General features: G+C 41.7%; 66 protein-coding genes, 5 long non-coding RNA genes and 2 other non-coding genes across 148 annotated transcripts; 35 read left to right on the forward strand and 38 right to left on the reverse strand.

The window, feature by feature from the left end:
- Positions 1–251: 251 nt before the first annotated feature.
- On the reverse strand, positions 252–1958 carry LOC124314306. Of its 2 annotated transcripts, none has more exons than XR_006911101.1 (5): positions 1846–1958; positions 1562–1781; positions 1399–1496; positions 1105–1331; positions 252–291 (listed from the first exon to the last, which is right to left on the reverse strand). It is a non-coding gene; the product is annotated as an uncharacterized LOC124314306 (long non-coding RNA). The 2 variants fall into 2 exon arrangements; XR_006911100.1 differs by lacking the exon at positions 252–291 and adding an exon at positions 828–1015.
- A 2156-nt stretch (positions 1959–4114) lies between these two features.
- On the reverse strand, positions 4115–7106 carry LOC124314338. Of its 2 annotated transcripts, XR_006911160.1 has the most exons (5): positions 6521–7106; positions 6290–6451; positions 5891–6029; positions 5674–5797; positions 4115–4492 (listed from the first exon to the last, which is right to left on the reverse strand). It is a non-coding gene; the product is annotated as an uncharacterized LOC124314338 (long non-coding RNA). The 2 variants fall into 2 exon arrangements; XR_006911159.1 differs by lacking the exon at positions 4115–4492 and having other exon boundaries at positions 5012–5797.
- Positions 7107–7177: 71 nt separating this feature from the next.
- LOC124314368 lies at positions 7178–7683 on the reverse strand. The gene is made up of 3 exons (XR_006911196.1): positions 7617–7683; positions 7428–7455; positions 7178–7250 (listed from the first exon to the last, which is right to left on the reverse strand). It is a non-coding gene; the product is annotated as an uncharacterized LOC124314368 (long non-coding RNA).
- A 669-nt stretch (positions 7684–8352) lies between these two features.
- LOC124313972 (inhibitor of Bruton tyrosine kinase-like) lies at positions 8353–13442 on the reverse strand. The gene is made up of 14 exons (XM_046778886.1): positions 12626–13442; positions 12243–12553; positions 12141–12173; positions 11857–12066; positions 11664–11794; positions 11513–11603; positions 11378–11442; positions 11027–11315; positions 10436–10969; positions 10164–10361; positions 9789–10105; positions 9382–9721; positions 8685–9320; positions 8353–8607 (listed from the first exon to the last, which is right to left on the reverse strand). The coding sequence occupies exons 1-14, from the start codon at positions 13083–13085 to the stop codon at positions 8419–8421; spliced, it is 3804 nt and encodes a 1267-aa protein (XP_046634842.1). The 5' UTR covers positions 13086–13442; the 3' UTR covers positions 8353–8418.
- A 31-nt stretch (positions 13443–13473) lies between these two features.
- Positions 13474–14887, forward strand: LOC124314207 (neuferricin-like). The gene is made up of 4 exons (XM_046779344.1): positions 13474–14013; positions 14093–14233; positions 14295–14481; positions 14548–14887. Exons 1-4 carry the CDS (start codon positions 13635–13637, stop codon positions 14711–14713), a joined length of 873 nt encoding a protein of 290 aa, XP_046635300.1. The 5' UTR covers positions 13474–13634; the 3' UTR covers positions 14714–14887.
- On the reverse strand, positions 14885–20123 carry LOC124313990 (FYVE and coiled-coil domain-containing protein 1-like). 2 transcript variants are annotated; one of them, XM_046778923.1, is made up of 5 exons: positions 19951–20123; positions 16657–17952; positions 15709–16584; positions 15438–15646; positions 14885–15371 (listed from the first exon to the last, which is right to left on the reverse strand). In XM_046778923.1, exons 2-5 carry the CDS (start codon positions 17944–17946, stop codon positions 15056–15058), a joined length of 2691 nt encoding a protein of 896 aa, XP_046634879.1. In that variant the 5' UTR covers positions 17947–17952; positions 19951–20123; the 3' UTR covers positions 14885–15055. The 2 variants fall into 2 exon arrangements, with proteins under 2 accessions (XP_046634879.1, XP_046634877.1); XM_046778921.1 differs by lacking the exon at positions 19951–20123 and adding an exon at positions 18019–18320.
- Positions 20124–21957: 1834 nt separating this feature from the next.
- On the reverse strand, positions 21958–42774 carry LOC124313947. 5 transcript variants are annotated; one of them, XM_046778815.1, is made up of 20 exons: positions 42436–42774; positions 37977–38353; positions 37753–37800; positions 36288–36441; positions 34069–34670; positions 33181–33435; positions 32537–32773; positions 30983–31041; positions 30831–30892; positions 30633–30721; positions 28627–28732; positions 27526–27680; positions 27180–27266; positions 26939–27035; positions 26573–26841; positions 25689–25953; positions 24541–25612; positions 23568–24403; positions 23169–23429; positions 21958–23005 (listed from the first exon to the last, which is right to left on the reverse strand). In XM_046778815.1, exons 1-20 carry the CDS (start codon positions 42436–42438, stop codon positions 22217–22219), a joined length of 5823 nt encoding a protein of 1940 aa, XP_046634771.1. In that variant the 5' UTR covers positions 42439–42774; the 3' UTR covers positions 21958–22216. The 5 variants fall into 5 exon arrangements, with proteins under 5 accessions (XP_046634771.1, XP_046634769.1, XP_046634770.1 ...); XM_046778813.1 differs by having other exon boundaries at positions 36288–36552; XM_046778814.1 differs by having other exon boundaries at positions 27180–27263; positions 36288–36552; positions 42436–42773.
- A 539-nt stretch (positions 42775–43313) lies between these two features.
- On the reverse strand, positions 43314–48505 carry LOC124314113 (dynein regulatory complex subunit 2-like). 2 transcript variants are annotated; one of them, XM_046779159.1, is made up of 7 exons: positions 48171–48505; positions 47968–48081; positions 47742–47880; positions 47454–47677; positions 47268–47316; positions 46544–47197; positions 43314–44355 (listed from the first exon to the last, which is right to left on the reverse strand). In XM_046779159.1, the coding sequence occupies exons 1-6, from the start codon at positions 48378–48380 to the stop codon at positions 46545–46547; spliced, it is 1389 nt and encodes a 462-aa protein (XP_046635115.1). In that variant the 5' UTR covers positions 48381–48505; the 3' UTR covers positions 43314–44355; position 46544. The 2 variants fall into 2 exon arrangements, with proteins under 2 accessions (XP_046635115.1, XP_046635114.1); XM_046779158.1 differs by having other exon boundaries at positions 43314–47197; positions 48171–48504.
- Positions 48506–48556: 51 nt separating this feature from the next.
- On the reverse strand, positions 48557–52599 carry LOC124313975 (ATP-dependent RNA helicase DHX8-like). The gene is made up of 3 exons (XM_046778890.1): positions 49479–52599; positions 49148–49413; positions 48557–49074 (listed from the first exon to the last, which is right to left on the reverse strand). Exons 1-3 carry the CDS (start codon positions 52485–52487, stop codon positions 48669–48671), a joined length of 3681 nt encoding a protein of 1226 aa, XP_046634846.1. The 5' UTR covers positions 52488–52599; the 3' UTR covers positions 48557–48668.
- Positions 52600–52933: 334 nt separating this feature from the next.
- Positions 52934–56105, reverse strand: LOC124314038 (merlin-like). Its single transcript, XM_046779021.1, has 13 exons — positions 55825–56105; positions 55634–55763; positions 55363–55568; positions 55183–55307; positions 55014–55116; positions 54710–54919; positions 54537–54643; positions 54334–54463; positions 54132–54263; positions 53818–54069; positions 53441–53757; positions 53220–53379; positions 52934–53161 (listed from the first exon to the last, which is right to left on the reverse strand). The coding sequence occupies exons 1-13, from the start codon at positions 55909–55911 to the stop codon at positions 53111–53113; spliced, it is 2010 nt and encodes a 669-aa protein (XP_046634977.1). The 5' UTR covers positions 55912–56105; the 3' UTR covers positions 52934–53110.
- Positions 56106–56269: 164 nt separating this feature from the next.
- LOC124314222 (probable N-acetylglucosaminyl-phosphatidylinositol de-N-acetylase) lies at positions 56270–58114 on the reverse strand. The gene is made up of 7 exons (XM_046779363.1): positions 57826–58114; positions 57629–57738; positions 57383–57476; positions 57216–57315; positions 57052–57148; positions 56842–56972; positions 56270–56769 (listed from the first exon to the last, which is right to left on the reverse strand). The coding sequence occupies exons 1-7, from the start codon at positions 57978–57980 to the stop codon at positions 56662–56664; spliced, it is 795 nt and encodes a 264-aa protein (XP_046635319.1). The 5' UTR covers positions 57981–58114; the 3' UTR covers positions 56270–56661.
- Positions 58115–60430: 2316 nt separating this feature from the next.
- Positions 60431–62088, forward strand: LOC124314230. Of its 2 annotated transcripts, none has more exons than XM_046779375.1 (9): positions 60431–60559; positions 60798–60828; positions 60893–60959; positions 61068–61164; positions 61229–61406; positions 61475–61580; positions 61652–61737; positions 61800–61879; positions 61939–62088. In XM_046779375.1, the coding sequence occupies exons 1-9, from the start codon at positions 60508–60510 to the stop codon at positions 61968–61970; spliced, it is 729 nt and encodes a 242-aa protein (XP_046635331.1). In that variant the 5' UTR covers positions 60431–60507; the 3' UTR covers positions 61971–62088. The 2 variants fall into 2 exon arrangements, with proteins under 2 accessions (XP_046635331.1, XP_046635330.1); XM_046779374.1 differs by having other exon boundaries at positions 60450–60559; positions 60780–60828.
- Positions 62089–62356: 268 nt separating this feature from the next.
- On the reverse strand, positions 62357–62428 carry Trnae-uuc. Its single transcript has one exon. It is a non-coding gene; the product is annotated as a tRNA-Glu (tRNA).
- A 732-nt stretch (positions 62429–63160) lies between these two features.
- Positions 63161–69597, reverse strand: LOC124313992 (very low-density lipoprotein receptor-like). Its single transcript, XM_046778925.1, has 14 exons — positions 69199–69597; positions 69016–69135; positions 67509–67575; positions 67353–67411; positions 67111–67233; positions 66462–66691; positions 66297–66385; positions 66058–66233; positions 65748–65999; positions 64755–65641; positions 64486–64681; positions 64360–64410; positions 64157–64290; positions 63161–64079 (listed from the first exon to the last, which is right to left on the reverse strand). Exons 1-14 carry the CDS (start codon positions 69272–69274, stop codon positions 63891–63893), a joined length of 2649 nt encoding a protein of 882 aa, XP_046634881.1. The 5' UTR covers positions 69275–69597; the 3' UTR covers positions 63161–63890.
- Positions 69598–71289: 1692 nt separating this feature from the next.
- On the reverse strand, positions 71290–83022 carry LOC124313965. 5 transcript variants are annotated; one of them, XM_046778866.1, is made up of 13 exons: positions 82943–83022; positions 82103–82164; positions 79979–80041; positions 79829–79922; positions 78936–79422; positions 77693–77890; positions 77442–77606; positions 76471–76581; positions 76131–76300; positions 75878–76013; positions 74779–75110; positions 74268–74504; positions 71290–74200 (listed from the first exon to the last, which is right to left on the reverse strand). In XM_046778866.1, the coding sequence occupies exons 6-13, from the start codon at positions 77817–77819 to the stop codon at positions 71498–71500; spliced, it is 3981 nt and encodes a 1326-aa protein (XP_046634822.1). In that variant the 5' UTR covers positions 77820–77890; positions 78936–79422; positions 79829–79922; positions 79979–80041; positions 82103–82164; positions 82943–83022; the 3' UTR covers positions 71290–71497. The 5 variants fall into 5 exon arrangements, with proteins under 5 accessions (XP_046634822.1, XP_046634823.1, XP_046634826.1 ...); XM_046778867.1 differs by lacking the exon at positions 79829–79922; XM_046778870.1 differs by having other exon boundaries at positions 71290–74197; positions 79829–80041.
- On the forward strand, positions 81458–83724 carry LOC124314280 (zinc finger SWIM domain-containing protein 7-like). The gene is made up of 4 exons (XM_046779446.1): positions 81458–81853; positions 82085–82315; positions 83213–83320; positions 83387–83724. Exons 2-4 carry the CDS (start codon positions 82222–82224, stop codon positions 83617–83619), a joined length of 435 nt encoding a protein of 144 aa, XP_046635402.1. The 5' UTR covers positions 81458–81853; positions 82085–82221; the 3' UTR covers positions 83620–83724.
- LOC124314095 (A-kinase anchor protein 1, mitochondrial-like) lies at positions 83697–87450 on the reverse strand. The gene is made up of 6 exons (XM_046779125.1): positions 87283–87450; positions 86267–86654; positions 85906–86197; positions 85694–85836; positions 85111–85630; positions 83697–85048 (listed from the first exon to the last, which is right to left on the reverse strand). Exons 2-6 carry the CDS (start codon positions 86606–86608, stop codon positions 84837–84839), a joined length of 1509 nt encoding a protein of 502 aa, XP_046635081.1. The 5' UTR covers positions 86609–86654; positions 87283–87450; the 3' UTR covers positions 83697–84836.
- Positions 87451–88501: 1051 nt separating this feature from the next.
- LOC124314075 (mediator of RNA polymerase II transcription subunit 26-like) lies at positions 88502–92210 on the reverse strand. 3 transcript variants are annotated; one of them, XM_046779088.1, is made up of 7 exons: positions 92082–92210; positions 91167–91241; positions 90944–91094; positions 90385–90860; positions 90050–90319; positions 89584–89991; positions 88502–89512 (listed from the first exon to the last, which is right to left on the reverse strand). In XM_046779088.1, the coding sequence occupies exons 1-7, from the start codon at positions 92160–92162 to the stop codon at positions 89351–89353; spliced, it is 1623 nt and encodes a 540-aa protein (XP_046635044.1). In that variant the 5' UTR covers positions 92163–92210; the 3' UTR covers positions 88502–89350. The 3 variants fall into 3 exon arrangements, with proteins under 3 accessions (XP_046635044.1, XP_046635043.1, XP_046635046.1); XM_046779087.1 differs by having other exon boundaries at positions 90935–91094; XM_046779090.1 differs by lacking the exon at positions 92082–92210 and adding an exon at positions 91397–91529 and having other exon boundaries at positions 90935–91094.
- A 122-nt stretch (positions 92211–92332) lies between these two features.
- Positions 92333–94363, forward strand: LOC124314223 (RWD domain-containing protein 3-like). 2 transcript variants are annotated; one of them, XM_046779364.1, is made up of 5 exons: positions 92333–92622; positions 92695–92773; positions 92839–93137; positions 93197–93541; positions 93605–94363. In XM_046779364.1, the coding sequence occupies exons 3-5, from the start codon at positions 92934–92936 to the stop codon at positions 93842–93844; spliced, it is 789 nt and encodes a 262-aa protein (XP_046635320.1). In that variant the 5' UTR covers positions 92333–92622; positions 92695–92773; positions 92839–92933; the 3' UTR covers positions 93845–94363. The 2 variants fall into 2 exon arrangements, with proteins under 2 accessions (XP_046635320.1, XP_046635321.1); XM_046779365.1 differs by having other exon boundaries at positions 93625–94363.
- On the reverse strand, positions 94036–112234 carry LOC124313953 (microtubule-associated serine/threonine-protein kinase 3-like). Of its 8 annotated transcripts, none has more exons than XM_046778835.1 (18): positions 111199–112234; positions 110840–111048; positions 110514–110654; positions 105605–105977; positions 104966–105057; positions 101274–101397; positions 101130–101196; positions 100959–101037; positions 100318–100493; positions 100157–100232; positions 99654–100073; positions 99088–99567; positions 98389–98689; positions 97012–98285; positions 96652–96933; positions 96431–96496; positions 94849–95685; positions 94036–94773 (listed from the first exon to the last, which is right to left on the reverse strand). In XM_046778835.1, exons 1-18 carry the CDS (start codon positions 111218–111220, stop codon positions 94396–94398), a joined length of 5397 nt encoding a protein of 1798 aa, XP_046634791.1. In that variant the 5' UTR covers positions 111221–112234; the 3' UTR covers positions 94036–94395. The 8 variants fall into 8 exon arrangements, with proteins under 8 accessions (XP_046634791.1, XP_046634790.1, XP_046634792.1 ...); XM_046778834.1 differs by having other exon boundaries at positions 100318–100499; XM_046778836.1 differs by lacking the exon at positions 96431–96496 and having other exon boundaries at positions 100318–100499.
- Positions 112235–112392: 158 nt separating this feature from the next.
- LOC124314030 (peroxisomal acyl-coenzyme A oxidase 3-like) lies at positions 112393–116065 on the forward strand. 5 transcript variants are annotated; one of them, XM_046778996.1, is made up of 13 exons: positions 112393–112527; positions 112972–113127; positions 113192–113350; positions 113414–113560; positions 113645–113792; positions 113865–114039; positions 114099–114214; positions 114325–114491; positions 114561–114584; positions 114665–114763; positions 114828–114948; positions 115007–115246; positions 115305–116065. In XM_046778996.1, the coding sequence occupies exons 2-13, from the start codon at positions 112996–112998 to the stop codon at positions 115847–115849; spliced, it is 2073 nt and encodes a 690-aa protein (XP_046634952.1). In that variant the 5' UTR covers positions 112393–112527; positions 112972–112995; the 3' UTR covers positions 115850–116065. The 5 variants fall into 5 exon arrangements, with proteins under 5 accessions (XP_046634952.1, XP_046634951.1, XP_046634953.1 ...); XM_046778995.1 differs by lacking the exon at positions 112393–112527 and adding an exon at positions 112698–112889; XM_046778997.1 differs by lacking the exon at positions 112393–112527 and adding an exon at positions 112698–112875 and having other exon boundaries at positions 112966–113127.
- LOC124314261 lies at positions 115956–116995 on the reverse strand. The gene is made up of 2 exons (XM_046779422.1): positions 116865–116995; positions 115956–116754 (listed from the first exon to the last, which is right to left on the reverse strand). The coding sequence occupies exons 1-2, from the start codon at positions 116983–116985 to the stop codon at positions 116315–116317; spliced, it is 561 nt and encodes a 186-aa protein (XP_046635378.1). The 5' UTR covers positions 116986–116995; the 3' UTR covers positions 115956–116314.
- Positions 116996–118082: 1087 nt separating this feature from the next.
- LOC124314029 (rho GTPase-activating protein 19-like) lies at positions 118083–121159 on the reverse strand. 2 transcript variants are annotated; one of them, XM_046778992.1, is made up of 10 exons: positions 121041–121159; positions 120874–120987; positions 120663–120814; positions 120366–120587; positions 120114–120304; positions 119854–120056; positions 119559–119784; positions 119174–119296; positions 118306–119098; positions 118083–118240 (listed from the first exon to the last, which is right to left on the reverse strand). In XM_046778992.1, the coding sequence occupies exons 1-10, from the start codon at positions 121064–121066 to the stop codon at positions 118224–118226; spliced, it is 2067 nt and encodes a 688-aa protein (XP_046634948.1). In that variant the 5' UTR covers positions 121067–121159; the 3' UTR covers positions 118083–118223. The 2 variants fall into 2 exon arrangements, with proteins under 2 accessions (XP_046634948.1, XP_046634945.1); XM_046778989.1 differs by having other exon boundaries at positions 118139–119098.
- A 541-nt stretch (positions 121160–121700) lies between these two features.
- Positions 121701–133830, reverse strand: LOC124314045 (matrix metalloproteinase-2-like). 3 transcript variants are annotated; one of them, XM_046779034.1, is made up of 13 exons: positions 133509–133830; positions 132925–133296; positions 127910–128011; positions 127188–127297; positions 126772–126900; positions 123767–123916; positions 123621–123669; positions 123465–123552; positions 123226–123390; positions 122913–123157; positions 122534–122838; positions 122365–122468; positions 121701–122293 (listed from the first exon to the last, which is right to left on the reverse strand). In XM_046779034.1, exons 2-13 carry the CDS (start codon positions 133105–133107, stop codon positions 122010–122012), a joined length of 1914 nt encoding a protein of 637 aa, XP_046634990.1. In that variant the 5' UTR covers positions 133108–133296; positions 133509–133830; the 3' UTR covers positions 121701–122009. The 3 variants fall into 3 exon arrangements, with proteins under 3 accessions (XP_046634990.1, XP_046634991.1, XP_046634992.1); XM_046779035.1 differs by having other exon boundaries at positions 133357–133830; XM_046779036.1 differs by lacking the exon at positions 127188–127297.
- Positions 128917–128988, forward strand: Trnaw-cca. The gene has a single exon. It is a non-coding gene; the product is annotated as a tRNA-Trp (tRNA).
- A 2956-nt stretch (positions 133831–136786) lies between the features above and the next one.
- Positions 136787–137572, reverse strand: LOC124314282 (zinc finger HIT domain-containing protein 3-like). Its single transcript, XM_046779448.1, has 3 exons — positions 137347–137572; positions 137058–137209; positions 136787–136983 (listed from the first exon to the last, which is right to left on the reverse strand). The coding sequence occupies exons 1-3, from the start codon at positions 137415–137417 to the stop codon at positions 136787–136789; spliced, it is 420 nt and encodes a 139-aa protein (XP_046635404.1). The 5' UTR covers positions 137418–137572.
- Positions 137573–137713: 141 nt separating this feature from the next.
- Positions 137714–143613, reverse strand: LOC124313980 (structural maintenance of chromosomes protein 5-like). Of its 2 annotated transcripts, XM_046778899.1 has the most exons (21): positions 142328–143613; positions 142166–142267; positions 141957–142098; positions 141738–141890; positions 141553–141682; positions 141463–141494; positions 141067–141405; positions 140790–140988; positions 140597–140728; positions 140375–140535; positions 140205–140298; positions 140016–140142; positions 139776–139951; positions 139322–139698; positions 139067–139243; positions 138784–139005; positions 138620–138717; positions 138420–138555; positions 138171–138350; positions 138005–138100; positions 137714–137935 (listed from the first exon to the last, which is right to left on the reverse strand). In XM_046778899.1, exons 2-21 carry the CDS (start codon positions 142249–142251, stop codon positions 137807–137809), a joined length of 3186 nt encoding a protein of 1061 aa, XP_046634855.1. In that variant the 5' UTR covers positions 142252–142267; positions 142328–143613; the 3' UTR covers positions 137714–137806. The 2 variants fall into 2 exon arrangements, with proteins under 2 accessions (XP_046634855.1, XP_046634854.1); XM_046778898.1 differs by lacking the exon at positions 142328–143613 and having other exon boundaries at positions 142166–142286.
- On the forward strand, positions 143613–146441 carry LOC124314067 (sphingomyelin phosphodiesterase-like). The gene is made up of 9 exons (XM_046779075.1): positions 143613–143756; positions 143847–144037; positions 144136–144303; positions 144376–144603; positions 144671–144843; positions 144924–145209; positions 145275–145550; positions 145624–145817; positions 145918–146441. The coding sequence occupies exons 1-9, from the start codon at positions 143690–143692 to the stop codon at positions 146048–146050; spliced, it is 1716 nt and encodes a 571-aa protein (XP_046635031.1). The 5' UTR covers positions 143613–143689; the 3' UTR covers positions 146051–146441.
- A 68-nt stretch (positions 146442–146509) lies between these two features.
- LOC124314263 (retinol dehydrogenase 14-like) lies at positions 146510–147563 on the reverse strand. Its single transcript, XM_046779424.1, has 4 exons — positions 147202–147563; positions 146944–147053; positions 146763–146852; positions 146510–146665 (listed from the first exon to the last, which is right to left on the reverse strand). Exons 1-4 carry the CDS (start codon positions 147431–147433, stop codon positions 146561–146563), a joined length of 537 nt encoding a protein of 178 aa, XP_046635380.1. The 5' UTR covers positions 147434–147563; the 3' UTR covers positions 146510–146560.
- A 695-nt stretch (positions 147564–148258) lies between these two features.
- Positions 148259–154346, reverse strand: LOC124314542. Its single transcript, XM_046779738.1, has 15 exons — positions 154172–154346; positions 153350–153660; positions 151660–152761; positions 151280–151516; positions 150982–151203; positions 150697–150806; positions 150522–150611; positions 150326–150421; positions 150185–150257; positions 149774–150079; positions 149408–149644; positions 149108–149329; positions 148782–148891; positions 148590–148679; positions 148259–148499 (listed from the first exon to the last, which is right to left on the reverse strand). The coding sequence occupies exons 3-15, from the start codon at positions 151901–151903 to the stop codon at positions 148395–148397; spliced, it is 2142 nt and encodes a 713-aa protein (XP_046635694.1). The 5' UTR covers positions 151904–152761; positions 153350–153660; positions 154172–154346; the 3' UTR covers positions 148259–148394.
- LOC124314543 (transmembrane protein 242-like) lies at positions 152600–154268 on the reverse strand. The gene is made up of 3 exons (XM_046779739.1): positions 154172–154268; positions 153350–153660; positions 152600–152761 (listed from the first exon to the last, which is right to left on the reverse strand). Exons 1-3 carry the CDS (start codon positions 154266–154268, stop codon positions 152600–152602), a joined length of 570 nt encoding a protein of 189 aa, XP_046635695.1.
- A 152-nt stretch (positions 154347–154498) lies between the features above and the next one.
- On the forward strand, positions 154499–156279 carry LOC124314168 (palmitoyltransferase ZDHHC16B-like). The gene is made up of 8 exons (XM_046779270.1): positions 154499–154563; positions 154625–154769; positions 154837–155028; positions 155094–155204; positions 155276–155392; positions 155452–155532; positions 155592–155866; positions 155925–156279. Exons 1-8 carry the CDS (start codon positions 154499–154501, stop codon positions 156022–156024), a joined length of 1086 nt encoding a protein of 361 aa, XP_046635226.1. The 3' UTR covers positions 156025–156279.
- Positions 156163–163066, reverse strand: LOC124313941 (U5 small nuclear ribonucleoprotein 200 kDa helicase-like). Its single transcript, XM_046778804.1, has 5 exons — positions 161743–163066; positions 160528–161681; positions 159966–160455; positions 157660–159899; positions 156163–157590 (listed from the first exon to the last, which is right to left on the reverse strand). Exons 1-5 carry the CDS (start codon positions 163031–163033, stop codon positions 156310–156312), a joined length of 6456 nt encoding a protein of 2151 aa, XP_046634760.1. The 5' UTR covers positions 163034–163066; the 3' UTR covers positions 156163–156309.
- A 67-nt stretch (positions 163067–163133) lies between these two features.
- On the reverse strand, positions 163134–169930 carry LOC124314056 (zinc finger protein 704-like). Its single transcript, XM_046779052.1, has 9 exons — positions 169247–169930; positions 168873–169171; positions 166770–167026; positions 165482–165633; positions 165042–165400; positions 164642–164975; positions 164471–164568; positions 164121–164382; positions 163134–163933 (listed from the first exon to the last, which is right to left on the reverse strand). Exons 1-8 carry the CDS (start codon positions 169329–169331, stop codon positions 164149–164151), a joined length of 1818 nt encoding a protein of 605 aa, XP_046635008.1. The 5' UTR covers positions 169332–169930; the 3' UTR covers positions 163134–163933; positions 164121–164148.
- Positions 169931–171610: 1680 nt separating this feature from the next.
- LOC124314252 lies at positions 171611–172549 on the forward strand. Its single transcript, XM_046779410.1, has 4 exons — positions 171611–172093; positions 172178–172257; positions 172327–172427; positions 172506–172549. Exons 1-4 carry the CDS (start codon positions 171710–171712, stop codon positions 172547–172549), a joined length of 609 nt encoding a protein of 202 aa, XP_046635366.1. The 5' UTR covers positions 171611–171709.
- Positions 172550–172555: 6 nt separating this feature from the next.
- Positions 172556–172972, forward strand: LOC124314544 (RNA guanine-N7 methyltransferase activating subunit-like). The gene has a single exon (XM_046779740.1). The coding sequence runs from the start codon at positions 172556–172558 to the stop codon at positions 172970–172972; it is 417 nt and encodes a 138-aa protein (XP_046635696.1).
- On the forward strand, positions 172968–178567 carry LOC124314036 (nicotinate phosphoribosyltransferase-like). 9 transcript variants are annotated; one of them, XM_046779017.1, is made up of 16 exons: positions 172968–173685; positions 173761–173918; positions 174049–174110; positions 174219–174364; positions 174950–175027; positions 175348–175438; positions 175517–175814; positions 175876–175959; positions 176014–176141; positions 176213–176331; positions 176410–176618; positions 176788–176844; positions 177172–177384; positions 177495–177547; positions 177617–177760; positions 177826–178567. In XM_046779017.1, the coding sequence occupies exons 6-16, from the start codon at positions 175354–175356 to the stop codon at positions 178167–178169; spliced, it is 1734 nt and encodes a 577-aa protein (XP_046634973.1). In that variant the 5' UTR covers positions 172968–173685; positions 173761–173918; positions 174049–174110; positions 174219–174364; positions 174950–175027; positions 175348–175353; the 3' UTR covers positions 178170–178567. The 9 variants fall into 9 exon arrangements, with proteins under 9 accessions (XP_046634973.1, XP_046634967.1, XP_046634968.1 ...); XM_046779011.1 differs by lacking the exon at positions 174049–174110 and having other exon boundaries at positions 172968–173603; positions 173664–173685; positions 174950–175023; positions 175343–175438; XM_046779012.1 differs by lacking the exon at positions 174049–174110 and having other exon boundaries at positions 172968–173459; positions 173539–173603; positions 173664–173918; positions 174950–175023; positions 175343–175438.
- A 392-nt stretch (positions 178568–178959) lies between these two features.
- LOC124314162 (beta-1,3-galactosyltransferase 1-like) lies at positions 178960–183639 on the forward strand. 4 transcript variants are annotated; one of them, XM_046779262.1, is made up of 9 exons: positions 178960–179062; positions 179136–179260; positions 179333–179536; positions 179692–179848; positions 180067–180084; positions 180338–180695; positions 180760–180966; positions 181044–183033; positions 183146–183639. In XM_046779262.1, the coding sequence occupies exons 4-8, from the start codon at positions 179755–179757 to the stop codon at positions 181465–181467; spliced, it is 1101 nt and encodes a 366-aa protein (XP_046635218.1). In that variant the 5' UTR covers positions 178960–179062; positions 179136–179260; positions 179333–179536; positions 179692–179754; the 3' UTR covers positions 181468–183033; positions 183146–183639. The 4 variants fall into 4 exon arrangements, with proteins under 4 accessions (XP_046635218.1, XP_046635217.1, XP_046635219.1 ...); XM_046779261.1 differs by having other exon boundaries at positions 179136–179536; XM_046779263.1 differs by lacking the exon at positions 179333–179536.
- Positions 183640–194540: 10901 nt separating this feature from the next.
- Positions 194541–196656, reverse strand: LOC124314121 (cyanophycinase-like). The gene is made up of 6 exons (XM_046779171.1): positions 196350–196656; positions 196132–196284; positions 195788–196060; positions 195442–195717; positions 195232–195373; positions 194541–195166 (listed from the first exon to the last, which is right to left on the reverse strand). The coding sequence occupies exons 1-6, from the start codon at positions 196485–196487 to the stop codon at positions 194844–194846; spliced, it is 1305 nt and encodes a 434-aa protein (XP_046635127.1). The 5' UTR covers positions 196488–196656; the 3' UTR covers positions 194541–194843.
- Positions 196657–199886: 3230 nt separating this feature from the next.
- On the forward strand, positions 199887–205013 carry LOC124314000 (dynein regulatory complex protein 11-like). The gene is made up of 11 exons (XM_046778938.1): positions 199887–200253; positions 200730–201468; positions 202101–202415; positions 202493–202625; positions 202697–203143; positions 203216–203415; positions 203539–203736; positions 203807–204001; positions 204097–204191; positions 204698–204779; positions 204872–205013. The coding sequence occupies exons 1-11, from the start codon at positions 200246–200248 to the stop codon at positions 204989–204991; spliced, it is 2532 nt and encodes an 843-aa protein (XP_046634894.1). The 5' UTR covers positions 199887–200245; the 3' UTR covers positions 204992–205013.
- A 175-nt stretch (positions 205014–205188) lies between these two features.
- On the forward strand, positions 205189–208891 carry LOC124314041. The gene is made up of 5 exons (XM_046779025.1): positions 205189–205435; positions 205573–205826; positions 206069–206541; positions 206609–207269; positions 207525–208891. The coding sequence occupies exons 1-5, from the start codon at positions 205402–205404 to the stop codon at positions 208053–208055; spliced, it is 1953 nt and encodes a 650-aa protein (XP_046634981.1). The 5' UTR covers positions 205189–205401; the 3' UTR covers positions 208056–208891.
- Positions 208892–209523: 632 nt separating this feature from the next.
- On the forward strand, positions 209524–212509 carry LOC124314293. 2 transcript variants are annotated; one of them, XM_046779462.1, is made up of 3 exons: positions 209524–210679; positions 211230–211293; positions 212113–212509. In XM_046779462.1, exons 1-3 carry the CDS (start codon positions 210524–210526, stop codon positions 212271–212273), a joined length of 381 nt encoding a protein of 126 aa, XP_046635418.1. In that variant the 5' UTR covers positions 209524–210523; the 3' UTR covers positions 212274–212509. The 2 variants fall into 2 exon arrangements, with proteins under 2 accessions (XP_046635418.1, XP_046635419.1); XM_046779463.1 differs by lacking the exon at positions 212113–212509 and adding an exon at positions 211408–212106.
- Positions 212510–215900: 3391 nt separating this feature from the next.
- LOC124314188 (elongation of very long chain fatty acids protein AAEL008004-like) lies at positions 215901–229027 on the forward strand. Of its 5 annotated transcripts, none has more exons than XM_046779308.1 (8): positions 215901–216158; positions 222389–222583; positions 222667–222857; positions 223798–223878; positions 227398–227454; positions 227546–227788; positions 228133–228291; positions 228777–229027. In XM_046779308.1, exons 2-8 carry the CDS (start codon positions 222526–222528, stop codon positions 228993–228995), a joined length of 1008 nt encoding a protein of 335 aa, XP_046635264.1. In that variant the 5' UTR covers positions 215901–216158; positions 222389–222525; the 3' UTR covers positions 228996–229027. The 5 variants fall into 5 exon arrangements, with proteins under 5 accessions (XP_046635264.1, XP_046635262.1, XP_046635263.1 ...); XM_046779306.1 differs by lacking the exon at positions 223798–223878 and adding an exon at positions 224913–224993 and having other exon boundaries at positions 215902–216158; XM_046779307.1 differs by lacking the exon at positions 223798–223878 and adding an exon at positions 226428–226508 and having other exon boundaries at positions 215902–216158.
- A 2395-nt stretch (positions 229028–231422) lies between these two features.
- On the forward strand, positions 231423–233795 carry LOC124314322. Of its 4 annotated transcripts, none has more exons than XR_006911130.1 (8): positions 231423–231746; positions 231800–231905; positions 232183–232433; positions 232489–232762; positions 232822–233292; positions 233349–233476; positions 233557–233671; positions 233739–233795. It is a non-coding gene; the product is annotated as an uncharacterized LOC124314322 (long non-coding RNA). The 4 variants fall into 4 exon arrangements; XR_006911129.1 differs by having other exon boundaries at positions 231423–231714; XR_006911131.1 differs by having other exon boundaries at positions 231423–231708.
- Positions 233796–239671: 5876 nt separating this feature from the next.
- LOC124313985 (importin-13-like) lies at positions 239672–243823 on the forward strand. Its single transcript, XM_046778911.1, has 15 exons — positions 239672–239950; positions 240024–240191; positions 240258–240410; positions 240477–240549; positions 240615–240933; positions 241001–241213; positions 241286–241463; positions 241529–241678; positions 241748–241987; positions 242059–242163; positions 242235–242404; positions 242498–242684; positions 242772–243333; positions 243398–243572; positions 243644–243823. The coding sequence occupies exons 1-15, from the start codon at positions 239801–239803 to the stop codon at positions 243753–243755; spliced, it is 2955 nt and encodes a 984-aa protein (XP_046634867.1). The 5' UTR covers positions 239672–239800; the 3' UTR covers positions 243756–243823.
- On the reverse strand, positions 243644–247627 carry LOC124314146 (tetratricopeptide repeat protein 4-like). Of its 6 annotated transcripts, none has more exons than XM_046779222.1 (13): positions 247394–247555; positions 247130–247261; positions 246842–246956; positions 246682–246774; positions 245299–245442; positions 245120–245237; positions 244884–245055; positions 244631–244823; positions 244385–244563; positions 244207–244317; positions 243972–244136; positions 243833–243910; positions 243644–243750 (listed from the first exon to the last, which is right to left on the reverse strand). In XM_046779222.1, the coding sequence occupies exons 5-13, from the start codon at positions 245437–245439 to the stop codon at positions 243744–243746; spliced, it is 1164 nt and encodes a 387-aa protein (XP_046635178.1). In that variant the 5' UTR covers positions 245440–245442; positions 246682–246774; positions 246842–246956; positions 247130–247261; positions 247394–247555; the 3' UTR covers positions 243644–243743. The 6 variants fall into 6 exon arrangements, with proteins under 6 accessions (XP_046635178.1, XP_046635175.1, XP_046635176.1 ...); XM_046779219.1 differs by having other exon boundaries at positions 243744–243910; positions 247394–247476; positions 247542–247627; XM_046779220.1 differs by having other exon boundaries at positions 243744–243910; positions 247394–247456; positions 247517–247608.
- A 2-nt stretch (positions 247628–247629) lies between these two features.
- LOC124314289 (crustacean hyperglycemic hormone-like) lies at positions 247630–252535 on the forward strand. Its single transcript, XM_046779457.1, has 3 exons — positions 247630–247702; positions 250809–251124; positions 251805–252535. Exons 2-3 carry the CDS (start codon positions 250841–250843, stop codon positions 251908–251910), a joined length of 390 nt encoding a protein of 129 aa, XP_046635413.1. The 5' UTR covers positions 247630–247702; positions 250809–250840; the 3' UTR covers positions 251911–252535.
- A 203-nt stretch (positions 252536–252738) lies between these two features.
- On the reverse strand, positions 252739–254766 carry LOC124314104. Of its 2 annotated transcripts, XM_046779144.1 has the most exons (5): positions 254610–254766; positions 254358–254537; positions 254097–254285; positions 253826–253954; positions 252739–253748 (listed from the first exon to the last, which is right to left on the reverse strand). In XM_046779144.1, exons 1-5 carry the CDS (start codon positions 254683–254685, stop codon positions 252940–252942), a joined length of 1383 nt encoding a protein of 460 aa, XP_046635100.1. In that variant the 5' UTR covers positions 254686–254766; the 3' UTR covers positions 252739–252939. The 2 variants fall into 2 exon arrangements, with proteins under 2 accessions (XP_046635100.1, XP_046635099.1); XM_046779143.1 differs by having other exon boundaries at positions 254358–254765.
- Positions 254767–255173: 407 nt separating this feature from the next.
- LOC124314064 (ankyrin repeat domain-containing protein 26-like) lies at positions 255174–257656 on the reverse strand. Of its 5 annotated transcripts, none has more exons than XR_006911067.1 (6): positions 257137–257656; positions 256737–257042; positions 256550–256657; positions 256299–256427; positions 255280–256241; positions 255174–255212 (listed from the first exon to the last, which is right to left on the reverse strand). XR_006911067.1 is itself a non-coding variant. In XM_046779070.1 (6 exons), the coding sequence occupies exons 1-6, from the start codon at positions 257480–257482 to the stop codon at positions 255391–255393; spliced, it is 1707 nt and encodes a 568-aa protein (XP_046635026.1). In that variant the 5' UTR covers positions 257483–257656; the 3' UTR covers positions 255174–255390. The 5 variants fall into 5 exon arrangements, 4 of the variants coding, with proteins under 4 accessions (XP_046635026.1, XP_046635025.1, XP_046635028.1 ...); XM_046779070.1 differs by having other exon boundaries at positions 255174–256241; positions 256737–256803; positions 256837–257042; XM_046779069.1 differs by having other exon boundaries at positions 255174–256241.
- A 2956-nt stretch (positions 257657–260612) lies between these two features.
- On the forward strand, positions 260613–262459 carry LOC124314256 (neuroglobin-like). Its single transcript, XM_046779415.1, has 5 exons — positions 260613–260915; positions 261093–261296; positions 261476–261566; positions 261641–261775; positions 261876–262459. The coding sequence occupies exons 2-5, from the start codon at positions 261100–261102 to the stop codon at positions 262041–262043; spliced, it is 591 nt and encodes a 196-aa protein (XP_046635371.1). The 5' UTR covers positions 260613–260915; positions 261093–261099; the 3' UTR covers positions 262044–262459.
- A 2690-nt stretch (positions 262460–265149) lies between these two features.
- On the forward strand, positions 265150–272012 carry LOC124313968 (period circadian protein-like). 5 transcript variants are annotated; one of them, XM_046778877.1, is made up of 15 exons: positions 265150–265541; positions 265980–266289; positions 266904–267264; positions 267332–267780; positions 267850–267983; positions 268050–268272; positions 268340–268657; positions 268730–269194; positions 269262–269648; positions 269721–270033; positions 270106–270311; positions 270388–270490; positions 270561–270891; positions 270969–271130; positions 271207–272012. In XM_046778877.1, the coding sequence occupies exons 3-15, from the start codon at positions 266948–266950 to the stop codon at positions 271663–271665; spliced, it is 3867 nt and encodes a 1288-aa protein (XP_046634833.1). In that variant the 5' UTR covers positions 265150–265541; positions 265980–266289; positions 266904–266947; the 3' UTR covers positions 271666–272012. The 5 variants fall into 5 exon arrangements, with proteins under 5 accessions (XP_046634833.1, XP_046634834.1, XP_046634831.1 ...); XM_046778878.1 differs by having other exon boundaries at positions 266154–266289; XM_046778875.1 differs by having other exon boundaries at positions 265150–266289.
- Positions 272013–272144: 132 nt separating this feature from the next.
- LOC124314187 (serine hydrolase-like protein) lies at positions 272145–273777 on the forward strand. The gene is made up of 3 exons (XM_046779305.1): positions 272145–272549; positions 272663–272844; positions 272913–273777. The coding sequence occupies exons 1-3, from the start codon at positions 272366–272368 to the stop codon at positions 273558–273560; spliced, it is 1014 nt and encodes a 337-aa protein (XP_046635261.1). The 5' UTR covers positions 272145–272365; the 3' UTR covers positions 273561–273777.
- Positions 273778–274035: 258 nt separating this feature from the next.
- Positions 274036–275648, forward strand: LOC124314190 (serine hydrolase-like protein). 2 transcript variants are annotated; one of them, XM_046779316.1, is made up of 3 exons: positions 274036–274232; positions 274387–274559; positions 274629–275648. In XM_046779316.1, exons 2-3 carry the CDS (start codon positions 274406–274408, stop codon positions 275477–275479), a joined length of 1005 nt encoding a protein of 334 aa, XP_046635272.1. In that variant the 5' UTR covers positions 274036–274232; positions 274387–274405; the 3' UTR covers positions 275480–275648. The 2 variants fall into 2 exon arrangements, with proteins under 2 accessions (XP_046635272.1, XP_046635271.1); XM_046779315.1 differs by having other exon boundaries at positions 274037–274236.
- A 130-nt stretch (positions 275649–275778) lies between these two features.
- On the forward strand, positions 275779–278149 carry LOC124314164 (adenosine deaminase-like protein). The gene is made up of 8 exons (XM_046779265.1): positions 275779–276240; positions 276508–276659; positions 276723–276908; positions 276987–277216; positions 277306–277455; positions 277572–277672; positions 277764–277847; positions 277919–278149. Exons 1-8 carry the CDS (start codon positions 276184–276186, stop codon positions 278057–278059), a joined length of 1101 nt encoding a protein of 366 aa, XP_046635221.1. The 5' UTR covers positions 275779–276183; the 3' UTR covers positions 278060–278149.
- Positions 278150–278539: 390 nt separating this feature from the next.
- On the forward strand, positions 278540–280740 carry LOC124314189 (serine hydrolase-like protein). 3 transcript variants are annotated; one of them, XM_046779313.1, is made up of 5 exons: positions 278540–278890; positions 279194–279356; positions 279438–279622; positions 279695–279822; positions 279896–280740. In XM_046779313.1, exons 3-5 carry the CDS (start codon positions 279451–279453, stop codon positions 280601–280603), a joined length of 1008 nt encoding a protein of 335 aa, XP_046635269.1. In that variant the 5' UTR covers positions 278540–278890; positions 279194–279356; positions 279438–279450; the 3' UTR covers positions 280604–280740. The 3 variants fall into 3 exon arrangements, with proteins under 3 accessions (XP_046635269.1, XP_046635270.1, XP_046635268.1); XM_046779314.1 differs by having other exon boundaries at positions 278543–278890; positions 279166–279356; positions 279428–279622; XM_046779312.1 differs by having other exon boundaries at positions 278543–278890; positions 279428–279622.
- Positions 280741–281462: 722 nt separating this feature from the next.
- Positions 281463–284022, reverse strand: LOC124314062. The gene is made up of 7 exons (XM_046779066.1): positions 283701–284022; positions 283398–283537; positions 283130–283337; positions 282943–283056; positions 282092–282876; positions 281938–282022; positions 281463–281858 (listed from the first exon to the last, which is right to left on the reverse strand). The coding sequence occupies exons 1-7, from the start codon at positions 283818–283820 to the stop codon at positions 281547–281549; spliced, it is 1764 nt and encodes a 587-aa protein (XP_046635022.1). The 5' UTR covers positions 283821–284022; the 3' UTR covers positions 281463–281546.
- Positions 284023–284112: 90 nt separating this feature from the next.
- Positions 284113–295105, reverse strand: LOC124313958 (protein winged eye-like). Of its 2 annotated transcripts, none has more exons than XM_046778853.1 (14): positions 294713–295105; positions 293516–293819; positions 291511–292458; positions 289385–290227; positions 289052–289294; positions 288302–288622; positions 287379–287751; positions 287063–287282; positions 286584–286722; positions 286377–286490; positions 285816–286277; positions 285520–285740; positions 285283–285453; positions 284113–285215 (listed from the first exon to the last, which is right to left on the reverse strand). In XM_046778853.1, the coding sequence occupies exons 2-14, from the start codon at positions 293742–293744 to the stop codon at positions 284985–284987; spliced, it is 4515 nt and encodes a 1504-aa protein (XP_046634809.1). In that variant the 5' UTR covers positions 293745–293819; positions 294713–295105; the 3' UTR covers positions 284113–284984. The 2 variants fall into 2 exon arrangements, with proteins under 2 accessions (XP_046634809.1, XP_046634808.1); XM_046778852.1 differs by having other exon boundaries at positions 287063–287285.
- Positions 295106–296044: 939 nt separating this feature from the next.
- On the reverse strand, positions 296045–296973 carry LOC124314281 (transcription factor MafK-like). Its single transcript, XM_046779447.1, has 4 exons — positions 296759–296973; positions 296572–296682; positions 296461–296516; positions 296045–296380 (listed from the first exon to the last, which is right to left on the reverse strand). Exons 1-4 carry the CDS (start codon positions 296810–296812, stop codon positions 296179–296181), a joined length of 423 nt encoding a protein of 140 aa, XP_046635403.1. The 5' UTR covers positions 296813–296973; the 3' UTR covers positions 296045–296178.
- Positions 296974–297246: 273 nt separating this feature from the next.
- LOC124314220 (protein FAM8A1-like) lies at positions 297247–298630 on the reverse strand. The gene is made up of 4 exons (XM_046779361.1): positions 298194–298630; positions 297987–298107; positions 297704–297918; positions 297247–297636 (listed from the first exon to the last, which is right to left on the reverse strand). Exons 1-4 carry the CDS (start codon positions 298474–298476, stop codon positions 297452–297454), a joined length of 804 nt encoding a protein of 267 aa, XP_046635317.1. The 5' UTR covers positions 298477–298630; the 3' UTR covers positions 297247–297451.
- A 1978-nt stretch (positions 298631–300608) lies between these two features.
- On the reverse strand, positions 300609–302701 carry LOC124314546 (putative inorganic phosphate cotransporter). The gene is made up of 9 exons (XM_046779741.1): positions 302668–302701; positions 302471–302598; positions 302163–302396; positions 302014–302101; positions 301592–301950; positions 301371–301523; positions 301154–301286; positions 300831–301072; positions 300609–300770 (listed from the first exon to the last, which is right to left on the reverse strand). Exons 1-9 carry the CDS (start codon positions 302699–302701, stop codon positions 300609–300611), a joined length of 1533 nt encoding a protein of 510 aa, XP_046635697.1.
- A 1088-nt stretch (positions 302702–303789) lies between these two features.
- LOC124314122 (E3 ubiquitin-protein ligase RNF115-like) lies at positions 303790–306619 on the forward strand. Its single transcript, XM_046779173.1, has 8 exons — positions 303790–303945; positions 304108–304230; positions 304311–304416; positions 304534–304723; positions 304787–304947; positions 305018–305181; positions 305241–305392; positions 305505–306619. The coding sequence occupies exons 1-8, from the start codon at positions 303865–303867 to the stop codon at positions 305821–305823; spliced, it is 1296 nt and encodes a 431-aa protein (XP_046635129.1). The 5' UTR covers positions 303790–303864; the 3' UTR covers positions 305824–306619.
- Positions 306620–307151: 532 nt separating this feature from the next.
- Positions 307152–309269, forward strand: LOC124314284 (integral membrane protein DGCR2/IDD-like). 3 transcript variants are annotated; one of them, XR_006911079.1, is made up of 7 exons: positions 307152–307302; positions 307381–307565; positions 307678–308315; positions 308447–308544; positions 308619–308685; positions 308754–308840; positions 308925–309269. XR_006911079.1 is itself a non-coding variant. In XM_046779452.1 (6 exons), the coding sequence occupies exons 2-6, from the start codon at positions 308231–308233 to the stop codon at positions 309002–309004; spliced, it is 417 nt and encodes a 138-aa protein (XP_046635408.1). In that variant the 5' UTR covers positions 308066–308168; position 308230; the 3' UTR covers positions 309005–309269. The 3 variants fall into 3 exon arrangements, 2 of the variants coding, with proteins under 2 accessions (XP_046635408.1, XP_046635407.1); XM_046779452.1 differs by lacking the exons at positions 307152–307302; positions 307381–307565 and having other exon boundaries at positions 308066–308168; positions 308230–308315; XM_046779451.1 differs by lacking the exons at positions 307152–307302; positions 307381–307565 and having other exon boundaries at positions 308122–308315.
- Positions 309270–310004: 735 nt separating this feature from the next.
- LOC124314158 (integral membrane protein DGCR2/IDD-like) lies at positions 310005–312456 on the forward strand. 2 transcript variants are annotated; one of them, XM_046779256.1, is made up of 7 exons: positions 310005–310323; positions 310404–310611; positions 310680–310911; positions 310996–311089; positions 311156–311316; positions 311379–311585; positions 311651–312456. In XM_046779256.1, the coding sequence occupies exons 2-7, from the start codon at positions 310405–310407 to the stop codon at positions 311869–311871; spliced, it is 1122 nt and encodes a 373-aa protein (XP_046635212.1). In that variant the 5' UTR covers positions 310005–310323; position 310404; the 3' UTR covers positions 311872–312456. The 2 variants fall into 2 exon arrangements, with proteins under 2 accessions (XP_046635212.1, XP_046635209.1); XM_046779253.1 differs by having other exon boundaries at positions 310006–310323; positions 311648–312456.
- A 111-nt stretch (positions 312457–312567) lies between these two features.
- LOC124314001 (E3 ubiquitin-protein ligase NEDD4-like) lies at positions 312568–317705 on the forward strand. Its single transcript, XM_046778939.1, has 17 exons — positions 312568–312794; positions 312945–313021; positions 313084–313165; positions 313229–313428; positions 313518–313722; positions 313796–313964; positions 314032–314171; positions 314539–314604; positions 314694–314784; positions 314849–314966; positions 315052–315155; positions 315222–315346; positions 315436–315665; positions 315725–316087; positions 316150–316378; positions 316455–316624; positions 316709–317705. The coding sequence occupies exons 1-17, from the start codon at positions 312756–312758 to the stop codon at positions 316809–316811; spliced, it is 2511 nt and encodes an 836-aa protein (XP_046634895.1). The 5' UTR covers positions 312568–312755; the 3' UTR covers positions 316812–317705.
- A 2359-nt stretch (positions 317706–320064) lies between these two features.
- Positions 320065–332759, forward strand: LOC124313957 (protein Skeletor, isoforms D/E-like). Its single transcript, XM_046778851.1, has 15 exons — positions 320065–320315; positions 324632–324784; positions 325098–325170; positions 325332–325443; positions 325514–325676; positions 325750–326009; positions 327696–327795; positions 327872–328252; positions 328337–328672; positions 328748–328941; positions 329012–329236; positions 329302–330830; positions 331087–331794; positions 331863–331913; positions 331982–332759. Exons 1-15 carry the CDS (start codon positions 320270–320272, stop codon positions 332412–332414), a joined length of 4764 nt encoding a protein of 1587 aa, XP_046634807.1. The 5' UTR covers positions 320065–320269; the 3' UTR covers positions 332415–332759.
- A 1956-nt stretch (positions 332760–334715) lies between these two features.
- LOC124314314 lies at positions 334716–336223 on the forward strand. The gene is made up of 4 exons (XR_006911114.1): positions 334716–334848; positions 334912–335019; positions 335091–335215; positions 335273–336223. It is a non-coding gene; the product is annotated as an uncharacterized LOC124314314 (long non-coding RNA).
- A 727-nt stretch (positions 336224–336950) lies between these two features.
- Positions 336951–337808, reverse strand: LOC124314547 (FK506-binding protein 4-like). Its single transcript, XM_046779742.1, has 2 exons — positions 337788–337808; positions 336951–337349 (listed from the first exon to the last, which is right to left on the reverse strand). The coding sequence occupies exons 1-2, from the start codon at positions 337806–337808 to the stop codon at positions 336951–336953; spliced, it is 420 nt and encodes a 139-aa protein (XP_046635698.1).
- A 1-nt stretch (position 337809) lies between these two features.
- Positions 337810–339975, forward strand: LOC124314548 (fatty acid CoA ligase Acsl3-like). Its single transcript, XM_046779743.1, has 7 exons — positions 337810–337842; positions 338027–338245; positions 338440–338539; positions 338722–338892; positions 338962–339099; positions 339171–339437; positions 339504–339975. The coding sequence occupies exons 1-7, from the start codon at positions 337810–337812 to the stop codon at positions 339671–339673; spliced, it is 1098 nt and encodes a 365-aa protein (XP_046635699.1). The 3' UTR covers positions 339674–339975.
- A 467-nt stretch (positions 339976–340442) lies between these two features.
- LOC124314205 (thymidylate synthase-like) lies at positions 340443–341814 on the reverse strand. 3 transcript variants are annotated; one of them, XM_046779342.1, is made up of 6 exons: positions 341696–341814; positions 341498–341630; positions 341252–341431; positions 341117–341192; positions 340786–341056; positions 340443–340694 (listed from the first exon to the last, which is right to left on the reverse strand). In XM_046779342.1, exons 1-6 carry the CDS (start codon positions 341702–341704, stop codon positions 340485–340487), a joined length of 879 nt encoding a protein of 292 aa, XP_046635298.1. In that variant the 5' UTR covers positions 341705–341814; the 3' UTR covers positions 340443–340484. The 3 variants fall into 3 exon arrangements, with proteins under 3 accessions (XP_046635298.1, XP_046635297.1, XP_046635299.1); XM_046779341.1 differs by having other exon boundaries at positions 340443–340697; XM_046779343.1 differs by having other exon boundaries at positions 340443–340697; positions 341498–341624; positions 341696–341812.
- A 182-nt stretch (positions 341815–341996) lies between these two features.
- On the reverse strand, positions 341997–376934 carry LOC124313935 (neurobeachin-like). 2 transcript variants are annotated; one of them, XM_046778792.1, is made up of 41 exons: positions 376506–376934; positions 375645–375749; positions 375452–375578; positions 375191–375382; positions 373489–375126; positions 373229–373380; positions 371596–373168; positions 371378–371528; positions 371155–371308; positions 370878–371057; positions 370641–370805; positions 370327–370567; positions 370035–370208; positions 369677–369822; positions 369499–369588; positions 369282–369423; positions 369128–369208; positions 368871–369065; positions 368647–368773; positions 368447–368555; positions 368040–368375; positions 367842–367968; positions 367600–367736; positions 349079–349196; positions 348843–348945; positions 348655–348770; positions 346093–346205; positions 345839–345979; positions 345591–345710; positions 345345–345497; positions 345198–345270; positions 344621–344715; positions 344462–344551; positions 344218–344395; positions 344057–344131; positions 343783–343950; positions 343613–343708; positions 343366–343536; positions 343091–343287; positions 342860–343011; positions 341997–342762 (listed from the first exon to the last, which is right to left on the reverse strand). In XM_046778792.1, exons 1-41 carry the CDS (start codon positions 376671–376673, stop codon positions 342672–342674), a joined length of 8760 nt encoding a protein of 2919 aa, XP_046634748.1. In that variant the 5' UTR covers positions 376674–376934; the 3' UTR covers positions 341997–342671. The 2 variants fall into 2 exon arrangements, with proteins under 2 accessions (XP_046634748.1, XP_046634747.1); XM_046778791.1 differs by having other exon boundaries at positions 344057–344137; positions 376506–376933.
- LOC124314165 (protein mab-21-like) lies at positions 354684–356848 on the forward strand. The gene is made up of 2 exons (XM_046779266.1): positions 354684–355819; positions 355994–356848. The coding sequence occupies exons 1-2, from the start codon at positions 354977–354979 to the stop codon at positions 356246–356248; spliced, it is 1098 nt and encodes a 365-aa protein (XP_046635222.1). The 5' UTR covers positions 354684–354976; the 3' UTR covers positions 356249–356848.
- Positions 376935–383778: 6844 nt separating the features above from the next.
- Positions 383779–390664, forward strand: LOC124314021 (ecdysone receptor-like). Its single transcript, XM_046778971.1, has 4 exons — positions 383779–384420; positions 387917–388776; positions 388856–389384; positions 389478–390664. The coding sequence occupies exons 2-4, from the start codon at positions 387973–387975 to the stop codon at positions 390407–390409; spliced, it is 2265 nt and encodes a 754-aa protein (XP_046634927.1). The 5' UTR covers positions 383779–384420; positions 387917–387972; the 3' UTR covers positions 390410–390664.
- A 12474-nt stretch (positions 390665–403138) lies between these two features.
- Positions 403139–408554, forward strand: LOC124314034 (vitamin D3 receptor B-like). Of its 2 annotated transcripts, none has more exons than XM_046779006.1 (4): positions 403139–404139; positions 404914–405936; positions 406066–406594; positions 406846–408554. In XM_046779006.1, the coding sequence occupies exons 2-4, from the start codon at positions 405220–405222 to the stop codon at positions 407643–407645; spliced, it is 2046 nt and encodes a 681-aa protein (XP_046634962.1). In that variant the 5' UTR covers positions 403139–404139; positions 404914–405219; the 3' UTR covers positions 407646–408554. The 2 variants fall into 2 exon arrangements, with proteins under 2 accessions (XP_046634962.1, XP_046634963.1); XM_046779007.1 differs by lacking the exon at positions 403139–404139 and adding an exon at positions 404516–404741.
- Positions 408555–421908: the final 13354 nt, after the last annotated feature.

Genomic DNA, 421908 nt, shown 5'->3' on the forward strand with positions numbered 1-421908 from the left:
GTGACAGGACAATCCATCACCGTATCGACAAGGGGGAAGTCCATATGGTGCATTGCCTAACAGGCTTGCCTTGCGGCAAATTTTGGGCTTGGCGACTTTCCGACCCCGTGGCATGAAAACCACGAGGCCGAACAACGCGGCCCGTGCTAAGGAGCTAGGGGAGAACAAAGGCGTGGCAGACAACGGGTTAACGAACACATATTACCAACAACAAATGATGATCCGCGCTGACATTTTGGAGATACCGGCGACGTTATGGTGTCCATCTTCTCGAAATTTCCTCTGTATTACCTGAATAAAGAGAAAACAATTCTTATTTACTGACATGCCAATAAAACTTACATAATACAGAAAGAAACAATAATCAGGTTTTTTAGCTCAATGATTTAAATATGCAATTTTTGAAAGTTTAAATCAAGCTTGCAATGTTGAGAACTGTAAACAGAACAAAGCTCACTTGCTAGTCTTAAAAAAAAATTCCGGAAGTATACCGGAAGTAACCACAGCGCCTCAACCATTGAGCTGTCGTCAAATTAAACCACATATTCGTGATCCCCATAAAATTTGGGGTCGATTAGGTGTGATTTAAACGAACTCCAAAATTTGGCCAAAATCGAGAATTTTCCTGAACTATAGTTCAGGAAAATTCTCGAAACCGGAAGTACGCGAAAGTAAAAAACAGAACATGAACTTTATCACAAATTTTACGAGGATCACGAATATGTGGTTCTTTTGTGCGTCAGATCAATATTTACTAAACTACTGACAGAAATGAGAAAACCGGAAGTAGAAAAAAAAACACATTTTTAAAAATCTACCAAGTGAGCTTTGTTGGGGGAATAGTTATCGTTAGTTATCACTAAATATTTCAACAAAATAACTGACAATAAATGTTCAAAAAGATGTGCAAAATAACTGAAACTGACGGTTTTGACACCTGCAAATTTTCAAAAAGCCATCTAGCGTTAGAAAAAAGAAACGTTCAAGTAAAATTTTGTTTGCGCGCAAGAAGGGCCTGATTTTGGAATTGATACACAGACACAGAGTTGAACGCAACTAGATTATTAGTAGATAATCTACGAAAGTAAGTCAGTTGTAGGGTACCTGGGCATAATCCCGTGGTGAGTAACTCCAGGTGTGTAACAGCAAAGGGTAGCAACCACTGAAGTGTTCCAACTCGTCGGTGAAGTAATAAGACAAGTTGTAGCAGCAAAAGCAGTGAAGCTAGATGAGTGTACGTCGGGAAGATAAGGATGGAGCAGAACGTTGCTGGATGTCCCTCTTCCTTCATGGGCAAAGGTCAGCATTGGCTTAAGGATCTATTATGTGCTCTGTAAAAAAATGTATTGCATTAATGAATTGAAAATATAACAGTTAATAAAGCATTTCAATCTTTACCTATACTAACAAGCACACTGAAGTTTTCATGATAAAAAACCGTAAAAATGGAAATCACAGCAACCAACAGCCTTACTCCTTAGGTTGAGGTAAATTTCCTGATGTTAAAGAAAGTGTAATGAAGTATTGCAGTAGCGTGGCAATAGGTTATATTGATGCTTACCTTTATCATGTGGGTGAATGGTGCTGAATTTAGTAAGGCGGATGGTTTGGTGTGGTTGGTGTGGTAGCAGTAATGGGGAAATACCTTGTCTCCACACATTTGTATTCCACGATATGTGAGCTTCACACATTAGTTTTAGGATTTGACAACATGATGGGTCTATTGGATGGAAAGTGACTGAGCGCTAAGTCAACTTTTTGGAATGACTGACAGTATGCATCTAGAATTTGAAGAAATAAGTTGGTACAGTATAAAAATAAGGAAATTAGGTAAAGATAACCTACACAAGTTACGAAGTTCAATTTGGTATAAGAATGTTGACGATGACGATGCAAAACAACAAGGGTGACACTAGCGACATCTGGTAATGAGTTTTAAATCGTAAGTTGGTTGCAATATTATTAAAAATACAGATGTCGCTAGTGTCACCCTTGTTTTTGCATCGTGAAACGAGGCAAAATTGGCGAAACAATTGGATGCTAATTAATACTTATATTCCTGTGATTTCTTATATCCCACCAACATGAAAAGGGAAATCCCAACCAAGTTTCATATGAAATCAAATCGCATTTACATAGATTAAACGTTAAATTAAGTACTGGTGACTTCAACTATGGTGGCATCAGAATAAATAATAAAAACAAAAAAACTCGGCGTCTCGTACTGTCATTTTGTATGTATGCTCATACGGCCTCTACTAGGCATCACGGGTCGGCCGATAGACCCGGTGGTGAGATGACTTGATACCATCAACGTGATGTTACTTGCCACATTTTTTAACAGCCTAACTATGCGCGGTACACGTAAGGAAATCTCAACCCAACCCCAAGAGACTCTTTTAAGTTTTAAGTGCAACAATCCCTTAACCCCTGCTAGGGACCCATAGTTTAAACTGCCCCAAGTATGCCCGTACGCAACAGTCTGCAAGCAGTACCGGCGATGGTCTGCCTTGGTTGTGGCAATTTGTTGAAACAGTTGATGCTACATAATCGCTTCCCACATTATATGAACATAGCCTAATTTTACATGTGACGCCACAGTGGCGCCAGAGCGGGTTGGCGGGTGTATGAATAACCAACAATGCTCACTAGGGGGTTCGAACCCTAGTCCCTAGTCTCTGGATGCACCTATTTCTAAGTGACGACTTAACCACTTCACCCACTTTCCCCTAATAATAATTGAAAAAGGAAATGTTTTTAAATTTCAGTGGATGATCACCAGACATGGAATCTGATGTAGCGATGATTAAAAGATACTGGTAAAATTTTAGCACACGTCGTAAAAAAAGGGCCATGATTATTGATTATGATGCAGCTTCGTCTGCGATTTTCTTAGAACGAGCAACCATTTAAAAAAGAATCACATTTAAAACATGTAGTAGAGCGTGAAGGTTTTTGGGGGAAACTTATTGTGTATCAAGAAGCGTTTCCGGGTTTGCACCCTAAAACAGTTTGATTTTTTTTTAAATCGTGCTGTTTTTAATTTTGATGTAGCCTATTAATTGCAGACCTTTTTAAGCCATTTCATTAGCAGTAATTCAAGTTTACCCGAAACAAATCTAAACTATAGAGTCGAGGTAGATTTAGTAATTATTTCATTAACCCATCATTTTGAATTAGTAAAGCAGTCAACTAAAAAAAAAAGTAGGAGAGCGAGCGAGACCTTAATCAACCCCCGGAATTTATGCTATTCGATGCAATTTATTGCGTGGCATGTTCAGTTTCGATTAATGCTCAGAAAATTTAACCAGTTGAGTCAGAATTTGCAATCCTAGAGATTAAAAACTCTTTTAATATGGCTACAGAAGCTCAACTGAGAAAAAAGAGGGAAAATAAAGCCCGAAGAAGGAATCCCCAGCGTTTGCAAAAATTAGCTAACAACCGATTGAGTCATCAGGAAGAACAACAGGCGATTTACATGTCCAAGCATTTGCACAGATATTTGATATTACTGAGGGGTTCAATCAAAGAGTTTCTCACTTCATGGGGATTGGCACCACGCGAAGACGAAGACACGTCCACAATGCTCAAAACTTTGATTGAATACAACAAAAGAATTCCAACCTTTATTTCGTTGACTTCAAATCGAATTGACATAGACACAAAAACTCTTCTGACGGCTGTTTATGCGCGCAACAAAATTTGCCACGGCAATTTACCGGCTATCTTGAGGGAGTTTCGATCCTTCTTGCTCGCTTGGATTGAAGTGGCTATCATGATAGGGGCCCACTCACTGGCCACCAGATTCCGTCAGACTTTAAATCTTTTAAACAACCCGTCGCAGTCCGGCAAGAAGGCCTTCACCGTGCCTCCATACATCATCTTTCAGAGTCTGGCCTCTGAGCTAACACGGAAATGGACCAAGACCAAGGAAGCGGCAGCAATAAGCCTCAACCATCACCTATTTGATATCGTCGTCGAGGAATTAGGGCCATCCCTAAACAAATTTATAAAGGAGAATCGCCTCCGAGACGACTGGAGATCAAATATGGACGCTTATTCCGACACAAATTTACTGCTTGACAACTACTGCCCAGAAAATTTCATGGTGCCCCACGGAACCAACGACCAAGAGGAATTGAGAGACCGACTGGAAAAAGCAATGAATGGTAGGCACGCCATTAGTCACGACCAGAACAATAATATTATCAACAACTGGCCCACCTATCTAACTGACTTTGTGTTTTTGCTTACAGCGATCGATTGCACCCCCGCTGCCGCCCGTGTGCAGGCGAAGCTTGACCTATTACTCATTGAAAGAACAAAGGCATACCAGACACCTTTGCCTGCCTCTCAGTTCGTTTTCCGCCACCGCTTACCTTTCGTTGCGACGACAGGTAAGCCGCCACAAGGAGGTAAGTGGATACGGCACAATTCCCTGTGGCTCAAAAGATCTCCGCCTTCCGCCATTGGAGCAGCGTGCAGAAAGGCACTGAAAAGAATGAGTAAGCAGGTCATCAGCTAATTGCTTATTTTGACGTTTGTAGTCTACTTCCGTTCAATATCTTGTCTTTAAAATTTCAATGTTCATTTTATAAAAACAAACAAACAAACAAAAATACAAAAACCTTTCGAAAACTACGAGAATTATGTTTCTTTCAAAAGAGGATGTTATCCCTTTAATAACTAATCAAAAGGGTTCTGGTAAAAAATCCAACCAAATCCATCAAACCACTTCAATCATATAACATCCCAAACTATACATTCGGCATTGGAAATGTTTCCTTTTGAAAAATAGTGCCAACTGCGCCCTACGTTGAAGTTGATTGATTGTGGAGTTCATCGTTTGGATTCTGTCCCGATTCCGTCACCGAGTCAAAAGGGCTCCGACTAAGCTGGAGGGCGAATCTATTTCTCAACTAAGGGAATACGGATAATCCAGATGATGTACGTAAGATCATCATCCGACTATAAGTAAAGGCTTTACTAAAAGTAAAGATTTTTTTTATTCAGAAATTTGATTACACTTTGTTCAAAAAAAAAATCGATTTCCTGCAATGATATACAAGAGTACACAAAATACTAAATGAAAACGGTGGGTACAGGTTTCGCGGACGTTGAACTGATCGTTAGCAAATGAAAAGATAATTCTGAAATCTACCGTGTTCTGCGTTCTACCAACTTGATTTCGAATAATCTTCACTCATTTTTATAAAAGCGCACGCAATTTTTAATTGGCTTGGTTAACTCACAAATGGTGAGCACAATAAACGTAAACCCCAAGTTCAACCGGTTCAATTAAGCAGATTAAATTCGATCGCTTTAAAAACAAAAAGAGAATCGTTCCTCGAGGACTTCTGGTGATGCAAGAATACAAGTTAGACAACTTTCTAAATAAGTTCCCAAACCCAGTCGCCAACAACAGCCGGAGAATGTTTACATAATACCCCGTGAATAAACGATTACTAGCAAACATTCCTACATCCTACAAGCGCTACATCTTCCTGTTAAAAAGCTAAGTAGGAGTAGGAGAGATTGCTGCTCATTGAAGAAAAGCAAAGAGACAGCGATGGAATACGCAACCACTAGAAAAATAAATGTTGTGACAAAGGGAGTCAAAAGTGTGACAAGGGAGTGCGAAATAGAAAGCGATGAACGTTGAGAAAACCTAACCTGCAAATCCAGTAGTCTCGTCCCCGTCTCGAAGGAGAACCGAAGAGGTGCCACAGGACGTGCTCAGTTGTTGATGGTTTGGACTTTGGATACCCCTGAACGCACGGGAATCAGTCGACCTAAGCTGTGACGACATCCAACGCGACAACGTTACATATGAAATAAAACTAAGATCAAACACCAATCATAGAAAAAATTTGAAGTTTGACACGAGTACCTGTGCAATTACTGATGACAAAAGATGAAGGTGGTGCGCAGTTACAAATTTGTATCTGGTCTAGGAGACTGGTAAAATTGATCCGTCGGATGCTGTTACAGCTAGTCGATCACATTCTTCACTCCATTGGTCCATCAGCCTGTTATAAATGATCATCATGAGGTTTGTTATTTAGTTGGATTCACTTTTTCAATGGTCATTTGAATTGAGACCTTTCATCAGCTCTACTGATCACAAAGTACATCAAGAAAATTCGCTCAAATTTTGATCAATAGACTCCCTTGAAAGTAGGTGACTTATTTCCAATGCAAAGCTGAGTGGAGCTACTGATTCAACATCGAAGGAAACTGAGCAGACAAATTTTTACTTCCATTTTTGTTTCAGAGGAGGGCTTCTTACACCTTGTTTCTGTAGTCTTTACTCGCCAAGTAGATGAGTTGGCGGGCCTGGGATTAACTCTCGTGGCAGTGCTTGTCGTTAAAGAATACAGACCGACGTGACCGAGGATTCCTCGATGACAAGAAACCGCTGGGCCACGGTTTCCTTATCCAAACGGCAGCTCTGAAATAAAATAGTGGACAAACTTGATTGAAATTAATTACTTCATCGTGCAAATGCAATTAAATTTACATTTTAATTGCGTTTTCTTGATGTACGGTAAAGTAGATTTTAGGTAGGATTTGACAGCTTTTTTCCAGGGTCAGGTTAAGGTTCCAGTTCCAATTCCAGATGTTCATGGTTCAGGTGTTAAAATGGCAAGATGATATTCATCACTCACTTTCCATTCCAGCCAGTTCAGTGAGGAGTCGTTGGTCTTTATTCAACTCGAAATTCTCTTCGCTGAGGATGACAACGTCAGCTTTAGGCAAGGGGAAGATGATGCCACCACACAAATGAAAACTCCAGTCACAAAGTGTTGTGTCTAATTGCCCTAAGGCAATTAAGACTAGAAAAATGTCTGCGTAAGCCTGTCTGGCTTCAGTTCCCTGAAGCTCAATTTCAAGTTCCACATTGATTTGTCCTTTGGTGTCATTTAGGGTTGACTTGGCTGCTGCTTCAACACAAATAATTATATCTTCCTTGGCCATTTTTTCCAGAACTGTGTTCAGTCAGACACCATCTGCTGTGGGGACAACTTGACATAATCTCGCTTGGTATAAACTGCTGCCATTGATTTGACTTCCATTAGAGTTGAACCATTTTGCAGAAATTTTTGAGCTGCAAAAAGATATAATAGAGTTCCAATCAGGATGAATTGGTTCAGGGGAAGGACTAACTTGCCTTGGTAACTTTTTCCCATTTATCTCTGGACTTGGAAGATGTTTCCTTCAATGCTTTCCAGTGAACAAATAAACAGATCCTGAATCAAAAATTAAAAAAACATGAACATTAATATAATCAATCGTGTTTGGTTTGGGTTCTTGTGATATGCAGTCTTATGTCTTCCCCTGATTTCCACTTCTGATCTACGCTGAAGACAGCCAATGTTCAGAGAGCAAACTGTGAAAGTGATGATTGGTTAAATGTAATTTTGTACCTTATATACTGACTGAAGTCTAAATAATCTGTAAATAAATGAATCGGAGTAGAATTAGGAAAAGATTCTAAACAAAAAAAAGCAAACAAATATGCTACACATTATGCAATCATGCATGTGCATTTAATAAGTTATTTGTCTGCTTATTATAAAGCAGACAGTTAGTTAGTCAGTTATCACCAAAATTACCAATTAATAACTGTCGATAAATGTTCACAGGGATGTGAAGAGTCTGAAGACTGCAAGTAACTGTTAACTGAAAATGACTAATTTGACCTTGACAGATAAAAAATTAACAAAGCCATCTAGCGTTAGAAAAAGGAAACGTATAAGTCACACAGTTCGTTTGCGACTCGCAAAAAGGAAGAAGCCAAAAAGGGCCTTAACTTAGGAATTGTCGGGTATCTGGGCATAATACCGTGGTGAGTGACTACAGATGTGTCACAGCGGACGCCGGACAGAAGCGACTCTGAAGCGACTAGCTCTCTACTACACCATTGGGTCCCCCCCCCTCTTTGACATCATGGTAGTCTATAAGAATAGCTCAAAAAGCGGAACGTACCGTTTAAAATTAACGAAGATCCCTACTTGACGTACTGGCACGCCAGGCCTTTTTAGATAGACGTAGCGTTCTGGCGCGCCAGCACAGACTAGGTACAACCTTTTAGTAAAATGAGCGGAGCCCCCCGTTATGAGAAATCTAACATGGAGACTGGAATCCATCTCTCCATACCCCTGCCTCTGCCTCTGCAATCCGCTGCTGGCCTGCCACTCCGTTATCCATACTGAATTACTTATACCAGAGTAATAGATAATTATCTCTGCTTGTACATACTTGCTTATTCACCTTATTCATACTTTATATTCTACGTTACCCACACTGAAAATTATACTACTGAATAGTGAATACAAATAAAATTACGGAAATGTTTCCATATTCGTCTTCAATAATCCCATACAATTTACAAAACAACAAATTAAAAAAAAAACATCAAATTCCACTATCAGACATGGAAAAACTTCTCAATTTGTTTTTAGACTTTAACGGACTAACTTTTCCTCCGGACCAGATAGGGACAGCTGCTGCTAATGGTAAAACTCTTTCCACCAAAATAAATTCGTCATCAATATGGTCAATGCCGTAGAATTTTGTCAAATCTTCAATGGCCTTCTCTTCGATCTTCATATAAACGAAATACCTCGTATAAAAATTAACGCAAATATTTACGAGTAATATGAAGAATTCAATTTACTTACCAAAGTTAGTTTTAGCGGCTTTGTACTGATTTTGATAAAATTTTTTCGTTCAATTCTCTCTTTCGCAATAATACGTTGCAGGGGCACGAATTTTTCTTCACTTTCAGAAATTTGAGCTTTCGATGTATCTTTGGTTTTATCCGGACTTCCCCAAACAGAGTGTACTTTACTCTTACCGGGGCTATTAATGGGATCATCACGACATATGATGGATTGGTCCATGGGATCCAAGGGAACAGTTATCCGATCGGCACATTGCGGTTCTGAAAAAGTAGTCTTCCAAGCTAATGAAGAAGTATTCGGAGTAGCTATCACGGCGTTGTTTTCTTTAAATTTTCTTTGCTTTTGTGAAAGTTTTCGAAATTTTTTGCATTTCTCATTTTCTGGTGAGTTGGTCGCCTGGAAGATCGTTGCCACTTCAAACAGTGTCAGACTGTTATGTTTTGCAGGAGTTTCATCGTGTTCATTGACAGGTGAGCTAGCGCTGATATTGCTATCAGTCTCCTTAGAACGAACACCCAGAAAAACTTTATTGTTATCTTGAATTTGAGCTTTGGAAGGAGAAGAATTGGGATTCAATTCTTTAGCTGGAGTTTCGAAGCTTAGAGACTTGGTCCGTTTCTTTGGTTTGTCGACCTAAATTAACATTCTTATTTTAGGCTTGCCACGAAAGTTCTTATATTATATATTTACTTACCTTTGACCAAACTTCTTTTTTCAAGCATACCGTATTTTCGATATTCGGGTTTACATCACTTGTTAACGGTGAACAAGGTTCACTTTGCAACTGATGAGGATGTTTGAATTCGCTCCCTTTTTTCCCCGATTTTCTCCTCGTTTTTTTTCTTTTGACATCTCGTTCTCGATTAACGGAAGTTAAATTGACGTCTTCGAGTGATTCAGTGATCGTGAAAATATCCAAATCGTCAGAAGTGAGGTGTTTGGATGGCGTTGGAAGTCGACTAATTCTAGGAATGAACTGTTGGTAGAAATGTGTTAGTTCCTTCATGACTTCTTCACTAAGGCAATTCCATACTCTATGGATCCAAATATAAAACACGCATAATTTAGTATATTACATGTTAACATAAAACGTAAAGATACCTCAGTTCAATCACGGCTGGTAGATTGCAACATACAAAATGCATGCATGAAATTTTCAGCTGAGTAGCGTTATACTCTGCTGCAAAATCAAGAACTTTCCCAACGTTCTTTATTGAAAGTAATCCAACAAGTGCTGATTCGCATATTGATACCAAACGAGGAATCAGAAGGAGATCGGCCGATACCAAGCAATTGCTTATCCATTCCACATCTTCCGATTTTTCCACCTTTGAAGCTTTATCTTCGTAAAAGTAGTCTAAAATAACTTCGAGAACCAATGAATGAATAGGAAGAGGGATCTTTTTCGAAACTACGCTCTACAAAGGAAGAAAATTTAAAAAAAAATTCGAATTACAATGTCGATAAGTTATTCACCTCAATCCAGGCGTAGCTGAACATACTTCGGAAATAATCCGACCGGGCAATCAAAACAGCACGATGTGCATCAAACTCTTTACCGTCGTTACTAACAATCTTAGTATCATAGAAATCGTCTCCGGAAAACCGACTCCATTGTTTCGGTTGAAGGTGTAAGCGATCATTGCGAATCAAACCAGTATTTGCAATATGGGCCTAAATTAAAATGCAAGTATTTGAGATACGCAATAAAACTGAGACTGAAATGTTTAAAGAGAAATAATTATTACCTTGTCCAATATTTCCGCCAGTTTTCGAAGTCCTACATTTTTTGCATAAAATTGTACCATTCGAAGGACACGTGACAATCCATCTCGTTCATTTGACTTCCATTCCTCGCCTTTTACTCTTTTCAGCTCTACGGCGCTAGGAAGATCTTCCGCATAGTTGTCCTTATCCAAAGGTTCCTCCAAAGGTAACTTTAGATTCCACCTGACGGCTTCAGTTTCGAAGATGGCACAAGTGCCAGTGTATATAAATTCCAATATTAATTCAAAAACTTCTGCTGGGACGTCGGTGATGTGGACAGTTTTGTTATCATTTTTAAAAGATAATGATGAAGCACAGACATTCTGGTAGAAAGCGTTGCAACTTGCCGACAAAACAAAACGATGCGCAGCAAACGTTTTTGATCCCACAAGAAAAACGATATCATGTGTTAGATCATAAGGATCAGCATCCTGAAGAAGTTGTTTCAAATCCGTTTGCAATTGGGAAGGAGTAATGCAAATCTGAGCATCTTTATTTTCAGCGCTTGGAAGAACCTAAGAAAAAACTCGGAAATTAAGTGCAAGAAAGAAGAAAATATTCAAGTCACTTACCTGAATTACAGCAAAGTTTTTACCAGCTGGATCACACACAATACTTGTCGCACGATAAACTCCAGGTATTCTCTGAATTTGAATTCGAACCAAATGTTCCTGCTTAGGAAGCTCCATTCGTGAGACATTTTCTTGAGTAGCACAATGAGCTTCTGTTTTGCGTTTGCTAACGAACGTTTTCCCAATCGTACCAACAAAAGCTCCACCTTCTATGTTGACAAGTACAATGGCATTTTTGCAAAGGGAAACATCCTTTATAATGCAAAACGGGCTACCGCGAAAAGCACATCTAAAAATTTTGCGACGAGCAAATTAATCAGCGAAATTATTACTTCAACATCTTTCACATACTTTGTAAGCACCGGATGTGTTTGTGACCAGATATATATTTTTCCACTCTTCGTTAAAAGAAGAACCTGAACGCGTTCAAAATGGAATCAATTTAAAGTTGTATAAATATGCCGAAAACTAATATGGCAATTTTACCTGAAATGGAACGCTCGTATCAGCTGCCAAATCTTCTTGAGAAAAATCCAATTTACCTCCTTCCATGACTATTTTCAATAAATCATACTGCCTAAGGGGAAAAATCCTTGTTTGGATATATGAACGTCACCGAAATTAATTGTAAAAGTACTTTGAAGCGATTTTGCGACATTGAAACTCATGCAACACAAAGACGTTTCCTCCTTCTGTGGCGATTGCAGTTGCACCATCAGATGCTGCTACGTGAGTGATTGTGTAATTTTCTTCAGATAAGAGTGGAACCTGAATTAAATGCAATTAATTCCATTTCACAACTCAAGCAGATATTTGAAATGAATGTATACTCGTTTAGGCGTAATGATGGTTTTATCCCCTTTGATATGCCCAAGCGCTCCAGCGTTAAGCCCACAAGTGTACACATTGCGTTGACACCAAAACACCGAATGAAAGCGGCTTGCAGAAATACCCTTGATAATGACTCCTTTGCTTTTGTCTTCAAAACGGGTAATAACTTTAGGGGCGACTAGTTGATTCGGAGGAGGATTGTGGCCTAGCTGAAGGAGGCAAAATAAATGGATAAGTTAACGTATTTATATGATGTTTATAACTGAAATTTCGTAAAACTTACTTGATGATACATGTTGCTGCCAAAGGACAAAACCTTGTAGATTGAAAAATATTTGATAAATAAATGCCATTTTCGTAAATAATGTATAAACAACCAACTTACATTTCCACCTTCAGTTAAAAGGATTGTATGATATGTTCCCAAAACCGCCTCCAGGATAACTGCAGACTTTTTCACTTTGCTATTTGAAGAGTTTTCAGCATCTATGCTGATTTTCTGCGGAATTATAACAGTGGCTTCTGAACCAAGTCCTAGTTTGCCTCCTTGGCCAATTCCACAGGAAAAAGCTTGGCCTGATAATGTCAGAAACACTGAGTGGAATTTGTTCATAACCACCTTCTTAATGCCACCACTTCCTTTAGGAAACACATCCAATAATTCTGGTAATTCTGGACTTTGTTGCTTTCCAAGTCCTGTAGAAAAAGAATAGGAAAATGAACATGAACAAACAACAATGAACAATGAACACAAAATTTGCATCTTACCAAAATTTGAGTTTGATCCCCACACATGTACTTGAGATGGGAGATTAGCATCAAGTTTATTCAAATCGGATCTGTCTTGAATTAAATGGTCAAATGGAGACATATAGTCATTATCTAATGGATGAAATAAGCCAGCATTATTGTGCAGCAAAGCTCTTGCAGCTTGTAATTGCCCATAATAAAAAGTTCTATGTAAGGCAGAGTACCCAGACTCTTCATCTTTAGCATTGACATAGACATCATGAGAAAATAGCCAATGCAGAATTTTCATTTTCCCAAGTGAAGCTGCAACTTGTAAAGCAGTTCTTCCTGATGAGTCTTTATTGCTGGCTATGTTACAGCAGGTTGGTAAAAGTTTCATAACCATATCCTCAAATTCATCACCAGCAGCGATGAAAACTGAAAATATGCTATCTGCATGTTTTCTTGAAGAACATTTTGCTGTGCATTTTTCCCACATGTTTGATGCTGTTGATGATCAAATATATGTTATATGCTATATATCTCAACAATAGAATAATGTTTAAATGAATAGCCCTTTAGTCAGACATGAAATTCAGTTTAGGAAATTAACCTTTGGGAAATGGATAGGCTGTCACTTTTTGAAACAATTTTTTTTACTTAATATTCACAACTGGGTATGCCTCTATATAATGCTTGTTTTTAGAATCTTGATCAATCTTGATGATGTTGAGACTTAAGACTGTTGACTATTCGTGTTCACTTGACGAAAATTCTCCCAAATATGATGACGGAACTCTTTGTTTACAAGGTTTCACTGCCATCTGTAGTCACTTGTGCGAGCTACTACAATTCGTAATTTTTGACACCCACCACTCACAAGTCACAACAGCAGACAACAGAGACGTCAAAACATATCAGTATTTTCTATTTTGTTATCAATTGCCTGCGGCCGATAAGTGGATAGCGGAATTATCTAGCCTCGTGCTAGTATCAGGGTTTAAGTCAGATAAGTAACGAGACGCAGTCTGAATTGGAACTAACCACGATGAACAAGCTACTGAAGTTATCCTTAGCCGTACTTCTCCTTGCATCTGTGATCGCTTGGTTTCAACCAAATGTTTTGCATAATAATACCAAATATCTCCACGATGTTGCGGCAAAATTTCCTGCATTAGTATCTTTCTTCAAATGGTTCCATGGTTCTAAAGGGTCTACTACTGCAACTGATCATTCTGATCATGCTCAACTTAAAGAACCAACATCAGCACCTGTTGAGCCCACACGTGTCTTCACAAAAGAAGAGTTAGCGAACTACAAGGGAGAAAATGGGGGTGACATTTACCTTGCCATTATGGGTAGAGTATTTGACGTCACCAGAGGAAGAGATTTTTACGGACCTGGAGGGGGTTATGCTTTTTTTAGTGGTAAGTATTATACATGAAATGTATTTAGTACTCTTGTGTATTATTATTTCGATAATAACTGTTGAATATTTTTTTTTAGGAGTTGATGGTTCCCGAGCATTTGTGACTGGAGATTTTAAACCAGAAGGACTCATTGATGATATAACTGGATTAGGAAGCCAAGATTATATAGGACTTAGAGATTGGTTGGATTTCTACACAAAAGATTATGAATATATTGGTAAGTAATTAGTCCAAAAGTTTTGTTGTTATCATGTTTATGTAATATTTTCCATCTTCAGGTAAACTTCAGGGATTATTCTTTGATGCTGATGGGAAAACAACTGAATATTATCATGATGCTCAACAGTGGATAAAAGAGGCCTCTAGTCACAAAGAAGATGAAGACTTGTTCAAAGAGAAGTTTCCTATGTGCAATATTGAATACAAGCCAGAAGAAGGATCTCGCGTGTGGTGTTCGACAAAGAGGTAAAAATACTTCGTGTCTTATGCATGAACGTGTGTGATTAACTGATACCCTTTTGTCTTGTTTAGCGGTGGAATCAAAAGGGACTGGGTAGGATTTCCTCGCTCTCTCTACTCAGCCGATTCCAAAAATATTCGTTGTGCCTGTGCTCAAGAGGCTGATCTGAATGATTCGTTGCTTAAAGAATATCCAAACTGTCCAAAAGATGCAACTTCGTGCATGCTCCCAAAATGATCGTTCTTATATTGTTTAAATTTCACTATATTTTGTTTTGTTCTTTTAACTAGTGTCGCCTTCAGTTGCTGTCCTTTTTTGTATGTGCAACCGATTTATTGTTTTTATGGGATGTCAGCGGGATTTATAGCGTAGATTAGAAGAGAAAAAAAAAGGTATTGGACCAAAAAATAACCACACACGTTCTATTTTTCAAGTCATCAAAATGTAAAACATAAAAAGATACATCTTTTGTTGTTGAACCTTAACGGTCAGTTATTACTTGGCGAAAGGAAAATTAGAAAAAGAAATAATAAAAAAGAGCTTTTTTTTCATAATACTTGGATGTTGATTAGGAAATGTTTAGCCGGAACCATTTGCGTTAGGATCGTGTTCGTCTACGTTGGAAACCAAATTCTGTAAAAGGTGCTGCAGAGCTGGGTGGGCGTGTAAAACATCGATTGGCAACGTTTCCAACACTTTCGAGACGGATTTTGACCAGCACACTTGAGCGTCCAACCGGGCAGAGAGATCATTCCAGCGGTAGGAACCTAAGTCAACGACTTTTTCCATAGTTAACGGCTCAGCTTCTTCTCCTGCCTTCCGTAGTTTGTTTAGTTCTTCCTTGGCTTCGAGCAAAGCTACAGTCTGAGCGTTAAGGCTTGCCAATAGTTGCTCTCTGTAGAGAAATGTTTTATGGTTCACAAATTTTTTATAACAGAAACAAATGAAACAAGTTTGTTACCTTTCGTCATTTAGTTGATGCATGGTAGAATCTTTATCCAGAATCAAACGCCGCAGAACTCGCAACAGCTTCGACAGAACATGATCGGTTTCTTCGATTTGGTCGACCAGGGAGGCGGCTAAGCGCAACTCTTCATCTATTACTGGGTTGGGTTCTTCGCGGCCTTCAGGTGGACGACGACGAGTGAGATTGATGGCGTCACTCAGATCCTAATGCAATGTATAAAAGTAAATACAAATTTCTCCAACAACAGCATCTTTCTAAGCTATACCTGTAGGCTGGTGCTTCCGACAAGCCGCTGAATCGGCTGTGTTTGTTCAGGCATTTGAGAATTGTCAGTTTCAGTTTCATTAGTATCATTTTCTAGATCAGCTGACATTGTCGAGAATTCGATCAGATTCGGCAGCTCAGCGGAAATATTTGAACTCTCTTCCTTAAAAGTCTCATTAGGGAAGACTAATGCTTCTAGTTCAGCACGGGGTAAGGTGTGACTTTGCAAAATTATTTGAAGAAGTCCGTCCATGCGTGAGTGCAGCTTAACTAGATCTAAAGCTGCTGCCGAAAGCTGAGCTCCTTGGGCCAGCAGAACAGAGCCCGTACGTCCTTCAGCTCCTTTCAATTCGGCTTGCAGAGCAGCAAGTTCATGTCGTCTTTGCTCTGCTAACCGAACAAGATGTTGGCACTCTTCTTCTTTAAGCAACAAGAGTCGTTGGGCGTCGGCAAGTTGGGATTTCAGCAAGCCCATTTCGGATTCAGAGTCACGAACGGCTTCGTGCAAGGCGAGTTTTTCTGCTTGCAAGAAATCCATCATCTCACGGTTCTCTGATTCGCTTTCCTGGATCTGTTGCAAGAGTGCTTTTTCAGCTTGAAGGCTTCTGTCGAGTTCCAAACGTTGGGCGATCAGCGCTGCATCCTGCGCCTCCAACTGTTCTTGTAAAACCGAAATGGTTTGCGACGAAGTCTGCAGATTGGTCTCCAGATGAATAAGCGAGTCACCGCGAGTGTGAAATTCTCGCTCGACACCTTCCATAGAATCCAGCATAGCCGCTACGCGTTGAGTGGTTTTTTCCAATTCCCGTTGGACAATCTGTCGCTCTTCCCGTTCTTCGTCCAACTCTTGTTGAAGCAATTCAGCTTCATCTTTGCTCTGAAATTGAATAAACAAAAAGTTTTATTTAGTGAATTCGTTTTTTTAGACCGCATAGTGTACAATAAATACCTGCATGAGCATTCGTTCCAGTTGACGAGCTTCCTCATTGTTCTGCTGCTGCCACGATAAGCTTCGAAGTTTATGGCAAGCTTCTTGCCCCTCTCGAACATCTTTATGAGACATTTCAGTCTGAGCAGATTTCTCCATGTAAATTACTGTACGCGGTTTCATAATTGGGCCCGGCAAAGTTGGGCTGCTCAACTTCTTCATGGGTCGTGGCAGAGTAGCTCCACCGTCCATTCGAATGCTGGAAACTGGTTCGGGTTCTCGTACCGGTTTTGGAAGACAAGGTCGATCCTTGGTCGGTTTTCGGCGAGGCAAAGTGGCAAATTTGTCTGCTGTGGCTTTTGTCTCGCGAGCTGCAGCTGTGATTTCCATGGAAGTACCACCACTCATCGACATCGATATAACTGGCGAACTGAGTTTGGGCCGACGACCAAGAGTGGCGAATCTTTCGTCCGGTCGCTTAGGGGGCGTCGATGGTTTGGTGGGCGTCACTGGCTTATTGGATCGGATGACGGAAGGCTGTTTACCAGAAGCTAGAAACGACTTTGCTGCCGGAGAATTGGTGCTGGTAGAAATGACGCTACTACTGCGTCTGGGAGTCATGGGACTTTCTGGTGTTTTTGCCTTGAGAGTGGAGGGTTGACGGGTCAGTCCAATCGGCTTAGGCGGGACTGCGGGTCGTGAAGAAGAAGGAGAACAAGATGGTGGTTTTCGTATCGTTGATGGAGTAGTAGGTTGGCTATGTGGGCCTGATACAGACACAGTTCGCCGGGTGGCAAACGGGGAAGGCGAAGAATATCGACCTTTGCTAGAGCTCGTGTTATCAGTGTAGCTTGAACGAGGTGCCATTAGCCTCTGTTGATCCCTGGATCTGGAGCTGGAAGATGTCCGGCTGGACAGAGTGCTGCTGCTTCTTGGCAACATACTTCTAGTAATGGAAGGCTCATCAGGTTTGTAGTACGATTGAGAAAGAGAAAGTCTGCTCATTTCTTCCTCTGGTTTATAATACGATTGTGACAGAGAGAGCCTGCTCATATCTGGCTGGACATCTGGCTCAATCAAGACGGCAGAATCAGCAATGCTGGAAGTCAGGCTACAGTCGTGGAATTTGAGATCAGCAGTGTTGGTCTCACTGAGATCCTCCAAAGCGGAGTGCATTTCACTGTCCTCCCCATCACAGGAAGACCCTTCATCGTCACCCAAGATGACCTCCGATTCCAGAAGATTGTTCAAACTTGGCAGCCTATGAACATGCTCTCTGTGGGGTGACATGGCTATGGTGGGTTCCATCATTATTGCCTGCAATACAGCAAAAAAAAGATGTTATCAAAGGAAGCACGAGAAAAGGTTGTGGGTTTTCGTTACTATTCGCGTAAAACAAGCCGACACAACCATAGTCATGAAGTCATTTTTGGGGGCAAGGTTGAGATCGTGAGTAACGAATTGCGTGAGTTGAGAACCTAGAGCGTGATATCAAATTTACACACAAAATTCTCCTGCTGCTCAATGATCCCGTCTGTATGTATGGCTAGTGTGTTCGGCGTGCTGGTTGTGTATATTTTTATTGTATTCTTTCGAATCGACAATGGCCGCATGGTGGATAGCAAAAAACAAAATACTAACGCCATCCGCCCCGAGTCACGCAAGAATAAACTGCCTGAGGCTAGAAAAATACGGGAAATATTATCGCCGTTTCGTAAACGATAAAATCTCACTATGAAATCTCAATTTGTGACCAGTACGAAAGAGACAAAGAGAAAAGAGTACCGCAACTATAATCACGAGCGCGGCCGCACACACATTTTTTGTTGTTTCCCTTTTATTTTTAAAAACAGACGACGCAACAACATCCGCAGCCGGGAGGCGTGCTGCGTATAGAACCAAACATAACGTGGGAAATAGACAACCCCCTACTTCACTCGTTTTCTTTTTTTCCGAAAAAACTTCACCTCGTAATGATTTCCTTTTCGCCCCTTTCCGATTCCCATTTGTTATCAAAAACTTTTCTCTTCCAAGGACGTGAGGTATAATAACGTTCACTGTCAGCAGTGTCTTTTGTTTGGTATCTATAGCGTTCAGATTTTGTTCTTTTTCTTTTAGAAATGGTGGTGGCGTGACTGCCGACCGATCCGGACTGCTGAACGATGGTTCAGATAGCTCAGGGGAAATATTCGCATCACATCCACACAAAAGGGGAAAGGGACATCGATTTCTGTCAAAACCACCGGGTTGGAGAGAAGGATAAAATAAAAGTGAAATGGAAAGACAAACAATCAGGTCATGGGAAGGACGACTATAGTAGACAGTTGATTTCCACGGTGATTTTACGCGTATTTCTCGCTGCGGGTAAACGAACCGATTGTTGTTGTTTCGAAACCCCAAAGCCAGTATAATACATGCTCACTCGTCTTAGATAAACTTGACGTTTTAGGTTACAGCTGATTTGTTTCTCGGATGTAACAGAATGTATATATGATACAATGATGTCTTATAGTATATGTGAGAGTGCGGGAGCGTGAAGGATAATTCGCTACGGGAGAAGCGATTTGAGCTATCTACGGTACGTATCCCGTTGCGTGGAAATCGGATAACAGCTGTACAAACAGAATTTTCTTTTTTTTTCTTCTTCTTCTTTCCCGTATACCATAGGAACACACATAGGAAGAAGAACTCAACCCCAATGGGCAGCCATTAAAAATAACCGGATACCAGTCGCACAAAGGGGGGAACAAGAAGGGGGAACCGTATGAACGCCCTTTGCCTCTTGCTCTCTCTCCCTGTTGGTCGAAAAGAAAAAAGTTAAAATACTAAATCCCATAATGTTGGAGCTTCGTCTAAATCTTTGCCTAGTCATCGAATCGTGAACGATGCAGGTAATTGGATGTTTATGCAAAGTCGATGCCTGCAACACGATCCTCGTGTATCCAACATGCTCACAGACGCATTAAACATACGACAAAGAAGTTCAACGTAAGGCTTCAGTCTGAGCTTTAACTTGATTACGACCTGCACACGCGCCTTTTTAAATATTTAACTGCAGCATTCTGTTATACGACATTGTTGGGAAAAAAAAAGATGATGTGAATATATGAATGTAAACACTATAGTCAATGGGGACTAGCGAGGGGGGGGGGGAGAAATGCTATGCATGGAGTGCGCATCCAGCAGACTCGAAAGATCTGTGTGTTGGCCGACATCTGTCGTTTTTCCCCCCCACACTCAAAGAAAACTAGTATACCGGGGGAGAAAACTTTGGATTTCAACTTGGAACGCGAAGAAATGATGACAGTCACTTACTTGTTTTGGCAAGTTGAGTTGTTTGAATTGTGGTGTTTTTCCCTCGGTCGGCGGCTGTACAGATTCAAGGAAGTTGTAACATGTTTCGTTAAACAAGTCGGGAGACTGTGTGTGCAGGGAAACGTCAGAACGGGTCGGTTTTTCAGTTTGTTGTGGCCGCCATCAGCGGCTGCGGGGGGGAGTCCTTGGCTGCATGGGGGAGGAGCTTAGTCGATGGGATTCGGCAACCCCGAAATTTGCCTCTCGCTGCGCATATCGGGTTGTTGGAATGGATAAAGGCCGCGCCACAGAAAACGGGTGTTGTATTGTGAGTTCCTTCACCCAGTTATTATATTACGTAAACAATAGCCAACCCTAGTCATTACACGATTTCCGCCGAGTGCCGGTCCACAAAAATTCCAATAATAAACCGTCGATTGTTCCGGCCGAAGCTTTCACTTCCATTCTCTTATGTTGTTGTTCCTTTTTGTGTTTATAGTTTGTTATTTATTTGAAACTTTTTTGTTTCGTCGGCCGGTCAGGGGAATGGGACCACAATTTGTGGTTCGCGCAAGCTCCATTTTGAGCTGCCTACACATGCTGTTCCTCGGGGACATATCGATTTATATATTTCCCTTTTTTCTTACCATCGGTTGCTGAAGAAATAGAGAGCTGCTACTGCATAGAGGAGCTCCGCGGCAAAAGGCTAAAAGGGTGTAATAATAAGACAGCACAGCAGACGCGAGATATACTATATGTAGGTGGAGAGAAAACCGGTGATAAGAGAGCAGCCATTTGCTCTCAGCTAAAGAAAACAGTTGGGTCGGTCGACTTGTGAGAGTTAATCATGTCAACGACCATGGCCTCCGCACATATATACACATTTTGGAAACAGCTGTAGGAACCGGCAGTAATTGCTTTAGCTCATCTAACGTCTTTGGCTTCAGGGGGGGAGAGAGAGACTCTCGGGAAACGCACCCAAAAACAGGAAACTTGTATTTTGTTTTTTGTCACATGGCTCTGCGTGTCTGACGAGGGTTAAAAAAAGAAAAAAAAAACGAAAATCATGTTTTAAAAATAAACTTTTCATTCTAATAATGCATTAATTTAATGAGGTTGTCTGGAGAGACACGTGTAAAGGTGTTGACGGACTGAATTGGGTTTTTTTTTTAGATATCGCCCAATGTTGTTTATTCGGTTGGATATATAAATTGTTAACTTACATTTTGTTCTGTCAATGAAAAAGCGTGATGACCAGCAGGCCGTGAAGTCTGCTCCAGTAGAAATGGTTGTTGGCTACAGCATACACACAAGAGCTCAGGGAATGAAGAAAAACCGCACTACTTCGCGGAACCGTTATAATTCCAGGGCGACCGATGTTATTAGTTACGCCAGAAGCCAAAAGCTTATAGTCTTGATGCTTGCGCTTCTATGTGTATACATACGAACGTGTTATTTTATTTTTTTTTCCTTTCCCCGTTTAAATACAAGTTTCGCCATTTTTCTTTTTCGGCTTTGAATCCACCATTGTCGTCGTTTCCTGCCCTCAATTTCGGTCGTAACATCAGATAGACTCTGAGCTGTGTTTTCTCCCAGCTCGATTTCTTCTCGCGTGTACAATCATCTAGTCTCTGGCTTCATCCTTTTGGTCTGAGTCAATCCAAGTCATCAGGTAACCGTAATTGAGGTCTCGAGATGATTGTGGAAAGTGATGGATGCTGCACCACACTCAACCACACGATTCTCCTTCAATCATTTTTCCTTTTTTTCTTTTCTTTTTACTGGATGAATTTTTATTATAATTTCAAAGCCACAACAGCATCTATCATCATCATCATCGAAAGATCAGGAAAAGAAAAGGAAATAAACAAAACAAAACAACAACCCAAAAACAAAACAAAACAGGGACAATTTTACTAAATTTAAACTTGTAACTTGTTCGGAACGATTTCAGCACCGCAACACGTGTTTAAATCGTAGGGGCAGAAAAAAAACATAAAACCATTCATTTGGTTTTTGAAATGAGATTTAAAAAAAAAGAGATCACGACACAATACTTAAAACTATTGTATAATTTAAAAAATGGGGGCTGAGATCTGAGGTTGATTTTTATCGGGGTCCTATTCATAAAGGAGTAGGGAATGTGGAACAAAGTCGTCGAATGTTGTAAAAACACAATTCAAAAGACTGTTTTTTGTCTATATTATTTAATAATAATAGCTCGCTGCATTTTTTCTTCTTCTTTCTGCATTTAATTTGTTGTTGTTGTTGTTGTTGTTGTCGTCGTTCACTTATTCCCACCAGCGTCGGACTTTGCGGGAAAGTCGGTCGCTTCGTCCATGGGAGGCGGATAACTCCAGTACCACTTTTCGATCATCTTTTTTGATTTGGCACTGCTCATCGACTGAGGATCGACCGACGTCGAGGACCGCAGCGACCGACGCCGGCGAACCGCTGCCGCCGAGGCTCCCGCCGCACTACCGGCCGGCAACTCGTCTTGACGCAGACGCACCGGCAAAGGTTGGCAATGAAAGTCGTCCTCGTCTTCCTTGTCCATCGACTCGGCCAGCATCAGAATCTCCCAATCGGGATTGTAAGGAGCGGCCGGAGAGCGGGCCGGAGTCGATTTCGACGCTCCGTTGGACGGAGCGCAAGCGGCGGCGGCGGAGGCGGCGGCCGCCGCCTGTCGTCTAGAACCGACAATATCCAAACTCATGGCCCTCATCTTTTTGCGTTTGGACGACGACGCAATCGTTTCGGTTGCGCTGCTGCTGCTGACGCTGCTCAAACTGCTCTCCTCAATGTCGACGATAAAGTCTCTGGGATTGCTGGTGACGGGCGACGAGTGCATCCGGTGCCAACACGAGCCGAATTCCAGCTGCCACAGAGGCTCCGGATTGAGAACGGCCGCCATTGGCTGGTGCTCTTCAGCCGCAGAGTCGAGCATGTCGTCAATCGACGGGCACGGACTCGGTTGCTGATGACTATCGCTACTGGGCGACGACGACGACTGATGGTGAGGGGTCGACGGGCTCGGTGGCGCCAGGTGAATAAACGAACCCTTGGAAACAGATCTCTGGGGATTGATAAATTGGAAATCGTTACTCATCGCTGTCTTGGGGTGATGGTGGCGTGTGTCCAGATTAATCAATTGATTTTTGAACCCCCAATCTCCACCAAACAAACGAATCCGGTTTTATTTGGGTTGATGAAAAGAAATAAATAATAAGAAAACTGACCGCAAAATAGCGCAAGGTTCGGCTGTCGTCGTCGCCATCGTCATCCACGTCACTCTCGATGGAACTCGTTGGCTCATCCTCTCGTTCAGAGTGAGTCTCCGAACTGTCTGCCTGCTGGTGAATAACCGGTATGATACTGACCGGTAACTGGACTCCAAACGATTCCAGTTGAATTTCAAGCTGAGAAATGAGTTGGTCCTTTTTCTCCACTTCGCTACGCAGGAGATGAATTTGAGCTTGGAAGCGGGCCTGGATTTCGTCCTGTTCAAACACCCACAACACCCGCCCAGGAAGAGAGTCATTAGTTTTAACCGTAAAGCGCCCAACTATTTATGGCTCTAACAGGAGAAAGCGGCGGGAAGGAAGAACGGGAATGAGAAAAAAAGGTAAAATTGATACCAAGCGTTCTTGCAAGACAGTCTTGATGGCCGTCAGCAATTCGGCGACGCACTCTTCTTTGACGCCGTCGTGCCCAGAAGCTTTAAAGTAAGACAGCTGCTTCTGTTCGACAGCCCCGATGGATTTCAATCCCGAGAGGAGATCCTGATGATCCAGCGGCAGGGGCGTCGGCGGCCGAACCGTCGAATCCGTCACCGCCGGCTGATGGAAGGGAAGCGGAGGCGGCGACGGCATCGTTTGAGCGATCCGGTGGTTGTTCTTGAGGCGTTGGTGGTTGAGTTTGGTGAAATTAGAGTGACGGACAGCGTAGCCCTCGACCGTCTGCGAGCGGAGCAATTTCATCCGGTGATTCTGATCCTGCGGAAGGAGCATCTCTTTGCGCGACGCCGACTTGAGCATCTTCTTCAAGCAGACGCGCTCAGGAGTCTCGTTACTTTCGGCCGCCACCGACGTCCCCACGCCCTTGACGAGGCTCTCGACCGCCGGAATCTGTCCGCCGCTGCAGCCGCCGGCCGATGACGAGTTTTTAGTGGTTGAAACGGTCGTCGTCCGGTCTCCGCTGCTTTCGCTCACGATCGACACGGACGTCGTCGCCGTCGTCGTCAGCGCCTTTTGTAGTTCGACGATTTTCTGTCGCTCGTTGAGAATTTTGAGCCGCTTGACAAAGGGCAGGACCGTGTACTCTGGCGACAAATCGTCGATGGAATTGTAATCGCGAGAGCTGCGGTTCTTGCACTGGCGCAGGTTGAGCCGCTGCGGCCGCTGCGGCGGTCGATCACCGACGATCGTCTCATGCCTAACCGATTCCCAGTTGGTGGTCGGTTGTCTCATGGCTCCTAAATTTGCACAAATACATAAACAACAAAATCAAGAAAAAGAGAGAGAAGGAGGGGGGGGGGAGAAAATACAAAACGATGAAATTTGGAATCCGACAGAGCCGGAAAAAAGATGATTTATGATCGGATCGCCGTACCGTAATCCACGGATGCGGGTGATTGAACGGCTGGGTTGGCGGACATCAACGGCTTGGTGGAGGCGGTGGATCGACTCGACGACTTGGAACTGGGCACGATATCTCGTAGGATATCACTCAAGACCCCCTGAACGTCAGAGACAACCTGAATGGTATTTTGGCGTGAAAATCGCCTACCAGATAGCGGGACGCCCGAAGGACCTAGTGGCCGGCTCTTGGATGATGAAGATGATGAGGGTGGCGGCGGGGTCGACGACTGCTGCCGCTGCTGCTGCTGCTGCTGCTGTGTGTTCAAATCGCCACTCCAGTGCCACGGCTGTTTGATCATTGAGCGAAAATGTTGAACGGGTCGATATGGAACGTCGTCCGCTTCGGCGACCGAACAAGGAGAATCATCCGCACGCATCGTCTGGGCCCTCCGCGGCGGCTTCTTGCGGCGGATGCCCAGTCCGGGAAAATGAGGCGCCGGGGGCCGCGGAGGGGCCGAAGGTCGAGGCGGAGGCGACGGTGAAGGCTTGCTGGATTGCCAAAAGGGCGGAGTCGGCGGAAGCGGCGGCGGCAGCGGCGGAGGCGGTTCCGCTTGCTCGAGGGAATCGATAGCCGACGACGACGACGACGCCTGTTTGATCGTGTTCAGCCGAGACAGTCGCGTCTTGGTGAGTTTGGCCGCAGCCGGCTGCTGCTCGCTGGCTCGACCCACCATTCCGGGCAGGGTCCAGCGGGCCGATTTGCCGCGCACCTTGGGCGGATCAACCGGAACGTAGTCGCGCTTATTCTTCTCGGCATTGGTTTCGTCGACGAAACTGATGTGACGGGCTTGTTTATCGTCGCGCATTGTAGACGGAGGAGGCGAAACGGGCGGCGGAGTTGATTTGCCCACGCCATCCGCCGCAGTCGTCGTCTCCAGCAGGGCCGCCGAAACCAGCTGCAACGAACGGATCGTTTCCGCATCTTCTGCTTTAGAAAGCAACGCCTCCTGCTCTTGTTGCTGCTGTTTTTCCTTCTCAAGTTCCCGCTGGCGGAGGAGTTTCAATCGCTGGAACAAAGGCAGACCGGCACCGATCACTTCCACCTGTTTATATTAAATTCCGCCAAGACGATTCGATTATCCGGAACTGTGAATAACTTGGCGTATTAAATAAACTTACTGGTGATTCCGGTTTCTGAAGCAACGGTTGGGTCAACCGGCAGTCCTCGCTGGAACTGTGGTGCGTCGTTTGGGCCTCGTCGCTAGCGACGCGAGGCATCCGCCGGAGCAGGTAAGATTTCGAGCCGGAAGGAGATAACGACAGCAGAGTCGAGTTTCCCAGCGGCACCGAACTAGCCTTAGATAATCCGCCGCCAATTCCGCCCAATGTGGAACCCACACCGCCGTAAGTGCCCATCTCGATGGTCGGACTATCACTCTTGGGTCTGCCGGAACAAAGTACAGAATACAGTAAATACAAAATCCATTTGCCTACTCGGTTAACTTCTGCGCTCGTCTAGGAATTATTTGACGTAGTGTCGGCGTGGGAATGTGATTTAGATGCCGGGAGCTGGGTAGTCTACATATTTTCAACAACAACAAAAGAAAACGGAACATGCGCATTGATGATGTAAGCGGAAGCAGTTGATCGCTTTTTTGGGGAGGCAAAGCGTTGCTCATGAGACCAGATTTTATGATTTTTCTGGGTCTCGCAACGGTTGGCGCAACCGTTCGGCCGACCGGCGGAGAAAATACGCTAATCCACTTGCAAGTTTTATGGCGATTTTTCATGGCTGTAAAGTGGTGGTGGCAGTAGCGGGTTCAACTAACAGAAAACGCACAAAACGAGGTGAATTGCTCGCCTTTTACGCCGTTTTCTGGCACGTGAAATTTTGGGTATTTTTTTAAATTTTATTTCTCACATTTTTCCCAGTGTTGGGTGACTAGGGATGTCACCTAGCGGAAGAGCGGGCAACTCGATTGGGATTGTGGGGGCTGGGGGGAATTGGGGAAATGAATTCGATTGATTACGAGTTGGAATGGAATTGATTTCCGGTCATTTACCTCCGTGATTCTTTGAAGCTTTTGCTGATGGCTTTTTTCAATCCAAAAACGTCGCTGCGGATGCGGTCCGTGAATTTGGAAGCGGCCGATTGAGTTGATCCTTCGGCCCCCGCTCCCGTTCCGGCTGTCGCCGCCTCTTGCTGCTGAGCTCTCAGCTGGGCCGCTTTCTCCAGCGCCAAAAGTCCTTTGCGCGCCATTTGGGCCCGATGTTGACTGGCCATTTTGCGCGCTTCCATCAATCGTTTCCGGCCCAAATTCAGCAAAATCTCCTGCAATTTTAGCGCGTTCATTCAAAAAATCAATGCGATTCATTTCAATCACTTTGAGGGATATCAAATATGTAGGAATGGAGGGGGAATTTATTACCTCGGCTTCGGGGTAGTCTTTCATGGCCGTCAGGACATCCTCCCTGGAAAGGCTAAAGAGTTCGGCGTACCCAACGGATCGAACATCGGCCGTCCGTCTGCGTAGTAGAAAGTATTGACAACATATAGGAAAAACGATCCATCGAACTCACCAGAGTAGTATAAGAGCTAGCTGCGAGCTCAAGCCGATCGCGTGCACAAACAAACAGAATGTCGTGACGGCTTATATTTTTTCCTCTTACTTGTTCAGTCCGTCCAAATTGAGAATACCAATCTCTCCGAAAAAATCACCGGCCTGCATGCTGGTCAGAACCTTGCCCGTTTCACTGCTTGTTGAAAAAGAGACACGATAAAGTTAAATATACACGAGTACATAACATTGAATGTTGTTTCGATTTATTTAATTTTTGTTTTTGTTTTCTTCTTCTGTTCCGGTTTGCATTTCCCAAACGATCGGCTACCGTTTGGCATTTGGGCGGAATAAATCTTCCTCTAATTCCGGCCGTCATTGTTAGGACTTTCATTTCCTTTTTTTCTTTTTCCACCCTTTTATTTCCCCCCCCCCCCTATACACATATCCGTATTTACCTAATGACTTCCAGAATTCCGTCGGCTATGATGAACATTTCACGGGCCACTTCTCCTCGTCGGCAGATCATGTCACCAGGCGTGAAAATAGAGGCACGCATTTTGAGCACCAGATCGTGCAGGAATTCCGGCTGGCATTCTTTGAATATGCTCACCTAAATCATGCATAACAGCGAAGAGGAGGGCAGGGAGGAGAAAGAGATAAAAAGAAAAAAAAACCCTTGAATATATTATCGAGTTATTTACTAAATAGAAGCCCCAGAGTCGATGAAAAGAAAAAGGAAAAATCGATATTAATGTAATCTCTTTTCTCATTTTGAGCTGCGCGACGAACTTGGCCCGTTCGTCGCTCGACCCATTTGAAAAGGACACCAACAGCAATCAGCCATTCAACACACACAAACTCTCACTTTCACGCTTCATCCTCGATTGTATAGAATTCTGGTAGAGCTGAGTGACGAGCGCTGCCATCGGGAATGAAAAGATTTAAAAAACGAAAATTCCCCCCCAGTGTCGTCTAAACTATCGATCCCGACTCTTGAGGGACGGACGTGGGGAGGTTTGTGTTACCCCGTTTACTGAAATTAGCAGCCGAATAGAGAGAGGGGGGGAGCGTGAGAGAATTTCACGAGAATCTGAAGAGAAGCGATCTCTTCAAGTCTTTTGAACTCGATGAGATGTCGACCCTAAAGAACTGCGTGTGGACTTAGGTAGCGAGAGACAACATTATGTGGAACGAGCAGAAGAACACACTTCGGGAGACGCAAAGTTTGAACAATGTCTTGTGTGTGTGTGCTCCCGGCTCGCCTGGGCACAAGTTGAGCACTCGGTTATCATTAAAAAGAGATGCTGTACGAGATCCCCCCCAACTCCTTGGTCGCGCTCCTAGTTACTACCCGAAAAGTTGGCTGTCCAGGTGACACAAACAATAGGCCAGTCTTCTCGCCATGTACTATATATTCAGTTGACGATTGAATGCAACTGGGAGCCTAACCATCCCCTGTCATGTGCATAGTAACGGAACTTGTATAGTATACTTGCTGCCTGCACTGCAGCCTGGAAAATGGGAGATGTCTAAAGTATTTTTCTTTATACTATTACCTTCTTCAAAGTGGCCAAGTTGACGTGGAGTGCCAATTCGGTTTTCAACTTGTCCGGCAAGATGCGCAGTGCGGAACTGGTATCTCCTCCACCTTGGATCCTGCCCCTGCAATAAGTAGATGAAAAAATACACAATCATGGTCCAACATTTTTTAAATTGATTTTTTTCCCCCCGATCTTCGATCACTTGGATGTCCTTTTTTAGATTTTTACTTTCAGGAATTCCAAAGTCGAAAAGGGGACGAAAAAGCCAACGACAACCGCATCGTCCTGCACACACAAACACACACACACACACACAGACGCTCTTTGAAGTTTGTCGAATGAAACCCAAGCGATCAATCAAGCAACAAGCTCTCCTAACTCACTCAAGGTGATGAGCGGATCGTTTCTTCACGATCGCAAACGACACAGAGTGCACTCACGAATACTGTAGGCCACATAAAAAAAAAAAAAAAAAAATCAAAAAAAAAAACTAGACCTAAAATGTATGATATAATAAAGACGTATGCGACTAGAATGCGGCTAGAATGTTGAAAAATCCATCGGGATCGCTCCTTCTAATTGAACTCGATCGTCCCTAACGAGGAGAAAAAATAAAAGTCGAGGCGTCGTCATCAGCAGTGTTATCGATTGGACTAGTACAGGGCTCTGATGGGCTCAACTTTAGTCTCCCAACGGCACTGCTGGTCTCACCTACCCCTAGCCCAGCCCCAGCCCCAAAAGGGATCAAGAGAAAGAAGACGGGAGTCGGCGTGAGAATACCTTAAGCTGTCGGGTCGCTCTCTTTTCCCATTGTCAACAACAGTCGAAAGTGATGATGTCGCAAAGCAAATATTGGGAATCAAAGGGAAAACACGAGAGATTCCTTCAACGCCAGACTCGAAATTTTCCCCATCCCGACAGCAAGAGAGTTTGAACGACCTCAATCTCTTTGCTCTGCCGACTACCGCCGCCCGCTGCTGCTGCTGCTCGGAGATGGATGACTATTATAAGCCCTTTGTAGATGTTGCAACACGAACCCCGCAAGACACGATATTCTATTGTTGGATAAAGTAGAATACACGAGTACATTATAACGTCCCGCGGTCTAGTCCTGTTATTCCGTCTTATTCCACCCAATAGTTTCTCCGCCACTCCCGTAACTAATACAAGGAAAGTAAACGATTCATCGCAATCAGATCAACACACCAGAGTTTGCAAAAAGAAAGAAATTGTTGGCTAATGGATTCACCACTGTGTGCCATTTTCGACAACAGACGATAATTGGATAAGGGTCTCCCAGACAGCGCAGTGGAACCAATCAAATCATGAGTATAGGCAGAAAATCTTATTTTCAGACGAATACACGGCATAACATTTCCTATTGTGGTTACCGACTAAACGGAGGAAATGTCACCAGGAACGTTGCCTTTTGTTGGGAAAATGGAGAGGGAAAAAATCCATACTAGCCACATTTCATTTCTCGACTTTATTAAGTCATCTTGATGATTAGAAAATAAAAAAAATAAAAAAAAAGATTACTTTTAAAAAATGTGAAATATGTCGACAAAAGGAGGCCGGACATAGAGATGAGTTTGAATAATGGAGGATATGCTGATGCAGTCTAAGCACCTAGTCGAGATATTCATAATGTACATTTCTAATTAGAGGGCGACCAGTCCAAAGCAGACTGAATTCATGAATGGGTCCTTTTCTCTGCTTCTGCATGTATAGGCCATCTGATTTATAAACAGGCAAATCTCCCGGTTTGTTTGGGCCCCCGCAATATCGACCAGCAGTAGTATGTCCGTCTCTTTTTCTCTGACGAGAGAGTGGCCCCCTCTCCCGTCCTGATTAACTTTAGCCATCGACCGCTCATCACGTCAACTCGGCTAGTTAATGAGGATTGATAGGATCTCGTTATCCCACAACAAAAACCGACTCGACGAAAACTGTCTGGCGGTTGTCATCCGCTTTGTCTAGTCAAATTCTATTCGAAAATCAAGTAGAATAGTTGTCATTACCGGCTCCACGAGTAGTCGTACCAGCGCTGGACTCTTCTCTGCATACTGCGAGGAACTTTGTGATGTCTCATGTACAACTTGGCGGTATCCTAAAAAGAAAACGAAAGAAATAATGACAAAAATTCACCCGAAACTCCTTACACACGTCACAAACAACGTCTGCTAAAGCTAATCAATGTGTATATAGTCGTCGTATACCAAGAGTCTTTCGAATTCCAAACGGCTGGCATTGCGATTGGTAATGACGTTGCCCACCTGACCTGCAGAGACGAACAAACATACGTCAGCAGAGCATCAATAGAGACATTTCTCGAATGGCAACAAATGTCAAAAAAGATTCCGCGAATTACCGACGATAGTGGCGAAGATAAAAACGCCAATCAAATAACTGGCGATGGTGAAAATGTATCTGCGAGATGAAAGACCCCGTCAAAATAGTTTAGATTCGGCACAACAACAGAAAACCAAACAAAAATAAAAACCAGAATAACAAATTTCACGGCCAATGACAAAACAGGTCTACGTGCGCCAGGGAAGGTCGATCCGAATGTACGATATAAAAATCGATTAAAAAAAAAAAAAGTCACAAGCGAAAGCCTGAAAATCGGATTTGATCGGGTGGAGTTGGGAGATGTGAAACAAAGAGGCGAGCATGTATGCATATAGTAGTGGTCCCGACAACAATCTCTTCCATCAAATTCTGTTGTCTTTGATTATTCAAAGACAACAAAAGATGGGGCGAGAGTCAAAAACATTTTTTGAATTGGCAACGTTTACATCTCTCGGGGTCGGAGCGGTACGTGAAATTTTGCTGCTGTCGACCTTCCCTGTTTCAGGTTGTTTTTATACCACATAATATTCTAAAAGAAATCAATTTGGATACAAGAGAATAACGACGTGAACTGAACGAGGAACAAAAGAAAAGAAAGTCAACCCAATCTGAAAGGAATAAGAAATGACGAAGCTGATGCCATTGGGTTGATAACTGAGCGGGGGAAAAAGTATAACGTATAACGGTATAACTCGAAAAAGACCAGGCGACAACGAGAGTGGAGACGAGAGACGACGAGGCGATATCCGCGACGCACGAACGGACGTGTTTACCCGCGTTATCTTTTAATTTCGACTTGCATCAGTTGTATAGACTTTTTTCGACAGGAGGATATATAATATATAATATCAGAAAGAAAATGAAGAAAAACTTCAAACATCTCAAACGGGTAAAATGATATGTGGCCGGAATAAAAAAAAAAGTCATCATGTAGGTCTTTAGAAAACCGTTTCTTATTCAAATGAAAAAATAAAAAAAAAAAAAAAAAATCTGTCTTTCCCATTGGACAGCGACATTACAAGCCGCCATTGATTGGTGTCATGGTCAAAAAGTTTTATTTAAAAAGGAACGGCCGTTCGGAGGCTATATACGATTATACGCACACGGGATCATTTTAAAGTACGGATTTCACGATATCTATTTGGTTGTTGAGATGGGACAGAAGTATCGATTGCTCGACCAACGTAATCAATGAGAAGAAGAAGAAGAAGAAGAAGAAAGGGAAGCAATGGCAAACTATTGAATCTCGATTACAATATAGTCCGTATACTATACGTGAAAGCGAATTAAATCACGGAGAATATATAGTGGTTCATTTGGCTCGTAACCTATAGATCGGATATCTCGTTTCGCCCACATCATCTACCTCGTCGTCTGTCTCTGTGTGTGTACACTGTAATACGACACGAAATCGAATTTCAAGCGTATAAGATCCAACTAAACGGGGAAAAGATCATTCAGCCAACCAACCAAACAAATCAACCGAAAAATAATAAGAAAGGAGTCTGACCAAATAAATAAATAAATCATAATCATAATAATATAAGATCAATTGATTGTAGCGCGATCGGACCCTTGATTGGTGGAATGGTGGAGGATGCGGGACTTGAGGCCGCGTCTGGGCAACGCTTGCAATCCGTCGTCGTGGCCACCGTGGCCGCCGTATCCTTGGCCGGACACGCTGGCGGAAGCGACACTCCAGCGGGAAGTGTTTGAACATTGGCCGACCCATCCAGGGGCAGCCGTCGGGCGAGCAGTCGGAGAAGACATGGTGGCCGATCGTTGCGGCCGATGGGGTTTTCTCGGCCGGCTGAAAAAACCAACGCCAAAAAGGTTCCCGATCGGTCGACAGCAACAAAACGTATGCGCCATTGACCCCAAAAGAACAGCCGTTTCATCTCTTATTCAACTACGATAGATTTTGACAGACCACCATTTGTTCTGCCTTCCTTTTCTTTGAAATTTTGATGAGAATTTTCTTTTTTGATCTCAACAATTTCATCAAACCAAAAAGAAAAAAAAAGGAGGGTAGATCAAAGTCAACTGATTTTTCGTTCTCTTTTCCAATATCTCAAAAAAGAAGTTTTTTCTCCAAGGGGGGAATTCACAATTGTTGATCAAATTTAAAAAAAAAGCCGATTTCAAAAATATATGGGACGGTAACATAAAAAAGAAAAGAAAAAGGAAATCAAAAAATTGAATCAAATGGCAACTCACTCTGCGTTGGTCTCCGGAGTGGGCAGATCGCCGATTGTAGTGAGTGTAAGAGTGGACCAGTAGAGCGAGCCGAGATATTTACGGGTCAGCGTAGCGAAATCACCTTCCGGATACGGATAGGACCAATCCGATGTGAAGCCTTCCCATTCAGACAGCAGATAGTAAAAGCAGCCGAACCAGTGGGCCAACATGAGTAGGATGTGGACCAAATTAACGACCCGCCAAGCATTCGGATACACAATTCTCGATTCCACCCTATAATAATAATACAAACGAAAAGGTATGTTGATGAAAAGAAAAAGAGAAATTAGAAAATTCAAATTTTCAAAAAAAAAAAAAGGCGGGAGATTTGCATAAGAAGGATTTTTTGGAATATTGATCGATCCACTTGAACGAGCAGTTGCTGACAGAGAAAGAGAGAAAGAGAACTATGGCTTTTTCTAATCAAAAGAAGGCACGTTCTTGGATGGGACTTCTCACTCTCCTCGGAATCAATAGGGCGCAGTTCTCGGGATTCTCAATAAGTCCGCGGGTCCAATCAGCGAACTCTTTAGTTGCACTATTGATAATAAATATTCTAGCCTTTTTATCCCGTTGTTATTTCGGCTTTCCAGTTCAAATGCTGGCGAGAATTCAACCGTATAAACAATCAGTTTGTTGCAATCGATTTCTTACGACCGAAATAAATCCACCTCCACCGGATCGATTTGCCATTTCGGATAATTATTCATTGCTGATTCTCAGAATAGTCTAATAAGAATTCCAATCGCCCCCAACCATAAACGATATGTTATAGTACATCTAGCATGTACTAATTGAAAGAGATGTCTACAAAGACACAGGTAACGGTACTTTAAGGACTAGAAAGTAAAATAAATAAATAATTACACATAGTAAAAGGCGAAGACTCGGTAGAGTTTGGTCAAGCGTAAGAAGCGGGCGGCTGGCCGCCATCGCGCCATGACTGGGTTGGCCACTTGGTCCGTCAGCAGCATCCAATCAATGGGCAGCAAACTGAAGATATCAATCAGGAAGGCCTTTGAGCGAATGTAGTGGGCTGCTAGCATGCGGCTGTCGTGGACCATGATGCCTTGCTCCAGGTAGCCGGTACGGAACTGGACGGCAATGTCCAGGGCGTAGGCAGCATCTCCGAGGGCGTCGCACACGTTCCAGGCCAACAGGTTTTCGCCCTGGTGGAGTTCGGGGAAGGCCAGCCGGACAACGACCGTCCATAAATTGTAGAGGACCCAAAGAGCCAAAAAGGCCAACCAGTAAAATAATCCGTTTTCGTCCGGATTAAGGACGGAGCGCGGCGGTTTCTGGTGACGGCGACGGCGTTTGACCTTTTCGGCGGCCGAATTCGAAGATCCTGTGCCACCGCCGGCCACTTTGCTGTTGTCTCCCAAGGCCGGCAATCCACCCCCGCACGTTCCGCTCCCGCCGTTGCCACCCGAGCTACTCCCGCCTTCGTCCGTCGCATCGAATGTCTCCTACCGGAATCATCCCGTCCATCAATAAAAATAATAGCAAATTTATTAATGAAATAAAGAATCACATTGTTTATTTTTCTAGACTAAAAGTCTCTACAGTTGATCCCCTCGTACTTAATTCAGACGTCATCTTCTTTTAACGTCCATTAATTTCTCATTAAAAACCCATGGCGGCGTTTGCCCTGCGGCCGTTTCACGTTACCAGTATATAAACAGGCCCCGTGAAATAATCGCTATAGCTTGTCTTAATAATAAAGTAGCACATGACATTCGAGATGAGAGATCGGCTCTGTATAGTTTTCTTTTTTGTCTTTAAATTCTGAGTCAGCCATTGGATTGGTTGAAAAGGACTCCTGGAATTGCGAGAAAGTCACGAGCGTGATGCATGATCCAACGAATGCATTTTGGCATGTCCAATGAAATACACAAAAGCCCTGACGGTTCGAGTCCTCCTCTTTGCATACGTGAGGATCAAGAGCCCACTATAATGTCCCGAACAACCTATGCACGAAGAAAGAAACCAAAAAGAAAGAAAAGCGACGACATTCTGGAAAGAAAGGGGGAAAAAATAAAAAAAAAACTAACTGGATCGATGTTTTAACTTTTAAGTTTTTCACCCCCCCCCCCTATACAACACGTCCGGAAGGGAGAGCAACAAGGTTGGGGCGGGCAAAGAGATCCGTGCTCGGGTACAATGCGAAACAACACCGTGGACGTCATGGACATCTTTTACGTGAACGTAAAAAATCAAAAGGATAATATGTCTAATCCACCGACAATCTCTCGAAAATTCCAAAACAAGGACAACAAAACAAAAATATATGTCGCCTATCGATTGACCAAATCTAAGCACAGCTTTCCCCCACCCCCCACTCACGTTTATCATGGCATTATCTATAAAATGAAAGAAAAAAGAAATCGTGAACGAGAAATGTACACTGTCAGGCCTGAGCTCTACCGAGACAGTTGCTATATCGTGCAGAGCGGTCGTGTATGCATGCTGGAGTGTAATAAACCGCCACAGGCTTTATTACGTTGGCTCGAGAGGTATAAGATATATATAAAAAGAAAGAAAAAAAAGTAATAAAATCAAACGTAATCCTGGCTGCACGAAAAATCGATCGCTTCGAACGTATGGCGTAAGTAACTAATTGATTTCAAGATAAGAGACCCAACGCCATGTCCTTGTGTAAAATTTAATTGCGTAACTTCTTTTTTTATAGTTTGTCTGCATATTGTCGCACAGTTTCGATTTAAAGAAAAAGGCCGAAGAACAAGAGGCCGTTGCAACGACTCTAAACAACAAAAGTCAACAGCCAAGTTCGAATTGTGTTTCCTGCATTGTCTTTGATGTTCATCGCGACTGTCAACTGCTGTCGTAATCATCTCTTGACGGAATCCCGTCAAGAGCCATCGCGTCCCCTCTCCAGTTATTGTTTTAGCACCGACTGAACTGCTCTAGACAAGAATTTGTCCTGTAACAATTTTAAATTCAACTTTTGGGAGGTTTCTCTCATTGTAGTTGCGCATTTGTTTTATTTCTCAATTGAATTTCTTCCCCCCCCCCCTCCACCTTGTTTGTTGTTTGATTGAATCGAATAATTTTGGTGTTTTTACCTGAGCTTCCGGGAATTGGCGGGTTGAGAATCGAGCGATGAAGGAATCCTCACGTTTGAGCGACGTCTTCTTGGACTGGGCGACCGAGCTGGAGATGGCGCTGGTCAATTGGACGGTCGTCCGCAACTTCATCCATCGCTGAGCGCTCCTCGACCTGCCCTCGACAATCGTAGACGGATCATGTGAGGCCGATGGTTGAGGCGCCGCGTCGGGCCCCACAGAGGCGGCGGCCCCCCCGTCGCCGTTATCGCCGATTCCGGGACTCCTTATTTAGTTTTTATCACACATACACACAGACACACACAGACACACACAGACACACATCCCGCAACGTCGTCGTCGTGCGTATTGTTTTTGTTTGGTGGTTGTACGAATGCAGGAATAGAATTGGTCGTTTGCGCGGGGGTTGTACGCCCATGCACCATTAGTTTTTAGGGGTACGCGGTACAAGTGGTGGTGGTGGTGGTGGTGATACACAAGCGGTAGATTTCGAAGTTGGTAGAGTAGTTTCGAAGAGTTTGTTTTTTGGAGTCGGTCCGGTTAAGATATAGAGGAGATGGTCCAGCGATCGACGTGACAACAGCCGAGTGGGCACATGGGTTACAGAGTGGTATAACAAGACGGTGTCGAGCAGGACCAGAAAGGGGTTTTGTTGTTTTTGTGTTTGGACAAGAGAGCAGACGAGACGATGGTTGTTTCAAGAGAGAGAGATAGAAAAAATACACAAAAGAGAAAGATTGAGAGAAAGAAAACAAAACAGATCAGCCGCAAGCAACAGCGCACAGACACATTTTCTTTCTTTTTGTTTTCCGACAAGAGCAGCACATAAAGGCAAACCAAAGATCGTCTCAAGAGTTTGGTTGAGACTTAACGTCTAGACATATGTGTGAGATATCAAAGTCTACACGTATGATTCATTGGATACATCTTTTCTGCCAAATCTTTCGAAAATCTCTGCATGACGTTATGTGCAGGTGGGAATTCCAACATGTCTTATCACTTACACTGTTCAAGCCTACAGAATCTAATAATATTGCAATCTCGGCGCGGTCAACGCACATTTTGCCGATTACATTGGCCTCTGCGGACAGTCAAATAAATAAAAAAAAGACCAAACGACAAAAAAACAAACCCAAAAAACCAAAAAAACAAACACAACGCAAGCAAATAATAATATTAAATATTTTAAAAATCCAATGTCCCGATACAACCAGACTCTACCACCCTACATGTTTCTCTGACAGCAAAGAGATTTAGTTCCCCCCTTTTCCTACCTCGAATGTTTTTTTTGTTTTTTTTCTTTTTGGTACATACAGTATCAGTAACACATTTTTCTTTTTCCTTTTAAAAAAAAAATCTAAACTCGTTATTCAAGGAAACCGACAACAACAACAACAACCAACAACCCCAAAATAGTCGTAATAATAATAATACTAAAAAATACGGGTAATCGTATACTACTGACTTTTTGATCCTGCGCAGTCGGGTGTACCAGGCCATGACAGCGCGAACACTACATTTCAAAATAAAACACAATCAAAAAAGAGAAGAAAAAGAAATACAAGAGAAGAAACCATTGTTTAATATACCAGTTTGCGACAGAAAAAATAAAAAATAAATTTCATTTCATTTCATTTAAGAAATTGCCAAAATTAATTTTAGAAAAAAACAAAATGACAATTAACGTACCGAGTCCATTGCTTCTCGCCGACGCTCCGCGATCGGGCCCGGCCTTCCTGTTGACAAAAGGACATCCTCCTCTCGGAAGCGACAAGAAGCCCTGCGGGTCCTCCTGCCGAAGGAGATTTCGATCCTTCCGGCGCCAAGTGAATGGCGTCGTCATCTCCTTGCGGGCGAGTGGGACTCAGGACAATAGCCGACGGCGACGGTGGAGTAGAGGCTGACGAGATGTTGAAGGCTGGATGTTGATCCGCTTGATCTTTAGACTGGCCGCTCATTAATTCTGCATCTGACGGGTCGGCGGCGTCGGCGGCGTCGATGGCTGCGGAGACGGCAATCAGAGGTGGTGGTGGCGGCGACGTCGTCGTCGTCGTCTCGGACGTTTCCTATTTCACGATCAATATGGAATCAATAACGCAAGTTTTTGCCATGGTAAATATAAGCACGTTCGCCATGCACAATTTCAAAACTGTACAATGTACACGGCGCGCTCCACCAGCTCGAGTTGATCAAGCTTTTCATTGCCGCAGCCTTTGTTGTTGTTACGTCAATCCCGTATACACGGTAATACTTGGTAAGGAAAAAAATAATAATAAAACGGAAAAATCCCAGCTCGCCCTAGCATTCAAGTCTCGAATATCCGGATCTATAAGATCCCCTATACTATACTTGTGCATATATTCTAGTCGAATTCGATCCGGGCCGTTATTGTCATCACTCGAATCTAATACAAATAAGCTTGCGTTGCCTATGTACACTACTTGGTCTCTCCTGCCATTTGTGATACTCGAGATATCCGTAGCCGCTGAGCACTGCTGCTGCTGCTCCGGGGATTTTGTTCGCATCAGTTGACTCTCGTCCGATATACACAAACGTATAGATATAGACAAACATCTCTGTTTTTCCGTTTTTTCTTTTTTAGGTGGGGGGTCATATCCGCCGGAGCCCCACTACGGCATGACGTTATTTATTGCAAGACGATGAAGGGGCTTTGATCATGAACATATTATGATGATCAAATCGGTTAATGGATCTATAAAAGAGTGGTCGACTGTGTACGATGGCAGGCCTCGACGAATTGATTGAACAGCGCAGTCGTATTGCTTTCCGGGGCTGGCGGATTACGAGTCACAAAGTGTGTGGAACTTGTGTGCTCAAGTCCCACTGTTTCCTTATCGTTTCTTCTCGACGGGTTGGAATAAGCGCGGCGCAAAAGCCTACTAGCCCTCTCTCTCTTTTTCGGCAAAGATATTGGATCAATTTGGAGGCAGTAGTCAGTAGAGTATAGGTGGAGACGACCAAGCGACGAATAGATGAATCTCTTCTATTCGCTGCTGCTGACTCGCTGGGCGCTGGATTCATAAACTTTACGGGTTCCACCGAGCCATGATTTCACCACGACAACGCGAGCGAGGCGTTTTCGTGCCGCCATATATGCCCGAGATATATGAAATCAACTCCGGGTGTTCCGGCGATGCGAGTCCCACATTATAAACTGATTTAAGTCGCCCACATCAAATCGGATAGGGCCGGCCGCTCTGAGCTATACAGAACTGTATCGAATTTTCCAAAACTAGCTGGCCTTTTATAAGACGCATCATTAAAGGAACTTGATTTCAACGGGCGATTCTTCGAACGTAATTTTAACCTGAATTTCTGATCAATACTAACAAATTTAAAAGGTTAGTACCACCAAATTTGACTCTCCCCATCTCCCTCCCTCTCTCCCCTTTTATCTAATTGCTTGCCTAGCTGCTTGGCTGCTTCGTTTATTATGCGTCGACTTGAGAGAGACCGTAGGCAAATTCAATTCACCTGGGACTTGAACTATCCTAAAAGGGAACAAGCCGAGTAATACTTTAATTGGACCAAATGTCCTCTCCGACTCTTCGCCTAGCATTCCCTTAATAAATCAACGAATTTAACATGCTACTAATGGCTATCAAAACTGTTATCGTAGCTATTAAAAAACAAACCCTCACGCATATCAGCGATGGTTTTAATATGCGCTCAAATAACCCACGCAAATGAGAATCTTTTATTTGTATTTTCCCCCAATATCACTGAAAGAGCAACATTTCTCTTGCTGATTTTTTAAAATTTTGGGCGGTATGCCAACCCAATAAGAAACGGACGAACTCACAAACCCAGCACGAAATCAAACGGAAAATCTAATTAAATGATAGCAAAGCCCTATATCCGCTGTCTGTTGCTTACGAAATAACAGATGGCAGAACATTTTAAAATGTTGCCATTGTGCGTCACCAGAATCTTTCCGTTCACATTTTATTTTATTTTTTTTATATCTCCTAACCGAAAAGTTATTTAATGATTTTTCCATTAAGAATACGTTTGGCGACTCGGGAGAGTTGGTTCTATACTCAAAGAGTCTGCAACGTTATTAAATATTAATCGCACGTCAGATGCTGGGCGAGCAGCTCCACGTCAGCGATCCATCAAAATCAAAAATTTATATCATTTCCTTAAAGAAGAAATTGAACGCAAACTCACTAAATAACTGAGAGACGAGCCAGCCGTCCTGCCCGTGGAATTGATTTTCAAACGACGTGACTAGGGTCTATGTGTATATATAGAGAGACCGACTTTTAACTAAATATATATTGGGCTAATTCAATCGATGCAAAATAACTGCGTCGGACGACGAAAAACGTCCGCTACATTTCCGACTAAATGTCAGGCGAAAATCAGGAATTCGAGGGAATTACTTTTACCTTATTTCTTTGCTTCTGTTTCGACTCTAAACGTTCTATTCAGTTAGTTAACTTCGTTTTTACTCGGGAAGAAAGAAAGAAAAGACGCCGAGCGAAATGTGCGATACTTAACTAAAGAATGGAAATTGCGCATAGGCTGACATCAGAATCTGAAAGAATAAGATTGGAGGGGGGAGGAGCGAAAAAATGCGAACCTGGCACGCAGCCCGCCATAAAAGAAGATCTGGAACGATCGTCAATTTTTTCCTATTTGGTTTTATTCAAATCAAATTATCCACAAAGAGATGCGCCATTTATTCTTTACGAACTCGACGACCATCAATTCTTTGAATGGGGTCGTCGTCGAATGTATAATAAAGGTAAAAGTGAATAATCTACTGCGATTGGCTCGGAATAATTCAAATAGATTTCGTTTACCGCATCAACGTATAAAAGAGCAGCAGCGCAGACACCACGGTCGGTGAAAAGCAATGCGACTCGTTAGCCATCGGTTCTACTGCCGTCAATGTACGTAATTGCGCGTCAATGATTTTTTCGGGGGGAAAAAAGTTGATTGGCAGATCATTAATGAGGTGGAGGTGCACACATATCGGAAACGTGAGAGCAATGGAAGCTGTCTGATCTAACAATGGAACTTGGGAAAAAGACGATATAGCCGAGCTGTGAGATGGAGAGTGATCGTGACGAACGACACAGATCGTGACTAGCGGCCCTTGCCCATCTGTCATGCCATTTTGAAGGCCGAACAACAATGAGGCGCGTTTCGTCGGAAAATCTTGACCAACAAACACTCGCCGGTTGCTTATGACAACGCTAATCCATAGCGATACAATAGTCATGAGAACGCGAAACGAATTGGTGCATGACTGGGCCGGGCTATGCTAGTTTCCTATCTCTGACCGAGTCCTGAAATAGTATCAGCGTCCAGCATCTATCGGGACCGATCCAGGATCCGCCCTCTCTCATGATGTGCAGTCGATGAGACTAATTTCCGTGTAGTTTTAATGAAAGCAGTCGATATAAGACCCAAAAGGCCTGCAAACAGCTTGTCACGGTAGAATAAAGAAGGGAAAATCGCGTAGGACGTTTCCCTTTGTTCTCGGCTTTTTCGGCGAGTCATCATCATCGTGATTTACTTCGGAAAATGTCACATACCCCCTGCCCCCCCCCCCCTCTCTACACGGATAATAACGTCTGATCAATCGTTAGTATAACTCTGAACCCAAATTGGCGGTTTTTCATTGAAATCAATACAAGCTTAGGGAAAAACCCTCAACAGCAGCAGCATAAACTACGCACACACACACACACAATAAGCTATGTACCTGAATAAGTAAATAACCAAAGTTGGAAAGTGCATCACCCTCCAGCGTCGCACACAAATCGTGAAAATCATTACAGCAAAAAAAAAAAAAAAAAAAAAAAACTTTTGACATTTGCCATCGTGAACAAAATTCCCGAGTAGGTAAACTAGGTATATATACAACTTTTAACGCAAAATAGAGTCTCAACTTGGTAGGTAAGAAGCTAGGGAAATACGTAAGCGCTGCAAACCTTAGCCGTCATCCACAGAAGACTTAAAAGTTGACAGAAAAATTGTTCTTTCCATGTCGGGGGACGATGGAGGATTTGTAAAGAAAACAACACAGTTCAGCTACATTACCGAAGGGGAATATTCTTATGGTTTTTTGTAACAACCGACATGGAAAATGAGACTATTCAGCATCCAAACTTACCATGACGTAGAAGGAAATCGGCGACACTAATCGATCAAAAGTACTTAATAAATAACAACTGGACACGATAATCGATTAAGATTTCGTCGTCAATATCAATTCAATAGTTTTTCCACTTTTGAGTTTTTGTTTTAATTATTTTCACTGAACAAAAGTCGCGGCGCTACTACGGAGAGGACACGCAATCACAGACACACATAGACTCGCACTCGGTATAACGATGGTCACACAGACACACGCACCAAAAGTCGTAACATTTTTGCAAAATAGGAAAACAAAAAGGCGGTGCGGTGGCCTGGTGACTGAGGGAGGGGGTGGGGGTGGGGGGTGAGAGAGAGATAGAGAGAGAGATAGAGACCTGGAGCGCGTCGACGCCGCGTCCGGTCTGCTTGAAAGACCCACCGGTACTGTGAGCGATCCTGCCAGTCTGCCACAAGGTACACTGTAGAAGTAGTAGGGTGATATGGCGAAAGCAAAGGTAGACGAGCGGCCGGAGAGTAGATAGATAGACTCACGCGTGGTGGGCGGGAACAAGGCGACAAGAAAAGAATGTTTCATTTTGATCTATTTCGTTATTAAGTTTGATTGGATAAGAAATAAGAAAAGTTTCGAAAAAGAAATTGGGGAATGGCACAGGTAAAAGGGGAAAATGAAACTTTTTGTTTTTAACTTTTAGAATGTTGTAATAGGAGGTAGAGGCTGTTATTTCAAATGAAATCAGAAATATACCTAGAAAAGGAAAAGGTCTACAACTTCCGGCGGCCAAAAGGACCTTTTTATTTTAGTCATCCCTAACTCTACGTTAAAATGATGCGCACCTTGAATCCTTTTTTTCTTTTTATTCACTCCACCCCAAGTATTACCGAATTTTCCAACAAAACATTGAGACACTATATTTCCAGGTTTACTTTTCTACGAAAACGAAACCTTTTTTTTTTTATGTCAGAGAATTTTCACGACGACAATTTAAAAAAAAAAAAAAAGGCGAAAAAGGGGAGGATAATATCACGATAAAAAAAGGTTTACAGAGGAAAAAGAGATTCAGATCTACATATACTATACAGCAGGGCGCAGACAACAACACACACACACTATACTGCGTAGTTAGATGGTATGGATAAAAGGTATTAGATAAGGTATAGTACAATATAGCGACCGAGTCATGAAAGAATCACGAACGATATATTTACGCACACACAGTGTCTTTTCAGCCCTTGAGGCTCCGGAGAAAATGACACGGGGCATTTTCAGACTTCAATCTAAATGAGAATATCAAAAAAGGTGACAATCTTCTTAGACTTGAAATCCCTTCAGTCGCACCCACACACCCACCACGCTGTACCCCAAGTTTTTTAAAAAGTCGGGAAACTATAGATTGAATACAACACGTATTGATTCCCCCCCCCCTCCCCATCAAGGAGCCATAGGGGAAACCCCCCAAAAAATAAATAAAAATAAATAAATACATTTTTTTCGTGAAACAATATCTGGAAGGAAAATTAGCTTGGGCGCTCCTCCCATAACACAACCGGGGCGTCGGAGCGTCGGAGCGTCGGAATCGATCTTGAAAAGTGGAAGGTAACAGTTTGTGGCATCACTGTCGCTAACTATAAACACTCGCGATCACGTTGCTGTGCGCTACTTGCCTTAGCGCGCATAATGGATATTGACATCTGGCGCACCCCCGGAATGATTGCGTACGCTACCGGCGTGTGTATATAGTTTAGCCTGTATCTATCTATATAAATATACCTGCGAGTTATAGTTAGTTGAATTGGGCTTATTAGTGCACGCAATACTAATGATTATACGCAGGAATCACGAAAGGCGGACGGGAACACGCAACAGCAGCAGCAGCAATTTGAGATCAGCAACGTTCGATTTCGTCTCTTCTTCCAAGCCGAGTTTCATCTTCAAAACCTGGCGGTTACAAAACTTGACTAAAGCTTCGCCCGGCACAAAATGGGGGGGATTTTTTGGGGTGGGTGGGTTATATCAAACAAGGACAAATTGTCGTAAGAAAAAGAACGTGATGGTATAGTAGAAATTGTGGAATTTCCTTTTAAGTGGTGATTTGTTATCTTATATATAGGAAAAAGGGGGTGGGGGCGGGAGGAGCTAGCTGAAATTGGTCAAAGATTTATGATCGTCAGAAAAAGTCTAGAAAGAGAGACAGCTTTGATGGTCTAATTATTTTGATGGACGGTCGCTCATCTCCCTCGCTCACCGACCCAACTCGGAGAACGCGGAGAACCGGAGATGGCGGGGGGGGGGGGGGGAGACTGTTTGGAAAGACGCGATTTTTCAGAGTGATTGGGTAACATTCCAGTTTTCTCTCTTTTTTCTTTTACCAGCAATGGTGGGGCAGTAGCTCTAGTATAAAAGTAGGATGAGCGGACGCAATACAGCCAAAGAAAAAGAAGACTATACACAATCAGGATGCCATATCATCGCCGCCTCTTCCAGCCATTACGATCCCGCCGAGCTGTGTACTACACGCATAGATATGCCCTAGTCCTCGCACGCACTGGCCATCGATTTCTTGTACACACGGCGCGGGACGAGCGCCATGATCGCGTAAGAAGACTCGCAAGCGCTCACGAGCGCGCGACCCGACCCAATCCCATTACCCAGACACTAGACGACGACGAAGAAGAGAAAGAGAGACCCGCATACAACGGAAGGAGAGTTCTCTCTTTTACTCTCCAGCAACGAGTTTGCGCTCCTGCCGAGTACTTTGTCTCCGCTTCCTCCCGCTTTTACCCCCCTCTCTATGGATTGTGTAGGCCTTCCCGTTTTTCTTTTTGGGTCGGCCTCTTGACGACAGGTTCATTAATTGAGCGGGACACTAGCAAACTACGGGAGACAACAGCAGTTGATGAGGTGTGTGTGGGGGTGAGCAGAAAACCTGCGACACACAAAAGCGCGTGATATAATCAAGTGACTCTCTCGTTTCTTTTTCTTTCCTTTTTTTTCCCAGCGTGCCGGTGTTCAATCGCCAAGCAAAAGGAGCCACGCTCGATCGTGAGTGATCGCTCTCCTTTTTTTCCCCTTTTTTCCTGCTTATCTTTCACTTGAGTGACTCGTCATCGCCGGGGTCGAGCATCCACAACGCCGAGAACATTGCCATCGATTGGCCGTGACGTCCGTAATACTCCAGCACGATTGGGGGGGGGGGGAAACAAATAGGAAGAAATCGAGAAACAACAAGGGGGGAGGTGAAGGAGTACAAGAACAAAAAAAAAATCATTCATAGAGGAATTTTCCAAATGTCAAATCAAAAGAAGGGGAATTACCTCGATAAATCAAAATGAAATGCTGCGCGTAGTTTCGGAACGAAAGATAAATTTGCATGTCATTTCGACTGATTTTCCAGTTAGATTCGTGGTCGCTAGACTGCTCCTTTGAAATGACTGTTGTTTCTTTATCGAACCGAGAGAGAGAGAACAAGAGAGAGAGAAACAAGTTTAGAATCCTGGCCGTATACCTTTGCCTGTACAGGATCAATAGTGACTGCCGTTTCCCTTTTTTTTACTTTTCTGAAATTCCGGGTATGTTCTTCCTATGAAGAAATCTTCCGGCACACATCAAAAGCCATCGGGAAAAAAAGGGGGGAGGATGGCCTGGCCGTCTAGCCGTGGTTATATAGAGAGCGCTAGGTTGCAAATCGATCCTCATTTCTCCTCTAGCTGCTCGATGCTGCTGGCTAGGCTATTCATTTCTAGATTGATGATCGCGATCCAACGTTTGAATGGAAAAGGAAATCAAAAAAAGAAAGAAAGGAGCGGGGCAAACTCTGTGTAAACGCTATTCACAAATCTTGTCAATATGGCTCCTTTTCAATGCTGTACGACTGATCAGAGAGGGGGGGGGGAGAGAAACATGAGATATATAGGTCGCGCGTGCCATCCCACCGTGTTCTGATTAACTCAGACCCCCCCCCCCCCCATTTGCATAGCGAGAGATATTAAATATTTCAATGATTGCCGTTTGAATGATAAAGCGAGGAGAGAACGAGACAGTTAAGTGGCAGTAGGAAAAATGAGGGGGGGGGGGGAGAGTGAAATTTGACTTTACGAGCTGCTAGTAAGAGTAGGCTACTAGGTACACTATTTCTCCGGATGAATAGGCAAAGTCGTGCCATTCAAACTCCAGCACGTGGGGATGTTGACCTCCTTTTTGAGTCTGGCCGTTTCGGCCGTTCGACCGCGGACAATTGCCGCCTGGTGACGCTGTAATAGGACTGTTTCAAGGTAAGCCTGATTGAACCTCGTCCAAAAGTGTTGAAACGGCTCCGAGAGCAAACAATTGGCCGGGGGCGAATCGGACGAGGAGTCTGAGCTGGATGGCCGATGTTGCGGTTTCAACAGACGGCAGCGCTGGGCCGATCGCAGAATCAACACGCCTTGCTTGACGAGCTGCTCGAGGTGCTCGGCGGCGTCGCTGGAGCTGGCCGCCACGGCTTTGAGTCTCTCGGCGTGCTGCTGCTGTTGTTTGAGCAATCGGAGTCGCCAGCGCTCCCGCCTCTCGTGCAGCTCGTTGCGGCGCTCCATCAATTCCTGTGCGCCTTGCTCGTGACAGTTGCGCCTCTCCTGGATTTGGTTGACAGCCTTGACGAGCTTTTCGAGACGAATTTCGGCGATGCGCTGCTGCTCGTAGGCGATCTGATCCCTCCTACGCAATAGCGAGTACAAGGCCCAGCGTTGTTCGTCCAACTCGCCACTATCGACGCAATTTTCGTGTAATTGCTGCCAGCTGTGCTCTAAGCGACGAGGAACACTGTTAGATCTCTCGACACACAATACTACTTTGTAGACTCGGGGATTTCTTACCTAAGCGGCGCTCCAGGTTCTGGCAGATTGTCTGCTCTTCTTCCAATCCCTGCAAACAGACACCACAGATTACCGGAAGGTTAAGAGAATGACGCCCCCAAACGTGTCGGGGGCCTTTTTTAATTATATAAAGATAAAGAGGGGTACTATAATGGCACACATTAGCTTGACACGATTTATATGTACCTGATTAATGATATCATCTTTACGGATTTGGAAATTGGCTTTCTGAGCTGTGTAGCTTTCGCGATAATGAGATTGCAGAGTGCTGATAGTCGAGAGCAGGGAACGCTTCTCTTGCTGGTGACAAGTCATGGCCGAGGTATAGTCTGTCACTATCGTCGCTTTGAATAAATTACTTTCCTGTTGATAAACATTTGCCAGTATGTTCAGTCTGGAGACATGCTCATCTATAGATTTCAATAAAAATTAAACTATAGCCCAGATTAGGTTAGTTTAAATGTGTTTTTATACCAAAAGTTCTGTCTGTTTCTAGTTTTTGAATATTGCAAATTTGAACGAAATCCAATCCATTTTGAAGCAGAGATTCCATCAGCCGGTTAATTTCTGTGATATTCTCGCTGTAGCGCTTGTCGAAATCCAATTTCATTAACTGTTCAAAAATAAATTTTAATGAAATTGGCACAATAAAGTCAACATTGCAAGACAAACAAATCAAAATTTTTTGCTAATTTTATACTTCCAATTCCCTGGAAAGTTCCTGGCTTTTCGCATCTCGAAGGACATGCCTCCATTTCTCAATCAATTTACTTTGATTATGACGAGTCAAGTTCTGCTCTTTCAGAAGTTTGTGCTGTTTGGAAATGATTACATAATTAGTCACACAATTAGTGTTATGAGTGTCTGTTTCTCTTCTGCTAGCAAACATTGAAAATATCTTACCCTGAGAAAAGAATTGATTAATTCTTCTCTCATCCTTCTCCTTTCTTCCTCCACCGCAGCACGTTGCTCTTGTTGCCTGTTCTTGGCATCTTCACTCAACTTGGGTTTGGCCTTCTTTTTGCCACCCTTTTTCTTACCCTCTCCTTTTGTGCCTTTTCCTTTCTTACCACCACCAGCTTTCCACTTGTCTGATTTCTTCCCGCCAGCCATTATTGTAAACCGTTTCTAATTGAAAAAAGTTTTCAACGACGACTGTATCATCCGTGTTTCAAACAACACACTGACGGCGAAGGTAAAATTACCTGGTACCCACATCGATTTGACAAAGTTTGACGTTGCCGGGGTTACAATTTTCCTCCCAAAAAAGATCAACGCGATGTTGCCAGTTATATCATCAAATCAGTGTATTTGTATGTAACAAATTGTAATTGCGTACACAAAGAGGACCAAGTCACTCTGATTGATTGCAGACAATCGTAAATTTTAAAAGGGAAAATTCTAATTCCGGCGCAGTCGGCGCTGTCGGGAAATACGCCACGAATTAGGCTCCTCGTATTTGTTGTACAACGGCTCCAGCCGTTGGTTTCGTTTGACTTTGCTGAGCTTGGTCGGGTCAGAGAATCTGAAAAAGGCCGGAGCAAACTCCACCAGCCACTTGGCATCGATGACAGTCACTTCACGCATGTACTCTTTTGTGGTTTGAACCAATTCGTGGTAGACGACCCACTCGGGTTGCCGGTTAAAGATCGCGCTACTCGGGTGGATGTAGACCACCTGGCCGTCCACCAACGTCCGATAACCTTCTTGCGGATCCTTCTTGGCCGCATTACGGAAGAAACCCGAACAGATGGCTTTCTGCACCCTAGCCGTATTCTTGCCAGCCGATACCACGTCCAATTTGTGCCTGGAACGTGTAGAAGAACAAATGTTAGATTTTTTTTAACGGACAATACAACTTGTATAAAGGTCAAACATACCTGTCCATGATGCCCAATAGCTGTTTACGAACATCCTGAGCTCGTTTTAAGGTACGCATCTGAACGAAATTCTCGTAACACCAGGCACTGCTAAACTTGTTGTTCTTCCAGGAATTGTAAACGGCCAATAAAGTGATGTGATCTCCTTCGGCTTGATTGAATTTGGCTTTCTTCTGATCAGCCAACTGCTGCTTATCTTTGGGTCGGTAGAAGACGTTCTGAACTGACAACATGGACACGACTGTCAAAATTTCGTCCGAACACATCTAAAACAAAAAAATTTAAAACGTTCAATTACATCGACCAGGAACAATTGTTGATAATTTCATACCAAGTGAACAGACATGATGAGCATCTTGGAGAGAGAAGGCTCCAGAGGAAATTCGGCCATACGTCGACCAAGACGCGTGAGTAATCCTTCGTCGTCTAGAGCGGAAAGGGAATGCAGCTGTTCAAGTGCCATGATAAGTGACTCCACAGGAGGAGCGTCCATGAAGTCGAAGTTGAGCAGGTCATTGATGCCCATAGCTTTGAGTTGCAGGACAGTGGAAGCAAGATTAGTACGCTGGATCTCGGGAACAGGCGTGGCAAGCATTTCATCACGATAAGCGCGCTCCGTGTACAAGCGGTAAGTCTTTCCAGGTCCAGTACGACCGGCGCGACCAGCTCGCTGCTTGGCTTGCGCCTGTGAAATGGGTGTCACCACCAAAGAGTCCATTCCCGTCTTGGAATTGTAGACTTTCTGCTTGACAAAACCAGGATCGACGACATAGTAGATACCGTCGATGGTAAGACTGGTCTCGGCGATGTTGGTGGCGATAACAACTTTTCGGGAGCCTGGTGGAGCCGGTTCGAAAATTCGAGTCTGCATTTCAGACGGTAGAGCGGAATAGACGGGAAGAATTATGAGCTCAGGAACGTCAGGGCCCATGGACTTCATGCGCTCGTATAGAATTTCGCAGGCAGTATCGATCTCTTCCTGACCAGTCAAGAAAAGAAGAATGTCGCCCGGTGGTTCGTTAAGGTGGATCTGCATGACGGTAATGAGCGAGGCATCCAAGTAATCAGTCTCAGGCTCCCGAGTATACAATATCTCGACGGGAAAAGTTCGACCCGGAATGGTGAAGATGGGTGCCTCGTAAAAGTACTGCGAGAATTTCACGGCATCCAAAGTGGCCGACGTTACGATGAGTTTGAGCTCGGCTCGCTTCTGGACGGCTTGCTTGAGAAGACCGAAAAGAACGTCTGTGTGAATAGTTCTTTCGTGAGCTTCGTCCAACATGATGCAGGAATACGATTGCAGATCGGGATCAATCAAGCATTCACGCAGCAACATACCATCCGTCATGTACTTGATCAAAGTTTCGGGACTGGTGCAATCTTCAAAACGAATCGTGTATCCAACTTCCTGTCCTAGACGACAACCAAACTCTTCCGAAACTCGCTTGGCAACACTCATGGCGGCCACACGACGAGGCTGCGTACAGCCGATCTTTCCACGAGCCGTGAATCCGGACTCGGATAGATATTGAGTGATTTGCGTAGTTTTGCCCGAGCCCGTCTCACCGATGACAATTAGGATTTGGTTGTCATTGACGGCTTTGATCAGTTCATCTCTGAGTTTGTAGATGGGAAGCGATTGACGTTGCTCGACGATGGACAAGCTCGTTTTCTTGCCGAAAGAGGCTCCTTTCGGTCCACCAGTGATGTGCTTTTTCCATTCGGGCATGTCGTATACAGGGGCTCCCGTTCCGCGACCCAACGACGTTGACGGTGCAGCCCCAGCATCCGGCATGGGATCAATCCAGGTCTTGTTGGCGCCTTGAGCCGGTGCGTCAGCTGCTTCTTGTTCTTCTCTGAGCAACATTTTCTGTTCGCGGCGTTCTTTGCTAAGAGCGCCTTGCATCATGGCGGCTTGAGCTAGAGAACCGTCGGGATTCTTGACGATACGAACCGGACTGAGTTCATTAAGCACTCGACCGTGACCTCGAAGAAAGGGTGCCTCTTCTTCCACCAACTCAATTTCGATATCTTCTTCGTCTTCGGCCAGCTTTGGTAGTAAACCCGTTTCTTCGTCGAATTCGGGCAAGTCCATTTTGTCGATACAATTTGCTGCCATCATTTGCTTCAGTTCCCAGCGTTCAGGAGACGAAATCCGTTGAACACGCTTGCGGTTGGTTAGTTCATCCTCCTCTACGTTTGCCTTCAAATCTAGCAATGAGAGAGGTCGATCTGGATTCCTCAAAGCTGTTTCACTTTCCTGGCTCGTTAGTCCAGGGCGGCTTGATGTCGAAGGAGCTGGGTTCAAATCTTCGCCAGTGTCTTGGTCCACATCTTTCATAGAAAGAGAGATCTTTTGGCCAGCAATGCTCATGACTTTGACATGGACCTTATCTCCACGATTGACAACTTCAGCCACACTATTCACACGGCCTTCTCGTCGCAACTGGGAGATGTGCACTAGACCCTCACATTTTTTCCGTATTCCTTCAATTTGTACAAAACAACCAAAAGCTGCAAGATTCATGATTTTTCCCGCGTAGACATTTCCCACTTCTGGATTCTCTGGAAAATCTTTTTGAGGTTTCTTTCGACTTGGGGATTCTCGTCTGCCTTCGTTACTTCTCTTATCATGATGGCGATCACTTGTTCTGTTTCGATCTCCTCTATCTCTACTCCTGGACCTGTGACTTCTGTCCCTGCTTCTTGATCTCCTCTTTTGATCTCTGCTTCTTGACCTTCTACTGCGGTCTCTGCTTCTGGATCTCTTGCTGCGGTCTCTGCTTCTTGATCTTCTGCTGCGGTCCTTGCTTCTTGAACGTCTGCTTCTTTCCTTCTTGTCTTTACTCCTTGCTCTTTCCTGGACAGGCTTGATTGCTTCAGTAGAAATATTTTCTTCTTTAGGAGCCATGGCTTCTAGTTCAGCCATTAAATCATTAGCTTCTTCAACATCTTTAATAGTCAGTTTTATGTCTTCGAGAAGCATTGTTCTTGCCTTAGGGTTATCTGCTAAGGCAAGACCAGGGAAGAGTTCTCGTTTCTTCTCTGTTTCTGCATTGTAAACTGTTTTCTTTACCTGGGCTAAGTTCACATCAGTTGTTTTCGAGTTGGCTGATTTCATGTGTTTGATAAGACGAAGCAAATTTGCAATGAGAGAGTCTGAAAACTCGGCGCCATTCTCCAGCATTACACTTTTGAACTCATCAAAGGTCTTGTGTTTTTCGGCCAATGCGATAATGAACTCTGCCAGATCTTTATCGTTGAGTCCCAAATGGTTTTCCAATTCTGTGCACACCTTAGAAACAAGCGACAGGTGTTCGAGTTTCTCTAATTCATCCATGATGATATAGGATAGTTTGTCACTTATTAAATCATTTACAAATTGACAGCACAACAATTGGGATGGCGACGGAGTGGAAATAACGAGCCGACGAAAAAACGAATGCTTTCGTTGTTAAGACAACGTTGCAAGAATGCTGTAAAATAAAAATCAAATTAATAGACGAACTGGCAACATTGCGCGCAAAAAATATTTACAATTTTTTCGAAATGAATTTCAAATTTGTTAACTTTTGCGTTTCACAGATTGAAATGAAGAATTATCTAATCTTTCTCGGTTCTCTGCATTTTGTGTTTGAATTTGAATGAAACTTTTCCATGTTCATAATAATGAATTGGCATTCTAGCTAGAAGATAGACAGGTTCATTTTGCAAAATTCACATAAGAATGTAAACAACGCCGATGCTGCTAACTAGTAAAAGACATTACTCATTAGTCAACAAGAGTTAAGTTTTTTAAAATGAAAGTCTATTTGTCTAATTTCTATGATGATAAGATTTCACGAAAATGGGCAACTTAGTGAATTAAGATTATAAACTAAGTTGCACCCATGAAAATGGTCAGCCAATTAAAAATTTATATACAACACATTGCCAAAAGTAAAATTAAAAATATGACTTAAGCTACAGCTCTTCGAAAAAGGCCACGCGCGCTCCAGTCGATCCAGATTTTGACTAGGAAAAAAGGAAAAATTAACTCAAATTTGGATTAATGACTCTCATTCATGCGTACCTTTTTGAGAGTTGAGTATTTGTCGTCCCCTGAACGGAGTTGCTCTTCGTGTAGCTGATCGTAAAGCGTTTGTTTTTCACCTACTTTCAAGACTTCAATCTCTGTACGTAATTCTCTCAGTTGCTCCTGCAGCTGCTTCGATTTTTCCAAGTATTCGACTCTAAATTTATTTAAAAAATGAGCAAACAATTACGCAACAATTCCTACGATAAATTTACAACCTCTCTTTCTCAATTTCAAGTGAGAGTTGCTCCATATCGCCATGAGTCATAAGGTCATAATTGGATGAAGAGTTGACCAGTTCGGAAGCAGCAATAGCTGATAGATATCCACTACTACTTAAGCCAGTTAAGTTGGTGAGGCCAGTAAGCTGATTAGCCAGCGGAATAGGAAGGCGGGCCTCATAAGCCGGCAAACTTGCTTCGTTAGAGACATCGTCGAGTCGTCGTAAATGTTGCTGAATATCCGACTGATGATGTAAATGGTGGTCTGATCCAGCTACCGACGAACTTGATGTCGGAAACAAGTTAGGAACAGACTGCAAAATGGTAATTGTAGTTATTCGCTCATTAAAATGTTGACAGAAACTGCAAAGTACCAGGACAGACGCGGACGACGGGATGCGTGTAATTGGACGAGATGCCGAGTGTAAGGCTGCAACACTAGCTTGTGTTGTTAAAAACTCTAGTAGCTTCTTTTTGGCTTGAGTTTCAGCGTAACGGGCCTGCAAAAGGTCACCTTTTAGCTGCTCTGCTTCTGCTGCACAACGCTCAGAATTCTCTAATAACCTTGAGGCAATTTGCTTCGCCTCATGCAATTGTCTCTGAGACAAAAGTTTTTCCTCTTCGGTCTAGACGCAAAAAGACAATTAAATATAAGCTACCTAAATAAATTATAAAAAACTTCACTTACTTTCATGGCAGATAAACGAATTCTTTGCAACTCTTGTTCAGCGTCTGAGGCTTTTTGAGTCAACAACATTGACTCTTCTTCTGCAACTCGCGCCTTTTCGGCCAGCAGCTCAGCCGACTCTTCGGAACGCCTCTACAAAATTAGTGTAATGAAATACTGTACTTGGTACTAAAACTAAAAATTAAACTGAAGAATATCATACCAACTGTTCGTTCGCTACACGGAATTCTTCCTGAAAGTGAATTAACTGTTGCTCTAGGGCTGCTTTTTCACGTTCAGCTGTTTCGCGTAGTTGCTTCTCTCGTGCAAGCTTATTTCTTTCACTCTGTCGTCTGAAAAACGGTAAAGAAACCACAATAAGTACTCAACAATGAATAAGAAAAAACTTGTCAAGGTCAAATTTACCTGAGTTTCTCTTCTTTAGCCTGAGCCTTCATTTGCTGCACTTCAATTGAATCCGGTTTCCTCCGACGCATAAAGAGATCATGATTTCCAATACACAAATCTAAGATCTAAACATAACAATGCGGAAATCAAATTCACTAGTCATTTTCATTACTGTAAAAATCATGCATTACCAATTTGTTGACTCGATGCTTATCCGAATAAAAAATAAAAGGGGGTGCAGTTTTATCGACTGGTTTAATGGCAAACTTTTTGTCGTCATAGCTGATGTTTTGGATCTCTGACCAGGGAAAGTTAATGCGCGGTACAGATTTGTTATCTTGCTCGTAAATATTCAGACCGAGGGCCGTGACACCAAGCCACAACTCGGAATCCCTTTTATTCTGTTCAAATAGAATATAAGTTGTAGATTAAAACAAGTTAACAATATGCAAGATATACACGCATTTTAGTTTTAGCTAGGGTTTCTAGACTCACTTTTATAGGAAAATAGTTAACGCCATACATTTCTAAATCCTGTACGATTCTCAAGTACTCCATTTCAGCCTCATCACGACTGAGACCTTTATGATCCGCGTACCTATATAACATAAATTAAGTCTTAAGTCTAGAAAACGGTTAAAATGGAAATGATGATCCTTATTACCAAATTTTTATTCTTTCTTCCCACATTTCAGCTGTCATTTGATACTGATCAAGAACTCTCTTAGGCAGCAAGTCTTCTGTACCAAGGAGACCAGGTTTCATGGCTGCCTCATCATAATCACCATACTAATGGAAAGGACAAATTAATTGTAGAAAATCACCCAAGATATAACAATATTACCTTGGCTTGCAAAGCATATGAAGCAAGCAAGACTGATATTTCAGGAGGGCAGTATATATCCATGTTGAGTATACTCTGCTTTACTTGCAAGAAAAACAAATGTTGAGTTATTTCTTGAACCAGCTCTTCAGCAACATTCTCGGGATAAAACTTGGCCAAAAATACAAAAGGCACAGGAGTTGTTTTGGGCACATCTTGGTCCTGAACTATAGATATTATAGCCATACAAACAGTTATTAGTTGAATGACATCTAAAAACATTAACACTCACCTTTTCTATCCATTTTCAACCACGCCAAAAATCCTTTGCAGTCTTCATACTGTAACCCAAAATACCAGGTCTCCCTTAATCCAATAGTTCGACACACTAGATCAAATAAATCTCTTCCATTTGCTTTACACTAAAAAGTTATAATTGTCAGTTTTTACATGAACATGATTATGTGAATAAATAATAGAAACCTCTAGGTTGAATTCAAGTTGTGCGTCTAGGGTAAGAATTTTTACTGGAAAACATTTTGACGATTTGTGCTTCCGGCGGAAATTCATTTTAGCACGCCGAGACCTAAACTTAATCAAACAAATCTAATGCAAAAACTTCTAAAACTTAGAAAACGTCTTCATTTTGATTCATTCCATTTGTAGAATCAACACAGATTAACAAATACTGTTCTTTCAGCTGATACAAAACAACGGAAAATGAACAAAAACAGGCTTGATTGCAGACGATGTGATTTTCCATCTATTGCCACAGATATCTGGACCCTAGCGGGACACCATGAAACTACTGGCGGGAAATCGTTTTTTTTCCAGTTTTATAAAAAGGGACATTTCATGTCTGGCCGTCACAAAATTACAGCGTAAATGTCATGCCTTGGAAAATAGTTGAATACTTGAATAGTCGGAGTATGACGAATTTCAAAATTGTATTATGGTTCACTGTATTTTCATTCAAAAAATACATTACGTGCACTGTTGACTTCTGACACTAACATTTGATAACATCAATATTTTAAATTTTGTTTAGTAATTGAAATAAAGTTAAACACAGCAGCCACATGCGAGAATTCATTAGGGAAAAAAAAACAAGAGCCAACATACCCCTTTTTGTTTATGTTACATACACTCCAGAGAAAAGACTAGGTATTTTGTTAAGGGAATTATAAACATCCATAAATGGAAGGGATCAAGAAAATCTGAGTAAATTTACCCGTGTCCAAAATGCATCAAATCGATAGGATTTCAATTTTCCATCCACCGCACATCTCTGCAAATCTGAGACAACAAGCAGTTGCTAAGCTAGTAAACTTCAAGGGGAATGAATGTGTTAAAGAATAAGTATCTTGAAAAAATGATGTACAAACGGCGAAACCAAACATATTGACTAGCATGAGCTGCCATTGCTCTCTAAACGTGAACACATAATTAATTTATTTAGCAGAAGTCTTAATTGACATTATTAACTGTTTAAAAAAATACCTGAATGTTCATCCTATTAACCCAATCGGCAGTACAGATTAATGCACTAGGTTTGATTAAAATCGAATCAATAAATCCCAAATATTTTCGAAACAAACTGACCGTTTCCAAAATGAAAACTCGGACAGTAACTATTGGAAAAATTAAAGACGATCTTTTAAATATCAATACATTTAATTATGCACACTATATACTATATAGTTTAAATACCTCTTTTTTTACTTTCTTTCTTTAATTGCAACACCCCCTGATAAATCGATTTATGATTTAGGTGGCCACTGATTCCATTCTCATCAAAAGTTATGAGCTATAAAAAAATGCATTAAAATGTTTTGTTAGTTAAGCCTATTATAATCTATTCCTGAAATTCTTACACTGTCAATTTTCAATTTTTCAATGTAGACATTCAAAGTATCTGCAACTGATTTGAAATCCCACAAAGAATTTGAATCATCTTCAAAGAAAGGAGGTCCACTGTTCACAGATAATGTAGAAATTTAAGAAAGTTCAACAATTTATGAATGTTTGAATGAAATTTTACCTGTGAATTATAATATTGGAATCAGCTAGTCCAAGAATCTTGCAACTTTTTTTAAGTTCCTCTCTCCTTGTTTTACCTAAGCCATCAGCATTGCCTTGAAATAGTGAATTTCACATTACATTAGAAATATTGTAATAATGTTTGAATTTGAGCACAAGTAAAATGAACAGACAAGTATATAAGTCCAGAGAAAAAGTTATAGTTTATGTAAACATATAGTAATAGTGATATGTAGTATTGATTTACCATCACTCAAGCAAAGAATGTAAATATCCTTTGCTTTCTTTTTCCTGGACGAAGAATCACTTAATGATGGTTGGACTAGTGCTGTGATGGCAGGTCCAAAAAACATACATCTATTATACATGCATTCATAAGTGCATAAGATAAAAAATTTCGATTAAGGTATTCCATAAAAATGTATATCAATTAACAAAACATACTCGTCGTCCGGATGAGCAATGACGAACAAGACATTGCTAAGCTTTTTAAAGAAAACTTCTTTAAGAAACAAACTTTTCTTTTGACTCAAATATCGGTAAGTGAAAAAGGAAACGAAAGTCCAAATTCCTAGTATAAGTAGTAAGTACCAACACATTTTTAAAATAAATATAAGTAGATAAGCCGAAATTGCTCTTCGAAATTCAAAATAGTGAAAATACACAATCCTACAGCAGACGACAGCATTAGTTTTACAGCTGCTATACCTGCTAGCTGTTTAGCCTAATCCCTAATGTGAAAATAAAGAAAATGAAAATTTGAAAAATTAATTCAACAACAAAATAGGTAGACCATGCTATTAAATCCGCACACAGTTTCTTTAAATTATCCTAGTAGCACAAAAAAATTATGAGCTTATCGTGCAACTCAATTTCACGTTTTACTTTTGCTAATCTGCATTTAGAATAGTTCAAGATAATATGCCGGTATACTAATGAAGACTTGAAGAGCTACTGGCCGGGTGGCCGTAAGCTTAAATATAGCTTGAAAGATAGTTGCCAAAATCAACAAATTCTCTTCTAATTAATCATTTGCAGATTAAATTTCTCAAAAAAACAGAACGATTATTTACAGACTGCCAGACTGCTATCTGGTACGTTTTAAATCACGTATAATTAACAAGGTATAGGCCTATTCCGTGGGTTGTCATGGTTATAGACTTATAGGCTCGCACTTTGTTGTCATTATAGACTATGCGCCACATCCTTTGATAATAAAAATGTTTACTAAAGCAGGTGAAAGATGAAACGGAACGAGTAGTCGTGGGCTTCTTGACAATAAAGATCAGAAATGTGCAGCAGGAGTCTGAGTAGCCTAGATGTTTGTAAGATGGAAAAGCAGCGCCTACATACTAAACATTGTATTTACATTCAAGGAAAACTGCGAGCAAACTTCTTAATGACTGCATTAGCTAATCGTGTATTTACACAACAGTAATTCGCCTTCCTAAGTAGGCCTAGTCCTTAACAATATCAAGGCATCTGGTTAGGATCGAAGCAGTCATGTGCTGTAAAAGATTTAAAAAGCTAACAACTCGTTGCTGTCGTTAGGCAACAGCACAGTAGAGAAATAAAAATAGTAGGCATATAAAATTTGTCTTATCCTTTTTTCCCTGATGCAATAACTCGAGTGATTGCTGATCCAGTCGGATATTCAGCGGTGATGTAAATACAACCCAACTTCGTCTTTGTCTAGCTGTATACTTTTGTAATTGACTACTGTAGCCTTAATCTTTTACATTTTTTAAATTGTTATGTACATTAAAAGGTGAAACAAGCTAAAACTAGCTAAAACTGGTTAAGTCTTGGGTTAAGTAATACTTTGAACTTCATTTCAAAATTCGTGAGCTATAACCTAAAAACAATACAAACATCGAATATGGCGATATGTATTACGCCATCGGAGAATTAAAAACGGATAAACGCTAGAGCCTTGCGAGTTTGAGTTCACGAGGGGCTGCTGTAGACACACAAAGTTATTGATTAAGTTATCACATGAAAACAAGAGAATGCTATGTCAATAAGCTGTCAAAAAGGCTAATAGCTAAAGTAAACTATTGTTTGTTCCAGACAGTTTAGAGAGCTTGAAGTGTAAACATTTTATTTGTTCGTTTTTTCTTTGCCTCTTTGACGTCACTATATTATATCGGAACAGTCTACTCTATAAGCCTCAACGATAAAAAGCTGTAATATACTTGACTATTTTGAATGGTGTGTGAGGGGCGTGTTCATCCAACTCTTATGGGATGTACTTCTACTCTTTAGAAATTTTGTTAAATATGAAAAAAGGCTAATTAAGAGATTTCAACTGTCCAGTACCGTAAAAACGCTGACTGTAATTTACGTTACTGCATTGTCTAACTTACTATGGGGATGGGTAAGAAGAAAAAAGGAAAATTGGTGGCGCATCGCGCAGGTAGGTGGAATGAAAAATATCCCTTTTCTCACCTGTCCCCCTACCAATTAATGAAAAGTTAGGGAAGAATGGACGTAATAATGCTACAAAGAACAACAACTTTTTGTCGAACGACGAAGGTCATTAGATCCGAATAACTCAAGGCGACTTTCTTTTCGTCTAAATAAGCGCAAGAACAGTTTTTGAAGTAATTACCCCCCCCCCCCCCCAAAAAAAAAATATATATATCATCCTTGTCAAACAACCATTTAGGAATAAGTTTCACAATTACGAACAAATGTGGAATTTGGTGGAATTACATAAGAGCAGGTTTAGAACCTGTATTATTACACACGAATAAAGAAGATACCTTACGGGCCATTATGTATTGCCAATCATGCAAGGCATGCAAGGGGTCCTGCCCACGTGAACGTCGTTGGTAATTCCACTTTCTCGCCATATCTCAAACGTAACATAAAGAAGGTGTCAACATTGACACTGTTGTAAACACTGCAGCTATTGCACTTTGTTGATTCTACTGTGATGGGCACCGATAAAACTGTCGAGCCCGGTCGAGCCCAAACTTGCGTGTCCTCTGCTAATCGAATGGGGTCAAATGTCATGATTGCCAGTCATATCTAATTTTATTTTTGATAGTACTACTACGCATAGGTTAGTATATTGTATAAAAGAAGGACCTCTCGAACTTTTTCCAGTGCAACATTTTCAAAATGATGAAACTACTTCTTGCGTTAACTACCTTGCTGGCTGCTGCCCACTGCTGTAAGTAGACATTTTCAGCAAAACATAAAATTCAATGTTGGGGATTGTGTTGCCTGTGGGCTATAATTTATAAGGAAAAGTAGTATGGCCTCATAGTATTCACAGGCTTTTGCCTTGGCTTTTGCTTAATTACAAGTTACAAACGGCAGCTAGGAAAAAAAAGTTTGCATTCACTCGCATTCACTTTTCCCAATTATCAATTGACGTATTTATTATATAGTTTCAGTAAACCCGGCTGTTTCAGTAAACCCGGCTGCCGGATTCACTGGGTAAGTTTGAGATAAATATATAATATATAATATAATAATAATAATATATATTATATAATATCAGAGATAACAACGAGCCATGCTACAGCACCGCATCTGGTGGAAAAGACGGAGGCATTTGCCTCCAATCGGTACGATCAATAGGAAGCCATTACTATTATATTTAATGAGAGTCTATCCAGATTGGACGAAAGAATTAAAGAGCTCATAATTTGTTATAATAAATGTGTTCTATTCAGGACTGCTGTGCTGGTGCGACCTACATTTCTAACTTGTGTCCTGATTACCAGGCCAACGTGAAATGCTGCTACTCTTATAATTCGTGCAACTCAAATGGTAAAATGCACCATTATTCATTCAAAGAGATTGACATTGAAAATAATGCAACTATTTGCTTTAGCCGTTTCTTGTCCGGCTGCTCAGGCTGTAGCTTGCGAAGTTTTGGGAATGCACGAGAAGGGTCAGATTGCGTTGAAGGGTGAGCATTTTGATCCCTCTGGAAACAATCCTTATGATGGAGCCAGCGCCCTATCCAACATCCGTGATACGTGCTACGGCAAACATGCCAAGCTATCCTCGTAAGTTAAAAAAAAAAACCATAAATATTGAGAAATGATTTTCAAAGTTCCTTTTTCGTTGACCAAAGCTACGGTAATGCTCCCGGAGGAACTGTTTGTTTGACGGCAAAGATGGTGACCAGCTTGCGTGATTATGCTCGCAACTATTACAACTCAAACGGTTTACCCATCGAGGTATATAATTTAATTTATGTGCCGAAAATATGATCGTGCAAGACTTGATTTGTTCTTCCAATAAAATTTAGGTCAATGCGTTGGCCGGATCCAGCCATTCCGCTACATCTTGGCATTACGAAGGAAACACTTTCGATGTCGGGTGCACTTACCCAACGTAAGAGCTCTGGTGTTACTCTTTCACAAACGTATTTCTGATGATTGCTGGTCTATTTACAGAAATCATTGCTCGGCTCTGACCTCCTGGTGCCGCAATCAAAACCCCGTGGAATTATGCTACCCTGGAAGTTCATGTGGAGGTTTGTAAACTATCGCCTAACGATTTGTCGATTTCTAAACATTTGTTTGTATTTTGCAGGTCACGAGACATGGGTCCACTGCGCTCATTGAAGAGAATTCAAGAAAAAAACACGCTGACTTTAACCAACTTTTCCGACTTTTCCTCTGTAATTTGACCATGCAAAACTTCCTTTTCTTGGCCTGAATAAACGCTGCATATATTCCAGAACAGTTTTTTGTGAAAACACTATAAAGATGAAAATTAATTTTCTTATTCTTATCAAAACACCGTATTCAAAAAATAATTATAAAAGACTGGCGTGGTTCTGTATGGATACATGGTTATAGGACTAAGATATATCAAGGGCTATTCAAACTTTATAAAATGTTATTTCGCCAGAGGTTCCCATCCCGCCGTGGGTGGCGCTAGTATAAAAAATCACGTTTTTCTTTAATTACAGTTAAACGATTAAATCCATGAATAAAATAAAAACGTTTTCCCATACCGGGAATCGAACCCGAGCCTCTTGGGTGAAAGCCAAGTATCCTAGCCACTAGACCATATGGGATAAACTCTTGCCGAAACCCGGGATCGAACCAGGGACCTTTAGATCTTCAGTCTAACGCTCTCCCAACTGAGCTATTTCGGCTTACATCAAGAACATTATTTTGGAATACCAATCGCCTTTAAAAGAAAAAACACAAACATTTCATCGAGGTATCGCCTAACAACACAAAGAAAGTTGTTTTATTTATCTTTAGACCTGTTAAAATTCGTTCAAAGAGAAAGTTTTAAAAGTGAAAAGTTCGAGTTACAACAACATTCAAGATTCAATGCATTTTGATTATCAAGAGACAAAACTTATTTTTCTGAGGCATAAGTTAAGTTTTTTGTTTGCAAATTTTAGCATTATATTTCACGTACTCACGCCTTAGTATGAAATATCAGTTTTACTATTTAATCTATACATAGTCTATTTGCTTACCTTCAGCCCCGAGACGTCGAGAGTGCTGCATGTCTAACGAAGGGTCTGTTTACTTTGCTATTCCACTTCAATAGTTTCCTTCAATTTTCTCTGGCACACAAGCTGCAATTATTAAATTTGTGATTTTGAGCTTGTTCAAATTCCACGAAGGCACGAACTTTTGCACCAAAATTAATAATTTTATCAAAGGCTTAGCTTTGAACCTTTTGATGTCGATAATTTCTTTCGTAATGAATACAAACTCTTGAGTTACATCTGTAACCTACAATATTGAACATTGATAATTTTCCTGAAACAGTTTTAAGAATATTAGGCTGAGAAAGAAGTGCTAATTTAATGGAACAAAATAAAATAACATGTTGCATTTTTGGGACATAAACTGATAACATATCAGATCATTGGATATATTATTTTACAAATGTCACAAAGTTGGTGGATATATTTGATTATGAATAGCTGCGAAAAATGATAATAATTGGGGAAATTAGTGGGACACGAAGGTACAGAAACGTAGAAGGAACGGAGACAACGGCAACAACGTCAATTCCAGAACTAAACAATGCTGATGGGGGATCACACCAAGTCTGTGCCGAAAATGCCAAAAACACCCAAAATGACAAATGTGGGTAACATCACAGACTAATACGTGTGAAAAAAAAAAGAAAAAAAAAAATTCCACGTATCTAACGGAAGGAAGGTGGAAAAATAAACTGCTGTACGTCAAAACACGGACAAGAGAAAGAATGTTACGTAAATGCTTGACTGATACTTTGGAGGGATCTGCTGAGTCGACTGGAATAGAGCTGCCCAAAGGCTCTCTCCTTGGCGTTTATAACAAAAAAGAAATTTCTTTATATAGACGAGTCGACTCGTCGACTCGCACACAAAGGAATTGTGATGAGCAATGTTTTTCCCCCTAAATTACTTGTAGAATCCATCATCTTTGGCCATCTGCTGGAACTCATTTCGTAATTGCACCCTTTGTTACAAACTTCTCTTGGCTAAACGAAAGGATTCAAGGAACCTGCCCATCTTTCGTATAATCTCAAACGTATTCGTTGGTGCCTGGATGGTTGAGCGGCTCCACCTCTGGTGCTGACGGCTTAGACCGCCCCGACGGCGGGTTTTTGGACAGAGCAAACTTGTCCTCTGTCGTCTTTCTGTAAACGGGATTATCAAAGTTCATACTCGTCGCGTTCCGCAGCACAACATGTCGGTAGACGAAGAAACCCACCTAAGTTGTTTTTAAAAATAAGCATCGCATTAGTGTTATGACTTGTGATTCACGGAGGCATAAAAAGACTTGGTTACCAGGGCGACAACTAACAGCAAAGCGACGACACTACCAATTACCAATCCGGTAATGGTTCCAGAGTCGTTTGTCAGGGAATGAGTTGCTTCCTCAGAAATAGACGTCAATAATGTATCGTTCATCGTTTTCGACTCTGTAAATACCAAAGGGCTTAATATCATTTTCGTGTAACTAAAAAATCGATAAAAAGTATTGCATTTACCTGTAACTGTCGTTGATGTTGTCGTTGAAGCATTGCGAGCTAATAAATGAGCTGTAATGAAAATAGAAAGGTGATTTAAATTCATTCATAAAACTACACAGCACTCGATTTCAAGTGGAAACTTACTTTCAACGCAATTAAGTCCGTCGTCCAACATCTGAAAGTTGTCTGGACAAGCGCAGGATATCTTAGCCGAGCGGTCATTGATCTGAGGGGCTGGCAGGCATAGATGGGAGCAACGGCCGTTGAAGGGCATACAATGATTGGGTCCACCGGGCTGGCGATAGGAATGATAAACGTGCACTACCATGGGCAGCTGTGACTGAATGTCAATTGAATCGTAAGATAAGTAGCCAATCGTGAGGGGATATATTGCGTAATAATGGATTTCATACCGAATGCGTCTGAGTGACTGAAGTGGCATTTTTGCCATTGAACTTGTTGGCTCGCATGATGGTTCGATGATCCCAATCCGACCAGTAGATCCAATCTTCGAATACAGTGACGGCAAACGGGTGGCCAATGGCCGGACCGGCGGCAAGCACCACGCGTCTGTTGGATCCATCGTAGTTGCAACTGCCGATCATATCCATTTTGGCGTCGACCCAAAAGAGTCGTCTATCAACTCGATCCAGCGTGATACCGTTGGGCCACTTGATGTGTGAATCAATCAGCACCTGCCTGTGAGAGCCGTCGAGGCCAGAGCGTTCAATGCGTGAGGCTCCGCCCCAGTCGGACCAATAGAGCCAGCCCTCCAAAGGATCAACGGCGATGGATCTTGGCTGCTGGAGCCCTTCCGTCAGCAATGTCTTTCGGAATCCACCTTCCAAGTCAGACACTTGAATGGAAGATACCAGCGACTCCTTGGATGAGTCGGTCCAATACAAATGGCGATAGATCCAGTCGACTGCCAGCCCGTCGGCTTTGACAACGTGGCCCGAAGCCACAACCGCTTTAGTTTCACCCTCATCGATCGGAGCTTTGTAAATCCGCCTGTCATTGATATCACTCCAATACAGCATGCCACTCTCGAAATGAAAGTCGAGTGCTGTTGAACTGCGCGTCTCGTTGACAATGGACGTCAAATCCCGACGGTCGAGAGAGAAGCGGCGGATATCCGTCCCGTGGGTGAAGAGCAACGCCGAATGTCCTTCATTAGCTTTGCAATGCGTTCGGTCGTGCGGATCGCGGGTATAACCAGTAAGACACTCGCACTTGAAACTGCCTTTTTCATTGATGCACGTCTGCGAGCACGTTCCTGGCTCCAGGCACTCGTCCACATCTACACACACAAAAGAAAAACAAAAGAACAAGAAAGAAAGAGTGTGTTTTTCTCTTACCACTAAATGATCCCACACGAGAGATAAGAAAAAAAAAGAGGTACTAACCAACACAAGTCGAGTTGTCTGAGAGCGTGTAACCAGGATGACACCCACACCGGAATCCCCAAGTCGTATCTGTGCAAGTGTGCATACATCCGCCATTGTTAACGGAGCACTCATTAACGCTGCATTTGCCTTTGGGTTCGTCCTGCCATTGACCGCAATCGTCGACTCCGTCGCAGACCTTGTCGAGGCCGATGCACATTCCGCCGCCGCAATCAAATTCGCTTTCAGGGTTACAGCCCGTGGAGATTGTGCCTATTTATTTTTTAACGTTATCACTCGTAATTAAATTCCAGAGAAAAAAGAAAAATACCATTGCAAGACGTTTCGTCGGACGTGTCGTTGCATTCAGCGGCACCACTACACTGCAAATGACCCGGAATACATTCGCCGTCATCACAGCGGAACTGATCCGGTCGGCAGGTGGATGGAGAGCAATTACGTTCGTCGGATCCATCTGGGCAATCGCTATCCCCGTCACACTGCCATCTGTTAATTAATTGTAAGTTATGGGTAATGCCTTATCAACTACACAAGTTATGCAATTCTTACGAAGAGTGGATGCAGTCAATTCCGTTTAGGCACTGAAACTCTTGTGCGTTACACTGATTCGTTCCATTGAGTGCCGATGACGGGCAATCCTGTGCATTTCCATTATTATTAATAATTAGATATAATCATTACGTGGGTGGGAGAATAAAAAGAAATAATTATTACCGCTTCGTCCGATCCGTTAGAGCAGTCAACAAAGCCATCGCATTTCCTCTTGTTGGGAATACAGACATTATCACCGCAATTGAAATTATTGTCTGGCGGACAAGAGTCTTCCGGGCAGTGGTCACCTTCATCGGAATTATCGCCACAGTCATCCTGTCCGTCACAGAACCACCTTTTCTGGATGCATCGACCGTTGGCGCAAGTGAATTCATCCGTCGTGCAATTGACATCTGCAAAACAGGAATTTTTTTTTGACGTATTAAATATAAATGTGAGATTTCATAGAATGTCTTTTGTTCTTTTTTCCTTTTCATTCTCTTTATTTGATCAAGGCTTCTAAGAATTTGCGTCGGTAATCAAGACGCGGAATGAGTCGGGGGCTGATCTCATTTCTTATCTCGAGCGACAGCCGGAGGTATTAAATTTCTCTCTACTCGACTGGAAATACGATTGGCTCTTAACGAGTTCGTGTCTACTTGAGTGACTCTCTCCAAAGGCCTGTTGCGAGAGAGAACAATCGAATTGTGTCCCAAGTGCGAATTATTCCACTCCGGCAACTATCACCCGACGATGACTGGGCCGCATGGGCCCATCTATTCCTTTTTTGATGGTTACCAAAAAAACACCCTCTGTGGAGAAAATGACTTACTGCATCCTTCCTCGTCCGTCCCGTCGGAGCAATCGGCATTTTTGTCACAGATCCACGACAACGGGATACATTCACCGACCCGGTTCTTGCAGGCAAACTGCTCCTCGGTACATTTTTTGATTTCTACAGGAAGTAGAAAAGAAATTGATCACACACGCACAGATCAATAAATCAATAATCGATTACATCAATAACAATTGAATGTAATCAAAAAGACAAATAGTGCAGAAAATACGACGCACCGCATTTGGTCGGGTCCTCGTCGCTGCGATCCTCGCAATCGTTTTCTCCGTCGCACTGCCTGTACAGAGAAACGCGAATCGATGATTAATGTCGAGGTCGAAACTTGTTATCATCGCAACAGGGGCCGAGGTTCTAGTTAATTATATATAGCTTACCATCGCAGCGGTATGCAGCGCGAGCCGGACGAACACTGGAACTCGGTATCGGCGCAATGGACTGACCCTGTTTAAAAAGAGAGAAGGTGGGCAATTAATCAAGTAGGTCACTCAAATATACACGCACACTCCACAGCTTCCTCAAAATCAGTTTGAGTGTACAGGAATTGGCGTCTTATAGCAAGGTGGTTATCTCGGCAACCCGAAATGAAATCAGACAGCCGGAAAATGATCCTGCAAGGATGCAGTGCTGAAAACTTTAAGCCGACTTTGATGAGAGGAACTTTTGGAGGATCGTTTTTTTAAAGAGACGGTTATTTATTTTACGAGTCCACTCCATTTCGAAACTCAAAGCTCGTCGCATAATCACGACGCGGATTGACTCGGCGTCGAGAACCAATAGAAATGAGGCTATCAATCATCCCACGTTGAAGCCAGACCAATGAGAATAGACTGTGACGTCATCGACAGATGGCAATCGTTCGTTCACGCAGTCTTTTTCAATAGTCCCACGAAAGCCGCTATTGATGGTAAAACATGGTCCTTTCCCGATATCCCCCCGCTCTCTATTCAATAACGCCTCTCATCACGGGTGGTGAGAGATCCTTCCTTGTTGATGGAAACGTTCAAAAGAATTCCCCCCTTAATCTAACAGACGGTAACGGCCTCGGCTTGATCAAAAGAAACGATTGCGCAACTGGATTCTAAATAGCTTCCAGCGGAAATATAAAATCTCGGCATGTCAAAAATATTGCTGTCGTCTGATGTAAAAAATTTAAAAATTCATGATTTGTCAGGACATGACCAGACCAGACTAGTAAAGTGAACTAGAAAAAAGGGTTACGCCGGAATCATCGATTTTTCCACTCTCGACTCTTTACTCTCTCTTCAATATAAACGACGCTGTATTTAATAGTATAAAGAGCCCTTGAACTACACACGCCATTTAAATACATGTTACAAGGCTAATGGTACTACCCTGTGATCTATCAGCGGTTGTTATTTTATCCTACTCGAGTGTGATTGAATTTCCGTTACGGTCTCAAGAGTCTCTTTCGCGCCACGATGAAACAGGTTCCAGTGCTCATGGAACTCTCACACAAAAAAGTGGGACCATCCCCAACCGACCAATTCAGTGTTGGGAACACGGCCCTATTGTGGAAATACTGCATCCTCATTGGTCTGAAAAAGAACCGCGCCACTATCTCACCACCACCAAAAAATATATACAAGGGAAAACGAAAAAAAGAAAAGTAAGAACCGTTTTTGTAACGAACTGACGGATGGAATACTAAAGACCCCTCCCATCTAATGCCTTTTTTTCCCTATGGACTATTCAAAAAACCCTTTAGGCGGTGGAATGAGTTTCGGCAACCTGACGCCGGCTTAATCTTTTCCTCCCCATGCCATGATGACATGGGAAAGTGCAAAATAAAAATGCCGGTTATTAAATGAAAAGCGGAAATGTAATTCCCCGTGACGTAAAATAAGACGTCAGATTACTCACCACGGCAATGTTCGTTTTCGTCTGATGAGTCATCACAGTCGTTTTCGCCATCACACGACCACGAGAAGGGAATGCATCGTCCAGAGGCGCATTCAAACTGATGCGAAGCACAAACCTCACCTGTTCGAATGCCAATTGAACATGTTTAATCAATGGACGGAAAATAAAACATGAACTACGTACCGGCCAATCCAGATTTCAGACATAACAAGAAGAGAAAAGTAATCAATAACGTGGTATGCCCACAATGGTCCAACATGATTTGTCTAATCCTCAATGCCAATGTCCAATGTGAAAATTCTGTTGTAACCAGACACACACGTCACGTGATGTTGTGTGTCCTTCCAGTAGGATTTATATCACTCGATTAATTTTTTCGCCAAAGCCTTGATTCAATTACGAAATTGAGACCGTCACACACACACACACACCAGAAAACTATAATCTAATCAAAAACTAAATTTGAATCAACGACTAATTTGGGGGGTTTTCTTTTTTTTACTTCTTCTTAAGGTGGCCGCCGGGAGACGTAGCAGACGAACGACCGATTTCTAGGGCAGTCAAGTTAGTACTGAGCCCCTTGCCAGTGGCCAGTGACGTGGATGGTGGGAGAGGGGGGGGGGGGGTTTATTTCAAAAAGAGGTTCTCCCACTGTGCAGTAGGTGCGCATAGCAGACGACGCGCGCAGTGCTAAAATATTGTTTTTTAAAAATGGTGAAATGGAAAACACCACAGGGGAATATATAAAAATCAAATCTTGGAAATGGTGAGTGTGTCTCTGTTATTTTTCGTTCAAATAAAAAAATATATGATAAAAAAAAACGGCGTCGTTGGCATTGGCCGACTTTTTGGAGCTAGTGTGTATCGAGATATTAGCTTTGAAAGTCGGGGATCCGGCAACTTTTTCTCGTGCTGCAAGTTGAGCACGCGCGCCAAGGCGACACTTCAACGGGAATCAAAATAAATGTTTCTTGAAAAATCCCACTCTACTACATAGCCAAGTCCGAAATCGAATTGCAAAAAAAAAGAAAGATAAAATGTATTTTATCTTTTTTTTTTTTAAACTTACGTCAAAGAAAAAAAAAACCCCGGGCGTGAACGTGAAATGTGCGTACAACACGAATTTCTCCAGTATTATAAATTTTTTTTGAATCCAATTTTTAAAAAGTTGTTCCAATTAAATAACGCCAAGAAAGAAAGAAAAAACGAGTCTGGGGTGTATTACTAGTTTGACTGCGTTCTATTTATGATAATGACATGATCACATGACTCTCGATGGAGAGGAAACGTTCCATTTTCATTCCATCTCCTTTTTTACAGTATATACGCCAATGCTAGTCGAGTTCACTTCAAGCCTCGGCTTTCCCGTCTTTGTTAGATCCTCTCAAGACACACATAAAAGTCCGAATGCAATAATCAGCAGCAGCAGCAGCAGTACGGCAAATACGAGCGTCTCTCTTAGGAGCAGTTTGGGTGGGTGGGCGAAGAGCTGTTTGAGTGTGAGCAGCAGCAGTTCTGGCCATTGTGGGGATAGTCCACACATACACTATATATACTTCTAATTCTCTCTGCTCTTTTGTTCTCCTTTGTTAAGCTCTGTTTACCGATGGTCCGTCGGGCTGTGTGCGTCTACCCGACGAAAGCCCCACAAGTCACGAACGCATCGAACCACCTAGGTGATGAATTGCAGACGAAAAACGAGTGTGGACTGCGTGTAAATCGTTTCATTTTTCTTTTTCGGAAGAAAGAGATATTATGTTATAATATCCATTCGAGATGAAATCATGATGTATATACATCTACACCATTTTTAAGGAGAAATGGGGAATAAATTGGAGTGTTTCTTCGTAGGCTACGCGTTATACGCCGACTCAGTCGAGCGTGACACTGACAAGGCGGCGCTTCCGCTGGCGTCATATGTCTTGTCAGGGATATAGTATATACACGCCCAAGCTTTTCGTTATGGCCTAACTCTGTATGTAGCATATATATATATATAATATCCGCTTACTTTTAGTACGAAAAAAAATAAAAAAAAGATAAAGAAATCAACCAGCACTCTGTCCGGCCCTTCCATTATGATACAGTAAATATTGATGTGCCATGTTACATCCTTGTCCAATTCCATCTCTCTCTCTTTCTCTGTCTCCATATAGCTCGTCTATTATAATTCTCTCCTCCATTTCTGTTTCTTCACTTTTCTCCGTAAATCTCGCGAGACCTTAATTTGAGAAGAAGAAGAAAGATGCGACGAAACTACAAAACACACGTGTGTACAATCAAAAGTTAAAATAATGTATATTGTTTTTTCTTGTTTTTTTTTGTTTAGGGATGTAATGTGTGTGTGTGTGTGTGTGTGCGTGCGTGCTATACAGAAACGGGGAAACGGACGACAACGCCATCTCTGAGCGGGAAATGTTAGTCCATTTTTTGTTCTAAAAACAACAAAATGCGTTTCAAAACGAAACGGGCAAACGGCAAATCAATAGTCTCCAATGTAGGTGGAATAGTTGCTCGAGTAGAGTCCACTATCGTAGGAATCATTAGTTCGTAACTTGCGTCCCAAGTTACTCCCGACGGAGCCTCCGCCGCCGCTAATTCCCGACCGACGACTCTGATGAGCCGCGTTGCTGCTGCTAGTGGATTTAATCGTCGACGTCGAAATGGGAGCCACGGCCGATGGCTTGTGTCCATCTTCGCCAAAAGTGTAGAAACTTTTGAGCTTGATCCCGTCGGTCGCCTGGTCGACGGCCTGCTGCTGGCTCATTCCATCATTGATGGAATAGCGATCCCTTCCCGTTCCGTCCGAACCCAAACTCGACTGCGAATCGTCGTCCGTGTCGTTTTCCTCGTCGCTGGGCGGAGGCGGAGGCAGTGACTTTTTCAGGAGCTTGGCAGCGGAAGATGGAGGACGGCGCAGGGTCGATCCGGCCGACTCTGTTTCGGAGAAAGAGTCTTCCACCTTGTCCAAAAGCTTCCGCCACGTTTTCTTGATGGACAATGTCTTTTTATGATCCTTGAGCGATCCTTCGAGATGACCCATGCGAGCCTTCAGCGACAGGGCGATCTCCATGCCTTTGGATGCGCCGGAAGTGCGACTCTCTTCCCGCTCGATCTGGGCAATCCGCTCCAGGACGTTGGGTAATTTGATAGTGCCACTGGGCGACGGATGGCTCAGGATGAAATGGCCACTGTAGATCTTGCTGTCGTCGTCGTCGTCGTCGTCGACTGTGAGGCCCTTTTTGGCGGAAGTAGCGGTGTCGGCGGCCGCTTTACCGGAACTTCCGCCTTTCCCGTTTTTTGGCGGAAGGGTTGGCGGAGGTGTCGATTCCGTTTGGACTCCCCGGGAACTGTAAGGAGGCGGCGGCGGCTGCTGCTTCGGCATCTTGGGATGCTGATGGACACCTGTGGGAGGTTTCAATTCTCTCGGGATGGCCGGAGCCGATGACGGACTGGCGATGGATTTGATTGGTAAAGGAGGAGGGGAATTGGGTTCGGCCAGAAGGGCTGAATGGTGACCGTAGATTCGGGAGTCGTCGTTTCCTGCCAACCGTAGGAGAATTTGGGTATTGGATGCGGAAACAATCCGGCTGGGAGGTTTTTTGGTGGCTTCCAGCGTTGCCGTCGCCCATGTTTCTGGCTTCGGTTGGTGAGTGCGGGCCGTGTAAATCTGACGGAGTGAGACGACACTTCCGGGTGGAGGTAATTCTTCCTTTTTGATCCAGTCTTCTTTATTGGCCAGACTCTCGCCGGAAGAGCCCAATCCGGATGAAGAAGAAGATGGAGAAACGGGTGCCACATTTCCAGCCGCGTTACTACTAAATTTATTAATGGTCGATTTCACCGGCTGGATGGGCCGCTCCAGCGAATCGGCGATAAAACTCTCCTGTCGTCTGAACGGCGGCGCGGATTGCGAATCGTTGCGACGATCCAGCGTGTCCGGTTCGAATGCTTCCTCGTCTTTTACGCTGCGGATGTCATCCACCTGGATGGTCAATTTATTCTTGAGACAGTCTTCCACTATCGTAATTTTGCTACTGGAACTGGACGTGTTGCTGCTCGAGTAAATCACTTCCGGCGGAGGTTTCTTGAATTCTTTATTGACAAAAATGCCGTCCGGTTGCTCCTGATTGCGTCCGATCGTTTCGTAAATGTTGGCCCCGCCCCGATTGGGTTGTGCAACAATGGTCGGTTTAATTAATCGCGGAAGAGTTGGGGCTCCAGTGTCCATATTGAACAGCTGATTGCCCACTTCCATGGCCTCTTCGGCCGGCAGGACGCGGCTAAGAGATTTCATCGAAGTGCATGTGCTGGATGTGTAGCCGGCCGCGCTGCTGCTGTTCTCATCCGCTTCGCGCATTTCGTCATTGGTGTCCGATTGGTGTTGCTGGGCGCGCTTGGTCCAGCGAGGCGGTTTCTTCTGGTACAAATGCGGCTTGCTGTTGTTGTTGTTACTGCCGCTCCCGTAATTGGTGGCCGGCTTCCGATCCAGACTGTCCGGCTCGAAATAAGTTTTACGGTTCATTCCGGGCCCGGTGATTTTAGGCATTTTCGATTCCGCTTCGGAGACTAAATCTGAGACGGCATCGCTTTCCGCCCCGCTCTCGGCTCCTCCTCCTCCTCCTTTGTTTAACCTCGGCGGCTGGGAACGGTCCAGCGACCGGTAAATTTCTTCAATTGACGGATTGGTGTAAATGGAAACCAGATTCATCGTCTCGGACGACAATCCAGTTGATTTCCTGCCCGGCAGCGGACTCTTTTGAAGGAAATTGGTCCTCAATTCCATCGGATGGTAGATGTCGTCTTTGTTGTTCTCTGACAGGACGGCAGACTCGGCCGCGCCATTGTCGCCCGTCGCCGCTTTACGACCAAGTGAATTGCGCTGGAGCGAGTCGTATTTCTTTGTTGTTGGCCGCTTGAGAGTGCCGTATGAATTGCGCAAGCCTTCCGTTTCGTCAACGGTAGTAAACGGCGGCCTATTGTGAAATGAGCCACTCCGGCGCAACTCGTCGGCGTAGTGCGACAAACCCTGGTTGCTTCCCCCGTAGCCGGAATAATGGCTCAGCTCTTCCGGAATGTCAATTAAGCTGGGCATGAATCGCTTGGAAGACATTTTATCTTTGGCCACGTCAATCATCCCACGGATCCGAGTCAGGAATTCCAGCGCCGCGGGAGGCGGCGACTGCTGAGAAGTATTATTGTTAGCCGGATAAGAAACGTCAATTTTATTTTCTTATTTTTGAGTCACATACTTTGAGCAATTCCAGATCGAAATAAGCCGGGCTGAAGTAGAGTCGCCGGTTGGCGTCATTGGTCATCATTGGCGAATCTCTGCGGTAGTAATAGGCGGCGGCCTCGTGCCCAGCGCTGGCCTCAACAGATGAATCCCGGAAGCAATCTTCCGATTGACTACTGCTGTAACGGTAGTTATTCATGGTCGGATGAATGTTTCCGGCCGGGTTCGTGGGACGGCTGCGGCGATTTCCCTCCTAACCAACCGCAAAAAAAGCAAATGACATTTTTCTTATTTTTATTTTACGGAACACGGAAACGTTGGACGGATCTTTTGTTTTGTTCTTCATATTTGTGTGAAAGTGAAAATGGTAAAAACAATTTCAAATCAATTCACGCCAATATTTGTCCTGTTTGTGGTTCATATCTCAAGGAAATGCGATTCCAACCAAAACATTGACTGGGAAATTAATCGAGTTGAACAAACATACAACATTGGTACAAGGTAAATAAAGAAATAAATTAAATTACGGATCGTGATTCCATGGAGGATCGATGATGAGGTCTGACATTTAGAGACGGGTCAGAAGAGGCTGGCCGGCTGCTGGTTCTGCTGGATTGAAGCAGCGGATTGAGCCGCATGATGCCCAGTTCCTGGACAGGAGTCGAGGGCTGGGTGGATAATTTGATGTGGACATTCTCCAGCTGTCGCTTCCGGCGCCGGTAGCAAATGAAACCCACAAGTCCAGCCACGTAGAGCATACCGAGCAAAGCAGAGCTAATGCCAATGGCCAGATAATCCGCATGACGCAATCCGCTTTTTTCATCGCCACCTCCGGCGCCGCGGATGGATTCCACCAAACCTTTGCATAACATTATCCAGAACGGGAACGTCGAAAAATAGTATAATGTAAGTTTCTTCACATCAATAACAACGCCATTGGGGGAAGAATACATACACATCCTGTACTAACATCCCCACACACAACTGATAAAATAATAATAACCCGATAGACGTCGTTTTGGAGGAGATTTAAGAATAGCGGGGGGGTTTGTCTACTTGGCATCTTCCCATGCCCACTGTTATTTATTGGACCATAAACCAATCAAAACTACGATTGGAAAAAAAAAAATAATCCCATGAAATTGATGTTACTGTTTGGCAATCCCAAAAGTTTCTCGAAAAATACCGGGTACAGTGCCATCCATCGATGATGGATCAAATCACGTGAATATTTTTCCCGGCTGAATAATTTTGGCTCCAATTTTTTGTTGTTGTGTGTGTGTGTGTGTGTACAAAATCAAGTTGTTTTTATTCCGAGAACTGGATTGACCTTTATCTTAAAATAGTGTGTATCTTTGTTTCTTCCACCTCTAAATAATCCTCCCAAAAATAAAAATAAGACACACACGCGTGATTTTGATCAAAGGGAATAATAGCCTAAAGGATCGGTAGTCTGAGATGAGTCCATTGCGTGTCTGGCTATATGCAAATCATCTTCTGAGAGAGGGGGGGGGGGGGGGTAGACAGGCCGTAATGGATGAGGTTCATTGCATCACCCGAAAATCGACAAGAAGATTTTTCGGTAGGGAATGAAATAAAAAGAAAAGAAAAAGAAAAACGAATTACCTGGACTGCCGGCAACGCGGAAGGCGATGCAGGGAGAGAAGACGCCGATGCGCGCATTGGCCGTGTCCTTGCACAGCAACTTAACCAGGACGATCCGGCCTTCCATCAGCGACCGAAGTCGCGGTTCGCCCAACCACTGAACAACAACAACAGCAACAACAAAGAATAAGAAGATACGATTTCTCTTAAGATGATGTCAATGGAATGTTGTGTGTGTGTGTGAGTGTGGGTGGGATTGTTACGGTGATTTCACCTGTAAATGCGTTCGGCCGGATTCGCGAGCGAGAGCGAACGGCAGTTCCCGATCTGTCGGGATGCCAGAAGATGAATTGTCGGAAGCCATCCATCCGGAACGGGTCAAAAAATGAGATTTGGAGACGACGCAAACGGGTGAGACGACCACTTGACCTTCGGCTCGTACATCTATTGACAACAAAACAAAATAGAAGAAAAAACGGGACGTGATTTAGATCTCGTGTGAAAAAAGATCAATAACCTCGACAAGGTCGTCTGACAGCTCTTTTAAAAATGCCCACGTGCGCTGGACTGATGGGTCGTGTATAATAAATACACGGCAAAGCGGATTCAATTACCTGATAGGGCAATTTCAGCGTTGGGATTGATCAGTTGGCCTTGGATGGGCAGGAAGACGAAAGGCACTTTCTCCGATTGGATCCCGCTGACGTAATCGGCCAGGGCGCATTCTGCGGGTATGTGATTACACATAGGCAATGATAGAAATTCATATATACAATTAGAAATCAACCATAAAACAAAAGTCAGTCGACACTCTTCTCTCTTTTATATTGGGACAGAGAAAACCCCCCAAAAATGTAACGGACATTGTTGCCGACCTTTTCACGGGAACTTGCGTGTATGTATAGTATCAAATTTTTTTTGTTTTTGTGTGTGTGTGTGTGTTGGAAAAGGGGGGGGGGAATAAAAAGGAGAGAGGCTCTGGATCAGTTGCGGTATAATTGATGCCTCATCTTACCAGATGGTTCACATGGCTACGAGGGAAAAAATCACCAGAGCGTTAACTCATGGACGTGTAACGGGAGAGGGGAATCGAATAAAACACACACACTTCTGTTTTGTGTGTGTGTGCTGGATCCTCCCGCGGCTTTAAGAAATGATTCCGGAGACCCCTTCAGGCCGGAGAAGGTCAGCGAGTCAAAAAAAAATGGTCCATCTAGTATAAATAATCATCTAGTGGACCCTAGAGCTCCGTTGATAAGAAAATTGCAAAGCTTAAAGACACAAAAAATAAAATACAATCCAACTTTTTTTTCCCCGTGTGATGACGGCCAGTTGCTGGCCATCCAACAAAATGGATCTCCTTTTCACGCCCACCACCAACAACTCCCATCCACCCCACTTTAATCATTATTAAGTGCGCATCATCTTCTTGTATCGTGACGAGGAGTCGTTAGATGTAGCAAAAAACTTGATATCAAATTCCCTCCCGGTCGTCAATTTCTCAACTTCTTTTTGATATAACGGCGATATTTTATTTAAAAAAATAACGCAGACGACGACGACGAGAAAAACAACAACAACTTACCGTCTATGGTGCTGACGCATTGCTTGAGGTCTTCCCGGTAGATGGGTCGGTCCATGGGGCACTGGCACTGACAGTGGCGGCCAAGTCGGGCGGCCGATAGGCTCCCATTATTGCGCTGGCCAAGAGCTGATAGACAAGCCGCAGCATTGCATTCGCCAGCGGCACCTGTACATCGATGTGTAACGAACGAGCCGCATCATCTTCACTGTACCACCGAATATCTGAGATATGAAGAAGAAATAAAGAAAAACCTTGGTGAGAGAAGATGTCTCCCTGCGAGTGCCGATTGATGGTCGACGGTCCAGCAGTCGTCATGATGGCCAAGGCGATTTGAAAGAAAGCCAACAGAGCGAGCCCGAAGCCAGCAGTCGAGTGCATTCTCTTGTTGTCTTCTTCTTCTTCTCCTCTGTTGCTGGTCTTGTTTTTATTTGTTATCCCCACAAGCAGAGCTAATAACGACAAACAGTAAAACCGAAAAAAATTATGCAATACAATTTTTAACTTCTAGCTAACAAAAATGATACGGCCAAGATGCGCAGAGAAAAATAAATACACCGAGTTCCAAATAAGGGGAAACTTTCGCGCCTCGGCGATATGATTTTTACAATCTCTCGTCTCGTCTTGGGAAGGAAAATTCGTTACACTTGAAGTAGCCACACCTATTTTGTTTCCGCCGTTATTATACACAAGATCTATATAATAACTTCACGCTTTTTTCTTTCAATCCTGCCATTACGTCAAGATACGGCTAGGGTAGCAATAAACTCTTAAAGGGGAAAGAAAAAATAACAGATGATGGCTATCAGCTTTCTTCTCAAACTATCCCGGGGCACCTTCGCAACACATGATTACACATAGTTCTCCCCCACTCCTTACAGTGTCGATTGTTGTTTTTTCGGCCTTAGCCGACACGTTTTCTTTTTAAATTGCAGCCGTTTTGATAAATCGACCAGAATTCACCCAAGAATATCAAGGAGGTCATTGATTCTCTTTTTAAAGGCGTTCAAATCGGCGAAAACGCGTCATCCCGTGCCATGTGTGTTCCTTATGGCTGGGCTGGAAAAAAAGCGACTGTAAGGGATTTGTGTCAGTTGCTGAAAAAACCTAAATGTGGGAATACACGACCGCAACATTCTCACGAGCAACAAGTGCAGTGGCCGAAGACGTGACGACATTATTGGAATTAATTTTGTGCATGTGTTGGTTTGGCTGATCAACAGCGTGGATCGGCCTGCATGACCCAAAACACATCACACATACACACAATCCGACCATCACATCTTCGTGAGATTAGAAAATTGCCTATTAGTTCTATACAAAAAAAAAAGCTTTCAGCGATTGATAATCGATCACGAAAAAAACCTAAATTTCCTAAAAAGCTTCACGCCGACAACATTAGAGTAAAAAACCGGAGCTCAAATAATTGAATCAATGCGGGAAATTTAAAAAGAGGTGTAAAAACGCGGAAGCGCTTTTTTAAAAAAGGACGTTTACCTCTTGGTTTTCAAGTATCCATCAGGAGAAACACATTCACTCGGATTTTTCAGTCGATGATTTTCCTTTAAAAAAAAAAGCCCCCCCGAAATTACAAACTGAGTTTGAACAGAACGGAACGGAGAGTCGGTTGCAGATCGTACCGAACGGTAGGCAAGTTCGAGGCCAACTGATTACGGACGATGCGTTCGGCTGAGCAGCTTCGCGGGTGCTTGCACGCGGGAAAAGACGAGATATACGTGTAGCACTGTATAGCTAGATCCAAGAAAATGGTTGGAAGAAGAGGAACGGCTGGGTATATAGGAGGACGGCAGACAGATGGTTCCGTGATTCTTGACTCCCTTCGGGCTTTTTTTTTTTATATTCTTTTCCTCCTTGTCGACTGACAAAACAGTTCACTGTCCGATCTTTTCCAACGTCGACGACCAAACATTTTTTTTTTTCTTATGACACTCTGCAGATTTTTCATTAAACTTTTTTCCGTATCCTATTGAGAAAAAGAAAAGAATAAGAAAACAATCAATTGTCGGGAATTTAGTTCATCGTTACGCTTCATTCTTCTCCGTCAAAACAGCATTCAGGCGGCAAGAGACAAATACCTCCTTTGAGGGTTTTGTGGACTAAAACATTGCGATTAAAAGAACGCGGTGGAATGAAGACAACATTTCGAAATTATTCAGAAAAAGAAATTAGTGATTTATAGCGGGTGAAACGATTACAAAAAAAAAAAAAATGGCCCCAGGTTTTGTTATACTCCCAATGCTCATTTCAGAACCGAGTTACTACACGTTAGCCTTATAAGATGTAACCGTAACCAACCTTGAGATCTTTACCACGTTATATCTGACGTGAATTTCAAAAGAAAAGAAAAAAACGAATGAATGAATAGTTACCCCCGTTAGCCAAATCGTGCAGAGACCCCACAGCTATCCTACATGTTGTAATTTCTAATTACAGTTAAATCTCGGATAGAGTTTTAGGGTGAAACTGTGAAGATTTTATATAGGAAAATCTCTGTTGATAGCCATCAAGTTGGACATTACCTCGTTATCCAATTTTAGTGCTGAACGGGTTAACTGATGCGCAACTATCGCGCAGGGATCAACCTGCAACAGTAGAAAGGGATTGAATTTGTTATTGCCTGGACGATAGAAAACTGTTCCAGATCATAAACAGTTACACCTCATTCCATTGGTCACTTTTCTGTTTAAAAAATATAATTTAAGGTTACATACACACATGTGAAAGAATTCAGATTTTCACTTGGAAAAGAGGAAGCAACGCTCACGGCACTTTTCCTTTATCGATTCACAATCCGTTAGGAACGAGAGAGAGTCATTACGGGCACACCTATTACCTCCGATCTTGAAAAGCCTACGAAAGTTTTGTGGAGAACATTTTTCTAAAAGTGAACGCCATGTTGCATTCCGTTACGGTGCAAAAGGATGTGCCATCTGTCGCTACTTCTGTTCCAGACAAAGATAGATCCTATAGCCCCCCACACAGCACAAGAATATTAATAGGCTTTTCTTTGATGCGACTTTCAGTTTTGGCCTAGGGCGGAATAATTGATCCTCACTATAATTCTCGGGCAGAAATTTTAAACATTGATTCAAATCTTTTATTATTGACGACCCGTGAAATTGAAGAAGGAAAAAATGATTGCGAGAACACGACAGCGAAACAAAAATGGCTTGAGGAAGGACAATAATATTTCTGGGCTAATTCTTTCTTACACGGAAAAAAAAAACGAGATTTTCTTATTCGAGCTTTGTGTGTGCTATTATGTTGATTACCTGAAACCATCGTCGGAGAAGCGCCGGCGATCTTTTATTTTCCGCATTCTGAATAAGAAAACAGAACATGTATTCCGGTTTTAGGAACACAAAATCTTGCCGAGTTCGGACACGCGTTACCTCTTAGCATAATCGAGAGATTATACCAACGCTTCTGCGCCCCAGGTGTTGAATAAACAAGCTTGACCTTCTGCTCATCATCATTCGACTTGATACGGATATACACCAGCATCTACTACTACTATGCTGGTTTAATGAATATTAACGAAGCCTTATGTATACATATCCCATCAAAGATAACATACACGCGTATCGCCCTGCCATTCATCTACAAATTAGAATTTGAGACAAGGTTTCAGACTACTGTCTTGTGAAATTCAAATTAGACAAACGAGATACTTGACGAGAGCTCAAGTGTCCCGTATGTTATACGAAAAGCTCTAATCTTTTTACGAATCATGAATAATTCAACTTTTCAACAAAAATGGCACCAAACAACAACAACCGGGGCGATAAGTGTCCAGCCATGAAACGCACACGCAATATAACGAAAAGAAAAATTTACAATTTTTAACCTCTGAGAAGCTGTCGAAAGACAATTTGTTAGGGCAGAGGTGGTTCTCGTATTTAGGCCCGTAAACACGGTTATGGTAGTACACTGCCGGGAAACAACCCGAGAAAACCAACGTTCCAGGCGGTTGACCAGAAAATCATCGACTCTAAAGAAGAAAAAATAAAAAGTCCCAATGGCGGTCGGGTTTTTTTTTTTTTTTACTTTTATCACCGGGAACAAGATATTTTCGATGGCGTTTGCTGTTGGCGATCTAAAGAGTGGAGGAAGATGGCTTTCTAAAGAGCTTTGCGAAATCACTAGGAATACGTAAATTGCTTGGCAGCCAAAAGCCATTCAAAGTTGAGGTACGAGATTTCTTTACATCGTTTACAGACGGCACGTTCGGTTAGTTTCGCTTTGTTATGTGATGAGAGTGACAACACGTTTCTTTACGATTTCCGCATCATGAGATTGAGTGGACTATCTGACGTTGTTATTTTGTTTAACGGTAGATGAAAGATGCTGGCCAGAAGCTACAGTGATCGTCTCGTTTCAACAAATATCGTGAGGTACGCCACATGCTATCCTGTACATCATTCTGAATTTTGAAAATCTATCACTGCCATTCACAAGCTCGCGACAGATGGTTAATCCAATCAATTGCTTTTCAATAGTTCAATTACCACAAAATGCCGATCGCTTTTCTCTACTTTGCATGTCGGATCCGTTATTGCTACATACATTTTACCCTTTCACATTGCATACAGTTTGTCTGGTCTTCCTTATATTACGATTTATAGTTGGCGTTACACACTTACCTATTCATCGTTGAAGCGCAAAAATCAGGACCAAGGAAGAACGACGGTGAGCCACCTGAGGACTAAAAATACAACTACAATAAATACGAACACATGGCTGTGTTTTTTTTAACGGGAAAATGGCTAAAGAATTCGATGAGAATCGTTGGTTTAATCTGACTCTTCGAGGACTCTTGAACGAAATTGAAAAATGCTGCACAAGTAAAAAGGAAGGTCAGTAGTCGAGATATCATTTACGTATCTGAGCAGGTCCCTATCTTGGCCATAACATTTTCTAATTGCAGTTTACTGATCAAAGTCAAAACAATTTTTGAATTTGAAATTCTTTCAAAATTTTAATTGTGAAACATGGGTTGTTGTTTGTCAGGAAATCATTCCATTGCTGTTCTCCCAAGAAATTCAAATGTTTTGAATAACAAAAGACGATACATTTGCAAAGTAAAATTGTTGAAACTATAACAATTGCTGCAGCAAGAAATAGTTCAGGAAAATTTGCAAGAAAATATGACTGTGCATGTTTTTTACACCATATGTGTTCTTACCATGTTTTCTAAATCAACATGAGGGATTCCCACAGAAACTTGTAGTCCCAACAACTGCTGAAATGATTTCCTGACAAACAGTACAGATTTGTTTCACAACTTGGATTATTACATGATTTTCAAAGTTAAAACATTTTAAAATGTCTCATCTCCATAAGCCAAGATCAAATAGAAAATTTTGTGTTTACCACGTTTTCGAATATAAGTTACACTATTGTCACTATTGCTTTTCAAATAGATTGTAAACATAGAAATACTTTAATAACAATATATTTAATCATTTCAAATTGCATTTTACCTTCAGTCGAAATTCGAATGGTATCATTTCGTCTCATTTTTAAACTTGAAGTTGGAACAGAGCAGACGACACAGAAATCGATAAAAACTTTAAGAAATCGATAGAAACATTAAAAATCGACCACCCTAAATCCAAACCGCTCAAAAACAATAAAAGCGGTTAATTCTCGCTCGTTTTCCCAACAAGTTACGTAAAAAACAGCATGAATTTAAGAGGGAATAATGTCTTTAGCTATGCTCACTGATTTATCACGTCATTTTATCTCTTTAGTCACAGAAGATTTACTTGCGAGTATCCACACATTGTTTCCCATTCACTCTATCACAGCCCTAGATCTCATCGACCATCGGAGTGTATCTCTATTGACAAGTCCTTCGGGTACTAATTTATAAATTATTTACAGTGAAAACCAGGTATACGTCTGCTGTAATTTTAATCCTTTAGGTAGAAAAATTTACTCTTGTCTAGGAAGTTTGGGGACGCCCTACCTCATTTGCTACACTGGATTTACTTGCACTTGCCCATCTTTCCGGCACAACTTTAACATCGAAAATCTCTGGTGTAAACATCTACTGGCGCTTCAACTAAGCCTCGCAATGGGCGTTGTTCAAGTGAAGGAAGTCTCAGAGGAAATAATGATGACTATGTTGAATGAACTAGTCATGTGTCATGAATGAAATATTTGAGCAAGACATTCTTAGAACTTTCTAATTAGAAAAGTTCCCAGAAGTCTAGTCTAAAGAATGCAAAAGAATTGCAAACCAATAAACTTCTATTTCTGACTTCTAATTGTAACACATGAGACATGAATGATTGTGAATTTAGAAAAAAAAATTAACTTGTAATTTTACCCATTGATCCCCTGCACACACAAAAAAAAAAATTATACTATCAACCAAAGTCCGTTCATTGGCAGAGGAACATACACAGGATACGAGACTGTCAGGATTTAGAACGGTAAGAGAAAAGTGAAGGGCAAGCATCAGGGTTATCAATTCGGAGAAAACAGTGGGGATTACAAGTGAGGATTTTGAATGATTTCTTTAAAGTTTGCTTCATACATCATCTTCCACATCGGCTAATCTCTGGTTTCTTTTTACGGTGTCTACATTTCAAGGAAAATTGAAAAGGGGAAAAAAGAGAAAACCCGAGTAAATAAACTAAGGCATACGGTTTATATTTACACACAAAAAGAGAAAAAAAAGAGAAAAAAAAAACAACCAGCGGATTTCTTGGACCATCAAACATTCACGCCCTCGGAGGCACTATAGAAAAAAGCCGCACAGGTGAGGGACGGGGAAAAATGTCTAATTGGATCCAAACAAACTGTTTCCTATTCGACGATTGAAAAGTAAATTCGTTTCTCAACTTCGGGGTGCCAAAGTAGAAAAACATTGGAGGGGGGAGACAAAAAAGAGAGCTAGAAATCACCCAGTGTTTTAGTAAGTCGTTTGGTTTGAACCGAGTTTTTGTTTTGCTTACATCTACAGACACAAAGGACAAGGGAAAAGTGGTGGAAGTTGATAACTAGATGAACGTAAGAGGGTCGAGTGAGCAGCCCGTTCACCACAGAAAAATATAGATTCTTAAGAATCAGGACTTTTAACAACAAAGTCTCCTCGTAAATGATGATTCAACTTGGTCCGGATTAATTATGCAACATGGGGAGGAAAAAAAAAAATCTTTTTCAAAATATCAAGATCCTGAATAATTGCTCGCAAGATATTAGTATAGTAATAATAATAATAATAATTAGTAAACCTGACGGCCGAAACCCTGAATGCATCGAAAGTGCGCTTTTTACGTAAATAAAATTGAAAAAAAAAAAAAAATATAAATGGTTTGATGTTACGGGATTTAACATGACGTGTTCGTATCTTTCTTCAATTTTAAGCTAATTGGAGACCAGTTGAGGTTCGACCCACTGAGCCACTCCTCGGTTGACCAGCTGCCTGTTGATGAGCGCTTCCTCCGTCGTTTCCATTTGATACAGATAGACGAGCGGCAATCCTTCTAGACTGTAAGCCATTGCCTGGCCCTGGAGCATCCTGTCTCTCGTCAGACTCTCCACCTCGTCGTAAGCTTCGGTCGTCCAGCCCTCTTCTTCTGCAAATAAAATATTGTGTTTAACAAACAAAAGATAAACAGATTGGTGTTATTCTATTTACCTGATGCAGGAGCGACGTTGGCCAACAGACATTCTATGGCTTGGAAGGGTAGCGACATGAAATCGGCACGTATTTGACGTAGGCACGAGGCCGGCACTCTGCTGTATCCACCGTAATCAACAAAACAAATATCTACTTCGTAATCTTCATCGGTCTCAGGGATCCTCAGCTCCATTTCTGGATCAGCCGCAGCTACTGTATTTTCAGTGGAATTGACTTCTCCTGTTACTTCCAGCTTTTCAACATTTTCATCTTCACTCGCCAGAGACGCTGTTGGGTACACGGCAACAACTTTGGCTCTGTACCAGCCATCCATTGAAGGGGCTGCGCAGACCATACTAGGCCGAATGGGTAGGGGAAGACCCGGTGTTACGAATTCGTTGTAGCATTGTGCCATGCAATGATCGAGTCGAGCAAGTGATGGGTAAGTAGGATGAGTTATTTGTTGAAGGAAAATGTGGTTTGGCGACACAACAGCACTGATCATAACGTCGCAACTCACTTCGGGAGGAAGCAGTAACTAGATAAGAAACAAAAATGTTGGCTACAATTCAAGAAATTGAAAAACAAGAAATAGATTTACCTGGATGGAATCGGGCAAAACAGGTTGGATGGCTGTTGTTTCTGGAGCAACATTTATCTGAGCCATAGTTATGTGGGGATAGCGTTTGATAGGGAATTTACCGCGAATCAACTCAAGGGCGGCATCAATTTCAGTTTTCGTACCTATATATATGGAAAAACAGTAATTAGGTCGCCGTGCTAGAAGAATGTTAAGCTTTAGAATATTTATACCTTCAACAGCGCAAAGTTTGCAGCGCCGATCACGATCTTTGATGAGCAGACTGGCACCCGTTTTGACCTTGATCTGATTTACAAAAGCTCCATACTTGCCGATAAGTAAGCCTACAAGGGCCTGTGGTATTTCAAATTCATAGACGAAAAGTCGTTCTGGCAAGGGCACTAGTGCGGCGGTTGGATGGTGAGGCGACAACGGTGGCGTAATCACGTCGAAACGATTCGACGCGTGGTGGTCACCATTGGTGTTGGCACAATCCGAACCCCCTTTGCCACTGTCGTTTGAGCTCTGAAATGGAGCAATTAAATCGCATTTAAATATTTCCTCCTTTTCAAACTCCCTAGTAGATGAATCTACCTCGCTGTGAGAATCTGAATGCAAGTTTCCGGACAAAAAATCAGACGGACTATGGTTGGCTGAATCACGGTCAGGGATTTCGGCCTCCTCGTTGCCAAGCTGCGGCGATTCCGCGGGCTGCTGAGCCACTTTAAGTTGTTCCATAGTAGAAACAAGCTGAGAGACAGAGTTGTTCGGACAGTCGATTTCTGCTGCGGCTGCCATTGCGATAGAACTATTGTAGATACTTTTTCTTCTTTTTCGACTGGAAGTTGCACGTTGTTGGACGTACACTGCACTGAGACCAAGTGTCACTGATGCGATCGCAAAAGCGCAACACTTGAGCTTCAAGCTCCAGTCCATTCAACGATACACTAGTTTAGGAGGAAGTTGTGGTTTGCTTCAGTAACTGTAGACATAAAGAAATAAGTTAGAACCAAAAAAAAAAGATCTTATCACAAATATGGGTTTAAGGGGAGGGGGCCCTACAGATAAAGAAACATGGCAATATGGTTGTTTTACTCACTAAGAAAAGCACAAGTTTAATAAGCTTTAAAATTTTGCACTAACTCTTCACTTTTGCTTAAACTTCTTTCATAAACCACTCAAAATTAACCTATGCACTTTCACAGCTTCTTGAGCCTATTTAGAACACAATTGATTATTCCTGTGAAGCCACAAAAGTTTATCAGAGACATATGTCTATCAATACACAATAGATAAGTGACAAAACATGAACAGTTAATTTAAAGGACTGAATGAACTAGATGATAAGGTACATCAAAACCTAAATTAGCACACTTCAGGGTAGTCTAAAATTCAAAACAATTCAATTTCCATTTACAGCAAACTTTAACTTAAAAGCAGAAACAGTAAACCAACTTCAACTGTAATGTTGAAGCTACAATTCCTTGATTTTACACGCTTCCCACCCTGATCCATATGGAAGTTGAGAACAACGCTTAGTCACCGCAATGCTTTCCGATTGTTTTTTACTAGCATATTAAATTCAAAACAAACAAATTAATCAAGCTTACCTGTAGTAGAGAATAACAACTGTCGATTTTCGAAATTAACGAAGTAAGTTGTTGTGACAAGCAATAGATATTCCAATTATTAACTAGAAAAGTTGGGCTGAGTAAGGAATCGTTTCACCACGCTGCCACGTGTGTACCAGTCGGCCATTAGACTGAATGATTTTGCTAGTCGAAGTGGAGTTTACCTATTAGAAAAAGCGCATAAAATTGGTTTCAACTAAATTAATATTCAATTTATTAATTAATATTAATTTTAGTAAGACGAAATGTTACAAAATATTAATTTTTAAATATTAATATTAGTATTTAGTTTCTGATTTGACCTCCGTGAATTCACGTGGCGACGGTGGCACATCTAGCGTCAAAATCTTAACTACGACCAGCAATATGTAAAGACGAGACGGGCCATGCGGCATTCTATTATTTACCTCGTTAGTCTACTTTCAAGACTTTTAGAGTGCCTTTCTCTCTGAATGACCAACTTTCTAAACGAGTTAGTTTAATTCCTTTCCCCAGTTCATTCAAATAGGATATTTTCAATCAACGAAGTCAATTTACGTAATATATTAACTACAAATTTTATAGTATATAAAATACGGAAATACCTTTGAAACGGTAAATTTTTAGTTGAATTGGCATCACTGTTAACCGAGATGAATGGATGATTGACGTATTTCTTTGGAGACATCTAACGAGCAATCTAAAAATTCGAGCAATTCCAGACAAGATTGTAATCCTCACCACTTGACAGAACTTGATGGAATGAATATAAAAAAACATTGTACATGACCTTGAAAGATTAACAATTTTTCATTATGGGTGGTTCAAACAGAGCTAAGATGGACAGACCCCAGCCCCACAGGTGAGGGTCACTGGGGACGAGGATGTACCCAATTAGCTAGGATTTTTTGTCATCTTATACCTCTAGAATTGATACAAGTGTCAGTATGGAGATAATGACTATTAGGAAAAGCTTGGTATGGTTTTAGTGATGCACATCACCTTAAACCCCAGATTTGTAGACATGTAATGAGACCAATTATTTTTGTACAAACAATCAAAAACGTGTTTATTTCTTCTGCGAAAGAACAATCAGTGACCAAGGCGTTGCAAATCTGAGACAAAGATCAACTTGAGAAAAGAGGGGAGGGGAACTGAAAATATGAGGATGCTTCGGACTGGCGATTACTATAGTGACAAAAGAAATCATAGACTGAACAAAAAGAAGAAATAATTGTAATCAGAGATGAGAATGGGAACTGAAAAACTGAAATTCGAGGAAAACATGGCAACAGCAAAGCAAACAATGAGAAAACAAAATTTTTCTCTTCCTCCAAATGTTTCTTGTTTTCAGATATTTAGGGTCGACTACGAAGAATTCTTCCCTACCTAGGGATTATCATAATCGTAATCATACTACAAATTAAGAACGTTCACATCGTCACCGACTAGACAACACGTTATTCTTTCTATGTCAAAATACAGCCCGCTATTGATGAACGAGAGAAGGATTTCTCTAGCTTAGCATCTGGAAAACGTCTTAGATTAATATAACATGTTTTTTTTTTTTGTTTTTCTTTTCTTTTTTTTTGTGTGGCATTTGTGTTTACTGCAGAGGCGGCGAGACTTCTAGGGCATTTAACCTCCTCCTTTTTCCTTTCCATCACGCTTGTATCGTCAACATCCGCACAATCGCACCGTCAAAGGGGAAAAGAAAATCACAGACGCAAGGCCTCCGGAGGGTATCAGCTCGTGTGTGCCCTTACCCAATAGAAAAAAGCGTAGTCGAAGAAAATTGCGGCGGGATTTATGATTTCCGCAAACTATCGGCTATAGCTTGGACCTTGTCAATTTTTCTCCTTTGAATGTGCGGCGGTGGCTTGCCTTTCGTTTTAGTTACTTTAATATATAATCAGCAAACAATCAATGTGCGATCAATCGGCGCCCCAAGTCGTTTCTACAATCTTTGGGAGGGAAGGAAGGGGAGGAGGAGAAAGAAAAAATTACACTTTGTACAGTATGGTTACTTCACAGCCTCGGATCGAATGGTATGGAGAAAAAGGAGGAATCACTCGATCACGACGTAAGGCAACAAATGGAGAGGATCTCCATGGTAGGAGGCGACCGTAACAGTCTCATGCCACTGATGGAACTCGCCGTTGATGTCACGAGAACCATTCACGTCATCCACTGATCCGTTGTGCAGAAGATCTACATCCTCATCGGTCACCTGATCAAAAAATTAAAAAATGAAGTTAGATTTTGCACGGTGGAACACTAGCTTGGAATCATGTATGTTACTGGACGCTCGGGTACAGAAGAGTCTGTTTCTAACTCTTCTGTTTCCGGTTTAACTTCTTCTTTCCAAATGGAGGCAACAATCGCCGGATCCAGAGGAGGTAGACGAGCGTAAATTTCCGCAACCGGGTCATTTATGGCGGGAGTAGCAGTAGTTTTAGGTTTGCTAACTACAGTACTCGTGGTCGTGATACCGTCACTACGGCGATCAGTAGAATGTGATCGGAGAAATTTATCTAAGATTTCCTGCTTTGCATCAGGCCACTGCCGGGCTTCATTCGACGGCGGCACGGTTAGAGGTTGTTGCTGATGTTGCTGCTGATGGACTGAATGAATTTCAGGTTTAACAATTAAGTTGGGCGAGCCACTTCGTCTCGCCAAATCTTCCAGCAATTCCTGGGTCGTTTTGACCTGCAAGTATTCAAATTTTGAGGTTAAAGAACTCGAACACAAATAGTATGAGATGTACCTTAGAAACCCTGGCAATTGAGGCGAATTTTTCTCTGAGTACGTCGCTTGTTGGCTCCGGTTTGACGTTTACCTCTGCCTTGCTTCTTCCACGGAGAGGTCGGGAAGCTTTGGATGAAGAAGAAATGGAGCGATCCTCTCCACCACCTAAGGCGCTGTGGTTTGTCATCCGCAGCGAGTCTCCGGACCAGCTCAAGTTGCTATCACGGCTGCATTCGTCCATCCATGGCCAATCCACCCCATTACTGCCTCTCGACCGCTTTCCCGTCAGCTGTTAACCAACCAAAGTTGTTTACAAATGAAATTCTCAATCAGGAGAAATGATTGAGAGACAACCTCGAAGCCCGTCATAGTCTCTTCATCGTTGTCTCTTGTTCGCTTGATACCCCGGTGATGATTAGTTTTAGAAGGGAACTCTGACGAGTCAATCATGGGCCGACCCGGACCGGGACTGATCGCCTTTGACTTGACCACCAAGGAGGAAGGAGTAGATGGTCTAGACGAGTTAGAATGTGTTTGGGAAAGGGAGAAGCTCAAACCAGGACTGGTGCTGGTGTTGGAAGCCACAGAGTTGCTGGGACTGATGACACGTTGTTGCTGCAGCTGCAAACCGCCCGTTGACTGACTGGACTTCCGCTGCAAAGCTGGGCTGAGGGTGACACCGCGAAATGCCGGACTGGTAGGTGAGATTGCAAGGTTGTGAACCGGTCTTGGCAAAGCTGGACTAGCTGTTCGGCCCATCTCGCACAGAGCCGGACTCGAAACAGAATTTTTCACGCCCGCGACACGCAAATGGTTCACTAAAGAGGCCCCTGGCAAAGAGAAAGCAAAAAGTTGCCAACAAGTCCTCTTCAAAAGTAACATCTTTTGGCAAGCTTTAGACAACCTTGCATACCAGGTCCTTGTCCAGTTCCACCTGTGCCATTTTCTGATGGCTTTGAAACCATGTCCCTCCATCTCCTGACCAGGTCCTTAGCTCTACGGGCCAGACTGTCATTCTTGGTCTTCTTCCTCATTTCATTCACCAATCTCCCCAATCGTGTAGTCTATAATTGAAACAAGTGGTTGATTATTCTACTGGATTCATAACGGAAAACCAAAATCAATTGTAATCCAACCTCGAGAGCTTCTTTGGTAACAGGAGTCTTCTCGAGTAAGGATACTGCCTCCAACGCCAATGCCATATCCACAACCTGGCAGAACAGAGAATGGAACATTACAAAACAACAAACTCAGTAACATTTTATTTATAAGTAAAGAACATGCATAATAAAAGCTTTGAGAAATGAATGTTTTATATCCATAAAATATTTTTCTGGTTAAGTAAAGAACACGTTCGACACACTACCCATATTGCCCATGAAAATGCTGGACGTCATCGTTTCCGTGGGTATAAAAATTTCGTCACATTAACACGCAATTTTGAAATTGTTATCAATGGGACGAGAACTGCTAAAAATGGAAGTTTTGTTTTTATTAATTAAAAAAGAAAATGGCTGTTTAGCAGTGGAGACGAATTGAAGCGAGGCGGCAACGTCCGTTGGCCTCGTAGCGGAGAAGAAAGGAAAAGAGGAAGGAGAACTAGAGAGAATAATTCCAGTCCTTTTGCGCTTGCCCAGACAAGTTTGCGGGTTGGGGAGGGAGGACGAGTACGCGGCCCCAGTAGCGGCCGCGTCGAGGCGCCATGGACTGGACCAAGGCTTCCTCGCGTTTTCGACGACACTTTAGGGCGCACTTAAATCGCGCTTAACACAATCTTTTTTGATTGTTTTGAGCACCATTCGAACGATCGCAACGAGAGCTGTGTCTTCGTGTTATTCCCATCGAGCTCGCTTGTATTTTCCCCCCCGAAAAGTTTTTAAAAACATCGTTTTCGTGTCGTCTCCCGTTGGATGGCTCTTATCTGAGAGCAGAGTCGACAAAACGATGGGGTCGAGTAGCAGTAGCAAAGGGAGGATTTAAAGACGTTTTTCGGACTAAAGGGTGGTCGCAACAACAGTAGTGGCAACCAGTCAGCAGAGAAAACTCCTTACATGATAATCGCGGTCGAGAGCTTGCAATAATTTCTCCTTGATTTGGCTAGGCGAGTGCGGCGGCGAGGGCTGCTGCTGCATTGAGGCAACAGTCGTCAGAGAGGAGAAAAAAAATTAATCTAATGGCACTGTGTAGTTGGAATTCGAATGGAAAAAAAAAATCTGTTAAAAATGACCAGCTATCTTCAGCCAGCCCGGTTTTTGTCGGTACATGCACCGACAACAGTTTTCACGAGACTGTGTGCTCTCATAGGCTGTCGAGCTCTTTTTGCTTGTCCCTTCCCCTCCGTTTTCCGCCCTTCCTTCTGCTTTATATACTCTTGGTGACGTCAGACGGTTTCACTACGCGTCAAGCAAAGTCGGACCTCTTGTATTCCGTTAGGAACCATGTTTTATTTCCATTTCATTTTCTGACATTCATATTTTTTTTTACTACTTTTGTTATATTACTTAGCAATTTCGATTTCTTTCTTAGTTACTTTGGTGGAAACATGATTTCACCGTGTAAAAGTGTTGAATTTTGCTTACGATTCTCGGCAAGGTAAAGAATATAAAGGTCAAAGAGAAAGTTGGTGTTTATTCTAATTCTTTTACTTATTATCATGGTTACCAGCTCTCAAGTGCAAGTACACAATGCATTTCTGATTCATCTATAGAAGAGTCAACTTTTATTGTTGTATTCAAGTTTCAAGGTTCATTTAGTATGTTCAGTTCAGACCTAAACCACTTTAGCGTTAAATTTGTTATTTTTTGGTAGGGTCCAGTCATTCTAGCATCCACTCTTCAGCATCCACCATAGTCTTCATTCAAGTCTTCATTCATTTAATGTGAAAAAGCACTATTGATACTTAAATGAATAATCAAGATATTGCTGATGAAATTGAAGCTCTGAGTGCTATCTTATGTGCAGCTAGTGAGTTTGAGGTGAAGTCTAGCGATGAGAATGAAGTGATACTAGTGATCCAGCCTCAACAAATCAATAGTAATGTTATCAGTTTAACTGTCGTTTTGGATCCTAAAAGTTATCCCAGTTCTAGTCCACAGCTATCAGTTCAGGTATTTTGTTTCTCTTCAACCCAGTATTTTCAACTATCACATTTTTGCTCCATTTTCAGAGTCCTAGGCTGAGTCGAGCAGAATTGCAGAATCTTGACACACTAATCAAGCAACAAGCTTCTAAGTTGCAGGGAGAAGTGACAATTTTATCATTAGTTGAATGGCTGGTGGAATATTGTTTACGGTACGAGGAAGAAATGATCTGCCGTGCAACGAACCCTGTGATAGAAAGAGATATCGATAATGATTATACCGTTGTTGCCCAGCTCGATCATATTCGCAGTAAAACAATTTACTTAAAAACTCTGAACCAGTGGTTTCGTGAGCTCGATTTGCACGGAGTCTTGATCTCCTATCGAAAGTGGATATTTCTCTTGGTCTCCGGGAAAAAAGATAGTCTCCAGGTAATATCTGCGTTTGTACAGACAAGTTTGATCGATCAGCTAATACATTGACCCTCGAGTTAGCTGTATCTAAAACGACACAGGACTCAGAACGTCGACGTCGACTCAGGCGGAAGGCCGTGTAGAGAGCGCATGCTGACTGTTCTGGGTCAAGTGGAAGAACCGCTCGATGCCGGCGGCGTACTAGTCGAGGTGGAACTAAATGATTCCGGTGACGACTGGTCAACATATTGGAAGAGTAGGTCATTGTTAGTGAGTATCTATCAGAAATTTATTCAGCCACAAACTGGACAGAAGAAATGATGAAAGTAATCACAACACACACCAGCAGGGCAGCAACAAGAGAAGTTCAAATCATCCGGAAAGATGAATGAACATAAAAATAAAACAAAAGGGAAAAACAAAGAAAACAAACACACAATCTAACTTCTGTTCAATCCATAACCTTTTTTTTTTCCTTCTTCCGGCGAGATCACACTCGTCTTTTTCCACTTTTGTTTTTTAGTTTTGTTTTTCATCCATTATTGTACAAATTGTTAAATATACAGCAGTTTTCACGATACAAAATTCATCAAACCCGCACAAACGTTTCCTTTCCTTTTATATAAATATTGATGGATCAAATTTGAAAGTGATTAAGAGTGCGCTATATATCACATCAACCACTTGGTAGCATGTAAGCAGGAGTGAAAAGAAAGATACATCTCATACCAGGAGAAATAAAAAAATAGGAAAAAAAAAGTAACCCTAAATTTGACTCCCGTAGTCCATCATTTGAGCTGGATTGTAAATCTGTACGTCATCGATTCGAAACGAATGGGAGGGCCAGGAAAAAAATATGAATTATTTGTACATCACAGATGAGAAGTTCGTTCAACTTGATCGGGCTGCGGTTGTTGATGTTGCTGTTGCTGCTGCTGCTGCTGCTGTTCTTCGATGGACGAATTCTTACGGCGCCGGAGTTCAGTGCTGGCTGCAGCAGCAGCTAGAACGCAAGGCTCGACCGAGATGTCGGGTGGCGGAGTAGATGCTAGAGGGATGGGAGATGCACTCCTCGATCGTGGACAACGTTTCACATTAGACGGAATCTCCTCCTCCTTAGTATTCAATGTATCCGATTCGAATCGGACAGTTTTTGGTCCATCGGACGAAGTAGTCGCAACAGTTGGATCGACGGGCTTGCCTTCTTCCTTTTTAGTCTGGCTGTCCGATTCAGCGGCCACTTCCGGAGTCTGTAATAATATTGAAATCATTGACACAATTTTTTAGTTTCACTTTTGAGCAATCAACCAATCAAAGCAATTTACCGTTTGCGAAAGTATGGTGACACGCGGCGGGCTGATGACGGTCACTTTGGGCAGGCCGCAACGTTGGTTAGTAGTTGAACCGTTGCTGCTGGAATTGGGCGGTGTGCTACTGCTGCAGGCGTTGCATAGAGGTGATATAACCAAGTTCTTCTCTGCGGAGCGCGGATGGAGCCTGTCGGGTGAAAGAGCTCGGCGCAAAAGTGGCGATCCAGGCTCGGCCGACTTTGGCCTAGAGAGAGCGCGTTGTTTGGCGGCCGGTGAAACAGAAAGCGAAGCCCCAGGACTGAAAAGTTGCGTCGAATGAGAGCTGCCGGGAGGATGATGAACTTGCATGGGGAAGGCCAGCGGGCTGGGCGAGCGAGTTGGGGAAACTGGGAGTGGCTGCTGTTGCGGCAAAGGTGAAGGTGACGGAGTGCGGGCCAGCGGAGAGAGTGGTATGTGTCCAGCCGATTTCCGTCTAGACGGCGAGTGCATGTTCTTAGCCACCGAATGCAACTTGTTCTTGAGGCCATGCAGAGATGACGGCCGGTGAGGTTGAAAATGGCGAGCGGCAGAGGCTGGAGGTCCGGCTGAATTCATTTGGCCGCTAGCAGGGCTGTTTGGGGCAGACGAACCCGGCGAGCTGGACGGTGTTGAACGAGGCGACTCCGAAGCCGGACTGGCAGCAGCCAATTGGCAGTGATGACGCAAAATCGGCGGAGAGTAGCCCGAAGCTGAAGAGCGACTTCCGGGCGAATTGGACCCCGACTCGTGGGACGGCAACGATCGATTCAGCGAATGGAAACTCCTGCTGGGCGTCAGCACAGGTGAAGACGATCCTCCATAGTTGGCCGCCAACTAGTCAAATACACGGGCATAAAGTTCCAAGGTATTACTTAGCATCAAAACATCATTCTCTTTGTGGATTGAAATTTCAATCCGCTGGCTTTTAACGAGTCCATATCACACGGCACGGCACACGCACGAGCGCAAACATCACGCACGACTCGTCATTCTCACTGCACATTCCGTGCCTTCCCAGAAAAATAAACACGACGTCAATAGATGTCCAAAGGAAAACAGATCGTTAGTCTCAGTCCCCCTTAGTAGTGTAGCGCTGTAGTATGGTACTCCACTAGTATTCTAGTTGTCGCATTCACCACCAGGCTGCCCATTTTAATCTCTTTGGCAACGCTGCATCGTCTAGTCTACATACTTTGCTTTGCTCCAGCACATTCTTCGAATTTCAATTTTCCAACCCGTCATCAAAATCAAACCCTCCCCCCTAAACATTCAAACTGACAACAACAATAACAACCAAAAGAAATCCACTTGTCAATCAAACTAGCCCAGCCAAAAAGGGAGGAGGAGGAGGAGTCAAAGCGGATTCTGGCTTATTATTTTTTTTTTTCTTACGGCGGATCAGAAATTCAATCAGAAAAATGGGGGGGGGGGGGGGTGATATTACGTTGTTAGAGCAAGCCAGGACTGGAGAGAAACAAGACGAAAACAACAAAGCCGAGCGCGCAGCAAAGCAAAAAAGTCACTGGCCGATGCCGATTCAAAATGGCATCGAGTACATCATCCGAGTTTTGTTTTTTACCAAAAAAGGAGACGAGTGGCCGCGCGGAAGCACGGGAGCCGACATGGGGATCTGCAATCGGAGCGACTGCAAAAATACACCATGTCAATGGACCAAAGATGGAATTCGTAGTGGCGTCAAGAATAAAAAACCAAAACAAAAAAGATTGTAGACAAATGGACGCGAACGTCGTCGTCGTCGTCGTCTCCAAGGCGCACAATGTCGGTATAGCTGCTACTAACCTGCTGGATTTCAGCGCTGGCACGTTTGCTACTCAGACGACGGAATAATGACGATTTACGGCGTCTATCGGCCTGCTCGCTACTACTCGCCCCTCCGGCTTTGACTTTGGCTCCGCCAGGAGGTCGTCGTCCTGCCCCATGCGTAACGCGGTAATAACCCCGGCGAGCCAAACGGCTCTTGGCTAATTCTCTTCTCCGTCCGCCAGTCTGGATACTCGTCTGGTCAAGAGGAGTGGCTCGCAGCGTCACCTTATCTCCTTCCGACAAAATCAATTGCAACACCTAAAAATAGAATAAAAGAAACGATCAAAAGTCCATCCTCTCTCTCTCGTCCGTCGTATTGAAGTATTGAAATTGTACCTGCGTGTGAAACAGTCCCTGGATGGCTTCGCCGTTGATGTGAGTTATCAGATCTCCAGGTCTTAAACCGGCCTCTAATGCCGGACTTCCTTCGTCGACAGCCATGACCAAGTGATGAACTGTGTAGAAATCGGAATCGCCCAGGTAGACTCGAATAGCCCGGAGTGTGAAGCCAAATCCGCGTGGTGCTCGTCGTAGAACAATGGGAGGCTTCAGGCTGCCCGTAATGGTGGGAGAAAGCTCCCGACATGGAGAAGTGTCACGAGAACTGGCCGTGCTGGAACCACCGCCAGGTGACGGCGACGGACCCTCTTCCGCCAATGAAATGACTAGCGACAAACCCGATGCTGCAGGATCGGTTTTGGTGCCGCGTCGCTGTTTGAAGTTGGGCGAGAAGGACTGGGTCAAGACATTCTTCGGCCGGACGCCTCCGCAAGCTGTTAAATGAATTCCGGCAGACGTCGGCGGAGTGGAATCGGTTGTTGTTCGATCCCCTTCGTCGACGGGCGAGAGTTCACGGATGTGATCCGGCGTCGAGATGGGCGTCATGCAGCGGCCACCCGATTCCGATTCGACAGAGATGGAGAAACGCGGAAGAGATTTCAGTTCACGATGAAGCATCCGGCGACGGCGTTGCAGCTGCGGGCTGGAGTCTTCGTTCTCCGTAGATTCCGGCGTCTGCTGGATGGGAGGAAGTGTCAGAGACTTGTCCTCACCAGCGCTGAGACTTCCACACGATTCCGATTGATCCGAAGCGCCCGAGCCGGAATCGTTGCTAGACTTGGCATCAAGGAAGAGTCCGTGCGATTTCTTGTATCTCGGCGAGCAAGAAGAGAAGGATCCAAAGAGCGGAGTGGTGGCGCCACCTTCCGTCGTTTCCAAGTCCAGCTCCAGATCGCCGGAAGCGTCGTCATGGCAGTAGCGATCGGCTCGAGTGTCGAAATAGCTCGTGTCGTTATCGTCGTCCAGCTGCGGAACGAAACCGGCTTTTTGGCGCAACAACGAGTTCCAATCCAGACGGTCAAAGAACGGATGCGACTTGACTTCGGCTCCGCCGGCCGTGCCCAGTCGATCCCGCGGGTTCTGCTGCAGCAGCGCCGTGATCAGATCTTTGGCTTCGACCGGAACGGGCCAATCAGATTCACTTGGCCATTCGATATCATCGTTGACGACGTGGGAAAAGAGCTCTTCGGGCGTTTCGCCAAAAAACGGAACGCAGCCAATCAGAAACTCGTAGAGGATAATGCCGGACGACCACCAATCCACCGGCTTGCCTACAAAAACAGCACAACAAAGGTCGTGAAATGAAACGCAATGCCAAAAGTGACAGGATGACCAAGCAACGGCCCGGTTAGTTATAGTTAGTTGGTTAGTTACCATATCCTTGACGGAGGACGACTTCGGGAGCGATGTATTCCGGAGTGCCAAAGACTTGCTTGTCGGAAAACTCTCGGGTCTCTCGATCGATGAAACCCTCATACAAGTTGGTGGCCAGCGACATGAGACCCATTTTGCTCAGACCGAAATCGGTCAACTTGATGTGTCCCATGGCGGTAATGAGCAAGTTATCCGGCTTCAAGTCGCGGTGCACGATCCCGTAGCTGTGCAAGTACTCGACGGCCAACACCATCTCGGCAAAATACAGTCGGGCCATGTCGCAGGGGAATGGTCCCATGTTCTGCAAGTTTCAACAAGAATCAAATGGATAAAAAGTCAACAGCCAAACAAAAGTGCTCCTTCATTCGAACGACTGTGCACAATTGAATCGCTTCAAACCACAACGTGACAAGACGAGAGAACAAGTTGCCCCCCTCCCCCCTTTCCAAATTAAGTTTCCTCCAAGTGATAAATCGTTAACGAAACAAGAATTGGCATCTCAAACTTGGAAAAAGAACAAAGCCAAAGCGAAAAAATACGGAAAGAGGCACAAGGCCAATATTCAGAGTAGACATTTGACCCAGTAAAATTGTGCCAACAGAATTTTCAAATTGTTGTTTGTCTTTGTTTTTTTTTTTTCACTCGGCGGATGTTGGGAAATGTTGGTTGGGGGGGGGGGGGGCAATGTTATCAGCGTACCTTGAGGAGAGTGGCGCAATCGCCTCCTTCGACATATTCCATCACCATGCACAAGTGCCTCTGCGTCTCGAAACTGCACTGGAGACTCACGACAAAGGGGTTGTCGGTGAAGCAGAGGATGTCACGCTCGGCAAAGGCCTGCTCGATCTGGTTGCGTAAGAGCAGGTTGCGTTTGTTGATTTTCTTCATGGCGAAACGATGGCGCGTTTCACGGTGACGCACAAGGTAGACGGCCCCATAGGCGCCGTTGGATATCAGTTTAACCACTTCGTAGTCGCTTTCCTTGGGCAAGTGCGACGTGTCGGCGACTTTCTTCTTTTCGGGTGTCGACGTCGTCACTGGCGAATCGGTTCCTTCGGTCGGCGGCTCCGGTGTCGAACACGTTTTCTCCAACTGACTTAAATCCTGTTGAAACTCTGCCAGTGGATCACGGTTCAAACCCAGCTGAGTGACAATGTACTGCGGAAAGTCAGTCACGCCCTGGCAATTCAAAAACAACGTCAATTTTGGTCACCGCTGGGCAATTGGCGTCCGAGAAATGTCAACAATTTGTTGGTTTTTGTTACCTGTGTGGTTTTAACCTGTCCTTCGGCCTCTTCCAACATGTGATAAAACTCTTCGGGATCAAATTCTAGGCACTCTAGAAGCCTGGCCGGCCGAGAAATGATGAGCAGGAGCTTGCGAACGAGTCGACTGAGATGGGGGACAGCGTCGACTGCCTTGTCTTTGGCCTCGTTCAAGAGCCTCTCCAGATTGTCCGACATGTCGTAGAAGTAGCGGCTCGTAATGAGTCCCTGCTCCGATTTCTGCAAGCAATCTCTGCCCAGCTCGATCACCTGATGCTGGACGAATCGCACAATGGCTATGGCGTCGGCTGGGATGGGCTCCGACGAACCCTCGGCAGCTGCCACGAGTGCCTCTGAACTCTCGACGCTTGCGTTCTCTTCGACGAACGTCTTGAGCCTCTCCTCCATCTGTCGGGTCGCCTGCAACGTCATTCATGTACAAGATGGATCGTCTAGCTCTCTTTTTATACGCAAAATATAAATTGGATGTCTGCCAAAAATACCTTGGGGAAGCGTTCCTTGTACAACATGTTCATCATCACCACCTCGCTATCGACGACCGGAGAGCGGATGGGACTACTGCAAAATTCCCCGCCCAAAACGAAAAGAAATTGCAAGTAATGAAGGCACGTTCCAGCAGTTGCAACGTTAAGAAAATACAAACCTCAAGCTTCTGGATCTGGGCCGCATTCTGGGCGAGTGGCGTCCAGCAGCGGCAGCGCCGTCCGTCTCCTCGATGACTGGGTTGCTTTCGTTGGAGGAAAAGTGTCGCGAGAGGATCCTCATCTCTTCGGCCGTCGGCACCGTCGGCAAGTGATTCAACCGCTCCTGACTGGAACACTGTGACTGGAACGCATCAATACAAGAGGCCACCGGGTGGAACGACGGGAGTGGGAAGGGCGGGATTAGGCAAGACAAGGGCAAACGCAACGAAAGAGTTAAGAGAGAGAAAGAGAAAAAAAAAACAGAGATAACAAAAAAAAAATAATTGTTACAACATAACCTCATGCATAAGCTACCAAACAAAAAGTCTGCCAATGTTTGGTCTTTTTCATTGTGTTCAACTAAAAAATGCCAAACGGAAAACAAACAAATTGGATTCGCAAATAGTAGAACAGCCACCAAAGCCAAGTGATTTTAATCATTAAAACAACCAAAATAGCTAAATTTGTGTTTCTACAAATAAAAAATTCATTTTCTTTTAAAAAAGGCCGACAACATAATGAACGAATTGGGATGTGTGTGTGGATGTGGAGAGGTGAATAGGGAGAGTATCCAAAGTTCTAGACATATCAAAATACGCACCGACACATTGGAGCTGGCCGGAGTAGTGCCGTAACCAGATGAAGGCAATGAGGCCACAGACCATCGTCGACATTCAGCCCTGAACCAAACAGAAGATAAACACGTTTAATTGCGACTGTAATCATATTGGTCACAACTTCCCCCGCATCCAAAAAGAAAAAATGTCATTACTTTTTAATTGGGACGAAAGCAAATTGCTGACTGGGCGACATGTTGCGTGGACTTTCCATCGGGCTCCCTGGTGGTTTTTACGATGGAAAACAAATTATTAATAATCAAATCATTTTTGATACACAGTGAATTGCCAAATTTAACCTTGCGACAACGGCGATTGGCAACGAGGTGGCATGGTGGGCGACGTGGCCGATATCATGCTCTTCCGATGCTGCAGGTGATGATGCTGGACGCGGGAGCATCTTCTGGGCAGCAACAAATCCCTCTGTAAAATTATAAATTGAAAGGAAAAAAAAAACAATCGAATAAATGATGAGACATTTGCCGATAGAGGGCTGCTGGAACACCGGAAATCGATCATCGAAATGAGAGCAGCAACAACCCGTGATGTGCCCTCACGACAGGATGTTGACGACCAACATGGGGTCGTCATGGGAACAGACATCCTAAATTGCTCAACACATTGGGCCAAACCAAGCACCTAGGCGACGAGGCCGCTCGATCGAATCAACAACTGAAAGACGGACGCTTGGCCCCCGTCTCACCTTGAGGAGGATAAGAGCGGGATGGACGAGAGTTGGCGTAGTGGGAGCGGACGGAGTGGAAGCGGCCGACCAACTGGCCGAATGGACAGTCAACGGCAGCGACAGGTGAGATCGAATCGAAGAGCGACGCTCCTGCAGTCGAGTCCGGAATGCATTGCCGGTCGTCGAACGCAAGTTGTCGTCGCCGGACACAGTCACGCGGACTTCGGACGCGTTCATCTAAGCCACACACACACACACAGACAGAGAGAGACACGCGATTGCCTGTCGTCAATAACTAGCCATCCAAAAAGAAGAAAGAAACGGTGGGTCTGAATTTCTCACGATGCGGGTTTCCTCGAAACAAAACAAAAGCGCCAGGTGGATTCGATCCGAATATGGGAACCAGATATCAAATGATAAAAGAACGAAAAAGTGAAACGCAATGAAGATCGGAGGGGGGAAGAACACAACAGGCTTAGAAACTTTTTTCGTTTTACGCACCGTTTGATGTTCTTTTCAAAAACTGGCCTAACGAGAGAAAGTTTTAAATAAAACTTCAAAAACTTACACCGGAGAGAATGTGACGGAAACCACTGAATCGGCCACAACAACAGACAGCTGGGCAAGCGGCGGTCGGAACATCGGCAGACTCTGGAAACGACAGGCTACGACGAATCCAATGAATACTGGGAGATCCCAAACTCATTTTGTTGGTTGGAAGTTGGGTTCGGTTCTGGCAAGTGTGCGGTTCACAACTTCCTCTTTTGCACGTGTTAGATCAAGTGAGCCATGAACTGACTAGCTGGCTGTTTTCTCGCGATTGCAATAAATCGACAACAAGCACGAACGAGAGAGAGAGAGAGAGAGAGAGAGCAGTGCTTCCACAATTCCATTCAGGATCAAAATGATTGAAACGTCAAGTGATGTGAACCAGTACGCCCTGGCGTTGCCAGAAAAACTCAAATACGTTTCTTTTCTTTTCAGTCATAAACCCTTAAAAGGAAAACTGACATTTTTCGTGAAATAAAATTTCGAAAACCCTCAATCAGGGTGTTGAAAGCCCTGGTTCTCTCTCTCCCCCTCTCACAGTGCCCAAACATAAACAAAACAGCTTTGAAAAAGGCACTGCTCCGTTCGGGTAGACGACCAGAGTACGACTGAAGTCACGAGACACCAAAGAAGAATGGCGGGTGGTGGTATCTTTCCCCAAAGCAGAAACGGTAATTATCACCGTGCAGCAAACAACAACCAAAAAAGAAAAAAAAAAAAAAACAAAAAAAAAAAACGAATATCCGGCGGTTTTATTTTTTGTTTTCGGACCCTTCGGCCACTTTTTCCGGTGTCGACATGAACGCAAACGCCAACCGCAAGCCGGCCTTTCCCTTTATATTTATTTTCTGACACAAAATCAACGTCAACTTCCAATTCTAATTGATAAAAATAATGATGACGTCCGGTGGCTGGTTGGCCGACCTGAATCGCATTTTGGCAAAAGCGCCAACGTTCAAATGTTTTAAAATAATAATTAGAAAGAAAACCACGAAAATAGGTAAGTATCGAAAACGTTATCGACGGGTATACCACAGTTACGTATGTGATACACCACAATCAATGATCCGGGATGGATATTGAAAAATGTCCTTGTCGACGTTTGAAAATAGATCTCAAATGTAAATGAAACAAAAGACGACATTATCTCGCTACTGATGTTGATCCATTTAAAGACACTCGTCTATCGATCCGCTCGCTTTTCTGTTTGCCTTTTAAAATAAAAATCCTTATCGATGATAATGTTGTTTACCTCATCACTTGCCCAGATAACTCCAAAGACCTTCGCCAACGGGGGGAAAAAAAATCTGCCCCCTCATCTTTCGATTAAATGCTGAAATAAAAATAAAAAAGGAAAAAAAACTAAATCCTGCGAAATAAGCAATTTAAAGTCTGGCGCGTGGGCAGGAATGTAAATACGTGCGGAACGAGTCAAAAATTGTGGACGGCGGGAGCGCATACAAAATGGCGTGGAATAAAACTGATTGGATCGATAGAAATCGACCCGCCGTCTACACACACAATAGCGGAATAGTTGCCAGCAATAAAAAAAAAGAACATTTTCTATTTTTCCAATTGAGGAAGTGATCAAGTCTTTAACAGGATTAGTTCCTTCGAGGATGGGCAAATAGGAGACGAGTTCAGGACCCCCAAGGATCCCCACCGCCGCTGACGTCATAAACCCCCGCTAGCTATCTTGAGATCACACGGATTTATTTTTTTTTCTTTTTGGCGTAGAGTTTTTCTATCCGGCCGGATCGATGATGCGTAGCTTCAACGCATTCTCGGCTCTCACAAGCGCATTCTTGTAAACGTATTACAACCATTTCACGCGGTACGCATTTCCGACAACTGTTCCAATACAGCTGCGATCCAGAAAGCCCACAAAAAGTGAAACTTTGCTTACAACTTGGCTTCCGTTACTACGTCACCTGATCGATTGGCCGAACGCAACAAACCGCAACCTTCCCGCTAGTTCTATTTCTTTTTTTTTCCTTCTTTTCACGAAACTGGGTACTGAATATAAAGAAAAAATTCCGTCTTTTGATCATTCCTCCTGGAGATTGCGGCAGAATGGCCTGCGACCTCTTTTCTCCAGTTCTCTCTATTCTACCCCGTGTGCCCCATTTTTAAAAAATGGCAATCGATCCGTGACGAAAGAAAGAGAGAAAAAAAGGATTCGAGGAAAAGGCCAACCCGGAAAGTAAAGAAATTCAGCCACACACATACACACACACACAGAGGTAAATACAACAGTATCATAAAAGCAGAGAAAGAAAACCGAGAAATATACGGTGGTAGCTAATTAACTGTAATAATGATACTAGAACGGCTGACGTCTGAGTTGAGATCCCCACTTCACTGGATACAAACCAAAATTGTGGGCAAACAAAACTGACAACGAAGAGCTGTTACACACGACTGTCAGACGTCAACGTCGACGACACAACAGACACACACAAGAACAGGGTCGAAATGCGCGCGCATCTCTCGTTCAAAAACACTGTCTAAGGCTTCCTTCTCTCTCTGTGTGTGCGTGTGTGTTTTACATTAGACGAATTCTCCGGATAAAAGGGAGGGAGAAGACCGGATAACTTGAAATCGTGTTCCGACAGGATCAAAAGGAAAATCATTATCATCGAAGCTCCTTAGAACAACCCAGCCGGCCCCAAAGACTCATCTTCTATTCAATATCGCGAACAATCAATCGTCGAGATCAAAACCATTTTTCAATTTCAAAGTCGAAAAGTTACTCACCACCGAGTTGGCCGTCAGGGACGGGGCCGACTGGCCCAACGCCGAGCTACGGATCCGCTGTAAATTGTAACCATCTTCTGCTTCAGCTCCATCTATAAAAAAAAAATAACAATGTCATCAACCAGATTGTAGAACAAACTTGGAGACTCGTGTTTCATCCCTTTTTATAACACGTATAGGTTTTCCCTTGACCCTATTAGAGGACCTCTGGATGTTGTCCCCAACCGCCCACTCTTCTTTACGCCTACGCAACAGAGTTTGAAATGATCCCTCGACGTTGTCGTCGTCGTCGTCGCGACAACTCATATCTTTTTCGATGTTCCTCCCGAATACGGGAAATTCGACTTCTTTCTGGTTGTTACCTTAGTAACCAACAATTCCATCTCCCTCTTAATCAATAGTGCCACTACTACACTCTTTACACCCCGATTCCCCAAGGCCGACTCTGAAAGTGCAGCTTGAAATCACATTATCCGGCAGGGCGGATCTTTAGCGGAAACGTGCACTGTAAACCACCCCGCTGCGTAAGAAAACGCAGAGCTGAAAGGCGACCTCGAACGCCATGCTTTATTCACAGCATGTCTACTCGACTGGATTTTTTTCCCCTCCTTAATGTCATCTACTGTAGTGTGTGTATACCATTGGCAGCGGAAGCGGCCGCACTGGATGCGGTGGCCGAGTGAAGCCGAGCGCTATGAACCAAGTTGCCGGGCATCAATTGTAGACCGCCGACGCTGTGACGATGGGACGGGACGCCCACGCCTGTGGCCAGCGGCGAATAACACCCTCCATTCGATCCATACTGGCCGGCTGCGTAACTCTCCCTCCGGCGGCGTAAGTCATCCGAAAGTTGACGAGCAAAGGCACGCGGACGAAGTAACAACATGGACGCAGCCAAGGATGAGGATGCCGATGATGACGGCGAGGAACTCCCGCTCCCGCTCCCCAGTGACAAACAGTCGACATCCAATGAGCGACGAACCGGAGTCAGGCATCCTCCTCCCCCATCCGCCTAAATAAATAAGAAAAGACCAAATCAATAAAGCATTACACTATGTACACCATTCCATTCGAAAGTTGCGACCTCAATTGGGATCGTTGACTTGCGATTGCGCTTACGATTCGCAAGCTTTTCGGGAATATACACTTTCTACATCCTCCGATCGATCACGAACCATTTATTTAATACGAGAGACTTTCGCGCCATCTAGTGGTCACATCGTAAACTACAACCCAAAACAGCTTGCGCCCGGTGACAACAACAATTGGGACGCAGCTCGGCTGCTGTTTGCTGTAGCTGGGCTTTTTCACGTCCAGCAAACATAAATCGGGTCAGACGTGGAAACACGGCAAGTAGGACGGCCACACAATCTCTCGCCGGTTAGCAGGAAAAAAAAATAAAATAACATTACGACGAAAAAGAGAGAGAGACATTTTCGCCATTTCAGCTCGAATGGAGATAGATAGAATAGAACCTTATGAGAACGTTCGGCGAGTTGGCAAGTTGCTCTCGCGACCATTTGGCTCGGGAAAAAAAACCTTGGACGGGCAACTGAATATTAATCAAGTCGGTTGGCGAGCGGTACGGCATCGATGGACGCCGACAACCAAAACACACACACACACACACAAATCGAGGCAAGGAGAACGAAAAACCCTGGACCGTTCAAGTGGGCAGAAGGCCAGTCGGAGACCAAATTTGGCACCAAGAAATGACCACCTTGAAAGGAGAAGGGTGCGGGCGTAAGACAGTGTCAAGGACGACACGGTGGACGTGAGACGTCGACATCAACATCACCCAGATCTGATCTCTGCAACCACTGGGCAAATAATACAGTTGCAATTGGGAAAAGTGAAACCCCAAATGCAACTGACCCAAGGTTCGATTAATAAACTAAGATTAGCTCGAATCACAACATTGACCAAATTTGTGTGCAAAACAAATGAATACCTTGAAGGTTTCATCACAACAGGAAATGATCACTCAAAGACAAAAAAATTCCAATAATGAATGACATTAATTACTTGGTTCGAGGTAGTCGAATCGTAGACGGGTGACAGGACGGAAGAAAATCGTGAATAAATTGGGATTGGTAATTTTCGGCAGCGCTGCCCCGATCGCGATAAATACGTTTGTCCCGCAGAGTCGGTGACGTCAGCGCTGTCCGTTCGGGATAAATTCAACGTCAAATCCTGGCGTTTCATTTTCGTTTCCTTTCCCTCCTTTGGGTCTTGATTTGAATTTTTTTTATTTTTCTTATAAAATTTGACGAGTCTCAACAACAGTTCCACACGATTCAATTACTCTTTTTAATGAAAACATGTTTCGTTTTCCCTCCCTTATTTACTGGCGGGTCAGCTGTTAAAATTCATGACCGCCAGAGGGTTGGCCATCGACTTGGAACACTGTCTAGAATAAATTAAGTGGGCCATGGGAAATACATGCGTGTTTTTTTTTTCTTTTTCTTTCGTTTGTTCTGTTTGTTTTCAGTTGGTTTCGGGTAGTTGTATTCGATGAGGATCAATGTCAGATCTTGTTTCACTAGGCTGTCACTTTGTAGTTGCAATCATGACGACGACGACGACGACGAAATTGTCTTTCCTTTGCTGGGGAGCCGACACGAAGGGAATCCCGAAGAAAACTCCATGGGGGAAATGAAAGAGCTGTCTCTCCCCTGCCGAGTCAGCTGATGTATCTGTGTGTCACAGGACTAGCCCAGGAGACCATCACACGGGATTTTGCAGTTAGGTAACCACCACGACACACACTGAGCTGTCAAATATGGCTGACTGGGTAGGCGCGCGCGCACACACACATACAGCTGAGATTGCCACACGTGGGAGTTCTTTTTTCTTTTCCAAAAATGGCAGATAGTTGTAATAAAATATATTAAAAAACAAAAAACACGAGAGAGCCGATCGGTGAGCGTGTGCAGTTAGTACTACGTCTGTGTCACGACTGACCGGAGGGCCGCAGCGCAAGCAATGCAGCAAGGCACAAAGTATTATAGTAAGCCATAAGCCTGGCCTGGACTGCTGCTGCTGCTGCTGCCAAACTCTCTCTCTACTCTCCTGTTGCGACTGGTGGCGCCACCGTGGCAACTTTCTTGAAACTCGTCTAATAACAAAAATTTCGCCCCGTGTGTTCACCGCACTCGGCAGCAGCTGCACGTTTTCTCACTGGCCGGAAAGAAGAGGAGAAGAAGAAGAAGAAGAAGAAAAAAAGAAAGAAATTGTGTGTATATAGAGTATATATTTATACTCGTTAAAACCGCAGAGACAAAACCAACAACAGGCAAACAGAGCCGAGCTAGAAGGAGGAGTTGGGGAGGTCTTGTTTCTTTCTCTTCTTGTTGACCAACAATGGGCCGTCGCATTCTCTTCTGCTCCACTCGACAGCAGAGAAAAAGAGATTGACCTCAATTTTGGCAAGAAAAAAAAAGGGCTGCGAATAATTGTCCGCTATTTGGAATCCCCAATAGTGTCGAGATCAACAACTTCTCATACGCCAATGGTCGGAAAAAGGCCGTTTCGGACTAGATGGACGGCCGGCTCGACATCCCTCACAAATTTCAATACCCCCCCGACAACCACTTTTCTCTCAATCCTTTTTCTTTAGTCCTCCCCCAAGGTTAAAAAATCCAAACAATTCATAACGAGCTCTTGATTGAAATTGCTCCTAGGCTTTCTTTTCGGGGATGGTGACTGAAAGAAATGGCGTCACATAAAAGCCAAGTCAAAACGCCCAGTCCTGCACACAGCACATATCCTAATACCATAAAAGGAAACCGTTGGAATAATAAAAAAGGGACATAAAAAAAAGATAAGCACAAAGTATTGATCCAGACACTGTGTGTCCTTTCAGTCAAACCTCCGGCACACGCAGTCGGTTTATCGCATTGATCCGGGCGCAATAAGTCGACTAAGAGAGAACATATCCGGATAACAATATCCAACTAACTTAAAAATAAGCCGTCGTTGACGACGAGGACGACGTCATCCTTGTGGCAACAACAACAACAACGGCAAATACCCACCAGACGGCAGATAACAAAATGTAAAGACTGAGGGGGAAAAAAAAAGATACCGTCTACACAACAATGAGAATCAAAAGATCATTTGGATCACGGTCTGGAGGTTCTTATCGACCTGCTTTTTTCGTCTCCCTATTTTTTTTTTTTTTTTTTTTTTTACAACGTGAAATAAACCAAACAGCCGTCGTAAAACAATATTGTTTTCCACGGCCAGCATGTTAATAAGGTCTGCGCTGATGTCACGCAGCAGATTAGCGAACGTAAATAGAATTCGTGAACCATCAAAAGATCAAAAGGATCACCTTTGGGGCCCGCTACGTAAAAAAAACAACCATCAACGATTAGTAATCTTATGACGGATGCACCTTCAGGAAAGATTCCAGAGCCTTGGCAACGGATGCCAAAGGTCCTTTCTATTTCCATCCACCCTCAGCGCGCGTTTTTCTTCTTTTCGGTGTGTGTACTATACTACAGTATTATACTACGCTCTCTCAACAACGGCGGATAGAAAGTCATCACACAAGTGGAGAAGGAAAGAGAGAGAGAGAGAGAGAGAGAGAAGAAAAGTCGGTACCATCGAGCCTGACCATATAAAGAATTGTTGCTCAAGAACCCCTGGCGCAGCTTGTTTGGCGGAAGCTGGACCCTTGCCAACAACGCCAATCGATGAATTCGCGTCTCTTTACAACCTACATCCGTCGTCGCCCCGGCCAAGAGAATTATTTCTCCCGGTATTTTTTTTTTCTTCTTTGACGCACAGCGTCGACGCCCACCAGAAGCGCGTTCAAACGGGCTGTTTTTATTTCTCTCTCTCTCTTTTTTCAATGCCTACTTGAAAAGAGCCTTGATTTCTCTACGGCAAAAGACTCATTCAAACGGAATTTATAACGCTGCCTTGCCCGGAAAGTCGTGCGGATGTATTTTTTTTCTCTCTCTCTTACTCCCATTTCAAAGAATCCCTTACTACCTAGCAACACTCACGGGGTCATTTTGTAATAATCTAATATGGCCTTATTTTTCTCTTGCAAGATAACAAAAACAGGTTTTTTACATGGTTTTTTTTTTTATGGTAGACCAACGTCACGGTCAACTTTTGGATGGGTTTCAAACTTTCTGTACTAAGAGGATTTTCAAGAGTATTTTTTTCCTTTGGTTTTGTTTTCTATCCATTAGACAGAGAATATCGACCGGGTCGTCCCACACGCAAAGGGTAGTCAAGAATGAAAACATCCGGCTGCTGCTGGCAGAATGCGGATTCAGCTGGATGACGTGAAATATGAACCAACGCTCGCGTGACACGAGCCATCAAATATAAGGCAGAAATCCGTGGGATGTTCTACGACTAGATGGATTTGCTATCGCTTAGACAAAAAAAAAATGTACGTGGGGAGTGGCCGACGTGGAATAAGGAATGCCCACATCGACTAGGGGGTCTAGAACCAGCATGAGTCACCTGATAGATCAATAATGGCGTGTGCACGATGGAAGCAATTGTTTTTTTGTTTTTGTTTTACCTCTGATTGGTTGATCCATTGACGGGCCATTTCGACTGCGTTCAAAATGAGCTGGCGCAATCCGCTTTGATCGGACAAGTTAACCAAATCCTCCGGCAACAAACTGGTGAAAAGGGCAAGCGGCGTATCTTTCGGGTAAACCTGCAACGAAGGGAGAGAGAAAAGAAAAAAACAACGACATTATTTTCGATGCTTCTTATACACACTAGTGTCCTATTTCACGCGTTCAGACCGCAGAGTAACCAACGGTCCCCTTAACCGACTCTCGGTTTGAAAATGGCGTTGGTAATAAGGTTACAACCACAAAGAGGACAAACTCGTCTTACCTGCAGAACTTCTTCCATTTGCGGGAACTTGGCGCAAAAGTCGCCCAAGTCGGCGGTTGACGACGGAGTTGACGAGGAACGACCGAGCAAAGCCCTCCGCCAACGCCTCCAGTGACCTCCAAGAACTCCTCCCGCCCCTCTGAGATCCTCGCAGTCATCCTCGCATCGAGGAGTTAGTGAGGACACGGCCAAACGCCTACGCCGTTCACCTATTTGACAAAATGAAATGACACAATTTTTACGTCACCCTAATTATTTTGTTTCGCAATGATAGTTGCCTAGTCGAATCAATTTATTCCGAACGGTTATCACTTATGCAATTCATTGCAACACACAAAGTGAAATTTTTAATGACATACCTGAACGGTCTGGTTGAGACATGGCCCGTGTTTTAATTGCAACTCATTGACGGAGTCAATCGAGAACCGGCAAATTGGCGATGAGATGTGACAGACCTGTCCGTCTGAGTGTAGTTGACGACTGTCGTTGGTGAAACCAGTAGCACGAAAGTGTTGGCGGATGGGAATGTTCCCACGCGCAGGATTCAGCGCAACCGATGTCTCCAACAGCAACGTGTCAGGAGCGGTACGTGCGTGACCGGATAGCTGACTGAAAATGTGCGGTTGGCAGTTCTTTCTTTAATAGAGCGTTAAGTGCACCATCTCGCAGAGTGGTTTTTGGGTACTAACACGAGCGGGTCGATAGCAGAATCCAAATTTTTTTACTGCCCACAATGAATTGCTTCAAAGGACAATTGGGGGTTGGGCAAACTTATGGGTGGAGTTCCCGTCATTGGGTACCCATTTTCATTCTTTGATAGAATAGAGCAACAGTCTATTAGGTATCAAAATTACGTATTGGTAATGGGAAATCAATTGCAGCTCATTAATGGAGTGGTTCGCTGATCAGATCATCATCGGCACAAGAAACACTGCTTCTTCACTTGAGATCCACCTCCTCATTTCAATTTTGGCCCAGTGGGGCTGCCTGTTTCAGATCCACGTGTGTTGCACAGCATAACTTACTGTGAATGTTGAATGATGTGCTGAAACATCAAGTTGATGATGAAAGAAGGTAGTGGTTAGATTCATTTTGGAAAACCACACTGTTGACATACAAAATTGCAAACCATTCTTCTCAAGGGGAAGGTATTGGGTTTCTTCATTTCAGGCATTTTATAAGGCAGACTGAAGCCATCTTTGATGAACTCTTGTAAGTTAGTTTGGATGTTGCAGTAAAACTTCATTGATAAGATCTTATGAATTCTTCATTGTATGTGATGCTAAATCAGGTACAAGGTCAAAATTGTTAAAGGACGATAACTAAATCCCTCAAAAACAAACAAGATATTGAGTATAGTTTTGATTCACAATCACACCCAAAAAATCACTTGTTACCTTAAACTCGGTTGCAACTTAACCGATGTCATCTAGCGATAAAATATTGCAAACGCCAATAGTTAGAATTCAAAACCAGATGGCGTACCGGCTGAACAAAACAAAACTTTTTAGTACCGTTGCGGCAACGTCGCGTCAAAAGCCGTCTGCCGAGTGCCGTCCGTCAAATCAAAATCAAATCTTTGGAGTTTGGAATTTTGGACTCGTATGTTTCTTATGGATTTGAAAAACATTCTTCGTTCAGTTTAACTCTGTAGTTTTTTCGACTGCTTCAAAGAATTAACAAATAAAGTAAGTAACCAACGAACATTTTATGTATTTAGTTTTTCGAATGCACTTAATTTCTTGCAAATAATTTTGAATTTTGACTGAAGTAATTGAAAAATACAAGTTAAAGCAATTTTATTTCAGGGGATATTCACAGTAGAAGAACCAAAACAACTCACGAATAAAAAATTTGTTAGAATTTTATTTTACAATGCGGTAACGACGTTTTTTGGACAAGTTTAACCACGATGGTTTAACTATCAAAACAACCAAAACAAGCAAAAATCAGAGTGTCGTCTGCTGTAATGTTTACGCTTACTACGTAGCTATCTATTTGGTTGATTGATATCAAGTGATTCTTTCATATCTGGTGATTTTGATAAAATGTAAAAGTGTATACCTATTGGATGTATTTGTAATATGCACAGTCACTTTCAGTTAAAGCATTGATCTTTTGTCTTAATACAGTGCTGTCCTGTAGAAAATTATAAAATGGATCCAGAATTACAAGACATTCTTAAAGATTTTCCTCCTGGCCCCCTCTCTGAGTACAGAAAAAATGCTTCTTTTAATTGGAAGGATATGTGTTTGTTGATCCAAGGCAAGGATGCCTTAATTTTGAAGGTATAGACAAACAAAATAATATCAGCAATTTTATTTAAAATTTCAACTAAAATTTACGTAACAGCACAAAATATGGTCTACTCTCGAAAAAGATCCTGCATTTGCTCATTGTGCTACCAAGCCTACTCTAAAAGAGAACCGTCTTCTCACTTTGCAGCGTGCTCAAAAACTTGCTGAGTATAATTTCATGCCAGCAAAAAATTTGTTGCAGAAACCTGAAATGGTTTGAACTTTAAATTCTATTGTGTTGGTATTCTTTTCTAAATCTATTTGTGTTTTTTAAAAGTTGGATTCTGTTGTTATGGCCATTGGACAGCTTGACTGGAGTTCCATAGTAAAACTTCAACTGCTCTACAACTTTGTGATTTCAGCGTTATATGGAATGGGTACCGAAAGACACTTTAAGGAAATACAGAGATTAATGAGAAGAGAGGTAACCAGTTTTAATTCTTGGATTGAAAAGAGAGAAATCATGATTTTGAATAAACACAATTAATATTTTAATGCTCATATTTAGATTGGAGCTTGTTTTTGTCTGACAGAAATAGGCCATGGTACCAACACCAAAGCAATGAGAACTACTGCAAAATTTGATGTCAAAACTCAAGAATTTGTTTTTCACACACCTGATTTCCAGGCAGCTAAATGTTGGGCTGGAAACTTGGGTAAATTTTTTTCTCCGTGAATTTAGCCTAAAAATGTTGCGCATAGCTTAAAATTTTCCTATATATATGTAGGCGAAACAGCAACCCATGCCGTTGTCTTTGCTACGCTATACACACCTGATGGCGAAAACCACGGGTTACACGCCTTTTTCATCCAAATTCGTGACATAAAGACATTCGAAAACCTTCCTGGAGTGAGCATCGGTGACATGGGTGAAAAACTTGGTTTAAATGGTGTTGACAATGGGTAACAAAGAATTCATTTGTTTGTTTCATTAATTTTTCAAATTCCATTTTGATTGAAAGGGTGATGTTATTTGATCAATTCCGTGTGCCACGCGCTGCGTTACTTAACCGGACGGGAGACGTGAGCGAATCGGGTTTGTACGTGTCGCCCTTCAAAGATAAGAAGAAGCGTCTCGGTGGGTTAACTGGGTTATTCGTCAATACTGAAAGTCCAAAGTGTCTTCATGAACTACTTAAACTGATTTCGTCATTTTGTTTGTTTTTGTATTTTTAAATATTAAAAAAGGAGCTTCACTTGGAACGTTATCGGCTGGACGTGTTGGCATTGCAAGTATGGCGACAGCCAACCTTATCAAAGCTATTACAGTGGGTATCCGCTACTCTGCCGTACGACGCCAATTCGGACCGGAAGATAGTAACGTAGAATTGCCTGTATTAGAATATCAGTTACAGGTTATATTGTATAAAATTATTTTAACATCGAAAACAATTTGTTAACATGATATATTTTTTTATTCTTAGCAATGGCGTCTGTTTCCTTATTTGGTAAGTGTTGTTTGGATTTTTTTTGTCATTATTATAATGGTATTCTTGCAAATTTGATGAATTCCCCATTTTTCAAATAGGGAGCTGCCTACGTCCTGATTAATTTTACTCGGACTTTCCGTAAAGACTTTATCGACATGCAAATGGCTATGATGAACAAAGAAGATCCTGATCGATTGGTAAATAACACGTAACTTAACTAGCAAACATTTAATAATTGGCTAATATTATTTCCTTGTCAAGGCCTCGGTTGGTGCAGAAGTTCACGCCATTTCATCTTTTGCAAAACCTCTTTCTTCTTGGCTGGCGCAGCAAGGAGTTCAAGAGTGCCGAGAAGCCTGTGGAGGTCATGGATATCTGGCAGGTGATGGATCAATTTAACATAGATATGCAAATTTGTATTGAAAATAGATTTTAAATAGTTAGTGGTTTGGGAAGCGTGCGAGAGGACAACGATGCAAATTGTACCTATGAGGGTGACAATAATGTTTTGCTTCAGCAGTCAGCAAATTGGCTTCTGAACCTTTGGTCACTTGTCCAACGTCGCCAAAGCGTCGCTCCTTACACCCCACTTGGTTCCGCCATTTACCTGGATTCCGCTGAGTCTATTCTTAAATCCAAATGTAAACTAGATGCTCCACATCAATGGTTCGAACCCCAAGGTAATATTATGAATTTTTCAAATCAAATTTAAACGTAACGCTTCTATAATCTATTTAGCTTTGTTGGATGCCTACCAGTTTGCTGTGTGTCATCTTCTTCGTTCGACGGCGAATAGAATGCAACAGTTGATGGATCAGAAGATGGATGCCTTTACTGCCAAAAATCAAGCACAAGCCTATCACTATCGTCCATTGAGCATCGCCTACGGCGAAACATTGTTCTTGATGAGAATGATGAGACTTTTAAACGATCCAAACATCCCTGAACAATTGCGGGCTGTTCTCAAATCGTTAACTGCCTTATTTGGTGCAACCAATTTGATGAAACATTTATCAGCCCTTACTCAGGGCGGATACTTTCAGTCTAACACAAGTGCTGCCCTGCAAACAGCCATCGAACAACTATGTGAGAAATTGAAGCCTGATGCAATCGCCTTGATTGACGCAGTAGCCCCGTCAGACTTCGCCCTCAACTCTGCATTAGGACATTCCGACGGTCAGGTATATCGTCACTTAGAGGAGCATATGGCCTCTAGTATGAAAAGCCGTCCTGACTGGTGGCAGCAGGTTTTACTTCCTCCGAAAAAGACTTCTCATTTGTGAAGTAGTTGTTCATTAAATTTATCAAATCCCCTTCTATATTTTACGGTATAGAGAGAGCGTACATTCAATTACTTAAGAAGGGTAGCGCTCTATGTAGTTATTCAAATGAAGGAAAAGACATTTATATTTTGGGAAAAAGTTGGTTAATACAAAAATATATTGATAATAATTAGTATTATCGTGCTTGTGGAAATAAAAGGTGGCTAATTACATAAATACTCAAAAGAGACAGTTCTTATTTTAATATTTGTCCAGATGTGAACCTTTTGTTACGTAACGTCATCCAATATCGTCCTGACAGAGAATCTGTTACTTTGCATCACCACAATTTTCCCGAGCCAGCGGAATCGGAAAACGTTTGGTTCGGTTCAACGTAGTACGAAGAAACTTAGCTTCAATGTAGTAAGTCGGGGCTGCGTAATACTTGGCCGGTTGTGGTTGTGTAGATCGAGGCAGAGTAGTAGTTTAGCGCTTCAGTGTAGTATTCGACCGTTTTGGTGAGTAATAAGCTGGAGCATCGGTGTAGTAGCTGGGAACAGAGCAGTACTTATGCGCATCGGTGTAGTAAGTAGTTGAGAACAGAGTAGTACTTAGCAGCATCGGTATAGTAGGATGGGGTAGCACACATAGTCGCGTCGTACTCTGGTGGCTCAGTGGTGTTGCAACTCGGGGCAAAGTAATACTTCGGGGCGTCGTTGTAATAGTTCGGGGCAGCGTAAGTTGTGGTGTAACACTCCGGTGCCTTAGTGGTGTAGTAACTTGTCGTTGTGTAAGTTGTTGCAGAGTAGGCGTTGCGGTTTGGTATCCGCCATACCCAGGAGACATCGGTATACCAGTAGTCAACCCAGGCATTAACGATACACTTTTGCTCGCAACACCCAACAGCAGCACGACACTATAGTTAACTAAACAATTAACAAATTACAAAATTAATATTCAATATAAAACTGGCTTATAAACAAATAGAAAAGAGTAGAATTGATACAAAACTCAATGTCGAAAATAGAATATTTACCCATGATTGCTAACTGGTAATACGATGAAGAAGCGGTTGGTGACAAATAGTGCGCTGCAGTTATTGCCGTGTCTTCACTTGACGGATTTCTACCAACTTTATTTCTCCTTTTATACGACATCTTTTTTTTAGACGACTCCTTTAACGCAGAGTAATACTTCGGGACGTCGGTGTAGTAGCTCGGGGCAGTGTAGGTTGTAGTGTAGTACTTGGGTATTGTAGTAATTAGGACCCTCGGTGTAGTAGGCAGGGGCAGCATACGTAGTCGAGAAGTATTCCGGTGCCTTAGTGGTGTAGTACTTGGGAACCTCGGTGTAGTACTCCGGCTCTTTGGTGATGCAGCTCGGGGCAGAGTTATACTTCAGGTTTTGGTGTAGTAGCTCAGGGCATCACAAGTTGTGTGGTAATACTCTGGAGCCTTGGTGGTGTAGTAACCTGTTGACCTGTTGTTGTTTATGCTTGTATAGTAAGGCGATGGCGTTGAGGTTTGGTATATGCCATACCCAGGAGACATCGGTACACCAAGTCGACCCAGCCATCAGCGATACAACACACAGCAACAGCAGCACGACACCATAGTTAACTAGACAATTATTCAATTTAAACATTAAAATTCAATAATAACTGGCATATGATAACAAGTTGTCAAAAGTAACATTAAAACAAACTCCATAGTCCATACAAATAACAGAACATTTACCAATGATTGGAAACTAGCAATATGATGAAGAAGGCAGTAGCTGGTGACAGATAGTGCACAGCAGTTGTTGCCGTGTCGGAGATACTCACCCAACTGATTTCTATCGCCTTTTATCTGTTCTTTCATACAATTTTTTTCTCACCCTCACCTCTTAAGCCTTGCGGTATTGTAGCCTACCTGCTTGATAATGAGGTAACACGTGTCGTTCTCGCCCAACCGCTCCGCTGTCGCATGACAAGTTTTACGTAATGATCTCCGTAACCTTCTAGTGTGAAGGGCATGCTGACTGTAGCTACTTTCCTTTTGCAGGTTGACGGTACTGGGGATGGGTCTACAACAAACCAATATCAAAATGAACTACCAATTGAATACCAAAACACGTCCCGTTCTCACCCAACCTCTGCACCACCGCATTGCCAGTTTTACGTAATGTTCCTCGTGACTAGCAAGTGAGCTTTGTTCTGCGTATAGTTCTAAATATTGAAAGCTAGATTTTTAGCAAATAAAAGTGCAAACAGAAAAAAACATAATTGTAAAAGTTCAACATTTTCTATTTGAAACAATCATTTTCTGGTTAAAAAGTAATCAATCACTTCTTCTGGTTAATCAGACACTGTTAATTGTTGATATTTCAATAAAAGGACAGGCATATGAAGAATTTAATATTCGGGTGTATCTAAATAGGAAAATTTAAAAAAATAATGAAGTTTGTTCTTCAGAGAGATGTTTCAAATAAAATACTCTTAGTCAGGGGTGGAGACGGTCGAGACGGAGAAGAATAAGGATAACTGTCAGTTTCTTGTCCGTTTCCATCCAAGAATTCAAGGAGAGACTCGGAGATTGCTTGATTGGAGCTCGAGAGAGACGGATCAGTTGTTGATATTTCTTCCTGCACTTCCTGTTCTTGCCCAGATTCGTCAAAGACCTGTATTTCTCGATTCATTAGATACTTCTTAAATGGAGATGTCAAGGGTCCTGTGCTTTCCTGGATAAGGGCACATCCTGATAGGATAGACGATTCCGAATCAACTGTCAGACTAATGTCAGAATCCTCCTCTACATCCGAATTCTCTTTATCAGATGATGATGATGACGATGACGAACATGATGGTTCTTCGGCCGCTTTATTGGTTTCATGGACGGATGGCGGTGGGTGAATTAGGTTATTCATGTTGGCTAATTGAAGGGAATCCGAATTGGGTACTAGATCGTCGGCGGGCTCATCAATTGGAGAGAAGGTGAAGACCGGCTTTCGGCAACGCGGAGTCATGATGGAATCCCTAACGTAAAAAGGGAAACGCTGAGCCGATTGCGTCAATGGAGAAATAACCTGGTCTTGATGAATATTGCTCTCTTTGGTCAAATCTGAATGTAAAGCTGACAACGGGTTTGAAGCGACGTTCCTAGGGGGTTTGGTAAAGGCCGGATGTCGAATGTAATCCGATGATGTGGGAGTTGATTCAAGCAAGCTCCGGCGACTGCTGACGTGATGAAGTCGACCAGACTTTATGCTAGGTGATTTACACTCATCACTCTAAACAAACAAAAATAATTACAATAAGGTTTAGTCCAATAGGCTTTATGTACAGTTCGATCCCATCAACATTACCGAAACTAAAGAATCCGGAAGAGGTGGCGAAGTTTCTCCGGAGTAACAAAGCGCATGAGCACGGCTGGAGGATTTTGAGCGCCTTCTTTTCGGAGTCACCCCAGTTCCGTTGAAGAGGTGTTTCTATGAAAAGGGAAAAGAGAGAGAGAGAGAGAGAGAGAGAGAGAGAGAGAGAGAGAGAAAAAAGAATTGATTTATTGTCGTATCTCGTATGCTAATAGTAAATTAGCGAAAATGCGGTTCCATATTTTAAGTTTTTTTTATCTCTCCCTCTTTCTTGTTAAGAGCCCGGACCCGCCCGCACTTTCCACATAGAGATAAGAAAGCTTGGAGCATCTACAACCGATAATCAACTCTAACGAAACAATTTTATGATGTAACTTACTCGTATAGACTGTGACAAATTCTTGCAATTCTTGGCACAGGCGTCACTGATGCTGGAATTCAATATCACCTTAGGTGTACCACAACCGTTTTCTTTGTTGAACTTATGGACCCACTTTTTCTTGACCTCAGATTCTGGTTGCGATTGAACATATGCGTACAATTCAGCTAAGGCTGCTTCGGTTGGATCGAGTCCTACCTCTGCAACAACTTTGGCAGTCATTTCCCTAAAGAATAATGTACGATTCGAGATATTTTATGAAATTAACGAGGAAGAAATTTAAAAAAAATAAAACCTGTCTACGAAGGTAATGGTGGTTTTGACGGGTGGAGTGGATGATGTACTTGAAGAATCTTCTTCGTTGTCACGTTTAAAATGGAGACGAACGTCAGATACAAATTCAGGGGGCAAATCAAATAACACCTTGGTGGTTTCGATCATAAACGAAACTATGTGAGCCAATGATGATGCATTTGTTGTCAAATCTTCTGCCGACATCTAAAACAAGTTTTTATTATGTTAAAGATTATGTGATAAGTTGAGCGATTAACATACTTTTCGCGGGCATAAGATGTGTGGGGCAAGTACGATACCGAGATTCATCGCATTCATTTTGTTTGTTTCTTTATGTAAAGAAACCTCATGCAACATGTTTAGAAGTCGACGAAGAATTTCAGCATTCTCGTTTGGCAAAAGAAGGACAAGCAATTGACAGCCTTTAATCTGTCTTTCTTGATGATTCAATTCTGAAAGTAAGAAATGTCAAGCAAATTTTTTTAACGGAGAAATAGAATAAAATCGTCATACTAGCAAGGCAGCAATGAAGAGGATAATAACTTTCTATCAACAATGGCTCTGGCATTTCAGCTAACAAATTTTTCAATACAGTAGCAACTTCATGCACAGAGTATTCATTTGATTCTAGCAGTGCTGTAATTTCAGAAACTTGTTTCTCCTTTACAAGGTTCATGAGTTCTTGTTGTTGCTTGACTTTTCCATTTCTTCGAAACAGGCCTTCTTGAACTAAACCTGTAAAAGGTAACAATCCACGGTGACGAATAAGCAAAACAAATCCATAAGAAAATTTTAAAGTCAGATTTGTACTTGAAGGTTTTGATAAATAATCTATAAGTTGGTTGATCTGTGAAGCATATTTAATTCCTTCACTGTTGCATGTCTGCTTTGGAATGCGTGTCTTTTTGTTGCTTGTGACAGACTTCTTGTCCGATGTCTTACTTGGAGTCAAACAATCCACTCTGAGGAATCATTCATTTTTATTAAATGTAAATAAATAAATAAGAGTACTAAATCTTACTCGTCGGTAGACTGGTCCAAACAAAACGAAAGATGCATCTTTACAAGAGAGGTAAACTGATCCGGAAAATCATTTCTCAACTTTTTCACTACGGCTTCATCGGAATCCATTTTTCTAAATTTCTCAATTGATAAGAAGAAAAAACTATTGTCGCAATTTACTTTTACCTCCAACTTGGATGAAACTCAAACATTGTTTGTTAACTGCACTTTAAGGTAAGAAGTTAAGGCCGTTTGCACACCTTTCCTACCGTTGTCAAAATTCTCGTTGACATAAAAGTTTGAATTCTCGAAATGCGGCGTTGTCAAGCCGAACAAATTGCAACCCAGATAAGCCATAATCTAAATAAACAAAAAAATTTTGTGCCCACTCGAGTTGTGAAAAGACTATGATTACTCTATTCTATTGCCCATAAAGCAAAAGTAAAAATTAATTAATATTTTTGTAGTAACAAGTTCAAATTTCAAAATGTATTTTTTAAAATTTCTTATGAGAACGGATTCAACGGAAGATTGAGGCTCTCCTTCCTCTTCCGCTCGGCAATTTCAGCGACCAAAGTACTTAATGTACTTATAATATACGAGTGTTAAATTGCTGATCTGCAAATGTCGAACAACTATGTGAGAAATTGAAGCCTGATGCAATCAACTTGACCGACGTATCACGCTTTACTAGAGAAATCTGACAGGCAGAAGCAGGTGTATCTTCATTTAGAGAAGTAGTATCATAGATCATAGTAGTATCAGGATTCAGGAGTCGTCTTGACTGGTGGCGGTACTACAGCAGTTCAACAACCTACAACGAAACTTCTATTTGTGATGTCATAATTTAAATTAGTCCCCTTTTATATTTTCCAGTAAAAGGTGACGTAGTTTTACAGTACATTCAAGCAGAGTGGCGTTCTTATGTAGTTATTCAATAAGAAAAGACAATTTATTTTTTTGATAATAAAAAGGTTAATTTAATTTAAAAAAACAAAAGGAAAAATAAATAAGAATTAGCTATTAACGTACACGTGCAAATAAACAGTGGACAATGACATGTTTACTCAAAAAGATGGTTCTGATTTTCAAGCAGTCTATTATCACAGATGAAAATTTCAGACGTTTGAAAACTTAAAACCTTTTTATTATGTTTTACCATGAATCATGAATGAACCACCCGAGCAAGAGGCAAGAGAATAAGCACCACTGAAGCCCAGCAGCAGGGCTCGCAGAAATTGATTTTGAAGAAGCAATAATATCGACTACTTGGTAACGGCCCTCGCCCGGTCCTGCGTTCATGTCCTCCTCTAAAGTTTGCATACCGGTCGGACAGCTCAGCCAATATGGGGCCGATAAAGACGGAATAGGGTTGACTACCCGCATCCGCCTGTCATTAAACTCCCAGAACACTTTGCCTTTGAAAAAATATGTTTTCCCTAAAAGCAAAAATTGATACATGTTCTAATTATGCAAGGCAGAAAATTGTATAGGCAAATTTAACGTTTACCATTGGTGTGCTGGAATACTGCGTCGATATTATACGGTACTCCTTTCCACATGGACATATCCCGAGGATAGTCCAGCTCCACCTTACCCGTCTCTTCGTCAAACCTGTATGTAATAGTGTTATATACTTGTGAATTTGATATTATCAATTAGCGGTGATTACTACTGACCTCCAATACATTGACCCGCTGAAAAAGTATGTTTTTCCATTATGTCCCCAAACTAAGGCTCCGTCCAATTTCTCCAGATCGGTTGGTAAACCCAAATTTGTTAACGGATAGGGTCCAAGTCCTTGTTCATTATTCGGATAGATCCAGTACTGTTTCCCGATGAAAATGACCATTTCTCTCTGACCAGACGGTTTTTCATAGATGGCGTCAATGTGAGTGAGATTGACTGGCAACTTGCTCCAAAAACGTTCAATTTCCACGGGATAATTTGCCTCCAATCCAGTGGGTCCGATTCTCCAGAAATACTGTAATTGGCCAGTCAATTCTTAAATTAGTAAAAACGTTTAATGTCATAATAAGAACAGACCAAGAAATTTACCCTATCTTTAAAAATAAAGAGTTCACGGCGAATGATGGAGATGGCGTCGTAAGTGGTATCGCATGTGCTGGGTTTTCGGCCTCCATGAGGAGGACGAGGATGGGGTTTGGGAGGATGGACGGGTTTTTTGGTCGGTTGAGTGGGTTTGGTAGGAATTTCGGGCTTGCCTGTTATCCTTGGACTGGGAGTTGTTGTCGTAGACGGTCTCAAAGCCGGATTGGTAACCCGACCTTCATTTCGACTGCCTGTTAAAACCGGAAAATTCCAATAATACCAACATATCGTTTTTCCAAATTTCCCCAAAACAAAATACCGTAAATGGCTTGGATTCCGGTAATGTCGTCCGAATGCAGCAAAAAACTTCCATCGACGGATTGGTAATATGGGAACATAATGGCCCCTTGAACGGACGAATGGGAAAGTCCTAGCGAATGCCCAAATTCGTGAGCCGCAACGGCAAAGAAGCTCAATTCCGAATCTGAATCAATTGCAAAACAACTGATTTGTATAGAGTTGTGAAACAAGATTAAATGTACAGATAGTTCTACTGACTTTGAGTGGCTTCGTCTGGAACCCAAGGTTCTTCATCATCAAAATGGGCATCACCACCGATCCCTGTCCCCGGAAAAAATGCGTGCGCCTAATGTAAAAGCGTTGAAATTTTAAATCGTATTACATTGTGTTGAGCAGAGAATATCTTATACGAACCAGCAGCGTTCCTTTGCCATCGAACGGATATCCGTCGTTGTGGAAACCCCTATATTTGATTGTTTAAAAAATAATAAGAATAATAAGGTTTCCTTACTTACTAGGCTGGTTCATAATCATAGATAATTAAGAAACTGGATACTTACGAATGAAACGAGACGCGGATGTCTGCATCTTCATGGTTAACTTCGGTAAAGGTGAGCCGGGAAGCCTCTTGCCACAGGTTGAGTGCCCGGTGCACCTGGTAGCGGATCTGTCCACTGTCCATGTCCCTGGACTTGGCTCCTTTCCGCAAGCTATCATAAAAATGAATACCAACAATTTTGAAAAAAAACCTCTTCTATTTGAAACTTTTAGATTATTTATATCCTTTTTACTATTTCAAATAAAGTAAAGTTCGAGTCTCGAAACATTTCCATAAACGTCTCGTTCATCGTACGAAAAAATAAAATAAAAACTAACAGGCGGACGTGTTCCAGATGGCTTTGTGACGGACGGCTGGAAATTCTGGCCTCATTGCAAAATAACCAAAAAATTGTCACGACTAGAAATTAGTAGCAGATGGTTAATTTGTGGCTACTCTCTTGATATGGGCGTGTCTGACAATATCCTCGTTGGGGATACGCCCACTTCCGTTCGGCACATCTCTCTCTTCATACGTTTCCTTTCTTAAGTGTGTACAATGGTCTAAAAAGCAGAACTGCGATAACGAGCTCCGGATACAACAGGGTGGCGCCAAGAACTGCTAACCAATCACAGATGAGTTTTAACATCAAGCGGGAAATTTAATTTCACTCCTTAAACATCGAAAACAATGAGACGAACATTCTCGTCTTTGCAGCCTGAATGGGTATTGTACAACAGCACAAAGAGGTTCATCTGTGAGCATTGTTATATAACCCGTGTGTTTTCCAGAATATTCTGTAATAATATAAAAGGAATCGAGAAAAACAACAACTAATCCCAACAAATTTTGCCGAGTGAATTCGATACAATTGATAGTGGTGAAATTCTTTGACTCGGCTTGTTTGTTTGTTTTTTTGTTTCAGTTTGATCCATCATTTCAAAAGATTTGGAATTTAAGTTTTATCTAAGATCTGGTTTCACATCGCATAGCCACATACGCGTTATTAGAATCTCGACATAAAGTATCCAGTGACCTAATGGAATGCGGGTCTTATTTTTTTTATGGTTTCTCTATAGGCCTCCCCTCCATCTTTCGTATTACATCAATGCCTGAAAAGGTTCAACAACCGTCTAAATTCAAGACTTATTTTCTTACAAGAAAACGCAGATGTTTTGCGAGGAACGAGGGGGGGGGATCTGTTTTCAGTTGGGGGGATGTATAATAATAAAAAAAGGGGCCTGAAATAAGGTTCAACGACCTGGGGTAAACGAGCCCCCCTCTTCTCCCTGTCTATGGTCAAAAATGGGTCAACACAAGAATTGTAAAAGTTAGCCCCCTCCAACTGTCGGTTGGTCTCCCCCCCCCCCGCACGTTATTATTATTACTTCCGTTGGTCACATTTTAGCCAAGACCTTGTTTGATCCTCCGTTTATTAAACCTTACAAAAATTGTTTTTTACATAATACGAAGCCAGAAAATGGTATTACGACGCCGGAGTGAAATATCACCCCTATACAAGACGCCATCTTCTTCTTTTCAATTCTTTGTTTGCGCGCTTCTTTTACGTATTCATTTCCACGTCAGAAAATACAATAGACGAAAAATACAAAAATAAAAGAGAGGACATAATGCTATGCAGCCGCAAGAGACCTTGGACCCGAATATCGCATGACAGCGCGTTCATTTCTCTCAACGACAACAAAACACTACAACAAAATTCACTTTTTTAACAAATAAAACAAAATCGAGATTACGGCAGATGAATTATCTTTCGCTACTTCACTCACTCAAGGAGGTTGTGACGAAAACAGAAAGTGACCGAAATTGGTCATATTTGTTTGGAAAACTACACCACAACCAAATTGAACGAGGAAAGTCGCCGAAAGTGAAAAACTGCTACATCAAATAATACGAACCCATCGGACAAAATTTAAAATAAAAATGATAAAAGTTTTTGTTTTTTTTCCAAGTTTGTTTTTCTTTTCAACTTGTTGAAGTTTGGGAGAACTGCGTCTGTCCCAGGGGCCGACCACTTCGCAACTGACGGGGGAAAGAAGAAGAATGGAAGAATTGCGCTTTACTTCTCTCTGCCTGTTTCTTTTTGTTCGACCAATGGGGACGCTAGCTGTTGCGTCTCCCGCCCCCCTTCTCAACCCCCCCCCCCTTTTACCAACCCTCTTAACAAAAGACATTCCTCACGTGTTGACTGACAGGTCAAGCAGTGACATCTGGAACCATGTCACACATTTCCATCTTCAACATGTGGTAAATCTTATCGGTAATGGCAACATTAGTTCTAATTGGATCTGATTTCTTCAAGCCATCCAGCATAAATATGGTACGTAGGGCAAATGGGCGAAAAGAGGGGGGGGCCAACGACCTTACTCCTCACAAGAGGAGAGACCTTCGAAACTCGAAGATCCTGAAGAGGGGGTAGAAGAAATGTGACGTGGTTTCCAACTTTTAACACAAGACTCGAGGGTGATGAAAAGACCGTGTGGGAACAAGAAATGTCGGACCAAAGGAAACGAGGTCACGTCAGTTGTAAATCTTAACACTACAGAGAAGTAGAAGGCTAGGAAAATTACAAAATTTACGCTCAAATCAACTCGTATCGTTAGCCATTTTGAAAAAGTCAATCAAGAAACAACTTGTTTTAACTTGGAAGGCTACAAAACCGATAACGACCAGCTGTAAAAATGGCGGCGCGACACCCCCCAAAATCTATTTGCTTCATATTTTCCGAAAATGATTTCTTTCATGACCGCCATTTCTAGTCGTCAAGGTCGACAGAAAAACCCATTAAACTTTAAGTGAGTCTTCGAGGGCTGATTTTTCCACAACACATAACCCCATGCAGCAGCAGTGGTTATAACAACCCTTGAAAAAGAATTAACAAAAGGGGGCTGCCAAAAAAGAAAGAACGGTCATTGTAAAAGATGGCGGCTTTTCGAAAGAGGGTAACTATTTTTTTCCTCTTGTCAACATAGAAAAATAGAGGGAAAATAAAATGGTGTCTCTCACCTCCATGTCAAATTGGTGTAGTGCCAGCGCTGACCTTGGACAGTATAGCGTTTATTTCGTGTAGTCCTCGAAGCCTGATGTCGCAGCCTATGTCTCGGCTCCGATTCCTCATGGCTGCTCAATGACCGTCTTCAGACAAAAAGAGAATCAAGTTACACTTTTTAGAAATGATGGTTGCTGGTAACTTTCAGACGAGAACGAAACACGACTCGCCATGCCCGAAATGAAAATCTCAATAAGCCAAAAGCACGTGGGGCTTTCGCGCCCGCCATCTAGCGGCCGATTTCAACACGACGTATTTAAAGTGTCGAGAGGGGGATAAAATACGAAATTAGATCCGCGTGATCGCAGTCACGCAGAAAAGAATGATAAAAACACACACACATTTTGGACGAATGAAAAATTGTTAGCCATACTTTGCCCGATAAGAGTCTGAATTGATGTCAGGCAGTCCACAGCGCGGTTTTTTCATCAGCTCACGTGTCGCCTCGTCGACTATTCCCGTAACGGGAATATGGGCAAAGGCCTGGATCATACATATATACAGCATCGATATTAATTTCATGCATAGGATGCTCTTATCTCCCGACAACCGACCGAAAGAAATAAACATAATTGGGGACGAATGCAACCATCCACTTGCATTTCTCTAACTATGTTTTTCCCTCTCCCATCAAGGAAGCTGACAAGAAAATCAGACGCTCGTTGACTTGTGACTACGTAAATCGACGTAGAGATTAACAAACACACACGGCCGGTAGACCAAGTATCGAGCATTCCTGTTTATTTATTTTTTCTTCTTCTCCCTCTTCGAACGACGGCATAAAAGATGCCCAGCTTTTGAGATGCAAGACCGAACAGCTTGACATCGATTTTCTCTGATGGATGAGCGTGTTAACAGCTTTAGAATATTTTTTTTATTTAAATTCGAAATGTTCATCTTTCCCATTTAGAAATAAACGACAATCCCATCAACAGGAGAGCCGGTTCGGTAAACACACAGGCATCACGCCGATTTATGATAATTTGCTTTTTAAAAAAAGATGAACAAAATGCAATTCTTTTTCTTTTCTTTGAATACATTTTGTTTAGAAAGAAAAAGAGTGGATCACCCTCTGCGTTTGGTTGTGTTATTTACCTGTAAGGTTTTGATGGCATCACGGACCTGATGCTCCGTTCGTAAATTCCCAGTTTCCAGATCCGACTGCGGCAAATACCCGAAAGTCATCAGAAACATCAACTGTTGTAGGAGAAATAAAATAAAACAAAAATACAAAGAGTTATCACCGGTTATCACACACAGTCCATAACTTTAGACATTTTTTTTGCTAGTTTCGGTAGCTATTTTAAATTGTTACTCCGTCTTTCGTTGGAATTCGCAAACTTCTGTAGACATCGACATAACTTCAACTGAAAGATTGTCAAGCATAAACCTGTCAGAGCGATACTTGTGCGCATATTTTGGTATTACACATTTCATCCGAATAAGGTTGCGATGTAAAAAAAAAGCCATCAACTGGAATTAAATGGAAGAGACAACTTAAACGTCCATATAGAAAATTGTCTGTTTAATGTGCCACGCTATATATGTTTCCGGGCCAAGCCTCCAACATGACACCTCCCAGAAAAGAATACATTCCATTTATAGTGTTGAAAACGTAAACAAAACTCGTTATTTTAACCTTTTTCAAAAATAAAAGTTCTTTGAATAAAACCACACAAAGGACCTGTATATTGTTACGAAGGAATCCACACAAAAGGGGGGATATGTATGTTAATGAACACCTGCTGTTTAAGTAAAAGCTAGCGCTGGAACGGCCATTTCATCCAATTATAGAAACTTTCACATTTCTCTGAAGAACGGAATGAATTTTCAAAGATAAAAATAAAACGCCTTTTTCAAAAGCAACAGAAAGGGTTATGCCCTGCTAAAATAATATTTTTAGATGAAGTCTGCATGATGTCTGTTCACTCTTCGACCACATTGCTTCATCATTGAATTGACAGCTGGTCATAAAGCTGTTCCCACACAGCTACTTTCAAGATTTCTCAATTGAAACAAACACATTTAAAAGAAGTAAACAAGTTCTGAGATGATGAAGCTAAATTTTTATTCTTATTGACAGTTCAAACTTTGAAAGTAAGGATTGCGTGGCGCAACGGTAGCGCGTCTGACTCCAGATCAGAAGGTTGCGTGTTCGAATCACGTCGTGGTCATTCCTCTTTTATTAACAAAATAAATGTGAAATGAATTTTGTTTTTCCACCTTTACTTTAAGTTGATCCAAAATCAAAACAAAGCAGATGTTCTACGATTGAGAGAACAATTTTTAGAGTTTTGATCCGTCTGTCGGTCATACGAAAACATCAACTCGTGGCCGCAAGGCGGCTTTAAGAACCCAAAAAGCGGAAAGTTCCCGAATGAAAAAAACTTAATTTGATAGCGGAAACATTGAGCATAGCCGCCAACCACAAGTCAATGCTCTTCAACCGTATCCTCGATATTACATGTTATCTTAGTGAACATAAATTTATCGAGAACAAGAATGGGTGCAGGCCATATACAGTTGGCCAACCTTTCTCATATTTAGCCTCATTACTGTCATTAGCCATAGAAAGGGACATTTTAGTGGTCGAGTCTTTGACGGGCCGAACCAAGTTAATTAAATTCTTAGCCAACATTCAACAAGATTCTTCTGGGGAAAAAAAAAATATAGGATATACGTCTGTTTGCTGTCCCATATTCGCCTGGAATCCATTACGATTGTTGGAAATTGTGACAGCCGTTCCCGGCTGTTTCCCAATTTGGCCGTCTACTATGGACCTTCCCGACAAGAATAGCCCAAAATCCGGATTCTCGACTTGTGACTCCATTCACTTGCGCAAAATCGCATCCACCCACACCGTCTAGCAGCTTCGTTTTTTCAGTTATGACCTAAACTATCTTTGGGTCGGCATTCTTTTTCAAAAGAGAAACAAAAATACTGGAATTCTTTTTCTTAGACTGGAAGTAGTAGCTGAGCCTTCAAGTACTATACGCCACAGCCACAATCTATCTCGTTAAAATAATCGCCAGCATCAAGTAAGAAAGAGATAGGAGCAAAGTTCATTCTCTATCGAGTGATAGAAGAATCGATGAGCAGAACGGTGTGTGGGCGGGGTCCACGCGTGTGCGACGAGACAGACATCTGGTCGTCTGTGGCAGTTGTTCAAACAGCCGTTCGTCATTCGTTCACGATGATGGTGCGCTACATATCCACAAGACTCTCCAGCTATATTGAATAAGCTCGAGGGAATGTGTTCCGTGAGAGGAAAAAAATAAAAGACACACAGCGTCACCATCATTACCGCATTAAATTCATCGTCAACAGAACGGATGGTGGTTTAGCAGAGGACGGGCGGAGGATTTGTTGTTACCTTGGAGCGTGTAGTATATACGCCCCGCTCTTTTATATCCATCTCTCTAGGACTTAATAATGAAGCTTTCCCGTCTCGTCTTTCCCAACTAACGGAGACCGGACCAGACCACCTTCACGGGCAATCTAGCGTGTCGAAAATGTACTCGGAAAAATCCCAAAATAATAACTAGAAAAATAAAAAGAAAAAAAGGAATGGCTGATGACGTCCGCTGTCGTGTGTTGCCGGGACAACTAAACAGATGACTGAAGTTACATCTCCTTCTGAACGGCTGCCAAAAAATACGCGTCTAGTCGAGCAGAGCACGAGCGCAACACTTTTGCCAAAGAAAATAACAACAAGCGTTGAATAGATCGTTTTCTCTAGGAGGATTCCCGCTCGCGCGCGCGGTTGCCCGGAGTTGTTTCATGATTTCTTCTTTTCCCGGTCATCGACGATTGCAGTCGAGTCCCTAGCCGGCCTAAATACATCAACCGAAGCACTAAATGAAAGTTCTTGATGCCTAAAATACACACCCAGTGAGAGAGACTCGGGTTTTGGGTGTCGGGGAAAAAAAAACACGGACACAACCGCACCCCCTTTTACCATTTTTAACTCTGGCCTCCTCAAAATGGCCGACATTTAAATGTGTGTGTGTAGGCTATATAGTTGCAGCGGCGAGGGGTTGAGACAACCCTCTCTATAAATACTTCTATTGTTACATCGTTTTTTTAGTGTGCATGTCTGTGTTTTTTCTCTCTCTTTTGTTCGGTTACAACTTGTGTGTGTCTATGCGGGATGTGAAAATTCCCATGATAAGAGAGATAATGTACTACGAGGCAAAAGCCTCCGGAAAACAGCCGTTAAACGTATTACCCCCATTGCTGTTTGTCGGGGTTGTCTTTTTATGATTTAACTTTTTTTAAAAAACAGCCGGAAATGACACGTTCACATTTTCTTTCTTTTACAAAACATTATTTCAATCCAGACACGTTCAAGGCCCTTTTCTCTCTCGTCCATTGACAAATTATTCAGACTTTATCGACTTTTCCTCCGAAAGAGTTTTACGGGTTCCTCACGACGAGGGTGCGGCAACTATGTTTGCGTCTGTAAAGGAGGATCGACGTCAGTAGCTACCGACGGCGGTCGATACCGAACTCGGGTGACTCATTTACTCTACCACGGCGCCAGCACGCAAATCCCTACGCTAGCTTACATGGTCGTAATTTTTTGGCTATTTTTCCACTCGCTTATTCGGCGTTGTTTTGCATCTAATGCTGCAGCACTGACGTTTTGCGGCAACCCTATGTCAAAGCCTAATTGGGAAAAATAACGTTTGCTTTGTTGACCTAGCGAAAGGGGAAAAAAGTCGACCATGCGACTAATTCAAATATGGAATGAATGATGGGTTTGTACGTATGAGTTAACGACCCGGAAAACCTGTCAAGTTTTATTCACGATGCCTTTTTTTCTTTTTTTTCAAATTACCCAAATGGAACTGGAACCGCACCCACCGCCAAGTTTAGAGCAATCAAGTTCTTTTGAACGTGCGGGAGTTGGGAGCCGATTGAGTTGCATAATATCGATCACAGCGTGATTATACAACTTGGCAGACGGGATCACACACCCCGAGTGTGGCTAGACTGTCTCTCTTGTATTAAAAAACAACAATTAGTTGTCACGATAATTTCAACACGATCCCGAAGCCCCCTATGCTTGAATTCGATACTCGTGTAGGGCAAATCAATTCGGTAGAGAGTAACAATTGTGTTTCCCCCCGCCTCCTTTCAAGGATTTCTAATGACGTCATCGATTGACTAAAATAAGAATACAAAAATAAAAAAAAGTAACGTTTTCCCACGTGAAAGTGGTTGTGGCCTCCAAAAATTCCATTGTCCGCAATTCTTTTAGATGTATAGAGACTCTCTCTCTCTCTCTCTTTTTTTCCCTTGATCGCTTCTTTCACTCTCTGGCATTTAAATCATTTCTCTTCGGAAAGAAAAAATAAACCCCTCCCGACAGTGTGAGCCCCATGACACGAGACCACGAAGGAAAAATGATCGGGATAATAAGAAGGGTATCCAGAACGTGGCACGTCATAAATAACTGTTCCAGCCATATAGTAACATATGAGATGCGAAGAAGCTCCTCACCACTTCAGCTTCTCAAATGAATTTAAATACTATCAAGCATTCTTCTCTTCTTCAGAAGAAAAACGAAATTTACATATACCAATGACAGTCTACCAATGGGGTCCCAACGAGATGGCCGTTAAAACAACACATTGGGGGGATTTTGGCCCCAGGTACAAATTCGAAAAAAAAGGAAACAATTTACATATGCTGGCGCCAGGTATAATCCTGTGACGTTGCCTGTCTCACGTATTTTTCTGTTCAAGTGGTCGACGTATTTTTCTATTTCTTCTAATGCGTGTGGTCGCAACGTTCCTATGAGTCACGCGTTGCCGAAAAACCAGACACGGCAATTGGTCAAGGTTCTCCTTTCTCCCCTATAGGGGTCGCCTGGTTCTTAATCAACCGAAAACAAGCTGATTGCTAATCATCTCTACCTCTTCATCAAGTAGTTCACCCGTAACGAAATGATCCCATTCAACTAATGAAAACCAACGCCAGCGCAAACAGATGGCCCACCGCAAGTCTTGAACGATTCGCACATCTGCCAATGTGTGGGGAGGGAACCAGATGGGAAATCGTCGAGAAAATACAGTGCGAAATGTTTCCAAGATTAAGTTTCTCACCAAGTTGTCGTTGATGTCGCGCGTGCTTCGACTGGGACGAGCGTGATCCTCCGATTCCGTCATTGTTGAAGCCCAATGATCGAGCCGCCTCTGTAGCGGATGGGATTCAACCGAAACACCCATCTGCGCCATGATTAGACTGGCCATCACCAGCAGACCATTGAAACTACTCGGCCGTTTCATCCTCTTTTTTTTTTTCCCCTTCGTCTGGGAAAAAACAACCTTCAATGTTTTATGGGTCTATCCTTCGTTTCCTTTATTTGGGAGGGAAACAATCACTTTTGAAATTTCGCCATCCTGCGAGAACACTTCCGGGACGGATGCATTGAAATTTACCGACAAAACTTCCAACGCTGCGGATGTTTCAAAACCCTGGATGTGTAAAAGAAAGAAGAGTTGAAGTAAAAAAATCGAAAACAACAAAATATCAACCACAAATGATCGTCTTAAGAGTTGATGAAATCCTTCCGGCATCATTCAACCGCTACCTCCTCTCTTTCTCTCCACAAAGGCATGTGAGGAAATGCCAATCAAACCCAAAAATCTGATAATCGTGAAGGAATTAAGGAAAATGGGAAACTTACTCGTGTTTAGGTTGAGAGACAGACTTAGAATTCGAAGCACTTGAATACACATAAACATTCACATAGAGAGAGAAAGAGAGACACATACGATCACACACGAGGAAAAGAAGAGCCGGATTTCCAGCAGTAAAAACAGTTCAACGGCCCAATGTGTGTGTGTGTTTCGTCTGATTGTTATTGTTTGTTGTTGAAGGACGTCGCGATGTCAAGCCACACAGCGTCGGGCGACGGCAACGCTGCTGCTCCCATCGGCACTTGCGATCCAACTGGGCCGAGCCGGTAGAACTGAACCGAACAACATCCCCCCCCCTCGTGTAAACCCCGCGTCAATCCAAGTCCACATCCAGATGTTGTTCTAATAAATAAATACAAAAAAAAAAAAAACACCGAAACTTTTAAAACTTCGTGAATCCCGAGGCTACTCAATAACAAGTTTGTCGCGTTAGTCCTGAAACCACAAATCACTTTTGTCGGGATCAGATATCGAATTCCCCTTGTAGACCAACAACTTTTCAAAATATTGCGAGAAGAAGATAACCATCCATTCCGGAGTCAGCGAAGTCAACAAAGAACAAAGTCGCATTCAGATGGGATCTCTGATAAAAATACGAGATTTCTTTTGTCGTTTGAAGGAGCGCCTTTGCGACTAGGAAGGATCGATACTCTGGCAGACGCCGGTGTTACAAGCTCTGAGAGACGCCCTCTTTTTGAGCTGTTTCGACCCTCTCCTCTCTTTGACGGTTGACCCGAGCTCCATTTGTAACGACCTTAGGGTATTTCGGAAAAATAAGAAAGAAGAAAGGGGGAGAATATCAGACGATGGATGGTTGACAGCCCAAAGAGAAAAAGTAGTACGTATAAGATATCTCGACAATGGCTTTGTTTGATGTTTACACGCCCGTAACCATGGTAACGTCATCAAGAGAAAAAGAACTTGACACAAAAGAACGACTTTATGGAATGACGTAGATTGATTATATGATCTCTTTGTCTGTCCAAACTTCGTTTTCGTTCCCGAGAAGAACGTGACTCAAATACTCATCTGGTGCAAAACTTGTCTATCCAATTAGATCAAAATCGAGAATCACCTTCACCGATAGGCAAGGAAGAATTTCTACTTTCCCAAAAACCTAGCGATTCCGGTTGAATTAGTTATAATCACGAAATGGAACTTTAATAGGGCAACCGCCCGGCCACCACGTCGAAAGAGGGTGTGTTCTTCGTCGCCCAGGAAATAACACACACACACTTAAGAGTTTTGGACTCACTCTCCCTCCTTGAAAAATATTTTTTTTTTTCATAAACAAAATGAAACTTGAGCAGACTCCCTACCACCCCCACCCTTCAAAACAAAATAAGATAAGATAAACAAAAAAATACCCCTACGCGTTTCCAGGAAACTCTCCTTTAAGGATTCGATCTCCGGCAAACAGTTTCTGGCTATTTCTGTTATTTCAAAAGCCGGAAGCCACGTGGATCTTTTGTGATGGGACTGGAAAACCTCAATCCGACATTCCCAATTAGAGAGCGAAGGAACTTGCCCACTCGGCAAAAAAAAGGAGAAATCATTATAATTCTCTAAAAAACTCACCACCAGTAAGAAAAGATGAATAAATAATCAAAGTAAGAGGGTGTCTAGTATTTCTAGTGGAGATAGGAGAGAAGTTGTGTTTATCCGCTGCTAAATGGACGATCATTCATCAATGTCTAAGGGGCTGGCGTGGTTGGAATACACATTCAAACAATGGAACTTGTATAACATTTGAGTTATTCAAATAAAACCGGAGTCCAAGGGGGGAAAACGTCGCGACAGAAAGCCAATGAAATCCGAGAGTTGAAGGGTGAGGAAGAGGTATTTGACTGGTAAGTGAGCAGAACACATGTAATTCAATCAGCGGTTAGGGGGGTGTCTCCAATAACGGCGCCCGACAAGTTCTTCCAGTCCCGGGAGTCGATTATTCACCTAATCGCCCACCCCAACTTCACATATTAACAACTCCTTTTTTCTTTCCCCACTAGTCTCCTATTTCTGGATTAAATGAAAATATTAAATTTTGGTTCGTGCGGTTTTTTTTCAAGAGCTTCTTCGTGTAACACCAGGCAGCCGAATCATTTCACACTCTACATGTTTTTTGAAGTTCAGGGCGAATATAAAGCGGTTCTCAAAAAAAAAAAAAAAAGAAAAATTAGATAAGGGGAATTTGAGCTGGTCAACATTGCACAAACTGGTCAAAATAAGAAAAGAACTAGTTCTTCCTTATTTCTGCCAGACAGCTGCAGTTTTTACCTGCCCAACACCTCATTTTCCAAATACTTTCCTGCAGAAGCCGTTTGAAGCAAAAGGGAATTTAAGAACAGTACACAATTTTCTTTTTACCGTTTCCCGCTGTCTAGCACGGTTATTAGGACATCGGAGCACAAGTTCAAACTTCATATATTGCGAAGCCAGTTGCGTCGATATAATGTATCCTGTATCAGACATTCTTTCCCAAAAAGCCACAAACAAAATTATATAAAAACTTCCGATTTCTAATCAGGACCGCAATATCCACTTCCGAGATCCTTTTCTTGTAAGTTACAAGCAAAACAGAAATTGCTTTCCAAAACCGAGATCATATTTTGAAAGTTGATTGGTCTACAAGAACATAAATCTATCTACCATCGAGATAAGGATAAGACAGAACAATAGAAGAACCGTCTAACAGATTGAGGTCGTTCACACCGCTGGAGATTGCCGACATCCAGCGGACGAGTTGTTTTCTACATAACATTTTTTTTCTTCCGCTTTTATTTCCGCTGCCAACGGATTTGACACGCATCGCCCGGTTTTGTGGTCGACGTCGTAAAACTAACTTGAAAACCGAGATGATTACAAAAGTCTGACCCCGGAAGCTTGACAAAATAAAAAACATTTTGCGACGCGTGAGTGTGTTAGAGACGAAACCGACGCGTCGTCTTAACTATTCTGTCAGCAGCTGCTGTTCTCATTCGGCCATGACACTGGCCCCAATCGAAATCTTTCAAACATCACTGTGCTACCTCAGCTACTTATTGTGTGCCCGAATATCGTAAATTCTACACGACTGTCTAGAAGGCATGCCTCTGCTGGAGTGTTGCCAGTCTTTTCCCAATAAGCTCCAGAATTTAGGCTTTAGCTGCACGCCATGCACTGGTACGAACGAGTCACCATTAATGGCGCGTCCAACACCCACACATTTTCCTCCCACACTATATTGCAAATCCTTATTTCCTCACAATTTTACAAGACTACTAATACTTCAAAACATCTTACCCAATTCTTGCTGAAACTTTTCTGGCTCTACAATTTTAAGGCATGCATGAGCTAATTCAAGGAATATTGGCTCCTTCATTGCTTCAGTGATAGATGCCTCCGGTGTTTGGCTCTGAACCAGAGATTTCAAAATATCTCTGACATGAGGATTAGATAGACACTCTTTCAGCTCATCACTTTGAACTAAAAACAAAAACAAACACATTTAATAGGGGTATAGGCAGCATGGTTTAGGTTGAACAAAAGAAGAAAAATACCTAATGCTTGTAGTTTTTCAATTGGCACTGTATCAGTGGTGGGAAACTTGTAAGTCAAAGGCAGGCATTCACCTGCCAAAGTCTCAGATGGAGTAGAACTTGGTTTTTCACATGGTGATTCCTTGTGCGCTTTGAAACACAGGAGGCTGCAACTATGAAAGGACAAATATATTTGAAAAATTCAATCATTATAAAATACCAACAACCAGAGCCAAGACCTTTAAACCATTATAGACTACTGTGGGTATTTAATTTCACTGATTGAAAGTGTCAACTACACATTACTTACTATTTAATATAACAAGTTGGACACTTGTACTTAAAGAGTTGCAAATTACAAATTTGACATGAAGTTGTCATTGTTTTTCAAACAGCAGGACTGTACTTCTAAGAATATCACAAGCAAGTTATTATAGGGATATTAAACTGAATACTGTATTCTACAGAAAACGTGATTATCGTACCACGTGGAATATTGAATTGAGTGGTCGAATAGTCGAATAACAATACTAGCAGACGAAATTTGTCACGCAAGTTCAACTCATGATTCCTAGGTGGCACTTGCGGGCCAAAATTGATTAAATTCAAATTATTCTAAGATCTAGGGATTCTAGGCAAATTCCAAATAAAACAACTTCCATTATTATAATGCCTCATAGGTTTATGAATAAACATGTATATTTCTGAATCAAACGAGGAATTGGAAATCGCAGTCAATGTAAAAAAAATTGTAAAACAAAAAAAAAAAATTAATTTTGGATGTTCATGGCTCGAATTGTTTGCAAGTGCTTGTCAATGTTCCATCCATCGCACACATACTCGCCATTTTGTACAAAATGAATCTTCATGTTGGGACTGTAATCAAGACCAGGAAGCAACTAGATAAACAAAGAAAAAGATTATGCTGTGGATGAAGTAGTTTACAGTTAACAAGATAATAAGATTACTTTTGGAGTAAGAAGGAAATACTGGGCGCTTGTTTCCCTGCATGCCGTTTCGACAAGTAAATCAAAAACACGACGCTCATTGATCGGATCCATACCCTTTCGAAATAAAATTTGTTATTGTAACGTATCATCGATGAGCGATGACTGCTGTTGTTAAAATGTGAACCTGGTTAATTTCGTCAACACATCTGAAGGGCACTTGAGTTAATTCTTGCATAGCAAGCATATATAGGGCAGTGGCAACTGCTCTCTCGCCTCCGGAATGGTGGGTTCCTGAAAGATCAAGCAGTGGTTCTGAGCTACGATACTTAACCCGAATTTTGATCCCATAGTTCCTGAAATCATCCTGTATGAAAAGGACAAAGATATTACATAGGGAACGATAGGATGTGATTGTAAAGTTAAAAAATCATACGTCATTTTCTCCTTCTCCGGTATACAAGCACACCTCTCCAACACAATTCATACTTGCGTAAAAGCGTCCAAAACTGTGGTTGATATGAGAAATCAACTGAAGCAAAGGGGGCAAGAACTTTTCTTTTAATTTGTCTCTAAAGAAATAAATGTAAATTAAAAACTCGACACCGAAAAAAGGAGAAAATGTATAATAAATACATTTTGTCTTTCATGGACGTCGCTCGACTGTTTATGTTATTAATTTTCTTTGTGAGCTGTTCGATAAGGATTTCTCGTGCTGCATAGTCGCGTACAATCTGGTTGATGAAAACATAAAATCAAATATAGTTTGAAACAGAAGAAATATTTAAAACTATAAAGACCTGTTCATCGGCTCTCCCCATTAGCTGAATTCGTGCAGTTGCACTGCCGATGGCCTCATCGATCTCTGGTATAGTGTTTGGTAGAAGCTCAAACATGGCGCGCACTTCTGCAGTAAGTTCTTCCTTCGCTCGGATTCTTAAACTTCGATAAACGTCTTCTTGAGCTCTTTTAGCTCTCAATTTTGCCTCTTCTGCCATTCGATCTGCTTCATCTTTTTCATCCTTAAAGCAAAAAAAAATGTAAGATTACATCGAAAATAAACGAATAAGCTATTTCTTTTACCTTTAGTGATACAATCTGCTCCTTTTCTTCTGCCAGTTGGTTTTTGGCAGTATGAATTTCAACGCGAAGGATATCCAAGTGTATCTGAAGAGCTTCCCTTTCCATGTCTTGCACTAGAAGCTGATCCATGAGCTTGGAAAACTCTTTCAACTTTTTAGACAAGGCACGAACCGCGATCTTAAAATTGAAGAAATAAAACCACATTTTAAGCCACAGGGAAGAAATGTCTAAGAAGCTAAAATCAACTTTCTTTACCCCACACTTTTCTTTGACATTTCGCTCCTCTTCAACAAGGTCGACAGCATCTTTTTCGGAGCGGATTAGTTGCACACGTACTCGATCGAGTCGTGACACCACGACACGTCGATTGGCCTGGATCCCTTGGATACTTCTTTTTTGCTTTACAAGGTCTTCGCGAGCTTTATTAACCCCAATTTCATCTTGGCTGATTTTGACTTCATCTGCCTTATTTTGTGCTAGTCTTTGTTCCAATTGTGCAATTTTTGCATAATATTCTTCCAACACACAAGTGTCAACAGTTTGATCAAGAAATCTCGACGGCCGAATGTCGGACATTTGGGTAATCGAATTTCTGCTGTACCTAGAACCTCTTACTATAATTTGTTGATTACCTAATAGGGAAAAAATAATTATGAACAGCAAATGTAAGAAACTAAGAATTGAAACATTTTTAAAATGTTATTGATACCTCCAAAAAATGTAGGGAAGAGAGAACCGTATTGGTTTCGAATGACACCGAAGTTTTCGTAAGCTCTTTGATCACCCACTGGAATGTTATGCACTTTGTACATTTTGCACAGATACCGAACAACGGGCTCGGGTCCAACGAACAATTCACGCAAAAATGAATGAAACCCCAAGTCCCTTTTATTATGAGCAGAATAAATGTGTTATGTTTACGTTTCGAAACAAAATTTGTTCAACTAACTTTAAATCGGATATAGCCATCCTTGGTTGAAACTCGGAGGTCAAAGGTTCATTGTCATTTCTTGGGGAGTGAACCACATTGACTGGCAAGTGGCGATCTTCTCGAAGTATTTTCATCAAATCATTCACTAAATTAAAGTTCATAATGGTTAGCAGAAATAAAAAGTTAAATATCTAAACGGGAAGTTACTATCATCCTTGTTTTCACAGTAAAAGGCTTTCATATCATGAAAACCAATACTGTTTTCGACGTATTTAGCCATTTTGGTGTCTTTTACGCTCAACTGCAAAAACAAAAACAAATAAAGGTATAAAACGCGTTTTGAAACGTATCTTTAAAAAATGTTTGTGAAGCCTTACCGATATTAAAGGTGGTTCATGAATAGGGGCACGGAACTTGTTCTTGTTTTCCCGCAACCACATTACGGCTTCATAAACTGGCGTAAGGCCACGATCCGCACGGAGCAGATTCAAGCGGTTCTTGTCGATATCTTCGATACTTTTCACTTTAGACTGAAATTCTGCAAAAATAATTTAGTTTAAAAATGAAATTAAAATATTAAACGCAAATATCCCCCCTACCATTAATCTCGTATCTTATACGACGCATTTCTTCTGCTAATACATGTTTTCTCTGCGCCAATGCTGTTTCGTGAGGAGCGATTGCATTCAGCCTAGCATCAATGTCTTCCAATTCGGCACTGGAATTTTTTTCTTTTACAGAAAACAATACGTCAGTATTGATTTAATAAAGTTAAAACACCATTCAAAATACCTTGTTCGTCCAATGCTTCCAAATCCTTCTCCAAGTTAATAATTTGTTGACGGAAACTTTGCTCATTTTCAATACGCTTTCTTTCTACGAGCTTTTTCGCTTGAAAATCTGAAGCTAAACTTTCCATTTTTTGTTTGTGTGCATCTGCACGGTACATTTCTTGATTCATTGTGGCTGTCTTTTGGTTGAATTTATCTCGCTGAAATAAACAATAACGTTTACATCAGAAATGTTTAATTATTGACACTCAACATTGGTACTTTATAAACTGTAATACCTTAAGTTTAACAGCAGCTTCGGCATCTCGAACAGTTTTTTCTTTCTCAGCAATCGTTTTCTCCAATGGTTCAAACCGAGACGCAGCTTTAGCATATCTTTTACCAATTTCAATCGCCTTTTCTTTAAGATTTTTGAAATGGCTCAGTTCTTCTTTAAACGATAGCCAAACTTTCTTTTTTTCCAGGTTTTTAACATTTGCCTTCAGTGTTTCCCTTTCTTTGAAACTTTTAACATCACTCTCCCATCTTTTATTCTCTTCCTGGAGTTTCTTTAATTCTAATTCATCCTTTTCTTGATTTAATGATTCACTTCCAAGCTGACCTTGCATTTTTGTCAACTAACAAAATAAGGTTTATTACTTTCATTCATTTTACCATATTTTCACATTACTAACCTCTTCAAACTGCTCTTCCAACTCTGGCTTTCCTATTAAAAAACATAAAGTTACCGAAAGTCAATTGAATTTTGAAAGCATAATACTTACCAACTGCTTTCATTGTGCCAATCAAAAGCTGCTTATCCTTCAGCCGAGAAAAATTTTGTACTTGTTCTTGTGGCAGGAATTGACAGAGATTATCTACTTGTATATTCAGTTTTCTAATAACATCTTCAATCTAAAGGAAATTTAACATTCAAATTGTATCTTTAAAAAGTTGGTTAGTATATTACTTGAGCACTAGAGACAGGTTTTCCTTGGTATTTCCAAGCAGATTTGTTGTCCAACGTTATTTCTCTGGTTACAAGAAATTTCTGGCCTTCAGAATTGTGCAGCTCTATATTGATAATTGCCTTGCTTGCCCCATGCCGCACATAACCTGAAAGCTGTAAACCAACATTAACAGGAATGACAACTGAAACACAAAGTAGATGGATTGAATTGCCACTTACCGAACTAGCTCTTGCTATAGTACTTGGTTTTCCAGCCATTCCAAGACAGATGGCAGAAACAATAGCAGATTTACCATTTCCATTTGGACCAAGAATCAAATTCAGATTCGGTCCTGGTATTAATTCTACTTCATTGTATGTCCTAGAAAAACAGTTCACCCAAAATGAAAATTAAATCATCCAAAATTAAGAAGAAAACACATTCTTACATGAAATCTTTCAAATGTATTCTCACGATCGCTCCCTTCGTAAAAGCAACATTTTCTGACGAGGAAGTTTGACTAAGTGGTGGCATTATAAAGCCACTTTTGCTGTCGAACATGAAAAAGAAATTAGCTAAAAGAAAAAAATCAATATCAGAAAATATTTACATTTTCTTTAGACCATCAATCGTGTTTTAATGCAACAAATACTGCAAGAAAGAAACGAAACAGACCATGCCGCCAATTCGCTCGTTGAAAATAAAACGACTTCTTAGAACCAGGGCTGCCAATTTGTTGAATTTTGTTTTTAGATTAAGCAAATGAAGAATGAAATTAGCCAAGTAACTCTTTCTTTGAGTGAATGAAATGAGTGATTGATTGAGTCTTTTTCTTTCTTTGACCATTCGCTCTTTGAATTATAAAGACAAGAATGATTTAATGGATTGGATGAGCGAAAAGAGTTTATTTACAAATCAGTGTAAGATTAGATTAGTGGAGGAGAGGGATGCTTGCGCCGAACCGCTGATTCGAATATTTTTCTGATTGGATAACTCGACGTGTGGAATTTACCCAACTATTTAAGTCCATAAATCAAAGAGCGTTTATATCTGTTCTCGGGAAAATGTCATAAAATAAATAGACTTATAATCTAGTGCGTGCCATATAATAATATCATAACCGCTTTTATTGCGCTTATTGCCAAAATGCCTAATTCAGAAATATCGTACATATGGGAAATGAAATGTCAAGGTTTCTTCTCTTTTAAAAAATTAACTTTTATAGACATCAGCACTTAGCACATGAGATGCTTTAAGTGAATTTTCTTAAGAATAAAATAGAGCAACTTCACTTCACCAATTGATATTGCTCTCATGGTTCTGTTACCTTAAAAAGGTTAAAAATAAATAAATATAGAGAGCGGAGTAAAGACTTTTCATTTTCATTTGGGACCGATTTCCCTTTTGCTCTTGGCCGCTAAGTCACTTTCCTTTTCTTCCACTTGAAAATTTATCCCACATCAAATTATCGGTAAACTTTGTTGGCATGTGTTCAAGTGAGAAAATGGACAGTCGTCGCACCACTTTGGCCTTGAAAAACTACTTACCGTAAATGTACAGATTGGATAGGCTCATCGCCAAATTTCGAAAGACCCTATTGAAAATGTCGTTTTACCTTATGTGTACAGTTGATCAACAAGTCAAAGCTACGTTTTTTTTTTTTAGCTGATTCATCCAACAAGCATTGATTCTGCCGACTAAGGTTAAATTAAGCAAGAGAAATTCTTAAGATGGAGAAAGTGGAGCGTAACGTTCCTCGGGCCATTGAAAAACAGGTCATGTAATAGTAGAAGGACGATGTATAGTGTGAGAAAAGGCGGATCGCCAAGGAATTAATTAAAAAAAAAAAATAAAAGCCAGTTTGAAATCATACTACAAGAAGTTCACTGACAACAGTCACTCTCAAGCAGTCTACCTTGTCTCTTGTACTACTGGACTCATGAGAAAAGTGTGAGTGAACTTCTAGAAAAAAATGGGTTCCCTTTTTCTGACCTTCGTCGGATTGAGTTTCGTCATTCTCATCAATCATTCAATTCAAGGTAAGATAACATATTCATCAAACGTGTAGCTATTACCTTGGGAAATTGTCTTCAAGCAATCTTTTTTCATTGAACGTATCCGCTTGTCAGGTGCGCCTTCAGGTGAGCAGAAAAGTATTTTACCGACGTGTTCCCTTTGCAATCTTGTGGTCCGGGGTATCTTCCAGAGTTTCGAAATTGGACTTACGGATGAAGACATCGTCGATAATATCGCTTTAACGTGTATCAGTCGGAGTCTCTACGACGAAGAGATTTGTCGAGGTGTAGCCTCTGCCGCCATCGTAAGGGAATAATTAGATTCATTATTTGAGTGCTTTTACCTTCTATAAAACTCCTTGAGGCATGTCATTCGTTAAATTATTCATTCATTTCCTTCTAGCCCACAGTGAGATACATCTACAATAACTCACTAGTGGATCCAGGAAACGTTTGCGGTATCCTTATGCAAGAAGCAAATTGCACGTTTTCTGATCGCGAGAAATTGGAATGGAGTATCGCGCCAAGTTCGATATCAAAACCGGATGTGGTTCAACTAACTTTACCTTCGGTATGATCTAGTATGTTGCAGATAACGATGAATTTTACAATAGTGTTATTATGTTTACCTTTCGGCCGATAGGCAGAGATGCCTACCATCAAAGTTCTCCATTTGGCCGATCCTCACTGGGATCCTGAGTATATGGAAGGTTCAAATGCTAACTGTGGAAATCCGCTCTGTTGTCGGGCTTCTTCGGGTCCGATAACGAAAGACGAAGATTCAGCCGGATACTGGGGTGACTACCGAAAATGTGATTTACCTTGGAGAACTCTGGAAAACTCGGTCGAGCAAATGTCGAAGCATCACCTTGTATAAAACGATTTAACAAAATCTAATAATTAGATTGGATTTAACTATCACGTATTTCCTATTATAGGACTCCGCTTACATCATCTGGACTGGCGACCTTGTTCCACATGATATCTGGTCAACCAGCCGAGAAGAAAATATGCTCATCCACGAACGCTTACTCAATCTTGTAAAACGATTCTTCCCCGACACGCCTATCTACCCAACTTTGGGCAATCACGATGCTCATCCCGTGAACACGTATATACCTATAAATTTATTTCCAAAGAAAGTTGAGTTATTGCATAATATTTTTCTCTTCAACTGTTTTCAAATAAAAGGTTTGCCTTACCAGAAATAACGGATCAAGAACTTGGCACCGGCTGGCTGTATCAAGATGCTGAGCGTCTTTGGACCAAATTTGGGCTTCCGAATGAAGCATCTTCTACGATCCGCCATGGTGGCTATTACACTGCTTTAGTTCAACCGGGGCTCAGGATTGTTTCCTTAAACACAAATTATTGCTACACATTCAACTGGTGGACACTTTCTTCGGCAAAAGATCCGGCCTCTTTACTCTCGTGGCTTACGAAGACTCTCGAAGCCGCTGAAACAGCGAAAGAAAAGGTATTTGAGGGAAGACAAAATGATTCAAATAATAAAAACTGCATAATTTAAATGACTACAAACAGGTACATATTATCGCACACATTCCACCTGGTAATGAAGACTGTTGGACAATCTACTGTAGAGAATTCGACAAAATTATCAATCGATTCGAGTCGACAGTCGCCGCTCAATTTTACGGACACACTCACAATGAAGAATTCAAAATATTCTATGATGAAACAAATGACACGCGTCCTATCAATGTTGCCTACATAGCGGGAAGTCTGACCAGCTTCACAAATCTGAGTCCTAGTTACCGGGTGTATACCATTGATGGCCAACGACCAGACTCCAGTTGGGTTGTCATATTAGTTTCTGGTCAAATGTTGTATCAAATGTGACTAATGATTCTTCTCTCAATCTTATTTCTAGAGCGTGTTGGACTTCAGTACGTGGACGATGAATTTGACTGAAGCCAATGAAAAGGGTCCGATGCATTTGCCCGAATGGTTTGAACTTTACCAGGCTAAAAAGGAATACGCCTTGGCCGATTTAAGCCCGAAAACAATCGATGAATTTTTCTCGCGCATGTTAAATGATGACGCACTTTTTCAACTGTACTTCAAGTAAGTGGTTCTGACCAACAGTCGTCTACGCATTTTTAAATTGTTTGCTTTTCACTCATTCATGTTTGAATAACGCAATTTTTTAACGATACAAATTTAGGAATTATTATAAAGCCACTGACAACTTTGTGTCCGAAGGTTGCGATGAAGAGTGCCGCAAGAAAATTTTGTGTCGATTGGTCACAAGTAATATCGCTGATAGAAAACGCTGTAATATAATCGATCGAAAATAGCCAGCGACGAAAATGAGTTTTTGTTGCTTAACAAATAACGAACAAGAAATATTTTATTATAGCGAGATATTTTTTAAGTAATTAGCTCATAGATGCCTAGAGTTAGGCCGATCTTTTACTTTACGTTAAGGCCTACAAATATTTAAAATTTGAGCCCAACTATAGCAAGGAATCGAAATTTTAAATTATACAATGAATTAAATTCCACCTACTATTTAAAATACTAATGCTCATTATTTTAAATATTTATAATATATTTAACAGATACCTATGTCAAATAATTCAAACAGTAACGTGAAATACGACGAATAAACGAAACTGCAAACAAATACTACGATTGAATTATTTAAAAAAAAAAAAAAACGATCCGCGGAAAAGGATTGATTGTAAAGTTTCTAACCGTGCTTCTGGCTAAAAAGCTATCCTTAGATAAAATAAGAAATAGAACAGAACAAGAAATTTCCGCGAAAGAAGTGTTTTCAAATGTGACGGACGGCGCCGAAAATCGTATTAAAAATATTTTTCCAATGGTTCCAATTTAACGATTGTTTCGCTCACTTCCCACAATTTTTTGGCAATTCCAACATCTTGAGCCAGCTTTGAAGGTTTAACAATCTGATTTGAAACAAATAAATGTTCTTTGTAGAGCATACTTTACATAAGGACATGGGGATACGAGGCTATAAAGAAAAATTGTTGGGAAATAGCTAACCTTGCAATCTCGGAAATATTGTCCTGTCACGTTTGTAACATCGTCAGCAACCGCCAAATAAATTGTGGTTTGTGCGCCTTCTCTTGGTGACTAGAATATTAGAAAGAAATTTTTAAAAATTATTAAGCCTGAACTTTGCTATTCAATCACCAAATTGCTTTTCTAAGTTTAACGAACACACCTTCAGAAAAGGAGCGAACAATCTCATAAAAATGTTTGCTACGATGGAAAAACGACCAAACTCGGTTAACACTGCTCCTGGGTGCAGAGAGTTCACAGTAACAGCTTTTCCTATTTTAAACAATTTTTTAAAAGAAAAAAGGGCGCATACAGTAGAATTTTATGACTATACAATTAATTTTAAAATTGATAGAGCAAGAGAAGTGCAACGTTTCATTGTCGCACCATAAGAAAAACAAAATATATTAGAATGATATACCGTGGGATTGGAGTTTGTTCGATAGTTCGACGCTGAAGAGAATGTTACAAAGCTTCGACGCTCCGTAAATTTTTAAAGGTGCCAACAGTGTTCCTGCAGTACTGTCACGGGAAAAATTCAGATCATCTAAGTTCAAATTTCTACACAGAAAGCTGAGATCGGCGCTGACGTTAATAACGCGGGTTTCCTCCTGTTCCTTTTCACCAGTCTCAATCATCAAGCCTTTTTGCATTTAAAGGACAAGGAGTTCAAAAAATATTTAATTTTATAATTATCAATCTCCTGTTAATTAATAATCAAACCATGCCTATAAGTAAATTTGTAAGCAAAAAATGGCCAAAGTGGTTAGTTTGCATTTGGTTTTCTAACCCATCCACTGTCCTTCTTTTCTCAATCCCAGCACATCCAGCATTGTTGATGAGGATATGTAGTTTGGGCTCATTTTTCAATACATCAGCTGCAAATTCTCTGACAGAATCAAAAGAGGCCAAATCAAGTTTCTTGATAACAATATTGTTGTTTCCTGTTTTTTCAACAATATCATCTAAAATTCAAAAAAGTGTTTATTTAGCATTCAACTGTAGAATATCAAGGAAAAGAAGTTTAAATTTGATTTAATTAGACTAAAATAAAATAATTATTTTACCTTTGGCTAGGGTTGCTTTTTTCAAATGCCGACATGCTAAAATTATTCGACCATTTAATCGATTAAAGCGAGATCAATTGCAGTTTCTTTACCAATACCCGTGTTCGCACCGGTAATGATAATTGTTTTCCCATCAAGTCTCTTCGTGCTTCTACAAACTCCCTTCGTTATTTCAAGATAAATTTTAAAGGTCACTATTAAAAAGATGCCAACAACAACACTATTGGGAAAATCAAAATTAAACAAAAACATTTGGAAAGGATTGAATTGAGCAAGACGAATCTTCACATCCAACTTAGGGATTAAACGTCAAAGTGGCAGCTCTATGCTAGTGCTTAACTTACGACCTAGATGGAGGGTTACCTGAAAAATTCAAATTAAACGTTAGTTAAAAAATTAGGAGAAAATCAGTATACGTTGATTGTGTTTATTTCCAACACTACCGAAGACTTGAATAGTGTCGAAACTTATTATGGCAAACGATGATAAACTGGAAGAACATATAAGGTTTCTAGGATGAGACCGAGTGACGGCCACAAATAACCCTTTAAAAATATTTTTCTGTTGGTTCCAACATAACGATCGTTTCGCTAATTTCCCACAATTTTTTGGCAATTCCATCATCTTGAGCCAGCTTTGAAGGTTCAGCAATCTGATGGAAAATATGGCAATAATTTTTCTATAACATTTAAATTACGACATAGCCATATGAAACTAGGACGTATATTTTGTGATAGCAAACCTTGCAATCGCAGAAATATTGTCCTGTCACGTTTGCAACATCGTCGGCGACCGCCAAATAAATTGTGGTTTGTGCGCCTTCTTTTGGAGACTAGAATTTTTTTTAAATGAATATAAACAAAAAAATATTTTTCTTATAAAATGAACTTTGCTGTAATCATTCACTAGGCTACATCGTTTTCAGAGAACATACCTTCAAAAAGGAGGCGAAGATTCTCATAACAACGGTGACTACTCTGGAAAAACGACCAAATTCAGTTAGCACTGCACCTGGGTGTAGAGAATTCACAGTAACAGCTTTCCCTGTGATAAATTTTTTTTAAATTCAGGTAAATAAGAAAAAATATATAATAAAAATCTTTTATCAAATATAAGACCAACTAAAAAATATGACCAAACAGATATTAATATAACAGTGAGAGGGACATGCTGCAAATAGTATGCAAGAGTTGCAAGACTGTAGTGAAGTTTTATTTCCAAAATATTAAGAAAAAAAAAAAGGTATTATAAATGATTCACCATGGCATTCGAGCTTGTTTGAAAGTTCTTTGCTGAAGAGAATGTTACACAGCTTCGACGCTCCGTAAATTTTAAAAGGTGCCCACAGTGTCCCCGCTGTACTGTCATGAACAAAATTCAGATCATTTAAATCCAAATGTTTACAGAAGTTGTTGGCATAGGAGCTGACGTTGATGACGCGAGTACATTCTTCTTCCGATTCAGCAGTCTTAATCATCAAACCTATTTTTAAATGAATGAATTTTTTTACATTTTTTAGTCAACAATTCAATTTAAATTAACATCAGCATACCTAATTACCTATTAATAAATTTGTAAGCAAAAAATGTCCAAAGTGGTTAGTTTGCATTTGGTTTTCTAAACCATTAACAGTCCTTCTTTTCTCAATCCCAGCACATCCAGCATTGTTGATGAGGATGTGAAGTTTGGGCTCATTTTTCAATACATCAGCTGCAAATTCTCTGACAGAATCAAAAGAAGCCAAATCAAGCTTCTTGATTGATACATTAGAGTTTCCGGATTTTTCAACAATGTCATCTATTAAATAATCATTTTTTCTAGTATTATCGCTAAATTATATTTTACTGTATCTATGAAATTTTTTTGATTCAATTATTATTAATAATTTAAAGAAATTAAATTAATGAAGTGTTTTGATAATTTTACCTTTAGCTAGACTTGCTTTTTTCAGATTTCGACATGCTAAAATTATACGACCACCTCTTAGTGCGAGATCTAGGGCAGTTTCTTTACCAATGCCAGTATTTGCACCTGTAATAATAATTGTTTTCCCTTCAAGTCTCTTCTTGCTTCTACAGGATCCCTTTATGACTTCTGAATATATTTTTATAGTCACAATAAAAATGGTGCCCAAAATGACACTATTGGGAAAATCAAAATTAAACAAAAACATTTGGAAAGGATTGAATTGAGCAAGACGAATCTTCACATCCAACTTAGGGATTAAACGTCAAAGTGGCAGCTCTATGCTAGTGCTTAACTTACGACCTAGATGGAGGGTTACCTGAAAAATTCAAATTAAACGTTAGTTAAAAAGTTGGGAGAAAATCGGTATACGTTGATTGTGTTTATTTCCAACACTGCCGAAGACTTGAATAGTGTCAAAACTTATGGCAACGATGATAAACTGCTGGAAGAACACATAAAAGGTTTCTAGGATGAGACCGAGTGACGGCCACAAATAACCCTTTAAAAATATTTTTCTGTTGGTTCCAACTTAACGATCGTTTCGCTAATTTCCCACAATTTTTTTGCAATTCCATCATCTTGAGCCAGCTTTGAAGGTTCAGCAATCTGATGGAAAATATGGTAATAATTTTTCTATAACATTTAAATTACGACATAGCCATATGAAACTAGGGCGTATCAGGGCGTATATTTTGGGATAGCAAACCTTGCAATCGCAGAAATATTGTCCTGTCACGTTTGCAACATCGTCGGCGACCGCCAAATAAATTGTGGTTTGTGCGCCTTCTTTTGGAGACTAGAATTTTTTTTAATGAATATAAACAAAAAAATATTTGTCTTGTAAAATGAACTTTGCTGTACTTCGTTTTCAGAGAACATACCTTCAAAAAGGAGGCGAAGATTCTCATAATAACGGTGACTACTCTGGAAAAACGACCAAATTCAGTTAGCACTGCACCTGGGTGAAGAGAATTCACAGTAACAGCTTTTCCTGTGATAATTTTTTTTTAAAGTAAGGTAAATATATAAGACCAACTAAAAATATGACCAAACAGATATTAATATAACAGTGAGAGGGACATGCTGCAAATAGTATGCAAGAATTGCAAGACTAAGAATCTCATTTCCAAAATATTAAGAAAAAAAAGTTGTTATAAATGATTCACCATGGCGTTCGAGTTTGTTGGAAAGTTCTTTGCTGAAGAGAATGTTACACAGCTTCGACGCTCCGTAAATTTTAAAAGGTGCCCACAGTGTCCCCGCTGTACTGTCATGAACAAAATTCAGATCATTTAAATCCAAATTATTACAGAAGTTGTTGGCATAGGAGCTGACGTTGATGACGCGAGTACATTCTTCTTCCAATTCAGCAGTCTTGATCATCAAACCTATTTAAAATGAATGAATTATTTTACATTTTTAGTCAACAATTCAATTTAATTTTAAATTAAATTAACATCATGCCTATCAACAAATTTGTAAGCAAAAAATGGCCAAAGTAGTTAGTTTGCATTTGGTTTTCTAAACCATCCTTTGTCATTTTCTTTCCAATAAAAGCACATCCAGCATTGTTGATGAGAATATGTAGTTTGGGCTCATTTTTCAACACATCAGCTGCAAATTCTCTGACAGAATCCAAAGAGGCCAAATCAAGTAGCTTGATTACTATATTGTTGTTTTCTGATTTTTCAATAATATCATCTAGTAACCAAACAAAATGACTATGTATTATTAGGTATTTTTATTTTACTGATCAAAAGTATAAAGCACATTCGATTAAATGTAAATAAGAATGCATGTAGGTAATTGTAATTCATTAACTAACGTTGCAATAATTATTTTACCTTTGGCTAGGGTTGCTTTTTCCAAATTTCGACAGGCTAAAATTATACGACCACCTCTTAGTGCGAGATCAATGGCAGTTTCTTTACCGATACCACTATTCGCACCTGTAACTATAATTGTTTTCCCATCAAGTCTCTTCGTACTTTTACAAACTCCCATTGAAATTTCAAAATATATTTTCAAGGCCACTATTAAAATGACGCCAACAACGACACTATTGGGGACCAAATCAAACAAAAACATTTTTGGTTAGGATTGAGATGAGAACGAACAAGACGAATCATCAACGTTAAGTTCAGCAATAACAGAGTTTGAAATGGAAGTGCCCAAGTGGGTGATGCTTACTAACTTTAGAACCAGAATCCTAGATGGAGAGTAAATTCTCACTCTTTCTATTCCACAAGATCCCGCCATTTACTAAAGAGCAGTGAGCCTAAAAACCGAACACTATTTCATGCAATAATAATTTCCTCGTAATATTAAACAACAATAATATATAAGGAAAGAATTTGGAAAAAAAAAAAAAAAAAAAAAAAAAACAGTGCCAAATAGATAGCCGCTTTTCGCAATGGACAGTAGAGACTTCAGTAATAAAAACATTAGCTACCCAACACTTCAACAAGATATTTCTGTTTTCAATGCCTATGAAGTCTCATTAAAAAAAAAAAAAAAAAAAAAATTCTTCACGCATTACTAAAAGCATTTTCTGTTCCAGCTAATCTGTGTGTTCTGTCTGCCTACTAAATCTAATCTGAAATCTTAGGAAAAATTACAAAAAGCGAAATAAATAACACAGAAAACGTTTTTATTAATACTGAACTACTCGTATTCTATCTTAGTCAACTTTCGAAATGTAAATAGAAATGGCTTTGTTGGGGATTACACCGATCTACTAGAGTTTGGATGAGAAAAAGACACATACGCACTATGTGTTTGGTATCACTTGGTATCATTTCTGTTGGACGACTCTTTCTTCTCCTTGTCAACGTCGATAATGTGCTGCAATAAATCGTTGAGACCAGAAAATTCCGTACGACCCTGAGGATTGTTTCGTGGGACGGTCGGAAGCCAAGTACCAACTTTCAATCGAAACTCTTTCAACTGTTAAAACAAACAAATCTAATTAGTTAGATTGCAAAGAAAACAAAATTGGTGGGGCACTATAAGGCCATCGGAGAGAAATCTGCGCGTGTGGGAAACTCTTTACAGTTACGGATTAACGAATCAGTTCATTATTATCGTCGAGAAACTACGCTAGCATTATGGTCACTCGGTTCCAACTGAACAAAAGGAAAAACTATATGCGGAGGTTACGATATATCATAAATCATGGAATATTTTCTAAAAGGCTGCTGGCAACATAACGCTTGAATTATAGAAAATTATTTTCTAAAATAGCCTGACAACTGGAACGAGAACCTGTCGGCAAATATTTTTACTTCTCTTATTTAAATCGAACATTGGCGCCTGCTGCTTGCATTGAGAATTTACAGCAAGACCATGACCTCATTGGACAAGAATCTTACCAAGAAAGATTCTCCATTGGTAAAAGAGAAAGTTTCAAATCATAAAGCCATTCGCCGTTGAAACTTGGCAGAAAACCCTTCTGTGCCAAATGTGGGGCTTGTTTGTGTGTTGTTTATTTGTTTTCATTCTTGGTTCTAGTAAATCGTAAGAAATTGTACTCACGTCATTAACAGCCATAAGTTTCCAGATGCCGTAGAACAGTACAGAACATCCTGTCACTGCATAAAGAGTGCCCCAACCGAGAGCTCGAATAGCTAAGGATGCGCCCGGCTCCACAGATGAGATTGATACTGGAACACGTCTTCTCACTGCTGCAGTCGTTTGACTTGAAATTGGCTTTGTCGTTTGTTTTTCGATGCGGCCAGTCAGACCTTGGTCGAAAAAATGAGGATCCTTCTTCTTGGCCGCGGCGAGAGTAGTACCAAATCCAAAAAGAATCGAAACACCAGTCACGCCGGCAAGGAAAGCTGCAGCTATTCCACCACAGAAAACCAGAAATGAAAAATGTGTGATCAAATAATTATTTCATTATTTATTACTATTTGCAAATCTAATATGATCTATAAATAGAAGTTTTATGCATGCTTTCAATATTGTCAATTTTCTGAGAGTATGGTTTGTACTTCTAACAACTATCACACGAACTCTGACAAACTAAATTTACTTGAATATCGTAATTTACTTGGTTGTAAGTATAAGGACAGTAGAACTTATAAACATGATAGGGGAAATTGTGATATAGAATAACCAGTAAGACTATGAGAGTGAAAATAGGACTGTCTATCAGATTACAATGAAAAATAAATTCAATTCCTTAGATTGGAATCTCATCCGAAACATGGCAGTATGGCATGGCAGTAATATCACATTATTTAAAGAAACAGGCTAATTTAAGCAAAATTCTTTCATTACTACTCAGCTGATAACTACAGAGCTATTTCAAAATCAGAATTCTACCTATCTACTTGGGAAACATGAAAATACCTTTAAATTTGAATGCTCTTTCATCTTTTTCCTTTGACGCTGCACTGACTGCGACACTATTGATCATCTGATCGTTTTTTGTTTCATCTTTGTTCATGACTAGAACAAAAAAAACGAGCGGTAAAAGGGCGAGAAAAAATCATGTGCCCACTCAGAGCATGTTCAGACGCATGTGTAAAATTGAAAACAAGACTTTGTATACAGCGTTTCCAGATTTCAATCAATCTGGAATTTCATTTCAATCTTCCAATGGAAATTAACATTTCTTACCGTGACCAGTAGATGGCGCCACCATACTATTTATTTTCTTATTTTTCATAAGGAGGAATGGGAAAATTGAAAATGAGATTCATATCAAAGCTTGCCCTTTTTTCCAATTTTGTCATATCCAGGTAAAGTGCTTAATTACAACCTCAACTTATACTTTTACCATTGTTAGTCTCTATTATTTAGAATCACAAGGAAACAGATATGGAAGAAAGTACGACAGAAGATTAGCAATATCCCTCAACTGTCAGTAGACTGGGATTCAGTAACTGACCGGTTTATTGAACCAATAATATGGGTGGTCGATCATTTCGCCGATTCCCTAGGAAAGGTAATTTTACATTGTTTCATGTTTAACACAGAGTTATGTGAACATTTTCTATTTTATCTGTATTCAGATATTTGTCACTCTAGTCTGGCTCTTGATTCAATTTGTTGTTGGCGTTGCATATTGGATTGGACTCTCATTTTATTGGAACATCAGTGCAGAGCTCACCATAGCCCTTGTGATATTTGGGCATTGGATTTTACTTAATGTAATATTTCACTACTACATGGCTTTAATAACACCTCCGGGAAACCCTCCAAATGTAAATTCTGTTGTGATGTAATTATTATTTTGCCAACACTTATATAATGTAGGCCTAATTATTAGGTAGACCAAATTCCCCACATTAAAGCTCGCTGTAAAAAGTGTCAGTCAGCAAAACCTGAGCGAACTCATCACTGCTCAATTTGTCGGACTTGTATTCTCAGGATGGACCATGTAACAAACACACATTGCCAACCACCCTTTTTAGTTTTTCTCTAAATTTTAATTATTAAATTTATTCACAGCACTGCCCTTGGTTGAATAACTGTGTCGGCCATTTCAACCACAGATATTTTTTTCTTTTCATGGCGTACGTTGTACTAGGAATGATTTTTCTTTTCATTTTCGGAGCCCCAGTCATTGTAAGTGTATTGTTTACATGTGAAATTGCACGAACATACCTAATAATTTTGAATTTCAGCTTCACGAATTATCAAATTCCGATCCTTCGGAACCAATAGGATACCCAGTATTCAGTAACGGATCTCATGTACATCCAGTGGTATCGATTAATATCAAACGACCGTGCATAAAACCGTTAAAACTCTTAACAATTTATAGCAGGTAGAAGAAGTAACTCCAGCACCTCGACCAAGATCACTGAGAAGGGCTGTCGCTGTAACGGAGGCAATACTCTGTGCCGGAGTTTTAGCTGCCTTGAGTGCCTTAGTTGGTTGGCATGCCAGACTTATATCCAGAGGAGAAACGAGCATTGAAAATTTGACTAACAAAGATGACCGTGAAGCTAAACGATTAGAAGGAAATGTCTTTGTCAACCCACATGACTACGGTACTTACGAAAATTGGCGGATATTTTTTGGGCTCTCCGAAGGAAGGTAATCAAGTTTAAATTGCTAAAGCTTTCTGTTCGGTAAGTGATTGTTCTTCTTTCAGAACATGGTGGTGCGTTTTCTTTCCATCTGTTCATCCTCCACGAGGTGACGGCATCTCATGGAACTTCAAAAATGATCTGACTCATATTTCTTACAAATGATCTGTTTGTATAAATTAAAACGCGAAAGTTACTCCCGCTTAAATATGATTGTGAAAACTAGTTTAATTTAATTTGTGATCAATATTAATCGAATTTTTCCAATCAATAATTCGAAATAAATCTCACGTGTGCAAACAATTGAAATGATTTAGCGCATTTTATTCATAGCGAGCAAATATGCTTAGTGGCATGACATTTCTCACAATGTTTTAAAAACGAAACCGGTCATGATACCAGCCAAAAGGGAAACAAAAATAAAGATTGAAAAAGTTTTGGACTTGATGTTTAGTTGGAACCAGAGTCAGAATCTTCAGAGTTTGATGGTTCCTTGACATCGATGGTGAACTTGTACTCTTGATCACATCCCGTGTACGAATCGCTCATGAAATAAATGGTGTAAGAATGCTGGCCAGGAGTCGTTGGAGCCGCAAAATCCAATTTGACTTTGGCCTTCTGCTGCAATGTCTGCCGTTTGATGGAAACGAGAGCATTAGCCTTTGGGTCGCCGATTACTACCCACCAGCCTTCTTCGCGTTTCTGTGGGAAGAAAGGAGCAAGGACTGGGCCAACGACTTCATCTTCACGTTCAAGGTTCACTGCAACCACTACAGATTGTCCTGAAGTGATTTTATCGCGATCCAAAACATCAAATCCCAACTCGATGTTGGGGTAACGATTGCAGAATCGGGCGACGTCCGCCATCTGGGACTCATTAAGTCCGAGTAGAGTGTTGCGCTCGTCGTCCTCCATTTCCATGACGTCGAAGATTGTTTCGAGTCCCTTGTCGGTGCACCGTTTGACAATCTCGGTGGTGAAATGAGGTAGCTGCTTCAGGTACGAATCCTTGGACCACATAGCTTGAGTCACCATCTGCGATAACTCCATGGCGGCCACAGCTGGTGAAAGCCATCCGTTAGAGCTGAGCACATCCACAGAGGCCTGAATCAATCGAATCGCCTTGCCCAGAATGAGTTCCGTATCCTGCTGCAATTCCGCTGGCAACTGGACGCGAGACAAATGAGCTTGCAGCAAGAGGAACGTTTTAGTGTGGGGATCGCTAAACTTGGCATTAGTCTGAGGCTTATTGGGAAGCCTGGTAGCCAACTGACGTAATACGGCTTCTTCTCCATGCCGGACTGGCACGCTCTTATACTCGGCGGCTGCTGAAATAATTTCCAATAAACCACGGATTTTGGTCTTGGCGTTAAGCGACAAGCTGAACAACTCGATCGTCGTGTAGTGGATACAATAGTAGGCAGCAATCATGCCCAAATTAAGCGGACTAACGTCAATTTCTTCCTCGATGGTAATGCACTTGGATTGCTCCAAGTCATTCAGCGTGCTTTCCACCAATTCGGACAAGTGGTCAGACAAGTGCCGATGACTCACTCCCTGAAGATTGTAGTAGTTGGGATTCTGAGTCATCCGTCGGTACAAAAAGGTCCACGTCAAGTTGTCGACAGCGTCCTGCTTGTTTTCAATTGTTTTGGTCACGATTTCAGCGTTGAAATGATCGTGAAGGCAATGGTCCAAATGGCTCTCGATGGGCAATGGTTCGTACAAGAACTAGAAAAGAAAGAAACAAATAAATAACAATCAAGTGTTACAACATTAGGAGAAAGTTTCCAAGTTTACCTTTTTATAGAAATCTTTTTTGGACGATTGGCACAAAAGAACGCATTTAGCGTCGTCATCTTCACGCGGTCGATTAGCCCTGCCGGCCATCTGGATCAAATCGGTAATGGGATAGTCATCGTACATGTGTTGTTGACCATTGTAACTTTGCGTGTCCATAATGATAACCAGGTGAGCGTGAACGGAGACAGCCCAACAAAGAGTGCGCGAAACGACAACGATCTGGATGGCCCCAAGTTCAAACAGCTGCTCCACAATTCTTCTGTCTTGGACTGTAAGACCTTCGTGCAAGTATCCCACACCTTGTTTTAGTGTTTCGTGGAGTGTCTTGTCGGTTAGCCGTTGGATGAAAGGTTTGATGTCCTCCAACTCGGCATGGAGATAGCGTTCCGGTTCGTTCTCGGCGGCGGCGTAAGTCAGGATATCGAAGGCCGTCACGCGAGACTGCTTTCGCGACGGAACAAAGACCAGTACCGGCTTTTTCGGTGAATGCTTAGAAATAGCGTTATGCAGAGGTTTAGCCATGGCAATGAGGCGAGACGCATTGTGGGTGATGTTAAATCCCTGGATGTGAAGTTCCAACGGAACTGGTCGCACGTTCGGGTGGAAATTGAAACTGCCGTTTGCTGGGCAACCCAACCACTGCGAAACGTCCTTGGCATTGGCCAATGAGTGACTCAAGGCCACTAACCTGATGGGTTTCTGAAGCTGGGCACCGATGTAGCGCATTCTTGAGCAAACTACTTCGAGTGTAGGCCCGTCTTCTCCGCCCAGCAATTGAAGTTCATCGACGATAAACAAGTGAACGTTCTGGACATTCTTCCTCTGCTTCCAACGACGTGACAAAACATCCCAATGCTCTGGAATCGAGATCAAGATGTTGGCCTTAGCCAAAAGTTTCAAGTCGGTGCCTGTTTCTCCAGTCAACATGGCCACTTTCTTGCCTAATCGCGATGCGAATTTGTCTTGCCAGTTGATGAAGAGATTATCCGCAAGTTCTTGATTGGGGGTAACGTAGACGCAACGAGCTTCAACTTCAGCTACTCCTTCAGCCGAAGCCTCTTGTTCTTTCTGGCTGAAAAGGCGCAGAATGGCAAATTCAGCACAAATGGTTTTTCCAGCTCCGGTTGGAGCACCAATAAAGACGTTATCGTCGGTGTTGTACAGCGCATTAAACACTTGTGTCTGAATGGGATTGAACTGCTGGAACGAGTCGGCGTAGAGAGCTTCGTAGGATCGATTACGCAAAGCAGTGACAGGAAGCGGTTGCAAATCCAACAGCTCAGTCGGTGGTGGGTATTTATCCGGCAAAATCAAGTGACGGAATGAAACAGGCAACTGCGTTTCCGAGGAGATCCAATGATCCGAAACAACGCGGATAAAGTAGTGGGGTGGCAGAGGTTCGAAAACTGGAACGAAGAACTTGACCAGATGTTCGTCTTGTGCGTAAATCGATTTCAAAAGAAAATATTCGTGGTGGAGAATAACCTCAGAGTCCACATCTTCGACAAAGATCCAGAAAGCTTCAGCTTTACCATGAATCTTGTCGTCCCACTGGAAATCGGGAGTGATGGTCAATTCCACTTTGAGCGTGGAACGAGTGATGGGCTGAATGTGAGTAGACAACTCCAGCTTGGGAAACTGATGAACATACTTGTGGATGGTCTTGCCCAATTTAGGAGCCCGAATAAGTTCTCCCATTTCGGTAGGGCCTAGATCGTAAAGTCTTTCCCACGGCAAACTCTTCTTCTCCAGTTTTCGAATGATCTCCTCTGGCATCTTCTTAAATTGCCGAAGCGGCGACATGGATTGCCACATGCGACGATTAATCATCTTGCTCAGTGAGAGGGCTTTATCAGCCAGCTGGGCCCAACCTCGGCTAAGAACCATCTCGAAAATGGCTCGGATGAGACGACCAGCTGACTGAGTCACGTAAACCATGTCAGCCATCAAAGCGAAGCCTTCCAGTTTCAGCTGCGAAATGTAGGCTTGCAACAGGACGTTGACTTTAGCACTAGGCTCCTCGATACTTTCTTTGATGGGTATAGGCACACGTTCCATAAGTTTCTGAAGTTCCAATTTCTCTTCGTCACGTACGGTGATGTTGCGGAACTCGGAAGAGAGCGAAAAAACACGGAATAGTTCGATTTCGCTCAGGGTTGGCTTCAACAGCTGGTTGTAGGTTGCCATGCTTGCGTTGGTGCAATAATAATGACTGGCAATTCTTCCCAATTCCGTGCCTACATTCCAACACAAGACCCATCAATTACTGTGGACATTATAAACAAAATTGCAATGTGAAATACCTTGAAGTTGACCGGATTTGCGATCGTATTTGAGCAGCTGGCTCTTCTCAAGTGAAACAGCTGCCGTGTGGATCAAGTCAGCTCGGTGTTGCTCGAGCATCGGATCTTCTTTTAGTTTGTCGACCGATATGCCGTATAGTTGTGGCGAACGGAGCATCCTGATGTAGAGATAAGTGTAGCTCAGCCAATGGACGGCGTCTTTGACATTTTGCACTGTGCCGGAAACGATTTCAGCGTTCAGCATATCCGGTAGTTTGCTGACCATTTGCGACTCGACGGGCAATTGCTGATTCTGCAGCGACAGGTAATACTGTAATTCGCTGTGGTTGGTGATGAGGATACCTTCACCTTTGGTATCGTACTGCGGTCGACCAGCACGACCCAGCATTTGCAAGACATCGAGAGATCCAAGTTCGCACCATCGACCTTTCTCCGGATTGTAGACTTGCGTGCCTTTGATGATGACAGTATGGGCTGGCAAATTGACACCCTAATATTGATACAAAATCGTTAAAATTTGACCTTTTCTAAAATGTTTTGATTAGTATGTAATTATATTTACCCAGGCCAAAGTGGCTGTGGAAACGAGCAACTGGATGTGACGATCAGCAAACAAATCTTCGACCAAAGCACGGTCCACACGGCTCATACCAGCGTGATGGATGGCAAAACCATAGGGAAGTAGGTCCTTCAGCTCCTGATTCTTAACTTGTTCGGCTTCATTGCGCAAAACTTCCGTAGAAGCGGAACCCTCACGTAGAAAGGCTCCCAGAGAGTCTTTCTCCAAACAAAGATCGCGGATGGAACGTGCTGTTTTGCCGGTTTCTTTCCTCGAATGAACGAAGACGAGAATTTGATTCTTGCCGGCGTGCTCCATTACCTTCTCGTATACAATTTCGTTCATAATCTGATAACGCTTAACAGCTTTCTTCTCCGTGATTCCAACGTATTGCTGTTCCAAGGGTACAGGGCGGTAGCTGTTGTCGAAGAAGAATAGACCCGTCTTGGGTCGGACACGCAAGAAAGTGGCCACATCTTCGTAATTGGGAAGCGTGGCAGAAAGACCCACCAATCGCAAATCTTCTTGAGTGGATTCGACGGTGCGGATAGTACGAGCTACCAAGGCCTCCAAAACTGGACCACGGTCGTCGTGCAACAAGTGAATTTCGTCAAAGATCATCAACTTGACCAGTTGCGTGTAGGTCCGGTCTCCTGATTTGCGAGTGATAATGTCCCACTTTTCGGGCGTGCAGACAATCACCTGAGTTTGTGCAATTTCTTCTCGGCTGAGTTGATGGTCGCCCGTCAGTTCGGCAACTTTCAGGTTGAAAGGCGCCAGTCTTTTGCCAAAACTGCCCACCATCTCTTGTACGAGCGAACGCATAGGTGCAACGTAGATGATTTTGAATTCATCGACGCGAATTGTTCCGTCCGGATTGATGTACTTGCCCAATTCTCTCATCATAGTCAACAAAGCCACGTTGGTTTTGCCGGCGCCGGTTGGGGCGCAAATTAACATGTTCTCATCCGATTCGAGAGCTGTTTTGTAGATTTTAGACTGGATTCTGTTGAGCGTTTTGAATCCTTCGAATGCTGGTTGGGCGTAGGTTGGAAGTTTATCGATAGGAATAAGCATTTCATCAGCATCGAAAGGCCTAGGTTTCAATGGTGGCACATGAACTTCTTCGTAGCCTTTACGCTGTTTTCGGAAAGAACCTGCCAAGAACAAGTAGATGTTTAAATTTTGATTGAAATTAAAAGATGAGAAACTAAATACCTTCTGGAAGTGTACACTTTTTGTTGGCCATGAAGTGAGAGCCCTGAGCGAATGCAAGATCCTCCAAGTCCAGCAGCTCTCGAAGACCTGGAATGCCGCTGTAACCTTCCTGTCCTCCACCTCCGACTTCTTTGGAGGCAGAAGTACCTTGACGTGAACTCTTTTTAAAATCAACTTCCATCGGTTCGATTCCAGTGTCGTCCCTCACAGTATCTAATTGTCGAAGAATCTTGTTCAGATGGGGATTGCTCTTCATCTCGTCTTGAATGCTTCGACGTTCAGCTTCGCTCTGTGCGGATGCCAGTAACGAACAGTAAAGAATCATGTGTCTGTTTTGTTTAAGCAGCTTGATAAAATCAAAGCAGTCAAAACCAAGCAAGACAACTAGCTGATTTTCACATTCTCTTTCATCCTGGATATTCTTGAGGATGTTGAGGACTTCACCGGCTCTTGCTTGGGACACCATGGGGTCACTGTAAAACTTTGACAGCTTCCTCTGAAGCCAATAGGCATCAATATCGAGGGGATGCAATTTCTTTTCTTTTTTACCGCCCAAATCGACGCCACTCGCGACAGCATCAGCATGAATGGCATGGTCTGTTTCAGCTTCATCAGCTTCATCCTCACCATCATCTTCTTCTCCAATCTCTCCATACACATTTTCTTCTTCGTTTTCTTCATCTGTGTCTTCAAATTGCACATTGATGCCATACTGGTCGTCCATTTGCTCTTCTCCAGTACCCATTTTCTCGTCTTGGCCCCAATCTGTGATCTTCTTACCCAGGTTAACGAGCAGGGCAAATCTTTCTTCTGGCAAGGAGCCAAGCATAGCCTCTGTTTCCTTTTTCTTCTCCTTATCCTTGAGCTTGTCGTTCTTGAGAACCGTGAGGACTTCATCTGCAGCACCACACAACACATCTCTGGGTTGATCACTCAACGCTTCCTGAATAAAACTGAGAAGCACTTCGTAAGTCTGTTTGGTGTCCTGCGTTTTGGGCCTGTAGATGATGCCAGAGATTTCATCCAAGTTGTCGCTTTGCAAAGGTCCTTTTCCACCATTTTTACCACCAATATCAGTTTTGTTGGGATCACGCTTCTGACGTTTTGCCGGTTTCATCCGTTGGGCTTTGTCACCCATGCGAGTTCCTTCCAACTTCCCAGTAAGGGACATAACCTCACCGGTGGCTTCATCTCGTGCTCGGCGGTCGATTAAACGAACGTCAGCTTGTAAAACCAAATTAGAATTGGCTTTATACTCGTACTGGAGCGAACGTGCTGCGGCGTCCGCCATTTCTTGGCTTGCTTGTGAGACACTGTCGTCGAAAGTTTCGTATGCTGTTCGAACAGGCAATTGGCAGCGTTGCCAGTTTTCAATAAAACAATATTCAGAATTCGAGAGGAAATTTGTATATTGAAAAATTTAAAAATCTCGCCATAAAACTCTGGGTCGACACGCGCGAAAAAAAGGGATAAAAAAAATACAGAAATAAAAGCAATTAAGAAACTGAAACACCATTTTTGTAAGAAGAAAAAACCAAACATTTTTCAAAAGTCCATCGGTCTTGAGAATGAAATGAGAAAAAAACACAGAAACAAAACCCCCCACTATGCGAACTACAAAGGAGATGGAAAAAAATCAGGTCTAAATAGGGTAAATCTATAAACGTTAAAATTCACGCAGCGTTATTGCAAAAATAACTCTAAATCGACGAAATAAAGAAACATTGGTAGAAAAAGCCATCTAACGCTGTACAAAGCTTTTTTGAGAGTAACGCAGATATGAGGTGGGACATAAGGATGAAAACAATATTTTTCAATGATGTTGTACGAGAGGTAATAACGACACCAGTCAGAGAAATCGTCACTGAGCTACGGCAGCCTGGTCAGTGGCAAGATACAAAACATCTTCACAACGAAAATTATGCACACACAACAACACGCTCCGGCATGAATTTGTCATAACAAATACGATAAAAAAAAAGCCAATAATAATTAAAAAAATAAAAATAAAGTCAAAATGTTTTTTTGTCTTTTGTCAAAAAGTTGCCCGCAGGTAAAATGGTTTCAAACAATATCAACCGCCCAGCGCGCCAAGTGTCATAGATCTTTTGAGATCCGTCATCCGCACAAAAACTTGGCTCCTATTCCGCAATACATCCAGCACCAGACATCAAAATTTAAAAAAAATTTCCTGTCGACAACAATAAAAGAAAAATAGCCATGAAACAACAAAACACGATCAGACAAAGAAAAAGGAGGAGAGACGGTTGTTCCATGTCAAAATCAAGCGGAAAACGGATTAAATTTCTACAGTCGGAAATCCGAGCGGTTGTTTTTCTTTTTCTCGGAAAGTATTAAATAATAGTATATATACGTACACATTGGGGTGTGGTATAGTCATTTGTTTCACTCGCCGAAGCGAGTGCAAGCCTTTTTCCATTTGCATTGAGTGCACCACTGCTCGCGGTGTTCCATTCCGTAAACCTTGCGGCACTTTTTGGCCTCGCCACGGGGCCGACGAACGGGACTGCTCTTGACTGTAAAGACCGAAGCTCCGGTAGTAGATGGTGGCGCTGTTGGGGGCGCCGGTGAAGGAGACGTTTTGGGCGACACAACCACTTTGGCCTGTTTGAGCGCATTCTAGAAAAGTCATTTTTTAAAAAATTAGTGAAAATCTATAATCGACATTGATCACGGTCGTGTAGTTTTGTAGGGCGTGGCAACTTACCGAGCCATATCCATAACCGGAAGACCATGAAATGCTGCGGACACGTGCCGGTATGGCGATCGGCCTCGCCTTCATCAATGCGCGTTGATATTCTGGATCTATAATGAGATAAAAGAAACCGGTTCATTTTTCCAATTAATTTCGGTGTCACCCTGCTCGGGGTCTACTGACCTTCGTGCGGAGGTCTCGCCATGTCCATGTGGGACAATGTGGGTGGCGAACTGGCCATCCAGCCTGGATGCGGTTGTTGAAAGCTCTGCGTTTGAGCGACTGAGGATTCGACGACCTCAGCCATTGGAGGTAGAGTGGTCGACTGCTGATCCGCAATCTCTTCATCACCTTCCTCTTCCACTTCCGTGTAATAAAACTCTTCCTCGTGATCGCTGATCTCTTCATCGATTTGACGTGGCCCGAGATGGATGGAGCGGACGTGGGTCTCGATGGCCTCGCAATTGTCTGTGGTAGTCAAGCAGCCGGGCCAGGTACACTGATAAATTGTTCTAACCTGGTGGGGTGATGATGGATGGGGGTAATTAAAGCAAATTACAAAACAAACCCAATTAAAATATACCTGCGAAGGAGAAGGCCCTTCATCGCATTCGCTGATGGATTCATCGCTGACGATTCCATCGTCCTGGGCGTTTTTGGCAACAGGAGCTCTAGTAGCACCCGGATGAAATTTGTTGAGACTTCCCGAGAAATTAGCAGGGGCGCTGCCGCTCATCAAAGGCGGCGACGGTGTTGCCGAACGAAATTTCAGTTTGCGCCCAGTGCCGACCGGAAGAACCCGGCCGGCCGCTCCTGTTGAACCCGACGACGACGACGAAGCGTGCGGTGGTGAATCACTGCTGCTAGACACACTTCCGCGCCACGAAAAAGCCCCACTGCTGCTACTGCTACTGTGATTACTCTGCTGCCATGCTGCAACATCTGTTGCGTAAGCCGGTCATTATTACACAGCACAGTTCAACATGTATAAAAGGACGCCCATTTTGATTCGATAAAACTCACCTTCCCATCGAGGGGAATGAGGACTGCAGGAGAGACGCATGAGGACCATGGCGGCTGCGCATTCATCCATAACATCGCTGTCTTCATCTTCGTCCATGATGACGTCGGCCGCGCCGTTGGCACTACTCGGACTGGAGCGACGCTTACGCGATCTAACGTGATGGTGGGCGTCGCCAAATAACAAAAAGGAACAGATTGCACAGGTTATTAGATGCTGTGACGTCAACCACCTTGCACAGACTCTGTGACGTCAATCGCGGACGACGACAACAATCACATTCGAATCGGTTATCGGTGTAAACATGAGACGACGAGACGGCCACTGCACATCGACCCCGGATGAGAGTCTTTGTTTTGTCGCGTTGGGACGTGCGTTTTTCGGTTAATGCGCAGACAAAAAAGAACTCGGGATCGAACGTGTTTGCTACCACGTTTGCGCAAAATCCGACATAATCTTATCAGGAAAAGTTCAACGGACTTGTTGTGTCACCAGGAGTTTCGACTTCCTGTGCATTTTTTGTTGTTTCTCTTATTTTCTTGGAGGAATCGATGGATTGCGTCATTTTACTGGAAAACTTTCGCTGATTCTAGGCCGCGCGTCAATAAAAAATATGGAACAAGCTGACTCTTGGATCTCTTGTACAACTTCCGGCGGTATCCAATTTTCGCTCGATAGATTTTTTCGAAACAAATTGAGAGCACTTAATCCTGACTAGAAATCAAATCCCCAACTTCCGATGGATAACGTCTCCATCAATGTAGAGAGAAAGTGAATGACGGGGAGAAATTAAATCAGAAATGGGTCAACCTCATCGAGAAACTTCATCAATTCAACAACGGCAAATATATAAGAGAGAGTTCTTTTTTAAAGCGGTTTCAATAACTCCACCCATCAAAAAGGGGGGTTCGTGTTGTTGTTGTTGTTTGTTACACTTTTCTCGGTTTTCCTCGGTTGGTGTAACAACTTTTGGTTGGTCCCTTTCTAGTCGCTTTCCAGATGAAGATAATCGGCCCGTGACCCACTGACACGCGGACGCCTCTCCTTTTTACCGCGTGCAGAAATCGTGCCGTGACGTCACTCACGGCATTCACCCACTTTCACTCGGCCTCGGCTATATGCCGTGACTCTTACCTACATTCTTCTTAATTGTCCCTTGAAAAATAGAAAAAATTCTCCGTCCCATATCCACTGGCTACTACCAACAATCAGGACGACGACTATATTAGAAAGCTGCGCCGGAAGAAATTTGGAAAACACATCTGTTTGGTTGTTTTGGTTTTGGCTTACCCGAAGAAGGCGCCGGGGACGTCGATTCCGGACGTTGATGCGGATGAGCAGCGCTTACGGGGCGGATTGCCAACACTGATTTGATGATGGTTGGATTGTGAACAATCCTGGTGTCCATTAACGGATGCAGTCAGCCCGCCGACAACTCCTTCAGCCAATCGTGCGAAATCCACGTCGTGTTGATCCATCAGCCGGAGTGATTTCCTCGACTCCATCAGTCGTACTTCTTCCATTCGTTTGACGATATCAACCGAATTCTGCAATAATTAATAGGGAAATATATAAACTATTATTCAGATGTGAGATAACGAGTTGCTCTTTGGCTGCCAGGAAGATAAACAAAGAATATAGAAAGATCTGGACGGATTAACAAGGCAAAAATAAAGAAATAATAAAACCTATAACGTTGCGGCCTTGTTCTCTATATCTTATTGAGGTTACCAGGTTTTTCTTTCTCTCTTGCTCAAATATCCACACACGTATGATTGTGTTGAGACTATTTTGCCTAACGGGTGGTGGCCCTGCGTAGTTGTTGTTGTTGATATTTCCTTTTACAGGTTCGGCGACACATAACGGAACCCCGAAATCAATGAAACGCCCATTTCTTCTTCTGCAGCAGCAGCACGCGACGCAGCAGCTAAACACCTGAGGCCACCATATTTATTGTACGTACACAACGTCGTCACACGGCAGTGGCGTCGTCAACGGGCAAAAACCGCACGACGCCATCGCTGCTGCTGCTGTACATATACGCACAATAATAAAAAACAAAAAGAAACGAAAAATTCCAAACAAGATGGAAAAACCGGTTGCGTCAAGAACACACTCGGCGGGAGAAAGGCCAAGAGAGATTTTTGTTTACATTCGCACACATGCCGGTGCGCAGTTGTTTTTATCCGCAACCAAAAGACGACACTCCAAAACCAAAATGGCCGCCAAGGAAGGAAGTTTTGATGACGTTGGGAGAATTGACGTCACACATGGCGGCCCTGTGCAGTGCGCGCGCGCGCGCCATTACCTCCTCCCGAAATGAACCAATCGGGAGAAACTTCTTTGTTTACAAAACAAGGGGATGGGGCAACAAAAAATACCGGCTTTTTCGAAATAAAATAAAAATGGTATCATCACAGATATTTTCATATCTGAAACATGTATAGACACGATTCAAGGTCGACAGAAATCTCATTTCCATTTGGGAAGGATTAGAATACCAACCGCCACTCTTCTTCCTGTCAGTAGTTAAAATGGCACCGGTCATTCAACTCTTTTTATATATTTCTCAACCCTCACCCTGCTGCTGTTAGTGTGTGTTACCAAGAGGATGTATTTTGACAAAGCCAAGGTTTCACCCTTGAGCAGCAGCAGCAGCTCTGCCGCAAGGCAAAATAGGAAAAATCTCTTTAGAGAAACACTTGGCACCCGGGAGAAAAGGCCTTGGCTCTACAGCGGCCATTGACTCCACTGTTGATTGCGTCAGAAAACAACAACAACAACAACAACAACAAGCTCGTCCAATGCAGACGACCGGGTTGTTTTTTAATATTTCCTCTCTTTCAGCCCTAGATGCATCCATATTGTATAGCGTATCTGACAAAATATATCCGCCCGGTTTCCCATCCTATCAATAATGGGAGGGGCCTGCGAAAAAGAGGCGTTAGTCCAATAGTAATTTATTTTCCCCGAATCCAACAACAACAACAACAAAAATGGCCTACTTTTGGCCAAAACAAAAAGGAGAGAGAGAAACCCCCAGAGTTTTTATGTGACGTCACAGTTGCATCACGCGCTGCATCTGCTGATGTCATCATCGGCATTTTTTCCACCGAAAAATTTTTCATAAAAGTAAAAAGTTATTGCAGCTATAGACACACAGTGGGTTGGCCCAAGGTTAGTTTAGCGTGCGGATGAAAAGCTCTGAGATACATATGCGACTACGTCTTCTGGGAGAAAAAAGATGGCCGCTCCAAGGCCGTACGAAAATATCAAAAGCTTAGCTTGTTGACATCACTTGATTGGGGCAGAAAACGGATACGCCCCCTACTAACTGGTGAGACCACACACACACATGAAATTAATGTTAATGCAAAAATTTTGTTTAATTACCGAATTGGAGACTTGCAAAGTGATGTGAACTTCATCGACGTCGGGTCGGTGTTTGGTGACGTGACCGGCTACTTCACGACCGGTAAAGGTTATGTACACCTTTTGGCCGGGCTGGAGAGTCAAGCCGGCCGTTGACTGGAAACCTGGGCCAATCAGATCGACTTCAGAGTATTCAAGCAGTTGCTGACGGCCAGGGTGACCTGCAGTCTCCATGATTGAACGGACGGCGTATTTCGTGTGAGAGAACAACTGCCCCCTGGACGGATCCATTTCAGCCGTCTTTACCGCTTGAATTATACCTTTTTTTCGTGGGCCAAAAATAAACAAAGAATCAATACTCGTACTCGTATAAAAGTTGAAAAATATTAAATTACCTGGATAATAAAGGCCATCTTCACGAAGAACCACCACTTTTGTACCGACAATTGATCTTTTAGCCAAACGCTTCCCTGTCGACATTCTTTGTGAGCGATTTTGTACAAACTAATTTTTGAAAGTATCGAATTTAACCGGCTGTGCAGCTCTCAAAAAAAGACCCCCCAAAAATAACCTAGCGGAAATTGTCCAGTATTGTGCTATCGTGGATCTCGTACAGACATCTGGGATTAATTTCAAACGAATTGCGAGTCCAATCGGCCAGCAAGTTCAACATGGTTTCTCAAACTCGTTGAACGAAAATAATTCCCGGCCCAAAATGTTTCGTTGGGGATCGCAGAAAAGAAAAACAATGGCTCCCAGAAATAGTATGTACGCACGGCAACCCAGAAAATCTTGCCTCGAAAAAGTGGGTCCCAATCACAAAGGACGAAAATACGATGGATGGCAAACTCACACACACACACACACAACAAGTTTTTCGGGAGAATCGTTCAGTTTCGTTGTGAATGGCCGAAATCTTTCAAGACTTTTTTTGTCGGGATTTATAAAACGGGAAGCACAGAATTTTAATTTCGTTTTGATAATAAAAAGGTGAAGAAAACAAAAGAGTCGGAAAGGAGAGGGACTTGAAGATGAGCGCAACTCGCGAGTCAGCGGTCGAACGAGAACTGCGAGTCTTTGTTTTGGAGAGAGTAGGAAAAGGAGGAGAGGGAAATGCGAGAGAAATTCTAGTTGGACAACAACAACTAAATTGTGGTTGTTGTCAAGTGTAACACTCTGCCACCTAGCGGTCAATTTCATTTCAAGTTCATTTTATCACTTTTGCTGGTATTTACTCATCTGATTTTACGAAGTTGTTTGGTAGTAATTTATTTTAAGCCGTTTGGCGTTTATAATTCATTTAATTAATTGAGTTTTGTCTTTGATAACGACACCTTTGGTAACTGGCCGCTGCAAGCGCTCAGATAACAAAGACCGGCGTCTTTGTTTTGAAAGTTGTCGGGAAACGACTAGTCACTAGATGGCACTAGCTGTTCCAGCAACAACAACAAAGCTCTTGTTAAAAAGCCGGTTAACAACAAAAGAAAAAGAGCTCAAATTTATCCATAGACAAAATAGATATATGTGTGTGTGCATCACAGATATTTGAAAAATAACAAGAAAAAGCTATTTTTAATGTTGAAAGAAACGACCGGTTATTACGGATAGAGCAGATTTTTCTCTTCTTCCCTCTTCTTCCCTTTCTCCTTTATTTCTCTCGGCCTTTCACACGCTTTTCGTATACGACACACACTGATGTATACGTGAGGTCAGTGTGTGTGTGTGTATACAAACAAAAAAGAACGGGGGGAAAAAGTTGCCAACGCATGCCACCAGAGCCGGCCGCACACTTTCGGCACACTTTCGCCTTCTTCGATGGCCAATTTGGCAACCAAAATTCACCTTTGTATTTACAAGCTCTTTTTTTGGTTCTTTGTTCTCGTGCTATTAAGTCACTTATGTAAGACACTCGTATACATAACTTGTAATACATCGGCATTAAACACACAGGAGAGTTATGTAACTAGATATCGATTTATACAGTCACCATGGGCTGTGTGAACTCTTTTGTTGAGGAAGTCCCCTACATGGCGGACATTTTTATTTATAAAATTGAGGTCACTTAAAAATCCCTAGCCTCTTTGTGTTGTCCTGGCGTATTTCTTTTTTCTTTTTCTTTCTTTCCTTTTTTTCCGTTTGAGTGGGTAGAGCCGGACGTCTTAAACTTGAGATTAAATGGCAGAGCGACTTTCTGATTGGCTTGAATTACAATTTTCGTCCCCAAATTGATGGCGTTTCACTTCTTTTCATATCTTTTATTTAAATAAAGATGCGAAATTTCGTGATCGACCAGGCAGGATCACAATCGTATTATTCTTTTGCTTTTCTTTTATTTAAATTACATTATGATGAAAAATCAATCCAACAACTGAACTTTCTAGTCTTCACTAATGTTGATAACATCCACCTCTTACTCAAATTTGTAAGAGGAAATTCTTGCGAAATGAAAATATTTTTCCAACTGCGTATTGGCCGCCCGGCTTAACTTTCAGCTGTGGCGCTCCTTATCGACCTACTTCCGTATATTTTGACATCGCTGTCCTCATTCAAAATTTTAAAAAATTGTGAAATACACTAACATTTTTCCTTAATATGTCTTGATTGTTCGTTTCGTTCTTTCATGTTTGATTTCCGACGGGGAAATCCAAATTAAAGAATTTCACGAAATAAAAGAAAAAGGAAAAACGTAAACAAAATGCGCGCAGATAACCCATACTCCATGAAGCCTCATCTGTGGCAGTACAAACTGACAGGTAACAGATTTCTGACTTCTTTTTTAAAAGTGGGAGGATTTTCTTCCTAATTAGATTTATTTAGTAGTTTCCTCTTCTTTTTGTTAAGACAGATTACTCAGTAACATGCAGTGCAATACGTTTTACAACCCCATAATGTTAGTGTCAAGATTTTTATTAGTTGTCCTTTGTTGCTGTTATCTCTTCTGTCCTTGTCTAACGTGCGAAGGCGATGCAAAATTCCCCTTCGACAACCAAATAGAAGACATTAATGCAACTATTCCAAACATATTTTTGTGTCGAATGTGTGGCCTTTCTCAGGATGATGGGGGATCATTTTTAGACACTGCCAGTCCATTTAGTTTGAGTGTGAGAAACGAAACCATTGTTTATGAGCAAAGAGCCACCAAAGTTGTGAAAACCGTACCTGTGCAAAAATTGAAAAACCCAGCGGGCAATGTTTTTGATGTAGTCACTTTGAAAAATTCTTCTTGTAAAGGAGTTGGCAAGGTTGCATCTTCATTTCCTGTTTTATCTTTTCTTTAGACAGCATAAATAGAATACTTTAATTATAATGGCATTTATTCTTTACAGTGGGTCTCAGATTCTACTTGGTTCCCTGGATACAGTTGGAAAGCCTGTGTTTGCAACAAGTGCGGTCGTCATTTGGGGTGGTAAATGTTAACACTGAAAAAATGTTTCAATGTACATGACCTTGACTAAAATTATTTTCTTTGTTGCAGGATGTTTGAAGTCAATTCAGCAGTTAAAGGATCTTTACCTACCCAACCTACCAAAACTGGTTTCTATGCCTTGATTCGTGATTATATTTTAACAGAGTCAGGTAATCTCTAAATCTTTAGCTGTAAACTTATGCCTACAGCTCATTCTAATAGAACTGTGTTTTGTGTGTCTATTACAGTAGCCCAAACATTGACGTACGTGCCAAAAATCTTCAGAGAATAGTTTAAAATGGAGTTGACGGAAGAGCAAAAGTGTTTTCTGGCCGAATGCGAAGAAGAGTTTTCCCAGCGCTACACAGAGAACGACGCCGAATTCATGAAGCTGAAGAATAAACCATTATCTAATCCGCCTATAGTGGATCCGTGGGGTAACAATTTCAATCGCAATCAACAGAGGGGAGAGATGGACCGGGGAGGTGGATACAGGGGACAGCGCCGTCCTTACGGTCGGCGTCAAAGAGATTATCGTGACTCTTATTCCCGTCATGACTCACGACAAACGAGAGATAGACATTACGATGACCGAAGTCATCATCGAGATCGATCGTACGAAGACCGCGGGCAGGACAGGACGGGACAAAATCGTGGTAACGTTCATCATGACAGAGAAGACGGGCACCACCAACCTCGTTATCATCCCTACTAATTTTTTTTTTCTCATTACCCCACGGTATTGACAATAAATCAAATGATGGATTCCTTTTCTCTTTAAATTAAACATTGCATCATTCCGTCACATCCCGTGCCTTTTTTTTTCGTTCAAATTGCTATTCTAGTCCATGACTTCTACCCTAGGTAGCGACCTAATAGAGAATGGAACAGGAAAGTGTGTTTGGTTCCAACTTTCATTTCCCCTTTCCCTCATAATGGGGACAGGGGTCTCCATAGCAACGGCCTTAAGTAGTTCGATGTGCACGCAGAATTAACCATTTTTGTTTTGTGGGAATGCAATTTTTTGTTGTTGCCATTAATCTTTGTCTGTGTGTTCTTGACCGTAGGTATATCCTTGTCCGTCCTAGTATGTCTATTTGGTTAGAAAAGTGGATGTTGCATGGAACGGAGAGTTATGTACTAGAACCGGAAGAAGCCCCACTCCTCCCATCGGCTTGACTTTAGTCGCGGTCTAATACTCGGTAAAAATGAGCCTTTCTAATTATATGTAGCGCGAGAAAGGAAAAAGAAACAGCAATTCAACTTGGGTGTTACGTGTAGAATTGGACTTTGTCGGGTTAGAAGCGGTAACCACCAGTTGGAAAATGAAAATTGGGAGTCGAACGGTTGTTAAAGAAAAAGTAAAAAGGTCAGGAGGAACGTTATAAGTAATTTTCTTGTTGTAGGTTTCGAGCGAGTGACTCCAAGGTCAGTTGTTTGAAGGAACAAAGGGCTATATGTTATAGGCTAGCAGCACATACCGTCTTTTATATTACTTTTCAGAAGAAAGAAACGCATCCGCGCTCCTCCCCTAACACCGCCCCGGGATATTCTTGTAGTTCACCTGCAACTGGACATTTTAGGTTCATCCAACTGCGAAGATGGCTTTATATGGATATCGGATTGCCCTTTCTTTCCGTTTGGATGCCAACCACATCCAAGTCAGTTCACAATATTTTTAGAGTGAAATCCTTCAAAGGCGTTTTCCTTTGCCCACAATCACTCACTCAGTCTGATATTTAATAACTTTGCTTGACGCTTCCCCTATTAACATGATTTAATGCATTACAGAGTATGCAAATAACGGTTCTTTAAATCGAATCTTGACCAGAGGAATCCGATAATAGGTTGTCGTAAGTATATCGCAGCATATTTTCTTAATTCCGTTCTAGTTGCCAACGAGCAAATGGCGTGATGGCGTGCAATTTCTTTTGACGTCGTGATCATGTTTCGTGTTGTAGTGCAGACGGAAGCGGAATGAAACTCGCCTTACTCGATGCAATTTCCCCCCTGATGGACATAGGTCATCCGCAATAACACACACTCTGCAGAGGGGCTTTATATACAGTACCATCAACGATCGTTACGTCCTTCCGCACTATACCCGGTAAAAACCATCGTCTATTTCTCATCTGCATTATCAAGTTCCCGCCGAATTTACAACATTTTTTTACGCAATCGATGTCACCGCTCTAATGACACGCTGGCGTTTTAGACGAGCACTATTCTACAAATGAGACCAATTATCCAAAATTAGTAGCGATGCGCATTTTTTGGCTAATATGGCCTGTCAACATTTAAACATAATTCAGTCAAGCGCTCTCCCAACGTTTTCTTCTTAAGCAAACGTTGAGCGGCCGCCCCCCCCCCCCCAAAAAAAAAAAGCGTGACGTCAACTGCTTCTTGGCAATAGTTGAGACGTTGTTAAATTGGAGGTTTGATCAAATTCTATGATTCTTTCACACGCTATTCTAGCGTGCGAAAGTCAGTTCTCCTGTTTGTCGGCGAAAGATGTTTACCTTTTCGTTTGGGGTTCACGCAAACACGGTAGCCTACGTGAATTGTTTTTGCCTTTGTTAGACGGTGGCAGGCACGAAGTTTGATCGATAGCTGAGCTGAGCTGAGCTACTTGGACTCCTTGTCTGCTGACGCCCTTTAATACCTTGTATACACTTGCGGTTGATATCTATAGGTTGCCACTAGCCCGGCCGACGCTTCACTCGCTGCACGCGGGAACTTTCGCACTGCGAAGACCACTCTCAATAAAAAGGTATCGTCATTTTCAATTGAAAGTTGTTCATCCATTCTTGTTATAATACGATTTATTATTCAACAAATCAAGCAAACGTTTTTGGTTTTATTTCTATTTTTAAACGTAGACCGGACGATTTACAAATTGTGGACGTTGAAAAGTAAATACTAGCCTCATTTCAATGTTTGAACGATTCAAATCTTGAACTTTGACTATGAAACTTTGAACATGTAAAAAATGAACAAAAATTCAAATTGTTTTTAAAATTATTTTGTAAGAAGCTTGCTCTATCTATCGAGTAAGATGTGAACTGATTCAACCTTCAAATGTCCTAAAAGGTAAACATGTCGACTCCTACGGAAGGTACTGCTGTTAAGGTTAACCACCAGCGCCAAAAACAAAATGAAATTATTCAACCATTACTTACCGGTATTTGAATTTAGTGATACAGAGAAATTAAAAGTTTAATTTACCGTCATGTTTCTTTGAACAATGAATTTTTTTCAGATCTGTACCAGCTCACCATGGCGTACGCGTACTGGAAATCGGGGAAAGTGGAAGACACAGCGGTCTTTGATCTGTTTTTCAGGAAAAACCCGTTCTCTGGGGAATTCACAATATTTGCTGGTCTCGAAGAATGCATAAAGTTTCTATATAACTTTCGCTATAGTGACAGTGATATAGCTTATCTCAAGCAAATCCTTCCTCCCTACATTGAGGAAGAGTTCTTTCGTTATTTGAAGGACCTTACGGTAGAAGATGTGACACTCTTTGCCATTCCTGAAGGTTCAGTCGTGTTTCCCAGGTATTTTACGATTATGGTACACATCAGTTCTGTTGGTTCCAAGTACAGCTTTATTTTGCAGAGTTCCCTTGTTGAGGGTCGAAGGGCCACTTATTGTAGTCCAGCTGTTAGAAACAACATTTCTGAATTTGATCAACTACTCTAGGTAAATCAAATAAGCCCATTTGTATATTTCACAATTTAACTCGCTGTTTTCTAGCTTAATTGCCACCAATGCTGCAAGATTTCGAATGGCAGCAGGAAAGAGGATTAAACTTCTTGAATTTGGTTTACGTAGAGCCCAAGGTCCTGATGGAGGGCTTTCTGCATCCAAATATGCTTATCTAGGTCTTATTCTTTGTTAACATATTGTAACATAGTTCCATGCTAATCTTTTAATTTATTTCCTATTAAAATAGGTGGTTTCGACGGCACTAGCAATGTTTTGGCTGGTAAACTGTTTCACATACCAGTCAAAGGAACTCATGCTCATGCATACATTAGTTCTTTCTCTACACTAGCTGATTTAAAAACTCGCGTAGGTTGTCCACTTACGCTATAAGTAGCGTTTACGTGAGTTGAACAAGCTATTACCTTTTTTTATGCTGTAAAATAGGATTTGGCGGTACAGAATGAAAATGGTTCAGATTTGATAGAGAGTCGCGATTTTGTGGAGGCGTGTACAAGGCGGCGCGATCAGTTGGCTGCACTGCTCGGTATTCTGTTGCAGGAAGCTAACGACGGGGAATTGGCAGCTTTTATTTCCTACGCCATGGCATTCCCTGACGGTTTCACAGCCCTAGTCGACACTTATGAAGTTCTCAGGTACTATATTCGATCATCAGATGTGACCAATGCGAGTGAACAGAGGAACGGGTGAATGATCCTTATTTAGACAATTATTGGTACGACAGAAAAAGAACACAAGACTATGCGGCCTTATTTCTCTTCTTGTCTGTTTTCTTTTTGTGATTGGTCTTTCACTTTTTGCCAGTTGGAGCGGAGAAACCCCTAGTCAGCGCTATGTATCGGAGCCACGTCTCCATTACAGGTCCCTCCCTTATAAATTTCATCCGCATTGATTGAAACCTTACACTTACACGTATATAGCGTCATTAGTAATCTCTTATCGTATCAGTTTGTTATTGACCGTTAAATTTCTTTTCTGAGCTTTTCGATTGCGCAATCATTTGTTCTTTTTCTAATTGTCCCAGCTTGATTAGTTTCTTTTAAATCCATACATATACACTACAGATTGTGTGAATATTATTTATAAAAATGTAGCCCTTTATTTTATTATTTTTTAAAATTATTTCATTTTATTTGGAACGATTACTAAACTCGTTTTGGGGTATTCTTTTATGTTCGCTTTGAGCAGAAGTGGATTACTGAATTTCTGTGCAGTGGCTGTGGCATTGAGCGATTTTGGCTACAGACCCATCGGAATTCGGCTCGACTCGGGTGACCTGGCCTATCTTTCGAACCGAGCCCGTGATGCCTTCCGGAAAATCGCCGAAGAATTGGCCATTCCTTGGTTTTCTCAGTTGTCCATCGTTGCTAGTAATGACATCAATGAAGAAACCATACTGAGGTAAGTAATACACACCCAATAGTCGCATTCTGCATGCATAAACGAGCGTAAAAGAATGCCGGTTAACATTGCCTTTAAAAAAATTGCTCATAATTCAAATTATTTTCCAGTTTAAACGATCAGCATCATCAGATTGATTGCTTTGGTATTGGAACTCATCTCGGTAAGTAAAATGTAATTCAATTTGCACTTTCAACAAATCTTTCTATTGTATTTTTCTCTGATTCCTCAGTGACTTGCCAAAAGCAACCTGCTCTTGGCTGTGTTTATAAGCTTGTAGAGATCAACAAACAGCCCAAGATCAAATTATCAGAGGATCTCGAAAAGGTGACCATTCCAGGACGTAAAGACATCTATCGCCTTTACGGATCAGATGGTATGCAATTCAGTTCACCATCCCCATCACATTGACTCGAGACTGACACTCATTAACTTTTGCAGGTCACGCTTTGATAGATTTAATGCAGAAACATGGTGAACCTCCACCATTGGCTGGCAATCGAGTTCTTTGCCGCCATCCTTTTCTGGAATCAAAGCGAGCCTACGTCAGTCCTGCTCGGGTTGAGCCGTTGCTGCATATCTACTGGCAGAACGGTACATGTTCTCAGCCCTTGCCATCCATGGAACAATTACGTCATCGTGTTCAACACCAGCTAGGAACTATCCGCCAAGATCACAAGAGAAATTTGAATCCCACTCCCTACAAAGTGAGCGTCTCGGATTCGCTCTATTCTTACCTCCACAAATTGTGGTTGCAAAACGCACCGATTGGGGAGCTATCGTGAAATATGTATCCTCTCATCGTGTAACACAATGAACAAGTATTCGTTGCTAGCTAATTAATGACAGACTGGACTAATGCCCTGTTTTCCTTAGCGCGCGTCACAGATGCGCATCTCATATATTTTTTTTTGTCTCTAGTCCTCGTAGGGGTTTCAAATTCAAATGGGGGTTTATCTTTAAGTCTTTGTTGGATTATCCAGATCGCAACCTGCACATCGACTGCCATTCTTGTGATGGTAGTACATTGTTGTTGTTTTTTTCGGTGTGTGAATCTGCATGTTAGTCTGGGACTGAAGCAAGGGCCAAGGCTGTCACGAATCAAATCAGGCCACTTTGTTCAACGGTTTGCAGTACTAAATTTTGTTGTTTTACTTTAATATACAGATTTTTTTCATTTTCACGCGTTGCTCTTACGCCGTTGAAAGCAATCGGACAGAGATGTTTATGTGTCCCACAAAGATGCCCTGTTGTCATCTTTTTCTGTCGATATCCGACTTGATTATATACCAGCATTCTCCTCTGAACGAATCTTTAACGGTTTCGTCTACGTTGAATAAAACATATTAGATAAGCGCATATGGTTATCGATGTTATTTATACAAATCAGTATTGAACAGTACGGGTATGAAATCGGGGTTTTTTCTTCTTACGAAACCGTGATTTTGTGCTATCGTGTTATCGGTGAAGTCATAAACTTATCCAAAGTTTGAGCATGCGTGCTCTACGTGTGCATAGGCTATGTTTGAAAAGGGATTGAGCATAAGAGAGATAGATATGGGTATATATATATACGTTCTAAGAAGCATTTCTAGTCTACATTTTATCTAGTATACCTAGAAAGAAGACTGAAAGCTAACCGGAAGGCTAGTTGGAGGCAAAATTTCGTCCCGAATAAGTATACGATAAATCATTTTCCCTGTTTTATACTGCAAAGCGCTGCAAAGCGTTTTACTGTTTCTCTCTTTTAGCATTGGAGCCGCAACCCTTTCAGTTGCTCCGCCTACAAATTTGTGTACCTTTCTCTCTTGTGAAATCCCTGCAGCAGAAGCAGACGAAACTTGAGCAGAACTGTGAAAGCTATCAAATAATCAATGTAAGTCTTGATTCATTCAGGCTTTCAAACGGTTTCGTTTTAATTTTCTAGAATGTATTTTACTGTTTAAAGTGTTGGACCGAGTTTACTTTTATATTGGTATTGGGTTCATTCACGCTAGTTCCACCTCCACACTTTGAGGTCGAGTGAACTTGCAAACTATTATTTGTACACAAATGGTGACAGTGCTGGTCGGTCGATCGAATAGAAATCTGAATCCAAAAGTAGGGCGTCTGTAAAATAAACGACACTTTCCCCATTCCCTCATTAAAACGTGTAAGTAGAATGAATATTGATTATTATTTCTGTTATTGCAACTGCTGTTGAAATGACAAGTCAATAAGAGAAATATCCCATAATATAAGACCATTTTTAGGTCATGTGCCCTACATTTACCTTGTAATAATAAAGAATTTTACATCTTATTCTAGGAGATGCCCATAAATATTCTTACCCAACTGAAGCTGGAAAAGTAAGGCATTAGTGGTGATGATATGATGAAATATATGCGGCATTTTTTTCTCCTCTGTGGCTTTGTGTGCATTTCCATTCTCTTCACATACAACTACAGCACTCAAACGAGAGAGGGTAAGAGATTTCTACATTTTTTGTTATATATATTTTTTTATTCTATTCTAGATTGTTCCATTTTCATCTTTTGTTTTATGGCTCATTGCCAATGATTTTTTTTTCAACTTCTGTTGTACTCATGCTAGTGTTTTGTTTTGTTTTTCATTTGGTTTTCTTCATCTGCATATATTTCGTTGCCCTATCCATATTTGCTTGTTGGAATCATACTTTCTTAGGATCTATAGAAAATGCAGGTAAGTCCCAGTTTCAACCTTTTGCTCACAGTGACTAAGTTGTTCCCAATTCTCTGATAAAAAAGTAGTTATTTTGTTTTGATAAGGTTGACACAGTCAGCATTTTTTCTTTATCTCCCATACTCAGAAATCTTTAAACTATTTTGCGAAAGAAAAAGATAACTGTGTAAAGATAACCTCAAAAGACAAATAACTAAAAAGCAAATTTTACAAACAAGTGAGTTTTAATATTTCCTTTTTGTTGGTTTTTTAGCTCCCAATTTCACGTGGAGTGTGAATTCTAGTCGTGATTTGGCGATATACGTTGACCCAGAAAATACTACCGCAGTAATTAGCAACGAAAACTTGTGCGCGCCCAATCCGGCAGACGATCCGCCGAAACCTATCCTTCTTATCATTGTGTGCTCAGCAGTGGGCAATACAAAAGCACGTGAGGCCATACGTGAGACATGGATGTCGCTGGAACCTAATCAGACAACTCCGTTTGATGTGCGAACAGCTTTTCTGCTCGGCCAGACAGTCAATGATAGCAGGCAGAATGACGTGTTGATGGAAAGCAACTTGCACGGGGATATAATTCAAGAAGGATTTATCGACGCTTATTTGAATTTGTAAGTCTTATTTTCTTTCAAATTGATTCATTCAATTTTAGAATTGAATTTGCTTGTCTTTCAGGACCTTGAAGTCTGTGATGATGTTGAAATGGGTGAAGACTTTCTGCCCCCAAGTGACCTTTGTCCTTAAAACGGACGATGACATGTTTATAAATGTACGCACGCTTACCGAGTACCTGTCGCAATCTCACGTTCTGCAGCGCAAAGACTTGATCGTAGGCTCACTTTTTTGCCGTGTTAGCCCCATCAAAGACGCCGGTAGCAAGTGGTAGGAACAAAAGTCAATGGCCATTTGTTCGACAGAAATATTTTTCACCTAACTGGATATGCTTTGTATTGCTCTAGGTACTCACCCCTCTTTATGTACAACGCTAAAGTGTACCCCGATTACGTCAGTGGAACGGGTTACGTTATTAGTGGGCCGTTAGTGCCCATTCTATTCGAAGGCGCCCTCCACGTGCCGCTTTTCCACTTGGAGGACGTTTACACAACAGGGATGGTAGCGAAACAGGCTAACATCATTCCGGAGAACAGCAACTTGTTCAGTTTTATCAAGCATCCCACAGCCAATTCTTGTCTCTATCGCAAAATCATCACGTCGCACGGCTTGAACCCCAGCGAATTAAAGTCCATCTGGAGCCGAATCAACGATCCTCACCTGGATTGCACCTCCGTCCGCTTGCCCAAAATCGGCGATCCAAAATTCAAAAAATGCCACAAGGCCGCACGTTTGACCGTCCATCGCGGAGGTAGAAGGGGCTATGGCTAAGCCCAGTCGCCGATTTGAGGGGGGCGCCAATGACGTGAGCTCGTTTCCTTTTTAGATTAGATTCACCCTCTTTGCCTCCCTCCTTACTAATAAGGTTAAAACCACTTGCAAGGATCTAACTCGAGTGTGAAATTTCGTTGAATTGAACTAGAAAAATTCTTCACAAGGTCTGTCATTAGGTTAATTCTACTTTCCTAGTCCAAGGATTTGAACGCTGGGGTATGTTCGCCAGTGAAATTGTAAAACAGATTGTTTACCATGACCGAAAGTCATGATTTTCCTTTTTGATTTGGTCTTATCATATTTTCTTCTTCCTTTATTCTTTATTTTTTTTTTTAACCAGAAAAAAAAATATATTGTATATTTTGTTGGCCTTTTTACAGCATCGATTTGTCGATAGATATCGATGTGTGTGATACGTCCCGGTAACTGCCTTGATTGCAGTGCGCCATCACTTTGTTTTGATGTCTCCCGTGAGAATGCGAACAAATACAATTTAGCTACTTAAAAAAAGTAACGATTTTGATTCATCTCATGTCCAACAGTCATCCATATATAGTGAGAACTGTTCGAAGTACGTAGGTAAAATAAAAGAATCATCGGGGCATATAACGTTCATGGTCGAAACTTGTTGTGACATGGTAATGATGGAGCTCCTAACTACATGGGAATCGGACCAGAAGCTGAGACGTTATTGTCTCGGCGGAGATGTTCCGAATTCCGGCGAACAACGGGCTTAACACTGGCGTTCTCGGGAGTAGTTAGTAGTAGATACAGTAAATAGATTCTATTAGAGATGTAGCACGATTCATTCCGTTTTTCTTTTCATTCTTTCGCTTTTGAATTGTATCGTCGCCCTTTACAAAAGAAGAAGAAGAAAGAAAAGGGTCGAATAATCGTTGCTCATTTTGTCGTTGCGTTGAAGTCTCGTTTTTTAATTCTTCGCCTCGGCTGGTTCCCGACTCGCACGCATTGCTGGTCGTCCGAAACCAGTTGACCTACAATATGGTCATTCCAACCAAGCGTCTCAATCGTTTACCACTCACCGTTTCTTCTTCTTCTTCTTCTTCTTCTTTCCTCCGCTTATTCTATTCCCCCTTGTAGTTTAACTCGTTTTCTTTTGACAAAATTCAACTAGACTCATCGACTCTCTCTCTAATGTAATTCACCCATATTTCGAGCTCGAGTAAAGTTATTATGCACAAACACACGCAGCAGAGCTAGGGGAAAGAAAAGAAATCCGCATGGATTCGTCGCTCAACCGCACCACCGCGAAGACGCGCCCGCTCATCATCATCATCTCCTCCTACCCCTATTCCTCCTCCTCCCTCCCTCCTTTGGCTCGTCTTGGTACCTCTCCTGTCTCGCCCACCACCGTCTTCTTCTTCATTCTCTCCCTGCAGCGCTGCTGGCGACCGAGCCACCCGTCAGAGGTTTATATTGAGCCGCTCCATCCACTTGAGATCCAGTTGTCCTCAAGCCTCTCGAACGTTAAGATGTTGACACGACCAAGTTTCCTCCTTGTGCTGGCCTGTGCTTACGTTCATGTCTCCTCCATTCCACTCGGTATTACATCGTAGTTTAAATTATGTTTTATGTCAACTTGTTTGTTTAAATTACAAAAATTTTCTTTCCCCCCCCCCCCCCTCTGTGGTAATCACGTTGAAAAAACATCTAGTCGGCCCACCTTCCATCCGACCATTAATTTGCCTCAACAAAATCACCAACCAGTCAGGCGTGTGCATGTTCACGATGGATTGCCATCGCATCAACGGGACGGCCATCGGCGTGTGCGGCGACCGTTTCTATTTCGGCTCGTGCTGCATCGTTCCCGCCCTGGATGAGGAGCTGAAGGTGCTGGAACGCACAGCCGGAGCGCCCAACAAAAGGCGGCAGAACGCGGCCATCCACCTGTTGGAGATGAAAGAAGATCGCTCCCTTTCGTCGTCGGAAGAACTTCAACAAGAGGATTTCGAATAATTTCATCTCGAATATCAGAAGAATTGGATATATTTTACGATTAATATTTGGTCCAATTTCTGATTTGGGTGCGTGTGTCAAATTATAGCGCCGGTCGCTACTGCTGGTTATATATACGTACGTCAACTGTTACTCGTTTTATCTGTTACGTTTTGATCGGAATTTCAATACATTTTTCTTTGGTACCACTAATACCCACGCGCGTTTCAGTTCAATCATATACATAGCTGTTTAGTTTGAACTTGACACAAGAGGTCGAGATGGGGCAACCGAATTTCTTCGGTTTGTGAAATAACACACACACGTACATACGCAAAACTGACGTGATGCAGAATGAAAAGGTCGTCGGGAGAAAAAAGACGAAGGGTGAAAAACCGAAATCTGTTAGACTACAATTGCTCACACGAATGTACACATCGATCTAACGGAACTCGAACCACATCCAACTGGATAACAGTCATCCGCATCTCATCAAGCGATTGCCTGTACATAGCAGCGACTGCATAGAGAGCGCCCGCGTCAACTCTACAACTTATTCAATTGAGTCGAACTTTGGTTGTCTAGTTAACAACTGGGAAATTCTTCGACCTCATTTCTAGGATTTCGATCACACACACACACAAGAAAAAAAAGGGAAAAACAAATGTGTCTGCATTGCCAGACCGTGTGTGCATGTACATAATGGTTGATTACAATAAGGCCCTATAGATGTATGCACCGTATAGTATACACCTGGGCGGGAAAAAATGTCGAGTAGGATAATATGACCGACGAACCAACGGGTTCATATACCTGCCGTCGCTTTCCTCCCGTGCATTACGGTGTGTAGACATCACGTCTCGCCGCCAACCTTCGCCTAGTACCCGCCGGAGCCCTTCTGTACGGTACGTCCTAACCTAACCTTTCATGAGCCAACCGATCTTTTGATTTTCTTCTTCTTCTTCTTCTTATTTCTCTTTACTGTCTATGTCATTAGTAACTGATTGTTGGGAAACAGTGGCCTGGCAGATTTTCCAAATGTACTGTAAACGTGTGTGAATAATTCTTATTCCTTTTTTTATTTTTTGAAGAAGAAGAAGAAGAAATAACATTCAACTTGACGTGTCATGACTGTGAGTTTTTCCATGAAGGATGACTGGCGCCTAATGCATTCAATGCCTTCCATATACTACGGTCCGGCCCATTCATGATGGCTGGCCCATCACATAAATCGGCCGATTCAGATGAGCGAGATGGTACTTTCCGTGCTATTTATTTCCACCGCTTCCTCTCGACTCACACAAGAGCAGCTCAAAGAGCTTGTTGATAAGAACAAGGAGCGCGCCGGTGTCCAAATAGATTTAAACGTCCATCCAGCCAAAGGATTCCTGTTGTGGTGGTGGTGGTTACTTCCAAGAAACTCTCCAAAATAAGAATGGACCCTCGCTTTCATCTTTATGTAGGACGAAGAGTTTAATCCCGCCATCCCAGCAGCTCGTCTTCTCTCTTCAGACCATCAACACTTGACGGTTGATTGGCCTCTCAAGTCTTATACTACTCGCTTTCTTATTTACAAGCCTACATTCGGCGCAGTTTGCTTTATACCCATAATTTTAGAAATGATCTTTTCTTTTTTTCTATTTTTCGCCAAAGCAGTATAGTCTACTAGAACTGTTTGATCTCGGGAAAGCAAAAAAAAGGAGTACACAGTGTATATCATTGAAATATAATACGGCGGTGGTGGTGACTTCCATTTTGCCAATTTACGACACTGCTGCTGCTGCTGCCTTGTAATTATTTTCTTTCCATTTGTTGTTTTTGACGGTGGAACAGAACAGTGTACAGTCGCTTATTTCTCACAGATTTTTTTGTTTTGTTTTCTCCCAGGTGTATGTCGCCGCAACTGATTACATAGACATGTATATGTGAACAACCGTTATGGCCAACGTCAGAGACAAGGACGCCAAACCGCGGAAACCTAATTCTTCTACAATCCATCTCTCACAGGAGAATCAAGGAAAATTGCTCGCACATAAGACTAATATCGCGGCTCGTGCTGTTTTATTTTGCATTATACTGTAGAGTGTTGATTGACAGGAGGAGGTAGAGAGAAGTAGCCCAACACCTGCCGAGTGTTTTCTTATTGTAACTGCTGCGCCACTGCCAAAAATCGGCTGCAACATTGTTTCTACAATTAGACGACGACTATAGCGTAATTGGAATAACATTCCGCGGTGTATAGTAAGTAATCCAGCTGCTGGGGTGTTGTAAAAATTGGAAAGTGTACAAATGCGTATAGTCGGTAGATCAGCTTCTGTCGTGAAACCGCATCTATTTGCCCAGATTTCTCGTCTTTGACCCTAATAAAAACCAAGTGTATAGCATAGCCCAGGTAGAGTCTAGAGTGATGGTGCTGGCGATGAGGGAGGTCATTGTATCCGTCTAATATGGAAGCTATTTTCGTCAAAAAATAAGGGGCGTCGGGTCTACCCTTTCAGAGTTGATTGTCAAGCTGCAAGACATAGAGCGGAACGCCAGACACAAGAGAGCCCGCAAGACAAAAAAAAATAAAGTGACGCTCAAAGCTTTTAGAATATAACTAGCGGAATATTGCGTGCAGTGGAGACATATACTGTGGATCCGCATAAGAAAATTTCTCCACAGCCGTTGATAATGTTTGAAAAAAAAGCAAATAGTATTATTATTAGTAGTAAAGACGAACTTCCTTTTGTCACCGTGTCTTGCATCAATTAACGTCTCTTTCATCAAATCGTGTCCGGTTAGAAATCGGAAATTCCAGACCACGGTCAATTTTGTGTTTATTTATTTTTTTGACAAAAGAGGAGAACAAAGTTTGAGGCATTGATGATTTATTCATATAGAAATTAAGAAGCCGAATTTTTTTCGAAAAATGGGCTAAAGACATTTTCTTCGGACGGCTCGCGCCTGTGAGAAAGATGAAACTGCTCCACGAAATACCATCTGGCGGCGGCGCTTAAAATGTAAGTATAGCCTATAATAACTCTGGCGTCTTCCAAAAACTCTTGTGAAGAGTTGTTTCACGCTGCGACTTTCTCTCCGCAACTGCGCCACATCAACCTCCATTTCAATCCCAGAACGATATTATTGTATGTAACCTTCTTTTTCCTATCAGTTGACAAGTTTAAAAATACAAATTTTTTATTTTCAACTTTCTCAGCTGGGGGAAGAAGCGGAATTCAACGAAAGGAGTATAGAAATGCGTATAAATAACTTGCGCATGGAATTTGTCCCGTTGGGACGCGCGCGTAATTGGCAACAAAAATTAAAACCGCTATACACTAGGAGGAAACCCGGCTGAACGGTGAAGTGCATTCTCGATAGCTCGGCGCGGCACGGTCACGGCATTGGGTGCGACATTCCGGATTCACAGTCAATCAGCCGTCTACGCGGCTTATCCTAAGGCTGCATAAAAGCTCTCCTAATCGACCATATTCTACCGCATCGAGTTGAGACAAAAGAACCGATCGGCGTTCACGAGATTTTTTTCAACCCTGCACGCAACCGCAGTAGTCGCGTCGCCATCAGATGTACATGTAATGAAAAGACGACGACGACGACGACGAAAAGAAGAATAGAATATCTTTTCCATTATTTATAGGTAAACTCATTAAATGAAACAACCGCATGCTCTCAGACTTGCTATAGTATACAGACTTTTTACGGTAATGTTAATGTGCAGTGTATATACATGCTCCACTTTCAACTTCTTTTGTTTCAATTTTTTCGGCTATTGTGCGATGTTATACACTTTGGTTCAACTTGATCTACTTCATGGCGTGCATGACGACGCTGGAAATGATAGAAAAAGATGGGTTCTTTCACGCAGCGTCAACAGCGCGGCCCATTGTGAAAATGAAAAATGTAAACGAATTTGAGCGGAAAGTAACAAAGTCCAACAATTCGGTCAATAGGCCTATGTCGTCGCAATCTAGTCATTATTTTAAAAGAAATGTATAAAATTTACTACGGCTGGACTACATTCCATTATCTGATGGGGAAAAATGTCAAAAAGAAAAACACAGTCAGATGAGAGGAGGAGGCGTAGAATGAATAAGGTATTCCGGAATGGGGAAAAGCATGCCAAAGGTCTGAAAAATTACCGATATTTTTGGAATAGCCTGATCACGATTATTGCTTTCGAGATTTGGGAGGCTAGATTCTTTTTTAACTCAAAAAATTTGGACCAAAAAAGGAAAGAGATTAAAATTTTTATTCTTTTTAAAAACTACAAAGAAGAAGTTGTCGTTGTCCCACATAGGGCCAGCAGCGTTATTGACGAAGAAATAATACAACTAGCAATTCTCCAAGAAAACGTAGAGAGATACAAATGTGGAACAGGAGCTATAGGACATTTTCACCAGTTTCGCGCTGACGATGGCGAATAAATGTTTACTACTGCAGCTGTAAAGTGGATGAGGACCATTGAGAGGTGAATGTCAATACAGGAAGGTATAGCGTTGCGTATTGGTCCTTTAACCACAAAACCATCATTGGTTAAATCAACATCTAATTGGTCATCAATAGCAGTATTAGCACTTAAAAAGTGCAACGGTTGAAATGACGAAATTTACATGAAGGATACAATGTCCTATTGACTTTGCTGCTGCTGTTGGGTAATAAAAAAAATCTGGTGTTGATCACGCAACATTTTCTGGATTAATCTAATCGTTTCAAAGCGTACGAAAAAATTCGTGAAGCAAAAGCATAACATAAATTTTAAAATTTATTGCTACATAATAACTTGAATTTAGAAGTGGGTTACATAACCAAATATGCAGGAAGCGCAACAGGAGCCGAAATTCGAAAATTATTACCCAAATAAGCACTTTGAAACACATGCAATGAACGGGTAATTCCCATTTGAATGAGAAAGGCGGGGAAAGGCCGCCGGAACGCAAAGTTAGGCCGTAAAACTAAATCATGAGAATGGTTCACAACTTTGTAGGTTAATATTGGCAAGTCATACGATATAGAACTATATAACTCTTTTATAAAAAAATAAATATGTTCGTGTCTCGATCGCTTGCGAATTTCTACTCGTCAAATCTTATCAGATTAGAATAAGAAAATCTAAGCAAAATAAGATGTGGTAGAGGGTCTAAACGGAAAATTAACTTCAGGTTTAGTGAAAATTTGTATTTTTATCTTGACCGATTACAGTGGATGTCGAGCGCGGCTGAGAAATCGCTTTGATTGTTTTTGATCGGTTTGGATTAATAAGGGTGAGGGTGGTCCGATTATTTAGCTATCGATACATGACTAATTAGAAAATTAGTGTCGTCTGCTTCACAAGATTTCGAAAAAAAGAGACAAAGTTTGTTATTCACGAAACGATTCCTTTTTTGGAAAACGAACACGTGACTGAACGAAAAACAGCACAACAAATAAAATGACAAAAATGTGGTCGTCGTGTGAAAACTCTGGTGTCGGGGCTCTCCAAGTCTCTGTAAAGGTTCTCGAAAAGAACCCTACACTAAATTATAACGAACACGAAAAAGCCGGAGGCGATTTCCCCAAAAATGCAAACGGTGTATTGGTTTTAAAAAGGAAGTGAGTACATACCAAATATAAGAAGAGAAGAGGGAAGAACACTGGATTGATATAAGCTATTCTCAACTGACAGTTCTAACTAACTCAGGTCTGGTCTCGGAATAGCAATGCCAATACTAACTTAAAAACATCAGCTTTTATACCCCAAACATTTCTATTGCTGCGTAGTTGACGTCTAACCACGCAGTTCTAGAAATGGTTAGGTTACATTTAATGACACGTATACGGAAATGCAATTATAATAAAGTCACGCACTATGAACTCATGGATCCTCCATACGAGTCCTCAAAAGACGCCAAACGTTCAATCAGCACGTTTGGAACACCTGCAGAGCTCAGAAATACGAACAACATGACATCATTAATCAATATAAATCTGGTGCAACATGATCTGTTACATCACTCCCGGCCCCGTTGAATTACGCCCCGTAATTCCATTTCGGAAGCAGGTTGCGCGTGTGAACGAGATTTCGAAGAACGGCGATTCAACTTAAACAAACTACAGCACCCACAAGCAATACAAACACGTAGAAATATCAAAACAGCAACAGTTATAATAACAACGAAAAAATAGAACTTGAAATTTTGAATCCCCTTCGGATAATCCGAGATGTCCGGCGCCGCTATCAAGACGTTATTTGTCCGTGGCACATGGGACGAGCTGAAATTCCCGGAGGAGTGGTCATTTATTGTTGCGACGATCTCGGCCAACACATTCATGCTGTCCAAAACCATCTTGTTATAGGCGGGGTTTGTTTGATGAAGGTTATCAAAATTCCGCACTTCATCATTACGGAAAGAGTGCGCCAGGGTCTGTTGGGGAACTACAATTTTTGCTTCTATTGGGTACCATGTGTTGTTACGGTACCCATAGGGCTTGTCATTGAAGTTGACAAATCCCGTTGTCCAATAGCATGGGGCGAAGGTCACTAGCTCCCATCCATCGCGATTGATGGTAAAGTTTTTATATTTTGGTTGTGGCCCGCAAGCCGATAGTTCAACACTGAAATCTACTTCATTTGCTTTGCACGAAATGGCTAAAGCAGTTTTTCCATATGCCGTCAGTTTTGTACATTTGGGTAGGCGAACCATTGACGCGGCCAGCCACCCGTTGTACTGTGCGGTCGAAATGACCCTTTCGTGCATCGCTTTTCGCGAATCGCACTGCAAAGTTTCAATCACTCGCACTAGATCATTTGAATAGTCAATGAGCTGATCTTTAATAAACTGCATATTCGCGATAACGTCGACATTTCCAACTGGTTTAAACAGTTGGGGAGATTTAAAGGGAGTGCTAGAAGAATTTTTTTCACTAGTCGTTTTCACCATCACGAACAATTTAGGCTGACCGATCACGTCATATGAGTCCACTTTTTTGTCGCACTCGATTTTAGGAGGAGGGCATCGTTGTTTTTTCACCAGATGAAATTCTAACTCTTTTCCTTCGTCATGAAGGCGTAATTTCCCTGATGAACCGAGCGAAGATATAGATCCGACCCCAGATTCTAACAGGCGTGATTTAGGAGTTGTCCTCTGCGTAAATGATTTATCCCAAACCAAGGTGATGTGGTTGTGGGATAAACTTCCAGCCGCTGCAGAAGCCATTCCAACAGGGGTAGGGAAGGTGTCCCCTTCTATTTCCTGAAACAGCTGAATTTTTTCCACTACGCAGTTAATAGTTTCTAGCACCACAGTGCTCAGCCACCAACCATTTTCAGCTGGTTCTTGATCGAACACAAATTTATTTTCGGTTATTTCCATCGGCTGCTCATTGCATCGACGACTTTCGTACATTGTCCAACACTCCATTGGCGACGTATCCAACGCCACCTTGTCGGGAACGATCACTTTCTGGCCAAAAAAACTCGTCGTAATGTGTTTCTGCTGTTTCCAGCGCGCACACAAGAATCCAGAGAACTTTGTTTCCGCACGACTTTCGGTGTAAACCGAGTACTCGACGGGTTGAAGATCTGCTTTTTTTTGGTCAGGACGGCAGTCTTCGTCCGAAAATTGTAAAATTCCAGTTTGTAGCGGCTCACTGCAATCGCACACAGTAACCTTAAATGCTACCAGACCTCTGACACACAGTCCGAGAAGCAGCATGACTTGAAGAGAAGACATCCTCATGCTATTTAAGACGGAGAATGGATAGAACAATGAAACGGAACAATAAAATAATGGAACAATAACAATTTGGAAAATAGGACAACTAAAGAATAATTTGATACGGCAAAATAAACTGCAAGGAGAAGAAAAATCGAAAGTGTAGCAATGACTCAAAGCCACTAGAAAACAATAAATTGAATCAAGAAGAGCTCGAACACGGGAAAATTAAAGGAGGGAATAGAACAAAAATGTTGGGAAGGAGAATTTTGCGGGGAAGATGTTATAGGAATCTGGTTTACTTCCAGTCTAGCAGATCTTCCGTGAGCCCAAAATTTGTGTGGGGGAGTCTTATCAAGTTTTTCTAATGTTTCGTAGCCGGAAAATGACCGGAGCCTCTTTGAAATTTCACTATACTCCCTAGTTCTTAGTGCCTTATCCGAAAACTTCGAACTAACTTTTTCTCTCGCGAGATCGTTGTTACACGGAACTAATAAACTTTCGTCGTCAGGACGAGAAAAAGGATTACAATGCTCACTATCAACTGTTTCTAAAGAATTGGTTGGAGGAGGATGAACATCAACAACATGCACTATTGAATTAAAATGCTCAATATCAACACTGTCTACTGAAGTACTAGGGGAAGGATGAACATCAACAACGTGCACTATAGAATTCATCAGGAATAGAAAAATTTGCTAACTTAGGAGTTTAACAACGATATCAATCAAAAACAAATCATTCTAAAAAAAAAAAAATAGGATTTTCAACCCAAATCAAAAAAATAAAATAATCTTAGAACTGATTTAAATCGAAAACAAAATAAGAAAACAGTTAAATCATGATTAATCAAAAGAATGTTCTACCAATCGCCGAAATTTTAATTCTACGGAAGGTATCGACAACGGAAATCTATTTTTCAAAAAGTGCGAAAAAACGTCTTCGGTAAAAAATCGCAAAATTTAAATGCAATCAAAATCACACACACAAAAATGACTCACTAATTTAGGAAAAATACCGAGTACACCATTAAACATTGTGGGTGAGTTCGAGAATCGCTGCCACCATTATGTAAAGGTTCTCGAAAAGAACCCTACACTAAATTATAACGAACACGAAAAAGCCGGAGGCGATTTCCCCAAAAATGCAAACGGTGTATTGGTTTTAAAAAGGAAGTGAGTACATACCAAATATAAGAAGAGAAGAGGGAAGAACACTGGATTGATATAAGCTATTCTCAACTGACAGTTCTAACTAACTCAGGTCTGGTCTCGGAATAGCAATGCCAATACTAACTTAAAAACATCAGCTTTTATACCCCAAACATTTCTATTGCTGCGTAGTTGACGTCTAACCACGCAGTTCTAGAAATGGTTAGGTTACATTTAATGACACGTATACGGAAATGCAATTATAATAAAGTCACGCACTATGAACTCATGGATCCTCCATACGAGTCCTCAAAAGACGCCAAACGTTCAATCAGCACGTTTGGAACACCTGCAGAGCTCAGAAATACGAACAACATGACATCATTAATCAATATAAATCTGGTGCAACATGATCTGTTACATCTCCATGCTCTCCACAATGGTATTCCTGTACCATGCTCTCCTCCCACTAGTCCACTCCACGATGTTTGGCGGGTAAATAAAACTGAGTATGCTAATTGCTAATGGAATGATGATGGGAGCTTAGATAGAAGAGTTAAACTTATTCCAAATTTATGAAATGTTAGCCTCCTATAATGCAATTTGTTTGCAAGCTGTAACCTTCTTGAAGCAGATTTGAGGCCTGACGAGCCAACCATCAAACAAAAAGATACATGCAAGTTTTCTATTGCTGACATAGACCTGTCATCAACAATCTCAGTATCATCACAAGGATACTAATTTGTGTTACTTTTATTCTGGCACCCATTACTATTACCACAGTCTAGTCTGATATGTCTGTGCTAGTACCTTCAATTCTCCCATTCATGAAAAATTTGGTTGAAAATTTTCAACTTTTCCTTACTTGTTGTTTCTTTCAATATTTATCGTAACCTATTTTTTATTTTTTTTCATCTAGATGATATCAGCATCCCGTTTGTGAGTGTGGGTGCATTCACGAGGATGCCGGACGCTTATCCTGCCTGGTGGATTCAACTTCTGCGGATGAAGCACTTGTGGATGCCTGGCGGCCTGGCCGTATTTCCCAGGCTTAAAGGTAGGACAAATGTTATCTCTACTCTTCTTTTTTGACTATTTGGTGACGTTGATTATATATCGTGACATAGTACGGAGTACGTTATGCCTGAGCTAGGCAATTGACTGGAACTGTTTTCTCTTGCCGTTTTGGTCAGTTAAGGTTCATTAACCAACTCATTTGTTGAATGACTGCAGATTAGTCCCGGTTTTTTACCTCACAACTTGGTGTGCGGGTAAAGAATCAAATTCGAAAATCTTTTAACTTTGAAAACTTGAAACAAATTGTAAAATAGAAAATTTTATGATCAAGAAGAAACTGCCGTCACACCGTCACTTCCTCTCTTTATTGCGGCTGAAAAATTGAAAAATTATGACGTAGTGTTGTGTACAAAGTGTTTCGCATGAAAAAGAGTTAAAATGGCAGAAATTCAATGGTATGAAGATGATGACCCTTGCTACATTTCCCTCACGTGATCCGTTTTATGGTCGACGCAACTATTTCTTTTTCAAAGCGGCTTCTTTCAAATCTCCCGATTTTTCCTGAGATTCTATCTCGGTTAACGACTCTCCCACCTACCACCCAAAAGATGACGCAATCGTGTAAAAGTGATAATAAAAGGGAAACATTTCCAATAACAAATCGTCGAAAATCAAATAACTTTAATTCGTGGTTCTAGTTTTTCACCTTTTCAATTTATGATACACTTTTCGGGTTGTAGATGTCGTGATAGTGCACGGTAATGTTATATCATTAATACAGATTTCAAGTTATCTGCACTTCATGTGTATATTTTCAGTTTGATTTGATGAAGTAGCACAACGAAAATAATTCATAAAATGAAATCCTTGTATTTGAACATGGTGAAATTTTTCTCCGCAAGATGCTGACACTTACGTAACCAAACGTGAATTGCCGAATCACGCTTTTGGTTACACCAAAGGCTTTAGGTTTTTTTTTTTTTCTTTTGTGTTTTTCTTTAATAAGGTAGATTCACCACTAAGCTACCGTTTAAAACAATAAAGTATAAATACGTTTAAACTTTTTTACGGAGTACTTTCCTTGCAAAGCCCAAAATAGCGGCCAGTATTGTTTATTACCGTTATCGGTGGTGCGTGGTCTAAAATAACTTTTTTAAAAGTAGTAATTAATACAAATTTCATTTGAAACATTTCTCGGAAAACGACGCTTTTAAACTAGAAAATTTCATGCCAATTCTAGACAACATCGAGCTCTTTATAAGTAACATTTATTAACGCTGTTTTTGTCACGAATTCATAAAGTTTTTTCCGCTCTTTCTGAACGTCCATTCCACCTCTAGAAAAATGTAATTTTGTATTTTGTTTGTTTGTTTGTTTGTTTGTCTTCTAATTTGTAAATTCACTTCAAACGCTGCGGTGTCTTTACTAAAATATTTTGCACCACATTGAAAATAATTGAAATCAATCAAATCACAAATTGTCTCACGTCTGAAAATACGATGGAAGTCATTTAAAGAACAAAAGTACCAGGCCCTTTTTTGTTTTTGTTTGTTTTTTACAATATTCCTAGCACTTTGACTGAAGCTAGCATTCGTTGAAAAGAAGCGACATAAGTGTTGTTCAAATCACCGGGAAGATCAGCCCCCATACCGGCGGCACGCGTCCGATCCAAGTCCACTCGGACACCGGGAATCATGGGGACGATCGATGATGGCGAGTAATTAGTCACGTTCAACTCCTTGCAATCGATAAGTCGACGAGCTGTCTCACGCCATTGAGACGGTCCGCCACGAGAAAGGATATCGTTGGAAGGGACGGCATTTTTGAACCACTCTTGGCCAGTGATGTTCGTCTTCCAAGACGGAAAAGTCACTTCCCCTATAATAACCAATGTAATTAAAAAATTTACTAAAACAGAAGGCAACAATTATGTATCATGTTACCTGTCGTAAGATCTATAACGTCGTCCACAGTGAAGAATGAAAACGTGACATTCTCGTACAAGGCATTCGCTATCGATTGAGTTGGAATATCAGAGACGTCGAGGTAGAAGACACCGCTAACAGCCCACCGTGCAGTCATAACCTTTCAACAAATTACAAATCAAATTGAATTCATTTTAAAGATAGAGAGGGAAAACCAAGTATTTGTACTTTGGCGACAGGTCGAGTGAGAGGACTTTTGACAATGAGAGCCGCGTTCTCGTCGACGCCGAGGCCTTTGGGGGTGTCGCTTTCGACGAGCGTCCTCATCAGTCGCACTTCGCGACCCTTTTCACTCAATTGGCTTTCTATCACGTAGTCCACGTTGAGGAGATTGAGGCCACCTTCCTTGCGAAAAGAGAAAGGAGTACGGGGGAAAGAGACGAATCGAGTCCCAGTCACCAGGGCGCTGATCGAATCGCCTCCTAAAATGATGGCCGACTTGCTCTAGAAACCGATGTGTCAAACGGTGAAGTCTCCGTAAATGATTGGAGTTTACTTGAAAGCTTTAACTTACCATGACGGCGGCATTTCCAGCCACCATTCCACCTCGATTCAAAACTGTTTTGATGGCCGCCAATACCAGCGAATCCTTACCAGACGGACGTAGTGTATCAATCAAATTTTGGCGTTTGTAGCTTGCACTTTCGTAACAGACAGCGCCAGCGGGCGGCTCTTCGGATCCATCACTCGGTCTTACCAATGAAGAGACCCAGTTGAAAAAATTCCAGGATCGATCTTCAGAGTCTTCAACGATAAAAATCCCCGTCTGATCCTCGACTAACTTGGCCTATAAACAAATCACAAATCCACGAAACTTTTGAATTGAATTTCTTGGTATGATTATCTTCGGTAACTTACCACTTTAGGATCATTTGCGCCAATTGCAGACACTGGGATCCCTATGGCTTTAGCTCCATAGAGTCGGACGAAATTGTCAATGACTTTTTCACCTTCCAATGTATTCAGTTTAGAAGCTGAGATGACTCCGATTCTAGCCACGCCCGATCCGCCCTATATTGAATCGATTGCTTTTTTAAATCTGCCAACCATAGTAAAATCTGTGTCAGAATACTTACAGCCAAATCGACCATTTTGTTCCAGATTTGTGTATTGTCGTTTCTTAAATTACCGCCGATGAGAACTAAATTCTGACCGACTGTCAGAGTAAACCACGATATTGAGATGATGATGACAGATGATGTTAAGCGACACATTTTCGTTTTTCACTTGCAAGTGGGAAAGGAAACACTTCCAACGACGTACTGACTACGTTTGGTCTGACTACTGACTTTTTTACAGCTGGTGAACTGCAGATATATTGTTCAGCTGTTTGAAATTCTGAATGTGTCAACATCTGAGCCAAAGCTACAGTTGTACCACCGCATGTGGACAAATACAAAAAAAGAAGGGCGTTTCTATAAAATGTACCGGGCAGAGTTAGAGAATGATAATGCGGTTTGTTGCCCATTTCAAGGCCTTTCAGCTATTAAGCGGTTTAAGCCATTACTGTGAATTTGTTTATTTTCTCGCCCACCCTTATTATTACCTTGATGCACAAGAAAGAATAGCAATGCGCATTACTTTTCTTTTTTTAAAAGCTTTTTTTTTTTAAATAACACGTTTATGAAAATTACGACATCAATTCCAAGTTCCAACAATTGAAAGTGGATCTCTGACCAGGTATAAATATGTCATACGAACCAGTTCATTCGTGATCAAAAGGGCTTGTTTTTAAAAGTGAGTAGTTATTCTTAAACAAATCTAGAAAATTCAAAACGATTGAGCGCAATAACAGCACGCAATTATAAAATCCGAATAAAATGTTCTAAAAAACAAACACATGACCAATAAAAGTGAAATTTAAATTGTTTGTGAAATTGAAAATGTTGGGCAAGAATTCAATCCGGAACGCACCGGAACGTACCTATGCAGTTGTTTTACGCGCATCATTGAATAACAAAACAAATAGGCTACTCCTGTTGCGCAACGACAACAACTGCGGGTTTTTAGATCAGCACCAAGATTTCTCCTGAAAAATAGGAAAAAGAATTGTGGATGGATCACTTTCAGTATGTTATTTTTGTTTTCATCTATTACTATATAATGGAGCTAGGTGAAATCCTTAATATAGTAATATATTGTTAGGTTATAATGAAATAAAGAAGGCAAACATTTGCGTTATTCCATTTTTACTTAGCTGGTGTTTTGTGAAACAATTATTATGGGGGTCTGTTTTGTCTTTTGGTATTTAATTTTAAAATGTTTACGTTAAATACCTGGTAGCTTGCAATGTTGGAAAGGTCTCTTTAACAACTTTAAATATTGGAAAAAAATGTACACAAAAATGTTCAAATGTCTTTTACTTGCGCTAGATGACGTCAGTGTTCATTTGTTGCACGAAAACAGCACGCGTGATAGCGTGACACGGCAAGAGTTTGATTTGTTCCGATAGATGGCGTCGTCAGCTTCGTGAAAGAAACTAAATCGACTTGTTTCGCAATTTTACCATTCACGTCGGTAATAAATATTCAACACATTGAGCCGCCAGCCTGTTGTTTAAAAGTGACAACTGGCCGGACCGTAAAGCGGGCATTCCCGCAACAGTAAAAGGGAAAACCCGTTTCCCTACCTTACCTAATCTCGACCCCTTCCCAACTATTTTAGTTCCAACAACGACTTAAGGGCCATCATCCTGCATATTTCACGCATGTGCGTTGACTTGTTGGCACAAGCGGTGGCCATCGTTTGGCGTCAATCGTCGTCAATTGCACCACAAAATGGCAGCAAATTTAACACAGCCAGCAGCTAGCTAGTAATTCTGTTGGGGGTTCTTTCCCTTTCAAAATTACAACATTCACGATCTAGCTTCATTTCACATTTTAAATGTTGTTGTTAGCCCTAATCACAAGTCAAGAAATCTAAAGGAGAACAAGGTGTTTCAAAAAGGAAAATAGGAATTTATAAATAAACCAGCACAAGGTAGAAAATGTTATTTTAGAGAAAAAAAGTGTGCTGATGGAATACTTTCACGGATCTACAAACATTAATCCAAATCGCAATTGGAAAGGCAATTAATCAATTGAAAACAAATATGATGATGAGAGAATCTGCAATAACTGCGTTCCTTTCAGTGTCCTCTCGCGATCGACTTGATTAATTGTGTTTTCAAATGAACCACGTGACGCACATGGCTGTATCAGGTTGGACGTCTGACATAGACAACCGCACCCATCCCGATATGCACATAATAATTTATTCCCGACCGGAGTGACTCGAGCCGCGTTGCATGACGAAACAGACCGACGTTGTCATTTTGAGATTCTGTCGTGCGTCATTTTTTCGATCCTTCTCGGAAATGAGTGACACATCCTCCGCTCACCTTAGTACCTGTATCTCATGACTCATGACTCTTCCCTCGCTTGATTCGTGAGCAATAAGCCTTAGATCTGAAATGACTAGTTTGCCTTGACTTCCTGCTCGCGTGACAAACCTGATAAGACATTATTACGTACTACCTTCGACCTTTATTCTAGCTCCATTTTCATTGTTTTTCTTTGATTGAGTCACTCGCTGCACACCGTTTGGGCATTACCGTCCTATCACTCAATGCCGTCGCTCGTCAACTTTGACACTTTATTTGCATAGTAGTGATTATTTGAGAATGGACTCGTAAAAGTACTATTAGACAATCTGTAAACGGAGATAGCATTTTCAAAATCATTAAGCAACTGTGTACATCCGCGATATCGCCAAAGTATTTATTTCCCCTAGCTTCTTTAGATGTCGGGACTTCCCTTTTTCCCAGTGTTTAAAGGTCGTCGTCACCTTGTGGTCTTGCACGCGTTACCAGCCGGCGGCGTCAAGTTTGGTGATCGTAATCGGCAGTGCGTACGTACTCGGGACGAATCTTTATTGTTTAGGGCTTTAGGCTACCTTGAAAAGTGAAAGAAAAGGAGATTTATCATTTTTTGACTTGCATCTTATTCGTCACAGTATTTCACTTTCAGTTCATAAAAAAACGGTTATAAATTACGAGATAGAGATACTACACATTAAAAGCGAAGAAATGCCTCGGCCTCGTTTCAAGTATTGTTTGATGGACGAATGATGCTGGGGTTAGAACATTGCGGCCATAAATTTGATGGGATGCCATAAACTCGAGTATTAAAGAAAAAAAGCTTTTTTCTTTTTTAAATTAATTGTATACTGGGATTTTCTATTGTTTTCTTATAGGAAATAAGGAAGGAAGATTTCCTCACCGGATCAAAAGGAATTATTTTACAGTCAAAATGTATAACTGCGCATGGGAAAACCAACAAATAATTTGATGGGCAAGTTGTATGCATTATACGGTGTATTATGCGCGTTTATTCAAATGAAATCCCCCAGCAATTCCGGAAAAGCTTTGAGAAATGCAATAGCTTTTGCATGTGTAATGTGGATGATTCCTAATAAAAATTTTTTGCTTGGGTATTTTTTTAGAAAGAACTAGTATTTTACAACAAAGGGGAAAAGCTTTTACCTGCCAGGTATTTTTTTTTCCAAGTTCAAAAATGGCAATTTAAACAAATTAAAGCCAAATCAAAGTGTTTGCGGATATCGAGTGATTTAGAGATTCACTGCCTGTTTGATACATTTAATATTAATGTTAAATATCGACTGGTTAAACCTTCGAAAGCTCATTCTAAATTGAACTGTGAGTTCTCAGTATTGAAATATTATGAATTACGCAAGTTTGATGGCCAGCTAAAATCCATTACGAATTCCAAATACGTCGCACCCCACAATAATTCCCTGTGCTGTAACACCAACCATCAAAAACATACAGTAGCGAGAAGCCTCAATACACAATCACCGTGGCAACGTTAAATCGATACGTCAGCTGGCCCGATTCCGTAGCGTCACCGGGACTAAGTCCACGCAACATCGGCCAGCGAATAGAATCGTGAAAAACTTATAGTCAGATTTCGTGATGTCCAAGTAAGTATACATTTATTCACACAGTAATTGTTATCTAATAGACCCCCATGTTCCATTTCCTACATTTTCGAGACTTTGTCCGGTCATTTACATGCTTGTCTACTACTACGTTTCGTACGTTCTCCCGGCGGCTGACGGGTGAGTAGGTCAGGTTTGAATGCACAATTGTCAATCTGGACATGGTGGATCGAGTGCTTTTATGTATATTGAATCAAGAGGGAATTCGGGTGGGTTAGCTAGCTTCAATATGCCGTACCTTGTCGGTCGGCGATGGCGCCGTGCCCTTGTTTGGAGTTGATCCGGAATTATTCAGAAGCTCTCGCTCCACAGTCTATTACACTGCGCAGTATGCATAATGTGTCAAACCGGTGAAGACTCGGGTCGATTCTGAATCGTATAATATAGCTAGTGTAGAGACGGCGACAAATTGTGTCTAGTGAATGTGACAGTTGATTTTCCATCATTGTGTGACACAGGACGGACTTGAACGAATTGTGGCGCTGGGCCGAGGACGAGCTGGAGTCGCTGTGGGACCAGGAGAAAGCCATCGTTGCATCACTGCCAGAAAAGCACCGCCACGTTCTCTTTTCACGGCTGTCGCTCGTCTACCTGCGCTACATTGTCGTCGCCCGTCAGCTGGACGTCTGCTACCGGAATATGTTGCATGTCCAGAAGCGTCGCGACATTAGCGCCATCATACGGGCCGTTTTGGGTCGGGTGGTGGAACTCAAGAACGAGCTGGCCAGCCTGGACTTCAACGAAACGCCGTTCGTCGGGACGGCGCTGGCCCAGCTGAAACTGTCGCCCGAGCAAGTCGACCCGCCGCTGACGCTCTTGATCGACGGCGACCGCGACGGCAACGCCTCTTTCAGGTCGGCCAGCGAGACGGAGCGCAAGCAGCTGGTCCAGCGAGTCCTCCTCAAACTGGAGCGCAATCCTCGGCGGCAGCTGAGCGCCGACAGCGCCTCGATGACGTGGGACGAGGCCGTGGCTCTGATTCAAATCCACGAGCGGGCCCGTCAGGGCCGCCTCCGTTTCAACTTGATGAAGCAGATCCGCCAGCAGAAAATGCTGGCCGGACGCGGCTTGCACAAGCTCAAACCGGCCATGAACACTTACACGGCGGCCATCAAAATTCAGAACGCTTGGCGCAGTTTCTTGGCCCTCAAACGGGTCCGCCAGATGCGTCACCAGGAGATGGTCTTTCTCGGAATGGTATGGAATCTCTCTCACAACTGTCACCATTTCAATAACAAAGTCTACATAATCCAATCATTTATAAAACAACCATCAATCAGCCAGCGCCAAATATGGCATGTCAATTTATTACGCCATCCGGGGTTGTGAGTATATGGACAGTTAAATCTGTGTCAACTGACCTTTTAAAAATTTGGAAGGTCGTTTCAATCACTTTTGCTTTTTTTTTCGCCCGTAACTCTCAACTGCGTCATGCTGACTGTAGAATAACTTAAATGACATTCGCATCCTCAATGTAAAAAGAGTGTTTGCTCCGGGGCTTAAGTACCTACACACTTACAATAGAGCGCTGGCTTTGTGTAGGAAAATGAGATCGGGACGAGGTTGCGCACGTCTACATGTACAACAATCCAGTGTCGAATGCATTATTTATTAGATGCCAAAATAAAACCCCGCGGAAGCGTCGGGTCCTTGGCCTGCTGGTGAAATTGCGGAGCCTTGAAAGAGGCGCGATGAAATCAGCGCTTCTTTTTGATTCTTTGTTGTTTGTCTATTCTTCTTTTTTTAACGTTCAATGGCATCAAAAATGTTTGATGGATGACTCGAGTGTTGAGAGAAAATGACTTGCCAATCCTTGGGCGAATAAACAGGTCCCGAGGAACTACAAGGAAAATCCGGAGATCATCCGAGCTAAAGAACTTGAAAGTCTGAGGACGCTGAGGCAATCGGAACTCGAAGCCCAATACCAAATCGAGCTGGCAGCCCTGCGTGATCGCCAAAGGGACAAGGATGGAGCGGCGATTCGTGAGTCTTTTCTCGAACAAATCCGAACTTGGTACATCGATCACCGAGAGCAGAGCGGGAAGTTCCCTGACCTTCCAGCCGAGGACGAAGGAGGTTCGAAAATGATCTACTCTATGAACGACGGACCGTCTGAAACGCCCGTCCCGGTCGTCGTGAAAAAAGTACTAAAAGAAAAAAGTTCAAATTTTTTGGCGCGAAATAAAAAAACAAACAAACTTGAATTTCCCTGTCCGCAAAGAAAGATGCAGCTCCGCCGATGACTAAAACGTCCAGCAGCATGAAACGGGCCGAAGAGGATCGACCCAAAGGTGTCGACATGGCGCCGTCCCAATGGCTCGAAAATATCGTCCACGAGAATCAGAAATATTACGGTCGGTTCTAAACGATCGTGCCCAATTACTGGCGGATGCTGGATTAAATTTCCCTTGTTCTGATTGTGCAGATGTTTGGAGAGACCGGGCAGAGCCGGGAGGAGAAGTTGGCTGGGATGTTGAGCTGCTCAGGGCTCAAGTGTCTGAAGAGTTGAACGACGAGATGCGGCTGGAGGCGGACGTTCAGGCCCGTTACGAGTTGGATCGTCTCAGATCGGCCTACGATCGTGATCGCGGGCGGAAGAGTAAAGGCAAGCGGAAAACGGCCCGCAAGGCGGCCAAGAAGTCCAAGCGAGGGCGCAAAGAGAAAGATTTGACTCCGGATCGGACGCTGGAGTCGCTAGTCGAGGAGTTGGTCCAAGTTGGCGTCATCCGCTCCTATCCCAAAGCTGACATCCGGGATTTTCTGGGCTCCGTCGCCGTCGTCGACCCACTCAGCCGGAAATGGAAGCGGGACACTTTCCCCGGACTGGGCGACATCCGCAGCGCCCTTATCGAATATTGCATCCTGACTCTGGGTGAAAAACATTTTTCCAATCGATCCTTTACAGAGCAAAATGGTAAAACTTTTCTTAATTTGATTTGTAAAGGTTCGGAGGAGATCCGGAAGAGAACGCCACTGACTCGATCCATCTTGCTGGCCGGCCCGCACGGCTCGGGTAAAAGCTTTTTGATGCACGCCATATGCAACCACATTGGGGCCACTTTATTTGACATCAGCAACTCGTCGCTGATGGGCCGGTATCCGGGCAAAGCCGGAATGACCATGTTGATCCATCTTATCACCAAAGTACGTTTATATATTATTCCATGCCACAGCACATCTGTCAGCAGCAGCCGGCGGATTTTCTTTTTTTCAAAAAAATAAATAATAACATTTTGAAAAACGCCATTCTTGGTATCTACCTTGAAGGTTTCCAGATTGCTGCAGCCATCTGTGATCGTTATCGAAGACGTCGATCGTCTCTTCATGAAGAAATCGGTGAGGATGGAACGGTGGGACATGCGCCGAATGAGGAAGGAATTGCCGAAAATTCTGAGGGCTATCGTGCCCGAGGATCGAGTCCTCCTGGTGGGCACATCGGCCACTCCGTGGGAATGCGATCAAAGAGTTGAGTTCTTATTTGGCCCTTATATTTCTTCATCTTTTGTAACATTTCCAAGTATTTTTTTGAACAAAGAATTTGTCGCAAGTGTTCCAGCGGATGATTGGAATCCCTCCGCCTGATTACGGCACGCGTTTCACCATGTGGGACCACTTTATCCGGCAGGCGACCCGTACGGCCCAGTACACGATGACGCCAGCCGAGTTGACCAATTTGGCCAGGATCTCCGACTCTTACACACCCGGCTCAATAGCTCGCTCCGTCTCTGAAGTAACTAACTCCTTCCATCACATGGCTAGACAGAAGAAGAAACGGCTTTTTTTTCTTATTTCTTTTCCTTTTTTTTGAATATTGTGACGTCACAGATATTGAGCGAGCGACGGAAACAGCTGTTGCCACGTCAATTGCTGCGAGCCGACGAGTTCGTGTCGGCCCTGGCCCGCTGCGAGCCCATCTACAAGTAAATTTCCCGGAATCAAATTCTTTTAGAGTGTTATTTTTTTTTTCAATCGACATTTTGTGTTTGTTTTTCTTCTTTTTTAAACTCTCTCTCTCTCTATCTATCGCCTTTTCTTCTTTTGAAAAAGATTGGGATGGCTGCCAAAAATGGCGATCTTTCTCTTATATAAATATAAATATAGCCAATGTGAGTCAATAATAAAGGCAGCCGGTTATGGCAGCAGCAACGTAAAAATAACGTGCGCGCGGGGGCGCGCGCAAAAAGGAAGGAAAAAGTTTTGACTTTTTTTTTTGCCATTTTATTCCGGCGTCAATTTATGATGCCATCCGATGTGTATACCAAAAGATGGGGGGAGGGGGGCGAGTGTAGAAACCGCTATCTTTTATGACGTCAATTTCAACATTTTTATTTTTATTTTCAAAAGATTCCAAAAAGGGAAGTGACCGATTAAAATTGTAATTGATGTTGATTAGCATCTTTTATTTTTTAATTTACATTTGATTAAGGGAGGATGAAGAGAATCTGAGAGTGTGGTACGGCAAGACACCGTGTCGACGGAAGCGACACCGAAATGCTGAAACCGAAGAGGTAAAAAATTCATTTTTCTTTTCTTCTTATTTTTTTTAATTTTAGTTTAGAAATTAAATTCAAGGTAAAAATATTTGGTGATTTAATTACAGGACGAGTTTTTAGCTGGGGGCGGAAACGTCAAAGAGAAGAAGAAAAAGAAGAAGAAAAAGAAAGGATCGAAGAAAATGGGCGTGAAATCGACCAAGGCCAAGAAGAAGAGCAAAGCGTAAAACTAGAAATTTCATCCGCCATTTGCACCTTTTTTTGAAAAAATGAGAGGAATGACTCGAAAGAAAAGACTAAATTATGATCATTTGAAAAAAGCGTTGCGTAACCCTGCCCCCCAAAAAACAAATGATGAACCCACCTTTTGTTTTAGTTTGATCACTTCTCCCTTTTCATTGTATCGACCAAAGGTCGTCCTAGGTCACATGCAACCCAGTTCTGTTCAAACTCTCGACGAATGTGGACGGCCGATTTGCGCGTTGCGTTCACATTGATCTCGAATTTTGTTTTCAAATACAGATTTACTGATTCTTATTTGAATTGAATCAATTCACCCGATTTTATACTCTTGAATCCACTTTTTGTTATTTTGTTTGTTTGCAAGTTTTCCATCGTGTTTCACGCGTATTCAAGCATGTTGAATGCATCCATTTCCACAGCAGATGATGGTAAGTTTCTTCCATTTATTAAAAAAAGTAAACGAAAAAAGAAATTCCCTTTGTCAGACTGTGATCGATGGACTTGCTGTTGAACATCTTTTCAAATTTGTTTTTTGACGGAATTCTCCATTTTCTATTTCCAATAGTCCGGAAGAGTACGATGCAGGATGTGAACGTGGTCCCCACGGTCAGTTCAACAACCTCGTCATCATCGGCCGGTCTGGTGAGCGTCGTCGTCGTTTGTATGACCATCATGGCCGTCTGCGCCCTGGTCTATTTCGCCATCCGTTGCTACTTTGACGAAAGGCGATGGAGGGCTAGCGCCATGCTCTGCAAATGTTTGCCACCCGCTTCGGCCGCCTCGCTTGTCGAATGTGGCAATCCGTGCCGATACGTCGAGGTTAGCCGTTTTCTTTTTTTATTTATATTTATTCAAACATTTTTGTATTTGAGGTTTTGATTCTTTTTTCTTGTATTTGGTTTGATGGGGGTTTGGATCAATACTTTTGTGGCCTTTTTCCATCGTTGCGGATGTGCTATTAACCTTTTTTTTTTCTTTTATATGTTTGATGTTTTTATTGTTTTTTTCCGGTTGGTTTTACTGTTGTTGTTGACGACATTCTTCGCATGTGCCGTTGACAGCGTCGAGCCGTTAACGTGGCTGTGCAAACTGGAGCTCCGTCTGCTGGCGCTGAAGTGGCGACCGGAGCGACAGCGGCTGCGAATTGTTGGCCAATGTCGTCGGATGTTCGCATGTCGGAAGCGAAACGCATTTCGGGCTGCGCCTTCAGCTCGCCGCTGGCCAACGATAACGAGGCGATTCCCAATTGGCGCCCACCGGCGACGGGCTCTAGTCAACGTCATAGCAGTGCTCATCACTATCGTCACTTGCAAAAGTCGAGTCAGCGACAAAAACATCGACACCACCGGCAAATCCAGCGCCAATTTTACCGCGAGGTGCAGCACCAACAGGATGACGAGTGTCAGCACTACCCGCTGCGGCGTGTCCGTCCCGTTTCCATGATGCCGTCGATCCAGGTCCAATCTCCGTCCAGCTCTGAATCGTATTCGATTCTGGCCATGTCGACCAATTCAAAATCTGCCGCGCTTAACAAGTTGGTCTAAACAATATTCCTCCACAGAAAAGATTTTAAATTCAATTTTACTTTTATTTTTGAAAAGGGAATTTACGCCCATGACGTTTTCCGGATCGGATGAAGATGATGGAATGTCTCAGATTCACCACCAGTACAGTAAAAGCGGATTATCTGAGGGTCATTCTTATTACGGCTCTACGAATCCTTACCATCCGCGCTACAACACGCCCGTGTCTGAGATTCACCATAACGACGTGGAAGTGGTTGTGGCGACGGCCGACATTGAACAGGTCGTTCCGGTTGTCGAGATGGAAGAAAAGGAGAATAACGAAGGACGAGAATTCCGACCGGAATTGATGAATCTTTTAATCGACCGAATGGAAGGTCGGAAATGGTCGAGACGGAGTCCGAGTGCTTGCAGCGCGGCTGATGGACTCTCTACATCCGCCGAGCATTCAACGACTGCGGGCGCCGCCACTACGACGACGACGACCAACACCATCAACAACAACACGACGGCCACGACGGTGCAGCTGGTTGACGAAGCGACTCAGAGTTGTCCGTCTTCGGTCGGCGGTTGGATGGCGGGCAATTTGAAAGGTTGCCAGACGTCTAAAACGAACAGCAGTTGCAGTCTGAACGTTGCGGCTTCCGCTGGCTTGGCTCTTCCGCTCGATATTGCCCGATCCGGTCTGCCGCTCAAGGGCACTTTTCCGTCGTTCGAAGTTCTGCCAGGAGGCCGCTTGGTTCGTTTCCAGTTCCTTTTTTTTAACACACCACCACCACCACCACCACCACTCATTACCATGTGTGGTAGACACATTCACTCCCCCCCCCCTTCTCCACACTCGTTACGCCTTCGTTGCTCCGCTTCCGTTGGCTTTTTTTATTTTATATCCTCCCCACCGTCTTCCACTTATCTTTATTTTTTCATTTCTTAAAACATTATTTTTATTTTTTCTTTCTTTCTGTTTGGTGGGGGTGATGTTTGAATTGTACAGATAAGCAGACGGACGCAGACGGATAACGTCAGTCTGGCTTCGCTGGATTGGGATCCTTATGAAAGTGAGCGGTTACGGTCTGCGACTATGGCGGATCTGTACGACGAGGATTTCGAGGGTGGCGGCGATGGATACCATCGGTTGACGAATGTGGATGAAGGTGTCGAGGGGATGACCGGTTCGGCCACCATGTTGGCGTTGTCTCACGTCTCTGCCGACACGACGTTGCAGGCGTCTCGCATTTCTCATCGATCGGCCTCGTCTCCTTACGTTCTCTGTTACGAGTGTAGCGACGATTTTGGCGTCGCCAGGCGATCGGAATATTTCGTCCCTCGCCACACTTCCAGCTCGAGTCCGGCGAGCCGCAACGCCAATCGACGACGGTCCGTTGCTCCGCCGCCTTCACCGCCAGCGCCGCCGAATCTTTCTGCTGGTCTATCGCCGCAACATTCAACCTCTTCCAGCCATCATCTTCAGCCGGATGGCCAAGATGGACGATCGAGTAAAGCGGTCAGACCTCGCCGGAAGTGAAATTCATTTGTAATCGATTTTTTTTTCTTGGCGCTTTTTTGGCGCCAAATTCAAATAATCTTGTTTTTCATTCTCCATTCTTTATTGTATTCACTATTTAGGAAAGTTATCCAATTATTCCGTATGACGGATTACGGAGAAAGAGTTCTTTTTCTTTATGTCTCTATGTGTTGTCATGCAAAGGGAAGACATTATAGTGTATGTACTCCGGGGCCTTATGGGATGACGGATTGCTCCATTCGTCGTCTTTTTAAAAGGGCCATATCCATCCCTTATTTCTAGCGCTCTGCCTCTTGTCTGATTTCGTCTAGGGGGACATTTAGGTTGACTTTTCTTTCTCTCTTTCTTTCTTCCGGATGGAGTTAAACCACAAGGACTGGAAAAAGAGTAAGAAAAAAACAACAAAGTAGCAGCTGAATGTGGGAGGGTTTAGCAGCCGATTGGGTTCTACGCCGCCACCACTCTATATCATTCGCGACGGCATCTAATGCGCGCGCGCACGCAGGCTCGCTCACTCCAACTCGTTTTTTTTTTTTTTTATGTGATATGATTTCGTTCACCATCTTTTCACGATCTTGGCCGAGGGAGGCGACAGAAAGAGGGGAAGGGGGTGAGAGATGGAAGTGTTGGCGTAACCCACTTGACGATCGTTACGCGCGCCGTTTCTCTGCCTCTCTCTCTCTCTGCTGTGTGTGTGTGTGTCTATTCAATTTCAACTGGCGGCTCAATATTTGTTTTTGTCTCTCCCCCTCTGTTTGTTTTTGTTTGTTTCAATTTATTGATGTCAAGACACCCTAGACTTTATATCGAAGAGAAATCCTGATTTTTTGACGTTAGCCTTATTCGTTTTTTTTGCTTGTTGATTGTAATATTTGAGTTGTTTTTGAAATTCCCGCCTTGTTTTTGATTGAAAAACGAACTTGAAAAATAACAAATAAGAATGATGTGTTGATTATAAAGGAAGAACCTGTCTTTTGTTTATGGGTCGACGCTGTGGTTAGTTGAAACCAAAAGTTGCGTGTAGTAGTAGTAGTACTACTTCTAGCGAAAGTTGTGCATTCTGCCTAGGGTTAAAATGAAGTTGAACTACTCTGGAAAAACCTGCTCCGATTAGATTAGACCGGTTATGATGATTTGATTTAATCTTGTCTTGTCTTGTGCTCTCCGGTGAAGTGGGGTACGTTTTGATACTGTGTTACTATTTTTGCTGTTTTTCTTTAACAGGTTTGCCGAAGCACTTTTGCTATCGATTGGATGAGAGTGGCTGGCGGAGTGAAAGATTAGAATGAGTAATCGTGTCGTTACGGAATTGCAATCAGGTTGAATGGCCGCGATAGAAAGAGCAATCATCTACCGAAATCGGCACGTTCAATCATTCACTATTAGTTCGAGTTAAGGACCTCTGAGACATGAGTGAAATGAATGTTTTTTTCGTTTTCTTTTTACTCTCTCGCTCTTTCTAGACCCGTCATGGAAGATTATTGCTGTTGCCGGGAACAAAGAAAGAGAACGCTGGCTGTTTGTTATCCTCTAACGAAGGGCTGGAACTCACGCTGCAGCATCAAATCCCCTCCGCCCTTATTGATGTTGGAGGCTCATTAGGACGGATGGATCGTCAAGTCGTTGTTGTGTTCCCCAACCGTCGGAGTAGCCCTATATTGACATTCTTATTCCTTTTTTTTTCTTTTCTACATTTTAGTTAATACGCTTCTTTTGTCACATCTTCCCTTTTAAATTTAGACGCCAAAACTCATCGACAAGACTTTTGAACTTGTCTAGAGAGCGCCAAATGTCTTCTCTCTCTCTCTCTTTCATCTCCAAAGTTTTTCAGAGCAGACGGTTGTTGGCTGTGTACTACTTTGTGCATTCGCCATCTTTGTCGGCGGATGGTCGTCGTCGAGGACGTTATCGAGTTCCGCCGAAGAGGTTTCTATGTGCATGTGTCCAACGCCGTCCGTATTTTCCCTTTTCATTCGCTTTTGAAGCCGACAAAAAGGAAAAAAAGAAATGGTGGGGAGAGAGAACCGAATGTGTGCGCGCGCTTGATGCCAACCTCGACGTCGGGGAGGCTCGACTGGCGTCTCCATCCGAAGAGCTGTCAGACGTCGAGCGTCTTTGTGAGGTGGTTGTTGCTGCTGTCGTCGACCCCTTTTCCTCCCCCCTATATATCTTTGATAAGCATTATATATCTTTTCCCTTATACGTTATTTCTTGTCGTTTTTTCATCGGTGAAAGATAACAAGATTATTTGGTTTTTCCTCCTCCCCCATCCGTCGTGTGAAAATTCCGCAGCTGTAATAATTCTCTTCGGGAATTCGATTACGTTTTCGAAAAGAAAAGAGACGCTTGTTTGGGTTATTGTTGCTTCTCTTTTTGATTGCGGAGAGTTGGAGCGTGTGATTGAGTGATTGGTTGAGTATCGAAAAAGTAATTAAAATATAGACTGTGGGGGTGCCGCCAGCAGCAGGATGGATGGTCGATTATGGATGTTGACCGTCTTCTTGATGATGGTGGTCGTGTTTCCAGCCGCAACGTCCGCTCTGAGATGTGTCAACTGCAAGGGCTGTTCCAAATTCGAAGATAGTCAAGCGGTGACTTGTCCCTCTTCGGCCGACAGATGTCTGGTAAAATATTATCTTTTTGAGTCGCCAAAACTTTCTTCACCGACACCTCAAGACAATTTCCAATTGGCCATGTGAAATTTGAATGTTTTTATTTTTTTTTTCTTCTACTTTCCTCCTTTTTGAATTTGGCGCTTCTTTCGATAATGGCTTCGATTCAATTGGCTGTTTGGTTTTCCTCTTTTGGCGCTTTCTCTCTCCTTTTCCCAGCGTCTTATTTCTTTGGTTTGGCTGTCCCAGCAGCTCAGCTCACAAAGTCAGCAACTGTGCCAGCACAGTTTTGTCGGCATACGGTTTTTTGGTTAGTGTGTCCTTGTTTGATGTACGCTCTTTCCATAGTAAACAGGGCCATTTTCTTTTCTTTTCCCCGGCTGAGCCATCTGCCATTATACCCATGGCCGACATCATAGCCTATACATGTTTGTAACGCACATACTAACATGTGGGAGAAAAATCAAACTGAATCGATTGTCATCATTTCAAGAAAATTCCAGTTTTTCTATTTTTATTTTTAAAAACTACATTTCTCCGTGTTTTTCTTTTCTTTCTTTAGAAATTGCACCTGCCTTCGGGCCTAATCAACCGCGAATGCGGCGATGAGAAAACCTGCGTCGACAGTAAGTTGAATCATTTCTTTTTTTCCTTCACTTCCTGTTTTTTTGTTTGTCTTTTTAAATCTACAAATATTTAAATTCTTTTCTTCTTTTTTCATCTTTTGTGATGCTAAACAGCAGACGATATGGCATCCACAGCCAGTGTATAAATAAATGAAAGTAGGGCACAGGGGTTAGATTTCTGCATGCGATTAGACTCACGAAGATCACAGCTCCTCTCTCCCGGTAGGTTCTAGAGGGCGGTTTATTATCATTCCTTTGCGTGATAACAGAAGAAGGGGAGGGGATCAGCTCTCTTCTGTATAATAACACACTTTCACTTTGCCAAACGGAAAAAAAGAAATACGCAAGCATCTGTGTGTCGTCTCTCCATATGTCGCCGTCTTCGTGACTATTCACTCGAATGCCCTTCTTCTTCTTCTTCTTCTTCTCAACTCCATTTCCCATCGTGAATATAATCACACAATAGACCCTCCCCGTTTTCTCGTCGTCTCCAGTTGACTTTTCTTCTTTTTTTTCTTCTTCTTGTTCACGAAGCGCATTTTTTTGTTCTCTCGGTCGGGAGAGAGAGAGAGAAATTTGCCTTGCAAATTTTCGAAATGCTTTTCATGCCAGACACAATCGAGGAAAAGGGCTGGCAAAAGGAAGGGAAATGAAAACATGGCGGTGGCCACTTAATCTTCATGTGTTTTGTGTGAGATTTGGCATTTATTTTTACTTATATACTGACGAGTGGTTTGATGGAATCCTGTTGTTTGTTCCCGTTATACCCCACGCACACGCTGCTCAACTCTGATCTGAACCGAAAATAATTGATAATAGAGAGCAACGATCGCGATCGCTTCCTGGCCGTCCACTGCTGCGAGACCAACATTTGCAACGGCGGAGTCAGCAGCTCACGCTGGACGTCATCGGGAGTCGTCGCGGCTATTCTTCTCCTGTTGGCGACATCCTTCCGTTCCTTTTTCGTCTTCCGCTATTGATTTCGTACACTCCCTCCCTTCCAACCACCATCTTTTCTTTTTATTTTTTTTTCCCGAGCTCGGTATCGTTCCTCCTCCCGCTTTTTGGTTCTCACGCATTCTATCCACTATATAACCTCCTCCTCGTGCCCCCCTCTCATGTTTCATATTTTTTCTTTTCCTTCATCCATCTATCTTTTTCTTCTTCTATCTCTTTTATGGGTGTGTGCCTGATAATACACGGAGCTTCTCCCTTCTGTTTTTCTTCTTCTATTTGCCCCCGTAGAGTAACTGAGGGTTGCGCACAAGATCCTGTGCAGTCCGGGCGTGTGATAATCAAGAAAAAAACACGAAGGGAGTCTCTGGCTAGTATAGTAAGGCTCTTTTCATTTTGGCCATATTCCCAACGGTGGTCGAAATCTCAAGAAAAAAAACTTGGGCTCTCGCCGTGTTTAGATTCTCACTGCCAGCACCACTCACGGCCCTGCTGGAATAAGCCGTCGTCAAACGAATAGAAAAGAGGTTAGCGTGCCATTGGGGCCGTCCTCTTTGCCGCGCTTCTCTTACGTGAATTGAGTTCTGAATGAATTTGTTTTTTCCTTTTTCTTTTTCAGAATCCTGCTTTGTCAACTGTATAACATTGGAATAGGGAAAAAGAAGAGACTCAACCGTTTGATTTACGACTGTCTGGCTACTCTACACACAAAAATGTCTACAAAGAATAAAAAGGATCACGAAAGTTGCTTCCTCGATGCAATCAGCAGATGGATGGGATGGATGCGGAGCACGTTGGCGTTGGTGTTCCCTCGAGGAAATCACGTCAACCAAATTATGCGATGAATTTGATGGAAATATCAAATTTGCGGTATACTACATTTGATTTTAATTTTATATAGCGAACCCATTCGATTGTGTTATTGAACGCTCAAAGATAAGATGAAACCACCAATGGCGTAATAGGTCGAGAATGTGGCGACCGCCGCGACCCCGGTGTGTATCGGCTGTCGGCCGATTATCAGCTGAACCGCCAACGACAAGAATTTTGTACGGAACACCAAATACCAAACCAATGAGGAAGTTGCCAAGTTCAAGGTTTTCCAAATGGCCCTTTTATTTTGCCATCCAATGACGACGTGCGTATCGTGTGCCCTACTCCCGATGCTAACCGTAACCGGCTGGAAGGGGGGGGGGGTTCTTCTTTTACACGGAAGGTCGGCCCCTCTTTTTTCTTTTCTGGTAGAGAACCACCCAAGGGGATTAATTTTGCGGTCGTTTGCTTCGTGTGTGTGATGTCACTTTTTTGAGGTCACGCAACAACAACAACAACAATCCGACTGCTGCTGCTGCTGCTGCACAGGTGGTGCAGTTTCCCGCAGTTTCTTTTGGGACTTGAATTCATTTGTTGTCGAGTTATTTCCAGGCTATACGGACTCGATATTTAGCCATCACGCCACTTGGTGGGGAGTCTTTTCGGATGTGCTCTGATAGTTTTCTATCACGCTGGCCATCGATGACGTAAACACGTGCCACTTCCTTAAAAAAAAAAAAAATAAAATAAAACAACGTGTGTGTTACGGGGTACAAGGTATTTACAGTTATTACGTCACGAGTCATGGCGAAGAAATTTTCTTTCGATTATTTCCAATAAATCAACGGCGCGTATACTAGCTGACAAATGTTTCCCGGTAGAACATGTATGTATACTGTGTCGGCCGGCCGCCATTTCTGGGTTTGTTTATCCCGCGCGGAGCTCGGCCGTTTGAGAGATACTACATGTACCCACGACCTCGATTTCCGTTCGACAAAACTGTTAGTTACATACTGCACTAGATTGCATTGTATATACATTTGTTTCTCGCTTTGTTGGCCATATAATGGACCTTGTTATATTTTTAGATTCTTTTTCCTACCATTTTTATCATTTCATTTTTCTTTTCTTGTTTTTCAAATGGCTGTTTCTACTTTTGGAAAGCGAACTACACCTGGTTTAATGTGTGTGTGTGTGGACTGTGCAGGGCAGCACTTACAGAAGGCCGTGCTTGTACCGTCCAAGGAATACAAGTGACCAGTTGTTATACCATTTTCGAGTTCATTATGGCTAAATATGATACGCAATCTTACGAGACCATTACAAAGAGAGTCGGACTCGTATACGACGATCCACCGTTCGTTCGCTGGTGCTGGGAGATTGGGTGGGTTTTATGGGCGACGAGAAAATGAACGCCGAGTATAGGAGTCACTGTAAATTCAGCCATATGCTGTCAAAAAGGAGCTCAACATTTTCTTTTTTCTTTTTTTGAAAAACACTCGCAGCAACAGCGTTGTGGGTTTTTTTTTCAGATAAGAAATTAAGGTAAAGTCCTAAAGAGAAATTTTTTGTTGTTGTTGTTGAAATAAGGGAGAGAGCTCGAAGCTAATAAGCAAACGAGCGATGATAATAATGACGGTGGAAGTCGGCTGCTTATCTGCGTCGTGGACGATGGAGGAGGTTTTCGGGGCTCACGGACTCCAACAACCGGAACGGAGGAAAACACACACTGGCCACACCTGCTGTTGCCTCATCCACCCAAACCGAGGAGCCCAGTGACTAAGTAACCTGATTAAGATAACACGAAAATGATGTGTCGAAAAAAGAAAAATAAATAAAGAAATTGCATGTTTGACTCTTTGGTGCGATTAGACTTTGACATCGAAAAAAGATGGAGGCAACGGCGGGCTTATTGATGGCGACAAACCGGAAAAATGGAGATTAATGGACTGCGGTGCCGCTTTTAGATAAAGAATTATGAATTATGATGTCCACGGAATTTCCCAAAGCTCGTGAAAGCAACTTTGGTATTATTATTATGAAGAACTTAAATAAAACAAAAGAGAAGCGAAAAGAAAAAGAGTCAGATGGCGATTTTCCACTTTGACGCAGAAGGTGGAGCAGCAGCACGTGTGCAGTTCGTCATTTCCTTCAATGGCCCTTAGTTCAGCTCCATCATTACAGTTATTTTGCCTTTTTTTGAAATATTTTCACTCAAGTATGTTGAGAAGCCACGGCAAGGAATAGGAACAAATTTGCGGTTACGTTTTATAGTTGAACGCCATTTCTCCATTCACATTTTTGAATATTTGGTAGATTGGCGCCCATTTGTTTGAAAGTCAACGTTAGATGGCGTCGATCCACGAGATAGGGGAAGTGGAAAGACGTCATCACAGAGAAGAGAGGGGGGGGGGACGCACACACACAAAACCCGACACACACGACCGAATAAGAAAACAAAAAACTAGTAAAACAAGAAAGACTAGAGACTCGCGTGAATGGTAATGTCATTTTCGTATCAGATTTGGAGGATCTTTTCGAGTTAATTGCCCAGTTGGGCAAGAGGAATGGCCGCCATTTCTGTAATACGTGTGTGTAGGGGGTGCAGTACAAACCATCACGATTAAATTCTACAGTATATTTAGCCGGCAGACAGAAAGAAAGAAAACAAAACAAAAAAACAGGTAAAAACCCAAAAAAAAGGCACACAAGGTTTCCCGGCTTGTGTGTGTGACTGTGTGTGTACGTACGTATGTATGTGTGTGGGGGCGTGAGTATAGTCTCTCTACCTCCTTTTCGCCCATTTTCTCCGCTTCTGTTGTCTGGCGTTGGGGAGAGTGGCACTCAGTACCAGGCCGGGCCTTCAGTTGGCCAGCAGAAGTGTCGCTGATCGTGTCAGCCGGTTCTCTCTCTCTGCCCACTTTATTTCTAGTACATAACCAAAAAAGAAGGACCGGTTGAACATCCCATTTAAAAAAAAAAATTATTATCCCCCCCTTTATTTTCACGAAAGTCGTCTTTCGCAACGGGTTTTCAGTTTGCCTGTGGAGGGATTGTTTCGTCACCATTTTGGTTGAGATCACGAGACTGCAAGTTGGGTAAGTTTTCACTTTATTTTCTCGATTGTCTGTCGTCAGAGACCCTCGAGCCATTTGGCTTCATTTTTCCTCCCCCTGATAAAGAAACGTGCCCGACTTGTTACATGTTAAAACCACCTGTTTCTCGAGTAATCCTGTTTTTCTTTTAAAAAGTGAAGGAAAGTTATCTTTTATTTTATCTGTCGGAATCCAGAATGGGGAATTTTTTAATTTACAACATTAATGCGGTTTTCTTTGGGGTAGAGGGCCGCCATTCTGTCTGACACACAATGCTCGAGAAACACGCGCTCATCTTGTGTGTGTGTGTGTAGCTCTTAGATTTCCTTGAATCCTTTTTTTCATTTGTCTTAAATTTGGTGTATAGAATTTTCTGTACTCGGTGAACTTGAGTGAGAGAAATGGCATCTCGAAAAATGTAAAATGTACCGGATGATGAATCGTTCGTGTCTGCCCATAAAGGTGGAACAGGTGAAGGAAAGTTTATTGACTCGTAGATACTTCCCCCTTGGAAAAAATAACGAAAAAATTACCTCGTGACTTTGAAAACGGTCGTTTCCCCGTATCTGATTAATTCCCCAAAAAATCGATTGCTTATCGTTGTGTGTGTGTGTTGCACGTCTCTCGTTTCCATCCGAGTTCTTTTTCTTTCTCGTTATTTTTGAATTGATTGCGAGTGTCTTTTATCAGCACACGGAAGTGTGTGTGTGTGTGTGACGACCGCACGGCTCTAGCCTTATCGCGTATTGTTGGCAAATCCCATAGTTGTTGGAATAATAGAATGATGCACAGGGGAAAGGAGAACGTATGGGTTTCTGTCCATTTTCTCTCCTCACGCAATCGCCCACCACCCCCGTAGGAGCTAGCCAAAAAGAAATAAAAACCAGTTCTCTTCTTTTTCGTGTTCCACATTCAGTTTTTTAAAAGAAGTAGTAGTATTTTTCAAGGTGTGGTTTCTTCTTCAAATTTTTATGGCAAAAGCTAGACAGAAAAAATCGCTAGTCGAAAACGATAAAGAAAAATAAAGTAGGCTCTAGTTTTTATTTTTCTTGAAGAGAGAGGAAAGGACCGGGACGGATTCCCGTTAGGAATCTAAAACCCCAGAGTTCTTTAGAAAGAAGAAGAAATATGGAAGGGCGGATGAAAATCCCTCGCAGCTACGGCATGACCTGACGACCTACTAAATGGAAAAAATAAGCCCACCTGTAAAAAAAGAAAAGGAAAAAGACGAGCTAGTGTGTAGAGAGTATCAAACCCTAAAATGTAGAAAAATAAAAGGCTAGAAGAGGAGATCCAATCGAAGTGAAGCCACGCATCTTCCTTCTTCTTCTTCTTTTCAACGGGATAATAAAACAAAAAAAAGGTACACCGAAAAGAGGAGAAGGAAGGTAACAAAACGCCGTGAATGAGTACCGTACGTCCATCAGGTTGTATCTGAGACGACATGAGAAGAAAAGAGCCTTGACCTGACGGAATGCGGAATAAACAAGAGAGAACGGCCAGGAGCTATAGGTCATCTCGAATGATTATTCAACATTTTTATATTCCCCTTTATTTCTCTCTTCCTCTTTGGTTATGCCTACGTTTAATATCGTGTGCCATCTATCGGATATTGGTCGACACACATTTTCGGCAGGAAAGTGTAGTGTACACATTTTACGCTGACAGACAAATCCCAGCGGGAAATTTGCCCATTTTGTTGTTCTTGGAAGGAATTGAAAGCTTATTTTTTCTTTCATCTGGGAATGTTGGGGAAAGGAAGATGGACGTACTTTCTAAAAGAAATAAATACAAATGGCCGCCAGGTGTTTGGGCGAAACTCACGCCACCGGTTGTCGTGATTACACCAGACGAACCGCTTTCGCTTTCCTAAATTAGCTCATCACTTTTTACCTTGTTTTACTGTATCTTCTATGCATTTTTTTTTTCGATCACGAAAATGTTGTTCTCGTTCCTCCATCCACTCTTGTTTTTTCCTTGCTCAATCGATTCCGGTTTCTGTTCGTTGGAGAGGTGACGAGCTAGATCGACGTGAATTAAAATTGCAGCATGTTCTTTGTAGTTTCCTGATGTCATCTTATCCGGAAATGTCGGTCGGATGCCCAAGGACGCACGATAGAAAGGTTGCTGTGGCAACGGGATTGTCATCACGAAGACGATAGGTAGAGACTGCGACCGTGAATCGTCTTTTCTCTCTGCTGGGGAATTGGGTACCCTTGATATCGATTTGCTGCTATTGACAAATTCTTTGGGTAGATTGTCGAATCATCATTCTCCTCTCTATCTCTCACTCTCTTCTTCCGTTATTTTTTGAAAATTGGAATTCATCGCACAATCAGCCCGGTGGGGGGGGGATCGTGCCGAGTTGTGTTTGCGACTTTCTCTCTTTTAATATTATTTCCAGCCCATCCGACGAGTAGTCTTTGCTCGCACCTTTTAAAAATGGTCTGAGCTGGCTCCCAACTGGTGGCCGTTGATGGTTGTGAACCACAAAAAAAGAGAGAAATGCCTCAAAGAGAATAGAATTCCATTTTGGAAAAAAGGGTTTTGATGTACTTGTATTTACCTATTCGAATTTTCACTTTCTTGCACATCATTTTCCTTTTAGAAGAGCGAGACGTGTGTGCCTCCCCTCTGGCCGTTGACGGCCGGGTAAAAGAGTACGTGTTTGTTCCTCCTTCCGATACCCAAACTTTCGCTTGACAAATAGAAAGTTTGAGAGTTTAGGAACGAAATATCTGTTCCGTCTAGTCCGCACATCTTTCTTTCTCTTTTGATGGCTGGATTGTAAATCTTTTGACAGCGGCAGGTGAAGCGACGGAGAGAAGAATCAAGCAATCAACAAAAGGCTGCGGATATTATTCAGTAGGTCAGGGACAAGGAAGATTTCGATTCTTTTCTAGTACCTTACCTTCTACCTTGTCGAGGGTTTAACAGTTGACCTTCTAACTGTCCACCCCTTTTATTTGCGCATCTCTGGAGAAATCAATTTTTATTTTTTGGGGGGAGGATGATAAAACAAAAGAACTATCCAGGTGAGCGGATGTTTAAAGGTGAGGATTTTCGATTGAAACATTTTCGGGGTCGTGCCCAATTCAATAAAACAAAGGATTCAAGGGTCGAAGACATTTGAGCCGGAGCCGTTGTCTTTTCCGAAATTCCGGATAGATTGTTGACCTCTTTATCCGCACGAGGTCAAAAAGTTCGTTGTGAATTTCGCCCCGTTTATTTTTAGACCAATAATAATTGTAGGGCGGAATTTCAACAAAGTCATTTTGTGTGGTGTCTTCTATTCTCTTTTTCGTTTTTATTGATTTTTATCATGACTGTCATTTGCTTGAGTTGATTTACGATGGCAAACGTTCGAGTGTGTCTGTCCCTTTTCTTTTAAATTCCCGTTCACGTTTAGTCGCACGTTTTTTGAGCTCCCACTTTATGACCGTGTCCCCTCCCGTTGATTGGCTCACTCTCTTATATGAAGCACTTGAATTGAAGAGTTGTTAAACGTATAAAAAGGGGGGAAATAGTCTTCAAACAACAAGAGTTATTATCGTGGGGTCGATTAACACCTTCCGATCGATTTCTATCGCCCAATTTCCCGCTAGGTGGCGTGCTATGGCGTGCGATCAAGGAGCCAATTGAAACGAGTCGTTCGCAATCGTGTTTTTTCGTCGGTTTGCCATCTAATGAAACGAGAGAAAAAATGAACGATTAATTCGGTAAGGTCAATGGGTATTGTGGGTGCCTCTAATGTAGGTGTATCAAACAAGTTTTGGATCAAATTATTATACTTTTGTTTTCACAGACTTGGATGTACTAGTGATTTTTTCCTTTCAAGAAAATTGCACGTGGATTAAGAACTGGTTTGTCCATGGTTAATGGTGAAACTATCAATTGCACGTGTTGGAACAGGATTTCGAAGGGTCCGTTGCATCGAGAAACAACCTTGAATGTGTAAAAAAAAAACCCTTCAGGAATACGCAAACAGGTTTCTGTTGTTGGGCATCTGCTCATTGTTGTTGTTGTACCTTGAACTCTTTTCTTCACAAACACTCGTAGGCAAAACAATAATTAAGCGTCAATTGTTTCAATTTTTGCTTCTTCGTTAATCCTTGATGCGCAACATCCACACTGTGCCAAATTCTTGGAAAGTCGTAATCGACAACATAACATAACTTACTGAGAACCAAGCAAGGTCGACACGAGATGGAAAGCAGAAGAAAGGTGTTTGGATGTTGTTTGCTGTTAATCTGGAAAGTGTTGGCCATATTTTATTTTTGCTCGAATTAATGGAAAGTCGCACTTGTGCTGCCTGGCCCCAGATGAGGGGCGGAGCTACACCTTCGACACACCCTGAAAGGAAAAAAAAGGTGTGCACAGATATATATGCAGGCCCGTAAGTCAACTTGATGGTCATTCTCCGACTCTTGGTTACCTGAGAGCGCATCAACTTTGAGGTGCTCTGGCCCTTTTCAAGTCTCAACTCTTTTTTTGTGTGTCTGTGAAAAGGACTCCCATTTCCACGTGGAGCAGAGTCTCTCTCTCTTCGCCTACTCCTTCTCCGTGTGTCTTGTGTGTGTGTGTGTCTACGTGAGTGGTGTGGAGTGTCTGCGCGCGTGCGCCGACTTTCCCCTCCGATTCGCTGCACGTCCACCGTAGCGCTTCCGACAGTCGACAGTGAGTGCTTGTTGCGGCTACACCTGCCACTATTTTTGCTTTGACTCGTTTGGCGATTCCGGTTTTGAAAAAGAAAAAGAAACAATTTCAAAGTTGTTTTTCTTGTGTCCTCGTTTGAGGTTCAGGTGCGTGACCACTTTAAACATTTTTTGGGTGCGTTTCTCTGATCTTGTTTGAAATTCATGATTGCGTTTCAAACCGGCTCCATTCACGTTTTAGGCTATTTTGGTCCTTCTACTTTTGATTTCCCTCTATGGTCGTTTTAGATAGTTAGCAATTTTCATATTATTTCACTCAATTATTTATTTTTTCATTGAGTGTCCAGTGGTGCGGATGGTCGACAGAAGAAGAAGAGAAAAAAGATTAAAGAAAGTTTGGGAGAAAGTTTTTTGTTGTTTTGTTTTTTAAAAGAAATAAGGAGAGAATTACGAAAAACAAGAAAATGTAGGTCGACGGCCACGGCGATGACGACTCGCCAGAAGGTTTTGTGCGAGGACGCAACTTGGGGTCGAACTGTGAGGTTTTTCGAGAGAGTCAAACGCGCTGCTGAAATTTGTCAGCTTCTTAGGAAATTGAAATATTGTGTCGTATTATTGGCACGTTATTGCCAACATTTACGGTGAGTCCCCATCTAAACGCACTTCAAATTTAGTATTTCAAAAGAGAGAAAGAAAGAGATGCGTATCGTTCGGTCCGTTTTGAGTCCGGACTTGACTCGTTGCCCAATCGAGACGAGGAGGAAAAAGAAGTTTCGAAAGAGGAGGAAAAATAAGAAGAGGGGTTGGAACAGGTGAAAATTCTTTCCATACCTTTTTCTTCTTCTTCTTCTGGCCTGTGCCGTGAGTGTGTGTTGATGCCCCTCCTTTTCTGATTATCGACGCTCTATGCGTGTGTCTACGTGTGTATGTGTGTGTATCATCGCTCTAAGCCATGGTTTGACCTGGTTCCTTAACGAAAGAAGACGAGGCCCCCCCCCCCCTTTCCTCCTTCTTTGACTCAAATTTGTTAAAGTCTTGTCTGATCTTTTTCGAGAAATTTTTATTAATTTTTTTGTCGGTCAGAGGGTTGGGTGATTGGCATCTGTGTATAGCATCACACCATCCCGGAGTTTGAGCGAGCAGTGTGTATTCCGCAATCTGACGCAACGGCCGTTTTCGCTGACCCTGTTTGGCTTTTTTTTTTCTCTCTCGTTTGGTAATGTAGAGGTTGTGGAAAGTCATTCTAAATTCTGTTACACCCAGAAAAAGTTGTAGAACTCGTTTCTTATCTGTGCTAACAGCTTGCTCTGGACAATCTTCTTTTCCGCGCCAAAAGGTGAATGCGGTCGCTGAAACGGTGAATCTTAAAAATAAAATAAAAGAGAAATGAAATGAAAGTGTCACATTCATTCATTTTGCAATCTCTATACAAGATGAAAAATCCCCATTTGAACATTCTAAAATTCCTTATTCAAAACTATGTTGGATTTCTATTTGAATCGGAAATTACTGCCAGCATGGGCTCACCTTATTGTGCAATACTAATATATCCTCCTTTCTCGTTTTATCATCCGTTAGGTCCGACTCTTCATTCCGCGTGGGCCACATAACGTCGAAACCCGGTGGCCGGTTTTTCTGCTGCAAAGTGAAACGAAGTAGACAAAAGAAATTCCAACAGTGAAAACCTAGAAACGTCAAAAAAGTAGCGATACAATATGGCGTCCCTTGTGGCTACCGTCGTTGACGGATACAACACCATATGGGATCTAAGAGGTACGTAGTCTAAACTTGTTTCTTTTTCTTTCAAACGGGTCGGTTGTTGATAACTACGTTTTTCTCGTTTGGATTTCCAACAGACAGGAGAGTGGAGAACTGGCTCTTTATGGGCTCGCCGCTGTCCACCTTGGCTATTTGCTTGAGTTACGTCATGCTCGTCAAAGTGTGGGGACCGGCCTACATGAAAAACCGACCAGCCTTCCAGTTTCGCCGCACTTTGGTCATTTACAACGCGATTCAGGTCATCTTCAGCACGTGGCTCTTTTACGAGGTAAAACAAACTGTTCCATGACCGAGATAAAATTTAAAGTCAAATTTTATTTTAAAAACTAAAATTAAAAAAAAAAAATCAATTAATCTGCATCGCATATGGAAACGAGGGAAATCGCTGATAAGCCATAGAAAAAGAAATGTTTGGCAGGGAGGGGGAGGGGGAGAAAGAGCCAAATGGATGTGTTGTCAGTTGAGAAACAGAGAAAAGAAACCTAAACCGTCCTGCCACCATATTGTCCACACCGGTATCCATCCTTACATATCCTTACATCCTTTATCGAATCGGACCAGTCCGTTTCACACCTGATTCTTTCACCTTAAACAAAATCATCGAATAATCCTTTACTTTCTTTCGACGAAATTTTAAGATCTTGGATTTTTTCAAAGTTGTCATGTCAATTTTTTTTTTTTTGTTAGTGCCAGAGAAAATTGTGATTTTTTTTTAATTGGGAAAATGTGATGGTGGGGAAAGTGGATCCGCTGTTCATTTTCAGAAACAAAATTTGCGTCACATTAAAATAACTGTTCGGTAGTCACGCACAACACGCTTTCTTTCTCGCCTTCACATCTTTTTACGTTTTATTCGAATCATCTCCTCGCATTTTCTCCCCTTTTTCTGTTTTTCTTTTTTCTTGTTATTAATGTCACATATTTTATTCGAGTTCTTTCATTTTTGATGGGGAAGAACCGGGGAGGGGGGAGGAATTTCTTACATAAACTAGGCGATATTGATTAGCATACCTTAGTATTTGAACTGGACGTGCATCGAATGTTGATGATGGAAGGAATGACACGAAATGTGTGGACAGTGGGACAACGGTGTGGATCAAGTCTGGTGGGACGACGAGAGAGTAAAAAAAATGGCCCCAAGTTAATTTTTGGGTTTGTCAATGAAACGGTGAATCTGTAATACTATATCTGTATGCGTCTCGTGACAGTCGCTGATGGGTGGATGGCTCTTCCACTACAGTTTAAAGTGTCAGCCCGTTGACTATAGTGACGATCCTATTGCCATTCGGGTGAGTTCAGTCTTTTGTGTCTCCCGTATCGATTATCTCTCTCCATCTCTTACTTTTTGCTGCCTTTTTTTGCTCTTTTTTTCATCGACGTAATTGATACTCTCTCCACTCTCTTGGAATTTGTCAATTTTTGCCCTCCACAATCAAACACGAAATCGCGTCAGCCACATGAACATCAAGAACGTCAACAATTACGAATTTAAAACTTAAAATCTCCCTTTTTTCGCGTTCGTCGAATGAAAGTTTTAAAAAAAATTGAGTATTCATATTTGTATCCCATTATTATTAATGTTAACAAAAGAAAAGAAACAGGGTCGGCGATTTTTTTTCAACATTCTCATCTCATCTGCTTTTTTTATTATTATTTATTACTCGGGTGTATTTATTCGTTGCTTTTGGTATCTCTATTCTGACCCCAAAGATTTTTCTTGTTTTGCCTCTACTATTTTTCCATTGGCAATTCTGGATGACAAGCTTTCTTATCCATTTTTAGATCATCATTATTAACACTTACACCACACCAACAAAAGTAATTTTTTAAGTAGATTGCGGTTCTCGTTAGAACCTGGGGAAAATATTCAACCAAACCAAAATTAATTAAAAACAAAAATAATGATATTGAAAAGGAATGATTTCGCAAGAAAGTCCGCGGCGGAGGATGTGGTGTGGGGGTCTGTTCCAACCTGATAGAAATTGCAGAAATTATATCTCTATCAAATCTGTCCTGATTTTTTTCTTTACACTTATTACATTCCCTGGTTCCTACCTCAGTTCTCCCTGTACTCCTCCCTCTCCTTGTATCCCTATCCTTTTAGACCACAAAGGTGGGTGGTAGGTCGGTTACTTTTTTTGCGCCAGACACGCATTTCCGTATCACGGAAAATTCAGTTTGGTGGTCAAATAATAAAAAGGAAGAAAACACGTTCCACAAAACATTTCGTCTCGTGGTGGATCGTAACAGGCCATAAAAAGCAAAAGTCCACCTTTTGTTATAATAATCCGATTGTTATTTTTTATTTTGTGATTCTTCGCAGTATGGTAGAGGGGGCTGGTTCCACGGATATAGCTTTGTGTGTCAACCAGTTGACTATTCCCTTGACGATATGGCCGTCAGGGTGAGTTTTGATTTTTTTCAATATCCCTCCCTCTCCCATTCCCTCCACAATCTCCGTCCATCCATTCAGACAAAGACGAAAAATATTTGTATTTTTTTTTCTTGAATCAAAACTATTACCCCGCAATTATCTTTTTAGTCCCACTACTAAAAGAAAAAAAAAAAAAAATTTAAACAAGCGTCGGTTTGGTCAAGTGAACAACGCCCCCCTTGCCGGCCTCCGCTCTGGAAGCATTCCGCCCTCTTTAATTTCTTTACTTTGGATAATATTTTGGTTTTTTGTGTAATAATCTCGAAACTCGTGGGATTGGTCGTGTTTGTGCATGGAGGTGAAGCATTTAAACCAATCTCGCTTACATTATTCCAAACTAATCGATAGAAATGTTGTTAACAACTAATCCCAATTCAAACATTTCAGCAGCTAGGATGTTTTTTGTTTTTTTTTTTTTTTTTTTTTTTTTGTATGGGATTCTATTTGGTATCAAGTAATGTAGTTTTGAGTATTTTACTTATCGTCAAACACACAAAACATACCCCACACCTTTTCCTTATTGTTGATCTCTCTTCTCTTTTCTATCTTTCCTCATCCGGAACGAGCTGATTGACCCCGGATGGCATCCTGTCTCATTCTCTCTACATTGTCTGCAGGGACACATTAGGCTATTAAGGGAGGGGCACCCAGATGGATGGGGCTGAAGAACGGTGTAGACGACATTTTTTTTTTCTTGACCGTCCGCTTTCGTTTGGTGGACAATCGGTCATTTTGTTGTCAAGATGTCACTGGGTTCAACAGCTCTCGGCTGCGGACAAGAGATTGAGTCGATCACCCAAAATCTATTTCTTCTTTGGACACAGTTCTTTATCCGCACAAGTCTTAAAATAGAAAGGAAAGATTGACCCCTTTCCTTCACTCTTCCTAATTCTTTTGGGATTCTAAACTAAAAGAAATCTTCCACTTAATTCTTTACTTTGCCCTGTCAACCTGTTTTTACCCTACTATTCCTTCTCTAAATTCTGTCTCACTATTGAATGCTGCCAAGTGATCAAAATTTAAATCCCTTTTAAATCTTCTCTCCGGAAGTCGAAAAAGTGCACAGCTTCCATAACAAACAAAACAAAACAAAAAATGGGCAAGAACAAAAGAACAACGGGTCCACTCTCCATTTTCAAATTATTTGTCTTTTAAAAAAGAGTGCTCTCGCGAAAAATCAATAGGAGAAGAAAGTTGATCACTTTTTGTCGATATTTATCGAGAAAGAAATGAAAAGTATCATTTTTTTGCGTGCTTTTTTGAGGGGGGATTTAATTTTAATTTATTAAAAAGAAGAAAAAATTTAAAGACAATTCGTTAAACAAGAAAAGAAATAATTTTTGCCAATTTGAAATGATGGAATATTATGGTGACGGTGCGCTCGCGCTTTTATTTTATTTCCAGATAGCCATGTCTGGCTGGGCAAATAGTTACAGTTACCGATGCCAACCGGTGGATTATACTGATAATCCGCTGGCTATTCGGGTGAGTTGTGTGCATGAAAAATTATCCTTCGACATACTTTCTCAATAGCCCATGTCCATGTTTTTCACCACATTTCCGCACTCCTTTTCCTCGTCATCCTACTCTACACACACAAAAACACAATTTCTTCCCTGCCTCTCTCAATATCTCACATTGTTCTAATAATTCCACTTTCCTTGTCGGCTTTTCATCCAAGACTTTTTAATTTTTTTCTGGTATTCCTTCCAGTATTCCTTACAATATTTTTTTTTTGTAATTCTAACTTTCCCACTTGACTATACAACTAACACAATGCTGTAGTTAGTGCAATTTTTTAACTAGAAAACGACAAAGTTAAAAAAGAAAGACCGACTCTTGTATTGACTATAGAAAACTGTTCATTCATTAAAAAAAGGAAGACAAAAATAAATCGCGACCAAATCGACCGACAGATCAAAACACGAATCCCAAATTGCGAATTTTTTTTTTACGTTTTTTTATTTGCACATGGTCCTTGAACAGTTGACGCACTTTACGTTGTCTCTTCCCGACACGCCTCCAACAATGTCCTCCGTTCTCAGAAATCCCAAATTTATGTTCAAAAATTTCTTCACCCATTCCTCTTGTCATCTCATAGTTTATCTTAAAGAATCTTGCAATGGCCCACTGATTGATTAAGACACTACTGATGGCTGTCTTAATCAATTCAGATTTAAAAAAAAAATCAATCACGACTTTAATTGCACGACTCTTTTTTGATTGATTGTGAGAATGTGTGTTCAATTCCACGTGTTATTTATTTCCTCCTCATATTTTAAAACTTCCAAATTCAAAAACTAGACATACTTTAACTGAACGTGGTGATCTAATTATTATTATCTCTTTGCGCTCGCCAAATTCGTCGATACAGATGGTCTACGCCTGTTGGTGGTATTATTTCTCCAAGTTCACCGAGTTCTTCGACACAGTAAAGATTCTAGAAATTCTTTTCCTTAACGAATCGGATCACATTTTCTGAATTTTATTTGGTTCTAATTGTGCCGTTTCTTTTTTTCCAGATTTTCTTCGTCTTGCGCAAGAAAGATGAGCACGTTTCTCTGTTGCACGTCGTCCACCACGGCATCATGCCAATGAGCGTCTGGTTCGGAGTTCGTTTCACGCCTGGCGGTCACTCAACCTTTTTCGGTTTGCTCAACACCTTCGTCCACATCGTCATGTACTTTTACTACATGGTGGCCGCCATGGGTCCTCAATACCAGAAATTCATTTGGTGGAAAAAATACCTCACCGCATTCCAGATGGTGAGGTCCTATCTATCTCTCTCTCTTCCCTTGTTATTCGGGAAAAAAGTGCATCGATTCAGACCACACCCTTTGCCCGCCGCTTGCTGCAAATTGATGTTTTTACCGGGAAATCGATGTGGTCTACTGGCACTGCTGTTCGATCGGTCGTCTGTCTTAGTTTGGTGCTTAGTTTTCCTTGACGTCTCATGAATATGTGCGCTCGAGATCGATGGACTCCTTTCGCTCGAGGGAGTGGCTGTTGAAGGCGGAAGTCCGACCGTGACGACATGACGATCTCAATGCAACACATACATTAATAATTATTTTGTTGTTGTGTGTGTCCCTTCCCATGTTGTGATTAGGTTCAATTCATCGCCATTGTGGTGCACGCTTTCCAACTGCTCTTCATCGATTGCAACTACCCCAAGGCCTTTGTCTGGTGGATCGGCTGTCACGGCGTCCTCTTCTTCTGCCTCTTCTCCGATTTTTACAAGCGCAGCTACAAGAACGCCAAGTCTCGCGTAAGTGACCTCGCCTTCTCCCATTTTCTTTTGATTCAGCCACCCAGCATTGTTGTCTGCCTTTTTTCAAAGGAGAGATAGAAAAATAAAATAAAAATAATTCGATAATGAATAGCCGACGATCGTAGATTGTTGGAGCCGTTTTCTTTTTAATTGGGCAAATCCACGCTAAGGCGAGATTTTAGAGTCTATGGGAAAATTTTAACCCCCTTTCTTTTTTTTTTTTTTTTTTTAAACAAGAAAGAGACATGGATTACTTTCAGCCCCACGTGTCGCTCCGCCCTCTTTTCCTCATCCATTCTACCTTGTCCTATCCGTCCCCTGTTTTTATTTCAATTCGAAAACTACACCCGAAACCCGTTTTAAATTTAATTCGCCGATTTTGAAAGGCTGTTTGATTGGCGGTTCGCTTTATTTGTCCTCATTGTTGTCGAAACTCGTTGACTTAATTTTCTTTTGTTTTTATTTTGTTGAATGGAACGCAGATTGCCGCTGCTACCAATGGACTGAAAGCCAATGGGCACAGTAACGGATACTCTAATGGCAGCACCAGCAATGGGCACAGCAACGGCCACACCACTAACGGACATGCCAACGGCCACAGCAACGGTCACGCCAACGGCAAAACCCACGAAAAGAACGGACACTCCAACGGCCACTCGAACGGCTACACCAATGGAGCTCTTCATTCCAAGAATGAATAGATATCATCACCCTCTTACCCTCTCTTGGAAGAAGAAAAGAAAAGCAAAAGCTGCTTCTCCTTCGTATCTCTTAATTGTTTTCTTTTCTCCGTTCTTCGTCGCATTTTTTCCCCCCGCCCAATCAACAACCTGGCTGTGAGAGATGATGTTCATCTGTCATTTGTTTTGTTTTGTTTATTTTCTTCATCTATTTTTCCTTGTGCTCAAAATGCTGAATCAATAAAACGAGGAACGAGAGAAACGAAAGAAGAAACCTTAAAATAACGGAATTGAAAAAAAAGAAGACAGCCCAGTCAAATGCGAGGACCAAAAAAAGACAAAAAAAAAGACAAAATAAAAATAAAAATGTAATGGGTTATCTCCTTTTCTATCGTTGCCTTTGCCCAAGTTTTTTTTTTTTTTTTTTTTTTTTCGACAAGTTCTTTCCCTCTCTCCCCCTTTTCCCATGGAATTCCTGTTACGGAAGATGTGGCACTGGGCTGAACAAATAACAGGCAGAAAAAATGAAATCCGCCGGGTTCATCTTTTTTTTTTTTTCATCTTCTCCGATTTAGTTTTTCACCTGGAAAGACACCAAACAAAAAACAAACAGCGTGTTTTCTCCACTCCCCCCTCACCATCCCCTTCACGGTTCATTTGATGTTTCTTCTGGAAATGAAAAACACAATAAAGAATTAATAAAGAAGAACGTTATATCTTATCTTGTGTGTGTATCTACGGGAGAATTGGGTCGTTCGCTTCTTTATTCGATGTTGGCTTCATTTATTATTATTTTTCTCCCACTTCTTTATTTTCACACAAATTTTTGCATACATTCCGACTACTCTTTTTTTTCTCTCCCTTTACACCTGTTCTCCCGAAAAAACTCCCCGAGATGCATGTTCAAGTGCTCAGTTAATTGTATTATTTTTTTCACCCCCTGACCCTCTCCCCCCACCCCATCCGTACCCCTTTTGTGTTAATACATCATTACTACATCTCTTATTACCGAAAGATTCCGTCATTTTACAGATTCTTCTTGCGCGTTTTATAATTCCAGTTTATTTTGCAGGATCCAATCAGCTCCTAGCCGTCTGGCAACCGACAGTGTTGACCCAGACGGTTTTTACGAGCAGTTGGGTCAGTTCCATTCTTGGTTCTTTTGTCGATAAAGCACCGACCGGCCGTACAACAACAATCAACTTCTCTAAACGCTGGCCGTTAAGAGCGGGGGACGGTCAAAGAGTCTGGAGGACAAGGAAGCGCGGCGTCTTCGTGTTGCTGTATAAAATAACGCGAGAGGAGTCGAGGAAATGCGAGAAGAAGAAGAAGAATGGTTGAAGAGTTCATTGGCTTTCGTGCAGCAGTCGGAGAAGAAACAAGAGAAACTTAACATTCTCCGACGGTGCAAGAGGCACAAGAGTTCTCGAGTTGCATTTGGCTTTAAGATGCTGGAAGACCAACGCAGATCGATGGAATAATTTTGAAATGAGTACGCGAGGACCCAACAAGAACTCTGCGATGGTGTGACCATCTTTAGGGGCTATTATTCAAGGATAAGGTGGGTTACGTGATGCGAGTTTATCCCTTATTAGGTTCACATTTGACTTGAATTCAGGTAGCCTTTCAAGATGGCTGCTGGCATTCGACGAGAATCGACACGACAGCAAGTGACAGATCCCCAGAGTGATGGATAGGTTTGTAGAATGCGTTTCCTCTTCATGGTTTTGCTATGAAAAACAATTAAAATGTAAAAACCGAACTTTATTTTATGTAGGTGTTAGTGAATTTAAAATCTTCAGCTGAACGCCAAATATTTAGATGCTATTGGCTAGAGAATTTTGGCCAGATCTTTCAAAGATTAGGCATAGGGATGTTTCGAAAGAATTAAGCTTGTCGCGTGCTGTAGTGTGTTGTGGTGTGTGGTGTATATGTTTCTTTTTCTCCTGTAGGTTTCAGTGGCTATTTTCTGGTGACATTTTTAAGTAATAGTAGGAACAGGGTAGGTAATTATTTACCACTTGTTTAGTTTGTTTTTTGAACATTTTACATTTTTATGATTAATTTTGTAGTCACCCGTCACGCTGTTTGCTTTAGAGTTTGCCCCCACCAGGGGTGCAGAGCGGTGCAGAGAGTCTGGTGTTCGTGGCCACGCCTACTGCCCGACTGGTAAATTTACGCCATTTTAAAACAAACTGTCAGTCAGCCTGTCATGGCTGAAAGATGGTTGTGAAAAAGTGCCACCTCAAAATTCTGATATGGAAGAAATTGATATAGCATTGAATAGGTAATAAGCAATTTTGTTTATGTGATTTTTCATTTGATGTTCAGTGATTTGTTTAATTTTACATTGCTGTCTTTCAAACCGGTAGTTCAGCGTTCCATGCTTCAAGTGTTTCGAAATCGATGGTGCCCGAATCGATGCTGTACCGTGCTAATGTGGTAAAGAAATATTGGGCACCTAGTAACTCCAAGAAAACTTAACAAACTAAATGCGACATGGTTTTTTGAAATTTTAAAATTAAAGTGAACTCGATGTAGGAAGAAAATAGTAATGTTGTTGATCAGCTTACACTGAATTGTACGCATTTTTCTGATCAAACTAAAACAGAAATTCCCACAATTTTTCAAATTGAGCTGCTTGTATTCTCTAAGGTCATTAAATGTAAATTTGATGTGATGTGATGAAGTCTCTTGCTGCATGTTTCGTCACATGCAGAAATAGTTCACAACAGTAAAAGTAATTATGTTGGTTAATTTTTTAACCCTAAAGTCCCTACAGTAGTATAGTAATAGTAATTTATTTTTTATTTTTCTATTAACAGCCTGGTGAAGTCTGAGCTTCTTCATTGCAGTCCAATGTGCACATGGATTTGTTGCAGCCAGCTGGTGAAAGGTGTTCCTTTTGAAGGCTTGCTACTTGTACTGGTGGTTGGTTTTGTCACACGCAGAAAAACTTTAGAACAATTTAAAGTAATTTAATGGATTAACTTTTTTACAGTATACTCATTTACTTTGTTGATTACCAGCACTTTGCTTTGTATCTGTTGAATTTTCAGTTAAGACTGGTTTAAAAGCTTGCCAACTGTCTTTCTTTGTAGTTTTTGTAAAAATAATTCTTAGAGATTGCTTAGTTTAACTATGCTTCTGTCATTTTGTCATAACCCATATGAGTTTGTTTTAGTAATTGATTATTTTCACCATGTAGTATAACCAGCCTCTTAGTGATGTATTGACCAGGCCCTCTGGCGGATAACGACGAATGTCAGCTGACTATACAACAGGGTCCGATTTGTGAACAGTGTGGTGAGCTGTTGGATGCAGACTGTGGTGCTGGTGTCGTTCGTTCATTTAACTATGGACAGTTAATTTCAGTCGTTTACGCTAAGAAATCTGTCGATTGTCACTAGGTGTGTGAAATTGTGTCCATCGAGTGTTTGACCCATTTATTTTACAATTGTAAGTTTAATTAAACACACTTGCATATTTAGTTCATTACTGTATTGTTCTTTAGCTTTGTAGGTTTCCATAGTCAGTTTGATGTTTGAGCTGTTCATGGTGTTGCTGTTTGTTGTAATGTAAAGTGGTTTTGCAGTCATTTTCCAGTTGAGTAATGCGCTGAAATGGAGCTTGTGCAGAGTCGCAGCTTAACATCATACTTCAATTTTGCCATTTGCCAATGTTGGTGTTCATGTAGTGTTGAACAGTTGGGCCGAATAGTCAATGTTGCCTGCATATTTTATCGGCTGCATTTTTTCGATGTGTCGTCTCTTGGTACCGGCGTTGAGGTAATGCTTGATGTTTTGTTCAATTATTGACTTTTAATTAAAATCTATTCGTTTTTCAGTTTAATCGTTTGCCGCCGTTCTATAGATTTGATCCATTGGTAGAACTGAGGAGTTGCTGAAATTCAAGACTCGTCAATAAATTATGTAGATGTAGAAAAATTACAAGTGCATATCTGGGCTCCCTTCTTCAGTGGCCCCGTTTCCCTAAACAACCACTAACCAACGCCCGCCGGGCGCCGGTGGTCACTCACTCGCTGCGACAACCAGGAGGAAGGGAGATGTTTGGTCGAACGGGGACTTGCAAGGCGCATGATTCGATGAAATCTGTTGGAGGGTCATGAGTATAAGCCGGAAGCTTACTATGATAACTGCTCTCATAATAACTGCTCCTCAGCTCCATTCTGTCAGTCATTCCAACAAGTCAACAAGTCCGCTCAGTCAATTTACATCCATTAGCCCCATCATGCTGTCAAAAGCATAAAACTCAGCATGGTTTTAGCCCACATGGAATACAAATGTGCCGAGATAAGGTATTTCCCCATTACTGCTAACAGACCATTATAATTCAGATTTTCTTATAACATAGGTATCCTTGCGCTTAAACCATAGGATCTTTTCTGAATCTTGCAATTTTGGTGGCATACCGTACAACAGCATGTTTGTTATTATGGATGTTCTTACTTCTGTTTAGAAGGCAACCCAGCTAAGAGATAGGTACAGTTTAATTTCCCATAAGTAAATTTATGTCTATTTGTAAATAACATAGAGAATTTCCTTGTCCGATTGCTACTTAGAGTTTCAGAGACATAAAGCGTGTGAAGTGAATAACCTGGCATGTGTATACACATGTACCGGATCTACTTGATGAAAGTCAAATGCCATACTAAATTCATCACCCATATGATAAAGGTAAGCATCAATACCACCTATCACCAAGCTAAGTTACAATACTTCATGACACTTTCTTAAGCATCAGGAAATTTATCTCAACATGAGGAGTAAGGCTGTTGGTTGCTGTGAATTCCATTTTTACGGTTTTTTCATCATGAACATTTCAGTGTGCTTCTTAGAAAAGGTAAAGATTGATATGCTTATTAACTGTTATATTTCCATAATGTTATGCATTTTATTTTTACAGAGCGCGTAAGAGATCCTTCAGCCAATGCTGTTCATTGTCCATGACGGAAGAGGGACTTCCACGTTCCACCTACGTTCTGCAATTTTCTCATCTTCCCGACGTACGCCAGTATCATGATCCAGCTTCACTGCTTCAGTGCTTCTTATGCTTTAAAACAACTTTTCTTGCTTCACTGGCGAGGCTGGATCACTTCAGTTGCTGTGACACACCTGCAATCACTCACCACGGGATTATGGCCAGGTACCGGGCAATTGACTTATTTTCGTAGATTATCTACTAGTTATCTATTTGCGTTAAACCTTCTGCCTGTGTTACAATTCCAAAATCAGCGATCAGGCCCTTCTTGCGCGTAAATGTTAGTGTGTTACTTTGACGTTTCTTTTTTCTAACACTAGATGGCTTTTCGATAACTTTCAGCTGTCAAAACATTCAGTTTCAGTTACTTTGCAAATCTCTTTAAACATTTATCGGCAGCTGTTGTGTGGAAATTTTTTAGTGAAAACTGACGATCACTATTCCACCAACAAAGCTCACTTGTTAGATTTTTAATAATGACATGTGTTTTTTCTACTTCCGGTTTGCTCATTTCAGTCTGTAGTTCAGTAAATATTTATTCGAGGAGCAAAAGAACCACATATTCGTGATCCTCGTCAAATTGTTGGTAAAGTACTTCGTACGCGTACTTCCGATTTCGAGAACTTTCCTGAATATTTTGGATTTCGTTTTAATCACACCTAATCGACCTCAAATTTCATGGAGATCACGAATATGTGGTTTAATTTTACAACAGCTCAATGGTTGAGGTGCTGTGTTTACTTCCGGTATACTTCCGGAATTTTTTAAAAAAGGCTAGCAAGTGAGCTTTGTTATGTGTACAGTTCTCAATATTGTTAGGTAGATTTTAAGCAATTAAACCGCGCCTTTGAAGTTTTGAGCAAAAAAAAAACAGATTAATGAACCTATATGTATTATGTGACTATTATGTAACTTTGATTGGCATGTCACTAAATAAGAATTGTTTTCTCTTTATTCAGGTAATGCAGAGGAAATGTCGAGAAGATGGACATTAAAACGTCGCCGGTATCTCCAAAATGTCAGCGCTGATCATCATTTGTTATTGGTAATATGTTTGTGTTAGTGTTAGTTAACCCGTTGGCTGCCACGCCTTTGTTCTCCCATAGCTCCTTAGCACGGGCCGCGCTGTTCGGTCTCGTGGTTTTCATGCCGCGGGGTCGGAAAGTCGCACCAGCCCAAAATTCGCCGCAAGGCGCCTGTTAGGCAATGCACCATAGGGACTTCCCCCTTGTCGATGCGGTGATGGATTCTAGAGGTTGTGCATTCCATCTTCTCCTGTCACCGTGTCAGCCCGGACTTGTCAGCAATGGCAAGTCCCACCTTGGCCATAGATCCTTCAGACGTGTCGCGTAGCCGTAGAGTAGTAGAGAACAACCTACGGGTTGTATGGCGTGGCAGCCAACGGGTCAACTTAAGTGTATGTATGTATGTATGTATGTATGTGATTGTAAAATGTGGTGGAATTGTGGGTGGAGGTGGGACAATAAAGCAATTCCTTGTAAAGTTTTTTTATTGTTGTGTCTTATAACTTTGTAAATAATGTTTAGCACTTGACTTGTATATTTCTTACAACTTCGAAGTTTTACATAAGTTATAGGCAACTGACTGATAATCTCCAGAATCTTTAAATAAATTACTATGATGAACCAAACACTGCAACTCCTTTGTTACGCCAACTTAAAAACAGAGCTGTCAACGTAAAAAATTTCTAGTAAACATACAGTACGTTTCATTCATAACGTGCCGTGTAAGTGAAATTTCTTCAAACACTATAAAATGTCGAAATGCAGAGCGACTAGAGCAATAGTCACCTCTAACATGCAAAACAGGAAAGATTGAACAAAAATCAGAATCCGTCGCAAAGTCAAAAGGCTTTTAGGTGGCAAGCAAGTCGTATAAAATGATTACCCAGTGTGAAAAATTTATTTCCTCATTAAAGATCAACAACAATTCCCAGTGACTAGTAAATATTAAGATGTGACCAAAAAATCTGAACATGATTATTAAAATTGAAAATTCGACTCTAGTATTTTAAATTATTATTATTTAAGTTATTAAATTGAAAATTCGACTGCGGTATTTATGAAGGTTCCTGTAGTAAGTGAAGAAGCGTAGGTTTTGGTGTAATATTCAGGTGTCTCAGTACTGTAGTTACTCGGGGCGTAGTAAGAGTTCAGAGCTTCGGTGTAGTAGCTGAGTGTAGCGTAGGTTGTGATAATTGGAGCTTCAGTGAAGTATTTCCTTTCAACGAAATACGAAGAGACGGCGGTTGTGTAGGAAGTTAAGACTACATAATACTTGGCCACCTCAGTTTTGATTATGTAGCTCGGGGCAGAGTAGTATTTGGACGCTTCTGTGTAGTATTCGGCCGTTCTTGTGGTGTAATAAGTTAAAACTTCGGTGTAGGAGCTGGGAGCAGTGTAGTACTTGCAAACATCGGTGTAGTAAGTTAGCGCAGCATACGTAGTGGTGTAATACTTCGGTGCCTCGATGGTGTAGTACTTCGCAGCCTCGGTGTAGTACTCGACCATTCGGTAGTGTAGTAGCAGAATAAGTTTTAGTGTAAAAATCTGGAGCCTTGGTGGTGTAGTACCTGGACGGCTTGGTGTAGTACGCTGGGGCAGCACTCGTGTAGAACTCCGGTGACTTGGTGGTGTAGTACTTGGGAGCTTCGGTGTATTACTCGGGATCTTTGGTGATATAGCTCTGAGCAACATAAGTTGAGGTGTAATACTCTGGAGCCTTGCTGGTGTACTAGTTGGGCACCTCGGTGTAGTAACCGATCGTTGCGTATTATGTTGTTGTGTAGTAAGACAGCGGCGTTGTGCTCAGATATCTGATATTCCCAGGAGACATCGGTACACCAGTGGACGAACCAACAATCAGCAATACAACACCCAACAGCAGCATAACGCCATAGTCTACTAGACAAAAATAATTTCAACATTAATATGCAATAATAACTAACTAAAAAAAAAAAAAAGTAGAGTTGATTCACAACTCCAAAAAAACAGAATATTCACTTTTGTTTGCGAAATCGGAAAGCGTAGTTTGAAGTGAAATATTCGGCTGCCTTAGTAGTGTAGCAATTCGGGGCAGAGTACTGCTTTCGGAACTTCCGTGTAGTAGGTCGTGGTAGCCTAAGTAGTGGTGTAATACTCGGATGCCTTGGTGGTGTAGTACTTGGAAGCCTCAGTGTAGTACCTGGAAGCAGCACAGGTAGTTGTGTAGTGAACTGGAGTCTCGGTTTAGTATTCCAGTTCAACGTAATACTTTGGTGCCTTCGTGGTGTAGTACTCCGGTGTAACGTAGGTTGTAGTGCAGTACTTGGGCGTTTCGGTGGTGTAACAAGTTAAATCTTCGGTGTAGTAGCTGGGAACAGAATAGCACACGGGAGCATTGTTATAGTTGGCTGAAACATTGTAGGTTGAAAATTAATACTCAGGAGCCCTGGTGGTGTAGTACTTGGGGTCTTCGGAGTAGCAAGTAGGTGTTGACGTTGCTGTTTAGTAAGTCGGCGGCGTAGTGTAGTATTCTTTTGCTGATGAGGTTCGGTATCAACCTTATCCAGGAGACATCGGTACACTCTTAGTAGACCCAACCATCAACCAACCATCAACGATCCATCACCCAAAAGGAGCACGGCGCCATAGTTAACTTTACATAATCATGCATGCATGCATTTATGTAATCATGCATTTCGTATTCATGTTAAAGGTTGCTGCCGTTGCCGACTATGTTACGGGCAGTGGTCGGTAGGGGCGCTAGCGTAGCGCGAAGGGTGGTAGGGAGAGATTTTGTGGGTGGGTTCTGGTGGGGTGAATAAATGGGGCAGCGTCGACTGCTGGCTCTCCAATTGAGTTGGCCATCTCCTTATCTCTGCATTGGACATACTAAGATACCAGCAGGCACATCTATACAACAACAAATTTAATGAATTCAAAACACTTCACAAAATATAATTGCAAAATCACCTTGAGTATGAGTGACGATTGGCCAGGATCCAGCTCTTAATCCGCTTCCCCTGAAGGCCTGAACCCAAGACAGAATGTGGTAACGTAGGATAACCTATGCCAGATAGAAGAGAAGCATCCTATAGCTCAAATAGGACGAATGGAAATTGGAATGGTGGGACATTGCAACAACATAGGATGAACAGTCAGGAACAATATGACAGCAAGGTTGCAAAAAAAAAAAAAATTAAACTCACTGCAATCTGTAATGGAGAACTTGTGAAACAAGTCAACAAGTACCATTTATCTTGTCTCTGTCCTCTGATGCCTGGTTTTAGCGAAAGTGGATAGCTCGTCGGGTCCTGGATGACATATGTCTTGTGTCGGCCATGCATACACAACTTGAAAATGGCGTTGGCTGGTAAAAGAGATTGAGATTTGGTGGGGGAGAGGGGGTTCACCTCCTTGATAAGGAATCCACCAGAACCATTAATCACAAGTCAAAATATGTGCACTCCACAATAATGGCAGTCATATATAGTGGGTACTATATATACAGCCCATATCCGTTGTAGTACAAAGATTTCAAAATCTGAGAAGAAAAAAGGAATTATGTTACAATATCCAGAAATTGTTACTCTTACACTTTGGAGAATACTCACAATTAATCAAGAGTTGCAAAAATCTTACTTGACAGTGTTGTTGCTCATAATGCAGGAACTGTAGGATTGGCTACAGAAGATTAGTTTTCATTTTTAAAACCTGGAATCTCGTAGGCGGAAACTGGTCTGTATGTTGACGATCCCGAAACTTTTTACAATAACGTCGACATTCTTCTCACTGGCTAGCATTTGGTCTTCAACAGAAAGGGCATATTTCGTTGCTTGATGTGGAAGTGTACACACTTTGACTTCAATGTAGATTGGAAATAGCAATTCAGGCTACACTTTTTTTTGGAAAAAAAATGTACAGGATCACTTAATCAGCAGGTATTTTCCATCACCGGATTTTTCAAAAGCACAAGTCGACACCAACTATGACTTAAAAAGCTTAGACTAGTATTTGAGCTAATGTGATGTTGGCCCAATAAAGACACAGAATAAAATTTTCTTCTTGCACTTTTTCACATTTCAGAAAAAATTGAATATCCAGTGCAGGTGAAACAATGCATAACTCATTTCTTGCATAAATGTGATATGATAATCCTGGATTGACACCAACGTTTCCTTGACATGACTGCTTCGCTCAATAAACCACGTGCAGGGATGCGGGACAACCACTGATAACACCACTTTAACACCACTGATAAGTGATAACACATAGATACTATTGGACAATCGAGAAACACAGAAGACTTTGCGTAAACGGACTTCTTTACCAAATGCTCGCCACAATCAAACCGTAAGCGTAATAAGACCGACAACAACATAGCAATAATCTATCAAACAATAACCTACCTTACTAACTACTAATAGAAGGGTAGAAGCTATCAATCTGTCTGTGGTTTTTACTTTTAGTTTTTACTTTTGCACTGCAGACGAACTTCCGCATATTGCAGTATTAACTGTAACTATACTATTAATTAATTAATTAATTTAAGAATAAGAATATCTAGTTACTCCGTCTTGTTTTCTATTTGTAATATGTATTATTTTTTTTAACAAGCGGTTGCCAACATTTAAATAAATACCTTTTTTGCGGGAAAAATCCGATGTTTCGAATGTGGCGCCATCTGGTGTCAGCTATCAAGCTTTTTTATTTGAAATTCGTCTGCTGCAATGTGGTGGTAAAATCATGGTGAAATTGTTCTGAATTTTTTTAATAATACAGCAAAAACGGAAAAATCAACACACTCTGAAGAAATATCTCATCATGGAGTTAACTGTCGAAAATTTAGAGAAAGCCGTTAGTCATTTTTATCAAAATTCGGCCACACAGTCTCATCTTAACTTGTGGTTGACTGCTGCCCAGTCATCGGCTCAAGCATGGATATTCGGATGGCAACTTCTTGATCAGTCAAAAGTAAAAATAATAAAAAATATAATTTAAGCTTGTCATTGTTTTTTCTAAATTTTATATGTTACATCTCTAATAGCCAGTGGAGGTGCAGTACTTTGGAGCTAGCTCATTGCAGATAAAAATCTCTAGATTTTGGCAAGAAATTCCAGCTGACGATTATGCAGCTTTCAGAGAAAAACTAATCGATGCTGTTATGTTTTATGCAAATGGACCCAAAATTGTACTAACTAGATTATGCCTTGCAGTAAGTGAAACAAAGAATCTCAAAGTATTTAACAGAGTTTTACTTATGATGGTTCTTTTTAAAAAGCTGTCATCCATGATTTTGCACTCTATTCCTGATCAATGGACTAGTCCTTTGAGCGATTTCATATCAATATTGCAACGTGCCAGTGGAGGTAGCCAACTAAAACCACAACATGTAAATCTATTGTTAGAGATATTGACTGTTCTTCCAGAAGAGGTTTCATTTTTAATTTATTTTCTATACATATTCATTTTTAAAATATTAATCTATTTGTTGAATCAGTTTCAAAGTATGAGATTAGCACATGAAAGAAAAATTGCTATCAGAGGAGAACTACTTAAAGCAGTTAAAGATGGTATAAATGTGTTAAAACTTAAAGATAAAACAACAGTTTAAGTTGCTTAGCTTTTCCCCTCACAGTACTGCCAATTTTACGTGAAGTGATTTGCCGTGGAATTCATCGTGAAACACCAGTTTCTTCAGATGACGAATCAACTTCTCAATCCGGCATTAAGTGTTTTTCGTCGTGGATTCAACATGGAGTTGGAGTCGGCTTAGACGAAAGCCTCCATTTGGTAGAACCTTTATTGGCAGCGGCCCGTAATCCCAATATGACAGAAACATCACTGGAAGCATTAACTCATCTACTGAATCACCCTGAAACTCACCGTTATCCAATTTTGCTCATGGACATGCTGAACCAGCTGCTCTCGCTTCAAGACCATATTCAGCTGTTGAGGTATTTTTCATTACGTCTAGCATTTATATCTGCATTACTAAAAAAAAAATGTCTGTGAATTTCTTAGACGTGAAGGAGATTTGGAGGGTGCAGCTCACATCTATGCTACGCTTGCGGCTTTTGGCGAGAGCCACTCTCGCCTTCTGTTGGATGCAGTTCTAGAAGACGGATTAAAGAAGGAGAATGTTCTTCAACTGATACAAATCATGTTGGAGAGCACCGGAACTCCTGGTCGATATCCGCTAGACGAGAACTGCAGTCACTTGGCTTTTAGTTTCTGGTAATTGGCTCCTTTTTTAAAAATTATTATTCGTTGATTGCCTGATAATTTTTTTTTTTTTTTTTCCATCAGGTACATTCTTCAAGACGATATTTGTACTTCACCTGTTGACAAACACAAAATCTATCAGTCACTATTTGGTCCCGCGTACTTGACGCTGGTCGATATTTTGATGACCAAATCAATGATAGCAATTGATCAGTCGGATTGGACCCCTGACGATAAGGAAACTTTTCGGTGTTATCGACAGGTATTCTATTCAATTAGTTCGTCCATTAAAATTTAATCATCTCATTACATGTTGGTAAATGCTAGGATATTGCTGATACGCTAGCTTATTGCTACAAGTTTTTGAGATCTGCAATGATGGAACGTTTGGCCTCTCACCTGGCCTCAACCGTGTCTCAATGTAATCAGAATCCCAATGAGTGGCCTCCATTGGAGGCATGTCTGCATGCTTTAAAAGTAAGATCCTTATTATTTTACACCAGGCCAGTGAACATAATATACCTAAACATGTCCCTGAACTAACAGGCGGTCGCTGAGAATGTTGAAGCGGAAGCAGATCTGCTCGTACCTCAGATACTGAGTTTGTTCGGCAGTATTCCATACGGTTCCGGTCATCGCTACGTCGTTAACACGGCCCTTGAGACCCTAGGTGCTTACGCTGAATGGTTGAGTGCACACCCCACCTACTTGGGCCACGTACTACCTATTCTTCTTTTTGGGCTTAATAACCCCGACGCTGCCCCGGCAGCAACTTTAGCCCTTAAGGTAATTTGCGCATTTGAATGTTACTTTTGATTTCTCTGAGGAACGTAGTGTTATCGAATATCTCTCTGTAGGACATTACGCGAGATTGTCAAATTGGTATTCGGCCGTATGCCGAAGCATTATTGCAAGGTGCTGAACAAGCACTGCACCTCGATGATCTCAAAGATAGTGAAAAGGTAGTATATGCAATTTAGACATTTTTCTTATGAAACATACGTGATGTGACTGACTTGTTGTTTTTCTTTAGATTCGTTTGATGTATATTTTAGGAAAAGTGTTATCGATTCTTCCTCTGGATATGATAGTGGCCAGTTTGAATCGTGTAGTAGGTCCGTGTGTGGAGGAGTTACGAGCTCTATGCACTACCCGTGAACCGAACGCCACTACAAAAATTGTTCTTATTACTCGGCTTAAAATGTATTAATTACTTGCAATGTTACTTACTTTATTACTTGTATGTTTTTCCTTTTTTTTTCATGCCAAATTTGAAATATTTTATGTCTATTTCAGGATTGCCACCTTATGCACTACTCTTGATTTGAGAATCTCTAGTGGAGATGATTCTGAAGCTGACGAATCCACTACTCGACAGGTTTTAGCAATCCAGCAACAGCCCGTCCTATTGATTGCACAACAGTTGCTACCTTTTTTGAAAGGTGTTGTTGATCACTGGGGTTCCGATGAACAGATTTCGGAGGTATAAACTGCTTAAGCTGAATATTAATAATAGTAATGCTCACGATTTAATACTTTATTTTTTAAAATTACTTTTTTTAATTTTCAGTCCATCTGCTTGGTTGTCAAACATACCGTCTCGACGTTAATGGAAGAATCATTATCTTTTTTGCCAGAATTGGCAGCTGTGATTGTCCAATGTCACCGGTTATCACCGCAAGCAGCTACATTGGACGTGGCCAAAATGATCATTTTGATTTTTAGCCAGACCTCGAACGACGCTCAGCAGCTTATTAGTGCCTTTCTCTCGGAGATCATAGGAACTACGTTGCAAGTTTGCGGAGTGGACTGCAACACATTGACACTTGATGGAGTTCCATCGATTGATGTTGCCCGCCTCGCTGATAACAATGAGGTCTTGGGTAGTTTTCTCGGTCTACTAACTCAAATCATTCGGAAGAATCCCAAACTATTGATTGGTTCGTCTTACCCTTTGCCATCACTTTTTTATTGTGGTATCGCCGGTTTGACGAGACCAGAATCACCAGTCCTCAAAGCATCTACTCAATTTCTGGTCCATTTCATTACGCAAAGCAGAGAGAATCCCGAGTTGGTATCTGTCGTGCAAAATCAAGGCCTACTACTGGTTACCCAACTTTTGAGCTGCATAGGTAAGTTAAACAAATATTTCTTTGGTGTTTGGATCATTCTAACATGTCGTACATTTTACTCCAGGAGGGGAATCTCCTCGAGCTCTTGTGGAGCACACGGCCGATGTTATTTTGGCCCTTAACAAGAAATACTTCGACAGTCTTTGTCGGTGGATGAGTGCATCGCTTGGTCGTGAACGTTTTCCATCGACCCTTGTCAACCAAATCCAAAAGGAAAATTTTTGCCGGTCTATCCTTAAGTATAAAAGTTTTCTGCTAACTTTTAGCGTTCATTTGTGCATTAATTAACATGTTTGTTATCCTATCCCAGGGAAAAATCTAACAAGAGAAGACTGCAAGACATTGTAAGAGAGTTCTCGCTACAATGCCGAGGACTTGATGGTACCGAGTACTCGGAACAGACAAATCGATTACTTCCTTGAAATTTTATAAACAATTTGATGTAATTTGTATATCTTTCTCGTCATTACAAATCCGCTCGAAATATCAACTATTGTACCTTTTCAAAAAATCTTTCTGGAATGGGCTTCCTTCGACCAAACAAATAAAACCAGGAGTGCCCCCTTGAACAACATACCTTTAAAGAAAAATTAAGTCATAAGTGATCAGAATACATACTTTAAGAATGAAAATATTACGTTTTTTGGGACAGCACAGTCTTCAATGAACAATTCGGATCAACAACATGAAGTTTCCCGCTATCTCTGTGTTCATAATACATCCGGATTGAAGCTGGATTGTATTTTTTCTCCAGATCCCAAAGTGGTAATTCCTCAAACATCAATTGCAGATGGTCCATAAAGCTACACCACAGAGAGGAAAAAAATAAAGTTAGCATTTCATTTAAACTGAGAGATAAAAATCAATAGCGACCATGTGTCTTCGTGGAATTCCTGAACGAAGTCGGTTTCCCCATACTCTGGATACAAAAAAAGGACTGGCCAAACTAAACAGCCGTCGACAAGGTGAACACGTTTCCCAATCCTACGTCAGACAAAAATTGTTTACATTATAGAATAATGCTGATGCAATAAATTTTCGTGACACATACGCAGCAGGATGGCATGGTTCAATGCTTGACAAGTCCAACATTGCGCGTTCACTATCCTTTTTCCTCTTTATGCCAGTGTTGATTCCACGAACACGTAGGGCGGTAACTAGCTCGTTAATTAAAGCTTCTTCTTTTCTTTCTGCTATCTCTTCTTTCCTCTTGTTTCTTTCCTCAAGTTTCTAGTAATTAAAGAATTCGATTAGTTGACACATCTATTTGACTGAACGAGTGGCTTTCATTACATACTTGACCCTGCACGAGCTCAGTTCGCAATTTCACAAGCGAGGGATCGGTGTTTTTTAGTCTTATTCCATAGTCGCACCATTTCTGGCCGTCAGCGTACCGTTTTAATTTTAAGCAACATTGGGCAGCTCGTACGACGGCCTTTGTGTAATCAGGTTTTAATTTTGCAGCTTGCAGGCTGTCATTCAAGGACGACCTTGGGCATGAAATCTTATTTTAGCCGATTGAAATTTTAAAAAGCAGGTTAATATCCAACCTGTAGTTGCCTAGATGAAATTGGCAAGCAGCTCTATTTAGATACAAGGTTGCATCAATTTCCACGTTTCCACACTTCTGTTTAAGACCTTCAGTATAATTCGCGATAGCAAAGCGATATTTTTTCAGTTTGAAGTTGAAATTGCCATCATCTTTGTAGGACAAAGCTAAGTCTGCAAATTAGTTCAGAAAAATTGTGAATGCCAAATCAATTACCAACACTTAAATTATGATTACCTTCAGTAGTATTTTCTTCTGGGTCATACTTTAGCTGTTGAAAAGCTTCAAGGAGAGGTGGTAAAGGTTCTCCCTCTTCTGGAAGTTTCTTCATGAAAAATGGATGCTGCTCCATTTCCTAGTGACATTGGGGATATTAGTCAATTTGTTTGAGTAAATAAACTGATTCAAAAGCATACTTGTTCCCAGGTCTCCTCGTTCCATCCTTCAGAGTAAGGAGTATTTTTACGGGAATTTATAAATTCTTCTAAATCTTCATCAAGCTTCAAGGCTAACTGATGCTTCTCTTCATCTGTCATATGAGCTTTGGGGTCTGTCATTTTCTGTGCAAAAAGAATATTGTTATTAACAAGGAGCTAGTCAGTACAACACAGGATAGAAGGAGATACAAATAATAACCAAGCAACCAACAGCGCAAGTCTGCCGTAATCACAAAAGTAAAATAAATGATACGTGTCAATCGAAACTGCAATCAGATTTCAAACGGTAACAGTTATGAGCAGACATTGCGTACATCAATGGCCCCACCTTATTGACGTTCTATTTATGCTTTACTTCAAAACCATTACCTTTCGCTTTCACGATGTCTAACTTTTTGTTATTGAAGCAACTTGCATCAACACACGTGCACTAAATTACTCGTCTGCATCAGACAGTAAAGCCTCGTCTGCATATGGGAGAAAAGTAGAGCCATCTATCTTTAACTTTTTAACGAGTTGTAATCAAAATCCCGAATCGATGCTTTTTTTTTTCAAATTGAGAGTCCTTAGATCAATTTTAAATAATCATACATTCATTGAAAATTCAAGGCATTGCTAAAAGCGGCCGAAAAATTATAGATGAAAAGGTCTCGAGTTCTCGACAGAACGAATTACTAGATGGCAAGAATATAAATATAAATAGGAATATAAATATAAATAGGAAGAGATGGAGATATACTGGGTATTGGCTTTCGCCACGCTGCGCAACTACAATGAAGCCAATCAAGACTGATCGAGGCACAGCTCCCGTGTTGAAAGAAACTTATTTTTCAGTGAAGGACTCGATTGGCGCTAAAGTTGGTTACATGTTTGAGAGTTCTTTAGTCAAGTTGATTTACACTGTTAGTTTAGCTCAAGGGTGCCGATTCAGTAAACGTATAGCCTTAACAACAAGCAGCAGTGAGCTGATACCTCCGGCAATAAAGCAATAGCCAAATGAAATAGATGCCCCAGAAAAATATATTTAATTCGCTGTTAAAAGCGTGGTAGTATACACCAATCAAGGAGATCACATTCTACCCACTTTTTCACCCAATGATATGATAGAGTGGACTTCATTGAATTCAGTATCTAGCAATATTGCCGGGTAAAATAACACAATAATAAAAAAAAAAACAGCACCAATATTCGTCCACATGCTGTTCCTGCATTACTCGATCACACGCCGAGAAGTTAATTAAGTCTCCCTTGTTGGATACGCAGCGCAAGTTATGTTAGACCACCCAATAAAGGCAATAGATCTTGTGAAAGTCGTGGGCTTTTTCTATCGAAACGAATCTAACGCAATAGAAATCATCTAACCTTTTTCGTTTCCAAGGCCTAAAATGTCAGCGCAACAGCTTCCGGTGAAGAACGTTTGCCAATGTGTTTGCCAATGTAGCTTCAGAAAAAAACCTATTGTTGGAAGTTTGTTCATAATGTAAAACGAAAAGGTGATCATAACAGCTGATTACACACCAACCTGTTTGATCCGCTAGTTCGTAATTCTCAGACGAATTTCGATGTGGTTTTACTAAACGCAGTTTATAATTATTTAGGCACATTTTCCTCAATGTTTGGATGCTAAAATTAGTTTCCTAAGAAAAGATAAATTACAAATTTAAATGGTTAAGTGCTAGTCGTTCGAATTAAATTGTCAGTGCAACAGCTTCCGGTGGAGAATGCACGCCAGTGTAACAAAAAAGAATTATTTTTTAGCAGTTGGTACATATTTAAGGTTTAAGGCGATAATAGTTAGTTACACACCCACCTGTCGATCCGATCAATCCCTGGCGACACAATCCCAGACTTCATAAACTTTGACGTTGTTTAACTTAACAGCTTCAAATTATGTTGGCACATTCACTTTCTTCCTCTGTATTAGGATGCTAAAACTAGTTTCCTGAGCGTAAATAAATTAAAAAGGTGTTAGTCGGTGAAGTATTAGTCGGTGAATTGTATGAATCTGAATGCGTGCATTGGGCGACTGAAAATCAATAGAGGATAGAAGAAGGAAATTTAAGTAGGTGGTTACTTGCAATTTAAGCTTAAGATCGCTGCTGCCGTTAGAAACAACGCGAATTATTCTACTCCATTTCTCCAAAGAAGACGAATCAGCTATAGAATTCACCCAGCTATTTGAATCTATGGCACATACTGGTCGTTTACAAAGATGATTTCACCAATTGAGTCTGCTTGTAGCTACTCCTCGTACACCATAGCAACTCGTCAGTCCCTTCGTCACTATATAAAGTCCTCCAGCATCCGAAGAGTATCAGAGTGTGCGCCTACATCATCCGGTACGGGAACCTCGTGCGATCTACTCACTTCCTTTCCTCATCTGGTAAATAAAGAAATGTATATGTCATTTTCTGTAAGCTTATGGTATAGCAGAGTAGATGGTAATGTTGTGGCAAAATTTTACAGTTTTACTTGAAATGTCATTTTGAATTTCTACAAAAAGAGTTCTCTTCATATTTTGCACGTAAAAATGGCATGTTAGTAATGTCAGTTGTTCGTCGTAGTTACTCCATCTCATTCCTGTTCTCTGTAGTGGAATTTTTTCTTGCACATTTCAATTTCGGTAAAAATTAAACCTTGATACATTTGAGAGAAAACTTTCACATAGCATTTTGCTTCGTTCGAATACTCAACTTGAATTTTACTCTAAATTTACTCTACTCTCTAGATCACATTTATGCTATTTTTCCTATTTAAAATTCGATAATATTTGAAACGATAATTTGGTCACGGAAATAATCATGGCGTTCATTTTTGCCATTAGTGTTGATTGTACGGAGATTGTAACGCCTTTTGATATTCTATGACCCTCGGTCTATCTATAAAATAAGTCCAGTGTCGTGTGGGAAATACAAAATAATACTCTTTACTTGTTGCGCAACAATGGGTTTTGTAACTTGACAGAGGACGCCTGGGAATTCCGCCCCAAAACAATAGAGGAACTTAAAGATTCTTTTAACTTGCGTCAGCACGCCAACACGTTTTCCATTTACGTATCCACAGGATTCCCAAGATGAAGATCACGTAATGCTTGAAGCAATTTCAGTTTCCTCGAATAGTTTGATGACCAACGATTTTTGGGTATGACAATGCATTTCGGAAGTCGCTTTCTTCTGGTAAAGGCCAGAAAATAATAAGGGTGTCTCTCGTTAACTTATCTAACAGGTTTCATTAAAGCCGTATAATATTAACTAACATAGTATTTCAAGAAGTCGTGTAACAAAACAAACAAAAAATCGGTTTTCTGAATTTTGATTTGTTACGTCCTCTTTTTTTTTTTCTGTGAAATCAAACTAACCCAAAGGCTTATCAGCTAGACACATTATAATATCTAGAAATGAGGCCGATCTAGCAGCAAATCCGAGGCGGGTGATTTAGTATTAGCAACTATACAAGGCAATATGAATAAGAACAGTTACTTTGTCACCTATTTAAACGTGAATATGACACATTCGCAGCAGGAAATCGAAAGCGGGAGACTATATGGTTTTAAATATTCAGAATTTTGATAAGGGCCGAGGATTGAGAATAAAGACTAGGGTAAGTCTCGCTATGTGGGTACCGTCAGATTAAACTAGAGCCATCGCCCTTTATTCTACTTTGCCACATATAGAAATTCGAGTCTGCTATAATTACTGGCCTGGGCTCTGTCTGATCAGATTCAACCCCAATGCAGATTTGGAATGTTAAACACCCAATGTTATTGTTTTAGCAGTTATCTATTAGCTATCTAAAGAGCCATTTTAATTGATAAAAAACCTGTTGCGACATATACAAACGCCATCAAAACGTGACTTATGACAACAACAAAATGTTTTAAGCTCGAGATGAGCAAAGAGAAAGCAAGAAGGAGGCGGAAAAATATGAGGAGGATTTTTCTCTACTGAAAATAACATGGTGAATGGGAATAACCAGGTAAGAAAGGGCTGTAATCCATGGGATCACCGGGGGGCACAATCACGTGACTCACCTACGCACGCCTAGTATAAAAAGTGGAGGTTATGCTCGTGATAACTCAGTATTCTTACAGTTTTAAAATACTTCCTTTACTTTGAACAACAAAGAGTGTCAGTTCCCTTTCGAGTAGAAAAAGAAATCCCACGTGTAAGCGAAGGATTTGCGAAATTAACAAAGGTAAATAGAAAATTCTGCAAATAAGAAAATTGATGCAACCGGAAGCGCCTTTTGGGTGGCTTAGTCTACAGTTAAATTTTTCTAGTTAAATATGTAATAGTGGCACGTACCAATCTGGCGCCAATACCGAGTGACGCGAGTCACAATTTTCCTATTGATTGCTGGACTTTTGGAATACGTATTCGTGTTCTGATCTAATCGTCAATTGATGAGCTTTTCTGGCTTTTCTCTGACAAGAACTGACAAGAATTTAACAATTGGGAAATAATATAACTACATTTTCAACTAAGATTACTTTTTGCTACATTTCTCAACCACAATTTTCGTTCACAAACGATTTCAGTAGTCACTAGTATTACCCCAGAGTAGAATAACTGTCTCAGACCATAGTTAAACAGAGAAGAAAATATAATCAAATAGAGGATTTAACTTACTCCAAATTGAGGTGTCCATTTAGTGAATATCGAACCGATTAACGATCCCTAAACTAGTTGATCGTGCACAACTTGTTGGTTAGGTGGGAGAGATGATGACTGACGAGTGACGAGACGAGAATTTTTGAAGGTTGTCACTGGCGACAACGTGGCGTAACGGAATACAATTAAACTAAAAGAAGGGACTTCTATAAATTCATATAATATTTCCCTGCTGCGTGATCGTCCCCGATGATGTCATCGGTCAAAAAACACGAAAGATGTGAAAAAAGATCAAGGACTCCCAAGAATCCGTGCATGTATCAAACCATATGCTATTTATAGTATCTCATTTCCACCGCTAGATGTCCAAGGGAAGAGAAATCAAACAAAACGAGGGAAAAAATAGAAAATAAAGGGGGTAAAGTAATAATATGTAATATATATGTAACACCCCCTTTTCAGTATTCCCCTAATTGGTTTAGTTCATTCGTTGTGTTCTGTTCCGGTTCCGTTGCACCGCGTTTTCTCCAATTTGAAAGTACCCCCTAACTACATACTTCTCCATGGAATTTGTGTAACTCTAAAAAAATTAAATTAGCATCGCACAAGCCGAAATCAGTTGGCCACTCAGAGAAAAGTGGAAACTCAATTTAATCCTGTTTTTAAAATAGCTATGTATACACAAATTTGATCGAGAACATATCCTCCCCCATAGTTACTAGCCTTTTCCTCTTTCCCTAAAGGAGGGTAGTACATTTGTCCTTCAATAGAATGATGCAAACTCATAAGAAAGGGAGGAAGAGGTTGCAAATTTTCTCCTGTTACTCCCCATCCGACTATTTGAGCCGCTCTAAATAGCTGAATCATTTGTTTTCACAGATCGAAAAAGCTCTAGGAGAACGAAGAAAACCATGGCCGCAGTGCAGCAGAACGGACGCCAAACACACAGTTCCTACTCCATTCGATCTCTTTTGGGCCTAACCACTTTATTGGTGGTTTTGCTTGCCATTCTTCCGTATTATCCAACATCGGCCATGTCTGCTTTATCTAGCGGTCATCACTCCTTGTCAAAACGCTCTTTCTTCGATATCAATTGCAAGGGGCTATACGACAAAAGCATTTTTGCTCGTCTCGACCGCATTTGCCAGGATTGCTACAGTCTCTATCGCGAACCCGAGCTTCACACACTGTGCAGGTAAATTAGTTTTTGTTTTTTCTCGCCGTTTAATCTTGTCCTTAATTGAACTTGCAACATTTATCGAACAAAGATTCAACACACATTCATTTGTGACGACTGTAAGATGTTAACTATAACGCAAGTGTGTTGCAACTCTGTTATTAGGAAGAATTGTTTCACCACCAACTATTTCAAGGGCTGCTTAGATGCCTTGCTCATCAACGATGAAAAAGACATTCAAAGAGTGATGAAGGAAATTTCAATCATTCACCAGATTCCAATTTAAAAGAGGGCATACTGTCCAGGTATCCAGCAGCAGGTAGCCATCCTTCAGCAGCTGGTTTGCCAGTCCATCTTCGCTTTTCGGCATATGTTTAACCGGCAAATTATTCGTGGCATCTAGCTTATTATCCCGCTTTAATATCAACAACTCGTTTTCAAGGCCCAACAAGACTGGTGCCGTATTAATAAGTTTCTATGTGGCTTAACTAACTCGGTAACAACTAAGGTATTAGCTGCTGAACTAACTGTCAGATTTAAAAACTGGCTGGTGATTTGCGCATTTGTTTTAACCCACTTTTAAAGTGTTTGTTAACAATTGGATGGTGATTGTTTCTGTGTTTCTCTCCGCTCTTCTAGCGCATTCAAATTCTTCGTGCAGTAAAATTAATCGTAGTTGTGTTTTAATGTATATCCAGGTCGGAATGTTTTACAACTCCTTTCTTCAAGGCTTGCCTCAAAGTCTTGCTTATGGAGGACCAGGATCCAGATTACTCCGAAATGATCGACAAAATTGGCCGCTAACGCAACTTTCAAGATAATATCGTGGACAGAGCGCGCGCTTCTCCTCTCTAGATCTTAAACTACTATGTGCATCATCCTATTTATTTGAAATTTCGTCGGCTGATTTTTTTCGTCTTTGGGCAACAGTGCAAAACACCCCTGAAATTTTTCTCCAGTTCCTTTTCTTCGTGCGCGTAATAACGCACGAAGAATTTTATTTAGACAGTCGAAGATGGATAGAACAGTGTAATTGATATCTTAGCAACAGGTTTATGTTTGTCGTAATTCGTCATATCTCTTGGCTGCTTCTCTTGTCCCTAATTTGCTGCCCTAAAATGAAATCTAGTCTACTCTTCTGAACAATCAAGAGCCTATATATTTGTCACACGTGAAAAGCTAAATCGCGAATATATTTATACATGAATCTATATTGTTATCAGTGTCCAGCGGGAAATATAAATCCCGTTCTATTATTCCCCCTTTCAGTGCAAACCCGGAGGAAGTTAATCATATCTTTTATTCCTCAATTCCTATTTTCTATAAGTTTCTCTATATTAATGCCTCTTTCTGCTATGTCCAATATATGTACTTGAATGTCCACTGTGTCGGTCATGTTTCTGGATATACAAATATACTATTAATCAAGCATGTTACTTAAATATGATAACCAATTTCAGAAACAGAAATACGAAGAAAATTCACAAATTGTTGGGCGGTAAACTAAAATTTGACAACATCGACTGATGATTCTTTTTAAAAGTGCAAGTTGAAGTCATATTTAATTCTTCCCTCTGGGTTAACATTGCTTATATAACTTCATATTTAAAGGAAGGACCAAAACTTTTAAACTGAGAAACCAAACTGTTTTATCGGGCAACGTACAATACGAGAAACAAGGACGGACATTTTGGAATGTTTCTGCGTTTCAAAGATAACAGATCAATTTAACTAAAAATAACCGGTTGAAAACATCAAAACTGAAATACGATTATTTGAAAGGAAAAACCGATAGTACATTATACGAGAGATCTGCAATACTCATCGTGTTAGTTAAAGAAATTGGTTGGTCAAATCTTTTCCCAAATTCAGTTCCTCTCTCATCCGGTTGTACTTGATTTCTAGGTTACGTAGCAATTCTTCTTTTTCGATTTGAAATTTAATGCCCAGCATTTTTTTTTTTAGTTCCAAGAGGTTGTGGTAGTTCTCGTTGTTCTCAGTGCGAGATTTCAGTTGTGAATAGTAGAGGTTAAGCTCCAGATCAACAGAAGCACGGTTATAGCGCACTACCATCAATTCCGATTTTGCTTTCTCGATTTCTTCTAAAGTTTGTTGATATACAGCATTTTTAGTTTCAAGGTCTTCTTCAGCATCTTGCAAATCTTTTTTAGCCTTTTCTAGTTGAGAAACAGCGAGATCACTTCCCTTCATAGCAGCTTCAGCCCTTTTTTCCTTCACAGCTAATGTATTGCGCAGATAATTCTTGAAGTCTCCTTCGTTGGCGGAATTCAACTTTTGTTTGGCTTCGCTGACGCCCTTTTCTGCAGCAACGGCCTGGGAACGAGCCAAACTTAGGGCGATAACGAATTCTTTAGCGATGTTGGATAAGGAATCTCTTTCTTCTTTGTATGCGTCGACCAAGCATTGAGTTTGACTAGCTTGGCGTTCAAGCGACTTCAGTAGATCTTCTTTACTTGCTAATAATTCTTTTTCAATCAGCAACTTTGTTTCCAGCTCAGTTATCTTTAACTTTTTTGGTTCAGAGAGGACTTCATTAAATTCCAATGAATATGAAGTTATCAATTTTTCCAACTCCCTTTCCTCGGCTCTGAGCCCATCTAATAACTCAACATGTGTGCAGTCTAAAATACAAAAATAGAAATTAGAATTTTAAAAATTAACTTTATTGTTCTGTTAATTAATTATTATTTTAGCTAACCTGATTTAGGGTTCCAAGGAGAAGGAACAAGTTTAAAATCAATTGTTGGTGAAACGGCTGGATCGTCTAACGAGTTAACTACCCTGCTGGGGTTCCATTTCACCAGTTGTTGTCGTTGCTGAGAAACATCTAAATTTCGGAAAATGTTCATTAAGAATGGATACATAAATAAAGGGACTTTCGCTGCATTAGTCTGGCAGTCAACTCCTATCTTTTATAAACTATCATAATCATTGGAACATGAACATTTGTAGGCCTACAAAGTACAAACCTATATCTCGCCTTTTGATGGGGGAAATTTTAGAAGTGGGTTTGTGATGGACCTGTTTTTCAATGTTGGTGTTGGATGATACACTCAAAATATTCGTTGCTGCAGTTTTATTGGCATAATGACTAACAGGTAGCTCATTTTTCTTTGAATTTGAGCTAACATTTCCATTTTCCAACTTCCGAATTTTAGCTGGTTGCAAAATAACAAGAGTACACATAAACACTTTGGTTGAAAATTTTAAGTATTCACATTACTTATTACCTGGATTCAATAACCTGTCAATCCTTTCGGTTTTCTTGTTGCAAATGTTTAATTGTTTGTTCAATGGAGGCTGATCCTGTTTGAAGCCAACAAAGGACTTACTCAAAACTTCTTCAGATGAATTTTGCACATTTTCAAGGTATATATGATCAACTTTATGGTTTGCATATGGTCTAACACCTTTGGAACAATCAGAACAACACTTCTCAGTATTGCTTTTAGGCTGAAAAAAGATTTCACATTCATAACAACTTCGTATTTTTCTGCTGCTTGTTGATGTTGATGATCCCTCAACATGATTAGATTTAGATTTCGTTTCCTTGGTCATCTCTAAAATTGAAGCAAAATAAGAAGGTTTAGCGCCGTTTCCACCATTAAATTTCCTACGGATTTAAGTCGCTATCTAGCGGCCATATTCGCAATTGTGTCTAAACTAAATATGTCGGAAGTCGGATTAATTAATTCTTAATCAGAAAACAAATATTTGTAGCGGAAACAGTGTGCAATACTTAATATTTTTTTTTTGTCATCGACTTCTTACATTCTTAAGTTTGAAGAACACTTCGATTTAAAAATCAACTCAAAACGCGTTTCTGTAGAAGAATATTGGATCGTAAATCATATGGTTAATTCGTTTTCACTACCCCATAATCATCTATGTTTACGCGCCAACGTGAAGAGAAATGTTCCGTCATAGCTTGATCTGATTCGGGGACTCGAGTTAAAACTGGCCAATTCCTGTTGAGCATTTCACCATTTAAAGTTCAAGCGCTCGCCAAAGTGCATACATAAAAATACTATTTACTCAACCAAAGCCAAGGGAGAAACGTTTGTAATTTCAATTCAACATTATTCCTGAGAAAACACAGTTAAGAATCAAACAAAATGGTTTCAGATAAACATGAACGCTGAAAAGAGTTACCGTGTTTACGAAGTATTTCCAAATACGAAAAATGATTTAATTCAAATCAACCGAAGAACGCGCCAACAAAAAAAAAAAAAATTTCGAAGTTCGACTGGAAAGCAGCAAAACTCAAGGTGACAGCGACAACATCTGACTTCTTTTTTCTCTTTCCGTGTCTAGATCCTTCTTTTTCAGTACGAGTTTAATTTCAAGTGATTGCTGGAATTCTTTCCTTTCCTTTTCCAGTTTTCTTTCGTGCTCTGAGCATTCAATTTTGCATTGTATTTCAAGCAACTGCTCCTTGAGTTCGAAGTATTTACAAAAGTTTTCCAAATTATTTCCTTGCAGAAGAGACTCCAGTTGTGAATGAGCACGTTTGACTTCTTTATCAGTAGAATTGCAGGTATCGTGCAATGCCATCAGTTCTGATTTCAACTTTTCCCCTTGCAATAACATTTCGTGATGAACAGCCTCTTTCGATTTAAGGTCCTCTTCTGTTTTCTTCAGATCTTTTCCCGCCTCTTCAAGTTGGGAAACGGTATACTTGGCTTTAGCTTCTGCGTCCTTTGCTCTTTCTTCTTTTTTCGCCAAGATGGTGAGTAAGTAATTCTTTACAACGTCATCTTTGGATTCTTCCAATTTTCGTTTGATTTCGTTGACTCCCATTTCAGTAGAATCGCATGACGATCGAGCCAGTTCTACAGCAGCACCGGCTTCTTTTATGTGGTTGAGCAGCGAATCTCTTTCTTCTGCAAAAGCTTCTACTACGCATTGAGACTGGACGACTTTTAATTCGAAGGATTTTACAACACCTTCTTTGTCGAATAGCATTTCTTTCTCGGCGGAATGCCTGGATTCTAGTTCAGTTATCCTTTTTTGTACAGAAGAGATTTCATCATAATCCAACTGATATGGAATTAACATCTTTTTTAGTTCCACTTCTTTGACTCTCAGATCATCCAACTCCAAAGTTGAGAAGTCTAATGTAAAGAAATATAGAAATAGGTAAAGATATGATAAGACTTCTATTCACTAACCTAACATATGGTTTGAAACATGTTGAGGAACATTTCGGATTGTTAAATGTTCGGGATTATCCAACAATTCCGTACTAGGCTTCTCGCCGGAACCGCTTGACTTCGACGGTGGCATTGAACGGCATAAATCTAAAAACAAATCTAATTTAAACATTAACTTTGCAGATCCAGTCCGTAGCAGCTTTTTTAAGGCATTCTAAATCATTTCAACAAATTATATTCATATTTCTTTTCAAACATTTTTCACTAACCAGTTTTGCTTAACTGAGTTAATTGATGGGATTCAGAAGGGCAAGAATCACCAGCCTCATTTTTAAAGCTAGCTATCTGGGATGAAATGGCATTTTCCATGCAAATGACTAATTTATAAAAAACCCAGATGAAAATACATATTTCAAACATAAAACCTTCTTTTTCAGGTCCAGTTTAAGTGTTTACCTTGATTCTCATCTTCATCATTATTGGATTCATCACAAGACGATGTAGATAAATCAATAACAGCTAACGGAATACTGTCAGTTGATTTCCTAACAGCTAATGGAATACTGTCAGTTGATTTCCTCAGAATACCAGTACCTGTTGCTGAGGAAATTTTCCCAATAGCACAGGTTGTTGTTGTTTCAGATCCTAAAGTGGTGCTGCTAGATGAGATATTTTTTATGACTTGAACAGCATCAACTTCTTTAGTTCTGATTTCTGTGAGTGTTCGCTTTGCAGTTTCCATCGGTAAATTGATATGTGGAACTGAAATGAAAAAGACAGTAATTAAATACAAATTGATGCATTTTTTTGGTATGCATGTTATGGTGTGATTATTTTAAATTATGAGCATACTCACTTCCTGAGCGTGAATTCATCCCTGCGAGGTCAATTAACAAACTGCCATTGGGAACAGAAAGAATGCCAGGTTGGTTTTTAGGTACCAATTTTATTGGTTCCAATTTCCAAACAGATGGCTTTCTTAGACTTAGACTGGGCTGAGATTTTTTGTTTCCTAGATTACTTTGATCTACAGCAACAGCGTTTATGGGTTTATCCGCACTACATTTAGTACAAAACTTGTGTTCTTTTGAAATTGGTTGATAAACTTGTTCGCAATCATAACAACGAGAAACGGTTTTAGAGGTTCTAGCACGTTTTGCTTGATTAGAACCATGGCTTTCGTCTTTAGAATGTTTAGACATTTTGACGGGGAGAAATTGAAAAAAAATTATTGATAGAAAGACTAACAACTTCTTGTTATTACAACTGTAAGACTTTAATGCACATAATCGGATAATCAAAACGTTGTTGGACCAAATCAAACCAAATGAGAGGGGGAAAAACGACTCTTCTCAAGCTCTCTACTAACGCTCTTAACATGGCAACAACTCCTAAAACACCATCTAGTGGTAGCATAAGATATTTTTAGTTCAGCTGTGCGCCATATTTTTTTAATTTAAATTGCATTGAAATATTTTTATTATTTTAACAGCAATTTAAATTTATATAGAATTTTCTTTCCTCTCATTTTTCTGATAATAAGCGGAGAGAAGTGTCGCACACGAACCAAACGAAAATGTTGGAATCCTAGAGTGCTAATTTTCTTTCTCGCTCGCGTGATTAACAAAAGTCCCTGTGCATGTGCGGCCGTTTAGCGACAGAAGGAAAGAAAAAAGTAAGGATTCAATAATTTGTACTGCTTGCACTCTTGTGTATTATTCAAACAGACCTTTTTGAAATATGTATATTTACTTGAGGCTCTCTGCAGTTGTGTTATAATTATAAACAACCGAAATCATAAATCATGGCAACGAATTTCCTGTGGCAATGGAAAGGCTATTTGTTATGCAACTCGTCCTGTTTTAAAAAATGTAGTGGCTGTCGATTGACGGTAAAATTTAGAATTTTCATGCTTCGTTATGTTTCATGATCCACAACAGATGGCGCAAAATTATCCTGCGAGTTTTCTAAATCGATTGAGTTGACGAGGACATTTCTTATGCTGGATTGGATTACTTGTTTTCGTTGACATTATTATTACGTCATGTTTTTTATTGTCTTTTGTTTTGTTTTTTTAAGATATTCCCAGTTAACCCCAAACACGTTTCTCGAATTTTCCACTAAAGTCTAACTTTGTTTCCAAAGTCAGTTGATGCATTTAAAATTAGGTGAAATCAATCAAATTTGGTTTCACCGGCTTTTGAGTCCGACGGATATGCGTAGGCTACGAAAGATTCTTGAATCTCATTTTCGTTTTGCTTTTTATAGGGACGTTGACTGAATTTCTTGGAAGAGGACTGAGTTACGTGACCGTACCAAAAGTGGCGGTTCAATATCAGAATGGTATGTACATTGGCCTTTTTAAGTGTGACCTGTGTGACGCATCTGCTTCGCAGGCGACTCAACTGTTTCACTCACGTAGACCAACACCCGTTTTGTGTCAACACTATTCCCCACTTATTGACATAATGTTAATACAACATATAACATTCGGACAACGTGTGCAAGTGAGCCTCTGTTCTGATGCATTGAAAGTACACACACAAACGCTTCTATACCCTTATGTACAGGTGGATCTCAAAGGGATGCCCGTATGTTTGGACAGACTTAATCAAATAAGACCTTTGACTTGACACGTCGCTCAAATGACATGAGACATTCACAGACTGCTATTACGTAGTATACGTCCCATATAGTCTCCTCCGATTTCCTGGCAGGGCATCCAAGTCCTTGGATCTCCATTTGGTAATCGCTTTTTAGATATGCATGGACGTATAGGATAGATGCCATATGGGTTATTAACACGTACTAGACGGTCAACAGGGATCGGCTTTTCCATTGTGGGACCTCCTATATACCCCCGCGTCCATTGTTCACGGACATTAGATTAATTATGCAAGATCCAATTTCGTCGTCCAAGATGCTGGTAGCCCGTCTCTTGAAGGGCCGCACAATCCCGTTTTGTCATGGCGCACAAAACTCGACTACTATATCTACAGCACACACACACAAGTTGCGTCGTCAAGACTGTCATCGATTGAAAGGCAGACTCTGGTATAAGAAGATGCGGCGACGATAAGAAACGGTCGTCGCTATTGATTATTGGACTTTTGGCAGAGAGAGAGAGAGAGAGTTGGAAACTGCTCACGCGATTGCCGATCAAGCGGAATACGTACCCTTCTCAAAGCCCTGTGTGTAGTTTGGGACGTTTAATTATCCACAATAAAAGAAATAGTAAAAGGGGGAAATCAAATGAGGGGTTTCAAGCCATACTACAGCTGATGAAGGACAAATGGTTGTTGGAGAGATAAAGAAAAAGAGAACTATACACATGTCCCGTCGTCCCTAGTGGCAAATGTTAATCGCTAATTCAACCTTTTAGATTGCCAGGCTCAAAACTTTGCATTTCTTATCGTTCGAATAATGGCGGGAACCCCCTTTGCTGCTGTTTAGGGGGTTATTGATTATCAGTTTTCGAACGGTAGACGCTCATCGACGCACTAATACGGAAACGTCGAACGGAACACAAACTTTAATTAATAATGGTAGAAATGAAAAGAGAAGAAGGATGATAAATAGCTGCCGGCAGCGTCATCAAGAAGAACCCGAATAATACAACTGCGCAATAGTTCAAGTTTATTCTTAGAATTATGACATTAAATTTCGTTTTGGTCGTTGCTTCATATCTTTTGTGTATTTGCCGGAGAACTTCTTTTTCCTTTTTCTCTAGCCCGGAGGATTTAATCGGATTCACTTTCCTCTCTTTAAACACGTCGTATTTACATGTGGCCAACAAGAGAGGATGGAGTACATACGAGAAATCCCTTCTTATTCTTTCTCGATTATTATAATGCAATCACTTTCTAGTGATTTCACGCATGCAGAGAAATTCCTTTAGATGAAAACCTATACTATACATCATTTCGTTGTACAGGCATATCCGAGTACACCATTATAAACGACCTTGTCACATTTAAATGCATTAAATAAACGAGCAACCGCGTCCGACAACGACACCATCACTCTCTCGTTAATAATATAAATGCCCAACTCTTATTCTTTCAAAAGCGGAATGAGTTGAACGAGAAGAGTTGTTGCAGGAAGTATATAGCGGAATAAAGATTACTGTGCACGCCTATTTTTCCCGTCGTCTATGTTGTATAAACATGAAGAGAGAAAAAGGTTTTGAAGAGCGACACGACGAAACTATTAAAGAAAAGGATGTGAAATAAAAAGAATAGAGAAGAAGAAGAAAGCCCATCATATCTTGTATGTAGTAGAGTGAGAGCGAGCAAGCTATATAGACGGCGGCCGGGGAAAGATAAGAGAACTAGGGAAGGAATAATGGACGTGCGCTTCGGGACTAAAGATTGAGATCGGGAGTGCCTTGGCAGTACCCGAGTTCTCTTCGCGCGTGTCGGTGCGTTTCCTACCCGCTTCCATCGTCCGTTGCCACGCCACACACACACACACACACACACACACACACACATCGGCATTTGAATTCCTTTTCAGGTGTTTGCTACTGGATTTATCGATTCTCGCTCATTCGACGAAATCGACTGCATCGATCAAAACGACAGTTTGAAATTGAAGCGTTTGCCAATATTTTCTTATCGCGTTCAACGATATCAGGTAATACTTTATACCGTCTAATGTTTACACTTTCGTCGTCTTGCGTCTCTCACACCATTATTTCAGTTCTCACGGCGTTTATTTTTACAGCTGCTGCTGTGTATATAAACCAATGTTGAAGTAATGGAATTGATTGATGGAATTTAATTCTTCTTTTTTTGGGCGTTTGAACGCAAGAATCACGATGTCGCACACCTCGCCTAATGGCAGCCAACTGCCGGAGGATTTGCAAAGAGAGCAGCCAGAGACAATAGCGTCCAGTGATGATAATCCGATCGATCCAGTGACTGGTCTCAGCCAGCGGGAAAGGGATTACATACAACAAAGTTGGCATCACGTCCGTCAAGACCTCAAAGCTGCGGGGCTGGGCTTCTTTCAAGCGTATGGCACTCGATCTTCTTCTCATCTTTTCTTTTATTTTCTTCATCTTCTCCTTCGTATATTTCAATCATTTCTGGCCGTGCCAGCAGCGCGTCAATAACTGCCGGATATCCTCTTGAACGATCGCGCGGCAAAAATAGATTTTTTGAAATTGTTTTTCTTTTTTAAAAAATTCGCAGGTTTTTCAAGGCTCATCCGGACTATCAGCTAAAGTTTAAAAAGTTCGCCGACGTTCCAGCTGACCAACTGGCCGATAACAAATCGTTCCTGGTATCAAATTATGAAAAAAAAAAGTGTTTGTACATACTTAAATAGCTGGAAACTAAAATGCGAATATTGCGCAGGTGCATGCCATGAGTGTTATGAACGCCGTCACAATGGTCGTCGATTCTCTTGATGATATTCCAAAGCTGGTGAACGAATTGAAAAACCTTGGCAAGAAGCACGGGCGTCACAACATCAAGACCGAAAACTTTCGAGTACGTATATAGCCTTCCTATCGTTTAATCAAACAAACACCAGCACCACCATTCCTTTTTTGGTTGATTAATTCAAAACCCGTGTTGAATATCGCGACAGAATTTGACCGTGGTGCTAGTGGCCTTCCTCGAAAGCGCCCTGGGCCCCCAACTCTTTCCCGAGGATGTCAAGCAAAGCTGGATAAAAGCGCTGGATGTTGTTGTCAGCGTCGTTGCCACAGGTTTACCGCAACCCTCACCCGATGATGACGCAGGATCGGCCATGTGAAAGTAAACAATAACAACGGAAACTTGCTGTTTATTTTGTTTTTGTTTAAATTTAGCTTGTTTGGTCATATCGAAAAGGTGCATCCTATATAATTCTCTTCCCTCAAGTATTATTTGTAATGCCATCATCCCTCCTCCTGAATCTGATCGATTTCTGTCTTTTTCTCGATGGAGGCCAATTGTTCGTGAAAAGTATTGATTGATAATACTTGTGCATCATTTTCTATACAAACAGCATATTTAATAAGAAACTGTTTTTATTATACTCTCTCCCATATCTTTCATCTTCTCATACTGTTCAATTGTTTTGGTGTTGGCCGTTTGCAGCTTCAATCGTCTCGTTTGAACGTTCACCTCATTATCTTCATTTTTATTAGCTATACTTTAATCGAAAGTCGAATACATATTGGACGCGAAGCGTTTTTCTTTCAACATTTCATTATCTAATAAATTAACTGCGTTTGACGATTTGCTTCCTCAACACGTGCAAGGGTTATTCTAATTTAAAAATCACGCGTGATTTTTCGGGCTACTTTTGCGGTTTCAGTGTATGGTGAGGGGAGATTCTAAATTTGGAATGAACACAAAGACAAAGATTACACGAGCTATCATTAGACTGTTTATTTCTTTTAATTGTGGGAGCTTGAAACAAAACCAACGTTTACGTCAACTTGTTGCACTTTTATTCGGAATTATTATTTCGATTTCGGGCGAGTATAGTCTGCATTTTGAGCTAGTTGTTACGCTTGAAAGCGGAGCACAGCTAGCACCGCGAGATTCAACAGTGGATGAGGATCAATACTCGGGGAGATCGTCAAAGTTTTAGTTTGAATAATGGAATAAAGAAATGACGCATGTTTGTCGTGAAAGGCGGAGAAGAAATAACGCCGCGCACAAACAATAATTAATGTAATACCGTCTCAACCGGCTGCTGCCATGTAAAAAGCTATGGCTTAGGAAAGTTTGACTTTATACAATAACAACCTAAGAACTTTTACGCCCAATTTCGATTGTGAAAGGTATAACGAACTTTTTGCGAGGGTGCGCCCTTTTTGTTATTTTCCAATTTCTTGCGTCACACTATAATTTGGAACAGAGTCAACAATGACCTTTTTCTCACGAACGGCCTATAATCGTGTTTCAAAAAAAAAAAGGGAAATGCGTCGTTATTTCTTTGATCAAACGAGTTGGCTCTGTTAGAGTGAAAAAAAAAGAGGACGAAACCACTTGAGTTGATGCCATTTTCTTTGTTTCGTGAAACGAGATGATGGAATTTCCGGCATTTTAGCTGATTATACCGAGGCACAACAAAGGGGGGTGTGACGATGACGACCGTATAGCGTGTGCTTTATAGTTCCTATCTAATCAAACAAACGGCACTTGATGAAAAAAGATCAAGGCCTCAACTCAAAGAGTGAAACCGGACATGAGAAATCGTGTTTCGTTTTCCCATCACAAAATGCCAAGTGACGTATAGGAAAACTAATTTCTTTTTAATATTCGAAATGACGGAAATGGGATTTCCGCATTGAAAGCGCCTGCAGTTCTTGAACGAAGTCTCAAAGAGGAAAGCAATTAAGAGGGATAAAGCACTATTGATCACGCTTGAACGACAAATAAATCCTAGAGATTTCGTGATGTACAAACACACTGGATTCACGCAACATTTCCATCCATCACTAATCGCCGTGAAACTCTCAGAGAAGCGGAAAAAAAAGTTAGAAAATTTGCATTTTCACTAAATAAATCAGTCCCGAATAATTTGAAATAATTCATCACGATTCGAAGGACAAGATTAATGGCACGGGTTTCCATCATTAAATTTTTAATTAATGGTATATAGCTTACCGGCTCCTGTCACCCAATTTCCGAAAAAGGAATCTATTCTGCCTCTAACCTCTAACTATGCACAGCTAAGTTTTGTAGGAAGGCTGTATAACTCTATCGAACCGATCTTGTTCGGGTTTCACGTTGAGAAACACATTGCAAGACAACGTGACCGAACGTGACAAAGGACCTTCGCCAAGTTTTGCAGTGTTAACCAGACAGCACGTGTTTTAAGAGTTGCATGCATTTTGATTGCAACACAAAACCACAAAACTCTCTAGCTGGATAGTTCTTGCTGTAATTACCTGCTGCTCTTATTCAGCGTGATAAAACGCGTGCGTGATAAAACTGAGATTATACATTTAAAGATAATTCTAAAGAGATTATATAATTAATTATTCACAGACATACAGCAGTTCAGCTTAACGTCATTTGAATTTCATTACCCTTGACTTGGAAGCGCTTTCATTCCATTTGTTGGATTCCTAAACCGACTCCAAAGAAGGTTTGACGGTTTTACCACCTCGTCGTCTAGCCGAGTAAGGACACATTTTAAAAAGATGGCCTCGATGATACGAGAGTTTCTCTAACAAAACAAAATGGCCACACAATTTTACTTTTTATTTTATTTAACATAATATACTTGTGAATTTCATTTAGCTAGTTGAACGTAAGAAAATTTATTTAAGGAAGTTCGTGTAATATGTAATGGTTCAGCAGTCTCATACGTTTAGTCCGGAGACACGAGGAAAAAGAGAAAACATTTTTATTATAACAAAAATCTTGTTAGTCAGAGTTGCCTCACGTGGCGACTTGGCTAGTTACCCACAAAGTCGTCTGATGTCTGCCTGTCAAATTCAAAATTGAATTCCGTACAGGCAGCGAAGCCTTTTCTAGCTTGCATTTAAAATCCTTAGTTTTAAACCGATTAAAAAAATTACGATCAAATTATTATCGATTGATCTCAATATCAAACAGATGTATTCATCTTTTAAAGAAAAGATGAAAGTGTTTATTGGTTTACGAAGGCAACCGACAATTTCGCAATAAAGCCTGCAGGGTAAAAAACTAAAATTAAAATGCCAAAAAAATAAATAATACTGGTACGTGGGGAAAGACTCCAGAGCCAAAAACACACACCCGTACCGTGTGTTAGCTGTTACAGCACACGTCGCCCGCCCATCCTTCTAGAAGTTCACGTGTTTGTTAACGTGAGCCGCGGAGCCCTCTAGTGCCAACAGGCGAGAGAAAGCCAAAGTACCGGCTTCAACAACACACAACACAGCAGCCGCCCTGTGTGTATATACTGCTAGTGCGCGTGTGTGTTACAAAAATCCCGAACGGAAGAAAAGGGGCAGAGCTTCGACGTGAAAAAAGGGAGAGAGGGCCACGTGAGATGGTCCCTTGCAACGTGATCTCGGCTACGACGTTATTCGCCCATGGCCCAAACGCCAGCTCTCGTTCCATTTCAGTCGTACTTCGTGTGTTGACCTGTGTGTGTGTTGGTCGTTGATTTAATTCATGAGAAACAAAAGAGACTTTTTGGGCGATCAGCTAGACTAAAAACCACGTCCTTCAAACTTTGCTGTTATTCCACACTTCATTGATGAAATTTCAGTTGTTGTGAATTTCAGGTTGAAATCCATGTGAAAGTTATTTTTCAACTTTATCGGTGAGTTTTTGTGACTTTCAGTTAACTCTTCACTGTGTACATGTATTGATTTGTTGTTTGTGGTCTCTGTTCTTTTGACGTTTGTCAACAGTCGCCATCTCGAACTAGATATAGTCCACCATTTAAGAAACCACCCACCATCCAGATTCCCTTTAACATTTTATCCCAAACTAACAAAACAGTTTTGCATCATTGATACAAGAAATTGACAACGAAATCAAACTGTCAATGAATTGTCCACATTTTTGTTATCATAGTTAAAACACACTTGTTATTGTTATGAAGAAATTAGGGTTTTAAAAACATTGTTTTAAGTATTGAAATGTTCTGAACTGTTCTGATCTGACAGCAAAAAACTGTGAGCCATTTTTATGTTGCAGTCATTAAACCCCAACCAGTAACACAAGTTTTGAGTTTTGTTTCTTGTTACCATTCAAGGCAAGCTAAAATCTTACGTGGTTTATAATGGCGTCATCATTTCAGCAGCGTCACGTAAACCCACGCTGCTCACTACCTTCATTTGTATTCCATCCGTTAAATTATAAAATGACGTATCCCCGTTACTTCCATTTTTCATCTTCTCCCCAGCTTTGTCTTTTACTTTTTGTCAAGTTTTTCCCAGGTCTAAAATTATTTAAATATTTGGAGACTGCCTGTCAAGAAATCGAAAAATAATCTGTAGTTCGTGCAAACAAAAGCGCACCATCAGTTTGTGCTTTTAGTTAGCCTTGATCTGGGAGTATAGCAGGTAAGAAAATGGTGACCATGGTTACCGTTTTTTTTTTAACCTTTCACAGGTGACTCTATCGGTACAAATTTTGGTTTGCCTTTTTATATTTTACTATTTTTCACATTTTGAAATTCGATATCGATAGTAGATAGAATAATAGAGGAATGCATTGGGTGATATTATTTATTCAGTTTCTCCAGTTTCTGTTCAGGTGTATTCTCTAATGTGACAGCAAACAAACTGTTTTATAGAAAACATATAAAGGCAAACGAACATTCTCTTTTATAGACTAAAAATAAGACAATTGTAATATGATGCCCATGCCATATTTCCTCGATTTTTAATCGGAATACTGTGATGTCGATTACATGGTTCGATTCCTTTCTTGAAACTTGAAAGGTCTCCAATAAAAATAACGTCCCAGATCTCCGCCCACTCAACATGTTCTATCTTTAGTTTTTGTTTTCCCCGAGAACCTACGTAATTACCGGACGTGCGTAATTACTTGTGAATGACTCGGTGACATTTTGAGAAATTAATCAAACAATTGTACCTTTGTTCCTTCAAACAAACAAAAATGAGCCAAAACTTTTATTTTACCCCTCTGTTTTCTTTCCTGTGTGTCTTTACAGAGTCTTTCTACTGAAAGAGCACCGACAGCTGTCGCCTGTCAAACATGTCAGAGAATGATGGCAGCAGCAAATCATCTTCAGGACCGTCGAGCGGTTCTTCGCGAATGGATTCAGCCGGCTCAGGAGCGGGCTCATCAGCTGGCAATTCGCACTCGATTGGAGCCCCTTCTTCCCACGCCGAATCCGATTCTTTCCAACATTCGCACATGTCGTCGTTAAAAGGGACTTCAAATTGCAACATATCGGCTACTTCCGATTCGGCCTACGGAGGCTCCATATCAAACAGCCAGTCGCAGAGAAGTGGTAGTGGAAGTGGCAGCCGTAGCAGCAAGTCCCAGATCAGCTCCAATTCGTCCAACAAGTAACTAGTTACAAACATTTCTAAGGTATACATCAAATAATCACAATCTTTTTTTGTTATTTTGTAGTGCCGGAGCCCAGCAACCACCAAAGTTACGTAAGGAGAAGGATCCCAAGAAACGCAAATCAAAACAGGCGTCCATACCTCCAGTGCAATCTCCTGGGCTTACGGTCGACCGACCAGCTTCAGCTGGATCGAATAAAGCCGCCGCCTCGGCAGCCGCTGTTATCTCAGCCACGTCTTTGGCTATGGCCAATGTTTTTACGGTCGAGGGAGGTGACTTGGTAACGACGAGTGGACCTAGTCCATCCGATTCTACAGGATTCTCAAGTGGCACTGGGGCGTCTATTGGCGTCAGTACCGGAATTGCAACAGCGACTAATCGTAATACACGAATAAAGATAGCCAGATCGACTATTGGAATTCGTGGCTTTACTGAATCAAGAGCCGTTCAAGCCGCAGCTTTGTCCAGGGCGTTGGATTGTCTCAAAAGCACTGGATTGGGTCCAAGTAAAGGTGAGTTCTTTGTTCTTTTTGGAAATATTAAAAAATGCAAATTGTGCTAATTTCTTTATTTGAAAACAGAATCAATCAGTTCATCAAAGTGTGGAAAAGAAGATGCCACTACATCGTCGTGGAGATCCATTATTGATCCACTGGAATCGAGTTTGAAAAAAACTTTTTCTCATTTGGAGGAAGTGCCAACTGTCAAATCAAAGGTAAGAATAAAATATTTAAGTTGGCATTGATAACAAATTCATATTTCATTTCTTTTCTTTTTTTAGGAAGCTTTTATCGCGGCTATTAGTTTACAAGATGGGATCGTAGTGTACGTCACACCTTCCCTAACCGAAAAACTTGGTTATCCCGTTGAGATGTGGTGCGGTCGTTCCCTGCTGGATTTTATCCATCCTAAAGATCGACTCGCTTTCACTAACCAAATCACTTCAAAATTGTTGGCTAGTTTGGACAAGGACGATTCTTCATCGGGTTATTCGTTTAGTTCAGGTAATAAAAGAGATAACAGTTCATTAAGTAACATGATATATAATCTTGGGAATTTTCTATTCAACAGACGAGGGATTATTCCCACGCGGTAGCATGATTGGCAGCTCATCCTCACCACCAAACATGCTCTGCTGTCGACTTCGAATGTACCGCGGTTTACGCACATCTGGCTTCGGTATCGTGGACAAAAAGACTTCTTACTTGCCTTTTAAGATCATTTTGAACTTGGAGAAGATCACACTACCTCGTGAATCTCCTGAAAGCCAAAACGATAAGGAAACGGTTGCAGACGGCTCGGCTCCAAAGAATCCCGAAGAAGACGATTCCGATTCGGCCGAGTACTACTTGTTGGCTTACGCAGTCCCAATTTCAACAGCTTACAAAAGTATGTTTTTAATGATGCCTCGAAAATCTTGAAAAGTTTTTAACGATCTATTGATTTTTCTTTATCGCCAAGATCCCGATGAAAAGAACTCGACGGGAGAATTCGGCTTGCGTCATTCCGCCAACTGTTTATTCAGCGAAGTGGACATGAGCTCCGTGCCCTATTTGGGACATCTTCCGCAAGATCTTTTAGGCACTTCAGCGCTGGATTTTTACCACCCAAACGATCTACCAGAGTTGAAAAAGATTTACGATTCCGTGATTGGTCGCCAAGGGAAATCACTCCGCTCTAAACCATACAACTTTCGAGCATTTAATGGGTGTTATGTCCTCCTACAAACGGATTGGACTTGTTTCGTTAATCCATGGACCAAAAAGCTCGAGTTTGTAGCCGGACACCATCGAGTACTTAAAGGACCGTCTAATCCTGACGTGTTTGCTAACCCTCCGGAAGGAACAGTTCCTTTCGTCGATTTGGATCCCACAGCAGCCGAAAACACTAAAAAGCTACACGCTGAAATATGCACCATTCTAACTGGTAATTTGATTTATGAAATACAGAAAAAATAGTAATTGATCTTTTTTGTGATGCTTTTTTGAATCAGGCTCAGCCAAACCTCCCCATCAGGCACGTACTTCACACAACAGGGTGGATACGGCGTTACTGGAGACGGCAACCCGCCGCCGGAAGAACTTAGCAACGCTGATGGGTTCCTTAATAGACGAAGTGGCCAAAGCAAGGGGGAGTAATTCCTGCGGCAATTCGTGTTCAAGCAGTACTTACGCACGTTGCAAACCGCAGTTACACAGCCCAGCTGAAGAGGGCTCATTACTAGGCGACGCTTCGGTAGTGATGGGTGATATATCAACTCATGGAGGTTCAGCATTTGATTCCAACAGCGCAGATACTCCACTCTCTTATTCTCTGCTAAACTACAATCAAAATTTAGAGCGGTACTTTCAAAGCCAGCCTAAAATGATGCCTTCAGATGGTATGCAGAAGCTTTTTGATAATCCCGTGATTGAGACCTTGTTGTTAAATTTTTCTTTCTTCTTGGTTTTAGGATCAGGGGAAAGCATTGGTTCGGGGTCAGGTGATTCCAAGCCAGGTAAAAATCAAACTCCAAATATGAGCTCAGAGGAGGAAGGTGGTTGTCTTGGTACCGACGACACTTTCTCTGGAACGTTGCCTAGCACTGACAGCCAAAAGCTGAGCAGTTCGAATAGCAACAGCATTAGTAACAGCCGCAGCACTGACAGTCAAAATGGCATGCCATATGAAGCTGGATTTAAGGGATTGCCATTAACTAAAGAAGCAATGGCCAGGCACAATGAAGAAATGGAAAAAGAGTTTATGCAACAGCACAGGTATAAAACGTAATGACATAAAAGAAAATAATTGCCAATTTCTAAGCTTTTATTAACATTCTTGATGCATCGGTTGTTCAGAGATCTACGAAATCGAAGCACACCAGGCCACAAATGTGGGCCAACTCACTGTCGGAAAGATCTGCAAGGTGTCAAACGCGGCCAGGCCGCTTCTTGGGAAGAAGGAGGTGCTGGTGGGCGGCATAAGCATCCGCACATGGATGCATTTTGCGCGACGCCTCATTGCTACCAGAGTCCGTTGACAGGAGCTGCCACCGGCCCATTCAGTCAGTTTTTCATTTTGTTCCGTTTCCAGTTCCATTGATGCTTATTTCCTCTTTTTTCTTCTGTTAATTCTTTCAGATGACTGGGCTTCACTAACGAGCCCTTCATTGATTCCTTCGAATCTACTTCCTCCGTTTTCCGTGAGTGCGACGATGCCCAATCAGCAGTCACCTCTCTTCAGGTTGGTCCTACAAGCCCCTCCCAGTATGTGTTGCACAAGTATTGATTGCCAGGTTTTTGATTTTTTGTAGCATTCCTATGACAAATCGAGGGGAAGTTACCAATTCGTTGCCAGCATTTTACCTGGCTACTTCCGCTGGAGCAACAAGTTCTGGCATCCGGTCGAATAATGGCATGTCCATGGGACCGTCACCGTACATGGTTCAAAATGAACATCATCATCAATCTCTCGGTCCTGCTTTCTCTCTCCAGCCGTACGCCGCATATCCCCATGGCGTCATATATCAACCCGTTATGGTCCCTCCCATGTTGTTTCAACCTGGTTTGGGCATGATGATGTCCCCGTCACCCTCCATGACGCAGCCTCAATCTTCTCGGCACAGACCCTTCCTTCATCAAAACGTAATTTCAATCAACAATGTAACCATAGCAACTTGCCTTGGAAGAAACTAATTAACTTTTTTGTCACCCGTTAACAGTATCAAAGCGAGAATCGTCATCGCCAACCCCAACCTTACCGTTTGTCAAGCGGACATGTGGATAATCCTGTTGCTGGCCCAAGCTATCGGGACGATGGAGCTGCCAACGCCAATTCAATTGAGCAGCAGAACTCTTCATACAGACAACAGTTTAGAGAAGCGGTGAGACACACTTGTATAAAGATAGCAAAAAGACTGTTGACTGACTTTTCATTATTCTTTATCGATCGATCGATAGTATGCAAGTCGACAACAAGAAACGGAACAGTATGGTTCGAATCAAGCCCAAAATCAAGCTCAGGGTCCGTCAAACCAACAACGACCAACTTGCAAGAGGATTCCTCCTTGGATGGAAGCCGTTTCAGTTTCAAACGAACTCGTCTATCAGTACCAGATTCCTGGACGTAACTCGACGGACGTCCTAGAGGCGGATCGTGAGAGGTTACGGTTACTCCAGCAGCCCGTCATGCTCAACCACCAGCTTATGCAACTCTACACAGAAATGGAAGCAGAACAGCGAAACGGCATCGACTTGGCACTCGACGATAGTGAAAACAGTATCTCGTCGAGAGATACGGATGAGACGAATCACAGGAGAAGAGAGTTGCGTCGACGAAGTAACGATTTTAGACGAACGATGCTTTATGAAGAAAATGCACCTTTCCCTCAACCCGAATCATCATCCACAGATGGATGACAAAATCCGATGGACAATTGTGAATGTTACTTGTTTTTATTTGCTAATTTCTCGCGAAATTATTTTGATTAATTAGAAAGCGTCGCAGATCGAAAGTTCCTTATATATAATTCGATTTAATATTTTTTCAACAAAAAAGCCGAAATTATTTTATTGGCATTGGCTGTAACGCATCAAATCGTATTAATCATGTTAAAAAAAAATAAACAGAACTTTTCGATTTGTTCTTTCTAGTCTCTGTATAATGTACTGTGGTAATGGATTCAATACAGAGAATTCACGCGTGTGTTACATAACAGCTTAAATATGGTGAAAATGTTTATTGAATAATAAAATGGTTAAATTTTGCTTCGACGTTTATTTGTTTTGTAAACTAAAGTTCGTCATTTTTCAATTGTCAATGTTGATCAGCTGATTCTCCAAGCGAATGTTTAATCAATTTCTGCTCCAGCTACAAAAATAACCTAAAAGAAACTTTAGACTGCCCGAGGCAGATAACCGGAAAGTACCGAAACCAAGTCCCTAGCTAAAGTAAAGTCAGTTAAGCTTTCATAGACTGCCAAGAAGGGGGTGTTGATTTGTCGTTCCTGGTTATAATTTCCTATTAATGTTCGTGTCAGAAAAAAAGGAAATTCGTTTAATATCTTGTGGTCTAGAAAAGGCAGTTTAAAGAATTCGAGTTAACTGAAGGAATAAAAAAATGACTGATGACTCAGCAGAACTAGAAAGACAGAAATTGTTGTACCGATTGCAGCATATCATTCCGCGCAGCTTATCCACGTCGAGTTTTTATAATAACAAACTTCAAATTCCTTCGTCTAATAAGACGTCTGCTGGTGGCCCTCAAGATGTTGAATTTCAAATGACTTGGGGGAAAGTGGCAGGTAGCAAAAGGTTTAAAGTTTGTATTGTATGCCTAGCTAGAACCTTGTATCAAGTTTTCAAAGTAAATCTGTCAGATACCAATATTACAAACTAATTGTATTTTTCAATACAGCCAGAATATGGGGCCCACCTGATGGACGTCCAGTGTTCGCTATCCACGGATGGTTGGATAACGCTGGTACGTTTGATACCTTGATACCTTTATTGCCCAAAGACTTGCGTATAGTTGCTGTCGAAATGCCCGGTCACGGTCTAAGTGATCCCTTCCCTCCCGATGCCGCCTACAATTTCATGGTACAAAATCAAATTTAAAAAGTAATAATTTTTCATATGATTTTCAAAATATTGAAATATTCTTACAGGACTGTCTAGTCGCTATCGAGCGGTTTGCCAAGTACTTTAAATGGGAAAAATTTTCGTTTATTTGCCATAGTCTAGGCGCTACTATGTCTATGATGTATGCCGGAATTTACCCTGATAAAGTTGACAAACTCATCCAACTCGACATCGTACGAGTGGAAACTACCAAACCGGAATCGATTGATTACAGATTACGAAAAACGGTCGGGAAATTGCTCAAGTACGAGGCTGAAATCATTGCAGGGCCGGAGAAACCTTTCAGTTACGAAGAAGCCATCGAGAAATGTATCGGCGGAACATTTGGATCGCTCGATAAAAAAGCCTGTGATATTCTATTCAAACGTGGATTGAAAAAAGTTGAAGGAGGATACGTTTTCCGTCGCGATCGACGTCTGCTAGCCGCCCCACTATCATTTGCTCCGAAAGAGGATCAACTCATTCTTGCACGCAAAGTCACGGCCGATGTCCTAATTATCAAATGTAGTGATGGACCTGATTTTGAAACTGCGGAAAATTCATTGGAACACGTTGAAGCACTCAAGACCAATGCGAAACGTGTTCAATATGTCATAGTCGAAGGCAAACATCACACTCATCTGACAAATCCTGAGCTTGTCGCTCCAATCATCACCGAGTTTTTCAACACTTAAAGAGTGAATTCAACAACGGTCAGTTTTCCCTGTTACGACCAATTTTACTTATCTTTCTTTAATAATGCACATATTTCACGTTAACATAAATTGTTTGTGTACTAACTTGTAGTACGTTTTCTGAACAGTAATGTGTTAATATGTCTGAACGTTTCAGAAACTATAATGGGTTTTGTATGTACTATTGGATGACACAAAATAAAAAAATAAAATACTTATTGAGCATGGCGTTTATTATTTTGTGAAAATGATTTATTAATATTTCATAATAGCATAGTCATATCATATTATTAGAACAGTTACTGCAGCAGCTTACAACGAGATAAATTTACATGACTGTATCTTTATTTATATCTTCTATCGGACCAGACAGTGAGTAGTAAGTGACACTGACATGCTGACACTGACAGACGCAGTAAGGTAACAAATGTCTAGATATTCAAATGGCAACGCACGGCCCTCGGCCGATTGCACTAGCAGACGCTTTTTGTGATTATACTTTGAGCTTTGAGCTTTGAGTTTGCCTGTGTTTGTTTTTGTTTTTGAGATTATGATAACCAGCATATGAAGTTTTCATATTCATTGTTTGAATAAAGATTGCCCCGCTGGTTTTCTCGCCCTGTTTTCTCGTCTTTCTTAAAAGGCAATTAAAGGATAGGATTTATAAGTTCAGTAGGTAAGTTTTAAATTGTTAAAAATGAGACCATTTCTTTACCTGACTGAGATCACCTTAAATTGTTGTAAAAATGAGACCATTTCTTTACCTTAACTGAGATTAACAGAAACATCAACATAAAATAATATCTCATTATCAATTTTTACACAGAGTTAAAAATTGAACACCCATGGCCGATGATGCAGAAAAAATGCTGTTCCGAATGCAGCATATCATTCCACAGCAACTTTCTTCAGTTCTGAATGTACATGACAAGGAAACAGTATCATCAAATGTTAATCCAATGGAAATTGAATTCCAAATGACATGGGGGAAAGTAGCTGGTACGTAAAAACACATTTGTTGTAATAGTATACAGATACAAGCATTGAATTGTTGTATTTGTGAAATAGCTAAAGTATGGGGACCACCTGATGGACGGCCAGTATTTGCCTTACATGGATGGTTGGATAACGCTGCTACCTTTGATGCCTTGATACCTCTTCTGCCTCAAAATTTAAGAATAGTTGCTGTAGACACAGCTGGACATGGACTCAGTGATCATTATCCTCCTGATATTGCCTACAACTTTTTTGATTGCCTTGTTGCAATTGAGAGATTAGCTGGTCTGCTCAAATGGAAAAAGTTCTCATTCATTGGCCACTCAATGGGCGCGGCCATGGGGATGCTGTACGCGGGAGTTTTCCCTGAAAAAGTAGATACTCTTGTCTGTCTTGATTTAGCTAGAGCGGAAGTCACCAGACCAAAAATGGTTGGCTACAGGTTAAGAAAAACCACAGAAAAACTGCTGAAATACGAAGCCGCTATCGTCGCAGGTCCAGAGAAACCATTCAGCTATGATGCAGCAATCGAAAGAAGTATAACTGGCTCGTTTGGATCACTGGACACAAATGCGTGTCATCTTCTTTTTAAGCGTGGCCTTAAAAAAGTTGACGGTGGTCACGTTTTTCGAAGAGATAGAAGATTGATGGCTGCGCCTTTAACCTTAACCCCTAAAGAAGATCAACTCGAAATGGCCAAAGAAGTTACTGCTAATGTTTTAGTTATCAAGTTTGCTCAGGGACCAGATTTTGAGAGCCCTGAGAATTTCATGGAGCACGTCAAGACGCTTAAAACCAAAGCCAAGAATGTTCGGTATGTAGAAGTGGAAGGTGCGCATCATGTTCATCTTACTCATCCAGATCGTATTGCTACCATTATTTCCGAATTCTTCAATGCTCCAAGTAGTGGCGGCATTCCTTGACCAGTTCGGTGCAACTAGATTTAGCACCCCCGCCCTCCCAAACGGTAAAAATAACTGTAGTAATATCGCAAACTTACGTGAATCAATAGGGAAATTGTAATCTCAATTTCCCTTGAGGACCAAATACTGCTAAACTTCTTCCCGAGTGAAATAAAAAGCATAAAAATTGCTTTCACCAATTCTCATTTCTTATTATACTAGGCCTATTTGTGCTTTTCGATGGTGGTATAGATTTAAAAAATCAAATGTATTTAGAAATTTAAACGAGCAATTCATTATGCCAATAAATATATTTGTTTATTTAAAGATAATTTTTAAGATTTGCTTATGCAGGTTTTTAAGATGCGCATAACAGCAAGGATAGATCCTTTTTTCGATCCTTATTGAGCCTTTACTTTACAGCTAGTTGTCAACATTCTGCAATAGATGGCAAGATGATAATATTGTATTTTTGGTTTAGACAACAGACTATATACTTGTTTAAACCGTAAAAATCTGTCACTGTCATTTTGAAAGAGATCGTTACTCGTTATCGGCCGCCTGAGGCTTTTGTCTCATCATTTGAGTGAAATTAATTTACACCTTCCCCTTTTTCTAAACAGATTTGATTACAAACTTGCTGCTTGCTGTAAGGTTTTGTGGAAGGATTCAGGAACAGAGAAGCTGGACAAAAGCTTTAAGGGAAAATACGTTCAACGTTTAAGATGCCTGACACAAAAATGTACGATTCGTCTGAAATTATGAATTCCATGCCGAAAGCCGTAAGTCATACACATACTAACCAAACAATATATTTAAATGTATTTAAAAAATGATCTAGAACAAATGTGCACGCGTAGTATACAACGTAGCTTTAACATGACTGTACTAATAGTAATTTCTCATAATCGTTCGTGGTGGTACCTTTTAGAAAATTGGTACCGTATTTTCCGTTTTCCGATGTTGATATAAGAAAGGAGTACAATGAATTTCAATTTTGTTTTTTAAAAGGAGAGTTTAACAAAATATTTTGAATCATCATCTTGTAGGAATTACATGCTCATTTGAATGGTTCGCTGAGCCTATTAACCATACGAAAGTTAATAGATCTAAAATCGTCTCATAATTGTGAAGACGTGCACAACCTTGAATCAATCATTACAAAATTATGTGACGAAAAACATGATAAAACTCTCGATGAGTAATAATAATAATCTCCGTTGAAATACCGTCCCAAATTGAAATAGTAGTTTTTTTTCTATAGGTGCTTCGAGGTCTTTAAAATAATCCACCAGTTAACTGACAGTGAAAAAAGCATTTACATAGCAACAGTCGATGTGATAAAAGAATTTGCCGAAGAAAATGTGCGCTACTTGGAGCTCAGAACCACTCCACGTGCCATTGATGGATCTCTTGACACATATATAGATGCCGTAATTAGAGCCATTGAGTAAGTGTATAATATAAATGGGGCGTGACTTTTTAAATGACTTTCTCTTTATTCATAATTTTTACTAATTTATTCTAGTGATTGTCGTAAAGAAGAAGTTCCCATCCTTGTTAAATTATTGCTATCAATCGATCGAAGTCGAGGAGTTGAAATAGCCAAAAAAATTGTGGATTTAACTATTTCTCTCGGACACGCTCGTAAAGACGTTGTTATCGGACTGGATGTTTCTGGAAATATGGCCCAGTCAAATGTTACTGATTATTTCCCGTTGCTTCATAAAATTAAGGAGGCCGGACTAAAGCTTACTGGTAAAACAAATATTACCAAATAAGTTGCCTTATGAAATAACGTTTTAAAAATAACATAAATTTGATATCTTCCTAATATTTACTTAAAGTACATACTGCCGAAATTAGGAATGACGCTGAAACCGAAGCAATTTTGCGTTTAAAACCTGATCGAATAGGTCACGGAACTTTTATTTCTCCATCGCTGATTGGAAGCCCACATTTACTAGGACTTTTGAAGGAGAACAATATACCAGTGGGTACGCAATCTTTGATTTCTTTTTATGGTTATTGGCTAGAAGCAAGGCATTTGAAGAGAAGACTAAAATTAAAATATCTTCGTTTCAATAATGTTTTGCGTTTAATCGGTTTTCAGAGCTCTGCTTGACTTCCAATAAAGTGTGCAAAACTGTGCCTAGCTACCAAGATCATCATCTAAAGATTTTTCTTGACCACGGCATTCCATTCTCCATTTGTGTAAGTTATTACTTGAATTTGAAAACAATTAGGAATATAGCGCATTCGATTATTTATTTTATGTTATGCTGAATACGGATGTGTGTTAAAGACTGACGACAAGGGCGTGTTCTCAACCAGTCTGAGCCAAGAATATCTCATCGCTTTTCGGACTTTCAACTTCACCCTTTCTAATGTAATATATAGATATTGTATTTTTTTAAATTCGTTTGCAACTAAGTATCATCTAAAAAAATTGTTTTACAGATGTGGAGCTTTTCTCGGAAATCGCTGGATTACACGTTTGCTACCGAAAACGAAAAAGAACACTTGAAGAAAATATGGAAGGAATGGGAGCATGAAAATGTAGATTTGAATTTGGTGAATAGCCAGGAGACAAATGAGTGAAAAGGTGTATGAATCATGTGCAATATAACCAAACTTACTACTAGGTTTCAAAATTAACTTGGACATAAATGCTACTTTCAGAATTCGAAACACATTTGAATTTTTATGTCATAACACAAAAACAAGTTTTTTACTTTTAAGAAATCTAATGAAATTGAACGAAGAAAATTATTTCATCCAAGCAAAAAGTAAAACCAAAGAGCGTACTTAGAATAGAAAGCAAATAAAAAAAACGAGGGAACTAGTTCATTTAAGTAAAAAACTGGAGGCAGTTCGGGATTTGATGTAACGCGGTCATGTTTCCAGTTTAATTTAGAGCAAGTGAGCAAGCAAGCAGGAAAAAAATCTGCTTGCTCACAAACCATTCCAATAATTTTATTTGATAGTTATTTATTTTTCGAAATTTATTTTGTTATATTTTTATTATATTGCCTTATATACTTTTCCTATAGCTCTGACTTTTCTCACAATTTGACTCATAAATTGCTGTATTTTATTGTGCCCGTTAGATGGAGGGACGTGAGATCCACGGAACAAGTTGGCCGTGTTGTCGATTTCAAAAGATTTCTCTGCTGTCTGCTGGCAGTGCTTAAACGACCTTTATAAAGTTGGTCTGAAACTCGTTTGTTTATTTCCTACATAGTTGCACGAACCGTGACCGGCTATCGTATCTAAAACCCTAAAACTATGAGAAACGAGTTCTCAAGACGGCAAGTGATCTCATTCTCAGCAAAATTGCCAGTCTGAAGATCACGTCAGTGTTTCAACGCTTAGCTATTTGTAGTGCCGTCAGAATTTGGAGAAGAATAGCATCGATCCAGACGTCTCAAGGTAGGCAACAAGAACAAACCATTTTCTTCTAGCTTTATCTCTTGTCAAGTAGCTATTTAGTTGCATATCGTCAGCATCTCAGTGTCATCTCAGTGTCGATCTGCATCTAAACCAATGAACAGGCTGAACATTTAGACCTAATGTTTTTAGACACGATCTTGTTCAAAGTCAAAATGTTTCCTTTTGTTTTGTTACTATGGAGTCTGAAGGTTACGTTTGTTTTTCACTACAATCAACGTATCAATTGATTTTTGATCGATTGCCCTTTACATCAGTCTGCATTCTATTTGCCATTGACACCAGGAAGCGATAGCTTGTCTCCCGGTGGGATTTTTTCAGTCATTCGACGTGACAAAGTGCACATTTGAGTGAACTTCAGCATCAGGATTATAATTCTAAATTTTTAAGCCCGTCGTCGCCCATTGCGATTTAGTCGCTCGTTGTAGATATTTCGTCGACCCATCTGGTGAGTTTGATTCGCTTCTCCAGAAAAATGCAAAATAGCATTGACGCTTATTATGCATTTTTTTTTTCAAGTCATTTTTAGAATTGAGAAAAAAATGGAGAACGAAGCAGAAAAGAAGTTTTTTCGTTTGCAACACATCATTCCGAGGAGCCTGTCAGCCGCTTCCGTGAAAAGTAGTGCTGGTTCATCGCCAATCAGGGAAACCGTGTCGGCAAATGCTAACCCTGAGGAATTCGTCTTCAAAATGACTTATGGAAATGTAGCAGGTATTCGATGGTTCGTCTTCGTTCATCAAATTTTAAATTCCGTGACGAATTTTATTTTTGTTTTGAAAAAAGGCAAAATTTGGGGTCCCCCTGACGGACACCCCGTGTTGGCACTTCACGGCTGGCTAGATAACGCTGGCACTTTTGATACCTTGATACCTCTACTGCCACCAAACTTACGAATAGTTGCTGTCGACACCGTATAACACACATTTTTTTGGCTTTAGCTTATGTCTGAAGTTTAACGAACAAAATTTCTAATTTTTTCTTTAGGCCGGACATGGATTGAGTGACCCTTTTCCTCCTGACATTGCCTATAATTTTATTGACTGTTTACTTGGCATCGAACGATTAGCCAGACACTTCAAATGGGACAAATTTTCGTTGATAGGACACAGTTTGGGCGGTGCCATGGCTATGCTCTATGCAGGAACATTCCCGAATAAGGTGGATAAACTCGTATGTCTCGATGTCGTCCGCGTTATTCCTACCAAGACCGAAACGATTCATCTCCGATTGCAAAAAGCGACACATAAATTGCTCAAGCTAGAAAATGCCATCATTGCAGGTCCGGAAACACCTGTGAGTTATGCAATGGCTGTCGAGAGATGCGTTGTTGGGACATTTGGATCCCTTGACGAGAAAGCGTGCGATGTTCTCTTCAAAAGAGGACTGAAGAAGGTCGAAGAAGACGGATATGTTTTTACTCGAGATCGACGACTCTTGGCCGCTCCACTGTCGTTCATCGCCAAAGAGCACCAACTCTTTTTAGCTCATAAAGTAACAGCTGATGTTTTAATTATAAAATTTTCGGAGGGACCTTATTTTGAGGCCCCGGAAGATTATGAAGAACATATTGAAGCTCTAAAAACTAGTTCCAAACGTGTTCAATACGTCACCGTCGATGGCATGCACCACACTCACCTGAGAAATCCCGAATCCGTTGCCCCAATTATTTCCGATCTTTTCAAAGATCTCTAAATGTCTATATGTATCATTATAACTCAAATCACTTATTCAGTTTAAATATTGTATATCCATCCTAGTGTAGGACAATTAACTTGGTTCTTATTATCAAATAAATTTTTTTGTTGGGGGTTGATGAAACAATTAAATTTCAAATTTGGCTTACAAGAATTTTGATTTTGTCTATTCTTTCCGGTAACTTCTTTTTTAAACTAGAAGTTACCGACTTGCTTCGGTGTGCGGTGTATTAGGAATCACCGTTTCGCTAAGGTTAGTCTGTTTGAAATCCGAAAAAGATTAACTCAAAGATAATTTTTTTTTTTTAAATTCCATTTATATTTTTAGTATTCTTATTTTTCAATATTAGAACTAGAATGTTTACATTTGAAAGAATATGGGGTACTGTAAATTTTTTGTTTTGTTTTGATTTTCTAGTATCCTAATCGTTATCATGAAATATAATTGATTGGATTCATAGAAAATAATTGCTGTCCAGAAATACTATTCTGATATTTCTGAAAATCCATAATTGATATTTTATATCGAGTAAATCATAAACGACTCGTGGTATATTATATGTAGGAAGTTATATAATGCTAAATGATCTCTAATCGATTAATAAAATTTTCATTGGATCCATTTTCAAAGAAATTTGGCTTGTTTCAAGTTATATAGGCCATTGTATTGAATGCTTCATATGCGATTATAAGAATTGAAGCATATTTATTTATTGGCCTATGTAACTTGAATAGGTTGCTACTCATATATTTTATAATGCGTTATTTCAAAGGAAATTTTATCCCCCCCTTGAATTTTAAAGAAAAAGTAATCGATATGCTAACGTCAATACTTATTCTGATCAACTACTTTTTAATCTAAATGTACTTGTAACTTTTAACTCTATGTCAAAATATTGTACCAATACAAAATAAGCTGCAGTTCAGAGGAGCGAGATAGTTTAACCAACTATCTTAGCCGAGGCAATGGCAATATGATCTTTGCTACAGTCCATGTAACTTATTGCATCACAAACGGCGAAGCCATCGCAGACATAACCGAATACGGTCGACGTTCGATGATTTTCGTTACTTTCTTCTCCAAGGTGAATGCAAAATTCTGTCGACACAATACTGCATTGCGTTTTTACATAGTCGCGTTTTAATCGGAAAAAGATGGCTCCGCGGGTCTTTTTTAAAGGCGAAAGATCCGCCATGTATAATGCTTCCGGTCCTGGAAATTTGCCTCCCATGATGTATGTCTTCGGCTTCGACTATAATACAATATTCAATTTTTATAAAATAGGTTTTCTCTGAAAAATTCGGTCATACGGATGACAGTTTAAAGCCTACTTGATAAATGACAGTTCCAGGATAAGCGGGTCCTTCGGTAGCTTGACAACTTTGAACAAATTGCTGGCACATGACTGGAGCCAAACTAATGGTAAAAGTCGGAAAACAAATTATTAATTGTCAATTTCTATTTCTATTCAAACAAAATGTATACTCCGGTCGAAGTTCAAAGACGATATTTCCGTACGGCCTTCCATTTACGGCTAGGTTAAAGACAACTGTTGTGTTTTTTAATGACATCAACGACGATGCCCTCATCCGTGATGGCCTAACGCTGTAAGTCTCTTGAGAGGTCGTTTTTAATGGTTGAAATTCTAGGCTTGATAGATTCCAACTCGATGACAAGGGTTCATTTCGAGTATTAAGTTGCTCTTGCCTGGTAGGACGAAACTGGCCAGTTTTATCATAATCCGTTTGCTGACTGCTGGAACATTGATTTGCTAGGGACACATCCGTTTTAGTATGTTCAAATGACTCTGGCCTTAGTGCTAAATAGGAAGCTGTTCGTGTTAAAGGTTTGCCTATTTTTTTATTTTCAGCTTCTTTTCCAGGGACTTCTGGAAATTTGATTTCTGTTGTGTTTCGCCTTGCTTTTGTCATTTTCAACTTTCTCTGCATCACAGAAGATTTTGCTGGTGATTCCATTTGAACGCTCAATAGAATCAAAACGAACAGAGAAGTTAAAATATTCGATTCCTGTTCGTTGGCTCCTTGTGCAGGGAAATTGATTAGGGCACGATTGAGCAGAGGAATTGATAGCTTTTCACTGTTTGAATTTTGTACGTCAACGGAGACCATTGCTTTGCGCATTGAATCGAAATCCGTCGTTTTCTTTTGTTTCAATTCGCTCATTAGTTGATTGTATTCCTGGAATAACCGGTGAATATTTTCTCCCGTTTCTTTTTCTTCTAATGGTTTGCTTAATTGATCAGCTACTTCCTGTCAAAATAAGTTGATTGAACTCTGCGTCTACAAAGAAATGAATTTATCCGAAAAAAAAATAACCGATAAATGATTTTGAATTTTGGTGATGTGATGTTCGGTTTCTTTGGTGCGGGTGTCGATTTGCGCTTCAACAGCTTGAAGAGCAATTTTTGCGGCTTTCAAAGTCGATTCCATCTATGGGTTGTGGATTATAATTAGGTTTTGGCACTCGACAAATAGCTGATGCCATGATTGATGGCTCTTTTACCTCTCGATACTTGACCAAAGACCTATTCCCGTGAGCCTTGCACGTTATTAAAAGCGATTTAAGGTGACTTTCGGCCATCTCTCTTCCGGTCTCATCTTCCAAGTCATGCGTATCGTGAATTTTTAAGCAGCTTGTATTTTTCGTGACAGTCGTGTTGCAATTAATGCACCAGTAAAAGACATTTTTCGGAGACTCAACATCGGGACTCCTTAATGAAAGGAGCGTGTGAGAAAAACATTTGATTGCGGTTTAATAGATTCATACGTACTCAGCAATAGCCATAAGGTTTGGATTCTCCAATTGCTTCATTATGTAGAAGTTCGTTTGAAGGCTTTTGTCTAGTTCAGAATGTAATTCCGTATCTTGGGCGCATGTTGGGCAATTAACAGTTCCGTTGGTTTTACAATTCTTAAAAATCGTTAAGTATAACAGTCAGGTTTGAATGAAATTTATTTTCGTTGTAAATCTTTAATTAAAAAAAAAAAAAAAAAAAAACCATTTCGCCAGTGGCTATTCGCTGTCCGCCGATTGATGACAAAATTAAAAAAAATACAAAATACAAAATGCTAACCTCAAGACATAATAGACAAAATGTATGGAAGCATTCCAAAAATTTTGGTTTTCTTTTCAGTGTGTCGTATTCTTGTGTGCAGATATCACACTTCGTTGCTGATGATTTCATGGACGCCATGACGCAATTAACTTATTCGAAAAGTGAGGGGAAAAAAGACGTTCTTAACGTCCTACTCTTCGAATTATGTTGATTTCTCTGTAGGATTTGCTTTGTTGCATGTACTTCAACGTTTAAAAAGCATCTTGCTGATAGGGGAGGAAAATGAGATAACTTATCTAATCATACTGTGTCGAATAGAGTCATATCGTGCAATCTGTTCAAAAACTGGCCAGTGAACGTAATCGCATAGATTTTAGAATTTAAAAACTTCTTTGTGAGCGGGTTGAATAGAAAAAAAAACAAAAAACAATTCCGATCTGGAAAGCAAATGTAATGTCTCATATATAGTTCCGTAACTACACAAACATTGGGCCAAAATGGAGAGAAATGAATCAGAAGAATAAGACATACAAGACTGGATGATATTTCGCATGTAATTGTAAAAACGAATAATGGTAACAGGGTCTGGCATTAGGGTTTACCAGTATTATTGTTGTCCCAAGTTTAAATAGTATGATGCTCCGATTTCAAGATAATATTATATGGCTAAACGGGCACCGATACAATACACAATAAGATACAATCAAGCAATCAAAGCATTTCTTTTTTAGCCCACGCAACCACGCTGGATTGCGTAAAAAAAGCGTTGCGACAGGTACTTCTTAGTTTCTCATATTATTTCCTTTTCATTGTCTGTGTAATTGCCCCAAACGGTTATTGATTGATTGCAACGTCCAAGGATTGTTTGTTTGTTTTTCCAAAATAGATACACTTTAAAACTTATTTACAGGTAGCATACGATTATATATAATATAACATTATATACGGACTGTATAATAATATTTAGAAGCCAAAGATTGATGGATAATTATCACATGTAAACCAGACTAAATGTAGAGGCGATTTGTGTGTGGATTTCGCGCAGGTGTCTACATGGACCTTTTTTTTTAAAAAAAAGGGCGTGTGGGGAAGGGGGATGGGAATGAAGCGCTGGTACCTTGAAGCGAAGACACATCGAGTGCCATAAGGCTGCCGAGAAAACATTAGATTAACCAAAATAAATGAGGGGGGGCATGGTCTGTGATATGGTATTGCACTATCAACGCATTGTTAACCTTCACCGGATGAAAAATGAAGAAAGATTAGACATACAAACAGACAATACGGTACGTGAGACTACTGCTACTGTTCCAGCACGTCCGATTCGAAGCTCAGGTGGCCGGATGTGGGATCATAGAAGCCGGCTAGGTAGAATTGGTCGTAGCCAGAACTGTTGTTGTCGTCCAAATTCAAATTGACGTCAGGTTTGCCTTTGCACAGAAGGCGGTACTCGTCTAGTGAGGAGACGGTGCAACAGTGTGAGATGGTCTGCACGTCGTTCTCGTCGACATGGTTCGATTCAAATAAAGCGCCCTTTTTTTTATAAACAACAAAATATTGCACATGAACTATTTTGAATTTAATAGAAATTTGTTATTACCGGAATCTTGAGATTGGTGAGCCGGCGTCCTCCGCAAGTCTCTTCGGGGTGGTAGAACCAACGAACTTTAACTGTCATGGAACCACCCCACGACTGCCAGAGAAGCTCGATACGGCCAACGTAGGGACGATCAGGTCTACCGGCTGACAAGAACACGGCACAGTCACCGACCTGTTGGACGAAATTTTGATTGAATTTGGGTTGAAATGAAACAAATTTGAATGGCTCGCTACTTACGCGGATGATTTCATCTCCGCGATGGATGGCTTTGTAGAATTCTTTACGGCCTTTCCCCTTGGATGCTTTCTTGAAACTGGCGCCTAACCACTGCCACAATTGCCGTTCCGGCAGGAATGCCGCCATTTTGCTCTTATTGGTTTTACGCTGCTGCTGCTGCTGCGGCTGCTGGGGCTCTGGAGATCTGGTCTTGGCTGCCGCCCGGCGAGGAAGCGGCGAAGCTGTGTACGTTTCGATTCAAGTCAACACATACTGTGTAACATGTCATCAAAATGATGAACGAATCGGGCTCATACCAGAGTAGTTGACCGCTTCTTTGCTGCCTCTCGTTTCCATTTTGACGATGGGCTCGCTGTCATCCGCTGCCGCACCCTCTAGAGCGTGATCGATGGCCAATCCGGGACTGATGGGAATGATCAAATCCGGCTGGTCCAACACCGGAGGCAGCTCATCTGACGTCTCAATTTGGCGCTTTTTCTTGTGCTTCTTTTTATGTTTTTTGCTCTTTCTACACTTTTTTAACTGGACGTTACCATCGTCGTTGTTTTCTTTAGACTCGTCACCTTCCGTTTTCTTGTTCTTCTTCTCGGCCGGCTCGTCCACTTCCGCCGCCACCGCCGCCATTCCTTCTGTCTCTTTGTGAACCGACGGCTTGACAGCTACTACGGGAATTTGGGCTGTCGTGGCAGAGGCCGGCTCGGAAATGCGCCTCTTATGGCGTCGGCTCTCTATCGGCAGCAGTGGATTAGGATCCCTTTCTGTTGTAATGTCGAAACGAAAATGCGATTTAGTAAATGGGACCATAGGAAGAGAGTATACAGCCAGTGCTGTAATGTCAAATCGGATTGGACACTTGCCCAACACGGGATAATCTGGCGGTAGAAGTCTAATTTGACTGACGGGAATGCGGCCGCTGTCGCCGTCGTCAAACTCGACGTCGATCTCATCCTCGCGTGCAACACTTCGATGACCTGAATGACAAAAGACAGCCGTAACGGATGACGTCAATACATACGTCATAGCCAATAGAATTGAAACATTCGTCAAGTTAATTAAGTTCGTACTGGCGTTAGGCGGTAGAGTGGCCGGATGGATGTTGGAAACGAAACCCGGATAGAGGCAACGTGACTTGCGACTCCAGTAGCCGCAAACGCGTGTTCCGACCTGCAGCTGGCTGAGACCGAGCGGACAAACTTCCAGCAACTTAAAAATTGAAATTATATAAAAACAAGTGAGATCATTAAAAATCACGCAGGATCCTCCGTCATGTGCTATCAAGTTTTTGCCGAGGGACACTCGCGTCGTCGTCAGTATTCTGATCCTATGACATTCACGCTGAAAGAACAAAGAAAATGGGAGGAGCTTTTTTTCTTCTTGTTGCGGAGCAATAGCCATAACTATCCGGACATCCAGTTAACGATTCAACGCGCCCGGGTAATAAATGATCAGGACGACACTCGTAAAGTAAAACCCAAAAAATGATGGGAAAACTGGGAAGACGCTGGGCTCACACACATCGAAAAGTCTATATACGGCAACTCACTGCTTCGTGAAGTAGTTCTTCCGTTGAGAGAATTCTAGGCCGGCTGCCACGCTCACCGTCTACCACGACACCGTAAATGTCGGGTGGACAGATCCCCGATACGGTGCCACCATGCAAAAGTCCTTCTTGTTCCGATATTAGCACGCGTAGCCCGTCCTGGAGTAGATCTTGAGTCAGTAACCACGGCGATTTGGTGGTATCTTTTGTTGGTTCCGGATCGCTGCTGGATCAATGGTAAAAAAAAAAGGATTAACTCCATTCAATCGGAAACAAAAACTGAGCTTGGCTATTATTTCTTTTTGGTTTGAGGTTGTACCGTTTTTCTGGTTCAGTTGGCCGCTCAACGACTGGGACTTCAATCACCGGTTCACACGTCGTCGCAGGTGGAGGTGTAGTCGGCGCAGGTATCGGTTGAGTAGGGGAAGCCAGTGGAGGAGTGGGAATAGGTGTAGGGGTGGAAGCCGGTGGAGGAGTAGGAGCCGGTGGTGGTGGAATACAAGTCGTAGAGACAGTATCGATTTCAGCATTACTATCGTCGCTCAGCTGAAGAAATTGCAAGGCTGGCAAACAATGTCGCTCCAGTCGATCGCACTCTTCTTCCGCATCTTCCTTCTCCTCTCCTTCCAGAGTTTCTTCTTCACTTTCCTCGCTGCTGCTGCTACTGGGCTGCTGCTTCAATTGGAGCTCGGCTATTTAAAACGAAACAAAACAAACACATCGCCATTGATCAAGTGGACAACACATAAACAGCCGAGCATTCATCTCAAAGAATATAAAGAACAGCCCAAGATAGATCCGAGTTTGAACATTTTAGGGAATCCCGAATCTTTGACTAGAGACGTGACTTGAATAATTTTGCTCGACCCTTTCCCACCCCAATAGGGTTCTATTGATCTCATTTGTAATGCTATATAGCCTTGAGCAGGTTCTATTGGACTCTTTGGGTTGGAGAGATAACAACCTGATTGGTAAGCTGGACGCGCGCCCAACTTCCACCTGTGGCTGGAAAAAGAAAAAAAAAACAAAAAAGAGCAGAGAGAAACCAGTTCCCTCGTCTATACTTTTGCTTCATCAAGCCAAAGCATCTTGCTCAATTTTGGGTGGAAGAGGGGACTCCAAGTGGACATTGATCAATGTCATTTGTCGATTCCATCAACGGAAGCTTCACCGCAGGAAGGTTTTTTTTTTTCTACTACGGCCGGAAGAAAAAGGAAAACAATAGGAACCACATTTTCTTACCTTTGAGTTTGGGTTTCATTTTGGGTTTGGCGGGACTCTTGGATTTATGTCCAGAGGAATTCTTTTTCTTGTTCTTTTTGGTGGCAGATGGATCGCCCGAGTGGCACCACTGGAACAATTGGAAAAATTTGCGCTTCTTACTGGGCACAATCGTTTCGGTCAATTCGGAATCCTGCTTCCGCACAGGGAAATCCGGTTTGCGTTTCTTCTTCTCTGCCGGAATGACAGCATTGGTCGGCAGTGTGGGGGCTAAAGAGTTGGCAGCCGACGCCAAAGCGGCCGCATACGAAGTCGGAATCCTCGGCAGTTCCACTTCATCACCTTGGAAGGAAAAATATCAAAAAATGGAGAGAGAAACGTTAACAATAATGAAGACCAAATCCGCTTTTGTTAGACCGCAAATTCGATTAATAGGTGGGGGCGGATATTTGTGGTTTTCTGGACTCTCTCATCATTACGGTGGGGCGCTCTCTTTCCTTGATGGAATCGAAAAGCATTAGTCGCCAACGACAGAGACAAAAAACCAACAGAAACCAACAAAAAAACATGTTGGAAATGTTCAAATAAAAAGAAACGGGATCGACTTGTTAGCGAGCTGTTGTTGCAAGGAAATGGGGGAGTACATTAAGTCATTTTGAACGATCTAATCTCGCCAAAGCGCTGCGGCAGGGGGGGAAAGACAGCTCGGAGAGAGTTGGTCGATGAAAACCAAGAGGTGGGCGTCTATGACGTTCGTTTTGTGTTACACACCCGTGAACCGTTGCGTAGCAGTAGTAGATGACGGCAGCTCCAAACGACCGGGAACGATGAAGTCGACTGACGTCGAAACGATTTTGGCCGGCTCGCTCGACTGCTCTGGTTGCTTTGTTGCCGAATGGTGGCTTCCGTCGCGGCTACTGCTACTGCTGCTATTCCGTCTTCGTGAAGCTTTCTCTTCTTTGTCAGAGCTGGATCGCTTCTTTTTCTTCTTCTTGTCCAACTTCTTCTTGCATTCTGCAGAATGAACAGGTACATTGTTAGTCAAAACTACCGAACGCACCACTCGGACGGGGGGTGGGGGAAATTATTGACATTCTCATTTACTTAGGCTACTCAGCTCCTTTTGTTTCTCCTTATACTTGCGTTGTAATTCAGCCAGCTTGGAGCGGAAGTCGAATTCCACCTGAAATCCGGCTGGGCGTGGGCCGCATGACGTGTCCGGCAAAATTTCCCTAGACTCGTTGGTCGATGGAGGCGGATCTGACTGCTGGTACAAGGCGGCCGCGCACAAGACATCTAGCGCGTTTCCGGCCATTTCCACTGTCACCGGCTTGTCGCTGCTGCTGCTGCTGCTGCAGTGCTCCTTTTTGACCATCTTGATTGTTTCCGCCTGGTTCGTCAATTTCGACTGATCAGCTGAAACAAATCGCTCAATGCTATCCGACAAGAGCTGCAATCCCGAATAATCCGCCAATGGCGCTGGATTCTCCTGGACTGTCGGTGAAGGGACGCGTCGATCGTCTAATGAATTTGGAACGCAGATGATTGGATCCTGACTAACTGGGATGGTGGTGAGGTTGTCTCTGACTCGGATGGTTGTCTGCTCCGTCGCTGTTGTGACAGATTCCAGCGGCTGGGCCGTTTCGGACGGGATCGGCTGTTCATTTTTCTCTGGAACAGGCGGTTCTGGACTCATTCGTTCTTCCTTGATGTCTGCTACGTTGGTGGGGCAACTATTGGTGACGCATTCGGGTTTGGACGCGTGGGTGGACGACTCCTCACACGACTCAGCCCTCAGAAGCGGCAGTTCAAAAGCCGACCCGATGACCGGCGGATGGAGAGACCATGAAGCTGTCGGAGTCGCTGCCATATCTGGTGGGAGTCCCCACGGCGACTGAGCCGACGCCGCATAGCCCGGCCACAGAACCGTTGCCCGTGGATACGAATCTGCGCATTTAAAAAAAGTTGAAATTAAATTTTACGGTCAGTCAATCCATTCAAATGATTATCGCAAGTGAAAGATGAAACGGTCTTATTAGCTGGATCAAATTTTTGTTTTAAATGGCGATCCGCTTCAACGAACCGAAAGGAAAAGAAAAAACTTTTGTTTTTCCCCACGACAACGTCCTTGGTGAGAACCAAGTGAAAACGAAAATTGCCTTTAAAAGTCCACCAATCTGTTGGCAGTTTTACTCGTTTAGATCGGGAGCATATCGAATTAGAATACAATAGCTGGCATCCCGTCCATGGCGTCTCCTGGATGCGGGATATAATAATGGGGTCGGGTGGAGAAGGAAAAAAGAATTGGTCCTTTCTCTTTTCATTTAGACGAGACTAGTTTCAAACTGATTAACTTTGTTCCCTCTTGTCACGCTGGTTTGTCGACATGGCAGTACATTTTAATTTTTTTTATTCTTCGATGTTGTTGTTACCAGATTGTGGGGGTGAAGCCTCTCTCTATCTTTTCTATTCTCTTTCACGACACTTAGAGATGTTGTCAACTATAGTGCAGCTAATGTGAATTCAATGGAAAGTCTCGGGCTATATAATGGATTTCAGTGAGAGTGAGGTTGATCGATCAACGCAAAAACATTCGAGTGAAAAGAAAACCCACAACTATGTCGAATTCGTTCCCCTTGGCGACAACAGATAAGTTAAAAAAGGAATGAATCATTTCGGGAGGGGTATACTGATATTCCACGTCGCTTGGTGAGACTTAATCTTTGCTTCATTACAAAACTGTCGGGCACTTTTAAATCGTTTTTATCAGGTCATTGGTCTTTTAGTGCGGGATACTCGGGATTTGTTTTACGGGAGGTGCCAGAGTGCGCGCGCCGACCGTTTCCTGTTGCTCTCCGTTCGAAATTCAAGGCGACGTCAAGATGCAACTGAATCCCACACATTCTATATGCTCAACACTCTAAACTTGTTCCTTTTAAGCGTGTTTTGTTTGGCTTCCAAGATTCCATTTCCGTATTTTAAACTTTGAAACCCGTGTGTGTGTGTGTGTGTGAATGAGCTGCGAAATTCTTTCCTATTTTTCCGTGCCGATCGAATCGGGATCAATGGACTCAGATCTGTGATGTCAGCCGACAATACCAAGTGATCGGATTATATCGGACGAAAATGGCTGACTTTTCCCGATTCTTTCAATTCGTTGTCGGGTATTATTTCTCGTTCGCATGTTGAAAGATAAAACCAAACGAGAAAAGAAAAAAAAGGAAACTCACCCAGACAGGCGGTGGGGATCAGAAGGAAAGGCGAAGGAGTCATTCCGCCAGCGAGATGATGATGATGATGATGTTGATGCAGAAGAGATGAAGAGACGCTGGATGACGGTGGAGTGGGTAGATAAGTCGAATAGCCCATGATGGAGTTCATGTCAGTTGTCGACCAAAGGGAGTTGGCCACCGCAGCATTATACTCCGCCTGATTGGACCAGCCCCAATTTGCGGCCGGAGTGGAGACGAGCGACGGAGCTGCTGGATGGCCAGCGTAAAGAGCCGTTGGATTATAAACGGCTCTTCCGGCCGGATAGCTTGCACTTAGGCCAGCTAGTGAAGAAGGACTGAAGAGATGTTGTTGCTCAGTAGATCCGGCGGATGAGTTGGACATGTTACACAATAGGTCCGTTGGGTAAGAAACGGGACTGGACTGGGCGGCACGCCTAGCTTTGGGATGGACGGGCGGCATGGGCGTATCGGAGCGGCATTTTTCCCTACGCTGCCTGGCCACGGCAATGCCGACCGGAATGGCAACATTCGATGAAGAGGCCGTTGTGGCGTTGTGCTTGCGTTGCGGATGGATCAAAGCCTTCCGCTTGGGAATAGAAGCGACGAAATCGAGATCAGTGGGTGGTGGTGGTGGTGATGGCAAGGAGCCGTCGACTGTCATCACCGTAGCCGGCTGCTGGATGACTTGCAATTGCTCATCCTGGTGCCGTTTCTGCTGCCTCCTCTGGTGCCATTTGAAGAGACTCGCCTCCGGCATTCGTGGCATCGTCCGGCTACATCCTCCTCCTCCCCCCATCTCTTCTTCTTCTTCTTGTGTGCCGCTATCCACTTGGTCGTCGTCTCCACTCTCGTCCTCATCACCGCCGGCGGAATCCGGCGATTCCGTCTTGACTTCACGTTTGATCCGCGTCTCCATCTCTCCGCCACACTCTCCGTCCACCGTCACTGTAATAAAAGGAAGGCGTCGTCGTCACATTGCCAACGCAGGCCAAACGCAATAACAACAAACGTCAGTTCCCAGAAAACTTGGTCGGATGTTTAAAGACGCAAATGATTGCGGAAATAGCTCCAAGTCAACAACATGATTGTCAAACAACGGCCAAAATTTTCTATTTTAAGGTGGCTAACAAGGGGGCTAACACACAATCATACCAGTCCAGCAGACTCTCTTCCCAAGGCCACACACCCAAGCTTCGAAAAATATCCCCAGGTTATTGTCGTATATAAAAGTTAAAACACATTTCTCTCTTGTTGTATATGTACATTCACAAGTCACAACCCCCCACTCCCTCAGGGGGGGCTGAAAGATTAACAGGTAAGGAAAAGGGAGGAGTCACTGCAACCCTCGAAACTTTTATTTTAACACACAGGTCGACTTGAGAAAGGTGCTTTTCAAAGAAAAAGAGCGGGAATCTAATTGAACCTTCCTTCACTTTGTTTCGGAATGGAAAATTTCCTCCTTCTTTTTACAGGATTAGATAGTTCTGATGACCAAAGTGAATCTGTCCAACTGCCAACGTTTCCCAGAGCTCTTGTATTACCATCGTTTTTTTTTTTTCTCTTTTTAATTTCTATTTTTCTCCGTAATGTCTGTCGAAATTCAACCCTACTGACGTATCCCTCGAGGGGTGGTAAAGAGAAAAACAGTCAAGTAAATGACCTGGCTCTTTAAAAAAAAGTTATGTGGTGCACTAATAATAACCATTGGCTAGTAGAAAAGAGTAGGAAGAACTCTAAAGCACAAATAGGCCTATACATAAAGTCGTAAAAAAGTTATCCGTCATGGATAGAAAAGGCCCTTCAAGTGAACTTTGACCTTGTTGCGCGACTTGACCACCACCACAGGGGTATTGGTGACAACTGACAGGACCGTCCTCTCTCTTTTTGTGTCTGTTTCATGTCCCGACAAGCCGCCCCCATCGCACAAGAGTATTCCGCGAAGACTATTATTGAAATGAATGTCTACTGAATTCGACTGGACATGCACCGTGTCTGTTATTACCAGGAGTGTAAGGTGACTGGATGGATGAAGGGTGGTGGTCGACACCACGGGGAGACAGATCCAGGACGACGGGCGGACCGAAACCGTGCCCATCGTAGACGGGTGGAGGTCCTGGAAATTCCGTTTTCATTCCGGGAATCATTGGAGATGTGTTTAGACGTGTCGATCCAGCAACGACTAGCATCGCAGCCTGCTGCAACTGCCCGACTTTGCCCGATTCCGGATCCATGATTATTTTCCTTCGCCAAGATGTCTTACGATTGTTTCACGAACAAGTCACGGACGTTGCCCATTGCACCCAACGCTAAAAATACAAAAGAAACGACAAATTAGGTTATTGATCGATTGCCTAAGATATTCGAACGTCCATCACATCTAAATCAGCCCACGTCAGCGTTCACATCGATCCTTTGCTACAACCAATTCGAGGAGATCAATAGTCACACGACGCTGCGAGGTTCTCTCTTTTTTAAAAAAATAATAATAAATAACGGCGCAAAATAAAAAAAGTTAATTTGACCTCGTGACTGGGTGACGACTACTAGAAACATCAGCCGACACAGCAGCAACTGATAACGATATCTCTCCCGGTCAACTGATGTGAAGACTCTCGGCGCGACAATAAAAGAGAATATTACGGCTAAACACGGGAAAGGTTTTGAGTGAAATCGGATCGGACTCAACCTACAAGCTGGAACGCGACGAGGCAAGCGGGAAATTCGATCATAGTGAGGGGGTGGCGGTTGAAAATTGTTCCAAAAAATAAATAAAAAGATGTTTAAAACATTAAAAGAGAAAACGCCGGGAAAGAGGTCATCAGCAGATGGGGAAATGCATCTCAACTGAAAATTATATTCACATGCTGCAGCAACCCTCCTGTCTTATCATCGTGTTATTGAGTTTGTTTATGGTAATTGCAAGCAGAAAAACCACCTACGTAAAAAGTTAGTAGACACGAAGGGATTGGCCTAACAATAGTAAATGTCTTGAGCCGTTGCGTCATTCAAGGTAAACGTACAGTTGCAGCAAACATAAATGCCCATGGGACACAGGCCAATCAACGTGCTTTCTACGTAATATCATCAGTTGACGAAAAATCAACTTCAAAACGCGCCTTTGATCTTTAGAAGAAAAATCAACTTCCACTTGACAAGACTAGGAGCTGCCGAAATTTACAGAAATGTGAGTTTTTCTTACCCGGTAAAAGCCGTCGGAATTGTGGTCAGCTAATAAAGACTAGCGTCAACACGGGGGCCTAAGATAGTCAGTTCAGGATGAACTACGCCGCAAAAAAAAGATAGAACTGCGACGGTGCCGTCGCGGAACTTTCCAGGCGGCGTCACTATTAGCAAACAGTGATCCAACGTTTTCCAAAAGGTGAAATTCGGTGAATTTTTAGATGATTTCTTCGCTTTCAACACACGACAGCACTAAACCGATATCGAACTGACAGATTTCTGCAATGTCAACTTTGTTTTCACAATCAAAAGTGTTGTTTTGATGAAAATTGTGCCTGGCACCAACAATTTCGACTGAGCGTCACTACGAAAAAAAACCAGCACAAACGAACGTAGTTTCCTCGACAGAGTCTCTCAACAGAATGGTTGAACGCGAGTCGAATGCAAGAGAAGAGTCGAGCCCAGTGACTCCGCCCTCCAACGAATTGAACCAATGGCAAGAAATGGTTGTTTATCTAGCCCCGCGCAACAAACTCCGCCCAGGGCCTTTTGCAAAAGAGGTGGATTGGGGGAGAGAAGGGGGGACCCTTTCATTATTTTTAACCCGTTTTTTTTTCTCTTTTACTCGGCGTCATGGCTCTCTTTTTTGTTGTTATTTTTTAAGCCGCGTGAATTTTTATCGGACGGCTGCCGTCTTTCATGCACGCACGAAAACGCCCTATTTCGCGCAGGGAGTTTAAGAGAGAGGGGGGGGGGGGGGAAACGCGCGGGAGCGGATGATCAGAGTAACAATACTTCGACTTCCGTTTGCATCGCTCTTTCATAGTTTCAATACGACCGAATTCATATCTCGACGAACTGCAGCTTACTAATGTCATATTTCATGGTTTTCTTTATGTTCCAGTTTTTTTATGACCCCGTCAAACAGGTTTTTTTCTTATTGAAGAAAGGAGACTGCTGCTGCAGCGGGTGTTTCTGAACTCTCGGTAAGTGTTGAGATGGATTGTAGTTTTCAAACTCTTCCAATTCCGTCAGTCTATAAGCTACAACATTTATCTGGATTAGTGTTGTCAAATAACGTTGGAAACAAATTTTTTGAGCATTTCTTGTCTGGGAGGTTCGTTAGTCTCGACAAACTCGGCCAAATTTCCCTTTGGCTTTGACATTTTAACCTTCAACAGCGGCAACTGCATTGAAGACGCTATCTGTGTCTCTCGTGGCGGCAGAACGAACCTGTGGGCCATCGTGCGTGACTGGGAACTTTTTCGAACCTTGGTTATTACATACCCTCCAGACACGAAAAAGCAGTCGAGAACGAGAAGAAAGACATCTATACGTCGAAACAACGAACTACGTGGTAAGTACATGTATTTCTTTCTCTCAAACAGAACCATTCAAGCCCCTTTTTTAAGCCCTTTCGTTTTTGAAACATTCATGAAATTAGATTTAGAAATGTAAGATGCAGGTAGTTGAAATAGATAAACATTAGTGCAGTGGATCCATTTCTGAAGGCAAAGGAATTTTCTTTTGAAGAGCAAATTTCTGTAGGGCTTCATATTTGCGATGAAGGGCTTCAATCTCTTCACGGATCTTGCCATTATCTTCTGCCAGCTTCTCTGTTTCTGAAAGCTCACCAACTTTCTCCTGCTCCAGTTCGTCCTTTTGCTCTATCCTCTTGATGCGACAGCTAAAAAAAAAACACTTGTTAGCTATTTGTATTTTAAAGGAAATACCCAACATCAAACACAGTATGATGTGACAATATACCTAGCTGCGTAACCTCTGTTCTTTAAGGTTCTACGGCGTTGCTTCATCCTAACTATCTGTAGAACAGTCTTGTTAAAAATATGCAATGTGTCAGACTGAAGTTTCTGTTACCTCTTCTCTTGTCAAACCTCTAAGTTTGAGTTGTCTATTCAAGTCTCGAACAGATATGGATACTAACTCATCATCAGAAATACCCAGACAAGGGGATGGAGACAAAGGTTCCTAAAAGTTACCTCACATTAGTTTTGCATTTAAAAGTAGTAAAACAACAACAAACATTTTGGATTTCATCACTCACCAGATCAAATTTGTTGGCATTAGCATTCCTATCTTTCTTGTCACCTTTTTTCATTTTATTTAAAATTTTCTTTTTTTAAGGCGTAAAGTGGGAGTTCTACGTGGTAGACGTGAAAGAAAAATTTCATCGCAGGTAGAAAACGCGCTGAGTCATTCTCTATCGCGATGTTTTTCTATTCCAGCCATGTTTCCCCCTTATTTTGACAAGGTTTTGTAGAAAGAGAAGGCCGGTTAACCAGAATGTATGTAGCCTATAGTTACACTGCAACTAGAACCACGTAGCGGTAGGGAAAACAATTGAAAAATGAACGAGAAAACCGATTTTATTCCCTAGTTCCTCTACTTTTCGACTCAAAACGTGCGCTTAATTAGTAGCTTAATAGCTTTATACAAAATATCTATACAGTGTATTTGTAATCTTGTGGAAAATTTACTAAAACTTGCGGACCTACCGAAAGTGACAGTCTATGTAATAATGAAACAATTAAATGTTTGTTAAAGTTTGTAATAACATAGAAACAACTGGGGGAATAATTTTGGTCGACATAAAACACTAAGATACAGAAAATGAAAGTTGTAATGCGAGGCAGAGATGAAGTGTCCATCGCGCACATCGATTCAGACTTCAAGAGTAGACCATTTCAGCTTTAATCGGGATACACAATGCGCCATATGTGGTAGGTTCTTTTGGCATTTATTCGCTTTCAACGACAACTGTTCCACACAATATATCGTATAAAGTACGATTATGTTGAACAACCATTAATGGGAGGAAAGTGGGAAACAGAATGGCTGTGCCCATATTCTTCAGGAATGCTCGACCTAGAGATCTCCAAAATGTGACTTTCGTTGCAGGTTGCACGAGCACTCGATTTTCTCCTGTAAACAAATAGAATGTAATCTTCAATACATTTTAGCAGGTGTAGTAATGAAGATGTATACATACCAACTGGGATACACTTTGTGCAGGAAATTATACTGAGTCCCATTGTTCGTTTTCCTGGAGTGCCACCTTGAAGGGTAAAACAAACTTCATACAGAACTACTAGTAAGCGGTGAATCAGTTCAATAGTTAACAAATTGGCAGTAATTGCCATGGCCATTTCATAATCAGCTTCCTCTGTTATTTCTTTTTCTTCAGTTTGGAAAAAACCTGAATCTCTAGAGATTATATTTTATTGTTTGTATTACATAATCCATTCTGATAAATAAAAAAAATTGTGACCTACTCCATATTCCAAGCATCTAGAACTGTTAATGTCACAAAGGCTTTGATGAAAAACAGTAAACCAAAATCAATCACTTCAGCCAATAAGCGCTTTGAAAGTTTTGGGACTTCAAAAACTCTTCCTAATAAATAAAAAACGAAAATTTTGTTCTAAATATTAAGCATGAATCTCGCTAACCAAAATATTTTGCTTAAGAAAATCAAATACCTTCTATGGGAGGTGTTGCCAGAACTGAACCAATTCTAGTAGATGGCCTTTGTTGGTGATTGACATTTGTCACTGGCGTTTCTGTTGTAGCCGAAACTGGTGTACTGTTGGACAAAGGACGATGTCTACTTTGCATGAAAACTGAAGGCATTGAATAAGGGAGGCATTGTAATGTTTGCCATTGATATGCTTGTCCCAACCAGCTTCTTAGCTGATCGGCATATTCTCCCATTCTTCGGAGTTCTCCAGCAGAATCTTCAGATACATTTACACCACTATTCATGATTGAATTCTAAGAAAACCGAAATGTTTTTCACTGTTATAGACCAAATTACATAGCCTACGTTGATTCCGAAAGAGTTTTCAATAACTCAACCACAACAAACCAGAGATATTGAGATACGACACCAAGAAGTATGTCTCCATGACAGCACACCCTATCATCTAGCGGTAACGACAGAAAGCAGTTTATAGGTGGCGCTAGTTATACCGAGTCAGAGCTATAGAATACTGGTAGTACACCCGTCTCCATAAATATGTGACCCACTCGAATGGCGGGAAATTTGTTAATACTGCTGCAACTAGTCTTAACGCTGAATATAATTGCAGCGGCATCTCAAAATTCTTTTTTTTTTGTATTCTTTGTCTTGTATAATGGGGTGGGAGAGAAACAGGCAAGAAAGAATACAAAAAAAAGAATTTTGACATGCCGCTGCAATGATATTCAGCGTTAAGACAAGTTGAAGCAGTATTAACAAATTTCCCGCCATACGGGTAGGTCACATATTAATGGAGACGGGTGTACCGCCACTCATACGGCGAGCCGCGAGCCATTCCATTGCTTTTTGCAGAAATGTCTACTATTGAGTATTGACTATGGGTTAATATGCCAGTTATTTTTAAATATTGATGAATTACTATATTATTTGTCTATTTAACTATGGTGTCGTGCTGCTGTTGGGTGTTGTATCGTTGATGGCTGAGTCGACCACGGATGTACCGATGTTTCCTTCACCAACTGGATTGTTCATCGTTTAACCAGTGCGCAGGTGAAAACGAAGTAAATATTATTGATATTTTCATTGTCTAGTTAACTATGGGTTCGTGCTGCTGTTGAGCGTTGTATTGTTGATGGCTGAGTCCTGGTGTATTGATGCTCCCTGTGTATGGCGGATAGCAAACCGCAACGCCACAGTCTTGCTCTTGCTACACAACAATATATGTAATGACTGGTCAGTTACTACTCCGAGACCCTCTATTACTACACCGAAAAGGCCGAAAATTACAACTCCACGTATGCTACCCCAGTTTACTACACCGAGGAATTCAAATGCTACTGTGCTTTGAGAAACGACAGCTTGCTGTTTAGTGTTTACTACACCACCAACACCCCCGAGTGGTCAACTACAACCTACGCTGCCCACAACTTCACTGAAGCTCCGAAGTACTACACCATCAAGGCACAACCAATTCGCAAGCAAGGGTAAATATGCTGTGTTTAACTGCTGTTTCTTTTTTATCTTTTATCTTTATGTCTTTTTCTTTCTTTAAATATTCTTTGTCTTTAAATATTATCTTTTTCTTTAACTATTCTTTTTGTCTTTATCTTTTTCTTTGACTTTTCTTTTTGTCTTTATCTTTTTTCTTTAACTATTTTTGTTTGGTTCTCTAGACGCTGCTGTGATTCTTGTCCTAAATTACTACACTACAACTTTATTAGTGCCCCGAGCTGCATCACCAAAGAGCCAGAGTATAACACCGAGGCTCCAAGTACTACACCACCAAGGCACCAAAGTATTATACGTCTACGCATGCTGCCCCAACCTGCTAAACCCCGACACCCAAATATTATTCTGCTCCAGTTTACTATCACCGAGTAACCAAAGTATTGTCCAACGCTCTACCAGTGCTCCTCAGTACGCAATCATCACCACTTCGCAATCATTGGTAAATATTTTGTTTTTACATAGAATTGTGAATAAACTCCCCTGTTCTTATTATATGATAATAATTATTACCGAGATTATTACATATTAATGTTAAAATTATTTATTGTCTAGCAAAGTTTTGTGTTACGCTGTAGTTTGGTGTTGAATCGTTATTGTTGGCTTATTTCGAAAATTGGTATACTGATGCCTTTACATTCAGGAATTATTGAAAATTCAACCAACCCGTTTAAATAAGAAATGGCATTTAGAATACAAATGTCAAACACCATCTCGTGTATTTTGTGCCTATACTTAATTACACAATTTTCGAAAAAAAAATTTCACGTCTGTAATTATTTACTCTTAACAGTTGCGTAAAATGTGACCTGATCATATTCATTTTATTTATGATGGGGTTGGATTAGCTCTAGTTTTTTTTGCCGCAACACGATGACGTTTTTCTTGCACAAACTGTTTACGACATACCTTACCTACATTCCTCTAACTCTTGGACATTGCAGTTTTTGTGTTGGAGAACTTTGTTCCAAGATTGTTCTTCTCCAGATGCAAGCGCTGCGTAAACGACGAACTCAACAACGTAAATGGCCGCCGTTGTATAAAAAATAATTTGCCACTGCCCTAAAGTTTGCTGAATAAAAAAAAATTTTGAAGTTACGGGACCTCTATCCATTATTCCAAGTTAACTGACATTTCCGTGCGTTAATTGGCCGACAAATGCTGGAACGATGAATCCTGGAATAGTAGCTACCGTATTCGTCAGGGCCATGAGAGTACCAGCGTAATTGGGTGCGATATCTACGTGATTGGTGAGAAATCCGCAATACATTCCGGCAACGAACATCGTGCCGATAGTCACCAGGGCAACTGCTGCTTCACGGTCACATCCAACCAGAGCGACGCCAATTAAACAGGCAGCGGGCAACAAAGATGCTGTTTTGAAAAAAATTCCCGGCGTCAAATTATTTCAGTCTGTCATGTTATTAATTAGATAGGAATTATACGATTGCCTACCAACGGCTGTTGACAACTTCCGCACAGTAGTAGTGGAGATCCACCCCTTGCCTTTTGCCCAATCTAAACGATTACTCCAAACGATGCTAAAAACCCACAACGACAAATACGGAATAGCGGACAACGCAGAATTCTGTTGCGAATATGGATTATTTGAAAAATAGGGAAATTATCAAAACAGATGCATTCGGAACGTGCTGATCATTTCGCTCATCACCTGGCTGATATTGAAGCGCAGAATGGCTTTCATGTAGGTGGGCAGTTCAACCAATAGCATGTACCAACCGAAATTGGCGCAGGTATGAGCCACGAGAATAGCCCAGAATGGACCGGAAGTAGCGAGAGCTTTCCAAGGTACAGGAGGTAACTTCTACAAATCAACAAAAAGTTAAATTTCTATTGATAAAACAAAGTTAACGCATTTTCCAAAAATTATACCGAATGTGGTTTTCCTTTTTTATTGCACCATGTTTTCTTATTTTCTTTTGCAGCCGTTTCGCCAGATAAATACCGAGTCGACGTGAACACTTCACAGTTAGTTTCTTCGTTTTCTAATTTGGTTTCGATCGCTGGATCCAAATTTTCACGATTGTCGTCTCCACAATAAGATTTAAAAAGATTCAACTCCTCAGAGTTTATGCGCGGATGTTCTTCCGGCGAATCGTAGATGAATAAGAGCCACAGGACACACCAAATCAAAGCTAAGCCACCTTCAACATAGAAAACCGATTCCCATCCACCAACGGAGGCCAGAATACCTGAAAAAGGTAGGGAAATGACCGTACCTAAGGCCATTCCTGTTGTAATCCGTAAAATAAGTTATTAGAAATCAATCCTTCTTGATATTTTTAGAATTTTACCGGCGTAGATCAAAGAGGACATCAAATTTCGCTCTTTTGGCAAAACCCATTTAGTTAGCATAACGTGAATGGCTGGCGAAGAGACTCCCTAAGTTCAAAAGAAATTAGAATCAGATTTAAATACTGACCTGTTGGAAATAAGGACTTACGGCGCCCAGCCCTTGAATGAAGCGAACAACAAGGACGGCAATGTAGCTTTTATTGGCCGCCAACGGAGTAAAAAGAGCGGAGACTACGTTGGTCATCACGGCTCCCCAGATAACCCACTTCGCCGAGTATTTTTCAGCGATTCTTCCACCGGGAATTTGAGTCAGTATGTAACCCCAGAAGTACGATCCCAGTATCAAACCTTGAACTGGTTCGGTCCAAACAAACGGCCCATCCTATAAATATTTGTGGGAATTTTTACAGCATCATAAAATCTCTAATAACACAGCGCTTCGATTTTATGCTGTACCTGAATAATGAAGGTCTCGTTAACTTTAAAATTGGGGTCATCACAGGCCAATTCTGGTAAATCAATTCCTTTGTCGTAATAAGAAACGTTTTGAGCGGGTCGATGTGATTGATGGGACGATTCCGTTGCTGTTATTGCGTTAAGCTCCGTCGAATTAATCTGGCATAAAAGAATTGCTCATCAACATAAAATGTTACGTGATTTTATTAAACGTGAAATGAATTTTACCATAACGACAATCGCCACGCTCAAATTGACCTAGAGATTACTTTTTGAAATTGTTATTTAATAGAGTGTATCAAATATTAAAGCAATCGATCTTCGGTTAATTGTACCTTCAGCCCATAAATGATAGCTAGACCCATCGACACCAAGGCGGTGAAGATGTAACGGGAAGGTATTATCGATTGCACTGAAAGAAAAGATAAATTTTTAAACCTAATAACGTTTTGTCTGAATTAATCAAAATAACTCAATCTTCATTCAGATATTACATACATCTTCCTATCGCCATGCTTTTCTATACACTTGGAACGTCGATGGATCATCCAAAATTATTCGTGGTGAAAACTAAATCGCAGATCCAACGATTCGGCAGATCGGGACTTCAGTATTCTGGAAGGAAAAACAAATTGTAAAGACTTGATGAGAAGACGTCTGTTCACGTTAGATGCTGGAACGTTATATAGACTCGACTGGTAAATGGGAATAACGTCACCCTCCCTGAAATCAATGGTGAGAAATAGAAAACGGTTCCGTGTTAGCTTTCCGTTTCTTGATATTACCGCATTTTTTCATTAAGTTTTATGATATACATCTCATAGGCTACGAAAACATCGCGTGATGTTATTCCCCAAGAAGCACAAATGTTATTCCAGCAATCAGTACTAATAACCTATTACGTCAAGGATATATAGTTATGGTCAAAAATCAAACGTGACTTTGATTCAGTGATAGGCCAAGAAACCGTCCATACAGCCTACCACAATATGTGTTGAATTGTATCTGTGTCATACACTCTCTATTGATTTCGTAACGGCGAATTATCATAACAATTAAATCACGTTCATAGATTCGAGATTATTTTGATAAAGATACATGTTACATCAGACGCTTCATGCACAGTCATTTAACATAACTTCCACACGATCGCATTTCCACTGTGAATCAATTAGTGAACTGAAATGTTTGACGATTGTTTATTCATTTCAAGAATCCATTTATGTGATTGAATCTTTAAATTTACTGGAAAAAGTTAATTTTATTTTATAAAACCAACGTGGATATTAATAAGCACCATCTGTGGATGAGTACGAGAACTGTGTTGAGGAATAGTATTTTCGGTCGAGAGGACTGTTCGTCGTCTCCTCACAAATTGACTATTTGTTTGCAGAATGGCGGCCGTTTCGGAGCCAAACTCGTCGAATCGGTTCTTTTGTCACCGATGTAATGTGGAAATCGCTCGCGTCCTTCCCGTAAGAATACATGAATGATTCTCGAAATTAGTTTTAAATTGCTATCCTGTTCTGGGATCAACTTCTGTCTACACTAAAGAGGGGGGGGGGGGGCTAATTTGGGACGTGTCACAGGCAAACTTATTCGTAATATATTAACACTATTTTACGTTATCTTGACAGGGTTTCAAATGTCCAAGATGTAACAGTGGCTTTATTGAGGAAATGGAACTCCCAACACAGCAATCTTTCAGCGATGAATCTAGTGATGAAGGTGATGCTGAAATGGTCACATCTATAGGAGAAGTAAGTTTGCCATCGTCTAATGTTTTCACCAGGATTTTTTTATTTGGTCCATATACTAATTATTACTTCTTTGTTTTCAGCTCCTCAGCCAAAGTCTATTTGGTAGTTTACGTGATGCAACAGTACCACAAGCAGCAAATAATGGCGAAAGAGAAGATGAAGAACCTTCATCCACATCTTCAGGCGGTATGTTGTTGTTTCTCTAATAAACAAACTCATGACAACTTTTCATAAGCATTTCACATGTACCATCACTGACTGATTCATTGATGTTTATAAGATGTTATTCTTTGGTTTGCCTAGCTGGAAATGGAACAGCGACTCGACGAAGACGACAGCCTGTAACTTTTAATCTTCCCGTTCGGTCAACTCGACGGAGGACTAATAGTGATCGCCAAATGGCTCCTTTGGAAACTATTATTCAAGAATTCATTATAAATCTATCAGGATTCGATTTTGATCCGGCGGTGTTGCAGGCTCAAGGCTCACCCATGTAAGTAGTTCGGTCGATATATTGGTTAAATTGTAACACCTACTGATATTTACAATATTGAAGGTTCATGTATGGCAATCCAGGTGATTATGCCTTTGGCCGGGCAGGCCTAGATGCTATCATAACTCAGTTGCTGAACCAAATGGATGGCACAGGTCCGCCTCCAATGGCTAAAGATAAGATTTCTCAGATCCCTACTGTAGCGATCGATCAGCAACAAGTCGGTAAGTTCCAGTCATAACCAAAATATTTCATTCATTTTCTTCAAATAACCAAATTCACAAATTTTTGCAGAACAAAATTTGCAGTGTTCAGTTTGTTGGGAAGACTTCAAACTTGCTGAACCAGTCCGAAAATTAGTGTGTGAGCACTATTACCACACACAGTGTATCGTGCCATGGCTTCAGTTACACGGGACCTGCCCGATTTGTAGGAAGGCTCTCAACGATGATTCGGTTGTAAGTTTGTGACAAGAGTCATTTTTGTGTCTTCATCGCTTAATGCCCGTTTTCAATAGGATGCGGAGAGTGAAAGTGCTTCTGCCGCAGGGCCAAGTACGTCATCCAGCAGTAGTAGTAGCGCCAACAGTTCAAGCGGAATTTCGTGGCTCAATAGTACCAGAGATGGCCAAACAGGAGGTCCGAGATCTGTAATTTCTTCCTTGATTGGGTAAGGAACTTGTAATTGCGTTAGTCACATAATAGGATCACACAGCGTTGCTCTGTCTGTCTCAATCATTACAAAAACAAGCTCAGTAATCCATGACACAACACATTTTCAGGTCGATCACCAATGCGCTTAGTGGGGGATCGTCTTCTTCGACAAGTTCAGCGTCTCCATCATACCAATCATCCTCTCCTTCGTTTGCCTCCTCGTCTCAACAGCAGCCAGGGCGCGAGAATTCAAGTAATCCTTTCAGCTCTTTTGCTCCATCGCATTCTTACAACTTGCGCAGCAGCAGAGAACGACCTGGAGGTCAAGAAAGCACCGAAGAAGATGAAGATTCCAGCAACGGTGCAAGTGCTCAGCAGAGACCTACACAGCGTTTCGCTGGCAGAGGCCGTGGACGATCCCATCACTTTGAAGATGATTATGACTAAAGAATTAATGGGAAAAGGCAAAAGAAAAAACAATCCTACAAAGAAATAACAAGACCATAGCTCCTCTCTACCCATATTCCCTTCATTTTTTCTACCTTCTGGATAAACTCGCACTCTGCACGGCAAAGAAATTTCGCAATCGTCATGATAGTGACTCCAGCACCCGAGATATTGTAAAAAGAGACTAACGATTGGATGTGTCATACGTGTAGGAGCACTTGATAAGCAACAGGAGGTTCCAGTTGAGTAGTGAAAAATAATGAAAGAAAAAAAAACAACAACAAACATTTTGTCTTTTCCAGTTGTGCCCCTATTAACATGGCGCTTCCGGATTGTTTATTTTTTTCCCCTTCCCTTTTTGATTATGCGCCTTTTCATCCCATAAAAGTTTGTCAAAATTGCGAGGAACCTAGTTTTTTTTTTCCTTTGAATTAACCCAGTCACAAAATTATTTGACGTGGCCCGATGTAAAATGTGTAACTTTTTTTTATTAGTGGTGAAATTAAGTGTCGTTTTCCCTTTACTTATTCTTTTCTTTTGCAAGTAGTCGACTTGCCGTGAGGGGAAAACTGGATACAGTTGATCCACTCTCCCATTTCTATTAAGTAACTTAGAAAGCAAACTACCAAATGGATATAAAAAGGAATTGGTCGACTCGAGTGGGGCAACAAATCAAGAAAAAGGAATCATGCGCAGAACTCCGCGATTTCTGTTTAATTTTTTTATGTAATTCCTTCCGTTTCCTTGTTGAAATTGATCAGAAAAAACAAAAATAAATTATCGAGTTTTGTCAGTCGCTAGACCAGGTTAATTAATATCGGGTGTGTTCGATAAAAGTAAAGCCAAAGGGAAAAGGAAAAACTGAGTTTATGAGTTGGCTACTATAATTTGTTTGATTTTACACTCGGTTGCCATGGACACGCGGAAAACTGTTCCTACGAAAAGAGAGGTGATGGCTTTCCCTGCTGGAAATTTCAATGATCAGCTGCGAAATGAATTTTACCGTTATTTAACCTTGGATTTGAGCACCTATTTACGTAAGTAATCGGCTTAAAGTGATCTATAATTAATAAACCATTTATGTACACATATTTTTTTAACTTAACAGAATCCATACAAGGGATCGTCGATTTAAAGATGGATGAGAAATATGGCTGCGAAACTCTTGCGCTGTTGCACTGGGAACAGTTACATGCCACTTCGTTGCCTGAAGAGGTCAAAAGCTTCTATTTAGCTACAAACGGATTTGAATTCACATGGAAGTTTCGCTTAGCTGGTGCGAATTCATTTGATTAATCAACCGTTCTTCATCATATTACTATTCCTCATGCTGTGCTTGTTAAGATCATAATTATCCAGTGGGAAAAATGCATATCAACGTCCTGACCGAATTATGTCCGGTCAACGAGCCTTTCAAGACTCCCGACAAATACGATGGCTCCACACGATTGTTTGTAATTGACACCAACTTCTCGCAAGGTAAGCCTGCAAATAAAGCAGATAAAAATGGTGTCGGATATCGAAGGAGGGATAAAAAAATTGCTGTTTCGAAATTAGGAAGTGTCGTACTTTTGGTAACAAAAGGCACCGCAAACAGCTCCGTTCATTACCTAAGTAGTCAAGGGCAGTTGCATCAAATAGCTGATAGTCTAACTGCTTATCTTCGCCTCATGTTACTTTACATGGGACTGCCTGACTGGCCCCTTGTCCACCTCAAAATGGAACTTTCTTACTGGAACAAGGTGTGAAAATTTTATCTTGATCAAACCTTTATTATCAGTCGTATTAGTCCTATCATCAACCCTCATTGTCACTTTAACTATAGTTACTATACCGTTTTAAATATTCTTTCAGCAACTGTACGCCTATTTCGCGCCTTATCTGTCTCAATCCAACTTTTTGAAATTAGAGGATGTAGACAATCGGACGGCTCACCCAGTCAACGTCCTTGATAAGAGCATCTTCAAGGCAAATAAAACGCCAAGGTGATTATTTGTAAATATGAACGAAGGTCTCGGCAATAAACTGAATGTAGCAATAAAATAGCCGAACTTTTTTCGAATGAATTTTTTTTATGTCGTGTATACTTTATAGAACGAATCCGCGTTTGTTTTCATTGAGTGTAAATATATATAAACGGCCCTGGCCCATTGACCGTTGGTGCAAGCTGCAGAGGATACCCACACCCAGTCTAGACCGTGAATATGCGCAGTAGGCCAGTAGGGCTATTAAACCATATAGAGCTCCGATTTGTTGGTTGGTAGCTGCACGTTCAACCGGGATCGCCCGTAACACGGATTCACGCAACTAGATGGCATTTGAAGAACAAGCAAAACAAAATGGAGGTTATTGTTGTCTCCCTTGACTGTTTGTTAAATTACCACAACTAAAAAGTCAGATTTACAGAATGATTACAGTGATGGACGGACATAAAAACTCAAATCATGTAGACGATCACTGCCTAGACTTCCAAAACGTTACTATCCCTTCAGGTACCAACTGTCATCTTATTTGTTAAACCCCACACAAATGTCATCCCTGCTGTTTGTTGCGCATCGCAACTTGTAGTGATTATTTATTTATTTTCAAGTCCTACATGTAATATGTTGTTGTAACAATATAGGAAGCACTTACATTCCCGGTTCGGACCCTTGCGTTTTGTGTCTTTGTGAACATGGAAAGAACCTTTGGTGTCAAGCTGTTCGCTGTGCAGCTTCAGAGGTAATGATAAATCACCTTTTTTCTAACTTTTGAATTAATGAAGGATTGGTAATCATACTCTTTGTTTTGTGCAGGATTGTTTGTTTTATACCACAGGGAAGTCATGCTGTGAGTTTATTTGCATGGATAGAGTTGTTGAAGGTTAGTTTAACATGCAAATGATATATTCATGGATTTGTAAATTGATGATTATGATAATTTTTTTCCAGTCATTTGTGGGTTCTGCTTACTATCCCTACTCATGATTGGTGTATTTGTTTACTACCTTCACAGAAAGAACCGTAAGATGGCAACAGGTAATTAACAAGAAAAATGAAAGTGTTTTGCACATCTCACAATTATGATTGGAAATGCATTCTAAACAATATTCTATATTTCAGGCATATCGATGAACAAATCCGATGCCGATGTCGCATTAGTCGACCACTCGTCCATTTACGAAAAGAAAGTGAAGATTTAGATGTGTTACATATTAAGTTTGCATGAATCTCGTTCCGGTTAACTTTGAATATTTTAAACCAACCTATTACTTGATCATTATTATATTATAAACACTATGATTGTATTGTTATATTTATCCCGTTTCTAGAGAAATGCGGTCGCTGTCTCTTCTATCGGACGTGTTGTGTTCTGTTAGAGAGGCGCGGAGATTTGAAGAGCGTCAAATGTTGTGTAGTTAACGTTATTATACTATATCCGTTTCCAATAAACTTCGTATAGCTAGAGATAAAGGGTTGATCCTTTGTATTTATTTTAATTTGTTTACATTTTAAGGCGTGAAGAAATACGAGTCTCAAAATACAATACTCCCACTGGTCACTGAAAAGGGATAAGGTTTCCATACAGATCGGCTTCCTTTAAAGGTTGCGTGTTGGAGAATAAATATATGTAGACTCTGCTGAAAATGGTCTGTTTACATCTGCTGCATGGCCATAAAATTTTGCCAAGCTCTGCACGCACCTCAACGGCTCCGACCTAAATAGATTCACGGAAACCAAGTTTCAGTTTGAATAAAGAAGTGACTCTGTCTCAACCTATCCTTCAAATACCAACAGCTATGCGTCATAAAACGAAACAGAATTTAAGATGCCTACAAAGACAAACAAATCTAGTAGAAAATTACTTTGTTTTGAGCACTATAATTAATTAGAACCGAGAACATCGATCCGCTCAACTACCGGACGTAGTAAATTTGGAGTATAAGACAAAGAAGATTTTTTCCTTAGTACTTGAATAGTATTTTTTCTGGATAGGTTTGAATTAATACATCTGTAAAAACTTGTTTATTGCCTTTGGCATTCCATCTTCATACCAAAAAAAGGGTTTTGATGACTTTTACTCAGAAAGAATTTTAAGGCATTCCCTCCTCAAACCTCAACCCACGACTTCCTGCTGTACTCCATCTAGCATCTGTTGTGTTGGTTTCGACGTTAGGTGGCGCGTCAGTCGATTGTTTTTAGTACTTCATTTTTCTGTAAAGAGTGTCATTTTTTAGCTGAACGCGTACTCGTGTGTTTATCAGGAATATACCTCCATGATAAAGTGTTGATAGCAAAGTGTTATTTATCACTGCTTAAAATAAGTTTTAGTTTTTTCGCGCAGCGTTTTGTAGAACAAGATAGGGTGGTTTTATACTCTATATGGCTTGTTACTATCTCTTGTCTTTTCAAAGTCAAGTTCTCGAGGCGACCTGGTATTTGAAAACCTGGATAAATTGACATAACAGGAACATTTTTCCGCTCCCATTCCTTTCGTGACTTGGCGTGACGTGACTGCCAGGTAAACAACGCAGCCAATTAATTCATAGGGGAAAGTCATGTAAAGTGGTTCTAATCAATATTCACACACAACTATTTTAGAATGCCTGGTGAAAGGTTCCTTGTTGCCACCCCTGATAGTTCCCAAGAAGATGAAATCGGTGTTTTTGGAGAGAGCTGCCAAGATATTAATGGAAGGACCATCACTGGTGGGAATCACTATGTTCCAGGCCCAGATTCCTGTACAGTCTGTCTTTGTGATGGAGGAAAGCCAAAATGGTGCCAAGCGGTCTTGTGTGCTGCTCCCAAGGTACATTATAACAACAAAAGATTTCTAAAAGTCAAGCAAATGTTAATTTTTAACAAATTCATCCACAGGATTGCAAATCTTTCAGAATTGGAAGTTCTTGCTGTGAATTCATTTGCTTGGACAACACTGAAGGAGGGAATGATGAAGGTTCCATTGATGTTACGTGGGGTGATGAGAACTGGGTTGGGGGGGATTTGGGTTTACGTTTAATAGCAACAGCAGTCACTGCTGTACTCTCACTGGCTCTATTAGCATTCCTCTTTTATCGGTTAAAGAGACGCCGTGTGCGGAATCATTCAGGTAATGCTGAATTAATATGCATTTATATCAATGTTATTGAATATCTCTAACTGCAATTTTATTCTTTTACATTTTATTCAACAGCTTGTCATGAATTGGAAGGAGATACAATTCCCTCGAGTAGTATAGCGAGTTTTGATCATGGAGATCTGACTAGTAGTACTGGACATCTCAGCAGGTAGCGTAAAGTTACACTATCGGAGTAATCATTTTCGGCTAATGATGTTATATGTTATGTGCACAGACAACCTCAACCCTTAATGAATCTTGGAGAAAATCAATCTTCAATTTACATGATGTGGAAGCTACCTAATTCTTCCGTCACAGATAACCCACCGCCCTATTCTGAAAATCCATCCAATCGTCTAGTTATCGAAGAAAGTGAAAACAGCCGCGAAACCACAAGTAAAAACAGGAATTTGTATTTCGTATTTCAACAAATTGAATGCATATATTTCATGTTGCAGGTCTTTTAGTTGTTCCATCCGCTCCGTCAAATGATTTAGTCGAAACACCTATGAGTCACACGTTGATGTTACGACGGAGCAACGATACTTTGGATTCTAGCGATTTTTTGGACGCGGGAACACCTCCTCCTAGTTACGCAGAAGTTCTTGCTTGTATTTCAACTCCAGCTATGAATGAGATAGAAGGGGGGGCCTCCTCAGTCAGGGGTAATGTTAGTTGAGAAATGTTTAATTTACACAGCTGTTGAATTGGAATGCTTTGTTTATAGAAGACGACGACGAACTTCCTTCTGCTCAATGGAGGAATAGTTTGAACTTGCCGAGAGAACGTTCTCCAGCCGAAGTTGCCATTCAACGTTTCAGCCTACAACTTGCCCTCGATTGCTCAGACACAAGCAGCTGCACGAGCAGTTCAAGTCACGCCCAACCTGGGACTTTGAGCACTTCCTCCTCTTCTTCTGCCGCGTCGATTGCCCATCTGGGCTCCAATTGATTATGTGTACTTATTCTTAAGCAGAATCAAGTATCTACCTAAAGCAGAATCTAGTAAAAGAAATCAGCTACTTCAGTCTAGAAGATCTCGTTTGACTGTTCGATGTATTGATTCTGCTCTCGTTGTGTTGTCACCTTTTACTCGCTTTTCTCTTTTTCACGCGACTATGTGGGGCTTCTCCATGTATTTTCATTTCAAAAAGCCTTCACATAGTTAATTCGTTGTCATCTAGGTTATTTTTGAAAACCTTTGACAAATTTCCTCCATGATGTGTTTTTCGACGGTATTTCCCCCCCAATCATTTTGAATTGTATTCATTACAACGTTTCTATTATGTAAAACTATGTGCTTAGACAAAAGGCTTCGAAAATCACGAGTCATCTATTGATGGGCACATACGTCATTAATATTATAATCCACATATAGGCAGTCCTGTCGCGGTGACGGTAGGTTGCTTTGAATGTGTTTATTGTAGGGCAAATTTCTCTATATAATTACGCCCCTCATTTCAATTTTTTGTAAACGGTAGCGTATTATCTACAGCCGACCACTTTCGAACAAAGAAATAAATTGAGTTCAAGCATGTGCGATGTTTCGTTTTTTTCAAGAGCGCATTTAGTAGAGCATTGTCACAAACTCACATCGATGGGTCACGTGACTGACGAAATTCTCCATCAGCTGATATTCATCAGTTCTCGAGTCGACTTTCGTCTTTCGTTGCCTACAACTATACAAGTTGTCTGCTCTCTGGTTGTGTTGTACGCTGGGGCTGGGGCGTGAAAAACTTCATTTTCAATCAGTTTGTTCAATTTTAAATCTTGAAAATCTGCAGAGTCAATACTCATTTTTTATCGCATCAAGTCACGGGAAATTCAAAAGTTTGCATGGCCGAAAGTCGTGTCTATGGGCTCAATAACGCAATGGTACGTACTACGTGTCTAAATACCGAAATATGAAACCTTAAACCCGGACAAATCTGGTCGAAATCAGATTTTGTTTACTTTTTTTTTGTTTGAAAGGAAGGCAAATTTCTGTTTGTAAGTCTGTACATGATTTGATATTTATTCTTTTAGCCTGAGCTTACAAGTTTACTTCGTTTACGTGTGATTGCTGGGCATAACCTTTGCAAGAAAGACATATTTGGAGCAAGGTAATAACAAAGTGTGGTTTTTGTTGTATTATTCATGTCCTCACTTTTCTTCTTAAATTTAGTGACCCTTATGTGAGAATTGATTTGGTGGCAAATAATGGAGAACAAGTGATTGATTCAGTGTTGACACGAACCAAGAAAAGGGTATGTTGCAACACCACAGTGCTGCCAGTAGTCTGTTTCTAACTTTAATCATTTACTTCACAGACCTTAAATCCGAAATGGGATGAAGAATTCATATTCCGGGTCAAACCTTCAGAACATAAGCTAGTGATGGAGGTGTTTGATGAAAATCGCTTGACCCGAGATGACTTTCTGGGAATGGTAGAACTTCCTTTGGTTGGACTTCCAAAGGAACTACCAGATACAAGTATACCCAGGAAATATTACATTCTTCGGCCACGAAGGTACATGCTATTTTATGCTAATAGATTGCAATTCCTGTTTCTTATTTTTGCTTTCATGCTTAATGTTAATGCCCTTTATCTTAAAACAGTGCGCGTTCCAAGGTCAAAGGACATCTGCAACTATATCATGCATACATCCCTGATCCAAATGAAGTTTCGGAGATTACGGTAGCCAATGATTCTGTCGCTGCAACTGAGCCTCAAACTCAGGATCCCGAACCTGGTTGGGAAATGGTTGATTCGACAGATGGTGTTAATAGTGCTGGACAGGCACAAGTAGAACAGCCAGCTAGAGTAAATCTGATTAAAATAGTTAAAATATTTACATTTATATTCTCGTATACTAATATGCTGATTTTTATTCCAGCCCATTTACGTTCAGGGAAGTTCTTCCGCTCCAGACGTCGCCAATGCAACGGCCCAATCTGTCCCTTTGCCTTCTGGTTGGGAGGAACGTCAAGATGCTAACGGTCGAACCTATTACGTTAATCATATTGCTCGCACCACCCAGTGGGAGAGACCGTCCATCCAGCCAGGTAAATGAGCAGTCTGGAAGGCTTGTTATTTTATGAGTATTATCACGAATTTTTCTTTCCGTTAAAGCTGTGATTCAGGAACAGCAGTTGGCACGTGAGCGTAACCTTGAAACTGCTGGATCAGATATGCAACGACGCTATCACATATCGGACGATGCCCATCCGCTTCAAGCTGGACTAGATGCAGCCGCTGGTATTGCTGATCAGGTAGAGTTGATCTCGTTTTTATTGGGTCTCCCGGTTATGTTGATATCTACTCACGAATTTTGCCACTTTCTTCTGCATGCTGTTTCGGGAAAATCGATATTATTTGAGGAGGATGAATATGACGATGAAGAACTTGATGATTATTATGATGACGGGGACGAATTTGATGATGAATACGATGATTATTGGGATGATACTGCAGAGGGCGATGAACAGGTTTGATTAGCCTGCCTCTGCGCGTTGTTACAGTTGTAGGAAAAGCTAGAAATATTCGATGTAGAATGTCGAGCTAATAGACTATGCTAAACTTACAGTCAGCTTAATTGAATTTGTGCTTACCTCCTCTTGTTTTATTCGAAATTTGTAGTTAAGAGATGTACAAATTAATGGCAGTCCAAGACCTAGTCCAGCGTCACCTCGTCACTCCGTAACGGTAATTAGAATGAAACCTGATTTCCTTTTTCGATGCTGACCTTCCTCATGGCGTGATTTTTAACCCGTATCTTTACCCTCAAATTTTAGTCTATTGACGGTGGAGAACAGGTTGCAAATAGTACGTCTCCAACCCCACCAAGACCTGTAGTTGTTCCTAGCAGTGAAGGACTACCACAAGGTACGTGAATCATTCATTTCCTCGTACGTGTACAGCTGCAAACTTCTCGTTTGGAAACATCTAGGTTGGACAGTGCAAGTTGCTCCAAATGGACGTCTATTTTTTATCGATCATAACAAGCGGGCTACAACTTGGGTGGACCCAAGATCAGGGAGACCGTCGACACTTCCGCGGCAGAGCCAGTTCGTATTTTTTTTTGGGCTTCTCAAACAAAAACAAAGCCACAAATGAAGGCCATTTCAATAATTCTATTATCTGTTTGTTCAGGAGCCCTGGAAACAAAAACTTCCAAGATGAAGCGCTGGGACCTCTTCCGGAAGGATGGGAAGAAAGAATCCATAATGATGGCAGAATCTTCTACATTGATCATAGTAAGTTGGCATTTTCCGTCAGGTGGTACTCGTACAGCTGACGCTTGATACATTCTTGACATGCAGATACACGAATTACCCAATGGGAAGACCCACGTATGTCGAATCCTAATATTGCTGGACCGGCTGTTCCTTACTCACGTGACTATAAAAGGAAGTACGACTTCTTCAAGTCGCAACTTAAGAAACCAGTAATATACTAAATGCCTACAATCTATTATTGATTGCGTTCTTAGGTTTAATTTTTTTTTTTTTTTTTTTTTTTTTCCGCTTGTTACAGGCCAACATTCCAAACAAGTTTGAAATTAAAGTTCATCGAGCCTCTATACTGGAAGATTCGTATCGAATTATCAACACTGTCGCCCGACCGGAGCTGCTCAAGACGAAACTCTGGGTAGAATTTGACGGTGAAGTCGGACTCGATTACGGCGGTGTTGCTCGTGAATGGTTCTTTCTTCTCTCTAAAGAAATGTTCAACCCATACTACGGCCTCTTTGAATATTCTGCTATGTAAGTTACAAATTTGAATGGTTTGCAACTTCAACTTATTCATTTATTTTTGCCTGCAGGGACAATTACACGCTGCAAATCAACCCAATGTCTGGATTGTGTACCGAAGACCATCTGTCTTATTTCAAATTCATCGGTCGAGTTGCTGGCATGGCAGTTTATCACGGCAAATTGCTCGACGGCTTTTTCATTCGCCCATTTTATAAAATGATGTTGGAAAAGCCCATCGAGCTGAAAGATATGGAGTCTGTCGATACTGAGTACTTCAACTCTCTTGTTTGGATCAAAGAGAACGATCCAAGCGAGTTGGATCTAAATTTTGCTGTTGACGAAGAAAGCTTCGGTAAAACAATCCAGCGCGAGCTAAAGCCTAACGGGACCAACATTCCTGTCACCAATGACAATAAACATGAATACATCAAGTAATTTTATTTAGGTTAAATTATTTCTTCTAGTGATGATCTACCAATGTTTTTCTCTCTAGTTTGGTGATCCAATGGAGGTTCGTGTCCCGCGTTGAAGCCCAGATGCGTGCCTTCCTTGACGGTTTCAAGGACTTGATTCCTTTGTCGATGCTCAAGATCTTTGATGAAAATGAGCTCGAATTATTGATGTGTGGTATTGGTACCATTGATGTCAAAGATTGGAGAGAACACTCCAATTACAAAGGGGATTACAATGCTAACCACATGGTAGTGCAATGGTTTTGGAGGGTAAGTCTCGTCTTTTCTTGAAGTTGTTTTATCGACATCGTCAAAACCTCAATTCGGATATTTCTCCTTTTTTTAGGTGGTTTTATCGTTCAATCCCGAAATGCGTTCTCGAGTCTTGCAGTTTGTTACGGGGACATCTCGTGTTCCCATGAATGGATTCAAAGAGCTGTACGGCAGCAATGGCCCACAGCCGTTTACCATCGAGAAATGGGGCACGCCAAATAACTTCCCCCGTGCTCACACTTGGTAAGTTGCATTTTTCATTCCTTTGCAAAACGAAAGACCGTGCAAGATTTTTGACGATGCATTCTGTTTTCCTGTTGTCAATAGTTTCAATCGTTTGGACTTGCCACCTTACGAGAGTTACCAACAGCTAAGAGATAAATTGATCAAAGCCATCGAAGGATCTGAGGGCTTCGCCGGCGTAGATTAAACGTGCCGATAATCTTTTAAAAAAAGATTTCTTGTTTGCGTGTGTTTTTCCTGTAGAGATTTCTCTTCTTTCTTATCATTCTTATCCTCTTTCCCTACCACTGTAAGTTGTGTAAGATCATTCATTCCACCAACGGTGCGTGTCGTATAATCGATTTCTGTCTTATGCCTCGAAAACGATCCTCTTTGTTCACGATGCCTATGGAGACGCCGTGTACTCTCTTTATTTACCTTCCCTTTTTCTCCCCTTCCTTGGGTAGTGTACAGTTGGTATATTTCTCTCTATCTTTCTCTTTAAATCTTACTTTTAAACTATGGAAAACATTTGTTACTCCGACATGGCCTGGATCATTTGTCATGAACAGGGTGCTGATGGAGTTTGATTTCGGGGGGTTCGACTTTTGCCATTTCTTGCATCACTTGAGGAAAGTGTAGATGAAGGTGGAAGCAATTTCTTTGCGTTTTTCTACTTCCCATTCGACCCATATTCGGTAAAATCGTTGCAATATTATTAACCAACACCATAACATCATCTATTCTTTTCCCCGTCGCGTCGATTTAATCCCGACAATTGCCTGCGTGTTTTGTGTTTCAATTTTTTCTCGTTTGTCGCGACTATTCTACACAGTGTGATACATATTATTATACAGTCTATACCCTCTTCTTTAATTATTACTTTTTTTTTTTTTTTTTTTTTTTTTTTTCAAAATAACTTCTTCCCGGTCAACGAAAAAAAAGATAATTTGTCTCTTTAAATCCAACGATTTTGTTTTTTGCCCCAAAAAAAGTTTCACCATTTATTTTTTTTGCAGCAATAACATCCCTTTCCTCCTTTGTGTGTCAGTGAAAACAAAAACCTTCCCAAATTCAATACATGAGAGCTATTTACTCAATACGTAATGGCACTCGCTCCATTTTCTTTCGACTCCTCCCAAATTTGTTGATTAAAAAAAAGTGCTTTGATGTAGAACTAGATAATTACCGGAACGGGTGTTGGATTCGACACCATAAAATGTTTTTTTGCCCGTTTATAAAATGCATATGGTGTAAAACCATATGGTGGCGGATTGCATTACTGTCCGTACATAAACGACGAATTGTGGATTTTTTTTCTCTTTTTTTAAAAACTGTTTTAACGTTTTTAATTTCGCTGATTCATTCAAACCCAGTAATGCGGAATAATAGCCACCGTGATCATGATGAATAATCAAATGTCTGTTGTTCCTTCATTTTGTGGCTCTTTGCACCATGTGTTCTATTATGAATTGCAGGTAAATTGTTTTAGAGTACATAATGACTTAAGTTCCTACAAAATAATAATTTTATTTTTATTCAGATTTAGGAAATCGTCTGATGTACCAACAATTATAGTCGATCTATTCGTAATCAGTCTCTCCAGGATATGACGATTAAGAAGGGCAATGTTCAAATTTACAGCAAAGGTACGTGACTCGGCGATAAGCGATTTTATCTCATAGCTAATTGCTAGCTCAATTATATTTCATTCAGATTCTCATTAATCTACTAAGTCTTCTAGATGTACACTGTCTTCCTTTTGACAGATGTTTTACTTTGCCTTTGGGAATAAATGCGTACATTTGAGGTGTTTCCATTCCGAGCCATTTGTGGGTTATTGAGAAGGTCCGTGCAAAACATTTTCTTTCAAACTTTTTTTTTTTTTTTTAATCATGCTTATTATTTACAGCCAATGAAATCTGTATTGTATACACGGAATGTCGTGTGCACAAATGGAATGTATTGAGTCGGAACGCATTTTGGCAGTAGCCAATGAGAACTGCGACCGCAATAATACCGGAAACCAAGCCGGATCGTTCCCGTCGTGTCCGACTTAACACGGTTTTCGCAGTCTGTTTCACTCAATCAAAAAGAACTCACACTACCCATCGTCTCGAATAGTTTTTGATCACGCCCCCAATAATTATAGTTATATAACTTGAATTGGAAAACCATGTTGGATGTCACACGATTACTCCACACAACAAGAAGAGGAGGCAGATAGAAACAAAATGGAGATTGTAATATTCTTCTCCGTTTGGGGGGGGGGGGGGATGCTGTAATTTATATTTTTCGACGAAATTGTCGGCTAGCCAACGATAAGGTCAACGGTGATACGGGCCAAACTGAGGAATTTCGTTTTGCTCCCAAGGCAAGGTAACCAAGTAATTAATTTTGTTTCTCTATAAATAATTTCAAAAAGGGTGTGTCGAATAGAAAAACAACTTGTCCATCAATGGACACAAACTGATTAAGCATGCTGAATGGCGTGCAGTTTGCTACCCTGTCGTAACTGCGCAATCAAAGTTTTCCGAGGTTTTTTCCCTTTTCTTAACTCCTGTCCCCCTGAGGTAAGTTTAGAAGAAAAAGGAGTTCACAAAATCAAAACTTTAATGAGAAATGGCATATCCCGAAAGTAGAGCATTGCTAATAGGTGATCACGACTATTGAAGAAGAAACAAGAAGATGCCAGAGTATACCATGTAACGGTAGTAAGTCCCGAGACTGGTCGTCGTCGCTCTTCTATCCCCGCATCGTGGAAACGAATTAAAGAAAAACAAGAATAACGAGATTGCGATCCAGCAGCAGCTGAATTTCCGCTTCTTCTTCTCTCCAACTCGGTTGCGGAATTCGGTTATTCTGAGCCAACAAGCTGACGAAGGTAATAACTTTTCGTCTTTTGAAAATCTTGGAAGAATCACTGTTATCCATGAGACTTTGGGTGGGAGGGATTTTAAACAGAGAAGATAATAGCCGATGAGTTGTGCATTATCGTGACCTAGAGACTGTGAAGAAGAAGTCGAGGAAGACAATTTTCGTTGTTAGACCCCAACTTCCCGGTGTTGGAAACTCCGTCCGGTGTTTTTTTATTTATTTTTCTTTATCGGTACAGCAAACGCGATTCTTTTTCCCGTCATTCACTGGGGGGAGAAAACAAAATTTTTGCGCCGGTATTTCGTGAAAAAAAAATCTGCGTTCGGGTTTTTTTGTGGGAAGACGAAGTTATAGGAAGAGAAAAGAACTGAGAAGAAAAATTTGTTTAAGTCAAAACTGTTCCTGGTCACGTGCCACTGGTGAATGGTGTAAAAATGAAAGACGGAGAATACGAAGAGGCAAGAAGAAGAAGAAGAAGAAGAAGAAAGAAAAGAGAGAATCAGGTATAAAGCAGATGCGGAGACAGAAGAAGAGAAGGTATACGCGTGTAGACATAGCGGGTGCGGGCCATATATAAAAGCCACTACGGTTCCTCGTCTACGGTCATTCCACTCTTGACAGTGGGGCTGAGTGGACCTCCAGTTTATTTTCCCCCGAAACAAACAATTTCAAATTGAAATTTTTGAATATTATTTTTCATTTCCCCCGACAGTGTTTCACATCTGAGGCGATACCAAGTGAGAAACCGTCGTTCGAATCTTTTGGACAGCCGTAATCGAGATATCTACGATGGGGGAATCTACAGTTGCCTTCTTTCTTCTACTTCTGGTTGCTGGTAAGTTTAACCATACCATCAACTATTTCAATTTTAAATAAAAAAATCGTATGAGTGAAATAGTGAATGTATGATGCATATCACTTCCGGCTCCCGATTGAAATCAATTGTTCCCGTTCTGCCGAACCAAACGAAAATATTCGGGTCGATAGATAAAAGGGGTTCTGCTATTTATGTATCGGAAAGAGAGATTGAGCGGGACGAGATGACTCGACTCAAACATAACGGAAGCGATGAAGTCTACCAAATCCCCCGATATGCGCACGTCGATTAAACGTACACAACGTGGAAAGTAACAGTATTAAAGGGAATAAACGCTAGGCTTGTTGGGTGGATGGGTGGGGATTTGGATGACGAAATCTCCCCCTTTTGCCAAGTCGAACAAAACACTGAATTATATTGCACCTATGCAGCAGTCCCACCGCCGAGAGTCAGATGGTCGAAGAAAAGGAAATTACACAGTAGGCAACACAATCGTAGGGAAATGGACGACGAGGAAAAGAAAAAGTAAAGTCTCATCGTACAGTCATGGCGTGGGCAAGGTTGCTGACATGTTGAAAGTAATTTTTTCCCCTTTATTTTCTGATAATAAAGACTCTTATTCTATTCTTCGTCGAATGGGAATACACGGGGACCGCCTCGGAGAGAAAGCCGTTTCTTCGTCGCACAGATGGCTTTCAGTTTCAGTTTCACACGAGATGCGCGGCCGACCGACGGTGGACCTAACGGAAATCATTCGCTACAGGAGGCATTGGAAGGTGGTCGGTCTTTCACGGAGCTGTGAGACTCGAAAGAAACATATAACTGCGATTACCGGCCCGTTGGGTGGTGGGACTAAAGGAAAGGGTAGACAGGGGGGGACGTTGATTGCGACTTTGGGGGAAATCTAGGTTAATGGTTGTATAACTCTTGTTCTTCAATCGACTGCAGGTGCGCAGCTTTTGACTTTACGTGGGCAGTAGCTTCTCTTGTTGCGTGTTTCTTCCTTTCCATCGGAAGTCGACATTGTCTTCAAATCGTCAAGCGAACCGTGTTAGAACAGAGGGAAGCTCCGTGCCTTTCAACTCCAAACATCTGCTGGAAGAGCTAGGCAAATGTTCTTTTTTGAGACACACAACAGGAAGAAGATATATCTGGCAGAAGGTGCCAACACATACGCTACTGCACGGCAAAAGGTAGCAATGTTCTCGTTAATCTAACGGTATTATAAGCTGAAGGACTAGAAGAATCTGAATATAGAATAGACTGCCGATGGTTGAACCTGGAAGGAATAGGGTGCTGGATCACTGACCGGAACGATTTTTCTATGCACCTTTGTTATTTTCTTCTTCTTGGGGCCCTTTAACACTTGTTTTTCTTTTAACCTCGTAGCTTCAGGTGGGGTTATCTTTCACTGAATCGTAAGCTATAAAAATATTTTTTTAAATTCAGGTAGTGTTTGCAAATCGTGGGAAAATGGGGTAACTAGAGCAGCAACCTTGCGTCATAACAACACTAAGGCACCCATAAAATGATTTGTTCTTTTTTCTTTTCTCGGAACGACAATGGCTGATTTATAGCAACTGACTGCCAACCCAAGTATTTTAGATTGTTTTTTTATTATTATTTTCAAGAAACAGGGGATAGATTAGTATGTCTAAGGTTCCCCCCTTCCATAACTTAAAAAAAAAAAAAGTTCCGTTATGTTCGGGTGCTTATAGTTGATGTTAGCATTCCTCTTTTTCTTTTTTTTTTTTTTACTGGGCACTCCAAGTGTTTGACCCCGCGGCAGGCTTATCGTTGCCCTTTTCCCCAGTTTCCAGACGATTTCTGAGCGCGCTCGGCATCTTTCTCTTATTTTATTATTCAAATGTTTTCGTCTTTTTCGTTTTTTAAATAATTATTCATTAAAAAAGGAAACGATTTCCTGTATTACTTATTCGATTAAAACCTTAGGATCGCCGTGATTGTTCCAACCATTTCCTGGGGGAAATTAATTTTGTCGTTGCTTCGATATGTGCGTTGTGTATAATTACGGCGGTTGCGACACAGCGTAACGGCAAACTCCTCAGATGATTACAGAATTTGAGAAAGAAAAAAAAGGTAGAAGAGAGGGGGGGGGGTGGCTACTGGACTTCCTCTTCACCATTCCCAGGCACCAACAACAACAACAACACATTGCTGGTGTTGGTGAGTCCATAATAACAAAAGAAAACATCGGCAGACTTTAGTCCAAGAGAGAAGGACGAGCCAGATGTTATCGGTGAAAATTGCCTTTGATACGGAAGTCGTAGCTGTTTTTCCAGCCAATAAACCAAGGGGACAAAAAAAGGAATAACGTGTAACGCTAATAACATTCGGAAGGAATTCACACGCTATCACTTTCTTCGCCTATTTCGTACAGCCAACATTCGGCTGCCGGACCGAACGGACTGTCTTCGACTCACCGTTACATTGTTATAGTTTCGAATTAGTTTATTAACGATCAAACCACTTACACTCGTAGCTCTCGGGTTACATTTAATTGAGATCCGCAATTTTTTTTCGTTTAATAATTTATCCCAACGGTTCATCATCACGAACTAACCGAAACGGTGAAACAGGCCAAAACAAAACGTAAAGCTGGCGGACCAAGAAAACCGCATCCAACGGAAATTTGATGGAGACCGGACGGTGATGATGATGAGACGGGATTTAACAGACTCACGGTGGATCGTGAGACGAAACATCCAAGTGACCAGAGTCGGAATATCGGCCATCATGGCGACAACAGCATTCAAACAGGCCCTGTTATGCTGCACAACCCTCCTCTCAAAAACAAAAGCAAACGGGGTAGAATTCGTTCGACAGAATACGGGAAGAAAATGAGGTCAGACAAGCGAACGAACCCGTTGTGGTCTCTGCTGGCCGAGATGGAGATTCCACACTAGCGATCGCTGCATAATCTGTACATAAAAACAACAGGCAGTGCGAGTGAATGCCCAGAAAGAAAGGAACAACCCGAAAACCAAAAGAAAACCCGTTGCGGGCCACCGTGTCTCGAAAAAGTTGAGATTAAGGCCAGCGGGACGACGGCCGCCGCACGTATGCACAACGACGGCCATGGCGTTATTGGCTGGAAACGGAAAAAGAGAATGAGATGGCGAGATTTTCGGCTTTTGTGTGTCCAATGGGAAAGAGCTTTCTCTCTCCTCGTTCCGAAGACGCCCGCCCGCGATCCCGGCTCGCGTTGGGGCAGATCCCAGACACGGCCAGACAACAAAAGCCCGTCAGAGATTTGTGCATAACCAAGCAACTTTCTATCGGCGGTTATTGATGTTTCTTTTTTGTAAAGTTGAGCTTCGTAAAAGAAACAGAAATAGAATGAGATACATTTTTCAGATTAGCTGTTGTCCGAAATAAGAAAATTTCTCTATTTTCACCTTATTGAATTTGAAATGCGCGTGACTTTCACGCAATGCACGATGAAATTAAGCGGAAAAGTAGTCCATCCACCTGGTTTTTGTCGTCTTTTTTTTCTCCTTTTATCTTCTCGTCATTGTCACCTACATACGTCAAACCCCAAGTTGTTATGAAATCGTTGGTGGATAACAAAATGGGTGACATTCTTTTCTTTCACTTGGCGCGTTTTGTGCATTCATCCGGGTGGAAGTCAGCAACTTTTTTTAGACCGGTCCATCAGAAGTGCCACTGCCCTAGTTGCGTTCGCCGAATAATCACCAAGTTTGGATGTATTGTATTACACTCCGGATCATTTGCAGCCATTCCATCCACTCTCAATACCAAATTGGAATAGTGTGGGAATTGTTCCGTTATCACGGTCCTCCAATCACCCTCTTCCTCGTTGGCCCAGTGGTGATTCACCGAGTTGGCAAATCAAGATCGTTGCTTTAGCATCCAGGAAAGCGTGATGGATGAATGGCGTTGAAATGTCTTAACCAGTCATTCGTTCCGGAGAAATAGCCACCAAACATTAGAGAGAGAGAGAACATCAACAAAGCCGTTATAATGTGATGGCGTTTATTTCGTTTCTTCTTTGAGCTGTGCAAGGGTCTGATTCATGTCAAGTTATTAAACTTTTGGGCGAAATGCAACCTTGTGCCCTCACGCCCCCCTTTGACGGACGAATGGTCGTGGTGTTGTTGTCGGCTCTCTTTTTGGCACTGTGTGTAGTTTTGGCTGCGGTTGAACTGTCATCGCTAAACATCCACTCGACCTCCGCGGTCGACTTCGTGACGCACGTCGACCTTTTATCCCCTTTTATCTCTTACATCTTGGCCCGTTTGTTAGGTTCGTTTTTGTATTCATCTTTTTGTTTTTTTGTTTGGTCTTTGCAGGTGTTTGCCGGGCCGACACGGGTGCCAACACTTATTACGGTCGTCTGATCGGTTCACTGGAGTCGCAGTACCACGGGATCCGCGGCGACGTCTACGCCGTCGATGCACGAACTCTTTTCATCAAGTCCTTCTCCTACGATGGCAAAGGCCAAGGTGAGCCGCTCTTCTGTTGTTTTCGTTTTGTTCAAACTTTTTCGGGAAATGGAAACGTGATGAGTCGATCGAGTCGTCGTAATCAATCACAAGTCATTTGGAAAGGTCGTCGTGATATAGCCGACGGCGTTATTGCTTAGGTCCATTCAAGTGAGGGGGATATTTCTAGTTGTTTATCATTCTCGACATTCCATTGAATAAATCCCGTTTGATTTGCATTCTCCTCTGAAATCTAACAAATAAAAGTCGTGCCGTAACTGAACTTTTTCCTTCTTCCTCGTCTACCCTGTGTCGGTGATTATGTCGTGAATAGATGCGCTTTTCTACGCCGGATCGTCGTCCCGAGTCGGAACGGACGGATTCGTCATCCCTAACGAAGATGGCTCGTAAGTTTACCATTTTCCCTTTTGTACCGAAAAGATCAGCTAACATTCTTTTTCTGCAATTGTCGCTTGTGCAATTCACGCTTTACTGGACGGCACGGGTCCTAGAGCTCGAGTTTAACGTTATCTTTTCTTGTTCGTTCGTCTGTTATTGTGTCGTATAGAACGGAAAGTCTTTCGAGGGCTTACGAGGACCAAGACTTGACGCTAACTCTACCCGAAGGCAAAACCATCAAAGAAATCCGTTGGTTGACTGTATGGAGTCGATCCTTTTCCGTACGTATTAACAAGTTGTTGCATTCTTCTCTATTCTGATATTATAATCCCTGGACGTTTGTCATTTTAGGAGGCTTTTGGTGAAGTCAAAGTGTCAGCTGGTTTTGATTACCCGCGTCCTCAACGCTTGACCCCGCTGTCGGGCATCCACCAAGTCGCTTCGGATCGTATCTACGTCGTTGACGCTCAGACTTTCCTCTTGCCCAATTTCACTTACGACGGACAAGCTCCCGGTATGGTGTCGACAACAACTTTGAACAACTCAACACATTATGACGCGGCATTGTTTGCTCAACATATTTCTAGATGCCTTTTTCTGGGTGGGTACCGGCTCCAAGCCTAGCCAAGAGGGAGCTCAAGTGCCGGACGAAAATGGCAAAATCGACCCGCTGCGCCGCTACGACACGAAAACGCTGGTGCTGACTCTTCCGGGTGATTTGACGGTTTTCGACGTCGAATGGCTGAGTGTCTGGTGCAAGGCTTACGGCATCGATTTCGGTCACATCCGCATCCCCAAGAGCCTCAACGTGCCTCCGTCGCTCAAAATGCTCGGCGTCGCACCTCAGGTAAGATCAACTCGAAATTCTTTTTTCCAAATCCGACATGTTTGCGGTTAACTGTTATTACGTTGAGGAAGCGCATGCGTGTTAACCTACTATGTATATATTCCTCTCTAAACCGGATCCGTCGTGCGCCCGCTAAATTAGCAGAAAGTAGACCGAGACCGATCGTCTTAACCAAAAATAACCAACTCGAACAAAAAACCATTTGAAATAAGAAGAAGAAAAGAAAAAAAATACTAGTCCCATTTCTCTTGGTTGTTGCCGTCAAAGTATTTTCGGAGAACAACGGCCAAGGGATTCACGCCAGTTAAACACGGAAGAGGTTTTGAATGCCCTGTGCCATCGGCAGTTCAATTGACGGCACGCATCCGTGTCATCCGAAAACGTGGGGGAAAATAATGGACTTTTTTTTTTCTTTTCTCTGGTTATTGTTTAGTGTTAACGCACTATTTATCGCGTAGTATACAAGTAGTCCCTATTTAGTTTATATGTAGACACTTTGTCGTTTCGTAACGTCACGCTTCTATACGTCTTTCCTATTTGTTTTATTTCCGGATAACAATTCCCGATTATTAGAACAATTTCACAAGGCGGAAAGATCCCGTTGGCGGTTAATTTTCTTTTTTCGAATTAAATTCAAAACGACTGCTAACATAGTGTTATAGGGTGATAAGGTGATAAGGTGTAACTTTCTTCTAATACCTTTCTTCTAATATCTTTCTCTAATGAAGTGAATTCTAATGTCAAAATAATGGGGCGAATCATTCATAACTGTTCGCCCACATCTTCTTCTTCCACTGCCTGTCATTTCCGTCTCTTTATTTCTTCTACTTCTTTCTGCTCCCTCTTTTTTCACGCACTGTTTATACACGCGACGACGACAAGCAGCCGGACGACGACATCTACAACAAAGTGCTCATCGGTGATGGTAATAAACCGCGAACGGCTCCACTGGCCCGGCGGAGAGCGCCGCAATTTTCCAATCAGCCACCGCAGCCTCAACGCCCACGTCAACAGTACGATCCGCGTCGTCCAGCACCAGCACCACCAGCACCCAAAGTAGTTGCACCCGCCAACCGACTACCATCCTATCCCGCCTTCTATTCACGCTCGGCTCCTGTCCGCCAACTCAACAGAGCCGTTTGAAACCCCACCACAAGAGATATGATTGATGACATCTTTCTTATTATTTTTTTTCCCAGTTGGTAAAGCTTTACACCCTCCTTTTTTTTCCCCAGCAGCTGAAGTTATCAAATATTATGTTTATAAAAGAGAGAACAAAGAAAACGTAAAAGTATACATGCAATTGAAAAAGAAAAAAAAAAAAAACATTTCAGAACAAACAAATGTCTAAGAGGAGAGACGGACGTCAGTGCCTTTTGTTTGTTATTATTAGTTTTATTCCCATTTTCTTGACTTGCTATCCACCTGGCCTCTGTGCGTTGTAAAAGAAAGGCACACTTTTTGAAAGCTGAAATAAAAGCTGGTCTTTTTTTCCAACCTGTTTTTATTTCTCTCTCTGGCTCATTTCCTTGATCAACCTGTTTTTTAAATTTTGTTTTTGTTTTCCTTTTCCAAGATTTCGTTGCGCCAGCCCGAATCTTTATTAATTTTAATTTGTGATTCTAACTGTAAATTTTTTTTTCGTTCGTTCATGTCGACCTTGTCTCTATTGACGTCAACGTGCAGGCCAAACTGAACTGTGAAGTGCTCTGGGATGACCTAGCGCTCGAGGTGCGATGGGCGGTTGCTGGCGAGACCATCGTCCTCCAACTCGTCGGGAAAATTGGTACACCTCCTCTCTCTCCCCTGATGACTCATTCAAATAGAATCAATTGATCATTTATTTCCGCGTGTGCACACAGATGACGGGCAATACGTGGCGTTCGGACCCAGCGGAGATTCCAAGAGGACGAGAATGATCGGAGCCGATGTAGCCGTCGGTTGGCTGGATCGTGCGAGTGGCAAGGGCTTTGTTCACGATCACTACATGACGTCCAAGAGCGCGTGCACGGCCGGAAAGGGAGTATGCCAAGACACCCAGTCCGCTCGTGGCACCAATAACATCCGATTGCTCAATGCTGCTCTCGTCAATGATTACGTCATGCTGACCTACCAGAGGCCACTCAAAGCTCAAGATGAACAGGACAAAAGCATCATCACCAATGGAACGCAGGCCGTCATTTGGGCCGTTGGACCACTCAGTTCGGACAATGAACCCACTTATCATAAACTCAGAAATAAAGGTGGGTGGTACAGATGAGTTAGTTTTTCGTTAACATTTCGTTTAATTTTAATGAGAATCATTTTTCTTCATTTCTTTTGTCTAGGTGATTTGTTGATCGATTTCGGACGATCGCCTTTCTGGAATTGTCCAGCTCCGGAAGACCCCACTGTGACATCGAGTTCTGTGACTGTTCCCAGCGTTCAACGTCGACCGACCACCGAAGAGCCTTGGCCTTCATTGGATGGTAACTCTGTGGGATCTAACACCAAATATTTGGCCAAGAACCAACCACCACCACCGCCGCCGCCTTCCACACCTGCCGTGCTTACTAGGCCGCCCTGGTACATCCCAGCCATCGAGTGTAATGAGCCGGAAAATCACGTCTATTACGCCCATCTAGGCCCGACTGGGGGCAGTCAAGGATACAACGCTATTACAGGTTTGTATTTTCTAAAAGTCTATAAAGAATCGAATTCAAAATTTAATTATGATTTTCCTTATTTATCGATGACAGGCAACCAAGGCTGGGGTGTTTCCTGGTTCATCAACGGACTGCTCATTCCCGAAGTGACAGTCGTTCGTGGCCAGACGTACACTTTTGTGGTAGAAGGTGGCCAGGATCCCGATCGTCCGTCTCGCTATCACCCATTCTACATCACCGACGATCCCGAAGGTGGTTACGAGTTCAAAACACCTGCCGAGAGATCCGTAAGTCCCACAGAAATGAACAAATGGAACAAAAGTGATCGATTGATTTGACACTCTTTTGACTTTGTAGAAAATCAAAATCTTTGCTGGCGTAAATTACGATCGCGATGGCAATCCAGCATCTTCAGCTCAGGGCCGTCTCTGTGAATGGGTGGAAGATCCTAGCCAACCGGCCGACAAGTTTTCGTCTTTTGGGGCGTATCAGAGAACGTTGAAACTCCATTGCGAGGAAGGTGAGCCGGCCATCATGCAGTTCAAGCCGGACGCGTACACTCCCGACACCGTCTACTATCAGGTATTTCCTTTTATTGTTTTATCGCCAGAATGATTTAACTCTCAACTTTCGTTTGTTTTGTGTAGTCCTACATTCACCGATATTTGGGCTGGAAAATCCGCGTTGTGGATCGCTGCGACCTGGGCGATAACAATCGCAAAGCGGATGTGTCTGGACAAGGATCAGCTCCGTTGAAACCCTCGCCCAAAGAGCCTTCAGAAGACGAACAGAAAGAGTATCCGGATTATTACGAAGATGATTCACCCCGTTTCCAAGAAATCAAGAAAATGGATGCCGCCTCTTCTCCGAACAATGTTGATTTCGGGCCGGAGATTCGAACACCAGGTGAGAGCGGCGATTTCTTCCCGGAAAATCCGTTCAGGGGTAACTTCCCAACCGATTTTGAAGATTTCTTCAAAGAGTCGAGCTTTGGCGGTAGAGAAGATGAAAGGCCAGTGCCACAACGTACTACAGTACCACCACGCCCGTCACCTTCACCCCGCCCTACAGCTCCGCAACGTCCAACAGTACGCTATCCAGCACCACTCCCAACTGCACCTCCGACACCTCCCACTGTCAAGCCAACCAAACCCGTTCCCGTTCCTGTGAGAACGACCGAACCCCCTCAGAGGCAAATTCCATCGCAAAACGTCAAAACGGAAGAACAGAAGCCTCATTCCGGCCTGTCCATCGCGGGCCCTGTCAAACAACTAACTAAGCTCATCCAGCATTCCACCAACTTCCGCCAGCGACCCAATTCGCAGAATCAAAATCAGAAAGAATCGTCACCCAATCACGATTTAGCGGAACCCCGTCCGTTGATTCCGGATAGGTCGCGTGATCGCCCACAGCAGCCGGAAAGACCTGCATGGAGTCCGTCATCAAACGAGCAAGAAAGCACGCATTTCAACATTAAGGAAACGATTCCAACAAGGATCAATCCACCTCCGGTTCAGTCGCACTCTTTCAACCAGCAATCCGCATCCTCCAACCTTCCGTTTTTCCGACAACAAAACGACCAGATCGGCGGTATTTTCAATCCAAACACCATCATTCTCGAGAGTGGTTTCAAACCTATCCGGAATGCGGATGGGCCGATCCCACCGCTTGGATTTGACGTCGAGCCTCAGCAGAACGCGCAAGGGAAAGGAATCTCTGCCGAAGATCCGAGATTCACGACGGATTCACCAAGTTTGGTAACATTGGATCCCGTTTTCGTCGCTTCCGAACAAGATCACCGCAGACCCAAAGAACCCGTTCCCATCACGTTGCCCAAGGCTGTTGTACCGGTTGTTCCCGGACCATCGGCACCTGTTCCGAGGTTCCCTCCTAATCACGAAGCCAACCAGCAGCAGGTGAACCACTTCAATCAACAACAATTCAGACCACACCCGACGCCTCCTTCCCAGCGTCAGCAACAGCAGCGACCTCATTTCAACGGCCAGGATGTTAATGCTCGTCCCCACACACCTCCACCTTCTCCTCCTGCTCGCAAGAAGTCTTCAGGTTTGGCTGCATTTTTCAGCTTTGGTGGTAACCGCCGGAAGGAGCAGAACACCCCTCCCCTGGCTACGCCGATTGCTGCTGGACCATCTGGGCCTTCTCCTAATAATAGGTGAGCGGATTTCAAAGAACAAAAGTTTTCGATGTAACCGAAAAATTTTGTTAATCAAGCTTGTATAGGTATAGCAACTTTGAAACACTATCTATTTTACCAATCAGTATTATTTATTGTCCAGTATTCGATGAGATTAAAACAGTCAATACACTGATGAGGATCGAAACATTTTGTGACTGACTTGTTTCCCGAAACGATGAAATGAATGGACTGATTTTAATGACAGCCATATTTCTTATATTATTCACAACAGGCCATCGCTAAATTGGCAACCTCAGAACGGTCCTCTCCTTCAACTGAGACATCCGTCAGCTGGACAAAACCGTGAACAGCTGTTACCGCAACCTCTACAAGGACCGCCACCGGGACTCCATGTTCAACGACCTTTTGCTGGAGAAGGACACAAACATCAAGGTGAACAGCCGTTATCGCTGCAGCAGCGACAGCAGCAAGAGGGTCAACTAAAGAACCGCAATAATCCGGCGCAAAATCAGCCGTCATTACAACCGCAGTCCAAGCCAAATCAAGGACTAACGGGCCTTCTTCAAAGATTCCTGGGCGGTGGGGACCGACGCAAAGATATTTCTCGACCACTGCAAATGGACAAAAAAGCAGATGGACCTCATGCCATACACAAAGGTCCACCTCCTGTCTCGATAAATGGAAAAGCTGATTTGCCGTTTCCACCAAACTTCCAAGGGCCGCTTCCACCCATCATTTCCTCTAAAGTTCAGGCGGCCACTAGGCCCAATTTTGACGGAGTCCGCCGTTCTGAGCGTCCGTTGAAGAACCCCAACGTTCTAGATCAGTTTTCAGCATCCATTATCAAAGGAGGATCCGTTTTGGGAACTGGAGGCAAGCCCGTCATCACGGATGAAGAGAGAGCTCAGTTGGAACGATTTTTATTTGGGCCATCAGAACAATACACCCCAAGATCATTTCCATCCGAGTCTTTGTTAAGGTAGTCACATTTTTTAAAAATTTATGTTTATTGTCTTTCCTACTAATTATATGTTTTACTTTTTAAAGCAACCTCGAGGAATGGTTGTCCGGTGAAGCTCCTTCCGAATCTTTACTAAGGTACACAATAACTCTTTAATAACTCTGTTGGTTTGGTACTCATCTAATGTTGATTCTTGTCCTTGCAGTAAAATTGCCGAAGTTTTATCCGTTGAAGCCTCGACGGATATTTCTCCAGAAGAAGATAGCACTGTTGAACCAGATGCCTCAACCACTTTACCAACAACCAATGATGAAGAGATTTCCTCTGTCGACGAAAAGTCCCATAATGTCTTAAATGATGATGACAATAAAGAAATCGATCCTGTTGAAAGCCAATCACAGCGACGGAAGCGACAAGCCGTCGATGATGAACGGAATGACAATCAACTTTTGGATAAAATTCCTCAACAGGATTCGAGCCAGCTGCCAGTTGAACACCGCGGATTGGACGACGAGGAAGTAAACGATTCTCATGAAAACAATAACAGTAGTTCCACTAAATTTGCTCCTTGGTTCTCCGTTACTTCCGCATTATTCTTACTTATTGGTTTGACAGGAATCCAGTTAAATCACATTTAATAACCTATAATGTTTTTCCAATCTACTTCCTTATTGTAAATAATTGCCAATAAGCAATCGACTGACGATGTCAGCACATAACTCAGATTGAATTGCAACACAAAATGGTTGGGTTTCACTTAAATTGCATTACAGAACAGAAAAAAAGGATGGCTTGTTCTTAAATTTCACTCTTATAATTTATTGCTTATTTATATTCCTTTGTCACGGTTTCAAAATTGGTCTTAGTTTAATGTAATAGGGATGTCTTGTTTTGCAGTGTATGTGCTTTTCTACAAAATCTTTTTGCAAACTACCTGATTTCTGACGGAATATAACAAGTGGCAATACACACAATTGGGAATATTGGTTAGTGTATGTTATCCTCAGATTTACTATAAAGATCGAGGGTTGCTGAATGCTGACAGAAGAACTCCACCGACAATAGAACGTCCCAATATTTAAATAATTTTTAGAAATTTATTTCGACCCCAAATTTCATGGAGATCACGAATATTTGGTTTAGATCAGATAAATCCACTCACTAATTGTTAAAATTTAAAGATTTTTCACTGACTCAGCTTTAATGAAATTTTATTTAAGATTAAGGAGCATTTATTAAGGTTGCTGAAATTCGTTAACACATTATTCCCAAACCGATTTTTTGACAATAGGGTTGGTGCATGAATAAGGGATTTGATTGAAAAAAATATCATAAGAATCAGTTTTTCACGCTGATTCTCAAGGTATTTTTTTTTATATTTTTAAAATAATTTCTTCAGAGCTTAATCTGTGTTCAAAGTACAGTTAGGCTCCTCCCACTTCAAAACGGACCCCCCGCCATTTTTCCTTAAAATGGGATGAAGTTTGCTCTTTTTCCCCCCTTTTCACCCTTTTTCATGCTGCCTATACCCCCTCTTTTGCCCTTAGGGTCGAAAGGCGAAAGACGAAAAGGGTGAAAAGGGGGAAACTTCATCCCATTTTAAGGACCGCCCACCAAAAATGGCGTGGGGTCCGTTTTAAAATGGGGGGAGCTAATCTCAACTTTGAAGTGAGATTACGGGGGGATATTATTATTTTAAAAATATAAAAAAAAATACCATGAGAATCAGCGTAAAAAACTGATTCTAATGGTATTTTTTTCAAACGAATCCCTTATTCATGCACCAACCCTATTCGGATTGGAGGAAAGAAAGCTCCAGAAATCCCCCACTAGGTGCCAGTGCAGTTAAAAAACAACAATAGCTGCCATTCCCCACAGTGATTAGTGACTGGTAGTTGTTGTTTAGTGGTCCGTCTTTCACGTTTCAATGCAATATTAGGTGAACATTTTGTAATGTTTGTTTTAGCAGATTAAGTATTACCAACCTTCGTCGTTGGGTATTGCTGGCATAAAGGGAGTATTAACTGAACCTGAAGAAAAGTCGCAAGGCACCATCTATCTTGGAGAAAATATTACGTGAGTATCAAAGTTACTTGCCTTTGTTTGTTAGTTCTTTCAACTGAGTGTCAACGAGCTAGAGCAGACATTGTTTTTTTATGTTACTGTTAAGTGTTTATTTTTTCTGATGCCATTGATCATTTTCTTCATTTTCCGTTCAGTTTAGTTGATTTAATTAAGTTTTCTTTGTTCATCTCTGGAGAAGTTTCTCGCTGCTACTATAAAGACCTTTTTAGTGATAGTGTGTAAATGAATAGGGAATATTTTTATGTAATTTTTTTTTAATTCACGTTTTTTGTTAAAAATATATTTAAACGCGTTGTTTACGTTTTTTTAAAGGAAAGAACGGGGAGAAGAGGGAGAATGGGACGAATGGGAGGGAGGGGGGTACGAAAAAAAGGGGACCCAGTGGACCCACGTTTCCTTTTCTCCCTTATCTCCTTTACCTCCGCATTTATTTTAGGCCGCAGAAAGGCCAATCGTGTTATTGAAGCATATCGCATTTATTCCATCAATGCGAGTTTATTAGTTTTCTATATTTAACTTCAATGTGATTTTGCAGGGTGGAATTTCGAACCCCCAATCAGAAGTGCCATTTGACAATAATTATTTATTTATTTAATAATAATTACACGTGTGTAATTCGTTTCTCAAAGGTGCGAATCCATAATCAACAGAGTCGCTAGGAGCAGAAGATGAAGAAATGTGTCGAAGTCCGAACTCCTATTCGTGAAATGGAAGAGGAGCTCATTTTGAAACATAAATAAAACTTGAGTTTGCACCATTATGTACTCGAGCATAAAAAATACGCCAGGCAAATATTAACGGCTAATAACGACTATTCCAGCAGTTTTTAATTTTGCCTTTCTCATTTAAGGTTGTTGGTGTTGGAGATATTTGGAGAATTAGTAAAGAACATTAGTGTAGTATAATTTGTATTTGATCTTGAGGTGTACGACTAAAAGAAAACTTGAGTTTGCACCATTATGTACTCGAGCATCAAAAATACGCCAGGTAAATATTAACGGCTAATAACGACTATTCCAGCAGTTTTTAATTTTTCCTTTCTCATTTAAGGTTGTTGGTGTTGGAGATTAGAGAATTAGTAAAGAACATTAGTGTAGTATAATTTGTATTTGATCTTGAGGTGTATGACTATACGACGATACACAATACATAACCATGGTATTAAAGGTTACTCTCATTAATTCTGAAAAAAAGAGTTGCGTGTTTCAAAAACTTTTTTCTCCTCTTAGATTTGTTCGAAGGTTTGACTCCAGTTGTGGTCGCTAAAGCTATGGCCGCATGGGAAGTCCGGAAAACCAAAAATTGTAAGCAATGAAGTGGGACGCATGCGAGAAGCGAATCAGATGCTCAATAGGTAACACTTTTAACATTCCGTATTCATTTTTTAATTGATACTGACTTATCTCAATAGAAGTTGCAAGTAAAAGACCTCGTGTTGATGAAGAGGTGCGAGAAGGCCATCAATCGCGAACTAACTCAGCAGCATCCGAACTACTGAATCAGGAGAAATACTGCAGAATGATAGCTGCAACATACACAAACAGTCAAGAAATGCTGAGACGTCAAGGGGATATGGCGTGGGAAATTAATATCCTTACTGATTACGTTGCGAAGCTGAGGGTTGACGCAGATGGATCGAGCGAAAAAAATCAAAGAATGACTGCCGTAGATGACCTAATCGAAAAGTTCCCTTTGAACGAGTTATCCGACTTCGATCATTTTGAAAGAAGGTTGAAAAGAAAGGTTCTGAACAAAGAGCTAGCTCATGAAGATTGGTATGTTAAATATTTTTTCTTGTTAAAAATATTTAATAATTTTTTTTTTTTTTTTAGTATTCGAGGTTTGCGCTTATTGGAGGTTTAAACGAGGATAAACTTCTTAGTAATATTTTAAATTTTTGCCTAACTATTTCCATTGCTAGAAAGTTCTGTTGGACTGGAAGGGAGGAAAGGGGCGATAAGGTTGGTCTTCGCAAATTCTACGTTACAGAGCTATGTGTTGTGAAGGGTGCCGTCAGAAAAGGCTTTGAAAAAAAAACGTTAAGTGATGAATATTTCAAGTAAAAAATTAGCAACTTTCTTGATTCATCAAAGGATTTGCGTAAAAAAGTAAAGCAACTAAATAGATCTATGACCATGTAGATTGATTTACAATTAAAGGAAATATATTATGTCAGCATGGGACTGGATAACCAGCTCTACCCCAAATAACTCGTCAAATCAGTATTCATTTTTTTGTCAAATAAAACAAAAGATGTGGCACAATAAAAAGGAAAAATCTATTTGCCCCCGGATTTCGGGGGCCAATAGCCAAAATGCTATTGGCCCCTGCCGCTAGGGGGACTCTGGAAAAGGATCGCGCCTCACAGCAGTCTTTTGTTTTTGAAGTCACTTCCTGTGCCTTGGCCCTTGGGTACTACGGGGAAGGGCCGCGCCTGCCGCCTAGTACCAGCAGCCGGCCGTGTTGTTGACAAGTGATAGTTCTTCGTCATGTCTTTTTCATTGGAATTTTCATGTCTTCTCAGCACACTTGTAAGTTCTGGCATGTTAAATTATTTTGTTTTATTGTTTCATTTATATGTTTGATTATTAGTCTGGCAAAAGGATCTGCATACATAGAGCAAGGAAAGTGGTGTGTATGGTCCACGTGAAGTACAGAAGAAATCTGACTTCAGTCTTAATGGCCAATTGGCCAGCTCTTCTGTGAATTATCATTTGCTCCATTTTTGTGCCAAAAGATACGTGGACATCAACAAGACAATGAAGAGCTTGTGTTGAGTGGTTTACTCAGAGAAGCTTCGGAAGCAGCAGTTTGTCTTGTAAGTTCCTTCTCAACTTCACATAACCATTTCAGAACTTCTTTACGTTAAAACAAAATTCTTTTTCCAGACACCAATACCCAAGCTCTTCTGGTTTTTAACCATTAACTTTGCTTAAAGGAAACTGTATAGCTCGTAATGAAGCTATGTCTGAGCTATGTAATGAAGGGGGAAAAGTTGATTTGAGAAGAACAGACACGCTTCAGTTTGCCCACAAGTAAATATATTTCCTTTTTATTGTTTTTTTTTACTAATACATATTTTTTTAAATTTATAGTCCCCTTCCTTCCTCATTCTGATCCAAGAGGACCGTCTCTTCATCATCATTCTCTTCGTTAACCTCCTCATTGTAATCCGCCTCATCCTCTGAAAACCAGATTTGGGATCCGTCGATCTCGTCAATCGAAGGATCCCACCCGCCTTCCTCTTCTTCATCTTCACCTTCTCCGTCCTTTCTCTCCTCAGCTTCATCTTCACCTTCTCCGTCCTTTCTCTCCTCAGCTTCATCTTCACCTTCTCCGTCCTGGGACCGACATGGGACTGGATAACCAGCTCTACCCCAGCAAATATCATTCGGCACAATAAAAATAAATGAGACCGGATTACCTGCTTTATGTTCACCAACCAACACCACAATATCCACACACGAAAATATCCATTTGAAACCACACTGAAATAAAAATAAACGAAAACTCAGCCAAAATATGGCAGCTGGGCTGCATACATTTCGGATTTCACGAGAAAAGCCACGCGACTGATTAAGCAGAACATTTCTAGCAGACAACTTGCCACATTTCGGTCACTAGGGGGCACAATGTTAGTTGCCGCTATTACACAAATCTGGCAACGCCTTGTTTGGGCTGTTGGAGATTGGAGTATTGGCGTCGGACGCTATTTCTCTTGTGAGCGAGTATACATGTCTATTCAAAAAAACTTATATCTTGAAAACGCACACTGTTTGTTGTTTGGGCACAGCAATTGCCATTGGGAGTCTAGGAACTAGCGTTTTAGTAAGTATAAATTAAATTTATTCATTCTGATATTCGTTCTGTGATTTCATAAAACTCGTGTTGTTATTTCTCTTGCTAGTTCCACGTTATCAGCTTACATCAGTGTCCATGAATACCATGATGTCAATGACCAACTTTTATGACTATGAAAAGGTTGTATTAATACTTCCTTATTAAAAGTATTAATAAGTTTGAGTAATCACATCGAATCAACTATCTATTGCAGTGATGAAACCATGTAGAGTCAAAGTAAATTACAGCACACTTAGAGTGGGTCAAAGTTTGGTTACGTTTTATCACAAGACTTTACGAGCTGTCAAATTATTGATTTTTACAGGCTAGACCATTGAACCATGGAGAAGAGGACTTTGTGGTCTACAGAAGTGTCACTAAAATTAGTAATGTCCACGCCAAGTTTATCCAGGACAAACTGGATACTATGGAGAAAGTGTTTTGCTTCGCTGTCAGTCAACACAAGAACAAACCTGCCCTTGGAACCAGAGTCATCATTTCTGAGGAAGATGAAATGCAACCTGATGGAAAAATCTTCAAAAAAGTAACATTCTCTCTCAAATCTATGCAGCAAATGATTCTAACAATTTGTTCTCATCAGTTCCTTTTGGGTGGTTTTTTTTCAATGGAGGACCTACACGACCTACACCCAGATGAATGATGAAGCAGAAAACTTTTGGGCGTGGGTTGAGGGAGCTGGGTTTGAAACCATTTGAAAATGTTGTCATATTTGCCAAGACCAGAGCTGCATGGCTCATATCTGCCAATGGATGCATGAAGCAAAACATGCCGATTGTCACCCTCTATGCTTCTCTTGGGGATGATGCACTCATTCATGGTATCAATGAAACAGATGTTTCCTGTGCTGTCACTTCCCAGCAACTTTTGGAGAAATTCAAAAACATCCTTCCAAGCACCAAAAACGTCAACTTACTGGTATACTTGTTGATCGTCGTGATTTTTTGTCTTTCTTCCAACAGATTTTGCTAACGTCTACAACTATTTGAAAATCTAATGCAGATTGTGATGGGAGACCCACTCAAACCTTTAGAAATGGAGTTAGAGTCCGTTCTTACCAGGAAGTGATTCGACGCGGCAGTGAAGCGAGCAAATCTGGAAAGTTCTCTGGCGTTTTGCACTCACCCAAACCCGGTGACACGGCGATCATTATGTACACGAGCGGTTCAACTGGTACCCAATGTTTAATTGATTTTCAGAATTTTAAATTCCCTTTTGAAACCCTGGAATTTGTGTGTTTAGGAGCGCCAAAGGGAGTCATCATGAGCCATCAGAATATCGTCAACGCTATGCTGAGTTACACTGATGTCGGGCCTTTGTACAAAAACGACGTTTACATGGCATTCCTCCCGTTAGCTCACGTCCTAGAATTTATTTCAGGTACATCATTCACATTTTTTGGTCGTTCCTTTTATAGAAAATAATGAGATTTAACATTGCTTTATTTACAGAAAGTTTATGGATGTTGTTTAGAATTCCAATCGGATATTCGACTCCGCTGACAATGACGGACGAGTCTAGTAAAATTCAACGCGGCTGTCAAAGTGACGCATCTGTTCCTCGACCCACGATCATCGCTTGCGTCCCGCTCGTTCTCGATCGCATCCAGAAGAAAATCAAAGAGAAAATCGAAGGTGAAAAAAGGCAATCTTCAATTTGGCCATGGAGTACAAGAATGAATGGATTGATCACGGATACGACACTCCCATTCTTAATTCGTGAGTTGATTGGATTTTTTTTTTATCGTGTGGGATCAATAATTTCAATCGATCGTTTGATTTTAGGACCCTGTTCAAGCCGATTCGAGCATTCCTTAGAGGTCGCATCAGGCTCGTCTTGTCCGGCGGAGCTCCTCTGGCACCCGAAGAGAAGGTTTAGTCCAATAAGCAAGAGAGGAGCTTGCTTCAGTGGACACCTTCATACGGTTTCGGCATTGACGGTAATGAGCAACTAGACGTTCCACCCAACGCTAGTAACCTCGAATACGAGGTAGAACTCACGAGCTTTGCAGCAAAGAACAAAGGGACCTGGAGCATGGACGCTGTCGAAAAGCTGGAACAAGCTTAACTCTGCAAAGAAGAAGGAACCAATCATGTCAAAGAACAGTACTCCGAGTTTGCCACTCTACTGGAGTTTGCAAAAAATAAGTTTTGATTTTCGCAACAATTTTATTTAATTTTCTAGAAGTAAAACATTCATGGTTTTGATATGTGTGATAAACTGTTAAAATTAAATAAATTGTTTTCTACTGCCAAATAGTGTATTTTTTAATTTAATCATGAATGGTGTACAGACCTGAAAAAGGTCTGTTTCTAGTCTGTAAAATTTCTAAAGTAATTCAGCTGTAACAGGTATGGAATTGCAGACTATGTATTACGTATAATTCCCAGGTATGTAAAACTAGTTCGTAACAGAGTTCATACATGCAATGTTTTACAAGTATGTTACCGACATGTTACACATAGTCTGTATCGCATGGCTGCTACAGCTAACTTATTTGCGCTCATTACCGAGCCAAAACAGACCTGGGAAACAACCCTGTAACTAGGCTGAAACAGAGTCTGTGTGCCACCTGGGTTCTTTTCTCCAATCCGAAGTGTTAAAAAATCGGTTTGGAAATAATGTGTTAACGAATTTCAGCAACCTTAATAAATGCTCCTTAATCTTGAATAAAATTTCATTAAAGCTGAGTCACTGAATAAATCTTTAATTTTAACAATTAGTGAGTGGATTTATCTGATATATTTATCAAAAGATCACGAAATTTACACAGACATGTCCATAGGAATCTTCGGATGGGGATCATACCCCTCCAAAACAAAATCATCAGCTTTAAAATCGTCAATATCGCTTACTTTGCGAACGATTTTCAGGGTGGGAAAAGGACGTGGCTGTCGCTCTAGTTGCTTTTCGAGTGCACTGATGTGATTGTTGTAAACATGAGCATCTCCAAGTGTATGAATGAATTCACCCGGCTTCATAATAAAAATAATAAGAAAATTAATTGTATTTAGAATACTGGGCTAATCCTACAAAATTAAGAGAAAAAAAATGTTCTTTTCTTACGTTTAATCCTGTGACATGAGCAATCATGCATGTCAACAAAGAATAACTAGCTATGTTGAAAGGGACACCCAAACCCATATCAGCTGATCTTTGATACATTTGACAAGACAGTTCGCCATTTGCTACGTAGAACTGAGCCAAACAATGGCACGGCGGCAATGCCATCAGTGGTAATGCCGAAGGATTCCAAGCTGTAAGGATCATGCGTCGATCATCAGGATTGGTGCGGATTGTGCTTATCAAATTTTTTAGTTGATCAACCCCTTGGCAACTTCATAAGTTCAAAACATGTTTTAAAATCTGGTATAATGAAGAATAGTCTAACTTTTACCTGTAATCACTGTGCATGTTATCATAGTTAGCTCCAAAATGTCTCCACTGAAATCCATAGATTGGACCCAAATCACCTATTAGCATAAGAATCCAGTTATCTTTGTTCTCACAATATAAAAAATAAAGGCATTACCTTCTTCTCTGTCTTTCAGGCCTAGTGAATCAAGAAACTCTCTAGAACTATTTCCATCCCATATATGAATGTCTTTCTCCCTGAGTTCGTTAGCATTGGTTGAACCTCTAACAAACCAAAGAAGCTCCTCCATCAGTCCTCTCCAGAAAACACGTTTAGTTGTCAACAGTGGAAACCTCCCTTTTCCAAAAGTATATGAATATCAGTTAACTGTCCTTGTAAGTGAATGAAAACTACTTTTTATACCACTTCGTAAACTGAATCGCATTTGTGCTCCAAAAATAGATCTCGTTCCGGTTCCTGTCCGATCCCCTTTGACATTTCCATTTTGTAGGAGATTCTTAATAAGATTCAAATACTGATGTTCTTCATGCTGTGCCTAAATTGTGTAGTTATTACCGTCAAAAGTCAAAGGAATAAACTTGAAACCAACACTTTGCAAACCTCAGACATTTTCCAAATTAAGAACTGAGAAGTCAAAGAGAGAAAGTGAGAAACTCCCTCCACAAGTTTCAAGCAAAAATCAACCGCCTTTTCCTTCCGCAATTTGTAGCAGTTAGCAGACTAAGTTTACTCAACATGGTTGCCAAATCATGTATAATTGTATATCAACGTGGCTGTTTTTCATTTCTAAATTTTCACAAATTTCATTTTGACATGGGCATGGAGAGGCCTCTCCATACCCCTGATTTTGATTAGAATATTAGACAAAAACAAAAACCCCCCAAAAATCTTTCAAAATTACTGAAGTAAAAGAGCTAGTGTATTGCAAACCCCCACACACAAACTTTTGGCGGAACACTAACATGGGAGAGAAGAAAATATATATAGGAAAAAGACAGGAAATTTCAGTAGCCAGTACAGTACACAGCACGAATAAAACGAGGACTGAATTCGCGTTTCTTCACTTTCTCTTCCTTTCTTTTGTATATAAGACAAAAAGGGATGGGATATTGGATTGGCCGGAGCGCACTGTGTGACTAGACATCTAAATCAAATAAAACAACTACTAAACCTGCTGAAATCACCCAAGGAAATTGATCTTGCATACGCGAAAACAAATTTAAAAAGAAAATTAAGAGAAAACTAGTTCTATATATGTACGGCTAGAGAAAGAACAAGTCAGTAGAAGCTACAACCTTCACGTGATGGGAGGGAATCGATTGATGTCTTGTCGGAATGTACGAGGGAGCGAGCGAGAGAGAGAAATAGAGAGACAGGGGGCAGAACGTTGGCCGGAAATCTTCCAAGACATAACCTCGTCGTCAAATTCGGGCAGAAACAAACACAATTTCAAAGCGCATCGACTTGGCATCCAAGGAAACCACGCAAGTGTTAGAGCGAGGCACATTAAATGAGCTCAACAACGGAATTCGCAAGCAAATGGCATCTCCCCCAACCCCAGTTTCTTCTTCTTTAATTAATAGCGTTGCTGATACTCGTGGTGCCATTTATTGAAATCCACGTTTAGAACGACGATCGATCCCGTCGCCAACCCTGCCAACAAGTACCTAAAAGAAAAAATCAATGGATTAGAATTTGAGCCAACTGAATGAATTTTGGAGTTTTTTTTTGGTTTTGTTTTTTGGTTTTGTTTTTCTTATTTACTTGTTATCGTGCGACAACGCCAAAGATCGGACGGGACTATCAAAGGCCGGATAGGCATAGAGTAGAGCTAGGGTGAAGAGTCGCCAGACCTCGACGATACCTCGCTCACCAGCCGTCACCAAGTACTCCCCGTCTCGAGTCAATACAACGCACTGCAAAGGCAAGATGAAGTACAAATTAGAATTACAAGTAGATGATCAAACTACGAACACAAGATAATAGGTTATTTACGTGGATATTATCAGAATGGTTGACATGTCGCATCGTTTTGCCGTTGACAGTGTACGTAACAATGTTGCCTTTCTGGTAATGGACAGCAGCCAAGGCCTCGCGCGACAGGACAATATTCTGTGGACTGCCGTAAGATTCACGGGGTTCCAGCGACCGCAGCAAGTCTCCAAAAGTCGTGTGAACCAAAACCAACCCACCTGCATTGGGAATCCAAATTTGTTTAAATTCAATTTTTAAAAACAGAAGCTGACAAAAAGATTTGATTTTAAACTGACCCTGACTTCCACTGACGACAAGACCCATTTCGGCTGACACTGCTACGCTGGTAATGGCAGACTCGTGGCCGGTTAGGGCCGCCCTGGGAGTCGGGCAATCGGCTGATTCACCAACAATGGTTTGAGTCCGTGCGTTCCAGTGCCACAAAAGTACAGTGCAATCTTCCGAGCCTGTAAGATGTGACAAAATTCACGATAAGAACCTTGTACTTGATTAAACATTTTCGTAAGAGATGTAGCATTTTACCAGAAGCAATGTAGCAATCGGATGTGATGTTGCACTCAGAGCGGCTGAGGCACGTCACAATACCGAAATGGCCGTAGACGATTTGGGCGATTTTAGCTGTCAAAGCAAACGAGATAATATTTTTACATGACAGGAATCTCGATAACTTGCACATAACGTTATGAACATACCGGTGTCAGTAGTGAAAACTCGGAAGCTGTTGTCCCAAAATCCACAGGCCATTAAGAATCGGCTGTCAACTGTCGTAATGAAGCAGTTGGAACGCATCCGCACTTTTTGGCTAAAATTGTCTCCTAGATGGCGACGAGCCAAGAATCCACTCTGGCTAGTCACGGTAGCTATTTGATAAGAACCAGACAGATTCGTTAGACCAAAATAGATTTCATTCGAGTCAACAGAAAACAAAACAACAACAAAATAACGACGAATCGGCAAATAACTTACATAGGACGGGATCCATAGAGAGGGGCAAATTGGCGAGGACGGCTTGGGCATTGTCAGCATAACCCGAATTGTTACCTGAAGCTGACCGAGAACATCAGTCAAGACAATTAGAAATAAATAGACAATTGCCAATTTATTATTCTCGGATTTGAATGACGTACCGGCGTAGGCTGGGTTCCACCTGTTGAGAGCGAATTGCAAATTGGCGTGGACGGAGACGACAGAGGGCAGAGGTAACTGGGGATAAGTGTTGGCAGACAGATGAACAACGGCCGCGTTCGACAGGAACTTCATCGACATGCACACATCCTCCGTCACAGAGCTGAACATCAACGGAGACTAAAAACAAAACGGATACAGTTAAATATCGGGCAAGTTGACAGTTGACATCGAATTTTCATTTACCAAATGCATGGCTGAGCTGCGTGGCGGATGAGGCTCCATCAACAACTGCGACGGAGTTTGGCCAAAACTTCGAATTTGATTCTCAATGGCCTGATTTTAGAGGATGGAATGTAAAGCTTAACGAATGCTGAAATTGTAACAGAATTAAAATGTGCTGACCTCTCGCGTCACTGGATCGGCCACACTTTCCAGATCGACACTGCCTTCGTACGTCAGGTAATAGAAAACATTAGTTGCTCGCACTGCTTCTGGACCTAAAACAAAACAAACAAATTCAAATGTGAAAAAGAAACGTTATTTATTTTTCACCACTAGATGGCGCGGGAGACCAATTGGTAGAAAAACTTGTATTCCGACGGAAAGGAAACGGCACATAGACACAGACTTGTCGTCTTAATTGACCACGCGCCAAATATCCGGTCGGAAGAGGAAGGAAAATAGGAAAGTATGGGGGAGGGGGGGGGGGGAGAGAGTTCGACTCAGCGACGGCGGATAAATCTGGCGGGCGTCGCGACGTGGGACTCGTCTCACGGGACGTCGAGACTCTCGAGAGCTTAGGCGGCGACAGGCCCAAAATCGAAACCATATGCGCCTTCCCCTTCTCATAATAGTGCTACTAGCCTCTCAGAAGTAGCAGTAGTAGCAATAGTATACACAGTAATATTCAAAAATAACAAACAAATCCTCTCTCTCTCTCAACCCACAAAAGGAAAACCAGAATTCATTCCCGACATACCTTTCTGTTTGTAACCAAAGATAAGATCGATCCATTGGTGCAATTGGCACGACACGATCTCCGATTCCAGTGCCTGAAAAAAAAGGGAGGGAATTTGATTACTGTCAACTTGATTAAAGCGTCTCGTTTAAATCAATTAACGCGCACCATTCGATGAATGCGGATGAATTCCTCCGGACTACTGGCCCAGCGAGGTAGAATCACGTCCGAAACAGTCACGTTATCCTCCGTCTGCCCCATTTGGTATTGATTGGCATTGACCAGCAACTCGGGCAGGTAAAACAGCTCGGGAATCAGCTCCTGCAATGCAGCCAACACGAGTGAGAAGAGATTAACGATCAGAACAGAACAGAGAAGAAAAGAAAAGGACTTTGATCAAGTGTCATTCCATACTTTGACATCTGAAGTGTCTCGCTGGCAGTTGCGCCAAGCCAACGCCATGGAAGTGAACAACCGGTTGGGGTAGTCGAATTTACCACCTTGCAGGTTCAGAAACAGGGTCGTATAAGGCTCCTGGGAGAGAGAGACAGACAGAGAGAACGGAAATGGCATTGTTTTCAAGCTCAACATGTATAATTATTATTTTTTCATTTGGAGAAAGAAAAAGTAAAAAAAGTAAAAATAAAAGGTCGCAAACTAACGAGTCGCAAGAGCCAATTCAGAGCGAAGGCGGACGTCGAGTAATGTGTGCCGTAGTGGAAGGGCGGGATGCTGTCGTGTTCCCAGTTGGCATGACGCTCTTCAAAGTATTGCTTCCGGCTCGGATTCAAAGCTCCAATGGGCTAGAAGCGTTGCAGAGAGAAAAACAACAAGATAAAAATATGCCCACATATGGTTAGCGCAGACTTTATCAACCCAAAAAATAAAAGAAAAGCATTGCTCATATATTACATACCTTGGACAGGTCTCGATAGTTGCTGGGCAGGCTCAGATCCAGCTCGCTGGAATCGTAGTTGGTCAGAACCCAGGGAAAGACCGGATACTGGCTCAAATCGTTATAGGTCCGTCCTACACAACCCAAACAAAAAAATACAAACAAAATAATAAAACGTTTCCACATCAAAAACCGTTTTCTTAGACAACAAGAAGGCGGGGGAGGAGGAGGAGGTGGGTAGGAGTTGTACGTCTGTGTGTGCGTACACCAAGTCCCCCCATTCATTTAGGCGGAGTCGCTCTTTGAGGTTGAATGAATAATAATCAAACAAAACGTTTTGGGATGTGTTGACTTGCACCTGGGTGGTGGAGGTTGGAGCTAAAAAGCGCCCCCCCCCCCTTTCGGGGGGAAGGCCTAGTATATCCCCCCGTGATGGTACTACATGATCCTCATATTTGGTTTCCTCTTAAAGAGAAAAGGGAATTTCTCCGACAGACTCATGATGGATGAGTGCGTCTTCTTCTTCGACAGTCATTTCGATGAATGAGCAACAAGTCAAACATATTACATCCCGCATAGCACAGCGCTGCCTAGTCTCACTGTAGGCCACACGCAACTTTCGCCTAGACAATCCAGTGCGAGGGAGCCCGTCCTTGCGAGTTGGCCTATTTGCTCTTTTGTTGAGAGAAAAAAAAAAGAAAATTAAAAAAACACCTTTTTTCTTCCTTTCTTTCATCTTGGATGAGAAAAGAAGAGGTCGCAATTGCTCAACATTGTATAAACATCCGCGTACATAGAAACGGGCCCACCGCAGCGCTGGATCGAGTCGAGTTTGACTATTGTAGTACTACCACAGCGGGATGATGGATTGTCTATGGCGAGGCGCTGCATGTAGAAAAACGAAGGGAGAGAGCAACAAGGGAGAGCAACAAGGGAGAGATCGATGGCATTTGCCTCTGTTAACGGATTGACATGATGGACTGGTGATTTGATCAGAAGAGGTACCCCCACTGCACCATCCCGAAGGGCGTCGACATTAACATAAGGAAATTGAATGTTGGATAAACACGCAGTCGGGAGTTTCGTCTGTGTGTTTAAAACACGCGCGCGCCCTGGTTCTCGTCCACAGGCCAAGGGAGAAGAAGGGAGAAACATAATAAATAATTGATTCTCATCAACATAAAAAAGAACCCCAAAAATCTTTCTTAATAAAGTAGCGGCTTTCAAATTCTTATCGCTTCCCGCTCTTTTCATTTTTCTTGAAAGAAGAATTTTCTCTTCCGGGATGATGGATGAAATATAAAGCGGGTACAATTTTTCTTTTTTTCTCGTACTGGCGTCTTTCTTAAAACGGATGTCGCTTGATTCAATCCAGTTGTCGTAGGGGCAACTGACTTTTTGTTTTGTTTTTTAAAGGGGAAAAAAAATAAAACCCCACGGAAGAGATGGCGCCGTCTGACAGAGTCGCGGAGGGAGAAAGAAAAAAACTAAGAAACGAAACATTTTTTTGTTTTAACGTCTTCTTCCGCATCCATCCATCCATCCCTTTTGAAAAAGAAGCTGAGAGTAGCAACTGTTCGGTTGCACGAAAAAGACCCGCAGCTTCGACTCCAAAGAAGAAGAAAAAAAACAACCCCCTCCCAACACAAAAGATGAATGGCTGTTGAGATATTGTCCACGTTTTTGTGTGTGTGTTTGTGGTGTTGTGTGGCGCAACAAAACGTCGAAATGACGAAGAACCTTCTGGTCATCTGGAAAATGTCCCCACCACCGCCACCACCACCACGACACTTGCGCCGAAGAGCAGCAGTTCGACCGGGTCATTTTTATCGTGAGAAACACAAAAGTTCAACTCATCTTTTCACTCTCGTCGTCGTCTGTCGTTAAAAATCTTTAACGTTCGAATCTATATCCATATCGTTTCGAAATGCAAAGAAAGAAATTCCAAAAATTAAAAAAAAAAAGAAAACTACCCAAAAATAAAAGCCGGTTATTTTGTTTGTCGTTTTCGTGCGCCTTTTTTGTTTGTTTGTTTGTCTTTTTTTTATTTTAGAAAAAAAAAAGGGCAGACAGTTGGTCGCGTCTTCTCTTCTTGCGCGTGAATGTTCCGCCTATTCAGAGCTGGATGGATATTGGTGCGGACAGTGTCGGGCGAGTTGTCTGATTGGAGGCGACGTCTCCAAGACACCGTAAAGTTTCTCTCTCTTGCGGCTTCTCGTTGCCAGCCCCAAAGTCAGTCGACGGCTAAAAATACGAGATCCACACACACAACATGTCGCCCCTTCTTCTTTTAATATATATATTTTTTCTTTTTTCCCTCTTCTCCTCCCCAAAAGAAAAACTCTCTTAAATGTCTTTCTTGTTTTATTTTATCTCCCGTTTCGGGAGAGACATGGAAAGATTCCGACCTCGCAGCCGGGCGGAATTAAAAAAAGAAGAAAAAAAAAAGCCCCCCCAAAAGATTTTCTTTTCTTTACGTAAGTTGACAAGGGGCAAGCGCTTATAAACACACACACAACAACTGGGCAATCCAAACTATTTCTTTTGTGTGTTGCTTGTTTCTTATTGATTTATTTTTCTTACCTGCGATGGTGTTGAGAAACATGAGATACTCAAAGTTGGAGATCTCCCGGCGCTGCCATTTCTGCGTCATGTTGGACGAGCGCATCAGCTGACGGGAGGACATCATCGAAGCTCGCCTGAAAAACATTTCATAAAATTGTAACCGAAATTTTTTTTAAATGATTTGAATTTGGCGGGTGAATTTTTACCGTGATTGCGGGATGCCGTATTTGACGCCAACGCCGACGGGCGGCAGTACCTTGATGATCCTTTTGACGGTGGCTTGGTCGGGGAAGGCGAACAGGATCGAGGCTATATAACGCGTGAACGATAAGAAACGATAAAAATAAATTGTTTTCCACCGATTCTTTTTTTATTTTCATTTTTCTCTGTTGTAGAAAAAAAATCTATCGGAGGAAGATGGATGACAGGTCGGAAGACTTACTGCGGCTGGCTAAAAAGATCTCGATGGCCACGTTCTGTAGCAGATAACGGCGGGTGAAGATGGCTCGTATCTCCGTGAAATACCATTTTCCATGAAGATTATCGCAGTACTTTAATACCTAAAAAAAGAAGAAAAGAAAAAAACAGATGACACACAATGTCGTCATTCCTTTTCTCCTATTCTTCTCGTTTGTCTTTCTCTCTTTTGGTGATGTGTAGGGTGAGTTAGAGGGTAATCGAAAACCGAAATCTTTTCTACTTCCTTAGGCAGAAAAAAAGGAAAGAAACAACAACTCTTGTGAACTGGAGAAAAATAAAAAAGAAGAAACCTTAAAACGAAAATCCAAAGAGACAACTTAAGACTTTTTCCTTTTTTTCTTTTCTCCATGGTAGGGGGGGGGACGAGAGAGAAATAAGAAAAAATAATAATAACAAAAAACACACGCCTAAAAGAGAGATAGAGTGGGAGTCTATAAGGAGACACACGATTGTCACCACCCACTTCACTATTACTCTCTATTTTTTTCTGCTTTCCTCTCTTTAGAAGAGGGATTCTACAAATCCGTTGAAAAGATAACACAGAAAGAATGCAACGCGCACGCATTACACACAAAAGCCAGAGACTCTTCTTCTTTTTCTTCTCTAGCTCTGACACACACGAGATCGAATTACCTCATGTACTACTGCCGCTGCTGCTGCTGTTACAGTTTCCCCCCTTCTTTCTTTTGCTTCTTTCTTTCCAACCCAAAATGGACCTGATTACTTTGCGCTCCCTTCTTATTGCGTTGGTTAAAGCTCCAGGAGAGGAGGAGGACAAGCCCAAAAAAGACAGCCGGCCCTATGGATAGTAGCCTACCACCGGGCTCTGCAGTCTACAGCAGTTGCTCTGGACTTCATTTCCCTATTCGACGTTTTTCGTTTCATCCTTGAAATGATATTTCACGAAAATGAGATTGACTCGTCTTATTTAAATGCGCAATTGCAAAGGAAAAGTGATAGTAAGCAGAGATTTCATCCGCCGTTCTAACAAAAATTCGAGTGTGTCATCAAAACTGTTCTCGGATGGCACAGTCGATAATACTACCATCCTCTTCCTCATCAGCAGATCCTGTTTAATGATGATCCGACGGCGACCTGACGGATTATTAGAGGATCTTCTCGGGTGTCTACAACGTCACGTGTGTTCAGCAGTTTGCCAAGTGATTACACGAGCCGAGCCGAAATACTCGGAGAGGAGCGAGGTGGCTCGACGTCGTGTGTGTGTGTAATGATAGGGTTGTAAACAAAAAAAAATATATAAAAAGCCAAATGGAATAGTAGGCCACGCCTTAATGGAATGGAGAGAGTGAGAGAGGGATGGGAAGTGTGTGCGCGTCTTTTAAGAATAACAGGGAAAATTCTATTGGGGGGAGGGAAAAAAGATCCGCACGTGCCAAGTGCATCAAAGGACTCGAAGGATCGAGATGTGAGCAAGCAAACGCTAATGAGACCCTCGAGATTGAGTGTGAGCCAACTCCAATGTAAGCCCGCCAGTGATTAACTGGGAATTAATTAAAGAAAAGGCGATTTCTTTTCTTTTTCTATCCCCGCGATAGGTCTGAAATTTTAAAACCATCAAAGTTGGAATGAATACAGCGCCATATCTATTACGTACCCACCACAGGCCTATTATATCGAATTTCGTGGTCGGCTTAGCCATCTCATTATCGCCCTTCCGTATTCACAAACATGTCCGGATGAGAATCGGGACTGTAGTCGGAAGATACGAGTCGTCAATGTGTAAACACCGGCGGATGAATTTTAAAGTGATGAACTTAAATCATTTAGGCCACGCACTATTTAAGTAGAAAACGAAAATGTCCGTCAGAATGGCGGCCATTTTGACACCGGGCATCAAATAGAAGGGAAACGGGCGTCCAATGAAAATTTGGAAAAAATGTTCCCAGGAAAAGTGAACAGATGACTTCCTTTCTAGAAATCTACTGCAGTACATGCACTTGCGTTGCCTACACAAAGTTTCCGTGTCCAAAAGAAAATGGCGGCCGAAAAGAGACAACATGATGGAACAAACTTTTGAATAATCGCCCCCAGAAACTTTTTTTTTTCCTCTTGTGTTTTACATATTATGATAACTCTAGCGTCTTATTTCTTATTTTATTTTTTGTTTCCTTTTTTATTTTCTCTTTTCTTCGCTGCCGATTGGATAATGACCGAGCGGGCGACGTTGTTGCATGGCAAGCGCGGCGCCGTGTTTAACTGCGTGAAACGTTGGCTGGTGGTGCATCGCGGCTCGATGCATCAAGTGAGTTGATGTCAGCCACATCCCCCAATCCTCGCCGGCCTCCACGAAAAATAAAATAATAAAATAAAGCCTCACCTTGGTAAGACTGGCCGGGCTTATGTTAGTACCCGCTTGCCACGGTATCGTACTAGACTTTGATGGATTCAATCAAATTTCCAACAACAACAGGAAAACCCGAAAATTGAAAATAAGGAATTCTTTTCGAGCTTAGTAAAAAAAAAAGAAAAAGACAAACTCGTATCGAATCGATCAGAAAACATTGCACCCAAAGAATATTTCCGATCCAATGTTTCTCTCATCTCTGATTTACACATTGTACATTGCGCAAGTTGTAAACATTGATTGTCCATCCACCCACTCTGTCCCATCTCCTTCCCTTTATTTTCTCGATGGGTTGTGTTCTGTTGGTGTAATCATTCCAATGGCTTCATCATCTAGCTGGTATATACTACACCAGTGCGTCTATACCTACACACAAAACTCGTACGAGTATAGTTTTGAAACAACTATTTACTGCGCGGCACAACCCGCTGATGCGTGTAGAATCGAGACTGGGGTGAGCTGGAAAAGAGGCAGATGGGGCCGGCCGGCCCACCAGCAATGCCCTGATAGATCAAAGGAGGAGAAGAGTGGGGGGAGTAGGGAGTCACATAGACACACACACAACAAAGTCTATACAGTAGACTACACACAACAACATTTTCACCAAATGTTTGAATAATCAGCGAGAGAGTGTTTTTCGGTTGATGGCGGAGGGGAGAGGCTGGATAGCAACCCGGTCGGTCAAGTGTGCGCCTCTTTCTCTCTCTCATGTACACTTGTACGCATCGGCAGTATTATATAGTAGTGACACTAATGGGAGATGTATGACACACGATAAAACCTGCTCTCCACCTCTACTTCCCCCTCTCACTATAATAGCTGGTGTATCTCTCTCTAGCTCTCTTTTGTTGCCACGTAATCAAGTTAAAAACACGCCATCGGAGAGCAGCAGCAACAGCAGCAGCAGGAACAACAAGATGATTGGGTTAGAAATCGATCAGAACAGCCACGCAAATTGACGGAGCAAAGAAAAACGAATTTCCACCCAAAAGAACAGCGAAAACAACCAGAAAAAGGGCAGCAGTTTTCAAGGTGATGAATGGTAATCTTTTACTTTGATCATTTCCCTGTTCTATCCCGGCTCCCTTCACAGTCGGGAAAATGGTTTTTATTCCGAGAATTTCGTGAGTCACACAAAAGTGACGTTGGAACTGCACAAACACCAGCGGGAGTGCCAGAGAAGAAGGGGGAAGGGAGGAGGGACTAAATCGGATTATAGGAAAGAGCACAGGGTTGGTTGCCATGGCTACCCGTCTAGACGGTCATACATCTTACCGGTTCAAATGTCGAGGGGGGAGGAGGAGGAAGAGGAGGACGAGAAGGGCATTACGGATGCATTAAGTTCCATCTAACCAACTTACTTCCGCTCAAAAAAACTCACAGACTCTCTCTCTCGTTCCAAAGAAAACTATACGGAACAACCGACCGGCGGCGTCGCCGACGCTCTTCCGTGTCGTGCGGAACTCGCACCCGGCGCAGCACAAGCCAAAAAAAACGGCCGCCATCGACTCGAAAATCCTCGTCGTCCACTTGGACACTTTGCTGCCAATCAAACTGTATTATTCACTACCGTATTTCGTTTATCTACATTTCGATTGTTGGACAATCTTAACAGAACCAGATGTTGTGTCGGTCTGTCTGAGCGCAGACTTCTCTCCCGTTATCAAATTGTGCAGCTGTTCTCTCCTTTCTGTTGTGTCTTGTTTGTTCTTTCCCTGGATCCTGTCGACTGTTGTGTTACTGATGAAACTCTTTGGCTTTCGGTCGGCAATGAATGATAGCAGGAATACATAATAAATATGTACAAAAAATAATAAACAAGAGGAAAACTAGTTTTTCGTGAAAAGAAAACGGAGGTGACAAACGAGGCGGAATGTGTGGGCCGCAAAGTTGTTAGTTGGGTTGCGTTATTAAGAAAAGAAAAAAAAAAAACAAGAAAAAAGAGATAATTGATCCTCGGTTTGGCCAAAAGAAACCCGCCGCTCACGCAAGCCGTTCGAGAAAACACTAAAGACAATTCCAACGAGTCATAACCGGTCATTTTTCGACCGCGAACGCTCGTCTCTCTCCTCTCCTCTTTTGCTTTGATGTGCAATGTGGAGGAAACGCAAAGTAACTTAGGTGGTGTATATCCTCCACTTTGTTGGCCTTTGTCATTAGCCACGCCGACTGATGGACAAGACAACACGAGAATCAAACAAACAAACAAACAGAAAGAGCTGCGCATTTGCATACGAGAGTTCTCAGTCGGCACCGTATCAGAGAAACAAAAACAACGAGTCGTAAAAGTAAGAAAAAAGAATCCCGAGCTGGAAAAAGTACAGTCGGAGAATAATTATTTCAACAGAGGATCCGGTGCCGACGTCAACCGCAAAAAGCTCACGGGAGAGAAAAAGATAAAATGAAATCAACCTGAAAATAAAATACAACAACAACAACAACAGCAGCAACAACAACCCAAACCCGCCCAACAGAAGAGAACCAAACCAAACATTACGTACGCACACTTTATATGTAGATCTTACTGGGGAAATATTCGTTACGATAAATCACTAAGGAAATACCATCCACCGTTTCCTCGAGTTTAACTCCCATCATATATAAATAAATATCCCACATCTATTCTATTCCTCCCGTCTGCCATTTCTTCGTTTCGACCCTCTAGCACCGACAAGAAAACATAAAGAACCGCCATTAAATGTAGAAACTTTATAACAAGAAGAAAAAGGGAAAGAGTCCTGGGTATGAATACACACACACACACGAGTCTAAAGGAGCGGGATATGTGTGTGTGTGTGTGTGTGTGTGTGTAGTGTTCTAATATACGAGGAAAGAAAAGAAGAAAGAAAGAAGCGGCAGCTTCTGGGTATGGACACGGGATTCAAGATTCCCGGTCGATAAAACCAACACGCAACGCCATTGGCCCGTTGCCGCCTGTGAAATGAACGGTCCAAGTCCAACCCACGGGCGTACACACACAAGTTAGCAGGTCCGGAGGTTTCGACGTCGCCCCAGCCCCGACATGGCGGACAAAACGAACCGCCTCGACTGCCAAAAGCCCACAGGGTCTGGCACCAATGAGAAGCGATCAGAGGCGGAGCTAGACCAGCCCCGTCTCCCTTCTCTCTTGTCTTTGGACGGAGGGTGGATGAGAGAGTGCAAGAAAGGAAGGAAAAAAAGACAAGAAACAATGGAGAGGCTCTTCGTGAGCGACCAGTGATGCGCCGAACGTGGTGAGCAGTGGTCCAGCAAGCCTCTCCTGCTAGACAATCTTCTTCATCCGCAGTCTACCACACCCCGCCACCAACTCGTAACAAGTCCGACAATTCTACACCCCCATCACAACGATGACTCTCACGGCAATTGAATAATTGAAAAAACTGCGCAAACCAATTAGTCTCCGAGTCCGACTGATTTCCCTGGATAACACCGCCCAAACCGATCCATCCGCCATTTTTCACAAAGTGATTTTAAGCAAACCGGAAGCAAACGAAAATGTTGGTCCCTTCGGATATGATGGCGGCCCAGTCGAAGATGCTGTACCAGTTGAACAAGTACTACGGCGAGCGGGTTCAAACGCGCAAAGGCCAAATCGCCAAAACGTTGCGCGAAGTGTGCAAAGTGGTGCAGGACGTTCTCAAAGAAGTCGAGGTCCAGGAGCCGAGATTCATCTCGTCGCTGGCCGAGTGCAACGGGCGGTTCGAGGGGCTGGAAGTCGTTTCGCCCGGCGAATTCGAAGTCGTCCTCTATCTCAATCAAATGGGCGTCTTCAATTTCGTCGACGACGGGACTCTGCCCGGCTGCGCCGTCCTCAAACTCAGCGACGGACGCAAGCGATCCATGTCGCTCTGGGTGGAATTCATCACGGCTTCCGGCTACCTGTCGGCCCGAAAGATCCGCTCCAGGTTCCAGACGCTGGTGGCTCAGGCCTGCGACAAATCGGCCTACCGCGACATCGTCAAAATGGTGGCCGACACGACCGAAGTCAAACTGAGGATCCGCGAGCGCTTCGTCGTCCAAATCACGCCCGCCTTCAAGTGCTCGGGAGTCTGGCCGCGCTCGGCCGCTCACTGGCCCATTCCGCACATGCCGTGGCCGCACCCAGGCCTCGTCGCCGACGTCAAAACCGAAGGATTCGATCTGCTCTCCAAGGAGACGCCGGCCATGACTGGCAAACAGTCGGCCATGGAAGGCGACGCCTGGGTCCTCAGCTTCATCGAAGCCGAGAACCGGCTCCTGGTCGGCGGATGTCGCCGCAAATGCCTCAGCATTTTAAAGACTCTGAGAGACAGGCATCTCGACATCCCGGCCAATCCAGTCACAACTTACATCATGAAGGTAAATACCAAAACAAAAACAAACAAACAAACCCGACGGTCTCCGAATAATCAATCAATGATGTTATCCAAACCCAACGACAAATATTGAAAGGCCTATTGGAAAGCCGTCGGGGATCGGATCCATTTCAAAGGGGATAACTGATAATCATCATTCGGTTGTTTTTTGACGTAGACGCTGCTGCTCTACGAGTGCGAGAAACATCCCAGGGAGATGGAGTGGGACGAATCGTGCCTGGGCGACAGGATCAACGGGATCCTATTGCAACTCATCTCCTGTCTGCAGTGCAGACGCTGCCCGCACTACTTCCTGCCGTCGCTGGATCTCTTCCGCGGCAAACCGCCCGCCTCGCTCGAGAGCGCCGCCAAACAGGCCTGGCGCCTCACCCGCGAACTCCTCACCAATTCACGTTCGTTAGAGAAACTCTAAACGAATTAAAAAAATAGAGGAAACGGGACAAATTTTTCTTTGCCTTCGCAACCCAACCCAAAAGAAGAAGAAGAAGAAGAAGACGGCGGGAGAGAGAGGAAAAGAAGAAATTCGAGGATTTTGTAATAATATTCGATATTATTCATTCATAGATAAGTTTGTTGGTTTGTTTTTAATTCCTAGATTTAGGGTCGTCAATCAAATATTATTACTAAAGAGTGTCGCGATTCGTGGTGCTAACAATCTAGATCTAGACGCTCTTTGACATACTATTACTCCCCAGTCTGTACCCTTGAGGATTATTAAACAAGACGAAATTTCACTTCACGTCCTCGTCTTGAACTATTACGGAATTCTGTTTTTTTGTTTCGATCGCTTTTTTCTTCTACGCTAATTTTAATTCTCGTCCGACAACAACAACAAACTGATTTTACCCGGTGTAAAAAGAACAACAAAACAGATCCCACCCCACTCTAAACGATTTGTCGTTTCTTATTTATTATTGGCGAATTTTTTAAAACAAGAATTATTATTTTTGTATCCACCAAAAATCAAACAAAATCCCTCAAGTCTGGAAATAGAACCGCGATTTTTGTGAAACGGGGAGTTGTTGTAAATATAAATGAATGTCTGTAAAAAAAATACCAAAATTCAGAAATTCTCATTTCGATTCGAAAAAAATGTGTTGGTGATTTTCTCCTTCTTATCTGACATTTTAACTCAGACCAAATGATTCCCCCCCCCCTGGAACTCTAACATACATTGAATTCTAATAACACGCTTCGCGCCTATTTACAAATTTTTTTTATCGTTTGTTTGTTGTCGTTGTTGCTGTTCATTTTAAATGTCTTCCGCTTTTCTATTTCCTACGCAACTTTCGACCGTGTGTGGTGGTCGGAATTAAATAGAAATCAGTACATCTGAACAAGAATAAAGAAAATTTCACAAAAAATCAAACTACCGATAAACGTTTTAAAACAAATTATTTGAAATGACAAAAGTCCCCCATTAAGACCAACCTAACACCTGAACAATTTCCCATAGAGTTCGGTACGGTAGTAGTAGTAGTCGTATAGAGTACTGGTCGACAACAAAATGGCCGTGCACAGACCACTCCTCTTTTGTCGTTGTTGTTTGAAAAATGGAGTGGGATGCGCAAAGAGCAACTGGAGGACTCCCCCCGACAACTCGTCTATTTTTTTCCCCGTGTAAAGAGTATTGATCAGGTAACAAAAGCGGATGATCTCATCAGAGTGACTATGTCTACCCTCCTTTTCGAGGTAGGCATACTATAGGGCAAGGTAAAAGAGAGAAGAGGACCACCATCCAAAAAAAAAGAGATAAAGGCCTACACGCATTCCGTGGTTGCGCCAGCGTAAGCTTGCCCACTATATCTTATTAGATGCTAGTCGGCACGACAAACACAAACAGATCGTCGACGACCATCGGAAAGTGAATCATAGTAGCGTACGCGTATGCACACAAGGACCGCCACCGCCTCTCTCTCGTCTCCTAGAGCTGCTTTTCTTCCTACATCATTTTCGTCTGCCGCCATTGTTGTCCTCGACAGGATGGAAACAAACTCGTTACTACGCCGAGTACTACTCATTTCCCGATTCAGTGAACATTCATACATCTCTTACTATTCCCCCTTGCTCTTTCTCTCTCTCTCTCTCTCGTCTATGTGATGTGCGGATGGTCTTTTGGAGGGGAATTGCGGTGGGTCGGCCACCAGCTGGATCCATCCGCAGCCCATCTCTCTCCTGTCCTCTTTCCCTCTTTATTCTTTTCCCCCCTTTCTATTTATTCCTCCAGTGTTCAAAACTCCATCAGGAGAATGTGCGCGCATGCATTTTGATAATAGGCGCCGCAGACACACAAAAAAGTTGGAAGGGAGAGGGTGCGATGGAGTGTGAAATGCGGAAGCGAAAAAAATAAATAAAAAAAGAGAAAAATGGAAGAATCGCGGGACTGTGCGGGTTTGCTGTCTCTGTTGTCCCAAGATTGAATCATCGATATCATCAAAAGTGTGTCTCTTTCTCTCTTTCTATCTTCTTGAATTTCTTTCTGTCCTTTTTTTTTCCTCAATGCCGAAATGGCGTTTAAATATTTGATAATACCACACAACAACGACAGCGCGGACTCGGAAGAGATGGCCAAAAGGTCGGTTCGCCGGCAACATTCCAGCACGTCAATCACGACCAAGCCCCCCCCCCTCTTCACCCACCCAAAATGTTATTATTCATCATTGCCTTCCTTTTTAAGAGGTGGGAGCTTTGGAATGAAGACCCCCCGAAATCCTCTGCTCCCCCCCTCTCAAAGTAAACAAACCACTTAATTCATATTACTTTCAAGAGAGAGAGAGAGAGGGAACAACACACACACACATATCTCGCCTATTTCTTTCTTTTTCTGGGGGGTTCCGACAAGTTCGAAAAATGTAGAAAAAGACGGAAAAGAAAAAAGACAGCGGGGCTGATTGAGCCGTCGCCATCGTCGTCGTCCCCATCGTCGGTGGGCGTGGGGGCGTAGGAGGGGCATAGAGTTGCTTTTGCATCTTTTACATGCCTATTATTATGATGTTTTACTTTAATGACGACCTCCCTAGCTCCATCCTTGCTCTATAGTATACGTTTGGGTTCCTTCTTGTTCCTTTTTGGGCATTTGATTATGAGACGGGCGTGCAAAAATGGTCGGATTTTGGCCTTCCCCCCCACAGACAACCGAGAAAATGGGCAGCGGGTCGCGTGACGGGACCATTTTCTTTTCTCACGCTCAATATTACGGATCATAGACTCGGGCCCTGCCCAGCACAAGAGAGATGAATGGGCTCCGATCACGCGAAATGGATCCCCCCCTCCCCGGCCGGCCCCCAACCCCGTGAGCTCACCCCCGCACACATCCGAAATGCGACACGATCGTCACGAGCGAATCATCGACAACATCCTGCGATCATCGCAAATGCTTCCCCGCTGACGTCATCATAAATCTCTCTCTCTCCTTCGAGAGCTTAAACAAACAGAGGAATTGAGAGGGGGGGTTCATTCGAGTTGTTAATGGATACCTGTCGACAAGAAGGGCCCAGCCTTCCAACCCTCCCACCGTGTGTATACACAATCCAGTACCTTTTAAGAAAAAAGGTGGAACCTCCTCATCTTTCCCTCGTCCAACATGATCCTCTGCCTCCCCTTTCAAAACGAGTGGAAGGTACTATACAACAACTCGCACAAGAAGAAGAAGAAGAAGAAGAATTCAATATGTGCGGCAAATCACGTCGACAAGACGGAACAGAAAGAGGGCCGTGTGTGAGAAGACAAAAACCCTGTCATCATCATCTTCATCTACCGGCTCATTTTCCATCTTTTTTCTTGTTTCAAATTGAAACTAAAACCCCCCTAAAACCAACGGTGTCCGTGTAAGTACTTTGTAAAACGGAGCCAGTGCCGCTAATAAAACAAGCGCGGGAAATTCAAAATTTCAAAATCTTTCGACTGTTCGTTTCCCAAACGGTTGCCGATCTGAACTTTTCGATTGATGGACACATTTTTGTCAATCATTTTGGGTCTACGAAAGAAGAAAGAAAAGAAATGGAAACGAGGCGGTGATTACCGGTGTGAGAAAGCTGGCAGCAGTGTGTCCCATCCACGAAGAGACACTCGAAAAGAAGAAAAAGTTTTTCTCCCAGTTTTATCGCTGCCAACAATCACGCCGGGCACACTCTCTATTCTCTCCTAACACGTACGGCCAGTGAGCAAGAGGGACACGAAGCAAAGCAAAGTCTCACAAAACACATTCCGTTCGTCGGCCCGTTCGTCATGTCGTGTGAAAGATGTGAGGGGCACCAATTTTTCGGAGTCTTTCTTTCTTCTTCTTAATCCTCAGTCTTCTATCCGCTAGTCCAAAAAGGGCCAGGGCCCGTCATTAGAACGGGAAAAAAATTTAAAAAAAGGGAGACGGACGGACCACCACAAATCAAACGATAGGGGCGTGGCCCATTTGAGAGAAGCACCGGGCTGATTGAATTCGGCATAATAAATATTGATATTTCCTATTGTATTAGATATGCCTTTCCGAGTTGCCAATTAATACTGAATTATACACATCGACTTAGGGATGCAGAGAGGACGAGAAGGTAAAACCAAAATCCCTGCGAGCTAAATATATAATAGTGTTTCTCCGGACGGCCATTATTATTTCTCTGCCTTTATTTACATCGTAAACTAGAAGCCGAAAATTTCTTTCTCTTTCTCTCTTTCTCTCTCTCACGGCCGGTAATAAATTCAAGTCCTGCGTGAGATAGAAGACGAAAAAAACAAAAATAAAAAACAACCAAGAAGGCGAAGAAGAAGAAGAGTCGAAAAGAAGATAATGTCAGCGTGATGGGGAGAGACCCAAGGAGTGGAGTGGAAAAAGAAGGAGGGTTTGGGGAGGTGGGGGGACACACAAGACAAAAGGCGAGTGTCAGGTGAACTGATAGTCGCGCAAGAGGATCTTTCCCCATCGCAAACACTGAAAAAAGGAAGAAAATCCAACCGAAATCAACCAACCAACGCCGAAAAGACAACAGCAACAACAACAACACACGAGCGGAGCGCAACGTCCTGCATGGGCAAGGAATAATAATAACACGCTATGGAAACTCACGGCGGCTAAAAAATAAAGCGGTGGCGGCGGCAATAGGCTCCGGCTCTCTCTCTCTCTCTCTCTCAGTCCGTCTCTTTATTTCCACCCGACGTGTATGTGACAAGGCCACAAAACGATTGCACTCTTTTTTTGCTGGGTGGCTGCTGCTGCTGCTGCTGCTGGCGCTCTGGGTGTACGTGTAGCAGTTGTGTAGCAACTGTACACTCGGCGTGAGGACGATCACGATCGTCATTCACGTAGAGCCACCAGGCCAGCGCTTTCGTTCCTGTTGTACACATGTCTCAGTTTGTGACCGACCGCGCCTTTTTATTTAAAAAAAGAAAAAGAAAAACCCAACCGCTCCTCTTCCTATATAAGATGACACTGTGTTATATTACACACAAGGAACGCCTATCTCTCTCTCCTTTTGTTTCTTCTTCTTTCTCCACTTGAATTTCAAATTGAAATTCGAAAAAAGAAAAAAAGAAAAAAAAAAAGTTTGTCCTTTTTTTTGGTTGTTTCCAAACGACCGGGCCAACGTGTTGTGTCAGAGATGAATCGCCCACGTCTCACAGAAGCAGCTCACAGCCAGTTTTCTTCTGCCTTCTGCCTCCTTGGCGTTCTTGTTTGTTCCTCCTTTTCTGAAACAGAGCTCACCTTACTCCTCACTCTTACTCTTTATTAGTTGACATCAATAACCGTCCAACGCTTTATTTTTCTTTTCTTCTTCTACTTTTTTTCTTTCCCGTCTCTCGTGTGGGGCTCCCATGTTGTTTCTCTCCTTTTTTTTCCCCCCTCTCGTCCAACGTCTGATGCCGAGTTGACGACGATGAATCGATATATCTTCTTATCTGTCTTTATATATATATATAATACTCTGCTGCTGGTGCGACAGACAGGTACCATCGGTCCCTACTACATCCAGCAGCCTCCGCCACCCTCTCCGGTGTGCCGTACAACAAGCCCGTAACACTGACTCGTTCTGACATCACGAGGAGAGGCCCAGTGAAGATTATTTCCCGATTGTTTCAGTCAATCAATATTAGGCATGTTCCTCTCTCTCTTTTTTCTCTGAGCGCTGCTCCTTTCCACGTGCTTGCGTCTTTCCCCATTTGATTTAACAGGTCCTCCTATCTACTAGCTCTCACCCCCTCGTTGATCGGACCCAAAAATCCCAAAACTGGTGGACCATTTATTTAAATGATCGAAAGATGGTCGGGAAAAAAGAAAGACGAAAAGAAGAAGAAGAAAAATCTTTCAAGAAAAAAGAGAAGTTATATAATACAAGAGATAGTGAGAAGAAAAAGGAAGGCCGGTCGGTCCAGGTTTTCTCATTAAAAACATCTGATCGGCCGATGGGATATCAAAAACTATCAGTGTACCGCTGGATTCCCCCTCCGACTCTTTTTTTATTTTTTTATTCCGAGACTCGCACATTTCGTTCGTTCTTTCCGCTGTGTGTGTTTGTGACGATGACCTAAACAAATAGGCCTAAAATGCTAAAGACATTTTTTTGTTTGTTTGTTTCAAATTCGAAAAGAAGAAAGACAACGGTAAAGAAGAAAAAGGAATTACTTTTGGGGGTGAGGACCTCTTGTACAATGTCACAAGAGATTGTAATCCTCAATGAGAGGGGGCGAGACGAATAGAAAGGTCGTTTCATGTTGTGTGTCTTAGTGTCTCATGTTCTGAAATATTTTCCCTCCAAAATAATAGTTTGAAAAAAATAAAATAAAATAAACTGTTTCTTCTTTTGGCACACGGGCCTGTACCGATGGCGCAACGACAACGACTCGTGTAGCGCATAACTCAATCTCAAATGCCTCCTCCTATTCGTCCCAGGAAACTCATTACGCAGGTAAAAGTGCAACTTCTTGTTTCACCTCTCCAACTGGTGTGCAAAGGTCTCCTGTCTGTCGTTTCCTTCCAAACACATTTTCTTCGCCATCAAAATAAATGCTACTCAGATTGCGCATGAACGGAGACTATGGGACACGGGTCTTCGTGTGCGCCATCCAGCCAAGGAGAAGAAGAAGAAGAAGAAGAAGAAAAGATAATGATCGATTCTATGAGGTCAACCCCCTGCTGGATAGCCAACCAGGGGGTAAAATAAACACGGAACCTTCTTCTTCTTCTATTCCCCTCAACAGACAAGACAGGGAGAGATACTTATAGGCCTATAGACGAGTAGGAGAGAGACTATGTGATGGCCCCTCTTTCATGTCCAAAAGGGGGAGGCACGAGATAGAGAGGGGTCATCATCATGCCCGGCTATAGAAGAAGAAGAAGAATGGTGAGGGCTATCTTTCTTTTCTTTCCATCTCTTACGACACACAGCTCTCTCTCTCTCTCTCTGAAAAAAGATCAAATTTCCCTTTAAAAGAAATGGGGAAAAACAGAAAGAAAGAAAAAACAAACAATCCGTTCGTCAATCGGGCGCGATCCGTTGCCCACTGCCGCCGATGGAACGTCATGGAAAACCCCCCGCGACCCGTAAAATCACGGGGAGTCCTCTGATCGCGGGATTCGATGAAATCTTCACCCACGAAAGAATATCAAAAAGGGAAGAAGAAGAAGAAAAAAAAGACGCCGCCGCCGCTTTTTTTTTTTTTTGCCTTCTCCTTTGATCCGCGCCCACAAGTCGATTGAAAAAGGAAAGTTACGAATAGTCAGCCGCTACGTCGGGGTGGTGACGCCGGCCTCGGCAGGGGGGGACGCGCCGGGTAGACACAAGCTCCGCTGGGCACCGATTCACCGCCGCCACTGATCCTCCTCCTCCTCCTTGCCTTAGTCTTTTTTTCTCTACTTTTGATCGCAAAGATTTGTTGGGTTTCCCCTTTTTCGTTGAAATGACTTAAAATAAAACAAGATTTACATTTGATTTGGCTTATCAATTTCCCCCTAGTCTTTGAACGTTGCTACAGATTACAAAATAAAAGGCGGTTACGTAACGGTCACAATGTCTTGAAAATGGTTGGAAAATAAAACCTAACGTCGTAGTGGTAAGTAGCGGTCATATTTTAGCTTTTTATCTCGTTGAGTTGACTAGGATATTATAGGCCTCTCTTCCTATTTCACTTAGATATTTCTCCTTTTTGTCTCCTTCGTGTTTCGTCCTGTGTGTTGAATGCGATTCCTCTTCCCACGGACAGTCAAAGACCATAACACTTCAAATGGCCTGATACCTATCTTCTTTTCTTTTTAAGTTTCCAGAAAAGGGGGGAGGAGGTTAACTGGAGAAAAGAAAAACGACATCCAACGACCAGGAAACGCAAAGGTGGTCGAATTTTGTTCTTTGATAAATTTGGGTAAAAAAGAAGAAGGTAGAAATCAACTTGAAAACTCCTCCAGTTTAAAGCAGAAGAAGAAGAAAAAAGACAGAAGTTAAGAAGAAGGAGCCAAACCAACATCAAGCTGTCATCATGTCAACTGGATTGGATCATCTTTCCTTGCAGTGGTAAAGGTTTTTCTTTTTCTTTCTTTTGGAAACCAGTTGCCCGGTCTCGGCTGAGCCTCGAGAGTTGAAGAGTCTCTCTGTCTGGTCAAGTTTAGTGGCAGACACACACAATAAGACAAAAACAAATGAAGACGTATGAAGGAGGAGCTGGAAAGCAACAAGCGCTGTCAATCATCGTGGACCCCATAGATGAGCACGGTGACTACCACTGCTATGCATATAATAAGCCAGTCAGTTATAACTTATAACAAGCGCCCGTCCATATAGGTGGAAAGGATGACCATCTGGTTTTATTTTTTTCTGATTTTGTTATTTTTCCTCAACTTTTTTCTTTTTTTCTTCCTGGGCAGTCCACGTCGCCTCGACAACAAGAAAAATAAAATACAAAAAAACGAACGCCAAAACTTTTAAAAAAGAAAAAAGAAAAACTGCCAGACAGGGGACCGAATTAACAAACAAGGCCAGCAGCACCTGAAACTCCAGGAGATAGAAAGGAAAAGACCGTGAAAAAGAACAGCAGCAGCAGCAGCAGCACAGCCCAGCGCCGGCAGGGTGTGTGTGTGTGTTGCGCGGACCAACAAGTGTCGTGACGACATTCCGCGCTTCCTTTTACAGAGACGCGACGTTTCGGTTCTTCTTCTTCTTCTTGGGATTACCTTATTTATCTATTCCGTGGCGCGATCAAAGCCAACACCATATAAAAGATGCCACGTCCGAAGACTACACACACAGACACAAAGAGTGTGCAGCGACAGGTTTCCTGTTTCGTTTGGCATCGCCTGGATCCTCCAACCTGATGGCGTGTCGTCGTCGTCGTCTCCCTGCGACTCTTAAAGGTGGTGCGCCCCCTGTTCCCTCCACCTAGCCCTGCCCGTCTTCTTCTATTGCCCTCGCGTGTATTTTCGAATTCTCTCTCCTCTCTCCCGATGTCTTTTTGGCTCGTCCCGCGTTATCTCGCTCGATGCTTTGCTCCTTTCTCACTGTCTTATTTCATGGCACAGACATTTCCAACTTTTTGTTTTGTTTTGTTTCTCTTCGCAGCCATCCTGTGCCCTCCTCTTCTCTCCCGCCAAACACCAGCGGTGCCTATCAATATCGCATCCACCTGGACTTACAAGAGAGACGGGACTCGAATACCTAACTAGTGTGTGTGTGTATATTTATATAAAGGTCTCTTCCTTTTTTTCTTTTCTTTTTTTTTACAATGCAAAGGGCTTCGGATTTTGTTTTGTTTTCTAACAGCTCCTCTTTTTTTCACTCGCACCACCACCACAGCACCTATTTTTTTGTTTTCATTCCCTTTTGGTCCGTCTCTGCAGAGACACATAGTCCAGTCTACCGGAGACTATTTTCGCTCCGACCCTTCTCAAGAAATAAATCTTGGGAAAAAAGGGCAATCAGAAATAAAAAACACACAAAAATCAACCCCTCCGTCTGAATCGATAAATAATTCCGGACCTTCAACAAACAAGAAACAACAAATAGAAAAAAAAGGAGAGAAACAGAAAAGGTGGACGTTTAACGACTGAAGGGGGGAAGAATACTAACTATAACACCGACGCTTTTCTTTCAAGTTCTTCTTCAACTCCGTCATAATGAACGGAGTGAATACATTAGAGACGATTTCGATTTGAATAAAAACTCCAAAGGAAGTTCAAGAATGAGCAGAAAAGGGTTCACATGCACACAAACGGCGAACCATGTCACCGCCATCAAGATGCAAATGATCTTCCAACCAAAATGCTTATTCATAACCGACAAGAATTTGTTTGTTGCTTTTTTGGGGGGGGTAGTAAAAGAAAAGGCGCGTGGCGGAAGCGGTCAACCCGTCCGGCAATCGATCACAAGAGTCTCATTTAGAAACACAAAAAATAAAAAACCAAAAACAAAATGGAAAATTCAAACAACTCTTGATTCTTGCTCTTCCGGCGTACACGCCAACACCGGGAGCGTGAAAGATGAGCCGACAGTAAGAAATTGAAAGAGAGAAAAAACAAAACACAAAAGGGGAATAAAAAATAAGGATAACGACGTGGTTTCTCTTAAAAATTTGAACGAATTGCCGCGCTTCTTTGCCTTCAACAAACACACACAAAACACAAAGTAGCCTCTTCTATTTTTTTCTTTTCTTCCGCGGTTGCCATAAAAACCCGGCTCGTAATAATCGCAGTTGAGGTTGTCAAGAGGTCAAGATGCTTCTCACTAAACCATACAACAAGAGTTGGTCCGGTTTGTTGTTGTTTTTGCTGCCGTTTCCACCGGGGTGGAAAGGAGGAAACGAAACAAAAAAATTGTTAAAGCGTTTACATTCTCAAGGCGGAGTTGGGAATCTTCCGTGTAAATCATCGACCGACAAGCTTTTGGCAATTTGTGAACGCATAAATCAGCATCTTCTTTTCTGGCCTCCTTTTCTAACCCCTCTTATATGGCTGCTTTACATACCACGGGATCGCTATGCAGATGAAGCTTCCTCTTCTTCTTAAGTTGTCGAGAATTACCTTTTTCTTTTATTATTTTCTCTCTTTCATTCTATTTTTTTTTTTTTTTTCGGTGGAGGTTGTTGGATTTGGGATGGTTTTCTATTTCACTTTCGAGGGTCTGTGGGCTTCCCTCAGGTTGTAATCGCTTATTTCCCTTTCATTTTGTATTTACTTTTTGTTTGTGTCTTTCAGCTAAAAAAAACTATTATTTCCCTTTTCTTCTGGGGTTGCGTTCCCACACGCTAATCGATCATTAGGCCATTAAATACCGAGCGTCCTGTCCTTCATTAAAATCTGATCCGTATCACACTCGACTTGTCTCGTGTTATTTTCATTCCCTATTTTTCCTATTTTTTGTTTTTCTTTTTAATTCCTCTATCTTTTTCAACGGCCACCCAATCTGGCGCTGTCCTCCAGCGACTAATCATCCGACTGCATGGAAGATTCTCATCTATCTCGATGACTCGTTCAACAAAGAAAGGAGAAAGAAACAAGAGAGTGGAATGATGATCATCATCATTATCATGTACAAATCGCTTGCCACGACTATAACAAATAAACGTTACCCACGTCACTACCACCCAAGACTCATCAATCCGTTCTCGCTAACAGATTCCAAAAATCAGGGCCCTCTTTATAGAGTCTCATCCAGGATGCCATTCATCAAAACAAACTCAAAATGAAGGAAAGAAAAAAAAGACCTCTTTCCCGACCTTTGAACTAAGAGAGCTTTCTTTCGACTAAGTGCAGAAATCATTCATAAGTAAATTGAGCGAAAAGTGTCTTCCTACCTCTTGGTCGTGTTTCTGGAACTCGGTGTCTTCTTCGTCGACTTCAAAGTAGAGTTCAGCTGATGTGATGGACAGTGTACCGGGCGCTACGAGGCCTGGTGCAATGAGTTTGGCACGACTACTCAAATTGACGGGACCTGGAAAACCACACACACAAACACAAAAAAGAAACGTAGACGTTTTAGAAATGCGTTTGGTTAGTTAGTGGCGAGATGATTGATGCATTCGTCTAGACTCATTACCAGTTAGTTCAGCATCCAGCTCTCGATCTTCAGCCAGAAGCTCAGCATCGTCCAGCAAGTCAGAGGACTGGAGTGGAGCCAAATTAGGTTTGCTTTTGGCTATTTGGGCGTGTAGGGCTTCTTCGGCCTGCAAGAGTTGATGATTCATAATTAAAACCAAACGAATGTGAATGTTAATCAAAGTTTCTCAATCCTCACCTGGAGGACAGTCGCCTCAGAGGCGCCATGTTCCAGGGCGGCTTTCAATGTGGCTTCCGGATGGGTGGAACCCAACGGATTGCGAATCATGCGCTTCCGCCGGCGGGAATCATCTTCCCAGGCATCCAGCCGCCAAAATTCAAGAGGGGCCAACGGGGCGCCATCGCCGTCGGGCGATGATGAAGCCCAGGCACCCTGTTTCGAAACAATGATATTGGTTATGCGATCAACCAGACGCAATGCCGACGAGGCGTCGCGACGTCGAGCAGCACTAATGATGTGATCACAGACGCCTTCTTCTTCACGGCGCTCCAAAAGAGTCTGAGCGCATTGTGTCTGTAAAGCAAATATCACATTAGAACAAATTCGCACTTCGCGAAAGGGTATAAAAAGGATGATGAATTTACCTCGAAATCCGCATGCTTGACCACGTCTTCAGCCCGCATTCGGTTCAGAATAAATTCCGCTTCATTAGCAACGCGGACAATGTGATCCTTCATGGCGTGAGAGAGCAACCTACACATACAAAATGAGATTGAAAAGAATTCCGCGGTGCTAACAACTTCCACATTCTTCTTCTTCTTTCTTATCAAGAATAGCCAATTACCGTCCTTCGTTGATTAGCTCGATGAAGGCAAGCCCGGCGTTCTTCTGCAACGAGTTTTGCCATTCTTGCGAGCACAGCAACATCACCAGCTCCACCACTGATTGGCTTTGTTTGAAAGTGATCAACCCTGCATTCAGCGATGATGGATACGTAGTAAAATTGAAAGTTTTTTTAAATTATTATTTAATTATAAGCTACTAGAAAATTGGACAGCAACAACAGACCTTTGCCTTCCAGCAGCAGTTCTTGGCCATGCGATCCCAACAAAGTTTTGGACAGGAAGGGAGCAAAGTCAACCATAATTTCGCGCAAAAGTGGGCAAACTGATCCCAAAGCTGCTTCGAGTTGCTGCGTTAGAGAGGCTTCTCTTGTTACCAACGAACTACTGTTGAGTGCTGGAACGTTAAAGGGTCTCAAAACTGAAAATAATTTGAATTGAATGATGAGGAAGCTTAAATTCATCTTCTACAATTGAAATTACCCGATTCGACAGAAGATCCTGCACCCTGGTGGTTACCTCGGCCAACCATAGCCTGTCCGCTAACATTCATTGTTCCAGGTGCTGTCCGAAATCGATTAAAAATGGCAAATTAAACGTTGAATTTCTTGTTACACACAGACTAATGAAAAATTACCCGGTCTTTGTTGATCTTCCCGTTGTTCATCAAGGTTCACATCAGTCCAGGACGTTTCTTCTTCGTTGACGACAGATGCCGCCCTAGAGGTCTCAGTCGGGACGACTTTTCCGCTTCTTATCGACACGCTGTCTCCTTCGTTCTGTTGGGAAAGACATGATGAATAATTTAAACAATAGGAACGGGGTCCTCGGCACAAGTCAAATGAACTGCTTGCCTTAGAAGCAGGAGAATTAGTTGTAGCATTATCTCGGTTATTGGATAAGATTGGGTTAGAAGCAGTCGCAGACTTGGTCATAGAAGGTTTCTAATGCCGAATGCCGAAGCAAGGTTAGCACACTCAATTGTAAATTCACCGCAAAACAGGTAGCTATCTAAATTGATTTCAAACAAACCTCGGATTTATAACTGGATTCAGAACGGCGCTCTGCAATGACGGATGAGTTCATTTCGTCGATTTCAATGACTTCCTCTTCTCCGCCCCTTCCGTCCTCGGCCGCATGCTCTTCATCCGGTGTCAAGACTCCGTTACCATTGTGGCCTGTGAAAACGTAACAAAAACATCAATCAGCATGGATCATTGAGGAAAAAACTACAACTACAACAAAATGACCAAACAACTCAATGCAACAATCAAATCTATTGGCAAGATAGAAAAAAGTTGGCATTCGCTTTAAGAGCATGCAATTCCGTTTCCCTACTGAGCATGCGTCCGACGACATTTAAAAGACGCATTGGCGGAAAGAAAAATACCCATGGCGGAGGATTGTTGCCATGGAAGCGGTTCTGGTCCGTACACGTGGTTCTTGACGCGCACAGACGTCTGAGAGTGCTGATGATTCGACACAGGTTGCTGATGATGAGGGTGGGATGGCCGGCCATGGGCGTGAGTCCATTCACGGCTCGAGCCACGCATGTGGCATGAAGCTGACGATGATTTACGATCATGATTACCACATTCATCATTACAAATTTAAGGATTTTTTTCCCATCCATTTTTGCTTCTTTAAAACTAAAAATAGGACAAATAAATATTATGTTATACCCGGTTCATGGAGGGCGCCTGGGCTGTTGAATCCAGTGGAGGGTGGTTCTAAAATATCACGGTACTTGGAGACCATGAGGACCGAAACGAAATAAACGATGGCCAAAGAAAGGAACTGGGCTTGTTTGGTCTCTTCCACGTCTCGGTAAATGACGGCCCTCAATCGGTTCACGTCCAAGTCTTGCAGCAATCGGTCGACGTCGCGAATTGGACCGCCGAAAGTCGGCAAATCTTCGCCATCCTAAACAATTACATTAAGATCCATACTGAAGATTGATTTCAAGCTCAGCAAGGAGGTGTCAACTGCCACTTACCGCAGACTGGGAGTGAAGCTTGAAGTGACTGTGGGCTCCCTTAATGAGCGATACCAAATGAGACGCTCTGGGAGACAAACTCGATTCCTCGTTACAGCGAAGCCAGCTACCCAATCGAGTGCGTTCCTTGCACTCCAAACAATTGCGGACAGCACAAGTACACACCTATTGATGGTAATGAGATACATGTATGACTCAACAGTCCATAGTGAAGTTCACTCTCAATTGCAGTATTACCAAGCGCAGGCACTGACGGAGTACTCCTCCTGTCGCCATATTCTTTTCCGACTCCAACTCTGACAAGTTGATGGAAGAGGCGAAGACGAGGAGGTCGGCCATGGCTGACAGACGCTGAAGGAAGCTGACGGCAACTTCAACAGGGAGCCCTTGAGTTGGCTCGACAATATCCAGCTCGCTCTACAAAAAAAGAGAAATAAAGATAAGCATCTCAAATGTTAAAATTAAATGTTAAAATTGACAAGAATGTCACATTGAAATAGAAAAGAATCATTACGTGAGGGGAAGTAGCTGAAGCCAGTAAAGGCAGTAATCCACCGCAAGCGATAATCAAATTATCCGACAATTGCGATATCAAATGGACGGCGTTGACGACGAATATGGCGCTCTCTCCGCTGTTGACAAATTCTAGCACCGACTTGGTGCTATGACTAAAAATGTTAAGTTATTATTACACGTTCTTTTTTTCCCATCTAGTCATAAGTTTAAGGTAATTTTACTTTCTCCATGTGTGCAAATCAGCTTCAATGGACCCGAGCAAATCAGATAGTAATCGCTGATGGACGTATGACCATCGGAATTCCGGGATGCGGAACGGAGGCCGAGAAGGACCTGGACTGAATGTCTGCGACGTTTTACTTCGGCCAACTTCTAAACCATGGGAGCGAAATCATTATCGTAAAAATTTGTCACAATAACACATTTCGCAATGGCGTACCTTTCTTGTTCTGCTTCTTTGGTGACGGTTCACGCGATTTTTCCGGAGACAAATGAGTTTCTTTACTTTCCTCCTTCTGGCGATTTTCGTTGGCGACTGCTCCTTCATCCTTGACTGCAGCGGTTGGCTGTTCTTGGGCGGATTCGGAAGCAGCCGGTTGGTCCTGGATGCGTGCACTGTGGGACTCCATGGAACTAGTCATACTCTCTCCTTCTCCATCATCTTCTAGTTGCAAATCCAGCGCTCCTGACACAGTCTGCAAAGGTTTCTGTTCCACTATTTCTGGCACAGATTCCTGTTGTTCTGTCAATTCCGGCTCTGGCTTTTCTTCTTTGCCATCCACTTCTTCACTTAATTGAGTCGTGGGCGTGTCGCCACTGTCGTCTGTTTTAGGATCCTGTTTCTCTTCCATTTCGCCAACGATCGAATTTTCCAGTTCTTTGCTTTCATCATCTGATGCATCTTTTTCTACGGTTGCTTTCAGATTAAGTTTTTCTTCCATTTTAGTAACAATAGCAGAGTCGAGCTCTTTATCTTCTTCATCTCCCGATCCCCCGTTCAACTCGGTAAATTTAATTGGACTTCCACCATTCACAGGAATCTCCATGGTAACATTATCACTGTCTTCATCGGTAACTCCAGGAACCAATGGTTTATCTGGATGTGTTCGTTCCTCCATTTCCCCATGAATTGCATTGATTTCTTGATCCATGCTATCAGATCCCACCTCTGCGTTCGGATCGACAGGAGATTCGTGGCTCTGCACAACGTCTTCGGTGACTTCCGGTTGAACAGGCACGACAATTTCCTCTTTCTGCGTCGTCGATTCCGCTATGGTGACGACTTGCTCGTCTGCCGACGGCGGAAAATCTTCGGAAAAAGTTCGATTGGGTTGATTTTCCTTTTCCATTTCTTTTTCACCTTGTGATGACAAAGTGACACGTTCATTACAGTCGGTCGGAGGATCGATTGGACCGGCGTTGTCATGCACTTCCACAATGGGGGCAGGCGACACCATATCCGGATAAGGGGTGACCTTTGAAGCTAAAACTGCCGACTCTCTTTGTCCTGAAATCGTGCTTACTGGTCGCTGCTGACGAAGATCAGGATCGGTTATGTGATCACTTCGATGACGCTCATAATGGGCGTACATATCGGCAAACTGGAGTTTGAATTCCTCAAATGAAACCTTGGAATGAACAATGGCCAATGTGTCGACCCAGACACGCCAGCCTCCGTATTCGTATTTGATGGCGTGATGAAGCAGTGTGCGGAAGAGCGAATAGACCATGTCGGATATCAAATGTTCTTCGGCCGTTCGAGGCACAATATATGCCATGGAGATAAGCCACTCCTGCCACACCGACATTTGCAAGACTGTACGACGATTTTCCCGATTGTTATTGCACAAAAACGCCATGTCTGTCAGAAAGATTTTTTTGATTTCCATCAAGGATTCGGAAGGCTTCGATTGCCGGATCAGAGTAGCCATCACTTTTAAAATCATCGGGTTTTCCAGTCTTACGTGAGACTCTGGTTCTGAATGGCGTACGCGTAGTATCTGCTGTGTCACCTGTCATTTTAAGAAACAGATAAATAAAGATTCGGACAAATACGTGAGCACTCAACTGACTTGTTCGGTGAGGATTTCATAGAGAACGTTGTAGGTTGGCAACGAGAGGCAATCTTCATGAATCGAAAGCCGGTCGGCTAGCAGCATGTGTAAATTGTGCGGCGTCATGACGTCGTACTTGCGCTTGTGCGTCGATCGAGCCAAAAAGAAACCTAAAAGAAGTTGAAGAATTTAATAATCAAAACTTTTGAGCACTTGACTGAATCCACGTAAAGCAGATAAGAGGGTTTAAGCAAATAAGTGTTTCTGCATGTTTTTACCGAGAATTTTTAAGGCCATCAACCTGGTCGCTTGGCTAGGTGAACCAACCAATTTGAAGACTGCCCTCACGCCCTGCTTGGCATCAAACGCTGGCACCATGGCAGCTGGAAATTCAGCTAACAAAGCCGTTAATAACTGCAATACGTCCTGGATGTTTTCGTCCTCATTCATAGTTGTCAAGTAGTTGAGGATACTCTGAAGTTCGTCCTCTTTACTGCCATCTCCCATCATGGTCAGTTGTTTCAAGAAGAGCAGAATCAATGCACGGATAGTCAGCACGTCTTTCTGCGACGGTCGTATTCCATCCAAACCCTTCGGCGTGATGCCGGAGGCCGATCGCGGGTTGACGACCCAATAATAATACTTGAGCGTATGGACTGTTTGAAGAACTGTCGAGACCCTCCGGACCGTCGTATAAATGTGCGTATCGTGGACGAAATCGGTGGCCAAATAGGAATAGAGTCGCGTCTGTACTTCAGTCGTCGCATAAATCCAGAGCGACGGATTGAAAAGGACGTGATCCAACAGTTGTTTCAAAAGGATATCGGCATTGGGCGATGGAGAGGTGACCAAGAACTTGGTCAAGTTCAAAAAGGCATTGAGAACATCCAGCGTCAGGTGGTTGCGTGACAGACGTTGTAGCAGGTGGCTCACCACTAGAAATCCACGGTTCTGCATCATTTGCTGCTGGACGGTGGGCGAACTTTCAATCAGCTCGCAAAGAAACGCCACCAGTTTGCTGCAAACTGTGTAATCCCGATCATCTTGATTCTCCGAGCCATCCTTTTTACCGTCACCAGTGGGGACAGAGTCCTCGACGGGCAGGTCCAGTTGGGTGAAGAGTGGGAAGAGGAGTTGAACGCCGCCGATGGAGTTGAGCGTGTTGTGAACCGAATTGGTGATGACAGCTTGTACACCAGACAACATGAGGGCGTGTGGAGTATGGACGAAGTAAGATTGGTTGCCTTTGGGGGCCGATTGTAAACAAAGTTGCCCGTCAGTAGCAACTGCATTGTACATAAAAACAATGGCATTGGCTAACTTTCCATCGTATAATACGCGTCGATGATTTTCTGGAAGGTGTACCGGGGTCTCGTTTTCAAAACGGAATTGGCTTTTATAGCCTGGCCCGAGTCGGTGCATGGCGCAGACCTGGTGAGCAGAGAGTGCTTCGCTAAAAAGGTAGACAGCTGCCATTTGACCACAGAAAAGGCGGTCATCGTCTAATTCTGGAGTGGCACCAATGTGGCACTTGTCCCAGGCTTCTCCTGTGGAAATGGACCACGTCATTTCAGTAGAAGATGCGAGTTGGCCATTGACAAAACACTTGATCTCGCTCTTGGTCCATCGATTGTAAATGTAAACCACGGCCAACATGTACCATCGTCGCGGTTGGAATTCGTATTGGACGCAGTGCTGGAACCCTTTTCCCTTCACTTTAGTTGATGTCAATACGAGACAGCTACCAACAAAGTGGGCAGAGTAACCCAACCCTTTGCTAGTCCGGAAGCAGTACAGGTATGGCTTCTCTCTCTCAATGTTGACAGCATTGACAGGATCTAACCGAAACCAGGTGGTGAATGTGAAGCCGTTTTCTTGTGGCCACTTGGCCATGGGAGGCAACACTAGAGCCGATCCTACAACCAAACATATTAGACATTCAACTATTTGTTTAAAAAAAAGTTTACCATGTTTGCAAACCTTTGTTTCCTGGGAATGTTATAAAAACTTCCGGTCCGCTACGCAACGGCATTTGCCTTAGGACATGAAGTAATTTTACTGAATGACGTGGCCAACGACCATTTTCTGCCCGCATAGCTCGAAACAGTAATTTCAATTCAGTCACTCGGATGCTGTAGCTGCTCAATACACCCAACACTTCGACAAGGAGATCTACCGAGATCGCACAAATGCGTTATAAAGCTATTTTTTAAATAAATAAAAACTACTTAATATTCATACCAGCAACAATGGGCTCGGCTGTTTTTAAACGTGCCAGAACTGGCCGAATAAGTCCAACTTCAGTGCAGGCTTGTAAATTCCGGACACTTTTCCTTAGAATGGCGATGAATATGCTCCATATTTCCGCCTAGAAGAATAACAATGAAGTACGATAAATAGATGAATAATTTGACTACTTAATGGAGTCTCTTACCTGCAAATTGCAGGGGCAGTTGTCAAGAAAGGCGAGCATGTGCACAACAGATTCACCATCATGGATTACGAAGTTGAGCTCCATGTCGAACTCGCCACCAACTAACTATAAAATGAGCGAAAACATTTGAATTGAAATTTTTCATGAACAATCAAATTTGAGAGGATTTTCAGGGAAATGAATTTTAGCTAACTAGTCGTTTGCATCGCAAATTGGGACGGAAATGAGTGAGATTTGGCTCAGCCATAGGTCTAATTTCAAATAGTCCCATGACAAGTAGATTATCATTTAACTCAGCTGCCAAAGGAAATTTTGGTAGAACCATCAAAATTATAAGTTATGAATTTTGTTCAAAACAGAGCATCACCTCAAATTCTTTAACATCAGATATGAGTGAATCAGAAAGAAAATTGACGACTGTAGAGAAATGAATTTACGGTTAAGTTTTTACTAGTCAAGCAAATGTGCAGTGGTTATAATCTAATGCAAGTAAACTGTAACAGAACTATATTCTTGGTTTGTCTGCAACTGCATAGTTATTTCTACTAATTTTTTTTCTATTTTATATCACACAGTGATTACTTGCAGCAGAGAAATATGGTGTGTGGTAACACAAATACTAATGTTTCTATAACTAGCAATTATTTTGGCCATTATTTTCTCAAATGAAGAATTAGAAACACATCAAATTATTGAGTATGTTAAATTTGGAATTATTTGGATATTGTGTAACAAACCTAAAATACAATGCCCAGATAACTTAATGCGCTATAGACATGTTTTCATAACACAGGGTGCTCTAACATTTCGTTCTACAATAGTCCATATATTTTTATGAGTTTTGAGGAATAGAAAAGTTACCAGGTAAAGGACGGATTCAAGGATTTCTTTGCGAGAGACATGGCTTGCTTCTATAAATCTCACTAAGCAAGCAAATTTCAAGCTAGTCTCTGTTGATGCCTGCAAGACAGCCGGAATCCCTCCATCACTCCAGTCAGTTTCTTCGGCATTCTTTCCGTTTGAATTCATTTTCGAAATTTGTTTTCTATTACTTTGAAATTAGCTGTAGGAGAGAAGTCTCCCGATGGCCCTGTAATAAAAACATAAGCTCCAACCTAGCAAAGTCCCTAAATAAAGAACTGATTCTGGACTGTTTTAAAAAAACCAAAAGTAGTAGAACAAATTGTACACATACACATATACACCGTCTCAGACACGGCTGAATGACATTAGCAGTAGAAGTCACGACAGGGAAATAGAGATGAGCTCTATGATGCAACGTTCCGTAACCGGCACCGAACCCTCTGGTGGCAATTTCGAAAAAAAAAACATTTCCCGACCAAATCTTAAAATTAAGCATCAAAATCTTAACAAAAACGGTTTCTTTAACTTTATAATTATTTTATGTCGAAGATATTTTGAAACGCAGCATTATGTCATTGAAATTGTTAATGCAATATCTAAAACTTAACATTAATACGTTTGTGGAATTGTGATAAAATTATCACTATTTTAATAGAGATTATCTTTTATTTCTCGGACAACAAAAGTCAATTCGTTCGTTTGACACTTATGTTAATTTTCTGCGGCAGTTGATCGCAAGAGGACCCAACCCGATATCGACTGGCTTCTCTCTTTTTTCTCTAATCCAGCTCTCAGCTGATTAGCATACAACGGCGCCACATCACTTTTGATGAATAAGAAAAGCAATTGTAATTGTAAATTGTAATTTATTTTTAGCTTTCGAAACAATAAACCCAGCGTTATAAGAAGATCGATTGGTATATAAAACCGCGATCAGTTTTCACCTGGAAAATGAAAATGAAATCGAAGAAGGCGAATGGTCACCAATAAGTCGATACTCATTGACGTAGATACTGAAGAAAGCGCAAGTAATCGATTGATTTCCTTTGAAAGCTGTACGGCCCTCTTAAAGCAACGTAATACATTTCCAATGATAACCTCTCTAAAATTTTTATGTGTTACTAGAACTTTCTATTTTTTCCAATAAACTCAGCAAATCGAGAATGCGTGCAATCGCTGAATCTCCCATGGCAATCCCAAACCGGTTCAAATACGACCGATTGTGAAATCGAGCTGCAAGCGTTAAGCTAGTGTGACGATAACACACGTTTTGCAGGGCTAAACACACCGCAAACACAAGTTCCATATAAAGCCAGATTTAACGAAGCATTCCAAAGCCATACTAATTTCGATGAGAAAATAGGAGAATTTACGAACGAGAGGGAACCACGCCATTATCGTTGGAAGGGCGACAAGGCTTCCATTTTTAATTTTTAGTTGGCATCATTATAACGCGAGGGATCGAAGAGGATGATGTGGGCAAGTAAAACAATTAGTAGGTAATACCCCTTCCCCCCAGAAAAACCCGCGGTCCGCATTATAACTACGCCATTACATCATCAATAATTCATTTCCACCTATTAGTATGTGCAAGCGTGCGGTTTACCCTCGTTAATGAAGGTAACGAAGGGACAACGGGCGATTTAGCGTAGAGGACCGTTAGATGGCAGCTGAATCCTCTTTTCTCGTTTCTTTCACTTTTGACATTCGCTCTACCGAATCGCCTAATGAATAATTCACGTAGGCTTATATACTTGCGTGATGCCTGCACGGGTGAAGCTAGTGAGCGATCCATCATGCGCAATCATTTTCGTCGCTCTACATGTCGATCAATAAAATTCATTTCTTTGAAAGTTGTAGGCGGACGTGCTCCTTCATTTTACTTCGACGGCGACATTGACTTTGACTGGAAGATAAACACGAAACTCCTTTTGATATTTCATTGCTTTGACTGGTTTTCCAAGAAGGCGTCGGCCTACGAACTAAAAATGGGCCACTTGTTATTTAATGAGCCCATGTGGATGCGCGGTGACGTATGTATACAGATCAAATGATTATTTCAGCGCACGGGTTGTTGTCGGTTGTTATAAACGACTTCAATCCAATTGTGCATTCTCGTGTTTCTGGAATGTGATCTTCTTCTTTTTTAGGGATAGAAAAGAATCCCAAAATGAAAGCATCTCTGATCAAATGGTTTTAGCCTTCAGCAGCATTCCCCCCCCCGTCCTTTTACGAGCTTGGCAACAGCTGGATTTAGTGTTTACTTCAATTCCCCATTTCCTATGGCGATCTGAGAGATCGGATTCCATTTTTAGTAGACGATGATGACCTTCCGATTAAAGCGAAAACAAAAGTGTCAAGACACAAAATGTTGACACTAGGTGGCGTTACCAGTACATAAGAGCCCCGAAAAATGACGGAAGTCTGTACGTAAGCACCGCGCATATACAAAGTAATGGAGAAGGACAAATGACAAAGTCTGGAAATAATTCTATAATGGCCACCATTTTTATTTCACCTGCGCTGAGAGAGACAGGTAAACTACCTAATTGCTAGTCCCGCCCCAAAAAGCTCTGCATCAAACAGCGAGCGATCAAAACTTTTTGGATTTCATGACGCGCGCTGCGATGATATCAATCAAAAAAGCCATCATCGCATCCAAATGTTGAAGGCTCCAAACGTAACGATCTTATTCAACAACATCTAGCTCGCCGTCCAAGGGGTCCGCAACTCAAATTTGATTTTAAAAATAAGCTCATTTTTTTTGCTTTCCTATCATTTTTTTCCTTTCCGCCCCTTTTTTTATTTTTTTTATTTTCTTTGCTTTTTCTACTTTATTTTCTTTTTTTTCCTCATTTTGTTGTTTAAGTAACTTTATTACTTTATTTTTTTCCTTTTTTTATTTTTTATTTTTTTTTTACCTTTTACTTTTTATTTTTTCGTAGCCAAAGGCTACAGTGAGTATATCATTGCGGCAAATGAAGTCCCTGATGCAGTCAAAACGATTGAAATATCCTACGGAAGTAATAGATCAAATAATGAACTAGAGAAATGTTATTTGCCAATTATTTTTATTTCAAATAAGACAGTTTCTTCAGGAATTCGGTCAAATCTTTTGCAACAGTAGCATTAAACAACAACTGTCTCGATTCTCCAACATTTGCATAACATGGATCGGGTACACTACAAAGATATTTATCGCAGGAATAAAACCCAATAATTGATAAATCGCTGTCGATGAGCTTCCCCGTTAGAGTGTTATCTACTTCTTCCGCTTTATACCAATTACATAAAGCGCATATTTTTTCGGACTGTCGACTGCCCGCATCCCATTCCCACATAGGAACAGATTTGTTGGTATTGAATTCGAAAGCGAAAGATATCACCCGACCAATGAGAAATTTAGAATTATCAGAACATTGAAACACGCAATAATCGCCAACTTGAATTTTTGCGCGCTTCTCAACTTGTTTAATGATATGCTTGTTTTGCTCTGTGAAGCTCACAGATTGCATCACTCTAAGTCGCCTGTCGTTGCTTAATTTTTTTACGCCGCTTTCGAGGTACCACACTATCGAAGATTTCTTAATTAACCTAATAGACCCGTCTTCGCTATGAATTTTCACGAAAGGGCTGTTTTCAAAACTAGAATAGTTGTTCGTAGTTAGGTTAGAATAATCTTTAAGGTTTGCGCTTTGAATAGACCTCAATAAATTTACCCTATCAACGCTAACAAGCTCTTCAGTATTCTCTTCACAATCTTCATCATCATCTTCTCTTTCATTGGCATCGTCATCGTCATCTAAAACGGCAGAACTTCTGGGTTGAATCGGACGGGTTTGATTTGTTTTCAAATTTCGCTTAGCCAGATCTTTTGGGAATAAATACTTTTCGCGGCGACGACTTATCCTCAAGCCTGGCGCAAGATAGAAAATGAAATTAAAATTAGGTTTTATTTATTTCAGCTTTTTTTTCAACTAACCTAGCAGTGCTAGTTCCGCTTCGGCATCTTTCTGAGCCTGAAGAACAGTAATTTCCATTTCTTCTTCGCTTGGTAGTTCATGAATAGGGTGATGAGCAGCAATATCTTCATCAAAAGTTTTTCGGTTTCTTGGATAAAGAACACCATCGTTCATATTTTCAGCAGTGGCCCGAAGACGTACGTCTACTTTTCTCCCCTTATCAACCGCAAAATTTCTTACGCTGAAATTTGTTTGGGTGGATGAGGTTGAAGAAGCGGACCGTAGCAATCTAAACAGTCCCTCACAAGACTGGCTTGAAAATTTCCATGGCATCAACAGTTGAGGCAGCTTTTCTTTCTTAAGATTGATAATAGTCAGAAGTAATGAATGGGCATTAACTTCGACGCATTCACTTATGTTAGGTGTCACAAAGTGCTGCTGTAAGTTATATGTGTCATCGCAAAGGATCCAAAAACGCCATAAGCGAAGGGCGAAATTTACAAACCAAATTTTGTAAATCCTTTCTAATGGTTTTAGCTTTTTGTCTAAATAACTAGACGTGCAGTATTCAACTAGTTTCAAATAAAAACATGTTGCCTGTGAACCTAATTGTATAAAAAAATAATAAGTATGGTTGCTGCAAATTTCATATTTCGTTATCTGATCTTATACCTGGCACATGAATTGCTAATAAATTTCTGATGTTGGGGTTGCATAACCTTTCGACGGCATCATAATTCATTTTATCGTGTTGGTTGATATCCCCATCTCGCAGTAGGTGCAGGTCCTTCGATACTCTCCGGAGTAAATGTTCCAGGTCGGAGCAGCTCGCAACTTTATTACCTAGAACCATGAATATTCCCCTTTCTCTCTTCAGTAAACGCACCCTAAATTTTGCACCAAGATGAATAGTGTCTTGGACGGGAATTCTTTCCGTGACAACTTGAGCTGCGAACCAGGTCCATTTTTTACTCAAGCGAAATAGAGGGTTCTCCGGCTGGATTAATGTTGTTTCTAAATAATAATAAACTATTTAGAATTTTAGCTTTACACAAAATTTGAGGCATGCTTACTTCTTATTCTAATAGATGTAGGGCAAGTTCCTAAGCTAAGAGTATGACGCATCATTTTCAATTCCCTTGGGTCGCCATCCGCCGAATAGGTATCGACCCAGATCCCGTTTCTTTTCAGTTCCGATGTTACGTACGCGATCCGATTTTCCACATCTGATGCAGTAAATTTGTTATTTGTCGCGAAGTAACAAATGCGGACGGGCTCGGCGTTTATGGCCAAAGGTTGTGCCATGATCACCATAATAGAAGAAGCCCGCTGATAATTGCAAAACATGTCAACTATATTTTCTGCATTCAAGGCTTTGGATAGTCTAGAGTCTGGAAGACCTGGCAATTAAAACAGAAATTAGCTGCGTGAATTCTTTAATAAAAGTAGTTTTTTTGTTACCGTTAGAACTCAAAGGAAGGCTAAAGCCAAAAATTCTATTTGAAGTAGAGTCGTATTCCCTTATTGCAACTACTGATGTTGCATCTTCTGCCAATGCCACACGGAACGGGAGATTTTGCTGACGAAGGACTTGTACTAACAAACGGATATTTACTTCCCCTTCATTTACGGGGAAATCATAATCTTTCATTTTTTTATCTACAGTGCGCCGCGAAGGTAGCGCACCTTTTGAATTTGCTGATAAAATATTGAAAAACTTCCCTCCCCCCGTAATGAGCGCATTCATACAAAATTGGTTGATGACCTTATCGTTATGACGTCGTCCCCTAGGTTTCTTGTTTTGGTTTACGCGCGCTTGTTTCTCGATTCTGTCAAACAGTGGGGTGGTATTCGAGTCATTTGCTAAGTTGACGTCGATTGACTCGTTGTCGGCGTCGACTGGGAAAAATCCGATTCTTCAAGTCTTGGGTTTTTACGCGGCGGTTCTTCATTGCGATTATCGTCTTCGTTGGCCGCGTTGTCGTCGTTAGACTCATTCCTGCCATTATTTGTGTTACCAGTATTATCGGCTACACCCACTTCATCTGGCATTTTGTGCGCAGTTCGAAGATGGGTCATATATGATGAAATCTTCCACCCTCCTGAGCTATCGACGGTGACTTTAAAAGGCCGATTACTGCATTTCGTGCACTTGATTCCGTTGTCGACAACTTCGAAGTCAGTAGAGGTAACGTTCAGTTTTAGTTTTGTTGATAAGAACCATTGCTGTATATACTGTTGGAGGGTCTTGCCTTTTCTTCTAACCAACAAAGTGATTTCTTCAGTTCCCTCAGCCGAGTTTGTTTGGTCAATATCTAAAATTATGTTATCCGTGTTGGCGTTATGCCTCTGTACTTGTCTTTTTTTGCGCTGGAGGTCTGTCACGTTTTTAAACTTGTCATATAGATAACACTTTTCATAAGATTGAACTAACCTTTTGCACATAGTCACTGCTGCATGAATTGAGCATTTCTCACCGGCAAGTAATTTAGATTGTTGGGGTTTATCAGCAAAGAATTCCCCAAATAATGCAATTCTATCTTCTTGAGTCATTTTCAAAAGTTCTTCGTCTGAAGCAAACAATGAACGCACGTCTAGCTCAAGATGTTCAAGTTTTTCTATGTTGATCATGGAAATAGTTCGGACGCTATTGAATTTTAATTTTTCTAATATTAGCTGTACCTGAGGACTTAATTCCACATCATATTCACGTAACAAGTCAAAAACACTGGACGCTTTGTTTTGGTGTGCCATAGTTGCAAGTCAACAGAGAAATTACACGAAAATTGTTACCGAGAATCTCGAATGTTTACTACTGAATAGCCCCTTGTCTGCTAGGATTTTTCAGGAAAAAAAAAAAGGAAATTTCCTTTTTTTGCTTTTATGCCTTCCTTTTCCTTCATTTTTCTCCTTTCCTTGTTTTTTCTTACCGATCCCTTTCTTTTTTCTATTTTTTTTACTCCGGCTCATTTTTAATCCTTTACCTCCCTTTTTTCATTTTTCTTGCTCATCCTTCCTCTTTTTGGTCATTTTATTGTGGCAAATTTGAGTTGCGGACCCCTTGTCGCCGTCCGTCACTGCTCCTTTTGGTCTGACGTCACGGGAGCACCGCCCATCTCCCAGCACCTCCTTTTGGCCTACAGAAAAGAAAAAACGAACGCGCCAGCAGCACAACCACCGTGCTGATTGGGTCCTGCGCGTTTAAGTGCCATGACATAGCGTCTGCGCGTCCACGGTCTCGCTACGTGATTTTCTCTTTTTCTTTTTTTAAATTTGGGTCTCTTCGGGTTTTTTGTTTTTCTGTTTTCTCTGCTTCTCGTTTTCGTCCCTTTGGCTCACGGTAGAGCAGCAGCCAAGGACTGTGGCAGAGAGAGTCTCAATGCTGCACCGTCTCTCTCTCTCTCCTGCGCTCCCTCCCAGCTGGTCGTCCATTTTAAATAGGAAAACTTGGGCTGAAATCCACTAGTGTGGCTTTGAACGTGGCCAAGCGCCCAAGTCAAGGAGAGAGTCTCCATTGCGAGCGCCAGTTTATTATTGTTTTAGTTTCTTTTTCATCTCTCATTCGTGTGCGTGTTGTTGTTGTGTGCAGCAGCAGGGCTTCAATTCTCTCTTTTTCCCCAATTGTTTTTTGTTTTCGCGACTTTTGTATACAACAGTTTCGAAAAAGAGACTCAGTTTCGGGTTATCTGTCGACCGAATCGGTTGACTTTTTCCTCTGATCGCTATTTTCATTTCGGTGATTTGTCGGCTGCTGGTGTCTGACGTGTGCCGATGGAGAGTTGGGCACCACAACAAGTTGCCTGTTACTCGCGTTTCTTCTTCTTCCTTTCCTGCCGGACAACGATGGATTAGTAGGCCGCAGCGAATAAACCCAAACTTGATCAAGACGCTAACTTATTAATTAAAAGTGAAAGAGAACACAACAACAAACACCGACACCTGATTTTGAGGTGAGTTATTCTGATCCCGTTGGAAAGTAGAATGTCACACTGTTACATAAGCGCCGTGTACAGACAAATTCGTTACGTCAAAAGAAAACCAAAAGTGTGTCCAATTTCAGTTCCATTTCTTATCTCTGGGCGCACATTGAGTCTCGTTCCAAATGCACAGTGAAAGAAAACGAAAGGAGAGAGAGAGAGAGAGAGTTTCGTTATTTCTGAAATATCTCGCTCTCCATTTTCATTTGAGATTTGTTTACAATTAAAAAAAAAGACGAACGGAGCTAGCCGAAAGATAGCAGAAAGGAAAGATGCGGTCATCCTTGCGGAACAAGAAACACGTACACACTGTCACAAATCCTTTTCCCTCTTCTCCCTTTCTCTGTCGCGGGATTGTTTTTCGCGCAACAAATTCTTCTCCGACAAATATCAATGTCCGGTTTTTTTTTCACGACATCGATCCGTGTTGGGTGAAGAATAGTAAAAAACGTGCAGAGATCCGTGGATCGGATGTCTGGCCCACCTGTGCGCAGTCAGTCACGACGAATAACGGCGTGAAAATGACAAAATACACAATCATCTTTTCTTATTTGGGGGGGGGGGGGGCAACTCAGCCTCTATACACGAATAGTAGCAACAACAGAGACGTTTATGAATTTGCGTCGTGTAAATTCGTGTGCCAGTTGTGAATCCAAATCGGAGAGCACGACGCGCCACATGACGGCACATAGTGTGTTTATATCATCCGTTTGTGTTTGTTAACGTTTCCGCTCTTATATACGTACACTTGCTGGTAACCGAGCCGGTCAGTTTGTAACATGAGGAGCCACGAAAAATCTAATTCCGTCATAATGTAAACCGTACGTATAATAGTGCATAGCAGTAGAGCAGCAGCAGGATCTCTAATAGGAAGAGGAATTAAAAAAAAAAAAAAAAAACAAATAAGATAGAAAAAATGAATCATCTTTTTTATTTGTAACCATTTCTGGGGTCTCGGACGACAGACTTTTTTCTGTGTGTATATGTTACTGAACAGTTATCTACCGTTTTCTAGATGCCAGTGTGTGTGTGTGTGTAGTGTGTGCGTTGGAAATCAGATTTGTGAGTGTCAGGCTTACGCTGACTTTTGGAAACTAATGCGTCAACTTGTTTGGCTTCTCTTTCTCTCTCTCGACTGACAAATGATGTTTGACATTTATTATACGCCAGTGTATTATTTTACCTTATCCCTAGCCAAGCAGAATTACGGGGTGGCGTTATGAATATGCTGTGTCTGATGAATCACCTCCTCTTTTTTTTCACAGTGGGAAATACCAAGAATTAAAAAAGGTGGAATCAATGTTTAGCACCTCCGAAATGAAATTGGTTCATCGCTTTCATTAAAGACCAGTTTTTATTTTCAATTTTTTTTTTTTGAACACTAACACAAAACGCCAGCAGGAGAATGTTATGACTTTTTCTTTTCTTGAAACAAAATTCCTGCCTTGGGCGCGGAGAAACTTAGACGGTTAAGCTGCACGGGTTCCTCTGGCGCTTCGACAGAGAGAACGGTCTTGTCTGTGTCGTAGGAGGAACTTCAAAAAAAAAAAAAAAAAAAAAAGAAATCCAAAATAGCTGCTGACTCGTGCGCGTTTGTTGTTCGATGGATTTCAATAAAAAATCGCCGAGTCGCGATTCGACTCCCGCGGGATTCCTCCTTTTCAGAAAGAAAAAGGGAATCTATTATAAACAGCCGAATCATTTGTCCCCCCCCCCCCCCCTCACTGGTTAGAAGTTTTAAACCAAAAGGTGAAATAAAAAAAATTGTTTTACACTCGACTCGGCAGCCAACACAACAGGAATCAATAGAAATATGGGAGTCACCATTCCGGCGATTCAAACCAACAGCAGCATATACAGATATAGTATTCATACGGGAGAGAGAGAGAGATCCCTCTTTGGGCAATGTTTGAATTCATCCATCAAAGACTTGGGCTGTGTAAGTCTTCCGTGATCCGTCAATACTGGCTAATAATCTATATATCTTGCCTTTGAAAAGGGACATGTACGTATATAGTCAGCATGTCTGTCCTCTCTTGGTATCCGTCTGGCCCCCATCATGCAGTTAGAGCTTTACAGCACTAAATTGTACAATAAATAACTTGTCTCCAACATCAATATAAAGTAGAAATATCTAAACGAGGTACGCGAATGAGCAACAGCCAGGGGACTAGTAGGGACAGGGCCAAAGTGATCGATATCACAAGATGATCGTTTGCTTTTTTCTATTTTTACGCGCGCCCTTCTTCCGTCTTATCTCTATGGCCAATCGATACATTAGAATGCACAATGCCGAGACCCTCTTTTACTTTTCCCTTTTCTTTTTGGCTTCGGCAACTTAAAAAAGTCACGCGGTCTCCGTTCGTATATTAGACCATGTCTGAAGGAGGTGAGGGCCCGTGTCTTGCCGCGTGTTCGGCTTACACACTGTCGTGACAGCCCCGTGAATTGATCCTTTTTTTCTCCTTTTTCCAAGTTACCATTTCCAGCAGATTTCAAATTTCATAGTCTATTCCTTTAGTATTTCTTCATCTTATTTCCCCCTCTAAATATGGGGTTCGGCAACTTGCAAAGTTACGCAAAGTTACCGGTCGACACTTATCAGTCTGTGCGCGGAACGTGTGTGTGCAGCAGCAGCTAGTAGTCGGGGAGGTACACACGGGAGCAGCTACAGGAATAATCATCACTTGACAAGTAGAAGCGCCGCGCCTCATTACGAAGGAGAAATGGACCGTGGAAGGGAAGAGGAGCAGCATCACACGTTTACATAATGATATACTACACCGGAGTCATGTGCTGTCGAAACCATTTCACGAGAGTTACCATCTATTCCGCCGACGTGGCAACCGGAGGAAAAAAGGAAAATGAAAAGTCAGAGTTCCACCCTCTCCAATTATTTAAGAGACAGTCAGGCAGAGAGACACACTCTACTCGTCGTTTTCTTCGACTTGCTCCCACGTGTCGTCTCTTTTTTGTTGTTTCATCCCAGACGACAAAAAAAGAGAAAACTTGAAAATTATAATTTTCTGAAAGACTTTGTATGTTTTGTTTTTGTAATACCTTATGCAAGCGAAATTCAGAAAATTACGCAACGCTGGAATATCACGCGCGCCGTCTGTTTGTTTTGCGTGAACATCTAAATTTGGAACGCAATCGAGATATGACAGTCGAAAATTATTGTGTACTTTGGCGTTGGAAACAAGCCCGCGTTTAAAATAAGAAAGGGCAAGCGCTATATAGATAAATGTTTTTTAGGGTTTCGTGACCGAAATAGCTCGATTATAAAAGTAACGATGACGATATGATGTAACTTTCACACACAGCAGCAGCAGCAGCCACACGTATCCGAGTGCGATTGGGAATGGCAGCAGCAGGTTGCATTACCAAAAGATTAAAAACGCAGTTCAAAAATAGCCACGCAATAAATTGAGCTGAGCGAGAGTGGTGTAATAAAGCAATATCTTATCAGTTCCACAGGTTAGTTGCCCATCGACAGCGGAGGTGAAGGGAAGCCAAACTGAAAAAATGGATCCGATGGCCAATCCAATCAACAGCCTCGGCATGATGGCCAACTTCGATCCCATCGTCGACTCGGTCTCCGCCGCCTACCACAATTACAACTTAACTTCCAGCATGCTCAGCTGCGGCGGCCCATCATCTTTGTCAGCTCATCACCAGCACCAACCGCAACAACATCCAGCGGTGGCCGTCAAATTGGAGAACAACAGCCCTACCACCATTCCGCTCCATCCGGTGATGCCGCCCAGCGGGAGAGGCGGAGTTGTCAAGTACTGCGGCGTCTGCGGCGACATCGCCAAGAGTTACCATTTCGGCGGATTGTCGTGCGATTCGTGCAAGGCCTTCTTCCGTCGCTCGGTGCAAAACGACAACTACCTCCACTTCCAGTGCTGTCACCGCGGCCAGTGCGTCATTTCCCTGTCGAACCGCAAGAGCTGCCAGTACTGCCGCATGAAGCGATGCTTCGCCATCGGCATGGAGAAGAGCTGGGTCATGACCGAGGAGGAGCGCAAGGCTCTCATGAAGGCCAGGGCCGAGAAGAAGCTCAGCAAACAATTGGCGGCCTCGGCCACTTCGACCACGACCGGTGGCAAATCCATTTACAATTATTCGTCGGACGACGGGGCTTCGACGTCGAGCCTCAGCGACTACGAGCCTCAGATCGAGCGGATGATCGATTTCTTGGCCCCGCTCGAAATCAAAGAAATCGAATCGATCGTCACTAAATACATGCACGCCTATCAGCACGTCCCCTACCGCACGGAATTGCGATTCTTCGATCAGGATCGTCCCGGCGTCCAAGTCATGGAGGTAAATAATTCAAATCGCCCGCCATTTCCTATTTGAGCTCGATCAATTCTTAGTGAGGAATTTCGATCCTGTTTTGTAGATGTTTGGGACGCTGATTCGTCGATTCGCCTTTTACGCCCGACTAATGGCCGACTTTTCGAGTTTGCCATTCCATGACCAAAGCTGCCTGCTGAAAGGTGGCGTCCTGGAAATGTGCGTGTTGAGGGGGGCCCTGGTCTACGACCCGTTGAAGAATCGCTGGCCCAACGCCAACATGTCCATGTACAAGGACGCGCCAACTCTCAAGCTGGACAACATTGGCCACCTGACGTCGTCGCGCATCTTCCAGATGCACATGGAATTCATCAACACGATCCAGCAGATGGGCGTCGACGAGCCGACCATCATGCTATTGATCTTGATTGTCCTCTTCACGCCCGAGCGGGCCGGACTGCTCCGCACCCGATGGATCGAGAAGTACCAGGCCTACTACACTTCGTTGCTGGAGCGCTACATGGGCTGGCGCTTCGGCACCACCCGATCCAAATACATGTTTGGCAAATTGCTAACGAAATTGAGCGATCTGAGGGAATTGAGCGACACCCACAACCGCCACAATCTCCAATTAGGTATACGTCGAAATAACGTCATGGAGCCCTCAAATGCCTTATGTGATTAATCCAATCCTTTGACTATCCGATTTTTACTACCCCCGCATATAGGCAACGACGAGATCTCTTCGATCCAACACCAACTGCAGCATTTGAAAATCAATCCCTATCCGGAATGTAAGGTGATACCTGATGACGTCGACGGGTCAGCAGCAGCTCTAATGGCTTCTACTGTCGATCCTTCGGCCGCCATTCATCCGGGCGGAGGTTTCCCAGCCGAAGGAGCTCAGCAATCCTTTTACGCTCCGGCGTCCGATGCTCAATCAACGAGGACGTACACCAGTTGCAGCAGTGCCAGCAATATCCAGCAGCCAAATGTTCCCAGCGGCAGCACCAGTTACGTCCCCCAACATCAGTTTCCACCCGTTCAACAACAGCAGCAGCAGCAGCAACAACAACATCCGTACGCTCAGTCGTATGGGAGTGGCATGGCCCAGCATCAGTCGAGTCAGCACTACATCACACGTGAACCATCCAGCTTGTCTTCTTCCTCCTCTTATTCCTCTTCGTCGTGTTGCGAAGAAGGAGTCCATCCAGGAGCGGGACAGCAAGAAGCCTACCAAGCTTATCAGCAGCAACAACAACAACAGCAACAACAACCCGTCCCTGAAATGGCCAACATGGCCCTCCAGTTCATGCAAGCCATCCAGCAATCCGTCAACCAGGTGGTCAACGTTCCCGATTTCGGTTTCGACTGGGTCAAACCCGACTACCAGTTCGATCTGATGGCCGACGACGATTTGGCGGATGCTTTTACCACCAAGACGCAATCGCCGACCCACCAGACGTACTCCATCTCCTCGCTGGAGGATCCGTCGTCGCCGGAATCGAAATCGAGCGGCAGCAGCTGCAGCGGCAGTACTTGCAACGACTTGAATTCGTCGATGGTGGCGGTCGAAAACGTCCCTGTGACTCAGACAACTATGGAGGAACTCTACGAAGCGCTGGAAGAATATTCAGAGCTCTACGACACCCAGCATTGACATATCGTTCATCAAGGGACAGATATTATTATAAAAAAAGAAACGAGCATTTCCTTAGAAGAGAACATTTATTGTAAGTTGGTTATCTTTGATGTTTTGTTATAATTTAGTCCCCTGTCTGTGTGTCATGTCATCATTTCCTGCAGTTCAAAAGGATTGGTAATGCATTTCTCTTATTGTGTTTATGCTGGTGAAATTCTGGACCACCGAGTTGCCCAAACATTTTTATCTGCCGGCCCACATGTTGTAAACACACACGTAGGGGAGACCGGGGCTATGTGGGACATGGGGCTACATGGGACATCGCAGTTTTGAGCATGTTCCCGTAATTTTTTTTAAATAATTTTTTTACTATATTTGAGCATTTACCATGCCCCATGTTGGGTAAAAAAATTATTTAAAAAAAATTACGGGAACATGCTCAAAACTGCGATGTCCCATGTAGCCCCATGTCCCACATAGCCCCGGTCTCCCCTACCTGCCCTTTTTGTAAACCTCACCTATAATACAGGAACGTCATTTGCATATTATATATAGTATATGTATACATCTTGTAACTTTGGTTCTCGAAACATGTCAGACTGTAAAAGAATGAACATTTTGCGAGGGACTCACGTTTTTCTCCTTTTGTATTTTTAGTGCGGTCAACTGCCCGTGATGGTGATATAGAGAACGTATTCTCATCGACTATAAAAATCCTTTTCACTTTAAAAATCCCAAAATCACTTTTTTTTTTGTGGAAATTTGATATTAATACGTGACAGTTGTGTAGCTAATGTAAACTTTCGAGATGAGAGTATATCGTCGGCATGTTTTCCAAACTTTGTCAAACACACCTGTAGCTGTTCCACATCATTGGCAGTACGTTATGACGAAATGTATTGCCGCTATAATTAGGTTGGACTTTTTACGTACATGGTTCAAAATTGTTAAAAATGTACGTTGCAAAACCCAGCAGCGATGCCATTATACAGACGAAAATCACACATCTATATGTTATTATTATTCTATCATTATATTATTTGGACTTTGTTGCTGTCGGAAACCAAAATTAATTAGAAAATACACTGTGTGATGGCATACTGGCTGCGACGGGCTGTGAATTTAATTATATCATTTGTCGAATTTGCAACCGTCTGCCGAAATCGGCAGACTATCAATTTGAATAAATCAAAATCCCGTCTCGCAGCAGGAAATGTGAGACGACTTGACCGCGTAATCAAACTGCCCTGTGCCCATTTTTGTAACCCGTAGTCCAGTAGTCTGGCTATAGCCGTTCACATCTAGAATTCAAAATATGGATGACACAATCGCTGACATTAAATAAGTTTCAGATGTTATTGAGTGCTGATGGAGAAGAGGTTGGTTTTATCCCATTTGGAATTGATAAGAAATCGAGACGTTAGCTGCAGTTAGACAGAATAATCGCCTGACGCCAACATCTGTCCTTTTGACCGGGCCGACCTTTGACGACTTTTTCGGGTCATCACTTTGCTCATCTGACCGGGTCGTGAAACCCAACCGGTGAAGTGAGCTGAGTTCCTGGAATAATGACGAGAGTCTTATAGCCCACGCCGCCTGCCGGTCTTATAATAAGCTGTTTTTGCTTGTCACTCCTCACTCGCGATAATAAGTAGCCCATAATAGGGAAATTCTACTGTGACGACTTCTACTTTGAAATACCTACACACGAACTTTTCATATATATATGTGACTGCACTATATTATCCCGGCGACTATGCATTATCAATTGGCTACACAAGTCAAAGGCTCGACATTTTGTTGGATCCGTACAAAGGTTTACGTCATCACCTCCACCGAAGTAGTATGTATAGGAAGTTGCTGGCGTCGTTTAATAAAGAGCGAAGGAAGTTGGTGGCGCGCTGAATGTTATTAGTCACACATGGAACTTTGTCAAACAAGCGACGTTATACGCTGGCAGCAGTCATTACAAGTAATGTTTGCTATCGATTGTTTTTACTGCACGTATGTAAAAGAGGCCCTACACAGATTCATTTCAACGTGGGAGAAATTGTAAGGAGAATGTACAACTTATTGAATTAATAAGTTGTACGACAGAGTCAGTGATTTTTAAGTGGCTACGTCAAAAGTCATCAACACCTCAAAATATGAGAAAAAATGACTTAAGTCAAAAAATGACGTTCGTTTCACTGTTATTAATTAATACAAGAACTCGAGTATAGCGTCGACCTTCCGGATAAATCTGGATATACATTTTTACCCGGAAGAAAACTCAACAGATGTACGTCTGTAATATTTATCCATATGCAATAAATAATCATTTACCCAATGTGACATAAGGATAAATGTTAACGCTCGGTTAAACACCAATCGACTAGACGAGAAAACCTCAAATCGTATCCAACTAACCCTCGCACTTTTATTCCATAATATGTTGCATGTTTTTTTTTTTCCATCTTCTACTGTGTTGACCATTGACACAAAAAGAGGCCCTAATTTTCCAAGGTAAAAAAAAAAATAAACAAACACCTATTTCTCTTCTTGTGGTTCCCATAAACAATGGCTCAGCGTGAGGCTGGTGGAATAAAAATAAAAAATTCCTTATTTGTAATTTTTTCCCCCTTTTTCCCAAAGTCCAAAAGGTCCGAAGGTCCCAATAAAAACAAAGGTCTGAAGGTGTTCACATTCCCCACCTTGTGCATGCTTCCAGCTGCTGTGACAAAATCAGACGTACTCGGTAGCCCAATTTTTTTTTTATTATTATTTTCATGCCGGTAAAACACAACGTAACTGGTTAGATCATTTTTTTTTTTTTTTTTTTTTAAACGAGGAAGGGGTTAGAGTAAGAAAAAAAAACCGCCATTAGGTGGTCCTTAATTTAAGGGCTTCTCATCGAAATTTAACTTGTTCTTTTTTCTAGAACAAATGTCGTTTCTGTTGATTGCCGAATTTTTGTTTCGATTGTCTGGAAAATTGTCATTTCCCGTGGAGAGAAAGGAGCCCTATTCATTGATGTATGTAGAGTTGTAGACACCAGCAATTCCACCAACTATCGATCGATTTTGTCCTCCAGACAGGAAGCGAAGAAACACGTTCGCCGACGTTCGCAAAGGGTAGAGAGCCCCAGTAGCAGTCAATGGCATTTTCGTGCCATCTCTCATCTCGGAAACATGCGAGCTACTCTCTCTCCGTCGTATGGGTTTTCCCTTCATTTAAAAAAATATATTTTTGCGGGTGGAATATAAAAGTATTGATCGACAATGTGGGTATAATAACCTAAATTGATATATAGTACATAAGTCGATTATCCACAAAGTCCATCATGATCGAAAGAGGAGAAAAGTAGACATGAGCAAGACGTCTTATTGAAATATTGATCTGTTTCGTCGCTGGTATCCTACCGATGAAAAGGTGCTGGGCCGTCAGCAGTCTGCGCACCGGTGACGCTTTTCTAACTGTCGGCAGTCGACATTCGAGAGAAATGTACGTATTACAGTCTACGGCTTTAATTATTGACATTAACTTCCTGTACAAAAGAAGAAAAACAAAAAAATGTCAAAAGAAATTCGCACACAATTCAATAAACATATTCCTACTGGGCTGTTGTTTTATTTATCGGTAATTTTCTTTTAGATTTGTTCATCCCGGGACTCTCGGCGTTGGCTATTGTTTGCTTGTGTTGTAGCCAACAAAAAGCCAGTCAGACTTTTTATCTCGAAATCTAGAATTTAAAAAAAAATTACAAGATAAAAAGTAAAAGATAAGACGAGGCTATTTTTAGACGACACCTGTACTTGAGCAGCAGCAGCAGCCCATTGGCTCGAACTTTGCTAAGACAAATAGCTACATTCAGCCGCTCATTGCGCATCCCGACGTTTTTTTTTTTTTTTTTTTTTTTTCAAAAATTACAAACTGCCGAATCATTGTCGCTTGTTCATCTTCTTTTTTTTTTCTCCGTGGCGCGCTATTCAAAAAGTGCTGAGTGGTTCCGCGTAAAAAATTTTGTTTTCCTTTTTTCCTTTTTATGTCATATTTTTTTTTTTATTTCTTGCTAAAAACTGCTGGTCTTGGAACATGGCTGTTGGATTGGTCACTCTTCAAAAGCTCCCTTCTTTTTCCATTTTGGAACAAACAACAGACGGACCCCCCAAAAAAAGAACGCGATGCTCTTCATGTAGTCGGGATGTATTTCGAGATGAAATGGGGAAAAGAACCCAAATAAATTGCAGATTCGATTATTTGCCGTCCTATCCCAGGAATAGAAGGGGCGGCGAATGATGCGATATGACAGCGAATGACGACATAGTTATTCCCTCACAGCACAATTAAACTGCTGGATCAATTCAACTATAGCCGTTTGTCATCCCATTTTTCTCTCCTTTATTGTTTTTCTTAGCCCGCACTTGGCCCGTGTATAAAATAAGCATATGTCAATATTTTCTCAGTTGAATGGGCCGTGATTCAGTTCGTAAGGAAACTGTTCTAAATAGATAAATGTACGCACACCAATGCGGTATTTATTATAATACTCTAGACCGAATCTGTCAACAGGCATAAATACGAGCTATATAAACCCAAAAACGCGGTCTGCAACAGCAGCAGCACATGTGCTTTTAGTCAATACAGTTGGATGTACTATATATAAATTTTGACGCAAATAGAATTATTTCGTTTCTTTTTGCTTTCACCAAGGCTTTCACGTCAGCAGGACGCACATGCAAATAAAATAAAATAAAATAAAACTTGGTTCAATTATGTATACAACTGTGGACAGCGCCATCCGTGCAGTTTAGACGAGGAAGCTTTATTTGATGTGACCTATAAGGGTTTTTTTTCCCCCCCTTCTTTTCCTTTTTCTAATAGACTGCTATGCTAGATACAGTCGCTTTTAGAATCTAATTCCATATCGAGGGATGATGTTCAGAAACTATCTAAAGGCTTCGCAAAACGTGAATGGCTTCGGCAGCCCTGGCGGTGCTGAGAAAAAGAGCTTTATTTCCAAGTTCCTTTTTTAAAAAGGAATCTCTTTTGCGACGGTGTATCCGCCAGCGTCGCAGATATAGTACACCTATATATACTTACATAGCTACACACATCCGAGTTGTATTCACTACCTTTACGAATGGGCGATCAAAGCTTTTGGCGTCGTCTCGTTCGCCAATCTCATTATAGACACGGCGGGGAGAGCCTATTTATCCGAGTATGGCCTACACAGACACAGACAGACTGGAGCCAGTCATGGAACATTCAATCATCAATCTTATTAGTTTCTCTCTGGATCTACGATAGATATAGGGTTTCAACATTGTTTGTAGTCGCGGCACTAGCATTATCACCTTTTATAATCAATCGCTTTGATATTTCGTGTTTGATGTTGTACAAGTGATGAAATGTGTGTAGCTACCAGGCTATTATATAAAGATATATATCTAGTCTCGGCAGGTTGCAGAGCTTTTGTACATTTCCTGTACAAAATCAACAAGGAAACTTGTTGGTTTTCTTCTTTTTCCCCCCCCCCTCAGAACTTGACTTTATTTGGACGTTTAAATTTATGAATTTGGTTAAAGCGAAATGTGAAGTTGTTCGTGTACTGCGGATGATGCTATATTTGGTAAAAACGACAAGATGTGTACAAAGGATTGTAACATAAGAACATTTTCTTGGGATACAAAATAAGGCGATGAGTTTCTGTTTTTCATTTCAATGGCGACGACGAGATCTGCTTCGCTTGCACCGTCAGCTGACTTCTATTTATAACTGATGCATAGCGTATTATAAAGGCTATATTGTATTGAAATCATTGTTTATTCCCTGATTTAAAAGAAAAAATATAAGGAGGGAAATGATTGTCGTTGTTATTTTTTTCTTTAGACATTATAAAAATTGGGGGAAATTCTTATCCCGACTGTACGGTGGACAACATAAAGAAACGGTGGCGCTTTTCTCATTTTCGCCCAGCGACTCTCTGTGCAGCAGAAACGTCTCTGTCTGGTCTCTGTCTCAGTCTTCTTTATTTCAACAATAGTTGTGACAATGCATCGTCAGAGACAATGCCCAATAGTGATTTCATGCGAAGCGTGATGCGCTCAGTTGTGGAAGGTTTTATGCTTCAAAAATAATCGATGATTTGTTTTGTCTTCTTCTCTGCGACGGAGAAGATTAGAAAATTTTAAAAAACCAGCGCAGAAAAGTAATAGTAGCGTCGCTTTCATTATCTGTTGATTCTTTTTTTTTTTTTTTTATTTTACCTCTTTTAGTCTTTTTGAAAAAAATTATTTATGAAGAAAGAATGAATTTTCCGATGAATAATGTATCGGAGACCGTAGCAATCAATCAAGTTGAACGTTGGCTTGGTTTGGCAAGCAGCAAGTATAGTTCATATATACCTCCACGAAGTGAACATTTTGAAAGAAAGTTATAATCAACTTGTTTTGACAATAGTAAATCAAGAACTAGCTTCTGCTGGTTCTAGACTGATAGACATTATTATATAGTTGTATACACGGATATATATTAAATGAGTTTAGCTCACCCCCCTCGGAGTTTAATATAGACGCTGCTGGGCTGCATTCTAGAGTTTCCCATCGGTATGTAATAGACAAGACGCTGTTTATTCATATAAACTATCAATAAAAAAGGAGACTAAATCCAGGAAATGAATAAGAAGATCGATGGTTGCTGTTATAGCCTATGAGACATTCAGTTCACGCCCCAGGAGAGTCTCAAAGAATCCAGCTGGGGCGTGTCAAACAATTGTTCTATTTCGACGAATAACACACAGGAGGTAGGCTTTAGAAGGTTCTGCGTAGAACCGCAGGATAGTCATGTAGAAATTTCACGCTCCAACAAGAAATAAGAATTGACCCAAATTTTCTTGACGGGCAAAATGAACTTTTACAGATATAACAGCGCGGCTATTATCTCTGTGTAATCACGATAAAACGTTTTATTTCGGTACATATTCATCATTCATGGCTGATAATTTTACCTTATTATTTGAAGATTGTCATTTCAAATTATAGAATATTTATAAAACTAAAATCGAACCACAGCCAAAAAAAAAATAATAATAGCAACAGATATGAAATACGAATGAAGAAAAGCATCGCTCGTTGTTATTTTACGAACTTGGTTGCGCAACATCAATTTTCATCACAGCGACAGTCACTGTATACCATATTACCTAACCGGCTACCTGTTTGTTCATGCTGCATGGAAAATGGGAAAAAGACAGCACTGCATGTACTGTCCAGTAACAGAAAAGAAAGAAAAGAAATCTATAAAAAAGGAGAAAAAAACGACAAGCAAAGCGAATGAACACGAACGAAACGATAAAAGTGTTGAAAACCATTGAACCAGTTCAGGTTGGGTCCGAGACTCCGAGCGTCAGAAAATCGAACAATTGGATAATTTAATTAGCCGTATCCCAATTTCTACTTGTATCATGTGGAGCTACTCCTATTGTCAATATGTTGTCTTATTCAACAGCTCGCTAATTATGAGCAATTAAGGCAGTAATTAAACAATGAACTGGCTGCCCTATACCAAATTTTATCCTCCATACAAGGAAGTGTGTATTTGAATTTTGATGCTATTCGTATATATATTTTTTTTAATACATTCCGTGAGATTTCACCAAGGATCGCCATCTTTTTGTAAAAGGCAGCAGCTCTTGTATGATTTAAAACAAAAACTGCCCTTTAGAACGCAGAGTGGAAAAAACGCGGACATTGGACCGATTCAAGTATAAACTTGTTGACACGTGGAAAATCTGAGTTCATCGTTATCGGCTCCATTATCGTGGCCTATGCAAGACTGCGAGAAACATCGACATCCCAGCCAGCAGGCTACTAGCAGATAACGCCAGATTTGTTTACACCAATCACCAGCCGTTCATTCTGGAAGCAACCAAATAACGAAAATATAAACGAAACATTTGTATGTATTTTCTTTTGTCCTTTTTATTTATGTATTTCACTACAATTGATGGAAATGGGTGGAACAATATAAATATAAGGCCGCTCGTCCGGAGTCGAGCTCTTCACAAGGGGTCCGCAACTCAAATTTGCCACAATAAAATGACCAAAAAGAGGAAGGATGAGCAAGAAAAATGAAAAAAGGGAGGTAAAGGATTAAAAATGAGCCGGAGTAAAAAAAATAGAAAAAAGAAAGGGATCGGTAAGAAAAAACAAGGAAAGGAGAAAAATGAAGGAAAAGGAAGGCATAAAAGCAAAAAAAGGAAATTTCCTTTTTTTTTTCCTGAAAAATCCTAGCAGACAAGGGGCTATTCAGTAGTAAACATTCGAGATTCTCGGTAACAATTTTCGTGTAATTTCTCTGTTGACTTGCAACTATGGCACACCAAAACAAAGCGTCCAGTGTTTTTGACTTGTTACGTGAATATGATGTGGAATTAAGTCCTCAGGTACAGCTAATATTAGAAAAATTAAAATTCAATAGCGTCCGAACTATTTCCATGATCAACATAGAAAAACTTGAACATCTTGAGCTAGACGTGCGTTCATTGTTTGCTTCAGACGAAGAACTTTTGAAAATGACTCAAGAAGATAGAATTGCATTATTTGGGGAATTCTTTGCTGATAAACCCCAACAATTTAAATTACTTGCCGGTGAGAAATGCTCAATTCATGCAGCAGTGACTATGTGCAAAAGGTTAGTTCAATCTTATGAAAAGTGTTATCTATATGACAAGTTTAAAAACGTGACAGACCTCCAGCGCAAAAAAAGACAAGTACAGAGGCATAACGCCAACACGGATAACATAATTTTAGATATTGACCAAACAAACTCGGCTGAGGGAACTGAAGAAATCACTTTGTTGGTTAGAAGAAAAGGCAAGACCCTCCAACAGTATATACAGCAATGGTTCTTATCAACAAAACTAAAACTGAACGTTACCTCTACTGACTTCGAAGTTGTCGACAACGGAATCAAGTGCACGAAATGCAGTAATCGGCCTTTTAAAGTCACCGTCGATAGCTCAGGAGGGTGGAAGATTTCATCATATATGACCCATCTTCGAACTGCGCACAAAATGCCAGATGAAGTGGGTGTAGCCGATAATACTGGTAACACAAATAATGGCAGGAATGAGTCTAACGACGACAACGCGGCCAACGAAGACGATAATCGCAATGGAGAACCGCCGCGTAAAAACCCAAGACTTGAAGAATCGGATTTTTCCCAGTCGACGCCGACAACGAGTCAATCGACGTCAACTTAGCAAATGACTCGAATACCACCCCACTGTTTGACAGAATCGAGAAACAAGCGCGCGTAAACCAAAACAAGAAACCTAGGGGACGACGTCATAACGATAAGGTCATCAACCAATTTTGTATGAATGCGCTCATTACGGGGGGAGGGAAGTTTTTCAATATTTTATCAGCAAATTCAAAAGGTGCGCTACCTTCGCGGCGCACTGTAGATAAAAAAATGAAAGATTATGATTTCCCCGTAAATGAAGGGGAAGTAAATATCCGTTTGTTAGTACAAGTCCTTCGTCAGCAAAATCTCCCGTTCCGTGTGGCATTGGCAGAAGATGCAACATCAGTAGTTGCAATAAGGGAATACGACTCTACTTCAAATAGAATTTTTGGCTTTAGCCTTCCTTTGAGTTCTAACGGTAACAAAAAAACTACTTTTATTAAAGAATTCACGCAGCTAATTTCTGTTTTAATTGCCAGGTCTTCCAGACTCTAGACTATCCAAAGCCTTGAATGCAGAAAATATAGTTGACATGTTTTGCAATTATCAGCGGGCTTCTTCTATTATGGTGATCATGGCACAACCTTTGGCCATAAACGCCGAGCCCGTCCGCATTTGTTACTTCGCGACAAATAACAAATTTACTGCATCAGATGTGGAAAATCGGATCGCGTACGTAACATCGGAACTGAAAAGAAACGGGATCTGGGTCGATACCTATTCGGCGGATGGCGACCCAAGGGAATTGAAAATGATGCGTCATACTCTTAGCTTAGGAACTTGCCCTACATCTATTAGAATAAGAAGTAAGCATGCCTCAAATTTTGTGTAAAGCTAAAATTCTAAATAGTTTATTATTATTTAGAAACAACATTAATCCAGCCGGAGAACCCTCTATTTCGCTTGAGTAAAAAATGGACCTGGTTCGCAGCTCAAGTTGTCACGGAAAGAATTCCCGTCCAAGACACTATTCATCTTGGTGCAAAATTTAGGGTGCGTTTACTGAAGAGAGAAAGGGGAATATTCATGGTTCTAGGTAATAAAGTTGCGAGCTGCTCCGACCTGGAACATTTACTCCGGAGAGTATCGAAGGACCTGCACCTACTGCGAGATGGGGATATCAACCAACACGATAAAATGAATTATGATGCCGTCGAAAGGTTATGCAACCCCAACATCAGAAATTTATTAGCAATTCATGTGCCAGGTATAAGATCAGATAACGAAATATGAAATTTGCAGCAACCATACTTATTATTTTTTTATACAATTAGGTTCACAGGCAACATGTTTTTATTTGAAACTAGTTGAATACTGCACGTCTAGTTATTTAGACAAAAAGCTAAAACCATTAGAAAGGATTTACAAAATTTGGTTTGTAAATTTCGCCCTTCGCTTATGGCGTTTTTGGATCCTTTGCGATGACACATATAACTTACAGCAGCACTTTGTGACACCTAACATAAGTGAATGCGTCGAAGTTAATGCCCATTCATTACTTCTGACTATTATCAATCTTAAGAAAGAAAAGCTGCCTCAACTGTTGATGCCATGGAAATTTTCAAGCCAGTCTTGTGAGGGACTGTTTAGATTGCTACGGTCCGCTTCTTCAACCTCATCCACCCAAACAAATTTCAGCGTAAGAAATTTTGCGGTTGATAAGGGGAGAAAAGTAGACGTACGTCTTCGGGCCACTGCTGAAAATATGAACGATGGTGTTCTTTATCCAAGAAACCGAAAAACTTTTGATGAAGATATTGCTGCTCATCACCCTATTCATGAACTACCAAGCGAAGAAGAAATGGAAATTACTGTTCTTCAGGCTCAGAAAGATGCCGAAGCGGAACTAGCACTGCTAGGTTAGTTGAAAAAAAAGCTGAAATAAATAAAACCTAATTTTAATTTCATTTTCTATCTTGCGCCAGGCTTGAGGATAAGTCGTCGCCGCGAAAAGTATTTATTCCCAAAAGATCTGGCTAAGCGAAATTTGAAAACAAATCAAACCCGTCCGATTCAACCCAGAAGTTCTGCCGTTTTAGATGACGATGACGATGCCAATGAAAGAGAAGATGATGATGAAGATTGTGAAGAGAATACTGAAGAGCTTGTTAGCGTTGATAGGGTAAATTTATTGAGGTCTATTCAAAGCGCAAACCTTAAAGATTATTCTAACCTAACTACGAACAACTATTCTAGTTTTGAAAACAGCCCTTTCGTGAAAATTCATAGCGAAGACGGGTCTATTAGGTTAATTAAGAAATCTTCGATAGTGTGGTACCTCGAAAGCGGCGTAAAAAAATTAAGCAACGACAGGCGACTTAGAGTGATGCAATCTGTGAGCTTCACAGAGCAAAACAAGCATATCATTAAACAAGTTGAGAAGCGCGCAAAAATTCAAGTTGGCGATTATTGCGTGTTTCAATGTTCTGATAATTCTAAATTTCTCATTGGTCGGGTGATATCTTTCGCTTTCGAATTCAATACCAACAAATCTGTTCCTATGTGGGAATGGGATGCGGGCAGTCGACAGTCCGAAAAAATATGCGCTTTATGTAATTGGTATAAAGCGGAAGAAGTAGATAACACTCTAACGGGGAAGCTCACCGACAGCGATTTATCAATTATTGGGTTTTATTCCTGCGATAAATATCTTTGTAGTGTACCCGATCCATGTTATGCAAATGTTGGAGAATCGAGACAGTTGTTGTTTAATGCTACTGTTGCAAAAGATTTGACCGAATTCCTGAAGAAACTGTCTTATTTGAAATAAAAATAATTGGCAAATAACATTTCTCTAGTTCATTATTTGATCTATTACTTCCGTAGGATATTTCAATCGTTTTGACTGCATCAGGGACTTCATTTGCCGCAATGATATACTCACTGTAGCCTTTGGCTACGAAAAAATAAAAAGTAAAAGGTAAAAAAAAAATAAAAAATAAAAAAAGGAAAAAAATAAAGTAATAAAGTTACTTAAACAACAAAATGAGGAAAAAAAAGAAAATAAAGTAGAAAAAGCAAAGAAAATAAAAAAAATAAAAAAAGGGGCGGAAAGGAAAAAAATGATAGGAAAGCAAAAAAAATGAGCTTATTTTTAAAATCAAATTTGAGTTGCGGACCCCTTGGCTCTTCATATCCATGCTTCATTCATTTGGAAAAGCTAATGTTTTAATAATAAAAATAAATCACGTAGTCTTTTTTTGTTCTAGAATTTTTGTGGAAATGGTGATTTACGTGTACAATCTGTCAGGGGATGTGTGTAACGTGGTCGTTTATTCTATTTTCTTTAAAAATATTATAAAGGCAAAAAAAAAAAAAAGAAACAGTTTTTAAATCTTCTTATGTAGAATAAGAGCTGAGAGAATCAGCGAGTCACGACGGAGCAGTACCGTGTCATCATCAGGGCGGTTTTTTTTCAAGTTGGCAACGGAGGGAGAATTTGTGTGCGCCAATGTTCTGCTTTGGACGACAAAAGAGGAGAGAGACGAGGACTTTTGATTAATCGACTATGTGCACGTTCATCATATTCCCTAGCTCTTTGCTGAATCGCTAGTATCCATCAACTTTTGCCTGGCTTTTCAAAAGAATTCGAGACGATTCTCTCTAGCTCTCTCTCTATGTGTGTGTGTGTCTGAAGGACTTTGGCAAAGATCAGCATCTTAGACGGACGTGATCCCCCGAGCACGATTCTTTTTCAATGTCATTGCTGATTAAAAAAAGGCGGGATTATTCCAGTTTTTTATTGTGACACGTTCTGACTTCTGAGACGCGCTCAGAAAACCCAAACGAGTTCATGTCGGCTCCTAGAGGAAGCCACTTTCGTCGGTTGTTGTAATCGGTTCTAAAGTCGAACAGTAGATGGCGTTCGTCAGCTGTTATTCAGATCGGCCTGAGGGGGAAACGGGGTTGGGGTAGAGCCTCTCATTCTGGCCAGCCCTACCCACTAGCCAGACCAAAGTCTCCATTTCTGTGTGTTCCACACGGTGGCCGACATTGTCTGGCAGCCCAAACCGTCGTTCACATTAGTGTGTTTGATTCCCAATTTCCCTCGTGAAATTGCTCGTTGCAAATACGGATATTCGTTTGTGTGTGTGCAAGAGAAAATCCGATCAGAACGTCATTCACGCGCATAGTCAGTACCAGTGGTGATGTCGTACAATGTCTTTCAGTTGGTCTTCTACGTCTTCTCTTTAAGACTGGAGAGAGCGTGAACGTATCCAGTGAACTCGGGTGTGTATGGGTAAAAGAGGACGGCGTGACTACTGCGCGCCACACCGATGGAACGGGAACTTTGTTGCGACTTTTTTAACGTACAGTTCCAGATGACGTGGGTGACTGCAGACGCTAACTTCCATCTGTGCTTCTGCTGTTGGCCGATTAATTCTTTCGTCTAATAAACTGGAAAAAGGAGAAAAATTGACACAGTGCACGTTCGATCGACAGTCGTGAAAATTGTGATTTTAAATCTAATCGACATCTTACCAGCAGACGTCATTTGTTTGTCGATCGATTTCAATGAGGTAAGTCGTTGTTCTCTGCAGTGTTGTACATTTGATTGGAATGAATAATGTGATATCTCGAAACTCGCCAAAGTATTACACCCAAAAAGACGTAGGGCGCCATGTTTTTTCGTCCAACTGCCTTGAGGGGAATCCAGCCTTTTTTTCTTTTTAGATTTTTTTTGTTTTTTTTTTAAGGACTCAGAGACCCTCATTTCTTTTTGGGGGTATCCAGTCCATGAAAAGTGGGTGTCTAGTGTTTCTAATCAGTTTCTTGTTTCCAACCAGAATCGATGAGTCGTAGTATCCACATTTTTAATAATTTTTTCGACGCTAACCTTTTCGGTATCGATTAATAATTTCGCTGTTGTTCAGTCGTCGTGCGTGCATTGATCGTGTGGCCTTGTGTGTGTGTGTGTGTGTGTAGCGTGACTTTCTTGTCTCTCCCGAAACTGCTTTTGGAGAAATTCACTGGCAAGCTGACAGCGTATCGACTACATAGTCTCGACAACAATGTCGGTTATACAACTCGCCGTGTGTTATATTGCCCTTAGCGTGTGTACTAAATACTATGTGACGTAAAACACACCCACCGTAGGCAATCGCAGTTGATGGGCTGTGACGTACGTGTACTTTTTTTTCTTTGCCTATTAACAGTAGTGGTCTTTCTTGAGACAAGAATTTTGGCGAGGATAAGCGGTTGCAACAAGTTTTTGTAATTCTATTTTAGAGGTTCAATTAATAATTATTTTATTTTTTCAATTTCTTTTTTTTTTTTTTTTTTTTTTTGTTTAGCCGGCAGGAGAATCAGACTGAAGTAGCCTGAAGGCCCCGGCCGATGAAATTAACGACTCGTGTCTTCGTCCTACCGTGTCCCCTTCTACTGGAAGAAGAAGAGGAAAATAAAATAAAAACCCTGGTTGATGTTGTTACTTGGTAACGTTCTTTGCTGCCAGTTGCGATGGATCAGCTCGTGTTTGAACGACTTTAAGTTCCCCCCAACCGACTTTGTGTGTGTGTTCTGTGTTCAAACCGTTGATAGTGATATTTTGGAGTAGCAACTGTGGTTTGTTTTTGGCTCTGCAAATTAAAGCTTTTACAATGGAGAGACTTTACAGCGACAGCGGCAGCAGCGACTCGTCATCTTATCCCGATTTTCGTTACAACTCATCGTCCCCAGTAGTAATGGACGGAGGTGGCGCCGGTGGTAGTTCCGGTCGGAATGGAGGAGTCAAGTACTGCGGCGTCTGCGGCGACATCGCCAAGAGTTACCATTTCGGCGGATTGTCGTGCGATTCGTGCAAGGCCTTCTTCCGGCGCTCGGTGCAAAACGACAACTACCTCCACTTCCAGTGCTGTCACCGCGGCCAGTGCGTCATTTCCCTGTCGAACCGCAAGAGCTGCCAGTACTGCCGCATGAAGCGATGCTTTGCCATCGGCATGGAGAAGAGCTGGGTCATGACCGAGGAGGAGCGCAAGGCTCTCATGAAGGCCAGGGCCGAGAAGAAATCGTGCAAAAGGTCGCCTACCGTGTCAACTAGCTCCAATGCGAGTGCTCAAAATTTAAATACTTCGTCCAACTCGAGCGGAGGAGATCAGAGTCCTGGATTCGCTGCTCCTACTGCCCCCACCAGCGCCGCAATTGCCAGTGCTGACTACGAGCCTCAGATCGAGCGAATGATCGATTTTATGGCTCCGCTCGAAATCAAAGAAATCGAATCGATCGTCACTAAATACATGCACGCTTACCAACACGTTCCCTACCGCTCGGAACTGCGTTTCTTCGATAGCGACCGTCCCGGTGTCCAGGTTATGGAGGTAAATTTTATTTTTGGCTATTTCTTTTGTTTTTCCTTATTCTGGTTGGGTTTACCCTAGACCATTTGGTGTCCTGTTCTGTGTGAATCGATAAGTAAACTTTTCTAACCGCCAATATTTTTTAATTAGATGTTTGGGACCCTGATACGCCGATTTGCGTTTTTCTCCCGACTGATGGCCGACTTCTCGAGTTTACCTTTCCAGGATCAGAGCTGTCTGCTGAAAGGTGGCGTCCTGGAAATGTGTCTGCTGCGTGGGGCCCTCGTATTTGACCCTCAGACCAACCGTTGGCCCACTGCCAACATGTCCATGTACAAGGACATGCCCGTCCTCAAGCTGGATAACATTGTTCACTTGACTTCAAGTCGCCTCTTTCAAATGCATCTCGATTTCATTTCGTGCATCCGGCAGATGTCGGTCGACGAGCCCACCATCATGCTATTGATCTTGATTGTCCTCTTCACTCCCGAGAGGGCAGGTCTCATTCACACGGACTGGATCGAGAAATTCCAATCGTACTACACTTCGCTGCTGGAACACTATTTGAATTGGCGCTTCGGTTTGGCCAAAGCCAAATTCATTTTTGGCAAAATGCTGACCAAGCTGAGCGATTTGAGGGAGCTCAGCGATACCCACAATCACGCCAACCTGCGATTAGGTGAGACACGAGCAATTTTGACTTTTGACATTTGATAGAAAAATATCGGATCATTTTCTTTTTAGACTTTGGAAAGTATTTTCCCAGTTTTGTTTTTCTTATCGTCGCAAGTTAGACTATTGTTGTTGTTGTTAATATTTTTTGACAGTAGAGAAATGAGGACGAATTTTATCTCCCTTCAAACTTTTGTTTGTGTTTGTTTTCCTTTTTTTTTGTATTGTTTAATTAATTTATTTCATTTCGTTTATCAGGCACTGACGAAGTCTCATCGATCCAGAGCCAGTTGAACAGCTTGAAGCTCAATCCATACCCTGAATTGAAAGTGGTTCACGACGGTAACGAAACACCATTGGACGTTGGTGATCAACCATCGTTTCACGATGGAACCAGCCACAGTCCAACTTTGAATGCCAAAGTAATTTCCAGTCGCTTATCGGACGTGGAATTGGGCGGGTCTTCGACTTATCAACAGCCAGCGCATTCGCCACCTTTTCCACCATCAGCAAACCCTTACGCTCAACGACAGCCGCCGCAATTAGACGCAGCCACGATGGCCTATCAGCAGCAGCAGCAGCCACGTTGTCAGAACGGTGAAACGAACGGATTTAACGCTCAACAGCTGCAGCAACAACAACACCAGGCTCAGCAATTTTTAGCTCAATCCCAGCAGCAGATTCCGGCGAACCACCCCCAAGAATATCAGAATGGAATGAATCAACAGCAGCAGCAGCCCCCTGGCACGAATATGGCCATGCAGTTTATGCAGGCCATGCAGCAATCGGTCAGTCAGGTAGCGAATGCTCCTCATTTCGGCTACGAATGGGTCAAGCCCAATTACCAGTTTGATCCTCTGTCGACGTTTTACGACGGGGAACAATCCTTGAGCGACAAGACGATGCCACTGCTCAAGAGTTCCCCAGTGTCGGAGAGTCCGCCGTTGACAGACAGGGAATTGGATGAGCTTTACGAAGTGATAGACGAGTACACCGACAAGGACTCGGTTCAAGGACGGATCCTTCAGGCCCCCACCAGCCACGTGTATTCCGAATAAAGAAAAACAAAAATCCCCTCCTCATCAGCCCTATAGGAATTGAATGGAAAAGAAGAAATGTCTTTGTCGTTTGTCTACATATTTTAGAGCATTTGGCATTGGGTTAGGCGCAACCCCTCGCCCCCCCCCCCCCCCTATAGTCTCACCTTCTTTGATATCTACACATCCTGTTTACTGGTTATGAAAAAAAATTCTGTTTTTCCTTCCTTTCGGTTCGGTAGCTCTCTCTCTCTCTCTTTATTCTGTGTCGTTTAAAAAAGAAAAATCAAATCTTCTGTGCAATGATAAACAAGAAATCAACATTTAATGACTGGGCCCCTCTCTGTGTCGTTTCGGACAAAAGTTTTCTTTCCTGACGAATGGAAAACAAAACGGGAAAACGAATTGCAAATGCCGGGTATACTACACAGCCACTGAGCTTTTTTCTTTAAATGTGATTGATTGTTTCTTACCTGATGTCTTAAAAAAACAAAAACAATTCTGTCCCCCACTATACAAAACAAAAAAAGTCGAAAAAAAATTTCTGCTCACGATACCTCGTCTCCGGGAGGAATTAAAAAAACAAAAAACAGACATAAACCAAACAGCGAAAAAGTTAAAAAAAAAAAATAAAAAAAAAAAATAAAAATTTCCCCAAGAAACCTTATTACAAATTATTGATTATCGTGTGTTTGTTTTGTGATTTCATGCACCTCCGTGTGTAATACCTCTTATTGTTTGTGTGCCTCTTTGTTGACATCTTGTGTATATGTCTATACATATACACGAGGCAAAAAAATATCTATCATCTACCATTCTGTTTGTTCACTCAATACTTATAATATCGTTATGCTTCATCTGTTTAGAAAAGGAGATAAAAAAAAACAAATCAGCAAACAAATGAGAAATACATACAGTAATTATACTCAACGACCCCCACTCGAAACATTTTGATTGTTTTTTTTATTCCAGGACGCATTTATTTCCCCACAACGTCGAGCTATTAAACTAACTCGTTATCGGATGTTGCAGGGAAATCATTTGGTTCCACCATTGATGGGTGTGAAGGGGAAGATATCGTGCCGGTTATACGAACGAGTTATGCAGGACAAAACGCCGGCAGCCACACACCAACAGAATCGAACTTATTATTCAATGTCGATTCAATAGGGGGGGAAACGACCGGTTGCTGCTGCTTGGTTGAAATGTCCATGTACCGAATTTCGAGTTCCGCCCAGCGACAGTCGACAACACATTCCCTATATGTTAATCGATTTGATGCTCTAGGAGAGTTTGGGCGTTGAAAAATAAAACAGGTTTTATTTTAAAAAATTGAAAGTAAGTATAATGCGATGGAAATATTTAGACTTCTTTATTTTAACCAACCAAAGACAATTTTCTTTTTTAATTTTTTTACTTGTGGAAATTCTGATGAATGGAACTATAGAAAATGATAAGCCCGTAGATTTCTAAATTCGGGATCGTGACAAAGCTAAAAGGTCGAAAAGAAATGGCTAAAAATATCTCGACGAAACTGAATGTAAGCATTTAGCGGATCGTGACTGCCCAGAAAATGTTAAAAAAAAAGGTTTTTATTCTTTTGTCATCTTTCTTCTTTTTCATGGTTCCGCGTTTATTTGTAAGCACCAGTCGTTGCGGTTCTTTAGTGCTCTACGCTTTGGCGAAGAATGAAGTTGCAAAAAAACCAGCATCAGGCAGGACAGACATTGTTATGGATAAGTGGCCAACAAGTAGCGCGCACTATAGAGAAGGCAACGACAAGCAAGGGCATCCTCAAGGGTTTCCGACTTACCTGGGCACCTAAATAATAGCCTATACCTTATTATTCTGCCAATTTTGTGATCAAATAACAATTCTTGTTTGTTTTTTTCCCGATATCAATTTTCATAAGCTGCGCAGAGGTCGACACAACGAAATTCGTATTGTTATATTTTCATTCTGTGGGGTTTTGTTTGGGCTAGGTTATATATATATTGGCATATAGAGCTCAGACACGGAATTGTTTGTTTGCCGTTGGCTCCCGGAAGCGAAATAGAAACCTATCCAACTCTGAATTTATTTTGTGTGTGTGTGCATCTAGAGCTCTCTACTATTTCACCTTGACGGCTCATATTGAACAAACAGAAAACCGCAACCTTACGTAACAATTTCCTCGAAGAAAAGACACACGCGTATAGTACTCTTGATATCTACGGGCCATGATTTCTCTTCGCTATATACAGACGTATATGTATACAATCTGACCGGCGTGAAAACAAATCGAGAATTTTCCAGGTGAGACCAGGTGTTGGCATTATAGCTGGAGGCGATTGACAGACCCTAACCGTCTAAGGAGAGAGAAATGGTTCACGTGACATTCGGGATAACTATCCACATGTCGCATATTTCCAGCTGGCATGGCAAACACAAGTGGAGATTGTTTGATGCGTTCAAATGGGCAGCAACGGTTCGGTTCGGTTCGGTTTGGCCGAACATGTATGCACAGGTGGAATTCAGAACAGAACCAAAAATATGACGACAGATGGTCAACACTGCATGTTTGTTTTTGTATCGTTGTTTCTTTTCTTTGCCATTGATAGAAATTTTATTTGAAGTTTGATGGTAATCGTTAGTTTTGATTTTTGTTTATCATCTGATGAAATTGGGGGCTGTGTGTATAAATATGGATGGCCGGGAATAAAATACTTCCCATTTCATTGAAACGCCCCCTTTTCACGATGCAGCATGCTGACGACGGCCACGTATATATAATCTGCACCCACGTATACCAAATTCGTGGAAAACGAGTCGTATTGATCGTCTATCTTCTTCTTCTTATATCTTTCCTGGATTTCCGACTGGGATAGATATATATATTATGCAACGTATTATGTTTATATAGTTGATTGCTCGGAGTATACTACTATTTCAAAAGAAACCTTTTTTAAGTGAAAGAAAATGTACAGTTTATTTCACCCTAGCTTAGGAAATGACGCAAACGGACTATATAAACAGCATCGAGAACAATAAGTCACAGAATCAATGCAAAAGCGCTAATTCAGCGTGATGATTTACATGCAGTAGATACACAGCCTCACGTCCAATTCCATTTGTACATAGACTATAATTTCTTAGTCAAATAGAAAAGCGGCAAGATGGTGAAATTATTTCCAGGCCGTTCATTAGAGACGACTAGACGACAGTCGTTCCTTTTTCTCCCCCCAGCGTTGCTGACGTTAAACAGACAAGTAGCGCGTACACAGTGACATTGCCTCTTTTATTTTATTTTACAGTTATTTACTACACTATGGTGCAGACGTGGGCTTTTGTGTTGGAGAAGACTCCAGACTCTATACAGTCTCCGCCGCCATAAAAACATGCACCGATGTATTTCCGAGTTCGTCGTCTTTCTCCTCTCCGCTTGTTTCTTCAACAAAAGAATGAAACTCATTTTACAATCCCAGACTATGCTATTTTAATTTAGATTCCCATGGGGAGAACCGGACCCGGTCCCCCCGATCTCTTCTAAATATTTTGGGATTTTACGATGAGTCCATTTTTTAATTACGGAAACCATTTCTTGATCAGCCGGCGCTGGTCAAAATTCGGTGTAGTATTTGTAGTAGGTTTGTTTTGAACGAGGTTTCTGCGGTTGTAATTGAAAATGGTCAAAGGTCTACTCTACCCGACTTGTCTTTGGGCCAACCGGGGCCAACAAAGAAATTCTAAATAATAAATCCAGCGTTGGCAGCGTTGAGATTTTGGACTCCCTCGTATATAGTATTGGATAGTTTTGACAAAAGAAACAGCAGCGACGTACAGTATAGGTATAGGTATGTTCACACACGTATTGATTGAAGCTATATATACGAGCTGTAGAGCGGAGCATATCAATAAATGATACAACCCTCTCAGTTTCAGACGGAGCGGCACTGTAAATGTTGTGCAATGGCCGGCGGGATTATTGATCGGCACCAATTCGCTTATTATACGTGAACGGACCCAGCAGTCACCTTAGTTATTCATAAAGCGGAATGTTATGCCTCCCACAATCGTCGAAAATTGATTTCCAATTTCTCCACAGCTACGAGCTCTTCAATAATAATGGCAATAATAATGGCAAAAGTGCTGGACCACTCGGGAGGTGAAGGATAATGATAACAATGTGCCATCGACCGTATTATTTGTAATTCGGTGGACGGACAAAAACAAAAACAGTCGGTCCAGTACATTCTCACAATTACACATTTTTAGAGTACGTAGTGCCCTGGTAGTCGTTAGAACAACATTTTCAGTGATCACAACTCGTTAATTTCGGGGCTATAAAATGTTTATAATAAGAATTTCATTGTAATGAAGCAGCCAACTTTTTCCTGGGTGATGGAGGACGTGGGTGTTTTCACAGAGCCGGCAGCGCAGTTCTTTCAAACACGCGTTAATAATGGCGTATTTTATTTCGATCGACAATTTTGGTGTTTTGAAAAATGAGCTTTGTCTTGTTTGCCCAGTAATTTGGTCGACGAACAAAAGAGCCCAAAAATGATCACGTCCTTTCGTCTTTTCAACACTTTGCAATCGAAAAAGTTGCACCTTCATCAATTCCTCATCTCGCATTCAAATGAATAGGAACAAAACAACTCGTGGGAGAGAGAGAAAAAGTGTTGACAAAACTTCTCCTACGCGCTGCCAAACAACAATAGAGTTCATCAGAAGAGTTTTCCAGCTGATGCTGTTGTATAGCTACATGAGCGTGAATAATCAAAAATAAAAGAAGAAGTGATTCTTCTATGCGACAACAGCAGAATCTTGCGCATCGATTGGCGACGAACGTGATGAATCCATCCAGACAAACAGTCTATGTCAAAAGGTATATTGTGCAAAAGTAGCACGTGTGTGTGTCTGCGCTGTATACACAGACAGTTTGAGTGGTTTTCGGTTTTTAAACTTTTCCGAACATTTCAAACAATGCACAGGGCCGCCAAACATGTAGTATACAGTTGCCTAACAAAGGTATCCCCTACGTCAGACGTCGGAATACGTAATAATGAAGCGCACAAAGTCACAAACACATGCTGATGACGGGGGTCTGCAGGTCGACAACCGTCGAAACATGTAATAATGGCTATATAAATATAAGACCCACATGAATCAAAAAAGGTTGGTGCATTAGCTCGAAGAGAGTTATTACGTTCGAGAGATAACTCTATTGGATGTCATCTTTCCATGTTATTTGGTTGCATTACTATAAGTATGCTAACTTAGCCAGACGTACACACAAAGAACGACCTTTTCACGGGTGATGGAATGTTCGTCTAATAAAAGGGCGGATAAAGTTTTACCTACATCTATATGTGTGCGACTGAGCGTTAAATATTTCAATATTACGTGTTCTCGGAAAGCCTTCAATGGACTTTTGCTCTTTTATGTACAGCCCCACGCTGCGAAAAAAATAGGGAAGTTTTCCGTTGTTTGGGGAAGGAATTGGGAAGGAAGCTTTCAATCCGCCGAACACGCAACGTACCGGGATAAATACGAATGCGAGCGTCAATATAATTTGGATGCATAGCTCTAGTTTGTTTCGGAATTGATGAGAGCCGAAACCGACTATAGTTTGTATAGGGCTTCTTGCAAAGACTTCTTTGGATCCCTTATTGATGTATTGAAGCTCGGAAATCTAGCATAAGCTATGATGGATAGTGAAATCATCAATTATTGCCTATATGGCCGGTACGTAATAACAAACTTTAGTCCATTTTTGGATTTCGAGAGGGTCTTATTTTTGTGGAGGTTTCGGTCTAAACGTAATTATCTTAGGGTTTCGTGTAAATTTTCGCTTTTATCTTGACGGTGGTTGCGGGATTCCTTGATGAGACAAAATATCATAGAAACTAAAATAATCCCGATCCGTTCAGCGAATGGTGAGAAAACCACTTTTATCGTTATTGAGCGGTTTAGATTTAGAGGGGTGGTTCGATTGTTAATGATATCGATATCTTAATCAAAACATGGCTAATTACAATATTAGAGTCGTCTGCTTCTTTTGTTTCAAAGTTTCGAAATTTCAGAGATGAGGTTTAAGATGTAGAAAACGGAACGACGAGTCGAAAACTTTTTTGGAAACGTGTACGTGGCTGCAAAAAAAAATAGGGAAACCAAATTATACAAAAATGTGGTCGTCGTGTGAATTCTGGTGTCTTTCTCCATGCTCTCATTCTCCCTGCCATGCTGTTACGCAGGTTTATAAAAACTAATGAATACAAATAGAATAATTATGGGAGGATAAATAGAAAAGTTAAACCCGATCCAACTTTGTGAAATGTTAGTTTTTCTGACTGGCAACATTAACATGTAAACCCCCTGTCGATGCATGGCAGTTTGTTTGCATTACATAACTTCATCCTTTGTGCAGATTTGATGAGACGTGATTCAGCCATCACAATAAAAAGATATCCAAGTTGGGCTTGTACTGGTATTGACCTGTCATCAGCAACAGTCTCACTATCATATTGCTTGGAAAATAATTTCGTGTTTCTCCTGCCACCTGCTAGATCATTTTTATGCATGACTTGCATTAATGCCATTTATTAAAAATTAGGTTCTACCAATTCTTTACTTGTTCTTTCTGCTATTATTTTTCGTAACCCATTTATTATTTTTTAATTAGATAAACAACCATCACATTGATGTCGGTTGAGTTACTCTTCAGCTCTTTTCTTTTAATCGCCCTCGTGTACTACACCCATGTGAGTGAGTGGGTGTATTCACGAGGATGCGGGACGTACGCCCTCTTTCCTGTCCCGCCTGGTGGATTCAACTTCACTTATGGATGGATGCCTGGCCGTATTTCTCAGGATTAAAGGTATGACAAAATCTATCTCTACTATCTATCTCTACTATCTATCTCTACTTTTGACTATCTGATGGGATTAATTATAAATCGTTAGATAATACGGAGTAAACGATTATTCCTGAGCTAGGCTGTTGAGCTGGGACTGTTTTCTCTTGTCTTTTTTGTTGACTCAATCATGGTTTATTAAACAACTCGTTTGTAGAGCGACTGCAGATCAGGCTCGTTTTTGTACCTCACAACTTTGTCTGCGGTTAAACAAATTCAAGAATATTTGAACTTTAAACACTTTAAGCAAAGTGCTAGTCGAAAATTGATTTTACCAATCAAGAGGGACCTGCCGCCACACCGGCTTCACCTCCTCGTTTTCCATTGATACAATTAAAATTTGGGCCAAAATTTGTTTCGATTTACTGGCATTTTTGTGTGATGAAAGTCAAAGTCAATTTAACGAGAAGAGCTCGCACTACACACGGGATTTGGGTGAACGAGTATATACTACATAGTATTTGCATACGGTAAATGTTAAATAGTTTACTGTTTAGTACAAAAAAAATCCAAGTCCCGGGTTCTGCTGGTTGTTAAGGCGGATGCAAAAGGCGGAGTCGATCGATAGACAGGAGGAAAAAAGAAAAAACAAGCACCAGTGTTTGCAAGAAACCTCTCAAGATGATGGTACTCCTACTTCGACGTAATAGGTTCCGATATAGAATGCCAGCTAGCGGCCATATCAATGGTTAGTGGCAACTTTGGGGAGGAAAACCGCAAAGTAATTGATCAGAAAGCCAGCAACAGCAGCAGCGCACTAGCTGGCTGGATGAAATAGACAAGTTCGCCAATGCATGAAATCGTGATGAAAAGAGTTGACATGCTGAGCACATATCTAAAATTACTCTCTACCTTTGGTGTAATATATGTGTGCATAGATCAAAAGAACCAGATTTCGATGCTGCGGAGAAAATGTTGAGCATTGGACAAGCTCCCCTCGTGTGATTAAAAAGAAAACCTGATAAAAGATAAAACCTAATCAAGTTTTAGATGTATTGGTATAAACTTTAAATTTCCTTTGAAGTTTGATATTGCATGGGAAAATATGATATGTCTATTTTAAATGTAGCGCCTCTACGCTATTATATATCCGTCGAGTGAAAAATGGACCCGGCTGTGCGCTACGCAATTTGTCGAGAGTGAACGCTAATAGTACAATATTGTTGGTTGCCCCAATATAATCCAGATATAAGGACTAAGTATCAGGAGCTCATTAACAATAACAATCGTGTTTCAATAGCAGCAGGGGGGTAAAGCACCGGGGCCTTACAGTATATAGTAGCTGCCTATACACACATATTTGATAGGCACTCGGCCGTATGAGCACTTGGTAATTTATGAACGTTTCAGAGTCTCTCGCCGTACGGGCAATCTCTTTTGGCTATCCAATGTCAAATTCAATAGCTATTCCCCCGGGCGTGCATTGTGTGCTCCTCGCAGGATCTATAGAGCTTTTTTCGTGGAAATAAATAAGTGCGCGTAGCGGATATCCCCCTTTTTCAGATGGCGGGCGAACGATAAAACGCCCTTGAATGAATGAATGATTCCGTATCATTTACTCATCATCGCCCCTTTCTTATGACAAGTATAGCGTGAAAAATACAAATCCATTCCAATATCTCTTTCCTTCCCCCCATCGTTTCTGTGTATAACTGCTGAGACGATGATTGATGCTATAGCCATTCCATTCTTCTTCTCTCAGAAGAAAATTGTGTCTAGTTCGTGATTTTTGCCATACGAGAGGGGAAAAGGGGCGCCACTATCTACTGTCGCTCCTTTTTATTTTGAAGTCGAATTTGAAATACTCAAGTCATCATGTTTCTTTGGCAGCAAAGGGGGAAAAATCTCCAGGGTTGGCTACGTGCATGGGCGGATGGGGGGGGGGGGAGAGAAGGATGCAGGACACAAGTGGTATAAAGATGTCTGAATAAAAGCTAAAAGAGGAGAGCTCTAGAGAGAGAGAGTCGGTGATGAAGGATCTGTCTGCCGACTCTCAAAGAAGAAAGCAAGAAATCCCCTTTCTCAAGTGAAGAAGAATAAAGTCGGAATAGGAAGAGATATGCGTCGTGTGTGTGACTTATACAGACGGCCACGCATGGCGTATCTCGTTCCACGTCAAAGGCGCTCTCCACTTTCTTGTGCGCTCGATCGCAGTCGCGGCGCCAATGTGATGATATTCGCGTGTTTTGGTGACACGTGTATCGGATGAAACTTGCCTTTTTTTTATCTTCCTCTGATGGCCATCATCATCTGCGTGCGTTCGTGTTAAGTGTAGAGAAGTTGGGCGTGCCGGGGGCTTAATTTTCCACCTATTATTCGGGGGAAAAAAACCCAAAACAAATGTTGATTGCATCATACATCCCGGAGATTTTATTTTTATCGTCTCCGCAATTCCTCCCGGCACGTGCATTACGTAAAGGCGTAATAAGAGACTTGCGTCAGACATTTGAATAAGCTCGTGTGTGTGTGCGCGTATACATATTTAATAAGCGGCGCATATAATATAATATCACTTTCTAAACTATTCATCTTTGTGAGCGCCCAGGTTGTATGTTGTATACATTTCCCTCCGTATCCCTTGACGAAATTAATTGGATACCCCCTCGTTGGTCATGTTATTGTTTTTCAGGAAGAGAGAGAAGGTGGCTGGTGTTATGTACATGCAGGAATTTTTCTTATTGGAGATGATGATGCTGGCGCAAATTTCGCCCGGGTAAATTGTCAGAAAATCTTTGTCGTCACATCATCAACCGACTGTGAAACGTTGGCTCCCGCGTTAGACGAAATTCACGGGAGAAAGAGCCTCGTTCAATCTCACCGGGAAAAAGAATTTAAAAGAGAGGAATGGGATCATTATCTTTCGATGATTGCGAACCTGGGAGAGGTGAAGGAAAGACGATGTTGGCAGATTATGCAAACTCTTGATAACAAGGTCGCGGAACTTTAGCCAATTAGATATTCTAATATTATGCGCCATAATTTGAGCATAGACAAGACATTTTGTTTTTTCTTCTTCTCCAAACAGTCGGCAGAGAAGCTACGTATATAGGAGACATGGCTGGAGGAGGAATCCATCAGCGTGACCATTAGATTAGTCCGTTTCCTTTTCGGGTTGGGTTTGGGTGAGGTTGTTGCCTCTCTATATTCGGCCTTGTTGTTATGTCCGCTGTTGAGCCAAAAGGAGAGAGAGAGAGAAAGGACATAAAAATGCCCATGCAGGCTCGATTGTAAAAAGAAAAAAAGGCCTTGTGCTTATAGCCGCCGCCTATTTTCGACCAAAAAATCCTCAACGCTACACGTCGTATTTTTTTTTTTTTTTCTTTCCAAAACGGTTTTTGGCATCGTTCCACTTGAATTCCGTTTCATGATGGTATAGACGCAGTAGTTGCCAGCCACGACTAGACGCTGCCAGCCCGAAGCTGCCCGAAGCAACATAGCGCCAGTCTGAAGAAGCGGAATGAGAAAATGACCGAGTTGAATGGGAACGAATGCGACGTCTCGAGGCTCTAGAGAGAAATTGATGGACGTCATAAATTCACCCATCTTATTCTACTATGTATAGTCACTTTTTCTTTTTTCTTCAGCTTAGATTTTTGTTTTTCTTTGTCCTTTAAAATAATTAGCCGCGCGAGACGGGCCTGCCGTCCTCCTTATTATTTGGAAACATTTTTGCGGTGCCTGGACAATGTCTCAACTTTTCACCGGGAAAAGTTCGTGAAAATAAAAAAGACCGCGCGATGAATTGAAGCGAATCAAACTCTGCGGACTTGGGTTGAATGGCAAATGTAATAAAAGATGTGACGAGGAATGAAAAGCTCATTTATAATACGCCATAGCTGGAAAGAAAGAAAATGTTTCTGTATGAAAAGAAGTACGGCGACTGTTTGATGTTGCACATATACAGCACGGAATAGAGCTATAACATTTTCGTCTATACACGCACACACATAGTAATATAGTATACATCCTCCTCAAGTCTGGATGATGAGGAGAAAAGCTTTATTTCACGTCCAACATATTCAAGTCGACTGTATTTAGTCAGATGGACGAAATAGTTTGCACACACAAAAGATACTCTCTCTCTCTCTTTTCTGTCCTGTTGGACATTGCCCCGGGAGTTGGGGGCAGGGTCTTTTTGATTAAATGGACAAGAGGAGGAGGAGGAAATAGCGCTGGATGAGCGATACACGAATGGCTCGTTCGTTTCGCATCGGGATTGATATAAAAGACGTTGAATGCACACACAGAGCACACACAGAGAAATCCAGGAGACTCTGTCAATATGATGTGCTGTGTGTGTGTGTGTAGAGACTAGACATATTCTCTTGTCTTCCAGACATATATATATATTTTCCTGCCTTTACAAATAGACGCAGAGTTATAAGATGGCCGCTCTTGTTTGTAAATTCTTCTTTTTTTCCCCCCCACTACACACTGATGTGCACTGTGCTTGTATACATATACTTTGTGTATTTAAGGGACTCACAGTTGAGTGGATTTTGCCCAAATGGCAAAAGTCTGACAGTCAGCTTTTGTTATTGATTTTCTTGTTACATAACGTCTCTTATTGCAATCTCTTCTTGGCACAGGGCTCGGCACGCTATGCCAAAAGAAAAAAAAATTCAATAAATTTAATTGCGATGATCATTTTCCCTGAAAATTCAAAGGCAGCACCAGCAGAATACGATAATTATTGTGCGTGAATAAGTGATGGCTCCCACGAACTTTATTGCTGGAAAATCTATGCCAAGAGTTCATTTTTGCATTTATTATTTTTTTCTAGTAGTCTGATAATAATAATGTGATGAACTTTTGCATTCGTGGGTAGTTGCTGACGTCTGTTGACGTAACTGTAAACATTGACGTAAAAAAAAGAAAAAAAGAAACGAGTTGAGCCAGTTTTCGGGCTGGCCAATGAATTTCTCTCTCCATATTATTTTTTGGGTTGTTGGGGACGGATTTGTTCATATCAAAGATTAATAGACAGCCCGTGTTGCTATCCGCCGAGCCGCAATAACATTTCGTGAATCCTTGACTACATAATGATGTTGTGTTTACAATAATTTGTGATGGACGGGTTGATTTATCATCAGACTGGATTCCCTTCGTACAAGTTGACCCGCTCTACTTCGTCTGACACAAATTCCATTGTGCGGTAAAAGTTAGCGACGACGGCAGACATTTTTTGGGGTTCAAAATTTTATTTGTTTGTCATTTTCAGTCTTGATGCTATCAAAAAGTCGTGTATCATGGCGGTGTCAATTGCTTCAACTCGAAAGAGATGGGGGGGGGGGGGTCAGTGTTATTGGTGTGTAGTTGGACAATGGCCTCATCACAGCTGATTTGATTAGTCTCTGTCGCTTTTGCCTTTTTATTAACTGAACGTCTCTACCCCGCACTCTACTCCGGGCAATTTACTCTCATTTCAATTGAGAATCGTGAAGGGTGTAGCCGTCGGTAGGTGGGGGGTCGTATTTTGTTATTATTGCACGCGCGGTGATGTGTCCATTCGATCCCGTTTTCCTTATAGATGGATAGACACATTCAAGCGGGCTGTATACCCCGCAGAAGACAAGGTCATCAAATTGTCCCCTATCGACCGACAAAAAAAAAGAAAAGAAATAATAGATGGGATATCTTATATTTTTCGACGCCAATCAATTGTTCCCCCCCATCGATCCGCACGCACCACCTTTATATAAATGTGTGTGACTGGATCGCAGACTTTTTATTTTTCCTTATTCCTTTTCTTTTCGCTTTAGGGATATCTGCAGTATATAATAGTAGATGACTCAGTCCATGGGTGTAGATAGATCTTTTTTCTCTCTCTCTTTCCATTTGGCACGGCAGTTGCTCCTCCGGGTAGGGGGGCAGAGAGGCTATTGCTCCGGCCCGTTTTTCCCATAAAAGCCCATTTCCGGAGAGATGTGTGTGTATTTCGCTCCTGGGCCTACATGACCAGCAGAGTCCATTTATTTCATGTCTTCTTCTTTTTTTCCTTCTTCTTCTTCTTTATCGCATTGAGGAAATATTTGTAGAAAAGTGATTGGTCGATCGGGTTGGATATAAAAGAATTCAATAGGATCGCAGGTGCCGGGTCGGGCCCAATCGACGATTGTGCGTGCCATTTAACAGAAAAACGACACCATTTTCATTTGCACAGAAAAACGTTCGATTAAGACCAAGAAGAAAAAGCCAGGCGGATCGAATCCAACGGAAGAGAGAAAGTAAAGATCAATCCATGCGTGGCCACACGGGAAGGAAAAATTAAACAAGCACAAGGATCTGTGAAGAAGAAGATTCGCTCGTGCTGCTGCCGCTGCTACTCTATTCTTTATTAAAAGGAACAGAGCAGCTGCTGTTGGAGAAGATCTTTGCCTGGCCTATTGTGTGCGCATTTTTCTTTGGTAAAAGAGAGAAGCGCGTGCTGCTGATGGAATGATATCACATAATAAGCTTATCGAGCTTATACAACCCCTCCGTCTCTCTTTTCTCTCTTGTCAAAACTTGCATTTCCACCAAAAGGATAGGATCGAAAAAGGAAGAAAAGAAAATAGCAAACAATATGTATCGAACCTTTCTTCTTCCCATATGGTGTGTGATAGCCCAACACATCACAAGGAGATCCCAAGTCTGAAAAAGTTGGGCGTTTCTTTTCCTTTGGACACTCTGAGGAAGGGAAAAAAAGGAGATGGGACACTTTTGATAAGAACAACACCAACAAAGCCGCACCTTTTTTTTTTCCTTTTTTGTTCATTTTCCTTCTCCCCCCCGGTGCTACAAATATCCTCTCGCCCAGCAGGATCTCTATAGAAAAATGGAGCAGCTTCGTTTGCCATCGAGGAAAAACTCGTTTAAAAAAAAAAAAAAAGAAAGGGGACCAGCATCAAACATTGACAAACACTTCGTTTTCGCCTCTTCAGGAGATCATTACGATTGAGACTCTGTTGTTGTTGTGGTACCGCTGGACGTGGGTCGACTCTAATCAACTTACCAATTTATGTATACACAGAATATGTGTATGTACGTACACGGACACTGTCGCCCAAGGTATATTCGCATCTCATCTTTATTAGATGGCCCCGCACTACACAGCACACAATATACAAACAAATTGATGAATGATGGCATGACGCCCGAGTTTGATAATTGAATTTCGGTCGAGATGCGATCGCGGTCGCCCGGTCTACCATCAACTCGGCTGGACTTGTGTGTAAACTTTTTGTGCTGTGGACAGAGCACGCTGGACAAGATGGGAATAAGCAATAGAGATACTACAATAGCTCTTTACTTGGCTATTTCTTTGAGAGTTGAGTTTTTTCTTTTTGAAATAATTTCCCTCCACAAGAAAGATGTACTTACGTAGGGAGAGATGTTGTTCAAGATGTT

Source organism: Daphnia pulicaria, chromosome 10 (genome assembly GCF_021234035.1).
Source record: "Daphnia pulicaria isolate SC F1-1A chromosome 10, SC_F0-13Bv2, whole genome shotgun sequence".
Taxonomy (NCBI): Eukaryota; Metazoa; Arthropoda; class Branchiopoda; order Diplostraca; family Daphniidae; genus Daphnia; species Daphnia pulicaria.

Bases quoted from the DNA above. Each gene is read 5' to 3' on its own strand.
- LOC124313972 (XM_046778886.1), bottom strand. From the start codon at position 13,085: ATGTGGGAAAAATGCACAGCAAAATGTTCTTCAAGAAAACATGCAGAT. The intron at 10,362-10,435 runs GTAATAATTATT...ATTTTAATTTAG, and splicing joins TGGCGGAAATATTGGACAAG to GCCCATATTGCAAATACTGG. The intron at 9,321-9,381 runs GTAAGTAAATAT...ATGTTAATTTAG, and splicing joins AAAAAGAAGTTTGGTCAAAG to GTCGACAAACCAAAGAAACG.
- LOC124314207 (XM_046779344.1), top strand. From the start codon at position 13,635: ATGAACAAGCTACTGAAGTTATCCTTAGCCGTACTTCTCCTTGCATCT. The intron at 14,234-14,294 runs GTAAGTAATTAG...TTCCATCTTCAG, and splicing joins AAAAGATTATGAATATATTG to GTAAACTTCAGGGATTATTC. The intron at 14,482-14,547 runs GTAAAAATACTT...TGTCTTGTTTAG, and splicing joins GTGTGGTGTTCGACAAAGAG to CGGTGGAATCAAAAGGGACT.
- LOC124313990 (XM_046778921.1), bottom strand. From the start codon at position 18,054: ATGACTATGGTTGTGTCGGCTTGTTTTACGCGAATA. The intron at 16,585-16,656 runs GTATTTATTGTA...ATTCAATTTCAG, and splicing joins TGGAACGAATGCTCATGCAG to AGCAAAGATGAAGCTGAATT. The intron at 15,372-15,437 runs GTAACAAACTTG...ATTTCTCTACAG, and splicing joins CATCAACTAAATGACGAAAG to AGAGCAACTATTGGCAAGCC.
- LOC124313947 (XM_046778813.1), bottom strand. The intron at 30,722-30,830 runs GTATACGACGAC...TTTTCTTTTTAG, and splicing joins TGGAATTCGAAAGACTCTTG to GATACCGCCAAGTTGTACAT. The intron at 26,842-26,938 runs GTAATAAATTCC...CTAAAATTGCAG, and splicing joins AAGACTACCCCGAAGCCGAG to GAGATTTTGCTGAATTTGGG.
- LOC124314113 (XM_046779159.1), bottom strand. From the start codon at position 48,380: ATGGCTGGCGGGAAGAAATCAGACAAGTGGAAAGCTGGTGGTGGTAAG. The intron at 47,317-47,453 runs GTACATATAAAT...GTCTGTTTGCAG, and splicing joins AAGATGATATCATTAATCAG to GGATTGGAAGAAGAGCAGAC. The intron at 47,198-47,267 runs GTAAGAAATCCC...CTCGTCGCTTAG, and splicing joins GAACCTGGAGCGCCGCTTAG to AGCACAGCTGGCAGCAATTA.
- LOC124313975 (XM_046778890.1), bottom strand. From the start codon at position 52,487: ATGGATGAATTAGAGAAACTCGAACACCTGTCGCTTGTTTCTAAGGTG. The intron at 49,414-49,478 runs GTATGAAATTAT...TTTTTGTTTTAG, and splicing joins TCATCATGTCTGTTCACTTG to ATGTGTTCGGACGAAATTTT. The intron at 49,075-49,147 runs GTATGTTTGACC...TACACGTTCCAG, and splicing joins CTATTGGGCATCATGGACAG to GCACAAATTGGACGTGGTAT.
- LOC124314038 (XM_046779021.1), bottom strand. From the start codon at position 55,911: ATGAATTTCCGCCGGAAGCACAAATCGTCAAAATGTTTTCCAGTAAAA. The intron at 55,764-55,824 runs GTTTCTATTATT...ATAACTTTTTAG, and splicing joins AACTTGAATTCAACCTAGAG to TGTAAAGCAAATGGAAGAGA. The intron at 55,569-55,633 runs GTGAGTGTTAAT...TAATATCTATAG, and splicing joins GTTGAAAATGGATAGAAAAG to TTCAGGACCAAGATGTGCCC.
- LOC124314222 (XM_046779363.1), bottom strand. From the start codon at position 57,980: ATGTGTTGGTACTTACTACTTATACTAGGAATTTGGACTTTCGTTTCC. The intron at 57,477-57,628 runs GTAAATCAATAC...CACTATTTCAAG, and splicing joins CATTCTTTGCTTGAGTGATG to GCAATGCTGATGGCTTAGGT. The intron at 56,770-56,841 runs GTATTTTTTTAA...GTTCACGTTTAG, and splicing joins TTAATAGGATGAACATTCAG to AGAGCAATGGCAGCTCATGC.
- LOC124314230 (XM_046779374.1), top strand. From the start codon at position 60,508: ATGATGAAACTACTTCTTGCGTTAACTACCTTGCTGGCTGCTGCCCAC. The intron at 60,829-60,892 runs GTAAGTTTGAGA...ATATAATATCAG, and splicing joins CCGGCTGCCGGATTCACTGG to AGATAACAACGAGCCATGCT. The intron at 61,581-61,651 runs GTATATAATTTA...AATAAAATTTAG, and splicing joins CAAACGGTTTACCCATCGAG to GTCAATGCGTTGGCCGGATC.
- LOC124313992 (XM_046778925.1), bottom strand. From the start codon at position 69,274: ATGTTGGACCATTGTGGGCATACCACGTTATTGATTACTTTTCTCTTC. The intron at 67,576-69,015 runs GTGAGTAATCTG...CTTTTTAAACAG, and splicing joins CGAAAACGAACATTGCCGTG to GGTCAGTCCATTGCGCCGAT. The intron at 64,411-64,485 runs GTAAGTTTCCAC...TTTTCATTACAG, and splicing joins CGGACTTAATTGCGTTGAAA to CTCATTTATTAGCTCGCAAT.
- LOC124313965 (XM_046778868.1), bottom strand. From the start codon at position 77,819: ATGCACTCGACTGCTGGCTTCGGGCTCGCTCTGTTGGCTTTCTTTCAA. The intron at 76,301-76,470 runs GTAATTGAATCC...TGTTGTCAATAG, and splicing joins CGCTGAAATTGCCCTATCAG to ATGTACGAGCCGAAGGTCAA. The intron at 74,505-74,778 runs GTAATTTAATTT...GCGGTTGGTTAG, and splicing joins CCTCCATGGAATCACGATCC to GAGGGAAATCGCCGCAGCCG.
- LOC124314280 (XM_046779446.1), top strand. From the start codon at position 82,222: ATGGCTAAAGAATTCGATGAGAATCGTTGGTTTAATCTGACTCTTCGA. The intron at 82,316-83,212 runs GTCAGTAGTCGA...TTATCTCTTTAG, and splicing joins CTGCACAAGTAAAAAGGAAG to TCACAGAAGATTTACTTGCG. The intron at 83,321-83,386 runs GTACTAATTTAT...TTAATCCTTTAG, and splicing joins TCTATTGACAAGTCCTTCGG to GTAGAAAAATTTACTCTTGT.
- LOC124314095 (XM_046779125.1), bottom strand. From the start codon at position 86,608: ATGGACTGGAGCTTGAAGCTCAAGTGTTGCGCTTTTGCGATCGCATCA. The intron at 86,198-86,266 runs GTAGATTCATCT...GCTCCATTTCAG, and splicing joins ATTCAGATTCTCACAGCGAG to AGCTCAAACGACAGTGGCAA. The intron at 85,049-85,110 runs GTAAATAGAATA...TTTTATTTGCAG, and splicing joins CAACGTCGCTCCTGCATCAG to AAGAAGAGGGCTGGACGACC.
- LOC124314075 (XM_046779087.1), bottom strand. From the start codon at position 92,162: ATGCAGCAGCAGCCCTCGCCGCCGCACTCGCCTAGCCAAATCAAGGAG. The intron at 91,095-91,166 runs GTTGGATTACAA...TTTCAATTATAG, and splicing joins TTACCAAAGAAGCTCTCGAG to ACTACACGATTGGGGAGATT. The intron at 90,320-90,384 runs GTTGTCTCTCAA...GTTGGTTAACAG, and splicing joins AGACTATGACGGGCTTCGAG to CTGACGGGAAAGCGGTCGAG.
- LOC124314223 (XM_046779364.1), top strand. From the start codon at position 92,934: ATGAATAATCAAGATATTGCTGATGAAATTGAAGCTCTGAGTGCTATC. The intron at 93,138-93,196 runs GTATTTTGTTTC...CTCCATTTTCAG, and splicing joins GTCCACAGCTATCAGTTCAG to AGTCCTAGGCTGAGTCGAGC. The intron at 93,542-93,604 runs GTAATATCTGCG...CCCTCGAGTTAG, and splicing joins GGAAAAAAGATAGTCTCCAG to CTGTATCTAAAACGACACAG.
- LOC124313953 (XM_046778834.1), bottom strand. From the start codon at position 111,220: ATGTCTCAACCAGACCGTTCAG. The intron at 105,978-110,513 runs GTAAAACAAAAA...TTATTTATTTAG, and splicing joins AATGGATCAACCAATCAGAG to GCGGATGGGGGAGGAGGATG. The intron at 96,934-97,011 runs GTACAATTTCAA...TTCTATTTTTAG, and splicing joins AGGGACTGTTTCACACGCAG to GTGTTGCAATTGATTTTGTC.
- LOC124314030 (XM_046778996.1), top strand. From the start codon at position 112,996: ATGGATCCAGAATTACAAGACATTCTTAAAGATTTTCCTCCTGGCCCC. The intron at 113,561-113,644 runs GTAACCAGTTTT...GCTCATATTTAG, and splicing joins AGAGATTAATGAGAAGAGAG to ATTGGAGCTTGTTTTTGTCT. The intron at 114,949-115,006 runs GTGATGGATCAA...GATTTTAAATAG, and splicing joins AGGTCATGGATATCTGGCAG to TTAGTGGTTTGGGAAGCGTG.
- LOC124314261 (XM_046779422.1), bottom strand. From the start codon at position 116,985: ATGTCGTATAAAAGGAGAAATAAAGTTGGTAGAAATCCGTCAAGTGAA. The intron at 116,755-116,864 runs GTAAATATTCTA...TTAATTGTTTAG, and splicing joins TTACCAGTTAGCAATCATGG to TTAACTATAGTGTCGTGCTG.
- LOC124314029 (XM_046778989.1), bottom strand. From the start codon at position 121,066: ATGTTTGAGTTTCATCCAAGTTGGAG. The intron at 120,588-120,662 runs GTACAAATCTGA...TACCTTTTACAG, and splicing joins TTATTTATCAAAACCTTCAA to GTTTAGTTCAAGAAGGCCTG. The intron at 120,057-120,113 runs GTATGTTAATCG...AACTTGTTTTAG, and splicing joins ACATCTTATGCCCGCGAAAA to ATGTCGGCAGAAGATTTGAC.
- LOC124314045 (XM_046779034.1), bottom strand. From the start codon at position 133,107: ATGAAACGGCCGAGTAGTTTCAATGGTCTGCTGGTGATGGCCAGTCTA. The intron at 123,553-123,620 runs GTTCGTATAAGA...CTTTTACATTAG, and splicing joins ATGGCAAAGGAACGCTGCTG to GCGCACGCATTTTTTCCGGG. The intron at 122,469-122,533 runs GTCAGTAGTAAT...TATTACATACAG, and splicing joins AGCGGGTCAATGTATTGGAG to GTTTGACGAAGAGACGGGTA.
- LOC124314282 (XM_046779448.1), bottom strand. From the start codon at position 137,417: ATGACAACTTCATGTCAAATTTGTAATTTGCAACTCTTTAAGTACAAG. The intron at 137,210-137,346 runs GTAAGTAATGTG...GTCCTTTCATAG, and splicing joins CCAACTTGTTATATTAAATA to TTGCAGCCTCCTGTGTTTCA. The intron at 136,984-137,057 runs GTATTTTTCTTC...TTTTGTTTTTAG, and splicing joins TGAAAAACTACAAGCATTAG to TTCAAAGTGATGAGCTGAAA.
- LOC124313980 (XM_046778898.1), bottom strand. From the start codon at position 142,278: ATGTTCGACAGCAAAAGTGGCTTTATAATGCCACCACTTAGTCAAACT. The intron at 139,952-140,015 runs GTTAGTTGAACA...TCATAATAAAAG, and splicing joins ATGGCTATATCCGATTTAAA to GGACTTGGGGTTTCATTCAT. The intron at 139,699-139,775 runs GTATCAATAACA...TTTCCCTATTAG, and splicing joins CTTCCCTACATTTTTTGGAG to GTAATCAACAAATTATAGTA.
- LOC124314067 (XM_046779075.1), top strand. From the start codon at position 143,690: ATGGGTTCCCTTTTTCTGACCTTCGTCGGATTGAGTTTCGTCATTCTC. The intron at 145,210-145,274 runs GTATTTGAGGGA...GACTACAAACAG, and splicing joins CTGAAACAGCGAAAGAAAAG to GTACATATTATCGCACACAT. The intron at 145,818-145,917 runs GTAAGTGGTTCT...ATACAAATTTAG, and splicing joins CTTTTTCAACTGTACTTCAA to GAATTATTATAAAGCCACTG.
- LOC124314263 (XM_046779424.1), bottom strand. From the start codon at position 147,433: ATGCAAAAAGGCTTGATGATTGAGACTGGTGAAAAGGAACAGGAGGAA. The intron at 147,054-147,201 runs GTATATCATTCT...TGTTTAAAATAG, and splicing joins GAACAAACTCCAATCCCACG to GAAAAGCTGTTACTGTGAAC. The intron at 146,853-146,943 runs GTGTGTTCGTTA...CTAATATTCTAG, and splicing joins TGTTCGCTCCTTTTCTGAAG to TCACCAAGAGAAGGCGCACA.
- LOC124314542 (XM_046779738.1), bottom strand. From the start codon at position 151,903: ATGTTTTTGTTTGATTTGGTCCCCAATAGTGTCGTTGTTGGCGTCATT. The intron at 150,422-150,521 runs GTTTGCTATCCC...ATTTTCCATCAG, and splicing joins AATATTTCTGCGATTGCAAG to ATTGCTGAACCTTCAAAGCT. The intron at 149,330-149,407 runs GTAATTAGGTAT...ATTTAAAAATAG, and splicing joins GCTTACAAATTTATTAATAG to GTTTGATGATTAAGACTGCT.
- LOC124314543 (XM_046779739.1), bottom strand. From the start codon at position 154,268: ATGAACAAAGATGAAACAAAAAACGATCAGATGATCAATAGTGTCGCA. The intron at 153,661-154,171 runs GTATTTTCATGT...GTGGTGGAATAG, and splicing joins AAGAGCATTCAAATTTAAAG to CTGCAGCTTTCCTTGCCGGC. The intron at 152,762-153,349 runs GTGAGTACAATT...TTGTTTTAACAG, and splicing joins AACTTATGGCTGTTAATGAC to TTGAAAGAGTTTCGATTGAA.
- LOC124314168 (XM_046779270.1), top strand. From the start codon at position 154,499: ATGGGAAAATTGAAAATGAGATTCATATCAAAGCTTGCCCTTTTTTCC. The intron at 155,029-155,093 runs GTAAATTCTGTT...CCTAATTATTAG, and splicing joins CTCCGGGAAACCCTCCAAAT to GTAGACCAAATTCCCCACAT. The intron at 155,205-155,275 runs GTAACAAACACA...ATTTATTCACAG, and splicing joins GTATTCTCAGGATGGACCAT to CACTGCCCTTGGTTGAATAA.
- LOC124313941 (XM_046778804.1), bottom strand. From the start codon at position 163,033: ATGGCGGACGCCGCAGCACGTTCGCTCCAGTACGAGTATAAAGCCAAT. The intron at 160,456-160,527 runs GTAAATATAATT...TATCAATATTAG, and splicing joins CCACAGCCACTTTGGCCTGG to GGTGTCAATTTGCCAGCCCA. The intron at 157,591-157,659 runs GTAAACTTGGAA...TTTCTTTTCTAG, and splicing joins AAAAAGATTTCTATAAAAAG to TTCTTGTACGAACCATTGCC.
- LOC124314056 (XM_046779052.1), bottom strand. From the start codon at position 169,331: ATGTCGACAGGGAAGCGTTTGGCTAAAAGATCAATTGTCGGTACAAAA. The intron at 169,172-169,246 runs GTAATTTAATAT...CACGAAAAAAAG, and splicing joins AGATGGCCTTTATTATCCAG to GTATAATTCAAGCGGTAAAG. The intron at 164,383-164,470 runs GTAAGTTGCCAC...TGACTTTTCTAG, and splicing joins CCGGTTATGGATATGGCTCG to AATGCGCTCAAACAGGCCAA.
- LOC124314252 (XM_046779410.1), top strand. From the start codon at position 171,710: ATGCAGTGCAATACGTTTTACAACCCCATAATGTTAGTGTCAAGATTT. The intron at 172,258-172,326 runs GTAAATGTTAAC...TCTTTGTTGCAG, and splicing joins TGCGGTCGTCATTTGGGGTG to GATGTTTGAAGTCAATTCAG. The intron at 172,428-172,505 runs GTAATCTCTAAA...TGTCTATTACAG, and splicing joins TTATATTTTAACAGAGTCAG to TAGCCCAAACATTGACGTAC.
- LOC124314544 (XM_046779740.1), top strand. From the start codon at position 172,556: ATGGAGTTGACGGAAGAGCAAAAGTGTTTTCTGGCCGAATGCGAAGAA.
- LOC124314036 (XM_046779009.1), top strand. From the start codon at position 173,859: ATGGCTTTATATGGATATCGGATTGCCCTTTCTTTCCGTTTGGATGCC. The intron at 175,439-175,516 runs GTATTTGAATTT...AATTTTTTTCAG, and splicing joins TATTCAACCATTACTTACCG to ATCTGTACCAGCTCACCATG. The intron at 176,142-176,212 runs GTCTTATTCTTT...CTATTAAAATAG, and splicing joins ATCCAAATATGCTTATCTAG to GTGGTTTCGACGGCACTAGC.
- LOC124314162 (XM_046779261.1), top strand. From the start codon at position 179,755: ATGATGAAATATATGCGGCATTTTTTTCTCCTCTGTGGCTTTGTGTGC. The intron at 180,696-180,759 runs GTAAGTCTTATT...CTTGTCTTTCAG, and splicing joins ATCGACGCTTATTTGAATTT to GACCTTGAAGTCTGTGATGA. The intron at 180,967-181,043 runs GTAGGAACAAAA...GTATTGCTCTAG, and splicing joins AAAGACGCCGGTAGCAAGTG to GTACTCACCCCTCTTTATGT.
- LOC124314121 (XM_046779171.1), bottom strand. From the start codon at position 196,487: ATGTGTCGCTTAACATCATCTGTCATCATCATCTCAATATCGTGGTTT. The intron at 196,285-196,349 runs GTAAGTATTCTG...GATTCAATATAG, and splicing joins ACAAAATGGTCGATTTGGCT to GGCGGATCGGGCGTGGCTAG. The intron at 196,061-196,131 runs GTAAGTTACCGA...ATTTGTTTATAG, and splicing joins GCGCAAATGATCCTAAAGTG to GCCAAGTTAGTCGAGGATCA.
- LOC124314000 (XM_046778938.1), top strand. The intron at 203,144-203,215 runs GTGAAAAACATT...TGATTTGTAAAG, and splicing joins ATATTGCATCCTGACTCTGG to GTTCGGAGGAGATCCGGAAG. The intron at 204,002-204,096 runs GTAACTAACTCC...GTGACGTCACAG, and splicing joins TAGCTCGCTCCGTCTCTGAA to ATATTGAGCGAGCGACGGAA.
- LOC124314041 (XM_046779025.1), top strand. From the start codon at position 205,402: ATGTTGAATGCATCCATTTCCACAGCAGATGATG. The intron at 206,542-206,608 runs GTTGGTCTAAAC...ATTTTTGAAAAG, and splicing joins AAATCTGCCGCGCTTAACAA to GGAATTTACGCCCATGACGT. The intron at 207,270-207,524 runs GTTCGTTTCCAG...TGAATTGTACAG, and splicing joins TTCTGCCAGGAGGCCGCTTG to ATAAGCAGACGGACGCAGAC.
- LOC124314293 (XM_046779462.1), top strand. From the start codon at position 210,524: ATGGATGGTCGATTATGGATGTTGACCGTCTTCTTGATGATGGTGGTC. The intron at 210,680-211,229 runs GTAAAATATTAT...TTCTTTCTTTAG, and splicing joins CTTCGGCCGACAGATGTCTG to AAATTGCACCTGCCTTCGGG. The intron at 211,294-212,112 runs GTAAGTTGAATC...AATTGATAATAG, and splicing joins TGAGAAAACCTGCGTCGACA to AGAGCAACGATCGCGATCGC.
- LOC124314188 (XM_046779308.1), top strand. From the start codon at position 222,526: ATGGCGTCCCTTGTGGCTACCGTCGTTGACGGATACAACACCATATGG. The intron at 222,858-223,797 runs GTAAAACAAACT...GTCTCGTGACAG, and splicing joins GCACGTGGCTCTTTTACGAG to TCGCTGATGGGTGGATGGCT. The intron at 227,789-228,132 runs GTGAGGTCCTAT...TGTTGTGATTAG, and splicing joins ACCTCACCGCATTCCAGATG to GTTCAATTCATCGCCATTGT.
- LOC124313985 (XM_046778911.1), top strand. From the start codon at position 239,801: ATGGAGTTAACTGTCGAAAATTTAGAGAAAGCCGTTAGTCATTTTTAT. The intron at 240,934-241,000 runs GTATTTTTCATT...TGAATTTCTTAG, and splicing joins GACCATATTCAGCTGTTGAG to ACGTGAAGGAGATTTGGAGG. The intron at 242,405-242,497 runs GTATTAATTACT...TGTCTATTTCAG, and splicing joins CTTATTACTCGGCTTAAAAT to GATTGCCACCTTATGCACTA.
- LOC124314146 (XM_046779219.1), bottom strand. From the start codon at position 245,439: ATGACAGACCCCAAAGCTCATATGACAGATGAAGAGAAGCATCAGTTA. The intron at 244,824-244,883 runs GTTGGATATTAA...TTCATGCCCAAG, and splicing joins TTTCATCTAGGCAACTACAG to GTCGTCCTTGAATGACAGCC. The intron at 244,318-244,384 runs GTATGTGTCACG...TGTCTGACGTAG, and splicing joins GAACCATGCCATCCTGCTGC to GATTGGGAAACGTGTTCACC.
- LOC124314289 (XM_046779457.1), top strand. From the start codon at position 250,841: ATGGCCGCAGTGCAGCAGAACGGACGCCAAACACACAGTTCCTACTCC. The intron at 251,125-251,804 runs GTAAATTAGTTT...ATGTATATCCAG, and splicing joins GAGCTTCACACACTGTGCAG to GTCGGAATGTTTTACAACTC.
- LOC124314104 (XM_046779143.1), bottom strand. From the start codon at position 254,685: ATGACCAAGGAAACGAAATCTAAATCTAATCATGTTGAGGGATCATCA. The intron at 254,286-254,357 runs GTAATAAGTAAT...TTTTGCAACCAG, and splicing joins TGACAGGTTATTGAATCCAG to CTAAAATTCGGAAGTTGGAA. The intron at 253,955-254,096 runs GTTTGTACTTTG...TCCGAAATTTAG, and splicing joins CATCAAAAGGCGAGATATAG to ATGTTTCTCAGCAACGACAA.
- LOC124314064 (XM_046779069.1), bottom strand. From the start codon at position 257,482: ATGTCTAAACATTCTAAAGACGAAAGCCATGGTTCTAATCAAGCAAAA. The intron at 257,043-257,136 runs GTGAGTATGCTC...TTTTCATTTCAG, and splicing joins GATGAATTCACGCTCAGGAA to TTCCACATATCAATTTACCG. The intron at 256,242-256,298 runs GTTAGTGAATAG...TCTTTACATTAG, and splicing joins TGTTTCAAACCATATGTTAG to ACTTCTCAACTTTGGAGTTG.
- LOC124314256 (XM_046779415.1), top strand. From the start codon at position 261,100: ATGTCGCACACCTCGCCTAATGGCAGCCAACTGCCGGAGGATTTGCAA. The intron at 261,297-261,475 runs GTATGGCACTCG...AAAAATTCGCAG, and splicing joins GGGCTGGGCTTCTTTCAAGC to GTTTTTCAAGGCTCATCCGG. The intron at 261,776-261,875 runs GTACGTATATAG...ATATCGCGACAG, and splicing joins TCAAGACCGAAAACTTTCGA to AATTTGACCGTGGTGCTAGT.
- LOC124313968 (XM_046778875.1), top strand. From the start codon at position 266,948: ATGTCAGAGAATGATGGCAGCAGCAAATCATCTTCAGGACCGTCGAGC. The intron at 268,273-268,339 runs GTAATAAAAGAG...TCTATTCAACAG, and splicing joins GGGTTATTCGTTTAGTTCAG to ACGAGGGATTATTCCCACGC. The intron at 271,131-271,206 runs GTGAGACACACT...ATCGATCGATAG, and splicing joins GACAACAGTTTAGAGAAGCG to TATGCAAGTCGACAACAAGA.
- LOC124314187 (XM_046779305.1), top strand. From the start codon at position 272,366: ATGACTGATGACTCAGCAGAACTAGAAAGACAGAAATTGTTGTACCGA. The intron at 272,550-272,662 runs GTAGCAAAAGGT...TTTTCAATACAG, and splicing joins GACTTGGGGGAAAGTGGCAG to CCAGAATATGGGGCCCACCT. The intron at 272,845-272,912 runs GTACAAAATCAA...ATATTCTTACAG, and splicing joins ATGCCGCCTACAATTTCATG to GACTGTCTAGTCGCTATCGA.
- LOC124314190 (XM_046779316.1), top strand. From the start codon at position 274,406: ATGGCCGATGATGCAGAAAAAATGCTGTTCCGAATGCAGCATATCATT. The intron at 274,560-274,628 runs GTACGTAAAAAC...TTTGTGAAATAG, and splicing joins GACATGGGGGAAAGTAGCTG to CTAAAGTATGGGGACCACCT.
- LOC124314164 (XM_046779265.1), top strand. From the start codon at position 276,184: ATGCCTGACACAAAAATGTACGATTCGTCTGAAATTATGAATTCCATG. The intron at 276,909-276,986 runs GTAAGTGTATAA...AATTTATTCTAG, and splicing joins GCCGTAATTAGAGCCATTGA to TGATTGTCGTAAAGAAGAAG. The intron at 277,217-277,305 runs GTAAAACAAATA...ATTTACTTAAAG, and splicing joins GGCCGGACTAAAGCTTACTG to TACATACTGCCGAAATTAGG.
- LOC124314189 (XM_046779313.1), top strand. From the start codon at position 279,451: ATGGAGAACGAAGCAGAAAAGAAGTTTTTTCGTTTGCAACACATCATT. The intron at 279,623-279,694 runs GTATTCGATGGT...TTTTGAAAAAAG, and splicing joins GACTTATGGAAATGTAGCAG to GCAAAATTTGGGGTCCCCCT. The intron at 279,823-279,895 runs GTATAACACACA...TTTTTTCTTTAG, and splicing joins GAATAGTTGCTGTCGACACC to GCCGGACATGGATTGAGTGA.
- LOC124314062 (XM_046779066.1), bottom strand. From the start codon at position 283,820: ATGGCGTCCATGAAATCATCAGCAACGAAGTGTGATATCTGCACACAA. The intron at 282,023-282,091 runs GTATACATTTTG...TTTTACCATTAG, and splicing joins GTCTTTGAACTTCGACCGGA to TTTGGCTCCAGTCATGTGCC. The intron at 281,859-281,937 runs GTAGGCTTTAAA...ATTGTATTATAG, and splicing joins CTGGAACTGTCATTTATCAA to TCGAAGCCGAAGACATACAT.
- LOC124313958 (XM_046778852.1), bottom strand. From the start codon at position 293,744: ATGGATCCGGAATCGGGCAAAGTCGGGCAGTTGCAGCAGGCTGCGATG. The intron at 292,459-293,515 runs GTAATAACAGAC...CTTTTATTACAG, and splicing joins CCAGTCACCTTACACTCCTG to TGACGGTGGACGGAGAGTGT. The intron at 286,723-287,062 runs GTGAGTTGCCGT...TCAATTTTTAAG, and splicing joins AAGAACTACTTCACGAAGCA to TTGCTGGAAGTTTGTCCGCT.
- LOC124314281 (XM_046779447.1), bottom strand. From the start codon at position 296,812: ATGAAAAAAGGTGACAAGAAAGATAGGAATGCTAATGCCAACAAATTT. The intron at 296,683-296,758 runs GTGAGTGATGAA...GGTAACTTTTAG, and splicing joins ATGCCAACAAATTTGATCTG to GAACCTTTGTCTCCATCCCC. The intron at 296,517-296,571 runs GTAACAGAAACT...ACTGTTCTACAG, and splicing joins GAGGTTTGACAAGAGAAGAG to ATAGTTAGGATGAAGCAACG.
- LOC124314220 (XM_046779361.1), bottom strand. From the start codon at position 298,476: ATGAATAGTGGTGTAAATGTATCTGAAGATTCTGCTGGAGAACTCCGA. The intron at 297,919-297,986 runs GTAGGTCACAAT...TATAATCTCTAG, and splicing joins CTAGATGCTTGGAATATGGA to AGATTCAGGTTTTTTCCAAA. The intron at 297,637-297,703 runs GTATGTATACAT...ATTTGTTTACAG, and splicing joins CACAAAGTGTATCCCAGTTG to GAGAAAATCGAGTGCTCGTG.
- LOC124314546 (XM_046779741.1), bottom strand. From the start codon at position 302,701: ATGGTAAAATTCATTTCACGTTTAATAAAATCAC. The intron at 302,102-302,162 runs GTAAGTCCTTAT...TTTTGAACTTAG, and splicing joins TCATTCAAGGGCTGGGCGCC to GGAGTCTCTTCGCCAGCCAT. The intron at 301,287-301,370 runs GTGATGAGCGAA...TATTCGCAACAG, and splicing joins TGCGCTTCAATATCAGCCAG to AATTCTGCGTTGTCCGCTAT.
- LOC124314122 (XM_046779173.1), top strand. From the start codon at position 303,865: ATGGCGGCCGTTTCGGAGCCAAACTCGTCGAATCGGTTCTTTTGTCAC. The intron at 303,946-304,107 runs GTAAGAATACAT...TTATCTTGACAG, and splicing joins AAATCGCTCGCGTCCTTCCC to GGTTTCAAATGTCCAAGATG. The intron at 304,231-304,310 runs GTAAGTTTGCCA...CTTTGTTTTCAG, and splicing joins TGGTCACATCTATAGGAGAA to CTCCTCAGCCAAAGTCTATT.
- LOC124314284 (XM_046779452.1), top strand. From the start codon at position 308,231: ATGATTACAGTGATGGACGGACATAAAAACTCAAATCATGTAGACGAT. The intron at 308,545-308,618 runs GTAATGATAAAT...TGTTTTGTGCAG, and splicing joins TTCGCTGTGCAGCTTCAGAG to GATTGTTTGTTTTATACCAC. The intron at 308,686-308,753 runs GTTAGTTTAACA...ATTTTTTTCCAG, and splicing joins CATGGATAGAGTTGTTGAAG to TCATTTGTGGGTTCTGCTTA.
- LOC124314158 (XM_046779253.1), top strand. From the start codon at position 310,405: ATGCCTGGTGAAAGGTTCCTTGTTGCCACCCCTGATAGTTCCCAAGAA. The intron at 310,612-310,679 runs GTACATTATAAC...ATTCATCCACAG, and splicing joins TCTTGTGTGCTGCTCCCAAG to GATTGCAAATCTTTCAGAAT. The intron at 310,912-310,995 runs GTAATGCTGAAT...TTTATTCAACAG, and splicing joins CCGTGTGCGGAATCATTCAG to CTTGTCATGAATTGGAAGGA.
- LOC124314001 (XM_046778939.1), top strand. From the start codon at position 312,756: ATGGCCGAAAGTCGTGTCTATGGGCTCAATAACGCAATG. The intron at 313,429-313,517 runs GTACATGCTATT...ATCTTAAAACAG, and splicing joins TACATTCTTCGGCCACGAAG to TGCGCGTTCCAAGGTCAAAG. The intron at 316,625-316,708 runs GTAAGTTGCATT...TGTTGTCAATAG, and splicing joins TTCCCCCGTGCTCACACTTG to TTTCAATCGTTTGGACTTGC.
- LOC124313957 (XM_046778851.1), top strand. From the start codon at position 320,270: ATGGGGGAATCTACAGTTGCCTTCTTTCTTCTACTTCTGGTTGCTG. The intron at 328,673-328,747 runs GTTTGTATTTTC...TATCGATGACAG, and splicing joins AGGATACAACGCTATTACAG to GCAACCAAGGCTGGGGTGTT. The intron at 328,942-329,011 runs GTAAGTCCCACA...TTGACTTTGTAG, and splicing joins AAACACCTGCCGAGAGATCC to AAAATCAAAATCTTTGCTGG.
- LOC124314547 (XM_046779742.1), bottom strand. From the start codon at position 337,808: ATGGTATTCATGGACACTGAT. The intron at 337,350-337,787 runs GTAAGCTGATAA...TTTTTATTTCAG, and splicing joins TGGTATTCATGGACACTGAT to TGTGGTTTCAAATGGATATT.
- LOC124314548 (XM_046779743.1), top strand. From the start codon at position 337,810: ATGTCAATGACCAACTTTTATGACTATGAAAAG. The intron at 338,540-338,721 runs GTATCAATGAAA...AATCTAATGCAG, and splicing joins GGATGATGCACTCATTCATG to ATTGTGATGGGAGACCCACT. The intron at 338,893-338,961 runs GTACCCAATGTT...TTGTGTGTTTAG, and splicing joins GTACACGAGCGGTTCAACTG to GAGCGCCAAAGGGAGTCATC.
- LOC124314205 (XM_046779341.1), bottom strand. The intron at 341,432-341,497 runs GTATAAAAAGTA...CTTTTGGAAAAG, and splicing joins GCGATTCAGTTTACGAAGTG to GGAGGTTTCCACTGTTGACA. The intron at 340,698-340,785 runs GTAAGAAAAGAA...ATTTTTATTATG, and splicing joins CTCATGTCACAGGATTAAAC to AAGCCGGGTGAATTCATTCA.
- LOC124314165 (XM_046779266.1), top strand. From the start codon at position 354,977: ATGTTGGTCCCTTCGGATATGATGGCGGCCCAGTCGAAGATGCTGTAC. The intron at 355,820-355,993 runs GTAAATACCAAA...TTTTTGACGTAG, and splicing joins TCACAACTTACATCATGAAG to ACGCTGCTGCTCTACGAGTG.
- LOC124313935 (XM_046778791.1), bottom strand. From the start codon at position 376,673: ATGAATTCAAACGGAAAGAATGCCGAAGAAACTGACTGGAGTGATGGA. The intron at 348,946-349,078 runs GTAAGTCTTCCG...CGCGTTATATAG, and splicing joins GATCTTTTTAGCCAGCCGCA to CCTCGATCCTGTTCGCCTTC. The intron at 344,396-344,461 runs GTAAATGAAAAT...TTTTGTTTTTAG, and splicing joins GCAGCTCAGCCATGCATTTG to TCTCCGTTGATGTTCAGCTC.
- LOC124314021 (XM_046778971.1), top strand. From the start codon at position 387,973: ATGGATCCGATGGCCAATCCAATCAACAGCCTCGGCATGATGGCCAAC. The intron at 388,777-388,855 runs GTAAATAATTCA...CCTGTTTTGTAG, and splicing joins CCGGCGTCCAAGTCATGGAG to ATGTTTGGGACGCTGATTCG. The intron at 389,385-389,477 runs GTATACGTCGAA...CCCCGCATATAG, and splicing joins CCGCCACAATCTCCAATTAG to GCAACGACGAGATCTCTTCG.
- LOC124314034 (XM_046779006.1), top strand. From the start codon at position 405,220: ATGGAGAGACTTTACAGCGACAGCGGCAGCAGCGACTCGTCATCTTAT. The intron at 405,937-406,065 runs GTAAATTTTATT...TTTTTTAATTAG, and splicing joins CCGGTGTCCAGGTTATGGAG to ATGTTTGGGACCCTGATACG. The intron at 406,595-406,845 runs GTGAGACACGAG...TTCGTTTATCAG, and splicing joins TCACGCCAACCTGCGATTAG to GCACTGACGAAGTCTCATCG.